This window comes from Aedes albopictus, chromosome 1 (assembly GCF_035046485.1).
Source record: "Aedes albopictus strain Foshan chromosome 1, AalbF5, whole genome shotgun sequence".
Lineage (NCBI taxonomy): Eukaryota > Metazoa > Arthropoda > Insecta > Diptera > Culicidae > Aedes > Aedes albopictus.
This window is the reverse complement of record NC_085136.1, coordinates 149,020,986-149,520,883: the sequence shown is the minus strand read 5'-3', so window position 1 is coordinate 149,520,883 and position 499,898 is coordinate 149,020,986. Positions and strand designations below refer to the sequence as shown.

Genomic DNA, 499,898 nt, shown 5'->3' with positions numbered 1-499,898 from the left:
GTACACAAATTACGTAACGCTATAGGGGGAGGAGGGGAGTCCACCTTAGCGTTACGATCCATACAAAATATTTTTGGTTTTCATACAAAAAGCGTTACAAGGGGGAGGGGGGAGTCTGAAATTGCCGATTTTAGCGTTACGTAATTTGTGTACCATGCCTAGCCAAAACATTTAAATTTCATTTAAAATGCAATCTGTTCGAATGCTTTACAATCTGTATAATACAGTGGGTTCAAGTGACTGAAACAGAAGTATTCCAGGGATGACATGGGTTTTCGGAGGGAGGGTTCCTTGGTGGATTCGAGTGGGTTTCAGAGTTTTATTAAGAAGTCACCGCAGTGCACTGGAGGTTTCTAGGAGGGATTCAGGGGAATTAAGAGAGTTTTGTGACTTTTTCACTGACTTCTGCATTTCGGCACTCCTCCCTAACCAATGAATCTTATTATCGTCTAGCTTCAGATTCGCCAAGCCTTTCATGAAACCATCTACAGGTTGCTGCTTGGTGCTCACGTACCCCAGCTCGATTATACCTTGGTGTAGTACATCCCGGATGAAGTGATACCGGGTGTCTAGGTGCTGCGTCAGTGGATTGTATTCTTGATTCCTAGCGATACAGTTAGTCGATTGATTGTCGCACTGGATGGGAATCCCTTGCACGCCAAACATCTGTGACTGAGAGTTGTGCGACCAAAGTGCTTCCTGGATTGTTCGGGAAAGCGCGAGGTACTCCGCTTCGCGTTCCCCGACGCAACTCCTCTCATGAAGGTGAATACGTATCCAGTAGTGGATTTTCTGAAGTCCGGATCTCCTTCCCAATCGACATCTATGTAGCCAACCAGATTCGATGCCTGATCCATGGAGTATGTCAGTCGGCTTGATTTTGTACCATTCAGGTACCGCATGATGCGCTTTACAGCATTCCAGTGACTGCGCCCAGGATTCGCATAAAATAAGCGTGGTTGACCGCAAAACTGATGTCCGGCCGCGTCGATTGTGCCAGATAGGTAAGGCAGCCCACTACTACCTTCTGATATGAAACATCTTTCATTTCGCGGATCTCGTTCGGCGTCGCCGGTGGCATCGATTTGTCCAGTTTAATGCTTGTCTCTGCCGGTGGGGAGACTGGGTTGCAGTTCGCCAAGTTGAACCGTCGCAACACGCTGTTGATATAGTGCACCTGATCTACCTAAAGCTCCCCGTTCTTCCGGTTTCACGTGATCCACAATCCCAGGCAGAAGGCCGCTTCACCGAGGTCCTTCATTTTGAAGTGATTGTGGAGGAACGACTTCAATCTCCGCTTTGCTTCGTTGGTGAAGATCACCGTGGACTCGAAAGTACAGGCATGGATCAAATTTGGACTACTCCAGTCCGAACTCCTTCAGCGCTTTGTCCTGCTGACTGTTCTACATACGGCTCGCCTGTTTGAGTCCGTACATTGCCTTCTGCAAACGACAGCCTTGTTTGGAGGTGCCAGCAAATCCTCGTGGAAACTCCATGTACCAAAATGACCTCGTCCGCCAGCAACCTTTAAAGAAAAGTAGTAACAGAGTCCATCATAGACGTGACGTGGTAACAGAGTCTATCATAGACGTCAAAATTGCATGGCCTACTGTTTTCGGTTAATTATAAGAAAAGCATTATTGATGTTTTCTGAGGATTAAGTTCAGAATAAACTGCATTTGTAGATAACTCAACTTTCTCCAAGGAAACAGTTCAGAAAAAAAATCTTCAAGGGTTTGGATTACAGAGTGAACTTTATGTTTTTAGCAGACTACCGAAAAAGCAGCAAACAAACAGAGTACTTTTATCGAAAACAATCGATCGCACAAGCCGATGTCATGCAGCGAACATTTGACATTGACAACATTTTTCGCGGTTATCAGATGGACAACCAGTAGCGCTGCCACTATCCCCATTAGGAATTAATCAATAAAATCAACCTTATCTGGAGACGCACTTTCCTCCCATAATCTAGTACACCTTCAAGAGTGGCTACAGCGTGTACTGTAACATGAGATGATTGATGGACAGAATGACGCGAACCTCGACGTCACACCAGCTGGGGCTGTGTTTTCGATAGCATTATTTTGAACATTATAGTAGGAAAATCCAGCCGCGATAATCGGCTCTCCTAAGGTAGCACTTTATGGCCTTTGATATCATCCGTGTACACATTCGTACGGCTATTAGGCTCGCTGATAATGCTTTGCAGGAGCCTATAATTGCTGATAAATGGTATGACCATTCAGCCAAACGGATTCGATCGCATGACTTGGGTGAACGGACGGGGCCCCGTTATTCACGAATCGTTATACAAAGTGCTGCTTAACGGCGCGCCAGACCAGTCATGCTAGTCAACGAGAAATGCTAGTCAGTGTGGCGCCAACTTGGTGGTGATTCCCAGTCACGGAAAACGGCGGCGGCGTTGATGACGTTCGTTGCTCTGTAGTCCTCTATTGAGCCTGGCCGTTGAAAGATAACAACACATGTGTGAGAACGTAGAAAATGTTTAATCAAGCTCAGCTGTTCAAGTGGTTTTGTTTGAGTTATGTGGTATTTTTGTTGATAAATTTGTCTTCCAGCGTCACATTGTTTTGGATGCATTACAAGTTAGGTACTAGTAGCTATGAAGCAATAACTCATGAGAGACATACATTCTGTGGCTTCCTTCGTTACCGTATGCTTTGCTTGACAAAGATGAATGAATGTGAATGTTGGTGAAAATGGGCATATTTCCATTTAGGAGCCTGTTCTGAAACAAGTGCAAGGAATCGTAGAAAATCATTGGTGAAAAAAAAGACAGTTCATCAGTACAACTTATTCCTGCACAATTGTGGTGCAGTTGTCGTGGAAAATTTAAGATGCTATATGTTGAGAGTCCTGTACCTAGCACTACTTGGCAATTAATCCACACAAGCACTGTATTCTTATGTAATTGTGAAGTGTTGTTTTAGCATTAGTTAAAATACACAGAAATAAAAACTAAAAAATATATGTAATTGCAGTGATATTAAAATTACACTGTACGACAAAAAAAAACTTTTGCCGTGATCAGAGACCCCATTAGTAGGGCATAAAAGCGTATGGAAAATGTAGATAAATGCCATTTTCAAATCTGTTGGAGCACCCCTAGAAACTTTTTGAGATGAGTTTGAATTTTATTCATTTTTGAGGGTTTGACAAGAGCTTTAGAAATCATCATAAACACTTTTGAAATACAATATCTTTAAAATGCAATTTTGTGCACCACTGAAATTTTCACAGATCTGAGAAGCAACTTTGATAAATAACAAGTCAAAATTTCAACCTATTACGACATTCCATTTCATTGATACATATGCGGGAAGAATCAAATATGACTTATATAATACAAATCCTTGAAGTATTCTCTTAATTCAATCACAAAAAGCAAGCCGCTATCCTTATCTAATCATAACAAAATAACTATTTTACTTTGATTTGCTGCTTCGAAATGCTACATTTATGATCTAAATAATTGAATTCAAATTTTCGAGAAGAAAATCCGGTTGATTTTTCAAATTACTAACGTGGTAAGCCTGTGTAAAAATAAAAAAAATCAGTACAAAAAAACGTGTCCAGTGTTTTTGTGGTTTGTCTATATTCACTTAATGTTTCGAAAAACCTCCTAGCCATTCCAAGGTGGTAAAATTGATAACTTTATTGAATAAAACAAACCTATTTCAATACAATGAATTGAAGCTGACATTGCGCAGAAAACATGGTTTAAGTTCAGGACTGTTCAAAACAATGCAACCTTAAAAAAATGCAAGCCAAAAATGAGAACTTTCTAATTTACTATTAGTAATCGTACAAGCACTGTTGTTTTCATCACATTTTTGTTAGTTTCACAATAAAGAATGTGTATATTGGGGCATTACCATTGAAGACACTTTTATAAAATTAATTGAATTTGCCATGTAGTAAATATTTCCAATCATAATTTCAAGCTCAATAATGTCCTCCACGACTGTAACATTGCTTTATAACTTCCAGCGGCATAGGGTCTGGAACCATTTGGGCAGGATCATCTATTTTGGGTACTTGTGTCTATTACTCAGTCAATTTAGAACCGATTGACTTGATTTTTGAGACACGATCAGATACACACAGTATCTAGCTATGTGCAACAATTCAAGTCAATCGGTTTGGAATTGACTGAGTTATAGCAGCAAGTGCCCAAAATAGGTGCTCCTGCCTAAATGGTCCTTGACCCAATTTGTTAATAAAGTGATAAATGCTATCTATCCAGAAGCACTAAGGCGAATTAATATAATTTATTTACATAAGGCGAAACTGGAAGCATTTCCTCACTTTTTGGTTTTTGATTTTTTATTAAATAACGAGGCAAAATTTTCAAAGTCGGTTTTCGTGCACATGCAGACTCTACATACATACATACATACATACATACATACATACATACATACATACATTGTAGATTATGGATCAAGGTATCTTCTATTTTTTTTTTGTGGTGGAAAATGTTTTTCGTTTTTGCAGAAACCATTTTTGAACAAAATTCCACCTCAATTTTTTTGAAATTTTGAAATTCATTATTTAATAAAAAAATTTGAAATTCATTATTTAATAAAAAATCTAAAACCAAAAAAATAAAAAAAATGCTTCCAGTTTCGCCTTAAGTCCAAATTTGTTTCAATGCAGAGGTCGTTGGAATTTAAATATATTTTCCGCATCGTATTACAATTTTTAAAAACATGGAACTGCTTAATATCCACCAGGTCAAGTAATCTGGAACGGTAACTTAGGTACACACTAAACCATTGAAAAGCATTCTCATCCATATGTGATATATGGATATTTAAATTTGGACACGACTCGTAATTTGATCAAAACAAAATACTTCCTTGAATTAAGTGGACGTAGTGTATTTTGCCTGAATTGTTATCCTAATCCATCGCATTCAAAATCGCAGTTTATTGGTATTTAAACATGATTATGAAAGTAACATTTGATGTCAAATGTTACAATAAACTTTGTCCATTTTCATAAGCGACAAAAAAGTTTTTGAAAACTGCAATTTGAACATTAAATTTATTTTGAAAAGTTTTTCCTTAAAACACTCATGCTGAATTGATCTAACTTTCTTTCTGTGGATCCTTTGTAAACATATCCTAAAATTTCTCGTATGGCTTTCCAGAATCGTACTTAGTTAAACCAGATGTTTGAAATGCAATGTTCATCTTCTTCAGTCAGAGACTGAAAAATACATTAACGCTAGAAAACGGACGTCACATCTAGTGACGCAAAGAAACGTTTTCTCCTACTGGAGCGGAAATCCATCCAATATGCCGAGGCGTTCGAAGTATCCGAAAGACTGACGCTGCACGGCATTAACGCATAGAAGTTTTTTAAATGGATATAAATATGGGCGTGCTTTATGGGATTAGATTAAAAAAACCTAAAAGATTTTCACTATATAAGTCCGAGTTAAGCCTTCGCCGATATGTATCAATGAAACGGAATGTCGTAATAGGTAGAAATTTTGACTAGTTATTTATCAAAGTTGCTTCTCAGATCTGTGAAAATTTCAGCAGTACACAAAACTGCATTTCAAAGATATTGTATTTAAAATGTGTTTATGATGATTTCCAAAGCTCTTGTTGAACCTTCAAAAATGAATAAAATTCAAACTCATCTCAAAAAGTTTCTAGGGGTGCTCCAACAGATTTGAAAATGGCATTTTTCTACATTTTCCATGTGCTTTTATGCCCTACTAATGGGGTCTCTGATCAAGGCAAAAGTTTTTTTGTCGAACAGTGTTATTCTAAAAAACAGCAACAAAAATAAAAACGAATAAAAATACCGTAAAATAGGGTGTTTAGAGACGAAACAGATTTGAACATTATTCATATACAGGGGGTGGCCAAAATGTTTGGGATAGGCAACTTTTTTTCTCTCGCAAAAAAAATCAACATGCTATAACTTTTCGTAGAGTGCATCAAAAAATCTCAAATTTTGACTGTTTATCAACCTGTTATATGTGCATCACTGGTACAAATTTGTGCTCGATTGATTAAACTTTCGCAAAGTTATAACCGTTCGGGTAAAACACTATTTTTTAAACAACTCATTTTTGAGCTGTCACATCTTGGAAACCAGTGAACCGAATTGAATGAATTTTTTAACGTTTATGAACAATATATTGATACTTAATACAACGTTATAAAATGTAATATTTTCTCACGACGAATTAAGTTATACCGGGTTGAAATTTTTACCCATATAGAGGAAAATAAGTCAAATTTACAATACCATACAAAAATTGCTAAATGTGTTCTTTCTTCAATCTAAATAGGCTCTAATATATCTGATTAGAGATAACTTGAGAACAGAAGTGGAAAATCTTTGGACATCAACACTAAAATTTATTAACATTGACGTAAAAAATTACCTTTTTTCGAGAAAAATCCAAAAAGTGTCAATCCATGATAACTTTTTTCAACGTTCAAAAACTATCTATGTTTGAATAGTTTGTGAAGCATCTGTATATTGTTAGTGTACGTTCAAAATTTCATTCAATTCGGTTCACTGGTTTCCGAGATATGACAGCTCAAAAATGAGTGGTCTAAAAAATAGTGTTTCACCCGAACGGTTATAACTTTGCGAAAGTTTAATCAATCGAGCACAAATTTGTACCAGTGATGCACATATAAGAGGTTGATAAACAGTCAAAATTTGAGATTTTTTGATGCACTCTACGAAAAGTTATAGCATGTTGAATTTTTTTGTGAGAGAAAAAAAGTTGCCTATCCCAAACATTTTGGCCATCCCCTGTATGTGCTCTGGTTGGTAAAACATTCAGGAAAATCAGGCCGACCATTGCACTAAGGGGATTCAGGTGGCCAAAAATCAAAAATTGACTTTATTCAATTTGAGATTCAGGTTCGGTAGTTGGAAGAAGACCACTTGGACCAGTAAACTCTAGAATATTAGTTTGCAAATCCTTATATTTATCGAGATATTGGCAACAGAATGAGACCATTGCCAATTTTTGGTAAAATTGATGAAATGTTCAACTTCGCATATCTTCGGCTTAAATGAAAAATGTCAAACTTTTGAAATAGTTTCAAAAAGCTTGCTTATCAACCTTTCGAATGCCGTGTCAGACGTCGAAATGTTGATTGTAAAACTATTTAATGCTGCCACTTTAAAACACAAATTTTCCCCATAGAAGCCGTTTCATACAAAAAAAGTTTCACTGAGTTTCGCTTCGAGACTACTTCTATGTCTTTGTTTAGGATTTCTGGGAGGCATTGGAATCAAATTTAGCTGCTACTAGCTGATATTCTGCAATTCCAATCATGTTGTCGGCGATGATTGAGATATTGCTATATAAAATCACTCTATTGGCCATTAAATACTTTTGAGTGAGCATTTGGTCGTCATGGCCACTTTTAACGGTAGATCCATCATAGTGTAGTCTAATACTGGTCTTGGATCACTTAGCGATGCGTGTTTTTACGAATTGGAATCCATTTTGTAAATAGGAACAGACATCCTTAACCGCCTAAAAGTATGCAATTCCCTTATAATTTCATGCTGTTTGAAACTGTCGTGTTGAAACAACCTGTTCAACAAGTTTTTCATATTTTTCAGGCATAAACCCGACGAATAAGAGCAAGACATTATGAAATTGACGCGAAAATATTTTTGGCCACCTGTTTGTATGGAGCTGCCCCATAGTGCATTGTCGCAGACAGATTATAAAATTTGAAGAATCTGTGAAGAAATTGAAAGTATTTTGGAAAACATGTGCATAATTTGAAAAAAAAATTGGGATGTTGAGAAATTTTAGAAAATAATGTTTAAGTTCTTGTATTTTATAGAAAGATAAAGCATAAGGTCCATTGAAAAATAAATGACTGTAATATTTTTTAACCTTTCCGGCAACGAGCATCAGAATCTTGAAGAAACAGACGATGTTTCAAAGGGGTTTCAAGTCGTTTCATAACATTACATTGATTTTCAAGAGATATTCTATAGAGTTCCGGAGGGTTTTAAAGGCGTTTCATGTGGTTTCAAGGGAATTTCGCCTCGTACCAGAAAACTCCCGAAGATCTCTGAAACCCCCAGAAACCCCTTAAAGTTTCTGGAGAACTTCTGAAATGCCCTGGAAAACCCCTGAAATCAACTGGAAAGGCCTTATTACTCCAACCCACTTTGAAACCTCAAGAGCACCCTTGAAACCCTCTGGAACCTCCAGAAACCTCTTGAAACATCCCTGAACACTCAGGTATACTCTTGAGACTGGAAAACCTTAACATTTCCTGAAACACCTTTGTTCACTCTTGGATCGCCTTTGAAACCTACTCAAACCCCTGGAACGCCTCCAAAACCCTGTAAACCCCCCAAAGTGCTCCTGAAACTCCCTGAGACCACCAAAACTTATTAAAAATCCTTAAAATGCGCCTGAAATCCCCTAGAACGTCCCTTGGACTTCCTTGAAGACTCCCAGAGTGCTTCTGGAATCCTAAAACGCTCTGAAACCCCCTAGCACGCTCTTAAAACCATTCGAAACTCCTTGGAACGCCCATGAAATCTTCTGAGACCACTTGTAACACCCCTGAAACGCATCTGAAATCCCTGAACAACACTGAAAAGCCCTTGAACCCCCTGAGATACATAGAGCTGGAAGTGCAGCAGCTTCCCTCCATAATTGCATCCTTTGCATCCTCGAAATCGAACATCGACCAACAAGGACCATTCAAGCAGGGCTTGCTGAGACTTCGTAAGTCGGTGAAAGCGGGCAAACAGAAGTATGATAAATTTATAGCAAATGCGGCGGCAACAGAGCCGCGTCGAAAGTTGTGTGGTATCTGTTACATATCCAACTGTTATCCAATGACCATTTCTCTCGGTGTTTATAGAATCTTACTCTTCAACGAGTTAACAGACAGTTGATAACGCATGCACACTCGCCATCCTTACTTTGGCCAGCCTTCAGCCATGTCGGACACGTTGCGGTGTCTTGATTTGTCGGGCGATTTCCTACAGAGAATCATCAGCCGAATACCCACAAAAGTGTGAAAGTCTACAACTGCTGGTAAACCAGGGAGTACGTCAGATGCGAGCGTTTATGAGAAGCAATCTCAGAGGCAATGCCAATGGCTCTGCAAACCTAAGCGTCTGTTTTCCGGGAGAGGCGGCTCACAACAGCGTCTGATTCCCATGTTAGGGGCAGCTGATCAACGTCCGAGTACCAGGGGAGGACCCTAAGCTCAACTGTGCACTATGGTCCTCCGGAAAGTATGTGATTGGTGCCAGGCCCATCGTGCAAGCCGTAAAAACCATTGTAATAGAAAATCAGCAACACAATAATACGAACCGAGACCAACGGCAACGACCCCAGTAAACAAAATTTCCTTTAAAGGAATTGCGATTGGAAACACGGTACGTGGAACTGCCGATCTCTCAACTTTATTGGGAGCACCCGTACACTCGCCGATCTTCTGCAGAACCGCGGGTGCAGTATCGTAGCACTGCAGGAGGTGTGTTGGAGAGGATCTATGGTGCGAACGTTTAGAGGTAATCATACCAAGTTGCGGAAACACAAGTGAGCTGGGAACAGCTATTTTAGTGATTGGCGAGTTGCAGAGGCGCGTGATCGATTGATGGCCGTACAACGAAAAAATGTGCAGGTTGAGGATCAAGGGCCGATTCTTCAACTTCACGGGCGGCAATTCTGCAGCAAGGAACCCGGCAGAATTTAGAACGTTACAAACTGAACCGGAAGCAGCACACTTGTCTCTTTCGGGGAGAAAAGCACCGCCTGGAAGAAGCGGAGTGCGAGAAAATGGAACTGCTGTACCGTTCCCATGAAACACGGAAGTTCAACAAGAATCTCAACGCATTCCGCAACGGTTTCGCGCCGCGAGCCGAACTATGCAGGGTAGTGACGAACGGACGTGCGGTGATCGAAAGATGGAAGCAGCACATCGACGAGCACCTGAATGACGTGGAGGACGTAGGGACGGGAGACCAGGACAGGAGGAGAGAACGACTACGCCAATGCAGCATAGGACGGAAATGATTGATTGATTGATTGATTTGTCTTTATTTAAGAGACTTTCAGCCGTTGGCTGGGGGCGGAAATGAGCCAACTCCCACGCTGAGAAAAGTTAAGGATTTCATTCACCAGCTCAAAGCAGATGGTAATGATAGTATTACAAATGAACTCATCAAGATGGGCCTAGGAAAGTTGGCCACCAGCCTACTTGCACCGATTGATAGTCAGAATCTAGGGAACCGAACAGCTACCAGAGAAGTGGAAGGAAGTGGTAATCTGCCCCATTCACAAGAAAGGCAACCATTTTGCATGCTTGTTGGAATGTGAGAACTTCAAAGCGATCACTATTTTGAATGCCGCCTATAACGTGCTATCCCAGATCATCTTCCATCTTCTGTCACCTAAAACGAATGAGTTCGTGGGAATTTATCACGGCTTCATACACACCTAGAAAATATCATGTAATTTTAAGTGTCCTGAACCTGACATATACGAGCATCTTCAAAAACACAAATTTAGAGGTTATAACATGTAAATTTACGTCTTTCAAGACACCCCAAAATAAAACTTATTTTTTCTTAGCGTCTAGCAATCGCTAGAACCGATTTGACAGATAAAACATGGAAAAGTAAAATATTGTCATGCATGGGATTTGAACTCCGGATCTGCTGATCGTGAGCCTCATCTCTTACCTCTCGGCTATTTCACCGAGTTGAAAGGTGGCTGATGAACGTGATACTGATTCTACGTTTCTAGTGAAACGGATTTGTTTACCAACCAGCACTTACATGATGCGCGTAAAATTGAGTCCAATTTGTGATTCAGTCTTGAAAACATTTACGTTTTTTGGTGATTCCGTTTCGTGGAAATTTCAGAATTTCTAAGTGTGTGCGTAACAGTTTCGGGTGAACTACGGGACTGCGACATAGGTGACGGACTCTCATGCCTACTCTTCAACATCGCTCTGGAAGGCGTGATGCGACGAGCCGAGCTCAACAGCCGGAGAATGATTTTCAGCAAATCCGGTCAATTTGTGTACTTCGCGGATGACATGGACATTATCGTTAGAACATTTGGAACGGTGATGGACGGGCTGACTTCACTTTTTTCACTACCTTCTTCTTCCCAACCATAATCCAAGGGTTTTCCTTCCCTTGGTCGGGCTGGCTACCCTTTCTCCTAGGGTTAGCGTCTTGGGGCTTGCTTCCCCTGACCCTTGCGCGTTTCGCAACCGGCTTGGCTGGTCACTCGAGCCGATCGTCTCATTTTGCCTCTTTGGCTTTTCGCCCGCCTTTGCCGAACGCTTCTTGGGCCGCGTTTCCTCGCCAGGCAGTTCAAGCCGTAGGGTGGTGTGATCTCTCGCTATGGCTCCGGCGAGCTGCATGGTTTCGTGCTGCATCGTTGCGTTGCTAGCAAAGAGTAAGCTGTCAATTTAAGTTTACCGCTCTTCCTTGCTCGTATCAGCAGCGCTCCGCCCTTCGATCAGGAAATCATACTCCTTCTTGGCCAGAGCCAGTGATTTGCAGAATTTCAGCAGGCCTTGTTTCAGATCCTTGCTGATGGTAGTTCGCTCTCCGCTCGTCCAGCTGTTCGGCAACTACCAACATCTTTCTAAGTCCCCTCCTGTTACAATTCAGCGCCAGCGTAAGGTCCATGCCTTTCATATGCGCTTCCTCGACCGGTACTGTGCCACCACGTGCTTCTCTTGTTGAAACTCTCGCCATCTTCTCGCTGGTGGATATACCTGCCCCTCGTAGTGGTTGTCTAGCCAGTCTTCTTAAGTCCTTAAAACATACTGGAACCCCCTAGAACACCACTGAAACGTCCTGGAACTCCCTGCAACGTCAGGGAAGCTTCTCGGAACTTCCTGGAATGCCTTTGACACCTTTTCGTATAACCTCCCCCAAATGCCATTAAACCCCTTTAATCTCTTCAAACATCCTAGAACGCTTCTGAAAGCCCCTGAAATCTCCTAAAATTCCTTAAAAAAAAACTTCTGGATCGTCCCTGAAACCTCATGAGACTCCCGAAATCTCATGGAACGCCCTTGGAATTCCCCTTAAAGCCTCTGGAACTCCACAAAACGCCCCTCAAACCTTCTAAGACAATCTTCAAACGTTTCGAAATTCCAAGAAACCCATGAAAACCTCTGAGACCACCTGTGGTACCCCTCGAACGCTCCTCAAACCCCCGAGATCTCCTGATAGGCTTGCTTAAACTTTGATACAAGTAGTTGGACCCTGACCATGACCCTGACCCTGATAAGAGCAAGTTCTGTTAGCGATGTGGAGGTGAATGCTATAAGTTAAAAAGTAAGGATACGCATACTCTCCCAAAAGCTTGATTTGTTCCGAGAAATGCGGCCTGGCGGTTCGCTATGGTATCGACTACAATAACAACAGAAAGCGGACGGACGAAGCGGCGACAAGGCCAAAGTCAAGCCATCGCTGGTTGAAGGACCCCTAGATAGTCCTACACAAGGTCCTACATAATAGTTGTTTTTCTTCTTTGTATTACAACCTAAAATGTAAAAAAAACTACGTTCACTAAATTAACTCTTCAATTTAAACAAACATGGAGTGGAAACACATCCCATAAATAACTCTTCACTCAACTCATTCCCAGTAACCCTGCTGGTGCAATTCCAATGAAACAGGAAATGGACCGTTTCCATCCAACGGCATCAACTGTATGTAGGCACCTGCACGCGCAATGACACACGCTAATAATATCACTAATTAATCGTAGGTACGAACGAGCCTTCGCAGGAAACCATCAACTTAAGCATTTTGCCAAAGGGTGGAAACCCAATCAATCGCATGCAGTCGGTCCATCCAGTCCTAATTGGGTTGTTGAGAGTTTTTCCCTTCCACATATCGGTACATACATGCAAAGGGATGAAAAGGTAATCACAGCCGATTGAGCGTAATTGAATGACCATTACCTTTAATTTCCCGGGGGGACCCCTTCGGATGTGATGGAAATGAGCGAAACGGTTTTGGTACTTTGATTTTATATCTATATTTGACTTCACAGTGATGATTGGATGAACATAAACTCTGCTGCAGATTTTCTCAAAGCTGATAATCACAATTTTCCACATTTGTTTTTTGAAGCATTTTCATGGGCAGTGGTTTTCTTTCGGTAGAAATTGATTCCCCCTCGATAAATTTACAATTTTCTCATTATTGGCTCTATCATAATTACATACAATGAAAGTATTCAATAAAATGGATTAAAAGGTTCCAAAGTAAAAGATGTTGCTTTTTTCTCTATAATATAAATATGAATAGTTGAATAAAATAAAAGAGTTTGGGTAATCATCGAATGCAATCTTCAATTATGGTAAAAACGGCAAGGAAGAAAATATACGCCATTGGGGTTCCTAAATAAAGTAACTCTATGTCAACGTTACCGACTAAACTAAAAACTACAATAATAGGGTTGCATCATATCAAGTGAACTGTTTCCTCATAACTTCCTATCGTAAGACTAAGCTTCCATGCAAATCGTTGTTGTTTGAATCAGCACGATTGGTAATTCCTAAAGCTGGTAAAGCCGATTGATCGGCAATCGTCGCAAAAAGTAAAATCAATTTTTAAAATGTGCAACACTGGGACCTAAGCACCTTGTCGATTGCTGCTACGATTGTTGTTGGTGAGACATTTCTATAATTTTCTTTTTCTTTTTTGTTGTTAATTTGAACAAGCATCAGCGAATAGTACCCGTACGATCTGTGTGTTCGGTGCAGCTGCTACCACGCATCTGGGTGATGATGACGCCCCCATTTTAGCCACGGAAGAATCCAGCAGTGTTGCTACGATGTCCAAGACCAACGCGGCTTCCACGGCAAACTGTTGGAATATAAATTGAAACTAGGGTTAGAATCCATGGGTAAAGGAGAGAAATATCGCTGAAAAGTACAGAAGTGTTTTCTTGTGATTGTGTGGTGTTACTGTGATAGTTTCAAGTGTATGCGATAGCATCCTTGTGTTAAATACGTGGTAAAATGTCTATGGAAATCAAAAATTTAAAATATCTTGTAAAAAGCTATGGTTTCATGTCTAAGATTGAGTATATCATATTGATTATTTTTTATATGACGAGAATGTACAAACACAGATAACAATTGTGCATCATAGAAAAAAAAATTCAAGATCTTTCCTCTTCCTCTTTTTGGCGTAATGTCCCCACTGGGACAAAACCTGCTGGTCAGCTTAGTGTTCTTAGTGTTCACAGTTATTAACTGAGAGCTTCCTCTGATATTGGTTATTTCACATGTGTATATCGTGTGGTAGGCACGAAGATATTCTATGTCCAAGAAAATCAAGGAAGTATCCTGGACCGACCGGGACTCGAAGCCGTCACCCATGGTCGTGTTGAATACCCGTGTGCTTTAGTGATATCTAGATTTATCTAGAATTACACAGATTTTTTCCATCTTTTTCCTACAGACATCTGTGATCGCAGATCATGAGATAATGAAGATTTTCAAGATTTATAGGCTTTAAACTAGTCTTGTAATCGATATCGAATAAATAATAACCTTTATTTTCATACGTATACCAATTTGATTTAGGCTCATCTTACATTTTGAATAATTATTCTACTATGTATAATAAGGTGGCCCACAGTTATATGAAAAACAAAAATTTCGAAAAATGTCAAGTCTTACCTCCTAAATCAGTTGTTTTGGACTCCCAGAAGCTATGTTCGGAATTTGAGCAAAATCGGTTGAGCCTAAGGGGGCGCTCAAAACGCTTGAAGTTTGTATGGGAAAACTAGGCCAAATGTATGCAGAAATTTTCAGTTTTCGAATTTTGCCGCTAGGTGGCGCTGTGAGCGTTCAATAATCAAACCCTTTGGTATTATTGTAGATGACTATATGCCAAAGAACTTTGTCGAAGACCGCAAAGTGATCCAACGTCTGAGAACAAAGTTATACCCTAGGTAAAGTGAGGATAAACTTTATTGTCGTTTTTCCAATACATGTAAAGGAATAATATCAATAATGAAATCTCAATACTTTGCCTCACTTTGCCTAGGGTATAACTTTTCTCACAGCCGTCAGATCACTACGCGGCATTCAACAAAGTTCTTTGGCATATAGTCACCTACAATAATACCAAAGGGTTTGATTAATGAACTCTTACAACGCCACATAGCGGCAAAATTCGAAAACTTAAAATTTCTGCATACATTTGGTCCAGTTTTCCCATACAAACTTCAAGCGTTTTGAGCGCCCCCTTAGGCTCAACCGATTTTGCTCAAATTTTGAATGTAGCTTCTGGGAGTCCAAAACAACTGATTTAGGAGGTAAGACTTGGCATTTTTCGAAATTTTTGTTTTTCATATAAGTGTGGGCCACCCTGATGTTTAACTATCACAAGAATTTCCTGGAGGAAATCCCGAGAACCCCCTGGATGAAATTCTGGAGGAATTCTAGAGCAACTTCTGGAGCATTTTTTGAGAAATTCCTGGATAAATTTCCAAGGATCTCCTGCAGAAATTCCCGGAAAACTCCTAAATGAATTTCCTGGCAACTTACGGAAAAATTGCCAGGGATCCCCAAGAAAAAATGCCGGTGAACTCCTCGAAGAATGCACGAGGAACTCCTGGAGGGATTTCCTAAAACTCTACCTTTTTTTTTATTCCAGAGAACACTTGGAGGAATTTCCGAAACGCTTTTGGACGTATTCCCGAAGTACTCTTAGAAGTATTGCCAAGGAATTTGCAGCATACATCCAAGCATCCATCTTTGAGTATTGCTGTGGGATTCTTTGGGAAATTCCCATGCAACTTCTAAAGGAATTTCCGAGAGACTCCAGACCGGAATTCCTGATGAACTCCCGGAGGAATTCTCGAGGAGCTACTGGAGAAATGTTAGAGGAACTCCTACAGGGTTTCTCGAAGAATTCCTACAGGAACCCCGAGAAACTCTTGGAGGAGTTCCCGAAGAACTTCTGGACGAATTGCTGGGGAATACCTGGAGGGATTTCCGGAATTTACGTGGAATTCCTGTTAGATATAATAAGGAACTGCTGGGGAAATATCCGAGGATCACCTGCAAGAATTCTCGGGGAATTCCTGGAGGAATTTGCGGGAAAATCCTGGAGAAATTCCCGGCGAATTTCTGGAGGAATTCCCTGGGAACTCTGAAGGACTTATTGTGGCTAAATGAAAATATTCCAGGGGGTTGCCAGGGAAATCCTGGAAGGATGCATGCACAATTGCTGGAAGACTTCTTGGGGAAATCCTGGATGATTTCCCGGTTAATGCCTAAAGTTGATGTTGTGGAAATCCTGGAAGGGATATCCGGGTAGGAGTTCCTGGTGATCTTCTTAAGAAATTTTGCAGTAATTTCTGGAAACCATGGAGGAATTTCCGGAAAATTTCTAGAGAAAATTCGCGGGGAACTCCTGAAGTAATTCCTGGCCTTGAAATTGTCGGTGAAATCGTGGTATAATGCTCGGAGAACATGCAGAGCAATTTCTGATTTGGAATTTGGAGAAACTCCCAGGGAACTAATTTGTTGCAGTTTTGCTCAATTTTCACAGGCAGTTCTACATTACAGGTTTCATGCAATTTTTTTTTTAAATGACTACAGATAAGGGAGCATCCATTAAGTACGTCACGCTAAAATTGAGAATTTTCGACCTCTCCCCTTCGCACGGGTTTTTTTCATATACCACAGTGTAACAATGAATAAGTTTTGGTCTGTCTCAAGAGCAAACTTATGTGTCTCTGACAGATTTTAAGCCGCTAAATCCGAATCCGGGCTCAGATTTGCTCCAACACGTCCCAATTTTGAGCTATATCTCAATTTATAGGTAAAATATGCGATTTTGGGCTTTTTTGACTGCAAACCATTAAGCATGGAAAGATTTTTATTTTTATTTTTTTTTTTATTGCTTAAAAATAGTTAATTATGTGACGAATTGCAAAAAGTTGATATTGTCAGCACGAGTCGTACATTTATGCCGAGTCGGATAAATACGAAGAGTGCTGAAAAAATGCGTTTTGCAACGAGTTCCATACAAAATTTTATGCAATATTTTTTTTTATAATGCAACTCATTTGAGTTCCATAATGTTCATAATGCAACTCATATGAGTTGCATAATGAACATTATGCAACTATTTCCCATTATGCATCTCATTTTAGTTGCATTATAAACCGCTACAGAGAAGTTGATCATTATGATACTGAAATGAGTAGTATAAAATAGAAATAATGACACTGAATTGCATAAAATATTTCCATGCTTAAGGACAGACTTGTTATAATCCCAAAATGGCCGCCACAATGACCAACTTTGACACCTACTCACGATTTCGAGCTCCAAATCTCTTCGTAATTAAAAGCACTGCACCTGATCTTCTTATTTTAAGCTTATTACAAGTGAGCAAAAACAGAATAATAAAATGCACTGTTGTTTGAAGCTTGCTCCTTGACATTTGTGCGTCTGAAGTTCTGATGCACTGTAGAAGCGGGATTTCAGGACGTTTGTCTTTAATGGCTTGCAGTAAAAAAAAACCAAAATCGCATATTTTTCCCTATAAATTGAGGTATAGCCCAAAATTGTGACGCGCTGGAGCAAATCTGAGCCCGGATTCGGGTTAAGCGGCCCAAAATCTGTCACAGACTCATAAGTTTGCTCTTGAGACAAAAAAAATGTTGCACTGTGTACTCAATACCCCAAGCAACCAGTAAGCATTTAAAATAGCATTCCTTCAGCATTATAGTAACCTTTACGACAAGGCGTTTAATGCTAATTAGCCGTATATGCGACTATAGTGCTACCTTACAGCAGGTTTTGGCAAAATAACGGGCTGTCTTAGTGCTATCCCTTCAGGAACGTCGTGACGAAATGTCAAAGAAGCGTAACGCCTCGTCGAGCAAAAAAAACAAAAATAGATTGACGTCTGCTTCTCGTTCTCTCAGCCTGCTTCCCGCTTCATCGTCCTTTTATATTCCAGTGGTACTTTTTTGCTGATTTTTGTAGTGATGTAGGTTTGAACTTACGATCCGGAGATTGATGAATCACATCTGCTTCTGATTCTGTTGCTCCTGATCCACGATGCTAAAGCTGTTCCGGTGGCGTGCGTTGATTTAATCGCCAATATAAAGAATGATTCGATAACAGCTTCAGATTCAACATCAAAAACTTGTTTTCATTGAGGTGTTTCATTGTGGTAGAGGATTACGATCCCTTCTTTTAAATATCTGTGGAATATGATTCTTTCTTCCCTCTTTCAAACAATCCTATGATCCACCAAAGCATCCACCTATTTGGCACACATTTTCCGACGAAATGATAAATAATTGGTAATTTTTTGATGGACAAATTCCCAAACCAATCCAGCTGCAGTAATGTTTTCTTTGGTGCTTTTGGATGAGTAGAGGAAAATGAAGAAACAAATAAGATGCACAAATTTGTAAACAGAAGCATAGGCTCTGTAAGAGAGAGACAATATGTGTTGCCGAATGCGTAACATATCTCCTGACCTTTTTGCTCCTAGCATTTGAAGAGCAGTTGGAAAGCATTCTGATTGCTCCCAAGTGAATACACTTCAAGCAGTTGAAATGCTAATTAACAGCCAAAAGCATTTGAGCAGCACAGTTTATGCTAACTCAAGGCAGTTATGCATTCAAACTGACGAGTTGTGCCACTTTTGGCGGATACTGCGTAATAGTGAAGATTTTACGATTTCCGAGTAAGTTCAACTCAGTCATTGAGTAGGAATTTTTTTCGGTGTAAGCGTTATGAAAGCGATCATTGCGCCTTCTCCAAACGTTTGGAAGCTAAGTTATTCTTTTTGAAAGGATGATCGATAGTATATACATACACACATATCGAATGTTAAGCATCTGTTATCTGTGGTAAAAATAAAATTGGAATGCCAACCGGATTGATAGAAATACTGAATGACTCATTTTTTACAAATCTTGAAAAGTAAAAGGCTTGTGACGTGCCATTTTTTTTTATTTTCTTTACCGAAAAACAAGGCGACACTAATCGAATATTTATGGTTTATCTTATCGATTAAAAGAGTGAGGTTCAGTTAAAAGGTAATAGCTTGCCTACCGGTACGGCGATAAAAATGTATTATTATTCTCAAATTTATCTTATCATTCGTAATTTTAATGACCCGTTTAACGAATTCCGATTATAAAAATAATCATAGGAGATAATAATGCTTGATCCGGCAATAACACTGCATTTGGGAACGTGTGCAACACATTTTGTTTCCAGAGTTTTAAAGGTCATTTCGGTGCCCATGTACACGTATGTGTACATGTGTGTACATGTATGTGTCACGATTCAGAGACAGCACGGACCACAACAAGTGTGTGTGATTATCCGTAGTTCACTTATTTCATTAGTATTCATTTATTTAATTTCACATCGAATTCACGACAGGGCAGAAGGGATTACAGTCCCGGGGCCTGACGAATCCCACCACTTGCGAGTCAGCCGCTTAGTCGACGACTAAGAATAGGAACACTAACCCCAATTAAAGATGTGAAGCGACCCGTACCAAGAAATGAGTGATCGAGGTGGTGAAAAAGATGCTCGATCATTAACGAAGCCTATGAGATACCTGGGCACCCACACAGCATTTCGTTCCTTAGGGCTCTGGCGTGGTGGATCTCTTTTCCCGTGCAATTCGTGTGATTCAATCATGAAACCAATTTAATAAAAAAAATATTAAAAAAGTTGTAGGAATCGGTACTGATGATGTTAAACCCTTCGCAAGGTGTAGGTTGGTATCCGGTAAAGAGATGTGAGGATATATGTGCGGGAAGCAGCGTACGCAGCTCCAGCGTGGAAGCTCCGGTTCACACTCCGGCAAGCCAGCCGGTGGATGGAGCGTGGTTGTTGAGGGCCATCACTCAAAACAGCGAAGGAATGCCCACAATCGAGGTAGCTAAGCAGCAGCTTGGCAAGATCATCGACTTTGCGTCCACGAAGTCCAACATTAGTAAGGATCTGAAAACGGCCTTGTTGCGACTTCGTCAGTCGACAGACCATGCCCAGCAGGAACACGCGATACTCGCGAAGACTGCAGCAGTGGCGGTACCTGTGAAGGAAAATAACAAGGAAAATAATACGAAGTCTACCCAGACGGAGGCCTTCGCTTTCGAAGGTAGTCCAAAAGGGACTTTTAATGGTTTCGGCTTGCAGTCACAGAAATAAGCGTTGGTTCTGTTATTTCATCGCCGACGTTTCGATCCTCGGGTTTGGATCTTCTTCAGGGCTCGAAGTTAACCAACTTGTGAAATGCCGTGTTTGCACGGAGGTATGTCGGGATTTTTGTGGAATGGCCTCATTAACAATTTTGTACCATTGTTAAATTAATGGGAAAATTAATTACTGGGGGTTTTTTTACACTGTCCGGAATTGCACTTTAAACGGATGTTTCACCGTCGAAGAAAGGGAGATTACTCCCTTTATGGTGGATGCGACTGCTTGTGACAAGCACTCGCAGAAGCGGGCGAGGCAGCCGTCAGGTGAGAAGCTATCTAGCGATGCCCGCTAGACTTACCCCGAAGGTCGACAGCAATGCCGGTAAATCGGACTCCAGCCAGGTGTCCCGGAAAGCTGGGAAGGGTGGGTCTTAAAAGGCTGGCCCGTCCCGGAAAGATGGGAACAAGGGGTTGCGACCGTCGGTAGGCTCTCAGCGGCCACAGAGTAGGGTGAATCAAGGGGAGGACTAAGGCGATGCGAAGCGACGACGCCAAGCTCGAGGGTCTGGGAGCCGATGTGTGCAGTATTGGACTCGTTCGGGCGAGATGATCCTGGAGCTGGAGCGCCATAAGGAGCTCAAGGGTGCCGCCTTCAATAGGTTGGCAGAAGAGGTCCTTGGTGAAGGAGTAGAGATGAGGGCTCTCACACAAAAGGCGACTCTAGAGGTCAAAGGCCTAGACGAGGTCACCGAAGTGGAAGGTGGCCGCCGCAGCCATTAGGCTACGAAAGGAGTCGGCAGGGACACAGATAACTTTGGTTCAGCTACCAGTGGCGGACGTTGAAAAGTCTGTTAAAGTAGGGAAGATGAGGGTAGGCTGGTGCGTATGTCATCTGACGTTCCACGAGCCACCGGAAGTTTGCTTTAGGTACCTGGAACCAGGACACAAATCATGGGGCTGCAAAGGCCCTGACAGGCGCAATCTGTGCAGGAGATGCGCCGCCGAAGGTCATAAGGCACAAGCAGTGTTGATGTACACGTGCTGTAGGCGCATGTACGGGAGCCACATTGCAAGCGAGCTCTCAGGAGTACTGTACAGTGGGGGACTTAAAGTTGTGTGCCTCATTTTTATCAAGATGTGCCCCATGAGCTTCATCTCATGCGCTGATTAAGGTTAACAATTTGACAAAAACTTCCTAAACGAACGAGAATTGATACCTTATCCTTTGCGTTGAGAGTCTCTTATTTCATTTATTTAGTTAACATCAAATTCATGATAATACTGAATCAACAATTTGCCGCCATAATAATCGATTTGCAGCTGCAGCTCTCCAACGTCGGTCACGCCAAACACTCGCCAGATCACGCTCCACCTGGTCCGCCCATCGAGCTTTCTGCGCTCCACGCCTTCTTGTACCAACCGGATGATTAGCAAACACCAACTTTGCAGGGTTGTTGTCCGACATTCTTGCAACATGTCCTGCCCACCGTATCCTTACGGTTTTGGCCGCCTTCTGGATGCTGAGTTCGCCGTAAAGTGCAGCGAGCTCGTGGTTCATCCTTCTTCGCCACACACCGTTCTCCTGCACACCGCCGAAGATAGTTCTTAGCACGCGTCGCTCGAAAACTCCGAGTGTTTGCAGGTCCTCCTCGAGCATCGTCCATGTCTCGTGTCCCTAGAGAACCACCGGTCTTATTAACGTCTTGTACATGGTACATTTGGTGCGGGGGAGAATCTTTTTTGACCGCAGTTTCTTCTGGAGCCCATAGTAGGCACGACTTCCACTGATGATGCGCCTTCGTATTTCACGGCTCACGTTATTGTCAGCCGTTAGTAAGGAACCGAGGTAGACGAATTCTTCTACCACCTCGAAAGTATCCCCGTCTATCGTAACATTGCTGCCAAGGCTTGTCCTGTCTCGCTCAGTCCCACCTACCAGCATGTACTGTCACCACCAGTCCGACCTTTGCTGCTTCATATTTCAGGCCGGTGCACCGCGGTGTACAGTTCTGCCACCGTTCCAAATGTTCTAGCAATAATATCCATGTCATCCGCAAAACAGACAAATTGGCCGGATTTCGTGAAGATCGTACCCCAGCTCGTCGCATAGCACTTTCCAGAGCGATATTGAACCTTGTCGTAGTCCCCATCGAAATTCGAATGAAATGGATGGTTCACCTGAAATCCTTAAGCTGTTCTGCAAACCGCCCATCGTTGCTCTTATCAGTCTGGTAAGCTTCCCTGGAAAGCTGTTCTCGTCCATGATTTTCCATAGCTCTGTGCGGTCGATACTGTCGTATGCCGCTTTGAAGTCGATGAACAGGCCCTGGGACCTGGTATTCACGGCATTTCTGGAGGATTTGCCGTACGGTGAAGATCTGGTCCGTTGTCGACCGGCCGTCGATGAAACCGGCTTGGTAATTTCCCACGAACTCATTTACTTTAGGTGAAAGACGACGGAAGATGATCTGGGATAGCACTTTGTAGGCAGCATTCAAAATGGTGATCGCTCGAAAGTTCTCACACATTAACTTGTCGCCTTTCTTGTGGATGGGACAGATTATCCCTTCCTTCCACTCCTCCGGTAGCTGTTCGGTTTCCCAGATCTTGATTACTAACTGGTGCAGACAGGTGGCCAACTTTTCCGGGCCCATCTTGATTAGCTCTGCTGCGATACCGTCCTTACCAGCCGCTTTGTTGTTTTTGAGCTGGTGGATAGCATCCTTAACCTCCCTCAGCGTGGGAGTTGGTTCGTTCCCGTCCTCTGCTGCACCAACATAGTCATTTTCCCCGCTGCCTTGGTCCTCCGTGCCTACATTCTCTTCGCCATTCAGGTGCTCGTCGAAGTGCTGCTTCTACCTTTCGATCGCCTCACGTTAGTCCGTCAGGACGATCCCGTCCTTATCAGATTTCGGCTTGCGGCACGTAGCCGTTGCGGGATGCGTTGAGCTTCTGGTAGAATCTACGTGTTTCTTGTGAACGGCACAGCAGTTCCATTTCCTTGCACTCCGCTTCTTCCAGGCGGCGCTTTTTCTCACGGAAGAGACGGGTCTGCTGCTTCCGCTTCTGTCTGTATCGCTCCACATTCTGTTGGGTTCCATGCTGTAGCATTACCGCCCGCGCTGCATCCTTCTCCTCCAAAACCGCTCTGCACTCCTCGACGAACCAACCGTTTCGTCGACTGTTGATGGCTGCTTTAACTGTACTCCAGCAGTCCTCTAGAGAAGCCACATCGAGTACTGTACTCGGAGTACACCCTCGTCCAGCAACGCGGCCTCGGCCGTATGTGGTAACGTCATCCGGTTGCTTCACTAGCTCTAGATCGTACCGGGGCGGTCGCCGGTATTGTACATTGTTAATAACGGCGCAGTTTAAGCATCACCAGGTAGTGATGATATTAGCGCCACGATAGGTCCTGACATCGATAATGTCGCAGAAGTGCCACCCATCAATCAGAACGTGGTCGATTTGCTATTCCGTTTGCTGTGGTGATCTCCAGGTGTAACGATACGGTAGGCTGTGCTGTAAGAAGGTGCTACGAATGACCATGTTCTTGGAGGCGGCGAAATCGATGAGGCGTAGGCCATTTTCGTTCGTCAGCTGGAGGGCGCTAAACTTTCTAAACGTCGCCGTCGTTCTGAATTCGTCCTACTGGCCTACCTGAGCGTTTAGGTTTACTATGATGATCTTGATGTCGTGGTTTGGGCAGCGGTCGTACTCGCGTTCGAGCTGCACGTAAAATGCGAGTTTGTCATTATCAGTGCTTCTGGAGTGAGGGCTATGCACGTTTATTATGCTGATGTTGAAGAATCGGCCCAACCTGCACATTCTTTCGTCGATCGGCCACCAACCGATCTCGCGCCTCTGCATGTCGCCCATCACTATAAAAGTTGTTCCCAGCTCACGTGTGTGGCCGCGAATCTGGTAGAATGATTACTTCTAAACATTCACACCATATATCCGGCCCAACACACCTCCTGCAGCGCTACGATTCCGAACCCGTGGTCCTTCAGTATATCGGCGAGTATACGGATGCTCTCGACGAAGTTGAGAGATCTGCAGTTCCACGTATCGAGTTTCCAATCGCAAATCCCTTTCTGTCGCTGTGGTCGCCACCATTCCCAAGTAACACAGTTTGTTATATAATAGTTTAAAATTCACGTTTCAGACTCAATCAGATGTATTTTGCTTGTATTTTTAACTTGATATCAAGCACTTATAATCTCAAAACAGCGCAAAAAATGGCGGCTTATAAAACATCTGTATAGTTATATAAGATGTATCCTGATACATATATAAAACTAATAATGACGTTCCAACTTAACGCTCATATATTGACAAGGTATTATCACGTTAACTTTTAGTAACAGCTGCTTTCAAAACGCATATATAGTACAATCAAATTTTACATTGCAATATAGTTATTTTAATGACATCCAGCTAGCAGAAAACATTTATAGAACATACAACATGCATAAAGATTAAAACTGTTTTTTTGCCAATCATATGACTTGTAGAAAACATGTATAATACAGGTCAATAAAACTCCGCACTAAATGTTTGGCGTAGCAGCAGACACAAAAGCGAAATGAAAAAAAGGTATAATAAATAAAAAAAATTACTTAACCAGATTATTCATTCCGATGAAGGGTTTGATGGTGATGAAGTCAATGTTCCTATACGATAATTGGCGAATAACAAATAATAGAATGACTGACACTTAGTTATGATGATGCTCACCTGCGGTTCAAGATTTGTGGTGAATGTTATGATTTTACTTGCCTATTTTTCATGCGCCATTGACCTAGACGAAATAGTATATAATGATCAATCCAATTTACGAGATTTTTTTTAGATCCACATGAATATCAATATGGCTGGCTCTTCTTGAAGTTTACAGTGTCGTTCTAAAGATTTAGGACCACATTATGTTTCAATTGTGGTTAAAATTTAGTCTCTTGTTCATTACTAAATATTTATAAAGTAAGATTTGAGTATTATAAACTTAACAAAAATACAAATTTCTTCTGAATGATTAACAAAGTTAAAAAATATACATTTATTTTTTCCCGTAATAATACTTGTACTCACATTTTGAGCAGGTACTGTCAGCTAGATATTTTTCCCGAGTGGATTTAGAAATAAGTGGAAATTAGGTTGAAAGAACGTATTGAAAACGACTATAAAATAAAACGTGGAAATACTTGTAATAAAGTTTTTCACACGTTTTTTCTACATCTTTTAGACATGCTCACACATTAGCTGTGAAGATATGTTGCGACAAACAATAAAACAACGTTAAAATAACTCAATTATAACTTGTTTCTTAGCCAGACTCAATCTTAAACAATTATTTTAGTTTGTTTTGCAAATGGCCCCGTGGCTCGTAAATTTTTCCCCGCTCGCAAATGTAAAAAGTCCCGCGTTCCACAGGAATACAAGTTCCCTGTGGCCAACCCTGTGAAAAGAATCGTCGATTCACGAATTCGTTGCTCTTAAATTAATCAGCAGCTGGGCGTGATGGATTGTGATGCACCACATCGGACAGCTGAAGCAAGACTCCGAACCACACCAAGTGGCGCTGTGGTAAGTAGTAGACGATGACCTGTGCTTGATGATGATGATGATGATGATGAGATCTAGCACATCAATATTGTTGAAAAGCGGCTCAATTTGTTGTTTTTTCCGAGAGCTGAAGTGGGTAAAAAGCATTTCATCCCTTGGACACCAAGTGACACTCGGACATTATCGGGGTCAGTTTCTTGACATATACTAATGTGTAAACGTTAACAGAAGATAGCAAAGTTGTTGCGTTTGCCTGTAGTGTATTTGATGCTCTAATAACGTTATACAACAGTACAAATAACACATTTCGTACCTGGTGAAATAATTGATAGTATTTTGAGGTTATTCATCGTCCAGCCTAAATAGAGCATTATTATAGCTCAAGATGTATTTCCATCCACTTATGTAACATTTATAAAACAACTTTTGATCTTTCAATTTTTTAAGATGTTTTCTGTGTTACTTGGGTTACTATCGGTTCACATTCTTCTCTTGTTGTTTTTTTGGTGCTTGTCGTTTTATGGCTCACTCGCAGGGCCTGACACCAACCCACTAACCCAGGGATCTGGGCTTACCTTCCCGGAAGCTACGGGTTCTGCATTGGCATTTCCTCCAAGTACAGTGCTAATTAGCTAGGCTCAAGCGCCAGTTTTCGCCGGGGGTGGTGTTTTTAATGGCAGCCCAGGAGATAATATTTTACCTGAGGTTTCACCCCCAAAATCCTTGAGTAACCAGCTCTGATGCCATCACAACACCGCTTCTAATACAACTGTCACGGGCACAAATCAAAGTGACATAGGTCATCGGAAAATAACGCAATTTCAAAATAAAAAAAAAACGATTTCAGATAAGGACTGTTCAATTTATAAAACGGACAACTTGCTTGTGCGATATCTTTTTTATTTTTCAATAATATCATTATCAGTTTTTTGCATAACTTTCTATAGCTATTCTCAAATGTAGGAAAAATATAACATTAAGCAAAATGTTCTTTATTGTGTAACTGAAGCGGTTTTCGTAAAACATCAATGAAAACCCATTTCTCAAAATTCGACATAACTTTCCACATACTTAATATGCACATTTTCATGAAGTTTTCAATGTATTGGAATCTTATACTATTCTACTGAAGGTAAAGCTTAATAGTTGGTCAGTAATAATGCACCAAGCAGTCTTCGGCTTGATATGGTGAGTTGCCTTATTTTCATAGAAATTATGAAAAAAAGTTCATTTAAGTCTTGTGCAGCAATAACATCACGGATTAGGCTAAAAATTTGTCCAGAGTAGTAGAATATTGCTCTCTGAATGATACAGAAGAAAAAATTACTTATAATTGCATTTTTAATCAAAAATTTAATCCATTAAGATGGCCATATTAAAAAATGTCATACTTTTTGCTCCATTGATGCAGATTTTCGACTCTAGCGAATCTTGTTATTATTTTTTTTCAGCAAAGTTGGTCCTATGTTATTATACACCTTATTTAATAACAATCGGATGCAAAGTTTTCATTTCCAACATTATTGTTATGCAAAAATTTGCATTAGGTTGCATTGTTATTTGAAGGAACCTTCAAAGAACGAAACCGTTTTGATTACTGTGTCTGCAATAGCGCACAGTAACCAAACCAGCAATGCTATTAAGAAGCAGTTTTCTGCATTTAAAACCACATTATTCCCACTTTCGACTGGATGCATAAAAAAATTGATTATTTAATATTTTCATGCCCTTTTTGCTTTACAATTGAATTTTATTGAAAAAATCGAATCTTATTTGAGACTTTAATATCTCAACACTTAATTTTCCGATTGAGTTTAAATTTTGCCAGAATGTTTATTACTCATGCTGCTGCCGCATGGCACATTGTACTTTTCTTGTATTAGAAACGATATACCATATGTGAACAGTAATTTTATATATATTTTCAATTTTCAGCAATCAAAAAATTCACCTTATTTAACACCTGGCCGATTTTCTAAAAAATAAAACTATTTTGATTCGATTCAAAAATGATCATTGTAATGACAGATTATGTACTGAACAACGAAGCAAGGGTGGTTAAATTTGAACTACGCGTCTTCTTTTTATAGCCTTATAAAGTTGTCCGTTTTATAAATTGAACAGTCCTTAATATTATACAAATCAAAATAAAATCTACTTCCGCGACTATTTACTTTTACCCGCAGTCAGAGATACGCGCGGAGCAGTCGCCTAGGAAAACAGATCTGTGTTTCTCTTCCATGGTACCAGATTTGTATGTCAAAATTGGCGGAAAACTTAAAATAAACATGAAGAACCGCGGACAATTCATTCGAAATTGCAAGCAGAAGCATGATACTGTTGGATATATACAAATGGGTCATCTTTCAAGGTCACACTAATGCCGAATTCCCCGAAACCGAGCGATATGTTTTTTTGTTTCACAAATTTTCAGTAGAATTTTCAAACTTTTGATAGTATCAACACTTTCACATTAATTGTACTATAACCCACAGTTTCTTCTGTCTGTGTCGCAATTCGCTCTATATTCTGTCAATAGCATGCTGCATTTTTTTAAAATAAGCCAAAAAAAATCATGTTTGTGTACTTTTATGTTTCAAACTGTTTGTATCTGGTGAACGTGTGCATATGTGCATTTCTTTGTTTTGGTAGTGTTGGTGAAAGTGAACAAATCAATAAATAAATCATCGTTACAAAGTGGAAATAAACTTACATTTACGCCACCAGTTTTGGATCCGTTGTTCCATGGACGCCTTCGACTACAACCGAACTAGGTGAGCCGAAGTATTTTCTGTAGCATTCTATATTTTTCGCGGTAGGATTTCAGGTGTTGTTTTGATTGGATGTGGATCTTGGAGTATTGGCGCATGTATTGGTGTAGTAACAGTGGTATTTGTTGTTGTTGCTTGGAGGATATTTACATACACACGCACAGGCGGACATATGATGCGCAAACGAGCAGTCAGCAGACGCACAGATCGTACACAAAAGCTTCACACGCAAACAGACACAAAAGCATTCGCATTGCCACTATCGACGTTTGTTGGTTTGCGTGTCGGTTTCTTGTTATATCTGAATAAATATCTATGCATGTATGTGTGTGTTTTAATGTGTTGGTTTCAATTTGTAGCAGTCGATCATTGCGACTCGTATGCGTCCAAATTTACTTGCGCTGATTCAGACGAGTTTGGCGTACTGTGAAGAAAAAATGAAGCAAATTAATTGACAATGTTTGTTACACGGGTTAATGGTTTTTGTTAGAGAAAAATCACACATTTTGCAGTTAGTTTTAACTGATTTCATTCCACACACTTGTTAGGGATTCACAATCCATTTTAGTTCATCATTAGACCTACTGTTCCAGTTTTGGTTGATACAAATTATAATTCAAAATCAATAATGTTTTAACATTTCATATAGACGAGATTAACAGAAAAAGGCCCTTTTACACTAAGTAAACGAATTAAGACTATTCTAATAAAAATCGTTACCGCTCTTTTTTTAAATCTTCACCAAGTTCTTATGGTCAAAACCAAAACAGTTTTCTGTATTTTAGTAAATGTTAGTTTTGAACAGTTAATTACATTAAAATATATATAAAAAAAACATTCCACATCAGTTGTGTTAAACTATTATAGAAAATACGAATCATTATTAGTCCAGAGTCATTCATACGGCGAAACACGGAATGACTCCAAGGATAGAATCAAACAATCAGGATATCTGCAAACAACAACCAATGGGATAAAGGAACTATGGGAAACCGCGTTTGCTAACTTTAGATCCATTTGTACAAAAGCGTCCACTATCGGCAGAATTTGATAGACAACAGGGGAAGAAGCAACGCTCAAAACAGCACAACTCAACGAACACAATAATAGAGAACACAGAATAGGTACGAACTTTTTTCCGCCTTTCTAGACTCCATCGACTTCCATTCCCCGGGGTTGGAAACAGATGGCGCTTCAACATTCGATGACTACTCAAACTCTCATATTCGTTGGGACACAAAAGATGTTGCCACAAACAGGGATAACTATGACCCATCAACGATGATTAGCGAGACCACGGATAAATGGAGAAAAACGTAGACATCGTACAACATATAGATGTGATGGTTGATGTTGCCGTTCCTGCACCTTTGTTTCTGCTTCATGCAAATGACGATAATGAAACTGATGATTTAGCCTAGATCATTTCAATAGCTCTGCTCTCCTATTGGCTAACTAACTTTTATAACTTTAGCATAACAAATAAAAAAGTTTTAATTGCAACAATCTTCCCCTTCTGTTTCCTCCCTGCAATTATATTGTATACACACAAGGAAGCAAGAATTATAAAAAAAACTTTTCTCCTTCCAATTCATCAATGAAGTTTACTCCTTTCTTCCACTGCTAATATGTATATACCTGCCTTGTGCTACAATCGGGAAAAAAGTCGTACAACTACCAGTTGAAGATATCCTTTATCCTGTAACTTCAAACATCGTTTCCTTCGTTTACCAGATAAATTAATATTAGTCCTGCCTTTTGATTCTGTAGTATTCCTGATTAAATTACAAAGTAGTACGGTTAAAAGATAGTGATTCGTGTAATCTACTAGATAACGTTCTTAGCCACTCGATATGGTGTTTTACGAGCTGAAATGCGAAGAAAAATGTGAAGAGAACGAACGGAAGAAAGAAACAAAACAACGTTAATTAGACACCGTTTGATCGATAAATAATAATCAAAAGAAAACAATGAAAAAGAAAATTAGAAGAATAGGAAAGATGAACACAAAGACCAAGAAAGAGAAAGAAAAAAAACGACAAACGGAGAGGGAAATTCAAAACTGTTGAACATGATTTGAACACGAATTGAAACCGGAGAAGAAAACGGCAATGGTTTGATGCGTTTTCGCTATGACCCAATGTAACCGTAGTAGTTGTGATTGATTCGATATGGCCAAGAATAGAGCGTGTTAAGAGAAATTATGCTTTGAGTACTGTTAGGTGCCAAAATTTAAGATTGTTTGGTATTCATTTTTCTGAATCAATATGGGTAATTCTCGCTGAGACCGGCCCACTGTTTACACCTTGTCTTCAAAAATAGTTATGGTGGCGATTTTCTGAAAGTCCTCGATAAAAAAAATAAGGAAAATGCATTTGGTTACTCAAATTGATGGACCCCCCGTTAGTTACAGCCACAACAATTTTTGCAGACCCCTCGATTTTGGTCAAATGGTGGCTCATTTAAACCGCTATAACTCGAAAACTTGTCCAAAAAACACCTCAAAACGAATTGTTGTTGAAAAGAGGGAAGATAGAGTTGGGTAGGCCATATTGATTTTGGCCGCCATCTTGGATTTTTATACCAAAACATTTTTTCCACCATGATGGCAACCACCGATTTTCAATTATCAATTGAAAGCTGAGACATTTATGCATAACATATCAAAAAATTAGAGATTACATGTTTAATTAGAGTTAGATCGTTTGAGCTCATCAAAGGTTTAAAATGGATTGAGTACGAGAATATATTGGCAATAAACCGTGTATTTCCGATGTTAATTTTAATGGGCAAGATACTAATTTATCTCACATTTAATATGAGATAACTAAAAATGGTTATAGTAGAACATTTGAGAAAATTGTGAACTACTTATAAGGGAATTCACTTAAAAACGCATTTTTATGCTGATTAACGTCGTGATCACCAACGGATGGAAACGAATAATTAATCTGGCAATCCAGATCCCATGGGATCTGGGTTTCCATCAGAACTCAAGGATCTTATCTGGAAACTGTGATCTCATCTGTCTTTTGAAATCTCATCTGGAACCTGGGATCTTATGTAGAAACTACGATCTCATCAGATATCCAGGATCTCATCTCTAATCTGAGATTCCATCATAAATCAAAAATTTCATCTAGCATGTGTGGATTAATCTGGTATCTCTAATCTTATCTCTCGATTAACGGCTACGCAGTCTTGGGATTTAAAAAACGAGTTGTTTTATTCACCCGACGTTTCGACACGGGGATAGTGCCTTCCTCAGGGGGAAAATAATTACTATCGTTTTTTGTCAATTGTTTTGTCTAACTGTAACGCTGTAACGAAAATTTTCGCCATTGCCAAAAAACCGTTAAACTGAAAGTGATTCCGAAGTCATGTACCAAAAACGACACAAAAAGGGACAGTTACAGTTAGACAAAACAATTGACAAAAAACGATAGTAATTATTTTCCCCCTGAGGAAGACACTATCCCCGTGTCGAAACGTTGGGTGAATAAAACAACTCGTTTTTTAAATCCCAAGACTGCGTAGCCGTTAATCGAGAGATTCAACCATACAGTCGTATTTCAATAGCTCTAATCTTATCTGCAACTTGTGATTCCAGCTGGAATCTGGGATATCATTTGGAATCTGGGATCTATTCTATCTTATGAAATCTGGAATCTCATCCGGATTCAAAGATTCTATTTGGTACCGTAAACCGGGGTCAAATTGACCAGCGGGATGAAATTGACCATTCGGGTACTACATTATGATTCCATACTGTGAACTCTTAAGCGTCGTAATGATCTAAAACATTTTACGTCATCTGGTTCGTAGATGTCTAGAGATGAGTGTTTACTTTTTTTTTAGAAAAAAGTTAGTTTTGCCTTATTTTTTAGGAATTTGAAATGTATTTAGCTGAAATCATTGCTACTAAAAATCGATTGCTAATACGACTTCTCGTAAATTCTCTGTTTTGACATTTTTGTGGAGCCTTGGTTGGGAAGTTATGGAGCAATTTTGAACATAAAATAGTAATAAAAAAGTTCATTTTATGATAAAAAAGTCATTTATTGTGAAAGAAAACACTTATTTTGAAGGAAATTGCCTACCTTAAGGCGTTTAAGGCGAAACTGGAAGCATTTCCTCACTTTTTGGTTTTTGATTTTTTTATTCAATAACGAAGCAATATTTTTAAAATCGGTTTTCGTGCCCATGTAGAGTATGGATCAAGGTATTTTCTGATTTTTTTTTTGTGGTGGAAAATGTTTTTCGTTTTTGCAGAAACCATTTTTGAGCAAAATTTCACGAAAAAAAATGGTTTCTGCAAAAAAATGGAAAACATTTCCCACCTCAAAAAAATTCAGAAGATATCTTGGTACGTACTCTACATGTGCACGAAAACCAATTTTGAAAATATTGCTTCGTAATTTAATAAAAAATCATAAACCGAAAAAATGAGGAAATGCTTCTAGTTTCGCCTTAAGCTGAAATTTCAAAATTTAATTTTGTATTTTAAATATTAAATTCACTAGTTCTAAGATTTTTAACGCGTTATTCGGTTTTAGAAGAACAAAATTAAGTTATTTAACTTAAAGTTTAAATTTGTTGAACAAAGTTCTGTCACATGGTTCCATGGAGATCCCCTGGGTACTGGTTTTACAGAAATTCTTTTGGCAATATTTGAATTATCACTGATGTTATCCGCAAAAGTTGTTTAACAGTGATCGATTTGACCCCGGATTACGGTATCTGGAATTCAATCTAGAATCTGAGTTCACATTTGAAATCTGTTATCTCATCTATATTGTCATCAAAAATTGGAAATGTTAGAAGTTTAACATTGAAAAATTATCTTTTCAGATAAAAAAGGAGCATGTAAAAATTTGAAGTCTAATTTTCAAGGCTGAATGGTCTCTGAAGTGGGAACTGAAGTTTTGAAAATGTTGTTTAGTGAGCCCCTGAAAAACAAATTTTGTTTTAACATGAAATAAAGTTTTCGACAGCTTCAAACAAACATTTTTGCTGTACAAGCGTGGAACAAACAACTCTTAAGCCTCCTAAGATGCTAGGATTTTCGCTTCACGATGGCGAACGTGCAGCGTGTCTGTCTGGGTCATATTGACCTCAATATACTATAGGGATAAACAAACTTTAGCTCAAATGACTGCTGTTCAACTAGCTCTGTTTCTTGAGGGGTTGTCTACTAACTATCTTTATCTGCTGTCTCAAAAAGTATTAAAATTTTCCAGGCACTGTGGCAGCAATAATTGTTGTTGGTATATTACAAACTCTTCTAAGAACTAGGTTTCTAACACATGTTATTCTAATACTTATTTGAAATTTCATTTCATTTCAAGTCATACTACCGGAAAAGGACAAACCCGATTTTTTTTATAAAGATGCTGGAAACATTAAAAGAAATTTTCTGGCATTGTCCTTTATGAATACTTGGTTGGATGCTGAGCATGTTTTTCATTGTTGCTAATTATTTACAGATTTTATGCAAAATTGTATGAAAAATTCTAAAATTAAAAATGCCAAGAAACTTGGCACATTACGACCAAGATTTTCCACAATTTTCCTGAAGAACACATCAATTTATCTTGTGAAGTTACTTTTGAAGATAAAAGTTGAACTTCCAGTATGACTCTTGCTTTTGAGATCAATAATAGTTCCTTTCCCAGAAACTAGGCTATATTCAAATGTATTATATGAACTACTTCCAAGATTTTCAGCGAAATTCGAATTCTTGTTTACATTTCTGACAATATATTAGATATTAGGGGTATTCACTAAACAGATTAAATTGTTGCGTAAGCCATGATTTTCTGATTATTTGAAATGTTTTATGATTTTGCTAATGAAATAATCAAAGATTGCCTTGGTGATCGCGACGTTTAATCAGTTTAATCAGTTTACGCTGTTAAATGAATCCTCCTATTGTAAAACTCTAAAAAAATCATTAGTGGATACATTCATAAATTTCAGGTTGATTCCAGGAGAAATCCAATGCAGCCAATGTGACATCCAGAGCTGCTGAAATTCTACCTCATCAAGAACATGGTAAATCACGTTCTTTTAATTTCACGATTGAATGGATTAAAACTTGGAACAAAACTTATGTAGATGAACTTCCAATGGAACACGTAAGCAAAAACTAACGGGAGTTCCTGGATAATTGAAACATACCATACAAATTTGGACCAACATTGTAAAAAAAATATTGCTTTACTAAAATGTTGATAAGGCATTGCGAGCAGTAAGAACACGCAAATCAACATCAGTAACCGAAAGGTTGATGTTATATGTCCCTGGTTTAACAATGACGTGTAATATCACTGTTTACAGATGTTGGTATACCCTATTAAAATGTTTCTATTTTTTAACTGTATTAACGAAATTTTTAGCCCTAGTCTACTTCATCTCGGGACCCACGCTTTACTTCCCTTCCAAGGAAAAAACTCACATTTTGTGAGTTTTTTCGGGAGCTGGATCCGATCCCAGGTCCTCGGCGCGACAGTCACGTGCTCTAACCATCTCACCATGTCCACTCCACTTGTAAAATGTTTAAATACAGGATCCACAGATTCCAGTATCATGGACTCAAGAGTTTCAGAGGATACATTCCAGGAAAATAAGTATATGGTTATGTTTAATAAAAACTCTATCGTTCCTGGTTATGTTTAATAAAAACTCTATCGTTCCTGATGAAACTCCCTAAGATTTTTCTTTGATTTTCTTGGAAATAGTTTTTGGTGTTTTTTTTTATATTTTCTTAATAATTCTGAATTATAAGATTTATTGTATTTTTGTAGTTTTTTTTTGTTTTTATTTATGTGTATTTTAACTTAGAAGCTAATTCTACACTATTTTTGTAGTTAAAGAATAAAACACAACCAGCATCTACGGGATGAATGACCCATAAAAGGTTAAAATCTCCGATAACAAACAAACAAACAACAACCAGCATCTTGTGACTATTTGCAGCATTGGTCAATTAACATCTAAATTAACGATTTATGCCAAATAATTCGTTATACCAAATCCAATTTCATAGTTTTAAACATTTTAAGTTGAGTACTTAACTTGCATGTAAGTTTTGGAGGCTGACTTGTATGGCAAATATTGTACCTACCAGTATTTGAAATAAAATCTGGGATTAATATTTAGCAGCATAATTCAAATAAGTATAAAATGGGAAATGTCAATGTTTGTTGAGCTAAATCATGGCTCAACAAACATTGACTCTACATTTTGTTTCTAGATCGGTTTCAAAAATTTATTGCGATGGCTTGGGCGATAGTATAATAAAAGTTTTTATTGATTCATGTCAAATGATATTGTTAGCATAATTTTCAATTGTTGTTATTGATTGTTACTTATTTTACATTGTTTACCTAATTTACAAATAATCTCTTGCGAAAACATTTATTTCAAGACATGATTCACAGGAGACAGTGTTCTTCTTTATTTAAGTATTTGTTTTGTATTCAAGTAAGTCCGTATCTCAAGGCTAAGTGGTCCCTCAAGGGGCCGAAAGTTGTCAAAAATGGTTTGGGACCAAGAAAACATGAAAATTTTTTCGACGAAAAAATACGCTATTCTACTAAACCGGTGATTTAATGACCTTAAAGGCCGAAAATGTGCTTAGAATTGCGAAATCTCTACTCGTTTTTGAATTATTGAACAAAATAGGGTAGGTTTCCTTAGGAATCTAAAAAAATGGTCAAAAATGCTGATTTTTCGGTTGTTTTTTGTCAATGTCTCGGAAACGAGTGAAGATATCGCAAATCTAAGCACATTTTTGGCCCTTTAGGGTCCTAAAATTACCGGTTTTAGTGGAATAGCGTACTTGTTTTGTCGAAAAAAAATTCATGTTTTTTTGGTCCCATACCATTTTTGATAAATTTAGGCCCCTTGAGGGACCACTTAGCCTTGAGATACGGACTTCAAATTTTGACACGATCATTTCTTAGCTGAAATGATCATTTTCGAACTTATAACAATGATCAATCATCGAACTTATAGCATTTCTAATTTTTGCATAATAAGGGACGGCCTAATGTTGGGTTATCTCCACCGAATAATCCGTTTATTTTTACCGAACTTCGGTAAAATTCTTCTGAATTCCGATAATCTGGACTTTTACAGAAATCAGAACAACAGAAAGAAATACAAGTAAAACAAGTACGCAAAAATTTGTGGTGTTCTGTAGTTTTGAATGGAGCCATACTGGTTAAGTTTGTATTAGAATCTTGCAAATTTATCTCAAATTCTGAATACAAAGAGTTCACTGATTACTTGGTCTCCATGCAATGGCAGGCAAAGGAAGTCCTTCAACTAATAATTGTGGAAGTGCTCTAAGAACACTAAGTTGAAGCGAGGCAGGCCAAGTCCCAGTGGGGACGTAGAGCCATAAAGAAGAAGAAGATTACTTGGGCAATCTTATTCTGACTTTTCCAAAATACGAAAAGCGCCCTGTACATTCAAAAATAATAACATACAAATTTGTAAAATTTAGTGCTACGTAACCTAAGTTTATCAAAACGTATTAAAACGATAAATGTATTTATACAAAAAGACAGTTCAAATTTTCTATGACTTATGCTTCAACAAAACCTGCTGGTGAGTCGCCAAATTCTATAGCAATCAAAAGTGAGTCACAGACTGAAAAAGTTTGAGAACTCCTGGAATATACGACCGACGAAGCGATGTTACTGCTTATAGCTCGTCGGCGCTTATACTTCAAATTTTTGTAATTTGCCAAATCGGAGTTGCATTTTTTCGACAAACGAGCTATTTTTATTTCTATTTTTTTTTTATTTTAGAATAGAACTAGGTATTTATTTAGAAACTACAGGGGGTGGCCAAAATGTTTGAGATAGGTAACTTTATTTTCTCTCGCAAATTTTTTTTTCTCAAATTTTGACTGCTCAATTTTTCTCAAATTTTGACTGCTTGTCAACCAATTATATGTGCATCATTGGAACAAATTTGAACTCGGTTGGTTGATCTTTCGCGAAGTTAGAACCGTTCCCATAAATCACAATTTTTCAACAACTTTTTTGAACTCTCATATCTCGGAAGCCAGTGAACCGAATTGAATGAAATTTTGAATGTTTATCAACAATATTTTAATGCTTCATAAGTCTTCAAAACATAGGATCTTTTTGAACGTTGAAAAGGTTAGGATGCATTGACAATTTTTGGATTTTTTTTTCCTAAAAAACGCATTTTTTTTTCAACATTATTGTCATTACATTTTAGATTTGATATTCAAAGATTTTCTACTTTTGTTCTCAAGATATCTTTAATAAGATATATTAGAGCCTGTTTGGATTAAAGGAAAAACGCATTTAGTAATTTTTGCACGGTATTGTAAATTTGGCTTATTTTTTTTATATGAGTGAAAATGTCAAACGCTATAACTTGATTCGCAGTGATAAAATAATCAATTTTATAACGTCGTATCATGAATCAATATATTGTTGATAATTGTTGATAATAGTGTTTTAAGACCAGATTAACCAAACTTGTACCAATGATGCACATATTGACAAATAGTCAAAATTTGAGATTTTTTTATGCACTTCATGAAAATTACAACATGTTTAACTTTTTTGTGAGAAAAAAAAAGTTGCCTATCCGAAACATTTTAGCCACCCCCTGTTTTTCTCACAAACACACCGAGTTTTGCTTGTTTTAGGCTATTTTCGAAAAAGGAATGCTAATTATTGACTGCTTGTTAAATTAATTTGTCAATTTGTAGTGTTTAAGGACCAGTTTGATATTGAAAAGCTTATCTGTAAAATGTTCCTGACATACGTCATAACCTAGTTGACATATTTTTCCAGACATGTCTTCATGAGGAGTTGAATTTATTATAACTTAGCTCTCGGAAATTCGACCATCATTAGAGAACCGCAATTACGCTGTGTACCACAACCGTGTTTTTTTTACTGGTGCGTTTTGTGCTGAAATCTACAAGCCAAATTCTCTTCTATCATATTATTCAAATTTCATGTGTTTGGGATGCTCAATTTCCCCAAGATAAGCGTGAGTGAGGAACGTTTGTCATATTTTTTGTGTGCATGACACACTTTAATGGTGTCTACTAAACACCGACAAAGAATTTATTATATTTTAGATAAATGACTCATAGAGATTTAGTTTAACCCTCTAATACTCAACCCCACCTTAAGGCGGGGTATAGTTTAATTTTTATATTTTTTCTACCATACTTTTATATTTTTGGCTGTTCTGTACATCTCAAAATGGGTTTTGACGTCTTTTAAGCGTATTTACGTTAAACAAAAACATTGAAATGTTGATTCTTTGGTCACCATCTTATAGGTAATAGTTTCATTTGTACTGATTCGCAACAATTTATATATTTAAAAATTTCCTCAATTATTCCATTATAGTAAGAAAGTTGAAAACACTCTAAAATTGTTTTCTTAAAGTTACACGTAAAATAAAATATTTCATGAAAAAAAATTTTAACAATAATCATAAAATCTCAAAATGTTTTCGTCTTAAAAAAAATCTCTATCCCAAATAGGCTTCCACAAAAAATATAAAAAACGAAGACCAAAATTCACAAAATCGCGAATAAAATCATCCGATTTAAGAATCACCTTCCAAAACATGTTTATATTGGCGAAAAATGCTAATTGCTATAAAAAATGGGTATAAGAGATTTAACGCACACTTCGCAATAACCTCTGCGAAAACTTTTCTGAACAAATTATGGCAAAAGCTTTTGTGGAAGCTGTTCCATATTTTTCCATAAGTGCAGTTTTTTCTAAAAGTTTTGGAATATTTTGGGGAATCTTCAAAAATTGCAGTAAAATCATCATTTGTTTTCTTTTTTTAGTACCATTAAAAGATTATTATCAAAAAATGAGAATTGACTAACACGAATTGGCGTATGGTTTTTGGACACCAAATTTTAATATAAAGCTAGGAATAATTTCATAGCACAATTAACGCATTTTACATTTTCAAGTAACGACTTTGGACTTTCTTTATCATTTTGCAATTTTCAAATTTTGACTGCTACTTGATTGAGTAGTGATTAACCTGAACCTGACGCTTACAAAAAAAAATGTTATAGCAAATAGGTTATTTTTCATTTAATTAAAATAAGGCCAAAGTTTCAACATCATACCACAGTTGAAGATAGTATTTAACTTATTTAATATATTAATCACTGAACAACAATAACAAAACAGTCGACAATTGATTGGAAAAGCAATGAAACTGATATGAAAAATATATGATTTCTAACATTTAAGCCAAATTATATATATTTTTTTCTTGTGAACAATTTTAGGTGACTCAAACGTCTTTCAAACTTGGTCTTCAATATTCAGAATTACATTTAATTCGGATCATCGAATCTAACGATTTAAAAATTAAAAAAATGAGTATATTATTTAGATTATTAAGCATTTCGTTGGAATCACTCGTTAGTAAGAGGAATATTACATTCTTTCTCAAATGTGTACCAATTACAACTGACGGTCAAAATTTGAGTATTTTTAGTGCTCTTTACAAAAAGTTATAGCTTTTAAAAACACATTTTTTTACCGGCTGTTCGGGTCCGTATGAAGTTGATCATCAATATTAACCTCTTTTCTCGATCAGTCTAGATGGCTGTGTAGTGTTGGTAGCGGTTGTCACAATTGATTAAGAATAACACTACGGACTGCCTGTTCCGATGGTAAGAGTCCACCAAACAGGTGACCCCTAATTCATGGTGTGATGCGGCTATATGCTTACCGTGCTTAAGAATAAATGGTTAGGGGGGTCCAATAAAATCCTAACCGCTTAACGGAGCCTGTGGAGTACTAGGGCGCTTTCCACAGAATTCTGCCCTTACTGCGCTAACCGGTGCAATGGTGCAGTTGACCTTGTGTTTCTCCGAGATAATCTGCTGTCCGTCTTAAGTCTCAACTGCGAGTCGCAATAGGGGTGGGATTATAAGTATGTTGTTTATTAACTTTAATTATAACCTATATGGCTCTTCGCATTATGCGTTCTTCACAGTGTCCTCTGTGTATCTCCGTCTCTGGCGTTCTTCAATTGATACCGAATTGGTTTTTATCGCTGCTCTTTTTTCTTGTGTTGTGATTGTAAGAGTTTGATCGTACCTAGTTTGGGTAGTGTCTATGGTTATGACAGATCAGATCAATCTTCAGCATAAAAAAAAACTTTGGTCCAAGAACCTTACTTTCGTAGGGGGGAATTTCCATGTAGATATTATGCCTATATGGTTCCGCATTTTGCGTTTCACCCGATGTTTGCTACTTTCAGGTAAAGTTGAAATGGCAATCTCGCGTGTCATGCCTCGAGCCTCAAAATGTTTTGATAAAATTGCTTGTTTGCAGCCTTACTATTCCCAAATCTTGGTGGGATTATACTGTCGAATTTATTCCGTAAGTGGATAATGCATCGTATGAAGATCAGACCTATCAATTTGACCTCTTTCTTATGATATGATTAGAACGCTTTGTCGAGCATCACACCCGTGATGTTTTTTCTGGCAAATATGCCTCTCCATGGGAACCAACATGCTTACCAAAATGGAAAGTCCACTGTGATTTGTTTACATAATGTTGTTTACGATGTCGGAAAAGCATTCATTCAAAATCAATTTTGTTGGGTGTTTTCTTGGATTTCCAGGCTACTTTCGAACACGTACCTTTCGATTCCATATTGGAAGCCGCATGGATTGACTTTTTATCTTTCAACAATTTCCAATTGGATTTACGAAATCCTCAAAAACCAACATCTCTTCTCGGCATTACGTCAAGCAGCGATTAGGAAATTGTGTGTTTGTGGATGCCCCCATGTGGGAGTCTTGCCATCACTTTTGAGGAATCTCGTAGCAGAAACGCAATTGAGATAACTCAATGTGGTTTTCCTTCTTATGATTTTGTCCATCACAAGCCTCAACAGGTTGCTTCATTTGAAAATCTTAGCTGAGAATCCGACTGTGGAACTTTGAATCATTTGATATGTAACTACCCAATTTTTTACGCAACTGCGTTTCCGAGTACTCGGTAAACACTTGATTAAGTGAAACTGACCTATGAAGCCCGAATCTTCAGGATGTTCTGTTGTTCCCGTTATTGCAAGTAGCTATAGGCTTACTTTACGCTTTATGCGTTTATAACAGTGCCCCAGTTGTGGTACCCTTATGCGATTATGTCGGCCCAATTCCCTTACCTTCGCTATCCCATCCCTTATTCCTCCCTTCGCTCTCCCTCAGGTAAATGATGAAAAGGCTCGTATTCATGGCGATGGCATAAATTTCCCAAATGGAGGAGAACGTGCCACTGGAGCCGACCTACTGATACCTGATACCTGATAGATTATTAAGCATTTCATTAGAATCGCTCGTAAGTACGAGGAATATTACATTCTTTCTCAAATGTGTATCAATTACAACTGACGGTCAAAATTTGAGTATTTTTGTTGCTCTTTACAAATAGTTATAGCTTTTAAAACACATTTTTTTTTTTAGAAAGGTTTTCCGATCTTTTTGTCTACACCCTAATTTCCATACCAGTTTTCAAATTTATCAAACTTTTTTTTCAACTTAAGGTAAGAAATAAGTTTATAGTTTGGAGAAATGTTCGAAGACAGTGTGTATGTATGGTGCAGGTGTGAGTAGAAGTATGTTTGGAATGTTGTTTCATGCTAACTATGATTCAATTAAGTACAACTGATGGTAATGTAAATGCTACAGAGTTCAGGTTCATCGATAGTGTTACACGGTGTTAGTGTTACTACAAACCCATTTTATGTATCATTAGCTGATTATTGTAATAAGTTTCAAACAGTAGTTTTTAATCAACATTATGTAAAAAAAGACAGAAGACAGTGGAAAGAATAAAGTTTTAAATAAATTTCGCTTGAGAGAGTTGAGTCCAAATTTTTAATTAATTTTTTATCGGAAAGTTAAATGGAAACAAAATTAAAATCTACATCAGAAAGGCGTTAGTCGCAACCGCTTCTCGAAAGTACAGTTCAAACACTCATCAGTGCATTATTGGCCTAGTGAGAGAGAGGGAGAAAGAGAAGCAGCGTCACTTCGGTACTACCGTTTCCGAGGCGTTCTCTTACGTTCTTAGTTCACTGTATCATAGTCGCTTGCTTTCTGTGAATATTTTGGAAAAATCTAAACTGCAGACGCTGCGACAGATCTTTTCTTACTGTGAAAAGTGAGAACATGGAAGGGTAACAGAGAAGAAGAATTATACATTTAGTTTCGGTTGTTTGTTTGGCGTCGATGGGTTTGATTTGGCGTTATTCACATAATGGTGGATGGTACAATTAACACAGTAATGGGATCAATCGGTTTTCGGTTTACGCATATTCTGTTGAGTTGGCTTTATTTTATACATATCGGTTACAAATATCCACAAAATCATTATGCGCTGTGCTGCATAACAATCGGAATTGCATTGCATTCTGTGTTGTCTACGTGTGTTTTTTTTTGTTTTGATTTGGAAGTCGTTCTGTGGACTTCTTGGGCCAATTGCTGGTGGGTGATGATCTGGTGATGTTTCGTGTATATTCACAAGCAAAATAAATGCCATGGATCAAAAAACAAAACACATCACAGAAAATATGGAAAATGCGGCTTTGTATGACTGTAAAAGGTGTATTTCAAGAAGACTATTTTTCCTGTTCCGTCGATTCTTTCCTTGACGAAGCTTGAGTGGTGCAATAATATAAGATAAATCTGGCAATAATTTAAGATAAATCTGGACCTGGACCATATCGATGGACTGGCATAGGGCTTTTGAAAGGTGGAAGCGGCATTTTGATGAACAAGTACGTACAGAGTTGTACCACTCTCACAGTTCCACTCTTAATCACTACTCAGTTTATCTATGCGAGTCAAGAAAGAAGCAGCAAATAATTCGTTCGTAATCTGAATCGGAAGCAAGTAAACGGAGAAATCTGAAAATAATTCCGGAGAAATCTGAGGAAATTCCGAAATACTCCAAAAATCTTTGAGTACATTCCCGTGCAGAATAACTGAAAAAATCTCCGGTGGGCTGCCTGGTAGAATCCAAGGAGAAACACTGGAAATATCAGAAACATCCATAAAGATTTTCCGGATCGAGCTCTGCAAAAAACTCTTGGCGATTCCGGGAAAATCTATAGAATTCAATGGGAAACTTCATGAGATAAGCTCCAGGACACCTTTTAGAGAAATCCTTGCAGCAAATATTGTCAAAACCTCGTACAGCTCTGAACGCAATCCTAGGAAAATCACCAGAAGAAACACGTTGAGAAATCCCACAAAAAACTTCAAGAGAAATCCTGGAAAACCTTTTGAAAAATTGCGGATGAATTACCAGGATGAATTCTCGCAGAAGACTCGAGAGGTATTTTTGAAGCAGCCCTGGGAGAACCTTTGGGACGCCGGGATTACCTCTGGAAATGTAGCAGTTGAAATCCAATGATTAATTACAGAGGAAGTTTCAGATCAGTTCGCTTACCGGGAATTGATTAGTTGGCACAAAAAGTAAACAGTTTAGCCGACGAAAAAGTAAACAGTGTGCGCGGAAGATTCTGAATTTTGCGTTCCAGGAGGTGGTTAGCCGACTGAAAAAGTAAACAGTATACGCGAAAGATTCGAAAATTCGCTTATCGGGAGTTGGTTAGTCGGCGAAAAAGTTAACAAAGTGCGCTAAAGATTCGAAGGTTCGCTTATCGGGAGTTTGTTAGTCGGCACAAAATGTAAACAAAGTGCGCGGAAAATTCGAAAGTTCGCTTATCGGGAGTTCGTTAGTCGGCGCAAAACGCAAACAAAGTGCGCGGAAGATTCGGAAGTTTTCTTATCGGGAGTTGGCTGGTCGACGCAAACAGTAAACAACAAGTAAAAGTAAACGGAAGTTCGCGCGGGAGTTGGTTAGTCGACAGAAAAGTAAACAGTGTACGCAGAAGATTCGGAATTTCGCTTATCGTGAGTTGGATGGTCGGCACAAAACGTAAACAAGGTGCGCTGTAGATTCGGAAGTTCACTTATCGGGAGTTGGTTAGTCGGCGCAATAAGTAAACAGTGTGCACCAAAGATTCGGAAGTTCACGTGGGATTTGGTTAGTCGACGGAAAAGTAAGCAGTATGCGCGGAAGATTCGGAACTTGGAATTGGTTAGTCGGTGCAAAAAGTAAACAATGTGCGCGGAAGATTCAAAAATTCGCTTATCGGGAGTTGGTTAGACGGCGCAAAAGTAAAGAAAGTGCGCGGAAGATTCGGAGGTTCGCTTATCGGGAGTTGGTTAGTCGCCGCAAAACGTAAACAAAGTGCGCAGAAGATTCGGAAGTTCGCTTATAGGGAGTTGGTTAGTCGGCGCAGAAATTAAACAATGTGCGCGGAAGATTCAAAATTTCGCTTATCGGGAGTTGGTTAGTCGGTGCAAAAAGTAAACAAAGTACGCGAAGATTCGGAATTTCGGGAGTTGGATAGTCATCGCAAAAGGTAAACAGTGGTGCACGGAAGATTCGGAAGTTCTTTCGAGAGTTGGTTGATCGATGAAAAGGTAAAGAGTGTGTGATTCAGAAGTTTGCTGGCCAGGAGTTCATTATTTGGCGCCAACAGTAAACAGTGACCGACCAGTTCACGTTCACTTTGCGCCATCCGTCGTTGTTTCGAGTTTGTGTACGGAAAGAGAAGCACCTCAGGAGAAATCTCAGGAGAAACTCATGTAGAAATCCCGCGAAAATCTGTAACAGTCTTCCTTGACGGAACTATTGGAGAAATTGAGGGTAAGCTTTGGGTGAAATCCTGGAAGGAATTTCGGGAAAAAATCCGAAAAAAAACCCGGAAGTAACCGTAGAACCAAATAGAAAGTCAAGACCGCAAGTACCGATAGAAAGTCAAGAAGGTCTTCCAGAAGGTGTTCAAAAGAAATCCTGGATAGACTTCCAAGCAAATCTCTGAAGGAATCTCTGAATTCTGCACCATTACTCTTTTGAGATTTCGAACTCTTTCAAAAGCATCCATCGAAATATCCAGGTTTCTTTTGAATCTTCCTAGTTCAAAGAGAAACTGCAAAATTCAAGTGATGTACCTACGATCCTGTGCACACAGTCAGTGGGGACTATTTCAGAGCATGGCTTTCCGCCGAAATTAGGCACGCTAATACGCGGTACGTAAAGGTATTCGGGTTTTCTCATTTTTTTTTCTCATTTATGGCACCACTGAGCTTCGCCAAGGAGACCATTAACCCCAGTTTGTAGAACCCAATCTTCCTGATAGGTAAGCTGTGTTCTAGCATGTGGAATACATTTGTGTGTGTGTTTTTTTTTCAGTCTGAAAGAAAACTAAGTAATCCCTATACAATCTCCCAGTACGTAAAAGTTTTTTGTTTGTTTGGGCAACCTTGCACCTGCTGAACATTGTAACTTGCCTGCATCCAGAGTACAACGCAAGTGTCTATCTGTATATGTGACAACAGAGTTTAATAAGTGTTAGATCCGGAAGAGGATAGAAAGAGAAGCCACACAGACGTAACATCGTAGAAGTTAGGAAGTTCTGAGTGACTGATTATCGAGAAAAGTACGTTCCTCAAATGGCATAAGTATGAAGCAATGTGCATATTTCTTCTACTATGTTACGTCTGATGGTCTGTAAACAATGTGTAAGTATGAGAACTGAACAGTAACAACATAAGCGAGCGCATGCGCAAATCACTAGTCCTATCTGTACCATTTGCGAGTTTCGTTGTAGGTTTAATACTCTGTGTTCGGCTACGGTGAATGTTGTCTTGAAAATGGCAATACAGGTAGTTGAACTGCTGTCTGGCTTTTGTAGACTTTGATGTAGAGAGACGTGAAGCGAGTAAGATATAATGTGCGATACACGTTCGCATTTGGACGATGCAGAATGGTCTAAAGGTTGAAAAACAAAATGTCTGAAAACATCGATAGGCGGAAGGTCAAAAATGTTTTTTGTCTGTCCTGATAGTTCTTTTTACTTGAAACATACTTACAGAAGACCACTTTATCAAGAATACTAGTATCACTGCTGAAAAATGAGAGACAGTGCTAGCAGCATACTCCTCGGATAAAGATAGAACAATTTCACTTTCATGAAGAGGTAGCACCTTAGCTCAACAGGTGGCTCTGCTATCGCTGACGTTTAAAATGTGTATGGGAAATTGCTAAGGCTCCAAGTCTTCTTGAAGAAGTAGTCTTCTTTTTTACCCTATCAAGTTTTTCAATCAGCTTTGTGTTCTTCCGACGTATTGTTTTTCGACCTTTTGTCCAACATTCATGAAAATAGATGCAACTAATAGAAAACTATAAGAAATGTGAATAGAAACTAGAATCACTACCTTTGCTAATATACAGTGGATTTCCGGATATTGGTATCAGCCTTGCTTTCTTCTTGACTTATTGGTTAAAACACTAAAGTTTAGGATGCGGAAAACTAGCAGCGTGAGTGCATAAAAATTAAGCGGCAAAAATTTGGTTTGAAACGAAAACAAAGAGCGAATCGCTTTCTCTTGGCATTGTCATTACATATCCTCGTCGTCGGATGGTGGCGGACGAATGACGATATTGTCCGGATCTTCCTCGACGTCGTAGTCCTGAGGTACCGCGTGCACCTCTTCCTCTTCCTCCTCTTCTTCCTCTTCCTCTTCGACGCCCACGAGCTCGTCCATTCGTTCCTCGACGTGATGCGGTCGATAGAGGCTGCCACGTGACGATCGGCCGTCTTTCTTATCGACACGAACTGAGAGATGTTACACGAGCGATTGATATTTGGTTTAATTTGGGTTGAATGCGTTTATGGCAAGAGTGTGCGCGAGCGCGTGAGCGTAATAGAGTAAGACGTGTTACCAAAAAGAAAAAGAAAGGTAAAACACATATACAGATAGAAACACGGATTGCTATCGGTTAAACACGTTGGGGAATGATTTCGATGTGGAGGTGTCTCATACACATGGTAGCATTTGAGTGAATATCACAAAAGTTCCAAAAGGGGTTTGAACGTAGAAATTTCGACAAGACTGGACAATGTGGACCATTTAATCACATACAACAGAAGTTTATCACCAAAAACTTCGAACATATTTGGTAAGCAACCCACGGAAAAGACACGGTTACTTGCACTAGGGAGCCATACGAACCTACGCTCTCGGAAAGCTACCTAAGCCTCAACCACCGTAGAGTTGCTGTCAATTTCGAGATAGATTTCCGACTTTTGAATGACGGGTTCCTCGGATAGTTGGTCCAATTCATTGCCGATCGATTTGGGAATGCTAGGCTCTTTGGAAACTGATCGTTCCGCCGAGGATCGCTTTGAACGTATAGGTGGAGGAACCGTCAGATAGCGATAGTATGGAATTGGATGGCAGTGTTGCGGATCATCTGCAATCGGGGTAATTTCAAAATAAACAATAATCAATAGGGATTCTCCGATGTATTAAGTGAACGTTATCCTCTGTATTTTAACGCTCCAATCGTGGTATCTTTAAATGTTTGTATTGTTTAGATTGACGAAATAAGTCATAACCGGTACGTTAGAATAACAGGAGGATAATTCACACCATTCATCACAAGAATCCACAAGAACCTGAAATCAACTGTTATCTGCCTCCACCTCTGTAACGTTCAGCTGTAATAAAGCGTTATAATCTAACCAATACATATAACCTCCACCGCAACAAGAAGTTTGTTGCCAAAATAGCCAAAATAGTTTGTAACCGTTGTTTTGAAATTTTGTCCTTTTGATAAAGAATAAATTTCGCTCTGGTTGCAGTGGAATGGGTTACTCACTTCTATCGATGTTACGCTGCAGATGGGCGGCCACCCGGTGGCGGGCATCGTTGAACTCCAGATGCAGACCTAGCCGTAACAGGGTCGTGTTCTTCTCCACCAGGTCAGTGATTTCCATCTCGATTTTGTTGCCCAGCACTTGCGATCGCTACAATGCACAATATGAGAACATGTATTCCCGTTACACCCCTAGGCGGGGATTCCAATGGGAACTCACCTGGTTGGAGGCTCGGAACTCCTCGATGGTCATCTGTGTGAGCAGGGATTTCACCAGCGTTACGATCACCGGCGGGCTGATGAAATTTGTTTCCACGTTGAGTACCCGCAGGGTGTGGTTGCGTTCGATCGCGGCCGCCAGCAGCAGGGCGGTGCGATCGGTCAGGCCGACGTTGGTCAGCGAGAGGACTTCCAGGTGGGTATTGCTCTGCAGGGCCTCGAACATCTTCTCGTACTGCTCGTCGGAAATGGTCTGGAAGTGAGGAAGAATAGAGAAACCGGTGAGTTATGGTAAGGTTTTATTCTTAAGTTGTAATGCCGAATATGACTCTACATGTGGCTGATAAAATTCACAAAACTGCAATACATTCAATGAGCGATACCCACTGTAATGAACTGTCGTTAATTGGGTTCTTTAGGGGTATCCAGATTATTGCATAATCCGATTCTCCGCCCAAAAATTGGTCGAAATCCAAAACTATTTTTAAAATTAATTTAAAGGTTGTATGGGGAAATTTTTTTGTTCGGGTCGAACTGTCATTTTATCGATTGAACTGTCATTCTATCCACGGAAATTAAAACTGTTTAGTTAATTTAACCATCAAAACAAAGTTATTGGAATCCAATAAATTCACGTCATATTCAGAAAAATGAGCTCTTTTGATTAGGCTATAGAAAATAACAATATTTTATTCACTAAACAACCCAATTGATGCACAAATCCTGCGACTGCAAAGGTCCTGATAGAATCAAACTCTACATGCGATGTGAAGATGAAGGCCCTAAGACATAATGCTGCGTCAAACTAAACCCTCTAATTGTTTGGTATGTCCAGGATATCCGAGAAGCTCAACTAGTTAGTTGAACCTAAATCACAATGAAACAACCCAGTACCTACGGACCCATACCATGTAGCCAATGGGAAATATGATTGGGTCGAGGGGAAAGTCCAAAATAGCGACAATTAGACGACGGGAAACTTCTAGAGCTTTATAGTCGCCAAGATCAACGGGGTTTTCACCAGCACCTGGTAAGTGATTCCTTAATAGTCGACAGAGCTGTTCACGCACATGGCTTACTATATCTAGGTGGGAGCCAAGGATTATTTCCTAACTGAGCCTTATGCACACACCAGTATGGACTTACCCTTGCGGGGGACATGGTCAGGAAGCGAAAAGAGCCTAGAATTGGCGCGAGCTCAGCAGTTAGTACTAGTTAGGTTCTACAAAAGCCCACACATCCAGAAGCAAGTCTGTAAAAGTGACCTTATACCGCATCCCTAGTGACTTAGCCCAGTTATGAGTACATCGGGTACGGTAGCAACGGCATTTTATTCTCTCAGTAGGGCTGGGAGACACGGGCCTAAAAAGGTGGGTGGACTAATTTCGGCACTGCATTCCGTTCCATTAAACCTTAGCGATGCCTTAGCGTACATTTCCGACCAGTATCCAGCTTGAACAACTAACTGGGTGGAAGTAAGTTGAGATGAACACTCCTGATTAGAGTTCTTCCGGTTTTCAGCTCAACCCTCGTAAGGGACTTTGCCTTGGTTCCCAATGTTTCTATCAGGATCATTGGTGACTATTTCAATCGCATAAAGGGACAGCAGCTTCATGAAAGACCCACAGACATGAATTCTAGAGCTAGCACAAATGAGAGAGCGCGAGCTACCCCAGTCAGGGGATGCACGTGGCGGAACAGCATCGACGAAGGAAACACAGATGAGTGGCACAGACTTCACGCGGACGCTGAACCACGACAGGAGTGAGCTACCAAAGATGTTGGTAGTCACCGAGCAGCACAACGAGCTGATCGAATGAACCAACAGGCTCTGCTGAAACTCCACAAGTCGGTGACTCTGGTCAAGAAGGAGTACGATCTTTTGGACGTGGAGTGAAACGCGGTCAATGCGTGCACCATACGTGGAGAGATCTCCCGTAAATGAACATTATTTTCTTTACCGGAAGCTTGATATCATGACGAGACGTAGGAGAGGGGGCAAACCGCGAATGACAGGAGCTGAATGGCCGAAACCTGCCAGATAAGCGTGGCCCGCTGAAGGCAAGAGGTGTCCTACAGAGGACAGCAGACCGTTACCTGCTACACCGCGCCAGAGGCCGCTGGTAACAAGGCCCCTAAATAGGAAGGAACAAGGAGATAAACCTCAAAAGGAGCCCGTCTTTTATATGTGAATTTACCAGTGAGATTCGGATGCGCGCAAGTATGGTGGGCGAGAGCGATTCGCTTGAAAGAGTGAGCAACACTCGCGCTTGGTCTACCCACTACCCAAAACAAGAGGAACTGCCCAGCAAACACACGATAGTATATGATGTTGCATAGGATGCAAAAGTGGAGGCGATATACGTACACTTTACACACGGGTAATAGCAGCATGTACGCATATGGCCTCCACTTTAGCATCCTATGCAACATCATATAAGACTTTGTGTTAGCTGGGTGGCTTGGTGTGGTGAAAATGTTTAAATCCACAGTGTGGTCGATAAACTGATGCTACAGCTTGCGCCACAGTGAATCTCTACGGTGAAATGCCATCTTTGCAGAGGTGCGCTGGTCTTCAAGATTAAGGCGGATAAGTACATCGATGTACCCAGGGCGTTGAAAGGTGAAGGAGGCTGCTGAAGAAGGAATCAACGCTAAAAGGTACCTTCTACAAGGAGCCAGCTGCATTTGGGCGAGAAGATGCAGGCCAGAGCTCTGACGGCTAAGTCGACTCTGCAGTGTAAACACCTGGACGAGGCTGAGAAGCTCGCAGCCTATAAGCAGCCGGCCGCGCAAAGCGTGCTGCAAGTGTTTTCAGAAAAGTCATAAGTCATGGGCGTGCAAGGAATAGGAATGTAAGAAGGGCGTAGAAGTGGGTCACATCGCAAAGGAGTGCAATGCGATACCAATATGCACAATTTGCATAGCGAACAGGGGTCCTACGACGGGAGGGCCTAAATGCCCAGGGTCTAGGCAATAAACGCAAGACAGCCAAATATAGTGCAGGTCGCACAGCTGAACCTAAATCATTTGTGCGGCCTCACAACAGTTGCAACGTTGAAATCGTTCGCGCGATGGGCTGATGTACCCACTAGCGAGCAGATAGCAAGAAGTTCAACAGAAGGAACACGACGTGGCGCAGCACCGGTCGAGGAAGCGCAGATGTTTGGCGCGGATTTCACGCGGGCACTAAACCACAACAGTAGTGGGCTACCAAAGATGTTGGTAATTGCCGGATAGCTGGGCCAGCTGATTGGCTATACCAGCGGGCGGACTGCCATCAACAAGGACCTGAAACAGGGCCTGCTGATGCTTCGCAAATAGTTGGCTCTGGCCAAAAAGTAGTATGATCTCCTGGTCGAAGAGCGGAGTACGGCTGACGCGAACAGGGAAAAGTGGTCCACCCAAACGAACAGCTTCTTCTTCGCTGGAAACGCAACGATGGCGCATGAGACCATACAGGTCTCCAGAGCCATAGTGGAAAAAGCGTCTGACATGGCGCTAGAAGGCGGGTGGAAAGCCGAAGAGGAAGAATAACCCTTGGATAACGGTTGGAAAGAAGAAGGAAGTGATAAAAATAAAACCAGCAAACAAGTGCAAACGGAGCGACGCGCTGGTCTTCAAAGCTGAGGCGAATACATTCACCGAGGTGCTGAGGGCCATGTGAGGCAACCATTGTCTCTGACCGCTGTGCGCAGATGTAAAAACAAAAAGTTCTGGCTGAAAAATTGCAGGTGAGAGTCTAGGCGGCGGAGGCGGCACTCCAGTGCAAAAATCTGGACGAGATCACCGATGCAGAGGAGCTCGCAGTAGTCATGAAGTAGCAGTGTGAGGTGGATGCACCAAGTGCATCAATCCGTCTGCAAAAAGGCCCTGCAGGCACGCATATCGCTACGATCAAGCTTCCTGTAGGTGAACAAGACGACTGCAGTCGGCAAGATCAGAGTTGGCTAGTCAGTGTGTCCGTTCCGCGTCTACGATAAAAAGGAGGCGTGCTTCAAGTGCTTCGAACAACGACACAAACCGTGGGCGTGTAATGTCCCCGACAAGAGCAATCTCTGCAAAAAGTGCGGAGTTGAAGGCCACATCGTCAGAGGGTGCAACTTAGTATCAAAATGCCTTATTTGCACGGCGTAAAAGGGTCACGCGACGAGCGGGCCTAAATGTCCAGGCAAGCAAAGAGGTCGGACCTTCTAATGCAGGTTACATAGCTAAACCTGAACGACTACAACAGTGTTTCTATGGCAGTCAGTGGCCTACTAGTGGATCCGTACCACATCCCTCCCTATAACGGAAACTGGGTGGCGGATAAGGCCAAGCTAGCGGCAATTTGTACGACCGGTCGTTTCCTGATCCAGGAAATAGTTTCCACGTCGCATGAGGGTTTCGCAATCGCAATAATCAACGGGGTGTACTACCGCGGTTGTCACACCGGTATACTGGTGGTGTCCAGAAATCGTAGAACTCTGCGCATCCTGCCTCAGAGCTAGAAGGAGGATGGAAAGAGCTTGCACCGATGATCTCTGCCAGGCTGTCATCACGAAGGCCGGTGGAAATAGCGGGTGACTTTAATGCCTGGGCCGTGGAATGGGGAAGCCGTTTCACGAACCAGCGAGGTCAGAGTGGTCGCGGAGAGGAAGTCCCGGTAGCGGTGCTGCCGTGGCGTCGGTCTACTGGGTTGGATCCGAGCCCGCGGTTGGAAAGGGGTCTCCGGCAAGGGTCGGGGTAGGTGAGACCCTGCTGTCTGCAACCTTCGGGCGCATCTGATAGGGCCTGAAGGGTAGTGATACTCTTCCTTACGGGCAGGTCAGATCGGGTTGCACGTGGGCATCAGTTCTTGAGGTGTGCAAAGCAGTTGGGCGCGGGCGGGGTCGACCCTGCCCGCCTTCCGAGAACAAAGAGAGTGGCGAGGACCACTCGGGAAACTGGCTAAGCGCCAGCATGCTACCGTGGTGGACTCTCCAGAACGAGTCATCGATGTTCGTTGCTGCTAGGCTACGCAGCTAACCTTGAGGGTGCGATGTGCACTAGCCCCTCTCTGAAGCAATACCTTCTTGGTGGTTCGGGAGAGACGAAGGGTTTGGCAACCATAGGAGTGTGTTTTAGTGGGTTGAGAAGAGAGTAGTCCTGGCTTTTACTAGTGTTGCAGAAGACGGCCTTAACCCCACACTACCCTAACCTTCCTGTTAGGGTGTCTGTTGAGCATATTTTTCCCCCTATGGTTTAGAAGGAAAAAAAGGCAGTCATCACGACCCCTTGGGGTGATGCCTACAGAGTAGTCATGGACAAACCGAAGGACACGTCAGCACTCCCATAACGCTCCCCCGAGATGCTGGAAGGATTGTGGAAACGTTGTTCGTGCGTCACGATATAATACCATAGGCCCTCATCCCCTATGGCCAAACCGGCCAAAGCGAGCTGCCCCGGTGACGAAGGACGAGCTCATCGCAATAGCGAAGTCGCCTCAGTTGACCAAGGCTTCGTGTCCGGATGGTATCCCGACAATACCCATTCAGACGGCCATTGAGGCTAGCCCTGACATGCTCAGAATGGTTTGGCAGATGTGGGTGGACTCAGCCGAATTTACGAAGGGAAGGAAAAGACAAAGACTGGTTCTACTGCCCAAACCCGGGAGCTATCTGGCGATCCATTGACATGCAGACCTACATATCTGTCTACTGGACATCGCCGGAAAATTGTTGGAGAGTATGATTCTGTCGAGGATGACGGTCGATACCGAGAAACCAGATGACTCTGGGCTCTCGGATAACAAGTTTGGCTTCCAGAAGGGTCGATAGACGGTAGACGTTAAGGCTATAACCAAATTGGACGAGATAGCGGTCCAAAAGAAGCTAACGGGAATCCACTACTACGCGGTCGTCACACTGGAGAATGCCGCTATCGAGTGCGCCATACACTACCTAGGAGTCCCGGTTCACCTATTGCGGATACTAGAAAGCTGCTTCCAGAATAGGGTGCTAAACTTTGACATCGAGAAGGTGAAAGTAGCTACAACATCACCGCGGGGTACCTTAGGGGTCCATTCTGGGTCTGGTTCTATAGAACGCGGTGTATGATGGCGAATTGAGGCTCACACTTCCTCCTGACGTATAGCTGGTTGGCTTTAGCGATGATATTACAATCGTGGTATACGGTGAGTCAATAGAGGAAGTAGAGTTTAGAGCAACGCACGCGATATACATAGTGCTAGACTGGATAAGGTCGAGAGAGCTGGTACTCACGCACCACAAAACGGAGATGGTAGTGGTGAACAACCGCAAGTCTGAAGAATAGACAGTGGTCACCACGGGCGGGTGCACGATCAACTCCAAGCGCTCACTGAAGCCACTGGGAGTCATGACCAATGACAAGCTGAAATTCCGTTGAATGTCAAACTATTTTAACCACCTACCTTAATATTATTCAGGTTCACATCCACCAGCGAGCTGTCGTCGTCCTTTATTCTCTTGATCGTTTCCTCCGGGTCGGTCATGTTGGGCTTTTCTGCGGGGTACACTTTCTGAATGGAGGACTTGGTGATGCCGTCCCATCCCAGTCCGACCGGTTGGCCCTTGTTGAGCAACGATGCGTGGTACTGATCCTGATTCATCATCGAGTGGAACCCGAGAATGGCAGCCAGATCGATAATTTCCTCCTGGGTGGCGTCGTTCAGCGCTTGCTCGTACTCGTCACCCATATCGATGGCAATCTGTTCTGCGGCTTCCTGGAGCTTCCGCTCCACCGGGGGTGGAATCCACTAAAAGTAGGAATCGGTTGGTTAAGTGTTGAACAGCTGGTAGATAATTTCAACAGTGTAGTTATACCTTTTTGCCTCGAACCATTCCCGGTACGAATGGTTCCAATTCGGGTTTATCCGGTGTTTCCAGAGCCTGTTTGTTGATGTGATCTATAAGCTTTTTCCGGTCCAAGGGACCGGTGGGATCCTTGGTACACTCGTAGTTGGTTCTCTGGCTTGGGGGCAAAAATGAATCCTGAAAGAAGAGGCAATCAATTTAGATATGAACAACTCTGTTAAAATTGTCGAGTGTAACGAGTAGATTTCACTTACATCAGGATCGACTTCCTTGGCCAGCATGGTGATCTCCTCCGGGGAGAGCTGTGCCAACAGTTCGTCCACGTCAACATCATCGTACGCACCGAGATCTTTGCCGTAGAGCTTGGCGGGTGTTGTGATGGTTTTGGTTGTGGTGGATGATGAAGTCTGGGGACAGAGACAAAGAAAACAGAGAAACATTATGATAACTGTTTTGTTTTTGTAATGTTCGAAACAGGTGCGAAACCAAAGGGCTTGCATTGCATTGCAGCCGTTGAAATTCGCTCAGGTGTGAAATAAGAAAAAAAAACAGGCTGGTGTTTACGTCTTTCGGCTTTTGCGTGACCAAAGCCAAAGTATGTCGGTCGGCGTTTTCTTTCGGTTTAGTTTGATTAATTATTTTAATCGAATCACTGTTACCCACATCCAGTTTACGTAAGGTGCACGTGTAGCCGTACTGTGAGGGCGGCACCATAAATTTAAGCAATTTGAAAGTATTAGAACTTTTGTAATTTCACTTATTTTAAATTACAACATTATCTCGATTTGTTTTGCTTCATCTCTCTTCTCGAGCACGGTGGTAAGTAGCGCCAATCAGCTGCTCGCTAATTTTAAATGCCTTAAATAGACGCGCTGACCGCCAGCAGCCAGTGGTCTCAGAGTTGCTTCCTTATGGTACTTTTAACGACCATCGTGTTTACCTTTTCGGTCGGTATAGGTATTTAGCCAGTTACCTGACTATACGGATGGACAAGGTTTGGTGCTTGCCCGAACATTTTGTTTACATTGAGGATGCAGGAACGAACGCTATACCTACAAGCATCAACCTTGAATGCGGGCTTTCACACTGAGGATGAGCGTTTCCAAGATGAGGATTGAGGGTGTGGTGGAACGCAGCGACCCGTCAACGTGAGATATGATTGGACTCGTGAGAACACGATATAACTGCAATGCATGTATGCAGTTCCATCGTTGATTCATTTGTCTTCAAAAGCAGGGACAGTGTTGAGGGGCTTAACTTGCCAATTTCCTAAAAGTTTTTATTTCCTTTCCATTATGTCAAGCCTCGGACGGCGAGACAAGCCCAAATGTTTGAAATAGACTTTTTTTTAGTCGAGTCGAGTCAAGTACGAGACACTGTAGATGATCTCACAGTTGAGGACGAAATACGTATCTGTCAAGGATGCAAATACTTAGTGGAATATAAAAATATAACATAACCCGGTTTTCTTTTCCTTAGTGTAAATGGTGTTGTCATGATATTTGATCATTGCGAGATGGCATGATGAGCAAAACGGAAGTGACGGTACAAGGGCTAAGATGTCTGTTAATCGTGGCGGTCATGATCAATAACAGTGCTGATAGTCTTTGGGATCATTAGAGTTCATATCTTATATTAAACATACGTCACTACATCGACATTTTTATAAACATCATGTGATCTCAGCAAATCAATAAATCCAGCTATTTAAATAGACACATTGCATAAAAAATGGAAAAAGTGAAAATAATTAGAAATCACATACATGCTTGAACCATCTTCTGGTAACAAAAGGTTTCTCTTGGCTTCGACTCTCGCCAAAAAGATGAATGAACTGCACTGCCATCGGCACCAAAGATCTCCTAAATTCATTACACCGCACCGCAGAAGTAGAAAAAAAAAAAACAAGCAGGAAACTGAAACAATCACCTGTTACGATATGTATCTATCGCAAACAGTCAGTAGATGAGTAGGTAAAGCGTTGCACTGCACTCGCGGCGCGATGAGCCACAAAACGTGCGCCAGTTCATCAGCATTACCAGGTGGTTGTGTAGATTCATGGTGTAAGGAAAGGAAATTCAATGGTAACATAAACTATGGATCAATTCAAGTTTTGGTGAAATCAAAATCTTTGAAATTGTTTGTATATGTGTTCTTATATAAAGCTCATGTTAAATTTATGATTCGATTTTATTTGAATTTCAAAACAACTCAAATTAAATTTAATTTCGAAGTTTTTGATTTACAACTTTCCTTTCAGTTTTTCGATTCCAAGTTTCTCTCTTATTCTTCCAAAACAAAAATGAAGTATTTATTCCTTAAAAAAACAGGAATCACTCTGTACTTTTATGAAACATTGAAATGTCGTCATCGCAATACCGTTTCTTGATCTTACAGATACCAACCGAGTATCGACCTTACCAAGTAACGATAATGATGATAGTTTTTTTACTGTGATAATTTGGCTGTTCATTTCGACTCATTAGTCGGCATAATCAGTCGGTAGTACGGGGCGGTGAGAGGCCAATTTTCTAGTGTTATTGAAACAAGAGAAGGAAGTACACACAGTACGAGCTGTCGTGATGTGCTCTCTGAACGAAGCACTACTCTGTGTTTGGTTGTTTGTCTTTGGCGTTTGCCGTGATGCTTCTGCTGCTGCTGAATGTAAGTTTCATTTTCTCTTCGGTAATAATAGGTGTGAATCTCTGGCGGCCTGCCGAGATTTATGATGAGAATGCATAGCATCGCCCATAATTGAGGTCGCTGGTGAAAGATAGATGAAAGTAATTCTTTTCATAAATTGCTAATAGCATATGATGGGATAATTCAGGTTTGGGATCGCATGTCTTCATTGCTTTTTATGTTTCGATTTTTACTTTTTACTATTTCAACTACTATTGAAAACTTTCAGTGCTGTGCGTCCAGGGGGTGGTAAGGGGCCGGCGTAAGCGATTCCCGTACTGAGCGATTGTTCATCACCGCTTTGACCTGTGGATACTGGACAGATCAATATGCCATCGACTGCTTTTATTTCTTTACTGTATCTGCACCACCATGACCCTCTGGGTCTGCCTCTACTGAGATGTAAAGCTACTAATTCGGCACTGCAGTCTTGGGAAATTTAAACTAATGTTTTAGATTTTTCCCAACGTTTCGGCTCGTGTTAGAGTCTTCTTTGGGGGATAATACTGGTTATTCGTGTTTCGTTATCCCCTGAAGAATCTATGCAATCGGGTCGGCGAATCGGGTTAGTCATTAATGTGTCGAAAACAAAGACAAAAGCATGATGGCAAAGGGCTCCAGGGAGGTGATATCGAGGCAGTTGAAGTACTCGTGTAGGTACTTGGGGCGACAACGACACCAGCAGAGAAATTCAGAGACGCATTGTGGTAGGAAATCGAGCTTACTTTGGACTCCGCAAAACTCTACGATCGAACAAAGTTCGCCGTCACACGAAGTTAACTATCTACAAAATGCTGATTAGACCGGTAGTCCTCTATGGGCACGAAGCATGGTTTCTACGTGCAGAGGACCAACGCCCCCTTGGAGTTTTCGAACGGAAGGTGTTAGTGCAGATTAGGGCCCATATAGCCGAGGCGGTAAACGCACGGGTATTCAGCATGACCATGCTGAGGGTGACGGGTTCGATTCCCGGTCGGTCCAGGATCTTTTCGTAAAGGAAATATCCTTGACTTCCTTGGGCATAGAGTATCTTCGTGCCTGCCACACGATATACGCATGCAAAATGGTCATTGGCAGAGGAAGCTCTCAGTTAATAACTGTGGAAGTGCTAACACTAAGCTGAGAAGCAGGCTTTGTCCCAATGAGGACGTTACGCCAAGAAGAGAGAGAGAGAGTGCTAGTGCAGATGGAAGCGGGACTTGGAGCAGGCGAGTGAACTAAGAACTACATCAGCTGCTGCGAGAACCAACCATCACCCACGTCACGACAATCGGGAAACTACCCGATCAGAAAGGCATAACAAAAACATAACATAATTATATAAACGGTTGATATCTATATCAAGGTTTGTTATATTTAGATATATTTGTTGGAATTGGTACGACAACTAGTTTGTATTATTGCAAGGTTCTAACAAAGTCAGTTACAATAAATGAATATGTGGTTTGATCATCATTACATAAATATTATAACAAACTCAGTAACAATTTTTAATACACAATGTGTAACTAATCAATATTTTTTTGGTAGTGTTTAGTGCGTAAATTAACCGCTGTATGGCGCCATTGTGTTAAGAAATTACACAATTGTTGATATCCTTTATTATATGAACTACCAAAAAAGCTTATGTCTTCATCAAATTTGTACAGAAAACTTATGACTTTGGAAGGTGTAAAATGAGAAAAGCAACTTCACCATTTCGTGATGATATTGGGTAATTTTAAATGTTTCTTATCATGATCCAGATCACCTGCACAGTTCATATGTTCAGCAAAGTTGTTCATGATTCTAGAAATTCTCGAATGGTGTAAAATTGTATGCACAATTTCACTACTACGAGCTATGTTATATGTTAAATCTCATTATTCTGCTGTCCTAGGGAGTTCGGATCATCACTCATCAGCGAAGTGGTCGAGAAGTCCTTGGCTCTCAAGTGGAAAATGTTATATGTAATTGAACCTCAGCGTTTACATTTCTGTACAGGATTTTGTACATTTCTTACAGGTTGTCTGTTTATTATGGATGGCCACGGAGTACACAGTAAATAATTTTGTAATATCCAGGCGCGTAAATTCTGGCGATGTATCTATTTTTGGATGTAATTTCTGTCGAATACATCATTTTCCAACAATTATCACACTTATCATGTACACCCTGGTTGGCAACGGAAAGTGTCGATAAACCGGTTTCAGCAGATACCTAGAAGCAGTATTATATTCATCATGCTTATTCCAACTCGGTGAAATGGTCGAGTGGTAAAGTATATGCTTCACAATCAACGGATCAATGTACGAATCCATGCCAATATTTTACCTATAAATTATTCATCTATCGATTCGGCTCTATAGCGATTGCTAGACCCACTTTCAAGCTGCGGCGGCTAATTTGCTGCGTGGAAAGAATGTAATCTTACATCACTGTTTCGACGCGACTGATGTGCAGCGAAAATGACGTGATATTACAAGAATTTTTTTGCTGTGTACATTCAGGGAATATTTCTAGAGATATTAAAAATATTTCTCTTGTAGGTCTTCTAGGGAGCACACTAGAAGTTCTTCCAGAGATCTCTCCGAGAGTTTTCTCAACGATTCTTACGTGATTTTTTACTGACGATCACGTAAGTCAAATATTCAAATATTTCTCCAAAAGTTCTTAAAGAGATTTCCCCTAGAGTTCGTCTAGAAATTGCGGTGGGAGAATTCTCCAAGGATTTCTTAAGAAAAGCTTCCGATGATTTCTACAAAAAAATACTCTAAAGATTCCTACGGTAATTCCTCCAAGGAATTCCTCTAGAGATTTTTTACAATAATTTTTAAAGGATTCTTCCAGGAATTTCTGCAAAAATTCCATAAGAAATACCTCCACGTATTCTTCCGGATAATCCTCTAAGGAAATTTTCAACAATTCCTCCATGATTTTTTCCAGACCTCCTCTTTGAATTATTCAAAGAACTTTGCTCCAAGGATTTGTTGAAAGATTATTTTATATACATGTTGGGATCCCAAGTAAACCACTCCTATGAACCATCATCTCTGATCATACACACTTAAATTGAATCGCCGACCTCAGCAAACGGATTGCCGAGAATCCAACAGCCGAGAATACGGTAATTAGTTTCACTGAATCTCGGTAAAAGTTTTACCGAGTTGTCGTTAAAACTTTGCCGAACAGCGAAACGAAGTGTATTGATATCCCCTTGGATTCTCTGAACGCTTTGTGATCGAAAACAAAATACTTTAAGTATTTATCGAAAGATTTCTTTACATGACAATTACCAATACACCAATGACTCATTATGGAAATGCTTTTGTCTATCCTTTTAAAAATTCATTCATAAATTCAAGGGAATATTCCTGCAAGAATTTGCGGTGGATATTCCTACCGAAACATTCACCACTTAAGCGCCATAATACTACGAAACAACTTTGCAGAAGGCATATCATGAAATAATAATGAAATAAACCATGCGTAACAAACGCTTTAAACATTTAAATAAACGCTGGCACAACTAGTGCTTAACCCAAATTCATTGGGAGCACCCGCATACTCGCCGATCTACTGAAGGACCGCGGGTTCAGCATCGTAGCGCTGCAGGAGGTGTGTTGGACAGGATCCATGGTGCGAACGCTTAGAAGTAATCATACCACCTACCAGAGCTGTGGCAACACACGCGAGCTGGGAACAGCTTTCATCGTGATGGGTGATATGCAGAGGCGCGTGATCGGTTGGTGGCCGATCGACGAAAGAATGTGCAGAATGATGATCAAAGGCGGATTCTTCAACTTCAGTATAATAATCGTGCACAGCCCACACTCCGGAAGTACTGATGATGGCAAGGACGCATTTTACGCGCAGCTCGAACGCGAGTACGATCGCTGCCCAAGCCACGACGTCAAGATCATCATAGGGGATTTGAACGCTCAGGTAGGCCAGGAGGAGGAATTCAGACCGACGATTGGTAAGTTCAGCGCCCACCAGCAGACGAATGAAAACTGCCCACGACTCATTGATTTCGCCGCCTCCAAAAATATGGCCATACGTAGCACCTTTTTCCAACACAGCCTCCCTTATCGTTACACCTGGAGATCACCACAGCAGACGGAATCTCAAATCGACCACGTTCTGATTGACGGTCGGCACTTCTCCGACATTATCGACGTCAGGACCTATCGAGGCGCCAACATCGACTCCGACCACTATCTGGTGATGGTCAAACTACGTCCAAAACTCTCCGTCATCAACAATGTACGATACCGGCGACCGCCACGGTACAACCTAGAGCGACTGAAGCAACCGGATGTCGCCTCAGCATACGCGCAGAATCTCGAGGCCGCGTTGCCAAACGAGGGCGAGCTCGATGAGGCCCCTCTAGAGGACTGCTGGAGTACAGTGAAAGCAGCCATCAACGACGCAGCCGCGAGCACCATCGGGTACGTGGAACGGAATCGACGGTACGAATGGTTCGACGAAGAGTGCAGAACGGTTTTGGAGGAGAAGAATGCAGCGAGGGCGGTAATGCTGCAGCAAGGGACTCGACAGAACGTGGAACGTTATAAACAGAAGCGGAAACAGCAGACCCGCCTCTTTCGGGAGAAAAAGCGCCGCCTGGAAGAAGCGGAGTGTGAAGAAACGGAACTGCTGTGCCATTCCCAAGAAACACGGAAGTTCTATCAGAAGCTCAACGCATCCCGCAACGGCTTCGTGTCGCGATCCGAAATATGCAGGGATAAAGACGGAGGCCTCTTGACGGACGGACGTGAGGTGATCGAAAGGTGGAAGCAGCACTTCGAACAGCACCTGAACGGCGTGGAGAACGTAGGCACGGGAGCCCACGGCAACGGAGGCAACGACGACGCCAGTGCAGCGGAGGACGGAAATGAACCAACTCCCACGCTGATGGAAGTTAAGGATGCCATTCACCAGCTCAAAACCAACAAAGCAGCTGGTAAGGATGGTATCGCAGCTGAACTCATCAAGATGGGCCCAGAAAAGTTGGCCACCTGTCTGTATCGGCTGATAGTCAGGATCTGGGAAACCGAACAGCTACCGGAGGAGTGGAAGGAAGGGGTAACCTGCCCCATTCACAAGAAAGGCGATCATTTGGAATGTGAGATCTTCAGGGCGATCACTATTTTGAATGCTGCCTACAAAGTGCTATCCCAGATCATCTTCCGTCGTCTGTCACCTAAAACGAATGAGTTCGTGGGAAGTTATCATGCCGGCTTCATCGACGGCCGATCGACAACGGACCAGATCTTTACCGTACGGCAAATCCTCCAGAAATGCCGTGAATATCAGGTCCCAACGCATCACCTGTTCATCGACTTCAAAGCGGCATACGACAGTATCGACCGCGCAGAGCTATGGATAATCATGGACGAAAACGGCTTTCCTGGGAAGCTGACTAGACTGATTAAAGCAACGATGGACGGTGTGCAAAACTGCGTAAGGGTTTCGGGTGAACTATCTAGTTCATTCGAATCTCGCCGGGGACTGCGACAAGGTGATGGACTCTCATGTCTACTCTTCAACATCGCTCTGGAAGGTGTGATAATTTCACAAAATTATGGAGAAATATTGTTGATTCAGTTTTATCTTGAATTTGATGTAATACTAAATAAATGAAATAATTTGATCTTCCTTTTTTGATTTTTTATATCTCATTTTGTTATAAGCTTGTTATAATTGTATCAAGACCTGTTATGATTATGTTATGGTTAGAGCAATTCTAGTTATATCTTTTGTTATTTTAACACCTAACCCGCGAATTTTATAACTCATTCTGTTATGAAAAATCTTTGAAATAAATAACTTAATCGGTTATAATTTTGTTATGCCTTTCTGATCGGGTACGGTGGGCGAGTCATGTCATCAGGATAACGGATAGCAACTCGACTGGTTCTCGAGAGTCATCCGACCGGAAGAAGAAGACATGGTACCGCTGCAAGGTTGGTCGATCAAGTGGAAGACGATTTGTGGACCCTTCACAGAGTGCGGAACTGGAGACACACAGCCATGGATGGAGTAGAATGAAGACGACTCCTACGTACAGCAGAGGACACTCAGACCGGTAAGGTTTTCAGATACTCAAACACTCTCAGCATAGTATTGCTAAATACCTGCTTGAATACCGCTTCGGCTACACGGGTTTCAATATAATATGTTTTCTCACATGCAAACTCAGATTACCAAAATCAGACGCGATCGATGTAGTTCTATCGGCCAAACGAACCGTTCATCGAACATAAACTTTGAGGTGTATTTTACACACTCGATTGTAATTATGATAGCTGTACAATAAAAACCAAATCGAATCAATTCCCACCCATATCGCATTTCAAAACAAAATGTGAACCTGTGTTTTGAATTAAAACCGCGACGCTCCATGCCAAACAAGCTAGGTATAATGAACAAAAAGCAACTTGTACCGCAAAACATTCCACAGGTAACGTTTAGTGTTCCAATCGGCTCCGTACATGGGGTCTAATGATACTCACCAGCGCGCCAGCGCCAGCGCAGCTAGCATAACCTCATAAGCCTACACTGACTGGTCGAGCTGCTGCTAGCTAGCTGGTGAGAATACCGACCGACAGCCATATAGGACACAAAAAAGGTGTGTGTTTTGCTGCATTCTTTCGCAACCGCTCTAAACTCCATTTAGGCTAGATCTAAGCGTTGCTGACGGCGTTGCTATCTTGCAACGGAATGACTTAATCTAGTGCGCTGCCATATGGGTACGGTTTTACAGTTTAAGATCTCCGGGCACGATTTATGGAAGACACGGACACTTGTGACCGGTCCACCCGTTCAAATCAAACGTTCCGAGATGGGATCAGATAAGGCCATGGCCCCTGAGTAACCAGTTTCGTAGATTGAACCTGTTCGCTAATGCACGGTGTATTGATCAATCTACCTCTACAATGTTTTCCGAGGAGACGACGGGTGGGTAAACGTTCCGTGGCCGGAGGAAGTGGTAAATTGAAACCGAAAGTGATAACGTGAGGTGCAGCGAGATTATGTTAATTGAAGCTGAGAAAATGGGCTCGACTGCGCCTTCAGTGCGATAAACTGATAGCGATAAATTATCGATTCTCTCGTTGCAGTAGGGTATGCCAGCCGATGTCAATGTAAATCAATCACGGTTGTCATTGGTATGATCTTGATAATTTTAGATAAGTGGTCAGTTGTCATTATTTGCTCAGTATTTTGAAAAAAATATTAGAGCTAAGGGCAAGAGCAACACATTAAAATTCGGTATTTTTTTTATAATGAATACTGCTTCAGTTCTTACGAAATCTTGAACTTTCACGCAAATTCACCAAGATTCAAGTCTATGTATAGTTTCTGTAAGACTCTGGAAATCGTATAGTTTATTTTAGTTTTATCATTATAAAATCCTCTTCTATCCTGAATGACTCCAAACTGATGCTTGTGAGAAGACTTTGAAATTCTTTGAATCTTTGGCGATCTCGGTTGTTTGTTGAGATAAATACAATGCAGGACCTTTTCTTCGCGGCTTTTGTCTTGTAAACAAGTATTTTGGCGACAATTTTTTGTTTCGAGATTTTCGAAACAATTGTATTTCTAGGAAGTTCTACAAAAATAGTCACTACAAAAGAAAAATCATGTTGTCAGATAACCAAATTATCTTTGCTAAGGGACGGGCTTTGCAATCAGAGGGCGGGCGGGCAATCAGAGAAAGTATTCTGCTTATCTTGAAAAAAAAAAAATGGAATACTTCTTCAAATTTGGAAGCAATAATCAATGTGGCACATTACTAAGAGTAGTAACAGGCTCATTGGCCGCTAAAGATGTAGAGTCTTTCTATGTTACCGTAAACCGGGGTCAAATTGATCAGCGGGGTGAAATTGATCATTCGGGTGCTACATTGTAATTCCATAGGAACTACTACTACTAGGAACTCTTAAGCGTCGTAATGATCTTGAACTTTTCACGTCATCTGGTTCGTAGATGTCTAGAGATGAGCGTAGACTTTTTTTTTAGAAAAAAGTTAGTTTTGCCTTATTTTTAAGGAATTTGCAATGTATATCTCATTTAGATGAAATCATTGCTACTAAACAATCGATTGCTAATCGGACTTCGTGTAAATTATCTGTTTTAAAATTTTTGTGGAGCCTTGGCTGGGAAGTTATGTAGCTAATCAGAACAAGACATAGTTGAAAAAAAGTGCATTTTATTTTTAAATAGTCATTTATTGTAATAGACATCACTTATTTCAAATGAAATTGCCTACCTTCAGGCGTTTAGAGGGAAATTTCATAATTTATTTTTGCATTTTAAGTATTAAATTCAGTAGTTGTAAGATTTTAAACACGTAATTCGGTTTCAGAAGAGCAAAATTAAGCGGATAAGGAAATTTTTCTTTCCAACCGATGCTTATTTGTATACTGATCAATTTCGCCCCAAAGTGGCATTTCCAATTTTTTTATTTTTGGAGTTATTTAACTTAAAGTTTAAATTTGTTGAATAAAATTCTTTCACATGATTCCATGAAGAGTTCCACTGGGTACTGGTATTACAGAAATTCTTTTGGCAATATTTGAATTACCATTGATGTTATCCACAAAAGTTGTTTTAAAGTGATCAATTTGACCCCGGATTACGGTACCCAGTTTGAGCCAGACCAAAGCGAGGATAGTTTAATTCTAAAAGGGATACCTGGGGTCCATTGGACCCCAGGCACCTTTCAGAGCTCGTCTTTGATGGAACACACTCAGCGAGGTGACGAAACTGAGGCCATGAAGGTATCCCTTTTAGGGTTAATGAGCTATTTGAAAGATATTTCAAATGTTGACACATGGTCAAGGTGTGAAAGCTAGTGCCCCGTGGTAAAAAAATATTGAGGATCTATCCTTTGCATCGTTTAAAGTAACGATTTGCAAATCGGCTTCAAACGTGGTCAGTGACCCATAGTACTGGCCTGAAGGTGTATCTGTTCGGCCTTTTGAACCCAGCCAAAAAAATGGATCTGCCGTACGTATTCCCAACCAACAATACAATTAATTTCTCCAAACCTCTCGTGTTCACAACTGGGACGCATGAAAACAAACACAATGGAAGCCCCGAAATCTCCCATTACAGTCCAGACCATCCAGCCTGCGCTCATCAGTCGTCCTGGTCCTGTGTTTGGGTTTGGTCTAGGGGTCTTCCACCAGGAAAGTACACGCAATAGAGGACCTTATTCTGCTCTGATCCAGTTTCATCCAGTTACTCAAGGAATCTCATCGAATCTGCAATGCATCAACATCTTTTTAGGGACACAAAGGGGCTGGCTTTATGGAAGTCATGAATCCGCTCACCCCATTCGAGCCATTCCCGCCAGCGTTCATAAGTCGTCCCGGCCCTGCATGTGAAGATGGTGAAATGACCTTCCAAAATGCCATGTCAGGCAAGTACGTTTATCATTCGCCTATTTCCACTCCTTATCCGTTCGTTGTTTCAGTATATTTCCGGCCAACTCTTCGTCGTTAACCGATCAAAACCCGAAACATCTAATTTGGACACCAGAACGCCATGTAGGAAGACTAATGGAAGCCCACACGCCCTCTGACTCAGTCCTGCCAAATGCTGCCATCGCTCATCGAAGTCGTCCTGGTCCTGTTGTCAGTAGTGGAAGGGTCTTCCAACAACGTCCATCCGGCGAGTATCAAATCCGTTCAATGCATGCTTAACAATTATCCGTCATCAACGTACACACCCGTTCAAAAGTTTGGGGTTACCCTCTCAAAAACATGTCATTTTTTTAGGCCCATATCTCCGCCAGTTTGCGTCCGATTTCAAAACCCTAGGTTTCATTCAAAAGATAATAAGTCAAAGAAATTTTGAACATGATTTAAAAGAAACTTTTTCAAAAAAATTTGTATGTAAACTTAACCCAAAGTTGCCAAATTTTCTAAAAAATGAATATAAACTTACGGCAGTGTCGCTGGAAGTTAGGTCGACCAAATTTTTAGATGAGAGCGGTAATATGACCCATTTTCCATTAGCTTTCAACTGCTTTTTACAAAACTTAGCTAAAAAATCTAGAAAATAAGTTATTAAGTAAATTAATCCTTGATGTCATCGACCAAAAGTTTGGGGTCACCCCTCAATATGATGTATCGGCCAAAAGTTTGGGGTCACTTTCGTAAAACCTGGAAAAGTGATTTGGTGATATCTTCGTCATCTATAGTTCAATTTTAATTATTTTTGGCTCATTTCAAAGATAATTAACTAAATTTACGTTTGATGTCTTCAACTTAACGTATTTAACGATTTTTGTATATAAAAATGTTATGTAAAGTTAGCACATTTTACAACGCTTCAAAAAATGAGGCAACTTTACGTTAAGTTTTATTTATTTATTTATACAAATAAAGTCAACAGGTAAAATTTTCACCCCAATGACACAAGTAATACAACTACAAAATTACAGCTAAACATTAACAAAAAACACGCTTAAAACTACGCTTATTGACCTCACGTGACACATTAAAATCGAATACAGAATAACAAGTATTGAACTGACGAGACATATCACGAATAGGCTCATGAGCGCTGTAATTGGTGTTTGCTGACGGAAGGTTGAGGAACGGATGAGACCTTAGACTACGTCGACGAGTGTTAATATGCAGCATTCCAAGCAGATTGGGACAGTCGATGTTACCTTGCAGGAGATCTCCAATAAAGCTGACTTTGGCCACGTTGCGTCTTGCACTAAGAGTTTCCAAATTGATAAGCTGACAGCGACTCTCGTAGCTAGGCAATACTAGAGGATTCCTCCACCTGAGATGACGTAGCGCAAAACGAATGAATTTTCGCTGAACTCTTTCGATGCGTTGAGTATCGTTGTCGTAAAAAGGGGCCCAGATGACTGCCGAGTACTCCAGGATGGGCCGCACAATTGAGCAATACAGCGTCTTCAGGCAGTAAATATGCTTGAACTTTTTGGCAAAGCGAAAGAGGAAACCAAGTTGCGACGATGCTTTCGCCACGACATAGGCGACGTGGTCTTTGAATGTCAGTTTCGAGTCAAGCAGGACTCCTAGATCCTTGACTGTCGATTCGCGCTTCAACTGGACACCTTCCAAAGCGTAGTCAAAATGGAAAAGGGACTTTTTACGGCCGAATGAAATAACAGAACATTTCGACACATTTAGTGACATCCGATTTAAAGAACACCATGCAGCGAAAATTTCAAGCTGTTGTTGCAAAAACACTGCGTCTTGACGTTGCTTGATCACGAAATACAGCTTCAGGTCGTCAGCATATGAAAGTTTCAAGCATTTGAGCATAGAGTTGACATCATTCATATACAACAGAAATAAAAACGGTCCAAGATGACTGCCTTGGGGAACGCCGGACCATACCGTGAACGGTGAAGAGACGTAGTCACCAATTTTCACAGACATACTGCGTCCGGTCAAATAGGATCGAAGCCAGATGAGGAGGTTGTTGTTCATGCCTAGTTTGTCAAATTTGGCCAAAGCGATTTGGTGATTCATTTTATCAAAGGCGGCAGAAAGGTCGGTATAGATGGCGTCAACTTGATGGCCGCTTTGAAACTGGCGTATCAGGTAGGACGTAAAGCACGTCAGGTTGGAGGTCGTCGATTGTTTTGGAACGAATCCGTGCTGATCCTCAGATATATAATGTGCGTAACCTTGGACTAACTGGTTTAAAACGATCAACTCCAGCAACTTCGATGTGGCGCACAAAGAAGCAATACCTCTGTAGTTTGACACAGTTCTTTTACAGCCTTTCTTAAAAACGGGAAAAACGTGCGACTGCTTCCAGCAGTTGGGGAAAATACCGGTCTCCAGGGAAAGGTTGAAAACGGTAGTCAGCGGCACGGCTAGGGAGCTCATACAACGTTTAATAACGAGTGAAGGGATGCCATCCGGACCACATCCGGTGGAGGACTTCAAATCTTTACCGGCGGCAATTATGGCATCGTTGGTGATAGCGAACTGCACTCCAGATGTTGGAAAGCTGAGCACATTCTGTGCTGCGTTGGCTACATCCTGCGGGTCAAGTTCATTAACGAAGACGCTGCTGAATTGAGAACGGAACATGTCGACTATAGCGGTGGTAGTATCAGCTTCCTGCAATCCATCAGTCATCGTGGACGGCAAACCAGATTCTTTCCGTTGATCGTTGACGTGACGCCAAAAGCTCTTGGGCTTAGTTTTCAGCCGGCTTTGTAATCGGCTTAGATGGGCGCTATAGAGCCTATCGTTGAGATGCTTGTATGCAGTATTCGCTTCCAGATAACATGCTCTCGTGGTGTCCGTACGGAATTTACAGTGGCGTCTTAGAGCTGCTCGTTTAGCTCTTTTGAGATTTTTGAGGGCAGCATTTGACCAAGCCGGTTTAGCAGGCTCCCGCTTAGAAGAAACTGGAACAAACTGGTCGATTGCATAGAGCAATACTCCGGACAGAGTCGAAGCGGCGAGGTTAGCATCGGATTCACTAAGAATCTCATTCCAGTCTACGCGTTCCAGGAAATTATTCATTTCATCGAAATTGGCTCGACTGAAGTCATAGGCGATACTTTCTGAGGTTTCGTGAAAGCATCTATAGAGATTCACTTCAAGGTTCAACAGCAGAGGCGGATGATGTCTACCAATTTTAACGAGCGGATCTGGTGCTTGCATAACCGAGCCATTCACCCCTAGTTCTTCGCTAACGAAGCACAGGTCGAGTGAACGATTGTTTTCATTTTTAACTCCAACCATCTGTCTGAGTCCAGCGGTGCTATAAGCGTCAAGCAGCTCACGCGATGTTTGGCCCATCGAAGAGCGAGTAGTACACGGAAAGAAAAACCCCACAGAACTACACTGCCAAGCAATCGAGCTCAAGTTGAAATCTCCGAGTATGACGACATTGTCTTTAGGTTTCATTTGCGACACCACCCAATTGAGTGAATTGATATGCGTCTCAATCACACCTGCATCGTTGATTCGATCGGGAGGGATGTAAACGACGCAAACAAAAATGGTCGCACCTTCGGTTGAAATGGCAACCCATAATTGCTCAACCGATGAACTGTTCGGTGGACTTACCAAGCGGGATTTGAATCTGGAGCGCACAGCCAATAAAACACCGCCTCCGGCGATCTTGTTGCTGTTCAAGAGTGACCGGTCTTGTCGATATACAGAAAACGAATCGTCAAACAGCTGGCTAGATGATGTGCATTCGTTCAGCCAGGTCTCGGTGAAAGCGTAAGCGTCGTAGCACCCGTCGCTAAGGGCCAGCTGATATTCCGCGACAGAGCTGTTAATACCACCAACATTTTGATAATACACGAGGACGTTTGAAGCGGGCTGTGCTGTATCGTCCCCGAGAGGTGCGGACCTAGGAGGTGAATATACATCAGGACGAGGATTACCGCTAGGAATAGTATACATGCCTTCGATGGCAGCTTGGAAGACCACATCGCCAGCACTAGACTCAGGGCCGGGACGACTTTGATGGCAGGAACAAGTTAATGGCGGCGGGTAATCGGTCATCGTAGAACCAGAAGGCGCGAGCTAGGCGGATCCGGGGCTTCCATACTGCTTGATGTCGGGCGTCCCGGGCTGAGCGATGATAAGCTTGAGCATTTGTATGAAGCACCGTTGATAAATGATGAACCACTAGACGATGACTGTTTACGAGAGGGAGTGCCCGTGGTAGAACACCGTCTGGAAACGGAATGGCGATCAGGCAGGAAGAGGGCTTGAAATTGAACATACTTGTAAAAGCAGGCTGGAGGACCTCAACTACAGACTCGACAGCAGGACCACGACGGCTGTGATGAGCGCTGGCAGCAAAAGGCGGGACTGTGTCGAGCTGAGCGGAGGCCTCCATAGTGCTTTTTAGTGTGCGTCGTGGTATCCTTACTCCATCATGCGGTACTCTTCCACCGGTGACGAAACGTTGGTGGGAGTGTTGGCTGGAACTACGTCGGTACGATTCGGTGTCAGACGAGGTTTCCAAAAATTTTGGGTTGATCTATTGTCCTGGAACTCGCGAAACAGTATTCCTCTGGGCCAGGTCGAATTAGACATCGCTTTGTCTTTCACGCTGCTGTTCAACCCAACTTTAAAGGAGACGAACGATAATGTGCTAACATCCCGATTTTTTGCAACTAACCGCACACGGTGTCCAAACGATGCGAAACTAGAGCTCGAACTTGCTCGGAGGTAACATCGCGAGAGATGCGAGAAAGGTATAGCCAAAACTTTGGAATGGGAGCGGTAGCAACAATGTTTCCAATTGACGGAGAAACGGATTCCGAAGTACCGGGCATAACAGGCTGTGACGGCAATTTATTTGGCTTACTGAAGAGGCGACGACGACGGGTTGAGATGATAGCAGAAGCGGGGCACTTGGAAGACCTGGGAGTCATTGAGCTAGAGTTGATGAGCTTTGAAAAATTCAATTTGATTTCGTTTTTCAACTCAATCAATATCTCTTGCTTCAAATTGGCTACTATTTCGTTGTGCGCAGTCAGCACGCTTTCCTGACCGGATTCATAGGCGGCACGAACGGATTCTCGCATACGGATGTCATTCATAAGGTCCGAACAAGGTTTGCACATCCAAAAAATTTGCTCGTTGTCCATCACCTCGTTAAACGCAGATGAATCAATATTGCAACCAGTCCTGCAAAATATCAGTCTCAGTGCCTGTTTTTCAGCCGAAAATGAATGACTGCGGCGGTCGTTTTCAGTTCCTCGATGTGAGAACTGACAGAGTCCGAGAGCTCCATTCGTGAGCGACCCAACAAGATCAATTCCCAATCATCCACACACTACTCATGCTGAAAGGCCATTCGTCTCAAGTGGTGGCTTGTGAGAGTGAGTGCCCTATACGCTACCACGGGTGAAAACACTCAACTACAGAAAATTGAATGGAAATTTAGCCCTGTCAGCTCTCGCTTTCAGCACGCTGCATGCGAGTGTGATTACCTATTTCATTTCGCTCCCGTGTTGCTGATCGGAAAACAACAATGACGGGAAAACCAAAACAGAGAAAATGAAAAAAGCAAAATATCGCTATCATAAAGGCCTGTCGAAAAATTGCAGCACTGATTGCAACACGATCGATGAAATGTCTCATGACAGGCAAGTTACTGGCGAGTCGGTGATTTTGTTGGTGCATGAATAGGCCTTGACAGCGCCGCAGTGCTGCCGCCTGGCGGGAGTCGTATGGCAAACGTGAGAAAAAACGAGACAAAACACGTTTGTTTATACTTCTTCACGCACACGATGACAGATACAAATGGGATTTCCCATTGGAGTGAGTGCATTTTTGCTGCCGTCAGAGCCAATAGCAAGTCGACGTCATCGTGGTCAAAATACTCTGTACGAATCACGGTGGTGAATCAACAACGAATGCGCCTGCGGGTCTGCAACACTAGCGATCGACGGGATTGTATGCAAGAAACAATTCGAACGGTTACTTGCTGGCAGCAGCGGTATGGGCGGGGTGCGGCAAGGTATATGTATACGGGATAATGATGACAACGATGAATAGTGCAATAACAAGATAGACACTAATAAGGTTTAACACGAAGAATACGATTATCAAACACTATCACACACGAATTCAGTAACAAATTTTGAAAACGACGTATAATCAATGCTACACCATTGATTATACGTCGTTTTCAAAATTTGTTACTGAATTCATATATTCAAATTCACAGTCGAATAGTTCGATTGAGTTTTGAATGGGTATGACAATGCAAAAAACGTGATTAAAACAGCGGCGGTATAACTCAATAACAAACTAGGCAGTATGTAAATTTCAACAAATATGTGTGGTTCAATGTCTATGCAGTAAGTATCATTCATTTTGTTTCAAATAAGCCAAGAAGAATTAAAATTGAATGAAAGATTGGTTCAAAATTGACTGAGTTATAGTGGCAAACAGACGAATATAGAAGCCACCGCCCAAGTGGCGCGATACCCTACGTACCTTACCACGTTCCAAAAATGGTGTCAATTGGCTGAGTCATAGCAGAAATGTGCCCAAAATAAGAGCCCTGCTGAGATGGTTCCACTTCCCTACCAGTAAATTTTGTAAATACATACCAGTAAAGGGTAAGATATATAATTGTATAGTAGCTTGCGTCGCATCGGCGTGCGCATGCGTGTGATCATGCCGAGCTCTCAACGCATACTAATTTAGACACCAGCAAACAAAAGACTGCTTTGTGGCAAGGTATGTGGATGTGGAAAACAATTCGCTCTCACTTGTAATTAGTGAGCATAAACGCTAGTATGTTGTGGATTGACATCTAAGACGAAAGAGAAATGGATTTGTCAAAAAGGAGTGTCCATGGTGTGGTTTCGGAGTCAGTTTGGCTTTCTATTCCGCAGAATCGTTACTTGTTCTGTGGCTTAGTTGGTTAATGCGCATTTCTAGCGAATACGGAGTCGTGGGTTCGAATCCCTCCAGAACGTAATTCTTTTTCACACAATTGTCATCCCTCATTTTACCAATGAGCAACATTCTGTGCCTCATAATTGCATGTTTTCCAATATCCAATATCCCATAAGAACTCTTGTATACATATTTGGAAGTATTTCTGATAGAATTTTCTTGTAAATCTATGGAGAAAGGGGTTTCTCTATCCCTGGATATCTTAGAGAATTTCCCGGATAAATCCTTCGTGAAATTCCTCGAAAACATCTTTGTAGGATTCTTGTAGAACCCTCTGGAGGAATCCGTGAAGAAACTATTATTCTCCTGGATAGAATCTTGATTGAAGAATTCCTGATGAACTACAATAGGAAATCTTCGAAAGAATCATTGGAGAAATCACAACAGGAATTCCGAGAAAAGTTACTGAAAAATAATCCAAGGAAATTCCAGGATAAATCACTGGTGTAATTCTGGGAGAAACCTCTAGTCTAATCTGAAGTAGGTACAATTCTTAGAAAAACATTTGGAGAAATACCTACAACTACTTCGGGAAAAATTCTGAAGAAATATCTATAGACTTCTTGTGCCAATCCCTGGTTGAATCCCTAGAGACATCTTTGGAGAAAACTCAAGAAGGAACCCTGAGCAAATCTGTAGAGGAGTTTGATAAATCATCGCACAGATTCTACTAAAAATCCCTTGTAGGAATCCCTATAAGCATCCCTGAACAAATTCCTGGACAAATATCCTGAAATCAATCATATTACACATTGAAGATTGGGATATATGCAATTGAACCTTGCAGCAATCTGATACGATATTACACTGATAATACTGAATCTTACAGGATTCGAAAAAGTGGAAAAAATATATTAATTAAATTTTGAAGAACCGTTGTTACCTACTATGAAAGTTGAAGAATAAGAACGACACAAATGATATAAAAACTAAGGTAAAATTTTTAATTTTCATATCGCCAACTTATCAAACACATGCCCCCACAAAAGCTCTGTGGCACTTCAAAGTTGGATTTCCTGTCAGCAAAATGTAAACAACAAGTTGTCTTCGCCTAGGGAGGATGCAAGCAAATGTGTGCGTGAATTTTCTGCGAAAATCTTACTTCACAACCACAGAGAAAGATTTCTTCGTTGCATTGTGATGGCGTATTATGATCTGGTGGGCAAAATATTATTTGAAATATTTTGGTCGTTATTCCAAATCTACATCCTTTTGCCCAATCTCGAAGTAGCAGCTCTTGGCTGTTGGGAGATGCCAGGAAGAATTTGGTGACCTCATCGCCCTACTAAATCTTTGAGGCAATTGTTTGTACTTGTTCTGCTGAACAAAAGATCGTTGCTGCGTAAATTAAAGGTTAAGTGAACACACGCCATAAAATATCCAAATTGATACCGACACTTTCTGTTCATGGCATTTAATCGCTAAAAATACTCATCAAACCTTTCCGAGCACGTCGCCGCTGGATACTCTTATATGGTCATTAAAATTGCTTCCCTTTCATTGATGGTCACAAGGAAGTCTTATATTGGCCTCACACCATGGTAGTCCAACCCAAAGCTGTAGGGTTGTTTGATTTTATGCTTCGATGAAATCCGCACCGCAGCGCTAATAAACCCCGCATTAAGGTGAATATAGAACGAAGCCACAGCTTGAAATTTCAAAAGCACAAATCTGAAGAACCAAACATCGCATCAATCTGAAAAGTTGATCGATTGGTCACCACCAGCGGGTGACCAATCGATCAACTTTTCAGCTCGATGCGATGCTGGGTTCTTCAGATTTGTGCTTTTGAAAATTCAAGCTGTGGCTTCGTTCTATATTCACCTTAATGGTGAATAACAAATCTGCGAAATGCAAGCTGGCAGAGTAGCGCCCAAATGCCAAACAAATGCTCTGTCGAAACCTCAAATGAAGCTGCAGAAGAATAACAAACGAGTTTGCTTGGGATGCTACTTTGAGGGGAATTTATTGAGACGTGTGCGGATTGCAAGTGTGAAGTTATTGTACTTGAATCTATCGGTTCGAAAGCATCTTCGAGCGCGTACTTGGAGGTCCGTTATTGTAATGAAACTCAGCGACGCGTTCAGTTGAGTCATCATGAGCATCTTCACGCGATGATGGTACGGGCGTTTGTAGACATTAGGTTTCATCCTGATCAACACGAAAGACTAATTTCCATTCATTGACGACGTAATAAGCATGCGTACGCGAATCTAACATCAAATGATGGCGCAATTTCCTCTAATTTGTCAGTACATGTCGCTATACGCGAGTGTGAAGGGTTCATTGACGATCGATTACGGGTAGTAGCCCAGACCTGAGACGCTCAGACACGACGTCGTGCATGTCTTGTTTTTTTTTTCTCGCGACTGGATTTCCGGTACACACATGTGCCTAGGTATCTCGTAAAACCACTATTTATTATATGCAAAAGAGCTATGCGACACCACACGGCGCAATGCATCATTGGTGCACCCGGTACAGCGCGATTCTTGCATGGACGCGACAGCAGCACGGTGAACGTGTTTTTCACTGAACCGACAAAAGTCGTTGGCACTCACGTTGGTAATCACGTTTCAGTTGTCACTGAAAGGCACCTCCTTCACCGCCGCAAGACATTCAACCTAATAAAGCTTATTTTGTCACGTTCTGGAAGCTAAGTGTCCCATTTGGAAGCAAGCATTACTCATCAATTCAGCATAGTTTCATGGAACGATAACTCCGGAAGAGTGCCACCCCCCTGAGTCCAAAGTGTTGGTGGAAAGACAAAAAAAAAAACTAATTTACAAACCACCACAACTACCGGCAGCCACAGCAGCAACAGCAGCGACCCAAGAAATGCTTCGAAGCGGAACAGTTGCGAAATTCGCTATTTAGCACCACAAACTGCTTGCAAGCAGCACCAATGCATTGTTTTGTCAGCAGAGAGGGAAAACAACGCGCTGTAATTAGCATATTTTAACATCTTGCTCTAGATAAGATGTTAAACTTTGAAAAATGGCTAATGCAGTGTAGAAAACGAAACAATGAGACGTTGCTACCGTTGCGGAAAGATTAGGTCCGTAGGAGTGATTTGAGTTGATACATTAAATCTTATGAAGATTACATTTTGCATTTGTAAAGGAACATTTTCATCAAAAATGACGGTTTTTTAAATTTATTTTTTACCGCTAAATCAGACGGAAAATAGCCAATCATCAGAGATATTAATGTCTCATTATACGGAAGCAAAAAGATGTAAACCTGCCTATATATATATAGAATGATTATCGAGTTTAGTTAGTATCATACAAGCGTATATACAATGATCGATTTCTTTTCATCGATCCTCTCTTTGGATTTTTTCAGGAAATATGACCATTGTTCGGATGATCTCTTGGTGTTTTTCGGAACAGGACGACTAGGACTAGCATGAAGAACAAAAAAAAATAATTGGAAATTATTGGTCGGCCGAGTTATTGACCAAAGAGAAAATCGATGAAGAGAAATCGATCATTGTAGATACGCCTGTATCACAGAGAAACAGACGTAACACTTAGAACAAATTTAATCAAAAAACATCGTCACGAACACATAATCGCCCAATGTTAAATGTACTGTGCTTGGCCGGGCTGCCACTAGATGGCGGTAGTGAGCAAACGTCACACAGGAGCAAAAACGATATCAGCGCCGCGAGTTCGTTGCACTGGGATGGCGTATAATAGTCCGATGGGCAAAAATATTAATTGAAATAATTTAACCGTTATTTTAAAGCCTGATAATACTGATTTGTTATGAGCCGGGAAGAAATTCAGTGCGATCGAAATTAAATCAATCTAGAGTGCGTTGCTGTGATGACCTCCACAGTTGTCAAACCACCAAAGCTTGGCAAGACAAAGTTTGCCGGGACAGCTAGTTTGTTTATAAAATTGTGTTTGCTAAAAAGACAAGTCTTCCTCTGAACATCAAGCTACTGAATTGAACTTCTAGGAACTTGAAAGTTCCAACAAAATTCCGAGTTTTAGCAGCTATTAAGCTGCTTAAGAGACTAACAATGCGCCTTTCTAGAACTTATCCCGGGTAGAGGTGAAATACTGACGATCAAAACATGATATTCGTTTGATTGATATAAGAGATAAAAGATTTGAAAATAATATCTAAAAAATGTTCCTGGAACATCTGAACAATATCAATATTTGATATTTCAAGATCAAACGAATAGCTTGCTGCTATTGGTTAGATCTTACAAGATCTAATTATGATCTGATGATGATGTTCCAGGAGTAAATTTTAGATATTATTTCCAGATCTTTTATCTCTTGTATCAATCAAACCAATATCACATTTTGATCTCAATATCAAAATATGCTATTGTTCAGCTCTTTTCCTCCAATCGGGATGTTTTATGTTCCAGCAAGACTCATTGTTAGTGTCTTAAGGAGCCAGATCTGAGCTTTGTGGAACTTGAAAGAGCATTTTGTCAAGGAAAGCAGAACTTTTGAACATTTGAATAAGAATGTAGAATGTTTTTTTTTCTTCTAAACCATAGGGGAATAATCTGCTCAACAAACACCCTAACACCCAAGTAACACACATGTTATATAAAAGCTACGACAGCGCAAGTTTTGGTTGTATAGAAGTTTATTTTACGTTATTTCAACACAATGTTAGAATTAAGTAAAATAAACTTCTATATAACCAAAACTTGCGCTGTCGTAACTCTATTATAACATGTGTGTTGCTTGGGCAGAAGGTTAGGGTGGTGTAGGTCTGAGGCCGTCTTCTACAACAAAAGTAAAAGCCAGGACTACTCTCTCCTCGTACCCACTAAACCATTCCTGTGGTCGCCAAGCCCTACGTCTCTCCGGAACCACCAAAAAGGTACTGCTTCAGAGAGGGGCTAGTGCACATCGCACTCTCAAGGTTAGCTGCGTAGCCTAACAGCAACGAACATCGATGACGATGGTCCTCGCCACTCCCTTTGTCCTCGGAAGGCGGGCAGAGTCAACCCCGCTCGCGCCCAACTGCTTTGCAGACATCAAAAACTGATGCCCACGTGCAACCCGATATGACCTGCTGAAGGCAAGGGTATCACTACCCTCCAGGCCCTATCAGCTGCACCAGAAGGTTGCTGACAGCAGGGTCTCCACCTGCCCAGACCCTTGCCGGGGACCCCTTTCCAACCGCGGGCTCGGATCCAACCCAGTAGACCGACGCCACGACAGCACCGCTTCCGGGACTTCCTCTCCGCGGCCACTTAATCGCTGTAAGGGTCGATCTCGACCGCAGGGCACCGGTATGACCTACGAAGCCGACTCCGAACCCCTGGACCACCTCTTGTACTGCACCTGGACTAGCCACTCTCCGAGTCCACGCGCCACCTCCTCTGTAGCTCCCAGACGATGTGGGTGATAGCCGTTGAAACGGCGTTCTAGCCAAACTCATCCCTACACATCCTCTGGACCAAATTGTCCGGGTTTGTGTCCTCCCCGCATGTGGCAAGCATGCGGTCACGCATTGTGCGAAATCGCGGGCACACGAACATAACGTGTTCCACCGTTTCCTCTAAACCATTGCACACTGGGCATTCGGGAGAATCCGCATGCCCGAAACGGTGTAGATACTGTCGGAAGCAACCATGATCTGTAAGGACCTGTGACAGGTGGAATGTAACTTCCCCATGGCGCCTATCAATCCAACTACCTACCCTCGGTATCAACCTATGGGTCCACCTTCCTTTGGTGGAACTGTCCCACGCGCGCTGCCATTTGACCATAGAGGCCATCCTGGCAGCCCTGCGTATGCCTCTTGTGCCGCGCATTTCGAAGCACTCCATGTCCTCACTGATAAGAATGCTGATAGGCACCATACCAGTAATGACGCAGAGAGCGTCGTGTGACATGGTACGGTACGCGCTCGCAACCCTCAGGCACATAAGCCTGTAAGTACTTTCCAGCTTCCGTCGGTAGCATTTAGTACTTAGCGCGGTGTTCCACGCCGGGCCGCCATACCTAAGTATGGACGTAGGTAGCAACACTAGCCAGAAGCTTGCGCTTACTGGCGTACACCACAGAGCTATTGGACATCATCCGGGACAGTGCCGCAATAGCTGTGGAGGCTCTTTTACAGGCATAATCGACGTGGCTACCGAAGGTAAGCTTATCGTCGATCATCACGCCCAAGTGTTTGACGGAGCGCTTTGACAGGATAGTGCACTCTCCTACACTGATCTCCATCTGCTGCTCCGACTTCAGGTTGTTAACAACCGTCACCTCTGTCTTAAGGTGAGTCAGCTCCAGTTTCCTGGACCGCATCTACGCCTCCACAACCTTGATCGAGTGGTCGGTAGTCAACTTTACCTCCTCGATCGTTTCACCGTAGACTTTGAGCGTAATGTCGTCGGCAAATCCGACAATCACCACACCCACTGGATACTCTAACCTCAACATCTCGTCGTACATGACATTCCATAACACCGGACCCAGGATGGAACCTTGCGGGACTCCTGAGGTTATGTGAAAGCACTTCCGACCCACCTCCGTGTCGTAGACTACCCAGTCAACCAGTGATCGTATAAGATGTTGCATAAGATGGTAAAGTGGAGGCGATATACGTACATTTTACATGCGCCTAAATAGAGGCATGCACGCATATGGCCTCCACTTCATCATCTTATGCAACATCTTATACGAGTACTGGTTGTCTGGGTAGTACACGATTCTGAAAGTCACTTCCGAGAATCTTGCACAGGTACTCCGGTATCCCCAGACGCAAGAGCGCATCGGTAATAGCAGACCAGCTGGCGCTATTAAACGCATTCCTTACATCCAGAGTCACTACCGCGCAAAAGCGAATTCCCCTCCTCTTAGGCTCGAGTGCTTTCTCGGCGGTTTTTGTAACCGACAAGATAGCGTCTACGGTGGACCTCCCCTTCCGGAAGCCGTACTGGTTACTCGAAAGACCATTTTCGCCCCCGGTGAACCTCAACATACTATTGAGGATGATCTTTTCGAGCACCTTCCCCGCCGTGTCAATCAAGCATATTGGTCTATATGCCGACGGGTCTCCGGGTGGTTTCCCCGCCTTTAGCAATAGTACCAGGCTCTGCCTCTTCCAAGCTTCTGGGAAAACTCCCTCGTCCAGGCATTTCTGCATAGCAGACCTGAACATCTCGGGAGCCTCTGCAATAGCTACTTTTAAGGCCAGGTTCGGAACTCCGTCCGGACCTGGGGCCTTACCTACGTTTCGCTCTTCCTTTTCTAGAATGTAGAATATGTAGATGCTTTAAAGTCCTACTATGCGCGATGAATATTGTTCGGTTATGAACAGGCCGAACAATGATGTTACAATGGCCATTACAGTGAGCTTGGTTTGATCTTTCGAGCGAAAGATTGTTGTCTGGAACAGGGTATTTCCCACGCGTCTTGGATTCTGTTTTTGAGTCGCATCTTGATGTCCTGTCATCTCTCGGTCTCTTTGGGATGAGAAGTGCTCTACCACCACCTAGAGGTACGATCTCAAGGCATACCCAATTAACATTTGTGCAACCACTTTTACATAAGCGTTTGTTCCATAAGCTCTTATGCAGCTACTTTTGTTAGTTTACAGATAACTGTATAAGCCACCTATTCACCAAGCGTTTCATTACCTTGGTGACACAGCTAGCCCATGGTGTTTGTGAGACCCGACCTCTTTTGGAATTGGGATCATGATGCCGTGTCTCCTCAGCTAGACAGGTTGTCCTTTAACCATCCTTATATTACAGTTAAGGGGCAGCACGAACCCCAAGCTCCAGCGTGGGAGCTCCGATTCATTCCCCGGCAAGCCTGCCAGGGGAGATATTGGACGAAGCGTGATTAATGGGGACCATCAACCAAAAAAGGGATGGACTATCTGCAATAGAGGGGACTGAGCAGCAGTTTGGCAAGATCATCGACTTTGCGTCCACGAAGTCCAACGTAAGCAAGGACCTGTTGTGACTTCGTAAGTCCATGGACGATGCCAAGCAAGACTGCTGTAACGGCAGAACCGGCGAGAGTTAAGGTTACGAAGTCTACCCAAACGAAAGCATTCGCTTTCGCAGGCAGCCCAAAAGGTGTAGATGCGACTGCTTTAGATAAACACTCGCATAAGCGGGTGAGGCAGTCTTCAGCTGGTGAGGAACTGTCTGGCGGTGTCCGCAAGGCTAGGCGGATACTAACCCCGAAGGTCGGCAGTAATGCCGGCAAGTCAGACCCTAAGCAGGCGTCCCGGAAATCTAAGAAAAGTGGGCCTGGAAAGGCTGACCTTTCCTGGATGGAAAGGAACAGGAGATTGCGAATGTTGTTAGGGCCTCGGCAAGCACATAGTAGGGCGAACAAAGGGGAGGACCACCATTGGACGAAAGTCGAGCGGAAGAGGTGGTGTATAGGAGAATTGTGTGTGGTGATGAAGGATAAACTGTACACTACGGTGAACATAGCACCCACATGGTAGTCATGATAATTCAGGAAGGATGCGGCTGACAAAGCATTCTGTAAGAATGTCAGACAATAACCCTGCAAAAACGGCATTCGCCACAAGTAGGTGTTGAGCGCTGCAGATGAGATGTGAAGGGAGAAAGGTGAAACAGGACTTACTCGCTGTCCATAAACTACGTAGACTTTTTTTCGGCCATCTCAGAACACCACCCCCCCCCCTCTCCTCCTAGTAGACTTTTGTTCATACAAAAATTTCGAAATTGGTATGAAGCGTAGACTTTGGACAGAACCCCACTCCACTACGTAGTTTATGCACAGGCCCTTAGCGATTGCTGGACGTGGAGAGGGGTAGCTGCAAAAAGTAAAAAGACATACTACTTTTGGTTATAGCTTCATGAAGTCGAAGCTAGTCGACCCCCCACCCCTCCCACCTCCCACCTCTTTCCTCCTTTTCACCTTTTCTGTGCACGGGCCTGATGTATATATATGTATAATAAACATATGTTTATCCATCTGGTAACCGCTGTCACCGGTTATAATAATTGATTTAGCTTTGCAGAGTCTTGAAAGACCAGCTACATCGTTATTTAAATTGCCTGATTTAGCATCTACATCTACTTTGTCGGTGCTGTTGCACCATGGCTGCACACTTTCATAATTGCATTAAATTATTCGAGTTTTTATGGTGGTCTTACACCCTACGATTAAGTAACTCTACACGTTCGGAGATTGGCGTATGTATCATAGAGAAAGTAGATCAAGAACTGGTTTATGACTTTCAATTATTTCAATCAAAATTGACAACAATACCGAATGGCTCATACAATCCAAACACCGATTCCAAAGGAAACTCATCCGTTGGCTCCAATTGCTCCGGTAAAAAGACCATGGAACATAAACTCCAATTATGAAAATCGTGATCAATTAAACCTTGCCCGGTTTCCAGAGAGAGGTTTGACGGAGGTCTTAGGTTAGTAGAGTGAATGGTTGGTGGTTGAAAATGTCATTCCACAGCAGCTTGCGCCATGGTTAGGTGAGAAATATGATTTTTTTTTCATTTTTAAATCAAGTTCAGTCTTTTAAGAGTTCGTTATGAATCAGCATGGATTATAATGGCTGAAGCCCATTGTTACGAAACGACCAGACAATGTAAACCTTCAAACGAGAAACCCTCTGTTCCACTCGGTAAATCTCCATGACATTGACCATCATCGTTAGCGTCACATCGCGACGGCGGGCATTCTGCTAGCTAGAGTTAGAAGATCTCAATCCTATGATGAAAGCATATGCCTATTGCCTATACGTACGCAAAGCGTGCAGCGAGTGAAACGTCCGGCGCTGCCTGTTTCGGATTGCGTCACTACTGTGGTGGCCGACCATCTGTCAAAACGTGTGAAGAGTAAAGAGCTGCTACTTGAGAGCAGACAGAAAACATTCTTCGACTAATGCACTCAGATGCTGAGCAACCGGCCACCAGCGCCTCAGCGGGCAGTGAGACCTGCGCGCGCATATAAGCTAAACACCGATGCTGCTGGCTTGCCTCACCTGCCTGCGCCACGCCAGTGACCCTACCGAAACCGCGATGTCCAAGAAATGGTGCTGCGTTGGCGGTCGAGTGGAAGTTATGATTACGGCAATGGTTTGCTTCCGATCAGCGTCGAAATTATGGATTCGCGCGCAAAAAAGTGCCTTGATGGCCAAAGGAAGTGCTGTAATGCTGCATATAATTTTTCGATGACCTAAAGCTTCCAGATAGTTTCGAAATGAACTACCCTTGCCGAAATGCCACTAAAGCAAGATTTCAAAACACCAGGCTTTGTTTTCTGATCCGTATAAACATAAACGAAACAAACCGTGAATAGATGACGTCACTTTGGTACACTCGCGTGGATGGATAGCGGAGGAAATTTATTTTTGGAAGGCAAGGTCAGGTCATCTCGAAATATGAAAATAGTCCAATCCGCATTTTTTTTTCTCTCGGTCGAGTTGTGTTTCGGGGCGTGGTAAACAAAAATGCTTCGAGAGCGAAAAAACACACGGTTCATTAATAATTTGCTTGTGTAAGGTATCCCTCGGCGGCGCCATGGATTGTAATCCAAAAAATAGCAAACTTTAAAATCGGGCTAAAATTCTTTTTCATCACCTTGGCGTAACGCTTTTGCTGGGACAGAGACTCGGCGGTTTTTGTAACCGACAGGATAGCGTCTACGGTCGACCTCCCCTTCCGGAAGCCGAACTGGTTGATCGAGAGATTATTGATAACCTCGGTGTGCCTCAACATTCTAGTGAGGATCTGTGATCTTTTCTAGCACATTCCCCGTCGTGTCGATCAAGCATATTGGTTTATATGCTGACGGGATTCCGGGTAGTTTCCCCGCCTTTAGCAAGATAACCAGGCTATGTTTCTTTCAAACTCCAGGGAAAACTCCCTTGTCCAGGCATTTCTGCATAGCAGATCTGAACATCTGGGAGCCTGCAGTTGCTATGTATTTTTAAAGCCCGGTTCAGATCTCCGTACAGACCTGGGACCTAACCTACGCTAAGGGAGTTTGCTGTCCTCGCAAGTTCTACATCGGTGACCTCATCGCCAGCCACAGTCTTAGGCTGTCCTACGAAAGGAGGCCAAGGACTAGGATCATGGCGCGGAAAAAACCCTCAATGATCCCGTCCAACTTCTCTGAAGATTGCTCTGTAGGAGCCATTACACCACTCGCCTTGGCCATCACGATCCTGTAGGCATCACCACACGGATTTGCATTGGCACTCTAATAGAGGACCCTCAACAGTAGGCATTTTTGCTTACCCTTATCTTGGTCTTCAGCGCGGCTTTAGCACCGGCGAACACCACCCGTCAATCGTTTCGCTCTTCTTCAGATCGTGCCCGTTGCATCCGTTGTCTAGGCCGTAGTACTAGCTTGCTTTAAGTAAGTCACAGTGACTTCTGCGCAACCAAATCCTGCGCCACCATGACTCTTGTTTGACAATTGTGCGTTAGATGTTTTCAGGGGATTTTAAAAAAAGTTTCAAAGCTTTGCAGGGATAAAACGCTTTCAGGGGTATTTCAGGAGCGTATAAGAGGTTTTAGTGTATTTTAGGATGCTTCAGAAACTTTCAGATGTTGTAAGAGGGTTTGAGGGGAGTTTTTGAGTGCTTCAGAGAATTTTAGAAGGTTTCAGAGGGTTTGGGGTGTTTCAAGGGCGTTTCAAGGTTTCAGAAAGGTTTGAAGAAGCGAGTCTCAAGAGAATTCAGATGTATTCATATGGGGGTTGAGGGGCGTTTCAGATGGTCTCAGGAGGTTTCAGGAGATTTACAGGTGCAGCGAAAATCGGGCGATGGAAGTGCGAGACCGGTGACAAGAGCAGTTCGAGATCACTTAATCGCTACCTACTCGTGCTTAAAGGCAAGCAAAGTTTTCAATGTCAGCATTTCTACGTTTGGGCCTCCGATCTGTGCAATCATTCCAGCCTCCTGGGGGATTGAGTACAATTGGATCTGTGGACGGACTACATCACCCACCAGCGCGAGGGCACTTCACGATAACCCCCAGTAACACACGTCAATCCGTCAGCACCGATAATCCCGTAACGGAGGTCCGCCGAAGCCACAGCTCCAATTCACAGGCGGAAATAGCAAGAATTTATATCTATCCCGGCCTCATCGTCCGGTCCGAACCAATTGACCACTGGATAGTGACGAGGGTGGTCAGATGGCAGGCGGAGTCCATGAGGCCACTATTCCACCTATCAACTCTGGACCCCGACTGATCGTCCTATCACCTCCGACTGGCACCTCATTCCTGCCTCGCCCAGGCCCAGATTTCCTTCCCGCCCGACGCTCTCCCGACCACCTTCGGGAAACCAAACCACAAGATTCACCATCAACCGACCAGCCCCCACCCTCCTCACGGGCGCTCTCCCGGCCGCCTTCGGGAAACCTAAGGGCGACCCTACTCGTTTCGGCAACTGGCAGGCCTACTGCCTGGGACAAAAAGGTACTGTGCACTCCTGTCGCATCCCTGTAAAACTGTAGGGGCAACCTTCCGGCGACAGGACCATCCGGCGCTCTACCAGCAGCTGCGTGATGACCCATTCAGAAAGCATTAAAAAGTAATTACCTTATTCAAATATTTTTTTTAGGACAAACCCCACCGAAAACATTCCCATCTGAAACGCCCTGGGACCCGGGAGTCAAAAAAAGGCCTTGAAAGCCAACCCCGGAAGCAACCGTGGCAAGACCAGCAGCTTAGGGTTTAGCCACGTCCCCTTCGGAGCTGGTGTGATCTTCTCCCGGGGTCCCAAGATTTTTTTTTTTTTTTGTTATTTTAATTTAATTTCAACATGAAACGCCTTTAAGACAGCCAAACTTTAATACCTCTCTGAAACCCTCCTGGAATGCCCTGAACCTTGATTCACCATGAATTTATTGTATTTTAGTATGGAAAATATCCAAAAACTCATCTAAATCAAAATTTCCCCGATGGAATATTTTTCAACTTTCGATTTATGCAATATAGCCAAAATACTGACATTCTGTGAAGAAAAATCAGAGGTACATGAAAGTTCGATAATAATTGAAATTTTGACACCGTGTGTTGGTTCAGTTTTCCAATCTACCAATGAACATTTCTTGTGATTATTTCATATCACTGTATCAAAATTCAACCATCGCGCAACAATAACGTTAATGTCTCAACCTGTATTTGTTGCGACAATCCACGCACTGCAACTTAAGGTTGTCTTAACTTGAACAGGATAGGATAAAGATCGTACACCATGAATTTCTTGATTTTCAAGTCTTGCATTGCCATTCTCTAGCGGTACTTTCAATTCGGTAAACACTCCAACGCTGTTAGAGATTTACCAGCAAAAAAAAAATCGATTTTGGGTTAGTAATAATCGATCATTCATGCCGCGCCTTTTTTGTTGCTTGTCTTGTGCCTTTTTTGTCTGACAATTCTATTTTCCGCCGCAGACATTTTCAAAAATACTGCCAAAGAAATTTTCAAAAGTATAACAAAAAAATAACGAAGAAGTTGCCTTAACCCTTTGGAGACGGAATTTACAGCTATCAGGATACAACCTCGCTGGTCTAGAACACGTTTGTGATGGTCGATTTTCTCGGCTGGGCACATATGACCCATCCGTCCTCAAACGGTTAAATAATCTTAGGAATTGCAGCAGGAAATCGTAAACGAGTTTTATGAATCCCTTCTGCAATGAATTTTCGAAGAGATTGCCGAAAAAGTCCTCAAAGAAATTGTCGATGGACTTCTGAAAGGCGTTGATGAAGAAATTCCTCAAGAATTGATAGGAAATACGCTGCCGTGTAGAGCATAGTTGTCCCATGTTAATAGGGATTCCCATAGAACATGGGACAATTATGCTGCACACGGTAGTACGTTTAAAATAATTGCTGAAAAAAATCCAATGGAATTGCCGGAAAAAATCCGAAGAAATTTGCGAAGAAACTCCCAGGAGCATTTAGTAATTAATTTGTAAAGGCATTACCGGAGCGCCTATATAGCCGTTTCGGTGAGCGCATGGGTATTGACAGATTTAATACCTGGTCGGTCCAGGACCTTCTCGTAATGGAAATTTGGTTGAATTCCTTGGAAATTTTCCTTTGGAGTATTTTCGTGCCTGTCAGTGCTATACACATGTAAAATGATTATTATTGACAGAGAAACATCTCAGTTGATAACTGTGGAAGTGCTCACATAACAGTGCCTGCTGAAAAGCAGTCTTCGTCCCAGTGGGGATGTTACGCCAAAAAGAAGATGAACAAGAGAATAAGGAGAAAAAAAATGGGCGACTGTCAGGATGCCAGATGATTTTCAGGGGCGTTTCAGGGTGTTTCAAGGGGTTTCAGAAGGGTTTCATGCAGCGAGTCTCAGGAGAATTCAAAGCGTTTCAAGTGGGCTCAAGTAAGTCTTTAACTATCCCTAAATCCATACGAAACGCCCCATGAACCATTCTGAAATGCTGATATGATATGTCCTATGATATGATATGATAGAGTCCTCCATGTTATTCTTTAAAATGCTAAAACCTCCTGAACTGCACCTAAAACTCTCTGTAACCTAAGGCTCATTTAACTTCCTCTCGAGGCTCTCTAAGACGACCCTGGAAATCCCTATAACTTTTTTTTTTATTTTTAGGCTTTCCTAAAACTTCTGGAAGCATTGACTTAAGTCTGTAGGTTTTTTTCCTCCCCTGTTGGGGAAATAAACCACTGCGTCCAATAAGCTGAACCTTTGTGGCATAAGTTTGGAGGTTATGGCATGCAGTCTTTGGACGATAAACTCCTAACATCAACAGCTTGAGCACTGAAATAATTTACGCACGAAATTCCCACATTTCAAGATCTGTTGCTTTTTTTTCATTTTTTCAATTCATGTCTTCTGAGCTTGTAATTGAGTTCTTCGGTGTGTTCGCCTGCACAAGGTCATACAGAGTCGAAGTGTTGTTGGGAATTTATTTTTCAAGTGTAAAACAGGTAGCTAATAATGATAGGTCAATATTGAATAGGCGGTATATGCATATAAAATCATCAAAAGTCGAACTCGATTATCCGGGAATATCCAACGTTTTTCCGGATAATCCAACTTTTTTCATTTTATTAGTCGATTGGGTTAGGGCACCTTCATTGCTGTTACTTTGGGCGATTTCTCCCGGATGTCCATTTAGGTATTCCTGCAGGAACTTAATTCTGGAGATTCTTATAGAGTTTTAATCCGGGATTTCATTGTAAGATTACATCAAAAATGCAATCTAGAATTCCTCCAGTAACTCCTGCTGGGGATTTCACCTCGTAGGTCTTCTGTGGATTCCTCAAGATAACTGGTACGTCGAAACGTACTGGGAAAAACTTGAAAATTATAAGACACATAATGTTGATTATTTAGAAAATTGAGAGATGAAATTGTGAAAAACAATGGTGTGGGCTCGAAGTCAGTTTGCCTTTCTATTCCGCAGAATTATTACCTGTTATGTGGCTTAGTTGGTTAAAGTGGGGTGAATGTCGTGGGCAGGCTTGACAGAAACTCCCTCGCGAGAAAATGAGTAAGCGATTTCGGCGATTTTCTGAGGAGTGAAAATAAAACTCAGAAATCCCAACGCAAATCCTCAACAGCACCGAGCGCGAGCTTGCCGCGCATCGAGGAGTTCGTCCAACACTCATAATTGCTAGTTGTGATTCTCACGTCCACTCACACTCAAAAAGCATTCGGGAGTTCCACTCCCATACAAAGAAAGACTCTCGAGGCGAAAATCGCACTCAAAAACCCGAAATAATCATCGGCTCTTTTTTCGTTCCCCTATTCCTCACTCAATTTTTATTGCCTCTCTGTTTGGGGTTCGTTCGCTTCCTCGCGACGAGGCAGAAGCAAAACACCGCTCTAGAGCATGTTGCAAAACTATTTTGATTTCAAGGAGGATTATCAAGCCTGGTCGTGGGTACGAATCCCAGAACGCGATTTTATTCACAATTTCATCTCTCAATTTCCCAAATAATCAGCTTTCTGTGTCTTCTAATTTTCAAGTTTTTCCCAGTCCTCCAGATCTCTAGAGGCTCTCTAGAAAATATTTCTGAGGTTTATTAAAGAAATTAAAGAGAATAGGCTGTTAGAAATTATGTAGTTATTTTAAGGAACAGGAGTTTAGTCTGGGTTCCAGGAATTCAATCTATCCATTTCTCCACAAACTTTTGATGCATTATAAGAATAAACTCCTGTAGGAATCCCATCAGTCCCGAAGTTTTTCCAAAAGGTATTCTTGGAGGATTTCTTGAAAAAACTCCTGTAGAATTTTTAAATGGATCTTCTGCAGGATTCCCACAAAAAAATTGAAGAGTTCTTCCGAGAAATTCCATGAGGATTGTCATAAGGAACTTTTGCAGCATTCCCAGAAAAAAAAAATCTCATAAGATTTTTTTAGGAACATCTTCTGAGAGCAGGAACTTCTGGATAATTTGCAGAGGAAACTCCTAGAGGACTCCCATAAACAACCCCCGGAAGATTCCCAGGATGCTCAGAAAAAACTCTTGGATGAAACGTAGTAAGAAACACTGGAGAAAATCCTACAATGAACGGTAAATCAAAAGATATAATTCAGTAAAATCTCTTGGAACTATTCAAAATCAATGTTCCAAAAAGAACTTCTGCTGCGCACAAACACTGAAAAGAGCTCCAGCTGGAATCCTATTCAGAACCCATGAAGAATTTTTTGGATATATCCCAGAAAGATTCCCAGAAGGAACTCCTGTTGAAACCCTAGAAAAACTTTTGTTATTATTCCCGAAGGAAATTCTGGGGAGTATCAGAAGGAAATCTTTGGGAGGTACGAGAAAGAATGTCTGGGGGCAGGCTTGTCCGCACTGAGCGCATGAAAATTCTGCTCTTTGGATTTACACCATCAAACTCATTATAAATTAGAAATCTTTTCATCTTATCAGATAGAGATAGAAGGATGTTGAAATATCGTAAATGTCATTTCGAACTGTCAAAAAACCGCACCACAGAGCCGCACGGTCCGTTCAAAGTGAAATTCACTGGAGTGTTTTCACCTGGGTGAAAATCTCTTTGCGCGCTCCGTGTGACTCTATGGTGCGGTTTTTTGACTGTTCAAAATGGCATTTACGATATTTCAAAATCCTTCTATCTGATAAGATGAAAAGATTTCTAATTAATGATGAGTTTGATGGTGTAAATCCAAAGAGCAGAATTTTCATGCGCTCAGTGCGGACAAGCCTGAGGGATTGCTGAAAATAATCTAGGAAAAATTCCCATAGGAAATGGTAAAGAGCCCGAGGAACTGTTTGAATTGCAGAAAGAAAGTCTTGGTGAATCTCAAAAGACAGCCTTGAACGTTTTACGAGAGATAGCCAAGCGGTACGAGATAACTTTGAGGAATACCTAAAGGAACATCTTGGGGAGTCCTAAGTTCTGGGGAAGTTCCAAATAAAACATAAATAAATGTAACAAATTCCTGAGATTTTCTTAGAGTATCCTAGAAGAAACTTCAATAGGAACCTGAGAAGAAATATCTAGAGTAATCTTAGAAGATACTTATAGAGAAATGCCTTCCGTAAGAAAAACATCATATCGTTCTTTGTTAAGATCACGTTCCGTGTGACCCAGGAAGTGTGTCATTCTTGTAGCGTCGATCAGGATGCTAGAACTGTGATATGCGTCACTTTTGCGTTCAACGAAAAGAAACAGATATGTATATAAATTGAATTTTCATAAATGCTCAAAGTTGTGATTACATATCTTAAGCCATAAAAATATGGTGAAAACTTCTTGTCGGTGCCAGATAAAAAATTAACTGCAAAATGTAACCAAACTGTGCTAATTTGTTCCGAAGAAATTCCCATATAAATTTTCTATGACTTTTATTAAAGAACATTTTCATGAACCTAGAGACAAAAGAAGGTCTACTATATTCAAACTTAATTGCCAATGAAAACCATTAACCAAATTACTGGAACTTCTGGATTCATTTCCTGAAGATGTGTTTTACGAATCAAAAGGTAAATTCACTGGTAAAGAGGTACATAACATGCAAAACTGTATTGAAATACTGTTGAAGATATTCCATGAAAATCTACAGTGAAAATCAAAACTACCTAATTTTTGGGACGATTTTACCCAAAATTAAGTATGCCAGATAAACTTGTTACCCAAAATTAGGTTGTTTTCCCTCTCTCCCTCACCGATGTTGTCAAAAAAACAGAGATGCGTCTATTCAACGAGTGTCCTTGATAAGCCAATACGCCAATTTTGGGTAAATGTAGCTTCACCCTAATTTGGGTTGAATGAGGTGGGTCTTGGGTTGAGTTTACCTACACTTGAGTATATTTTTTAGCAATTTACCTAGTGTGAGTTCAATCGATTTATTCAAATTTTGGCTAATCAGGCCGAGCTATGGGATTGCGTCAAAAGAACTCAATTTTGGGTAGTTTGGCGGTTACGTTCGAGTTTTACACATCCATGCACGCAACAGAAACACAAATTGAGGTTTTAATGAAGTCGATTCCACTAATGCACATGGTTCCCTTCCACAATCCAAAGATTCTTCGGATGGAATTAGATGAACATCTAGACAGCTTTTTTGTGTGCAGAACGTCAAAACGGGTATTTTTGAATTGTCGTGAACTTCGGGAACAAACCATGTACATTAGTGGAAACGACTTCAGTTCTGTGCCGTCAGCAGGGGACGGAGATGGTCAAGTGGCTCCGTAGCTTAGAGGAAAGAAGCGCCCATATAGCGAATTTAGAGTCGTGGGTTTGATTCCCACCGGAGCACGTGGTTTTCTTTTCACAATTGAAATCGCAGTTTGTTTATCGAACACGTGTTTCTGTTGCATGTATGCATGTCAAAGCATCTAATGTTGTAATTTCCACTTGGCTTGGATAGCCTAAGCAAAAATCGAAAAAATGACATTTTATAAAAGTCCTGAAAAAATATAATTAAACTCTTCGAAATACAATGCCACCTTGTTGAGTTTTGTAGGTGCAAATTTGCTAAGAGCGCTTATTTCTCAGTTGAAAACTTACTTCAACATCTGAAGAGAACCTTTTATACGTACCTGAAAAGAAAAACAAAATATTTCTGTTAATAGTTTACATAATAATAAGATTTTCTTTCTTTGTATTTAATCTAATCAGAAAAAAACTATAATCAAAAATCGAACCTGATCAATTAACAAGTCTAATTTTGATGAACTTATAGCATCACCCAAGTCAACGCACCATTCCGAACGTCATGTCTCTCAATCACCCCATCTGGATCATGTACCAAAATTTATGCACGCTTACCGGGCCCTGCCGCAGGCATCACACCCATCTACAGAAAAGTATGGGCCGGTTTCTTTTCACTTCACATCTCTTACTCTCAATGCTGTTTCGACCAAACAGGTTCCCATGTTTGCCGCCGCAAACTGCTATCACAACATCGCACTTTTACTCCTTCCTTCAAACCGGAGTAGCTGTCAAAAAGTGCAACAAATTGACATGTGACAGCCGGTCTTCCAACGAGATCGCCTCTAGCATCGTTAGGCGTTATCTAACGCAGTTCAGCTTGAGAGTTGATCGCTGGAAAAGGTTCAATGCTGTTTTGTTTCGATGGTGTGAGAAAAATCTCACCGATATCCATAGCTTCTCGCAATGACTCTTTGTCTCAAGAATATCCAAACATTTCGTTCACAATCTCGGCCTTTCTTCTGAGTCGCATCTTCGCCACCACCAGCGGTGGTCAATCGCAGACAATAACCATTTTCAAAGGGGGTAATGTGGGAAACCATTATTGGGTAATACGTAAAACGGCCGGGCCGCAGAGAAAAAGCGACGTCACGAAACGGCCCATTAGCCGTAATTACTGCGCGCCACGCCGGCTTCGTACGCTATCACAGACGATTCTGCGAGACACACTTTGAGAAAGATGGAAAGATTGAAACACAAATGAACCTCTAACTGCCGATCCCTAAAAGCCAAAACATTTTTCTTTCGTCGATAAATGGTTGTTTGTGAGTTTACTGGGTTATCTGGCCTTTTTGGATTCTTTGTGATTGTTTTCGAGCGTTGCACTCATTTGCCGAGGTAAGGTGCTGCGGTCAAATTATAATGGTTACGAAATTTCCCACCATTATGAAAGTGATACGGGGGTAGCATTGTGGGCAGCCAGCAGCGCTGAGAGCCACTGTTTAGAGAAAAGACAGTAGGTACACGAAAAACCTAAGGCGCTCAAAACAGAAAGTGCTTGGGACCAGGGGATTCGGCGATATCTACAATTTATGAGAATTTATTCACGAAATGTGACAACAAAGAAAGAATTATTTACTTCCGAACCAGTACCGCTATCGGTTTTTCTTTTGGTGACATCGAAGATGGACCTCAGCGTTGGAGGTTCAGTTGATATACCGCAAACATCTATTCTTGCAGTTCGACAGTTATCACCACGCGTCGAAGTTGAACGCCGCAGCTCAACATCGAGCAGCAATGTAACGTAGAAATGGCTCAAGTCTACGCGCAGCAGCTAGCAGTGACCCTACCAACGGAGGAGCAGCTTGGCGCAGCTACACTTGAAGATGGCTGGAGGGACATTCGATTCGCGACTCCGAATCACAACAACGACGGCGAATGTGAACAGTTGAAAAACGAGAAGAATGCAGCATGGGCGAGAATGCTGCTGCTGCAGACAGACAGGCGCGGAACAGGCAGAACTCAGTTTTCCGGATGAAGAAGCGCCAGCAGGAAGAACTAGATCGCGAAGCGATGGAAGAGCTGTACCGCGCTAAGGACACACGAAATTCTACGAGAAGCTGAACCGCTCGCGCAGAGGTTTTGTGGCACAAGCCGACATGTGCCGAGATAATCACGGGAATATTCTCACGAGCGAGCGTGAGGTGGCGGCAACATTACGATGAGCACCTCAATGGCGACGTTGCAACTACCGAAGGTGGCGTGATAACAGATTTAGGAATATGTGCACAAGACAAAAGACAACCGGCACCTGACCTCCAAGAAATTGAGCAGGAGATTGGCCGATTCAAAAACAACAAAGCCGCTGGAGCAGATCAACTACCAAGCGAGCTTCTAAAATACGGTGGAGAAGCACTGGTGAGAGCACTACACTGGATCATTACCAAGATTTGGGAGGAGGAAGTATTACCGGAGGAATTGATGGAAGGTATCGTGTGTCCTATCTACAAAATGGCGACAAGTTGGTTTGCGGGAACTACCGCGCGATCACACTACTGAGTGCTGCCTACAAGATACTCTCTTAAATTTTATGCCGCCGTCTATCACCGATTGCAAGAGAGTTCGTGGGAGCAATGGGCAATATCAGGCTGGATTTATGGGTGAACGCGCTACAACAGACCAGGTGTTCGCCATTCGCCAGGTGTTGCAGAAATGCCGCGAATACAACGTGCCCAAACATCACTTGTTCATCGATTTCAAATCGGCGTATGATACAATCGATCGAAAACAGCTATGGTAGATTATGCACGAATACGGATGCCCGGAAAAACTGATACGATTGATCAAAGCGACGATGGATCGAGTGATGTGCGTAGTTCGAGTATCAGGGACACTCTCGAGTTCCTTCGAATCTCGCAGAGGGTTACGGCAAGGTGATGGTATTTCGTGCTTGCTGTTCAACATTGCTTTAGAGGGTGTAATTAGGAGAGCGGGGATAAACATGAGTGGAACGATTATCACTAAGTCCGTTCAGCTGCTTGGTTTCGCTGATGATATTGATATTATTGCTAATTTGAGACGATGGCGGAAACGTATATCACTAAAAAGTGAAGCCAGGCGAATCGGATTAGTCATTAATGTGTCGAAAGCAAAGTACATGATGGCAAAGGGCTCCAGGGAGGAATCACCGCGCCCGCCACCCCGAATTTATATCAACGGTGATGAAATCGAGGCGGTTGAAAAATTCGTGTACTTGGGCTCACTGGTGACCGCCGACAACGACACCAGCAGAGAAATCCAGAGGCACATTGTGGCAGGAAATCGTGCTTACTTTGGACTTCGCAGAACTCTACGATCGAATAAAGTTCGCCGTAACACGAAGATAACCATCTACAAAACGCTGTTTAGACCGATCGTCCTCTATGGGCACGAAATATAGACCCTACGTGCAAAGGGCCAACGCGCCCTTGAAGTTTTCGAACGGAAGGTGTTGCGTACCATCTACGGCGGAGTGCAGATGGAAGACGGGACTTGGAGAAGGCGAATGAACCACGAGCTGCATCAGCTGCTGATAGAACCAACCATCGTCCATACCGCGAAAATCGGGAGGCTACGGTGGGCGGGTCACGTCATCAGGATATCGGATAGCAACCCGACTAAAATGGTTCTCGCGAGTCATCCGACCGGTACAAGACGACGTGAAGCATAGCGAGCTAGGTGGGTCGACCAAGTGGAGGACGATCTGCGAACCCTACTCAGAGTGCGGAACTGGAGACAAACAGCCATGGACCGAGTGGAATGGAGACGGCTACTATGTACAGCAGAGGCCACCCCGGCCATAGCCTGACCGACTACCTCCCCCATCTATTCTTGCAGATGTGTTCCGCTGATACACACTAGATTTCACTGACCTACGGTAGACAGGTGTAACTGATGTACTGATATAGATATGTTTCTTAAAAAATGGAAGGTGATTATTATAAAATTAAAACACTTTTAAATAAAAAAAGATAATCTTTTGTCAAAATGATAACGTTTCTTTTTAAATCCAAATGTGATTCCGTGGACGTCAATTATATCGCTATTAGTGTAAAATTTCACCACCTTGTTTTAATTCATGTTATTCCACTCCTGTGACGTAACAAACCGGCACACTCCACACAAACCCCCTTTCCAACAGTGATAAACCATACAATTTATGCCGTAGGTAACATTATTTAAGGAAATACCAGTTTCCTTGCAGTCCGCCAGACGGACCGGCAGTTGCGCATTCGCGAACCTGCCAACCACCGTACCACACCGCCGTTAATGATGGTTTCGCGAGTTGGTAGACATTGCGACCCGAGCGCAACCCAACCAACAACAACGCCGCGCCAGCAGACGACTGCCAATGAAGGTTCGTTGCGCGCGGTCGGCGCCTGACATTTGATCTCTGGCGCTGCTGTGCTGTAGTTCTTCTGCAGCTGTGCGCGTGATCCACCAGAGATGACTAAGTACCCAGCACCCGGGTGTACAAACAGATATGCAATAAGTGAGACCATACCTACATAAGAAACAATGCCTTTTCGAGCGTGAGGACCCGCTTGAGTCGCAGCACCACGAAAAGTGAAAGTGAAAATGCGCCCAGATGATTCTCGGAATTATGATTGGGCAACGATGCCGGCGACGGTGCGGCAGTGTACAATCATAAATGTTATACTTTGGCAGCATATGTGTGTATTAAGTGGGACATGTAAGGGAGATTTTTAATTAACATCGCAGATTAAGCCATAATATTAACATTCAATAGAGCAAAACTCTTGTAATTAGGCTTTTATCTTTTTTGAAGCTAATTCTACACTTATACCGTAAAGTGATTTGACACTTAAAAGAAAAGGGTATACCTTAGGTAAAATAAGGGAACATTTAAGGACTGTTTAAGGTTGTACGACATTGTAAGGTATGCTGAATATTGTGGATTTCAGTTCAAGACTATCAAATTCTACAAATTTAACCTATAGCTATATAGGCTATAGCCATTATAGGGTATGTGTGCCATCAGTAATCTCACGCTCCCACATTCATCCTATTCGAAAACAAGCGATTACGGCACCGAGTCCGTATGAAGTTGATCATCAATATTAACTTCTTTTCTCGATCAGCCTAGATAGCTGTGTAGTGTCGGTAGCGATTGTCTCAATTGGCTAAGAATAACACTACGGACCGCCTGTTCCGGTGGTATGAATCCACCAACAGGTGACCCCTAATTCATGGTGTGATGCGGCTTTATGCTTACCGTGCCTAGGAATGAATGGCTAGGGGGGTCTAATAAAAACCTAACCGCTAACGGAGCCTGTGGAGTACCAGGGCGCCCTCCACATTATGTAGCCCTTACTGCGCTAACCGGAGCAATGGTGCAGTGGACCTTGTGTTTCTCCGAGACAATCAGCTGCCCTTCTTTAGTCTCACTTGAGGCTAAATAAGGGCGGGATTATGAAGATGTTGTTAATTAGTTTAAATTTTCACCTATATGGTTTCGCATTATGCGATTTACACAGTGTATTCTGTGTATCCTCGCCTTTGGCGTTTTCCAATCGATACCGATTTGGTTTTATTGTTGCTGTTCTTTGTTGTGCTGTTGTTGCGAAGAGTTTAATCTTACCTAGTTTGGGTAGTGGCTACGGTTAAGATAGCTCAGATCAATCTTCAGCATAAAAGAACAGCAACGATCAATCTTTGCAGACTTATGCAAAATGGTACAGCCCAAGTGGCCTTGGTACAAGAACCTTACTTTCGTAAGGGAAATTTCTATCTTGGAAACCTTGTGAACCCGGTGTTTGCCACTTTCAGTAAACATGAAATGGCAAACTCGCGTGTCATGCCTCGAGCCTGTGTGCTTGTCAACAACGCAATAGTTGCTACACTCATCTCTGAACTAACCACCAGAGATGTATGTGCTATCACAATTGATGTATCTGTTGGAAACCTCAACAGGAAATACGTCTATTGTTCTGTGTATTTACCGCATGATGAACCATCCCCTACGGATGCTTTCAAACAAGTCATCGCATACTGCACTTCAAAAGGCCTTCCGCTAATTGTTGGCAGTGATGCTAATGCCCACCATATCATCTGGGGCAGCTCAGACATTAACTTGAGAGGCTCCAGTTTGATGGAGTACTTAAGTAGTACAGATCTTGCATTACTTAACATAGGCAACCGCCCAACCTTCATGGTATCTGCTAGAGAGGAAGTGTTAGATATAACGCTTTGCTCTAGCAGAATTAGTCACGAGCTGACCAATTGGCATGTGTCAGATGAAGAATCTTTATCTGACCATCGCAACATCTTTTTTGAACATTTAAATGTTACTTCGCAAACATTGCGTTTCAGGAATCCTCGGTCAACAAACTGGGATCTTTATACTGATTTGGTTGCAGCCAAATTTCATGGATATTCACCATCCATTGACACTCCAAGTGATTTAGATGATGCCGTTGATACTACAACGACCTTCATCATGGAAGCTTTTGAAGAAGATTTCAAAATTGCGGAAATCACTCAAAGGGGTTTTTCCCTCTTTCAAAATTTTTAGTTAAAAAATAAATAATAATAATAATAAGCTTTTGAAGAAGCATGCCCTCTACGGTCTGTGAAGATCACAAGAGGAACCCCTTGGTGGAACTCTGATCTGGCGAAACTCAGGAAACAATGTAGAAAGTGTTGGAACAGACGACGTTCGGCTGGTTCGGAGGCTTTTAGGTCGGCTCGCAAGGCCTACAGGAAAGCTCTCCGGTCTGCTGAACGATCCGGCTGGAAAAACCTTTGTACAAATGTTTCCAGCTTGAATGAAGTCAGTCGGTTAAACAAAATCCTTGCGAAATCTAAGGATTTCCGGGTGAACGAACTTCGTTTGCCAAATGGCGATCTGACTTCCTCTGATGAGGAAGTTCTGGAATGCTTATTCAGCACACACTTCCCTGGATGTGTGGATATTACATCTTCGGATGATCCTGATGTCTTTTCTTGTAGTTATGATTCTTTAGCTTCGGCTCGGAGTATTGTAACTATAGAATCGATTGAGTGGGCTCTTTATAGCTTTGCTCCTTTCAAATCTCCTGGGGCAGATGGGATTTATCCTATTTTGCTTCAGAAGGGATTTGATTATTTCAAACATGTTTTGAAAAAACTACTTGTTTGCAGTTTTGCTACAGGGTATATTCCGAAATCCTGGAGGGATATTACTGTAAAGTTTATTACGAAAGTGGGTCGTGCGTCGTATGAAGAAGCAAAGAGTTTCAGACCTATCAGTTTGACCTCTTTTCTTCTGAAATGCTTAGAACGCATTGTGGATCATCACATCCGTGATGTTCACCTGGCCAACGTGCCTCTTCGTGTGAACCAACATGCCTACCAATCTGGTAAGTCCACTGTGACTCTTTTACACAAGGTTGTTTACGATATCGAGAAAGCATTCGCTCAAAAGCAATCTTGTTTGGGTGTTTTCTTAGATATCGAGGGTGCCTTTGACAACGTGCCTTTCGATGCTATATTGGAAGCCGTACGGAGTCATGGTATATCTCCAATGATTTCCAATTGGATTCACCAAATGCTCAAAAACCGATATCTCTTCTCGACATTGCGTCTAGCAGGGATTAGGAAATTGAGTGTTTGTAGATGCCCTCAAGGGGGAGTCTTATCACCGCTTTTGTGGAATCTCGTAGCAGATACGCTATTGAGGCAACTCAATAATAGCGGTTTTCCTACTTGTGGTTTTGCCGACGACTACCTAACATTGTTAGTTGGTATGTGCATCAGCACCCTTTTCGACCTGATGCAAAACGCCCTTCAGGTAGTTGAGGGTTGGTGTCGCCAATATGGCCTTTCGGTTAATCCGAGTAAAACATCTATTGTTCTTTTCACGGAAAGGTGAAACCGTAATGGCGTTCGACCTTTGCGTCTCTTTGATTCTGAAATCGATGTGACTGAACAGGTAAAGTACGTTGGAGTCATTCTTGATTCCAAGCTTTCCTGGACACCTCACATTGAGTTCAGAATCAAGAAAGCTTGTATGGCCTTCGGGCAATGCCGGCGTACTTTTGGTACAACTTGGGGTCTAAAACCCAAGTATATCAAATGGATTTACACAACTGTGGTTCGGCCAATATTGGCTTATGGATGTCTTGCATGGTGGCAAAAGGGTGAAGTGAGAACGGTCCAATCGAAATTAGGCCATCTCCAAAGGATGTGCTTAATGGCGATGTCTGGAGCGTTCTCTTCAACTCCTACGGCAGCGCTAGAAGTTCTCTTTGACATTGCCCCACTACACATTCATCTTAAACAAGAAGCCCTTTCTTGCACTTACCGGTTACGGGTACTCTGTCTACTAGAGGAAACTCCTGTGAACCGCAGTTCAACACACACCTCGTTGTTTCCACTTTTAGTGAATTGGGACAAAATTGTCCTTGCTCCAAGTGATCTTACAATTGCTTGTAATTTTCCATATAGGACATTTTCCACGAAATTCCCTTCCCGGGAAGAGTGGACATCTGGTTATCTGGAAAGAAGTATTTCAGACGGCATCGTATGTTACACTGATGGCTCCCTTCTCGAAGGTCGAGCAGGTGCTGGTGTTTATTCTCGTGAGCTAAGGCTGTATCAGTCTTACTCACTTGGTAAACACTGCACCGTTTTTCAGGCCGAAATCTTTGCTCTTATGTGCGGAGTGCAATCAGCACTTCAGCAGCACGTAATGGGCAAAGTAATATACTTCTGTTCAGATAGCCAGGCTGCTATTTTAAGTGCTTTAGCACTTGCTTCGGCCACCTCCAGGTCGAAGATAGTTATCGCTTGTCGAAATCAAATCGAGGAGCTGAATTCAGCAAACGCTGTTCACCTTCTATGGGTACCTGGTCATTCTTCCATCGCTGGAAATGAATTGGCTGATGAGTTAGCTCGCTCTGGAGCATCACATGACTTCATTGGCCCTGAGCCAGCTATTCCGATATCGAAGTGTTGGATTAAGCTTCAGATTCACACCTGGGCTGTCACTCAACACAGACAATATTGGAATAGTTTGGAGTCATGTCGTCAAACCAAATTGTATAGTGCTGAGCCATCTCTACGGGTGGCGAAGTATCTAACTAATCTGTCTAAGCAGAGTTGCAGCATGCTGGTCAAAGCATTGACTGGCCACTGCCGACTCAGCTATCACATGGCGAATATTCAGCAAGCTGATTCATTTGCCTGTGATAGCTGTGAATCCGATTATGGAACTTCGTATCATTTGATATGTAACTGTCCAGTTTTCACGCAACTGCGTATCCGAGTATTCGGTAAACACTTATTAAGTGAAACTGACTTCAGAAACCTGAATCTTCAGGATATTCTGTTGTTCTTAACCCGCTGTGGTAAAGAGCTATAGGCTCTCTTTCGCTTTATGCGTTATTACAGTGCCCTTTTCAGGGCGCTGTTTGAACCCATTGTGGTACGCTTGTGCGTTAGTACCCTCTTCCAGGGTATTTTTCCTATTTCCCTACCTGTCCCTATCCCCATCCAAATCCTTTTCCCTTCCTTTTCCCTCAGGTAGATGATGAAATAGGCTGTTATTTTGGCGATGGCACAAATGTCCCAAATGGAGGATAACGTGCCTCTGGAGCCGGCCTTCTGATACCTGATATACCTGAAGGTATGCTGAATATTGTGGATTTCAGTTCAAGACTATCAAATTCTACAAATTTAACCTATAGATATATAGGCTATAGCCATTATAGGGTATGTGTGTCATCAGTAATCTCACGCTCCCACATTCATCCTATTCGAAAACAAGCGATTACGGCACCGATTGATTCCGTTCTTTTTGTTTTCATGGGTGCTCACTTCCAACAAAAAATACAAAAATAAGAAACAAAATAAAAAGCGCTTCAATCCTTTGGATGAAAATGGGAGCCACATGCCTTATAAGGGAACTAATACCCTATGTGTTTGAGTTTACAGTTATTAGGTCGTAGGAATAAAAAAGTTGCGCACTTTAATACTTGTAGTAGATGTTAGAAGTAGGTTGTGAACTTTACTACTTGTAGAATCTACTCAAAAGTGAAGTCCACAGACTTTACTATATAGTTGGTATGAATGAAAAAGTTTTCGAACATATGTTGTGCGTTTCGCCATAGATTATTCATCATACATATCATGTTCGTGTCTTTTACAATAAGTGCGAAAATTAGGTGAAGATTGACCGCGCTGAAGACATCTAAACGATTAAATGCAACTGTGCATATCTTTTATATTTATTATATTTATTCGGATGATTATTCGGTAAGCAAGTTATTTCCAGAAAAATCTGGATATTCGTACTGGAGGAACAAGACGAGAGCTCACAAATCAAATAGACATTTCCCGCAAGCCCACGATTCCGAAAAGAGGCTGCAAATTTTAGGTGGATGCTTATGAATCTGGGAGTTGAACTTGGAGTTAAAGTTTCCACCAGGATTTCTCCGGTAATTCCATCAGGGATTCTTACTGATACTCTTACAGAGTTACCTATTGCAATGCTTTCCAGAATTATTCTCAAAAGGTTTCTTTCTTTCCCGACATTTTTTTTGTATTCCTCTCAGAGGCTGTGTCAGATTTGTACTGGCATTTTCTAAAGATTTCAGCAATTCTTTCCGCACCTCATTTCTGCAAACTTTCCAGGATTACTGAATGCCGACGGGCTGCAAAATGGTGAGTCGAAAAGGAAAGCGTCCAACATTGCTCTGGCCCTCACAAGTTCTTACCTTAAGCTTCAACGGGTCAAGCGATGACAATGACCGCCAGCTAAGAGTTGTGTGCTTAGCTGGTAGTGCAGCCTGGGCATTGTTGTCGTCTGTTCACCAAGGAGGTGCGGCTCAATCAGCGTCTGTTCTGGCATCCAGTAGCTGAGTATGAAATGCTCCTCCACCGGAAGCTATACCTAAGGTGGCAGCCCCACCACGGTGGATAGGAGACCTTAGACCAACAACCTACTGTCTCCTAAACCCATAAAAACGTTACTGAAACCGAAAGTGAAAGATTACGAACTGATTCAACGGCAACGACTTTTAGCGCGAAACAACTGACAAGAATTGGAATGTATTAAGAATTGGAATGTATTAACCCTAGCCCAGCAGGGTAAACTGACACAACTAGCCAATGAGGCATGCCGTATGAAGCTTGAGATCCTAGGACTCAGCGAAGTCCGTTGGCCAAAGTTTGGAGAACACAGATTGGCGTCGGGTCAAATTCTGCTATACTATGGCCTACGAAGTGAACACGCTCCTCGCCACCGTGGATTTGGTTTCCTGATCAGCGCTCACGCTTACGCTGCGCTCATGAAGTGGGAACCTATTAATGAGAGGATAATTGTAGCCAGATTCAGAGCACGGGTTCGAAACCTTACCGTGATCCAATGTTAAGATACTGCCGAATGGCAAGATAAAGAGAACTTTTACAGTCAACTGAATGCTATCGTGGACAAGACTCTGAAACACATGGGCGACTTCAACGCAAAGGTTGGTTCCGACAGCTCGGACTATGAGCACGTCATGGGACGCCATGGTCTCGGAGAAATAAGCGAAAACGAAGAGCTGTTTGCAGAGTTTTGTGGCAACAATGACATGGTGATTGGGGGATCGCTCTTTCCTCATCGACCAGTGCACAAAGTGACATGGGTTTCCCGTGATGGCGTCACGGAAAATCAAATCGACCACATCTACATCAGCCAAAAATGGAGACGGAGCCTTCTCGATGTGCGTAACAAACGTAGCGCCGACATTGCGTCCGACCATCATCTTCTAATCGGTGACGTCCGACTGCGCATTGCCAGGATCCAGCGACAGAAGGAGAAAATTGGGCGCCGATTCAACACACGCCGACTGGAAGACGCTGCGGTGAAAATGTCCTTCGTCGAGGAGCTAGAGAATCGTGCTGCGGATATTCCAGCAGGTGGAAGCTTAGAAGATCAATGGAGCGCCATCAAGAACGCCTTCATCGCCACCGGCGAGAATAATTTGGGTGAGCTGATACCTGGTGGAAGATAGAGGAGTGAAGGAACGCCAAAGCCGCGATAGAGCGAGTGAAAACACGAGGAGCCAAAGCCGTAGCCCGTCAGCGCTATTCGGCTCTCGAGAAGGAAGTGAAACGCTCATGTAGACGGGACAAAAGAGCGTGCACAGACTCCCTAGCCGACGACATCCATCTCCCCTACGATGTCTCACGTCGCCTCAGTGGGACCAAGATGAATGCTACGATGCCCGTGAAAGACACGTCTGGACAGTTACTGACCGACCCAGCTGACCAGTTGAAACGCTGGTTCGAGCACTTTGGAAACCTTTTCAAGTGTCGGTCACTCCATCAACACCTCAGCATGATCCGCCAAGGGTTCGACGCATTAGCCGTGTCAACACCGAAGCTCCATCAGTGCAGAAGATAGAAACATCAGCCATCCGTAGCATGAAATCAAACAGAACCCCAGGGGTCGATCGAATATCAGCTGAGATGCTCAAAGCTGACCCCGTATTATCCGCACAACTACTGCATCAATTATTCCGCAACATATGGGAAACCGCGACATTTTCGACCGACTGGATGCAAGGCGTCTTAGTTAAGGTACGCAAAAAGGGTGACCTGACTGTATGCGATAATTGCCGGGGCACCATGTTATTGTGTATCGTTCTCGAAGTCCTCTGCAAAGTGATCCTTAACTGGATACTAGAGAAGATTGACGCAACTCTCCGATGACAGCAAGCAGGATTCCGTGCCGGACGATCCTGTATAGACCATATTGTCACGGTCCGTTACATTCTGGAGCAAATCAATGAATTCCAAGAGTCTCTCTATCTGATGTTCAAGTTAGAATTGTTGTAAAAGTATGTAAATATATTTTGTTCTCATTCTAGAAGGCACTAGAAGGTACAAATCACATGAACAATTCTCAAATATCCCGGGAAAAACGCCGAAAAATCTCGGAAAGAACTCTGGGAGCAAATCGAGAAAGTCCTGGACAAATTTCGAAAGAAACTCCAACAAACGTCCAGGAATTCAAGGAGAAACTGGAAATCGCAGGAAGATGTCAGTAAGAAACTACGTAAGTATCCAGCTCTGTCGTGCTCCTTAGTCACGGTTAGTCGACGACTAAGGAGCTTTATTTTTATGTTTTGAGGTAATGGCTTTCAGTCTTGGAAGAGAAACTTAGAAACGGAATGTTAAGTTAACAATCCGTTTTTGAGTTTTTCTTCCAAGACTGAAATCCATAACCTCAAAACATAAGATCAACAGTCGATTCCTCAAGAAAGTTCAACATGGCAAGTTACTTTCAACAACTGGACAATTTAAAAATAAATTAAGTTAAACTCGATTTTTTTAATTATCATGTAAAATGATTAATGTGATTATTACCACCACCCACGTGGTGTACATTCTCAAAAATTTAGGGAGTTTACAGTTTACGCCCTGACCGTACCAGATGGAGTGTTTATAGGATTTGACATAAGTACCCACGACCACTCCTCAAGAGGCAAACTTTAACCCTCTAAAGGGTGATACGGTCAAAATTTGGTCACACAATTTGTTTCATAACTTGAGACTGCGTACACCAAAACAGCTGATTTTTGGACCAGTAATGGTACATTATATGTAGCTTGTACCATAAAATTTTCATCAAAATCGATTCAGTATTTGCGGAGATATTGTGAATCCTGAAAACTGCAATTTTAAAATTTTGTACAAAGAGGATTAAAAAATAAGAACACATTTTTACGCTTTTATTTATAGAGCCAGAAATACTGAACCAATTTCAATGAAAATTTTTCTGTATGTAAAGTATACATATCAAAATGTTGTGTAAAAATTTCATTCAATTTAATCCAGCCGTTACAAAGTTATATTTGTTTAGATGGTCAAATTTTGTCAAATTTTGTCAAGTCAAGTCAAATTTTGATCACACAATTTTTTTCATAACTTTAGACTGCGTACACCAAAACAGCTGATTTTTGGATCAGTAATGGTACATTATATGTAGCTTGTACCATAAAATTTTCATCAAAATCGGTCTAGTATTTGCGGAGATATTGTTGAACCCTGAGATCTGCAATTTTAAAATTTTGTGCAATGAGAATTCACACATTTTTACTGTTTTATTTATAGAACCAGAGATACTTAACCGATTTCTATGAAAATTTTTCTGTATGTGAAGTATGCATATCAAAATGTTGTGTAAAAATTTCATACAATTTGATGCAACCGTTACAAAGTTATATTTGCTTCAGTGGCACCCGGTCAGTTTTTTTCATATTCAAACTGCTACAACTTTGAAAGTAATCATACAAAATGGCTCAAAATTTTACTAAGAACATATTTTTATAATAGTATTATACTGTAAAATTTTGATGAAAATCGGAGCAGTATTGGTAGTTCTATAATCAAAATTGTGCTTTACTGACCATAAATTTCCGAAAATTTACTATGGAGCGCCTTTGTACAAAATTTTAAAAAGGTAGGTCAATGGTTTTATCTATACATCAACCAATACTTAATCGATTTTGATGAAAATTTTATGGTATAAGCTACATATAATGTAGCTTTACTGGTCCAAAAATCAGCTGTTTTGGTGTACGCAGTCTAAAGTTATGAAAAAAATTGTGTGACCAAATTTTGACCGTATCACCCTTTAATACCCAATCCCGCCTTTAGACGGGGTATAGTTTGAGCATTTTTGTAATTTTTATTTCGTGGAGAATCAATTTTTTAATATTTTTGGCTGATATTTAGGACTGTTCTGTAAATTTCAAAATAGATTTTGATGTATTTTAAAGCGTATTTACATTTTTTAAAAATAATTGAAAAATTGATGTTTTAGTCACCTTTTAGAAGTCATTGTTTATTTTGTATTGAATCGCTACAATTAAGATATTTTAAATTTTTCCCAAATCATTCTATCCTTGTTTAACAGTTTAAGGAAATCGAATATACTCTAAAATTATTTTCCTTAAAATTACACGGAAAATAAAATTTTCTGCGAAAAAAATTTAAAATAATAATATTTCAACAATAATCGTAGAATCTCAAAATGTTTTCATCTCAAAAAATCCGTTCCCCAAATTGGCTTCCAGGAAAAATATAAAAGTGTAGGGATGTTCAAAAATAAAAAATAGAAAAATCAAAAACTGAAATTCAGGAAATCGAGAATTAAAAAGAATCATCTTTCAAAACATGTTTAAGTCGATTTTAGATGACGAAAAATGATATTTAGATCAAAATAAAAATTTTGGGTATTAGAGGGTTAATGATACGTTAATTTGTAGTATTTAGGGTAATTTAAATTGGCAAAAAAATTTGAAAACTATCCAAAGAATGAATTGTGGTCGACATCCAAGGAGAAATCCCATAAAGAGTAGAAGGACTAGTCCTGGACAGAAATTCGGAAGAAAACCACCGAGGAATTATGAATTGTTAATCGATTGATATCCCTAAAAATCTCTAAAGAAAAAAGTAATCTCTGAAGAGATGCGCAGTAGGCGCTGCGCAGGCGTGTTTTAATCTGCTTGTCGCATTGTTTTCGCGTTCGAAAGTTTTTTTTTCGCGATTCCGCTGACAGTTTGGCCGGCGCTACGCTATCCGGATGGCTCTTCCGTGGGTGAAGAAATATTGAGTTTATTCGCATTTTACCCACCTTTTTTCTCACTGTGCGATGACAAAGACCGGCATCTACGACTTATGTGACTTAATGTGGAAAAATAACGTAAAATATATGAAAAAACATGACTTTTTAAATGGCTCGAATTTGAAAAACTGGAAGTTTACGTGACGACACGAATCGTTTTTTAACTTAAAAATTACCAAAATTCCTAAGGTACAATATATGCAAATTTGAAAAGTTTTGTTACCTATTAATTTTACACCATACGTGCATTCAAACTGTCTAACAAAAAGCTTTCATATGCTGGATAACATAAAACATAAATTCCATTCCCAAAATATTAATATTTTACTTTTTTCGAATGGTTCATTTTTCAATTTTATGACGAGGCCACTTTGGCAGTGAAAATGACATTGAAATACAAAAGCTGGTATGCTTTTAATTAAGAATCATACAACTACAATACATTAACTTTGTTATAGAGTGGAATAAAACTTAAAATATCAAATTCGTTTTTTGGGAGTTTTGGCCGCCTCTTTGTATGGAGCCCGACCAATGTGCCCGGTAACGACATAAGAAATATTAATGGAAACTCGGTTTCTGGAACTTCAAATATACTTAGACGAGTGAGCCTTTTGGCTCGTGAATTGCAGAAAGTTAGTGTGTGCGTGACTGCTCTTCATGAAGTGCGGTGGTTCAAGTCTCCTCTCCTCTTCTTGGCGTAACGTCCTCACTGGGACAAAGCCTGCTTCTCAGCTTAGTGTTCAATGAGCACTTCCACAGTTTTTAACTGAGAGCTTCCTCTGCCAAAGACCATTTTGCATGTGTATATCGTGTGGCAGGCACGAAGATACTCTATGCCCAAGGAAGTCCAGGAAATTTCCTTTACGAAAAGATCCTGGACCGACCGGGAATCGAACCCGTCACCCTCAGCATGGTCATGCTGAATACCCGTGCGTTTACCGCCTCGGCTATATGGGCCCTGGTGGTTCAAGTCTGGTGAGCGTGAAATCAGGGCAATAGACCCCGTCGCCAACACATCATTTAAACATAACATCTACCACAACGGCAGCGATCAGGTAGAACATGGGTCGGATTCAAAGTGATCGGGAAACAGATGAAGCGAGTTATGAGGTGTAAGCCGATCGACGAGCGAGAACATAAAGCATGCGTTTTACGAATGTCTTGACCAGTGTTGGTAAACTCATACTCAAAGCTTACTAATGAACCGCTCCTGCGTGAACCAACTCGCGCGCGATTCTGAATAATTTTCTCACGCGCGAGATTTTCATGCAAAATCTCGCTCTCACGAGTCAAGCGTCGAAATTTCATTTGCTTGTAAAACGAATCCAAATCAATTTAAACGACAATCTTTGTTGTTGTTTGCAAGGTTCGATTTTGTTGTGTCATGCAATCCTAAAAACTTCGTTGTAAATAATGAGACTACCAAGAAATTAAGGAATGAGTAAAATCACGAGTTAACTCATGCACACGCAGAACTCGATGTACACAGAGCAACGAGTAACGAGTCCTTTGTCTTTTTGCTCGCTGCGTGAAAGTTACTCATGCGCTGTGTTGTTTCATTTAAGGGTGTATGATTTGTTCGGTGGTGAGTTTGGCGAGTCAAAAATCGCGCGTGAATCAACTCAACCATGAGAATTTGAGTTTTTACCAACACTGGTCTTGACAAGACCTATGGAGAATGTCCAAAGCACGACGTTAAGATTGTCATCGGTAACATCAGCACGCAGATCGGAAGAGAGGATTTTTCCGTCCAATCATCTGTAAGGAAAGTCTTCACTATGTGACTAATGACAACGGTTTGAGATTAGGTAACTTTATTGCTGACAGGTGGATGGGCAGCACCTCCTTTGCACGTAACGATATCTGCAAGCACGCCTGGAGACACCTAACCTTGTCGGACACTAGCAACCGGCTATCGATGCGTGTGACCATCGTATTTTTCAGCACACGGTACGGTAGCTGACTATCACCAGAAGCTGGGCGAGTGGGTAAGTCGGATCAACGAGAGCAATAATCTCAACACTCTGTGGAAGACTATCCACGGAGCGAGAAGTAGAAGGTATAGGCACTGCTCAAAGACGATCCAGGAACGGGTGGTGTGCGAAAAACTTCAGGAGTACAACTTACACACTCATCGTATGTTAGTTAGTTTCGAGGCGGCGCGCAATGCTGCGCCCCATAGACAAAAGTGAAAAAATCGACTTCAAAATTTTGTTCAATCTAGTATGTCATGCTGTTCATACATGCTTGAAGTATGTTGCTCGACCATTATAAGCTTGAAGATCGTGTTTATTATACCAAAAAAACCTAGATTACCAAACAGTGTTTTCGTTGTCCATAGAAAAATAATATTTTATAAAACAGAGTCATCTTTGGCCTAGCACAACATAATTAAATGTTTAAGTTTTTAGTGAAAATCAAAATGGAAGGTCTACAACACATCAGTAGAATCTATTTTTTCGTTTAGCACGGCAACATGTTTTGATATTTGTGAAAATAAAATGTCATAATGTAAGTACTATATGGCGTAGAGGAAAAATGACCCCAAAATTCAAATTGATGAAACAAAAAATGACCTCAAAAGACCTCTCTGAATTTTTTACCATGTGTTCTTCATAGTGTTCGCTGAATACTGAATTCGACTCCAGCTGCTTTTATTTGCTAATTTGTTAGTAATCGAGTTTTTTCCGAGCGATGTATTTATAGTCAAAATCGAAGATATTTTTAATCAAGTGTTCTTTTCTGATCCATTCAAACGAAAAGTGTATCAGTTTATATTGTTCCCTCGTTTTCTTATGAAACTGCTGATTTCTACGAAGAATTTGAGGGCAAACTTCAACGATTTCTCCAGTTTTAAAGTATGAAACTGGACAAGAAATGGCCAAACGCCCGACCTTCAAGAACAAAATGTTCGATGAGAATAAAGTTCGGTGAATAAGTCATTCTTGCAATTACCTTTTTATTATGATCTATATGTTTATACAGTTGCCCAAACTGCATTCTAGAAAAAAAAATCAGTGAGATTTACATAAATTGGCGTTTAAGACACTTAAGCGATTATGAAATATGCATAGGACATTTATGCAAATTGTAGCTTTTATCAAGTTTATCAACTTCACCGAAGACACTATTGAGAAAAAATGTATGGTACGTTAGTTATGATTTTTGTCCTGCAGTTCCATACATTCGCAGCACTGTGCGGCGTAAGATTCAGTGAGTACAAACAAGTTATGGCAGATTATAATCGGACATGATTTTGCGGCGAAGCTGATTAGATTGATTCGTGCCACGCTTGAAATTTGGTACGGGTTGTAGATGAAATTTCGTCATTGTTCTAAGGTTACGACCTTTCAAGAGGGATTATAAGGATTGGTCTTACGATCCTACGAAGGTCTACGTAGGTCCAGCCGTGGTACTGGTTATGAAGTGCTGCTAGGTGGTGAACAATTTTCTTGTTTTGGACGAATTTGTTTATCTTGGTACTTAAGTGACGTGCAATAATGATGTTACCCGCGAGGTGCGAAGACGGATCGTGGCTGTGAATCGTGCCTTTCTCGGCTACGAAACCAACTAAATTTTGTAGGTTGTGAACGATAACAAAACTTGCGTTACACAAGACTCTGATTCTACCGGTCACTTTATACGGCCATAAATCGTGTACGCTGAAAGAAGTTCTTTTGAGAGCCTTTGGAGTCTTTGAACGTGAAGTGCTACAAAAAATACACGATGGTGAACTGGGGGACGGTAGCTGGCGGCAAGTATGTAAATAGATGGATATAGTAAAGCGAATAAAATACGGCAGGTTGTGGTAGGTTGGGAACGCAGATCGTACGCCGTAGAAACGAACGACAAGCTAAACCTATGTTCCGCAGAGAACCAGGAAGGAACCGTTGCGTTGGCTTCGTAGAAGGCCGCGCACACGTTGTCTTTGCGGTTGAGGAGGACTTAAGGTCTCTAAATATCCAACAACAAAGTTTACCATCATTGTTGAAGTGGAAAGCTACTCGAAGGTTTTGTCATACATTTCTGATAAAAAAACATCTCTTGCATATGCGTGAACCTTTCTCAATCTCCACCGTAGGTACTTATGTGTATTTTTGATTCACGATGGAAACATCTGCATCAATCACCTTCGATCCTACACCACACGCCTTGGGGGGCATCCATAAAGTACGTTACGCTTGGAGTTCTGGAAAGTGTGACAAGTAATGTATTAAGTATAGGAAAAAAACCGTACGAAGGGGGGAGGGTGGGGTGGTAAAAATTTCCATTTTTAGCGTGACGTACTAAAACCCAAATCCAATCGAACGCAACTCACCGGCGCGTTCGTTGTTGGCGGCGCGGCAACGACGGAGGGTATTGTGCTTGGACCAAGAATCGGTAAACGGGTTCGGGCTGGATGATCTAATTGAACATGATTGCTGAAATTTTTCGCGGCTTTAATTGATATTTGCACTCGATCCCATGTAGTACTATGCACATTACAGGAAAGCGTGGTACAACATGTGCGGGCTCCCATTGTTGTACCACAACAATTGATTGATTGGACAGTTGTCAGAAGGGGCATATAATTTCAACTGCGAATCAGTGCGACATGAAACGGCTATCGTTTTGTTCGATCGTGTGTTCTATTCTTTGTAGCTTTGTATCCATTCGAATGGCATGGTTCTCTAACGATCGGATTCTGCAAGTAGCTAGATGTGTATGCGTGTAGCCAGAAGATTGCTCTGTCTGTCATTAGAATGCGACTAAATATTACACTCATAGACAGCTCGGTAAATGAACACTAAATATGCTCACTGAACGCAAATGCTAATCTCGTGTCTCGCCGCGAATGGCAATGTTGCGTCCGTTGTGAATAAATAGTTGTTTTCTCTTAATCCAATTTGCTGTTTGTTTTAGCAAGCGAAAACAGCGAAAATACAAAACAAGGGTGGTAAACGTAGCGAGAATGTACCTGCTGGTGTATGACCTATCACTTTCATGGATCAACTGTTTTGCTATGGACGTTGACGCTTCTTTTAGTTTAAAATTTTAGCTGTTGAAAGGATTCTTAAGAAAGTGAGTAAGCAACACATTATCAAGTGACGCCTGTAAGGTTTCACTTTTGGTTCTTCTCTGCATTTGGCTTCCTCAGGGCTTCAGAACACATTGCTTTCATTTTTTATTTGTAAATTAGTCTTAAGAAGATGACAACTACCTATACCACGAAATGCATTTTTTTATTGAAATTATATGAATTTATCTTTTTTATTTAGAAGGTATTCCATGATTGATCTCCCGACGTTTGTTTTACAGTTAGTAGACACAGGATCATAAATTCAATTAACGACATTTTAACTATTCGGTCATACATGATCTGGGTCCCCGAATGTAAACTGTAGATTGCCAAAAACACTGTGCTAGGAATCGAAATTCCATACGCAACGTGGATCTAACCCATTTTCGCAAAGCCAAACACATCGGCACTGACCACCCACATTTTCTCCCCGAGCTCTCCCCCATCCATACCAATTATCCTCCGAAACAAAAACATGTTAATTTTCCGCAAAATATAGAACACCGACAACGGGCGCAACCAGCGAACCATGCACTACTCGAATCTTCACGCTCAGCGCCCGTGGTTGTTACTCTTCCCATTGTCGGTCCGTAGCGACCGCGCGTTCGAACCATAAGAACTTAACGGTTTCCTCTTCATACACGACCAGCGGTGCTGCTGCTTGGTTATGCACTTCACGTTCAATGGCAGCGCAGAAGCAACATCTTCGTTTGCCGATCAGGTATCTACCGGTAAAATTTGCATCATGAGAATGTGTTTGAGTTATTGAGGTGAGTGTACTTGCCGCCGGTCAGTCGTTCATAAAGTGTGTACTTCGAGGCTCTCTGTGGTGACAGTGGAGTATTCTTCATCAACAGTGCCGGTCATTTGGCAATAGAATTCGCATTTTTTTGTTCGAAAATTTGAGGGCAGTTTCACAATCAAATTGCATTTCAATAAAAGTATGCATGTTATAATTTACCGACGCGACATCGATCACTTTGAGAAACCCTGAAACGGATTCAAGTTCATCCATTACGAACATTGCATTGTGAAGCACGTAGCCACTGTCACTTTCGTTACCGGATCAATACCTACACGTTGGCCGGGGGCAACCTTTTCTGATTTCACCAGCTTTGGTATGCGCGGACATGCACCACATATGACAATTAGCTACAGATGTATGGGGCAAGTTTCAAGGACCGCATCATTGTTTCTCTTCCTCTTCTTGTCCTCTCCTTCAAATTGATATTTTTTAACACTTCCTCTGTGTGGTTTCTCTACCATTTTGCCTGTGTGTATCTTTTACGAAAAATGTCTGGACCGTCCGGGAATCGAACCCGTCGCCCTCAACATAGTTTGGTTGAATACCCACCCGTGTATCGGCTAATTACCTGTAACGCACCTGAGACCCTCCTTAACTCTCGAAAACGCTCTTGTAGCGCCTCTGAAACCCGCTGAAAGTTCCTGGAGGAACCCCTGAGGGAGTTCCTGGAGGAACCCCTGAGGGAGTTCCTGGAGGAACCCCTGAGGGAGTTCCTGGAGGAACCCCTGAGGGAGTTCCTGGAGGAACCCCTGAGGGAGTTCCTGGAGGAACCCCTGAGGGAGTTCCTGGAGGAACCCCTGAGGGAGTTCCTGGAGGAACCCCTGAGAGAGTTCCTGGAGGAACCCCTGAGGGAGTTCCTGGAGGAACCCCTGAGGGAGTTCCTGGAGGAACCCCTGAGGGAGTTCCTGGAGGAACCCCTGAGGGAGTTCCTGGAGGAACCCCTGAGGGAGTTCCTGGAGGAACCCCTGAGGGAGTTCCTGGAGGAACCCCTGAGGGAGTTCCTGGAGGAACCCCTGAGGGAGTTCCTGGAGGAACCCCTGAGGGAGTTCCTGGAGGAACCCCTGAGGGAGTTCCTGGAGGAACCCCTGAGGGAGTTCCTGGAGGAACCCCTGAGGGAGTTCCTGGAGGAACCCCTGAGGGAGTTCCTGGAGGAACCCCTGAGGGAGTTCCTGGAGGAACCCCTGAGGGAGTTCCTGGAGGAACCCCTGAGGGAGTTCCTGGAGGAACCCCTGAGGGAGTTCCTGGAGGAACCCCTGAGGGAGTTCCTGGAGGAACCCCTGAGGGAGTTCCTGGAGGAACCCCTGAGGGAGTTCCTGGAGGAACCCCTGAGGGAGTTCCTGGAGGAACCCCTGAGGGAGTTCCTGGAGGAACCCCTGAGGGAGTTCCTGGAGGAACCCCTGAGGGAGTTCCTGGAGGAACCCCTGAGGGAGTTCCTGGAGGAACCCCTGAGGGAGTTCCTGGAGGAACCCCTGAGGGAGTTCCTGGAGGAACCCCTGAGGGAGTTCCTGGAGGAACCCCTGAGGGAGTTCCTGGAGGAACCCCTGAGGGAGTTCCTGGAGGAACCCCTGAGGGAGTTCCTGGAGGAACCCCTGAGGGAGTTCCTGGAGGAACCCCTGAGGGAGTTCCTGGAGGAACCCCTGAGGGAGTTCCTGGAGGAACCCCTGAGGGAGTTCCTGGAGGAACCCCTGAGGGAGTTCCTGGAGGAACCCCTGAGGGAGTTCCTGGAGGAACCCCTGAGGGAGTTCCTGGAGGAACCCCTGAGGGAGTTCCTGGAGGAACCCCTGAGGGAGTTCCTGGAGGAACCCCTGAGGGAGTTCCTGGAGGAACCCCTGAGGGAGTTCCTGGAGGAACCCCTGAGGGAGTTCCTGGAGGAACCCCTGAGGGAGTTCCTGGAGGAACCCCTGAGGGAGTTCCTGGAGGAACCCCTGAGGGAGTTCCTGGAGGAACCCCTGAGGGAGTTCCTGGAGGAACCCCTGAGGGAGTTCCTGGAGGAACCCCTGAGGGAGTTCCTGGAGGAACCCCTGAGAGAGTTCCTGGAGGAACCCCTGAGGGAGTTCCTGGAGGAACCCCTGAGGGAGTTCCTGGAGGAACCCCTGAGGGAGTTCCTGGAGGAACCCCTGAGGGAGTTCCTGGAGGAACCCCTGAGGGAGTTCCTGGAGGAACCCCTGAGGGAGTTCCTGGAGGAACCCCTGAGGGAGTTCCTGGAGGAACCCCTGAGGGAGTTCCTGGAGGAACCCCTGAGGGAGTTCCTGGAGGAACCCCTGAGGGAGTTCCTGGAGGAACCCCTGAGGGAGTTCCTGGAGGAACCCCTGAGGGAGTTCCTGGAGGAACCCCTGAGGGAGTTCCTGGAGGAACCCCTGAGGGAGTTCCTGGAGGAACCCCTGAGGGAGTTCCTGGAGGAACCCCTGAGGGAGTTCCTGGAGGAACCCCTGAGGGAGTTCCTGGAGGAACCCCTGAGGGAGTTCCTGGAGGAACCCCTGAGGGAGTTCCTGGAGGAACCCCTGAGGGAGTTCCTGGAGGAACCCCTGAGGGAGTTCCTGGAGGAACCCCTGAGGGAGTTCCTGGAGGAACCCCTGAGGGAGTTCCTGGAGGAACCCCTGAGGGAGTTCCTGGAGGAACCCCTGAGGGAGTTCCTGGAGGAACCCCTGAGGGAGTTCCTGGAGGAACCCCTGAGGGAGTTCCTGGAGGAACCCCTGAGGGAGTTCCTGGAGGAACCCCTGAGGGAGTTCCTGGAGGAACCCCTGAGGGAGTTCCTGGAGGAACCCCTGAGGGAGTTCCTGGAGGAACCCCTGAGGGAGTTCCTGGAGGAACCCCTGAGGGAGTTCCTGGAGGAGTTTATCTACTACCAGACCTATTGTCTCAGGTGTATGTCGTGCAGATTTGCCTCTGTTTAACAAAATATCAATTAGTCGAGCTGAGGTTGATTATGATTATGCGATCAACTTAAGATACTGAGTCCTAAAGCCCTGTGAAATCCAAATCAACGACGAGAGGTAAGATTTTATTGCTGAGAAGAATCGATAGTGAAGCCATAGATATAACAGCCTCACTTGGTAATGTGTTGCTTACTTACTTTCCTAAGAATCCTTTCAACTGCTAAAAATTCTCTTTAAAAACAAGCGTCAACGTCCCCAGTAAAACAGTTGAGCCACGAAACTGATCGATTTAAACGGTCATGCAACACAAGCAGACACATTCTCGCTCCGTTCCCCATCCATGTTTTGTATTTTCGACTATTTTTGCACGCAAAAACAAACAGCAAATTGGATAAAAAGCCAACCACATGCACATCTATTCTTGACGGACTAAACATTGCCATTCGCGGCGAGACACGAGATTAGCATTTGCGTTAGTGAGCATTTTTAGTATTGTTCACTAAAAGCTGTCTATGAGTGTGTCGCATTCTTACGACAGAGCAATCTTCTGGCTAACTACTAACCGGCTCATGAATGTTTGTTGAGTGGTGCAGAACACAACCCGTTTTGATCAGGGTCAACTTGATCAATGTATCGACCAGCATTAGTGCACTGTACAGTGTACATACATATCTACTTGCAGAATCCACGCGTTAGAGAACGATGCCATTCGAATGGACGCAAAGCTACACAGAATGGAACCCACGATCGCCGTTTCATCTCGCACTGATTCGCAGTTACAATTGCATATGGCACTCTGACGACTGTCCAATCAACTAATTGTTGTGGTACAACAATGGGAGCCCGCACATGTTGTACCACGCTTTCCTGTACTGTAATGTACAGTATAACATAGAATCGAGTGCAAATAACAATTGAAACCGCGGAAAATTCCAGCAATCATGTTCAATTAGATCATCCAGCCCTAACCCGTTTACCGGTTCCTGGGCCTGAGCCAAGCACAATACCGTCCGTCGTTGCCACCAACAACAAATGCGCCGCCGGTGAGCTGCGTTCGATTGGATTTGGGTCAAGGCGTGTGATGTGGGATCGACGGAAGGTATTGATTCAGATTTTTCGTTCATAAATCAAAAATATAAGTACCTTCGCTGGAGATTGAGATAGGTTATGCGTGGTTGCAAGTTGCTTGTGATGGCTTTACACTTCTGCATTGAAAGCTAAATCATGTTGCAAGTAGTCAGATTGTAAATCTGTTCAAGCAGATATTTTTTTGGTCGATAAATTTATATTAATTTTGTAGTCTTTTACTTCTTAGCGTAACGTTCCAACTGAGACTGAGTCTGTTTCTCAGTATAGAATGTATTTGCCCTTGGTAGGCTTGTCGTTCCAGGGTCCATGTAGCCGTTTTGATCAAGGCGCTGGTATACAACAAGACCTTGCTAAGGGTGACGAGTTCATTTCCCGGTCAGCCCAAAAACTTTCAGAAAATTTCCTAAAATTTCTTTGACGTTCATGGGCATCGAGTATCTTCGTGCCGACTATGCGACAGTGCTCATAGAACATTTAACTGTAATTGATAGGCCTTGTCTCTGTAGGACGTTACGCCAAACAAGAACAAAGCTTGACGTTAGCGTTAGCGTTAGCGTAGTTACGGTATACTTCGTAGATTGGATACTAACAACATTCATGTACCTTTTGCTAATCTTGCTCGGATAACAAGAACAAAGCTTGTCGTTCATCGAAAAGTGGGAGAACGGAACCCATCTTAAGTACAGTGCTCCCATTCTCATCCTTTTCTAAACTTAACGCTTCAGGCACCATTTTTTGTGTTTCTAATTTTTGAGTGTTTTTTGTTTGTTTGGAGTGACCACGCTTGCTAACAAGGAGAACGGAAGCAATCGGTGCCTAAATTGTCCGATTTTTTTTTTATCTGTATTAACGAGATTTTTAGCTCTAGGCTAGTTCATCTCGGGACCCACGCTTTACTTCCCTTCCGAAGGAAGAACCCACATTTTGTGAGTTTGTCGGGTTTTTTAATAGAATGAACATAGGGACATAGGACGAAAAAAAGAGCTCATACTCTTTTTAACCAGTAAGGCACCCACTGCGATAACCGAGATCTGTGTGGTGTAATTGGTCACTCGCTCGTTTCATGAGCAAATCAATATTTCATGAATCCCTTAAAAATATCCTCCAGGTTAAAAATAACTTCCGAAGATTCCTTTGATATGCCTCCAGGGATGCTTTCGAAAAATCGTTCGAGGATACGTACGAAAATTTTCTGTAGGGTTTTCTTCGGAAAATTTTTTAAGGGGTTCTTTTACCATTTCCTCTACAAATGCCTTAAAAAAATCTCCAAGGACTTCTTTAGCAAATGTTCCATGGGTTCTCTCAGTAATTTTTCCACTGGATTCCTAAAAATAACATCCAGAGATTCCTTTGGATATTCTTAAAGTTATTCTCTTCAGAAAATCAGTATTTGATCAAAACTTTCTTTGAGAAAAAGCCTACATACTTTCATAGGATTTCTAAAAGCAAAATCTAAGTTACTGTGAAGATTGATTTGATTGATTGATTTGTCTTTATTAAAGAGACTTTCAGCCCTTGGCTGGTTCGTCTCTAGTTACTGTGAAGGATTTAAATCAGGAATTCTTCCACGGATCAATCTAGTAAATTCTGCAGGGATTCATTGGGGAACTTCATCAGTTTCCTTCGGAAGTTCCTTAAAGTTTCCTGCCATGGATTCCTTCCAGCTAGCCTAGAAGTTAAGGCTATGGATCACCGATCCAGAGACGGCGGGTTCGACTCCCGTTTCGGTCGGGAAAATTTTCTCCACTCGCTAGGCATTTAGTGTTTCATTGTGTTTGCCTCACAATATACAGATTCATGAAATGGCAGGCGAAGGAAGCCCTTCAAAGAACACTAGTGTTCTCAAAGAACACTAAGTTCAATCGATGCGGGCCCAGTCCCAGTTGGATTGTAGAGCCATAAAGAAGAAGGATTCCTTACGAAATTGCTACATGGTTTCTTTTAGAAATCCCAACAGAGACATTTTTCTGAAAAATTTACACAGATTTCTGTCAAAACTTCTCCAGGATCTTCCAAGAAATTTTTCAAAAAAAAAAAAAAAACATGCAGCCACTCCTTCTGGAGTTCCTCTAGGGATTCCTTTAGATCGCCATCGATGGATTCCTTCAGTAGTTTATCCAGAGGTTTCTTCAGAAATTCTTTAAGCGAGCACTTCAGCATCTCCAGATATGTCAGATTCCATTTTGAATTCCTGCAGGAATGTTTCTTGGATTTTTTGCGAAATTTCTTCAAAGCTTCAATTTCTTCGGTATTCCTACACATATTTACTTAAAACTTACTTACTCATTTTCACAGAGATTTATCCAGATATTTCTTCAGATGTTCCTCCAGATATTAATGTTCTCGACGTATTCTGTTAAAGGACTTATTGGAAACAAACCAGCCTCCGGCTTAATGTCTCAAAAACAAAGATAGAAAACTAAGGGATTTATTCAGGAATTCTCCTAAACATGTCTTCAGAAATTCATTCTGGGATTTCTTCAGGGTTTGTTTCATGAATTCTTCCAGGTATTTCTGCAGGAACTCCACAAGAGATTTTTTCGTAATTCCTTCTGGGATTTTTTCATAAATTCCCTCAGAAGCCCATTTGTAGATTCCTTCTAAAATTCCATTAGGCATTCCTTTTCAGAAATACATCCAAAGACTCCTTCGGTATTCTAAAAATTCCGTCAGGAAGTTCAGCTGCAATTTCCTCCGATTTTTCTGCATTGATAACTTCTGTGAATCCTATCCTAAGGATTCTACCGGGGATTTCTTGGGAATTTCTGGGAAGGGATCTTTCGGAAATAAGTAACTCCTTTCTACAGAGATTCCTCCAAGTATTTTTCAGTTGATCATTTCTGATTTTTTAAAGTAGTTTTTCCTACGCTATTTCTTTGATTATATTCATGAGAGACAGTTGCCGTTTTGGTCGAAAACAGTGAAAATTGTTACAAAAAGTTTGAATTGTGATGAAAGCAACTTTATAATCAGAGAGGACACTTTTTTTTTTTTTTGAGAAATTGACATATTAAACTGCAAAGAGCTTAATTTCATGAGAGGTAGATGCTCTTTTGTTCGGAGGTGCTAAAGAGTTCTAGTTTTACTTTCCTCTTTGTTAAGAAAGTAACCTTCCATTTTTCCAGGATAAGACTTCTCATTAAAAGGGTAATTTCAATTGTAAACAACAATGGTTGAATTCCTCTTCAAACGAGTTAAAATATTATAAGATGTAGTTAGCTGCATTTTGTCACTAGATTTACGTTTTAGAATTGTCCAAGAATCGCCTTCGAAGTGACATATTAAAGAACAAAAGGCTACATCACCAGGAAGGCTTCCGCATTGTGTGTTTTTTTTTTAAATCATTTCCAGTTGCCAAAGAGGGTTTATGGTGCTCTTCTACATCCGTTGTTTGGAAAATCAAACCAAAAATCCCTCAAGTATTTCCTCCAGAGATTTTGCACAATGGATTCCTTTAGGATTAGGATTTATTAAAGGATTCATACGGGAATTATCTCTAGGGATTTCTTTGAAAATTCCCCCATGGATTTCTTCAAAAGTTCCTGCATAAATTTCTTCAAAAATCTTCTTGAGGTTCCTTCAGCAATTCCTCTGAAAATTCCTTCAGAAATTTCTCCAACGATTTCTTTAGAAAAGCTTTAATTGGTTTTCTCGGTAAATGTTCATTTAAAAAAAAAAACTCTGCCGAAGATTAGAAATTCAGCATTCGATCAGAATTCTCTCCAAGCCTTTATTTCATTTTTTTATTTGACCATTAAGTTTCGTTCATAAATTCTTCTACAGATTAATCAAGAAAACCTTCCAGGGCTTCAATGAGAAATTTCTCCAAAGTTTCCTCAGGGAATTCTTTAGAGATTATTCCAGAAGTTTTTGCAAGAATTCCTTTAGAAAATCTTCCATGAAATCCTTCAGAAGTCACTCCATGGACTCCTATGGAAATTCCAGCGAATTTCTCCAGGATTTTACAATAACTATTTTAAAAATTCCTGCAAAGGATCCTTCAGAAATTCCTCCAGACATTCCTTTATGATACTCTCGATGAAATAATTCAAACACTTATTCTGAGAATTGGGTTTTTAAATTTTGAAAAATGTATTGCTAATTTGGGGAAAACTTTCCGCTTTACGGTAGATCGAAAAGGCATCTTCGATGTCCCAAGCAATGCCTTGAATGCAGATTCAAAGTATAAAATTATCTCAAAATCGCTATTGAGCATTGCAAGGCTTTCGCGACGATCGTCTCTCTCTCTCTCTTCTTGGCGTAACGTCCTCATTGGGACAAAGCCTGCTTCTCAGCTTAGTGTTCTATGAGCACTTCCACAGTCATTAACTGAGAGCTTCCTCTGCCAATGACCATTTTGCATGCGTATATCGTGTGGCAGGCACGAAGATACTCTATGCCCAAGGAAGTCAAGGATATTTCCTTTACGAAAAGATCCTGGACCGACCGGGAATCGAACCCGTCACCCTCAGCATGGTCATGCTGAATACCCGTGCGTTTACCGCCTCGGCCATATGGCCCCGCGACGATCGTGCAAATGTTCAATCTATGAAAGAACAATGTTCACACATCCAAAAACAAAGAAAACAGCGCATAAACAAACGGATTAGTTGAAACACCACCCCAAAATGCACACCCGCTGCTAAATTACTGTAACGGCGACTGCAACCAATGTATGCTGAAACCGGTATGAATATTTTGTGGTGGGAAAATTTTGTTTGCCTGTGCGTCGTATTAGGCGCAAGATCGTCAATAAAAAAGCCAATTATTTAGAAATTATTGCAAGATTTTTTTCGGAAATTCTTCTAGTGCTTTTTTTTTGAAACGCTTCCAAAGATTTATTCGGAAATATTTCCGGGGATTCAACTGAGAATTCCTGCAGGAATATTTCCTGGATTCCTGAGAAATTCCAGTAGAAATTTCTCCAGAAATTCCGGGTATTTCTATATGTATTTTCTAAGAAATTTCTCCACGATTTGCTTTAAAGATACCTCTAGGTCTAGGAATTTCATGAATTCTTTCAGGAGTTTATTGAAAAACTCTAAATACGTACTCTCTAAAAGTATTTCAGGAATTCTTAAGTAAATTTCCTAGTAGATTTTGCCATAAATCCTCACCGAACCGAGGTTTATCCAGTAACTTTTTTGTCTTCATAAGAGAATCTTTCAACCAGACGATGGTTTACCTAAAGATAAAGGAAACACCTGAGACAACACGAGAACATTAGTGTAAGTCAAACAAATTTATTAGAGAAACATATATTCAACTAACTAAATTCCAGTTCCCACTGATGAATGCACCATCCCAAAGTGCCGAAACGATGGGTCAATAATGAACTCGTTGTAAGAATTAAGTTTACATTTACCCAGAAGTTTCCTCAGACATTCCTTCTAAATCTCTTTCTTAAAATCCTCGACGAATATTGTTAACCCGGGAGCGGTCGCGTCGAGTACTGAGTTTGAGAACACGCACCATGGAAAATGCACGCTTGTGATACACAGCGTGAGCGCGGCGTCACTGCAGGTATCAAAGACGCGACTGCTCGAGGGTTAAGGAATTTCTTCTTCTTCTTCTTCTTGGCGTAACGTCCTCACTGGGACAAAGCCTGCTTCTCAGCTTAGTGTTCTATGAGCACTTCCACAGTTATTAACTGAGAGCTTCCTCTGCCAATGACCGTTTTGCATGTGTATATCGTGTGACAGGCACGAAGATACTCTATGCCCAAGGAAGTCAAGGAAATTTCCTTTACGAAAAGATCCTGGACCGACCGGGAATCGAACCCGTCACCCTCAGCATGGTCATGCTGAATACCCGTGCGTTTACCGCCTCGGCTATATGGGTTAAGGAATTTATCAGCGATGAATTAGCGTCAGGTTGGAAGTCTTAAAAATGAATATAAAATAAAGAGTGTATCCAGGAATCCATCTAAAAATTCCTTCTAGAAAGTTAAGCAGAGGTTTCCCAATGAGTTTCTGAAGATATTTCTCCAGAAATTCCTTCTGAGATTCTTTCAGATGTTTCTACAGTGTTTTTTTTTTCAAGATTTCTCCTCAAATTCTCCCAGAAATTCCTTCAGAAATCCATTTAAAGTAATCCTCCATGGATTACTTCCTAAATTCATCTAGGTATTCCTTCAGAAATATATCCTGAGACTCCTTCAGTATCCAGGTATTACATGAGATATTTTTTCAACTGAATATTTTTGCAGACATTAGTTCTGATTTTTTTTTGAGAAGTGCCTACTAAACAATTTCATTGACATGTAAATTTTTTTCATTAGAATCTTGATGGATACTAACCAACTATTGATCTCTAACTATGTAGAAGAATAGTATAATATCGCATTCAAGTTCATAAAGATGGAAAATTTAAATACATGGAAAGGTACAGGGGATAGACAAAATGATCGGGACAGGCAAAATTTTCACTTCTCAAGAAATATTCAATTAGCTGTAACTTTTCGAAAAGTGCATCAAATATTCTCAAATTTTTACTGTAAGTTCTTCAACTAGTTGTGTATCAGTGGACAAAATATGGAAAAGATCGGACAATTCTTCACGAAGTTATAAAGATTTTTAAAAATGGTAAAATTATCTGATAGCCAACTTTGAGCTGTTATATCTCCGGATTCAATAAACCGAATGTAGTGAAATTTTGACCATTAATGACTTATATAATGTGCTATGAAAAACCATTGACTTTACTTAATATTCTTTACACGGAAGAAATTTATAACGATTAGATTATTTTTCTAATAAAACACCAAATTATCCAAAACATCAACATCGTTTCAAAATTCAAGATGCAAATAATAGTTCATTTAGTTTCCCTCTAATTGACTTATATATAAATGCGTTTTGAAGGAAAGTAACAACATATCCGCCAATAAATTGAAAAAGTAATGGGATGCATATTAAAAATAGACCAATTTACTAAAAAATCGTGAAAAAAATAAAATCGCGATAGCTTTTTCGCTTGTTAAAAATTTCAGGTTAAGTCAAATGTTTTCCAGAGTTCATTATATAAGTCATGTATGGTCAAAATTTCATTGCAATCGGTTCATTATAGGTATAACACCTCAAAGTTGGCTATCGGATAATTTTATCTTTTCCAAAAATCTTTATAACTTCTTGAAGAATTGTCCGATCTTTTCCAAATTTTGTCCACTGATACACAACTAGTTGAAGAAGTTACAGTAAAAATTTGAGAATATTCGATGCACTTTTCAAAAAGTTACAGCTAGTTGAACATTTTTTGGAAAGTAAAAATTTTGCCTGTCCCGATCATTTTGTCTATCCCCTGTATGTTGAATTTTGCGAATTGGGAAGTATGTTTTAAATGAAATTTAACGAAAACACATTCTGTTACGTAAAAATAACTAATTGTATAATTTTACATTTTTTGCTTTATAGTAGAGTGGTTACTGAAACTTATGCAAAATAAACTAATAATGTTTTTTATTGAATACTACGAAAAATACACATACAGGTTGTCTGTTTTAAAACTGGAATAGCCCTTACACAAGTATAATTTTTCTTTTGCTTTTTGATTTGATAATTTCACCGGTCTGACACTGACTCAATTTGCCACCCCACCCAAACTTGTTCAATCCATCTGGCAGCCCGGCGACATCACATGCGACAAGCCGTAGTGTGTGTATTATTCAATTTCTCCTGTTTGACAGATATGTATGACCTCATACAAAATCTGTAATCAAGCAACACTCGAATCTTCGAATGAATTATTAACAAAAAATGATCAATTAACACCCGAGTGTGACTATCAGGCAACTGAAACGATTGTTCAAATAGCAATTTCCTATAGTTATCTTAAGCAAATGATTGATTGTATCCTCGGCGATAAGTGGATTTTATTTACCATGTTTGAAGTATCGATTTTTATCTCCTCCGTCATCGTGGAGCCGTATGAACTAAAGTTGTCTCCCGGTTGACTTTGTCGGTATCAGGTAAAAATTCAGCAAATCGTTACAATTTGCTCGTACACGTTAAAACAACAAACAATACTTTTTTAAGATAAAACACTGAATCTTCCGCTCAAGGGCTGGGTCGCACTATATTTTCTTTATTAAAATGACACGGACTAAACGGAATGACCTCAGTCACTAACACACGAAGAACAAGCACACACAAATTTCCTACAAATGATGACACTTTGACACTGCGTTTCTTCTAATGCCTCTTCTAGATGCGACAAATCTGATTGTCCACCATGCAAACGGGGAGGCCCTCTTTATCGTCTCAAGGTAAGAAGCGTAACCGCGGAGCACTGTCAGCTTCGATTGACAGATAAACACTGACAGTCCGTGGATTGATTGCAGCTCTGCGGGCTACTGCTACTGCTGCACAGAAATCGCGAAAATGTATCCACGGGGAAGGTAGAAAAAACAAAACTTTGGATAACCGATCGACCGACCGACCGACGACAGGCAATGACGATTACTACTACTATACTACTTGCTGAATGCTGTTGAGGGCTCTTGCCTCTTTAGAGCCAGGTTACAGCAGTTCCACGACCACTTTGCACGTTACGATTCATTCAATGAACTGACTGCAATGACTCATGCTGTTGTGTTGATGAAAGAATACATAGTGTGATGAAGCCTTCTCACCAATACAAACCCATGCAGGCTGTGGGCTATCGCCTGGGCTTTATTGAAAATCAAAAGTAACAACAAAAACTGGATAACGGTATGTACTTAAAACATAGCGCATCACAGCTATTTGTTTTGTTTCTATTTTATATTTTTTGTTAGGAGTGAGCAAACACGCTTGATAACAAAAAGAACGTAAACTATCGGCTCTCATATCGCATGTCTCTGAAATACCACAATAATAAATGCATTAAAACTATGCTGCTGTCATCTGTATACTTCTTTGCATTTGTAAGGTTCCCATTTGACTCAAGCTGTCGATTCGATCACCCCTAAGAATCATATCATGAGGTCTATAACAAAGTATTTTTTTTATTTTTTGTGCTTCTCAAAATATTTCCAAATCATATAAAATCTTGCTATTAAAGATAATAAGGCTGCATCCATTTATTACGTAACGCTAAAATCGTCATTTTTCGACACCCTCTCCCCCCTTCGTAACGCTTTTTTTGTATGAAAATTTTAATTTTACTATATGGATCGTTACGCTCGGTCATAATGGGGCACGTTCGGTGTAGTACTAGATTTGTAGTAATGAGCTGAATTTTAGTATGGTGAGAAGATCAATTCTCCGTTTCTGCAATGAAATGGTGCAAAAGCGTGGGTATTATGATTCCTTGCCTAATATAATGCTGTATGAGCAAAACTTTGGATATCTATGTTGTTTATGTTACAAGAAATGGAGGAAACAATACAACACTTGCCCAAAGCTTTGCTCAAGCAGCATCAAATTAGGCAAGGAATCATAATACCCACGCTTTTTGCACCATTTCTATGCAGAAACGGAGAATTGACCTTCTCACCATACTAAAATTCAGCTCATTACTACAAATCTAGTACTTCACCGATCTGTCCTATTGACGGAGAGATGTGTTTTTTTTTTATTAATGTGTCCAAGAGAGACGTGTACTACCTGGTGAGTTTTATAAATCATGACATTTTCTTCTAGTTAATATGAATAACATTATGCTCTCTATGGCTCAACTATGTACTGCAATAAAAGGGGTGAGCTATTTATAGATACCCTTAAAATATGTATCAAGTTTTTGTACAAATTTGAAACTTTATATTTTCTGAAACAAATAATTTTATGAATTAACAATTCAAAAAGTTCCATTCAACAATCAATATCCAAACACGAGCCCATTCAAAGCGACGCGATTGGCAAACGAACTTGGGAAGGGAGCATCAACAACGTGCATTCACCCCCTCTCCCGTTTCCCTTGTTTTCTTGTTTGATCTGACTATACAGCCTGTGTTGGCAAATCATGACTGCAGGCTGCAGGCAGTCTCGTATCTCTAGCGGTACTTTATGCCATTTGTACGGTGCTGGTGATGGTGGATGTATTTATGTTATGTTTTCATGCTTGCCGTATCTGCAGTCAGTACTGGTTTATGTCAGTATTAAGTACCAATACCACTATCAACGATGCGCTGTGTTTTCAACGAACATGGGGAGCTTTTAAATCGAATGAACTGGGAAAGTGTGAGTGGATGAATGGATCAGAAATGTGGCGTTCAGAAATTATGTCATAGTTGGATTGAATGAACCAAGATTAGATGGTTTGTTCGAGAAATGTAATAAGTCCAACTGGAAAATGTCCATTTGCGTATATTGAATGAATAGTACACCTTGATGTATTTGATTTAAAAATGCAGCTATTCATATAGACAGAACAAAACATTCAGTATTATCACGTGCTAGCGAGGGACTCTCAAACTTTTTCAGCTTGCAACCCACTTTAAATTGTAAAAGAATTTGGCAACCCACATACGTCATTTTGGAAAATTTGAACTGACTTTTTAAATAAATATTTTTTTTGCTATTATTGGTTTTGGTAAACTTATCCCTACAAAATTTGAGGTAATTTTTCATTTTCAGTGCTCTCCATTCAACACTACAGAACTCCATATATTTAGAATTTTCTTCACACATTTTATAAATAAAGTAAACATTAAATGTATATCCCATTCGACCTTTTGTCCATTCGACCTTTTGTCCTTCGACCTTATGTCTTTCGACCTCTTGTCGTAGATTCGGCTCAAACAGCGTCTGTTCTTGCATCCAGCGGCTGAGTAAGAAACGCTGTACCAAGCCCAGCTAGATCCAAGGTAGTAGCCCTATCAGCGTGGTCATTCCAGTGTTGGTTGGGACGTTGAACAGAACTGACACGATGGCCCAGCGGTGAGACAGGAGTGTTGGCGTAGGCCCAATAAGCCACCGGTAAAAATCCCCATTGCGAATTACACAGGAGAAAATACGACTCGATAAAATCGGCAAAGACCCACGCGACGAAATAAGGACTACGATTGGAAACTTGGAACATGGAATTGCAAATCACTAGGTTTCGCAGGATGTGACAGGATAATCTACGACGAACTACATCCCCGCAACTTCGACATCGTGGCGTTGCAGGAACATTCCCAAGCAACCAAAAGTTCGGATTCCACTTGAAGAACGAACTCAGAAGTTCAAGTTTGGTTCAATTCCAGGTTTCGTTGAACTTAGTTCTCCAAAAAGTTACTCTTGTATTGTTTATGAACTTGGAAGTACATGTACAAGCTTTTGACTTCTCTTCAAAACGACATTAAAGTCGAAAAAAGGTTCAAAAAGAACTTATGTTGAACTTTAAAACAGAGTTCAATCAAATATTAACCGAACTCATGTTGAACTTTTGCGTGCTTTTAAAATTCAAATATAGTTCATTTGAACATATTCCAACAACTTGAAATCATCCGTTCCGAACTTGTATCGAACTTGTTTTGAACTTACTACTGAAAGTTCGGATAAATATTAACCGTACCAAAAGTGAACTTCACTTGAACTTCGGCGACAGCGGGGCCGGGGAGAAGTTCTCATTCAATTAAATCACTCGGAAATCGAGCCCAGCAGCCACAGCTTGTGTTAATTTCACAAGTACACTTTGTTCCACTATAATATTTGAACGTACTTACTTGTAATCAACGCAAAGGATCCGTATTGTGTGGCTCAAAGGCTGCCCCCGCAGCGGAAAACTGTTCCCCCCAGGATGCCGCCGGGGGTTTTTCGGCTGCGCACAAAAATTTTCCAGCTTTGCTGGATGTTTTCACACCCGTCTCACTTGTCACTGCAGCGCACCGGTAATCGACGCAATCGTATTCACTGAAAACCAAGCTGAAAACTTATAATCTTTTCTTGAAGTCGATACACTGGCCTTAATTTATTGCTTTGCACTGCGAGCCACAACAAACTTAAAATGTCAAACTGCGTAAGTTCACAAGAAGTTCCACGTGAACTTCTTTCGAACTTTCGACTTCAAAAACTATTCCAAGTTCAGGGAAAGTTCACACGCGAACCTGATTGAGCTCTACTATATGATATCAGCACATTGAGTAAAATCCCACAGTGCATAACAACACATACATGGAGTAGTGGTTAGGCACCGACTTTCAACGAGGAGATCCCGAGTTCAAATCTCAGTAAGTAAAAAACATCAAACATTATTTCAAGGTATTAGTCAATTTGGATTCCACATGAACTTTTAATGGTTGTTATTAAAAAAATACTATTGAGGACTAAACCATTTTTTTTTTTCATTTTTTCGAAGTTTATTTTTAAGCTGAATAGCGTTCCTTTCAGCGACACAAGTGTACTTTTTGTGAACTGAAGTTCGGTTAATTACTTAAAAAGTGAGCTGAATAGAATGCTATTCATATACCTTCGAATAGCTGATTAAGCCCAAACATGCTATTTTATCCGAACTTTTGGTTGCTTGGGTTGTTGGACTGGCCAGAAAGTGTGGAAAAGCGGGCATCGAGCGGCTACCTTCTACCAAAGCTGTGGCATCACTAATGAACTGGGAAACGGTTTTATAGTGTTGAGCAAGATGCGACAACGAGTGATCGGGTGGCAGCCGATTAACGCAAGGATGTGCATGTTGAGAGTTAAGGGCCGTTTCTTCAACTACAGCATCATCAACGTCCACTGCCCACACGAAAGGAGACCTGATGACGAGAAAGAAGGGTTTTACACGCAGTTAGAGCAAACATACGATGGTTGCTCGCCACTTGACGTGGAAATCATTGTCGGCGACATGAACGCGCAGGTAGGAAGGGAGGAAATGTACAGACCGGTAATCGGACCAAACAGCCTGCACGCCGTATCGAACGATAACGGCCAGCGATGCGTAAACTTTGCAGCCTCCCGTGGTATGGTAGTCCGAAGCACCTTCTTCCCCCGCAAAGATATCCACAAAGCCACCTGGAGATCACCCGACCATCAAACAGAAAACCAAATCGACCACGTTCTAATCGACGGTAAATTCTTCTCGGATATAACCAATGTCCGCACATATCGCAGTGCGAATATAGATTCGGAACACTACTTAGTCGCTGTATGTATGCCTCAAAACTTTCAACAGTTATCACCAGGCGTCGAAGTCGAACGCCGCGGCTCAACATCGAGCAGCTGCGTAACGTGAAAGTGGCTCAAGACTACGCGCAGCAGCTAGCAGTGACCCTACCAACGGAAGAACAGCTTGGCGCAGCTACACTTGAAGATGGCTGGAGGGGACATCCGATCCGCCATAGGTAGTACCTCGGTTACAGGCTACAGGCTTTGCGACTCCGAATCACAGAAACGACTGGTACGACGGCGAATGTAAACAGTTGGAAAACGAGAACAATGCAGCATGGGCGAGAATGCTGCAACACCGTACGAGAGCGAATGAGGCACGTTACAGGCAGGTGCGGAACAGGCAGAACTCAGTTTTCCGGATGAAGAAGCGCCGGCAGGAAGAACGAGATCGCGAAGCGATGGGAGAACTGTACCGCGCTAAGGACACACGAAAGTTCTACGAGAAGCTGAACCGCTCGCGCAGAGGCTTTGTGCCACAAGCCGACATGTGCCGAGATAATCACAGGAATAATCTCACAAGCGAGCGTGAGGTGGTCGAGAGACGGCGGCAGCATTACGATGAGCACCTCAATGGCGACGTTGCTAGTACCGAAGGTGGCGTGGTAACAGATCTAGGAGTATGTGCACAGGACGAAAGACTTCCGGCCCCTAACCACCAAGAGATGGAGGAGGAGGTTGGCCGGTTGAAAAACAACAAAGCCGCTGGAGCAGACCAACTACCAAGCGAGCTTCTAAAACACGGTGGAGAAGCACTGGTGAGAGCACTACACTGGGTCATTACCAAGATTTAGGAGGAAGAAGTATTACCGGAGGAATGGATGGAAGGTATCGTGTGTCCCATCTACAAAAAGGGCGACAAGTTGGATTGCGGGAACTACCGCGCGATCACACTACTGAGCGCTGCCTACAAGATATTCTCTCAAATTTTATGCCGCCGTCTATCACCGATTGCAAGAGAGTTCGTGGGACAATATCAGGCTGGATTCATGGGTGAACGCGCTACAACGGACCAGGTGTTCGCCATCCGCCAGGTGTTGCAGAAATGCCGCGAATACAACGTGTCCAAACATCACTTGTTCATGAATTTCAAATCGGCGTATGATACAATCGATCGAGAGCAGCTATGGCAGATTATGCACGAATACGGATTCCCGGATAAACTGATACGATTGATCAAGGCGACGATGGATTGAGTGATGTGCGTAGTCCGAGTATCAGGGACACTCTCGAGTCCATTCGAATCTCGCAGAGGGTTTCGGCAAGGTGATGGTCTTTCGTGGTTGCTGTTCAACATTGCGTTAGAAGGTGTCATAAGGAGAGCGTGGATAAACACGAGTGGAACGATTCTCACGAAGTCTGTTCAGCTACTTGGTTTCGCTTATGATATTGATATTATAGCTCGCAAATTTGAGACGATGGCGGAAACGTATATCCGACTAAAGAGGAAGCCAGGCGAATCGGATTAGTCATTAATGTGTCGAAGATAAAGTACATGATGGCAAAGCACTCCAGGGAGGAATCACCGCGCCCGCCACCCCGAATTTATATCGACGGTGATGAAATCGAGACGGTTGAAGAATTCGTCTACTTGGGCTCATTGATGACCGTCGACAACGACACTAGCAGAGAGACGCATTGTGGCAGGAAATAGAGCTTGATTGATTGATTTGTCTTTATTATAGAGACTTTCAGCCCTTGGCTGGTTCGTCTCTAAATAGAGCTTACTTTGGACTTCGCATAACTCTACGATCGAATGAAGTTCGCCGTAACACGAAGTTAACTATCTACAAAACGCTTATTAGACCGGTAGTCCTCTATGGGCACGAAACATTGACCTTACATGCAGAGGAGGCACGCGCCCTTGGAGTTTTCGAACGGAAGGTGTTGCGTACCATCTACGGCGGAGTGAACCACGAGCTGCATCAGCTGCTGAGAGAACCAACCATCGTCCATACCGCGAAAATCGGGAGGCTACGGTGGGCGGGTCACGTCATCAGGATGTCGGATACCAACCCGACTAAAATGGTTCTCGAGAGTCATCCGACCGGTACAAGAAGACGTGGAGCGCAGCGAGCTAGGTGGGTCGACCAAGTGGAGGACGATCTGCGGACCCTACGCAGAGTGCGGAACTGGAGACAAACAGCCATGGACCGAGTGGAATAGAGACGGCTACTATGTACAGCAGAGGGCACCCCGGCTTTAGCCTGATCGGTAAGTAAGTAAGGTAAGTACCATTCAGTGATTCATTTCTTAAAGGCTAAGGGGCAATTTGCCGTGATTTTTCTTTAAAAAAATGCTTTCCATAGAGTAAATCACATGGAAAATATAGTTTCATCGACCGAACTGAAATATTGCCTAGTTGAAATGGAACTATAATGAATCCCAAAAAGTGTATAGAAGTGAAATTTGTTTTCTGTCCCAAAAATTCCCTCTCGAACCATTAAACTGCTATCCTATTAAACATATTTGAGGGGGTTAGAAGCAAAGGGGTGTAAGTGACAAAAACCCACTTTCGAGTAAATAAGGTTTAAAATTGTTGACCAATTTTTCATCCCATACAAAATGTATGGAGTTTCAAAATCAACCCAATTTTCCCTGATTTATTTTAATTTTTCCAATCATCGTAGAGACAATCTTAAAAAAGTTCCTGAAAGCTTGAAATCTGAAAAATTTTATGATATGCTCAGCTCAAAATCGACAAAATAATCACTTACACCCTTTTTTATTCTGGGCCCCTCATTTACACTAAAGTTTCTAAATAACACGGCACGCGTGTAAATTAAAGGGGTACCGCTGTCTTTTGCACATTTTGAATGTCTTGTCCCGCCTAAACCTGTGAACGGAATTGTTTTGTACTTCGTATACGTAAAATTCAACATATGTATAGCTCCGGGTAAAAGCATACCAAAGTTATAGCATCTCAAACTTGGCCATTTTGTATGAAAATTGGCGTTTGTCCGATCAATTGCACCACAGTGTATCTAGATTTAATCACTTACAGCTCATTTCAGAAGCTGAAATATGATTTATGATAAACTTCTTGAGTGTAAAACTAGTTGCTAATATAATGATGGATCAATAATAGATGGGATATGCATGTAAGACCATCAAAGATAAAACTCAATTACCCGGGACTCACCGGGGTCATCCAGGAAATCACTTCACGCAATCGAGCCACTTTTTCATATCATTAGGGGGCTGTCCATAAACCACGTGGTCATGAGAGGGGGGGGGGGGTTGTGCGCCCTATGAGCATTTTGAATGGACGAAAAAAAATTTTTGTATGGACAAATGACCACGCGAGGGGGGGGGGGGGGGGTATGGTTGAGAAGTCCCAAAAAAATGACCACGTGGTTTATGGACAGCCCCTAGTTTATTATGTGTGGGAACTTTAATTGGTGTTCCTTTGTCCATTGAGGTATTCTCCTGGAACTTGGAGAATACTTCTGGAGATCCTTCTTCTTCTTCCTATGTTCCCACTGGAACTTGACACATGTCTTTCTTCAACTCAATGTAAATATTTTTTGAGAATTTTGGCAGTTATTGATTGAAGGCATGATTGAAGGGCTTCCTTTGCCTGCCAAGCACAATGTGACACTATGCCCAGGGAGCCGAGAAAATGCCTTATCCACTATGCTATCTGAAGGTACATAGAATTTTCATCCAGAATTTCATCTTTCGATGACTCTAAAAATGCGGTCTTTGGTTTTTCTTTCAGTAATTCCTGCTGTGTATTTCACAGCATACATTCTGAGGATTCCTCCAAATTACTTAATGAGATTCATGATCCAGAAAATACTTCAGAATATCCTTTTGGGGAAATTTGGGAGTATAGTCTGTTAAAAATAAGTTTCTTTTTGGAACAGGAGTTTAAGCTAGGATTCAGGTGATAGATTTAGAGGCTTTTCAGTGTACCGTAAAATGGGGTATCTTTGATAATGCGGGTAACTTTGATAGTTCGACAGGCATTGTTTAGTTTGTCTTATAACTATGATTCCTTCAATCAGTTAAGAAAAAGGCAAACGTAGATCAATTCTATGCATATGAAAGTTCATCTTAGATATATTTTCATTAAAACCTAGTTTAAATGCAACTTTTTGGACAAAAAATAAAAATTGTTAATATTTTTGTCATTTGTCAACCCCTTCAAACAATCTCCTATATTCCTTCGTTGCAAATATTTTTTCAATGAATGGACTCTTATTCTCGTTAGAATCATCATAGTAGATTCTAAATCTGGCCTTGAATCTCTTAACGAAGTGTGTTTTTACGAAATGAAAGCAATTTTGTAAATTGTGTCATAAATCTCCATACAATGATAAACGCCTAAAAGTATGCAATGCCCTTGTAATTACATGTAGATAAATCTGTGTTGTTCAAAATTTGTTAAAAACAACCCAAAAATTAAGAGAACTCACCATGAATAACATGTAATTACATGATGATGTACCGTTAAACATATATTTTTACAAAGATAATGATTTTTGATAGCTAAATTCACTGTGTTTTACACTCAGTACTCCACAAACACATTTTGATATAACAAATCTATCTGTTACATTTCACAAGGCTTCTCTCATCATGTTCACATTCCTAAGATTCCAATCTGTGATTATTTTTTAAGATTTTATGTGTTTTTCAGGGAATTATCAAAGTTACCCCAAAATGAAAATCTGATTCTCGCTCATATGGATAACTAAAAGTCATCCAAAATATGTCAGATTATCGAATCTTTCAATTGCAATTGATAACTGATACCCCAGTCCTTGTTTTAAAAATATAAAACTGGGGAAAATACTGTCACATGGAAAAATATTCAGAAAATTCGCTGAAAAACTATCAAAGTTACCCCATTTTACGGTACTCCTGGAGGATTCCCTGAAGGAACTGAGGATTCTCAGAAAAAAACTAACAAAATACCATCAATTCTGAAGGTTTATCACTAGGGAGTCTTGAAGGATTTCATACAAGAACTTCTATAGGATTCCTAGGAGGAGCTTCTGAAAGTTTTCCACAATAAACTTCTTGAGGATTTTCAGAAGGAACTTCTGGGGGATTTCCAGAAATAACATCCCGGCGATTTCCATAAGGAACATCAGGAGGGCCCGAGAAGGAAATTCTGAAGGATTTGCTGATGTGGAACTCCTGGAGGATTACAAGAAGGACCTCTTGGAGGAAACGCAGTAAAAAATGCTGTAGAAATTCCGAAGACGGATAGATAGAGTTGAGCTGAATATTTTAGAAGTATTCAAATTTGAAGTTCCACAAAATACTTCACAAATACCAAAATGAACTCTTGCATGAATTCTACAAAGAACACGTAGAGAATTTTTCAGATTAGTCCCAGAAAGAAAATACCAGACGAAGTTTTTTGAAGAGTCCCAGAAAGAACTTCCGATGAAATCCTAGAAAAACTTTTTAAGGTATCTCAGATAGAAATAGTGGGGAAACACCAAAAGGAACTTCTGGAGGGATTTCAGCAAAAAAAAATCTTGTTATAAATCCAGAAGGTGATTTTAGAGGAACTGGAAAACTCCTATAGGAGTTTCGGAAGGAAAATCTCCGTGATTCTCAAAAGCAACTCTTGGATGAATTTCAGAAGGATTTTTGGGTTAACTCCAGAATGATTTTCTTAATGACTTCCAAATCCTGGTGGAATTCCCGATTGATATCTTTGTTGTTGGTGAAACGTGGTTAAAATCGAATAATTGTGGTTTGTATAATATACCCGGCTATAGTTCTGTTTTTTCTTGTCGCAATTCGTCCTCTGGTGGCCTGGCTGTGTATGTGAAAATTGGATTAAGTTTTAAAGTGCTAAAAAACATTGAAACAGATGGATTTCATCTTATACATGTTGAAATTGAACGAAATGGATTTCATTGTGAAGTGGTGAGTGTATATAGACCGCCATCTTTTGACTTCAATCAGTTTCATGATGAAATTGAAAATATATTATCAGCTCAAACTTCTTATCCTCGATTCTTCGTTGATGACATGAATATTCCCATTAATTTGTCCAGTAATAACATTGTTGTCCGTTAAGTCTGTTAGAATCCTATAACTATGCTTGCTCAAATACGTTTGTCACTCGTCCAATTAGTAGTAACATCTTGGATCACTTTGTGTGTAGGAATGATGATTTGCATAGCATCCGAAATGATACTATTTATACGGATGTTAGTGATCATTAGGGACAATGGAAATTCGCGGCAAAATTTCTTAAATTTCGCGGGCCGCTTTTGTGAATTTCGCGGCGATTTCGCGGCCCCATATTTTTAACCGTTTTGTTAAAGAAAACTGCAATTTCGCATGACACATGGATAATTTATTTGATTTTGTGAGGCGTAATCATTACTTCTTTGAAAAACTAACAAATTTGATGAAAACTCTGGATAGAAATACTGAAATACTGAAAATGCCGTAAACTTGCGGATACAGAATCATGATGAACGTTACATTGTAGAAAGTTATCAACTATTTATGTTTTAAAATTCGAAATTGATGGAAGTTTGTGGCGTATTTTCGTAATTTCATAAAATTTCGCGGCATATCGCGGGATTTTCTAAATTTCGCGGCGGTAACCCAATTTCGCGGATTTCGCGGCTTCCGCGAAATCGCGAATTTTCATTGTCCCTAGTGATCATATAAAAATTGTTCCTTCGTTTAAAATCAAAGGTCCTAAAGAAAATGGTGTGTTGGCAAGAAAAGTGGTGGATAAATCAAAATTTCAAGATTTGTTTACTGTTTTTCTGCACGGCTTTGACTATGATGGTAATGTGAATAACTCCCTTACAGCCATCACAAATATGTACAATACTTTACTAGCTCAATGTACGACAAGTAAAAGTGTAAACGTAAAGGTCAAATCTAAACATTGTCCCTGGCTTAACTATCATGCATGGCACTGGATGAAACTCAAGCATAAATATCTTAAAAAAGTAAAGAATGATCCTAATAATGAATACATACTTGAAAGATTTACTTAAACATGTGTCCAAAAGAGCCGATGATGTCAAAAGGGGATGTAAACGTGAGTATTACAGAAAATTGTTAGAAAACACTTGCCATGCGAAACTATGGAAAAACTTGAACGAGATCATGGGGCGGTCCAAAACTAAGACATGTTTTAGGCTTAAAGTTAATGGCGTTCTGACATCCAATAATTTAGAAGTTTGTGAAACTTTCAATAACTTTTTTTCACAAATTGGATCAAATCTTGCAAATAAAATACCCAAAAATAATTCAAATCCTCTAAGCAATTCTACACGACTGGGACAATCGGTATTTTTAGGTCCTGCAAATGAAAATGAAGTGCTTGAAATTATTAAAGAACTTAATGTGAAAAAAGTAACGGGTCCGACAACTTTCCAACTAGCGTCGTAAAAAACAATGCAGTAAAATTTTTCAATATTCTCGCTCACCTTTTTAATCAGCTAGAGGAAGGTACGTATCCTGAATGCTTGAAAATAGCGAAAGTAACTCCAATTTTTAAATGTGGCGAAACAACAGATCCTTGCAATTACAGACCCATTTCCACACTTTCTGTATTTAGTAAAATTTTCGAAAAACTGTTGGTTAAAAGAATAGTTAAGTTTTTGAATAAGCACAATATTTTATACAAGTTTCAATATGGGTTTAGAAAAGGATGTAGTACTTCTACAGCAATGGTAGAGCTAGTTGATTATTTAATTGGCAAGATCGATAATAAATGTGTTATTGGTGGTCTTTTCATAGATCTAAAAAAAAGCGTTCGATACCCTGAACCACAACATTTTGTTGCAGAAATTAGAATATTGTGGAATACGTGGTACTGCAAATAACATAATACGTAGCTACTTGAAAGATAGGCAACAATATGTAGCTATCGAGGATTCCCGGAGCTCAATACAAACGTGCAATATTGGAGTACCCCAAGACAGCAATATTGGCCCTTTATTGTTCCTTATATACATCAACGATCTTGGAAATTTACCTTTGATAGGAACACCTAGACTTTTCGCTGATGACACAGCTATTTTCTACCCAAGTCATGATCCTTCCTCCATAATTTCTAGCATGAAAAACGACTTACGGATCCTGATTAGATACTTTGATTCGAATTTACTATCTTTAAACCTGTCGAAAACCAAATATATGTTGTTTCACTCCCCACGGAAGAAAGTTGATCTCAACTTAAAGCTTTGTATTTCACAGGTAGAAATCGAAAGAGTGTACAACTTCAAGTATCTAGGCCTAGTGTTGGACCCTGTTCTTTCTTGGGGTTGTCATATTGATAAAGTGTTAACGAAAGTTTCGACTCTTTGTGGATTAATGTTTCGCGTAAGATCATTTGTTCCTCGTAATGCACTTCTGAAATTTTATTTTGGATGCATACATTCTCACCTCCAATACCTTATCATTGTTTGGGGTCATGGCTGCAAATCGAAACTCAAAAAATTACAAGTCCTGCAAAACAGGTGTTTAAAAATTATCTACCTTTTGCCACGATTATATCCTACGCAACAACTTAACACAAGCTTTAAGCATAACGCGTTACCAATACGGGGGCTATGCGATTAACAATCATTTTTATTTATATATAACACTATCAAGAACCCTGATATGCATTACAATTTAACACTGCAAGAACACATAATCATAATACAAGGCATGCAAACAATTTGGCGCGATCTAGAGCTATGAGTAACCTTTTTCAGACGAGGATAACTTTCTACGGACCTTATGCATATAACAATATACCTGAGCGACTTAAAACGATGAATAATAGGTTATTATTCAAAACAAACTTGAAACTGTATTATAGATCCAAAATCAACACCCTACTAATTTGAAAATGTAAATCCATATCAACTGCCAGTTTTCCCTTGCTTAATGGCTAGCAGTCAAAAAAGCCCAAAATCGCATATTTTGCCCTATAAATTGAAGTATAGCTCAAAATTGTGACGTGTTAGAGCAAATCTGAGCCGGGATTCGGATTCAGCGGCCCAAAATCCTTCGGAGACACATAAGTTTGCTCTTGAGACAGACAAAAAGTTATTTTTTGTTACGCTGTGTTATTAATAGGGGCATTCACTAAACTGATTAAATTGCTGCGTAAGCCATGATTTTCTGCTTATTTGAAATGTTTCATGATTTTGCGAATGAAATAATCAAAGTTTGCCTTGGTGATCGCGACGTTTAATCAGTTTCATCAGTTTACACTGTTAAGTGAATCCCCCTAATGTTAAAGAATAAGATGAGTTCACTACCAGGGGGCTCAATGTAGAGCATTTTGGTGTGAGGGTGAGTGGTGGGTCATCTTAAAAAAAAAAAAGGGCCAGAATGCAAAGGGTTGTAAGTGACCATTTTGGTGATTTTGAGCTGAACATTTCGAAAAAATCTTCAAAATGATCGATTTTTGCGTAACATAACTTGTGTATCACCCCCTACACCGTACCCAGCATGCCAGAATTACATAAAACAACCCTGCAAAGTTGATATTTTCAACATATCAGGTTGGAGAGAAAAGGTCAATGGGTAAGATGTAGGAGGAACGTGATCTGACGATGTTCCAATGAGAACATAACATGAAGAAGAAGTAACTGCACCGTTGCAGTGATTATCAACATTCAATGTGCATTACCGACATTGTAGTCACAATGTAAATCAGCTTGCGTTTGACTTATTGAACACTGAACTAAAAATAAATAGCTTCGTTTGCTTTTCCTAGGAAGTTTGTGCGCGGCGCATTTTCGTCCGTAAATGCTAAATCTAAACGAAACATTTGTTTTATGTGCATGATCGTTCATTTTACCCGAGATCTACAACAACCTATAACCAATAATCTATAAAATTGGTAAGAAGTTCAATTTCTATGGATTTTAATTAAAATCAGTACCAGCAAAAACAATCAACAAAGGATCCATAAACCGCAGTAGTTTTCCACCAATCAGATCAAGACCAATGCCCGATAATTGATGACGCTTGCTTTGCCTGATTGATGACTATGTGGTGTCGGTTCTAAAATAATTCCCATCGCCTTCAATTACACAACCGTTGAAGGACGAGAGTACCGAGGATGGACGCTAGAAACGTAAATAAAAACAAAACAAACGAAAATTGTATAATCCGTAACAAGCAGCATCATCAGCAAAGTCTGCTTTGCCGTAGGTAGAAAGCACATTGCCACTGTCACTACTGTGTGGCCCGATTTGCGATGTCAGCATTTAGCATTTAGAATAGTTCAAACCGCGGTGGCGGTCGCCTTCTATTGTCACGAGAGGATCTGCGATGAAGGCACATGTTGTTTATAATTAGAACATACGGAACGGTGGTAAGAGTTGGGTGCTAGACTATAATGTGCCAGTCACAATTTTAGCCGAACGCCATACGTCAATAAAACAAGCGATTGGCTAATTTGAATCGTTTTTAATGGGGTTGGGAAATTACTATTGTGGATCTGAGAAGTATCTATTTATATTACGCAAACTGCAAAGCCTCAATTTTCTATAGAATTGTTAATTTTTTTTTAACTAATAATGATTCATGACATCGTGTAAAACCTCAAAGTTTTATGATTAGAATAAGTTTTGGTGCATCAAATAAAAACGTTGTCAACAGGTTGTTTCTGTGTATGAGCATGGGAAATAAAACTTACGATTATTTGCAGTTTTCAATAAATCAAAGGTAGAACTCACCTGAAAGAGAAAACAAAACAGAAATTAGTAAAATATTTGTGTACCAAAGATTTTTTTCCAGTGAATAGGGATTTCATGTCATGTGGATCTATTATACTAAATGCTCTGACGCCAGGAGGAAGAAATACCAACGATTTAAAAGTTCAGCGCCCATCAGCTAATGAACAAAAATGGTTTCATCAACATGGCCACGTGTCGTACCTCAGGTCGTACCTTCTTTATGTTTAATCTAACGGAAATAACGTCTGATTAATTTAAACCCGAAGATCAATTCACGGTAATCGAAATTTTGCAGTTTTTCATTACAGACATTAGACCTTATGAATATGGCTGAGTAAATACGCTTTACACAGACCTCTGTGAAGATACACAGAGATTTGCTCCACAGTTTCGCATAGATTTAGTAAAGAGTATTTACTCAACTTTATTCATATGGCCTACTGCATATTTTTCTACTTTGTTGTTTTATGATCTTATTCCTGTTTACGGAAGCGTAATTTCATTTAGCCTCCAAATCTGTGCTCCAAAGTAGTAAGACACTTTCATACAAGGTATCTTCCCCAAGAGAATTCAAGTTCTCCAAAAATAGCAACCCCAGTCAATGCCACCCTCGAGAAATGATTTCCACAGCTGTAGGGTTGTATTCCCCTCGATGCAAAAGTACAGCCACAGGAAATAAATCCGCAGTAAAATATAGCTAAAACGAAACTTGAATTTATGATGCCATTCGATCTGGTCGAGAGAAGACACTCCCCATTCTGGACGGAAAGACAGGCCGCATCGCTTGCCTACGTGCGGAACTAATTTACGAGTTAACTTACTGCCAACGGTCATTCGACCAACACAGCGACACAAAGGGATCAGCAGCATCGCTTCAAGAAAAACTCAGCTGGAGGTGGAAAATTGCCCTCCGTTGAGGTTGATCGATTAAATTTTCACCAACGACGCCGTCGAGGGCACGAGTTTGAAATTAACACGTTACCAGGTCTTGGCCACTAACATTCAATGCGGCGATGCGATGGCGTATTTTCCAACTAGAGTCGCGGTTTTATTTTGCTGAAGTGCCAACAACCACCCAGTTTGTTGACATTCTTCGCTCGCTGCCGCCAGGCTGGCCCTGGTCCGAGCGCAAAGCATTCGTCGGTCGGTGTTGGACAGCTGAGCAGTACGACAATATGTGTACACTCAAACCTCCATTTAGGTAGGATCCATTTAGGTAGGATCCATTTAGGTAAAATCTATTTAGGTCCCTCCATTTAGGTAACGTTACCTAAATGGGATTTGATTGTGTTCAAATCAGTTGGAGTACTTAAGATTAGGTATAAGACTGGTTTATGGGAAAGAAGTAGTGAGTGGTGTTAGGGGGTGGGCATGGGGGGAGGAGGGTGCATTGTTGCCCCCTAAACACCCCCCCCCCATGCAGTGTTGAAAAGTGCCAGTATCCAGCGTCATTTCCAGCTGAAATTGAGATAATCAACCATCCTTCCATCATTCCATTGATATCAGCTCCAGCATTGATGACGTCAAACCCGACATCAACCTATCATTCACCTGTTTTTATTTTGGCCACCAAACCCAATACAGACTCAACAGTTGTTCGATGTTGGTCCAACAATGGCCCAACATACGATAAAAATTGACCCGACTTTGACCCGACATTCAATATTTTTTCTGTCTGGCGGAATTTTGCCGGGTTTTTCGCAAGGTTTTTCGTGTTTCGTGCCCAGCTAGTCATTTGAATGGCAATTCTGATCTAAGACCCTCCAAAACCCCCGAAAACGCCCCTGAAGCCCCTCCTCTCCTGAAACCCATCCCCTCCTGAAACTCATTGAAAGCCATCTGAAACTCCGCATGATCTCCTTTAAATCTCCTAGTAACTCTCCCTTGTTGAACGTCTTTGCAACCTTGTAATCCATTTAGGTAATAAACTGAATCCATGTAGGTAATGAATCCATTTAGGTAAAAATTCTATTTAGGCAGTCCCGACTCATTACCTAAATGGAGGTTTTAGTGTATACAGTACATAACAGTCTTTCATCCAGATAAACGGATAAGAATTGGAACTTGGAATGCACTAACCATGGCGCAACTAGTCAATGAGGCATGCTGTATGAAGCTTGAGATCCTAGGACTGAGCGAAGTCCGTTGGCCGAACTAAGGAGAACACGGATTGGCATCGGGCCAAATTCTGATATACTCTGGCCTACGAGGTGAACACGCTCCTCGTCACCGTGGAGTTGGTTTCCTGCTCAGCGCTCACGTTCACGCTGCGCTCATGAAGTGGGAACCTATTGATGAGAGGATAATTGTGATCAGATCCAGAACACGGGTTCAAAACCTTAGCATGATCCAATGTTACGCCAAGCGATGCTGCCGAAATGCAAGACAAAAATACTTCTACAGCCAACTGCTGTAAAATGCTGTCGTGGATAAGATTCTAAAAGGGTATATCAAGCTCCTCATGGGCAACTTCAACGCGAAGGTTGGTTCCGACAACTCGGACTATGAGCACGTCTAGGACTTCATGCTTTTGAGGAAATGAGCGATAACGGGGAGCAGTTTGCATAGTATTATGGCAACAATAACATGGGGATTGGGGGATTGCTTTTTTTCCATCGACCAGTGAACCAAGTGACATGGGTGATCCCGTGATGGTGTCACGGAGAATCAAATCGATCACATCTGCATCAGCCAAAAATGGAGACGGAGCCTTCTTGGTGTGCAGAACAAACGTAGCGCCGATATTGCATCCGACCATCATCTCCTTATCGGCGAGATTAGGTTGCGCATTGCCAGAATCCATCGACAGGAGGTGATAACCGGGCACCGGTTCAAAGCACGCCAACTGGAAGACGTTGTGATGAAAAGGTTCTTCGTCGTGGAGCTGGAGAACCGAACTGCGGATATTTCGGAAGGTGGAAGTGTAGCTAACCAATCGGAGCACCATCAAGGTCGCCTTCATTGCCTTCGACGAGAATAATTTGGATGAGCTACGCACTCAGAGAAAGCAGTGGATCACAGACCTGGTGAAAAATAGAGGAGCTAAGATACGCCAACGCCACAACAGAACGAGCGAAAATTCGAGGAGCCAACGCCCGTCAGTGGTATTCGGCTCCCCGAGCAGGAGAAAATAGCTGAAGAATATCTAACTCAGGTATGAAAAACCGAATACCTACAACCTGAATGAAGTATTAAGTAGCCCTGTATAAGAGGTAAAATACCTAAAATAATAACTGGTGTGTATTCTGTGCATAACGCATGAATAATGACTTCAGGTATGGTAATACCTTAACAATAAGCGGCAATTGTTTCATATCAATAGCTATTTTTCCATAATTGAATAATACCTCAAGCAGTCCTCAACACCAAACCAATTCCTCGTTGAGGTATTTTATCAATACCAACAAAATAGCAAAATAAGTTATTTTCAATACCTGGATAACCGACCATGGTATGATACCTGACTTTGGTATGCTCCAGTTATGTGTAAGTTATTCATTCCTGCTCGGGTCTAAAGGAGGAAGTGAAACGCTCCTGTGGACGGGATAAAAAAAAACGGCGAGCTCTCTAACCGACAAAGACAATCTTTCTCGCCGACAACATTCGTCTCCTCTACGATGCTTCACGCCATCTCAGTAGGGCTGAGATTAATGCTACGATGCCCTCGAGAGACACGCTACTAACTCCGAAACGCTGGTTCGAGCACTTTGGAAACCTCTTTTAAGCACATGCTACGCCACCAACATCTCAGTATGATCCGCCAAGACATCGACGCATTACCCGAGTCAACACTGAAACTTCATCATTGCAGTATATAGGAACAGACATCCGTAGCATGACGTCGGACAGAGCCGCAGGGATCGATCGCATATCAATCGAGATGCTCAAAGATGACCCCATAGTATCGGCACAATTTGCAATTATTCTGCAACATATAGGGAATCACGATATTTCCGGCCAACTGGATGCAGGCATCTGAGAAAAGGTCCGAATACAAGAGAAAATTGACGCAACTCTCCAACAGCAGCAAGCAAGATTCCATGCTGAACGATCTCATGTGGACCATTTTGTCATCCTGGAGCATATCATTAAATTCCATGAGTCTCTCTACCACTACCTCTCATTGATTACGAAAAAGCTTTAAAAACGAAGACGCGGACACCGTCTTAAGCCAGAGGCTGTACAGGCTAAACAAAACCTAGCACTAGACAACGGACACGATATACATTACAAGCACCAGATTTAATCACGAAAACATGTGGGAAGCCTTCAGGCGCAAGGGTGTCCCTGAGAAAATCATCGGCCTCATTGGGCCAGCCAGCACAGTACAGGGCATATTTGTGCAAAGTACTGCACAATGGAGTTTTGTCCGATCCCATCCGGGTCGTTGCTGGAGTGACGCAAGGATGTATTCTATCACTGCTACTGTTCCTGATCGTAATCGACGAGATCCTGGTAGATGCGATTGATCATGAACCAAATCGTGGGTTTACTGTGACTGTTGCTGACTGACAGGCTGACGACGTTGCGCTCCTAGCTCATCGGCGCTCTGATATGCAGAGCAAGCTTAAAGTGGCCAGACGTCGTGGATTGTGCGGGACAGTCCCGGATTCAAGCAGCCTGTCCCGCATTACCAAGTGTCCCGAAAATGTCCCGGATTTCAACAATTGTGTGATAAACTACCCAAATATATTTACGATTAGGAGTTTTCTTAATAAAATATTATGCGCTTTTGTCTTTTATGCAAAAATATGATTCCTTATGTACTCTTGAAAAATATTTTGACTATTTCATAGTCAGTATTTGACAGTTTTATGCAAAGCACCAAAATGCTTTTTCTAGAACTTATTTAAAACTTCCTAGTGCATTTAGGTCAACATGATTTACTTAATAAATTAGAAGGGTTGCATGAAATCGGTACCAGATACTTTCTCCAGTGATTGAACGGCAATCTATATAAAGGTTTTGCTTTGTTCAGTGATTCTTTACTTCAATTTCAGAGTAATGAACCTGTTGGATGAACGGCTGAAAATTAAAAAAAAAAATTAAAGGTATCAAAACTACTCTAACAAAAGATATTTGGCAATCAGTTACGCTGTGCAAGAGTTAGGTAAACCACTCTTAAGCCAATCAAACCAAAAAAAACTGTTTTTAACTACTTATGTTTTTGGAGTAAGCGTCAGGCAAGACTTAAAGTTCAAATTTATAGATAAACAGCAAGAAATTCTTCAGATCCTATTTAATTTAAATTTCTATATTGTTCTGTGAATTTGTAGGACTGTCGGTATAGAAAATATGAGAAATATCTGTAGTAATTTCACTTACACTTGAATGCTTTCAGCGACAAAACTTAGTTATATTTTAGAAAATTCAAATATTATAGTAAGCAAAATATGTGAAATCGGTTTGGGTGACGATGCTAAGAAGGTTTATGCTACCCCTTGGTCCTATACTCCCTGGGATGGAACCCTAGTATTTAAACTGTGTCCTGGCCCTTGTGCCTAGGCTTAGGCGCCTTTACTCGCTCTCTGGTCTTTGCCCGCTTTAGCGAGCTTATGAAATGTATGGAAAACAGTAAGATTAGTCAGCACACCAAAATCCGAATATTCAACTCACACAGTGGATTCGGGAATATCTTCCGGATTTGACTCGGCGAACCAAGTGACACGACGAGGTCAAGCGTATTCAGGAGGAAGACATAGCGTTCATTGCCGGAGAAACAACTCGGAATCGATGGCCTCGAGGTAAGGTAGTGAAAGTTATTCCAGGAAGTGAAGGTCGCGTCAGGCAGGTGGATATGCAGACGAGTTCAGGGGTTCTACGTCGTCTGGTGGCAAAGCTCGCTATGCTAAACGTACTACCAGCAGGTACTCCTGCTAGATCGAAGAAGCATTATGGCGAGGGAGACGTTACAGCCGTCAGTGCGTCGACGAAAATGTTCAATAGGGATGATGGATATTTGACCGGAACGATCCATCACCGATCGCCATCGTTTGTCATCCGACAGTTGTTGCGGCATGAGTGATGCAAATTATGCTAGATCTCCGATATCAACTTGAGTCTCTGGAGCCGACCTACTGATTACCAGACGGTGAACTGAAAGTCTCTAAAATAAGACGAATTGAATATTTACAAATGTCAAACGTTTTTTACTAACCATGTGTTAAAAGAAAATTTCACTTCGTAGAATGCGACAAAGTTTTGTCGCCATCACCAGGTCATTACTGATGATTGATTGGATCGCAGTGAAAACAAAGATATATGATTTCATGTGCATATGACGATGTCTGTGCGAGAAGAGCTCAGTTAGAAAACTCATTTATAAATTGAATCAGAGTGGAAAGTATTCTGGTTGTTTCCGAATGGTTTCAGCAAGCGCCTACAGATGGGTATCTAGCCTTGGTAGGTATCAATCAGAAGATACGTGTTCGTAGCCTGTGGAAAACAAGCCGATATAAGTGTGCTATTTTTTTTTAGCATTTTGCGTGCGTTTTGTTTGTTTCGAACTGCTGAGATTTGGCAACGATTGGTGGTCACGCTTTTTTATCATCCCGTCGTACTGGACCATGCTTGTGGCTTCGCCCTTCGTGAAATGGAGGGTACGCGGTTGATTATCTTCGTTGGAGTTGTACCGAATTCACCATATCTCACCAGTTTGATCTGGGTTCTGGGTTGGTTTGCGGTTGTTGCGATGAAGTCAATCCAGGGGTGTAGACTCGAGAAGTGACGCGCTGGTCTTCAAAACCGAGGCAGACACATACGCCGAGGTGCTGAAGGCCATGCGAGGCGAGAATCGTCTCTCACGGTTGGGTGCGGATGTAAAAAGCATCCGGCGCACCAGGACGGGAGAGATGATGCTAGTGCTGAAGAAGGAAGCAGTCAATAAAGGTACTTCCTACAAAGCACTAGCCCAAGAGGTACTTGGCGAAAAGGTGCAGGTAAGAGCCCTAACGGCGGAGGCAACTCTCCAGTGTAAAAACCTGGACGAGATTACCGACGCAGAGGAGCTCGCAGCCGCACTCAAACAGCAGTGTGAGATAGATGAACCAAGTGCATCGATCCGCCTGCGTAAGGGTCCGGCTGGCACGCAGATTGCCGCGTTCAAACTCCCCGTAGGGGATGCGAATAAGGCGATTTCAGTCGGGAAGATCAAGGTAGCTTGGTCAGTGTGCCCGCTCAGCATATATGAGCCGCCAGTGGCGTGCTTCAAGTGCTTTGAGCAAGGGCATAAGTCCTGGGCATGCAAAGGCCCAGACCGGAGTAATCTCTGCAGGAAGTGTGGAGTAGAAGGCCATATCTCCAGAGAGTGCAACTCTGCACCAAAATGCCTGATTTGCACGGCGAACAAGGGCCACACGACGGGCGGGCCTGGGTGTTCAGTGTGTTGTCCGTTGTCTCGTGTATGTAATGTTCAGTCTGTGCAGCCTTTGGCTGAAGACGGTGTAGTGTCTTTTTTTAAATGTCCAGGCACGCGAGGAGGTCGAAGTTCCAAACGATAATGCAGGTTACACAACTAAACCTGAACCACTGTGAAGCCGCACAACAGTTGCTATGGCAGTCAGTCTCGGAGTCAAGTTCAGACATCGCACTACTATCGGACCCATACCGCATCCCTCCCGCTAACGGAAACTGGGTAGCGGATAAGGCCAAGCTAGCGGCGATCTGTACAACCGGTCGTTTTCCGGTCCAGGAAATAGTTTCCACGTCGCACGAGGGCTTCACAATAGCGAAGATCAACGGAGTAACTACTGCAGTTGTTATGCCCCTCCCAGGTGGACGATAGACCAGTTCTCGTCTATGCTGGAATCGTTAACAAGCGCAATGGTGGGATTGAGTCCCGTGGTCATCGGTGGAGACTTCAACGCCTGGGCGATTGAGTGGGGTAGCCGCTTGACTAACGCGAGAGGTTGGGCCTTACTCGAAGCTATGGCTAGACTAAACGTGGATGTCGCGAACGTAGGCGACAAAAAAAAACCTACAGTAGGAATGGTGCAGAGTCCATCATTGATGTGACCTTCTGGAGCCCGGGTCTAAACCCTAGCTCGGACTGGAGGGTCGACGATGGATACACGCATAGTGACCATCTGGCGATTCGATACAGAGTGGAACACGGAGGAAGACGGCCACAGCCGAAGGTCATCGACCGTCATCGGGGATGGCTGACCTCGCGATTCGATAAGCCGGCATTTGTGGAGCGATTGTTTATGGAGAGTAACACCGACGATCTATCCAGTGATGATCTAGTCGGAACCCTAAGCCGTGCATGTGACGCCGCTATGTCAAGGCGATCCCTACCCAGAAATGGACGCAAACCGGTATACTGGTGGTGTCCAGAAATCGCAGAACTCCGGGCATCCTGTTTAAGAGCTAGAAGGATGATGCAAAGGGCTCGTACCGATGAGGATAGAATTGAACGAAGCGAGGCCTACAGGGTGGCTAAACTCGCACTGAATAAAGAGATTAAGACTCGTAAGCGGGCGTGCTTCGAAAATCTCTGCCAGGCAGCCAACACGACCCCATGGGGTGATGCCTACAGAGTAGTCATGGCCAAAACGAAAGGCGCGTCAGCACCCCCAGAACGCTCCCCAGAGATGCTACAGAAGATCGTGGAAACGCTGTTCCCGCACCACGATACAAGACCATGGGTCCCCGTTCCCTATAGCCAAACCGGCCATAGCGAGGTAGTCTCGGTGACGAACGACGAACTCATTGCAATAGCAAAGTCGCTTAAGTTGAACAAGGCTCCGGGTCCGGACGGTATCCCGACATTAGTCATCAAGACGGCCATCGAGGCTAAGCCTGATATGTTCAGAATGGCTATGCAGATGTGCCTAGACAGAGGCGAATTTCCGGAGAGGTGGAAAAGTCAAAGATTGGTTCTACTGCCCTAACCCGGGAAGCCACCTGGCGACCCGTCGTCGGCATACAGACCTATCTGCCTGCTGGACACCGCCGGAAAACTGTTGGAACGGATCATTCTGTCGAGGCTGATGGTCTTTACTGAGAAACCCGATGACTCTGGTCTCTCGGATAACCAGTTCGGCTTCCGGAAGGGTCGATCGACGGTGGACGCTATTAGGGCTGTAACCAATACGGCCGAGATAGCGCTCCAAAAGAAGTGAACAGGAATCCGCTATTGCGCGGTCGTCACGCTGGACGTTAAGAATGCGTTCAACAGCGTCAGCTGGACCACCATTGAGTGCGCAATACACCACCTAGGAGTCCCGGTTAGCCTATGCCGGATATTGGAGAGCTACTTCCAGAATAGAGTGCTAATTTATGACACCGAGGAAGGCGAGAGGAGCTTCCAAATCACCGCAGGGGTACCGCAGGGGTCCATCTTGGGCCCGGTACTATGGAACGCGGCGTATGATGGCGTATTGAGGCTCAAACTTCCACCGGGTGTAAAGCTGGTCGGCTTCGCCGATGATATTACCCTCGTGGAATACGGTGAGTCGATAGAGGAAGTGGAACTGACAGCAACTCACGCAATTGGCATAGTGGAGGATTGGATGAGGTCGAGACATTTGGCACTCGCGCACCACAAAACGGAGGTGGTGGTGGTAAACAACCTCAAGTCTGAACAGCAGGCAGTGGTCACCACAGGTGGATGCACGGTCAACTCTAAGCGCTCACTGAAGCAATTGGGGGTCATGATCGACGATAAACTGAAATTCGGAAGCCATGTAGAATATGCCTGCAAAAGGGCAAGCATGGCGATAATGGCATTGTCAAAGATAATGTCAAACAGCTCGGCAATAGTCTCGAGTAAGCGTAAGCTGCTCGCGGCAGTAGCGGTCTCCATACTACGGTATGGCGCCGCTGCATGGTCGAAGGCGCTAGTGGTTAACCGAAACGTGAAGCGACTTGAGGGTACCCACAGGCTGATGTGCCTTAGGGTGGTGAGCGCATACCGCACGGTCTCAAAGGACGCGGTATGTGTGCTAGCGGGCATGATGCCCATAGCTTTAGTGGTGGCAGAGGATGAAGAATGCTTCGAGCGACGCGGCATAAGAGGCGCGAGGCGTATCGCCAGAACCTCGTCTATGCTGAAGTGGCAGAGCGAATGGGATTCCTCCAGCAAGGGTAGATGGACACACAGGCTTTAGGTGGTATCTGCACAGATTCGGACACGCAGGCTCCCCCGCATGTCCAGAGTGTGCAGACTGCGACGAGACCGCGGAGCATGTGCATCGAGTATTCAGGAGGTATGCGGTAGAGATCTTCGGCCTAGTATTGGTCGCTAAGGCCCACGGTGTCGGGATTAGTGACAATGTATCCCACCTGATTGACAGACGAGTGTTTCTTGATAGTGATGCCAGTACCGTCAGTAAGTTGCTTAATCTGTAGCAGTTATTTAACTTGTTCCAGACTATGCACCTTCAGTACGTACGTCAGGCTGCGATTCTCCTTCAACGCGCCGACAGTATGGCCTCCGACGTGTTTTCCGATTGTCAGACTGAGTGCTACTGATAACAACACTTCTTCTTCTTCTTGGCGTAAAGTCTCCACTGGGATGAAGTCTGCTTCTTGGCTTAGACTTCTTTGCCCACTTCCACAGTTATTAACTGAGAGCTTCCTGTGTCATTGGCCATTTTGCATGTGTATTGCGTGTAGCAGGTACAAAGATACTCTATGTTCAAGGAAATCAAGAAAATTTCCTTTACCTGGACCGATCAGGAATCGAAACCGTTACCCTCAGCGTGATCATGCTGATTACACAAGTTTACAAAATAAAACGAAAGTCGTGAACTTCTGTCAACGACCAAAATTTTTGAAGCACAATTTAGTGCTGATTTCGAAACCGACCTTCAAAAATTTTTAAGTAGAACAGTTTTTGAGTTTTAGCTCAATATCGAGTTTAGCAACTTTTCAAAATATTTAATTTACGAAAATTCAAATATATTGCGTTTTGTTCAACCAATTTTAAATCTTTTTCCATAAATTAAAAGCTGAATACAATACCATTCGATCATCTGAATACAGGTTTTGCGTCAGATTGATGAAATTCAAGATATTAGCGAGTTTAAGGGACAATCTTCTTAAATTTTAGCAAAATTTCCAAAATTTTTCGAAGAAATGTATTTTTTTCAATAAGAAAAAACCAACTAAAAAATTCTTTCTCGACGTTTATTTGACACATCATATGTAGACGAGTTACAGTAAAAATTTCAGCTCAATCAGAGCATTGATTACGGAGAATGAGATGTTTGAAGTGAGCGACTTTGCTTAAAAATAGAACAAAAATCGATTTCAAATCATCAACCTTGTATGGAAAGTCGAAAAAATTTCCGCTCTACTGTAATTTTTTTCTTTCGCGTTTTCGAACTCAGGGCATGATTCTACACCAAAAATGATCATCAGCTTACCGAGTTCAAAAATGCTGTAAACTAGTGTTACCAACATCTTTACAACCGTAATTATCAAAATAATACTAATGTTCTTCCGCATCATACTCTGTTAGTGACCATGCGCCTCCATTTGATGCTCAAATCAGAATTAATTTGGAAATTCCATAAATTGCTATAAATTATACACGAAAGCAGCGTATCTCAAAGTTGCTACCTTACCACCTTATTTTGTAAGAAAGACAAACGATTTCCATCCTACCATATGCGATACGTATTCCACACATTGTATTACGACGATGCGCCATACGCCACCACAATCTACACATACCAATTAATTTCCATCCGTACATTATTGCTTCAGCAGAGCTTCCTACAAACTGCACCCGGCTTCCATTGCCCTCCAAGTTAGAAATGCAAGAGGAAGAGGAAGAAGTTGGATATTTTTAGAAATTTTATGTGTATTTATGGACGGAATCAGCCGGTTACTCCCGCCCATACCTACCGTGCGGGTGCGCTACATATGCAGCCGAGTTTCTTGTTTATGTAATATTTTTAGAGCAACCTATTTCTTGAACCTCGTGTCGAAATTCTTCGACGAGTTTCAAACAATTCATATTTGTTGGAGTTCTTTACGATGGCATACATTACCCCGGAGGTTGCCGAACCGAAATTGGTTCGATTCGCGAGGACTTTTTTTTATAAACTCGTTATATTACAAAGAGATAAAGTCGGTGCAGTATAATCGCTGAAAACAGTAAGAAAAACCCACCGTGGTGATGATCTCCGTCCGGGTCCACTCTTCCTCGTACATGCTCATGCTGTCCAACATTTGGGTTGGCGTGTCTCGGCGGCTCCAATTTATCACAGCAGAAGCAAACGAAAATATAAATATTTTACCCCAACCTATCGGGAACACTTCACATGGGTTCGAAAAGATGATACTTCACCGTGGGTCACCTCTCGTCCGTCGTCGTCTTAGAATCTCTTCATTTCACGCTCATTCGCAATCACTGCTGCCGCCTTATTATTTTTTCCTTCTTTTTTTAACCACCAACGCTTCCTCCTCCAGACATTCGTGTGCCTGTCAGCTTTCCCGAATTAATCACTTTTTAGCATTCTGGTAATTTATGGCACCACTTTTGCGCTGACTTAAACACGTCAAATTGATATTTCACTTCCAACGCGTAAAATGAAGCCTTTCTTCTTTTTCTGTGTCATTTGCGACATGCATTCATTTTTTGCTCGTTTTCGTCGGAACTCTCATGCTGTAGGAAAATTTCGATGCGCTTTTCCTGCGAGACGAAACAATTGGGCGGATGATCCGTGATGCAGGCATATTTAATCAACACTTTCTTTTTGATTCCTTGTTAAATCAAATTTTTGTTTGAATTTTGTACTAGCAGAGTGTCGAAGCGATACTATTCACGATACGTTGTATTCAAAACGTTTTTTCATTCAAATTAGTCTTCTTTGTTAGTTTTTTTTTTCTGGAAAATTTTCAAGTCTCAGGTGTCATAATAACGGTAATTTTCAACATTTTGGACCATATTTTAGAGTGCTGCCAAGTTTTTAAAACTTCGATGTATTTTTTTAACTTTATAATAAGCACAATGATTATGATTATTTTTATTATTTTCCACTAAAGCTGCGCCTATCTCCTTTAACGCAAAACTTATTTCTTATGGTTTATAGCTATGAATCGTATCACCCATCCGTACTGCAAGAAATAAATCAGAAGCGATAGCTGTCAAGTGAAAGGTTTTCGATGAACAATTTTTATAAAATGAAAATAATCATCGTTAAAAATACTGAAAAATTTGGACACACAACAGAAAAAAGTACCAAATTTTAAATTTTAAGGGTAAATCAGGACTTCCAAGAAACCTGCAACAATGGCAGTTTCCAAGAAGAATTTCAATAAATGTCATTCAAAAGTCTTAATTTACTCAGATGGTGATGAAAAAAATCTGTAAGAATACGCCAAGTTTGAGCATTCAAAACTTTTGAAGGAAAATAGATGATGACTTTCTTTAGGAACTTTTCAAAACTAATTGATCTTCAAATTGTGACTTGTGAAAAAATTCGCCCCAAATGAAATAAAAAAAATATCATTTAAAATCTGATGGAGAACGGGGGGAAATATTTGTAAAACTCGTTCATACATCAATTTTCTTTGTGTATGTTACATGTTTTATAATACTACCACATCTTTACCCTTCCACCATTTTTTGTCGAGCTTCCCTTCGAGATATACGAAAATTATCTTGCGTCTTGAATTTCTCAAGATTGTTTCCAGTTCACAGTTTTTTTTTTCGAGGTGCAAGTGAGTTTATCCCTGGCGTGATACGTGCGGTAGGTTGCCAATAAGGCGATATAAATGTCAATCTCTTTGTCACCCCTGATGCTTCTCCTGTGGAAAGCAACAGTAAACCCTCCTGACTTGTTCCTTGTTCCTTCCTCCGTTCCTTGTGTTTTCTTCCGATCCAAAAGCAAACGTTAAAACACAGATCAGCAAGGATCTGACTAAGCGATATTTGTAAGTTATCGCCATGTCGATTGTAGGTTTTGGATACTGTAGGTGACAGGAAGCAGGCTAATGGAATTGAGCTTCAGTATCACGTTTACCTTCCAAGTCACCAGATCAATATCTCAGGGAAGGTCACCGATGAATCATTGATCTACTAGACAATCATGCAAGGCTAACGGTAAGTGCACTCGCTCTGCACTCGGAGGTTTACACACATTCTGCTCAATTTAATATGACTTTCTCCGAATCAGCATTACCAGACCTGCTGCAGATCGCAAACTTCGGCTATTCGTACGGCTGTACATGCAGCATCAACTACATAAAAAAACTATCGTTGCAGCCAGGGGTGTCTTATACAGATTTATCTGTATTATACAGATTTTTGAGCATCCGTACAGATTTCATTTTATATGAAATACAGATTTACCTCAAGAAGGGCTATTTTATTTTTGTATAGGATGCAGATTTTTCGTTGAACGATCAATATTTTTCAAAAAAAAAGAATAATAAACATGAGTGTTTTGTTTTGATTTTGCAAAAAGTGATTTTTGTTTAAAAAAAATCGTTCTCATTTGTAAAATAAAACGTTCAAGAACACCACAGGGTCCTCAAGTAACGGTTTTGTTTGTTTGTGCTTTCATTTGAGCCGTTGGCCTGTAATCATAGTCACCTTTCATACTTTTTAAAGAAAACACGTTTTTTTTCAGAAACTGTTATAACTTTGGTAATAAGCATTATTTTTTCATGTCCTCAAGCTGATTTTACACATTCAATATTGTGCTATGTATCACGTAAGACGAGCATTACAAAAAATATAGTTACATATTTTTTTTACAAAAAAAAAACAAACTTTTCCTTTTTTACGGAATTAAGGATATGTAACCCCTTCCCTTTTCCTAGCGGTGGTTGTTAATCAAATTTCCAGAATTTTTTTTTCGAAAATTCATTTAAAAATGGTTTTCGAATAACTGAAAAACATTTCTCACCAGGAGTGAATTTAGAGGACACCTTGATCCTCCCTCTACATGTCTATGGAGCAAGGTATGGAAGCCGATTTTAAAGGTTTGCTCCGTTATTTGGTGAAAAATCAAAAAACAAGCATCCAATTTCGCCTCTGAGACTTGAAGACTCTGAGTCACCTCTGATGAGGATTAAGTGCCAGTTTTTCCAAAGATTTTCCTTAATCTTTGCTCAGTCCTTGTGTTGCGAAATCTTTGCATTCTCAACGAATTTGTTCAGAATTATGTGCTGATCCATACCAAGGCTCTGGGCAAATTCATCTGTGGATTCTGAACCAATTCCTGTCAGGATTATAAGTCAATTCTGCTCGTGATCCTGAGCTAGTTCTGTTCAAAATTCTGATCCAACTCTGGTCAGGGTTCTGAACATTTTTTTTCCCAAGGCCCTGAGACAGTTCTGCTCAGAATTCTACTCTGGGTGCTAATTTTAATTTTCATGATTTTGGCGAGGGCCAAATAGCCCAAAAAAGTGAAGAATGAATAACCTAAGATACAGTAAACAGAAAAACCAGAAAAAAAAGAAAATGAAAAGTGGGTCTGGAGATCGTGACAAGAGAAAACAGATCAAAAGATAAAAACAACTTGGAAGAAGAAAACTACTGAAGACGAAGGATATCAAATGGCAGAAAGGATTATATCAAAATCAAGTAGAAGTAGACTTTTATGCTGGTTATGATGATGGTTGATGTAAATGGTAAATAAAAATAAAAATAAATAAAAAATAAAATAAATTAATCTCTTAAAGTCAAATTGATTTAAAAATATTACTTGGGCAGAAAAGGCGGAATCAAAAACTAATGAAAAACAAACCAAATGATAGAAAGGACTAGAAGACAGAAGTCTGAGTTACGATTACAACATTCAAAATAGGACAAAATGATTAAAAAAACAAAACCTAAAACGGTGAAAAAAAAAACTGACAATAAAAAAAAACAAAATAAAGGAAACTAAAATACGCAGTGTAGATTTGCTTATAAGTATAAATAAAAAATAAATCCAAGAAACTAGGAAAACCAGAAACTTTACGTTAAGAAAAGTTCAAACGCATGAAGTAAAAATGTCACGAGATGGATAATGGACATGAAGACAGAAAGTGCATGATGACGTAAATACCAGAAGACAAAAAATAAATAAGACGTAACGAATCAAATGATAAAAGGCCCTATAATAAGGGCCAAATCAAAAGTAAGAAAAATTCTCCTAATGAATGCCTGAGAAAAAATTACAGAAATGCAACAAAAGTTAAAAAACAAATCAAATCGGAACAAATATTTGAACCAATTCTGGATTTCACATAGTAATGCCTGCCGAGGTCTCTTGTGATTTTATCCTGGTACAGAATGCTTATAAGTTTTCCGGAAATATTTTATTTTTCAAAATTTTGTTTAAATAGTTTCTATAAAATTTAAAAACATTTTCCACCAGAAGGGGATTAAGAGATTCCTATACATTTGTATGGGAGCCAATGTTTAAGGTAAATATTCAAAAATTCAAGCATCCAGTTTCGAGATTCGGTGCCACTTTTAATGATGATTATAATCCAGGATTGTTTTTGCAGAATTATGTGCTGATGGTTCTTCTTATGCTTCTGAACCAATTCCCGTCAGTTTTGCTCGTGATTTTGAACCAGTTCTGCTCAAAAACCAACCTCATTGTTGAGGGAGATGTGGATGAAAAGGATTCTTACAGCAGACAAATATTTGAGGGGGTTAGAAGCAAAGAGGTGTAAGTGACAAAAACCCACTTTCGAGTAAATGAGGTTTAAAGTTTTTGACCAATTGTTCATCCAATACAGAATATATGGAGTTTCAAAATCAACCTAATTTTCGCTGATTTATTGTAATTTATCCAATCATCGTAGGAACAATCTTAAAAAATTTCCTAATTGCTTATAATCTGAAGAATTTTATGATATGCTCAGCTCGAAATCGACAAAATGGTCACTTACACCCGTTTGATTCTGGGCCCCTCATTTAGTCTAGTCAGCTAAAAATCAAAAATATTAAATTTATTAAAAAGATCAAATAAACACATACATTTTTACATTCACTAATTCGGTAATTTAGCAGGGAGGACAAATGCTGCCATCCTCGTTGCAAGTAGTAGTTTACGCAACAAGATGCAGAATGAAGATTTTTACAGCACGAGTCGTACATTTATTCAACGAGGCTTGCCGAGTTGGATAATTACGACGAGTGCTGCAAAAATCGAGTTCTGCACCGAGTTGCGTACAACGTTTTATGCAATTTCATAAATTACCGCTTGAGGTTAGTTTTTAACAAAACTTTCCCATCAAACTGCACACTGATGTTCATAGCCTTATTTAAGAAAATCTGATTATAGCAGGTTATACTGTGTAGTTATCACTATTTTTCAAAACTGCGTTCAGAAAGCATCAAGAAGTTGATCAAAACTAAAAACAGTGCTGTAATGGTTCATTACGCAACGCAAATCAGTGCTGTAATGAACCATTACAGCACTGTTTATTTGGTGCGGGAAATTAGGCCTTTTCCTGTCAGACTTGCGTGAGGTAAAACAGCCTATTACGATGAGAAATTGCAAAAACATCTTTACACTACCGTTACAAACTAGTTCATGTCAGCGTTGTTCTATATCTAGATTTACAATTGTTGGTGCATTCGCAGGGTGTTCAAATTACCTAAGTGTTCAAGTTATTCGCACACTGTTTTGTGCAACTTTGAGTGCTTTGGTTATGTTATATGCATATATCTCGGAAGAAAAAAGAAAAAAAGGAAAAATCCCTGATAGAGCTGGCCAAAGTCATAGATCGAGAAATATTAGTATGCTCTGCTTTAAATGTGAAGGACGTCACAGACGGTCCAAAAATCTTCTCAATTTATGAAGAAAATTGGAATTTTGGCCTACTGACCCATTCGGCCTAATGAACTTCAGCCTATTGACCCATTTGGTCGAACTTACTTCTATCCAATGTACTTCTACCTAATGACCTAATATCAAGCGAAAGAATACCAGAAAATTGGAAATACTAAAACACTTCGAAGGAATCAGAAGGCAGTGTAGAATGGATCTAAACGCAAACATAAACACAGCGCAACTTTTTTGTGTCTGTCTCAAGAGCAAACTTATGTGTCTCCGAAGGATTTTGGGCCGCTGAATCCGAATCCACTGAATCTAAATTAACGACTCATGCAAAATATTTTGTTTTACCTAATCAAATTTGATAGATTTAGGCATTTTATGTTAGTATGAAAACTTGCATGCAACTTTTGGAGGGTGACTTGTATGGGAAATATCGTACCTAACATAAATCGCTTAAAGCTATCAAATTCGATTTGGAAAAACGAAATATTTTGCATGAGTCGTTAATTTAGATGTTAATTGATCAATTAACCTTTTGGTTGCTTAAAAAAATATTTCCATGCTTAATAACTTGCCCTAAATCGCATATTTTGCCCTATAAATTGAGGTATAGCTCAAAATTGTGACGTGTTGGAGCAAATCTGAGCCCGGATTCGGATTCAGCGGCCCAAAATCTGTCAGAGACACATAAGTTTGCTGTTGAGACAGACCAAAAGTTATTTTTTGTTACGCTGTGTAATTGAAGGCAGAAAGAACTAAACGTAAAAGTGAAAGGAAGCAAGTAATATTTTGGAAACCAATAAGTCTTGAAGAGGTTTTAAAAGCCATGATAAACTCAAAAGAATTCTTTTTTGGTTTTTGGATCTCGGGTAGAGGAAAAGAGCTCAATAATGGCATATTTTGATATTGAGATCAAAATGTGATATTGGTTCGATTGACATAAGAGATAGAAGATCAAAAAACAATATCTGAAATTTACTCCTGGAGCATCATCATCGGATTATATTTAGATCTTGTGAGATCTAATAAATAGCAGCGAGCTATTCCTTTGATCTTGAAATATCAAATTTTGATATTGTTCCAGAAGTTCCGGGAACATTTTTCAGTTATTATTTTCAGATCTTTTATCTCTTACATCAATCAAACCAATATCACGTTTTGATCGTCAGTACTTCACCTCTACCCGGGATATTTTTGATTAATTCTGGAAGTTAATTTGGTTTAAAAATGTTATTTGAGCGGGAAATACCAAAAGGAAGAAAAAAACCCAGATTAATCCACCTAGTGGTGATAGTGCCTTTCTCGTCGAATATGTACTCATAAACTTTTCTTCGACGTTAGCCATAATGTTCCTGAATCCTGAAAACACTTTACACTAGCAACAATTTTAACAAAGCCATCATCGATTTTCGAAACTTATTGATGATACATATTCCGATGTTATGTTCAACAACAAAACAGAGCAAAAAAGATCAGACCTCTCAGTTGACTGCTTGACCACCTTAACCCTAGTCGTGTATTGGGGTCATTGTGACCCCATTCCATCCACTACGGCAGCGGGGTGAGCGTCAGCTAATGCTTGAAGAAGGTTAACTTTATTCACAATCACAGATCACTTTGTGATCTTCGCCAATGTTTATTCCAGCACACTTTAGGCTATATTTTATTATCATTGGTAACACGACTCATGTAAAATTTAACCTTCGTACGAGGAAAATGCAGAAAATGTAAATTTTCCATTCAAATTTCAATTGCAATGAGAAGAGTGAGGGCTCAACCAGCCGCACCCAAATTGTGAGCAGTAATTTTAGAAGCATAAGGAGATTGGAGATTGAAAAACTGTATAAGGTTGACGCGATTAAATTATATTTATGTATAAAACGTTGATCCATCCTACTATACATTCACACCGCAGGAAGAGGATCGCTTTGGTCACTATTTCGCTCTCTCGCATATATGAAGACTTTGATCATTTCTTCATTTATAATCTTACCCAACGTTTACATGCTATCAAAAAAGCCACAATTTGATTTATCGCTTTGACATTTATTTTGTTAACCTTTATAATTCCACTGTTTGATGTGCCGCTTGCATGGGTTTGGTTAAATTTTACGTTTGACTACTTCCGGCGGGACACCTGGAACTGGTTCCGGTTGTCTCAAATACGGTCTTAGACTTTGTTTTGTCAGCTGTTCATCACGTGACCTGAAAAGCCGGAAATTGATGTGATTTGAGGCTATTTTCTTGATAACCGTTCGGCAAATTTTTGAAAATGCCGCGATTTTATGTATCGCATGCATGGTTTTGGTTCACTTCTATAAAATCACACCCGCAACCGATTCCGAACTACTGTGGCCTGAGACTATTTTCTTGTTGACTGTTCATCAGATTATCAAAAACGCCGCTATGGTTTAGTTCCTTTCTATATTTTACCACTTCTGACGCGTTACTCGTCTTGTCAACAGTTCTGGAACACTACCGGTTCTCCCAAATATGGTCTGAGATTATTTGTTGGTTAACCGTTTATCTTGTTACTGAATAAGTCATCGATATGTCGCATGTATTGGTTCTCTTTTACATTTGATCATTTCTGGCGGGACACCCGTAATCAGTTCCGTAATCAGTTCCGTAACACACTGATAGGGCTTGCGTCTATTTTCTTGCAACTGTTCATCATGTTACCTAAAAAGCCGTGATTTGAGGTATCGCATGCATGGGTTTGGTGTCACTTCCGGCCCGGAACCGGTTGCGAAACACTACCGATAGTCTCTTAAATAGTCTGAGCCTATTTGGTTGCTAAAGTTTATTAGGTGACAGTCCATAATGTTGTCTTAGCCTACTTCCTCAATAACCGGTCATCAAGTTGTTGAAAAAGCCATGATTTGATTTGCCGCATGCAAGAGTTTTGTCAACTTTTATATACGGCCACTTCCGGCGGAACACCCGGAACCGGTTCTGAAACACTACCGGTTCATATAAGGTCTGAGACTGTTTTCTTGCTAACTGCTGTGCCGCATGCATGGGTTTGGATCACTTTTATATATGAACTTCCAGCGGGACATCCGGAACCGGTTCTGATACACTGCCGGTTCAGATATGGTCTGAGTCTTTTTTTATGCCAACCTTTCATTGGGTTATCAAAAAAACGTGCTTTGATATATCGTATGCATGGATTTGGTTCGCTTTTATATTTGACCACTTCCTGCGGGACTCCCGGAACAGGTTCCGGAACACTACCGGTTCAGATATGGTCTGAGACTGTTTTCTTGCTGACTGTTCATCAGGTTATCCAAAATGCCGCAATTTGATGTGTCGCATGCATGGATTTGGTTCACTTTCATATTTGGCCACTTCCGGTGGGACTCCCGGAACCGGTTCCGGAACACTATCGGTTCAGATATGGTCTGAGACTGTTTTCTTGCTTGCTGTCCATCAGGTTATCCAAAATGCCGCAGTTTGATGTGTCGCATGTATGTGTTTGTTACATTTTTATGTATGGCCCCTTCCAAGGGTACTGGTCCGGAACACCTAAATGGCCATAACTCCGGAACGGCTGGACCGATCCGAACCATTTTCAATAGGAAACAATGGAACCAGATTCCGCGTCGAATGAACCGTCGGTCATTAAAATCGGTTGAGGTTTACTGCCAAAAAGTGATGTGAGTTTATTTGTACACACACATACACACACACACACACACATACACACACACACACACATACACACACACAGACATCACCTCAATTCGTCGAGCTGAGTTGATTGGTATATGTGACTTGACCCTCCGAGCCTTCTATCCAAAAGTCGTTTTTGGAGTGAACATATAGCCTTTCCAGTACACTTAGTGTACGAGAAAGGCAAAACGAAAACAAAGTGAAACGACTAGAAGACACAAATTGAACAAAAAAACGTAAAAATCAGAAAATGCCAAAACGGGGAAGGGATCGTATGGACAAAGAATCAAAAGACACAATAAAGGCCGAAAAACAAAAAAAAAAACTAGGAAAACCAAATAATAATCCAAAGAAGACAAAAATGTAAAAAAAAAAACGCAGTCGCAACCCTCAAGTAAGGCCACAAGATAAAGGATGAACATGAAGTCAGAAAGATCCTGGCAACATAAATATCAAAATAAATGAATCAAACAGTCAAAAGGGCCAACTAATCCTCCTGAATTAGTATTTTGACAACTTAAGGTGAATATATAACGAAGCCACAGCTGGATTTTGCAAGAGCTGAGATGTGTTGCTGAGTTTAAACACTACTGGCGATTTTCAGATTATGATGAAAAATTTTGCACTCTTCACAAAAGCTTCACAGCAGCAATTCGATCGAGTCAAGATGTTTGAGCACTGGTTTCTTTTTGGACAATTATTTGACCCTGTGTACTGGGATCTTATGGTACATTTAAATAGACAATAGTAAAATGAAGAAATAAAGCGTCGATTATGGATGGAACCGAAATTACAAAACCATCACTGCAATGTTCATCGTTCGGCATTGCCCCGACCCAAAGAGTTCAATCTCAAGGCAGTGCAGTTTGCTTCCATCGAAGGATAAATCTTTCAACACGGTTAGCCACAGTTTGCCGGCCCAAGCAACCATGTTTTCTCACAGTTCATCTGCGCAATAAAGCGGCCGTTGTTCTCGGCAGCGATCGAAATTTTCCAGCCCACAATCCCTGGTGTGAACACAAAGACACATACATTCACTTTACATAGCACTACGTTTCGGTAACGTGGGTTGTTCCAAAACTTGGCACGTAGATCGCGTTAATTCGCTCTTGTATTCAGAATAGAATCAATCTGCCAAAAAATCGGCCACTTCCTAGTTGTTTTCTGCACACGCGCACTTCTTCGATCGCTCAGACGTCACTTTTACCAAGCGCCGAAACATTCCCCCAGAGAACTACTCAATCTAAATCCTTGTCATGTGGTTTGTACGCGTCGTAATCCACTTTTCTTTGTTAGGCTTAGTGCTGCAGCTGTCGGGTCATTAATCCAGTCGACGACAGCGCAGTAGTGTATCGCTTTCCACAACACACCACACGTTCCGCCCCCTGCTCCACCCACATCCGGAGAGGTCAAATATGGTCACACACCCGGCCAGATGGATCAACACGCACGCACGTGTACCGAAAAACTTTTGAGTGACACGAAAATAATACCCACTCGCCGGTTCACGACAGTTTCGATAAAGATCTCGACAGCGGTCTTCGCGGGACCGTTCTCCAACGGTGACTGAGGTGGCCTCAGGCGCGTTTCCAAAACCTTGCTGAGCACCAACCCAAGACCGAGTGGCGCGCGGTGGCCACGGAACGGGCACGGGGACGAGCAGCGGTGTTGCTACCGTTACAAAGGAGGAAACTGAGAGGTTCTTCGCCAGCCAGACTTTTCACAGCATCTCACCGACACCGGAGACGGAGGGTCATATTTTAAAAGCGCGGTTTTATCCACCTCTCCCGCAGTCGGCAATGGCGCGGGCGGCGCAACGCCCCGGCCAGCCAGCGGTTTTCATATTTATATTTCACCGCGATGCTGTGTTTGTTTTCTTTACTTTTCCTGATTCATCTCCGATAGAGGAGCAATCTTTTCCAGATATGCAGTCTGGGGAGATCTTAAGTGGTGTGGGATAAGTGTGTCAAACTGGAAAAATGGAGAACACACATACAAGTATGGAGTCGCCGGCAGCAGTAGTAACATGTGTAGATTCAAACATCTGATGGGTATAAGGAATTATGTGGCGATGGTTGGTAGCGTTTGTGGCACCAGACCACTAAGTCCACTAGACTATCATAAGAGCACTTTCAGGAAAGATTCTATGTGTTGGGCCAGTTTACCCCATATTTGCGTTTTAAGTCATGTTCCCTTACTATGATCGGCTATTCATAAATGCTAATGAACATGAATTAAGTGGATGCTATAGGTGGGGTCTTCAGTTAGCCTAGTGGTAAGAGCTATGGATCGCCAATCCGGCGACTGCGGGATCGATTCCCGTTACAGTCGGGAAAATTTTCTCGACTTCCTGGGCATAGTTCATTGTACTTGCCTTACAATATACAAATTTAAGCAATGGCAGGCAAAGAAAGCCCTTCAATTAATAACTGTGGAAGTGCTCAAAGAACACTAAGTTGAAGCGAGGCATTCCAGTGGGGACGTAGAGCCATAATGAAGAAGAAATATAGACGGAAAAACTCGCATGTCCGTCCGTCAAGAGGCCTCCGTCTTTATCCCTGCATATTTTGGCTCGCGGAACATAGCCGTTGCGGGATGTATTGCGCTTCTGAAGGACTTCCGTGTTTCTTGGGAACGGCTCAGCAGTTCCATTTCTTCGCACTCCGCTTCTTTCAGGCGGTGCTTTTTCTCTCGAAAGAGGCGGGTTTGTAACTGTTTGTAACGTTCCACGTTCTGTCGGGTCCCTTACTGCAACATTACCGCCCTCGCTGCGTTCTTCTCCTCCAAAACCGTTCTGCACTCTTCGTCGAATCATTTGTTCCGTCGATTCCATTCCACGTACCCGATGGTGTTCTCGGTTGCATCGTTGGTGGCTGCTTTCACTGTACTCCAGCGGTCCTCTAGAGGGGCCTCATCGAGCTCGCCCTCGTCTGGCAACGCGGCCTCGAGATTCTGCGCGTATGCTGAGACGACATCCGGTTGTTTCAGTCGCTCTGGGTTGTACCGTGGCGGTCGCCGGTACCGAACATTGTTAATAGTGGTCGGAGTCGATGTTGGCGCCACGATAGGTCTTGACGTCGACAGTGTCGGAAAAGTGTCGTCCGTCAATCAGAACGTGGTCGATTCGAGATTCCGTCTGCTGTGGTGATCTTCAGATGTAACGATAAGGGAGGCTGTGTTATAAATAGGTGCTACGTACGGCCATATTTTTGGAGGCGGCGAAATCAATGAGTCGTAGGCCGTTTTCGTTCGTCTGCAGGTGGGCGCTGAACTTTACAATCGTCAGTCTGAATTCCTCCTCCTGCACTACCTGGGCGTTTAAATCTTCTATGCTGATCTTGACGTCGTGTCTTGGGTAGCGATCGTACTCGCGTTCGAGCTGCGCGTAAAATGCGTCCTTGCGTCGTAAATGCGTCCTCATCAGTGCTTCCGGAGTGTGAGCTGTGCACGTTTATTATGCTGAAGTTGAAGAATCGGCCGTTGACCCTCAACTTGCACATTTTCTCGTCGATCGGCCACCAACCGATCACGCGCCTCTGCATATCACCCATCACGATGAAAGCTGTTCCCAGCTCGCGTGTGTTGCCGCAACTCTGGTAGATGGTATGATTACCTCTAAACGTTCGCACCATGGATCCTGTCCAACGCACCTCCTGCAGCGCTATGATGCCGAACCCGCGGTCCTTCAGTAGATCAGCGGGTATGCGGGTGCTACCAATGGAGCTGAGAGATCGGCAGTTCCACGTACTGAATTTCCAATCGCATGTCTTTTTTGTTCATTGTGGTTGTTTTTGTTGGTCTCGGTTCGTATTACTCTGTTGCTGATTTTCAGTTTCAGTTCAGGCTCGTAGGGCCTGACACGAACCCCCTACTTTCCGGAGGACCATAGTGCACAGTTGGGCTTAGAGTTCTTCCCTGGCACTCGAACGTAGATCAGCCGCCGCTAACATGGGGATCAGACGCTATTGTGAGCCGCTCCTTCTGGAGAACAGACGCTCAGATTTACCGAAGCAAACCCCACCCCCCCCACCCCTTCCCTGTCGGCCAACGACCACAGTTCCCGCCGATCTACCGAGTACCCGATCTTCCCTAAAGTTGCTCATAGTTTCCAGCCGGTACCACGAGGAGGTAGGGATAGGAGTTGCTGAACAGAGGCTAGTGGATCACAATGGGATCTGAATTGCGCAGCATACCCAGCCTTTACCGTACTGACAGAACTTTCTCCCGAAATTTTAGCAAAAACTCCATAATGTTTTAGCCAGCGATAATGCCACGAATATTGCCAAATGTTCCTTCAAATAATGCTCAATTGTTTTCTCTTTAAAGCTTGCAATGGATTTCGATTATAAATATCTATGTTAGAATGAATGTTAAATATTTAACTACTAGCTGCCGCGGCAAACGTCGTACTACCTGCCTATTGTGTTTTTACGGCCCAGCTCCATAGGGACGTCTTCCCGTTCCCGAAACCGGAGAGTTCTCACACTAAGCTAAGAACCTTCTCTGACCCCAACGTTAGTAAAGAGTTTTGCGGAGGATTCAACGAGCCCTCTCTCCCGAGTCTCTATCGATTTCAATGAAATCGAGGTGGTTGAGGAATTCATGCACTTCGACTCGCTGGTGACCGCCAACAACGACCACAGCAAAGAAATTCAGAGACGCATTGTGTCACGAGCAGAGGACAAACGCGCATTTTTCGAACGGAAGATGTTGCGCACCATCTACAGCGAAGTGCAGATGAAAGATGTAACATGGAGAAGGCAAATGAATCACGAGCTGCATCAGCTGCTAAGTGAACCAACCCACCGTCCACACCACAAAATCAGAAGGCTATGGTGGGCAGGGCACATCTCTAGTATGTCGGATAAAATCCAGATAGAATTATCAAGTAGAGGATGATCTGCGAACTTTTCGCAGAGTGCAGGACTGTAGATGCACGCAAAGTTATAGACCGAGTCTAATGGTATCAGGTATCAGAAGGCCGGCTCCAGAGACACGTTATCCTCCATTTGGGACATTTGTGCCATCGCCAAAATAATAGCCTATTTCATCATCTACCTGAGGGAAAAGGAAGGAAATAAGGATAGGGCTGAGGATAAGGACGGGTAGGGAAATAGGAAAAGTACCCTGGAAGAGGATACTAACGCATAAGCGTACCACAACGGGTTCAAACAGCGCCCTGAAAAGGGCACTGTAATAACGCATAAAGCGAAAGAGAGCCTATAGCTCTTTACCACAGCGGGTTAAGAACAACAGAATATCCTGAATATTCAAGTCTTTGAAGTCAGTTTCACTTAATAAGTGTTCATCGAATACTCGGAAACGCAGTTCTATTCTATTCTATTCTAGTGCATGCACAGCCAGTATTGAAAAGCATCCTGGAAATACCAAAATTACTTCTGGTATTTTTTTGTCATCATTAATATTTGCAGCATATCAAGTATGATGTGATACAAATATTAAAACGGCCAGGCCCACTGTGCAGACTAATGGGTTCAAAGAAAATTCAAAAAATTGTGGCAATCAGATTATCCACTTAAGCCTAGCTTGGTGTTTGAAAGGAATCGCTCAAGAAACTTCTTGACCGATTCCTGGCAGAAACTTTCCACGGTGACTGCCATTTGAACTGTCATTTCTTCGCAACTGCGTACTGTGATCGAAGAAAAACGGTTTCTTGGGCGATTCAGGCAAGGAATTTCCCATGCATCAAGATAGGCCGAAAAATTCCTTCTGAACTGCAAACAGCGCTTTATGAATAACATGGTTGACACAAGTTTTCGAATTTGACAGAAGAAGAAACGGGGACAACCGTACCAACCGTTTCGTTTACAGGGGAATGAGGATTGAGTAAAAAATCTTTGGGAGTGGTGAAGCTAAGAAGGTTAATACGCACTCCATTGGTATGCCAACTCCTGGGATGGAACACAGGTATTTGATCTGTGTCCGGGCTCGTAAGCCTAGGCTTAAGCGCCATTACTCGCTCTCTGAAACGAAATAAAAGAGCATTGCAGACCACCCCTCCCCCCACTCACAACACTAATACTGAAATATGCAATTAAATATTTAATCATAAAAATAATACAAAGTGTTACGACGCCGTGGTAAGTTTTAAAGAGTCATTGAACAGGCCTAGCAATGAGCATCACTAGTCGCAGCATGATAGCTGGCACGCAGTTGTCGTAGTAGAGTGGAGTAGAGAAAGAAGGAGGAATTTGTTTACCCTTGAGCGAAGATCGCGATTGCGTTTAAAACAAATTGAATTCGAACAAACTACGTTCAGGATTGCCGTTTATTAGCACTATCTTTTGTGTATTATTTGAGCTAGGAGGTCCAAAAGTCGGTGTAGATCACTCTAAAACCTCATAGCTGCGGTGAATTTGCAGCACGTATACAACAGAAGCCAGTATTGCAAATAGGGGAGAAAGGCCCGTTTTGTACACTGTGAGCAAACTGTTAGGGTAAAGGCACCAAAATCCATCACGGGATAAATCGGAGGAGAAGTAGTGGGACAGGAAACCACTTCTTGTGAGTAATTAGTTTGAGTTAGATTAGAAATGTTGTTATAATTCATTAAATAAATTTTAGTTTTGAGCGTTGCTAAAAACAAATTAGCTGCTTCAAATACGGGTTTCCCTTCGGGAATACAAAGTAAATTGGAAAGATTTTTCCGCGATCAGGTTGGGAAAAGTTATGAGGCCATCTTTGAGTTCAACAGATTGTATACAATACTTTTTGACCCTCCAAACACAACCCACTACTCAGGAACTGAAGGCACTCGAAAATATCACCAAAAATTAATTCTATTGAAATGGATAAAGAATATTATTCCAGTTTTGGTTAGGATTGTGTGTGCACTCATAGAAAAATATGCTTACTAGTATGAAAAAGGAAAGATCTAACCTTAATGGCGACCTAGGTCACCCAATTGCTGACTTGCATTGTAGACTTCTTCTCCACAACGTTCAATTACACGGCACAGTCCAGACGGCACAGTCCGGATTCGGTTGGCAGTCATTCGGTGGGGATCATCGGTCTGCATTCCGACTCGTTTGCAGAACAAATTTGGTGTGGCGGTGGAGAAATTTTGGTGTTTTTTCCGGGCTTAACCGTCGACAGCCACTCATTAAAGGGAACCGGCAGATGTCATTAATCGTCAAATTACTTACAGTGGAGAACAAAGATATTTTTCCGGAACAAGCTGCTGCAGACAGTAAAACTTTTAAAATAAACCCCGACTGCCAACCGACTGCAAATAATTACAATTTTTCTGTTTTCACAATCACAAAAAGGTACAAAATTGACAGCGCGAGAATATTTCGCGTCCACTTCCTAGCACGGCACACTTCGATCGTCCTCGAATACTCGGAAACGCAGTTGCGCAAAAACTGGACAGTTACATATATATCAAATGATGAAGTTCCATAATCGGATTCACAGCTATCACATGCAAATGAATCAGCTTGCTGAATATTCGCCATGTAATAGCTGAGTCGGCAGTGGGCAGTCAATGCTTTGACCAGAATGCTGCAATTCTGCTTTGACAGATTTATAAGATACTTCGCCACCCTTGGAGATGGCTCAGTACAATACAATTTGGTTTGACGACATGACTCCAAACTATTCCAGTACTGTTTGTGCTGAGTGGCAGCCCAGGTGTCAATCTGAAGCTTTACCCAACACTTCGATATCGGAATAGCTGGCTCAGGGCCAATGAAATCATGAATGCTCCAGTGCGAGCTAACTCATCAGCCAATTCATTTCCAGCGATGGAAGAATGGCCAGGTACCCATACAAGATGAACAGCGTTTGCTGAATTCAGCTCCTCGAATGGAGTTCGACAAACGATAACTATCTTCGACCTGGAGTTGGCCGAATCAAGTGCTTTAATAGCAGCCTGGCTATCTGAACAGAAGTATATTACTTTGCCCATTACGTGCTGCTAAAGTGCTGATTGCACTCTGCACATAAGAGCAAAGATTTCGGCCTGAAAAACGGTGCAGTGTCTACCAAGTGAAAAAGACTGATACAGCCTTAGCTCACTAGAATAAACATCAGCACCTGCTCGACCTTCGAGAAGGGAGCCATAAGTGTAACATACGATGCCGTCTGAAATACTTCTTTCCGAATATCCAGATGTCCACTCTTCCCGGGAAGGGAATTTTGTGGAAAATGTCCTATATGGAAAATTACAAGCAATTGTAAGATCACTTGGAGCAAGGACAATTTTGTCCCAACTCACCAAAAGTGGAAACAACGAGGTGTGTGTTGATGCGCGGTTCACAGGAGTTTCCTCTAGTAGATCGAGTACCCGTAGACGGTAAGTGCAAGAAAGTTTTTCTTGTTTGTGTGGCACCCTCGATATCTAAGAAAACACCCAAACAAGATTGCTTTCAAGCGAATGCTTTCTCGATATCGTAAACAACCTTGTGTAAAAGAGTCACAGTGGACTTACCAGATTGGTATTTAGGCATGTTGGTTCACATGAAGAGGCACATTGGCCAGACGAACATCACGGATGTGATGATCCACAATGCGTTTCAAGCATTTCAGAAGAAAAGAGGTTAAACTGATAGGTCTGAAACTCTTTGCTTCTTCATACGACGCACGACTCACTTTCGGAATAAACTTCACAGTAATATCCCGCCAGGATTTGAGAATATAAACTGTAGCAAAATTGCAAACAAGTATTATTTTCAAAACATGTTTGAAATGATCAAATCCCTTCTGAAGCAAAATAATGGGATAAATCCCATCTGCCCCAGGAGATTTGAAAGGAGCAAAGCTATTAAGTGCCCACTTAATCGATTTTATAGTTACGATACTCCGAGCCGAAGCCAGGGAATCGTAACTACAAGAAAAGACATCAGGTTCATCCGAAGATGTAATATCCACACATCAAGGGAAGTGTGTGCTGAATAAGCATTCCAGAACTTCCTCATCAGAGGAAGTCAGATCGCCATTTGGCAAACGAAGTTCGTTTCGCAAGGATTTTATTTAACCGACTGACTTCACTCAAACTGGAAACATTTGTACAAAGGTTTTTCCAGCCGGATCGTTCAGCAGACCGGAGAGCTTTCCTGTAGGCCTTGCGAGCCAACCTGAAAGCCTCCGAACCAGTCGAACGTCATCTGTTCCAACTCTTTCTACATTGATTCCTGAGCTTCGCCAGATCAGAGTTCCACCAAGGGGTTCCTCTTGTGATCTTCATAGACCGTAGAGGGCATGCTTCTTCAGAAGCTTCCATGATGTAGTATCAACGTTGTAGTATCAACAGCATCATCTAAACCACTTGGAGTGTCAATGTATGATGAGTATCCATGAAATTTGGCCGCAGCCAAATCAGTAAAAAGATCCCAGTTTGTTGATCGGGGGTTCCTGAAACGCAATGTTTGCGAAGTAACATTTGAATGTTCAAAAAAGATGTATCGATGGTCAGATAAAGATTCTTCATGTGACACATGCCAATTGGTCAGCTCGTGACTAATTCTACTAGAGCAAAGCGTTATGTCTAACACTTCCTCTCTAGCAGATACCATGTAGGTTGGGCGGTTGCCTATGTTTAGTAACGCAAGATCTGTACTACTCAAGTACTCCATCAAACTGGAGCCTCTCAAGTTAATGTCTGAGCTGCTCCAGATGATATGGTGAGCATTAGCATCACTGCCAACAATTAGCGGAAGGCCTTTTGAAGTACAGTATGCGATGACTTGTTTGAAAGCATCCGTAGGGGATGATTCATCATGCGGTAAATTAACCGAACAATAGACGTATTTCCTGTTCAGGTTTCCAACAGATACATCTGTTGTGATAGCAACTATTGCGTTGTTGACAAGTACACAGGCTCGAGGCATGACACGTGAGTTTGTCATTTCATGTTTACTGAAAGTAGCAAACACCGGGTTCACAAGGTTACGGAAGTAAGGTTCTTGTACGAAGGCCACTTGGGCTGAACCATTTTGCATAAGTCTGCAAAGATTGATTGTTGCTGTTCTTTTATGCTGAAGATTGATCTGAGCTATCCTAACCGTAGCCACTACCCAAACTAGGCAAGATTAAACTCTTCGCAACAACAGCACAACAAAGAACAGCAGCAACAAAACCAGATCGGTATCGATTGGAAAACGCCAAAGCCCAAGTAACATTTTTAGTTTTCTCATTGCTTACAAGCTGTTGTTACAATCAAAGAGTTAAAACTAATTTTAAAGCTTAGAAATCCTAACAGCTCTAATAAACCCGTAATAAAACCCATTAAAACCCAAAAGGGCCCACCCTACAGGAGGTTGTTAAAACCAACTCTTAAAACGTTATGTATGCTACTTGGTTTTGTGGCATATTCTTGTAGTATACTATACAGCTTAGTTAAGATTTGCTGTGTAGGTCGCAAGAAGAACAACATGCCGTTTTGGAGTTCGTACAACATCCTAAAAGAACGATTAAAACCAAAGAATCAAACTGAATCTGAAAATAAAATTATAACATAAATTGGCAGTAAATTGCAAATGATAAATAATGCAAGAACGAAAATTATATCAATCATCCATGTCCATAATGTTTATTTGCAAATTTTCACGGGGAAAACCCTGTTACTGTGGCAAAAAAACTATGCCAACAAAAATTTACCGTGAAATGCAATGAACTGCTTCTAAAAAGGCGGTGTGCCACGTCATTTTGAGGTTTATGGCATATAAATAATAATCATTTTATTTCCTCGTGCAAAACCATGAATTCGATTTACAGTCCAAACATCAACATGACATACACACTTGGCAAGCCGGAATTGATCATCGTAATGAAAAATATGGATGCCGTCAAGTTAAATCCTCCTGGTTTTGTTTAAGATGGTTTAAGATCAGTTAGTATAAAAGGAATATGTTCTAGAGTTGTTGTTCTTTATGAATACTATGCAATGACTAGCAAACACCTACTTATTCTTAACGCATAATTATGTGCACTACACAAACACTGTTAAGTTTTAGGGAAGTGTGGGCTCGGACTAAGGGCCCATATAGCTGAGGCGGTAAACGCACGGGTATTCAGCATGACCATGCTGAGGGTGACGGGTTCGATTCCCGGTCGGTCCAGGATCTTTTCGTAAAGGAAATTTCCTTGACTTCCTTGGGCATAGAGTATCTTCGTGCCTGCCACACGATTACGCATGCAAAATGCTCATTGGCAGAGGAAGCTCTCAGTTAATAACTGTGGAAGTGCTCATAGAACACTAAGCTGAGAAGCAGGCTTTGTCCCAATGAGGACGTTACGCCAAGAAGAAGAAGAAGAAGAAGAAGAAGAAGGGCTCGGACTGATTGCTCTTAAGAACACTTCGCTTGACCGACAGCCGTCAAAAATGTAAAGAAAAATTATGCCCACCAGAGGTTTTCCTATCACGTAAGTTTCAATCATAATGACCCCAAATTGTGCTTAATCGATTATCTTTTCATTTGTGTAGCGTATAAAATTTATTGTGCAGGAGAAGATCGTATTGCAGTTGCCTTCTAAAGTTAGTTTTAGTGCTTCCATTGGTAATTCCAAAAGGGTTTAAGATTGCTTTATTGTGACTTTATGCAGTTCATCAGGCTGTAAGACCTATAATTTGAGTAGTACAAGCGGCTTCGAATGAAATTTTAAGATGAAGTTTTAATACGTACTTAACAGTTCGTTTACAATGACATTATTGCTTATCAAAAAAGCAAGCAAATAGGTTTTATTCCTAGGACTTCTAGATATCTACAAACTATTTTAAAGTTGCTTTTGTTGATAAAGCTGTTAACTACATGAACTGCTTCATTAAACCTCAAAGAGCTTACCAAATCCATGACAAAACCTTAATAAATAATGTCTTAGAGCAGAAGGCATAGAAATTGTTACTTGGGAAGCGAGGATACACAGAATACACTGTGTAAATCGAATAATGCGAAACCATATAGGTGAAAATTTAAACTTATAAACAACATCTTCATAATCCCGCCCTTATTTAGCCTCAAGTGAGACTAAAGAAGGACAGCCGATTGTCTCGGAGAAACACAAGGTCCACTGCACCATTGCTCCGGTTAGCGCAGTAATGGCAACATACTGTGGAGTGCGACCTGGTACTCCACAGGCTCCTGTAGTATATATATCCTAGTATGTAGTAGAGTAATCATAAACATATGTGTAAAATGGCAAGCGGCAGAAACACGGTTTGGACTAGTTGTTTTGTTTCAGTGCATACTGATAGTCGACAAAACAGTAGATTGACAGATGTGCTGAATTGAAATAAATCGACTAAGCAGGCGAAGCTTCAGGCTTGCTCGGCTTTGGCTTGGTCGGTCTTCTTTTGGCAGATTTAGAAACGAACGGACGTGTTCATGTTGCGCTCCGTACCGGTGTCGGAGGTTTGATACGCCGAAAGATCGAAAGTTTGGCTACAATTTCTAGAACGGTGTCCCGCGGAACCGATATTTACGACAGCTCCGTTTGCGGTTAGGTTTTTATCAGACCCCCCTAGCCATTCATTCCTAGGCACGGTAAGCATGAAGCCTCATCACACCATGAATTAGGGATCACCTGTTGGTGGATTCTTACCACCGGAACAGGCGGTCCGTAGTGTTATTCTTAGCCAATTGAGACAATCGCTACCGACACTACACAGCTATCTAGGCTGATCGAGAAAAGAAGTTAATATTGATGAAAGTGGAGTTGGGTCCGCCACACTCTACGCAGGGGCGGAAACGAAATCTGCAAGCAAGCGTTTGGCTGGACTCCAGCAGGACATCGCAGCAGAGGCAGACCCAAAGGCTCATGGCGACGCAGCCGCAACAACGAAATCAAGCAAGCCGATACAAATTTGACCTGGCCACCACCGTGGGTGCCCAGGACTGAAACGTAAATAATTTGCATCGACCTAAAACAAAGAAAAATTAAGGTGAATCGGGACGCTGTGTTATTTTTCCTATCTTCCCTCTCTTTCTAACAATTTGCCTCGCGATTTTGAAGATGGTAATCTCGATTTCTATCGCACAGATGAGGCTGAAAAACAATCAGCATATGCACTGCAAGTGAGCATACACAATGATAGATTTTTGTTCCATTATATGAAGTAGAATCTGAGATTACCATCTTAGTAGAAACAGAGCAATGGCGGATATTTCCTCGACCGTCCCGTTCGCCCTTAAAGGCAAAAGGTTATTGCAACCATAACAAATTGCAAATGCTCCATAGAAAATCAAAAAGCACTCCATAAAGAATGAAGATATGTTCCATGAAAATTTACAATGTTACCCATAAATAATTGAAAGCGTTCCATACTTTATGAAAAATGTATCGGTAAAACATAAAATTTTCTCATTAAAAGTGAAACTTTGCACCAATACATAATACTGAAATGCTCCATAATAAAATACAAATGCTCCATATAAAAATGCAAACGCTCCATAAAAAAAATAAAATTATACCCATAGAAAATTGAATATTGCTCCATAGAAAAATCGAATTGCACCATTAAAAATTGAAATTGCACCATAGAAAATAGACAAATGCTCCATAAGTATTATCAAACTGCACCACATAAAATACAATTTGCTCCATAAAAATTTTTAAATTATCCATAACTTAAAATATTTGCACCATCAAAGCAGTGCAATGTAAAGCAATTCAGCCCTGTCAAATTAAATTATGAGAATATGCTATCTATGGACGGTTTTCAATGTTTCATGGAGCAATTTATATTTTCTATGGTGCAGTTTGATAGTACTTATAGTGAATTCATCTATTTTCTTTGGTGCAATTTCAATTTTTTATGGTGCAATTTATTTTTTCTATGGAGCAATATTCAATTTTCTATGGGTACAATTTTAATTTTTATGGAGCGTTTGCATTTGTCTATGGAGCATTTGTTTTTTTATTATGGAGCATTTCAGTACTAATTATTGGTGCAAAATTTCACTTTTAATGAGAAAATTTTATGTTTTACCGGTACATTTTTCATAAAGTATGGAACGATTTCTATTATTTATGGGTAACATTGCACATTTTCATGGAACATATGTTCATTCTTTATGGGGCGCTTTTTGATTTTCTATGGAGCGTTTCTATTTATTTATGGGTGCAATAAATAGGCTGCCAAAATTAAAGAACAACTCATAAAACTCATATTTTGCGTGATTTTTAGAAACAATATTTTTCACGAGGTACAGGGGATAGACAAAATGATCGGGTCAGGCAAAATTTTCACTTTTCAAAAAATATCCAATTAGCTGTAACTTTTTGAAAAGTGCATCAAATATTCTCATTTTCATTGTATGTTGATCAACTAGTTGTGTATCAGTGGACACAATTTAGAAAAGATCGGGCTATTGTGCACGAAGTTATAAACATTTTAGAAAAAGATAGAATTATCCGATAGCTAACTTTGAGCTGTTATATCTCCGGATTCAATGAACCGAATGCAATGAAATTTAGTCCATTTATGACTCTTATAATTAGCTCTGAAAAACATTTGACTAAACTTGAAAAAAAGTTATAACGATTTCATTAATTCTATGATTTTTTAGTAAATTGATCTATTTTTAATATGCATCTCATTACTTTTTCTATGAATTTCCGCCTATGTTGTTACTTTCTTTCAAAACATATCTGTATTCAAGACAATCAAAGTTGGCTTTCGGATAATTATACCTTTTCTTAGAATCTTTATAACTTCGTGCAGAATAGTTCGATCTTTTCCAAATTTTGTCCACTGATACGCAAATAGCTGATCAACTTACAGTGAAAATTTGAGAATATTTGATGCACTTTTCGAAAAGTTATAGCTATTTGAAATTTTTTTGAGAAGGCAAAATTTTGCCTGTCCCGATCATTTTGTCTATCCCCTGTAAATTATGGGAATTATTGACTTACGTTCTGAGAGAGCGTACGAGCACTACGCTGAGATCTAAGTGTTGTTCTAATGAAAATGAAATGTCGAAATGCAGAAAGCGTAATAGCGAAATGCGTTACTTGTTTGTTTTTATGACTTATCAAAAAGTGATCAGAATATTTCCAACCGTTCTCAGTAGGTACTCGCTTACCTTGAAATAAATTCACTTTCAAGTACAACCCGATCAGACCGCCACTGACTGCGCCGCACCGCGGCAACAAAGAGAGCTCACGTGTACTGCTGTTTTCCGATTTTATTCCCGGAGACCCAATTCGCAGCAGTACATCATCCGGTCAGGTGGAGGCGGATGGTTGTTTATCTTACCTTGAAGTAGACTTTCCCCCGCTCGCTCGAAAAAGCAACAACATCCCTTGACTTTGAAGAGCACGGCCGTTGTTGTGTTCGGTCGAACGAATAAAATTGAAAAAAAAACGGACCGAGAAGTTTTGCTATAGCCAAGGAATGAATTTACAATCACGAAAACAGAGAATTTCACGCCAAGTGTCTGCGTTTTCAAAATTGGTATCGCTGTTTTTTTTTGCTAAATTTTCTTCATTTTTACTCAATGACTGTTAATCTACGTAGTCCCTCCTTCAGAGACGGTCGGATAAAAATAGAACCGGATTATGGGTTTTTATGTAATCCACAGTAAATAAAAAAACTCGTACGGTTAGAGGTTTTGGTAATTTTCAAAAAGTTTTGCATAACAAACTGACAAAAATGACCCACAATTGTCTTCAGTCAGTACGATGTCATTGCAATCCTATGTTTCAGCTAGTCCCCAGTTCCACAGCAAAAATCTGATAATTTCGGCATAAATATTGGTCTCCTACACATCTGCATCTGATCGTTCAAGAGTCTGTCAAGAGAAAATTCTCTCTCACCAACCCCGTGCCATTACAGTCGGTGCGTTCATACATTATTTTTGGACTCAACGTGAAAGTAATGACCATTTGCACGATCATTCATCTACACACTGCCATCCAAGAAACTTTGCCAGAGCGATTTGTTAATGCAGGCCAGGAAACACATCGCCGTGGTGGCGAGTTGGGTTTGCAACCCACTAACGAGGCAGCCCGGTCGATCTCCTACGACCGAGATGGTGTTGGTTTCCATCGGTCGATCGCCAACGGGTCGGGTCGCATACACCCCCAGCGCAGCAACCAACACCGACAGTGTGGAGGAAAATTCGCAAAACATTTCCAAATTTAGTATCTTGCGATATATTTAGCTTCCAAAAACAAATGCGCAGCTCGGCTGTGTGTGTGTTTTAACTCGGGGGTCTTCCCATGGCACCAACACGCGTACCCGGTTGAAATTTGTTTTACCGGCTTATTTTATTTTTTTGTATGGCGATTCCATATTCATCTCGGAAGATCATCTGCGCCTAGCTTTAGCTTGGATTCTGCGTGGTGGGTTTAGGAAAAATAAACAAAAACAAATAAATAAAAAAAATCATGAAGCTGGCGCGACATTGATTAGAACGTATACAAGGGTCGATTTCATAAGATTGAGAATCCATAAGATTGGGCGGGCATGTGAACCCTAATATGCGAAAATTTGGTCGGAAGATTAGTATAATAGCCTGATTGAATTGTCTTAACCAATGGTTGGATACTAGGTTTTTATTATTCCTACAAATTGCTCACGAAACCCGTTCAAAAACACTTTTTCATTCCACATGATATGTATGATCATTTGAGATTCAGTCAGAATTGCTAACAATTACTCAACAAGCAGGATTTCATTTTGAACTAACCAGCGTTAAACATCTATACTTCCACTTAAACGATGATGTCGTTCTGATTAGCATCCCAAGAAAATTTATAGCCATCTGCTGCCGCTCAAATCATTTTCAAGTTGGGAAACTGGCTCATTTTCGAAATACCTCAGATCAGTGGATCACGACAACCACCCAACCTCAGCGGTTAAATTTATGACTGCAGCCATGCGATGCGTCAGACAAACGGTTGACGCAGTGCCCAGAACATTACGCAGAAGACCCTTTTGATGTTGGGCAATTACACGTGGCAGAGGGAGGCGTTTAGCAACCTGCTTTTATGTTCGCTTAAAAACCACTAAAGCTAAAAATCATAAATTTTCATAAAAGTTTCCGCTGGGAGAGTCAACATGGCTTGCATCATTCATGTAACGTCGATGAAGTACCGATAGTATAAAATCGGCACAACTATACGATCGCCAGTGTCTTCTCGGGCCCCTGCCTGGGAGAATATGTTTTGAGATTCTTTATGATGTTTACAGAGAAACAAAAGCCGGTCGTTTTGGGGTGCACGATGGGATCTGTAAACACCACATTTGAGTGAGGGGGCTTAACCCAATTTCCAACCCATTCCACTGCATCCGATGTCGATGTATCACTGCTTCAGCCAAGTGGTGTGTTATTGTGACACAGTTTCCGAGAGAGACATTAAACAAATTTACGGATATATTGCTTGAATTTTGTGGATCAAGAACTTTCAGGACACCATTCTCTTATAGTAATGATCAAATCACATTTAGGTATAAGATCATTATGAGTTGGGCCATTTTACTCCACTTTGGCATTTTGGACTTAGTTCCCGTACAGGGTGTACATCCCAAGTGAGCAAAAAGACGGCGTCATCAATGACTCTTCATTAGACTCGCAACACATTTTTGAAAATGACATCGACAAGTTCCGTTATCTTTATGCCCGGCCCCCTCAGTGAGTATTCTAGAGGTTGTCCAACTGGTTGCCTCTCACAAAGAAGTAGAGAATATCGTCTATGACCCAAGCCACTCTTTCTGCATAACATTCGAGGAAACCGCGCTTCTGGACTACCTAGAAATGGATCTGGCTTTGATCCCGGTTCGCTTTATGTTCCTAATGTCTTGATATGTACAAACTGTAAGTGGTAAGGTCACTCAGCAAAAATGTACGGTAAGAAAGTATGATGTGACAAGTGTGCAGAGTTCCATGATGAATCAAGATTTACTTTCCTAACTCCTTTGTGTATCCGCGTGTAATGTGTCAGTAGTTGTATGTTAATGGAAACCCAGGCACAGTGGACAAGGTTACACTACCGTTCGACCGGACAATATCCGTCCCGGGATTCGCGTGATACGTCAACAAACATCTTTACTTTGCAATGAACTAGTACGGACTAAACAATAACAAACATTTTCGTGTACAATACATCAGCAATTATGCTTCGTTAGGTTTTCCTGTATCATACATACAAACTCAACACAAGTCGTCGTCATTACTGTCATCATTGCACATTGGTCGGGCTCCATACAAAGGGGCGGCCAAAACTCTCAAAAAACGAAATTGATATTTTTAAACTTTATTTCACCTTATAACAAAGTTAATGTATTGTAGTTTTATGATTCTTAATTAAACGCATACCAGCTTTTGTATTTCAATAACATTTTCACCGCCAAAGTGGCTGAAGTCATAAAATTGAAAAATGTGCCATTCGAAAAAAGTAAAATAATAATATTTTGAGAATGGAATATATGTTTTATGTTATCCAGCATATGAAAGCTTGTTGTTGGACTGTTTGAATGCACGTATAGTGCAAAATTATAATGTCACAAAACTTTTCAAATTTTCATATATTGTACCTTACAATTTTTGGTAATTTTTAAGTTAGAAAACGGTTCGTGTCGTCACGTGTCGCCGCAATTTCGAATAGTACATCTTAAACATATTGCTAAGGGCTGCATAAAAATGTTTAAATAATTTGCAGAAATTTGCAGTTTTTCAAATTAGAGCTATTTAAAAAAGTCATGTTTTTTCATATATTGCATGTTATTTTTCCATTTGTGAATGAAATAAAATTAATCTTCCCACATTTTTTACACGTTTCGAACAAACTTGATTGGATTTGATCGAAAGTTGATCATTTAATTAAATTCAAATTGATTTTCTAACAAAAAACGCAAAAATATGGGGTTTACAGATTTTTACCATTTTTGAAATTATTGAGGTTACGTAATTTTTGAATACCCCTTTTTAAACACTAAAAATACGATATAACATATCTAGACAACCTATAACTTCGATTAAACACATAAAAAGAGTTTTGGCCGAACTTTATCTTTTTCCGACCATTGTGCATTGACCAGGACCCTGTTACTCATCCACGATCGTCTTCGGTACAAGGGGGCTGTCACTATCATTCTCCAACACTCCTCCTTAGTGCAGACCCCTGATGCTTCTGGTACTCCTCCTGGAGCATAACCGAGACCAAACAAATTACATTGATTGATTGATTGATTGATTGATTTGTCTTTATTTAAGAGACTTTCAGCCCTTGGCTGGTTCGTCTCTGTCCCAAAAAAAAACAAATTACATCTTCTAGACTAGGTAGTAAGGGGCTGTCCATAAACCACGTGGTCATTAGGGGGGGGGGGGGGGGGTTTGGCCAATGACCATTTTGTATGGACTAATAAAAAAAATTGTATGGACTAATGACCACGCGGGGGGGGGGGGGAGGGTTTGAAAAGTCCCAAAAAATGACCACGTGGTTTATGGATAGCCCCTAAAGGCCTTCCCCTTTAACACCAACAGCTATCACAGTTTCAGCGTTCATAATGCGGCAATCCTTTGGTCCGAACTGCACATGGTATCCCGCATCTGTCATTTGGCTCAGACCTTTTGCAGACCTCCCTGAGGATCCCGCTAAGAACGGTAATTGCAGCTACACCTATGTCTTCTCCAAAAGAAAGAAAAAGACCGCTACCACGACCAGATATCATAACCTCTATCATAAGGCCGGCTCCTAGGCCGGCTCCAGAGGCACGTTATCCTCCATTTGGGACATTTGTGCCATTGACAAAATAATAGCCTATTTCATCATCTACCTGAGGAAAAAGGAAGGAAGTAAGGATAGGTATGGGGATAAGGACTGGTAGAGAAGTAGGAAAAGTACCCTGGAAGAGGATACTAACGCAAAAGCGTACCATAATGGGTTCAAACAGCGCCCTGAAAAGTCACTGTAATAACGCATAAAGCGAAAGAGAGCCTATAGCTCTTTACCACAGCGGGTTAAGAACAACAGAATATCCTGAATATTCAGGTCTCTGAAGTCAGTTTCACTTAATAAGTGTTCACCGAATACTCGGAAACGCAGTTGCGCAAAAACTGGACAGTTACATATCAAATGATACGAAGTTCCATAATCGGATTCACAGCTGTCACATGCAAATGAATCAGCTTGCTGAATATTCGCCAAGTGATAGCTGAGTCGGCAGTGACCAGTCAATGCTTTGACCAGAATGCTGTAATTCTGCTTTGACAAATTCGTAAGATACTTCGCCACCCTTTGAGATGGCTCAGTACAATACAATTTGGTTTGACGACATGACTCCAAACTATTCCAGTATTGTTTGTGTTGAGTGGCAGCCCAGGTGTGAATCTGAAGCTTTATCCAACACTTCGATATCGGAATAGCTGGCTCAGGGCCAATGAAGTCATGTGATGCTCCAGTGCGAGCTAACTTATCAGCCAATTCATTCCCAGCGATGGAAGAATGGCCAGGTACCCATACAAGGGAAACAGCGTTTGCTGAATTCAGCTCCTCGATTTGAGTTCGACAAGCGATAACTAGCTTCGGCCTGGAGTTGGCCGACGCAAGTGCTTTAATAGCAGCCTGGCTATTTGAACAGAAGTATATTACTTTGCCCATTACGTGCTGCTGAAGTCAATCAGCACATACACGCCCGTGCAAAAGTTTGGGGTCACCCCCTCGAAAACATGGAAATGTTTTTCGGTCATATCTCAGTCATCTTTCATTTAATCCACTCGTTCTTATACTCTTTCGAAAGATAAAGAGTTAGATTTGATTCGTAGGAACTTTTCACAAATTTCATATGAAATTTTTAGTATGAAAAGTTTACCTAAACTTACATGTTTTTCCTAAATCTGTACGAAATATTGTTTTCCGTGTAGTTCAAAATTGGGTCGACCAAATTTCAAAATTAAAGTTGCATTAGAACCCTATTTATATCCTCTTTGAGAGCCATTCATTAGATTTTAGCGAAAAAAATCATAACATAATTTAAATGATCGAGTTAGGTTTACAAGTCACCGTGCAAAAGTTTGGGGTCACGTTCCAAATGAAGTCTGAGTCGGATTTTTATTCAAATCGTCATTGTTTTTGATGCAACTCCAATTCCTTCTTTGATATTTGAATGGCAAGACACAAAAATGGTTATGAAATGTTCATAAACTAAGCTCTAGACTTATTTAAGGTAGAAAACGGTATATAAAATCCATACTAAACCAGCTAAGTTCGTTATATAAAGTGCAGAAGAGGATAGAAGTGAGATAAAAATGACTAATTCGTGAATTCTGCCCTATATAACTGTAAGTGTTATAACCACAAACATACCATTACCCTAAAATCCATAACAACGAATGACATTTCTCTTTTGAACTACACGGAAAACAATATTTCGTACAGATTTAGGAAAACATGTAAATTTAAGTAAACTTTTCATACTAAAAATTTCACATGAAATTTGTAAAAAGTACCTACGAATCAAATCTAACTCTTTATCTTTCGAAAGAGTCTAAGAACGAGTGGATTAAATGAAAGATGACTAAGATATGACCGAAAAACATTTCCATGTTTTTGAGGGGGTGACCCCAAACTTTTGCACGGGAGTGTAAGAGCAAAGATTTTGGCCTGAAAACGGTGCAGTGTCCACCAAGTGAGTAAAACTGATACAGCCTTAGCTCACGAGAATATACACCACCTTCTCGACCTTCGAGAAGGGAGCCATCAGTGTAACTTCTTTCCAGATAACCAGATGTCCACTCTTCCCGAGAAGGGAATTTCGTGGAAAATGTCCTATATGGAAAATTACAAGCAATTGTGAGATCACTTGGAGCAAGGACAATTTTGTCCCAATTCACCAAACGTGGAAACAACGAAGTGTGTGTTGATGTGCGGTTCACAGAAGTTTCCTCTAGTAGCCCGAGTACCCGTAGACGGTAAGTGCAAGTAAGTGCTTCTTGTTTGAGATGAATGTGTAGTGGAGCAACGTCAAAGAGAACTTCGAGCGCTGCCGTGGGAGTTGAAGAGAACGCCCCAGACATCGCCATTAGGCACTCCTCTCCTCTTCTTGGCGTAACGTCCTCACTGGGACAAAGCCTGCTTCTCAGCTTAGTGTTCTATGAGCACTTCCACAGTTTTTAATTGAGAGCTTCCTCTGCCAATGACCATTGCATGTGTATATCGTGTGGCAGGCACGAAGATACTCTATGCCCAAGGAAGTCAAGGAAATTTCCTTTACGAAAAGATCCTGGACCGACCGGGAATCGAACCCGTCACCCTCAGCATGGTCATGCTGAATACCCGTGCGTTTACCGCCTCGGCTATATGGGCCCTTTAGGCACCATTAGGCACATCCTTTGGAAATGGCCTAACTTTGATTGGACCGTTCTCATTTCGCCCTTTTGCCACCACACAAGACATCCATAGGCCAATATTGGACGAACAACAGTTGTGTAAATCCATTTGATATACTTGGGTTTTAGACCCCAAGTTGTACCAAAGATTCGCCGAAATTGCCCGAAGGCCATACAAGCTTTTTTGATGCTGAACTCAACATGATGTGTCCTGGAAAGCTTGGAATCAAGAATGAATCCAACGTATTTTACCTGTTCAGTCAAATCGATTTCAGAATCAAAGAGACGCAAAGGTCGAATGCCATTACGGTTTCGCCTTTCCGTAAAAAGAATAATAGATGTTTTACTCAGATTAACCGAAAGGCCATATTGGCGACACCAACCCTCAACTACCTGAAGAGCGCTTTGCATCAGGTCAAAACGGGTGGTGATCAAGGTTGTTAAGCGATAAATTATCGTCGATAATTTAACGCCAACTATGACCTCGATAACAGATTTTCGATAACCTGTCGATAACGATAAACAGTGCGTTACATTATCGTTATCGTAATCGCGCCCTCGATAATTTATCGAAAATTATCGAGTTAACTGTTGTATGTCAGGAAAAAAAAAAATGGAGTGACGCTTTTCAGCTATTAAATCTTCCCATCTGTGTGTATGACTAAAATATGAATCTTGGCTGTGTTATCGTGCTTCAGCAACATCTTGCGACAAATGAAACTTTTCAAATCATAATCTAAAGGAAATTGATGCGCATGAAAATCTGATGCATTTCAACATATTACCGCCCAGAAGAAAAATCGTTTGTTCAATCTCGTTCATCAGGAAATGGAATTCCCAATATAATCATTGGAGGAGTTCCATATGAAAGAGAAATTCCCATTACAATCTCTGGAGTAATCCTATACGGAAAAGTTCCTGGTGGAACTTTCGATGAAATATGAGGAATTATTGATAGAGTCTATTGCGAGTTTTGCTAAATACTTGAAGGAATCCCTGAAGCAATTCCCCTTGGAATTCCCGAGGCAATTTCTGTGATGTTTCTGGTTAAATCAAGACAGTTTCTCGATGGACTGGCAGGACTCACAATGGAGAAGTAGCAAGGAACTCATAATGAAGTTCCTGGTTGATCATCGATGGAATGACTCGAAATGGCCGATGGAATCCCTGGTTGAATTTACTAATCAGACTTTGCGGTGCGGAACACAAGTTCCATCGAGGTAATGAATCGCATTGAATCTGTGTAAGTTGTCAAAGATTTTCGACCATGATTGCTTGGATCGAAATTCTTGAAGTTAACTGCAGTTAACTGGCGTTGAATTATCGAACGCCAATAAACCTTGCGATAATTTATCATCATCGCAGTGAGCGATAACGTTAAACACAATTATCGTTAACGACGATAACGAAAATTTATCGATTAACAACCTTGGTGGTGATACACATACCAACTAACAATGTTAGGTAGTTGTCGGCAAAACCATAAGTAGGATAACCGCTATTATTGAGTTGCCTCAATAGCGTATCTGCTATGAGATTCCACAAAAGCGGTGACAAGACTCCCCCTTGGGGGCATCCACAAACACTCAATTTTCAAATCCCTGCTAGACGTAATTTCGAGAAGAGATATCGGTTTTTGAGCATTTGATGAATCCAATTGGAATATGGCATCAAAAGGCACATTGTCAAAGGCACCCTCGATATCTAAGAAAACACCCAAACAAGATTGCTTTTGAGCGAATGCTTTCTCGATATCGTAAACAACCTTGTGTAAAAGAGTCACAGTGGACTTACCAGATTGGTAGGCATGTTGGTTCACATGAAGAGGCACGTTGGCCAGATGAGCATCACGGATGTGATGATTCACAATGCGTTCTAAGCATTTCAGAAAAACAGAGGTCAAGCTGATAGAAACTCTTTGCTTCTTCATAGGACGCACGACCCACTTTCGGAATAAACTTCACAGTAATATCCCGCCAGGATTTGGGAATATACCCTGTAGCAAAACTGCAAACAAGTATTTTTTTAACATGTTTGAAATGATCAAATCCCTTCTGAAGCAAAATAGAATAAATCCCATCTGCCCCAGGAGATTTGAAAGGAGCGAAGCTATTAAGTGCCCACTCAATCGATTCTATAGCTACCATACTCCAAACCGAAGCCAGGGAATCGTAACTACAAGAAAAGACATCAGGTTCATCCGAAGATGTAATATCCACAAATTCAGGGAAGTGTGTGCTGAATAAGCATTCCAGAACTTCTCATCAGAGGAAGTCAGATCGACATTTGGCAAACGAAGTTCGTTCACTCGGAAATCCTTGGATTTCGCAAGGATTTTATTTAACCGACTGACTCCACTTAAACTGGAAGCTTTCCTGTAGGCCTTAAACCGGAGAGCTTGCTTCTTCAAAAGCTTCCTTGTTGAAGGTCGTTGTAGTATCAACGGCATCATATAAATCACTTGGAGTGTCAATGGATGGTGAGTATCCATGAAATTTTTCCGCAACCAAATCAGTAGAAAGATCCCAGTTTGTTGACCGGGGATTCCTGAAACGCAATGTTTGCGAAGTAACATTTTAGTGTTCAAAAAAGATGTAGCGATGGTCAGATAAAGATTCTTCATCTGACACATGCCAATTGGTCAGCTCGTGACTAATTCTACTAGAGCAAAGCGGTATGTCTAACACTTCCTCTTTAGCAGATACCATGAAGGTTGGACTGTTGCCTATGTTAAGTATTGCAAGATCTGTACTACCTAAGTACTCCATCAAACTGGAGCCTTTCAAGTTAATGTCTGAGCTGCCCCAAATGATATGGTGAGCATTAGCATCACTGCCAACAATTAACGGAAGGCCTTTTGAAGTACAGTATGCGATGACTTGTTTGAAAGCATCCGTAGGGGATGGTTCATCATGCGGTAAATACACAGAACAATAGACGTATTTCCTGTTGAGGTTTCCAACAGATACATCAATTGTGATAGCACATACATCTCTGGTGGTTAGTTCAGAGATGAGTGTAGCCACTATTGCGTTGTTGACAAGCACACATGCTCGAGGCATGACACGCGAGTTTGTTATTTCATGTTTACTTGTCAAATTTGTGTCAAATCATGTCAAATTTGTCTTTTGTCTAATTAACGGCAAAAGGTTATTGCAACCATAACAAATTGCAAATGCTCCATAGAGAATCAAAAAGCGCTCCTAAAGAATGTACATATGTTCCATGAAAATGTGCAATATTACCCATAAATAATTGAAAACGTTCCATACTTTATAAAAAATGTACCGGTAAAACATAAAATTTTCTCATTGAAAGTGAAATTTTGCACCAATAAATAATACTGAAATGCTCCATAATAAAATACAAATGCTCCATAGAAAAATGCAAACGCTTCATAAAATATTAAAATTGTACCCATAGAACATTGAATATTACTCCATAGAAAAATTAAATTGCACCATAAAAAATTGAAATTGCACCATAGAAATAGACAAATGCTCCATAAGTATTATGAAACTGCACCACATAAAATACAATTTGCTCCATAAAGAATTGAAAATTCTCCATAACTTTAAACATTTGCTCCACTAAAGCAGTGCAATGTAAAGCAATTCAGCCCTGTCGAATTAAATTGTGAGTATATGGTATCTATGGAGGATTTTCAATTTTTTATGGAGCAATTCATATTTTCTATGGTCAAGTTTGATAGTACTTATGGGGAATTCATCTATTTTCTATGGATCAATTTCAATTTTTTATGGTCCAAATTATTTTTTCTATGGAGCAATATTCAATTTTCTATGGGAACAATTTTAATTTTTTATGGAGCATTTGCATTTTTCTATGGAGCATTTGTATTTTATTATGGAGCAATTCAGTATTATTTATTGGTGCAAAATTTCACTTTTAATGAGAAAATTTTATGTTTTACCGGTACATTTTTAATAAAGTATAGAACGTTATCAATTATTTATGGGTAATATTGCACATTTTCATGGAACATATGTTCATTCTTTATGGAGCGCTTTTTGATTTTCTATGGGGCATTTCTATTTGTTTATGGGTGCAATAAATAGGCTGCCCTAATTAACCTTTTGTCCTATTCGGTCTTTTGTCCATTCGACCTTTTGTCCCATTCGACCTATTGTCCCATTCGACCTTTTGTCCTTTCGACCTTTTGTCCCATTCGCCCTTTGGCCATTCGACCTTTTGTCCATTTGACCTTATGTCTTTCGACCTTTTGTCATAGATTCGACCAGTTTACCGGTATTGACCCGAATCACTAAAATGGCCATAACTCTGGAGCGCCTTAGCCGATCCGCACAATTTTTCAATAGCAATTGCAAAATTTTACCGCATGATTCCGGCCAGTGGAAGTTTCTTAAGGACAAAAGTCTTAAAATCCCGCTTCAACAGTGCATCAGAACTTCAAATGCACAAATCTCAAGAAGCAAGCTTCCCACAACGGTGTATTTTATTATTACAAATGAGCAATTGTAATAAGCTTAGAATGAGAAGATCAGGTGCACTGGTTTGGTTTACGAATAGATTTGTGCCCTCGAAATGGTGAGTAAATTCAAAAGTCGGACATTGTGGCGGCCATTTTGGGATTCTAACAAGTCTGTTCTTAAAAGTGAGAGAAATTTACACATACACTAATAGACGTCATCTCTATTCGTCGAGCTGAGTTGATTGGTATATGTTAGTCGACTCTGTGAGTCTTCTGTCATAAATTTGTTTTTTTGAGTGAACATATAGTCTTTCAGTACATTTTAGTGCACGAGAAGGGCAAAAATCTATGTTCCTCACTTCAACATAATTAGAAGCTATAGAGACCAACTCCTATTTCATGTGAACATACAAACACGGGAATGAATTTAACAGGATCAAAACTGAACAAACGTGTTCAATTGAAATAGTTGCAGCCACTGTCAAACTGAAATCGTGTTTAACCTTCTCGTACCCGACCTCCAACATCTCATTTTCAAAATGCTGGCATTTCGGCAATTTTCATCCATTTTTTTTTAAGTCGTCCTCAATCGATCATAAATTGGAGCAAGTTAATTACACCCTAGTGGCCATGTAATATCCGGAACCATTCCGGAGATATTCCGGAATGTACTGGGGTCAGGGGGGGTGCCGAAATGGTTAAAAGTTATTATTGTGTTTGTGTTATTGTGTTTGAATCATCGATTTTCAGCGGATTTTTTTTATTGCGAACAATAAAACACTGCTTCGATAACCAGATTTGAATAAGTTGACCCATCCGGATCACCATGACAGATTCCGCGGGGACGTCATTGGGGACACTCCTGGTTTTCATCCAAAACATGTCGTGCGACATATCAAACTTCATGATTTCGAATGACTGAGTCAGAAGATATCCTGAAGTCTGTATCAACTAATATGGCCACCCCGGAACATCTAGCACAGGTTCCACGGGGGGTTCATCGAGGACACTTCTGGTTTGAAACCAAAACATGCCGTGCGACGTATCAATCTTCATGATTTCGAGAGAATGGGGCAGAATTGACTGAAGTATGTATCCACTGATGTGGCCGCTCCGGAACACTTGGAACAGGTTCCGTGGGGGCCTCTCAAACAAAATAACACGCGAAAAAACCACTTTTAGCCATTTGGAAAAACAGACCTCCCCCTCACCTCCTGACCACAGTACAATCCGGAATATCTCCAGAATGGTTCCATATTACATGGCCACTTGAGTGTATTAAACTATTACCAATTTATGATCGATTGAGGGCAACTTCAAAAAAATCGGATGAAAATTGACGAAATGCCAGCATTTTGAAAATGAGTTGTCGGGGGTCGGGTACGTGACGGTTAATATTTTACTCTCTAATACCTAATTTTGATAAAAATATCATATTTCATCATGTAAAATCGAATTACACATGTTTTAAAAAGTTATTATTTTAAACTCGTGATTTTGTGAATTTTGAGTTGTCTTTTTTTTTGTATTTGAACAACCCTACCATTATATATTTTTCTTGGAAGACTTTTTTAAAATACCGATTTTTTAAGACGAAAACAATTTGAGGTTTTATGGTTATTGTTGATATATTTTTTAATATTTTCATTATTATTATTATTATTATCTATATATATAAAAATGAGTTTGACTTCCCTTTGAGGCAACAAAAGTCACGAACGGCTGAACCGATCAGAATGAATCTTACATGGTTAGATTCGTATTCATGGTGGCTGTGTTTATATGTAAAAAAAGTTAGGAAAATGATCTAAAATGTAAGAAAAAAGACAAAATGCTGATTTTTTATGACCTGGGAAGGAAATCAGCACGATCGAATTGAAACCAATCTAGAGTGCGGTGCTATTTTGAGCTCAACAGTTGTCAAACCACCACAAGACGGCAAGACAAAGTTTGCCGGGACAGCTAGTTATTATTAATATTTATTAAAGACACTTTACCACTTATGTGGCATTCGTGTCTGAATATTTTCATGGAAAAGTTTTTTTTTGTATCATCAAGCAAAATAATTATGAAGTTTATTTTAATTTATGATTCTTTTTTACTATGAGAGAATGGGGGAGAATTTAACATACATTAATTGTATCGATTCGATACAAAACAAACAAAGACATTTGATGACCAAAGCAACACTTTCTCATGATTCAAAAAAATGCGAATACGCTTGAAAGACACCAAAACCCATTTAAGATAAGCAGAATAGTCCTCAACCTGAAAAAAAAAAAAATACAAAAATACTCAAACTATACATCGCCTTATGGTGTGGTTGGATATTAGAGGGAAAAGATGGAAGTCCATATTAAATGATCATTTGAAAAAACAACACTGCCATGTCTTTTTACGAGAAAGTTTGCAGTATCTCCAATAATAAAATTACTTATATTTCGAATTTATTAGTTTTAAGGTATGTGTTGAACATTTTCAATCAGGACCGGATATCTAATTAAATTTTCAAATTTTGTTTGCAAACAATCAAGTTGTTACCACATTTTTTTTTAAAAGGGGATAGACGTGTTTAAGTTTAAACTAATTCCTACTACTGTAATAAATTCAAATGCGCTTAACAGGTACGCAGTAGCACAAGTAGCGTATCCCTACTGTTGTGACACCAATTTGTATAAAAAACACCCATCGTCCTAAGTCTCGCAAGACGCCATAATCAAAATCTCAAGGTCTACCGGCGATGATCCTCCCACGCACGTTCGTGTCTGGCAGTCCGTCATCACCGCTGCCTGCGGTAGCTCCGCATGTTGCAAATGCACGATCACACACGCCATTCGAAAACATTGTTTGTCACCGAATTTATTTTCAAACAAACACCTGTCGCTTCTTTTCGTTCTCACCACCAGCACCCATTTGCACACCCATACCTATGGCAACGCGAAATTTCTCGCGATGAAACACTAGGGATAAGGCTGACCCAGGTTTTGAGACGTGTGTAATCAAAACATCAAGTAAGGACGTCATCGGTGCACACAGTAGTGCATTTACAGTCACATGAGCATGCGCTCAGGTGAGGCGTAATGATCAACGTCATTAAGTTGTGAGAGGTGAAACCGTCTCAAGCAAACCCTTGTTAACGCGCAGGTGAGAAAACTTCTCACTCAGAGGTGAATGAATCCGTTTGTTCAATGTTACGCAGGATGTTGGGATGGTGTGTTTTTACATATATTTCGGATTTACATCTGACTATTTAGAAGTGGCCAAAGTCGGTTCACCGTGTCCATCAGCAATTTCGCGAGTGCATATAGAAGTTTGTCAGACACCATCGCCACTCAGATGAGAAAAAAAATATATAGAAGAACGGCGAAGCGTGCTCTTGCTTATCTAGGTCAGTGAAATGCGGCGGCATGTGACTAATTGGACATGGAACGCATCCATTCGCATTTCGCCGGTCAATGGAACGTTTCCAATGGTCACGATCCGCATTAAAATCTGGTGTCGCTTTGAATGTGCTTATTTTATGTGTAATACGTTCAAGTGATAATAATAGGATTAGTAAAATATTGTGGGTTATGGCAAATACAATGACGAACTAAAAACAAATTGAATTCTTGAAATAGTTCAGCATGTTATGCTCTCACAGACTATTTCAAATATCTGACACGAAATATTAGATACAAAGATAGTCCATGCTTGGGAATTTCTATTACGAAATGATCTGAAACCTTACCGGGAATCGAACTTTGATACCAACAGCAGTGTATTGTTAAATACCCGTGCTTTTAACGACCAACTGAGTTTTAAAACCTTCATATAATGTGCTTGTGTATTGAATAAATTCGCCTTGTGTGACATTATTTGCTGAGATGATCATCAGTTCACGGATATTAACTGCAAATGCGACAGATATATCCATGAAGGATGTCTGTCCTACGAACAAGGTCGCAATAACTCTTGCATGAAAACTCATTTCGTACGAATACATGCAACTACGGTACTCAAAGAAATAACTCAGAATGTTGATATAATAAACAGTCATCTTCAACCAGATGACGGCAATAATAATGCGTATGAATAGGTTCGACCAATGGAGTTTATTTTCTTTCCGAAAATTGCGCTCTAAATTAATAAAAAGGGCAAAGACGAGTCTGAATTAAATTCCAGTAGGTATTAATAGCACATAAGGCTATCTGACGTTTGATCACCCTTCTCATTTTTACTTCCGAGGAGCTTTGGTTTGTTTTCATACAAAACCGTTTCCGTATGAAAATATTGATCAAAAATTGCTATCTTCTGATGCTGCTTGAGAAAGAAGGTGATAATCGTTTGATTGCCTTATAGCACCCAACATTATTGCCTAAATTTACAGCAATTTGAAATAATTCATTTGAAAGCATTTTCAAAGTGCAATGGCAGTTCGGCCAGATGCATTGCTGACTCGGATTTTCAAGATCACGGATTTTATTGTTCATTCAAACGTTATGTCGACCACCTGTCTGCAACGATTGATAGTCAGGATCTGGGAAACTGAACAGCTACCGGACAAGTGGAAGAAAGTGGTAATATGCCCCATTCTCAAGAAAGGTGACCAATTGGAATGTAAGAACTTCACAGTGATCACCTTTTTGAATGGTGCCAAAAAAGTGATATCCCAGATCATCTTCTGTCGTCTGTAACTTAAAACTAATGAGCTCGTGGGAAGTCATAAAGCCGGCTTCATCGATGGCCGATCGACAATGGACCAGATCTTCACCGTACAACAAATCCTCCAGAAATGCCGTGAATGCCTGGTCCCAACGCATTCATCGAATTCAAAGCAGCATAAGACAGTATCGACCGCAAAGGGGCTGTCCATAAACCACGTGGTCATGATTTGGGGGGGGGGGGGAGGTTCAGCCAATGACCATTTTGTATGGAAGAAAAAAAAAATTGTATGGACTAATGACCACGCGGGGGGGTTGAGAAGTCCCAAAAAAATGACCACGTGGTTTATGGACAGCCCCAGAGCTATGGAATATCATGGACGAAAACAGCTTTCCTGCGAAGCTGACTGGACTGATTAAAGCAACGATAAACGTTGTGCAAAGCAGCGTAAGGGTTTCGGGTTTACTATCCAGTTCATTTGAATTTCGCCGGGGACTGCGGCAAGGTAACGGACTCGCATGCCGACTCTTCAACATCGCTTCAGAAAGTGTTATGCGACGAGGCGAGCTCCTCAGCCGGGGTACGATTTTCATAAAATCCGGTTAATTTGTGTGCTTTAAGGACGACATGGACATAATCGCCAGAAAATTTGGAACGGTCGGTGGCAGAACTGTACACCCGCCTGAAACTCGAAGCAGCAAAGGTCAGAATGTTGGTTAATGTGTCAAAACCGAACCGAACACGGCCGGATCCGTCTGGGTAGTAATATTACAATAGACGGGGATACTTTCGAGGTGGTGAAGGAATTCGTCTACCTCTGATCCTAACTGACGGCTGACAACAATGCTAGCCGTGAGGGCGCATCATCAGTGGAAGTCGTGCCTACTACGGGCTCCAGAAGAAGCTGCGGTCTAAACGATTCACACCAAATGGACCATGTCGGATATGTGTAGGAGAATGGTGTGTGGCGGAGAAGGATGAACTACGAGCTCGCTACACTTTACGGCGAATCCAGCATCCAGCAGGTGGCCACAGCCGGAAGAATACGCTGGGCAGGGTATGTAGCCAAAATGCCGGATAACAACCCTGCAAAGTTGGTGTTCGCTACTGTTCCAGTTTTGTACAAGAAGGCGTGGAACGCAGAGAGCACGACGGGTGGACCAGGTGGACTTGCCGAGTAAAAATGAAACAAAAAAACTTCCTGATTCCCGAAACTTTTCTGAGCATTTTCCGAGAAAATACTAAGGAAATCTATCAAAGACTTCTTAGAAAATTTTGTCAGAAATACCTCCTGTTCTATCTGAAAATCTACAAGAAATTCTTTCGGTCGTGCTTATACAACGAACAACGTTACAGTTTATAGTCTGCTTGGCTTAAATAAAGTTCTCAAACGTGCCTCAAAAGCTGTGATGCTTTATTTAGATTTTATCGGCAGTCTTATAGAAACTTCCTAGAGTCAATATGGCTTGAAATGTTTGCTAAACATTCTCTCTTTGTATACTTTCTTGAAATTTCACGTTAAGTTCTTCCATATATTCCGTCCAGAAAACCCTTTTTCAGGAGTTCTATTAGTCATTTATCTAGAAAAATCTCTTGAACTACTGCCAAAAAAATATTTTTCAATGACAAAAAACATTCAGAATTCTACTAAGCATATCGGATATTTTTAGCAGTTCCTCCAAGGACTGCTAAAAATGACTCCATTGGTTTTCCAAAATTCAAAAATTCTTCGGAAACATCAATTATTAATTTGTGGTGAAAATGTTTTTTTTTCTCAAATTGAAGTAGAAATTTCTTAATATGACTGTACTGTTAAGTCATAATTCAGATTCGTTTTCAGAAACGTCTCAGCACGCACCAGAAAATTCTCAAAGAAAATCAAAATTAAATGAAAAGCAGAAAGGCTCATTCCACTGGAACCTACTTTTAGGTAATGAGTCGGGAGTGCACAAATGAACTTTTTAGTGAAATGGGTTCATTATGAATGCTTCAAGGGCTTCCAAGGGAGCTTGGGTTGTTTAAGGACAGACTTGTTAGAATCCCAAAATGGCTATTCGGCCATTGTGTCGACTTTGGTACCTACTCGCGACTTCGAGCGCACAAATTTCTTCGTAAACAAAACCAACACACCTGATCTTCTTATGCGAAGCTTATTACAAGTGAGTAAGAACATAATAATAAAATGCACTGTTGTTTGAAGCTTACTTCTTGAGATTCGTGCGTCTGAAGTTGTGATGTACTGTTGAAGAGGGATTTCAAGGCGATTGTCCTTCAAGGTGTTACAAGACGTTTCAGGTGCAGATTGCAAGGAGTTACAAAAAGCTTCAAAAGGGTTGCTGAGGGGTTCCAGAAGGGTACACATACCAATTAGTCTCATTATGTGTCCTTATAATTTTAATTTTTTTTTTCACGTTGCGACGCACCAGCAAATTGATACAAGCCTGTAAAGGGCAACATAGACATGTGTAATCTCTTGTATCTCATCGGTGCAGTAGGTCGCTAGAGCGTGCGACCGAACCGACGCATAGGAGACTTTATATGCGTTCCAAGACGTTTCAGGGAGATTTCAGGAGGTTTAAAGGAGATTTAGTGGTTTGAGGAGAACTTCAAAAGTAATCCAGAGTAATTTCAAGGTCTCTCAAGTGGATTTCTGGAGACTTCATAGAGTTCCAAAGTGATTCCCGGGTGTTTTAGGGGCTTCACATGTTGATTTGGGTTGATGAGGGTTTTTTTTCGAGATTTTAGAGGCTCCAGAGGTTTTCGACCAGGTGAGCTTCAAGAGCGTCGCAGAGAGTTTTGAAAAATCTTTAACACGTATCAGAAAAATTACGTAAATTTTAAAGAGTTCAGAAGCTTTCAGGAGAGATCGTAAGTAGGGGTCGCAGTCCTGACCACTTTTGGCGAGTACCGGTATTTCGGTACTAGAGCATCGATTACCGGTAGTACCGGTGAAATACCGGTACTGGCAGATATTCGCTAAAGCCTGCAACCTCCAAATGGAAATTGAATGGTAACGGAATCAGAATAGGCTTGGGCTGAATAAGCCATTTTCCCACATTAGACTTCGGCGATTTGACCCACCGTGCGCACACAGGACTAAAAGATAAGACTCTACATTGACAAGCCGAAAATTAATATGAACCCATGTCGAGCCAACAAGCATGCTATCATAGACTTAATGATGCTATTGTCCATTTCGGCTGTACCGGTTTTATTTCCATTTCAATTTTGCTATCATTTTATCCGGACCTCAAGCTGAAAATATATAACTTTTGTACATAATGAAATTCAGTTCACATTTTCTTCATAGAACTCTGCCCTGTGCCATGCACATGTACAACAGAACAGTTATGAATGATACTGTAGTTTTCGAAGCAATATTTAAAATTATTTCAAAACTTCCAATTGCTTTACATTTTTTTGTATTATTATTGATTCTCCAGTACCGAAGGTACTAGTACTAGAGGTGGTTTACTACCGGTATTTTCGGTACCGAACATTGCATTGGTCGGTATTACCGGTATTTCGATACCGGTATTACCGGTACTACATCCCTAATCGTAAGGAAATTTAAAGCGGGCTCTACAAGCTTTCAGGTGTACTTCAGGGGGTTTCATAGGGGTTTTAAGGGCTTTTCTAGGTTTCAGACTGATAACAATTTAGTCAAGGGAGACATTCGAGACTCTTAAATATTAATTAAACTTACCACTTGATAGATCATAGCTTCTTGAGGCTGTGTAAGTATCCAACAAGCCCGTGAACAAGGGAGGGGTTTTGGAGGTTAAACCCCTTCCATTGCAGATGTTTCATTAGCGTGGTTCAAAAAATCGTTTTTGCTCCACACCACTTATTCGATTCGTAACCGGATTCTATGCCTTCTCCCAAAATTTGAGCTCATTTGGTTGAAAATTGAGACTGCACAAGCCCTTCAAAGTTTGTATGGGATTTAATATGGGAAACCGATGTTTTTCATTCATTCGACCGTAGCATTTCCCCAAGTGCCCTAGCGGATTAGCTGACCCTTGATACTTCTAGGCTACTCTATCGGCTACAACTTTGCCGAAGACCGCATTCAAATCGGACGCCTCATTAATTAATTATCGATTTGTATCCAACTGGACAAACTTTAACAATGATCCTCCAGCTTCCCAGCAGGCAACATTGCTGCATGTGGCGCCAAAGATAGCACACTAAAATCATGGCTACTATGTTTCACTGCAATATGCAGTGATGCCCAATGATTAGTTCAACCATCATGAGTAAAGATTTCGATTCTGGATAAAAATCGGTAACTAATTAATGAAGCATGCGATTTAAATGCAGTCTTCGGCAAAGTTGTAGCTGATAGAGTAACCTATGAATACCAAGGGTCAACTAACGCTCTAGGTCACTTGAAGAAATACTACGGTCGATTGAATGAAAAACATCGTTTTCCCATAGTAATTCCCATACAAACTTTGAAGGGCTTGTGCAGTCTCAATTTTCAACCGAATGAGCTCAAATTTTGGGAGAAGGCATAGAATCTGGTTACGAATCGAATAAGCGGTGTGGAGCAAAAACGATTTTTTGAACCACGCTAATGTTTCATACTCTTGGCGCCCCTTCGCCCTTTGCCAAAATCACGAAAAATCCCTCCCTAATCGCCTTTTCTGTGCACGGGCCTGGTATTCAAGTAACATTTTTTCAGTCAAATAGACTAGAAGAGGTTCTTAGTACCATTATAAAACCAAAATAAAAGGTATTCGGCTTCAAGATGGCTCATAAAACATTTACATGACAAAGTGCCCATTAAAATGTTATTTATATGAACCTAGTTATGTTTATGGTTCTGATAATCTATAGTCAAGGTAGTTCTTGGAGATTCAAACATATGTAAATACATTGAACTTACCACTGACATCACATACAGGGGATACTCAAAATAACTGGGACAGGTAAAATTTTCACCTTTCAAAACATGTTCAAATCGCTGTAACTTTTCGAAAAGGGCATCAAATATTCTCAAATTTTTACTGTAAGTTCATCAACTAGTTGTGTTTCAGTGGTCAAAATTTGGAAAAGATCGGGCCATTCTACACAAAGTTATTAAGGTTCTAGAAAAAGGTATAGTTATCCGATAGCCAATTTTAAGCTGTTATATCTCCGGATTCAATGATCCGAATGCAATGAAATTTTGATCATTTATGACTTATATAATGAGCTATTAAAAACATTTGACTAAAATTAAAATTCTTCACACGAAAGAAAATTATTTCGATTAGATAATTTTTCTAATATAACACCAATTTATCCAAAACTTCATCATCGTTTCAAAATTCGAGATAGTAATTATAGTTCATTTAAATTCCCTCCAATTGAATTGAATATATTTATGTTTCAAAGGAAAGTAACCAAATAGCCTTCATTAAATTGAAAAAGTAATGAGATGCATATGGAAAATAGATAAATTTACTGAAAAAACATGGAATAAATGAAATCGCCATAACTTTTTTTACTATTAATAATTACAAATTAAGTCAACTGTTTTTCAAAGTTCATTATATTAGTCATAAATGATCAAAATTTCATTGCATTCGGTTCATTGAATCCGGAGATATAACAGCTCAAAGTTGGCTATCGAATAATTATACCCTTTTCTAGAATCTGTATAACTTCGTGTAGAATGGCCCGATCTTTTCCAAATTTGAATCACTGATACATAACTAGTTTATGAACTTACAGTAAAAATTTGAGAATATTTGATGTTCTTTTCGAAAAGTTACAGCGAGTTGAACATTTTTTGAAAAGTGAAAAATTTACCTGTCCCAGTTATTTTGAGTATCCCCTGTAGTTGCATTAGGCTGTGAAAGCACGAATTTCATTTCATACGCTTGTAGATCCAATAGCCAGGAAGTTCTTGTGTTCTCTTAGACCATGGTATCCCAAACTGTGGGTCGCGACCCCCCAGGGGGGTCGTCGGTATTTATCCAGGGGGTCGCGAGGGGCAGTAGAATATTTTACTGTAACTGACTACTAATGGGGGAATTTATATGGTGGGTCGCGAAGAGTACGTCTGCTGGCAGAAGGGGGTCGCGAACCTGAAAGTTAAATACAAAATTGTCAAATTTGACGATATAGTACTTGGTTTCTAGTAAACCGATTTGGCTGAAATTTCGGCAGCCGACATGGAACTACGGGAATTTTTATTTGTATTATATTGATAGAGTTCTGTTCACTACTTCTAAAGTTAAGATATACGGTGCGACAAAACAATAACACCAGAATTTTGTGGTGGACGCAGTGGCTTAATTTCCCCAACAGGGGTGGTAAAAAAAATGGTGGTTATTTGTGTTCAATCCATTAAAAATATCCCCAAGTTTAAATGATATCCTTATTTTTAGTAATTGTTTATCAATCATCAAGCATCAGATACTCGCACCTTCCGGCTTTGGCCACCTTCTGGATGCTGGGTTCGCCGTAAAGTGGAGCGAGCTCGTGGTTCATCCTTCTCCGCCACACACCGTTCTGCTGTACACCGCCGAAGATTGTCCTTAGCATGCGTCGCTCGAAAACTCCGAGTGCTTGCAGGTCCTCCTCGAGCATGGTCCATGTGTCGTGCCCGTAGAGGACCACCGCACCGGTCTTATTAGCGTTTTGTACATGGTGCATTTGGTGCGTGAGTGAATCTTTTTCGACCGTAGTTTCTTCTGGAGCCCGTTGTAGGCCCGACTTCCACTGATGATGCGCCTCCGAATTTTGCGGCTCACGAGCTGAACTAACCTAGGGCTTAAAATGTCGTTAACCTTTCAGGACACGCGCCATCATGCAACCGAAACTGCACCGCGGTTTCGCTGTGTACGATGAGCGTGTTTTTTGGTAGTGCTGTACTTTTTACAACAGCACGTGCGCTGAAGGGTTAATAGAAATAAAAAAGACGAATCCCGATCACCAGCTGTTTCTCAATTCTCCCGACCATATGACAACCATTAAAACAACTCGGAGCAAATAAGACGTATGATAGATTTGATAACGCAACTGCTCGCGCGAAAAGTGAAAATACACCAATTTGAAAACTAAAAAAAATATAAAATAAAATAAGTACTAGATTTGTAGTAATGAGTTAAATTTTAGTAAAGCATTGTCCACTTAGAATCCGGACGCATGGCATATTTTCTAAGAACGCTCTCAATGATCACAATCTTCATTCTTTTGCTGCAGTGAGATTGTACACTAGAAAATTTCATCGATTTTCTTGCAACGAGTGAAAAGTTATTTTAGATTGAAGACAAGAGAAGGAAAAAAATCTTGCACAAACATGTTGAAATTTTAGGGTGGTCAGGTACGACAGTCGCAAAAAATGTTAATATCTCCAAAACCATTATGTTTTTTGTACACAGATGTTCTTAATCATGGCATAAGGAATTGTCTCCAGAAGATTAAAGCTTGGGTTCATTGGTTAGTCTGCTTGGAATTCGAAGATTTGGAAAGAAGTTCGAACTCTGGGCATCGTTTAAAAAAAAAACAAGATGATGAGAAGAAATTTATACAAGGATGACAGCCTCAAGGACCGCGTGCTGCTTTTCAAAAACGCACACAAAGGACCTAGAGAGGTTTTATTTATTTTGATGATCTGTCACGGCAGCCGGAGCCGTTCAGTGGTATCATCACAGATGGGTAGTGTGTATGAACAAAAATCACTCAAATTTCGCGTTTCCTTGAATCACTAAATTGCTCTCCTTTTGCAATAAGAAAAATGTTTAGAATTTTTTCTTCGGAATCTTAATCAGACTAGTCACGGCACTCAGGAAATTGCATAGACGACCTGATTGTTGGACACCACCGTTGAGCAGATTTTTAAGGAGGTTAGCACGGAAATAGTAAGAAAATGTATAAAAAATAAAAATTAATAATTTCAATGATATTTTTCCATGAAACTACAATAAATAATCTTTGTTTTCACGGCTTCACTTTTTATGTTTGTTATTCCATCCCTGAGATATACGTGATTTTGTCCGTCCGGATTCTAAGTGGACAATGCCTTATGGTGAGAAGGTCAATTCTCCGTGTCTGCAATCAAATGGTGCAAAAAGCGTGGGTATTATGATTCCTTGCCTAATTTGATGCTGTTTGAGCAAAACTTTGGGCAACAGTGTTGTTGTTTTTTCCATTTCTTGCAACAGAAACAACATAGTTATCCAAAGTTTTGCTCAAACAGCATCAAATTAAGCCAGGAGTCAAAATACCCACACTTTTTGCGCCATTTCATTGCAGAAACGGAGAATTGACCTTCTCACCATACTAAAACTCAGCTCATTACTACAAATCTAGTACAACAGTGAACGCGCCCCATTAAAAAATAAGTCCATAAACATAGTGGTGAAAACCTATTTTCATACGTAACTAGCTGTACCCGGCAAACTTTGTCTTGCCTACTGCGTTTTTTGACGTTTCAAGTTTCTATCCAATACCAAGTCCCCGGTGAAAATGTCTGAAAACTCATTTTTAAAAACTCCCAATTTTTCAATGTTTTTCGGTTCATAAACCTTCCTTGGGCAAAAACTAACAGAACAAAGCAAAGATGACCGTAATCGGACGTCCCGTTCGCGAGTTATGCGCGGTCCCACGTATGCCACTGCATTTATATATATATTTATATATATATATATATATATATATATATATATATATATATATATATATATATATATATATATATATATATATATATATATTTATATATATTTATATATATATATATATTTATATATATATATATATATATATATATATATATATATATATATATATAGATATAGATGTACAAATATGATGTGCTGTAACTTTGTTCTTGTTTCTACGTTTCATGAGGCTAAAAATTTGACAGCGAACTACTTGTGAAGAGTTTTGTTATTTTTTTTTTTTTCATATTTTTTTAGATTGATTTGTTGCTTCTTCCTACTTCACGGCTATCCTACAATTCAATTTATCTACACTACTATTATTTTGAAAAATTTCGCACAGTGTTTAACTTTTTTGGACCTGCCTAGAAAAGTTTTGCTATTGAAATTTTTAGCATATTTGTAGTTCACCGTCAAATATATAGCTCAATCGCCCCTACAAGGACAAAGTCACTGCATGTCAAAGTTGGTAATTTTGTACGGAAATTTTTATAAACATAACTGTAGATTCTACTACTTATTCTTAAGAATGTTTTCGACTTCTCTTCAGTAGTTCGAACCCACTCCACCATGGAACATGCCCTAAGCTCCCCTTAACTTCTTTCCCTTCTAAATCAATCAAATCTAGCCCTAATCTTGAGAACTCCAACTGCAATATAATTTAGGTAAAGCTACCTTAATGGAGGTACCTACTTAAATTTTAACAAAATGGATTCCACCTATATAAGAGTGCTAGTGTAATATCTCAAAATAGAATTTTGAAGCATATCATTCATAAAATTTTGCTATGAAATCACGTACCACTAAAAACCCCTGAGCGTTTCATATTTTTTCTAAGTGCAATGAAATTTTCTCAAAATACCATGTTTTCTATGTTCTTCCAGGTAGTAGACGCTTGTGATTTGTAATTGTAAAACTGAATATTGCGCCACGGTTGACCAATCGATCCCATTTTTCTATGAAAACTTTTTAATCTTTTCAGCTAATCATAGGTAATGAAAATAAGAGCTCAGAAGAACAAAAGCTTAGGTTTCGTTGTTTATGTCCTCCAGCATCGCAATAGAAGGAGTGTCGTCTACAGCTTTTCATACTATCGCCAAAAGGTCAGAGGATGAACACCAGACTACATTTGAATATTGCAGTATTTTCTAACTGGTAGCACTGCCGACTCATTCATAAGTCTGAAAATCTACTATAATTTGACTAGATTTTTCGGAAGAAAAAAAACAAAACACACATAGATAGCGTACTTACTTCCTCGATCTTGAAGGTGGTCACCGATTTCCTCGTAACGGTGTGCGTTTCTTCGTACTCATCGTAGGTGTCTGCCATGGCGCCAGTTACCAATCCTTTTCTGCCTTAATCTCTCACCGACCAGCTACGTTCGGATGGAAGCTCACTAATCACTCACTCGGATTCACTTCGTCGTTTTTTCCTTCTTCAATATTTTTCGCTCTTAGCTTTGCTCAGTTGCAAATTTTTCGCGAAATCGGTTTCCTTTTATGAGCCACTAGTAGCCGTAAATACACACACTCTGCACTCTTCAAAGCTGAAACACTTGAAAATTTACTCCTGCAACAGAAAATAAAGAACCCAAATCACATTTCTGCCTTCGCTCAAGAGCAAATTTTCTCAATTATTATGTGTTACATAAATAAACTAATAAATTTTGCTTCTTTTGGTATCGCTCTTTTTCCTCGCGCACGCACTTTGCACTTTTTCACATGGGGATTTTCAGTCCTTGACTTGCAGAACGGAAAATCCTCACTTCGATCCGGGGGAAAGGGCCACGCTGTGAACTTTTTATTGACCACCTGTCCACGCTTTCGGTTTCTGCTATTAGGCAAGTGTGCTTCGGTAAAAACACTTCCACTCGATCACCATACCACACCACAGAGAACACACGTAATCCTTTAGGTGTAGCACCAGCAGCTAGTATCAAATCACTTGTGACCGTTTTCTTGTCTTCAGATTTTTTTCCCGCCTCCTTTGCGCGTAGATCACTCTACATACTGCTGCAGCAGTGTATACCGATCGCCCTCTCGTGCGTTTGTTGCGCTCTACGTCGTGAACAAGACGAAAAAATAGAACAACTGTCAGGCTGAGCAGCTCACCACGCTTTCACGTTTTTTTTTTCTTCGCGTTTTGGGCGGTGGTGGGAAAATTCAACAAATACGATTCAGGCGAACATACGACGCAACTCAGTTTTTCCGGGCAGGAAATATTCTGGGCCAATAACATTCATCATAGCAAATTTAAATTGTTTTTTTTTTTATGATGGAAAAAAATAATTAAGATAACATAAGTTTGTAGGCCGAGGTTCCTCTTCCTCGGGATGAAAACACCATAACAAAGAGCCATTAATTTGAGTTTGTAACCACTCTCAACGAGTGTTGAAAGTGGACATCTAAATGTGAGGTCAACGTTGCACTCAGGCTGCTTTTCTACATGGAAGGGTGGTTGTCCTGTTTTGGTGTAGTTGGTAGACGCACCCTGTCTAGCGAGTTGAAGAGTCATTGGTTCAAATCCCACCAGAACAACGTGATTTTTTTATGTGTACCTATAAACTTCAGGCGTCATTTAAATCTAAAGTTGTTTTCTTATCAACAGAATTTCGATTCACAGCAGTATCACAACCGTCCAAGAAACCCTTTCCCCATGTTTCTCAGGCGCGACTGTGACTGGGCCGACAACGACGGAAAGTTCGGCGGAAAATTTGCACTACAGGCCAAAACATACATTCATTACACAGTTCGTGCTGACAGAATGAGCACAAACAGCGGGCGTAAGAGTGAGAGGGCCACACAGTGAGCGATTGCCTTTGGGATAAACACGAGGGCGAGAACGGGAAAGGGATACCATCGCCGTCGTCTTCACCGTCGTCGTCGTCGTAGTCAGCTGGTTGACGTAAATTGGAAAACGCTGTATTGATCCATGTGGGAAAACTTCCAGAGTGGTCAATTGAGATGGTTTACGTCAGAAATCAATCATGAATGGCAAACTAGGTGCCATTCACGGGATCTGAACAGCACGTTGTGATACCACAAAAAAACAAGGTCATTATTTTTGCTTTTTTACGAACAGCTTACACTGATAAATATGAAAACGAAATCGACCGCAATGAGGGCCTTAGCTTCTTACTTATGCAGAACTTTAAATTGATCGGGACTAGAGAAATAGAGGAGATTGAAAGACTACAGATTGAAACGATCAAAGGTCGAAAGAAAAAAAAAATCGAAAGGACAAAAGTTCAAAGAGTTTCAAGGATTTTGAAAAAAGTGAATTTCAACGAAGCAATTAAGTTTCGACTTTTTGTCATTCGGACCATTTAACTTTCGACATTTTGTATGTTTTTATGTTTCATGCTTCGACGTTTTTTGCCGCGAGCCGAAATATGCAGGGATAAAGACGGAGGCCTCTTGACGGACGGACGTGAGGTGATCGAAAGGTGGAAGCAGCACTTCGATCAGCACCTGAACGGCGTGGAGAACGTAGGCATGGGAGCCCACGGCAACGGAAGAAACGACGACGCCAGTGCAGCGGAGGACGGAAATGAACCCACTCCCACGCTGAGGGAAGTTAAGGATGCCATTCACCAGCTCAAAACCAACAAGCAGCTGGTAAGGATGGTATCGCAGCTGAACTCATCAAGATGGGCCCAGAAAAGTTGGCCGCCTGTCTGCATCGGCTGATAGTCAGGATCTGGGAAACCGAACAGCTACCTGAGGAGTGGAAGGCGAACCATTTGGAATGTGAGAACTTCAGGGCAATCATTATTTTGAATGCTGCCTACAAAGTGCTATCCCAGATCATCTTCCGTCGTCTGTCACCTAAAACGAATGAGTTCGTGGGAAGTTATCAGGCTGGCTTCATCGACGGCCGGTCGACAACGGACCAGATCTTCACCGTAGGGCAAATCCTCCAGAAATGCTATGAATACCAGGTCCCAACGCATCACCTGTTCATCGACTTCATAGCGGCATACAACAGTATCGACTGCGCAGAGCTATGGAGAATCATGGACGAAAACGGCTTTCCTGGGAAGCTGACTAGACTGATTAAAGCAACGATGGACGGTGTGCAAAACTGCGTAAAGGTTTCGGGTGAACTATCCAGTTCATTCGAATCTCGCCGGGGACTGCTACAAGGTGACGGACTCTTATGCCTACTCTCCAACATCGCTTTGGAAGGTGTGATGCGACGAGCCGGGCTCAACAGCCGGGGAACGATTTTCACAAAATCCGGTCAACTTGTGTGCTTTGCGGACGACATGGACATTATCGCTAGAACATTTGGAACGGTGGCAGAGCTGTACACCCGCCTGAAACGCGAAGCAGCAAAGGTCGGACTGGTGGTGAATGCCTCAAAAACAAAGTACATTCTGGTAGGCGGAACCGAACACGACCGGATCCGTCTGGGTAGTAATGTTACGATAGACGGGGATACTTTCGAAGTAGTGGAGGAATTCGTCTACCTCGGATCCTTACTGACGGCTGACGTGACGTGAGCCGTAAAATTCGGAGGCGTATCATCAGCGGAAGTCGGGCCTACTACGGGCTCTAGAAGAAACTGCGGTCGAAAAAGATTCACCCACGCACCAAATGCACCATGTACAAAACGCTAATAAGACCGGTGATCCTCTACGGGCACGAGACATGGACCATGCTCGAGGAGGACCTACAAGCACTCGGAGTTTTCGAGCGACGCGTGCTAAGAACGATCTTCGGCGGTGTGCAGGAGAACGGTGTGTGGCGGAGAAGGATGAACCACGAGCTCGCTGCACTTTACGGCGAACTCAGCATCCAGAAGGTGGCCAAATCAGGAAGGATACGGTGGACAGGGCATGTTGCAAGAATGCCGGACAACAACCCTGCAAAGCTAGTGTTTTCAACTGATCCGGTTGGCACAAGAAGGCGTGTAGCGCAGAGAGCTCGATGGGCGGACCAGGTGGAGCGTGACCTAGCGATCATTGGGCGCGACCGAGGATGGAGAGCGGCAGCCACAAACCGAGTATTGTGGCGTACTATTGTTGATTATGTCTTGTCTTAATGATGTTGAACAAATAAATGTATGTATGTATGCTTCGACGTTTTATCTTTAAACCGTAAATTCAGACTCGATTGTGGTCATAAGCCACTTGCCAGCATCTCCTAGGTATCCTTCCTCCTCGTGACATCAGCAGGGCTGCGAGCAGCCTTAGGGTTGATGAAGTAATCAACCCCATTGGAAGCTTTGTAGTTGCTAACAGGGGAGGGGTGAGGGGTGCTTCTGCAATCCTGAGCGTCTGTTATGCAAGTTAGGAGCGGCACACAACTACGCCTGCAACGCAGTCTACGCGCAGCTTGAACGCAAGTAGGGGAAAGTGGGGCAATATGCCATTTTTCAAACTTTCATCGTTTTCAATGTTAAATAGCTTCATTTACTAGGCTTTCAAAGTGTTAACAGCAACTAGACAATATTTGCTCGATAATGCAGCAAAAATATTCACTAAACTAATGCATTTTCATCGATTTATAGCGATTTCAAAAACTGGTTCGTAAAACGGAAGTGGTGCAAAAAGGCCATCTGCCATGGGGTAAGATGCCACTTCATGAAAACGTTCAAAAATTACGTCCATCATTTTTCGAGCATTTTGACTCCCTTTGCTCCTCTGGTCCGCTTTTTTCGTATGCTCAACACATGGAGTGTCATCCCTCTCCCCGCTAAACGATGGTCGTAACATTTGAATGACCCCTAACATGAAAAGCGTAGAAATCAACAACCACGCGCCTCCATGTGTGTCTCAATCTGCTTGGAAACACTTGGCTGGTAATAAAATCACCAGAAAACCTTAATTGAAAGCACGAGAAACCGGAAGTTGCCAGTTTTCATTGGGAAATCGAAACATTTTCCATGGATATGGCGGCCTAGCTTCTAGAAGAATGTTTTATGTAAACATATCTTGACACCATTCACCTATAGTAATGGTCAAATCACATCGAGGAATGATTTAATGAGTTGGGCCATTTTACCCCATCTTGGCATTTTGGGCTTTGTTCCCCTATAAACGCAGCCCATGCCACAACATCAAGATCATCATAGGAGACATAAACAATGCTCACCAACAGACGAACGAAAACGGCCTGCCACTCATCGATCACGCCACATTCTAGACAATAGATACGGAAGACCTTCTTCCAACACAGGCTCCACCCGAACATCACCACAACAAACGGAATCACAAATCGATCACGTTCTGATTGATGGATGGCACTTTTCCGACATTATCGCCGACAGGACCTACTCGTGGAATCATGGATCAGCGTTGCCAGACAAGGGCGAGCTCGATGTGATCCGCCCAGAAGCCTTCTCGAGTAAAGTAAAAGCAGAAAAATGTTCAGGCGGTCATGCTGCAGCATGGAACCCGGCAAAACGTGGAAGCAGACTCGCCTCTTTCGTGAGTAAAAAAACTTCGCCTGAATGAAGCGGATTGACAATATTTTATACATAATGTGTTATACATCTGAGCATCATCTATTCACAATCAAGCGTTGAAGCTCTTTGTCGTTTTCCGAAGTTCAAAGGACAATGAACTGTATCGCAAAACCTTTCATTGGCACCGTCTCTCTCTCTCACTCTCAGAACAAGGTCACTGAACCAGCCAACGCAACGGGCCCAACAGGTGTTAACTTTCCGATCTCCTTCGAACAGAGTTATATCCACGCAACAGGAATCATTTGCAAAGTTGAGAAACGATTTTTACCTTCTGTGAATGCATGCACCCGGATGAAGGATGATCACCCGCGCAGCAGCGCGTGTCATTGTGTACAACTGTGTATATATCGCCATCATCGCATCGCGTATAATTCGTTATTAAACATTATATTAATAAACTATCCTGCCTCATTGCTTCCAACAGAGCGATTTGCTCTGCGGGAAAACGATTTTCACATCAACCGACGACGGCGACGAGATTGGCGCTTCTCTCATTTTGCGCTGCCCAAGCACAGTGGTTCAAAATAATAATTAACTTCACAGCTGTGGGAAATTATACTCGGAGTAATATACAATTATTTTGATTGTGTATTAACGGTGTTTTGTCCGATCCCATCCGGGTCGTTGCTGGAGTGAGGCAAGGATGTATCCTATCACCGCTACTGTTCCTCATCGTAATCGACGAGATTCTGGTTGGTGCGATTGACCGTGAACCAAATCGTGGATTGCTGTGGCAGCCCATTACCATGGAGCACCCAAATGGCTTCGAATTGGCTGATGACGTTGCTCTCCTAGCTCAACGACGCTCTGATATGCAGAGCAAGCTCGATGATCTGGCCGATCGCTCCTCAACGGCAGGTCTTACCATCATCGTCAACAAGACCAAATCGTTGAATGTAAACACGGTCAACCCTTCCAGCTTTACAATAGCTGGGCAATCAGTGGAGAATGTTGAAAGCTTCCAATATCTTAGTAGCCAAATGGCGGCCGATGGCGGCACCAAGATCGACATAGGTGCACGGATCAAGAAAGCGAGGAGCGACAGAAATTCTGGAGCGAAAGTGGAGGTGGGTCGGCCACACTCTACGCAGGGGCGGAAACGAAATCTGCCAGCAAGCGTTAGGCTGGACTTCAGCAGGACATCGCAGCAGAGGTAGACCCAGAGGCTCATGGCGGCGCAGCCTCAATAACGAAATTAAGCAAGTTAACAGAAATTTGACCTGGCCACAGGACAAGGCGATGGATGACAATCGCCCAGGATGGAAATCTTTAAATTCGGCCCTCTGCACCACCGTGGGTGTCCAGGACTGAAAGTAAGTGAGTTTTAATCAATTTGAAGTCTACCAAGGGGATCTCATTATATTCTTCACAACCATAACCAAATCCGTAAAAAAAGATGGTTGATTGATTTATCTTTATTATAGAGACTTTCAACCCTCGGCGAAAAAAAAAGATGCTAGTTGATTGACCAGGATTCCTTAATCGCAAAACTAGCTAGTAGATTTCAAATGCAGATTCCAAATATAATGAGCTATGGCCAGATAAAAATACTTATCGTCTGACACCTATGAATTGGTCAACTCGTGACTTATTCTTAAAGAGAAGAGCGTTATGTCTAACCATTCTTCTCTAGCTGATACCAAAACAACGTCATAGAAGCCGTTGGTATTTCGGAGACAACATTAGCTGATCACGCCCCTTCTGATGGAAAGCAAAACCATAGTTCGTGGCGTGTGTGTGTGAGTGGATGTCTCCCTGATCGCCCGTGTTGAGGCTTAGTATAAGAAGGGGGGGGGGGGGGGGGGGGTGGGTTGTTCGACTACAGCTGATGCCGAACGATGTCGACTGCCCAGAAATACAAAGAAGAAATAATTTGAGATCATGAAACTGCATGAAACTGGAAACAAACGTCCTGTGGACGAAGACGTTGCAAAGGAATAGAGATGAGAGCTCTCACCGCTGAAGCGACTCTGCAGTGCAAAAACCTGAAAGAGATCATCGATGCGCTGAAGTTCACCACGGAAGCCACGGTAGTCGTCCGGTTATGTCCGTTGATGACGCCGATGGCCTTAATTTGGTAAGGTTTAACTTGTCGGTGACATCGTTGACCATTGAAAAGTCACCAGAGACTTGCTTAAGGTGTTTCGAACCGGGACACACATCTTGGGACTGTAATGGTCAAAAGAAGAGCAAGCTGTGCAGGTGATGCGAAGGCGAAGGCTATAGCAGATCGCTGCACTAAATCTCCCAAGTGTTCATGAACATGGACTATGTTCAATGTTCAGTGGCACAGCCCAGCAACTGCTGTGTTGGACAGTACTGAGTGAAGAACAGATATTATCGAATTCAAATCGCGTTCCCACCGGGAACCGTTATTGGATAGCAAATGGGTCCCAATCCAAAATAACGGCATTACGGACAACGTGTAAATAGTATATTAAACGCCTAGTCCAAAAGAAGGTGTCAACATATCACTTCGCTATCACCAAGTTATTGTGCGTCCCATTCAAACACAGATCTAAAAAATAATATAAAATTCTGTGACATATCATGTACATAATTGGAGAGTGGGATATCACAGAAGTTTACATGATATATCATGTAAAAGTCATGAAATATCATGTTAACTTCCATAATATGTCATGTAATTCAGCATGATTCTGAGGATTTATATGACATATAACACAAATTTACATAGGGGCTGAAAGTCTCTTTAATAAAGTCAAATCAATCAAATCAACAAATTTACATGATATATCATGTAAACCATCATAACACTAAGTTTACATGACTAAAAGGAAGTTTACATAACGTGTAAATCTAATTATTTTTATCTGTGCACAGATAGACTGTATGAGGGCGAAGTTGTCAGTATGAAGGCCGCGATTTCAATATCTAGGCCATGGAATGGGGAAGCAGTTTTACGAACCAGTCAGTGGGGACAGATCTTGCTAGCTGCACTGACCATGCTCGATAAGTATATGGCGATGCTGGCGACCACTATAGAATCGACAACAAAAACAGCAGGCCAGGGTTGGAGGAAATGGCGACCAGTTCGATTTCTTGTAGATAGAAGATATCATACTTCAATGACAAGGTGTTGAGCGAGGCGCTTCGCTAGAAGAAGTGCTCTAACGTGCATCTTTCTGGGCCGTCGTAGGTCGCCATGTTTTCAAGGAATCTCTACTCTAGGAAATATACAACCATGGAACTGATTAACTCAAGCTATTTCCAAGCTTCGCCGCCCTTGGCACTGGTGAGGTGAGAGATAAATAACGGGTGGGGTTCGTGGCTCGCACCAACAACTAAGATAAGCGCAAACAAAAAAGCCTTCTATGTGGGCCTGTGTCAGAATACCAATACGAACACGTGTGGGGCGCCTACAGGATCGTGATGAATATCGTGTAACGTCTCCTACAGAGAAGTCTCCAAAGGTGCTGAAGAGAATCATTGAGAAGCTCTTCTCGCACCATGATACGAGTGAACTAAGTACGCTAAAACCAAAACCTATTCAGCTACTCAGAACCAATGTACAATAAGAATATTTAATAATGACGGTAACCTTTACAACGGCGGCCAGGGGGCGTTTATACGCAAGAACATAAAGTCTTATGTGCGTTACATAGGGTTCGAAGGGGTGTTAAGGAGGTTTCGGAGTAAATTCAGGAAATCTCAGAGCATTTTAGGCTGGTTTCAGAGGCGTTGCGGAGGCGTGGGGATTTTGAAGAAAAATAAAAATCACAGGCGTTACATAGAGTCCGCGGGGATTTTAGTGGGATACCGGAGGCATTTCAGGAAGTTTATGACATTTTCGGTGGGAGTCAGAGGCGCAGGAGTTTGCAGAGGGTTTATAGTCATTTCAGGAAGTTTCAGAGCATTTTGGCGGAATTTACAGGCGTTACGGTGGAGTTTTCGGGAGTTTCGGACCGTCTCTGGTGCGTTACCTGGAGCCTGAGGGGATTTCAGGGGGATCTTGAAGGCATTTCAGGAAGTTTGAGAGGATTTTTAGAGACCTTATCACAATATTGAAACGCCAATGAAATACCCTTTGATTCAAAGGTGTTCTTGAAACCCCCTGATATGACCCTGACCTAAAATGCCTCGAAACGCCCCCAAAACCTCAAAAATCCCATTGAAACGCCTTTGAAATCATCTTAATAAATTTGATATGCCTCTAAAAGCCCTATGGACGCCTTTAAATAATAGCCCCCTGAAATGCCCCTGATATACTATCAAACGCCCCCAAAAACCAATTGGTACGCCCTTAAAATGTTCCTGAAACTCTCGTAAAATAACTCTGAAATACCTTGAAACGCCCCTCAAACCCCTTGCAACGCCCTTCAAACACTCCTGAGATACCTTGAATTGCCCATAAAGCCCCTCGAAACGCCTCTGAAACCCCCTTAATACTATTGGAATGCTCTTGAATTCCCCGAAATCTCATGAAAACGCCAGAAAATCTTGACAGAACGCCCTTAAAATGACCTTAATCAAATCCCTTGAAACAACCCTTTAAAATGCCCCTCAAACCCCTTTTTTTGAGCTCTCTGGGAGCTTTCTGGATATTCCCTAAGCCCCACCTCAAATGTACAGGAGCAAGACCTGTTCTTGCGAGCTAAATTCCCTCATTAAAGCCGAAACATAATTTATGCATAAATTTCGCTCTTTTTAATTTATGCGCAGCCTCAGCCATGTGCATCAAAAGAGGTTCCAGTTTGATCGGGGTCTTCCTTTGTAGGTGATATGCGCCTTCGTGACGGTCTATCGAGCAGTTCACGCAGATCGAGGCAGAACGAGCTGGCAGGACGAAGACCGGTGGTAATTGCGGAATGGGGAAGCCGTTTCACGAACCAGCGTAGTCAGATCTTGCTAGAGGCACTGGCTTGCCATACTGGACATTGATTTGGCTAATGTCGGTACAAAAAAAAACACACATTTAGAGTACTGTAATCACACTGCAGGCAGCGGGTAGAAGAATAGGCGACAAGTCTAAGCCAAGCCCTATTAGGCGAAGACGTCATATTTCGACGACGAGGTATATAAGGAGACATTCGTTCGTGAGCGGAACTTACTTGATTTAAGCGGAGACGAGCTGGTAGCGGTGCTCTTGCGTGCGTGCGATGCGACCATGCCTAGGCAATCCACCCTAGAAATGGAAGACAACCGGCAAATGGAAGACGGAGTTCTGAACTTGGCCTTAAAAGTAGCTGTTGAAGAGGCTCCCGGGAGGTCCAAGTCTGCTATGTAGAAATGCTTGGACGTGGGAGTTTTCCCAGTAATTTAGAAGCGGCAGAACCTAGTTATTTTGCAAAAGGCGGGGCAGCCACCCTGAGACCCGTCGGCATGTAGACCAATATTTACGCTTGATCGGCACGGCGAAGAATGTGCTCAAAAAGATCATCCTCAACAGCATGTTGAGGCACACTGCGGGTGTGAATGGTCTCTCGAGCAACCAGTTTGGCTTCCGGAAGGGGAGATCGACCGTAGACGCTATCCTGTCAGATCCAAAGGCAGCCGAGAGAGCCCTCCAGCATAAGAGAAGAGGGATTCGCTACTGTGCTGGATGTGAGGAACACGTTCAATACGCCAGCTGGGCGGCTATTGCCGATGCGCTCATGCATCTTCTTCGCGGGTATCTGCATAAAATTCTCGGAAGCACTTTCAGAATCGAGTACTAGTTTACGACACATATGTGGGTCGGAAGTGTTTTCGCATAACCTCAGGATTCCCTCTCTTTTTCTTAACTTGTGGAACAATCCAAGTTAACCATTTAAGAAAAAAGAGGGACTGAAAAATAGAAAAATTGCGCCATTGCCAGTGTTACATGTTGTGCGGTGAAAAAAGTTAAAAATTTTAAAGTCATGTACCAAAATTCGACATACCCGATAGTTATAGTTAGAAAAAACATTAGGCAAATAACGACACAAGTATTTACCCCCTGAGGAAGACGGCCACCAAGCGTGGAAACGTTGGGATAACAACAAATCACAAAGGAATTCAAGATGGAATTTGAGGAATCCCTAGAGGAAACCCCGAAGGCTTTTCAAGAGGAATTCTCCAAGAATGTGCAGAAGGCATCCCCGGATATAATCCTGGAAGAAGTGTAGAAGGAAATGTTGGAGGACTTCCTGAAAAAATCCTGATGAAATCCTGAGTTCTTGTAGGAACTAGATCTTTCAAGAAAGTTTTGGCGAAATACTTAAAAAAAATAATTTTGCTGTAGTTTAGAGAAACAAACTACTCTTAAGTAAATTTAAGCTTAGGAAACTGTTATTTCGTTATTTTGGATTCTTGGGACCTGATAATAGTCCTAAAGAAAGGACTTCCTAGAAGAATACCTGAAGGAACTCATGTTGGAATTCCTGTAGAAACTTTTGGAGAAATCTCTTAAGAAACTCCTGGAGAGTGCTGCGGAAGTACTTATGGAGGAATACCTGAAGAAATTCCTGGAGGAATATCAGAAGAAACATCTGCACAAAATCCTGAAACGCTTGAAGGACAACCTGGAGGAACTCCTAGATTAATATCTATAGTACCTACTTTAGGAATTCTTGAATGAACTTCTGGAGGAATTCTTGATGGAACTCCTGCAGGCATCCTCCTGAAACCTCCTGAAAGAATCTATTGAGATATTCTGGAGGTTAAGGTTGAGGAACTCCTCTTGGAATAGCAGTAATAGCTTCTGAGGAATTTAATGTAGCACCTGGAGGCATCCCTGAAACTCCTGGAGAAATCCCCTTTTAATTTGAACTGGTCTGGTCCATGCTTTCAAAAAAATCTAAAACAAATCACGGACTCCCTCGCCGGTTTTGACTTCGCTTGCCGGCATTATTGTGACAAAACGAGATGTATACTAGAGACTATATCAAAACATATAGAAGCTAAAGAGTGACCTCTTATGTTGTGACCTACAACTTTTCACACTGGAACTGTCCGTTCACATAGTCTCTTAGAATAAAATTAAAAACTCAGTTGCAACGTTTGCTGCCATCCGCAATCAACCTTCTTCTGGACCACTGTTGATTGCCACCAAAAAACTACGCGGGATTCACCACATCCTATCCACTCGCGCAAGCGTGAATCTGTCGCTGCTTCTTTTAGTTAGGCCATTTTCATGAAATCAATCTTTTCAGCCACAATTCTGTCACAGTTTTCTTCTTCTTCTTCTTCTTCTCTTTTCGTCCTCTTCTCGGAGACACATACACCCCGGGAAGTCTTCTTCGGTCACCCCGAGCGAGGGCGCTTCTCTGCAATCTCCCGGTTTGTCAAAAAACTGTCCCCACGTTTCTGGTGTTTACTTTGTTTCATAAGCAGAATTTTCACGCACGTCGTCCGTCGTTTGTCGTAAGTCGCCTAGGTTGAAACTTGCTGCGAGACCAGCAGCCGAAAGAGACCCGTTTCTCGTGCAACTAACTTACTGAGACTGATGAACCGCTGAGTGACTGAGCCGACTCGATGGGTAGGAAAATTTATTTTCCTCCTCCTCCTCAATGGCGAACTCGTGGCCTTTGTTCTGGAAACTTGAGGCGACAGCGACACGCGCGCACGTTTGTTGCCCCTCGCGTTTTTACGTCCTTCCGCGCAACTGTACTTGGAAATTGTTTATTGAAGGGCGGATTTGCGTTTCCGAGTGAGACGAGTACGAAGCGCGATCACCCTGAGGATGGGAACAGAATCGACAAATAGAAAAAAAATAGAAAATCGACACTTTTTCCCAGACCCGCAGACGAGGAAAGCGACTCGAGGTTGACGAGGACAAAACTCGAAGTGAAAAGGAAAATACGTGTGGAAAAGGCTCACGGCTGCACAGATGCTTACTTTCTTTTGTCCAATATGTTAGCTAGCGTTCTTGATTGAACATTGCGTGTAGTGGCACATTGAAGGAAGAGCAGCTTCAAACATTCGAATGATAATTAAGACAAAATACATACTTGAAGCGGAGAGGGGTCTACCAATAGTGTTTGGAAAAAGTAAGTTAAAATGTTTTCTAAATTTAGTATGACAAGAGTGGTCGTAGACTAGTAGCATTTAGTCGACCCACCTGGCTTTCGTTCTAGAATTGTAGTCGCTGTCGGCTTTTGCTACACCAAATATAAGGATCAGCGATGGAACTGGATATCCAGGTTACATTGGAGTCCAGCACTACAGATTTCACATTTGAGTTGAATTTTTGGATTACGCTGCGTCTGATAATATTATCGTTTTTTTTTAGATGTTTTGTAACCTTTTCTACTTGATCCTTGCACTTTTCTTGGTGGAGCTTTCACACGTCCTCTGGCATTTGACCATGGAGGGTAACCTAGCAGTCCTGTGTAAGTTAGGCATTTCTAAGCGCTCTATGTCCTCTCCGATAAGGGTACCAAGAGGCACCATACCAGTGATGACACAGAGCACATCGTGTGACACGGTACTACGGTAGCTTTCGGTACTGAGTGGCGTGCCCCAAGCTGGGCCGCCATACCGACGGCCGACACCAACCAGAATCTTGCGCTGGCAGATAAACACCGCAGAGCTATTGGACATCATCCGGGAGATAGCTGTGGAGGCTCTCTTGCAGGCCTAATCCACGTGGCTACCGAAGGTAAGCTTACCTACCGTCGATCATCATCATCCCCAAATGTTTGACGGAGCGCATCGACGTGATATTTCAATCACCCACACCGATCACCGCTTGCTGCTCCGTCTTTCGGTTGATCACAATCACCACCTCAGTTTTGTGGTGAGCCAACTCCAGTTTGCTGGACCTCATCCACACTTCCACAACCTTTATCGAGTGATTGGTAGTCAACTCCACGTCTTCGATCGACTGACCGTAGACTTTGAGCGTAATGTCGTCAGCAAAGCCGACAATCTCTACTTCCACCGGGAGCTCTAATCTCAATAACTTGTCGTACATGACATTCCATAACACCGAACTATTGCTCGATTCTGGAAGTAGCTTCCGAGAATCTTGTACAGGTACCCGGGTTTCCCCAGGCGGTGGACCACATCGGCAATATCAACTGGCACTTTTAAACGCGTTCTTTACATCCAGAATCACTACTGCACAATAGCGAATCCCTCTTCTCTTACGCTCCAGTGCTTTCGCGATGGTTTTTGTAACCGACAAGATAGTGTCTACACCCTCGGCGTGCCTCAACATTCTCTTACGCTCCAGTGCTTTCGCGATGGTTTTTGTAACCGACAAGATAGTGTCTACACCCTCGGCGTGCCTCAACATTCTATTGAGGATGATCTTTTCGAGTACCTTCCCCGTCGTGTCGATCAAGCATATTGGTCTATATGCCGACGGGTCTCCGGGTGGTTTTCTTACCTTTGGCAATAGAACCAGGCTCTGCCTTTTCCATACTTCTGGGAAAACTCCCTCGTACAGGCATTTCTGCATAGCAGACCTGAACATCTCGAGAACCTCTGCAATAGCTACTTTTAAGGTCAGGTCCGGACCTGAGGCCTTAACTTCGCTAAGGGACTTTGCTATCCCCACAAATTCCACATCGGTAACTATCTTCTCATCGCCAGCCCCAGTCCTCGGTTGTCCTACGAAAGGAGACTTGGATCATGACGCGCAAAAAGTTCCTCGATGATCCCCTCCAACATATCTGGAGATTGCTCTGTAGTAGCCATTACACCTCTCATTTCTAGGATGGACTCGCCTAGACATGGTTACATCGCACGCACGCGAGAGCACCGCTACCAGCTCGTCGCCGTCTAAACCAAGTAGGTTTTTTCTCATGGCGGAGCACCTCCCTAAATACCCCTTCGTCGAAGTATCATGTCTTCCACCTGCGAGGGCTTGGCCTTAGCCTAGCCGCCTCTTCCTCTACCCGCTGCCTGCTGTTCTTGTAGTCGATACTGTAGCGAACCGCCAGGTGATCGCTGTGAATATAGATATCGTCTACTTGTTAGACCAGGATTACAGAAATTCACGCCAATAATTGACTCCGCACCGTTTCGACTAAAAGTACTCTTGGTACCGACATTTGCCAAGTAGACATCTAGTTTGGCCAGTTCTTTAGCATGATCTGAAACTGGTTTCTGAAACGGCTCCCCCATTCCGCAGCCAAGGCATTAAAGTCACTCGCTATTACCACCGGCCTTCACCTTGTCAGCACGGTCATCATACAGTCCATCATATGTGTGAAGAGTTAGTTCGATCACCGCGGATGCGCATAACAGCTACAGAAGAAGTCCCCGTTTTCCTTAGCGACCAACTCTTGGAAGGAGTAGGGTACCAGACATTTGTAGGGTCCACCAGACATTTGTAGGCGGTGCCCTTTCGCTCTTAGTCGCGCTTGAGATAGAAGATCAGTTCACTCGTACGAGTACGTTTGTCGGCTCCCAGATCCACGGACTTACGGTCGCTTTGCATCGTTGTCAAGACGTCTAAGTACTTAGACTGTCCGGTGCTGATGACGAGTGCGTTGCCCTTGTCGCGCTGGGCACCTGCCTTCCTACGCCTCCTAGGTCTGGTGTACCAACGCTCAACTGTAGTCCAAGTTCCCCTGATCCACCCTACTTTGTGGTTGCTTGATAGCCTAACAACGGTCGCAACCCCCTGTTCCCTTACATCCAGGATGGGCCAACCACTTCAGGCCCACCCCTTCAAGCTTTCGGGGATGCTTGGCTGGGATTCGATTTAGCGGCATTACTGTCGGCCTTCTGGGGTCCTTGCTGATGTTGGACTTCGAGGACGCAAAGCCATTGAGGCAAGCAAGCTGCTGCTCAGCCACATCCATCGCCGAGAGCCCATCTCGTTTTTTGTTGATGGCCCTCATCAACCACGCTCCATTCACTACCTCATCTGACAAACTAGCCGGGAGGGAATCGGACTTTTAACGCTGGCACTGTGTGCACAGCTCCCTACTCCTTCTTCTTCTCTCGCTAACGGAGACCTAGCCAACCCACTTCTTGCGAAGGGGTTAGCCTCGCCACTACTACTAGATGACTTTTTATTTGATTTTAACCCATACACTCAAACCTTCATTTAGGTCGAATCCACTTAGGTAACATCTGTTTAGGTCCCTCCATTAAGGTAACGTTACCTAAATGGAATCTGATTGTGTTCAGAGCAGTTGTAGTGTTTTAGATTAAGGATAAGGTTGATTTCAGGGAATTGAGTTGCAAGTGGAATTAATGACGCTTCAAGTTTTTGCGTTGTCATTTTTTTTTTTTGTTCGCGTCCAAAAATTTTAACTTTGGGGAGTGGTGGGATTTCGGGTTTTTTCTTAAAAAAATCGAATTCTAACAGGACGTGCTGTTGTCTCAGTTCGTTGTGCGCGTCGTCGTTTTCCGTGTGATTTTCGGCGTGGTCAGTGGTTATGGTGTTCTTCCTACTAGACATAATTAACACGAACCTTAACAGGAGACAAATTTGGTGAGATCTACCTAATTTTACCTTCCATTGTTTATTTATTACATAATTGTACAATTTCCATTTCATATTACGGGGTTTATACACACTTACACGGCGGGGTAGCCTAAGGGGGTTAATTGAACTGATGACCGGACTTAAGTTCGTGGACTTAAGACTTTTGTCATGAGCTAGCAACTTTATTTTGACTACCAAAGGAATTCAGCGATGTTCACTCACCCTGCTACAACAAACTATCAGGATGATTATTCCCTTCCAGAATGATTCTGCTGCCATAGGTAATCCTGGCGCTGATGGTGGGTGGCTGAAGTTGCTGAAGTTGCAAGTGGAGTTAAGAGAAGTTCAGGGCATGCTCAGGGGGAGCAATGAGGAGGGATGGGGTTGGTTTGGGACTGTTTAAGGTTTCCTATGAACTTTCTTGAGCAAATCTTGAAATATCTCTGAAGCTTAAGAGCTGTGATCCAAAATAAATTTTCAGAAACTGTAGGCCCCCTAAACCCCCCTCAAAATTCCTTATAACACTTCTGAGACCTTCCGAAATCCCCTAAAACGCCAGTGTGACGCCCAAGGTGGCGCCTCTAAACCCCGTCAAAAATCGTGTGAAGCTTCCTAAAACGCCCTCGAATCCCCCTAAAACCCCCAAGGACCCCATGTAACGCACATGAGGCCCTCAGAAACTACAGAAATCGCCTACGTAACGCCTGAGTTACGCCTCTGAAACTCGCCAAAAATCAACTGAAGCTGTCTGAAATGCCTTCGAAATCCCCCTAAAGGCTCCTCGAACTCAATGTAACGTACGAGATACCCTCAGAAACCACCGAAAACGTCTTCGTAACGCCTCTAAAACTCGCCAAAAATCCTCTAAAGCTTTCTGAAGTATCTTCAAAATCCCCCCTCGGACCCCATGTAACGCAACTGCGACCCTCAGAAACCACCGAAATCGCCTACGTAACGCCTGAGTAACGCCTCTGAAACTCGCCAATAATGATCTGAAGTTTTCTGAAATGCTCTCGAAATCTCCCTAAAAGCTCATCGGATCCCATGTAACGCAACTGAGACCAGTGCTGGTGAATATCATTTGGCATTTTTTCAAAGGTAGTCCGTGACATTTACCTTAAATATTCGAAAAATACTGATTTTTCCGTGACTTTCTTGCAGAACTGGTCTAGCCGCACAAGTTTTTCATATACCATATTCTCAGGTTCAGCTTCAAAAATGAGCTGTATGTAATGCAATTTAGATATGACGAAATGAAATTTTCAGCACTGACTGAGAATCTTCCAAACTCCCCGAAAATACCCCTGAAGCCCCTCCCCCCAGTTCAACGCCTCTGATAACCCCCCCCCCCCTCCTGAAATCCCCATAAAGTCCCTCTGAAACCCCGCTTGGCCCCTTTTAACTCTCCAGGCCACTTCTTAAACTTTTTTGTAACCTTCAATTCCAATTACGTAATAACCTGAATCCATTTAGGTAAAAATTCTATTTAGGCTGTCCCGACTCGTTACCTTAATGGAGGTCTTGGTGTACTTAATCCCACGAGTAGCACGGTAAAAAAAAGTCCAACACGTCAGAGCCCTGTACAATTGTGGCAAAGGACGAAATACTGTGGGGTGCCCAAGTACCCCACAGTATCCGTTAACGTTCGAGTATCTTTTTACCCCGTCGATCACGCATTCCTCAGCATCTTGCTGACACCTTGAATGGGTTAGTAGTCCTATTCTTAGCCGACAACTACACGGCTGACTCGCAGAAGAGGGTTGGACGTGGTAATGTGTTTAGTGGGTCTGGGGTGTAGTGCAGTCCCCTCCTTTGCATGTAAGAGGCGGTCCCCAAATTCACACTACCTGGGCCTGCTGTTGTGCAGACGATAATCAGTCATCCCTAAAACGTGAACTAGACGTTGCTGCGAATCATTCCTGAAGGAATCCTGAACATTCTCCGGATATCCTGATATCTTTTGTGAAACTGAATATGGGCCAGCTTTTGCTGCAAAACTCTACATGGGACAGCTTATGATGAACATGAGAGCATGAGCATGAGCATAGATGACCGCACAATTCGTAGTTGCTACTCCGTGATTGACCAGAGCAATCGAAATTGTACAAGGAACCAATGAATAGGGCTTGGGACTAGCTTACTATTCTCAATGTATACAGTTCGAGAGCTCTCAACTTTATTAAGGTCAATAACGGCGCCGGCCACGTCCTTACGGTCGTCGAGGAAGGGAGGGAATGTTAGTAAGACAAACGTTGATAAAAAGACCGCGAATCGCTGCATCTCCACGTTTGTCTCAGGAAGGAATTTTTTGTTAGTAGGGCAGGGTACATTGTCAGTCTGGGAGTCACCTATGGTTAGTGATAATGATTTGACAATGGATCACTAACACTAACTTTCGCGTACAATCGACCACTTTTCTATACGAAACATATCTAATAAAAGAAATCCTGTCGCGCGTCTCCACCCCATCAGGGAGCAGAAACTTTTAGTCCATTCCACGCACGGATGAACTGAACGCAACAAAGAGCACATCAGTAAACCAAAGCGTATGTATTCACAACATGGTAAATTGTAAACACTAAACAAACGTTGATCCATCCTACTATATATTTACACCGCAGGAATCTGAAATGGTGTGATTTGATGAGATCGCTTTGGCCACGATTTTGTTATCTTGCATAAATGAAGTCTTTCACCATTTCTTCACTTATAATCTTACTCAACGTTTATTGCTTTGACGTTTATTTTGCTTACTTTTATAATTCCGATATTTGATGTGCAACTTGCATGGGTTTTGTTCAATTTTACGTTTGATCACTTCCGGCGGGACCGATTCCGGTTATCTCAAATATGGTCTGAGACAATGTTCTTGTCAACTGTTCATCGGGTTTTTTAAAAAGCCGAATATTAATGTGATCTGAGGTTATTTTCTTGCTAACCGCTCGGCAAATTTTTGAAAAAGCCACGATTTTATGTGTCGCATGCATGATTTTGATTCACTTCTATTTAATTACTTCCAAACGCCCGCAACCGATTTCGAAATACTATTAGTAGTTCTAGATGTGACCTGAGACTATTTTCTTGTTGACCGTTCATCAGATTATCAAAAACGCTGCTCTGGTTTGGTTTCCCTCTATATTTTACCACTTCCGGCGGATTACTCGTCTCATCACCTGTTCTGGAACACTACCGGTTTTCCCAAATATGGTCTGTGATTATTTGCTGGCTAACCGTTTATCATGTTAAGGATAAGTTGATGATATGCCGCATGTATTGGTTCTCTTTTACATTTGACCATTTCTGGCGGGACACCCGGAATCGGTTCCGTAACACACTGATATGGCTTGCGTCTATCTTTGCAACTGTTGATCATGTTACCTAAAAAACCACGATACCTCAATGTATGGGTTTGGTTTGAGCCTATTTCCTTGCTAAGTTTATCAAGCTATCAAAAAAGCCGCGCTTTGCTGTTTCGCATGCATGGGTTTGGTTCAATTTTATGTTTAGCGGCTTTTGGAAGGAAACTTGGAACTAGTTTCGGTACTACTGTCAGTCCCTAATGTGGTCTTAGCCTACTTCCTTGATAAGCGGTCATCAAATTGTCGGAAAAGTCGTGATTTGATGTGCCGCATGCATATGTTTTGTTCACTTTTATATACGGCCATTTCCGGCGGGACACCCGGAACCGGTTCCGTTACAATACCGGTCCATATATGGTCTGAGTCTTTTTTATGCCAACCTTTCATTATCATAAAAGCTGCGCATTGATATGTCGCATGCATGGATTTGGTTTACTTTTATATTTGGCCTCTTCCAGCGGGACATCCGAAACCGGTTCCGGAACACTACAGGTTCAGATATGGTCTCAGACTCATTTCCTGTCAGCTTTCATTAGGTTATCAAAAAAGCCCCGCTTAGATATGTTACATGCATGGATTTGATTTTTTATATTTGGCTACTTCCGGCAAGACACCAGGAGCCGGTTCCGGAACACTACCAGTTCAGATATGGTCTAAGACTGTTTTCTTGCTAACTGTTCATCAAGTTATCGAAAATGCCGCAGTTTTATTTGTCGCTTGCATAGTTTTAGATCACTTTTATATTTGGCCACTTCCAGTGGGACATCCGGAACCGATTCCGGAACACTACCGGTTCAGATATGGTCTGAGATTGTTTTCTTGCTAACTGTTAAATAGTTTTGGCGTTTCAGTCTTTTCGGGGTCAAAAGCAACTAAATGTTTTCTTCTTCCAACGTTTCGATCCTTATTGGATCTTCTTCAGGGAATCGAATAAAATTGTTCCTTTTTCGTCCAGTGGTAGTTTTTTAAAACTTTTAACCGTCATTTGTTGTTTTTTGAATTTGTCCGTTTTTTTCTGTTCCGAAAAACCTTCAAATTCAAAAAGATATTTACGTTAGTCGGAAACCGGACCGCTATCCACTACTTTTGCGTACATTGTAAACATTGTAAACAACAAATGACGGCTAAAAGTTTAAAAAAATACCACTGGACGAAAAAGCAACAATTTTATTCGATTCTCTGAAGAAGATCCAATAAGGATCGAAACGTTGGAAGAAGAAAACATTTAGTTGTTTTTGACCCCGAAAAGACTGAAACGCCAAAACTATTCGAAAGTCTTCAAAACAGTCGTCGTCAATATAGCTAACTGTTAATCAGATCATCGAAGATGCCGCAGTTTGATGTATCCACACTTAATTTTGATTACCGAGTTCGGTATTTTTTTGACGAGATTAAAACTGCTGAGCACCGAACTCGTTCAGCAAAAATGCATTGTTTACCTTTTCCATACGAATTTGACAGTTGTTTTACTGAACCTCAGTAAAATTGATTACCGAAACTACCGAGATCTTACTGCTGTTATAATCTCGACAAAAAAGTACCGAACAGGCAATTCAGTAATAAGTGTGTCGCATGTATGTGTTAGTTGCATTTTTAGGTATGGCCCTTTCCAAGGGTACTGGTCCGGAACACGTAAATGGCCATAACTCCGGAACGGCTGGACCGATCCGAACCATTTTCAATAGGAAACAATGGGACCAGATTCCGCGTCGAATGAACCGTCGGTCATTTAAATCGGTTGAGGTTTACTGCCAAAAAGTGATGTGAGTGTTTTGTACACACACACACACACACACACACACACACACACACACACACACACACACACACACACACACACACACACACACACACACACACACACACACACACACACACACACACACACACACACACACACACACACACACACACACACACACACACACACACACACACACACACACACACACACACACACACACACACACACACACACACACACACACACACACACACACACACACACACACACACACACACACACACACACACACACACACACACACACACACACACACACACACACACACACACACATACATACATCACCTCAATTCGTCGAGCTGAGTCGATTGGTATATGTGATTTGACCCTCCGGGCCTTCTATCAAGAAGTCATTTTTGGAGTGAACATATCCTTTCCAGTACCTTTAGTGTACGAGAAAGGCAAAAAATTACCGCATGTTAGTTGCAAAAGAAATTAAAAAGTTTTATCGTATTCAAATTTTGTTGAAAACAAAATAATTCAAATTCAAAGCATTTTATAACCCCTCGGTGAAATTTTTACAATTCTGCTGAGCAAAGGCCACAAAAAATCTGTTTCTCGGCGTTGCTAAATTTGTTGTATGAATATTTATGTCTATTCTTATCTATTTCATTTTGTTGCAGTGTGCTGCTCCCCGAAAGGTTTTTCTGTCTTTTTCATTCCTTTGACAACCAAGCAGCAATGTCTCAAGTGCCGGATGTTGGACGGTACGGGATGATGATCTCAGAGAGAGTCTAATGAGTGTTTTCTATCATTGCTTCTGGATATTGTTTCGGTTGTATTGGGATGCCATCGGGAGGAATTTAACGAATTTGACAAACAACGTTATTCAATGTTCAACGTTGTTCCACAATTTACAAATAAGCGATTATTTAAACAAAACAAAATCATATTGAGAGATCATTCTGTTGATGGACATCGTTTCATAAAAAAAAACGCACAGCTAATTACCGTCAAGGCGCCATTCACCGTGGGGGCTCCATTCACCGTGTGGCTTCGAATATTTTTTCATTATTTCCATATTATGATTGAATGATATGACAATTTCCCTTCAATTGCACCAATACAACACTAATGTATTGTTACCATGTCAAAACGCTCATTAAAAACATTTAAAAGTATCATTTTGACACTAAACTGTGATTACATGAAGCGGGTTTCTGCTCGTTCACTGCATTTATAGTGAAAAATCGAAAACTGCGCTAAGGTGATTTAAGCGATAAACTAAATGTAGTAACGTTTTTATTCCACCAAGAAGCAATTAAATTTACATATCAGGTATGTATTTTGCATTACCGAAGTAAGTTTAACAAGAAAGTACGATTACTCGTACTTTTTAATTGAAACAAAAAGGCACGGTAAATGGGTACCCTAAAAATCAATGGTCTCCATTCACCGTGCCCCATATTGTCCCATATATCTAGAAAAAATCGAAAATTTAAACATTCGTTTTTCTAATAAAATCTTGCAAGTTATTACTTGAAATGAATTTAAATGAAGAAAATTCCCTTGGCTGGGTTGTTTTGATCATTTTTAAACAAAATAGAATAAAATTTCTCATACACGGTGAATGGGTCCCTACTACCACGGTGAATGGTGATCTACCACGGAATTAGGCGACCCTACTACCCTTTACTAATTGTACTATATCACAAAATTTTGTGAAAAATTTTCTACTTCTGTGGATATTGCTTTAATTTTAACCTATAATGAAGGCAATTAAAAGCGGCACCAACAATGTTTATGAGACTGGTGCCAAATGACAGCCCTTATTTGCCCCGAATCCTCTTAGATCCACGGTGAATGGTGCCTTGACGGTACCGATGCTCCGACAAATGAAACCATTCTCTTTGGTGGAAACAATTAGCACCGGGCGTTTCGCGATTGCGTTGAACAACGGTCGGGTTCGATACTCAAGTCTAAATTTATAAATCTCAAAATTCGTACGGCTGTGTGTTTGGTTCATAATATTTCACCCTATCTCTCAGTCAGCCATAGTGAACAGACATTTTATACTCTCAGTCGTTCAGCATTTTCCCATGTCGCTCATCGCCCGTCATACTCTCGACAGCGGGCTATCGTTAGGCCACCAAGCGGTTCGATGTCTGGTTGCGTCGAGAATGAGGAGGTTTTTCAAAATCAAGTTTTCGTCTATCAACGCAAACGACGGCGACGACGACAACGACGTCGGTGCAAAAGAAGGATTTGGTATTGCGATCAGAGCTCTTGACGTCGTCGTCGTTGTTGTCTGAGCCCGTTGTTGGCTGGTGTGGTGTTGTTGCTGTGGGTGCCTGTAATAATGTGTTCTAAACTAAACCGGTGTGAGTTGTTTATGTTTTATTTTCTTTTGATCGTTTTGATTTGAATTTCAATGTTGTTGGAAATAACACGGTTGCACCTAGTGGAATTACATAGAGTTTAATGATTATAATTGATAAAATATAATTAAAGAGTTTTCAATTGGCCTAACAGCTTCGCTGCGAATTTGCTAATCCAGTTTCAACGAGTTCGATCCCTCGTAGGATCTATCCCTTTTACATTTAGGAGACCTCTAGGGCATAACTAATTATAACGAATAATGCTCCTCGGCGGCAGGTCTTACCATCAACTCAACGTCAACAAGATCAAATCGTTGGATGTAAACACAGTCAACCGTTCCAGCTTTACGGTAGCTGGCAATCAGTAGAGATTGTTTGTAGCTTCCAATAACTTGGTAACCAAATGGCGGCCGATGCCGGCACCAAGATCGACATAGGTGCACAGATCAAGAAGGCGAGAGCTGCATTTGCGAGTTTAAGAAATCCATGGAAAACAACCAGATTAGTCGACACACCAAAACTCGAATATTCAACTCGAACTTGAAATCTGTGCTGCTATACGCCAGTTAAACCTGGTGTGTATCAGTGGAGAACACTCAACGGCTGCATGGGTTTATCTATAGATGCCTGTGGTATGTTATTCGTGCATGATGGCCTCACAATAGGATCTCCAACGAGTAGCTCCATCGTAGATGTCAAAGAATTTTATTTTGTAAAACAAGTGTATATATCGCAGATTTGTATAGTGTAAAAAGCTACTACAGTAAGGACCCGATTTTGTCAGCCCCTGCCCTGGTAGCATTTTGGGCACATTTTTTGAAATCTCTTTTTCTTGCATGAAAATTTTGTTTGTGCTCGTTACAGACAGTAGCAGCGAGTGAGGGGTTACGTGGATAGGTGGGGAGGGTCCGCTTTGTGGTAAACCATCGAGTTGGAATAAAGGACAGACTTGTTAGAATCTCAAAATGGCCGCCACAATGGCCGACTTCGCCACCTACTCGCGATTTCGAAAGCACAAATCTCTTCGTGAACAAAACCAGCGCATCTTCTGATACACGGTTAATGGGTACCTACTAGGGTATCGGGATGCTTCGTTGACATAGTCCCCTCGTTGGGCCTATCTCAATGTAAACCAAAAACTCAAACAAACACGCATAACTGGATATCGGAAAAGCTATGCGCCAAACAACTGTAACATTTCGTTTCAATTTTAGCACTTTGGAGTATTAAAATTGAATGAAAATGTCACTTTGTTTAGCTTTTGTAGACACCATGATTCTTCGGCTTAGTGGGTAGTCTATACACATGATCATGAATGGCATGCTTCTGGAACATTTCGAATTGACTTTTCAATAACTGAGCATTTGATGCGACGGTCAAAGACCTTATTTTGAACTTGTATATTTCAAGACCAACAATTGAAAAGGCCGCAACAACATTTTGTAAACAAACATGTTTCTATCGACTCACAGTGGTCCAGATTTGAAAATACCTGGCGAAAATTGCCAAATCATAGTAGTCTGCAAGTTTTAGCCTAAATGAATGTACTGGAACATGATTTAACGCTCTATTTCATGTTAATGGCATCTTCATTTTTTGTCGACTTCTTTGAACAAAATCCGAACAAAATGGATGTTTTCCATACAATTTGACTATACTCATATTATCTTGGCGCTATTGTTTTGGCAGCTCTTGGCAGTTGCATTTTTCCTTAACCGATTCCACATACATAAACGTGCATTTGAACGGGGAGCGTTTGTAAGACACTTTGAAGTCGAAGTGTAAGAATTTCTCGTACTAATGACATGTTATGTCAATTCTGAAGCCAAAAGTGTTATTTTGATCTCTTTCTCGATTGCAGATGTCTGATATACACATGAACTTACAAATAAACTTATGGAAGCAATTGAATTACTTATATTAAAGGACTTTAGTAGTGGTTGCATTTGCTTGTGTTCTTTATCAAAAATTCAGTAAATTTTCTATTAGCAGCTATTCAGTGCTGTAACAAGATACAAAATCAATGTTGCGGTGTATTTGCGTGCGGTGGAATAAGCTATCCCGCTGCTGGCAACACGGTATAAGATTACTTGCGAAGTTGGTACATGTATAAGTAGATGCAGATAGGGCAAGACTGTCAATGAGATAGAAATCAAAACAAGGATGACAAATAGTTGATGAGTCATCATTAGAATCTCTGTACTGAAGTTTATCAGTTAGTGCTTATTTTATTATCAAATCTTTATTGTAAGTACTTATATTTATTATCAAGAATTCCTATTATCTAAAAACACGAAATTATACAGGAATACGAAATCCATAAACAGGTACGATAGTTGTTACCACGGGACGAATCATATGCAGGACTAGTAGATGTGAGTAAACTGTTAAACAACTAATCTGAACAATACACTAAAATATTGAATTACAGCTTATAGCTAACTCATGCACTAAAATCGAGTTTGCTGATAAAAGGTCCGAAGGAATCCCCCTACGTAACAACAATCAATATTTCCAAATTTTTTAAAGGCCAGTCACTGCTCCTGGTATTATATACGAATGCTCGATATACAGGTATTCTTCGATATAACGTACCCTCGATATAGCGTACCCTCGATATAGCGAATTCGATATAACGTACATTTTGCTTCGATATAACGTACGACATTGGAAAATTTTATTTTTCCCACGAATAACCCTTAGATAAACTACGAAATCACTCAAATCAATGTTTTGTTGCAGCATTAGCCTTGTTACCCACAATTAGCGCAATTTGGGGAAAAAATAAGTGTACGTTATATCGAAGCACAAAAAACGAAATGACTTTTTCGTCAAAATTCAAGTTTTTCATTATTGTTTTTGTGAATTTCACCGAAATCATTATTTGGGATTAATTTCACATCGAATACTCAAGCGAATACTTCAATACTAGCATAAAAAATATTAAATTATTTTCTGCTTCGATATAACGTACACTTCGATATAACATACAAAGAGAAAACTTTTTTGTACGTTATATCGAAGAGTACCTGTACTGCATCCCATTAAATACATGTTCAAAAATTGAGTTTCTGTCAGCTTTTTTTCAAAATTGGACCTCTGTGCGACTTGAGGCCTTTTGAACTCCACCCACGCACCTCACTACCACTAACAGAAAGCGCAAAGAACAAGCTTTCTGATAGTGGTGGTGAGATGCGTGGGTGGATCTCAGAAGGCCTCAAGTCGACAGAAACGTGTTTGTTTACGCAATGTTGATGTGACCTTTTCAATTGTTGGTCTGGATTTGTTTTCAACCAATATTAACTTTTTTACAAATTGAATGTGGGCCGAATATTGAGGACATTTTTTTCATTACGTACCCAAATCTTGGCCCATCAGTAAAGTGACGTCAAAAACACCGATAAAATGACGTCAACAATATTGTTTTCGTATGAACCAGAAAGAACGAGCAGAAAGAAAGACTTTGTGTGCGGTGACTGTGAAAATATAACACAGTAATAGGGTTGCGTTATTTTCGTTACTAAATTAAGAAAGAACTTTAGTTTAAGTAATTTATTTATAGTTTTTTGAAAATTTGGCTCCGAAAATGTAACTTAAAAGTAAAATTGGTGAACGAACAGAGATAATACTTCAGCAGAAATATTTAAAAATAAAAAGATAATTAGTGGTTCTAGTGCATGGAAAGCAATAGGCCAACGTTGTAGTCACTAATAGGCCAATTTTTGTACCATAGACCAACGTTGCATACCATCGCATCGAATCTTTTCAACTTAAGGACAGACTTGTTAGAGTTCCAAAATGGCCGCCACAATGGCCGACTTTGACACCTACTCACGATTTCGAGTGCACAAATCTCTTCGTAAACAAAACCAGCGCACATGAGATTTTTATTTTAAGCTAATTACAAGTGATCAAGAACAGAATAATAAAATGCACTGTTGTTTGAAGTTTGCTTCTTAAGATTTGTGCGTCTAAAGTTCTGATGTAATGTTGAAGCGGGATTTCATGACGTTTGTCCTTAATTAAGTAAATTCTTGAATATTTACGTTAGTTTACTTCCTATTGGTGAACATGCATTGCCTAGAGTGTGTAATAGGGTCATCATATTATTTCTAATGCTATTAATTCATGAGTTATAGTCAAAATTGTTAAGGTGGCTTGAAAATTAGGCCAAGGAATGGTACTACCACGGTGAATGGTGACCTACCACGGAATCAGGCGACCTTCCCATCCTCTACTAAATGTACTATATCATCCATTTTTGTGAAAAATTTTCTACTTTTGTGGTTATTACTTTAAATCTAACCTATAATGAAGGCTATTAACAGCGGTACCAACAATGTTTAAAAGATTGGCGTAAAACGACAACCTTTATTCATCTCAAATCCACGGTGAATGGTGACTTGACGGTACATCAGCTATATCCTGTGAAATTTTCAAGATGTTATTTTTTTACTCCGTTCCTGAGTTATGGCCAATTTTGTGTCAATTTTCCAGATGTGCTATTTGAGCCATTTTTTTTTTGAAAAATCATAACTGTTCTTAACAAAGCATCGTAGACACATTTTTTTTTGTGAAATCGTTAGCAAATTTTCTGAGCAATAAAAAAAATACAAAATGAAAATTGTTTTCCACTGAAAAATGTTCCACTATTTAGGAAGATTGCTTGAAAAAATCGGAAAACTATAATCGAAGTTCGCAAAAATTAAAAAAAAAATTTTGGAAGGGAATTACATAAGCCAAATTCTGTAAAATTTTCAAGATGTGGTTTTTCTCCGTTCCTGAGTTATGACCAATTTGTACGATAATAAATCATTATCTCCTTCTCTTTCTTTTCTTCGGCGTCGGTCCATAAAGCTGTCCTTGTAGTAAAAAAAATTGAGAGCGATGTTTACAAATCGTAGGAGAATTTGATGAGGTTATGTTTTTGCTGCAAGCCTCCATAGAAATACACAAGAAAAACGCATTTGAGATTTTAAAATAAACTTTGACTCTTACCACATTTGATTGACTTCAACGCAATTCAACTATCGAAATATAGGGTAAGTAATCATGAGTTGAACCAAATTGCGGCTTTCTAAAGCATCAGGAATGTTGGTTTTTTTTCACCCACATGGAAGTAATTTATTACGGTAAAGTCTCAGGCATATGAAAGTCACGGTTATGAGCTTTTCGTAAAGTGGTAAAAAATTTCATTTGCATCAAGTTTCATTATTATTATTATTATTATTATTAGCTTTATTAGGGAGATTTTCAGCCCGAGGCTGGTTCATCTCTAATCAAGTTTCATTGAAAAATTCATTTATTTGTCATGATTTTAATCTTAATTTGAACCATCGTTATCATAATTTGAACCAATTTAAATCTAGATTTGAATTACTGACGGCAGCACCTCGATCAATTCCCACAACAGCCTATTTCATGCTAAACAACTAAAAATCTCATGGATTTGCTAATTCTCATAACTATTATTCACTAGCTGTCCCGGCAAACTTTGTCTTGCCATTCTTGTGGTGGTTTGACAACTGTTGAGCTCATTCATGCACCGCACTCTAGATTGGTTTTATTGTGATTGGGTTGGTTTTCTTCCAAAGTCATGAAATTTCCAAATTTCTTGGAACGTTTTTGTTAGTTGTTGTACATATGTATAAACACAGCCACCGTGAATACAAATCGAACCATGCAAGAATCATGCTAATCGGTTCATCCATTCGTGAGTTTTGTTGCCTCAAGGGGGCTTCAAATATATATGTATAGTAGGCCGTCCCTTATTTTGCAAAAGTTGGAAATGTTATAAGTTCGTTGGTGGAAAATGATCGTTTTAGCTAAAAAATGATCGTGTCAAAATTTGAAGTCCATATCTCAAGGCTAAGTGGTCCCTCAAGGGGCCTAAAGTTGTCAAAAATGGTATGGGACCAAAAAACATGAAATTTTTTTCGACAAAAAAATACGCTATTCTACTAAAACCGGTGATTTTAGGACCCTAAAGGGCCAAAAATGTGCTTAGAATTGCAATATCTTTACTCGTTTTTGAGTTATTGAACAAAATAGGATAGGTTTCCTTCGAAATCTAAAAAAATGGTCAAAAATGCTGAATTTTCGATGTTTTTTTTTGTCAATAACTCGGAAACGAGTAGAGATATCGAAAATCTAAGCACATTTTTGGCCCTTTAGGGTCCTAAAATAACCGGTTTTAGTAGAATAGCGTATTTTTTTTGTCAAAAAAAAATCCATGTTTTTTTTGGTCCTATACCATTTTTGACAACTTTAGGCCCCTTGAGGGACCACTTAGCCTTGAGATACGGACTTCAAATTTTGACACGATCATTTCTTAGCTAAAACGATCATTTTCCACCAACGAACTTATAACATTTCTATTTTTTGCAAAATAAGGGACGGCCTAATGTATAGGCAGTGGAATTTCAACTCAGAATGTTCGGAAATCTTCAGGAATTTTGGAAATTCAGTTCACTAGCGCAGTCTGCAGGCCAGCATTGGAAGCTCGCCCCCATTCACTGTTAAGTTCAAATCTAGATTACAAATGGTTCAATTTAAGATAAGATTCTCTAAGTAATAACTATGTAAATTTGATAATTTTATGACAAATTAAATGGAATATTATTCGACTGGGCGATTCCACGATGAATTTGCGTTCATTAACGTATTCACTTTTGCGTGTGTTACAATGCGTGAGCTGTACGTGTGCACCGAAAATGTGCTTCGTCTGGGGGGAATAATGGGTGAAATCGCAGTGTTTGTTAATTACTTATTTTCAATGAAAAAAAACGCTTCATTCAATGCTTTTAAAGTCATTGCTACTAGGTTATATTACGGAATGCCATTAATAAATTTCAAAATGGTTCAAATTAAGTTTACAATTTGACTAGTTCAAAGCTAGATTTCTTACCCTAAATAATTTCATACGTTGACAAAATATTTAAAAAAATACGTATCAAATTATGACGTTTGACATAAAAACCTCAAAAATGTCGAAATGTAACATGTGACATTTATGCATGCGACGGCAGAAAAAAACTTCAACTAAATTAATATTGATGATAAAATGGCAATGCTAAGTGAAAAACACATTTATTTGTTTTTAGTTCAAAAAAGGATTACTAAATTGGGTCAAAAAGCTGACACAATCGGGAGTAGACAAGATCAAGTCCTCACTGTACTACACCCGTAGACTTTATTTTGTAAATTTGAGGCTAGACTCAAGGACAGTTTGGATGACCAAGCACACGAAAATAAAAATATCTTCCACCGTATATTGCCATTTTATGTTTCGGGAGCCGGAACTATAAAAACACGTTAACAAAACTGTACAAACAGCTTTAAAAAAAAAAATCGAAAGCATAACTTCATAAAAATGTTTACATTCTACCAAACACGCCACACGGACATATATTTTATTCTCTTGAACTTGTCTTGACGATTGGCTAAGACCACTGGTTGGTCCATCTTGCACGGACATAATTTGTAAGTCACACCCACACCAAGTGTAATTTCGTCAATCCATCTGTACTTCAATTCTTGTGTGCAATATTGTGCCCAAGAAAAATGTGCTGCCATCTCTTTTCAAAATAATGAAACTGAACTCGAATCAACCATTGATTCTCTTTTGCCTACATTTGCTCGGACATGCCATGCGCTAGGCATGTGTATGGAAGAGTAGATACAACCTACACCTCATTGAAGGGACTTGTTGTTTGAAAAAGGAAGCTAATTATTGGTGATTTGTTGTTGCATGAAGAAGAAGAAGAAGAAGAATGATGGTGTTTTGAAAAAATCCTATCCCTATAACACAGGGGAAGTTTTCAAAATGTCTCTATAAAATCTAAAACAAAATCTAATTAGAAACGGTTTGATGTACGGTGTTCAAGGGGTAGTCACTCTACACAGTGTGCCTTGGGCACACCGGGCACACCAGTGGCACCGGGTGGCACAGATGCCATAATGACGGATGCTATAAATAAATTTGACAATATATGTGCCAATCCCAGCAAACCTTGATTCCGAAGTAAATAAATTATCTGTCATCATCAGAATTTTCAGGTTGATTGATTTGTATGTATCAATTTTAATTATATTATTTCTTATTCTAGGCTAATGGCGTTTGGACACAGAAATGAATCTAAGGCTTTTCGTGATTAGCTTACATAACTGATAACTTTGAAAGCAATGAAAGTTAGTCCCCCTTTCTTCTATCATCCCCATTTGTAGATTTTTAAATGCATTGTTTAATCTACAGCATTAACGATTCAGTTTGCCATTCCGGTACCGAATTATCGTTTCTATTTATGCTGCTCAAGCCACTTCTAACTGTCAGATATAGCCGGACAGAAGCTAGATCTGGAGGCCCTCATTGCGCTTATCGGTTTTGTTCTTAAGCGGTCCAGCATTCGATTTACGTAAAAGCCTTAAGCCATCTCAATCCATTCCAAAAGCAGGCAAGCTAGATGTCCATCTACACCAGGCCTTCCCTGATCTGCAGGTCCAACCAATCCAGGCAATACAGAGACAACGTTCCAATTACGGTGTGAAATATTTTGAACGTTCATAATCGAAAAGTAGTTAGATCATGTAAACCCGGGACAACTAATAAATTGTTCAAAAGTTTTGTTTCTATAAGTAAAAATACAACATAAGATGAATTCATTGAATTTTCCAAAAGAAACATTTCAAAAACTCAGACCGGAAGGCTGGAGCTTGAGCAGCTCTTCTCGCTGGGATTGAACTTTTGGGATGTTACAGCGATGCCGTTTTATTTGTGGTCTTTCATTCTCACTTGGCGAATCCTGCTGGATAGTGTTAGGCCAGGAAAACATTGGAATTCTTTGGAAAATCTTGGGTATTTTTTCGCTACAGAATCCAGTTTTGAAAGACAAGCTTATCGCGGAAGTTGCGAGGACGAGTTGAACAATAGTAAAATCGGGTGTTAGGTTCAATCCTGTGCTTGCGTCAATATATATCAGTCCAAATGCCATTAACCTAAAATTAGAAAGAATTCAATTAGCAAACTTAAGTTCTCTTCGAATTTGAAAAAAATATCCTGCACGTATTTTCGTCGTTTCGTTGACAGTTTAGGAAAAAGCAAAAACAATTAAGTACTATAAATTCCACGGTTGCTAAGAACAAAATGCCAGTGCGGCGCTGCTTTTTTATAGCAGTCACCATAATACATTTTGGAGCCTCGGCACCCCTAGCACCTCGGCACACTAAGGCACACCAGTGCACACTGGTAGGCACCGTTGGCACAAATAAAATGTGTAGAGTGACTACCCCTTGACGGTGTTAGACTTTGGACGGACTACATAGGGTATATGTACCATTCCTTGGCCTAATTTGCAAGCCGCCTTGACAATTTTGACCATAACTCATGAATTAATGGCACTAGAAATAATATGTTGACCCTATTGCGCACTCTAGGCAATGCATGTTTCACCAATTGGAAGTAAACTAACGTAAATATTCAAGAATTTACTTAATTTCGTTGAAAAGATTCGATGTGATGGTATGCAACGTTGGTCTATGGTACACAAATTGGCCTATTAGTGGATACAACGTTGGCCAATTGCTTTCCAAGCGCTAGAACCACTTATTGTCTCATTTTTTAATATTTCTGCTGGAGTATTACCACTGTTTGTTCACCAATCGTACTTTCAAATTACATTTTTGGAGCTAAATTTTCAAAAAACTAAAAATAAAACACTTAAATTAAAGTTCTTTCTTAATTTAGTAACGAAAACAACGCAACCTTATTATTGTGTTATATTTTTACAGTCAACGCACACAAAATCTTTCTTCCTGTTCGTTCTTTCTGGTTCTTACGTAAGCAATGTTGTTGACGTCACTTTATTGGTGTTTTTGACGTCACTTTTCTGATGGGCCAAGATTTGGGTACATAGTGAAAAAAATGTCCTCAATATTCGGCCCACATTCAATTTGTAAAATAATTATTTTTCGTTGAAAACAATTATACAAGTTCAAAATAGCGTCTTTGACCGTCGCATTAAATGTTCAGTTATTGAAAATCAATTCGAAATGTTCCAGAATCATGCCATTTATAATCACGTGTAAGACTACCCACTAAGCCGACGAATCATGGCATCTACAAAAGCTAAACAAAGTGACATTTTCATTCAATTTTAATGCTCCAAAGTGCTAAAATTGAAACGAAACGTTGCAGTTGTATGGCGCATAGCTTTTCCGATATCCAGCTATACGTGTTTGTTTGAGTTTTTGGTTTACGTTAAGATAGGCCGAACGAGGGGACCATGCCAACGAAGCATCCCGATACCCTATTGAACGTATAAATTAAAATTTACCATTTTTTTTTCTTAATAATGTACTTAAAAAATATTAGGCCTATTTTTAGCGTACTGCAGATGCATTATAAATGTTTGTTCACAATGAAAAACCATCGCCAGACGCGCCAACTTGATCAATTTATGGGGGGGGGGGTTGTTGGTGCAAAGCCTAGTTTTTCTGAATTTGTGTATGGGGAAATCGAAAAAAAACATCAAATATTGGGGGGGGGGGTCAAACCATACTAGTTTTTGATAGGAACTGGTAGCAAATACGAGGATGACACCTTAATACTTTTGAATCGATATTCACTATATTTGAATAAATATTTCAGATAATGTGTTGACCCGACTGACCCATTCCCAAGTAATTAAAAGTTCCGCTTCCCATGACAAAATGCACTTTCAAGTTCCGCGAAGCTCAGATAAAGTTCCGGATGGAAATTTCTGGCTGCTTAAGAGGCTAACGATGAACCTTGCCGAAATTTCGGTCACAAGTTCCGGGAAGGCTCATTGTTTTTTTTTTTTTTTTTTTTTTTTTTTTTAAGAGTGACCAGGTGGAGCTGCAGGACAGCTGATAGCAAAGCCTGGACCCTTTCCCAACTTTCCCCCTACTAGGACCAATACTCACGATACGATGGACTAGACGATGTCGTCAACTTGAGCAAAGTGTGTAGTAATTAGCATTGGGTCGTAGTAGTTTAATACTGTTTTTAACTTTTCCCATCGCACTAGTGTTTTGATCGAATGGAAGCTCCAAAGATGATTTGATAATTGAACAATATTTCAATAATCGAAAATCTCCGAGGTCACTGGACAACATTCAGAGATAAAAAAGGGTGTCTATTTCTATGTTAACGCCTTCAGAGTACTATTCTTAAGAAATATACAAAGAGCAAAAAGAAAAAAAAATGTGTCGCAGCTAATTTTTAAACATTTGATATTTCTGAAAATTATTCAAAGACAGCTACCAGAGCTAGCGTTTTTAGCCGATATGGGCAACTAGTTTTTCTGACAGCTTCCCCAAACAATATTCAGATAATATCCTCAATTATTTTATAATACATTCTGAAAATTATTTCAAGCTGATTACTAGGGACAATGGAAATTCGCGGCAAAATTTCTTAAATTTCGCGAACTGCTTTTGTGAATTTCGCGGTAATTTCGCGGTCCCATATTTTTGACCGTTTAGTTGAAGAAAACTCCAAATTAGAATGTCATATGAATAATTTAGTTGGTTTTGTGAGGCGTTATCATGAATTCACCGAAAAAAGTAATAAATTTGACAAAAAGTATAAAACAAGCATATATTTAAAATGTGATAAACTCGTAAATAACTCTACACAGTCAAAAGTTATTAGACAATGCATGCCAAAATATTTGAATTTGAATGAAATTTGTAGGGTGTTTTAACAATTTTACCAAATTTCGCGGCATTTCGCGGAATTTCTCAAATTTCGCGGCCGTAGCCCAATTTCGCGGATTTCGCGGCTTCCGCGAAATCGCGAATTTCCATTGTCCCTACTGATTACCAATAGTGTCAATAACCGATGTTAGTCATTGACAGCACCAGCACAATCCCCAAATAACTCTCATATTAGTGTTAGATAACACTTTTTGAGCTTCCATTCGATATTGTGAAGAAATTTGTCAAACCCTATTTGTCAAATATAGTCAATAATGTATCAAATTGTGTTCCTAATTTCGCTAGTCGTCTTCTGCATATCTGTGATCATCTCAGTCCAAAGTAATATTATATCCATCGTAACCCTTTACATTGTCAACCGTCCTAAGTCCTAACTAAATTCCTGCTTTTTTTGATCAGTGAAATAATACCGTCTAAGATATAAAAACAAAAAAGTTCAGTTAACTGAAAAATGATAAAGATTATTTGTCAACTTTTATAAATTCACAAAACCCATAAAAATAAGAAATACAAATATAAACTCCTTTAATCAACAGTTTTATCTTTACCTCATCAGTCCATAATTTTCTAATTGTAATGAATCTAATCTGTAAGGCTGTAAATCAACTTATCCTAGTGTCCCTGTCCTGTGTACTTTTGATTTCAAGTGATAAATGATGAGTGTAACGCAGAGACCTCCCCTACCTACTCTTGCGTTACGTTAAATTTAACAATTATTGTTAAATTTGAGAAAATTCAATGAATACAAAAATTAGGTCTATGCAAGCTGAATTATAACTTGTCTTGAACTTGTGATAAATGCACAACGGATACTCCTTTGGTTCCCATTAGCACTTACGGCCGATTCCTTCACTTGCGCTCAACTCGTAAACCAGATATATCTAGCTCAAAGTCCAAGCGGTGGTGAATAAACTGGCACTAAAGTGCTAATGGGTTAAGCCCTCCCATCGCGTCAAGATTGAATATCCAGGGGGAGGGCCCTTCTAGATTCCTAGAGCAATAATGATGAGTATAGTAAGTATAACGCGGATACCATCCACACCCAATTTTACGTAACGCTCCTCAAAATCTAACTGCAAATTCCTAAAATATTGGGTCTATGCAAGCTGAACTATGACATTGCTTTGGAAATTGTGATAGGCTCACTGCGGATACTCCTCTGGTCCCCATTAGCATTTACGGCCGATTCTTTCACCTCTGCTCAGCTCTTAAACCAGATTCACATCTATCTTAAGGCTGAATCAGAAATGAATAAATTGGCGCACAAAGTGCTAATGGGTTAAGCCCTCCCATCGCGTCAAGATCGAATATCCATGGGGAGGGAAGTTCCGGGAAGGCTCATTGTTAGCCTCTTAAGTAGCTTAAAAGCTGCTTAAGATGCTACTTGGAACTTTGTCGGAACTTTCAATTTCATAGATGTTCAATTCCCAGGAGGAGAGAGAGAGAGAGAGAGAGAGATGTTCAATTCAGTAGCATTGTGTTTCAAGGAGGAATTATATGTCATTTTTTTTTTGCACAAAACCACATTTTAAGCATACACGAAAAAGTACAAATTTGTATTTATCAATTCAATAAATATAGGGCTGAAACAAAACATATGTTACCCACCGGATTTAAACCGAGAGTCGCGGCGTGAGCGTTTGTGCAGTAGTGAAGTTCGCTTGACTGCTACCTTATGTGAACTTTCAAGTTCCAAAATTACTTAAAAATGAAGCTGCTTAGAAGGCTGAACTTTTGATTACTTGGGTTGTCACCTTCATCGATGGTAAATCTAAAAGTGTATAAATAAATCAAAATTGTTCCATAATAATCGATTTGCACAAAAATGTCAGAATTTACATATAAGTATTGTATATTCTCGAAATATATTCACGAAATTGCAAAAAATCTATTGAAAACCAATTTTTCATTTACCTCGGCTAAACGAATGTCTAGGCAAAAAATGAAATTTGAAGGGTTATTACCCTCGGTGTTGTTTCAGTGTATATGTAAGTTTAATGTATCACATTTTTATAAAACTGTACTAGATATACTATTGCTACGATAAAAATGTTTTATCATAAAATCTTTTGTATGAGTTTCCTGACACTTTTTTTGTTCTCGGCTAAACGAATGTCTATCACTGTACATCCCAGTGTCCTATCATAATACAGGGTGTTAGGTTCGTGAGTGCAATCATTTTAAAGGGTGATAGAGGACCATAAATGGTGAATAAAAATGTTCTACGCATATGGTCAAATCTTAACCGTTACGTAGTTATTGAACTTTCCATTTTTTGATTACTATTGCCTCAACTGGCATTCGAAATCGAAATTGCAAGAAAACCATGAGAGATAGAAGTTTGATGTCAATGAACAAATTGTAGAGTGAAACGGGGGCCACAACTTTGCCTAAGAAAGTATTTTAACACTAGGAGCACCGAGATCAAAAAAGTTACGCGGAGCACCGGGATCGAAAATTTGTTGTAACTAAATTTGTAATTGGCTATATCTCAGCAATGGCTCAACCGATTTTCAAAATTTTTTTATCAATCTCATGTCCGAATCTTAAAATTTCAGATGCTTGAACAGAAATTGTTCTAGGGGTGTTCAAATTCCCTCTAGAACAGTGCAACCGATACAAATTTTGTTTCGTCATGCTTATCTGGCTGTAAACGTTCCAAATATTTCAGAAAACATCATAAATCTGAGGTGTTCAAATGAAAATAGTAGAATATAACTGGATGCATATCGTTAATCTAACAGAAACATATTTTGAACATCCCTAGCGCTCCCGGCACAGTGGCTAGTTGCTATTAAATTTTCAATTGACTATATCTCAGCAACGGCTCAACCGATTTTCAAAACTCTTTTATCAATCTCTTCTCCGAATCCTAAAGTTTCAGATAATTGAACAGAAATTATTCTAGGGGTGTTCAAATTTCCTCTAGAATAGTGCAACCGATATATTTTTGTAAAATGTTTACCTAATTGGAAGCGGTCTGAAAATTACTGTACGCATAATGGATGTGTGTGGTATAGTATAAGATAAAATATTTTGAACATCCCTAGCGCTCCCGGCACGATAGTCGAAAATTTGTTGAAACTAAATTTTACATCAGTTATATCTCAGCGATGGCTTAACCGATTTTCAAAATTATTTTCCTTACATGTTGTCCTAATCTTCTAGTTTCAGATAATTGAATAAAAAATATTCTAGGGGTGGTCCAATTTTCTCCATATCAGTGCAGAAGATACGATATTTTTCAGCCATTTTTTCTTCATTGAGGACGTTCAAAATATTTCCTTGAACATCATAAACCTACATTATTCAAACGAGAATAGTATAAGATCTATCTGGATACATGCAGTAAACCTCAATTAAAAGATGTTGAACAACCCTAGTGCTCCTTGAATTGTGACCAAAGCTTGACTGTAACTAAATTTTCAATCGCTTATATCTCAGCGATGGCTCAACCGATTTTCAAAATTATTTTACCAATCTCTTGTACGAATCTTCAAATAACAAAAGTTTGAATAAAAAAAACCCTTCTAGGGGTGTTCAAATTGCCTCTTGAACAGTTTAACTTTTTTCAAAATATTTATATCATTGTAAAAGTTCTAAATATTTCGGTAAACATCATAAATCTTTGTGATTCTAATGAGAATAGCATAAGATCACTTGATACATATTGTGAACTACATAGTAAATTGAACATCCCTAGCACTACTGGCATTGTGATCGAAATTCGGCTGTAATTATATTTCCAAAGGGGTAAATGTCAGCGATGACTTGACCGATTTGCGGTGTTCAAATGAAAATAGTAGAAGTAACTGGATCCATATCGTTAATCTAACAGAAACATATTTTGAACATCCCTAGCGCTCCCAGCACAGTGGCTAGTTGCTATTAAATTTTCAATTGACTATATCTCAGCAATGGCTCAACCGATTTTCAAAATTCTTTTACCAATCTCTTGTCCGAATCCTAAAGTTTCCGATAATTGAACAGAAATTATTATAGGGGTGTTCAAATTTTCTCTAGATCAGTGCAACCGATACACTTTTTTTTCGACATGTTTATCTGGTTGTAAACGTTCCAAATATTTTAGTAAACATCATAAATCTGAGGTGTTCAAATGAAAATAGTATAAGATAACGATACATATCGTTAATCTAACAGAAAAATATTTTGAACATCCCTAGTGCTCCCGGCACAGTGATTAGTTGCAACTGAATTTTCAATTGGTTATATCTCAGCGATGGCTCAACCGATTTTCAAAATTATTTTACCAATCTCTTGTTCGAATATTCAAGTTTCAAACAAATGAACAATAATCATTCTAGGGATGTTCAAATTTCTCTAGAACAGTGCAATCGATATAATTTGTTCGACATGTTTACCTAATTGTAAACGATACAATCGCTTCCGTAGACATGATTAATTTGTATGGTTCAAATGGGAATCGTATTCAATAAAATATTTTGAACATCCCTAGCGCTCCAGGCACGATGGTCGAAAATTAGTTGAAGCTTCATTTTAATTCAGCTATATTTCTGTGATTGCTTAACCGATTTTCAATTATTTTTTTTACTAATATGTTGTCCTAATCTTCTAGTTTCAGATAAGGCTGACACAAATTTCGATTTTCTCTAATGTCACCCTCGGAAAATTTTGGTCGGAATTTGACATTTTGAGGGGGGACACAAAAAAATTATACAAAAATTTAAAAATTTTGAACTGAAATTAGAGTTGTCGAGAAAATTTCTTAACAAACTCGATGAGTTTTACAATTTTGCCTAATTGTTTGGGTAATTTTTCAGCCCCCTCGGAAAATTTTGGTCGGAATTTGACATTTTGAGGGGGGACACAAAAAAATTATACAAAAATTTAAAAATTTTGAACTGAAATTAGAGTTGTCGAGAAAATTTCTTAACAAACTCGATGAGTTTTACAATTTTGCCTAATTGTTTGGGTAATTTTTCAGCAAATACATTTATTATTTATTATCCACCCCCTTGACAAGTCAACGAGCAAAGTGACAAAAGAGGAAAATGAGATTTGTTCCGGCCTAAATGAATGAAAAATAATCTAGGGCTGGTCAAATTTTCTCCATACCAGTGCAGCAGATACGATTTTTTGCGACCAGTTTTCCTTCATTGTGAACCTTCCAAATATTTCCGTAAATATCAAACATCTATGTGATTCAAATGAGAATAGTATTAGATAACCGAATGCTTATAGTGAATCTCACAGAAAAATATATTGAACATCTCTTGAGCTCCCGAAATTGAGATCAAATTTTAGCTGCAACCAAAATTTGAATCTTACATATCTCAGCGATGGCTCAACCGATTTTCAAAATGCTTTTAGAACTCTCTTATCATAATCTTCAAGGTTCAAACAATTCAACATTATAGGCGTGTTCAAATTTCCTCTGTGCAACCGATATATTTTTTTTCGATATGTTTACCAATTATAAATAATAATAAATATAAATAATAATAAATTTCCGTAGGCATAATCTATGTGTGTGGTTTATATTAGAATAGCATAAGAATAAATATTTTGAACATCCCTAGCGCTCCAGGCACGGTGATCGAATTAGTTTAAACAAAAATTTTAATCAGCTGTATCTCTGCGATGGCTTAACCGATTTTCAAAATTCTTCTAGTAACATGGAAATTTGAACAACCCTCCACTCTATAGAATTTTATACAATTCTCTTATGAATCACCTAGATGTATGATGTTCACGGAAATATTTAAAACTTTTAAAATGAAATTTTTAAAACTGTCTGGAAAAAAAATTCAACACCACTAGAATAAGTTTTGTTCAATGGTTCCAAACATGAAGTTTCAGACAAGAGATTAGTAAAAGAATTTTGAAAATCGGGCGAGCCATCGCTGAGATGAAGCCAATTAAAAATCATAGTGCCGGGAGGGCTGGGGATGTTCAAAACCTGTTTCTGTGAGGCTAACTACATGTTTCCGGTATTTTTTATACTTTTCTCATTTGAAGCCAGCAAATTGATGATGTTTGCGGATTTTTTTCATAACGCTTACAATGAAGTGAAAATGACTGAAAAAATGTGTATCGGTTGCACTGTTCTGAAGGAAGTTTTGAACACCCCTAGAACGTATTTTGTTCATTTGTTTGAAGTTCGAAGACTTGAACAACATATTAGCAAAATAACTTTGAAAATCAGTTGTGCTATTGCTGCGATATTGCAGATTGAAAATTTAGTCATCGTTATGAAAGCGCTAGGGATGTCCCAATATTTTTTTCTGTGACAGTTTCAGAACGTTTACAATTTGTTAAACATGTCGGAAAAAAAATTGTATCGGTTATCTGGTTCAGGGGAAATTTTAACATCTCTAGAATGATTTTTGTTCAATTGTCTGAAACTTGAAGATTCGATAAGTAAAAGAATATAAAAAACCAGTTGAGTTATTTTGCGAGATATAGCCAATTGAACATTTATTTATAGTTTAATTTCAATCACCGAGTGTGTTTTATGTGATTCACAATATGTATCCTTTTATGTTATACTGTTCTAATAAGAATCTCGCAGATTTCTCATGCTTGTGAAAATATTTAGAACGTTCACAATGAAGTAAACAAGTCGAAAAAAATACACCGGATGCAGAGCTCTTGAGGAAATTTGAACACAAAACAAAATTCTGACAAGAGATTAGTCAAATAATATGGCAAATCGGTCAAGTCATCGCTGACATATAGCCCATTGAAAATATAGTTACAGCCGAATTTCGATCACAATGCCGGTAGTGCTAGGGATGTTCAATTTACTATGTATGTACTAACAGGCTACCGTTTCCAATAAAATACTATTACTATTACTATTACTATATAGTTCACAATATGTATCAAGTGATCTTATGCTATTCTCATTAGAATCACGAAAATTTATGATGTTTACCGAAATATTTAGAACTTTTACAATGATATAAATATTTTGAAACAAGTTGAGCTGTTCAAAAGGCAATTTGAACACCCCTAGAAGGGTTATTTCCAAACTTCTGTAATTTGAAGATTCGTACAAGAGATTGGTAAAATAATTTTGAAAATCGGTTGAGCAATCGCTGAGATATATGCGATTGAAAATTTAATTACAGTAAAGCTTCGGTCATAATTCAAGGAGCACTAGGGATGTTCAACATCTTTTAATTGAGGTTTACTGCATGTATCCAGATAGATCTTATACTATTCCCGTTTGAATAATGTAGGTTTATGATGTTCAAGGAAATATTTTGAACATCCTTAATGAAGAAAAAATGGCTGAAAAATATCGTATCTTCTGCACTGATATGGAAAAAATTGGACCACCCCTAGAATATTTTTTATTCAATTATCTGAAACTAGAAGATTAGGACAACATGTAAGGAAAAAAATTTTGAAAATCGGTTAAGCCATCGCTGAGATATAGCTGATTTAAAATTTAGTTTCAACAAATTTTCGATCATCGTGCTGGGAGCACTAGGAATGTTCAAAATATTTTATCTTATACTGTACCCCACACATCCATTATGCGTACAGTAATTTTCAGACCCCTTCCTATTAGGTAAATAATTTGAAAAAAAATTATATCGGTTGCACTGTTCTAGAGGAAATTTGAACACCCCTAGAAAAATTTCTGTTCAATTATCTGAAACTTTAGTATTCGGAGAAGAGATTGGTAAAAGAATTTTGAAAATCGGTTGAGCCGTTGCTGAGATATAGTCAATTGAAAATTTAATTGCAACTAGCCACTGTGCCGGGAGCACTAGGGATGTTCAAAATATTTTATCTTATACTATACCACACACATCTATTATGCGTACAGTAATTTTCAGACCCCTTCCTATTAGGTAAACATTTAAAAATATATATATCGGTTGCACGGTTCTAGAGGAAATTTGAACACCCTTAAAATAATTTCTGTTCAATTATCTGAAACTTTAGGATTCGGAGAAGAGATTGGTAAAAGAATTTTGAAAATCGGTCGAGCCGTTGCTGAGATATAGTCAATTGAAAATTTAATTACAACTAGCCACTGCCGAGAGCGCTAGGGATGTTCAAAATATTTTTCGATTGTATTTACGATATGCATCCAGCTATTTTATACTATATTCATGTGAACCACGCAGATTTATGATGTTTACTGAAATATTTTGCCCGTTTACAATTAAATAAGCATGTCGAAAAAAATTTGTATCGGTTGCACTGTTCTAGAGGAAATTTGAGCACCCCTAGAATAATTTCTGTTCAATCATCTGAAATTTTGGGATTCGGACATGAGATTGATAAAAAAAAATTTGAAAATCGGTTGAGCCATTGCTGAGATATAGCCAATTAAAAATTTAGTTACAACAAATTTTTGATCTTGGTGCCGGGAGTGTTAATTTATAACACATTTTTTTAAGACTATTGACAAAAACAAATTAAAACACACTAATTTTGAGCTATTTGCTCTAGAAAACTTAGTTATTTAACTAAACCAATCGATTCAAAGATACCATATGATAGAAAATTCAATAATCTTTCGAATAAGGGTATAAAAAAACTGCGAAAAGTTTGACCATTTTCAAGTTATAGCCAGTTAAGGCAATAAAAGTAAAAAACATGGAGAGTTCAAAAACTACGTAACGGTTGAGATTTGACCATATGCGCAGCACAATTTTTTTCACCATTTAAAAAGTTTGCACTCAGGAACCTAACACCCTGTATGCATCTTATCGACGCGGACAGAAGTGGCATTTTGCTACTAACTGACATCACCAGCACGAATCTCACTAAACTGCTTCGGCTGGGAAACGAAAACGTGCATAAATTCATAGACATTTTTATAGCGCACTTCTAAAAATAAAGTTTTTGTTTGAGGTCCCGACATGAACTAGCCTAGGGCTAATAATCTCATTAATACAGATAAAAAAAATCATGGTCTTGCTTAACTCACGGTGACCGTGATAAAATGAAACAATCAGCACGGTTTGGTGCGAAAATTTTTAAAATTTGAGTGATTCAAGTTTTTATCTGTGCAGAAATCGGAAAAAATACCTTTATAAGTTTGTACATTATAAATTCGCTATATCAAATCTACGTTATAACGAAGGTACGTTATATCAAAGATAATCTGCATTCAGGTGAGGTAAACTATAGTGATATTCTTTGCTACTAATAATTGAGTGTAACTTTATGGTATTTTGATAATTTGGGGCAAGAGATTGACACACAATTTATAACACATAACACAATAATTTATAATAATTTGATTCACTTAGGTAATGCTGCAATCTTAATTGCAACTATCGGCATTCCTTCAGGTGTGTTTGCTTCCAGCATGTTAAAACGAGTCAACAAGTTACGCACCCAATATCAAATGAGTTATATTTTTTAAATTTAATTATACGGAAATGCCCATCAATAATTAAATGCAAATGCATATGAACAACCCCCCCCCCCCCCCCCACCTGCTCACCCATGAAAATGCATAATTTGAATATATTGAACTGCACACCAAAATCGATTGGTCTCGGCGAATGTATTGTTACAAGTTTGCATTTTTCATTGGTATTGTTGCGCAGAATCCCACGAATATCCAGCCAGCAGAGACCGGTTGCTTCGGTTGGTGGTGTGCATCATAAATAGGTCAACCATTCTCGGTAGAACCCGCATCCCCTGCACCTGAGTTTCATATATCTGTAGACATTCTCATTTGGTATGTTTATCTTCCATCCAAAACACCCGAAAGGCTTGCAGCATCCTCTTCCAACCACTCTACCAGTGCAGTGTGCTTGCTCGTGCTGTGCCGGGTCAAACGAGTGATAAAGCTTTTAGCTCTCCCTTGTTTTGTGCTCTGGGATTTATTCTCATCAAACAGCTCTCTGCATCTCATTATGCTCGCGTTTCAAGGTTGAATGCAACAGCACGCAGCTGAGTCGGGAACCGAGCAAAACGTGCCGGTTCTCACGGTTCTTCGGTTGATTTTTATCAGAAAAGTTCTCACTCAGAGAGTGCGATTTTCTAAGGTAGTCTGTAAAGTGGGGACCCATTCCAACTGCTTCAACTGTTCATGTGTGGCAATAAATTCATTATATTCAATTGTGTGTTCTCATTTTTTTCATTCATACTCAGATTTGTGAAACAAACAACTAATGGAACTGTGTGAAGAATCTGCGTCTGTTAAAATTCACGAATAAAAAGGAACTAAAAAACTAATGGAACTGGAATCCAAATATGTACAAATTAAAATTTGTCCGTCAAGAAAAAATCAAAAGATGTATATGGAACAGTTGTATTTTATTTGGTAACAGTGCACATACATTAATTTGTTAAACTTTGCAGGGTTGTTTTCCGACATTTTTGTCACATGCCCTGCTCACCGTATCGTTCCGGCTTTGGTCACCTTTTGATTACAGGGTTCGCCAAAAAGTGCAGCGAGCATTTGGTGCGAGAGTGAATCGTTTTAGACCGCAGCTTCTTCTGGAGCCCGTAGTAGGCTCGACTTACGTTAATGATGCGCCTTCGAATTCTTCCACCACCAAAGGTATCCCCGTCTATCGTAACATTATTACCCAGACGGATCCGGTCGTGTTCGGTTCCGCCTACTAGCATGTACTTTGATTTTGAGGCATTCACCACCAGTCCGACATTTGCTGCTTCGCGTTTCAAGCGGGTGTACAGCTCTGCCACCGTTCTAAATATTCTGGCGATAATGTCCGTAAAGCACACAAATTGACCGGATTTTGTGATAATCGTTTCCCGGCTGTTGAGCCCGGCTCGTTGCATCATACCTTCCAGAGCGATGAGAGCCCATCACCTTATCTCAGTCCTGGCAAGATTTGCATGAACTGGATCTTCTTCTTCTTCTTCTTCTTTATGGCTCTACGTCCCCACTGGGACTTGGCCTGCCTCGCTTCAACTTAGTGTTCTACGAGCACTTCCACAGTTAATAATTGAAGGGCTTTCTTTGCTTGCCATTGCATGAATTTGTATATTGTGAGGCAAGCACAATGATACACTATGGTCAGGGAGTCGAGAAAATTTCCCCGATTGGAACGGGAATCGAACCCACCGTTACTGGATTGGCGATCCATAGCCTTAACAACTAGGCTAACTGGAGACCCCCCTGGATAGTTCACCTGAAACCTTTACGCAGTTTTGTACGCCGTCCATCGTTTCTTTAATTAGTCTAGTCAGCTTTCCAGGAAAGCCGTTTTCGTCCACGATTTTTCATAGCTCTGCAATGTCGATACTGTCGTATTCCGCTCTGAAGTCGATGAACAGGTGCCTTGGGATTTGGTATTCTCGGCATTCCTGGAGGATTTGCCGTACGGTGAAGATCTGGTCCATTGTCGAACGGCCGTCAATGAAGCCGGCTTGATAACTTCCCATGAACTCATTTGTTGGTGACAGACGACGGAAGATGATGGGATAACATTTTGTAGGCAGCATTTAAAATAGTGATCGCTTTGAAGTTCTCACATTCCAAATGGTCGCCTTTCTTGTGAATGGGGCAGATTACCCCTTCCTTGCACTCCTCCGGCGTTCGGTTTACCAGATCCTGTCATCAGCCGTTGCAGACAGGTGGCCAACTTTTGTGGTCTCATCTGGATGAGTTCAGCTGCAACGCCATTCTTGCCAGCTGCTTTATTGGTTTTGAGCTGATGAACGGCATCCTTAACTTCCCTCAGCGTGGGAGTTGCTTCATTTCCGTCCTCTGCTGCACTGGCGTTTCCTCCGTTGCCCTGGTCTCTCGTTCCTACGTTCTTCACTCCACTCTGGTGCTGATCGAAATGCTGCTTCTTCCTTTCGATCACCTCACGTCCGTTCGTCAAGAGGCCTCCGTCGTTATCCCTACACATTTCGGCTCGCGGCCGTTGCGGGATGCGTCGAGCTTCTGGTAGAACTTCCGTATTTATTGGGAACGGCACAGCAGTTTCATTTATTCGCACTCCGCTTCTTCCAGGCGGCGCTTATTCTCCCAAAAAAAACGGATCTGGTGCTTTCGCTTCTGCTTGTAACGTTCCACGTTCTCTCGGGTCCCTTGCTACAGCATTACCACCCGCGCTGCGTTCTTCTCCTTCAAAACCGTTCTGCACTCTTCGTAGATGATTAGATGATTAGATGGATTAGATGGTACGGATGTTTTATATTTTCTTGTGTTTTGGAAAACAAATTAGATCAATTTGTTGCTCGCAGATTTCATTTTCAGTTAGATTTGCACGACAAGAAACTATCGAACGTCCGATTTATCTGTTTGTTTTTACTGAACTTCGGTAAAGCTCAATTTCAAATTGTGCAAGATTCTTCTAAGTGGCCCAGAACGCGAGATATATGACGTTTAGACTAAACTAGCGACCCCTAAAAACACAAGCGCCACGTTGTGAGTGAATCTCGAATAAGGTTGTTTTCTGGATGGAAGCCTTTAGCTTCTGACCAACTTTGTTTACGTACACGATACCTGAACCAAGCTCGAGGAGGGCCTGCAGGCATTTAGTGTTTTCGAGTGATGCTTGCTGAGGACGATATTTCAGTAACAAATTTTGAAAACGACGTATAATCAATGCTACACCATTGATTATACGTCGTTTTCAAAATTTGTTACTGATTTGATAATGTGCAGGAAAACAGTATGCAGCGGTGAAGAATGAACCACAAGTTCGATTCACTCTACGGCGAACCCAGCATCCAGATGGTGGCCAAAACCGGAAGAATACGGTGAGCAGGGCATGCTACAAGAATGCCGCGCCGGACAACAACCCAGCAAAGTTTATGTTCGACACTGATTCGGTTGGAAGATGAAGACATGGAGCGCAGAGAGCACGATGGGCAGACCAGAGCTGCATCTGCAAAGCGAGTTTGGCGGCAAATTGTTGTTCAAGGTAATGTTGAACTTAATAAATGAAATACCGATGTAGTTTTGAAGAAATTTAGTATGTATTTAAAAAAATACAATTGTGATGCTTGTTTTGAGTTAGTTTTGAATATACAACGTGCATTCCTAAGTGTGACTCAAGTTTTGTTCATTACAAGCCTAGACACATGCTATCAATCAGTTGTCCATGGTTGAGCTACGCACCTTTCCGTCGCAAAAGCGCCGCCAACTGCAAAACGACTGCCTTTCACCGTGCCAGCCGGAGTCGGTGTGGGCTCCCGGTCCAGAGCTCCGTCTGGTGCTAGTCTCTCGTTCTCCGCACGGTTTTCGGAAACCAATGGATACCCCCAGCCCCAATCATACCAGAAAGCTCAGCGACGACGGTCGGTCAGTCGGTGTTGCTCAGTCAACCTTCGGACGTCGTCGCGTTTGCAGCCAGCTCGGTTTCTTTCGTTGCTAAACACAGCCAGCGCGCTCAACAGCAGCAGCAGCATTAGCAGCTGAGGCAAAATCGCAATAACACTATTACTGGCTGATAGTTTCACTTTAGGCCAAGGTCTTCGGCTAGTCGATTGGACCCGCGGTGGTAAACGCCTTTTGTTGCTTGTCAGCTTGGTCGCTAAGAAAATCTCGGTTGTTTTGGTTTTGCTGTAATTCTGAGAAAGCTCCCCAGCAATCAGAAGAAATTTGTGTCTCGCGATTCGTTCCGTTTGGCGGTGTTTTCGAGTGTCCTGATAAGCGAAGATTCCGGCGGGAAGTCGTAATACACAGTTTTTGTCTGTAGAGCAGCATCCATCGCTCGGAAGATTTAGTCACTATTATCAGCTGCTTAGAGGCACGGGTTCAGCGTCTTATTGTGCATTTCTTTTTGTGAACGAGTGAGCGAGAGCAAACGAAAACAGCATCCAGCAAGATGAGCAGCGGCGGTGTCGACGAAATTCTCAGCTTTAAGCGCAATCCCGAGGAGGATTTCTACGCGATGTTGAACTGCGATGAAAACTCAACGGTAAGTTCCGCACATTATAGGTGGTAGTTAATGAATGGGGAATTCCAAACGGCGACGGACGACAGTGTTCGTCGTCGATGGGAATTTATTGATCATATAACTCACGTGCCACACAGCTTAGCAAGATCATGAATCATTATTGACCAGTGACGGATTAATTTGCGTGTTTCGTAAACAGTGTCAAGTTGTTTCTTATGTTCGGGGATACTTGGGCTATTGATTGTCTTTCAGTACAGCTAACAAACATGTTTGATGAAGTTAATATTCTTGGGATTAATCTTAATGCACCCTAGCCGCATTATGACAGTATTGCTCGTAAAGGACATTGAAGGAAGATGTAACGGGATGGGATGGTGAATTGCGGAAATGATATTAATAACTGTTGGCGGGATTATCTTTGTGATGATAAAAGTGGATTAAAAGGAGTTTTATAAGGTGCATTCTTTTCTCCACGTAATATTTCTTATCCCTAGCGCGCTTTATGTTTCAGCTTCCAACGTTGTTAAACAAAAAAGGCCACAGTCAGTAATGAAAAGAAATGTCTAGCTGGTTAGCTATTTAAGAATTTCTCTAAAAATTAAGAACATCTGGACGAATAGTTAACTAAGTTTAAGAATAAGTGAACTGTAACACGAGCGACCAATATAATATGGAAAGTAAACATAATGAGGCACTGTACACACGTATAGAGTATAGACCCATTTTTGGCCATCTCAAATAGCCCCGTTGTAGACTTTTGACTAAGCTAAATTTTCAAAAATTTTATGGACTTTGGGCAGATCTCCCTCCCATTCAGAGTCTTGCTTTGCTTATTTCAATTTCCTCTTTTTCTAAAACACTTTCGATGTTATTAACTCAAAGCTTTTTTTGCAATGTCCATTCAGCATAGTAATTTACAATCAAAAATGTCTAAATGTCTAAAGTATTCAATTAACATTTCATCTGCCATGCTATTAATCACTGACACCAACTGTCGTGCCTCCAAATAGTAGAAACTGTAGTTTAAAACTTCCCAAATCTTAAACGTTTTTCATCCGATTGTCATATTTTGGTAACTATTAATATTCCTAGCTTTCTAGATCTAGATCACGGATTTTCAGATCGTGCACCGCGTATTTCGCTAGCCATTTCTCTGAAATTCCCCAAAACACTATTTTAGGATATTTTGCATGGATTGCTTCAGAAAATCCTACATGAATTTCTTCACAAATCTACTATAAGACATCCGAATATCTTAATAAATTCTTCCACGGATTCCTCTAAAAAAACCTTCCATGGTAGATTTCCAAAACCCCTCCTGTGATTCCTTCAGAAAATCTTCCAGAACTATCAAGAAAGTTGAGAATCCTTAAAGGAAATCAATCAAGGATTTCTTCAAGGGATTTCTCCAGGGCTTCCTTCAGATATTCCTTCAAAAAATTTCTCAAGAAATTTCTCCAAGCAAACATAAAACTAAACACTGCCTAAAACAAGTGGAAGAATGATTGACGAGAAATTAAAAATTAGCTACATGAATCACTAATTCACCACTTTGATGTACAAAGTAGTTAACCATATCCCGACAGTTCTATGCAGTAACTTCGATGAAAAACGATAATAGTGATTAACTCCTGAAGAAGACCAAAAAAATGGTCGAAACGTTGGGTAAAATCAAAAAGTATCGTTTGATTTCCTAGAAACTGCTTAGCCGTTTCCGTAGCATTACTATACCATTCAGTCGAACCCTCCCGATCTTTTCTTTAGACATTCGTTTAGAGATTTACTGGACTTTTTGGATTTTTTTTTCATAATTTTTTTTTTCAGAATTTTTTCTTTGGATTTCTGCTGAAATCGCTTCAGTTATATCTTCAAAAACACCTCTTGAAACTTCTTCAGAACTTTGGGGATTTCTTCAGGAATTTCAGCAATGGATTACTTCAAAAGTCCTTGCCAGAAATTTCTCTCGAAATTTCTCCCCCTAGAATTCCTTGAGAAATTCCTACTGGATTCATATACATCTCCATGGAGTGCACGTGGCGTGATTGTGAAAGCATGTGGCTATCACTCCGATGATCTGGGATAAAATTCCACTCCCGACAACCTCACAAATTTTGAGTAGCTCCTTCGGAAGGGAAGTAAGCGTGGAAGTGAAGATAAATCGACAATGATTTTTCATAAGGGCCTAACTGACTGGATCGATTTCTCTTCGTCGACTCTCTCTTTCGCTAATAACTTGACTCTACTCAAAACGAACAAAATCATTATTATTTTTATTTCTATAGCAAGATGTAGTCATTTCCTTCGCATTTCAATTATTTTTTTTTGGGGAAAACTCAATACACATTCTGAAATAAGACAACTAGAGGATCGATGAAGAGAAAATGAAAATGTCAGTTAGGCCCTTATGAAGAATCAGTGTCGAAATCTTCAGGTTTTTTTAGAAGTTTTTGTAGAACTTCTCATGATGATAATTTTGGAGAATATTCGAAAAACTTCTTGAAAATTGTCTGCAGGGATTCCAGGGCAAAAAATCTCGAAGCAATATCTGAAGTTATCTCTGGATGGATTCCTGGACGAATGTCTGGAGGAATACCTGAACTGAAGATACTTCTTAAGATATCTCCAAGATCAAATCATGGGAAACTTCTGGAGCAACTCTGGAAATCTGAGGAAAAAAAATGCTTGATATATTTCTGAAGGGGTTTGCACGAACATCTGTAGTAATCTTTGCAGGAATTTCATAAATAATCTCTGAGGAGAATATTGAAAAAAATCTGAAGAAACCCGTGAACTAGTTTCAAATGATTTTTTTTGAAACGTTTCTTCAGAAACTCCTGAAAACCCAGTAAATGTGTACTAATGGAATTTCCGTAGGAATTCTTTAAAGATTATCTGCAGAAATTGTCAAAGAAATACATGAACAGGATTGGATTCTACAGGGAAAACTGAAGGAATATTTGGAGGAATTCTTTCTGAAATTTATTTTTTCTATTAAAAGTCTGGAAAAAAATATAAATCTTGAAATAGTCCATGCCTTTTCCGCTATAATTACGAACAAAAATCGGGGGTTTCCCCCAGAATAATTAATTTATTAGAAACAACATTGAAATCATTTCCATGGTGGCGTATCAGTTAAGCTTGGGTATAGAGGCGCCTGAAATTTGGAAAAGCGGTAAAAAAACCGAACAATAGACGAATTTGCTGTTGAGATTCCCAACAAATACGTCGATTGTAATAGCACATATATCTCTGGTAGTTAGTTCAGAGACGAGTGTACCGATAATTGCGTTATTAACAAACACGACTTAGGGACAAAACTTCGAAAGGAACTAAACGTATGGAATAAGAAAGCCTCCAATGAAGCTATGGACTAAATTGTATGAGACAAACGTTGAAATTGGACATTGTCAAAATATGTATCCTTGTATATACCCTAAAATGATTTTGTAAATTAATTTGGATCGGAAAAGGTTAAGCATCATAATTTTCCCTTTTAGACGTTTTGTCTTTTCGACATTTTTGCATGCGCTGTTTTATCTTTCGACGCTTCTCCACCCAGCCTACAAGCACACATGTTCGAGGCATGACATGCGAGTTTGCCATTTCATTTTTACAGAAAATAGCCAACACCGGGTGCACAAAGGTACAGCCATCCCGTAGAAAATCGATATACAGTGCAACTCCTATTGACATGAATAGACCCGTATTTTTTTATTGCATCGTTGGAGTGATCAATTTTAAAATTGGTTGGTCCAAACAATCAAGGTATTTGAAAACATTTTTTTTTTTCAAAAAATCTTAACTTTTGAACCAGTTGACCGATTCTAAGCTGTTTTTTGAAAGCTATTGAATTCTAGTTTTTAGAAAAAAGATGTTGAAGGTACTAATTTGTGCAAAAATGCGACAAAATTGCAAATGTATAAGTATTTTCACATTTTCATGGTCTGTGGACCAAAGAGGTACCCTGGTTTTATATTTTTATTAGGAAATTCAGGGAATTCGGTGTAACATATCAAAAACATCTAGGGCTGACATTTTCTATAATAAAGACAAATCAATCAAAAAATCAGAAATGTGTATAGTTGTTTACAGGCCCGTGCAGAGAAATGGCGCCAAGGAAGGGTTTTTTCCCAATTTCGGAAAAAGGAGGGGCACTTAGTCTATGAAGCGTTGGCAATTGGGAAGGGGGGGAGGGGGGGGGGATTAACACCATGTTAACACATGTATTTTCAGAAACTGTAAGTCCCCTTAACCTCCCTCAAAATCCCTTGTAACACTCCTGACCCACATTAATCCCCTAAAACGCCTGTGTGACGCCTCTAAACCCGCCACGTGTGAAGCTTCCTAAAACACCCTCGAAATCCCCCTCAAACCCCTCGTACCCCATGTAACGCACCTGAGACCCTCAGAAACCACCGAAATCGCCTACGAAACGTCTGAGTAACGCCTCTGAAACTCGCTAAAAATCCTTTGAAGCTTTCTAAAATGCCTTCGGAATCCCCCTAAAGCCCCCTCGTACCCCATGTAACGCACCTACGACCCTCAGAAACCAACGAAATCGTCTACGTAACGCCTGAGTAACGCCTCTGAAACTCGCCAAAAATCCTCTGAAGCTTTTTGAAATGCCCTCGAAATTCCCTTGAAACCCCATCGGATCCCATGTAACGCAACTGAAACTCTTACAAACTCCCCGTAAATATCCCTGAAGCGCCCCCCCCCTCCCCCGGTATAACGGATTTGACAATCCCGCCCCTCCTAAAATTCCCATGAAGTCGCTCTCAAACCCCGCTTGACCCCCTTTAAATCTCCAGGTCACTCGCCCTTCTTAAACTTCTTTGCAATCTTCAAATCCTTTAAGGTATTGAATCCATTTAGGCAGAAATAATATTTCGGCAGTTCCGACTCGTTACCTAAATGGAGGTTTTGATGTATCAAAAAAAAAACCTAGAATCACTCAAAAAACAATACAATGCATAGTTGCATGAGGATTTAAATATTAGGCAGTTTTAGAGTAGCAAGTATTAAAATATATGACTTTCTATGTTCAAAAAATCATAAATCAAAAACTTAACAACGTACATCTCTGATTTTTTTTAATGTTTCGCCAAATTTCCTGAATTTTCTGAGATTTTCTGAAAAACTTTGATTTTTGGAAATTTTGAAAAACTTTGATTTTTGGACCACACTATATAAAAATTGATCACCCTAATGAAGAAATAACCACCAAGTATAACGACAATTGGAGTTTGAATCATGATTTCATGATTTGAGCTACCACTTTCATGATTCAGAGCAACCATTTTCATGAAATCAAAATCATGGCCATTGCAAGTGTTACGTTCGCGGCGCACCTTCCATCTGTGTACTTAGCAACGCTTGCATTTGGGGGTAGCAGAACTATAAACAAAATTTTGTCTTTTTGCCGTGCGCCGTCGTTCTCAGTGCGTGAAAAGTGATTTTTCTACGGGAATTCGGTCGTACCATACCAGTCGGTTGCTTGGCCGTCCAGTTTTCGTACCATGTGTTGTCGTTGTGTATTTGCGAATGGAGAAGAGCGATTGAGTGTGCTCCAATCTTGGCTCTAATTGGGAATGAGAACATGCCAACTGCCAGCCTAGCGTGTGCATTTGGAGATTGTGTCGTGATTATTTCGAGTTGAGTGTTCGGGATTGATATGGTCCATTATGATCTTGAAAAATGTTTAGCTGTTTGTCGTAAGCTTTCTAACTTTTGATAGTATGCGTTATGTTAATGTTTGATATCATTCAATTATGCTCAATTAAAGTGTAGTTTAGCAAAATCTGTGTATGTTCTGTCTAGTAGTTATGTTTATTATGTTTGTTATTGGTGGTTAATGTACTTATGCGTTATTTGTTGTACTGCTGATCTTTATGAAAACTAGTAGTTTTCGTTCAAAATGTCAAGACTAATTGGCATAAATCATACGTCTTTTCATTGATCATCTGTGACCTTTGAATCCTCACTAGGGGCCTAAACTTCATTCCAAAAATGTTTTGAATCACATGACGGGAGTCTTACTTCAGATGCTGAATCCCAAGATGTGACATCTGGCGACACAACACAATTTCTCAAAACAATTTGGACCGAACTGTGCAATGTAACTCTTTTCATTTAAAAAAAAAATAAAACATATTTCAGCAAAAACTGGTCATTTTAGACATGTACATAAATACAACTCCTGACTTATTTTGACAATTTCATTTGACCTGTAGTCGGTATGAAGGTCTTTGAAAGAAATATTGGCCCTAGCAAACCGACCACAATCATAAAGAATGCGCATCCGAAATTATGATTCAAGTTCTCAAAAACATGATTTGGAATCATGGGCATAGCAAACCAGCAGGGATCATAAAGAATGTGCACTCAAAATTATGATTCCAGATCCCAAACACATGATTTGAAAACCAACCAGAATCATAAATGATGCGCACCCAAAATCGTGATTCCAGATCCCAAAAACTTGATTTAGCTTCATGATCTTTGCGAAAATATAACGCATTGGTAGCGTTACGGGAATATAAATCATGATATGTATCATGATCTGGAATCATGGTGTATTTTCATAAACTGCAAATACACTAGCACCTGCAATCATGAGTCAAGATCATGATTTTTGGAGTAGATTTTTACCCGTACAATGCGAAACCATAGAGGTGTTTTTAATTTAAACTAATCAATCTTTTTAATCCCGCCTTTGAGACTAAAAAGGGCAGCTGATTGTTTCGGAGAAACACAAGGTCCACTGTAACATTACTCCGGTTAGCTCAGTACGAGCAAAATACTGTGGAGGATACCTTGGTACTCCATGAGCTCCGTTTGCGATTAGGTTTTTTTAGACTCCTCTAGCCATTCATTTACCGTGCCTAGGAATAGGAGAAAAGGAAAGGAGCATATAGCCGCACAACAACATGAATTAGGCATCATCTGACTTTTAACCCTCGAGCAGTCGCGTCTTTGACTACCTGCAGCGACGCCCCGCTCACGCTGTGTACCACATGCGTGTACTTTTCATGGTGCGTGTACTCAGTACACGACGCGACCGCTCCCGGGTTAACCAGTTGTACCAACCGCTATCGACACTTAACAGCTATCTAAACTGATCGAGAAGATAAGTAAATATTGATGATCAATTTTATACGGGCCCGAAAATTGGCTAAAACATTCAACCTCAGAACAAACCAGCGTGTCAATAAAATCCTAAGTTTTCCATTCACTTCAATCTTTTTGATTCCTTGTAGGTCCAGAGACTTTCGTTTTGGGAATTTTAGTCATTGGCACTCGCTCTCCCAGTATCAACGGACCAGTATCAAGTTACTCTTACTGAATAAATTAGTAATCTAACGACCACTATGGAGTTGAACTTCATTAAAAAGTTATTGCAATTCATCTTCTTTAATTGTCATCTGTCTGCTTTCTCTCTCTTGACACGTGCTTTCGAGCACTCTCATGTCCGCCTCCTTTGGGATTCATATGAACAGTTTCCGCTTCAACTTCCATCCCACTTGTGCACAACTTTTTCCAGGTCGATGCATCAAAAACTACCTTCTCTCCTCCCATGATAATTAACGAACCTAGCTACAGAATATCGGAACCTACCATCAGTCAGCTCCGGTGCTTACCTACGCTATTATTAGATCCTAAGTATCAGTTGATTTTGTAACCGCGGCATTCTAAGGTACTCGCATGACGGCATCGGTGATTCCCCCCTGTGAACGTCACCAATGCACCGTAAAACGACTTGCGCATGAATGAATAAAACAAATGAGCCCATTACCATATGCCACCGCCGGCCGCGCCGACACCGCGCGTATGACGATTATTGCGGCTGATGTGGTGTAAGGTGCGGTATTTAGCCGATAGCCGACCGGACGGTAGCCGCCCGTTTGGATGCACATTACCCCAGCATCAACACCACATAGAAATGTAGATAACCTACGCTCAACGACAATGCGAAGTTGCGAGGGGTCAATCGTATCGCGTCATGTCCCAACGTCTGTGCGAATCTTTAGGGTGGTGCGTATTTATGCATCAGATGCCTACAATAGAGATATGACAGATGCGGACAATTCGCTGAGTTATCGAAATGTACGAAGTATTGTTAATTTGATGATGATAAAATTAATAAGATCAGAAAAAATCAATAAAATGACTTATCTGTGCATAAATAATTATTTTTTACATTTTCAGCTGACACATTTATTTGAACTTTGGTTTGATTTTCTCATATAAACTTATGTAAAATTCAGATTTGACCATAACTAGACCCAAATTTTGTTTCAGTGTATTTTTTTTTTTTCAATTTGTCGGAGTCACCCTACCATTTGTTACCGTGCGCATCCCTCGACCACTGAATGGCTTGCATGGTGGCGTTCGGTACGTTGATTCACGGGGGGTTGCGTGTTGTTCGGTACGGAGTTCATGAATGTGGGTAAGTGTGTGAAGACTTTGAAACAAGCAACAAGTTCAATGTTGCACTGTGGCGGTGTTGTTCTCAGTGACAAGGTGAGCAAAAACAAAATAAATTGTTTTCTGGTGTTGTTGCTCGACTCGAAAATTTAGAATCTATCTTATCAGCAAGTGCAATATGTTGTGCACTTGGAATGCAACGAACCGAACAATCTGAATAAGCACTCACGTTACAATAAAAGCGTTCAGTGGAATTGAGTTTTGAAAGTTTTTTCTCTTTCTTTTGTGATCTGGATGCAATGTCTGTTTCAGAGCTAAGGCTTCTTTTTTTTTTAAATAATATGGGGAAGAATTTCTTTAACAGACAACTGAAGTATAGTACAAAATGCTCAGGTAGTTTGAGACTGAGACCAATCACGACTCAAATGAAGGAAATGGGATTACATTGCTGACCTAACTCTAATCCATTCCTTCTGCTGTCAAGCATAGCATCTCCCCGGAACCACCAGAAAGCATTGCTTAAGAGAGAGGGGCTAATGGCGACACACTAGAAAGCGTTCCGCGTGGAGAATTGCCCGATAGAAGGGCCATGTTCGACCACAGGCCATCGGTATGCCGACTCCGAGCCCTTGGACCACCTCTACATTAGCACCTGAACTAGCCTTTACTCGAGTTCTGGCGGCATTGATGCACGGTATTTTTCCTTCTAAACCATGCGGGATATTCTACTTAACAGACACCCGGACAGAAGGTCAAGGTAGTGTGGGGTTAAAGACCGTCTTCTACAAAAAAAAAATGAAGCCAGGACTACTTTCCTCGACCCACCAATCAACATTCCCATGGTCGCTAAACCCTACGTCTCTCCGGAACCACCAAGAAGGCAAGACTAGTACACATCGCTCCGTCAAGGTTAGCTGCAGCATTGAACATCGATGACTAGCTTTGGGGAGTCCATCAAAGTAATATGCTGACGCTTAGCCAGTTTCCCGATTGGTCCTTACCATTCACTTTGTCCTCAGAAGGCAGACATGATCGACACTACGCCTGCTTCTAACTGCACAGCAAGTACTAAGAGCTGATACCGCTTGCACAGCGATTTGACCTTTCCGCAAGTAAGGCCCTATCAGCCGCATACAGAAGGACGTGCCGACATGGGGCCTCCACCAGCCCCGACTTTGCCGGTGACGTTTCGACTGAAACGCTACCAGGATGTTCACCGCGCGGCCACTTTATCGCTGTAAGGGTCGATTTCGACCGCAGGGGACCGTCATGACCTACGTAGCCGACTGCGAACCCTTGGACTACCTATACCTCTTGTACATATAGCGTCTGCACTAGCCATTCTCCAAAGTCACGTGCCATCTCCTCTGTAGCTGCAAGATGATGTGGGTGATAGCCGTTAAAAAGGCATTCCAGCCAAACTCATCCCTACAAATCCTCTGGACATGAGGAGAAGGTCACCTTAGTGGAACTTGCGGGGATAGCAAAGTCTCTTAGCGTAGATAAAGCCCCAAGTCTGGACGGAGTTCCGAACCTAGCCTTACAAGTAGCTATTGCAGAGGCCCGAGATGTTCAGGTCTGTTATGCAGAAATGCCTGGACGAGGGAATTTTCCCATAAGCTTGAAAGAAGCGGAGCCTGGTTCTATTGCCAAAGGTGGAACCCGTCGGCATATAGATTAATATGCTTGATCGACACAGCAGGGGAGGTGCTCGAAAAGATCATCCTCAATCGAATATTGATGCACACTGAGGGTGTGAATGGTCTTTCAAGCAATCAGTTCGGCTTCTCGAAGGAGAGGTAGACCGTAGACGCTATGAAAATACCCATTAGGAATCTACAGGAGCTCGAAACATATTTGAAATACTCAAATCCCTCTGGAGAAAAATAGGATAAACGTTATTTGTTTCTGGAGATTTGAAGTACTTACCTTACCGATAAGGCTAAGGCCGGGGTGGCCTCTGCTGTACATTGTAGCCGTCTCCATTCCACTCGGTCCATGGCTGTTTGTCTCCAGTTCCGTACTCTGCGTGGGGTCCGCAGATCGTCCTCCACTTGGTCGACTCAGCTAGCTTGCTGCGCACCACGTCTTCTTGTACCGGTCGGATGACCCTCGAGAACTATTTTAGTCGGGTTGCTATCCGACATCCTGATGACGTGACCCGTCCACCGTAGCCTCCCGATTTTCGCGGTGTGGACGATGGTTGGTTCTCTCAGCAGCTGATGCAACTCGTGATTCATTCGCCTTCTTCAAGTCCCGTCTTCCATCTGCACTCCGCCGTAGATGGTACGCAACACCTTCCGTTCGAAAACTCCAAGGGCGCGTTGGTCCTCTGCACGTATGATCCATGTTTCTTGCCCATAAAGGACTACCGATGTAATCAGCGTTTTGTAGATAGTTAACTTCGTGTTACGGCGAACTTTATTCGATCGTAGAGTTCTGCGGAGTCCAAAGTAAGCACGATTTCCTGCCACAATGCGCCTCTGAATTTCTCTGCTGGTGCCGTTGTCGGCAATCACCAGTGAGCCCAAGAACACGAGTTCTTCAACCACCTCGATTTCATCGATATAAATTCGGGGTGGCGGGCGCGGTGATTTCTCCCTGGAGCCCTTTGCCATCATGTACTTTGTCTTCGACACATTAATGACTAATCCGATTCGCCTGGCTTCACTCTTTAGTCGGATGTATGTTTCAGCCATCGTCTCAAATTCACGAGCTATAATATCAATATCATCAGCAAAACCAAGCAGCTGAACGGACTTCGTGAAAATCGTCCCACTCGTGTTTATCTCCGCTCTCCTTATTACACCTTCTAACGCATTGTTGAACAGCAAGCACGAAATACCATCACCTTGCCGTAACCCTCTGCGAGATTCAAAGGGCCTCGAGAGTGTCCCTGATACTCGAACTACGCACATCACTCGATCCATCGTCGCCTTGATTAATCGTATCAGTTTATCCGGGAATCCGTATTCGTGCATAATCTGCCATAGCCAAGCCATAGCTGTTCTCGATCGATTGTATCATACGCAGATTTGAAATCGATGAAGGATGAACAAGTGATGTGTGGGCACGTTGTATTCGCGGCATTTCTGCAACACCTGGTGGATGGCGAACACCTGGTCCGTTGTAGCACGTTCACCCATGAATCCAGTCTGATATTGCCCAACGAACTCCCTTGCAATCATTGATAGACGGTGGTATAAAATTTGATAGAGTATCTTGTAGGCAGCGCTTAGTAATGTAATCGTGCGGTGCGATAGTTCCCGCAATCCAACTTGTCGCCCTTTTTTGTAGATGGGACGCACGATGGCTTCCTTCCACTTCCTCCTCTTAAATCTTGGTAATGACCTAGTGTAGTGCTCTCACCAGTGCTTCTCCACCGTGTTTTAGAAGCTCCTCTTCAATCTCTTGGAAGTTAGGGGCTGGAAATCTTTCGTCCTGCACACGTACTCCTAGATCTGTTGCCGCGCCACATTCGGCGCTTGCAACGTCGCTATTGGGATGCTCATCGTAATGCTGTCGCCACCTCTCGACCACCTCACGCTCGCTCGTGAGAATATTCCCGTGATTATCTCGGCACATGTCTGCTTGTGACACAAAGCCTCTGCACGAGTGGTTCAGCTTCTCGTAGAACTTTCGTGTGTCCTTAGCGCGGTACAGCTCTTCCATCGCTTTGCGATCTCGTGCTTCCTGCTGGCGCTTCTTCATCCGGAAGACTGAGCTCTGCCTGTTCCGCGCCTGTCTGTAACGTGCCTCATTCGCTCTCGTACGGTGTTGCAGCATTCTCGCCCATGCTGCATTCTTCTCGTTTTTTCAACTGTTCACATTCGCCATCGTACCAGTCGTTTCGGTGATTCGGAGTCGCGAAGCCTAGTGCTGTAGCCGAGGCCCTACCTATGGCGGATCGGATGTCCCTCCAACCATCTTCAAGTGTAGCTGCGCCAAGCTGCTCTTCCGTTGGTTGGGGCACTGCTAACTGTTGCGCGAAGTCTGGAGCAACTTCTAAGTTACGCAGCTGCTCGATGTTGAGCCGCGGCGTTCGACTTCGACGCGTGGTGATAACGGTCGAAAGTTTTGAGCGCATGCATACAGCGACTAAGTAGTGATCCGAATCTATTTTCGCACTGCGGTATGTGCGGATATTGGTTATATCCGAGAATTTACCGTCGATTAGAATGTGGTCGATTTGGTTTTCTGTTTGATGGTCGGGTGATCTCCAGGTGGCTTTGTGGATATCTTCGCGGGGGAAGAAGATGCTTCGGACTACCATACCACGGGAGGCTGCAAAGTTTACGCATCGCTGGCCGTTATCATTCGATACGGCGTGCAGGCTGTTTCGCCCGATTCCGGTCTGTACATTTCCTCCCTTCCTACCTGCGCTTTCATGTCGCTGACAACGATTTTCACGTCACGCGGCGAGCAACCATCGTACGTTTGCTCTAACTGCGCGTAGAACGCTTCTTTCTCGTCATCAGGTCTCCCTTCGTGTGCGCAGTGGACGTTGATGATGCTGTAGTTGAAGAAACGGCCCTTACTCTCAACATGCACATCCTTGCGTTGATCGGCTGCCACCCGATCACACATTGTCGCATCGTGCCCAATACTATAAATCCGGTTCTCAGTTCATTGGTGGTGCCACAGCTTTGGTAGAAGGTAGCCGCTCGATGCCCGCTTTTCCACACTTTCTGTCCAGTCCAACAAAGTTCCTGCAACGCCACGATGTCGAAGTTGCGAGGATGTAGTTCGTCGTAGATTGCGAAACCTAGTGACTTGCAATTCCATGTTCCAAGTTTACATTCGTAGTCCTTATTTCGTCGCGTGAGTCTTTGCCGATTGTATCGAGTCGTATTTTCTCCTATGTTATTCGCAATGGGGATTTTTACAGGTGGCTTATTGGGCCTACGCCAACAGTCCCGTCTCGCCGGAGGGCCATCGTACCAGTTCCAACCAACACTGGGACGATCACGCTGATAGGGATACCACCTTGGATCTAGCTGGCCGTGATGCAGAATTTCTTACTCAGCCGCTGAAGTCTAGCTGAAGTCAGAAGGACAACAGTGCCTAGGCTGCACTACCAGCTAAGCAAACAACTCTTAGCTGGTGGTCATTGTCATCGCTTGACCCGTGGAAGCATGAGGTAGGAACTTGTGAGGACCAGAGCTATGTTGGACGCTCTCCTTATCGACTCACCGTTTTGCAGCCCTGAGTTCTTCCTAAAACCTCTTGTATTGCTGTTGCCATAGGTGTCAACATAGACAACAAGACTGTAAGGCTGTAAGTCACCAAGACACCAGTAGGAAGGACTTAATACTGTGATTCCTTGAATTTTCAGAACCCATAATCAAACATTGAAAAATAGGACGACACTAGGTTTCGGTTTGGCATATCTTACTCCGTAACGCAACCCGAAAAGGTGATCTACCCACGTTGCGGGCTCCGTTAAAGATCGAGCATTTTTTAAACTTCCTCAACCATGCATCCATCAGCACGGGTCGCCTGACACCTTGGATTGGGACCCCTGTTTGGTGGACTTTTACCCCCGGAACTGGGGGTCCGCAGTGCTATTCCAGGCCTACACGGACAAACATGGAAGTAAGTGAGCATGAAAGCATGAAAGACGAAAGCAGGAAAGATATGGAAGTAAAGCAGCGGAAAAAAGCTCATCAGAAGTTTTCCCAGAAATATGTTAACCCTGTACAATAACATCAACCAAATTTACCATTGAAAGGGGTCGCTGAAAATAGATAAGCTGTGCAACGGGGAAAAAAGTGATCCGACAACAAGACTTTTTCCTCATGAATAATTCAAAAGCTTCGAAAAATGGGTTCGTCTTCGTCTGCAATTCAAAAAAGGTCACAAATCTGTCATGTCGCAAAAGTTGAGCCATGGACTGTTGTGATGGGTCGGGTCGGGTCAGCTCCATTCAGAGAAGGCAGGCATGAAGAAAATAATAGAAAGGTTGGTTGCGGTTACCAATGTTTGATATGGACTCCGTTCGTCCGTCCGTCATAGGAGCATTGGAGAGGGAAATTATTCCTTAAAAGTTCAGTTTCAATTTATCGGCAGTCATTCAAACGTCATGTCACACATTTCAGCACGATTGCAAGCATTTCCCGTCGTAAAAGTAGATTGAAATATTTCGAAAACGAGACGAAAGGGGTGGTGGTGCGGTGGCATTTCGACTATGAACGGACCGAATCCGTGTCTTGTACGCTTTGATGCGAAAGAAATATTCCGCGGAATTTCATCAAGCGAGAGAATTCTGCTCATTTAATTTTGGGGCTTCCAACAGAAAAATATTTACGTTGGTTTTTTACCGAACCATTTCACGATTCTGTTCTGTTGGTGCAGTAGCGGTAAATCCTCGCAAATGAAAATATTCCGAGCGGTTTCGACTGATTTTGGAGTTGAATTTGCAGGATTTTTTCGCGCGCAAATAGCTGAATAGGAAGCACTTGCTTTTCTTCATCTTCGGGCAACCGCACAAGAAGTTCTTGAAGTAAAAGTCTGAAACAGACAGAAAAGAGAATGTTTGCCTATTTATGTTTTACAGTCAGTTTTCCCACAACACGGCAAGTGGCATTACTACACTAGACGGAACAATGCTCAGTTCGGGGCTAGTTAATTTCTTGACTACAACTGTGTAGCTCTCATAAATTTAGCGAAGCTTATCCTACTGTGTTGCATATAGGGTAGGTAATCAAAATTTGAACCAAATTGCGGCTTTCTGAAGCAGTGCAAATTTTAAGTGATTTTTTCTCCCACATGGAAATAATTTACTACGACAAAATCGATGTACATGAAAGCCACGGGTATAAGCTTTCTGTTAAATGGTAAAAAGTTTGTATTTGCACCGAATTTCATTGAAATATTTGATATTTCATCAACAATGATTTTAATCTTAATTTGAACCACCGTAATCATAATTTGAACCAATTTTAATCTTAATTTGAACTACTGGCGGCAGCAGCTCGAGCAACTCACAAAACAGCCAATTCCATGCTAAACAATGAAAAATCACATGAATCTACTTATTCTCATACCTATTTTTCATTAGGCAGTGGAATCTCAACTCAGAATGTTCGAAATTCTTTAGGAATTTGGAAACTAAATTTGGATTTTTTCATCCCCCAAGAGTAAACAAAACAACCACTAGCGCAATCTACAGGCCAACACTAGAAGCTCACCCCCGTTTACTAGTTCAAATTTAGATTACAAATGGTTCAACTTAAGATAACATTCTCCAAGTAAGGATCACTTAAATTTGATAATTTTATGACAAATAATGCGGAATATTATTCGGTTGGTCGACTCTACGATAAATAAGCTTTCATTTAACGTGTTCACATATTGCGTGTGATACAATGCATGAGCTGTACGAGTGCACCGAAAATGTGCTTTCTCTTAGGGGAAATGGGTGAAATCACGGTGATTTTTCAATTGCCTGTTTTCCATGACAAAAACGCTTTTTTCAATGCTTTTAAAGTCAATGTTATCAGGTTATATTACGGAAAGCTGTTTAACATCTCTTTCGGGACAATACTTGCCTAAAAAGTACGTCGTTTTAATGAATTTTGAAATGGTTCAAATTAAGATTACAATTTGACTAGTTCAAAGTTTGATTTCTTACCCTATTTGCTACCATTCTAAAATTCAACTTTTCGACGAGCCGTCACACTCAACGTTATGTGAAACTTGAGTGTTCTTATTAAGAAGCATCGTATATCTCGAGTTGAGCAAAAGGTACGAAACGAATGAGACCAGACTGAGCTGCTGTCCAAACTTCTTCGCTCGATAAAATCAGAATTGTCTGCATCGTCACACAGTCGGAAAAGTTCTCAGACAACTGAAAACTTTTTGTTTGCGATTGAAATTTCATAAGCCTGTGAATTAATTTCAATACGCTGTAGCTACCAAGGATACATGATAAATAGGTAGGGTATCGGGATGCTTCGTTGGCATAGTCCCCTCGTTCGGCCTATCTCAACGTTAACCAAAAACTCGAACAAACACGCATAACAGGATATCGGAAAAGCTATTCGGCAAACAACTGTAACATTTCGTTTCAATTTTAGCACTTTGGAGCACTGAAATTGAATGGAAATGTCACTTTGTTTAGCTTTTGCAGACGCCATGATTCTTCGGCTAAGTGAGTAGTCTATACACATGATCATAAATGGCATGATTCTGGAACATTTCGAACTGACTTTTCAATAACTCAACATTTGATAAGACGGTCAAATACGCTATTTTGAACTTGTATATTTGTTTTCAACGAATAATAAATATTTTACAAATTGAATGTGGGCCGAATATTGAGGACATTTTTTCCACTATGTACCCAAATCTTGGCCCATCAGTAAAGTGACGTCAAGAACACCGATAAAGTGACGTAAACAACATTGCTTGCATAAGAACCAGAAAGAACGAGCAGGAAGAAAGATTTTGTGTACGGTGACTGTAAAAATCTAACACAATAATAGGGTTGCGTTGTTTTCGTTAATAAGTTAAGAAAGAACTTTAGTTTATGTAATTTATTTACAGTTTTTTGAAAATTTGGGTCCGAAAATGTAATTCACAAGTAAGATTGGTGAACAAACAGATATAATACTTCAGTAGAAGTATTAAAAAATGAGATAATAAGTGATTCTAGTGCATTGAAAGCAATAGGCCAACGTTGTATCCACTAATAGGCCAATTTTTGTACCATAGACCAACGTTGCATACCATCGCATCGAATCTTTTCAACTAAATTAAGTAAATTCTTGAATATTTACGCTAGTTTACTTCCAATTGGTGAAGCATGCATTGCCTAGAGTGTGTAATAGGCTCAACATATTATTTCTTGTGCTATTAATTCATGAGTTATGGTCAAAATTGTGAAGGCGGCTTGCAAATTAGGCCAAGGAATGGTACATATACCCTAGTTCATGTTCGGAAAAAGGCTCAAGCTGTGTTAAATGTTTAACCAAGAAGAAATTATGCCTAAGGGTGTTAACGTTTGACTCGAACCATACAGTATACGTGAACGATCTGTTCCCAACGTGATGCAATAGAAATGCAACTCTTTATCTAATACGTATACTTTTTTGTTAGAAAAAACGGAAATAACACTCAAAAAAAATTGCAGTACAAACCTCATCACAAAAACTTAACCACCAAATGTTAATCGTGCTATGTTTTTTTTATAGAATGAGGAAATCTGTTGATCAGATACCCACGAGGTGGGTCCTCGGGTTATGTGGGGCTCCACCAACTAAAACCTCATTATCTCTCTCCTTTACCTTCGCGGTACGCCCGTTAGGGATAACTTCGTGAAGGGAGGGGGGGCGTACATGAGTACTCTCTATTGGTAAATGTTCCACCAGCAACCGTCTTAAGTTGTCCTCTCTCCCCTGGAAGATTTAGTCATGGCTAGTACTATAGACTACCCGTTGGACTCAAGCTCCTGGAAAGGGAGGAGTAGCCAACACAACTAGCTGTTGATCGGCCCGCCATTTTATCTGTAGTTCAAGTACGAATCGGGAGACCGTGGAAGTAATGGAATCCCACTTGTCCGCTCCGTACACATCCTTTCAACAATTCGGATTTTGACGGCTACGCAGTCTTGTTAAATCAAAACGAGTTGTTATCTAACCCGATGTTTCGACACTTTGGATGGTGTCTTCTTCAGGGGACAGACATCCAAAGTGTCGAAACGTCGGGTTAGATAGCATCTCGTTTTGATTTAACAAGACTGCGTAGCCGTCAAAATCCGAATTATCGAAAGGATGTGTACGGGGCACGCATACCAGGAACCTACATATTATCGAACTTGCATGAACCTAAAATCTTTTTCCATAGGGTTTCAGCTTATGGTCTTACCTTTCAGAAAAGCCTTTGTTCAAAATATTCTATCGGTAAAAATTGAAATAAATCAAGTTTGAAGATTTTCTATCAAATGAGGTACATATATTCAGAGCATAATTTTGTTGATCATTCCGAACTGCAAACAACAAGGCATCGTGCGTGACCTGTCACATACCCGATGGTCTCTTCTTAGTTTTATAAACATTATATTCACTTGGGCAGGGCATGTTGCAAGAATGCCGGACAACAACCCTGCAAAGTTGGTGTTTGCTAACCATCCGGTTGGTACAAGAAGGCGTGGAGCGCAGAGAGCACGATGGGCGGACCAGGTGGAGCGTGATCTGGCGAGTGTTGGGCGTGACCGACGTTGGAGAGCTGCAGCTGCAAATCGAGTATTATGGCGGCAAATTGTTGATTCAGTATTATCATGAATTTGATGTTAACTAAATAAATGAAATGAATGAATTCACTTGTCATTTCTCCGGCATCTGTGTTGTATGATCAGCCCAAGGGGGTCTGCCGTGGTTAATTAGTTCATTTTTTCTATTTTGTGGGCTTCGTGGTCATGCGGTTAGTGGTGGTAAACGTTTAGGTGTATATGTAATAAGTCATGGAGTGAGACTCGGAATTTTTTTTTTCGAAAACGAAAAAATCCTAACTAGCTTCTGTGTGTTGTCGGTTATATGATGATAGTAATATTCAGTCTGTTCAGCGTCTGGCAGAAGACGGTGTGAATTGCCATATTTGTTCAATATTTTAAGTAACATGAACATTTGCCGGTGCGATTTACACACCAACCATCTTCTTTACTCCTACCGCAATATGGCAGCTTTTTCCATCAGACTTTATTTACGTGGTTAGCTTAAGTTATGCCATCGTCCTGCTAACAATTGTAACAATTGGGTGGAAACAACTAAGAAGCATTAACGAGGGCAGCAATGTGTGTGTGTGGTGAGGCACACAGTACACCAGAAGACGAGGCAAGCTATTTAACAATGTAAATTTCAATTTTGGACGTCAACTTGTGATGTCATCCTTATCGTCCTTTTACTTGGATGAAATTGATGAGGAGCAATCGATCGTTCAAATAGGCATATTTGAACATATTATTTTCAAAAACCCGTATTATAGTAAAAAATTGAAGTTGATTTATGAAAATTTCACTGCAACGTCAGAAAATGATGTGGTCGAAATTTGAATAATTGTAATCCAGTAATTTGGGCCACAACCATCGTCAATGTTGAAGTACTTTTTTGGATGCCCACAGTTTGGCATCCTGTAAAAACTTTACTGTAAGCAAACAAGTGATGTTACACGTGTTACTATATATTACAATGCGTTACCAAGTGATGCCCACCAACTTACTTACAATAAGGTACACTGGATGAAAATTGGATCCTATATTTTCTGACGCTGCAGTGAAGTTTTCATAAAGCTACTTCAATTGTTCACTAATATACGGATTTCTTCAATAGTAATTTTTTTTTCACATAACTTATCACAATTCAAAATATGAAATTTCTATTAATTTGAAATTTTGACCATAGATTGTCAATATAAACTGATGATGAAGTGGTGCAATTTTCGGTCAAAAATATTGATAATTGCCAAAGTTACAAAAGATTGAACTTGACGGATTTTGAGAGGAAAATTCGACTCGGATTTTTTTTTGCTACTGAGTACTTGGAGATCTTGCAGGCGATATGCTAAGCTCATGTATATGAGAGCTGGCGCGGGCTGCATCAGACGTACTCGTACTAGTGAAGGACGCCGAGCGAATGTGCTTCATCTACACATTTTTGGCGGAGGAAGTCCTTGCACTAGCGTGTGCAGGGATCTTGCCCAGAGGGGTTTAGGTCACTACAATGATGGAGTAATATATGATCATGGAGCGAAATAGAATCAAGGTGTCACACACAATATAAATTCTCAATATGGGGTTTCAACATGCTGCGGCCATTTTTTTTTTTAAAAGCTTTTATAAATTGACCAGTTGATTATTATCGAGCCCGGAAGAAGGTCCGATCCGAGGACCGAAACGTTGGCGAAGATAAGAAACAATCAACGCTAAAACCAAAGACTGCCTAAGCCAAAATCCGAAATTGTAAATCGCCAAGTACTTAACATTGGGATTCTGGAGGAGGCTTTGATAAACGTATCGCATAACTGGCAGTTTGAGTGTTTGACTCTTTGTATGCACTGAATGTTGAATTTTTCGGGTAAGCAGTCAACAAACTCTTTCAACAAATCATTTGGTTAGTTCAACAGACACAGAACGAACAAAGATTTTTCCTTTGAAGATGACAAGAAACATTGCCGAAACGTAAAGAAACGCATACCAGGAACCTAAGTATTATCAAACTTACATGAACCTTAACTCTTTTTTTTGGCATTTCACACCGTCTTCTGCCAGACGCTGAACAGACTGAATACCGCCATATAACCACCATATAACAGACAACACACAGAAGCTAGTTAGGAGTTTTTCGTTTCACGAAAAGTTTTCTTCAGAGCCTTACTCCATGACTTACTACATATACACCTAAACGTTTAACTCCACTAACCGCATGACCACGAGCCCACAAAATAAAAAAAAAATGAGCTAATTAACCACGGCAGACCCCCTTGGGCTGATCATACAACACAGATGCCGGAGAAATGACAAGTGAATATAATGTTTATAAAACTAAGAAGAGACCATCGGGTATGTGACAGGTCACGCACGATGCCTTGTTGTTTGCAGTTCGGAATGATCAACAAAATTATGCTCTGAATATATGTACCTCATTTGATAGAAAATCTTCAAACTTGATTTATTTCAATTTTTACCGATAGAATATTTTGAACAAAGGCTTTTCTGAAAGGTAAGACCATAAGCTGAAACCCTATGAAAAAAAATTTTAGGTTCATGCAAGTTCGATAATATGTAGGTTCCTGGTATGCGTGCGGGGCGGACAAGTGGGAACACATCACGTCCAGGGTGACGATCACGCAATAGCGGATGGCTATTGTTGGTATACCATCCTGACGCGGAGCCTTGTTCAACTTATGCGACTTCGCAATTGCGATGAGCTCGTCGTTCGACACCGGAGCGATCTCGCTTTGACTGGTTTGGTCATTGGCGACAAGGACTCATGATTTTATATCGTGGCGCGGGAACGTTTCCCCGAACTCCTACAGCAGTGGTCCTCAGGCCTACTGTCTACGCGGGCCACGAATGAACTTTACAAGACGTCTGCGGGCCGCAAGGCATTCAAACATTATTATCATCAAATTTTAATAGAGTTTCAGGTTTTAACTTCGACATACAAGTCATCCTTTATATTGTACAGAATAATGTTTTACAGTCAAAATGGAGAAGTTACAATTTTTTGGGCATAAAAATGTTACAGATGAAATCATTTTTAAAGTTAGCTATACTGATTTAATATAGCTTTTTGTTTATCTGTATATTTTGCTTGGAAAATAATTCTTAACTTCTTAAAAAAGCTTTGATGAAAATGTTTGCTTTTAGTTTTTGCAATCTTTCTAATAAATTTCAAATTCAGATCGCGGGCCGCACTAAACCTTCTCGAGGGCCGCATGCGGCCCGCGGGGCGCAGTTTGGTGACCACTGTCCAAAAGCATCTCAGGGGAGCGCTCTTGGGGTGCTGACGCGCCCTTCGTTCTGACCATGACTACTCTGTAGGCATTACCCAGGGGGTCGTGTTGGCTGCCTGGCAAAGATTTTTGAAGCACGCACGCTTACGTGCCTTAATCTCTTTGTTCAGTGCTAGTTTGACCACCCTGCATTTATCACTGCGCTCCATTGTACCCTCATTGATACGAGCACTTTGCATCCTCCTCCTCCTAACTCTTAGGCAAGATGCGTGGAGTTCAGCGATTTCTGGATACCACCAGTATACCGGTTTGCGTTCATTTCTGAGTAGGAATTGCCTTGGAATTGCGGCGTCACATGCATAGCTTAGGGTTCCCGCTAGATCATCTCTGGATAGATCGTCGATGTTACTCTTCAGAAGCAATCGCTCCACAAATGTCGGCTTATCGAAGCACGAGGTCAGCCATCCCTGATGGCGATCGATGATCTTCTGCTGTGGCCGTCTTCCTCTATGTCGAATCGCCGAATGTGCGTGTATTTATAGTCGACCCTTCAGTCCGAGCTAGTATTTAGACCCGGGCACCAGAAGGTCACATCAATTATGAACTCTGTACCGTTCCTCCTCTCTCCTCTTCTTGGCGTAACGTCCTCACTGGGACAAAGCCTGCTTCTTAGCTTAGTGTTCTATGAGCACTTCCACAGTTATTAACTGAGAGCTTCCTCTGCCAATGACCATTTTGCATGTGTATATCGTGTGGCAGGCACGAAGATACTCTATGCCCAAGGAAGTCAAGGAAATTTCCTTTACGAAAAGATCCTGGACCGACCGGGAATCGAACCCGTCACCCTCAGCATGGTCATGCTGAATACCCGTGCGTTTACCGCCTCGGCTATATGGGCCCTCTACCGTTCCTATTGTAGGTTTTTTGTCGCCTACGTTCGCGACCAGGGTCGTGCAATTTCGAAAGGAAAACATGACGTGCGACGACTGTAGCAAATCGTTTCCCATGCGAACGGACTGCTGTGATGCTTCATCTCTCACCCAGCAACACACTCGTTCGTTGCTGCTACAGAAACAAGTGTGTATGAAACATGGGATGATACACTTGGATTTTCGTTTCATTTATGAGTCATTGAAATACTTCAACATGCTAAAAACACTATTTAAACCACATTTTTAAATAGTGATGCACGCCAATAGAATGATAATTATGTTTTATGAAAGAGGATAACAAATTCGACCACTTAAATCCAATTAACCGGTGCCCGTAACCATTGAGAGACTAGCGCGCACCAGTGAGACACTAATGCTCTGACAGGTGAAGCACAAGCAATGCAACCGGGTGGGAGACTACCGAGTGATACGATGAGTGGAAAAGTTTTTTTTAACGACCGAGTCATTAGAAAAATGTATGAAACACTTGAAGTGACTCATTCAAATGTTGCATGAAAGTGTATCATTGAAACGAAATTGTACGCCCCTGTTCGCGACATCCACGTTCAGTTTAGGCATAGCTTCGAGTAGAGCTCAGCCTCTCGCGTTAGTCAAGCAGCTACCCCACTCAATCGCCCTGGCGTTGGAGTCTTCACCGATGACCACGGGACTCTATCCCACTAGTGCGCTTGATAGCAAATCCAGCAATGACGAGAACTGGTCTATTGGCCACCTGGGTGGGGCATAACAACTGCAGTAGAACACCCCGTTGATTTTCGCAATTGTGAAGCCCTCATGCAACGTGGGCCTGTTTCCTTATTTCCTAGACCAAAAAACGACCGGTTGTACAGATCGCCGCCAGCTTGGTCTGATCCACTACCCAGTACCCGTTATCGGGAGGGATGCGGTATAGATCCGCTGGTAGGGCAATGACTGTACTGGATTCCGAAACCGACTGCCAAAGCAGCTGTTGTGCGGCTTCACAGTGGATCTGGTTCAGATTTAACTGTGTAACCTGCATTGTCGTCGGTTGGTTCGACCTCCTCGCGTGCATGCACATTTGGCTCGCCCGTCGTGCGAACCTTGTTCACCGTGCAAATCAGACATTTTGGTGCTGAGTTGAACTCCCTGGCGATGTGGCCTTGCACTCCGCACTTCCCGCAGTTTGCTCCAGTCGGGGCCTTCCAACGCCCACGACTTGCGTCCTTGCTCAAAGCACTTGAAGCACGCCACTGACGACTCCTAGATGTTGAGTCTGTGCATCAACCTCACACTGCTGCTTGAGGGCGGCTGCGATCTCCTCTGCGTCGGTGATCTCGCCCAGGTTTTTACACTGGAGAGTCGCCTCCACCTTTAGGACTCTCACCTGCACTTTTTTGCCAAGTACCTTCTGGGCTTGTGCCTTGTAGGAGGTACTCGTCTTTGGCCACCTCTTTCTTCAGTGCTAACATCATGTCTCCAGTCCTGGTGCACAGGATGCTTTTCACATCAGCGCCTAGCGGTGAGTAACGATTCTCGCTCTGCATGACCCTCAGCACCTCGGCGTAGGTATCCGCCTACCTGTCGCTCCGTTCACGCTTGAGGGCTGGTTTCACGTTCCTTAACGTCTTCCGTTTCCCAACCGTAATCCAAGAATTATCTTTCCTTTGGTCCGGTTGGCCACCATACCTCTTAGGGTAGGCCTCTTGGGGCTTGGTTTCCCTGCCCCTTGCGCGTTTCGCAACCGACTTGGCAATCTGGTTACTCACACTGGCCGTCTCTTTCTTCTTCTTTGGCTTTTCGCCCGCCTCTGCCGGACACTTCTTGGGCCGCGTCTCCTCGGCAGGTTTCGACCATGCAGCTCGAGCCGCAGGATGGTTTGACCTCTCCGCTACGGATCCGGCGAGCTGCATCGTTGCGTTGCCAGCAAAGAGGAAGCTGTTGGTTTGAGTGAACCGCAAGTTCAGGAGATCGTACTCCTTCTTGACCAGAACCAGCGAATTGCGGAGTTTCAGCAGGCTCTGTTTCAGGTCCTTGCTGATGTTTGTCCGCCCGCTCGTGTACCCGAGAAGCACGTTCAGCTGTTCGGCGACTACCAACATCTTTGGTTTTCTGCTCCTGTTAAGTTCAGTGCCCGCGTGAGGTCCGCGTGAGTCATCTGCGCTTCCTCGGCCGGCGTTGCGCCGTCTCGTGCTCTACCTCTTGTTGTCTGCTCGCTGATGGGTACATCAGCCCCCCGTATTGACGATCTCGCTAATCCTCCTCGCGCGAATAAGTTCTCCGCCGCTTCTATGTTGCTCTGTTTTTGTTCACTTGTTGGATTTAAATTTTAGTACTCGTTGCTGTTGGGTTCCCCCAAGAGTCACTATCTCTCACTGCCAATAATCTTGGTGGTTATCCATGCAAGTTGGGCGTGGTTGGAACAGGCCCTTATGTGAACTGAGCTCAGAGTCACACATTGCTCCATGGATTCCTGGAAAAATCGTTCGGAAATTTCCAAATTGATTTCTTCAGAACATTTTCCAGAGAAGTTTATAAAAATTCTACAAAGAATGCCCTGGAAATTTCTACTTCGATTCCTTCCCTGCCGTAATTCTGCAAAGTGACGTAAGCGACATTGATAGTTTTGGCCCATTTTTTGGTTATTATGCATAAAACTCTCGGTCATCCTCTAAGTTTCTTTCCATAAATGATAGATTACGACTAGATCATGCATTCTAATACAGCAGGCATACCACAGTGTTATTTTAACACCAGATATTACATATAATATACCAAAAATATCGAAATTTTGAATGGCGCTTACGTCACGATGCAGAATTACAGCAGTTCCGGAATTGCTCCATGGAAGCCTTTATAAATCTTTAAAAAATATTTTCAGATAGTCTTTTTAGGACATCTGCTATAGATTTATGCACAATATTTCTCTTGAATTTTATTTAGAATCATCTCTTGAGAATTTTCCAAAAAATTATCCAAGAACTCCTCTATCGAACCTATCATGGGTTTCCTCAGAAAATCATCCATCAATCCTTTCGAAATTTCTTATGAGAATTCTTTCAGGAAATCATCCTCGGATTTCTTCAGAAATGCTTTCGGCGATTTCTTCAGAAAATCAAAATTCCTCCATAAATTTCTCCACGAATTTCTCTAGAAAATCTTTCACAGACTCGTTTAGGAACTTTTGCAAAGTTTTCTTCGGAAGCTCTTCCAAGAGTTTCTCCACAAATTTTTTATGAGATACCTTCATAAATCTGTCCAAGGGTTCCATCAAGAAATCATCTATGGATTGCTTTCAAAACTGCTCCATGGATGCTTTAGAAGGTTTTCTTCAGAAATTCCATTTATAGTTTCTCAGAAAATTTTATCCAGGACAACTTTTATGTCAATTTCTATGAGTTTCTCCTGAAACTCAACCATTTCTTCTAGGGATTCGTTTAGGAAACCCGTGCAGGGATTCATCCACAAATTACAACAGGGATTACTTAAAAAAAATCTTTCAGAGATTCTTTAGTAAATTTTCCAGTGGTTTCTTCGAAAAATCTTCCAGAGATTCATTCAGAAATTCGGTCACGAAGTCCACCAGAGATTTGTTCAGGAATTGATTTCAGTAATCCAGTAGACTTTCCGCAGAATATACCCAGGAGCTTCTACAGGGGTTCGTCCAGAAAATCCTGCAGTGATTCTCCCAGGAGCTCATACAGAGATTCCTTCATGATTTCCTCCAGATATTTTTCCATATACTTCTCCATAAATTTTTCCGGCATTTGCTTAACCCTTCAGGACGCGCGCCGTTGTAAAAAGTACAACACTACCAAAAAACCTCGCATGTCGTGTACCCGATGTGCGCGGTGCAGTCTCAGCTGCTTGATGGCGCGCGTCTTGAAAAGTCAAAAGATAACTCTAAGAATTTCTCTGCAAATATATTCAGATATTTCAAATATATTCAAATAATTCAGAAACATTTCCTAAGAATTTCTACTAGAATTCTTTAAGGTATGTTTCGAGTTTTTTTAAAGGATCTTTATTAAAGCTTATCTTGGCGTTTATTATTCTCCGGAATAGAAAGCCAAACTGGACCTGAGCCCACACCATGAACATTTTTTTTTTCGAACCATCTCTCTTTCGGCCTAGATGTCAATCCACAACACACCCTCGTTTGTGCCCAATAACTACAAGTGAGAGCGAATTGTTGTTATTTGAACCGACACTTACTCTCGCACATCTTGGCTTTTAAGCCGAAAGAGAGATGGTTCGTGAAAATAAAAAATGTTCATGGTGTGAGCTCGGGTTCAGTTTGGCTTTCTATTCCGCAGAATGATGACCTGATCTGTGGCTTAGCTGGTTAAAGCGGCAGTCTAGCGAATACGGAGTCGTGAGTTCGAATCCCACCAGAACGCGATTTTTTTCACAAATTCTTCTCTCAATTTGTCAATTAGCAACATTCTGTGTCAATTAACCAGTTTTCTGCCTTAGGGAATCTCTGAATATATGGAACGGTGTCAGGCCATTCGGCCGAAGGTCATTAGGCCGAGGGTCATTAGGCCGAATAGGCCATTAGACCGAATGGTCATTGGATCTTATTTTTTGTCGTTACGTCCCCACTGGGACAATTCCTGCTTCTCAACTTGTTCTATGAGCACATCCACAGTTATTAGCTGAGAGCTTCCGCTGCCAATGACCATGTTGTATGTGTATATCGTACGGCAGGCACGAAGATAAACTATAACCAAAAAAGTCAAGGGAATTTCCTTTACGGAAAGTTACTGCACCGGAAAATTGAACCCAGTGCCCACCCCTAGTGCCCTTTCTAGTATAATTGCCAAAATAGTTTTTGGCACTGAAACTGCTGATATTTAAATCACAGTTTTTGGCAATAACTGTTGAAAAAGATAAAAACTACAGATCCGTTTCCAGTTTCCTGCTGAATTGCAATTCATCCTGATGACAATTCGGCCTAGTGACCATTCAGCCTAATGACCTTCGGCCTTATGGCCTTCGGCCTAATGGCCCTGCATCATATTGTACAAGACTTAAGGAGATTCTGGAAACAACAATTCCTGAAAGAGTATAAGGAAAAAATCAGTTTTTTGTTCAAAGAAAATCCTTAGAGGAATTTTTGAATGAATCTTTGAAATAATCTCCAAATCTCTGTTTTTTTTCTGGAATTGCATTAAAAAAACTTTGGAAAAAACTGCTTGAAAATCTTTGGAAACATTTCTTGAATTCTTGAAAGTTTTCCAGAAGAATTTTGAGAGGAAATTTTTACAGAAATGAGTTAGTAAACATATCAAAAAATATATGTACGAACTTCATTAGCAATCTTTAAAAAAAAACCTAAATACTCGCTAAAGGAATCCCAGAAAAAAAAATCTGAACGAACCTTGCTTGAATCAATCTAGGGAATCCTGCGAGAATCTACTTAAAAATTTTGATAAATCCCGAAAGAATTCGTAAAGGAATTTCTGGGGGTATCCCTGAAGGTAATCAAGGAGCAGGAAGGAATAAATTCTAAATTCTAAAAGACTTATTGAGAGCCGGGGCCCGTGGCGCAATTGGTCACACGTTGGCTTCATAAACAGATGGTCATGGGTTCGATCCCAGCCCCGGCACTTTCGTCAGTTACTCTTTCCCCCTGAGAGCAGCTGACACTGACACTGGCTCAAATGTACCCGAATACTTGGACATCGGCGAATGGCAACTCATAATGGACCCCCAATCGGATTGAAAATAGGAACAACCAACAGCCACACATCAACATCCTCGTGCTCATCATTCTACCATGATAGGGTAGAAAGTGAAAGCAGCGCAACGGCAACCAGTTCGATATACTATAATTAAAATAAAAAACATTTAGGCGCTGTGCAAAGTGTAAGTACAGCTGTCAATTGGAATCACTCACGCAGTACCCTAGTGGATAAAAGAGCTGTAAATTAGGTTAAGTGATTTAAGAATAAAAAAAAATACTTATTGGAGGAATCTTTAGGAGAGGTATTGCTGAACAGTCATTTGAAGTCATTCCTATGGAGGTTTATCAGTATAGGGGTCGCTGAGATTTGGAAATTTTGAGCTCTGATTTTACCATAACAGCACTGGCGAATAGGGGATAACGTCTGGGTTAGAAACCATCTCAATGAACATTGAACACAATATTTAAAAAAAACTTTACTTAATACTCTATAGTCTCTTTAGATTCTCGCAAATTGAAGTTAGCGAATCATTTGCTAAATTACTCCAACAAACGAAGGGAATATTACGTTTGACGACGGTCTGACAGCTAGTCTAAAAATTTAATACCCGAAGTTAACATCCGTAGGATATTGATCTAACACCTTTCCTTCATTCATTTCTCGCTCTGAATTAGTATAACCTCCCGCCATTTAGAGAAGCAAGATTTTCTACCAAAGGTTTTCCTTGCATTTTCCGAATGAGTAGCAACGGGAAAGATGGTTGTCGCTAAAGCTACATTATTAAATTCTAGCTTCTCCACTGTTCAAAGTCTGTTGTCACTTGAGTGTCATTTCTACAATTCATAGCTTTTCCGACGGACGATAAAGAAGCACCGATCACTGCCAATCTGGACCAGGTTCCGATACGGACCTGGGCTGAGACGGACAGAACCGCGTAGGAGAGACACGTAAATGGAACACTGAGCTGGGGTGTCATTAAAATTGAATTTCACTTGTCACACTACGATTTCCCACCATCACGCCATTCTTGATGGCGGTGGCGGTGGGATGCTTTTAGCTGGACTCTTCTACGTACCTGAACACTATGGTTGGTTACGCTGTCGTGACAGTCTTGGGTGCGATAAAAGCAGGTGCTACCGGACCCTGATGAGTGCTATTGATGCATGAAAGCATCGATTTTCACAGTCATGCGGTTTGGTTTTTTATAATCAGGATTTGCGCACAGTTCGAAAGGGCTTACGGTGCTCCGGGGCAACGATACATTCTTGTCGTCTACTACACTGACGACTTCCGCTGCCACGATCTTGCATATCAGCATACCTAATTTCGAAAAGCCTCGTTGAATAAATGTACTACTTGTGCTGTAAGAATCATCATTTTACAACTCATTGCATAAATAACTATTGTAATTCTCATTGTAAATAAATTATGTGAACAATGTAATGCGATAACGCGTGTCCATGCATTGCTTTAATTTCAACTTTACTACTTCAATCCTTCCGTCATTCACGTGTTTGCTAAAGTGTTGCTACCACCTTTCAATTACCTCACGTTTGCGCATCGAGAGACTGCCATCGTTATCCCTGCACATACATTTGCATCCTGACATGGGATGGAAGGAGTGCATGTTTTTACCACTCAATCCATTATCGATCGTTACGCTCGGCCACACTTCTAGTGCTAAACTGACGGTGCACAGTGTTCGAAATCAATGATTTTACGATCAAAATTAAATAACTTTTTTTAGGTTGGTTCTAGAGGTTTGGCGTGTTCTACAAAGTTTTTGTGCATGTTGAAAGGCGTCTTTTGATAAAATGTAATAAATGATTAATCCCCCTAGAAGTGAGATAAAAAATTTATTTTTTCGAAATATTTTTTTAGAGGTTTGACGTCTTCGGCAAAGTTGTAGTCCATAATAAGAGAACAAAAATCGTAGAACATGTCAAAGCTCCATCTCTTACGGTTTTCAAGATATGGAGCGTTTTGTGCGAAGAACCCCTAAAACTAGTTTTTTCAGTGTAGCTTCAACAGATAAAATCCTACAGTTTTGTGACCTTCTACAAACTTGTTCAGGACGTCAAATCACACATTTCTTCCGAAGATGTCAAGTCATTATATCTTAAAACAAAAAAGTTATAGGTAAATTTATCATATTTTAAGGTGTACTTTCACCTTAAGTAACTATTTCCGGCGCAAAATGGCGCAGATGGCTCAGTCGGTAGTTGAAAGATTAGACTTTTTACTATCACTTGGGGGTGGAAACCCTCGTGGGCAATAGTGGGAAAGGTGGTTTAAATACATGACAAAAACTAATTATTTTGCCTGTAATGCAAGAAAAATAAATAAAAATTAATCATTTAGGAGCCCACAGAAATTTTTCCTGCATTGCGTTATTTCCAGCAATATTTTACAACATGTTTGAGCATGATTTATTTATTTATTTACTTAAATTAGCAACACTTTGCACCAAAGTTGCATTCGTGTCGTTTTTGAGCATTGTTTTTACCAAACAGAATATTTTTTTCATGATTTTGAATTCATATTGTTAACTATCAGATGGTCAGACAATTTCTGATAAAGTTACTTTAAAATTACCTGTTTGAAGTTTGTATTGGGGCAATATTCAAGTTGAGTAGCGCTAGAAATAGGAAGAAGGAAATATTAAACAGTTCAAGATGTGCATCAAAACATATAGTAGATTTTTTTGTTATTTTTTCATGTATTTATATTTATATTTGTTGTTTGACTTTTCAACTACGGAATCAGTATCGGAAAACATCAGGAGAAGTTTTGATTCGTCCGATAGCAGATTAACAGCTTTTTCGGTAATCCACGAGTTTGACTTACAACTGGGAAGCAATAGAAATATATCAGATATAAATCAATAAAATACAGGGGGTGCCGAGAAATAACGCGATAGTTTTTTTTTTTAAATTTCAAACATTATTTTTAATCTCTTGTCGTTAACCAATTACATGTTACGTCCCATCGTCTGCATCATGAGTTAATTGAAGTAAGGTACACCGGGGCAAGCTGAAACGCGAAGTTTTGAAATAGATTTCAATAAAATATGGAAATTTATCCTTCGTTAAAAGTTTGTTTGAATCAAAAACTATGTGTTATGGCAATAAAATTGTTTATCATAATTGAACAACACCACTTAAACCAGCTGTTTCATCTTGCCCCACCCGTTTCAACTTGCCCCGGTGTACCTTACTTTTCATATTTTTAACAGTACTTTTCACAAAAATCGGGTTGAAAATAAAATTTTATATTAAATTGATCATTTGATATAAAAGATTAACTTTATTTTCACCAGGAAATCGTCAAAATATGTATTGAAGAATGTAAAATTATAACTGCCTTTATAAGAACTGCGAAGGTATACATCGAAACGCATTTGATATTCTAACCACCGTAGCCATTCAGTTTTATGACTATCGAGTAGGTTGTCATTCATTTGGGCATAGATATGTTGTCATTAGTTTGAAGAAATTCAATACTTTTATTTAGAACTAGCATTAGTTATAACTCTCGGGAACAATATTTTGTTCTGATGTTTTAATTTTTAGTGATAAAAACTCACTGGTTTTTGCAAAAACTTTGTAAAATATTGCCGGAAGAAACACAGTGCAGCAAAAATTACTGTGGGCTTCTTAATTATAATTTTTTTTTATTTATTTTGCTTGTATTACAGGCAAAATAATTAGTTTTTGTTATGTATTTAAACCACCTTTCCCACTATTGCCCACGAGGGTTTCCACCCCCAAGTGATAGTAAAAAGTCTAATCTTTCAACTACTGACTGAGCCATCTGCGCCATTTTGCGCCGGAAATAGTTACTTAAGGTGAAAGTACACCTTAAAATATGATAAATTTGCCTATAACTTTTTTGTTTTAAGATATAATGACTTGACATCTTCGGAAGAAATGTGTAATTCGACGTCCTGAACAAGTTTGTAGAAGGTCACAAAACTGTAGGATTTTATCTGTTGAAGCTACACTAAAAAAAACTAGTTTTAGGGGTACTTCGCACATAACGCTCCATATCTTGAAAACCATAAGAGATGGAGCTTTGACATGTTCTACGATTTTTGTTCTCTTATTATGGGCTACAACTTTGCCGAAGACGTCAAACCTTTAAAAAAATATTTCGAAAAAATAATTTTTTTATCTCACTTCTAGGGGGATTAATCATTTATTACATTTTCTCAAAAGACACCTTTGAACATGCAGAAAAATTTTGTAGAACACGCCAAACCTCTAGAACCAACCTAAAAAAAGTTATTTAATTTTGATCGTAAAATCATCGATTTCGAACACTGTGCGGTGATGCTCATTGGCTGTAAAATTCAATTTATTTGTTTATTTTATGGTTTAATTCAAACGCGTCAGGGAAAACAACGATTTTTTGCTGCCCCGCAGTATACCAATAAATGGCTACCGCCTGGGCTCACCTAGATGAAATTTCGGCCCAAAATGGGATCGAATTGAGGGACAATATGATTGACTGATTGACTGGATGGCTAGCTGACTACCAGCCTGACAGGATGCCGGCTTCGTTAATTGGATTTATCTTGGTGCACATAAGCTTTCGCTGGTGGTGGAGAAAAAACCATGTTTTCATGGTTTCACGGAACGCACGACGAGGCATGACGGACGATGCGACGCGACGGTGCGGTACAAGTCGGAGAGCAAAGCATTTCGAAATGAGTGAGTCGCTCCATTTCGAGTGCCATTCTGCTGGCAAATTACGATGGCAAATCGGATTAATTTCTTCCCGAAAGTTCGTGTCACCTGTTGAGTTGAGGTGAACCACCAGTCGGCGAATGTCTATGTGTCTATGTGTGAAATAAATGATTTATTGAGGATGAGCTGGAAAATGAACCAGATTTGAAAACATGACAACGATTGATGTTATGCTTATTGATGTGGATGTTCTTATGTATTTTCAGTGCATTCCCTTTCATCTTGCTGCTGTTTCCCTACTGGAATAGAGCTTTCTTCTCGGCTTCTGTACAAATAGATCCTCTACACTTATTTACACTGAAGTTTTTTTTTACGACGGTAATGGCCCCGCGTAAAAAAAACCGCGTAAAAAACCGCGTTATTTCAAGACCCGTCGTAAAAAAAAAACCGCGTTATTTCAAAAAACGTCGTAAAAAAAGTCACGTCACGTTAGATGTGGTGCTGACTATTTTACGCGTGTTTTTGAAAAAAAAACGCGGATTTTTTTTTACGGCGGTTTTTGAAATAACGCGGTTTTTTACGACGGGTCTTGAAATAACGCGGTTTTTTTAAGACGGACTGCGTAAAAAAAAAACCGCGTAGTCAACTAACTGCTTTCTATTTATGCAAAAATATTGTAGAAAGTTTGACTTCACCAAAATATATTTAAATTTTAGTAAATTCATGTTTTTAAACTGTGATTTTCAAGAAAAACACAAAAACTGTTCAAAAAATTCCCCAAAAATATCTGCAGAAATTCCTTTTAATGTACGTACTGCTTTCCATGTATATATTTATCCAAAATTATCTGCAGAGACTCCGCTAGAAATTCATTCAGAGTTTATCGATTTTTTAAGGCATTTTTACAGAAAGAAGCCTCTTATAGAAAACCAATGAATAGCAAGAGTTCTTTCAACGATTCTTGTAGGTTTCTCTTTAGAATGTATTCCTGTCGGTGTATTCCTTCAGAAACTTCATAAAAATCTCAATTTCTCAAAAAAAATTCTTGGAACTATTTTTCGATATTTTTCAAAATTCTCCCTCCTGGGATTCCCTCTAGGATCATTTCGAGTTTCGTGCAAAAATTCTTTCATGCATTGCTTCCGAAATTCATAAAAGGATTCATCTAGGGATGCTATCAGAATTTTCTTCAGGAATTTTTCTTAGGCTTTTTCGAGGAATCCTGAACATTTTTGCAAGAAATTCTTCTAGGAATGAAATCCATGTATGCCTGCAGACTCTTTAAAAAAATGCAAGTCCAACAGAAATATGTTTTTACCAGATTCTTGCATGAAATTATACAGATATTCTAGCACGAACTCTTTACAATGCTTGCAAAAGTTCCTGCAAAAAAAAATCTTTTCTCAAGAATTCCTTCAATATTTTTCGTTGGAACTCCTTCAGAGGTTTAAACAGGTACTCCTCCAGCAGGAATACCTAGGGATACCGTCAAGAATTCATCCAGGGATTTTCCCAGGCATTTTCCGGCATTCCTCTAGAAATTATTCCTTGGCGTTATTCCAGAATATCCAGTAGAAGACTTTCAAGACATTCTTTATTTATTTATTTTTTTATTTTTTTTGCTCACCGGATTTTTTCTAAAGTTTGTCACATTTATTCCTGGGTATTTTTTTTAGGATATTTGAAGAAAACCTTATTGGAATACCTGTTAACGGTTCTCCTGTACTTTCAGGTATTCATTTTGCGATTTCTTCAAAAAAATACATTCCATCTTCCAGAAATTTCTACATGGTTTTCCCTCAGAAATTTTTCCAGGCTTTACTTTAGAAACTGCTTCAGAGTCCTTATCCAATAAACCCTTCAGACATTGTGCAAATAATTGTTTCAATTTTTTTTAAAGTATCTCAAGAAGTTTCATCAGGGTTTCCATTTCAATTACATTCTGCGTGTTTTTTCAGAAGTATTTTTCAAAACTTCTCCACATGTCTTACAGAAATCCCTCCAGGATTTTTTCAATGATATTACTACCATAGCTCCCCCAGATGTTTCACTTTTTTTTAATCCTCCAGAGGTATATGAAGTGGTTTCTTAGTAAATTATCTAGAAATTCCATTTAAAATTCCTCTATGAGTTGCTTCGAGGATTGCACTTGTTATATTTGGGTTATATCTAAAAGAACTTCCGATAAAATCACAGAAAATAGACCTGAAAAAAAATCTGAAGGAATCTCTAAAGGAATCACTAGAGATATTTCAAATGAAACCGAAGTAACCATTTCAAAAATTGTTCATGAATTTCTGCCAGGAATCCCTGAAGGAATTTTTCAAGAAAATCCTGGATGTTTTTTTTAAGAAATTTCCGAATAAAGCCTGGAAAATAATTTCTGAAAATAAAAACTTGGAACAAATTAAAAAAAAAAAATAAGGAAGATATTTCTGAAGGAATCTCCAATGAAAATTCTGAAAAAAAAATCTACAATCCAATATGGCACGAACGGTGAAGTACTTGATTTGTAGTAATGAGTTGAGTGTTTGTATGGTGAGAGGGTCAATTTTCCGTTTCTGCAATGAAATGTTTAAAAAAGCGTAGGTATATTGACTCTTTGCCTAATTTAATGCTTTTTGAGCAAAACTTTGGGAAAATTTGTTGTTTAAATGGAGAAAACATCAACACGGTTACCCAAAGTTTTGCTCAAGCAGCATCAAATTAGGCAAGGAATCATAATACCCACGATTTTTGAACCATTTCATTGCGGAGAAACAGAGAGTTGACCTTCTCACCATACTAAAATACAGCTCAATACTTCAATTCTATTACAGGTCGGACTCGATTATCCGGAGTCGAGTTCTGCTGCTTCCCAAATACATATTCGGGAAACGGATTGCTCTATAAAGCTGAAATTTTGACATGTTGTTAGGCCAACTTTGGTTAGTGATCAGTTAAAATTTCAGCTTCTTACAGCATTTCGTTTCCGAGGTATTATTTTGGGAAGCGCCAGAACCTGACTCCGGATAATCGAGTCCGACCTGTACTTCACCCATTGTGTCCTATTCTTGCAGGAATACATGCAAAAATTCTGAAGAATATCTGAGAGAATCCCGGGAGAATTCCAAAAGGAATTCTAGGCGGAAGCTCCAAAGAAATTCCAGGGGGAATACCTGGAAAAATTTTTTGGAAACATCTTGTTTGAAAACATATCCTAGAAAAGTCCTCATGAAATTCCTTTTATAAAATTCTTGCGAGATTTTCGGAAAGTGTCCTTCGAGGAATATGTGGGCGTACTACTTACAGAATCGTTTTTGGAGTCTGGAGACACACCTATATTAACTTTCCCAGACAAATCTCTTGAGAAGTCTGTAGGAAGTCCTTGGGAATATATCTGGAAAAACAATATTTAAATTCTATAATTTTCTGCAGGAATCAATTTCTGAAGGGATTCTTAAAAAAAAACCTGGAGATTTTTCTTCTAGAAAGCATATTTCAAGTAATCCTTGATGGAGTTTAAAAAGTATTCATGGAAACTTCATAAATGAACTTCCTAGGAGCTCTGGGAGATGTTTCTAAAACAATCCATTGAGGAATTTCTGAGGAAAGCTTTTCTAGAGGAATCCATGGAGACATTTTAGGAGGATACTCTAAATAAAATTCTGAAGGGAGTACTGGAAAATTTTCTGAAGAAATTTAGAGAGATTTTTTGTAGCATTCTATCATCATTTCTATGGAAGATTTTCTAAAAGAATTCCTGGTGAACTTTAGGTTTAAAGGAATCCGACGAGCAATTTTAAAAGTAACCCATGGAAAATTGCATTCATTTCTTCTGATTCGTATGCAGAAGGTCATGGGTTCAATCCCTGACCCGTCCCTTTCATCCTACTTTGTATCTTTCTATCCACTTTCTCTCTCTCTTTTTCCTCTCTGCATAAACAACTCATGTACATTCAGGTTTTTTTTTTACGCGGGGGATACATACCGCATAAAAAACGCGTAAAAATAAACCGCGTTAATTAAAAAATCCGCGTAAAAAAAAACCGCGTTAATTCAAAAATCCGCGTAAATGAAAACCGCGTTAATTCAAAAATTCGCGTAAGTGAAAACCATGTTTTGTAACTTTTAACTCAATAATTTACCTCTTGATTTTATATTAAAAAATTAACTCAACGAATTATTTTAAGACAACATTTTACGATTTTTGCCTGTTATTCAAAATTTCTACAAGTTATACACAAACTGCCAAGCTATTGTTTAAAGGTTTAAAGCTTTTACCATCATTGACGTCAAACCCGACATCAACCTATCATTCACATATTTTTATTTTGGCCACCAAACCCAACATGGACCCAATACTTGGTCGATGTTGGTCCAACAGTGGCTCAACATTCGATAAAAATTGACCCAACTTTGACCCGACATACCATATTTTTTCAGTCTGGTGGAATTTTACAGGGTTTTCTTGTGCCCAGCTACTCATTCGAGTGACAATGTATTCAATTGACAAGGATTCGCTTCCCATTTGATAGGTAATCTGATTGAATGAAATCGTTTTGAACATGAATAGAAGGAAAAATGTTGAAAAAGATTTGTTGGTTAATGTTCAAATGAATGAGATGAATTTTTGCAACACTGGTTAAACCGGTTCGTTGTTAAGACTCCATCTCACAGTTGTCGCATGAGTGTCGAAGTACAGGCAGTAAATCATGTTCACTTAGCCTTCCGTAACTCGCGCGGTTGCCCACCACCGTCAGCACCACGCTTATGCTGAACACGAAAAGCGAGATTATTTCAACGTGTTGTACAAAATACAACAGCGCGATTGCTCGAGGGTTGATAGTTAAAGGCCACAAAGCATTCTTAGAAAATTTTGGGATATTCCAGGTAAACCTAAGCAGTGCCTAAAAAAATCAGCCCAATGATGTTCAATCAGTGCGAAAACGCACACAAATAAACGAATGCAGTCTCCCACAAACATGACACAGAGAATGAAAATGACAAAGAGAAAGCAAGACAATGAGAGCGACGCCTCGTTGTGTAATCAACTGTAGCTGAAGTTCTGTTTTGATCTTCAGTCCGAGCTCGGTGAAGATGAATATGATTTTTTAAATTTGGAAATGACTTTTTATGATTTTAGGCTATTTGAGGCACGCAAATGTCGATATTTTGCCCTAATTCTATTAGTTATGCTTGGTTTAGGTGATCGGTATGCACCAGCAGCACTTTTTGCTTTTAAATCGTGCTAAAACCAAAAAATATCAATTGAACATGAATTTGCTGACTTTGAATATCAGAGTGTGGTTGAAATTCAGCCGACAGCAAGATAATGAATTTTTCATCGCTTGAACTTCAGAGAGTGGCACAGGGGTTGTCGAGACGATAATCAAAACAAAAACAAATCTACGACGCAGGAGCCACTGGGAGTCGGTGGGGATGACTGTAATTTGATAAATTAAGACACTGATCCTAAGTGTTTTGGAACTCAGTTTTTAAAGTCTACGGCTATGACAGTAGTTTCTCAAGCTAAAAATAGTAACTATACATAATTAGACAGGGTTTGAATCAATAATTATTCCAAAATAGTTTTAAAATATTCCAAATCAGCCAATTGAACAGCCAGAAATGAACATAATAGACATAATTATCTGATAGATAGATACAATAATAGATATAATAATAATCTCAGAACATCAGTAAGTCATGAAAGATCACAAGTCGTAGCTTTGCATTATGAATGAAGTTACCGGTACACCCGTAGACTTTAGGATCTAAACTCCAGAAAAGTTTGGATGAGCTAGGATCAGGCTTGGAAAGCGTCAGCGTCAACACGGGTCGTCACGCGAATTTTACAGAAGTGCCTCTCTCAATGTCATCGAAACGGGAGACAATGACCAAGAGAGTCTAACAATATTCGCTCATTTTTCGGTCACGACGGAGCGTGACATGGTTGTAAACAAGGCAGTTACTACAACATTCATGGATTATGTCGTTGTTTAAATCCTTTAAAGCAAGAATGTATGTCCTCTCTATCTTTTAAATACAACGGCTAGCCTAATTTTGCTTGGACCAGGTGAAAAGTTTAATTTCAAAACAATATGAAAATTTCCGTCATGACGCTTGATCATTGCAAAATGACATGACGAAGTGCGCGAATGCTCGTTTTGTCTTGTGACGATGAAAGAGCCTACTTGTTCATCGTCATGGGAAGCTCACGACCAATAACAGCACTGGCTAGGATATCCCGACTGATTTGAAACTGTCTATTGAACTTTCAAAAGACTTACTGAGCATAATAGATTACAAACCGTTGGCATGTATGATGCAAGAAGCTACCGCTGCACGCGTAGACTTCAGAATCTAAACTCCAGAATAGTTTGAATGACCTAGGATATCCCGACTGATCTGAAACTGTTTATTGAATTTTCAAAAGACTTACTGGGCTTAATATATTACAAATCGTTGCTTTGTATAATGCAAGAAGTTTTTTTTTTATCTGTATTAACGAGATTTTTAGCCCTAGGCTAGTTCATCTCAACACCCACGCTTTACTGCCCTTCCGAAGCAAGAACTCACATTTTGCGAGTTTGTCGGGAGTGGGATTCGATCCCAGGTCCTCGGCGTGATAGTCAAGTGTTCTAACCATCACACCAGGGCCGCTCCATGCAAGAAGTTACCGCTGCACCCGTAGAATATGACATCTAAACTCCAGAACAGTTTGGATGACCTAGGATATCCCGCATACTCGCTGATCTACTGATGGACCGCGGGTTCGGCATCGTAGCGCTGCAGGAGGTGTGTTGCACAGGATCCGTGGTGCGAACGTTTAGAGGTGATCATACCATCTACCAGCAGACCAACGAAAACGACCTACGACTCATTGATTTCGCCGCCTCTAAAAATATGGACATACGTAGTACTTTTTTCCAACACAGCCTCCCTTATCGTTACACCTGAAGATCACCACAGCAGACGGAAACTAAAATCGACCACGTTCTGATTGACGGACGGCACTTCTCCAACATTATCGAAGTCAGGACCTATCGTGGCGCCAACATCGACTCCGACCACTATCAGGTGATGGTCAAACTGCGCTCAAAACTCTCCGTCATCAACAATATACGGTACCGGCGACCGCCACGGTAAAACCTAGAGCGACTGAAGCAACCGGATGTCGCCTCAGCCTACGCGCAGAATCTCGAAGCCGCGTTGCCAGACGAGCTCGATGAGGCCCCTCTAGAGGACTGCTAGAGTACAGTGCAAGCAGCCTTCAACGACGCAGCCGAGAGCACCATCGGGTACGTGGAACGGAATCGACGGAACGAATGGTCGACGAAGAGTGCAGAACGGTTTTGGAGGGAAAGAACGTAGCGAGGGCGGTAATGCTGCAGCAAGGGACTCGACAGAACGTGGAACGTTACGCACAGAAGCGGAAACAGCAGACCCGCCTCATTCGGGACAAAAAACGCCGCCTGGAAGAAGCGCAGTGTGAAGAAATGGAACTGCTGTGCCGTTTCCAAGAAACACGGAAGTTCTAAATATCGTTGATTATGTCTTTTCTTAATGATGTTGAACAAATAAATGTATGGTATATACCGACATTATGACATCGAATGTTCGGAGATCGACCGCATGAAAATGGAAGCTTTAAATCATCATTGCTCTACACGCCGCCAGGTTTTAAAACATACCCCACCACAAAGCTTCGCACGCAAAACTCCTAAGCCGCACATTAAATACGCATTATTCGCATTTTCGCGCGATGATCAAGGTCGTCAATTTTAATCCCACAGACGGCTCCCAGGAGGCTAATCCTTTTTTATCGATGCTTGTCACGGCGGCGTTTGCTTTCCGTTTTCATCCCACGCGTTCGCATCGCATCGGTCTGACAACAATCACAATTCCAACCAAAATGACAGAGAGCGTACAAAGACAACAACGACCGCTGCTGGCTGCTCCTGGAATAAAATTTCCATGTAGAAAATAGACATTCATTGATGGCGACACATCCCGACTTGGCACGTGGCCTCTTGCCAAGCTCAGCACTCCGAGGCCGGGCCAAGCGCGTAGGTACGGCGCTTTCAGGTTTAATCGCTTAAAGCTTCCGTTGGACCTTGTACGAGCGAGCGAACGAGCGGTACCTCACGAGCATATAGATACACACACCAGGAAAGTTTGCCTTTCCGGCTCCGTTTTTCTTGACAGGCTCTAGCTTCCTTAATGGAATGGACGTGGGCTGTGTCTTGTTCTCCACTGACTGTTACTGCAACATCCGGCAAGGGAAAATTTACTCATGTTGGGCGTTACTTGCGAGGATAACAAGTAAGTTTGTTGTTCTTCCCGTGTGTCAACATGAGTAATCTGATACTTTGAAAGTTTAATAAAGTTAAAATTTGACTAATTACTTTTCTAGGTAATTCAATCGCAGTATGAGTTGTTTGCTCGTAGGTTTCAGCGTTTCTTTATTCAATTTAACTTAAAACTCGTGATTTTTGTTACACAATTCAGCTCAGAAATATGTGCTTACCTTACATTTAGTATCGTAAACGTCGGAAAAGGCGTCCATATAATGAAAACTCTAAAATGAGAATAGATTTATACAATGTAGCACTTTGTCCATCCGCTGCTCTCCAAAAATGGCTTACGAAACTGTTTCAAATTGTTGCACCAGAAAACACACCTGATGTCTTCGGCATTCGTACTATAGCATGTGTGATGCAGATCACTTGTAAGCACGTTAACCGGTTTCTACCATTACCTATCAGTGCACAACTATTGCGACGTTAGCTGAAGCTGTCGGGCAGATTGTGGGAGCACATGGGTCAATTGATTAGTTTACCAAACTAAAGTTATCTTTGAAGTCCTTCATTTATATTGTGATTGCTAATAGAATAAGTGTTTGAACTTCCTTTTGAAGTCTAACTCATTATATGTTTTACGGGAATACAACGACAAGTTTTGATCATCATATTTTTCAATGATGACAGTTGATTTTAGGAATAGTTAAGGAACACTGCACGGAAATGAAACGAATCGAGGGGTATGATCTTAATGTGAGACACTGGGCCCATAAAAAAAGCATAGCATTGCATGAACACTTGCACAGATCACCGATGGACAAAAGATGAGTATATTCATTACAATGGGGCACGTTCGGTGTAGTACTAGATTTGTAGTAATGAGCTGAATTTTAGTATGGTGAGAAGGTCAATTCTCCGTTTCTGCAATAAAACGGTGCAAAAAGCGTGGGTATTATGATTCCTTGTCTAATTTGATGCTGTTTGAGCAAAACTTTGGATAACTATGCTGTTTACGAACGAGTTTGTGCCTGCTAACCCTGGTTTTCCAGACGTTCCTTTGGTGGAGTCATCGCAGGAGGAGGAAGGAGTTGCTACGGTAAGATAAGAAAAACTTAAACCAACGGATAGGAATTATAAAGCATTATTTTGTTACAGGTGGCTCTGCAGCTAGCAGATGGTACACTCCAGAATGTTGTGTACTTGAATGATAACTCGGAGGCCAGAACTAGTGATGCTGAACTAGTCGTTCACTCCGTCGTTACCGATACCCATTACATTGGACGAAATTGCTGCCAACCAAGCGGTCATAATTGAGAACCAGACCAAGATCATCACCTGTGTAACTCAATTAAAAACAGGAATGGACTACCTCAACGTAAAAGTGGATGTACTGGAATGGAAGCGAGAAGTTCGTCGGGGGCTTCGGCGGTATTATCAGATGGCTTTTTCGAACCCATTGACTCCGTTGAAATGTTTGACGCATTGGAATCCAGCTTGAAGGATGACGCTGTCATGTCTATGTATGCCAGGAACATTAGCTACATTTGCGGTACAACAGATAGAGAGGATGGTGTCGACTGTTGCTATATCCTTATCGATCATTATGCTACTCGTGTGTTTCTAACAAAATGCTCCTGGACGGGAATTTCACGAGATAATGCTGTAGACGGTCCAAGTGGAGAGTCAGAGCCACAATCAAAAATCCCATTCATGAACTACAAGCGAGTACGACAACTTTTCCTGAAGCTCATCATGCAGGCCGACACCACCTTCTCTTCCATCAAGTGTGAAGCGTTTTTGAAGCGTGTGCTGAAGAACAGCAAACAACGTGTCCTGTCCTCCACGGTTTCAAAACACAAGAAACGCCCGACAAACCTGCAATATACAGCTCGAAACCAGAAATTGCCGCCAGCTGAAACAAGTGGTGAATAACCAACGAGCCAACCAAGCTCTGTTTTGCACTGATATAAAATAACATGAATTTGGACTGATTTGTTATTTGTTATATGCCATATGGAACGTATTACGCATGTCTTCTTTTAATTTTTGTCTTGAATAAATTTCTAAATTAAACAACAATAAAACTCGTTATATTTCGCTTTGACATTTTCGCTTTCGCACAGTTTCATGCTCCTAGTTTTATAATGTATGGAGCAAAGGAAGGAATACACAACCAGAGTCATCAATGGGAATTGTTACCATTTTACATTTAACATTGGACAGATCGTATGATTCCGCAGGTCCACATTTACCATTTGATTGATAGATATGAAGCACATTAGATTTAATCGGAGTTTCGAAGAACAATTGCAAATCGTGTATCTTGGTACCTATGATTTTGATTGAACCATTCTGTTCAGTTATATACTTTAACGATACCCAACTAACAATTATTTTTTTTACAAGCACCTTTACGACGAATTAATTCAGCATGGTGCTGAATAACATTTGGATAATTTTCAGGCACAACCTTTGTTCGGGTTTTGTTCACACAAATTTGGAGAAACAATAAAGCATAGTGTTGTGTACCAACTGAACTGTTTGTTGTTTAAAACATTTTACAAACTGATAGTAAAGCTGTTATTCAGCTACTGCAAAAATGATTTAAAAAAATAAAATGCAAAATTTTTCAATTTCTACGAGAGTTTATGATTGACACTTTATGCTGTGAACAACTATTGTGAAATAATAACTACAAATACATTTACCTAAATCAAGATTCGAACTCGAGGCCCATCGATTGCCTGCCGCTTGCCTTCCTATCTGCGTCATCCTAGAGATGATGAATTAACGCGCTCAAATCAAAACATAAACTTCCCGTGGTTGTATAATGATTACACTTTGACTCCTATTCAGCAGTGGTGAATAATGTTCTGTTTATGGTTAACAACTGAAGAACACGCTAATTCAGCTGCTGTTCAGTAGAAAAACACGTGTTTTTCATCCTGTACACTGAGTCGAAGTATGATGAAACGAAAGCGCTTATTTGACTTGTGAAAAACACATTGTACAGATACATGTTCAAGAAGCAGAAAAAGGTCTTGTTAAACTATTTTGTAAAGAAATAACTGCAAGTCGAATAAAAATATTATTAAACGCTTGAAAAGTGTTTAAATTTATAATTGTTGATACCGATACGAAAGGTTGAACATTGGCTACTTTTTCAATTGAAAAAACATTTGTACAGTAATGTGTACAGCATAATTTTAGTTCAGCTATCATTACTATTATAAAGCAACAATTCAGCATGCATGCTGGTTTGCGGCTTGCGATTGTTAGTTGTATACTACTTGATTATCAGAAGTCAAAAACCACTTGTTGGACGAATCTGAACTCAAACTGAAATAAGCCCACTCAATTTTAGAGAACGATCTTATGTTTTTAGCGTCAAGGTTTTTGTTGTTTGATTTAACTTCCAAAATTTCTTTTTTTAACTCTGGATACTTATTCTTATCGTTAAATGTGGCATTTTTTGAAACCTGCTTCAATTCACTTAATCGTTTGGCGATTTGTACCAGCGGTTTACTAACAGTGCGAATGAGATTTTTATTCTCGTACAATTTACTCTCGAATGGATAAGCGTTAAATTTATGCAACGGACCAAATCGTTTTACATCATTGACCAAATGGATCAAGTTGTGAAAATTATTATGTTAAAATCGTTATGTAATCCTTGCCATAGATGCTTTTGAACAATTCTAGAAAGTGTGCCAACAATCGATGAGCTAGATCTAGCATAGGAGAATACATTTCTGATGAGCAGATTGGAACAGCGCAGAAAAATACAAAGAAATGTTCGTAAACATCTGGTGGCAGCACAAGTTTCAGAACGACAATAGATGCATAATGTAAAAATGTGCGATATTCTGAGCCCTTCCAATGTGAAAGGCAATCTAAACCACGCATCGCTCTGTGAATTTCTGCTGGCATTCTCAGTTGCAACATTTTTTTGGAAATTTCGACCGATAAACTGGCGGGCCACTTTGTTTTATATGTACCAATTTTCCCATCACGCCAACCGAGAAGGAGTTTCTTCATAATTCCCAGATCAATTAGATGAAGTGAATCACCTACTGGAAAGTCCTTGATCATGTCGATTGGTAGTCTCAGCAATGGTGAATCCGTCTTATGATGAGATCCGTACGATTTACTTCGAAACCCAGCATCAGTTCGCTTTGGACAATTGATCTGAGGGTAGAAGTTAGTATGTGATACATACGAATATTCTCCCTCCGAAATACATTTTTGGTATCCGTTTTGCGCATTGAAGTAAGCGACTCCTGTATATAGATGTAGAAACCGTTATATGTTTAAATGTTATATTTTTCAGCAAATTTACAAAGGTTTTACCCTTTACAAAGGCTCTAGCTGGCGAATCGCACGCGAAACCACGTATGAGGACGGTGATTTTGAGTCCGTTGATCAAAATACCATTCCTACATATGTACTTCCTCCATTTCGCCGACAAATGGATTCAGGAAAGTAGTTAGGTCCTGTGCAATTCCGCATTGTGTTATGGGAAAGGAATCACCCGCAGCTGGGACAACACACGTCTTACTTCGATGAGAGGAAGATACTGAAGAGGCTAACCCATAGATGTCGACGTGCGACGCTGGCCCACACGAGGGACGCGTCTTGCTGCGAGCATACCGACGGCCGAGCCGGCGTCGCTGCGAGCTCTAGTTCAGTTCCAACTACACTCAACATTAAGACTAGCATTGGGAGATCTTTTGCGCCCACACATCCACCCCTCTCTCTCAAAAAAAGTTTTAAATGATAAAGAAAAACAAAGTGAAAAATGCAAGTCGTTTGCACGGGTGAGCTACCAAAAAACCCTCAATGTCTTCTGAATAGGGATATTGTGGCGACCATTTTTCAAGACTTCAATTGTCGGACGAAATTCAATCGCAGTGCAAGTACGACATGCAACACCCGGTTATGAGATAACCATCTTCCCTGCAATCAAGAAACACTATGATGGAAAATTCGAATAAGCTTTTCTTCCTGATGTTGCTATCTCGCACGTATCTTAGACTGCGGTTAAACTAGTCACTTAAGTAGATTATATTTATCTCTAGTCTTAACTTGAATCCGCGTATTGGCCAACAACTTGTGCACTGCTGTATAAGGAATGCTGTATACAAATCGAGCTAACATTCGCAAAGTGCTCAACACGCCCAACACACCCTGGTGTGAAATTTAGAGGTTTAAAAGAAACTCGTTGAAATGCTAAACATTCTCGTAAATCTCAATAAATCGCCATAATATTCACATACAGCGAGGATTCATTGGTTGGTGGATCATGATAGGTCAAGATGCCATACGTAGCAGCGAAGCAGTGTCGATGTTTTAAGCTAATTTTTGCCACGAATTAGGCAACAAAAACAGTGAGGTTTATGTTGAATCGAATGTTGGATTGCTGATTCTTAGTCTTTGGCAACCCCCTGGAAAAACTACTTGTGCACTATAAATGAAATTTTATGAAGAAACATTTTTAAGCTTCAAGAATTTCGGCTTGACTTACACAATTTTCGTATTGCTTGGTTTACATGGTGTAAGTGACTTGATTCAAGTTAATGGAAAATGCTCAATTAAATGTGAATTGAGCGTGAAAACACCACCATCCATTTCACTTGAGCAACTGACTTGACTTGAACGAAAGTTGAACATGTTGAACTTTTTCATTCAAGACACGAAATCAAATCTCACTAGCCCCGTTTAAACACGCGATTCATGTGAGATGGATTCTTGAAAGAGAACATTATCCTATTTATAGAAATGGTTCGTTCACAAAACCACAAATCAACTCAAATTTAGGTTCTCACAATTTAGGTTAATCGAAAAATGTGTCGTACCAAGCTCCTGTGACAATGCATTACACATACAAAGGTTCGATGTTGAACAAACGCTAGCCAAAATGTCTTGTTTAACCTGGATGCAAAAAGCGAGATTTTTTTCAGCGTGTTGTACAAAATGCACTAGCGCAATCGCTACTTAAGTTTTCAAAATTACACAACCTCATCGTTGGTGAGCACATCCAATTCTTTAGTTTTTAAACCATTATTATACTAAGGGGAAATGTTTACACAACTCTGACGAATATTTTTTCTGGATTGTATTTCAATATATTAAGGTTTTTTGTCTAATTTGGTGAGTTTGTTCCTGCACATCGTTTTAAAACTTGGTACTTAATCGCCTACCAAACGCATCCTTTGGTTTTACCCTTCCACCAACAAAGTCCAAATTACCGAGACACCTAGGCCTGAGGGGACGTAGGGGTCTTTACACCTTTCATAGGTGTCCTAGAAATCATCCTTTCTCGTCTCTCCGATGCCGCTAGGACGTGGCCAGTACAGTTCTCAACCGTCGGAGGATTGTATTAAGCTTGTCTTTTTTATCTCCCTTTTTTGACACAGACCTAGTGATCTATATCGATCTTTGTAGTTTGGTAACAAAAGCAGACAACCCTCGTAAAAGCGGTCTATTACTGTACCACCTACGAATTGTGCGAATTCTTAATGCTAGAAGCTTCATATACTATCATCACGTCAAAATTCATTTTTGTTTAATTTTTTGTTACTTCTGAAACATTAGTATAAGACCGGTTGGGTGCGGTATTACGGTATGCTTCTATAGCCGTTTGTTAGCGCACTATCGTTGCCTCAAATTAAACTGATCACTCTGCTTGATGCGTTATCGAAGATAATAGCGGTACAAGTTTGATCAAATATAGGAACTTGCGTGCTATTTTACGTTGCACTGTTAAAGATGCTATGGAAATATCGTGGGTTTCAGAGCTAGTTGAATTTATTTCAAAATGGTGGATCACAACACTTCATCAAAGTTTTTTTTTTGCTCGTACTTCTACAAGCTCTCTCAATTGGCACCAAATTGTTTGAAGTGGAATGATTTCCTCTATCATCTGTGTGTACATTTCCAAATGTTTTGTTTTTGTTTTCGGTTATAATCATTATCGTTTTTGGGTAATGCATTATAAAGGTTTGTAATCGCAAATTGAGTTTCTTGAGCTGAGAAGGGCTTGGTGTTTTTTGTGGCTATCGCTTTTGATTCGTATGCAGAAGGTTCTAAGGTCAATCCCTGGCTCTTTCTTTATAATCCTACTTTGTATCTTACTCTCAGCTTTTTTCATCTCTTCTACATGTGCAACTAATGTATAGTTTTATGTTTATAGCCATCGCTAGTACCATAAACGGAAGAAAGCCAAGCCACTTACCTACCTCAAAATTTCACAGCACAGTGTCAATTTTTCAATCACGTCTACACGTTATGTAACCAAGGAGCTTTTTCGTATCATCTTCAGAATAATCAACACCTTAGGCCAGGCATCAACGCACCGCCGTGAACCTTCTGTCACACAACCATATCATTAAACCCAGGGATGCGAAAGAAATCCATCTCATTTATTTGAATAATACCAACACATCTATCCAGTTTTTTTCCCAGCTTCTAATCATGTTTAAAGAGCACTCTTCAAATAAGAAGCGATCCCTTATCATTCGAATAAATTGTAACTCAATTGATTATCTGGGCAAGAAACACGAAGAACTCTAAACATTCTTCAGACTGAAATACTGGATGTCGGGTAAAAGCCGGATCAAAATTTACCCAATGTTAGACCACTATTGGACCCACATCGGATAACTGTTGGGTCGGGTCTATGTTGAGTTTGGTAACCGAAATAAAATAAAAAAACAGGTCCATTGTAAGTTTTTGTCGCGTTATACGTCATCAACGATGAACAAAGGTATAAGTTTGCGATTGGTTGCTATTGCTAGCTCGGGCTTAATTAAATGGTATGTACCGGTCATCAGTCGTCAGAGAGCCTTGACTGATGCAGGAGTTGGTGTCAATTGCATGATTGGAGGCCAGTTAGTTGGTTCCTGATGGTAAATAGAAGAATGAGTAGTTGCCTATTTCAGTTTCAATTTGAAATGTTGGTTGGTATTGAAATTTTGCAACACTGCATAAAACACTCTGACATCCCAGCATAACTTTGTGCAGGCGCAGAGGACTCAACGATCTGCCATGGGCAAGTGATTGTAATCATCACGTCCTTCTTCTCTATATTAAGCTGTAATCTGATGTATCAAGTGCCATTCTCGCCTTAAAATAGAACACTACCAACACTCGCACACACTAAAGATGTCTATGGAGTTGTCCGGCTTGATGTCTGTTAATACCAATCTCGCTATCTCCCTGCGTTTCCATGCGTTCTGGTGAAATAATCAACATCTTTTCCTCGATCTTTTCTTCGTCCTTGTAAAAAAGAATCTGCCTAATTCCATATGTAATGCTCTAAGTTTAACGTTGAACTTTCAATATTTTTCCCAATTCTTACATCGAATTTTGCATATCTGCGATTTTTTTTTTGAAAATGCATCGTGACCGTGGCATCCCAGAAGGTGCTTCACAACCAGCAGATTTTTTGTGCTAATTGAGCTAAAATACTTATTGCAGATGAAAACCGACAAAAATGTGGCAACATTGTCGACTGACAGCATGAAAGAAATGTCCAACTGGGTCAATTCGTCACCAACCGGAGAAAAAGTTATTCGTGCATCAACGGCAAGTCTGTCTGATGTGTTGGTCTGCTGTCTCGTTCCTCAATCAAGCGACAACTTAAACGGCGGTTTCATCCCGTTATGTTCAGCGATCGAATCTCCGTACAATAGAGACTTGCGTTAGGAACCTAACCTCAACGAAATCTCATACGATTTGTAAACATTGCAACCCGCTTCATGCGCGGTTTTTTCGGAACCCGTTTCGTGCGCGATCTCTCGGAACCCGCTTTGAGCGAGGGTTTTCGGAACCCGCTTCCTGCGCGGTTCCCTGGAACCCGCTTTGTGCACGATTCTTCAGAATCCGATTTTGAGTGTGGTTTTTCGGAACCCGCTTGATGCGCGGTTCCGTGGAACCCGCTTGATGCGCGGTTCCGTGGAACCCGCTTGATGCGCGGTTCCGTGGAACCCGCTTGATGCGCGGTTTCGTGGAACCCGCTTGATGCGCGGTTCCGTGGAACCCGCTTTTTGCGCGATTCTCTGGAACCCGCTTTGTGCGCGATTCTTCAGAATCCGCTTTGAATGTGGTTTTTCGGAACCCACTTGATGCGCGGTTTTTCGGAACCCGCTTGATGCGCGGTTCCTTGGAACCCGCTTTGAGCGCGATTCTCCGTAATCCGCTTCGTGCGCAGTTTTTTTTTTGACTCGCTTTTTTTTTTTTTACTTAATCATTTATTTGAAGGCTCATGCGCCATTAGGCATAACGGAGCCAAGTTCATTTGAAATTCTTATTTTTACAATTTCGTGTTGTTTTCTTATACATTATGTTAGTTTTGGGGAACCGTAAAACTCGCGGTTTGGTCGAGGTTAGGGGTAACAAAAATTGTTTTGGAAGGGATGGGATTATAGGTAATTCCGTTGACATTCAGCAGCGTAGAGTTTAGGCGTTCGCTGCTGGTCAAAGGAAGAGTGGACAAACGACCTGTAACGATACAAACAAACGGGTTTCGAGGGGGGAACGAGGTGGACAACCAAAGCAAGGGATCAAACTACTACATCAATTTTCCTTAAATACTCGTAAACAAGCTTCATGTATTCTAGGTCCAGCTTACCCAAAACATCTCTAATGTCTTCCTTTTCTGGTTTCCCTTGGGCCCTTAGGGATGCATATAAATCGGATCTGGCAATACCGTATTCGGGACATTCCCACACAACATGGTTGATATCCTGATAGCCTGCACCACAGCTACAACGATTGCTATCTGTGAACCCTATTCGATAGAAATGCGAGCCAAGAGAGTAGTGGTTGGACATAAGCCGACACATTACCTTGATAAAATCTCGACCTATGTCCAAACCCTTAAACCACGGTTTCTTCGACACCTGCGGGAGAATGGAATGTAACCACCTGCCCAAATCTCCACCATCCCATTTTTGTTGCCAACTGATCAAGGCTTGTTGACGAGCAATAGAGAAAAATTCTTCAAAGGCGATTTGTCGGTCATAAATATCGCCTTCCATAGCGCCCACCTTGGCAAGCGAGTCCGCCTTCTCATTGCCCGGAATCGAGCAATGCGAAGGGACCCAAACCAAGGTGATATTATATAATTGATTCGATAAAGCACTCAGAATTGATCGTATTTCATTTAGGAAATACGGGGAGTGCTTCACCGGCCTCATTGAACGAATAGCCTCTATGGAGCTGAGGCTATCCGTAAAAATGAAGTATTGATCAGAGGGAAGAGAGGCAATTCGCTCTAATGCATAGTGTATAGCCGCCAATTCTGCGACATATACTGAGCAAGGACTTTGAAGTTTATGGGCGGCGCTATGAAACTCATTAAACACACCAAATCCAGTGGAATCATTTGTTTTTGACCCGTCCGTGAAAAACCTTTTGTCGCAACTGACCTGGCCAAACTTGCTTGCAAAAATTTTTGGAATGTGCTCTGATCGGAACTGATCTGGGATTCCACGGATTTCGTGCTTCATGGACAGATCAAAAACTATAGTGGAATTGGAGAAGTCGTGGAAGCAACTATGATTGGGAATATTCAAAGAAGGGTTAACCTCCAGAGTCATGTACGAGTAGTACAGTGTCATAAATTTGGTTTGATGAATTCGTTCGGTTAGCTTTTCAAAATTTGCTATTACCAATGGGTTTAGCACCTCACAACGGATGAGGAACCTTAACGACAATTCCGCGAAGCGATCTGATAAAGGCAATACTCCTGCTAGTACCTCCAAACTCATTGTGTGAGTCGAGTTCATGCAGCCTAACGCGATCCGAATACAGCGATACTGGATACGCTCTAGCTTTAGTATGTGTGTTTTCGCGGCGGACTGAAAGCAAAAGCTACCGTATTCGAGAACCGATAATATTGTTGTTCGATATAGCTTTAACAGATCTTCCGGGTGGGCTCCCCACCATGTTCCGGTGAGTGTGCGCATGAAGTTGATTCGTTGTTGGCACTTCTGATACAGATAGTTAATGTGCTTTCCCCAGGTGCCTTTAGAGTCGAACCAGACCCCTAGATACATATGTGAAAGAGCTTGAGTTAGTTCCTTACCCAAGAATTGAAGCTCTAGATCAGCTGGATCACGCTTCCTAGAAAAGACAACTAACTCAGATTTCTCCGGAGAGAATTCGATACCCAGCTTTACAGCCCAAGCAGACAAATTGTCTAAGGTATCTTGCAGTGGTCCTTGCAGATCTTCCGCCTCTGGTCCGGTGATAGAGACCACGGCGTCGTCCGCAAGCTGTCGTAGCGAGCAATTTTCCATGAGACATTCGTCGATGTCTCTGACGTAAAAATTGTAAAGAAGGGGGCTTAAGCATGAGCCCTGGGGGAGACCCATGTAACTAATTCGTGAAGTTGCCGAGGTTCCATGAGAGAAAAACATGTGCTTCTCAGACAACAAGTTGTACAAGTAGTTGTTTAAAATCGGAGAAAGCCCACACTCGTGGAGTTTGTCTGAAAGGACATCAACGCAAACTGCATCAAAAGCTCCCTTAATATCCAAAAATACTGAGCCCATTTGCTCTTTTTGAGCGTAGGCCTGTTGAATCTCTGTAGAAAGCAGCGCCAGACAATCGCTCGTTCCCTTGCCTCTGCGGAAACCGAATTGCGTATCTGAAAGAAGGCCGTTCGATTCAACCCATGTGTCGAGCCGATGGAGAATCATCTTCTCTAGCAGCTTTCGTAAGCACGACAACATCGCAATTGGACGGTACGAGTTGTGATCCGACGCGGGCTTCCCGGGCTTTTGGATGGCAATAACCCGCACTCGTCTCCAGTCATCCGGAACAGTGTTGCTCTCCAAGAATAGATTAAACAAATTCAACAAGCGCCTCTTTGCGACGTCTGGGAGGCTTTTGAGCAAGTTGAACTTTATTCTATCCATTCCTGGGGCAGAGTTGTTACATGACAGAAGCGCGAGTGAGAATTCTAGCATCGAAAAGGGTGCATCCATCGCATTCCTTTCGGGAGGATATCGACGAATATTCGCTTGTACTTGGACCGAATCTGGACAGACTTTCTTTGCGAAATCGAAAATCCATCGAGGCGAGCTTTCTCGATCCTCATTAACCGATACCGCGTTGCGCATTCTTCTACCGACCGTCCAAAGAGTCCGCATTGACGTATCCCGCGATAAACCGTTGACGAAATTCCTCCAATAACCACGTTTCTTCGCCTTCACGAGGTTTGTGAATTTGTCGTGAAGAGAGGTATACCGTTCGTAATTCTCCCGTGTACCACGCTTCCGATATTTTTTAAACGCGGCGGATCTTTCGCGATAAGCTCCGGTACATTCTTCATCCCACCACAGTGTGGGAGGTCTTCGCCGTATCGAAGTTCCCGGAACCGGTCGACGCTGCGCTTGAAGAGCACTTTCGACGATTAACCCGGATAAGAATTTGTATTCTTCCTGCGGCGGAAGAACGTCGACTGACTGTTCGCCTTCGGCGACCAACTCAGCATATTTACCCCAGTCAATATGCTTCGTGAGGTCATACGCGACGTCGATCTGGCGAGCCTGACACGAATCATTGGTAACTGAAATTTTGATCGGCAGATGATCACTACCATGGGGATCCTGAATTACATTCCACGTGCAATCCAATGATAGTGAATTCGAACATATTGAGAGGTCTAACATGCTTGGAAGATCTGGAGGTTTAATTCGCGTTGCTTCCCCGGAGTTCAAAATTGTCAAATTGAAATAGTCGCAGAAGTCATATATCAGGGTTGCGCGATTGTCGTCCTTGGAAGACCCCCAGGCTGTTCCGTGTGCATTAAAATCTCCTAGGATCAACCATGGCGCTGGCATAGCACAGCATATAGCCGCAAGGTCTCTTCGAGATACTTTTGTACTGGGCGGTATATATACACTGGCTATGCTGAAACTTTTACCTTGTATAGTAACATGACATGCAACTATTTCAGTGCCGTTCATCGGGGGGAAATCAATTCTATAAAAGGAATGGAGCTTATTGATCCCCAAGATCACCCCTCCATATCCATCCCCTCGATCACGACGAATAATATTAAAATCATGGAAAGGGACATCTTTATCGGAAGTTAACCATGTTTCACTAAGTGCAAATATGTCACAGCGTGTGCTGTGAACCAAAAATTTGAACGCATCCATATTCTTAATAAGACTTCTGCAATTCCACTGTAGAACTTCAATCATATCTCCGACCTCATTGGACAAATTAGCCATCGAAAGATATGAAAGAATCAAGGATCGGCCATTTTGAAGCCAGTTGCTTCAGAAAAGGTTTTACAAAAGGAAGTGCCATGTGTATCAAACTTCTTATTGCGGGTGAGACATCCAACGTTTCGAAGATGAAATCCACTAACCCAGAAAGAGTCAATTTTCCGGAATGATCGGCTGGATTCTGTCGACGTTCCTGTTGACTCGTTTGTTGGATTTCTGGGCGAAAAACTGGGGCAACTGGGGTTTTAGATGCTCCCGGAAGTGACGGAAAATCTTCAGCCGAAAATTTAAAGCCTGGAGGTGATACCTTTTTGGTGTTTCCGCCACTTCTTGATTTTACCAAAGGGCCTCGAAGGGTAGACTGACTAACAGGAACGTTTTGTGAAGCGCGCTGTTGCATGTGCCGTTTTGCAACTGCTCGCTTCCTTTTCGTTCCTGTCTCAATTATATTGTACTCTTCGCCACCCTCAGAGTCAGAACCTTGATCATCATCCGGCAGGGAAGCAAAGATGTTATTACTACTAGCAGGTTGGGCTGATGGAACAGCACCCGAAGCGATCTTTTTCACCATTTCTGCATAAGATCGCCTCGAACGCTGTTTTAAAGAGTTGATATTTTTTTTCTCCCGCTCTACGTACTTCGGGCATGCACTGAGCTCGTGGGGAGGAGATTCGCCACAAGTGGCGCATTTTGGCTCCATATTGCAGGAGCCCTCCGCATGTTGTTCACCGCACATACTGCAACGTGGTTTATTGCTACAGTAAAGTGCGGTGTGGCCCAACTGCTGGCATTTTGCGCAGTGCATTACCTTTGGTTCGTAGAGACGAACAGGTAGTCGAAGAAGCCCAATCTTGAGAACGCTTGGAAGAGCGGAGCCGGAAAAGGTCACCCGGAAAGAGTTGGAAGGCTGTTTTGAGCCGTCCGGCTGTACTTTGTTCATTTGGATGGCTTCAAGTACTGGAACCAGTGGGACGGCACGATTTTTAAACCCACCGGCTCCAGACATGATCGCAGCAGAAGTTAAATCATCGTCGGAGACCACTCCGTAGCACTCTACCTCAAGACTAGGCAGGTAGACTTTATATTCCCGCAAAAAGAGTTCAAAGTTAGCAATCATGTTTGCTTGGTCGCGGTCACTTACCGTAACCCGTAGTTTGTCGCGGCTGGGCGAGTCTATCTCCAGAACCCCTCGAAACGATTTTGCTAGATCTTTTTCGATTTGTAACTTGTTTAGTTTTTTTCCATTCGGTTTGGGCCGAAAAAAAACCAGAAAGGGACCCTTAGATCCGGGTGGATAAGCTTTCGGGCGGGGGGTCGCCGAGATGGGAGAAGAACCTGAGGTAGATGGGAGTACAGGGGGTTGGATGGAATTGCCAGGCAGATCAAATTTAGAATTCAACGTGTTTTGCGCCAAGGATCGTGTTTCGCTCACCGGAGAAATAATTGGCGATTTTCCAGGAGGGACGGTGCTTGACGGTACTTGAGGAACCACTGGTGTAAGAGAAGTGGGGTTATTTTCGTTTTCACCAGTATCCATGGCATCAGCATTCTGAATTTGTACTATTTGGTCAGAGGAGTGCCCTAGCGCTGGCTCATCATCAGAAGAAAAAACAAATTCCGGCGACTCCCCGCCGGTATCGTTCGGCTCCATTGCTTAACCAAGTTATCATACACAAACGACACAGACAAACTGCAATAATTGTTGCGTGACCAATTTGCTCACTTCTACACGCAACGCACACTACGTAATTCAATGTCACTTTTAATTATTTACAGGGAAAATAAGGGGGAAAATATTTACAAAAAAATATATATACAATAATACTACTAATTCAGGTGAAAAAAGTGGAAAAAAAATCAACAAAATATAGTTTATAAAGTACTTCTATGCAACAATTTTGCTAGAGAGTCACTTTGAGAGGAAATGCTAATAATTGGGAACCACTAGCCTATCAAAAGAAGAGACCGAAAAGATAGTGAAATCAATCAATTTGCATACCTACAGCACCACCTCGATGCAGCCTTTGTTGCGTCGTTGAACTGTTTCAGTTAGCGAGCCCGAAACAATGGTCGTCTGGATGGCTTGTGTTGTAGGTATAAAACAGCAGCCGCACGCCGGCGGCCTGATGGTGTGGCTATATATGTAGCTATAGCAGCTCTTGCCGTGGACGAAATCGACGACGACGACGACGACGACGACGACGACGACGACGATGTTGGTGCCGGTTGTTTGATGGGAAGCCGGCTCGCGTGATTAAAGATGCACAGTCCAACCGGTGTGGGGAAATGATCTTCTACTGGTCCGCCTCCACCAGTCAGCTGCTTCCTTCGAAATGCGCGGTCATCTGAGCACAATCACTGCGCGATTCAGCGATAAATAATCGGTTAAAAACCCTCCGCGGGAGAAAAAATACTCGACTACGTGCCGTATGACGGAGATAGGGAACTTTTCGACCTACTCGTGTAAGCGCACAACAAGGAATGACTGACTCGCTTTTTGATTCGCGGTCTAGCGAAATCCACTTGATGTGCGGTTCTTCCGCACCCGCTACCAGCGCAGTCTTTTCAACTCGCTCAAATACGTTCTCGTGGGACTCGCTTCGTTGAAATCTTGCAGATTACTAAAAACACAACTTTCTCACCTTCACTTTACTCACTTGTTTTTGTCTCAACCCGGGTGATTCCTTTCCGTCTTTAATAAATATACGGTTCGTAGCTTGTGTTGCAGTAAAAAAAAATATCTGCAACTCCTGGAAGGTTCGCCATTGTGCAATTCCGCATTGTGTTATGGGAAAGGAATCACCCGCAGCTGGGACAACACACGTCTTACTTCGATGAGAGGAAGATACTGAAGAGGCTAACCCATAGATGTCGACGTGCGACGCTGGCCCACACGAGGGACGCGTCTTGCTACGAGCATACCGACGGCCGAGCCGGCGTCGCTGCGAGCTCTAGTTCAGTTCCAACTACACTCAACATTAAGACTAGCATTGGGAGATCTTTTGCGCCCACACAGGTCCGTTGGTTTATGTTTTCTGCTGTAGATGCCAATAACCATTGGCTTGATGTCAGGATATTCGATATTGAAGAGAATGGGCCAAAATTCGTCTTTGGCACTTTTGTATACTGGCAAACCATCCTCCAACTGGATTCAGCAGAACGCTCTGTGTTGTCTTGAGAAGTGTTCTTGGGTCTTGGGGAAGAGTATTCGAAAGTCGCTTGTTGAGTATCTTCAGAAGTTCTTTGGTTGCGTGTTGTCTAACGTTGAACTGCAGGGCCCATAATCTTAGATCTCTAAGTAGTTCCATGTTGGCATAGGTTTCGTCTGATTGAATCTCTGGAGCACCTGATACATCGTCGCATAGGGATCCCATAAAATCTTCTAAGGTCTCATCTGCTGCATTTCCATCAGTTTCTGAGAAATGTCTCGTGAATTTGCCTCATTATTCAGCTGGTCAAATTTTAACGAATCGGGAGAATTGTTTTCAACGGTTTCATCAGGTGTCTTCCAAGGTATTTTCTCAATATTTTCTTGAACTTTTCTTTTATACGATCCGCTTGATTTGAAGATTTTCCATGAACTCATTATTTTCAATTTCCTTACAGTTGTTAACAAATTCCAAACTTTAAAAGTCAAATCTCGATATTTTTTGGATTGTAACTTCAAAGTACAGCATAGAACTGCCTTAAAAGTTATTATTTTAAGCAGGTTCTAGATAAAACTCCTTCAAAACTTAGTTTGTTTACCCTCACGTAAGTTTTACACCGCGATTTTTTAGAGAGGATTTAAGTTTATTTTAAAACCATCAAGAAGGCTTACTAATTGAAGTTTTACATATGAAGTTATATCTTAGTTGTGAGGTATGTTTGAGTGCCAAATGATAAATGAGATTTAGATAACCTAAATCCTCTTCGCGCTTCTCTATAACAACTTCTCTGGAATTCAGTTCCTTTTGCGTGGTTCGTTCGTGTGGAAGCCAGAGGCCTGTGCTGCTGAATGCGATTCAGTTTTTGTTGTTGTTTTTCGTGGTAATGTCATTCGCGTGTGCCGGAGGGAAGATGAATTCAGTTCCTTTTGCGTGGTTCGTTCGTGTGGAAGCCGGAGGCCGGTGCTGCTGAATGCGATTCAGTTTTTGTTGTTGTTTTTTGTCGTTATGTCATTCGCGTGTGCCGGCGGGAAGATGAATTCAGTTCCTTTTGCGTGGTTCGTTGTTGTGGAATCCGGAGGCCGGTGCTGCTGAATGCGTTTTAGTTTTTGTTGTTTTTCGTCGTAATGTCATTCGCGTGTGCCGGAGGGAAGATGAATTCAGTTCCTTTTGCGTGGTTCGTTCGTGTGGAAGCCGGAGGCCGGTGCTGCTGAATGCGATTCAGTTTTTGTTGTTGTTTTTTGTCGTTATGTCATTCGCGTGTGCCGGCGGGAAGATGAATTCAGTTCCCTTTGCGTGGTTCGGTCGTGTGGAATCCGGAGGCCGGTGCTGCTGAATGCGATTCAGTTTTTGTTTTTGTTTTTGTCTTAATGCCATTCGCGTATGCCGGAGAGGTTTTGTGACGTCTTTTGTAGTAAACATTGAGCGACCACCCGTACGGGTGGTCGATTGTTTGCTTCCCGCGCGAAGCAAACAATAGCGAATCAGTTTGTATGTTTTGTCGCGTGGTTTATAGTATATATTGAACAATCACCCAACGTGGGTGATTGATGGTTTGCTTATGGCGTGAAGCAAACAATAGCGAGTCAGATTGCATATTTTATCCCGTCATTTGTAGTATAAATTTATTATGAGACCACCTGACGTGGGTAGTCGATTGTTTGCTTTCCGCGTAAAGCGAATAATAGCGCGACAGCGTGCATGGCATGATTCAAATACAAAATGTTATATTACTTATCAAAGTGAATCCAGACCCAACGATACCTTCCTTACTAACAACCAACCCTTCCTTCAACCTTTGGTGGAGACGTGCGGTAAACGCCAACTTTCACATAACAAAGGTTGATACTAATATTCCTGCCCTCTTCCAACCTGACTGCAAGGACGTGGCCGGCGCCGTTATTGTACCGTTAAATAGAGTCTCTGAAGCGTGCACAGTGAGAATTTTGACCACTCCCAGTCAATTATTCAGTTGATTCATTGTGCAACTTTCATTGGTTCGGATCAATCACGGAGTAGCAACCATAGATATGTGCAGTCAGTCTAAGCTAAGCTAAGCTAAGCAAATGATAAATGAGATTTAATAAAACATAATAAAACCTTAGGCACCGATGCATGTTTTCATAAAACTACCATAAAACACACATAAATCTTCCGAGCATTGAAATTGTTACTTGGGTGTATTCGTTAGGCCGGCATAGCCAAGCCACAGAATTTCAAAGGGAAACTCCGATCTCAGAATGTGGACAGGCGTACGGTCCATGTAATGTTTTGTAAACTTGGTGAAGAATTCATTCGATGATTCTTTCAGGAAATCCTCCAGGAAATTCCTTTCGGATTTATTCAGGAGGTTTACTAGGTATTCCTCCAAGGATTCTTTCAGGGATTTTTAAGTACCTCCTTCAAAGATTTTTTCGGAAATTCGTGCATGTATTACTTCAAAAATTTCCTAAGGAATTCTTTCAGGGATTCTATTGCAACTTTCATCAGCAATTTTTCTTAGTGATTTCTTAAGAAAATTCTCGAGATGTTCTGGTTTGAATTTCCCAAGGGGTTTTCCTAAGATATCCGCTTCCAGAGATTTCCTAAAATAGCCGTTCCGGACAAAATTCTTCAAAATTTGTTGCTGTATTACGACTAGAAATCCCAGCAAAAATTCTATTAGAGATTACTGCACGAGTTCCTTCGCAGTTGCCATCAAAATGATTGCAAGATGTTCTCTATGGATGCTTTCAGACTCTTTTTGCCTTTCTCATACACCGAAGTGTACTGAAAGGCTATATGTTCACTCAAAAAACGAATTTTTGATAGAAAGCTCGGAGGGTTAAGCTACATTTACCAATCAACTCAGTTCGACGAATTGATATGATGTCTTTTTTTTTCTTCTAAACCATAGGGGGGAAAATCTGCTCAACAGACACCCTAACAGGAAGGTTAGGGTAGTGTGGGGTTAAGGCTGTCTTCTACAACACTAGTAAAAGCCAGGACTACTCTCTCCTCGACCCACTAAAACACATTCCTATGGTCGCCAAACCCTTCGTCTCTCCGGAACCACCAAGAAGGTATTGCTTCAGAGAGGGACTAGTGCACATCGCACCCTCAAGGTTAGCTGCGTAGCCTAGCAGCAACGAACATCGATGACTCTGAAGAGTCCATCACGGTAACATGCTGGCGCTTAGCCAGTTTCCCGAGTGGTCCTCGCCACTCCCTTTGTCCTCGGAAGGCGGGCAGGGTCAACCCCGCCCTCGCACAACTGATTTGCAGACATCAAGAACTGATGCCCACGTGCAACCCGATCTGACCTGCTGAAGGCAAGGGTTTCACTACCCTTCTTCCGGCCCTATCAGCTGCACCAGAAGGTTGCTGACAGCAGGGTCTCAACCTACCCTGGCCCTTGCCGGGGACCTCTTTCCAACCGCGGGCTCGGATCCAACCCAGTAGACCGACGCCACGACAGCACCGCTACCGGAACTTTCTCTCCGCGGCCACTTAATCGCTGTAAGGATCGATCTCGACCGCAGGGCACCGGTATGACCTACGAAGCCGACTTCGAACCCCTGGACCACCTCTTGTACTGCATCTGAACTAGCCATTCTCCGAGTCCACGCGCCACCTCCTCTGTAGCTCCCAGATGATATGGGTGATAGGCGCTAACCTCATCCCTACACATCCTCTGGACCAAGTTGTCCGGGTTTGTGTCCTCCCCGCATGTGGCAAGCATGCGGTCACGCATTGTGCGAACACGCGGGCACACGAACAAAACGTGTTCCGCCGTTTCCTCTAAACCATTGCACACTGGGCATTCGGGAGAATTCGCATGCCCGAAACAGTGTAGATACTGTCGGAAGCAACCATGACCTGTAAGGACCTGTGTCAGGTAGAATGTAACTTCCCCATGGCGCCTATTAATCCAACTATCTACCCTCGGTGAGATGATGTCTGTATGTGTGTATGTATGTGTGTATGTATGTGTGTATGTATGTATATCTGTGCGCAAAAAAGTTCACTCACTTTTAGGGCACTTCCCATTTTTCGGATTATAGCTCAAATCGAACCGGAATTTAACCGCATTGTTTGCTGTTAAAAATGGTCCGGATCTACCAAGGCGTTCCGGAGTTATGACCATTTCAGTGATCCGCACCAGCACCGGCATAACAAATTTTGTGCAGAAATCAACACTGGAGACCTGAAATTCCACGATGTCGGCCCAAAATTCAAGATGGCAGCCGAATATTCAAGATGGCGGCTCCAAATTCAAGATGGTGGCGGTTTAATAGAGGTTTAGGCTCTAAAACCATGCAATATGGGTATATTTGGTTTGAAGAAGAAATCTGGACTCCAAAAATGGTGTCCAGAATATTCAAAATGGCGGTCTAAAATCCTGTATGGCGGCTCCAAATTCAAAAAGGCGGTTGTTTAATGGACTTTTAGGCTATAGGACCATGCAATACGAATATATTTGGTATGGTAACGATGTGTGGAGTCCAAAAATGACGATTGAAATATCCAAGATTGTGACCAAAATATTCAAGATGGCGTCTCAAAATTCAAAATGGCGACTTTTTAACGGAGTTTTAGGACTTAAACCATGCAATATCCATGGTATGGGGAAAAAGCAAGGGAATAAGTCTAGACTCCAAAAATGGTGAAAAAAATATCCAAAATGGCAGCCAAAAATCCAATATGATGCCTTACAATTCAAGATAGAGACTGTTTAATGAAGTTTAAGGCTCAAAAACCATGCAATATAAATATAGAAGATAGTGGTCTAAAATCCAAGATGGCGGCTCCATATTCAAGTTGGCGGTTGTTTAATTGAGTTTTGGCGCTCAAACCAAGCAAGCAATATGGGTATATTTGGTATGATGAAGATTTCTGGAGTTCAAAAATGGTGACCAGAAGGCGATCGAATTCAAGATGGCGTCTCAACATTCAAAATGGCGGCTGTTTAATGGAGTCTTAGGCTCTAAAACCATTCAATATGAGTATATTTGGTATTGAGAAGATATCCAAAAATTAAGATTAAAATATCCAAGATGACGACCAAAATATCTAAGATGGCGTCTGAAAATTTGAGATGGTGGCTCAAAATTCAAAATGGCGGCTGTTTAATGGAGAGGCTCTTAAACCATTCAATATGGGTTTATTTGGTAGTTCAAAAATGGCGGCCATAATACTCAAGAGGGCGTCTTAAAATTCATGATTGCGGATGTTTAATTGAGTTTGGGCTCTGAAATCATTCAATATGGGCATATCCGGTATGGGACAGAAGTCTGGCGTCCAAAAATAATGACCAGAATTTCCAAGATGCCGGACTTAAATCCAAAATGGTGGCTCAAAATTCAAGATTGCGGCTTTTTTTTACGAGCTCAAGACTCAAATATCAAGAACCAGAAAAACTATATCATTTCTGGTGCCATGAAATGGATATCTGTTAACGTAAGTGCAATATTCATCGACATGTCACTTGAGTTTTGTTGAAATGGGTTTTGGAAGGCACAAAAAAGGCGCCATCATCGCTAGGTGGATTAATTAGGGTGTTTTAGGCATTCTTTTAGAAATTCCTTGGAAAATAAAGATTACCACCAGTAATTTTTGCACTCTGAAAGAACTGCTGTTAAAAATCTCAGAATGAGCCTTTGAAGAAATCCCAGTAGATATTCCTGACGGAATCGTAAAAGCAACTTCAAAAAGATTCTTCGTACGAATTTCTGCTTTCTGGTGGAACTTCGCAAAGAATTCCCGGAGAAATTTTCGCACAAATTTTGTGAACAAAAAACCATGAAAGAACTTTTAAAGAAATCCCTTGCTGAAATTCCTAAAAAAAATCTTAAAATACTAAAAGAGTTCCTGGAAATATTTTAGAAGAAATCCCTGAAGATCTTTCAGCACAAATTAATGGAGGTATTTACTAAAATAATACCTCAAGACATTTCTAGAGAAATCTCCAGTCAAATTCCTGTGAAATCTCTAAATTTATTTTTAAGAGAATCCAATGGAAATAAATGAATTGCGTTCACAGCTCTCAGTAGGAGTAAAATCATTTTATTTTGTTTGGTAAAAACTTCTATGTAAACTTAAATTTGTCGAAATGAAAAGCTTTTCTCGAAAAAATATTGGCAGAAATTCGCTTTTTGATACTATTCGCTTTACAATAATTTTGAAATCTTTTGATGATCTTTCGTGCACAGAAGCTAGCACTGGTCGATGCGGAGATAAGGAAATCAGCCAAACTTCTGGAAGGTATCTCAAGAGGAATTTGTGAAGAAATTCCTGAAGAACCTTTGTTATAAATGCTTGGTGCAACTCCAAGAAGAATGTAGCTTCAGTTTCTAGAGAAATCTTTTAAAAGAGTACCTGGGGAATGTTCTTCAAAACATTCTGGTGGATACTGAAAAATCTCTTGATTGTTCCGCACATCTAGAAGGCTCCGTCTCCATTTTCGACAGATGCAGATGTGGTCACTTATAAGGACAAGAGCTCTTTTAGATGCTCCTTCCAACACAGCTCTCAGTTGTCGACTCACCATTTAGCAACCAAATCAATGTTTTGAGAATGCCGGATAACAATCTTGAAAAAAAGTGGTAGAACGCAGTTGGCACAAGAAGGCGTGGAGTGTAGAGAAAACGATGGACAGGACCTGGTGAGTATAGGGCGTGACCGCAGCTCAAAACATAGTGTTAAAGGCTGCAAATTTGTTGATCTCAGTTGTATTACAATGTGGGACTTACAAAATCAATGGATAGAATGATGGTCGACTTTCTACGTTGACATCGCAAACGTTGACTTCATTCCTGCTTGTATTCCCAACCTTCACAAACTAAATGGATAATGACAATTTAATTCAATTAACAGTGCATTACTTTTCAGAATCTGTAAGTCAGCCAGGAGACATCACCTGGGGGCTTTTAGACTTTCATCGGAAAGCAATATAGTTTCCCACTCAAAGAACCACACCCCTAACACAATTTATTCATCCCTCATCATTTGAGCCGCAATCTAGCAAAGTGGGTGCTAGACTTACTTTTCTTCCTCTTCTTTTACTTCCCAACCGAACTCCTAACACCTGGAGACTTTTTATCGTCAAAGGGATGAGTGAGCTTGAAAAGTAGACAATCGGTTTCTGGAAAATTCCTTCCGGGAAAAGTCGTTTCGACATCATTGGGTACCATAGTGGTGAGTGCTGACAGCACCGCACCGGCTGACTGGAGGGACGATAGCAAAAATAGAAATTGCACCTTGTATAAGCCGATTCCGGCGAAACGGAGACAATATTTTGATTAATTGTGTAGGATACCAAATTTAAGAGGGCTATCTTGTACAGGCTTGATAAATGTCAACATCCAAAGTGGTTTGGCTTCTTGTCTATTTTTAGGCTGGTGGACCGGGGGTTATCCAAATAATGGAAATGAACGATTGGTTCGTTGAAATCAGGGATGTTTAGAGGAGGATAAACAGTATGTAGGCTCAGTGTACCAGTTATGGCTATGCAAATCAACAATAAAAATCGTGGATAACAGATCACGTACACAAAAGATGGTTGCAATTATTCAAACTTCACAATTTACTCAAATTTTGATAGGAATAAATAATTTTTCATAATTTCGGCTTCCTTGCACCCTATTTCGCCATTGTGTACCAGTTATGGCTAAGGGGCTGTCCATAAACCACGTGGTCATTTTTTTGGGACTTTTCAATTGCGTATAAAACATGGGAAATGTTTTGCAATTTATTTCAATTAAGACTTCTTTTGCAAATCTCTCAGTAATACCTTTGGATTTGGCAAATTTCTTCGGTAAAATCTTTGGATCCCCTTCGGAAATTTCTTTTAGAATTTATATTATTTTCATTATCAGGTAATGCTAGGAATGGTATATGTCTTGTCGAAGCTCCAGATGATACTGCACGCCATTCAAGGGACAATCATTTCCAGACGGACCGCAACTCAACCCCTCATCCTGCTGAAGTTGATGCCCCCAGAGAGAAGCTTACGGTTTACTATCAAAATGTTCGTGGTCTTCGGACAAAAGTTGATGATGTCTTTCTCGCTATATCTGACTCCAGCTATGATGTGATAGTATTAACTGAAACCTGGCTCAACGATCAAATATTCTCATCCCAGTTATTTGGCAGCACGTACTCTGTGTATAGGAATGATCGTAGCATCTTGAATAGTCGCAAATCTCGTGGCGGTGGTGTCCTAATTGATGTTTCTACGGCCATAAATAGCTGCATCGATCCATCTCCCGTTGCATCCAGTTTTGAGCAACTTTGGGTTAGGCTTAAACTTGCTGATACCGCAGTTAGCATTGGAGTTATCTACTTACCGCCCGACCGTAAGACAGATGTGAATAGCATAAATCACCATATTGAGTCAATCGAAGCTGTACATAATAATCTTGGACCCAACGACCATGTACTCCTGCTAGATGATTACAATCAATCCGGTTTGGTATGGACTCGTGCTGATGATGAAGTTCCGATGGTAAATGTGTGTCAGTCAGATATTTCTGGCGCAAGTGCTGCATTGCTGGATGGCTTTAGCTTGCACGGCTTGAGGCAGATAAATTTCATTGGCAACAGAAACAACCGTTTACTCGACCTTGCGTTAGTGAATGATGTTACGCTGGATGCTTGTTCTATCCGCGAAGCACCTGAGCCTCTTTCTGTTATTGATCCAGATCACCCTGTCTTGGAAATTGAAATATCGCTATTGAAACCTGATCTCACTGTTGTTGCTGACGAACCAGCTCTTAATTTCCATAAAGCGAACTACAACGGACTAATGGAAGCACTTTATCAAATGGATTGGTCGTTTTTGGAGTCTCTCGAAATTGATGATGCTGTGTCTCGCTTCACCAACGTTATGCTCAACATGCTAGCTGAGTTTGTTCCACCGCGTGGTCCTACTCCTAAGCCTCCATGGGGTAATGCTCGCCTTCGTCATTTGAAGCGTTTACGTTCGAAGTCACTTCGGAAATACTGTAGATCACGTTGTCCGTTCAGTAAACTGCAGTTTAATTGTGCAAGCAATAATTACCGGATATACAATCGTTTCCTATACAAGCGGTATACACTACGAATGCAAGATAATCTTCGACTAAATCCCAAGCAATTCTGGCGTTTTGTTAACACGAAGCGGAAAGAAGGCGGATTACCAGTAGAGATGTTCCTGGAAAATGTTACCGGCAGTACCGGAGGAGAAAAGTGCAACCTTTTTGCAGCCCACTTTGAGAGTGCATTTAACATTTCTCGTGCATCTACGACTCAGATCGAACTGGCAGTTCGGGATACCCCAAGCAATGTGCTTTCGTTAGAATGTTTCCAAATTACACCTCAGCAAGTCAGTTCTGCCATCGAAAAGCTAAAATCATCTTCCTCAACAAGTCCTGATGGTATTTCGCCGTGCATTCTGAAGAAGTGTCGTAATGCCTTGATTCAACCGCTTACAGTCATCTTTAACAACTCGCTTAGGCAATGCAAATTTCCGACGGAATGGAAGTATTCTGAAATGTTTCCAGTTTACAAAACGAAAAACAAACGAGATGTTGCGAACTATCGAGGTATAACTTCTCTGTGTGCTTGCTCAAAAAATTTTGAAATCATCATTAACAACGCACTATTTGCATCCTGCAAAGCATACATTTCTCAAGATCAACATGGTTTCTATCCTAAGCGATCAACTTGTACGAACCTTTCTCAGTTCACTTCATTCTGCTTGCGAAGCATGGATGCAGGAAAGCAAGTTGACACAGTGTATACAGACTTCAAATCCGCCTTCGACCGAGTTGATCATAGGATATTGCTTGCGCGGCTCAGAAAACTTGGAATCTGTCCAGAATTTATCGATTGGTTTGAGTCGTACCTAGAGAATCGTCAGCTCGTAGTGAAAATAGGACCCGATAAGTCTAGAATTTTCACGAATACGTCCGGTGTGCCACAAGGAAGTAATCTCGGCCCGCTACTATTCACGATATACATCAACGATCTATCCATTGCGCTTCCTCCAGGTTGTCGCCTTTTTTATGCTGACGATGTTAAGTTGTACATGGTTATAAAAAGTATTCTGGATTGCATGACTCTTCAACGTCTGATTGACCTCCTCGTCGAATGGTGCTCCAAAAATTTGTTGACTCTGAGTGTTCAAAAGTGCTGTGTTATGTCATTTCATCGCAAGCTGCATCCAATTACTTACGACTATACCATCGCCAATCAAGTCCTCACACGAGTTTCACAAGTCCGTGATCTCGGTGTTACACTAGACACAGCACTCACGTTTCACGGTCACCATGATGACATTATCTGCAGAGCTAATCGGCAATTAGGGTTTATTTTCAAGATTGCAAGCGAATTTCGTGATCCCTTTTGCCTTCGTTCGCTTTACTGTGCATTAGTACGATCAATACTTGAGTCAAATGTAGTTGTATGGTGCCCATTTCAAACCACCTGGATCGCAAGAATTGAGGCTGTTCAGAAGAAATTCGTCAGATACGCTCTGCGTGGACTGCCATGGCGCGACCCGCTCAACTTACCACGATACGAGGATCGCTGTAACCTTTTGGGAATGCAGACCCTGAACCATAGAAGAAAAACTGCGCAAGCTGTGTTTGCCGCCAAGATTTTACTAGGAGAGACCGAGTCTTCAGCCATTCTGTCTCAACTGAACATCTATGCTCCAGAACGCACCCTCCGACAACGCGAATTCCTACGGATGGATCACAGGAATACCGAGTACGGATTGCACGATCCCTTACGATTCATGTCGAAAAGCTTCAATGATGTCTACGAGTTTTTCGATTTTAATACCTCTGCCACTACCTTCAAGCAAAGATTGCTGAGCAACCGTTCTCTGCCATGACATGGATGAAATGGAACTACGTGGAAACAGAGCGGGTGAGTATCGCTCCATAAACTTTGTTGCTTGAGTAGTTTGCTATCCGTTTTTTTTTTATTTCCGGTTTTCAACAAACTTCACGACGAGATTCATTGGATACGGATTGATGGACAACTTCACTGTTCAAGACCTGCAGTAATATGACTTTTATTTATTTTTTTATGTATCTGTACTGTTGTAATTATGTTAGCCGTGCATTGAATGTTTTTCAAATAATTGTAATGTTGTTGAAAAGACATGGAGTTTTTACGCCTTTTTGAAGGAGCCCAATTGAATGTTTTTGGCTCGTTCAAGGAGGCTTTTCTCCATCACACTTCATTAAGACAAGATGTCAGATGAAGCAAATAAATAAATAAATAAAATAAATACCTGAGCAACCAATATAGTAATATGTTCAGAAATTGATACTAAACACCTTTCACGCAACTTTCGAAAATTTTATCGGAAGTATCTTTGAAAATTTCTTCGTCAGTTCCATTACGAGTTTATTTGGCAAATCCTCTGAAATGTTTTCTCGGGAGTTCCTTCGTCAATTTTTTAGTAGTCCTTCAAGCATTTCAGACTCTAGTTTAATTTAAAAACACTTCACTAATACTTTACTTTTGCAAAAGAAAATAAAAAAATGAATAACTCTTTTAAAGAAAAACTAGAAACGACGAGCAAATTCCTTTTAATTCTACTACTGTGCTTATCTTCGGACAGATAGGCCTATTTCGTCTGTGACTTACAGACTTCTTCAGTGTCAAGTGCTCGACTGAAGAAAACCTCGCATTCGTTGTGGTATTTATACTAGGAGTGTATGTGTAGGTACGTGTGTGGGTAAAAGTGTAGGTATAAAAATGTAGGTACAAAATTGTAGGTACAGATTTGTAAAAAAAAAAGGGGTGTATCTACCTGTTAGAAAACAGGGTGTCAATAAGATACCTAAAGCTAGGAAAATTCTACCGATTTGGTAGGTAGTCAATTGGTGTTTGTTGTGTTATTTTTTCCTGCCGATTTGGTAGGTAGTCAATTTGTGTTTTGTGTATTGTGTATTGTTTTGTGTGTGTTAGGTAAAAATTTAAACAGCCACGTGTACCCATTGCCCTGATCCTTGTTAAGTAGTTTTTTATTGTTTTGTTTGTAAATTTCTAAACTTTCTGCAACATCAAGTTTCCATTGGTTTGTAATGTGTCGTAAGAGTTTAATATTTGAAGTATTCAAAAAATGTCCTTCATTGAAAATATGTTCAGCAACTTTAGATTTAAAATGATGAATGAGTCCCTTGTCTGTGTCTTTGTGTGCTTTTGATACTTCCGTTATGTGTTCTTTGAATCGTGTGTTGAGTGTGCGTTTTGTTTGTCCTATGTATATTTTGTCACAGTGATTACATGTTACTTTGTAAACACCAGATTTTGTTAAGTTGTCCAACGGGTCTTTCGTAGATCCTAAGAGAGTTTGAAGTTGGTTAGCTTTGCTTGTGAAAACTAATTCAAAACCAAACTTTCTGAGAATTGGTCGGAGTTTTTTGGTGTCATTGTTGTAGTCCACAATTATCCGTTTAAGTGTAGGTTCTGTCCGTGTCAGTGTAGTCAAAGAACGTCTGTATTGTTGTTGTGTCTTTTTGTTGATGATCTGTTGTATTGTTTGTTTTGTGTAACCGTTCAACTGTGCTGTTTCGAAAATGTAATTAAGTTCTTTCGTTTTTCCTGTTTCACTTAGTGGAAGTGTCTGCATTCGGTGTATCATGTGATTGAAGGATGCAATTTTGTGTTGATGTGAGTGATTTGATGAATTTGGAATAGTGCGTTGAGTGTGTGTCGGTTTTCTGTAAATTTCGAAGGAAAGTGTTGATTCTTGTTTTACGATGAGTATGTCCAAAAATGGTAGTTGGTTGTTCTGTTCAATTTCATAAGTGAATTCGATGTTTTTGTGTGCATTATTGATATTGTTCAAGATTTCAGGTAAAAGATGTTTCTTGACAATGCTAAACACGTCGTCAACGTATCTCCACCAGACTAATAATAATAGTAAAGTAAAGCCTTCAAGCATTGTTTTGTTAATGTCAGCAATTCTATTGATATTTTCTTTTTAAAATTCTTTTAGTAAAACCTTTGGTTATTCATTCGACAATGACTCTGGGAACATTCTTACAGTTTTTTAGGAAGTGTCTTCGGCAGATCATTCTATTTATTTTTTGATTTTCGTCGATTTTTTGGACTTTCATTATCTATGCTATACGGCATTCCTTTGCCAATTCCTTCGAAAATTCTATTATAAATCGCTTTTATAATTTTAATGAAAATTCTTTAGAAAATTTCTTCTAGATTTCTTCAGTAAATATTTAAGGAATTTCTGCAGCAGATAGTTTTTGAATACCTTCGGTAATTCCGATATTGCTTACATAGAAAATTGATTTGGGAATTTTCCTTGTAAATTTTGGAAATTTCGATTATTACTTTGGAAACTTCTTCAGTAATTCCTTTCGAAATTGATAAGGCAAATTTCTTAAAGATTTCCTTTGAGAATTTATTTGAGCAAAAAAAAACTTTGTTGGTTCTTTAAAAATCCTGTCACGGTGATACTACGACAATTACTTTCGGAATTCTTTCAAAATTTTATTCAGGAATTCCTTTCGGAGAATTCTTTGAGAATTTCTTCGCAATTTTTTTGTGAAAATTTTTCGGCAATTTATTTTGAGATTAGATTTGGCCAATTTTTTTTAAAAGCCTCAATATTTTTTCCAGGAATTCCACTGGTAATTCTTATATGAATTCCTTTGCAACTACTTTTAAAGTTGTAAGGTAATTTTGATGCAAATTTTTCCAGCAATTTCTTTGGGAATTTGTCGGGAATTTTTCCGTGAATTTCATAGGATTTTCTTAAAGCAAGCCCAGTTTAGAACTTATGAATGACCAATTCAGCAATTTTCAGCAATAGATATAAATAGAACTAAATCATAAGGAATTACAATAAAATTGCCTGAGAAATTTGCAAAAAAAAAAAATGAATAAAATTGCTAAATTAATTTTTGAAGAATAGCCATTGAAATTAAAAAAATCCAAAGAAATTATATAAATTAAATTCCAATCAAACTACCGCAGAAATTAAAAAAAAACATGCTAAAGGAACTCGCAAATAAATAGCCATACTGCGGTCTAGCGAACACGGAGTCGTGGGTTGAAATCCTACCCATCTCTCAATTTGTCAATTAGCAATATTCTGTGCCTTCTAATTAATTACAAATTTTCCCCGTACATCCCTATAGGATTTCACTAGAGATTTTTCTAGTAATACCTCCTACGATTTTGCTGGAAATTCCAACTATTCCCGAAATTAATTCGTTTGGGGGGTCCTCTAGAGATTTATATTTAGATTTTTTTTAGCTGGAATTTCTTGAAGAATGCCAAGGGGAGTTCCAGGAGTAATATCATGATTACTTTTAGTAATCAATGGAATAAAAACTCTAGTGGATCTCCTGGATGAGTCTTAAGAAAAATCCCTGGAAGAATCAAAGGCATTTCTGAAAGTATCCTCGGAAATTTGATTAGACGGATTCCAGCAAGAATGCCAGAAGAAATCTCTAGAGGGATTCCCAAGGCTCCTTTGAAGATTGCCTTGAATAATCCTAGCAAGTTTTTGGAGGAATCCTTGGAGAAATTCTTATAAGAATCCCTAGAAGAATTTCGGGAGGAATTTCAGTGAAAAATTCTGGAGGAGTCCTAGGAGGAATTGCTGGAAGAACCACAGCTGGAATAGTTTGAGAAATCCAGCTGAAATTCCTGGAGGAAGAGCATGAGAAGCTTATGGGAGAACCCTTGCATAAAATATCTTGGATAAAAATTACTGGAGGAATCACCGGAGAGCTTTAGAAGAAATCACAGGAAAAATTTCAGAAGGTATTATTAGAAGGATTCTGGGATGTATCATTGTGGAAATCTCAGCAGTCCTGGGAGGAATTGCTGGAGCAAACTATACAAGAAATGCCTGGGAAAATCCAAAGAAAAAATCCTTGGAATACCTAGAGAAGTTCATGGAAGTACCGGTAAAGGTATTTTGGAAGAGTTTATAGACTGTTTCAGAAATTATAAATACACTTTGTTTATTAAATTAAATGAACTGTTCTAATGATTTTTACCAACTTCTTTTAGAATATAGCATATTGTACTCCATATTTTTATATATCCTTCCAATTGTCTTGATATTTTGAGGAACAGCCGAGTTCTCTAACAAATAACTTAATTTTTCAAATTTGCTTTTGCACAAAGCTGTTTTTTAATTATTTCAACATTATTTATCACTAAATATTGAAAATTATTTAAATTTTTATCACATTCGCTGTCTGAACAAGTTATCTAAAGAATACCTTGACCAAAGTTTGGGAAAAATCGATAAAAGCATTTCAACAACATTTTTTCGGAGATCAAGTTTCTTATTTTTTAAGGTTTTCTACGGAACATAAAAACTACCACACAGTTTCTTAGCTTTCCTGAACGCATTTAATCTAAACAAACTTATTTTTTCTGCTCATTCGATCCTTCAGATGGCAAAGCTTGTCATACCATAAAAATGAATGCAGTAGGCAGAAATTAAGACATTCGTTTGATTAACGTTTATTGCTACTGGTGTTGTTGAGGAATTTGAAACAAAAAAAAATTGTATTGAGAAGGCCCGTAATGGTGGTTCTTGATCGAATATTTCAGTAAAAATTACTCTTACCAATCGAGAAATATCTTTTATAATCGATACAGCAATTTTTATTGTGTTTGGAAATTCAATATTTTATCTGTGAGCTTTTTTTCTTTTCTACTATGCTACATTTTTTGAACTCTTTGTGCAACTTCAAATTTTAATCATCTAGTTTACAGATCCTATTTTTTAACTTTTGCCAGAAACATCAATAAAATTGGTATTATTTGCTTCGTTAGCAAGTTTACTATAAGAGCTAGAATCCCAGGAGTATTGCAGCAAGTAAGTATGCCATAATAATTCCAGCTGGAATTCTTCAAGCAATCCCCATTGGGACTACTTCAGAAATACTTCTAGGGAATTATTTTGGCATACTTACTTGCTGCAATACTTTCGGGAAATACTCCTGAGATTCCTCCAGCAATACCTCCTGCGATTGCATAAGAAATCCCTCCAGTATACTTGTATCGATTCTTTCAAGGAGAACTGTAGGTATTCCTCCAGGCATTTGTTAGAGGAACTACTTTTAGGCTGTCCTGATTCTAGGATTTCTCAACTAATTTCTTCTATGAAACCTCCCGGAATTCTGAGAATTCCTCCAGATAACTGTGGAACTTTAGAAGTTATGCTACAGATTCTTCTAGAGCTTTCTCCTGGTTTTTTTTTGCTGGGATCTTTCCAGGCAAACTTCCTGGAATTCTTGCAGAAATTTTTTAATTGTTCTACCATGGATTTCTCCAAGGACCCATCCAGGATGTCCTTCAGATATTTTATCCAAAGATTCCTCCAGAAATTCCTTTTGGCCTTCCTCCAATGACACCTCAAACAACTTTTCCTGCGGTTCTTCCAGTAATATCTCCAGAAATTCTTACTAGAATACGTCTAGAAATTCTTCTAGTGATTACTATACGAATTTATCCTAGAATACTATCCCTAGAATTCCGGGAATTCTTCCCGGGAATCTTCCTGAGATTCCTTCAGAAATTGCTCCTGAGATTTATTCAGGGCCTTTGTTATATAGACTGTTCCAGAAATTATAAATACACTAACGATAAACTGCCATTTCTATTTGAGCACAATATCCAAACAAGTTTCTTCGAATCTCACGATTGACATTGTTGTCAGCCGTCAGTAAGCATCCAAGATAGACGAATTCCTGCACCGCCTCAAACAACAACCACAACATAAATTGGGATGAAGCGAAATTGATAAAATGTGTTTAAAAGATTTCACATTTGAATGCGTGGGAGTCCATGATCATCACAGTCAACAGCAAAGAACCATTGATGAATGAGGGACTCCCAAATCGTATCGTGCCTCTTCGACCTAACCGACCTGACAATACAGTAGCATCTCTTAGTTTTTGGACGTGTACGAACAACGTACGAAAATCAACGCAGTCAGTCAACTATTGTCCTGTAGATGGGCTAGATCACACCCGAAACCGGTCTACGTATAGGTAAATTTAATCTTTTCTTGGGGGCTGTCCATAAACCACGTGGTCATTTTTTTGGGACTTTTCAAACCCCCCCCCCCCCCCCCCACGTGGTCATTTGTCATTACAATTTTTTTAATTTGTCCATACAAAATGGTCATTGGCCGAACCCCCCCCCCCCCTATGACCACGTGGTTTATGGACAGCCCCTTGACGATTGTAAGAACGATAAGTGTTTTGCCTTGTCTCGTGTCGCGTCTCGTGTGTGACCTCGAAGGTATCGCCGTCTATCGTTACATTACTACCTAGACGGGCCTTGTTGTGTTCGGTTCCGCCTGCTTTGCGGAAGTACAGTTCTGTCACCGTTCCAAATGTTCTAGCGACAATGCTCATGTCGACCGCAAAGCACACGAATTAACCGGATTTTGTGAAAAAAGTACCGCGGCTGTTGAGGTCTCATTACACCTTCCAGAGCGATGTCGAAGAGTAGGTATGAGAGTCCGTCGCAGTCCTCGGCAAAATTCGAATGAACAGGAAAGTTCACCCGAAACCCTTACGCTGTTTTGCACACCGTCTATCGTTGCTTCCCAGGAAAGCCGTTTTCGTTCATAATTTTCCATAGCTCTGTGCGGTCGATACTGCTGTATGCCGCTTTGATGTCGATGAACAGCTGATACGTTGGGACCTGGTATTCGCGGCATTTCTGGAAGATTTGCCTGACGGTGAAGATCTGGTTCGTTGTCGACCGGCCATCTATAAAGCCGGCTCGATAACTTTCCACGAACTCATTCGTTTTAGGTGACAGACGACGGAAGACAGCATTCAAATGAGCAATCACCAGTTCTCACATTCCTAATGGACGTCTATCTTGTGAATGGGGCAGATTACTCCTCACGTCCGTCTGATGGTGCTGATGGAAATGCTATTATTCGAGTGATTATTTCTGTTATTGCAAAAAATGTTGTATGCAACTCTTTGCGAAACTGGGCGTGGACCTACCTGGAATCGAACCCTGAATACCCGCGCGTTTACCGCATGGTTAGGTATATGGGCCATACCCTAATACAATTACCACAGAAGTATGATACTAAAAAGCAATAAACAATTCCTGATGCACAACTCTTGCTTATTTCCTACTCTATTTCAATCCCTCATATTTCTGCCAACCCATAAACCATGATCAACGGCTTGCACAATCTATGAATAACGAGATGTATGCGGAAAACCACTTTGAGAGGAGAATATTCGCCCCCTCTTGAGATGACTATGCTTCCTTGGCGGCAGGGTAATCCATGCTGTGGCCGACGCTTCCCGGATAGTTAGCCTTGGAATGTGGCACAAGTGGTTCGCTTGGCGGGTGGGAGCCAATATAAGCTTGCACCTCGCTGCAGGATTTATGCAAAAATGCCAACCCCATACTTGAATACGTAATGCGATGGATAAGCGGAAACTGAAGATTGAGATGGTTCGTGAGGAGAATACTGCAGCCGGGGTACAATACATAGAGCTTACCGCAGGAAATCAATCGGGTTTCCTTGGTAAATGCCGACTCAATAGTGATGAGTGACCAGTAAGTCACTTTCGTTTATTTATTGCAGCAAGTGCATTTAAGGTTCTAGTATTCAACATTCGGATTCCCACATGGAAAGATTAATCCAAACTTACAACGAGCAATGCATTTTTCCGAAAGCTTAAATAGTAAACAATCAACCTTTGATTTAACATTTTCCAATATGTCTAGATATGTTGATGAGTATGAACATTGTATCAAAAGAGCAAAGATCTCATACGACTTTGTATTAATAACAGATTTCCATCAATAATGTGTGCTCAGTTCACTCAAGCTGAAATCTCAGAGAAGTAATATTGCTATCATCGACCAGTAATATCGACGATTGGCCTTTTCAGTGGTGCTATTCCAACGAACAAGTATGAAATTCAGCTGAACTAGCCCCACCAGAAGTTGGGCAGGCTTCATCACTGCTGTGGTTGCCTCTGCACTGCATAAGCATAAATGGGTCTGATACCTACGACGTGCATGAAAAGAGGGAGAATCCAGGTCATCTCCAGACGGAGCCCAGGCATTTATTGCATGCACATTTGCAGACCCCCACACGGACTGAAACAGATCGATACTGAAGCATGCGAATAGGGAATACCACCTACCTGTCGTTGGTGGTCAGCGCTCTGGTCATTTAATCCGTACATCATCAACACCATCATCGGCATCGAGAAAAGGGACACCATTCAGGATGTGTCACTGTGGTGAATTCATATCGGATTCGATTATCTATTGGCAGTTGCACAATTGGCGGTTTTATTGCTGGAATTGCATGAGAGCTCAGGTTTGGTCCTTTAGTGAGAATAACACATTATTGCTATATAACATTTGAAGCTAATTTGAATTTTATCCTTTCTTGCGAAAGGATTATTTGTTCGATGAATGAACCTACAGGCGTCAATAAAAGTCATGAACATGATGAGTATTGCAGTTTAAAGACGCTCAAAATCCAGGGTTACTGACTTTATAACCCCAGACTTCATTCTTCCTCTTAGTAACACCTCATTGAATAATTTCTTACAGAGCAGAAAGTTATGAGAATCCATAAGAGTTTCAATAGGTGAACTTGAAATTATCTGGTTTTTGAGCTGCGGCAGCCTCTAGTTTCAATTAAGAAAAAATATTACATTCAAGATTACGACGGTTCAAATTGAGATAACAACTTTTTTGACGAGTTATCAAATTTATCAAAGAAATATGGTGATAATACAAACATTGTACCATTTCACGAAAAGCTAATACCCACAAGATAAAATATCCTGGGCTACAAAATGGTGAGTCGACAACCTGAAGCGTCGAACATAGCTCTGGTCCTCAAAAGGTTATATCTATCTACATCGTACTGAAGTTCATAACCGTACATGAAGTTCTGACCGAGGTTCTGACGTCAGCTAGATTGGGGCATCAGAGGCATTTTTCCTGAGGCTTGAGGAACCTCCATTCTGCAATACTGTTTGCTACCAAGTGTGCATCCATTTTTATCACTTCACGAGGAAGGACAATGTGCACCTGCCGAAAAAACACGTGTCACTTTTCACTTTTTCCTTTGAACAATGCAACGCGATCGAGATTCTCACCGCAACTGCCACAAACACTTGCATTTTTCACTTTTTTCTTCGAACAATGCCACCCGATTGCGATCCCCATCCCAACTCGGTTAGGTCTCCGTTTAGGACAGGTGAAAAAGAAGCAGCAGGGAGCTGTGCACGCAGGCCAGCGTAGGAAGTCTGATTCTTCCCCCGGCTTACCTGTCGGGAGAGATAGTGGACGGATCATGGTTGGTGAGGGTCATCAACCAAAATCGAGATGGGCTGTCTGCGATGAACTTGGCTATGCAGCCTTAAGCAGGCACTATTGCGACTTCGAAAGTCGATTTCGCAGGTAGCTCCTCGGGTAGCTCAAAGGGTGTGGCATAAGCACTCGTAGCAGCGGGTGAGGTAGTCTTCAGGTGAGGAGCTGCCATGCGGGTACCAAGGCTAGGCGGTTACTAATCCCGAAGGCCGGCTGGTAAGTCGAACCCCAAGCAGGCGTCCCGGAAAGGTAGGAAGGGTGGTGGGCCTGAAAAGGCTGACCCGTCCCGACCCGTGAGGCCTTCAGCAACCACAGGTCCGTTACGGCCTTCAGCAACCACAGGTCCGCGTGAAAGGGGACGCGCTCGTCATAAAGACCGAACAGTCTAAGTACTTTGCATTCGACCGGACAAAAATCCCAAGTAACATTTTCATAACAAACTAGCTGTCCCGGCAAACGTTGTCTTGCCAAGCTGAGGTGGTTTGACAATTGTTGAGCTCATAACATCACCGCACTCTAGATTGATTTAATTTTGATCATGTCAAGTACAAGACACTGAAGACGACCTTACAGTTGAGGTCGAAATACGTATCTGTCAAAAGATGCAAATTCTTAGTGGAATTCAAAGGAACAGTACTTAACGCGATTTTCTTTTTATTTACAGATATTCCCCTAACAAGCCCAGGTTAATCATCATCTTGATCATGTTGATTTTCTTCCTCGGTCATTAAAATCAGTATTTTCTCATTTTTTCTCACTTTTTAAGGTGATTTTCGTAACTTTTTATACATATAAACACAGCCACCATGAATACGAATCGAACCGTGCAAGAGTCATGCTGATCGGTTCACCCGTTCGTGAGTTTTGTTGCCTCAAAGGAATTTCAAACTCATTTTTATATATATAGATTTGTCTTGTAGAGGTTTTGAGAACCGTCATAAAACCTAATTCCTTTTATTCTCGTTTTAAAGTGGCTTCAAGAACCTCTTCTAGTCTGTTATGTTACTTGGGATTATTGACCAACATCGATGCACCTCTGCGCTTCCTATTTTGGAGGTGTGTCACATAGTCAACACTGATCGTACGGTAAACAAACGATCCGATGTTGACTATTTATCTTCACAATATGCTGGTGTGCTACACATAATCAGAAACCAAAGAAGAGAACACATCAACACAGACAGAATACAATATGACCCACCCGAAGAAGATCGTGACCCGACAATCAATTCCCAAACTTGAGAACGTACTTGCATGCAACATTAGTTAGTAAAATAGGACCGAAACGATAGTTGGGTAAATAATTTTTGCGACGAAAAAAAGATAATATTTTAATAAGTGTTTCATGCCGGTAACTATTGTAATTTAGAAGATTTTGAGCTTGTATAGATGATTAATGTTTTTGATAATGTTTATAAGAAGTATTTGTTCGAATGTTTAAATGTTCAATGACCACTGCTTAACAAGAGCCTCCTGACAAAATTGCTAATGTTTCTGTAAGATTGGTGTAAGTTTCCTTGACTATGCGATATTTATGTAATCCTTGTAATCACTCTTAGAATCCTTGAAACGGTGTTCAATACATCGAAACGTCAGACATTGAAACAAACTAGTTTTTGATTTCCAACAAAGACTGCTTCGCCGATGAAATATCACTGCCTGTACTTGGACGTCTTGACAACGATGCGAAGCGACGCCAAGCTCGTGGATCTGGGCACCAAAGTGCAAATAAATATGCAATTTGTTATCACAGGGACATCGAGAGAACTGGCAACACGGTCGTGTCAAAGGCATACCGCGAGCTACCGGTATATGCGTGATGTAAACAATTGCCCATAGTCATTCCACAATGCGCAACCAAAACTCACATCACTTTGTCATTGGTCGGCGTTAAGTCAGAGGGGACCAAGTAACAAAATTGGCGAAAATAAGATTTTAAGGGCATTTGATTAAGAATTACTTAAGCTACTTAGAACATTCACCCAACTTTCTTAATGTTACAATCAACGAGAGTTATAGCACAATTTTCTTTTCATTGAACTGCAAAAATCGATAATAGCGTGCAGTTAGAGTGGACCATATGATTGATGTCAAGAGAGTTGAAAAAATATGTATTGGTTAGAATCCAATAAATAAAATAGTTTATCATCAAAATGTGATACGTTTCCAAATCGTATGATTCCCTAACGCATTTTCTGATGATTATTGATCAAGAAAGCACGTGAAATTTCATTTTGTTATGGTCAATATCGTGTTTTACAGATCATCTTGTTGAAGCATATTATTACATTTCGCGTGCAGACAGAGTGGACTATGTGTCTCTAAGAAAAATAGTTGAAATTACCTTATTCTTCGTAATCCTTTCCAAATCAAAATATGTTTGTTTAGTAGCTGTTGGGAATCATACAGTAAAACCTCCATGAGTCGATATTGAGGGGACTATCGATTCAAGGAAATATCGAGTAGTGGAACAAAAATCCTTTGGGAAGCTTTTTGGGGGGACCATCATAGTAACCCAGAAATTATTTTTCAGTATGGAAAAATTTACCTCCATGAGTCGATATCGAGTCAAGGAACATCGACTCATGGAGGTTCGACTGTATTGAAATGTACCAATTCCCGTTTCATGAAGAAATTGATTTTACCGATTATTTAAGAATTGTGTACTTGGTTCACTCTGTCTGAACGAATTTTTGGAAAATGCCAGTACTCTGAATAAATTATTATGAACTGTGTATCTACAATATTTCAAAAACGTACCGAACTATAGAAATACATTCAAAAGTTGTTAGTTATTAAATGTTCAAGTTAAGAATTCTTAAATAGCTCATTAATTGACTACCCTTCATGTGATTTTGAACTGTTGTACTGTTGTACTTGTAATAATGTTGTAATAACAGAAGTATCAAATTTCAAACTTCCGACTCACATTATAAACCACTCCTATTAACTGTTGTCCTACTTGTTCATTATTTTTTCATCAAATATGCAAAAACTTGAGTGTGAACTGTAGTTGGTTGAAGATTTTCCAAAAACCGTTCAGTCAAAGTGGACTAAGTACAATCAATTACTTAGCAATTTCTCGGTTTCAAGCTTTATTTTACGTTTTTTCGCGATCAATACAGAGCGATGCTGTGATGAATAGTTTTTGAGATTTATGGTAAAAATTCAAGAACATTTGTTGAAAAACTCAAAACTTATAGAGTTGCAAAACTAGTATTCAGTGTCTAGACGCCATGATAGTGTTCGGCGCAGTGGTAAAACAAATTATTGTAAACTACACCCTCACCATCTACCCACAAATAGCCAACACAAGGTAAACACACGCTACCAGGTACTAACAACCCCCACACACCAACCGATCATTACGTTTTAGCTTAAATTCACCAAACCCGACAGCCCTACGCCAAGCAACCGGCGATACAAACGTAGCGGTATCCCTATAGTGAGATTTTTAAAAAAAAACTAGTTCATTAACAAAATTTAAAACAGATAATAAAACACACGTTTTTTAGACCTCCCTGAAGAAGACCCAAACCAAGGGTCGAAACGTCGGATGAAATAGTATCACCCCGCTTATAATTTATCCGGACCGAAAAGCCAACCATAGAGGGATAACTCTGCAAACTTTAAAGTCGTTTATCTAGAAATTAAGTAAAAGACACATGGTCCTCTCTGACTTAACGCCGACCAATTTTAAAACAAAATGAGTTATAAGGTCTTATAAGGTCTTAGGGGGAAGAGGGGTTTGTGAAAATGTGATAAGCAATGTGTTAAGCATAGAAAAACCCCGTACGAAGTGGAGAGGGGGACGAAAATCCCCAATTTTAGCGTGACGTACTCAATGGATGCTCCCTACTGACACAGTTGAAATGTAATATCAGAAAGAAGAGGAAGAGTAACTGACCAGAAAACATGATTTTCTCAACAGTTCCTTGTGAAATGCTGTGAACAACGTCAATCTCGAATGGTGTAGTTTTGATTGCAAAACATGTTATTGATGTATTATTGATGATCAAATATTTGAAAAGTCCCAAAAATTTAATAATAACTGAATTTGTTCTACAACAAAACATGTTATTGAAATGTTGTTTAAAGAAAATCTATTAATAGCACGATCATAACAAAATAAGTTTGTCCAACAAAACATGTTATGGAAAGGTAATGCCTCAATAAGATAATAATAACAAACCAAGATATAAAAACAGATTTTGTGATTCCGTTGTTATCATTTTGATATTCTCCTCTGCTCGGTTAGATTTACAGGCAAATACAAAAAAATCGCTATCCGGTTTCGATTTTGCGTGTGGTTCGCGGTTGTTTATGTTCAACTGTGTTTGCGTCGGGCAAGAACTGACAGATCATAGATCAGGTCATATATCAGATCAGAATAGTATTGTTCTGTGTTGCAAATACTTAAAGAAAATTTTCGATCTAAACTTGGGTTTGGCGACCAGCACCAGAGATATCATGTACATGTAGAGCAACATTTTTCCACACAATCAGAAGGTGAGTTTGGTACAGTGGTAAGGTATAGAATTGTGGATCTCGAGGTTGTATATTCAAGACCCGGTTAATACTTTTTTTTTAATCTCACACTGAATGTGACATCGTAATATAGCCTCGCCGAAGTCGCCGAAACTCGCCCAAAGTATCTATATGGTCTCCACTTTGGTACTCATATAGCAGTTTTGTGCATCTTATACGAGTGAATTGGGTCATAGGGTATGTGTTCCATCAGTAATCTCACGCTCCCATAAGCATCCTATTCGAAAACTAGCGATTACGGCACCGGTCAATTCCGTTCTTTTTGTTTTCATGGGTGCTCACTAGTATGGGACAAATATCAAATCCTCGCTCCAGTCGACTTTTTAGATCCCATTTAGGTCCCATATGAACTGTACAAAATTTCAGCGCAATCGGTGAAACTATAATTTAGCGTAAGCGGTTCAAAGTTTTCATAGCATTTACTATGGGAAAAGTTACACTTTCAGATAAAAAATCCCAGAGGTCGTCCCTTGTCTCCTTAATTCAAATCGATCAATGTTTCTTGTAGAATAATCAATTATGAAACTTTCCTTCGAAGACCGCAAAACAATTGGATGCTTGTGGAAAAAGTTATTAATTTATTACCGATTAGTGATCCGACGAACGGCTTTTTGTTTTGTTTTATCAGCAGCACTGTAGCTGCTGCCTTGGTTGCTGCTGTTTCTGGGGGTGGTGATGCCTCCCGCCCCCCGGGTAACAACGGCAGCAGCAGTGCTGCTGATAAAACAAAATAAAAAGCCGTTCGTCGGATCACCAATCGGTAATAAATCAATAACTTTTTCCACAAGCATCCAATTGTTTTGCGATCTTCGAAGGAAAGTTTCATAATTGATTATTCTACAAGAAACATTGATCGATTTGAATTAAGGAGACAAGGGACGACCTCTGGAATTTTTTATCTGAAAGTGTAACTTTTCCCATAGTAAATCCTATGAAAACTTTGAACCGCTTGCGCTAAATTATAGTTTCACCGATTGCGCTGAAATTTTGTACAGTTCATATGGGACCTAAATGGGATCTAAAAAGTCGACTGGAGCGAGGATTTATTTTTTCCATACAAGCGTGTACCATACTAGTGCTCACTTCTCACAAAAAATACAAAAATAAGTAACAAAACAAACAGCGCTTCAATCCTTTGTTTTTCGTAGGATGAAAATGGGAGCCACATGCTTAATAAGGGAACCAGTACCCTATATCGTGATGCATATTATAAATTATACATACCAAAATGTTTACTGGGTAGGCTTACATCTATTCGTACATACGGGGCGTTGATTGAAAGGCTATTGTACAATTAACAAAGCGCCACTGAAATATAAGTAATATTAACCTAAAATCTACCAAAAAAAACTAATTGTAATAAAATTATAGTTTGAAGCATCGCAATATAGCTGTTCGAAATCAGTGTGCGGTCTTTCATGTCTCGGCGCCAACACAATTCTTTAGTTTTTTTTATAGCTCAGGGTGACACAAAAATAACAAAACATGCTATCGTTGTAAAACTTGTAATTGACGAGTTATTACTGAATAGTATAATTACATAAAAATAACAAATATTACTATCATAATATCAGCCATAATATCAAATCAATAACATAATTTACCACCATATGAAGCACTACAAATGCATATTAGAAGTATCACATATTGTAGTGGAACCTTACAAATGCGTAATAAATTAGGATATCACATTGGGGCAAACACAACACAGAACATATATTTTGCCCTGTTACCCTAGTGGATAATAATTCCCGATGACAGGATCACGAGGTTTCATTATTGTTGTTAGTCCATCATTCAATCCTGTAATCGCCTTTTCTCTGGCAGGATGCCTTTTTGTTCGCAGCATTAGTTGCTTTCATAGCTTGAGTTTGGTCTAGGTATTTCTAAGGGGGCGTCCAAATTCAGGTTTTAATACGAGACGTTTGCATTTTGATGTCCCTGAAATTACCTAAAAGTAGACCATCAAAAACTAGATTGCTGATATCTCATGGTGCTTTTTCAATCCAGAGCACTGCAAATGTACATAAAAATTGATGAAAATGTGTACAAGTTAAAATACATATTAAAATATGTTGTTATTTTGACATTCTTTTTGCTATTATTTTGTTAGGCGTCGTCCACAAATTACGTAATGCTCTAGGGGGAGGGGGAGTGTGTCTGAGCGTTAAGGTCCATACAAAAAAAAAGTTTCCATACTAAAAAGCGTTACGGAGGGGGGAGGGAGGTAAAAAATGTCGATTTTAGCGTTACGTAATAAATTCAATGGCAAAATCAGTTATTCTTTAGCTGTTATGTCATAGAAATTTAGATTTTATTTTGGTTATTTTAACTGTTATTTCAAACAATACATACATTTATTTGTTCAACATCATTAAGACAAGACAATAGTACGCCACAATACTCGGCTTGTGGCTGCCGCTCTCCATCCTCGGTCGCGCCCAATGCTCACCAAGTCACGCTCCACCTGGTCCGCCTTCTTGTACCAACCGGATGGTTAGCAAACACCAACTTTGCAGGGTTGTTGTCCGGCATTCTTGAAACATGCCCTGCCCACCGTATCCTTCCAGCTTTAGCCACCTTCTGGATGCTGGGTTCGCCGTAAAGTGCAGCGAGCTCGTGGTTCATCCTTCTCCGCCACACACCGTTCTCCTGCACACCGCCGAAGATGGTTCTTAGCACGCGTCGCTCGAAAACTCCGAGTGCTTGTAGGTCCTCCTCGAGCATGGTCCATGTGTCGTGCCCGTAGAGGATAATACTCCAGAAGAAACTGCGGTCGAAAAAGATTCACCCCCGTACCAAATGCACCATGTATAAAACGCTAATAAGACCGGTGGTCTTATTAGCGTTTTATACATGGTGCAATTGGTACGAGGGTGAATCTTTTTCGACCGCAGTTTCTTCTAGAGCCCGTAGTAGGCCCGACTTCTGCTGATGATGCGCCTCCGAATTTCACGGCTCACGTTGTTGTCAGCCGTCAGTAAGGATCCGAAGTAGACAAATTCCTCCACCACCTCGAAAATATCCCCGTCTATCGTAATATTACTACCCAGACGGATCCGGTCGTGTTCGGTTCCGCCTACCAGCATGTACTTTGTTTTTGAGGCATACACCACCAGTCCGACCTTTGCTGCTTCGCGTTTCAAGCGGGTGTACAGCTCTGCCACCGTTACAAATGTTCTAGCGATAATGTCCATGTCGTCCGCAAAACACACAAATTGACCGGATTTTGTGAAAATCATTCCCCGGCTATGACACGAATGCCACAATAATGGTAAAGTGTCGTTAATAAATAGTAATAATAATAATTCCCCGGCTGTTGAGCCCGGCTCGTGGCATCACACCTTCCAGAGCGATGTTGAAGAGTAGGCATGAGGGTCCATCACCTTGTCTCAGCCCCCGGCGAGATTCGAATGAATTGGATAGTTCACCCGAAACCCTTACGCAGTTTTGCACACCGTCCATCGTTGCTTTAATCAGTCAAGTCAGCTTCCCAGCAAAGCCGTTTTCGTCCTTGATTCTCCATAGCTCTGCGCGGTCCATACTGTCGTTTGCCGCTTTGAAGTCGATGAACAGGTGATGCGTTGGGACCTGGTATTCACGGCATTTCTGGAGGATTTGCCGTACGGTAAAGATCTGGTCCGTTGTCGACCGGCTGTCGATAAAGCCAGCCTGATAACTTCCCACGAACTCATTCGTTTTAGGTGACAGACGACGGAAGATGATCTGGGATAGCACTTTGTAGGCAGCATTCAAAATAGTGATCGCCCTGAAGTTCGCATATTCCAAATGGTCGCCTTTCTTGTGAATGGGGCAGATAACCCCTTCCTTCCACTCCTCCGGTAGCTGTTTGGTTTCCCAGATCCTGACTATCAGCCGATGTAGACAGGTAGCCAACTTTTCTGGGCCCATCTTGATGAGTTCAGCTGCGACACCATCCTTACCAGCTGCTTTGTTGGTTTTGAGCTAATGAATGGCATCCTTAACTTCCCTCAGCGCGGGAGTTGGTTCATTTCCGTCCGCTGCACTGGCGTCGTCGTTTCCTTCGTTGCCGTGGTCTCCCGTGCCTACGTTCTCCATACCAATCAGGTGCTGATCGAAGTGCTGCTTCCACCTTTCGATCACTTCACATCCGTCCGTCAAGAGGCATCCATCTTTATCCCTGCATATTTCGGCTCGCGGCACGAAGCCGTTGCGGGATGCGTTGAGCTTCTGATAGAACTTCCGTGTTTCTTGGGAACGACACAACAGTTCCATTCCTTCGCACTCCGATTCTTGCAGGGGGCGCTTTTTCTCCCGAACGAGGCGGGTCTGCTGTTTCCGATTCTGTTTGTAACGTTCCACGTTCTGTCGAGTCCCTTGCTGCAGCATTACCACCCTCGCTGCGTTCTTCTCCAAAACCGTTCTGCACTCTTCGTCGAATCATTCGTTCCGTCGATTCCGTTCTACGTACCCGATGGTGCTCTCGGCTGCGCCGTTGATGGCTGCTTTCATTGTACTCCAGCAGTCCTCTAGAGGGGCCTTATTGAACTCGAGCTCGTCTGGCAACGCGGCCTTGAGATTCTGCGCGTATGCTGAGGCGACATCCGGTTGTTTTAGTCGCTCTAGGTTGTACCGTGGCGGTCGCCGGTACCGTACATTGTTGATGACGGAGAGTTTTGGGCGCAGTTTGACCTTCACCAGATAGTGATCCAGTGTGAAAATTACACTGTTGAAAATGCTTTGACACCCATGTGTACAACAGAAACATGTGCTCGATGAACTAACTGAGATTTGAATTAGTCGAGAGTCCGATGGCACACTGATTATCATACCTATAAGTAATTGGGAGACGGTGCCCGAAGCTCATGACAATTAAAAATGACTTCTTTTCCCGCTTATGTATGTCAAAGTGTGCACAACAGTGTGCGTTAGATGTTCATCTAATCCCAATCGAAGGAGGTTTGGATTGTGAAAAGAAGCTTACCATGTGAGACTGTGGAATCGAGTTCTGTTCTACGCCTACTGGCGACGGATATGGTCGAGTGACTCCGTAGCTTGAAGGAATAGAACTGCCGTAATTCTGCAAAATGACGTAAGCGCCATTTAAAATTTCGATAATTTTTGGTATATTATGTATAATATCTGGTGTAAAAATAACATTGTGGTATGCCTGCTGTTTTAGAATGCAAGATCTAGTCGTAATCTATCATCTATGGAAAGAAACTTAGAGGATGAGCAAGAATTTTATGCATAATAACCAAAAAATGGGCCAAAACCTTGAATGTCGCTTACGTCACTTTGCAGAATTACGGCAGAGAAGCGCCCGTCTAGCGGATTGGGAGTCGTGAGTTCGAGTCTCAGCCAACCGATCATGCATTACCATTCCTTAATCGCTAATATATCTATCTCAATTTACATGTTCGGCCATTTGGTTGAATTTCATTCGGCCAAATAGCGTTCGGTCAAATTACTGGGAACCGTAAGTATGTACGAAGAGCGAGTGCAATTTATTTATTGTAAGAGGCGAACCAGTCAAGGGCTGGAAGTCTCTTTAATAAAGACAAATCAATCAATCAGTTATTTATTGTTGAAACTTTTTTTAAATACACGGACGGAGACCGCCTTCCAGATTTCAATAGCTCTTGCACTACACACTCGTTGAGGATGTAACGCTTGTAAGATTTTCTTTATGCGATTGTCCTTGGACGGATATTAATGAGTACTTTCCAATTTATTATTGATCCTTTATATTGTTTATACCCATTAGGCCTGTCCACCTTTTCAAAAATGTTCTCTGATTCTCAAGTCCACCCCCATAGTTTGATTGGCATCGTAAAAGAAGTAACTGGTCAAAATTTCAGCCAAATCCATTGAAATTAAGAGGTGCATCTAATCAATTTTGTGTTTTTCGACTATTTTTGAACTTCAAAAAATCATAACTACACTAAAATTTGTCAAAACTTAATTATTTCGGCAGAAATTGAAAGCTGTACTTGTTTGCTACAAGTTCTCCGATCAACGTATGCCAATAAATTTGTAGGAAAATGTGTAATTATCACATTTGTAATCAGAAAAACCTTAAAAAGATGATTTTTTGATAGATTTCGTTCTGGAACACCCTAATATACGTAATAAGTTGGATTTTTTTCAAAACGGCATCATATTCTCCAATGTTATTTGGTTATTTGCTTCTTTGGCATCAATACTGTAGGAGTTGAGCAAAAATTACTAAAATTCGCGAAAGCCAAATGTGGCCTAATAACTAGTTTTTCCGGTGCAATCACGCTTTCGCGTGCAAAAAGTGGCATCGCGTCAGCACTGATATGATAGCCAACACCTGTCATCACGCTTGTTTGTCATCACCCGTGGTAGGGGGTAGCCAAGGCAAACTACAAGGAAGCAAAGCTACTATGTTCAGTACAATTTCGCGCCACAACGTGATTGCCCCCAAAAAGCTAGTTTTTAGGCCACATTTGGCTTTCCCGAATTTTAATATTTTTTGCTCAACTCCTACAGCATTGGTGTCAAAGAAGAATATAACCAAAATACATTGGAGAATATGATGCTGTTTTAAAATATCAAATTTATTACGTATATAAGAGTGTTCCAGAACAAAATCTATCAAAAAATCAACTTTTTAAGGTTTTTCTGATTACAAATGTGATAATTACACATGTTTCCTTCAATTTTATTGGCACACGTTGTTCGGAGAAGTTGTAGCAAACAAGTATAGCTTTCAATTTCTGCCGAAAGAATTAGGTTTTGACAAGTATTAGTGTAGTTATGATTTTTTGAAGTTTAAAAATAGTAAAAAAAAAACACAAAATTGGTTTGATGCACCTCTTAATTTCAATGGATTTGGCTAAAATTTTGACCAGTTACTTCTTTTAAGAAGCCAATCAAAATATGGGGTGGACTTGAGAATCAGAGAACATTTTTGAAAAGGTGGACAGGCCTAATACCCATGCATTATTTGACTATTCGCTGTTTTTGTCATCCTGTTAACTATCAAAAGCCATTTTAAGTTTTGGACGATATGACTTATAAAGTTCAAATGTTCGCAAGGACTTAACCAGGTGTTTTAGATAGTCCACGATTTCGTAGATAGTAGTGTGATCTGCTATGGAAACGGATATAGGGATATTCGACAATTGTTGAACACTACCCAAATGTTGAACAGTTTCTGAAAATTTTATTATAAACTAGCTGTAGCTTTGTCTTGCGTTTTTTGACATTTCAAATTTCTAGCCAAGACCAAGCCCCGGTCAAAATGTAAGAAAAATCGATTTTCAAAAACTCTCAATTTTTCCATATTTTTTTCCATTTTTTCATAAACCTTCCTTGGGTGAAAACTAACAGCATAAAACTAAGACGACCAAAATCGGATTTTCCGTTCGCAAGCTATGCGCGGTCCCACGTATGCCACTGTATTTTCATATATATAGATCTAACTTAAGTAATTTTAGCTCAACATAAACGTATGATGTAGATGCGTATACACGAGTGTCACGATATTGCTCCAGCTAAGTTGCAAAATTATACGTATTTTACGTCAAAAATATTAATTGAAAATTTTGTGCCGCTGATGACACGAAAACTGCACAATTCTTAAGATAAATTTTAAGAAATTGGTGTTACGAAATAAGCTTTGCTGACAAATCGACCACAAATGTCGAAGTCACACCATAGGTACAAAAACTGGAAGGATGTCCTTAACAGTTTAACAATGATTAACCCGGGAGCGGTCGCGTCGTGTACTAAGTACACGCACCATGAAAAATGCACGCTTGTGGTACACAGCGTGAGCGCGGCGTCGCTGCAGGTAGTCAAAGACGCGACTGCTCGAGGGTTAAAATCACATTTTCATTGTAATTTCATTTGAAAAAAAATATTTTTCTTATCACACTTTCATTATGCATCTAGGATCCAATAGTTGAACACTGGCACATGACTGCTAGATTATTTTTTTCCCTTATTAAAATGTACATTTCAAGGAGTTTCAAAGGCGTTCCAGGGATGTTCCAGGGGTGTTCCAGCGGGCTTCAGGAAGTTTCCAGTGGTTTTCATTGGGTTTCAAGGGCGTCCCAGAGGTGTTCAAGAGGGATTCGGAGTGTTAGAGGGGGTCCCAGAAGTATTTCAAGGCGTTCCATGAGGTTCAGGAGCAACCCACGGGTTTTCAAGGGATTTCAGGGTCGTTCTATGAGTGTTCTTGGGGGTTGAGTGGATCTCATGGGTTTCCAGGAGTGTTTCAGGGGCTTTTATAGGTGTACTTTTCTTCTGTCGTTTTCGCTTTTAATCAAATCTTTTCAGCCATTTTTTCATCTACTCATGTTTAAGCATTACTGTAAACAAAACGGCTGCATTCGAACCCGATTTTCCTCTCGAGAACAGTAGTCGTTTATCCCGCTTCCTTGATCCTCCCTGTCTCCGTTCTCCGCACCATTCAGAAGTTTCACCTCGCGGCACGAAACCTTTGCGGAATGCGTTGAATTACTGGTAAAACTTCCGTGTTTCTTCTGAACGGCACAGCTGTTCCATTTGTTCACACTCTAGATTGTTTTTTTTTATTGCGATCGCTCTGAATTTTCTCCCCGCTTACATAGAAGAATTACATTAATTTCACAAATGCTCTTTTTTTAAGTTGATTTTCGTAAATGTATAGTATGACACAATCACCCTGAAGACGAATTGAACGGTGCAAAAATCTTGCTGATTGGTTAATCCGTTCAGGAGTTAGATAATATTTATATAATTATATTATATGTTATTGTAGATAGTAGCGAAATCTGCTATGGAAATTGATATACTCATCTTTGCAACTCCATTCACAGTTTATGGACATATTCTTGCTATGATATGCTGTGTTAAATATGTTATGCTAAAAGTGAAATTAATTCACTATTTCTAATCCGTAACAACTTATTTAATCTCGGAATGTGTTGGAAAAGCAAATCTCCAGCTTTTGCTAGCTCGTCCAGTCCAGCCCTGCGGGAGATTTCCCGGTCATGGGGTTCACTTCGGAATAAACTCAACGAGGCACCAATTTTCCATTCCCGGTTCATAGCGTTTTCCATTCCGCGCGCGCAAGCCACCACCGCAAGGCACTAAATGCAATGTGAAAATTTTAAAATGGAAAAGCGACGCCTGCAGCATAACACAGCGGACTTAATGATTTTCTATCCCACTCGACTCTGCAGGACTGGAGCTCAGGAGAATGTTTGTCGTCTGGCATGCAATGCCGTTTCAAGCTTATTTGTCTCGTGCTGTTCTGTGGGAGCGCACTGATTTCGTTGTACATTTTTAAAGCATATTTACCAAAAGCTGGAAAACAAAAAGTTATCGCGTATACTCATCTTTTCCTTTTTTATCAATTCGTTGAAAAGCTTCTTATAAATAGGAGAACACATTTCCAAGTAACATATGAAGAAAAATAGCTAAGGCTTCTTGGAATAACGATGATGAAAGCATACTTTTCATCAAATTTGACCCATTCATGATGGTCCATATAGTCGAAGCGGTCAATGATCGGGCATTCACTTAGATTTTGCTGAGGGTGACGGGTTCAATCCCCAGTCGGTCCACGAAATTTGAATTTGAAAGAATGTTTATGACTTCCTTGGGGTTTCTTTGTTCCTGCCCAAGCTTCTGACACACAGTAGGTCGTTCCGGAAAAAAAGGTCAAGGAGCAGCCGCGTCTCCGGTCACTCTTAGTTACACCACGCACACGCAGTGTACCACAAGCGAGCTTTTTTCATGGTGCGTGTACTGAGTACACGACGCCACCGCTCCCGGGTTAATGACTGTGGAAGTGTTTGTAGAACACTTATCTGAAAAACAGGCTCTATCATAGTTGGCATGTAACACTAGAATAAAGAAGCTGAAGATACCCTCATTTACTCTATCCCAAAACTGACATACTTTCAGATAAAAGATAGTTGATAATGATGAGTCATCCTCGACCAAAGAAAGTCATCTCAAAAGCACCACCCGAAAGTAGCTCATATTTCACACGCCCAATTAGTCAACTTTGTCTCCCTCTCTTCCCTGGACTGAAGGATACCGGAGCAGATGGCATTGAAACATTAGTCGAACCCACTGACTGACTGAGCAAACGCCCAGCTGTTTTAGTCGCCACGCCAGTAACAGCTCTCAATGCTTGGGTATTGGGGCATGGGGGATGATGAAGCAATTAAAATTTCACTTTTACCCGCTTGTTTCCTCGCTAGAAAGGAGCCCGAGCTTCGAAGTATCCATCCCGGAGTAGGGTCGACCAGCACGTCCAGCACCTTGTCCGGGATGTTTTTTTTTCTTTCTCAAGCACAATTTTGCAATCCGAATAAAACACGTAGTTTGATGCCGAGGGAGAGCGAGGTGTAAGTGTAACCTGTGTTGGAAGGTGAGACCTTCATTAGCAGTTTTAAAATTGGACAGCACTTACCTGGCTGTGCTATTCCAATGGAGAGGGAGTGTTGGATTGCTGTTCAAATTTCCTTGCAGTGTAGAGCCATGCTGCTGGTGGTTGCTTTCAAGTTCACTTGAAGTTAATAATTACATCTTGTGGGAAGGTTAAGTGCACAAATTTTATATGTTTTCCGTGTTGTATCCAGTCACTCAACGTACAGTTAACAAGGAAGGAGAAGTGCTCAAAAGACTTGAATGGGTGGGATGTCAACGACGAAAATGTAGAAGAAAACAGTTTAATTCCAACGGTGACTGAATTCGTTTTCTGTTTGATTAATGATATTTTTGGTTCAGTAAATTTTTCACTATGCTTAACTGTAATCCTTGGAAGAATCACTGAAAAATTTCCTGAGGGTACAAATTCCGGAACAATTCCTAAAGAAATTCACGGAGGAATCTCCAGAAGACTCCCCAGAAGAATTCCTGGAGCAATCTTAAATGGGATTCCTGTTGGAACCTCCGAGAGAATTTCTTCAGGAATCTCCGAAGGAATTCATAGAGGAATATCCGGGGGAATTCCTAGAAGAATCTCCGGAGGAATTCGTAGAGGAATCTCTGGAGGAATTCATAGAGGAATCTCTGGAGTAATTCCTAAAAGAATCTCCGGAAGAACTGCTGCAGGAATCTTCGGAAGAGTTCCAGGAAGAATTCCCGGAGGAGTTCCAGGAGGAATCTCCGGAGAAATTCCAGCAGAAATGCCCGGGGGAATTCCTGGAGGAATCCCCGGGGAATTCCTGGAGGAATCCCCGGGGGCTCTTCCTGGAGGAATCCCCGGGGGCTCTTCCTGGAGGAATCCCCGGGGGCTCTTCTTGGAGGAATCCCCGGGGGCTCTTCCTGGAGGAATCCCCGGGGGCTCTTCCTGGAGGAATCCCCGGGGGCTCTTCCTGGAGGAATCCCCGGGGGCTCTTCCTGGAGGAATCCCCGGGGGCTCTTCCTGGAGGAATCCCCGAGGGCTCTTCCTGGAGGAATCCCCGGGGGCTCTTCCTGGAGGAATCCCCGGGGGCTCTTCCTGGAGGAATCCCCGGGGGCTCTTCCTGGAGGAATCCCCGGGGGCTCTTCCTGGAGGAATCCCCGGGGGCTCTTCCTGGAGGAATCCCCGGGGGCTCTTCCTGGAGGAATCCCCGGGGGCTCTTCCTGGAGGAATCCCCGGGGGCTCTTCCTGGAGGAATCCCCGGGGGCTCTTCCTGGAGGAATCCCCGGGGGCTCTTCCTGGAGGAATCCCCGGGGGCTCTTCCTGGAGGAATCCCCGGGGGCTCTTCCTGGAGGAATCCCCGGGGGCTCTTCCTGGAGGAATCCCCGGGGGCTCTTCCTGGAGGAATCCCCGGGGGCTCTTCCTGGAGGAATCCCCGGGGGAATTCCTGGAGGAATCCCCGGGGGAATTCCTGGAGGAATCCCCGGGGGAATTCCTGGAGGAATCCCCGGGGGAATTCCTGGAGGAATCCCCGGGGGAATTCCTGGAGGAATCCCCGGGGGAATTCCTGGAGGAATCCCCGGGGGCTCTTCCTGGAGGAATCCCCGGGGGCTCTTCCTGGAGGAATCCCCGGGGGCTCTTCCTGGAGGAATCCCCGGGGGCTCTTCCTGGAGGAATCCCCGGGGGCTCTTCCTGGAGGAATCCCCGGGGGCTCTTCCTGGAGGAATCCCCGGGGGCTCTTCCTGGAGGAATCCCCGGGGGCTCTTCCTGGAGGAATCCCCGGGGGCTCTTCCTGGAGGAATCCCCGGGGGCTCTTCCTGGAGGAATCCCCGGGGGCTCTTCCTGGAGGAATCCCCGGGGGAATTCCTGGAGGAATCCCCGGGGGAATTCCTGGAGGAATCCCCGGGGGAATTCCTGGAGGAATCCCCGGGGGAATTCCTGGAGGAATCCCCGGGGGAATTCCTGGAGGAATCCCCGGGGGAATTCCTGGAGGAATCCCCGGGGGAATTCCTGGAGGAATCCCCGGGGGAATTCCTGGAGGAATCCCCGGGGGAATTCCTGGAGGAATCCCCGGGGGAATTCCTGGAGGAATCCCCGGGGGAATTCCTGGAGGAATCCCCGGGGGAATTCCTGGAGGAATCCCCGGGGGAATTCCTGGAGGAATCCCCGGGGGAATTCCTGGAGGAATCCCCGGGGGAATTCCTGGAGGAATCCCCGGGGGAATTCCTGGAGGAATCCCCGGGGGAATTCCTGGAGGAATCCCCGGGGGAATTCCTGGAGGAATCCCCGGGGGAATTCCTGGAGGACTCCCCGGAGGAGTTCCTGGAGAACTCCCCGGAGGAATTCCAGGAGAACTCCCCGGAGGAATTCCTGGAGAACTCCCCGGAGGAATTCCTGGAGGAATCCCCGGGGGAATTCCTGGAGGAATCCCCGGGGGAATTCCTGGAGGAATCCCCGGGGGAATTCCTGGAGGAATCCCCGGGGGAATTCCTGGAGGAATCCCCGGGGGAATTCCTGGAGGAATCCCCGGGGGAATTCCTGGAGGAATCCCCGGGGGAATTCCTGGAGGAATCCCCGGGGGAATTCCTGGAGGAATCCCCGGGGGAATTCCTGGAGGAATCCCCGGGGGAATTCCTGGAGGAATCCCCGGGGGAATTCCTGGAGGAATCCCCGGGGGAATTCCTGGAGGAATCCCCGGGGGAATTCCTGGAGGAATCCCCGGGGGAATTCCTGGAGGAATCCCCGGGGGAATTCCTGGAGGAATCCCCGGGGGAATTCCTGGAGGAATCCCCGGGGGAATTCCTGGAGGAATCCCCGGGGGAATTCCTGGAGGAATCCCCGGGGGAATTCCTGGAGGAATCCCCGGGGGAATTCCTGGAGGAATCCCCGGGGGAATTCCTGGAGGAATCCCCGGGGGAATTCCTGGAGGAATCCCCGGGGGAATTCCTGGAGGAATCCCCGGGGGAATTCCTGGAGGAATCCCCGGGGGAATTCCTGGAGGAATCCCCGGGGGAATTCCTGGAGGAATCCCCGGGGGAATTCCTGGAGGAATCCCCGGGGGAATTCCTGGAGGAATCCCCGGGGGAATTCCTGGAGGAATCCCCGGGGGAATTCCTGGAGGAATCCCCGGGGGAATTCCTGGAGGAATCCCCGGGGGAATTCCTGGAGGAATCCCCGGGGGAATTCCTGGAGGAATCCCCGGGGGAATTCCTGGAGGAATCCCCGGGGGAATTCCTGGAGGAATCCCCGGGGGAATTCCTGGAGGACTCCCCGGAGGAGTTCCTGGAGAACTCCCCGGAGGAATTCCAGGAGAACTCCCCGGAGGAATTCCTGGAGAACTCCCCGGAGGAATTCCTGGAGGAATCCCCGGGGGAATTCCTGGAGGACTCCCCGGAGGAGTTCCTGGAGAACTCCCCGGAGGAGTTCCTGGAGGAATCCCCGGAGGAGTTCCTGGAGGACTCCCCGGAGGAGTTCCTGGAGGACTCCCCAGAGGAGTTCCTGGAGGACTCCCCGGAGGAGTTCCTGGAGGACTCCCCGGAGGAGTTCCTGGAGGACTCCCCGGAGGAGTTCCTGGAGGACTCCCCGGAGGAGTTCCTGGAGGACTCCCCGGAGGAGTTCCTGGAGGAATCCCCGAGGGAATTCCTGGAGGAATCCCCGAGGGAATTCCTGGAGGAATCCCCGGGTGAATTCCTGGAGGAATCCCCGGGGGAATTCCTGGAGGAATTTCTGGAGGAATCCCCGGAGCCCTGAAAGAATCCCCGGAGGAATTGCTGGATGAATCCCTGGATGCATTCCTGGATGAATCTCAGGAGGAATTCCTGGAGGAATCTCCGGAGGAATTCTTGGAGGAATCCATGGAGGAAGTTCCGGAGGAATTCCTGGATGAATGTCAGGATGAATTACTGTAGAAATCCCGATAATATTTCCTGGAGAGATCCCCAGAAAAATTTCTAGAGAGATCCTAAGAGAAATTCCTAGAGAAATCCCGAAAGGAAATCTGGAGGAATCCCTCATCAATCTTGAAAGAATTCCTTTTGGAATCTTCGGGTGAATCCTGGAGGAATTTTCAGAAGAATTGTTGTAGGAATTTTCAGAAGAATTCCTGAACGATTCGCCGAAGGAATGCCCTGTTTCAAGCTCTTATTGTGTTATATTATTAACAGTCACGTAATATAAAAGTAAGGAAACTTTCTTTTGTTCGAGAAAATTTTTGATTGTTTCGATAAATATATCTGCTAAGCTCAACATTTGAATTTCTTACTCGAGGACAGAAAACTAGAAACACCGACTAATCGACTAACCTCCTCCATTAGTGAGTAATAGAGAAAGTGCTCGTGCTCACACAAAACTTTAATACCCGGAGATAAAAGCCGCATGTCCCATCATGCAGAATAATGCATGCTATTTTTATATCCTTATAACAATTGGTGCCTGTCAACATCATATTCATTCGTCACCGGCAATGTTTTTCTTCTAACCACAACCAGCAGGAATCAAGCCTCTTGAACATGGAAATGAAATATATACTGCATTGGGCAACTAGCATTGTGCTCACTTGTAGTCCGCTTCCGCTACTACCAACAGTGAATAAGACCATATTCAAATCCATTTCCTCTCAACTGTTGTGTGGCAGCTCACAATCCTGAAATACTATATGGGAACGAATGAGCCTCTAATACCTCCCGGTTATTGTACAGTTTGTTTCCTGCCGTTGGTTGGTTATTCCCGACCGGTAGGTAGGATCAACTGTGCCGTCTGTCGGTCCCGCATATGAAACGAACCGGAAGCTTGTTATCGCACTGGGAACACTCGATTTGCGGCGCTCCCGTGTCGCAATCGGGGCTGACTAACATCCCCACCTCTCATCTTCATGCCATGCCATCTGTCGTTCAATGATGTACGCATAACGTGCAGTGAACTGTTTTCATTCGTTAGCAATTGCAGGTTTTTTATTTCGCTCCGGTTATACGTTCCTGAAGTGCTCTGGAAAAGTATCGAAATAATAACTCCTCGAAGTGGATGGTTTTTGGTAGGTAAATGCAGGACATAGCGTACTCTCATTGTTACTTCGCGTACGTAAGGGACTTTCAAGTGTCCTTACGCTCTTGCACAGAAACTTCAAGCTTCATTTCCCGAGATATCGGCCTGTGTAAAAGAAACTTTTTTTAAGAATATCGAATTCTCGGCCTGCAATAGACATCAATTATCGCAAAACCGCAAGAGTAATGTCTTCAGAGAAGCACACTTTCTTCTTCTTCTTCTTCTTCTTCTTCTTCTTCTTCTTCTTCTTCTTCTTCTTCTTCTTGTTCTTCTTGGCGTAACTACTATGGGTTCTTCTACAGTTATTATTACATAACCGAGACATTCCTCTACCAATGATTTCGCATGCGTATATCATGTAGCAGAAACGAAGATACTCTATGCCCAAGGAAATCACGCCTTTACAGGCTTGCCTATATGGGCACGAGCTGCAAAATGGTGAGTCGATAAGGAGAGCGCCCAACATAGCTCTGGTCCTCACAAGTTTCTAACCCATGCTTCCACGGGTCAACGACCGCCAGCTAAGAGTTGTGTGCTTAGCTGGTAGTGCAGCCTGGGCACTGTTGTCCTTCTGACTTCAGCTAGATTGAGGAGGTACGACTCGAGCGTCTGTTCACCAAGGAGGAGCGTCTCAAACAGCGTCTGTTCTGGCATCCAGCGGCTAATTAAGAAATGCTGCATCACGCCCAGCTAGATTCAAGGTGGTAGCCCCATCAGCGTGGTCGTCCCAGTGTTGGTTTGCACGCTAAAGAGAACTGGCACGATAACCCTTCGTCGAGACAGGAGTGTTGGCGTAGGCCCAATAAGTCACTCGTAAAAATCCCCATTGCTAATAACATAGGAGAAAATACGACTCGATACATTCGGCAAAGACCCACGCGACGAAATAAGGACTACGATAGGAAACTTGGAACATGGAATTGTAAGTCACTAAGTTTTGCAGGATGTGACAGGATAATTTACGACGAACTACATCCCCGCAACTTCGACATCGTGGCGTTGTAGGAACTTTGTTGGACTGGAAAGAAAGTGAGGAAAAGCGGGCATCGAACGGCTACCTTCTACCAAAGCTGTGGCACCACCAATGAACTGGGAACAGGATTTATAGTGTTGTGAAAGATGCGGGAACGTGTGATCGGTTGGCAAGCAATTAACGCAAGGATGTGCATGTTGAGAGTTAAGGGCCGTTTCTTCAACGTCCACTGCCCACACGAAGGGAGACCCGATGAGGAGAAAGAAGCGTTCTACGCGCAGTTAGAGCAAACATAAGGTGGTTGCTTGCCACGTGACGTGAAAATCGTTGTCGGCGACATGAACGCGCAGGTAGGAAGTGAGGAAATGTACAGACCGGTAATCGGGCGAAACGGCGTGCACGCTGTTTCGAATGATAACGACCAACGATGCGTAAACCTTACAGCCTCCCGAGGTATGGTAATCCGGAGCACCTTCCTCCCCCGCAAAGATATCCACAAACAGAAAACCAAATCGACCACGTTCTAATCGACGATAAATTCTCCTCGGATATAATCAATGTCCGCACATACCGCAACGCGAATATAGATTCGGATCACTATTAAGCCGCTGTATGCATGCCTCAAAACTTTCAACAGTTATCACCAGGCGTCGAAGTCGAACGCCGCGACTCAACATCGAGCAGCTGCGTATCGGTTCAAGACTACGCGCAGCAGTTAGCAGTGGCCTTACCAACGGAAGAGCAGCTTGGCGCAGCTACACTTGAAGATGGCTGGAGGGACATCCGATCCGCCATAGGTAGTACTGCGGCTACAGCACTAGGCTTCGCGACTTCGAATCACAGTAACGACTGGTACGACGGCGAATCTGAACAGTTGAAAAACGAGAAGAATGCAGCATGGGCGAGAATGCTGCAACACCGTACGAGAGCGAATGAGGCTTACGTTACAAACAGGCGCGGAACAGGCAGAACTCAGTCTTCCAGATGAAGAAGCGCCAGCAGGAAGAACGAGATCGCGAAGCGATGGAAGAGCTGTACCGCGCTAAGGCCACAAGCGAGCGTGAGGTGGTCGAGAGGTGGTGGCAGCATTACGATGAGCGTCTCAATGGCGGCGATGTAAGCACCGAAGGTGGCGCGGTAACAGATCTAGGAGTATGTGTGCAGAACGAAAGGCTTCCAGCCCCTAACCTCCAAGAGATTCAAGAGGAGGTTAGCCGGTTGAAAAACAACAAAGCCGCTGGAGCAGGTCAACTACCAAGCGAGTTACTAAAAGACGGTTGAGAAGCACTGGTAAGAGCACTACACTGGGTCATTACCACACACTAAACGCTTTCAGCAATATTTTGCTTAATTTCGCCGAGCTGAAAGGTCCAGCAAATTTTTTTGCTGAACTTTCAGCAAAGTTTGCTGAATTTCAGCAAAACGTTACTGGTGATCAGCAGAGTTTACTGAACATATCAGCAAAATTTTGCTGAATTTCAGCAAAATGTTTGCTGAAACCTTCAGCTCGGCAAAATTCAGCAAAATTTTTCTGAAACCCTCTATCGATTTTTGGTGTGCAAGATTTGGTAGGAGAAAGTATTACCGGAGGAGTATTATGCCGCTGTCCATCACCGATTGCAAGAGAGGTCGTGGGGCAATATCAGGCTGGATTCATGGGTGAACGCGCTACAACGGACCAGATGTTCGCCAACCGCCTGGTGTTGCAGAAAAGCCACGAATACAACGTGCCCATACATCACTTGTTCATCGATTTCAAATCGGCGTATGATACAATCGATCGAGAACAGCTATGGCTGATTATGCACGAATACGGATTCCCGGATAAACTGATACGATTAGTTAAGGCGACGATGGATCGAGTGATGTGCGTAGTTCGAGTATCAGGGACACTCTCGCGTTCCTTTGAATTTCGCAGAGGGTTACGGCAAGGTGATGGTCTTTCGTGCTTGCTTTTCAACATTGCTTTAGAGGGTGTAGTTAGAAGAGCGGGGATAAACACGAGTGGAACGATTTTCACGAAGTTTGTTCAGCTGCTTGGTTTCGCTGATGATATTGATATTATTTCTCGTAAGTTTGAGACGATGGCGGAAACATAAATCCGACTAAAGAGTGAAGCCAGGCGAATCGGATTAGTCATTAATGTGTCGAAGACAAAATACATGATGGCAACGGGCTCCAGGGAGGAATTACTGCGCCCGCCACTTCGAATTTATATCGACGGTGATAAAATCGAGGCGTTTGAAGAATTGGTGTACTTGGGCTCACTGGTGACCGCCGACAACGACACCAGCAGAGAAATTCAGAGGCGCATTGTGGCAGGAAATCGTGCTTACTTTGGACTCCGCAAAACTCTACGATCGAATAAAGTTTGCCGTAACACGAAATTGACTATCTATAAAACGCTAATTAGACCGGTAGTCCTCTATGGGCACGAAACATGAACCCTACGTGCAGAGGACCAACGCGCTTTTGGAGTTTTCGAACGGAAGGTGTTGCGTATACCACCATCTACGGCGGAGTGCAGATGGAAGACGGGACTTGGAGAAGGCGAATGAACCACGAGCTGCATGAGCTGCTGAGGGAACCACCCATCGTCCACACCGCGAAAATCGGGAGGCTACGGTGGACGGGTCACGTCATCAGGGTGTCGGATAGCAACCCGACTAAAATGGTTCTCGAGAGTCATCCGACCGGTACAAGAAGACGTGGTGCGCAGCGAGCTAAGTGGGTCGACCAAGTGGGGGATGATCTGCGGACCCTACGCAGATTGTGGAACTAGAGACAAACAGCCATGAACCGAGTGGAATGGAGACAGCTACTATGTACAGATGAAGCAACTCCGAACACCCCTCGATCGTCTACTCAAGAAAGATGCTCCTTGGAAGTGGACGCCCAAGTAACAATTTCAATGCTTTCTGCTCTTAGACATAATTTATCGAGGTTTTATCATGGATTTGTGAAACCCTTTTAGGTTTATTGAAGCAGTTCATGTTGTAAAGCAGCTTTGACGACACAAGGAACTTTAAAACATTTTGTAGCTAACTATAAAATCAGCGAATAAAACTTATCTGCTTGCCCTTTTGCCAAGCAAAAATGTTATTGTAAACCAACTGTTAAGCACGTATTAAAACTAAATACTAAAACTTCTTTGAAAGCCGCATGGATGTCTTATCTAATTGGTCTTAAAACCTGATAGACTGTATAAAGCCGCTATAAAGCAACCTTAAACCTTCTCGGAATTACCACAAGAAGCAGTAAAGGCAGCTCAAGCAATGCGATCTTCCTTTGATAAATATATTCGATATGCCGCACAAACGAAAAAGTTATCAATCAGGCATAATTATTCTTCACTTTATTTGAATGGCGTGATGGGAACAACATCGTGTGGGCCTTATTTTCCTGGCTAGGCAACTAAATTAAGCATTCTCTGCTAGATTCCGGATTGCAACCGGGGTTTCCAAAGCAACTGATGGGTGGTGGTGATCGTTTGCTCCAGCTCCGGCAATAAAATAGTGACCGAAGAATGAATTTTATTCACACACGGTTACAGCCGGTATCCTGTGATTATCACTATTTACTTAGGCCGTTACAAATATTTATTTCACTTTTTGTCCCACCACTCTTTGACTGGTCGAGGGGGGGGGGATAAAAATAATAAAGCATTTAATTTGAAAAATATTTAAAACTCATCGGATTTGTTAAAGAGCTAGATCCCACATTTTGATAAATATTTTTTTATCTGCCCCCTCAAAATGCAAAATCCAGCCAAAAATTTTTGAAGGGGGGGGGGGAGACAAAAAGTCAAAATAAAATTTGTATCAGCCTTACCAAATACTGATAAAATAGCTACGAGAAAACACGAAGCACTACCAAACCACTGACGAAAGTAAAAAAACTTTTGGATTGTTTACATTTTTGACGGCTATCTGCCAAGGGCGGGTTCTTGAGAGCATTTAGTCTGAACCTACGTTTCCATAGAACCTAATAGCATTTGAACAGCATAAATAATTATGCGTTAAGAATAAGAAGGTGTAGTCTAGTCTTTGCGCCCTATTCATAAAGAACAGCAACTCTAAAACATATTCCTTTTACACTAACTGATCTTAAACAATGTTAAACAAAGCCAGGAGGATTTAACTTGACGGCATCCATATTTATCATCACAATGACGAATTCCTGCTGGCAAGCTCTGGGCGCCATGTTATTATTTGGATTGTGGTTTGAATGCAAATGTTTGCATGTGAGATAAAAATGGTTATTTGTAATGTGCCGAAACCCTCAAAATGACGAGGCGCTTCGCCTTATACAGAAATAATTTATTGGATTATGCCGGTAAACTTTTTTGGCATGAATTTCTTTTTCAAAGTAACATAGTTTTTCTCCGTGGAAATTTTGAAATAAATATTATTGAAATGGATGACAGACATAGCTATCGTTTTTTTATCATTAACAATCTGCAATTTACTTAGTTGACAAGATGATTTTAGTTTCAGATTTGCTTTTAATTTTTGGTTTTAATCGTTCGTTTAAGGCGTTTTTAGAACCATGAAACGGCTTGTTGATCTTCTTGAGAGCTACACAATATATCTTATCTATGAAGCGTAGTATACTAAAAGGATATGACACAAAACCAAATAGCATATAAAAAGTTTTGGGGAATTGCTCTAATAACCTCCTGTAGGGTGGGCCCTTTCGGGTTTTACAGGGCTTTATCATGGGTTTATTAGAGCTGTTAGGATTACTAAGCTTTAAAATAAGTTTTATCGCTTTAATTGTAACAACAGATTGTAGACTGTAACAAAACTAAAAATGTTACTTGGGCGGCTGAGTATCAAAAGTCGTTCGACCGTTTCAAGTCTATCCTGGTCTTCAATTCCTTGCGAACACACTTCGATCCCAGTAAAGAATCATCGTGGCTGAAGACACCTCCAAGGACGGCTAGCGTACCGTTATCCTGCATCGTTTTACCGATGAATCCATTAAAGTCATCGCTCACGCTTCAAGGTCGCTGCGAAAGAAAACTATGGTCAAATCGAGAAGGAGGCGCTAGCGTTGATTATGTGCGTTGGTGTTTGAAGTTACCCGATTCCACAAGATGATATTCGGTCGCAGATTCGTGCTACAGACTAACCACAAGCCCCTTCTCAAGATTTTCGGCAGCAAGAAAGGTACTACACTAGAACCTCTTTTTATGCACATGACTGGGACTGCATAAATAAAAAAAAAACATAAAAAGAGAGAAATTTATGCATAAATTAAGTTTGGGATTTGATTAGAGAATCTAGTTCGCGAGAACAGGTCTTGCTCCTGGGTAGTTGAGAGCTCAAAAAGGGGGTTCCAAGAGGTTTCAGGGGCGTTTCAAGAAGTTATTTCGGGCTATTTGAGGAGCCTTTTAAGGGTGTTCTGTCAAAAATTTTTTGGTGTTTTCATGGGATTACGGGGAATTCTGGGGTATTTCAATAGTATTAAGTGGGTTTCAGAAGCGTTCCAAAATGCTTTAGGGGCAATTCAAGGGATCTCAGGAGCCTTTAAAGGGTGTTGCAAGAGGTTTGAGGAGCGTTTTAAGGTATTTCAGAGTCTGCTCTGAACTTCCTGAAATGCCTCAAAAATCCTCCTTAAACCCCCCGGAGACCTCATGTAACGCACCTAAGAGGCTTCGAAACCCCTGAGAACTCCTCCGTAACGCCTCTGAATCTCCCGAAAATGCTCTGAAACGTTTTGAAATGCCTCTAAAATCCTCCTTGAACTCCGTCGGACACCATGTAACGCACCTGAGACGCTCCGAACTGCCCCGAAAACTCCTCCGTAACGCTTTCGTAACGCCTCTTAATCCCGCCGAAAATGCTCTGAAACGTCCTGAAATGCCCTTAAAAATCCCCCTTAAACGCCCTCGGACGCCATGTAACGCACCTGAGAGCCTCGTTGCATAAATGTACGACTCGTGCTGAAAAAAACATCATTTTGCAACTTGTTGCTTAAATAACTATATTGCGATACGCATAATCGCAGCTTTAGTATTGTTCTGCTTCTTTTTCTTCATGGCTTAGCATCCTTACTTTATTTGTGGTGTTTTAATTTATTTGAGGAAAGCTCGTTAGCACTGCAGGAGAACAAGTGCATTTTTTGCTTCCACTTATGGCTTGCACATTTTCATCGATGAGGCTTTATAGGCCGGTCATATACGGCACGACGAACAGATGGTTGTTCTATTGATCCATGCTTGGAAGCCGCGTGGGATGGCCAGAGAATTCATAATTATGAAAGCAGCCAGGCAGCGACAATTGAAATTCTCGTGTTGTTCAATCTAATTGAGTTTACCTTGTAGCTACAAGGAACAGTCCAATGTGTGGTGCATTTGAATATATGGTGTAATGGAAATGCAAACCCAGAGTGGAGTGATAATAGGCTGCCAGCAAAATTGGAATGCCAGTGGAATTCGATTCAATCGTTGTAGCAAAGTGACAACTAGTGACAACTTGTTACTACATTGGCTTGTTAGGATGTTTTCTCAGATTGGACGCCAACATGTGAAAGTTATTGGATGGAGCAACGATCAAGATGCTCTAACCGTTACGGCTGTGCTGACAACTTGTGAGCTTTCACATCTGGCAGCACAAAGCACCGCCTGCTGCGACGGCGCGATTCCCTTGCGCGCCATTCAATGTGCTTTCATTCAGTAAAATGCCATTCATGTGTGAACACGTTCGTTAGTCAATTAGTTCTAGTTTTAATTAATAAAGTTATTTCTCTACAGTAGTTTCCTGCACTATAGTTTCCGCTGTTAAGGGCTGTTTGCAGATCAGAAGGAATTTCTCAGCCTATCTTGATGCATGGGAAATTCCTTGCCTGAATTGCTCAAGAAACCGCTTTTTCTTCGATCGCAGTACGCAGTTGCGATGAAATGACAGTTCAAATGGCAGTCACCGTAGAAAGTTTCTGCCAGAAATCGGTCAAGAAGTTTCTTGAACAATTCCTGTTGAACTCGAAACTGGGCTTTATAGAAAGAACGGCCCAATAGGTTATGGTCCCGGTAGTGTAGTGGAAGCTGTAGGAACAATCTTCCGGTGGAATCGAAGTTGCATCTCGTGGAAAATTTTTCGGTTCGGTAGCGACGACGCGTGTGTGTGTGAGAAGCAACATGGCGGACGTAAAAGTATCGTTCGAAAAGTTGAATGACAATAATTTCGCGGTGTGGAAGTTCAAGATGGAACTTTTCCTGGTGAAGGAGGAACTGTTCAGTGTTGTGGTGGAAGACAAGCCCGGTGCGCCGACGGCCGACTGGATCCTGAAAGACGGGAAAGCTCGGGCCATGATCGGTCTGGCTGTGGAGGACACGCAACTCGTGCACATCACCAGGAAGACGACTGCAAAGGAGATGTGGGACTCGTTGAAGAAAATTCATGAAGAGTCGTCACTGTCATCTACTTTGCACGTGCTGTGAAAATTGAGCTCGATGCGGCTATCGGAAGAGGGCAATTTGCTGGACCATCTGAACGACATGACGGCATTGCACAATCAGTTGGAAGTGATGGGGGAAGGACTAAATGAGAGAGTGTTTATGGCGTTAATTCTCTCGAGCCTTCCGATGTCGTACGGTAGCCTCATTAACGTGATTGAGAGCCGACTGAAGGCGGAAGTGACTGTCGAATTTGTGAAGAGCAAATTGCGCGAAGAGTGGCGTCGTCGACAAGTGTGTGGGGGTGGTGCGGAGAGCAGTGAAAAAGCTCTGAAAATGGTGAGTGGCAAAAACAGATTCGAAAAGAAGAAGAAAAGTGTTGTGTGCCATCATTGTCACCAGCCCGGACATTTCCAACGTGACTGTCCGAAGAGGAAGGAGCAGTCGGACAAAGACAAAGTGAAAGACACGGGAAAAGCGAACTTGGTAGCTGAAGTGTCCAGTGGAGTGATGGAAATGTGTTTGGTCGCGGCGACTCCGTGCGAGTCCGGAAAGTGGTACCTGGATTGCGGAGCGACCTTGCACATGACGAGTGATGTGATGAGCCGGAGTTCGTTTCCGAAGCAGTCCCAGAGTAAATCGTCAGCGGTCGGAGATCTTGTGCACTCGGACGTCGGTGGTCCAATGGAAGTTGCCACACCCAGCGGTAATCGATTCTACGTTACTCTGGTGGACGACTACAGCGGTTACACGGTGGTATATATGTTGAAGGCGAAGTCAGAAGTTGACATGAAAGTGCGTGAGTATTGCAGTCTGGTGAAGAATCAGTTCGGCCGGTATCCTCGTATCATTCGTACGGACGGAGGAGGAAAATACTATCGAGCATGGCGTTCAAGCAGTTTTTGGCCGAGAACGGAATCTTCTTGCAGCAAACCGCACCCTACTCGCCGCAGCAAAACGGTAAAGCGGAAAGGAAGAATCGGTACGAAGTCGAAATGGTTCGTTGCTTGCAGTGGCGTAGCTAGGGATTAGGGGGCCCGGTGCGGGACCAAATTTGTGGGCCCCATGAATATTACAGATATACCTACATATTTTACAATGACAAATCTATTCTTCTAACTCTTAAATAATCGCGCCGTTTTATTTTGTATAAAACGTTGAAAACTGACTGACGGAAGATTATTTTTTTCCGTATTCCTTTATGAATTTCTTCAGGGATTTCTGCAAGGATACATCCCTGAGTTTCATCAATGAGCGTAAGATTGTTTTCTATAAATTATGTCGAAATTTTTTAACAATTTATTTAGGAAATGCATCAAGCAATTCTTTAGGAATTCCTTCAAAAATTGCTTTACCGTTTTCTTTGAAAAAATCTTCCTTGAATGAAGAGACGAACCAGCCAAGGGCTGAAAGTCTTTTAAATAAAGACAAATGAATCAATCAATCCTTGAATAATAATTTGTCTTCAAGAATCTTTCTAGTGATTATTGCAAGGATGTCATTCAACATTTCTCTAAACACTCTTTCAGGTATTCTTACAGTGTTGTCTCCGAGGATGTTTTCAAAAGTACTTCAGAGTACTTCAAAAGATTCTTGCAAAGGCTTTATCGAGTATTTCTCGAAATATTTCTTCATTTTATCAAAGAATTGAAAAATTCTAGAAAAAATCACTACAAAAAATTCTCCAATGATTTTTTTGTACCAGACATTTTTTCAAGAAATTACATCGGAATTCCGTCAGAGAAGTCCTTCTAGAATTTCTTCAAACATTCCTCCATAGTTTCTTTCAGGAGATCTTCCAAATATCCCTTAAATGATTTTTCCTCGGAAGTAAAGCATTTCTCCATTGATTTATCCAAGAATTTATCTTGACATTTCCTCAAGCATTTATTACTCGTCTTGGCGATCCTATGAAGTTTTCGTAAGAATTTCTTCCAAGGACTCCTTTAGAAATTCTTCCAAGGATTGTTTCAAGAATTACTGCAACGTTTTTTTTGTTAATTTCTGCAAGTATTCTTCAAAGAGTTTATTTAAAATTGTATTAAGAGATTCATCCTAGAAATCCTCCAAGAAATTTTAAAACTATCCATGGATAATTCTTAGAGGAACTTCTGTAGGAATTCTTTTCAAAAATCCTCCTGGATTTCTTCAAACGAATTCTTTAATATCCATCTACTCTAGGAGTTTCCCCAAGGATTCCTTCAGAAATTTTTGCTAGCATTTCTCTAAGAACTCTTCTGAAAATTTTCATAGCGACTTTTGATAAGACTCCTTAGAAATTCTTTCGAAAAACCTTTTGAATAATCATTCCAAGTTGCCATCAAGCATCTCAGTCAAGCATTTCTTCAGGATTTATTTTTGATTTCTCCAGAAATTCCTCCAAAAATTCGATCAAAAAAATCTCTGAAAATTCCTGGTAGGGTCAACGTGCCTTAGTAATCTTATAATCCCAAATTTCTATCCTATTTGTTATCATTCGTGCCCACTTCTAACAATAATACAAAAAAGCGCTTCATTCCTTTGTGATCAGTAGGATGATAATAGGAGCGTATATGCTTAAATAGTAAGGGAACAGCTACCTGATTTTATAAGATAAAATCAAATAATTTCTTCAGAAGTTTCTCCAAGGATTCCTGTTTGCCAATTTCTTCGAGAATTCTTTAAGAATGCCTAGAAGCATCTTTTAATTGATTAATGTAAGTTTAAGATTTCATATAGGATGCCCAACGAGAATTCTTCAGGAGTCGCTTCAAAAATTTATACGGCATTTTTTTAAAAAGATTTCCTAAATATTTCTTCAAAAAAAAATCTTTCGGAATTTCTTCAAAGATCTTGTTAGGAACCTCTGTGAAGGTTTCATTAATCGGATAAAGCTTTCTTTGCTTAATTTAATCAATAATTTCTCCAAGAGCTTCACAGAGGATTACTTTTGGGCTTATTCCAGGGATTGATCAAGGAATTCTACCAAGGATTTTTCCAAAATTCTAATGGAATTCATTCTAAGAGGCCTTCAGAATTTTCTCTCAAACTTCCTTCAGGAATAAAATAATGTAAGAATTCTTTCAAGAATTCTCCCAGAAACTCCCCCAAGAACAGTGGCAAATAAAAAAAAAACAAAAACTCTACTGTTATTCCATCCAACATTTTTTGTGATTTTTTTTAGGAAATGGTTTGTGAACTTCGTTATATTTTTGGGAATTCCTTAGGTAATTCTTTGAGATTTTTCCAGCCGTTAAATACTTTAAATGCTATTTAAATGCTTGTTTATTTTATTTCGCAAGAGTGACTCTCAAAAGGAACAACAGACGGAATTCCGTAAAAAATATCAAATGAAATTTTCAGAGGAATTAACGGAGAAATTTTCTAAAACGGTCGTGTTCAACGGTCGTTTCTAAGGTACGCCTTAAGGAAACTTCCTTGAAATGACCCTCTTAGGATGCCTCCTTATGAAGACAGGTGCAAGCTCATTAATCTTCAACCATTGACAAGTCGCCGTGTAATGCTGCAAAGATTGCTAATATACGACATTTTATCTGGTAAGACTGACTGCTCATCATTGCTAGCCGACATTAACATCCATGCACCACACAGTTAAACAGACGTCATGAGTTCGGTAATGAAAATTACCGAAACGGATCGGTAATTCAAAAAATTACCGGAGTTTCGGTAATCACGCTCTCAATCACCGAAATTTGTAAAATAAATTACAAAATTTCGGTAAATGTGAAGCATTTTAACGAGTACGGTAATTTATTTCACCGAACTGGACTGCAAAATAAGCCCAACACCGAATTCGGTAATGTTCACCGAGTAATCGGTTGCTCAGGTTACCGAAGTCGGTAGCCTGCTGGCGAGAAACGTCAAACTGGCAATGGCCAATTTTCTCTGCGGAGACGGTGAAATAAGCGCTAAGTTTTTATACGTATTATTCTCTTCAAACTCTTGTAAAAGCTATAGGTGAGTACATTTATAACTTAATTTCGTTTGTTATTACGTGGCACATCAATATTATAGTGTAATAAATTAATTTTCCAGTGAAATAAACCCCCCAAGCTTGACCGGTGGTGATGATAACGCCGGCGGTGGTGCGCTGGAAAACATAAGGATATATGCTGGATCTCGCGCAAGATGTCGTACAAACTGGTGATGTGAATAGTTAACTTATGCAACAAATAGGAGATTTATAAGAAAATATAAAAATCTGCCGAATAAATCATATCGTTAAAGCTTTTACATGTTTCATGTTTTGTTTTCATTTTAAATGCGGTTGAGAAGGAACGGAATGGAAAAAGCAACATTACAGACGGATCGGTAGGTGTGCATGAAAACTACCGAACGTTTCGGTAATTTTGACGTTTCATGGAAAATCTCAGTTTACCGATCGATCGGTAGTTTGTTCGTTTACCGAACGGATTACCGAGCGATCAGCTGTTGAGATTTCGGTAAAAAATTTACCGAAGTCGGTGATTTGTGCTAAGTGTGCACCGTGTCGCCGGTTAAGAAACACAGGTTTCATCGCTCTACCGTTTCGCAGAACTCTCTACGGGCAGAACAATCCTTTCAGCCGCTGCTGCCAACACTTCAATGAAGTTTTCGACGTGTATGACTTTGGGATGTCAAGGAATATATTTAAAATAGCTATTAAGGACCTGTGATAGTTTTTAAGAATCAGTCTGTGCAGCATTTGCTGGAGGCGTAGTGAAATAAATAAATAAAATTGCCGCCTCAATTTACGAATTAACTAAGGAATTTTCGAGGTACCAACCGAATGAATTTCGAAAGGAACTTTTAAAAGAATTTCAAAAGTAATTGTCAAAAAGTATATTGACTGAAAATTTTTTAAAGCTATTGCCCAAAGAATTTCGAAAAGTAATGCCGTAGATATTAAAAAAAAAAAATAAAAACCTAAATCAATTTCAAAGATTATTGCCCAGAAATTTCCGAATGAGCTACCAAACCAAATTTCAAAGGAATAGCCGAAATAGTTTTCAAAAAAATTATCCAAGAACACCCCAAAAATAATTAAATCCAACAAAAATGGCTAAAAGGGTTTCCAAAGGATTTGCCAAAAAGAAGATTTCCACGGGTTAGCTCACAAGAAATTCCCCAAATGCATTTTCAAATTAAGTTATTCCCAAAGTAATTATCAGAGGATTTTTAAAACGAATTTTCCGTAGAAAAAATATTCTGAAGAAGTTCGCAAAGCCATTGCTGAAGCATTGTCGAGAACTGATCAAAGAAGTTTCCAAAGGAATTGCCTAACAATTTCTCAAAAGAACTGGCGTAGAAATTTTCAATGAAACTTGTAACAGAGTTCCTAAAAAATTCTTGATAATGTTTACCAAAGGAATTGCGAACTCAATAGCTGAAACAATTTTCAAAAGAATTGCCAAAGATTTTTTTTTCAAATAATTAAGGATGAATTCATAAAAAAATACATAAGGAATTCCCAAGCCAATTTCGGAAGGAAATTTTCAGAGTAACTGCCGAAGGAGTTTTCAAATAAATGTTCAAAGATATTTCCTAACGAATTGCTGCACGGATTTCCAAAGTAATTACTGAAAAAGATCCAAAAGAAATTTCCAAAGGAAAATTATAATAAAATAATGTAAGAATTCTTTCAAGAATTTTCACTGAAATCCCCACAAGAAATTTTGTTGGAATTTTTTCAATGAATTCCATCTATTGATACCATTAAAGATTTACTTAGCGATTACACCAATTTTGTCTGGATTTTCTTCACAAAGCTTCTAAGAAGTTTTTCTAAGGATTTCATCAAGCATTTGTTCCAAATGAGGAACTCCAAGAATTCTTTCTTAGATATCTTTTACGATTCATCTATGAAATATTTCAAGGAGTCCTTTACAAACTCCTTCAAGATTTGCTTGGAAAGTTGTTACAGCGATTGCTTCGGGAACTCCTCCAAGTATTTCTGGAGAAATTTCTTCAGTATTCCCAAGAATGCCATAAAGAGTTTCTTAAATATTTCAACAAACGATTCCTTTGGGGCTACCCAACATGATCCCTTGAGCAAATTTCCCAGAGGAATCCTTTAGGAATTCTTTCATGATTTGATTGTTTTCAGCAAGAATTCTTTTTGTAATGCCTCAAATGGTTTTTCTTGAAGTCCTTTCAAGGATTTCTTACGAAGCATTGTTCAAGCATTTCAAAGATTTCTTCAGAAATTCTTCCAATAACTGCTATCGTCCAAAGATTCCTCAGGCATTTTTTTTTTCAACTACTCTTTCACGATTCGTTCATGAATCCTTTAAGAAATTCAAGTGAAGACTTAATCTTTTTCTCAAGTGAAGACTAATTCTTTTTCATTCAGGGATTTCTCAAAGTTTTCCTTCAGATAATCTTACAAGGGTGAACACATTCATCCCCTGAAGATTCCACAAACTCCCTCAGGGGGTCTTGAAGAAATTCCCCGAAGGCTTCCAGCAGAAATTTCTCCACAGAAATCTATAGAAATTCTTTTGCAAATCAACATCAACGAATTTGAGAGAAATTCTTTGGGGTTTATGCCATTGATTTCTTTGAAAAATAATCTAGGCATTTCATTATTCATTCTTCCAAAAATCCCACAGCTTTTAAAATTTCTTCAGGAATCCTTTATGTAATTCCTCATAGTACTTCTTATATTTCTACTACTACTTCATGGTACTGTAGTAATTCGTCAAGAATTATCAAAGATATCTTCAACAATTATCAAAGATATCTCCTAATGATTCTTTCCGAATACATCTTAGGATTCATATAGAAGATTCTTCGAGGATTCCTTTAAAAATTCCTCCAAAACTTCCTGCAAGCATTTCCACAAGGATTCGTTCGGGAATTCCTACGAAATTCCTTTAGGAAATCTCACAAGAATCCATTCAGGAGCCATACCTGATCAATCATGATCTCAGAAATTCATCAAAGATATTTTCTATGAGGAACTCCTGCAAGAATCCTTCTTGAAGAAGTCTAAAAGAATTCTTGGAGGAATTTCTTAAGGTTCATCTGAAGGATTCATTGAAGGACTTCATAACATAATCCTTGAAAGACTTTATGAAGGGATCCAAAGAGGTATTTCTGAAGGAATTCGTAAAAAAATAATTTTTGAACAAGTTTTTGAGAGATTCCTTGATAAATTTTTAAAGAAATTCCTGAAGAAATTCTTGGAGATATTTCTGAAGGTATCAATTCAAGTATTCCAAAATCAATGCCTATTTTTTTGCTTAATTAATTTGGTTAATTAATTCCTGAAAAAAGTTTTGAAGTAAATCTTAAAGGAATTTTTGTAGAAGTATTTGAAGTAACTGCTAGATAAATCGTAATACATATCCCCGAGGGAAAGGTAAGTATTTACCTTGCCCGAAGGAATTCTCGCAGAAGTCCTTCAAAAAATACTTGGTGAAATCGTTGGATACGTTGATTGCTCTTATTTTTCATACGAAAGCAAAAAAAACGGTGTTAATACGGTTTTGACCTGACATGTGATCAGATCTTAATTCTTATAATTGTGGTTCCTGAATTTCAGCTGCTACCTTAAGCTAAGTCAATAACTATGTTTGGTCCTGTTATTAGGATATCAGGGACGTTTTCACAATGCTTATGAATTTTACTTCCATATCGATACTGAATTTCGTAAAAATCAATTTTAATTCTAACGCATTTTTCTTCTAATTTTGGACCATCAGTGTGGTCCATTCCAAAAAAAACTCTTGATAATTACGAAGGGGGCCCCACTAACCTATCAGCAGTTCTGCGAAGTGTTGAACTTATAGGAATCTTTCGCTATTTTAAGAACTTTATTCAAGCTTGTGTTAGAAACCTTCCTTGATTTGGAGGCCCCCTCAAATCGGGGGCCCGGTGCGGACCGCACCCATCGCCCCCCCCCCCTTGCTACGCCACTGGTTGCTTGCTTCTCGAGTCGGGCTTGGACAAGAGGTATTGGGGTGAGGCTTTGAACACGGCGAACTATTTGCAAAATCGTCTTCCGTCGTCAGTTCGTGAGAAGACACCGTACGAGTTGTGGCACGGCAAGAAACCGTCGTATGTTCATCTGCGTGTTTTCGGTTCGGAGGCGTACGTTCATGTGCCGAAGGAGAAACGAAGAAAGTTGGATCCGAAAGCAGTGAAGTTGGTCTTCGTCGGTTACGCGGAGGGGAGGAAAGCATATCGTTTCATGAATCCCGAGAACGATACGATTCTCATTAGTCGTGATGCGAAGTTCGTGGAAGTGCGTGAAGAAGAAGAAGTTCCCCACGGGCGCCAAGAGGGACTAGAATCTCCTGAGGACAAAGTAGAAGTGTCAGTGGTACCTGAAATGAAGAAAGAAGAAGTCATTATTTCGCTTGAGGGGAAGAAAATTGAAGAAATTGTTACAGTACCCGGAGCCGAAGAAAATAGAGATGAAGAAGAAGCGGATGAAGAGCAGTTGGACGTTTCCAAGTATTCAGTAGCGTCTGAAGGTTCGTTCCATGGTTTTCTAATGGACGAAATCGCAAGAAGGTCTCAACGGTCAACGAAGGACATAGCTCCACGGCGTCTGATTGAGGAAATTTTCGTGGCAGGCACTCTTTCCCCAGAGGAGGAGATTGAGCCGAGAACGCTTCAGGAAGCCTTGAGCTGTGAAAAGAGTGCTGAGTTGCTGAGTACAGAAAGGCCATGATGGAAGAGCTGCGGTCTCACGAGGAGAACGGTACGTGGAAGCTGGTGGACCCCCCGCCTGGACGGAAGCCAGTTGGGTGCAAGTTGGTCTACAAGATCAAACGGAACGCTACTGGAGAGGCTGTGAAGTACAAGGCTCGTCTGGTCGCCCAGGGTTTCAACCAGAAATACGGGCAGGACTACGACGAGGTGTTTGCACCGGTCATCAAGCAGACGACGCTGCGGACGCTACTGGCCATCGCATCGAAACGGAACTTGGTACTGAAACACTTCGACGTGAAGACGGCGTATTTGTACGGCACTCTGGAAGAGGAGCTGTATATGCGGCAGCTGGGTGCTTGGCTGGGTGGCTTCGCGATCGCAGGACAGGAGAGGAAGGTGTGTAAGCTGGTGAAGAGCATTTACGGGCTGAAACAGTCGGCTCGGTGCTGGAATCATCATCTGCATGCTGTGCTTCTGGGGCTCAAATTCAAGCAAAGTCGAGCTGATCCGTGTCATTACACGAAGGTCGTCAACGGGAGGCGCATCTACTTGCTGGTCTACGTCGACGATATCCTGATCGGTTGCGACAGCGAGGAGGAGATCGAAAAGGTCTACGCGGCCCTGAGCAAGGAGTTCGAGATGGCCAACCTAGGAGACGCGAACTATTTCCTGGGAATGGAAGTCCGAAAGGAAGGTGGTAAGTACGGCACTTCGCTGGAAAGCTACATAGATCGGATCGCTGATAGATTCGGTCTGGGTGACGCAAAATTCGCGAAAACTCCGATGGAGGATGGATTCATCAAGATCAGGGAAGACAGTCCTCCGTTGAAAACAAACACGCAATACAGGAGTCTGGTGGGAGCGTTGCTGTACGTTGCTGTCTGCGCGAGACCGGACATCGCTGCAAGTGTGTCCATTTTGGGGAGAAGCGTGTGTGCACCAACGGAAGCCGATTGGGTGGCAGCCAAACGAGTGGTCCGCTACCTGAAAGGTACAAAGGATTGGCAGTTAAGATACGGAGATCCTGAAGGCAAGCTGGTTGGATATGCGGATGCAGACTGGGCGGGCGATTTGAATTCTCGCAAGTCTACGACCGGTACCGTGTTCATGTACGCCGGAGGAGCAATTTCGTGGACAAGCCGTCTGCAGGATTTCGTGACACTGTCGTCAATGGAATCTGAATACTTGGCGTTGCGCGAGGCAAGCCAAGAGGCAGTTTGGCTTCTGAAACTTTTGGAGGACTTCGGCGAACCTTCGTTCAAGCCAGTGACGCTGTGGGAGGACAACCAGAGCTGCATCAAGTTCGTCAGTTCTGAACGGACAACCAAGCGTTCCAGACACATCGAGACCCGTCAGTGTTTCGTGAAGGAGTTGTGCGACGCAGGAATCTTGAAGCTTTTGTACTGCTCCACTGAGGAAATGACTGCGGATCTGCTCACCAAGGCACTTGGGCAGATAAAGCTTCGGAAGTTCGCTGGTATGGTAGGATTGACCGGCGGAGATCTTTGAGGAGGCACTAGCGTGCACAGGGGGGGCAAGGGGGGGGGGCACTTGCCCCCCCTTCTATAAAAAATTATATGCACCATTTTTGCAATTCTTGCACCTTGGATCTTACCACGCAATGTTGAGAATCACTGAGCCATGGTGCACCATTGACACATACAATTTCTTAGTATCTCATGCACAACCATGATGTTCTCAGAATCATCTAGGCTAAACTCACGCATCATCTTCTAACTAATCAGTGCTGTCAGCACCATATTCGAATAACATGCACCATTTTGGCATTTCGTATTAAAAAACTGTATTCCATGTACGTGAACCATGGTGACTTCGGCACCACATTGAATTCTAAGCACCATTTTTGCAATTCGTGCACCTAGCCATACAAAATAACGAGTATCACTGAATAACAGTGACGACTAATACAGCACACAAACATCATGCACCTTCTTCAAGGCTTTCAATACACCATCATGATGTCCACAGAATGATCTAGGTATCCACGTATTATGATGATCGCATGAAATGTATTTTTATCAATTAAGTATCTAATACCTCATACTGATATGCACCATCATGAAGCTTCATGCACCATCACAGCTTTTCAAGCACCATATCATATCATCTAGGCATCAAAAGCACCGTAATGCCGTGAGCATTACATAAAATACATTTTTTGTATGTTATGCACCATTTTTGCAATTCGTGCACCTAACCATATTGATAAGCTTTGAAAAACGGTGACAACTAATGCATCATCTAGCATCATGCACCTTCTTCTAAGCTTTCCAACCACCATATTGGCATTCACTATATCATCTAGGCATCTTATGCACCATTATGATGTGGTTCACAAGTGAATTTGATGCACCATTTTGACATTTCGCATACAAAATAGCATTCCTTGTTCCTGGTCTATGTTGATTTCTGTGCCGTATTGAGTTTCCTGCACCATTTTTGCAATTCGTGCACCTACATATGGAATTTGTTGAGTAGTATAACTGAATCATGGTAAAACTAACGCACCATACAAACATCATGTAGCTCCTTTGCATTCCATGCACCACCATGATGATCACATAAATATCTAAGCACCATCTCACGCGTCATCTAAGCATTTAATTCACATTTGAATTTCATAAGCTCCATTTTGCCATATCGTACACCAAATTGTATTCCATGTACCTGATCCATGTTGACTTCCGCACCACATTAAATTCTATGCATCATTTTTGCAATTCTTGCATTTTGGATCTAATCACCCAATGTTGAGAATCACTGAATCATGGTGGCAACAAATGCACCCCTGATACATACAATTTCTTAGTGTCTCATGCACACCCATGATGTTCTCAGAATCATTTTTATGCTAATCTCACGCACCATCTTTCAGTGATGTCAGAACCATATTCGAATAACATGCACCATTTTGGCATTTCGTATTCCAAAACTGTAATCCATGTACGTGAACCATGGTGACTTCGGCAGCACGTTGAATTCCAAGCACCATTTTTGCAATTCGTACACCTAGCCATACATAATGTCGAGTGTCGCTGAATAACGGTGACAACTAATACAGCACACTAACATCATGTACCTTCTTCAAAGCGTCCACAGAATGAACTAGGTATCCACGCATTATGCTGATCTCATGCACTATCTTTTAATCAACTAGAAATCAAATGCATCATACTGATATGCACCATCGTTAAATTTCATGCACCATAAAAGTTTTCCAAGCACCATTTCAGCGTTTATTACATCATCTAGGCATCTGATGCACCATTATGTTGTGAGCATCACATAAAATACTTTTATTTTGTATTCTATGCACCATTTTTGCAATTCGTGCACCTAACCAAGCAACATGTTGATAATCTTTGAATAACGGTGACAACTAATGCAGCACACTAGCATCATACGCCTTCTTCAAAGCTTTTCATTCACCATTTTGGCATTCATTATACCATCTAGGTATCTTATGCACCATTATGATGTGGTTTACATTTGAATTTGATGCACCATTTTGGCATTTCGCGCAAAATAGTATTCCACTTACCTGGAACATGTACATGCACCAGGCAGTTCAGATTGCAAACATGTTGGAAATTCAAAGCTCCCATATGTTCATTACAATCCTTGGTGCAAAACAAGAGTCCTGTCAAATTTTCAGCCATTTCGGTGGTGTTTTAATGGTGGCCCAAGATCAAAATAGGTTTGTATGGGAATTACTATGAAGAATTTTCAAAATAAGTTCTCCACGTTGTAGAGCATTCACACATGGATAAAGTCATAGGGCCAAAGCCATATTCAGTTCTTCAGATGTCAATGATGAATGTTGCCGAAGACCGGAACTAATTTCGACAATCGGCAAAAAAGATATTAAGCAAATTCTCACTCACATGCGCATCTTCTTACACGATGTCCTGCAAGGTGTGCAAGAAGCTAACACGCATACTATGATTGCGTGTCAAGCGTGTCGGTCGAGCTGTGGTCTTCTGTTCAAGCATGCATGGATGAATATTAATTAATAACTTTTGACTCGAGAGTCGAAATGAGTTGCGGTCTTCGGCAAAATTCAACATTGAGATTTGAAAAATCCAATTTGACTTGGAGCAAAGAACTTCATCCATGTATTCATGGTCTGCAGCGTGGAGAACCTTCTTTGAAAATTCTCCATAGTAATTCCCATATAAACCTATTTTGCTCTTGGGCCACCATTAAATCACCACCGAAATGGCTGAAAATTTGACAGGACTCTAGTTTTGCACCAAGGATTGTAATGAACATATGGGAGCTTTGAGTTTTAAACATTTTTGAAGTCTGAACTGCCCTAAGCACCATACATAAATCATTCATTCCATGCACCACCACGATGTTCACAGAATCATCCAGGCACCATCTTACGCATCATCTTTGAGTCAAATATGTAAATAAAAAAAAATCGGGTTAAGTACGGTTCCTTTGAATTCCACTAAGAATTTGCATCCTTTGACAGATACGTATTTCGACCTCAACTGTAAGGTCGAGTCAAGTACAAGACACTGAAGACGACCTTACAGTTGAGTATCTGTCAAAGGATTCAAATTCTTAGTGGAATTCAAAGGAACCGCACTTAACCCGATTTTCTTTTTATTTACAGATATTCCCCTAACAAGCCCAGGTTAATCATCGTCAAATATGTGTCTAATTGCGAAATAATGCACCATCGTTAAATTTTATGTATTACTAAAGCTTTCAATGCGTAATCGTGGCGTATATCTGTAGTAATCCGTGAATGCATTCCAGAAGAAATCCCTGGAGAAATTTCAGGAGGAATCCTTGAAGGACTTTCTGGAGGAATCCCTGAAGGCATTACTAAAGAAGTGCTTGAAAGAATTCTTGAACGTAGCTCTCAAAAACTGGAATATGAGTCTAGAGAAATTCCTGTAGAATTTGCAGGAGGAACTACTAAAGGAATTGCTGGAAAAATTATTTAAAGAATTCCCTGGAGGCATTTCTAAAGGAATCCTTGAAGAATTTCCTCGGGGAATCCGTAGAGGAATTCGTGAAAGAATTCATGGAGGAAATTGTCGAGAAATATTTCGAAAAACTCCTGGACAAATTTCTTGAAGAGTTCCAGCAGGGGCTCATTAACGAACCCCTGGAGTAAACTCTGGAGGCATTCCTGGAAGAAACCCTGGAGAAATTCCTGGAAGAATTTCTGGAGGATTCTCTGAAGGCATTCCTGAAGGAATCCTTGGGAGAATGCCTGGAGGTTTTCTTGTAAGAATTCCTGGAGGAACTTCTGGAAGAATGTCCGGAGGAATTTCTGCAGGAATCCCTGAGGAAATTTCTGGAGGGACATTTGGAGGAGTTTCTAGAAGAATTCCTGGAGGAAGCTATGAGAAATTCCTGGAGAAATCCCTGATGTAATCCCTGGAGGAATTCCTGAAGGAATCCGTGAAGGAATAACAGGATGAAACACTGGAGGGGTAGCAGAAGGAATTCATGAAGGAATCCATGAAATAATTCATGGAGGAATTCCAGGATGAATAGCTGGAGGAATTCCTGAAGGATTTTTTGGAAAAATTCCTGCATGAATTTGTGGAAGAATTACTCGATGAATTCAATGACGAATCCTTGCAGAAATAACTGGGAAAATCTCTGGAGGAATTTGTGGAGCAATTTGAGGAGGAATCAGTGGAGTCACTCCTGAAGGAATTTTTGGAAGAATCCGCGATAAAATTCTTGGAGGAATTTCTGGAGGCATGCTTTCAAGAATCATTGGAAGAATTTCTGGAGGATTTTCAGGAGGAATACTTGGTGGAATCCCTGGAGACATTCATAGAGAAAATCCTAGAGAAAGCTTTGGAAAAATTCCTAGAGAAATGCCTGCTGTAATCCTAGGAGGAAGTAAAGCGTGGGTCCCGAGATGAACTAGCCCAGGGCTAAAAATCTCGTTAATACAGATAAAAAAAAATATTTAAAGCTTCCTAGAGGAATGTCCTCGAAGAATTTATAAAGGATTTTTTTGAGAAATTTCTGAAGAAACTCATGGATGAATTCCCGAAGAAATTTCGGAGGGATCCATGAAGAAATCTCTGGAGGAATTTCTAGAGAAATTCCCGGAAGAGATCCGGAAAAAAATATTTTAGGACTTTCTGGAGGAATTAGTCGAGGAATTTCTGGAAGAATTCCTGGAGACAATATTGGAGGAATTCTGGCAGAAATTCTTAGAGAACTTTCTGTAGGAATTCCGGCAGCAATCCCTGGAGGTATTTCATGAGGATTCCATGGAAGTATCCCTGGAGGAATTCCTAGAAGAGTTCTAGGAGAAATTGATTTAGAATTATGTGGAGGATTCCGTGAAGGATTTCCTGGAAAAATCCCTGGATGCCTTGAGAAATTTCTGGTGGAATCCATGGAGGGAGGAATTTCTGAAGGAATTCCCGAAAAAAAACCTGGAGAAATTCCTGGAGGAATCCATGGAGGAATTCTTTCCTTTAAGATTCTCTGAAGGAATTCTGACAGTAATTCCTAGAGGATTTTCTGAAGTAATTCCTGGAGGTATTTCTGGATGAATTTTTTAAGAAATTCATGAATAAATCGTTGAAGGAATGAATCCCTGAAGAAGTCCTTGAGCATTTCGTGTAGAATGTCCTGGAGGAATCCATGGAAGAATTGCTCGAGAAATTCCAGGAGGAATTCCTGGAAGAGTTCCGGGAGAAATTCCTTTAGGATTTTCTGGAGGAATTTTTAGAGCAATTCCTTGAAGAATCCCGGGAGGAAATATTGAAGAAATTCTGGCAGACATTCCTAAAGGATTTTTTCTAGAAGAAATTTCATGAGGAATCTGTGGAGGAATTGCTGGGGGTAATTCTGGAGGAATTCCTGGAGGTTCTGAAGAAATTTTTGGAGTATTTACTGGAGGAATTATTTGGGGAAATTCTGGAGAAATATATGAGGCTCCATGGAGAAATTTCTGAAGGAACTCCTCGAGAAATTTCTGAAGGAATTTCTGCAGGATTTTTTTTAAGAATTTCTGAATAAATTTATTAACGAATCCCTGCAGGAACTTCTGAGAAACTCCTAGAAAAAGTTCTTGAGGAATTCTTTGAGGAATGCAAGGAGAAATCCCTGTAGTTCTGGTGAAAATTCCCAGAGGATTTTCAGAGAAATCCCAGGAGGAGTTCCTGGTAGAATTTCTGGCGCTCTTCCTTAAGAAATTTCTGAAAGAATTTTTGCGGAGGATTTTTTGCGGAATTTCTGAAGAAATTCATGAATGAATCCTCGGAGGAATTCCTGAAGAAATGCCTTGAGAATTTCCTGGAGGAATCCATGGGGGAATTTTTCGAGGAATTCTAGAAGGAATTCCTGGAAGAGTTCCGTTTCATGTAGGATTATCTGGAGGAATGCGAGGATCAATTCTTGGAGGAATCCCTAGATGAAATATTGTAGGAATTCTGACAGTCATTCCTAAAAGAAAATTTCAAGAGGAATCTCTGGAGGAATTATTGGAGTATTTACCAGAGGAATTATTTGAGGAATTTCTGGTGAAATATATGAGGCTTCCTGGAAAATTAATGGAGGTATGCCTGAAGGAACTTCTCGAGGAATTTCTGAAGGAATATCTGGAGGTATTTCTGAAGATATTAATTATTGCATCCCTGGAGGAATTCCTGAAGAAATTTCAGGAAAAAAATCCTGGAGAAATTCCTAGGGGATTCCGTGGAGGATTCCCTGGTGGAATTTCTCGCGGAATCATTCGAGGAACTCCCGGAATTCCAGGAAGAGTTTCGGGTGAAATTACTTCAGAGTTTTCTGGTAGAGTCCATGGATGAATTTCGGGGAGAAATCTCTGGAGGCATCTCGGAGGAATTTCTGGAGGAATGTCTGAAGGAACTACTCGGGCAAATTCTGAACGAATACCTGGTGGAATTTTTTGAGGAATTTCTGAAGAAATTTATGTATGAATTCCTGTAGGAATTCTTGGATAGATTGCTGGCAAAAATCCTGAAGAAATTCCTGAAGGAATCCGTGGAGGATTTCCTGGACAACTTCCTCGCGGAATGCCTCGAGGAATTCCTCGAGGAATTCTTGGAAGGGTTCCGGGAGACATTCTTGGGGAACTCAGGCAGAAATTCCTAGAGGATTTTCTGGAGGAATGCCTGGAGGAACTGCTGGAGGAATTTCAGGAGTTCTTCCACGACAAATTTCTGAAAAAAATCCGGTGGAGTTTCTGGAGGATTTTTTGTGGAATTTCTGAAGAAATCCATGAAGGAATTTCGGATGAAATTGTTTGAGAATTCCCTGAAGAAATCCATGGAAAAATCATTGGAGAAATTTCTTGAGGAATACCTGGAAGAATTCCGTGAGAAATTCCTTGAGCATATTATGGAGGCATCCGTGGAGGAAATATTGGGAGAATTCTGACAGACGGACATTCAGGAGTTTTCCTAGAAAAATGTCAGGAGGGATCTCTGGAGGAGTTTTAGGAGTATTTACTGGAGGAATTTCTGGGGTATTTATTTGAATAATTTCTGGAGAAATATATGAGGCTTCTTGGAGAAATGTCTGAAAGAACTCCTCGAGGAATTCCTGAAGGAATTCCTGGAGGAATTTCTGGAAGAAGTTTCTGAGGAATTTCTGAAGAAATTTAGTAATGAATCCCTGGAGAAATTTCTTAAGGATTTTTTGGAAAAAAATCCTAAAGAAATTCCTAGAGGATTGCTTGGAGGTATTCCTGGAAGAGTTTTGGATGAAATTCCTTTAGGATTTTCTGCAGGAATCCATGGAGGGATTCCTGAAAGAAATCACTGGTTGCATATTGGAGGAATTTCTAAAGAAATGTCTGAAGGAACCCCTCGAGGAATTTCTAAAGGAATATCTGGAGGAATTTCAGAAGAAATTTATTATTGAATCCCTGAAAGAATTCCTGAAAAAAATCCTGGAAAAAATACTGTAGGAATCTGTGGAGGGTTCCCTGTAGAGATTCCTCGCGAAATTTTTGAAAGAGTTCCGGGAGACATTCTTTTAGGATTCTCTGGAGAAATTCTGGCTGAAATTCCTAGAGGATTTTCTGGAGAAATCCCTGGAGAATTTTCTTAGGAATTCTTGGAGGATTTTTTTTTTGAGGAATTCCTGTAGGAATTTTTGGCGTTATTTTTCGAGAAATTTCTGGAGGAATTTGTTTAGGAATTTAAGAAGGATTTTTTGAAATGATTAATAGATGAATCCCTGAAGGAATTCCTGAAGAAATTCGTTGAGAATTTTTTGGATAATTTTCTGAAGGAACTCCTGGAGGAATTTCTCAAGGAATTCCAGGAAGATATTCTTCAGAAATTCCTTTAGGATTTTCTGGGGGATTCCGTGGGGCAACTCCTAGAGGAATCCCTGGAGGAAATATTGGGGGCAGACATTTCTAGTGGATTTTTCCTAGAAGAAATTTCAGGCGGAATTCCTGGAGGTAATTTTGGAAGAATTCCTGGAGTATTTACTGGAGGAATTCCTGGAAGAATTATTTGAGGAATTTCTGGAGAAATATATGAGACTTCTTGGAGGAATTTCTGAAGGAATTATTGGAAGATTTTTTGAGGGAATTCCTGGAGGAACTCATGCACGAATCTTTGGAGAAATCCTGGAGGAATCTCTGTAGATTGCAATAAGGATTCAGATCAAAATGTTCTATCTAGGAGTTCTGATATTCTCCTAGCATCATTAATTGTGTTGGATCAAACTTCTTTCACAGCGACAATATTTTTTCTATAATTGATAATTTTCTAGATATTTTCCATTATATTTGATACGTTTATAAAATTTTATAAGAGTTGAGATAATGACTTCATATTTAAGTTTCGTATTGCCTTGAAATCATCACCATCCGAAGCCATCTCTAGAATGCCAATATGAACTACTTGGTGATGTTGGCACCACAACATGTTGAAACCCCTACTTCTGAATTCATATTGCGTGTAACACCATCATTCTATTTTACACCATGATCATACATATATTGCACCATTATTATAGTGCCCCCCCTAAGCAAGAACCCTGCACACGCTAGTGTGAGGAGGAGTATTGGATGGAGCAACGATCAAGATGCTCTAACCGTTACGGCTGTGCTGACAACTGTGAGCGTTAAATTCGAACAAAAACGATGCGAGTGCCATGGGTGGGCAGTTGGCCTATAAAATTCTTAGATAAATCAAATAGATCATTAAATCGGTGTACGACGGGGATCAACAGAGTATGACAATGATTTTATTGCCTTTTTCCGGCTATACCAGTTGGCCAGTATGTCTGAAATAGACGTAAAACTTGAAGTATTTCAACAACAGAGTGTTACATTTGTTTGTCTGTCTCCATACGTTGACTAATCCGCACTGTAACCACAGTTCAGATCTGTGGCTACGTTAATAGTTTGCCGCTTTTTGTCATACTATTTTTTAAATGTTTTAACTTGACTGAGGAAGGCTCGATGTCACTGTAGGAGAACCAGTACATTTTTTGCCTGCACTTGGAGTTTGCACATTTTCATCGATGAGGCTTTATAGACCGGTCATATACGATACGACGAACAGATGGTTGTTCTATTGATCCAAGCTTGGAAGCCGCGTGGGATGGCCAGAGAATTCATAATTATGAAAGCAGCCAGGCAGCGACAATTAAAATTCTCGTGTTGTTCAATCTAATTGAGTTTACCTTGTAGCTACAAGGAACAGTCAAATGTATGGTGCATTTGAATCTATGGTGTAAAGAAAATGCAAACCCTGTGTGGGGTGGTAATAGGCTGCCAGCGAAATTGGAATGCCAGTGGGATTCGATTCAATCGTTGTAGCAAAGTGACAACTTGTGACAACTTGTTACTACATTGGCTTGTTAGGATGTTTTCTCAGATCGGACGCCAACATGTGAAAGTTATTGGATGAAGCAACGATCAAGATGCTCTAACCGTTACGGCTGTGCTGACAACTTGAGAGCTTTCACATCTGGCAGCACAAAGCACCGCCTGCTGCGACGGCGCGATTCCCTTGCGCGCCATTCAATGTGCTTTCATTCAGTAAAATGCCATTCATGTGTGAACACGTTCGTTAGTCAATTAGTTCTAGTTTTAATTAATAAAGTTATTTCTCTACAGTAGTTTCCTGCACTATAGTTTCCGCTGTTATAGAAAGAACGGCCCAATAAAAGTTTCAGCTGTAAACATAAAAACCGTTATAACTCAGCAAGCAAAATACCAGCTAGGATTCTCTGCATATAGCTATGGCTTATGAAATCAGTTCCAATGAGTATCCCAAGCAATACTTTGATCACTAAGAATATTTTTACTTTCGCTTTATGATGGTGTCTATAACCTTCTCGGATCTACTTGACTTCAAAGTATGTCTTGGGTAGGTCATCATCACTAATCAGAGGTCATCTATCTAAACAGTTTCTAAGTGTGCCAATATGCGACTCATTGCCTTTTCTACTTGATTATTCTTTATTCACTAATCATGTATAAATGCTTCTTTTTGTCCCACAGGTCGAGCAGATTCAAGCTGAATATAAGGTGCTTGCATTGCAACATCACCCAGACAAGAACGCTGGCGATAAAGACGCCGAGGCCATGTTTCAGAAGCTGAAGGTTAGTAACTAAATGAATTGAATTGAATAGAATAGACATACACATGTCGCATGTTATAACGTTTGGGTCAATTCGAATGAATTCTGTGAAATTTGATTTCTCGCATACTTCACATCCTGTAAAAGAACTTACAAAGCTTAAGCAATATCATTCCACTCGATAACGTCTTGTAATGTTTCCTTGGCCACCAACATCAAAACAATTTCCAATTGAATCATTTTCTTTACCGCTTCTCCGCCATTAAATTTCTGCTCATTTAGTGACTATCATCATCCCTTCCACAATACCTAGGTACCGTCTGTTAGTCCATCCCAACGGAACCGCTTGTGGATAATTTTCCAACTGAATTACTCCCTTGCTTCATATAGGGGTCTCACGCCAAAGAAATTCACAGGAGTTTCCATCTCAGTGAAGCAATATATCAAAATCAACAACATGCTCGCTCATCAGCTGGCTGGAGCTCTACTCTTTAGGTAGAGCTGGTGCACGCTTGGGGCACCCGATTCAAGGATTTGGATTTTCGTTTCTCTTCTCCGCATTCTTTCTTCCATCACATGGTCGTCACAGAAAGTGACTTTAAAGTGGCGACGGTTCAATGATAAAAAGGAGAAAAACATCCCCGGGGGATTATCAGCTGTGCGATGTGATATACTACAACCGAAAAAAAGTGTACATATTTATATGTACGTTAGACTGGTTCACTGACCCCGGATCAGTTCAGTTGGGAACGCTGAACTTGTTTTGAATCAATGATCTCCAATGAACTGTAATGCATTGCAGTGGTATACTCGGTATCTACACGGCTTATGCAATTGGAACTCCGCTAATCTATAAATCGTTCCAAATTTTTTTCTCTTCTAAACAATGTGGAATAATCTGATCAACAGACACCCAAACAGGAGGTCCAACATTCCCATGACCGTCGAATCCTTCGTCTCGTCAAATCCAATCAAGAAGGTATTGCTTCAGAAAGGGGCTGATGCGCATCGCACTCTCAAGGTAAGCTGCGTAGCCTGCAGCAACGAACATCGATTACTTGCTTTGTGGGGTTTCGCTTTGACCAGTTTCCCGAGTGGTCCATACCACTCCCTTTGTCCTTGTAAGGCAGACAGGGTCGACACCACGTCTGCTTTTAACTACACAGCAAGTAACAGGAACTGATACTACGTACTTAGCGATTTGACCTTCCCGAAAGTAAGGCCCTTGGGAACACTGGCAACACTGCTTGTGGCGGTTAATTTACTTTGTATATCGTTAATATTTTAACTTGTGAATTTAGTGGGAAATCAGTGATTAATATTGCTCAAATTGTGTGTTTATGAAGCCCTAATCAAAATATCTGTCTCAACAAGTCAATGGTTTGTCGGAACGGTGTTGCATCGTTTCTATATTTTAATTCGTTTGGTGGCCAATGTGGGTCTAAGGTGATTTCGTATGAGCTGTTGTGAGCTGACATCCATCGCTTAATTCGGTTGCTGCTGTTGTTGTTGTTGCTCTTATTGCTGCTGTTGCTGTGGTGGGCTTTCTTTTATTGCTGGTCTCGTTGGAAGAAAGTGACCGAGAGTGTGCTAGAATATTGTTTCTGTGTTAGTACGTGGATTGCACGCAAATTGTGGTTTTGGTCGTGGAAGGCAAGGGCTATATCTGCTGTTTACGGTTGTGCTCAGACAACTTGTAAGCATACAAGGAATAGCTGTGGTCGGAGAAGCGACTAATTTGGCAAAGAAGCAGAAAGCAAGGTTACGAGAAATAGCTACCAAGGACATTAGTACCCGTGGGATCCTTTAATGAAAGCTCAACTAGCTGGCTGAATTTACATTCATTACTGACTGAAAATATAAGCACAACGGATCGTCTCTCCTACCTCTCGTTTTTACATTGAACTCGCAAGTGCTACCGTAGTTTGTATACGAACCTTGATGTGTTGAGATCTGTATTTGTTTTGGTTCACCTTTTTTTTTGCTTCCCATTTTGTACCTCGTCTTCAGGTCGTGCATGTGTATAGGATTCAATTATTTTTCCAACTTTCGCGTGTATTTTGTTTTGGTGCTATAACGTGCTGTATATTCGATATGGATGAAGCTGTTGATTGTGTTGTGTGCAAGAAATTAGAGGCCGACGCCGATAAAATTTTAACGTGTCTGTATTGTTTTTCTACTGCACATTTTAAGTGTCGCAATATAAGCGGTAAAGCTGTTAAGAAAGTTAAGGCTAATATGTATTTTTGTACTGTTAAATGCTCCGAGATATTTAAACGTATTAATAGGGGTACTCACTAAACAGATTAAATTGCTGCGTAAGCCATGATTTTCTGCTTATTTGAAATGTTTCATGGTTTTGCGAATGAAATAATCAAAGATTGCCTTGGTGATCGCGACGTTTAATCAGTTTAATCAGTTTACGCTGTTAAGTGAATCCCCCTAATGATATGTTAATCGACAAAACTTCTACAGTCAACGAAATCAAATCAATAGTTTTGAACATTGTTGTATCGCAATTGGACGTGATGAAGTCGGAAGTGAAATCTGTATCAGATGCAATCGAAAAATCACAAGAGTTTTTATCCTCGAAATTCGAAGATATCCTGAAAGATTACACACTTCTCAGGCAAGAAAATGAAAACTTGAAGTTACAAATGAATGACGTCAAATTTAAACTTTCAACTCTCGAAAAAACTGTTAATGGTATGGAAGGCAAATTGAGTATGTCTGAACTAGATGAGGTGGCAAATAACGCAATGATATTAGGAATTCCGTATTTTCCCGAAGAAAATGTATCTGATCTTGTTCTCAAAACTGCTTCACAGGTTGGTGTAAATTTGCTTCCTGAGTCGTTGGTATCTGTAAAAAGGTTGGATACCTTTAACAAAACGAACCAAAATGTTCCAATAAAAGTTGTCTTTGAAAACAGAAACGATAAAGAGTTGGTCCTTTCTAAGAAAAGATCTTTTGGTAAGGTTAAAACTACACACATCCTGGATAATAACATCAATCATAAGGAAGCCAATGTCATCATACGCGATGAGTTAACTCCTTTAGCCTTAGATCTCCTGAAAAATCTTAGAGCTTTACAAGCGAAACACAGCATTCGGTATGTTTGGCCTGGTAGAAGAGGGGCAATACTTGTAAAACAAGATGACCTCTCAAAGCCTGAATCAATTAAAACAAAAAATGATTTTAACGTGTTTGTTGCAAGGTTGTTAACCAGTCCATCTTTGTCAAGTTCTAGCAGTAAGTATTAGAAATATATATTTGCGTTTTGTTTTGTTTTTTTTTTTGTCGGTCTTTTTTTTCCAATGGCTGATACACTCAATCATTTTCATGAAAATATTGATGATTTCAATGATAATTCTGAACTTAGTTTAAAATATTTGCGCATACTACAATGGAACTTGAGAGGCATAAATGATTTACAAAAATTTGATAAAATTCTTGAAACTCTCGATCATTTTAAAGTTCCGTTAGATATTGTTATAGTGGGTGAAACATGGATTAAATCAGGAAATTGTAATTTGTATAAAATTCAAGGTTATAACTGTATATTTTCCTGTAGAAGTACGTCTTCCGGTGGTTTAGCTATTTATATCAGGAATACTTTATCCCATAGAACAGTAATCAGCAGTGTTGAAAACGGTATGCATCACGTTCATGTACAACTAAAAATCAACGAACATTTATACGACATACATGGTATTTATCGTCCACCCTCGTATGACGTCCACGATTTGTTGAGTAATTTAGAAAACTGGTTATCTAATACTGCTCATAATAGCTCTTGTTTCGTTCTAGGAGACATGAATATTCCTGTAAATTTGGCGAACAATAATGTAGTTGTGAGATATAAACAGCTTTTACAATCGTATAACTTCATATGCACTAACACTTTTGTTACAAGACCTGCTAGCTCCAACATATTAGACATGTTATTTGCCGAATGGATGATGCATCCCGTCTTTGTAACCATACAATATTTTCAGAAGTCAGTGATCATTTAATAGTGTTATCTGAAATAAAGCTTTCTGTTGAAACTAGCCGTGTTACGTTTTCAAAAAGAATTATTAACCACACTGCGTTGCAAAATGAATTTAGGTCATACTTACAAAACATCGAGGACATTGATAATGTAAATACCTGCTTGGAAAACGTTGCTTCTAAATATAATGAAATTCTGGAACGTTGTACTGTTACTGTAACTAAAACAGCAAATTTGAAAGGATCGCATTGCCCGTGGATGAATTTCAAAATTTGGTCACTAATAAAAATAAAGAATAATTACCTAAGAAGACATCGCAGAAATCCAACAGATATTCAAACTGCTGAACTCTTTAAACATGTCTCAAAAAAAGTTGAAGTTTTAAAAAAGAAATCAAAGAAACAATATTTTGAAAACTTATTGAGCAACACTTGCCATTCAAAATTGTGGAAAAATTTAAATACCATTCTCGGTATAAAAAACAAAGTGTCTCTGCAGTCCTTAACATACAACGGAGTTCAAACGTCTAACAAAGAACAAATATGTGAAATTTTCAATGATCATTTTTCTTCCATTGGTTCCGCATTAGCAGATGAAATTAATGCCGATAGGGATAATCCATTGAGAATAGTTAGAACCATTCCAGATACCATCTTTTTACAACCCGCAAGCGTAAATGAAGTGATAGTATTGATAAGAGATTTGAAAAACAGCAAAAGCCCGGGTCCTGACAATATTCCTGCGAGTATTTTGAAGAATAATGTAGATCTGTTTGCAAGAATACTATCTGAATCATTTAACAAAATTATTCAAACTGGTTGTTACCCATCCTGCCTCAAAATTGCCAAAGTTGTACCCATTTTCAAAAATGGAGACCCTTGCTCTCCTAATGATTATCGACCCATTTCTACATTATCAATGTTTAATAAAATTTTTGAAAAACTGTTAGTAAGCAGATTAACAAATTTCTTCGACCAGCACAATGTAATTTATAGCCTGCAATATGGATTTAGATGTAACAGTGGTACCAACATAGCTATCACTGAACTGGTTGATAGAATAATTTCTGAAATCGATAAGAAAAAGTACGTTGGAGCTCTTTTTTGCCTTTCTCGTACACTAAGTGTACTGGAAAGGCTATATGTTCACTCCAAAAATGACTTTTTGATAGGAGGCCCGGAGATTCGAGTCACATATACCAATCAACTCAGCTCGACGAATTGAGGTGATGTCTGTGTGTGTGTATGTGTGTGTGTATGTGTGTGTATGTGTACAAACGAACTCACGTCACTTTTCGGCAGTAAATCTCAACCGATTTTAATGACCGACGGTTCATTCGACGCGGAATCTGGTCCCATTGTTTGCTATTGAAAATGGTTCGGATCGGTCCAGCCGTTCCGGAATTATGGTCATTTAGGCGTTCCGGATCGGTACCCCAGGAAGGGGCTAGATATGAAAATGCAACAAACCCACGCATGCGACACATCAAACCACGGCATTTTCGATAATATGATGAACGGTATACAAGAAAATAGTCTCAGGCCATATCTGAACCGGTAATGTTCCGGAACCGGTTCCGAAGGTCCCACCAGAAGTGGCCAAATATAAAAGTGAACCAAACCCATACATGCGACTCATCAAATAGCAGCTTTTTCAATAACCTGATGAACGGTTAACAGGAAAACAGTCTCAGATCATATCTGAACCGGTAGTGTTCCTGAACCGGTTCCGGGCGTCCCGCCGGAAGTGGACAAATATAAAAATGAAACAAACCCATGCAAACGACACGTCAAATCGCGCCCTTTGCGATAACCTGATGAACGGTTAGCAAGAAAATGGTCTCAGATCACATAAGAAATTACCGGTGTTCCAAAACCGGTTCCGGAGGTCCCGCCGGAAGTGGCCAAATATAACATTGAAGCAAACCCAGGCACGCGACACATCAAGTTGCGGCTTTTTCAATAACTTAATGAATGATAAGCAAGAAAATAGTCTCAGACAACCTAAGATTCTACCGGTAGTGTTCCGGAACCGGTTCCGTATGTCCCGCCAGATGTGGCTAAATATAAAAGTGATCCGAACCCATGCATGCGACACTTTAGCCTTTTGGAGCCGATTTGTTTCGCCGCTGTCGACGCAACCTCGCTGGTGTCGAACACGTTTGTTATGCTCGGTTTCATCGCCGGGGTCTTATATGACCCCTCCGGCTCCAAAGGGTTAAATCGCGGCTCCTTAGGCGACCTGATGAATGGTTAGTAAAAAATAGTTTTAGGCCATATTTGAGACAACCGGTGGTATTCCGGAACCGGTTCCGGGTATTTTTTTTGTCTTTATTAACGAGATTTTTAACTCGAAGCTAGTTCACCTCGGGACCCTTCCCTTCCCTTCCGAAGGAAGAACCTACGTTTTGTGAATATGTCGGGAGTGGGATTCGATCCCAGGCCCTTGGCATGATAGTCTTGTGTTCTAACCATCAAACCAGGCCCGCTCCACCGCCAAGTATTTAAGTGAACCAAACACATGCATGCGACACATCAAATCGCGGCTCCTTAGGTAACCTGATGAACGGTTAGCAAGAAAATAGTTTCAGACCATATTTGGGACAACCGATGGTGTTCCGAAACCGGTTCCGAGAGTTCCGCTGGAAGTGGCCAAATATAAAAGCGACCCATACCCATGCATGCGACACGCCAAATCGCGGATTTTCAGATAACCTGATGAACGGTAAGCAAGAAAATAGTCTCAGACCACATAAGAAACTACCGGTAGTATTCCAAAACTAGAGTTGGGTGCTTCGTCGGAATTCAAAAGTGAGAAAAATTAAAGCAAGCGATAGATATCTTGACAAAACTAAGACGATCTCATCCAATCACACCATTTCAGATTCCTGAGGTGTAATAATGCAGAAGGATAGGTCAAAGTTGTATGGGAAAATTAAAATTTAATCGTAATAACTCCAAACAAACTTTTTCAATTCTCTTTCGCGTCTAAAATGACTGCGTAAAATTTTTGTGCGACTGGTTGATCTTTCACGCACTGTAATGTGGTTGAAAGTTGAATGGGATTCAGTATGAAAATTTTAGTTACTTGCATGTTTTTGTCAAATTTTACATGCATCTTGTAGCCAATGATAATAAAATATAGCGTGTGTAGAAAATACTTTGTCGAAAATCGTTAAGGTATCTGTGTTTGTGAAAAAGTTGTATCGTCTTGGTGTTGATCGGCCTCCAGTGCTAGTGAAGGAGGTCAAGCTGTCAACTGAGAGGTCTGATATTTTTCAGCTCTGCCTATACGTTGAACATAACGTCGGAATATGTGCCATCAATAAGTTTAAAGTCAATTCAATGATGGCTCTGATAAAATTCTAAGTAAAGTATTCTCATGATTCAGGAACATTTCATCTCACGTCAACGGAAACGTCATGAGTACATATTCGACGAGAAAGGCACTATCACCACTAGGTGGATCAATCCGGGTTTCTTGATTTAAAGAAAGCTTTTGATACGTTAAACCACGAGATTTTACTTGGAAAGCTTGATAGATGTGGGGTGAGAGGGTTGGCCAATGATTTGATTCGTAGCTATTTGCATAACCGTCAACAATTTGTCGCAATTGATGGAACCAGAAGTATTTTAAGACACATTAGCACAGGAGTTCCACAGGGAAGTAATATTGGTCCATTACTTTTTCTCATTTATATTAATGATATCTGCCGATTAAATTTAGAAGGACAGCCTAGATTGTTTGCAGATGATACTGCCTTATTCTATTCGAATTCTGATCCTCATACCATTGCTTCCTTTATTAATAGTGATTTGCAAAAATTGAGTAAATATTTTTCCAACAACCTGCTGTCTTTAAATTTAAGCAAAACTAAATTTATGGTATTTCATTCATCTAGGAGAACGCTTCCGCCACTTTCTAATCCAACATTAGGGTCTGATATAGTAGAACAGGTCACAACATTTAAATAATTGGGTGTTTATTTGGACAGCACTTTATCTTGGGATGCCCATATACAACAAGTTTGTAACAAGGCATCTTTTTTGTGTGGAGTTCTAAGGCGAACAAACAATTTTCTCCCATGCCGAGTACTTTTACAATTTTATCATGCACATATTCACTCAAGATTAAGTTACTTGATTCTTTCTTGGGGTCGAGCGTGTAAATCTAAATTAAAAAAGCTCCAAACAGTTCAAAACAGATGCATTAAAGCAATATTCAAATTACCCCACTTGTATCCTTCAGTTCAACTTTACGCTAACTTGCCCCATAAAATTTTCCCAATTGTAGGAATTTGCGAATTACAAACACTTTTGCTAGTTCACGATATACTCAATAATGTAACAACGCATCACAACTTATTGATACAGACAACTTCACGAACTCATAACACCAGGCGAGTTAATGATCTTGTGCTCATTAGAGCATCTTCTAGTTTTGGCCAAAAACGCTTCTCTGTAATCGGTCCGTCTAAATTCAACAATCTTCCGCGTGATCTACAGCAAATCAGCAGTCGTTATAGTTTTAAAAACAACATCAAGCGATATCTGAAAGATAACATCCATACACTTTTGCTATAATAGTAATATTAACCGTCATAAAGTAGCTTAGAATAATTAATTATTAGTTTTAGTGCACAAGTGCTTACTTAAAAGGACTTTCTGTCCACTGTAAGCACGTCCTTCAAATATTGTTATTTGTTTCTTCCATAAAATCTCTCTATTTCGTTAAGCTATTCTTTGTTTAAATTTCTAATTTCTCAGCAATAATTTAGTTTTTAGTCTATTTTGCCTGTTGCCAGTTTGCTGAGAATCTAGATGCGTCCACTACCAGGAGGCTCGTTTCCAGAGTCTTTTGGTGTGGGGGAGAGTGGAGGGTCGCATGAAAAAAAAAAAAAAAAAAAAAAAAAAAAAAAAAAAAAAAGGCCCTGTCAGCCAGCACACAGAGGGACGTGCCAACATGGGACCTCCACCTGCCCCGACCTTGCCGGTAACTCGGATTCAAACTAGCCATTCTCCGCGTTCACGCGCTACACGAACAAAACGTGTTCCGTCGTTTCCTCTAAACCAGCACAAACCGGACATTTGGGAGAAACCGCATGACCGAAACTATGTAGATACTGTTGGAAGCAAACGTGGTCTGAAAGGACCTGAGTCAGGTGGAATTTTACTACCCCATGGCATCTGTTAACTCAACTATCTACCCTCGGGATCAACATATGGGTCCACCTTCCTTTGGTGTCCCACTCGTGCTGCTATTTGACCATGGAGGCCTACATGGCAGTCCATTTCGAAGCACTCTATGCTTCCCCGATAAGGATACCTATAGGCACCATACCAGTACGCGCTCGCAATCCTTCATCGGTCGATTAACCGTAGATACACCCCTATCGGAAACTCTAACCTCAACACCTCGTCGTACATGACATGGAATATTCCATAACAAAGGAATCAGGATGGAACCTTGCGGGACTCCTGAGGTTATGTAAAAGCACTTCCGACTCACCTCTGTGTCGTAGACTATAACTTAATAAGTAACTTCCGAGAATCTTGTACAGGTACCCAGGTATCTCCAGACGCAGGAGTGCATCGGCAATAGCCGGCCAACTGGCGCTATTGAACGCGTTCCTTACATTTGGAGTCACTTCTGCACAGTAGCGAATCCCGCTTCACTTACTCTGGAGCGCTATCTCGGCAGTTTTTGTAACCGACAGGCCGACCTCCCCTTCCGGAAGCCGTACTGGCTAATGGAGTGACCATTTACACCCTCGGCACAGAGAAACAGACGTCACACTCTAATCGCTTCCCATCGATTACCTTTTAATGCTTGATTCAAATATGCGCTGCATCTCCCACACAGTTTGCTCCTGTCAGGGCCTTTGCTTTCTCATAACTTGTGTTCTGGTTTCAGACACCTGAAACAAACCTCCGGTGGCTCGTGGAATTTCAGACATGCGCACCAACCCGCCTTGATTCTCCCTTCTTTAACGAATCGTTTTACATCCGCCGCAGGTAGCTGAACCAAGGTTACCTGTGTCCCTGCCGGTCGCTTCCGTAGCCGAACGGCTGCGGTCGTCACCTGAACGTCGCACTGTTGCCGCAGTTCCGTGACGAGCACTTCCACTTGTGTAAGAGCCCTCACCTCTGCTTCTTCACCAAGCACCTCTTCCGCCAAACTTTTGTAGGCGGCGCCCTTGCGTTTCTTATCGCACTTCAGCTCCTGGATCATCTCGCCCGTACGAGTACTTGCACTGCGCACGTCTCTCAGATTTACGAGCTTGGCGTCGCTTCGCATGGCCTTGAAGACGTCAGAGTACTTGGCCTGTTCAGTCTTGATGATGAGCGCGTGGCCTTTCTTGCGCTTGGCACCTACTCTTTTACGCCTTCTCGGGTTGGCGTCCTTGACTTCCTGGACCTGCGGCTTTTTCTTCTTCCTATTCTGCTCGACTTTCGTCCAAGGGTGATCCTCCCCTTGATTCACCCTACTCTGTGGTTACTGAGGGCCTAACAACGATCGCAACCCCTTGTTTCCTTCCATCCTAGATGGGCCAGTCTTTGCAGGTCCCTTCCCAGCTTTCCAGAACGCCTGGCTGGGGTCCGAATTGCCGGCATTACTGCCTACCTAAAGGGTTTGTATTCGTCTATCCTTGCGGGCACCGCCAGACAGCTCCTCACCTGACGGCTGCCTCACCCGCTTCTGCGAGTGGTTATCATAGGCAGTCGCATCCGCCACACCTTTCGGACGTCCTGCAAAAGCGAAGGCCTCCGTCTGGGTAGACTTCGTAACCTTTACTTTCGCCGGTTCCGCCGCTGCTGCAATTTTGCGTCCATCGACTTCTGGGTAAACTTCGGAATCTTCGACTTCACGTCAAGCGGCGGTTCAGCATGCCCCAGGAAAAGGTTTTCTAAATGGCCATATACTGCTCTTCTGCGCTGTTGTCTTCCGGAACATCCGCTGCTCGAGTTCCAAGTTTGTCAACGAATAATCTCTTCACAGCTGCATAATTCTTGTGCGGTGTTGCTGCTAAACCAGTTCGTAATCTTTCACTCTGGGTTTCTGTAACGTTTTTTTATATATCTTTCGGTGGAGAAGTATTTCAAATTAAGCCGTTGAATGCCAGAACTTGCGTTATTTGAGCTGCATCTCTTTGGTGAACAGACGCTAGGGATGCACCTCATCATTCTAGCTGAAGGCAGAAGTGTAACATTTAAACTTTGGGAAAATGTTTAATTTCCTTCTTGTAAGGAAAATGTTGGTATGTGATAGACATTTGTGTTTAACTAATAACGATTTTTAGACCGGCCTAATAAATCTTCCTTGACATATGTATGTGCATGATTCCACTGAATATAAGAAAATTGAGAAAAGCAAACGATCTCAACCAGGCAGTTAGCGGAATCTGTCGAAGACGTTTCCCAGTAAGGAAACGTATAATAGCACTTGCTTATTGGTGTATTATTGCGGGTGAAAATGTAAAGAGCCAGTGATTGGTGAATTTTCTTCCGAGGAACATTCCATAGAATCACGTAGGACGTAGGTACATCAGAGTTACAATCTTTGGAGTAGGGGAACAAGTAAGCTGATATGGAAATATCTTCTGAGGCACAATATCCAGCTTACTGCAAGAATGTTGGATGGGGTGGAATGTATAGCTACCATCTGTAAATGACACAGTATACAACATAAATATTCCAACCGTTTTCGATAGGAACAGTCGACTTGGAATTAACTACTTTCAAAACTTCCCTTAATCTTCCTTGTTTGCTGAATTTGACATGTTTTGGAATACTCACGAAATATACTTGCACCATTAAAGCAAATTTTAAAGAAATGTTAGGCATTTAAATATTGAAAACACCATTAAATCACTATGAATACTCTACAAACTTTTATGTTAAATGTAATCGAATGTAAATAAACATTCGAAAAAGTAATCAAATTCAACCTTCTAGTAGAGTCCACCACCTTTCAAGCCGTTCTTGAATAGAAGAGGACCAGTTCGAATTTCCAATTTACGTGAGGTAGGAACCCATCGCCGCCGCTTTGTCCGTCTGCCTTGGGATTAAAGGGAAACTTTTATCTCCCCGTATGCTTTCGTCGGATTTTCTCATTTCGCAATCAACTAGCTCGGCCGGGCCGGTTCGCAAGGGCTTCCTTCCGTTTGCCAATGCCATGCCAATTCTACTATACCTAGGTCTATATAAATACTGGTGTGGCATACATTTGCCTTTCCAGTATGCTGACTTCCAGGCAGCCGGTCGTTTTATTTACGCATACCATCGGAAGGTAAAGCGAGCACCTAGGAATTCACAAGAGCAACAATTGTCGGTCCTGGATTTACGACGACTGTGTGGGGGAATGTGCTTACATAGACCGGATGTGTCGTGTGGGTGTGTGGCTTGTAACGAGGGAAAGGATTTCCATAGCCGAAGTTTTGCGAAAGCCCTGGCGAATTAATTAACTCGGCATCCAAACTTTATGCGATGTTCATCTGTAAATACGGTTTTTAAATTAGTTGCGAATATGTTGCAGCCCTATGGGCTTTGATGTCTTGTAACAATTTTAGGTTTTTTTATGAGCAGTACTGTGTTATACAGTCAGATTATTTTATTTGTATACTTCTGCTATTCTAATACCTCGGTCCTTCAATACATCGGCGAGAATCCGAGTATACCTGTTGCAGTCCCGGGGCAACGATTCTCAAGGTTATCCGACAAGAAAGTAAAAGCACCGACGAAGTAAAAGAGTTTTCGCATCTCGAAAAGCTCTGGAACCGATCCCGGATTCCAGAATCGAACCCAGACACTCTCAGCATAGTCTTGTTGAACATCCGCACGTGAACCACTTCGTCTATGTTGGTCCTTATCAATTAGGCATGTTTTCGGAATCCATCAAAAAGTTTGCACAGTCTCTCATAATTGAGTTTATCGCAAACAAGAATCAATTAAATGCGCCCAACTCTGGCATCGCTTTCCCTCTTCCCTGTTCTGTCGCCGAATCGCTTCCAAGTAAATCAATCTTTAAAGCTTAGGCAAACAGGCAAAACTGGGCTCAGGGAAAACGCAAACAGCGGAACCTGGAAGAAAGAAAAAACATAAGCGATATTGATCTCTGGAAATAGGCTTTCGATCAGGACGTCCCCGACGACGACCGCAGTGCCCGGTGCTGTGCTGGCGCCGTCAAAGTTGTTCAACGAGCCGTGAAGATGCGAGTTAGATTCGGTTCACCGCAGTTTCCAACCAGTCCGTTAATTTTCCCTCCCCACGTCGTCGTCGCCGAGCTTAGCCCCATACCGGCACCGTAATGAATTAAACAGAAGCCATCGCCAAGCTCTCGTTTCGGTGTCGAGTACCTATATCGCTTACCAAGTGGCGGTCCCCATTGACAGATTCTGTCGGTTGGGCGATGGAAGATAAACCAAGGGTGTCGCGCGTTCACCCGGCAGAATGACTACAATGGTATTATTAGATGGTATTGATTTTATTGTACGTGAGATATAGTGGGTTTTCGAGCTACAAGCAAATCCTTTCAAGCACCGATTCCGACAGGGGGATGAGTTCTGCTTGATTTAACCAATTGAACGGTAGTTTAACTTTTTATATCCCTGACTGGTGAAAACGTGATGATGGTTCGTTAAACTAGCGCGGCTTAAGAGGATTTGGGGCATAGGGGGTTGTTTATTCGTTTAATTTATTTTGTACAACATCTGAGTTCCCAACTTCTGTCCAATCTCGGGAACGTCCTGCACCTGCACTCACTAAATCGCTCTTGATTTAGTTCGCACACTTTGTCCGTTCCGCTCCATGTCGTCTCGTACCATTCAGATTTCTGGCGACCGTAATCTTGGAAGCGTTGTTGTCCGGCATTCGTGCAACATGCCGTATCCTTCCGACTTGGGCAATCTTCTGGATACTGGGCTTGCCGTGAAGCACAGCGAGATTATCCCTTTCTTCCACCTACCTTTCTCAAGGAATCTGTGCTTTGTCGGCTGTTCGGGTCCGTATGAAATTGATCATCAATATTAACTTCATCAATATTAACGCCTGTTCCGGTGGTAAGAGTCCACCAAGAGGTGACCCCTAATTCATGGTGTGATGCGGCTTCATGCTTACCGTGCCTAGGAATGAATGGCTAGGGGGGTCTAATAAAAACCTAACCGCAAACGGAGCCTGTGGAGTACCAGGGCGCCCTCCACAGTATGTTGCCCTTACTGCGCTAACCGGAGCAATGGTGCAGTGGACCTTGTGTTTCTCCGAGACAATCGGCTGCCCTTCTTTAGTCTCACTTGAGGCTAAATAAGGGCGGGATTATGAAGATGTTGTTAATTAGTTTAAATTTTCACCTATGTGGTTTCGCATTATGCGATTTACACAGTGTATTCTGCGTATCCTCGCCTTTGGCGTTTTCCAATCGATACCGATCTGGTTTTGTTGCTGCTGTTCTTTGTTGTGCTGTTGTTGCGAAGAGTTTAATCTTGCCTAGTTTGGGTAGTGCCTACGGTTAGGATAGTTCAGATCAATCTTCAGCATAAAAGAACAGTAACAATCAATCTTTGCAAACTTATGCAAAATGGTTCAGCCCAAGTGGCCTTGGTCCAAGAACCTTAATTCCGTAAGGGAAATTTCTATCTAGGAAACCTTGTGAACCCGGTGTTTGCCACTTTCAGTAAACATGAAATGGCAAACTCGCGTGTCATGCCTCGAGCCTGTGTGCTTGTCAACAACGCAATAGTTGCTACACTCATCTCTGAACTAACCACCAGAGATGTATGTGCTATCACAATTGATGTATCTGTTGGAAACCTCAACAGGAAATACGTCTATTGTTCGGTTTATTTACCGCATGATGAATCATCCCCTACGGATGCTTTCAAACAAGTCATCGCATACTGAACTTCAAAAGGCCTTCCGCTAATTGTTGGCAGTCAGTTGACAGCTGGAGCTTGTACTGTTCAGACGCGCTGTATCGTTTGCTATCTACCTTTCGCGAAAACATGGGTGTTAAAAGAGAGAACACGTTGGTGATCGATTTTAGTATTTTACCCAAGCACATCGAAATATCCGCCATGCACAAATTTCTGTGCGAAGAACTGAAACTGGACATGGAACATGTAACAAACATTTAGTTTCACAATGTGCAAAACTGTATCTATGTTGAGATGATAGACATGGACACAGCCGAACGGTATCAAAATGCTCACCATTTGCAGCATATTGTAAACAGGGGCGTACAATTTCGTTTCAATGATACACTTTCATGCAGCATTTGAATGAGTCACTTCAACCGTTTCATACATTTTTCTAATCACTCGGTTCGTTTTAAAAACTTTTCCGCTCATCGTAGCACTCGGTAGTCTCCCACCCGGCCGCATATCTTGTGCTTCACCCGTCAGAGCATTAGTATCTCACTGGTGCGCGCTAGTCTCTCAATGGTTACAGGCGCCGATTAATTGGATTTAAGAGGTCGAATTTGTTATCCTCTTTCATAAAACATAATTATCATTCTATTGGCGTGCACCACTATTGAAAAATGCGGTTTAAATAGTGTTTTTAGCATGTTGAAATATTTCAATGACTCATAAATGAAACGAAAATCCAAGTGTATCATTCCATGTTTCATACACACTTGTTTCTGTTGCAGCAGCGAACGAGTGTATTGCTGGGTGAGAGATGAAGCATCACAGCAGTCCGTTCGTATGGGAAACGATTTGCTACGTCTGTCGTACGTCACGTTTTCCTTTCGAAATTGCACGACCCTGATTGTAAAATGTGACGAAAGTGCTTACAAAGTCCCAGTGTATGTGGAGGATGGGGCAATCAATGTGCGAGTGCATGATTTGCCGCCAAGAACACCATCATCGGTGATAGCTGAGCACTTGCGACAATTTGGCACCATCATATCCATCAGTAGGGAGAGATGGAAACACTACTTCCCAGGGCTCTACAACGGAGTTCGGGTGGTGAAAATGAAGATCACCCAGCCAATCCCTTCGTATGTTACCATTGATGGTGACATTACGCTGATTACATACCCAAATCAGCCTAAGACAAGAAAGGCTAATCCACAAAACTACAACAACGTAGCTCACAATGTAGCACCACGAACCTCAGCAAACACAGCTACACTATTCGTCCCAACGGACTTCCCCCCGCTGCATACTCCGCAGCAAACTCGAGTCCAAACCCCAAACAACGTGGACCATCTAAAACAATCGGAGCGAAATGAGAAGAAAAATAACCTGCAGCAAGAACGCGACGACGATGATAAGAGCTCGAACAATAGCGAGACCGAAACAACGGACGGTGAGTCTGCCGAAACTCAAGCAGCAAACAAGCGACGGCTGTCAGCGGACCGAAAAGAAAACACCCCAAAACGAAAAACGAAAAGCCAGTGTTGCCAGAGTGTAGGATCTGTAGAAAGCCTGAACGAGTTCGAAGAAATATTAGATAATCTGATTGTCAATTCACCGATAACCAGAAGTAAAATTAAAGATAGAAAAAAATAAATATATGCAATGTATACATTAAGTTAAAAAACAGAGACGAACCAGCCAAGGGCTGAAAGTCTCTCTAATAAAGACATAAAAAAAAATTGTTGGCAGTGATGCTAATGCTCACCATATCATCTGGGGCAGCTCAGACACTAACTTGAGAGGCTCCAGTTTGATGGAGTACTTAAGTAGTGCAGATTTCGGATTACTTAACATAGGCAACCGCCCAACCTTCATGGGATCTGCTAGAGAGGAAGTGTTAGACATAACGCTTTGCTCTAGCAGAATTAGTCACGAGCTGACCAATTGGCATGTGTCAGATGAAGAATCTTTATCTGACCATCGCTACATCTTTTTTGAACATTTAAATGTTACTTCGCAAACATTGCGTTTCAGGAATCCTCGGTCAACAAACGAGGATCTCTATACTGATTTGGTTGCAGTCAAATTTCATGGATATTCGCCATCCATTGACACTCCAAGTGATTTAGATGATGCCGTTGATACTACAACGACCTTCATCATGAAAGCTTTTGAAGAAGCATGCCCTCTACGGTCTGTGAAGATCACAAGAGGAACCCCTTGGTGGAACTCTGATCTGGCGAAGCTCAGGAAACAATGTAGAAAGAGTTGGAACAGACGACGTTCGGCTGGATCGGAGGCTTTCAGGTCGGCTCGCAATGCCTACAGGAAAGCTCTCCGGTCTGCTGAACGATCCGGCTGGAAAAACCTTTGTACAAATGTTTCCAGCTTGAGTGAAGTCAGGCGGTTAAACAAAATCCTTGCGAAATGTAAGGATTTTCAAGTGAAAAAAATTCGTTTTCCAAATGGTGATTTTACTTCCTCTGATGAGGAAGCTTTGCAATGTTTATTCAGCACACACTTCCCCGGATGTGTGGATATTACATCTTCGGATGAACCTGATGTCTTCTCTTGTAGTCATGATTCTTTAGCTTCGGCTCGGAGTATCATAGCTTTAGAATCGATTGAATGGGCACTAAATAGCTTTGCTCCTTTCAAATCTCCTGGGGACAGATGGGATTTATCCTTCAGGAGGGATTTGATCATTTCAAACATGTTTTGAAACAACTACTTGTTTGCAGTTTTGCTACAGGGTATATTCCCAAATCCTGGCGGGATATTACTGTAAGGCAGCGTCCATTTATTACGTAACGCTGAAATCTACTATTTTCGACCCCCCTCCCCCCTCCGTAACGCTTTTTTGTATGAAAATCCTAAATTTTTTGTAAGGACGCTCGGTCGTACTCCCCCCTCCCCCTAGAGCGTTACGTAATTTGTGGATGGCGCCTAAAGTTTATTCCGGAAGTAAGTCGTGCATCGTATGAAGAAGCAAAGAGCTTCTGACCTATTAGTTTGACCTCTTTTCTTCTGAAATACTTAGAACGCATTGTCGATCATCACATCCGGGATGTTCATCTGGCCAATGTGCTTCTTCATGTGAACCAACATGCTTACTAATCTGGAAAGTCCCCTGTGACTCTTTTACACAAAGTTGTTTACGATATCGAGAAAGCATTCGCTCAAAAGCAATCCTGCTTAGGTGTTTTCTTAGATATCGAGGGTGCCTTTGACAATGTGCCTTTCGATGCCATATTGGAAGCCGCACGGGGTCATGGTATATATTCAATGGTTTCCAATTGGATTCACCAAATGCTCAAAAACCGACATCTCTTCTCGACATTGCGTCAAGTGGCGATTAGGAAATTGAGTGTTAGTTGTGTTGAGCTGAAACAAACTCGATACAGATGTCGGTGATAGGAAGGCCAGGATATTCTATGAAGGCCTGAAAGACACTTGTTTTCTGTGTGTAGAGAATTGGGTCACCGGAAAGATTCTTGCCCACAGCGAGAAATTCGGAAGAAGAAGAAGAAAAAGCAAGGAAACTCGGGATCTAGTTCATACGCTGACATCGTTTCTGGGAGCGGAACAACTTTGGAAGGACAACAAATTGCGGAAGCATCGGAGGACGACGTGATTGAAGTTCTGGAGGAATATGAGGAAGAATGTATTCACCAGTCTGCGGAGGATGTGGAACAGACCTGTAATTCAGCAGACGTTTCTGAGTAAGAGAGGCTGCGTAAGCAGGGCTTGGAGACACTGGAAGAAGTTGCCAAGGCTATCACGGAAGCGATGCGAAACTCACAAGCTAGCCAACGACGAGCTCAATTTGCGGATTCAGGTTCTGGTTCTGCCTCCAGTTCCGGATCCGGGCCCAGAATGAAGGTTCCTCGTAGGACTCGCTACTGATTGTGCTTTGATAGTTTTTTTAGAATATCAAATTGTTAATACGAATTTCGGTTCGGTAGAGTTTTTTGGTAAACAAGTGAGCCTACAAAAAAGGGTGGCGAAGTATCTTACAAATCTGTCAAAGCAGAATTGCAGCATTTTGGTCAAAGCATTGACTGGCCACTGCTGACTCAGCTATCACATGGCGAATATTCAGCAAGCTGATTCATTTGCATGTGATAGCTGTGAATCCGATTATGAAACTTCGTATCATTTGATATGTAACTGTCCAGTTTTTGCGCAACTGCGTTTCCGAGTTTTACCGAATACTTATTAAGTGAAACTGACTTCAGAGACCTGAATATTCAGGATATTCTGTTGTTCTTGGCCCGCTGTGGTAAAGATTTTTTTTATTTCTTTTTATTTGTGAATTTTAACTTAAGCCAATTCTTCACAAATGCTGTGGTAAAGAGCGATAGGCTCTCTTTACGCTTTATGCGCTATCACAGTGCTCTTTTCAGGACGCTGTTTGAACCCATTGTGATACGCTTATGCGTTATTACAGTGTCCTTTTCAGGGCGCTTTTTGAACCCATTATGGTACGCTTATGCGTTAGTATCCTCTCCCAGGGTACTTTTTCTATTTCCCTACCTGTCCTTATCCCCATCCCTATCCTTATTTCCTTCCTTTTCCCTCAGGTAGATGATGAAATAGGCTATTATTTTGGCGATAGCACAAATGTCCCAAATGGAGGATAACGTGCCTCTGGAGCCGGCCTTCTGATACCTAATACCTGTTAATAAGTTGATCAGCGGTGGTCGACCCAGTAGAATCCAATAGAACTCAATAGAACAATTTCTCTTATAGAACAGCACATCATTCTAGTGGTTGAATATAGGTATCCTTTCAGGACAAGCTACGCCAAAACTCACGATCTAAAACTCCGAAGAGTTCAATACTAGTTTCTACGGATGATTCTCATTCCTTTTGCGAGAATGAGCTCATCCAAAGCCTACCTTCAGACTGATATAACAACATTCGATGCGATGTACACGGTTTCTCGTCCAAACTTGGACCCACAGATCATACGAGATCTCGTTCCCAATTTCTAGGTTAAAGCTTGTATCCGCAATAATCGGGACACAGAAATACAGCTGTAACTCTGTAATAGATACATTAAAATTGCTCAAATTTGGCCTAATAACATCTTAATATGTGTTCATCTCACCTACAAAATTTCATGTGAATCGGTGCAGTACTTTTTGTTGTAGCAATGAAAGAGTAGAATGTGCCCATTGAAATTTGTACAGCCCCTAGTTTTGCTTGTCAGCGCTGCAACTTTTGAATTCGTCAAAGGAAATGGCTGAAATTTTCAACACAAATCTCTCAATCTACATTTGTTGCATGGGCAAAATTTCAAAAAAAATCGATACACTATCAACTATTTTATAATCGAAACATGTATTGCGACTGAACGTGATTTTAGCCCCTCAGACAGCAATTAGTCAGCACCCTTTATTGTATCGATTGTACTATTGAAAGTACTTTACCAATAATCATCAAATTTTACCGACATAATATACACATAATCAACTACCTCCTGTGAAAATTTAATGAAAATTGGTAGAGAAATTCAAAAGTTATGAATAGGCAAACATCGCACATGAAAAACACGAAAAATTTTCACTAACACTCACCCCTATCAACACCAGTAGCTTTCGAACCAATTGATAAAAGTTGATGAAATTTTGCTAGAAAGTGTCTTTATAAATATCATAACTGCTAACGAAATTTCATAATTATCATCACAAAACTTAGAACTGCAGCGTAAAAGAACCATCTAGTATGCGAATGAAAATTGATCATGATTGTACAAAATGCTTAAAACCACGTCTGTTTGTTTTTCATCCACAGTTAAAAGTAATGCATCGGTTTTTATGAAATTTTGCACAAATAATAAACATACACCAAAGAGTTCTCAGTCAATTATTTGGCCAATTTTACCGATTCATTACAGAGCTACAGCTGTACTACTGTGTCCCGATTATTGCGGATACAGGCTTTAGTATTTGAGGGGGACAGTGGTGCCATGGTCATATTTAGCTCATCAGTTGTGTTGTACTCCCAGAAGCTACGTTCAAAATTTGAGCAAAATCGGTTGAGCCTTAGGGGGCGCTCAAAACGCTTGAAGTTTGTATGGGAAAAATTGGCCAAATATATGCAGAAATTTTAAGTTTTCGAATTTTGCCGGTAGGTGGCGCTGTAAGCGTTCAATAATCAAACCCTTTGGTATAATTGTAGGTGACTATATGCCAAACAACTTTGTCGAAGACCGCAAAGTGATCCGACATCTGTGAAAAAAGTTATACTCTAGGTAAAGTGAGGATAAACTTTATTGTTGTTTTTTTCAATACATGTAAAGGAATAATATCAATAATGAAATCTCAATACAAATCTTCGACAAAGTTGTTTGGCATATAGTCACCTACAATAATACCAAAGGGTTTGATTATTGAACGCTTACAGCGCCACCTAGCGGCAAAATTCGAAAACTTAAAATTTCAGCATACATTTGGCCAAGTTTTCCCATACCCCGAGCAGAGGAGAATATCAAATTAATAACTACGAAATCACATTACCTGTTTTTATATCTTGTTTTGTTATTATTTAATTATCAAGGCATAGCTTTTCCATAACACAATTTGTTGGACAATCTTATTTAGTTATAATCAAGCTATTGATATACATTCACACAATTACATTTTAATGACATGTTTGTTGAAGTACAAGTTTTGTTATTGTTGTAGTATTGATCAACTTATCAACAATAGCACAAAAGTAACAACACAGCAAAAAAAAAAAATTCTTGTGATATCACATCAGTCGCGTCGTAAAAATGTTGTACAAATTACATCCTTCCAACGCAGCAAATAAGCCGCCGCAGCGTAAAAGTGTGTCTAGCAATCGCTAGAACCGAATCGGCAGTAAAATCATATATATGAAAAATATTGAAGAAGTCTTCAGAAGAATTGCACCAGGAGTTAGAAATTCCAAAGTAATACTTTTGAGCAATTATTAGAATTCTTGGCAAAATCTTTTGAAAAACTCCAGGAGAATTCTTCGGAAAAAACTCCTGGGGAAATTCTCAAAGAAATTTTCAGAGGAATCTTAAGATGAAATTCGGGACAAATAATCACGGGGAATTCTGAAGAAATCCTTGAAGGGATTCTGTTCATAATTCTGAAGGAATTTTTAGACAAGTCTTTGAAAATCTGTGAAATTTTTGGAAGTAGTAATTTTTCGACCATTTACAGTATTGTTACTCATGTTATTTGTGGGTTTGTGAGACAAAGTGAATAATTTTATATAATAAGTATCATAATTTACTTAGTTACGATTTTGATATAATAACAAATTTTGCTTTCCGATTCATATCAATAACAAATTAATACACCAAAACCTCCATTTAGGTAATGACTCGGGACTGCCTAAATAGAATTTTTACCTAAATGGATTCGTTACCTAAATGGATTCAGTTTATTACCTAAATAGAGTTCAAGACTCGAATAGGAGATTTAAAGATGGTCATGCGGAGTTTCAAAGAACTTTCAAGGGAGTTTCCGGAGGGGAGGGGCGTCAGGGGCGTTTTCGGGGGTTTTGGAGGGTCTCAGGTGAGAATTGTCATGCAAATGACTAGCTGGGCACGGAACACAAAAAAAAAACCTGCATAATTCCGCCAGACTGAAAAATTGTTGAATGTCGGGTCAAAGTCGAGTCAATTTTTATCGTATGTTGGGCCACCGTTGGACCAACATCGAACAACTGTTGGGTCTATGTTGGGTTTGGTGGCCAAAATAAAAACAGGTGAATGATAGGTTAATGTCGGGTATGACGTCATCAATCTTAAGTACTCCAACTGTTCTGAACACAACCAAATTCTATTTAGGTAACGTTACCTAAATGGAGGGACCTAAATAGATTTTACCTAAATGGATCCTACCTAAATGGAGGTTTGAGTGTATTAAAATTTGTTATTGAAATATTTTCTAAATGCACTGTTATTAAGTTGTTATTTAAACTAACAAAACAAGTTATTAAAACGGTTTTCAACGAACATTTTTTTGTTATGATATTTGTTATTTTGCCGCTTATGACAGACAAGTTTATAACAAAATCTGTTATGTTAATAACTTACAAATAATCGATTCTATTATTCAGTTATTTTACCCAAATCTTTATGCTGTTGTTATTCCCTTCTGCTCGGGACAAATTTCAAGCGTTTTGAGCGCCCTCTTAGGCTCAACCGATTTTGCTCAAATTTTGAACGTAGCTTCTGGGAGTCCAACACAACTGATTTAGGAGGTAAGACTTCAAATTTCTCGAGATTTTTGTTTTTCATATAAGTGTGGGCCACCCTATTACGCATGTTTGCTAAATGGACTAATAATGTTAACATTTTATTATAAAAACGTATTCATCGAGTTTGTAAACCTTCCAGTTTTTTTATTTGCTTCTCAATACATCAGATCTGTTCAAGTAAGCTTGTAAGCTTTGTTCGGTTGAAGATCACATGGTCGTCTGAATTCTTGATGATACTGGTGGATCCACTTATTGGCAACTGGGAAAAAACATTAGGTATGAAGTTTGAAACAATAAAACAGACACTTCAGTTTAACATACCCCATTTTGATCCTAGAAGTACCGGACAAGCACCATGCAGTGTCCTTTCGTCACCTCTGCCATCCGGAAGCAGATTGTACCAGAAAATCGCTGAACCTTTCTTTGGGAACACACCAACCCCAATCTGTGGAAACACTGTGGCACCACCTTGCTCGACGTCGCTCAGCTAAAATTATACTTGGACAGTGTTAACATAACTGAATCCATTAACGTTTCGCGAGATGACTAAATCTTACGTAATACATCAACGTAGCAATTCGATTTCCAAGTCCCATGTCTTTGTAGGGTTCCTCTGTTCCATTCGTTCTCACCCAATCGAAGTGTGGAAGATAGAATCCTCCGATTCCGTAGTTGTTTACTTGCAGGCTTTCGTAACTTCTCCTGTCCAGGCCTGTCATGTCCTCGGTTCTCAGACTCAATACCTTCACTACTTCGTGATCATGGTCAGCCAGCCAACCATTTTGGCTGGTTCTTTCTTTGGAAACTTCCTTGGAGAAGCTCTCGCCCACCATAGATCTGCTGAGCAGTGGTTTGCTAATTTGTAGTATTGTACTAATTTCTTTGTCCGAAATGGCGTTATGATAGATTACAATGTAGGGATCTAAACTCGCTTCTTCCATCCTGAATGGGGCAATCCTCAGAAATGGAGAGCGCTTCGACTCATATCGACATCGCAAATTGGCAACATCTGCCGGAGATCTTTGATATTCGCCTCGGCATAAAGGTTCGTACAAACCTCGATAAGGTTTCGAAGGCCTGTGGTTTGGTCCATTCTCTTCGATGTGCTTCAACCATTGTTCGACCACTTCTTTCTTCTTTAAAGTTGACTCATTTTTGGGATCGAGTTTCAGCAGCTGATTGGTATATTTGAGCGCTTCTTCGTATTGACCATCCTCAGCCAGACTATATGACAGAAAATCCAAGATTTCGAGTTTACTAATTGATTTGCTAGATTCAAGTGACCATCGACGCAATGCCTCCTTTAGCCATGCAATCGAGTGGTCGTATTGCTTAGTTTGACTCAGAATCGCTCCAATGGTGTAGCATTCGTTGGATGCCAACTCCCGGGCTTTCACTTGTCCTAATATCTCTCCTTGAGCTAAATCTTCAGCTTTCATTTTGTACAAATCTTGCAAATGCCCCAAACCTTCAACGACACCTTTGTAATCATTCTGTGATGGCTGTTTGATTGAATCATCAAACAGATGGACATCCAGTCCCATTTGCATCAGATCGTCAATTTTCTTGTAATCATCCACCAAGCGTTTCATTAACAAAAATGCATTGATCGGGTTCGATACGAACGAAATGGGGTCTTTTGATGCATCTTTGATCTCATTTTTAATCTGTTCCTTCTGCTTCTTGAGGAATTTTACCTTCTCCTCTGATAATCGAATGTATTTATCCAACCGTGACAGGATGTTTTGTTCGCTATCCAGCAGATCCACCAAATTGGCCACCGAGGTGTAGAATTCACTTGTGCCATGCGATTGCACGGAAATCAGTAGAAGACTTCCCAACAATAGAAGGGAAAAACACTTCACAGCCATTGTTGAACACTTTTAGCACAACACTGAACAAAATCTTCCACGCAGGGGAGTTCCAAACGTCTCGCCCACGTTATCAGAGAGAGATTTGGCACCGATGATAATAGTATGACTACACCGTTCATATCACTTTCGACTTTGATAAAGTGTTACAAACTTTCGATACCGGCTACATTCTAATCGGTGAAGACAAGCCTTTTCAATATACCTATGCTTCACCACTTCTAAATGCACAGTACAAAATTAAAACCTCAGTCCAGCCGGACAGTTGAAACATCAATTAGTTCGTCATCAATATCGTGCAGGTGCGATAAGGCTCGGCCGCCGCGCACCGATTGGGGAACGTGCATGCTTTCGGCTGTGATAAGGCGATTGAACTCGTGTTTTTGTTTTGGAATCTACAACATTCGGTACTCACCTACTAACCGGAATCAGATATCGATGTTGTGGGCTAGGCTCCGGTTTGGTTCGCCATTTGTGTGAAGTGCATTTACTACACTTCGTTGAATTCAGTTTTTATAATCAAATACCAGTTTTGTAGATCAGTAGGTACACACTAATTACGCATATGAGGTGATGGTATTCTAGAACAAAGTTGGTCAAATATGTTTTGAAGGTGTGCGTAAATAATGATAAAAAGATTCGAATGAGCGTAATAAGTTTTGTACCTTTTAATTCCGCCCTGTTTGCTTATCCTTTGACAGACATGCGTATTTCGACTACCACTTGTAATCTCCTCCGTGTCAGTCATCCACTGGACTGTCTGTTCTAAAGCAAAATAAACCGTCACATGCCAAAGTTTAAGGCTATGTTCAAGGATTTCATTCCTAGACGATCCACGAAGGCAACTGGGGAAACAAAGCCCAAAATGCCAAGATGGGACAAAACGACTCATGAACATATTCTTGAATGAGGCTTGATCATTACTACAGGTGAATGGTGTCAAGATATGTTTGCATTAAACATTCTTCTAGAAGCTAGGCTGCCAAACCTACGGAAAATCTTTTGATTTCCCAATGAAAATTGGCAACTTCTGGTTTTTTGTGCTTGCAATTAAGGTATTCTGGAGATTTTATTACCAGCCATGTGTTTCCAAGGAAATTAAGGTACACATGGAGGCGCATGGTTATTGATGTCTATGTTATCCTTAGCATAGAAATGCTTGTACAAAATAAACAAAATTTCAGCGCATTCGGTGAAACTATAACTTATCGCAAGCGGTTCAAAGTTTGCATAGGATTTACTATGAGAAATGTTACACTTATAAGAATAAATTCATAGAGGTCGCCCCTTGTTTCCTTAATTCAAATCGATCAATGCTCCTTATGGAAAATTCATCCATGAAACTTTCCTTCCAAGACCGCAAAACGATTAAATGCTTGTGAAAAAAGTTTTTTAATTATTACCGATTAGTAATCCGACGAATGGCTCATTGTTTCGTTTTATCAACAGCACTGCCACTGCCGCTGTTGCATGGGGTGGCTTACTCGCGCCTATTGCCGAGCTATTTGACATTTTCTTTGACAATGCCATTATTGCCATGTTTGTCCTTTTACAGGCACAGTCAGCGTGGCTTCCGAATTTCAGCATATTGTCGATCATGACCCCCGATTGCCTTAGTGAGCCCTTGAAGTTGAACGTGCACCCACATGTTGTGACCACTGCCTGTTCCCAAGTAACACAACTTGTTATAGTAAAGTAAATAATACATGTTTCATACAAACGTCCATGTTTTGTTTCAAATATAGAAAACGTATTTTCGCACACTTATATCACCGAAAAAGCGCAAAAAATGGCGGCTTATAAAACATCTTCGATGTTACCGAAGATGTTTTTCAATACATTATTATAACATAAAATTAAGTTTAGAATATGTTCTCTGCAAACATCGTAAATACTTACTTTTTGCTTGTAGAGAAATCATAAATTATAAAAAACACACTGTATAAATAAATGTGACACCTATTATGGTGCTATTTGGTCATGGCTGAAAATAATTATTAAGTCTCTCATTTCATTTGTAATTTACTATATCGATGCTTGATTACTATTCCATGTGCCATTAAAAATTTATGGTGATATAAACACATTCACTCCCCATGAATGCATGGGCTTTTCATCGGATTTCAAACAACAAGGGAAATTTTTGTCATTTTTCTGATTTGATTGAGAATTTCGAACAAATTTTCAGACTTGCAACATGGTGGCTTCATGACACAGAGCCGTCAGGAAGTTTTGGAATGCCATTTTCATTTATGTTGTATAAACTACTAGCTGTACCCGGCAAACTTTGTCTTGCCTACTGCGTTTTTTTGACGTTTCAAGTCTCTAGCCAAGCGCCCAAGTCCCCGTTCAAAATGTATGAAACCCCGATTTTCAAAAACTCTCAATTTTCCCGTGTTTTTTGCCTCATAAACCTTCCTTGGGTGAAAACTAACAGAACAAAACTTAGACGACCAAAATCGGACCATCCGTTCGCAAGTTATGTGCGGTCCCACGTATGCCACTGCATTTTTATATATATAGATAATAGGACTGACATTTCGGTGAAGTAGAAAGTGATTCGATTCGCCGTTTCCACAGTCGCCAACCCTTGTAAAGAGTACTTCGATACCTGTGTTTACCTGGTAAGTGAACGGCAAAACAAAAATATGAGTGTTGAATGAGTGTTTAGGGCTTAATTTTCGTGTCTTTTTCGTGTAAAAGATATTTCATATATTATGTTCAAGGGGCAGTGATGTTCAAGAAGAGACTGTGAACTGATAAACTTGTACATTAATGTATTTAATACTTAAATATAACGTATTGGTAACATATGTGGGACCAAAAGTTTCAACTATGTACAGCTAATGTTTTACAAAACATCTTTAATTGAAGCAGATGATGATACAAAAATCTTGTACAAGCAACGTTGAATTTACGTTATTCAAACTAGTGATGATGTTGATAAGATTGTTTAGAAACTTGTTTTTGTCAAACATAGTTAAAACATGATTTCAACACAAGATGTGCTCAAATACGATTATAGTACCGTACTATAACATCTTTTTCAAATTTCATTTTCAAAGATGTTTTCTGTGTTACTTGGGTTGTTCAGACTTGCGGTTATTTACCATCACCACCTCCGTTTTGTAGTGCGCGAGTGCCAACTGTTTCAACCTCATCCAGTCGACCACTATACCAATTGCGTGCGTTGCTGTTATTCCCACTTTCTCTACCTTATACCTCGACTAATATCATCGGCAAGCTGACCAGATTTACGCCCGGTGAAACTTTGAACCTCAATACGCCATCATAGACCGCGTTCCATAATACCGGGCCCAGGGTGGAGCCATGAGGTACCCCTGCGATGATGTTATTGCTCCCCTCGCCTTCCTCGGTGTCATAGATTAGCACCCTATTCTGGAAGTAGCTTTTCAGTATCCGGCATAGGCTAACCGGGACTCCTCGTTGGTGTATGGCGGTCCATCGGACGCTGTTGAACCCATTCTTTACGTCCGCGCAATAGCGGATTCCCGTTTACCTACTTCTTTTGGAGTGCTATCTCGGCCATTTTGGTTACAGCCCAAATAGCGCCCCCGTCGATCGACCTTTCCGGAAGCCGAACTGGTCATCCGAGAGGCTAGAGTCATCGGGTTTCTCGGTATAGACCGTCAGCCTCGACAGCCTTGAATAGTCCGTTTCAATAGTTTTCCGGCGGTGTCCAGAAGGCAGATAGGTCTGTGTGTTGACGGGTCGTCAGGTGGCTCTTTGGAAATTCTTCTCTTTTTTTCCTTCATAGGGGGGGAATCTGCTCAACAGGCACCCTAACAGGAAGGTTAGGGTAATGAGTGACTGAAACCGTCTTCTACTACAATAGTAAAAGCCAGGACTACTCTTTCCACGACCCACTAAACATTCCTATGGTCGCCAAACCCTACGTCTCTCCGGAACAATCAAGAAGGTATTGCTTCAGACAGGGACTAGTGCACATTGCACCATCAAGGTTAGCCGCGTAGCCTGCAGCAACGAACTTCGATGGCTCGCTTTGGAGAGTCCATCACGGTTAGCGCTTAGCCAGTTTCCCGAGTGGTCCTCACCACTCCCTTTGTCCTCGGAAGGCGGGCAGGGTCAACCCCGCCCGCGCCCAACTACTTAGCAGACATCAAGAATTGATACCCACGTGCAACCCGATCTGGCCTGCCCGCAAAGGAAGAGTATCACTACCCTTCAGGCCCTATCAGATGCACCAGAAGGTTGCAGACAGCAAGGTTTCCACCTGCCCCGGCCCTTGTTGGGCTCCCTGTCCAACCGCGGGCTCGGATCCAACCCAGTAGACCGACGCCACGACAGCACCGCTACCGGGACTTCCTCTCCGCGGCCACTTAATCGCTGTAAGGGTCGATCTTGACCGCAGGGCACCGGTATGACCTACGAAGCCGACTCCGAACCTCTGGACCACCTCTTGTACCGCATCTGAACTAGCTATTCTCCGAGTCCACGCGCCACCTCTTCTGTAGCTCCCAGACGATATGGGTGATAGCCATTGAAACGGCGTTCCATCCAAACTCATCCCTACACATCAGGACCACATTGTCCGGAATTGTGTCCTCTCCGCATGTGGCAGGCATACGGTCACGCATTGTACGAAAACGTGGGCACACGAACAAAACGTGTTACGCCGTGTCCTCTAAACCATTGCACACTGGGCATTTGAGAGAATCCGCATGCCCAAAACGGTGTAGATACTGTCGGAAACAACCATGGCCTGAAAGGACCTGTGTCAGGTGAAATGTAACTTCCCCATGGCGCCTATCAATCCAACTAGCTACTCTCGGTGTCAACCTATACGTCCGCCTTCCTTTGGTGGAACTGTCCCACGCGCGCTGCCATTTGACAATAGAGGTCTGCGTATGCCTTTTGTGCCACGCATATCGAAGCACTCCATGTCCTCACTGATAAGGATGCCGATTGGCACCATACCAGTATTGACGCAGAGAGCGTCGTGTGACACGGTACGGTACGCGCTCGCAACCCTCAGGCACATAAGCCTGTAAGTACTTTCCAGCTTCCGTCGGTAACATTCAGTACTTAGCGCAGTGCCCCACGCCGGGCCGCCATACCTTAGTATGGACGTAGCGACACTAGCCAGAAGGTTACGCTTACTGGCGTACACCGCAGAGCTGTTAGACATCATCCGGGACAGTGCCGCAATAGCTGTGGAGGCTCTTTTACAAGCATAATCAACGTGTGGCTACCGAAGGTAGGCTTATCGTCGCACATCACGCCCAAGTGTTTGACGGAGCGCTTTGACGGGATAGTGCACTCACCTACACTGATCACCGCCTGCTGCTCCAACTTTTGGTTGTTAACAACCGTCACCTCAGTCTTGTGGTGAGCCAGATCCAGTTTCCTGGACCGCATCCAGGCCACCACAACCTTGATCGAGTGGTCGGTAGTCAACTTCATCTCCTCGATCGTTTCACCGTAGACTTCGAGCGTAATGTCGTCGGCAAATCCGACAATCTTCACTCTCACTGGGAACTCTAACCTCAACACCTCGTCGTACATGACATTCCATAACACCGCACTCAGGATGGAACCTTGCGGGACTGAGGTTATGTGAAAGCACTTCCGACCCACCTCCGAGTCGTAGACTAGTACACGATTCTGTAAGTAACTTCCGAGAATCTTGTACAGGTACCCGGGTATTCCCTGATGCAAGAGCACATCGGCAATATCAGACCAGCTGACGCTATTAAACGCATTACTTACATCCAGAGTCACTATTGCACAGTAGTGAACCCCTCTTCTCTTAGGCTCGAGTGCTTTCTCGGTGGTTTTTGTAACCGACAAGATAGCGTCTACGGTCGATCTCCCCTTCCGGAAGCCGTACTGGTTACTCGAAAGACCATTTTCGCTCTCTGTGAACCGCAACATTCTATTGAGGATGATCTTTTCGAGCACCTTCTCCGCCGTATCTATCAAGCATATTGGTCTCTATGCCGACGGGTCTCCGGGTGGTTTCCCCGCCTTTGCTAATAGAACCAGGATCTGCCTCTTCCAAGCTTCTGGGAAAACTCCCTCGTCCAGGCATTTCTGCATAGCAGACCTGAACATCTCTGCAATAGCAACTTTTAAGGCCAGGTTCGGAACTCCGTACGGACCAGGGTCTTACCTACGCTAAAGAACTTTGCTATCCCCGCAAGTTCCACATCGGTGATCCTCTCCTCATCGCCAGCCCCAGTCCCCGGCTATCCTACGAAAGGAGGCCAAGGACTAGGACCATGACGCGGAAAAAGCCCTTTGATGATCCCCTCCAACATCTCTGGAGATTGCTCTGTAGGATCCTTTATACCTCTCGTCTTGGCCATAACGAACATGTAGGCGTCACCCCTCGGGTTCGCATTAGCACTCTGACAGAGACCCTCAAAGCAGGCATTTTTGCTTGCTTTTATCTCGGTCTTCAGCGCGGCTTTTGCAGTGGCGAACACCACCCACCGTTCGTTTCGCTCTTCCTGTGATCGTGTTCGCCGCATCCGCCGCCTAGCCCGTAGGCAGGCGCGACGTAGGTTCGCAATCGCGTCGGTCCACCAGTAAGCCGGTGGCCTCCCAATTCTAGGGTGGACTCGCCTAGGCATGGTCGCAACACGCACTTGAGAGCACCGCTACCAGCTCGTCGCCGTCTAAACCAAGTAAGTTTCGCTCTCGGCGGAGCGCCTCCCTAAATACCCCCTCGTCGAAGTATGATGTCTTCCACCTGCGAGGGCTTGGCCTTGGCCTAGCCGCCCCTTCCTCTACTCGCTGCCTGCTGTTGTTGTAGTCGATACTGTAGCGAACCACCAGATGGTCGCTGTGAGTGTAGCTATCGTCTACTCTCCAGTTCGAACTACTTGTTAGGCTAGGACTACAAAAGGTCACGTTAATAATTGACTCCGCTCCCTTTCGGCTATAGGTACTCTTGGTACCGACGTTAGCCAAGTCGACATCTACTGTCGCACCGCTGTTTAGATTCGGCAGGATGATTTTTTGGAAGTATTTCTGAAGAAATAATAGATAAGCTTCTGTAAACATCCCCAGAAAATATTCTTAAGATACGTCTAAAGCAATTTCTGAAGAATTTCCCAGAGAATATTCATGAATCAATCTATCAAAGAATCCTTGGACAAAATCTTAGTGTTATTTTTAGAGAACATGCCGAATAAATTTCTAGCGAAATACATAAATAGAGCAATATCTGGAAGGAATCCTGGAGGAAACGAACCATTGAATGCAGTTAAGCAAAAGCTCTGGACGGATTACTGGAGGATTTTCAGGATGAATCCCTGAAGAAATTCTTGTACACCTGCCTGTGGGAATTAACAATGGAATCGCTGGAGCAGTTCCTGATGGACTTTTTGAAGAAATACGAGAACGAATTCCTGAAGAGGTCTCTCGAAGATTTCTTGAAGAATCTATATGTCGATATATGTACTCATTTGTCAGGCTTATAATGGCGACCTTTTGGCGTTTTGTCACCCAACCCGATTGACAAAGTGTCTTTTTTCATGGATTTACAAAGTAAGAAATTAACGTCGCGTTATTTATCGCCCCCTATACTAGATACTGGGCGAGATTGGCTCGTTTGCTGTCTAAAAATGATTCTACTTAAATTAAGAACAGTTAAGACAGACATGGACACCGTCTTTAGCCTGAACCAGAAGCCACAGCTTGAACGAACCAACTAGATATCAAACTAACATCGAATTAACTACTAACTTGTGCACCCTTCCAGGCCCGTGCACAGCAGTTGCGCCAAGGGAGGAGTTTTTTCCCAATTTCGGCAAAAGGCGAAGGGGCGCCTAGTGTATGAAGCGTCGGTAATGGGGAAGGGGGGTTAACACCCCCCCCCCCTTCTGCACGGGCTTGTCACCCACCCATTCACGACTGATAAAAATGTCAAAAGAAAACGTTGTTAGCAATGTTCTAAATGATTGAACCGTTCGTCTACATGTACGACGACAAAAGCATGCATGTTTACAATGTAAGGTACCTACCACCGCACCGCAACAAGCTTTCTTCCAACAACTCGCAAATTGTTGCACAACTTTTACTGTCTTCATTCCAGAAACCTAAACTAACATGCCTTGATTGACGTTTTTCCATGAAGATCTTTGCCGAGTGTGGATCCGGAAGGATGCTTCACATGTACCGTACCTATGCTGCAGCAATCTCTTCCTTCTCGTTCCTCTAGGGCATTGTTGTGTTGCAGGAATAAATTCTCTCCCACGTTAAATGTGCCCTTCGTGTTTTTCCCCGCTTTTTTCCATCTCGGTGTAACTGTGTGCAGTTACATCCATTGTTGTAGACTGGAAAAGCTCTGCTGCTTCCGTGTAAACCGTAGACAAAGATACAGTTTCCAAGTTCAAAAAGGGAAGCGATTTGACAGACACTCCCAAGAACACCCATTACATAAGTTGTTGTTTCTCCAAGCAACATTGCATCTCTTCGCCGACGACATCGAATACATGAGGTTTCTTACACAAATTACGTTGAACTATAGGAATAGGGGAGTGGGTATATCATAAAGTGGTTACAATTCATGCACATTTGCTGAGCTTTAATAAAACAAAAACGCTTATATTATTAGAGCAAAGAAATTTAATGGGTATAATCAAATAGGAGCATTGCGTAATTTGTGTACGACGCCCTGTGATGGTTGTCGGTATCGCCAGGATTCACTATCTTCCGAGTGCATCCATAATTGCAATCCCATCACAATACAAAGGTGCATCAGGAAGCTTTTGATGCCGTCCATGTCTTGATCCCTGGGCAAAAAGGTCGTCCAGTGATTATCTCCCGTCCATCGTCGTCGTCCTCATATTGTTCCCGACTAGAACAAAACGTGAAAAGGACGATGTTGATGCAAGGTATAGTGACTGCTGGCTGCACAGTGCACAAGGTTGACTGATGGCCACTTATTAATGGAACACATGTGAGCGGGCGTATCAGTACGTACCTATATACTGGACCGTATCTTCTGAGGTGTTTCTCTTTAACTATGCAGTGTCAAACGCTCTGCCGGTGGACTTTACCAGTCAGTGAATGAATCGAAAGCATACATGGGGAGTCGAGCAGCTTGGCTTGCTTGAAAGAATAAAAATGGCATTTATTTGAATACGAGTGTTATTACTTTTAATTTTCTCTACATTTTTTTAAATGAAATTTACCATTTCGACAAACGAAATAATTTCTATGTTTTTTAAACCAGTCGTACATTTTTTCAACGACGCTTGACGAGTGTAAAACTTTTTAAAATGCACTCCCTCACTTTAACCCGTTAACGCCCAAGGTGTCTCACAATTTTAATCTCCAAATAAATTTGTTATCAAAGGTCAAGTTCCATTAAAATAAGCATGATTTGAAAAAAAAAATGGAAGTCTATGGCGTAGTTCCAAAAAAATTCTTCATTGTAGGTCCTCAATGTCTGATAATTTTCTCGAGTTCTATTTCAGCCCAACTTCTACGCTATTGATATATTCTGATCCGTATAGATACAATACAGCTCTAAACAAGTGAGAGAGATGATAACTACTCAAAAAGAATAGAAAAATGACTTATAAATTGGTACAGAAATATAACCCGATAAACGCCTAAAAATATGCAATGCACTATTATTGTAATTTCATGTAAATTCGACTGCAGTGTTCATCATTTCTCATTTTTTTTAACAAATCAAACAAAGAGAGCTCACAATGTGTGGCATAAGCAAACGTTAAAATGCTGTAGAAGTTAGATTTTACACAGATAATGATTTCTAATAAAGTAATTGAGTTGTTCCTTCAGCACCCCACAAACTCTTTTTACGTACTCACCATACGTAAACTTTTCAGAAGTTTTTCATAGAAAATCGTGTTAAGTACTGTTCCATTTAATTTGTATCCTTTGGCAGATACGTATTTCGACCTCAACTATAAGGCCGTCTTCGGTGTCTCATATTTACAGGTATTCCACTAACACGCCGAGGTTCATCATCATTCCATGTTTTGATATAAAATTTCAACCAGATATACTCGACACGGCTTCTCCACTTATGTTTGTACTACTCCATGATTGTTTATTCGTGAACAATATGTGAATTTTATGGTGCTATTCTGGGCACTATCGAAATTATATCGAAAAGATAATGTGAAGCCCCCGAATGAATCCCGGGAGGATTTACAGAAGGAATTCTGAGAGGCATATCTGGTAGATTTCTGAGGGAATCTCAACTGAAAGCTTGGTGGGAATCCCTGACATAGTCACAAAAGAAATCCCAGGAGGAATTGCTGTATAAATTCCGAGCGAGGATCACGGCTCATAGAAAGAATTCCATTAGGATTCTCTGAATATGTTTCGACAGATCACTTTGAAAGTATACTAAAATGAATCTGTGAAGTAATTCCAGAAGAAATCCGTGAAAGAATGCTGGGTAAAATTTCTGAAAGAATCCTTTCATGATTTTCCAAAGCAATTCTGGCAGAAATCCCCGAAGTTATTCCTGAAGGAATCCCGTAAAGAATACCTGATGAATCCTTAGAGAGGCATTCCTGCAAGAACCATAGAAGATGTCTCTATGATCTAGGATTGCCTGAAAACAATCTCGGAAGAAACATATATTTTTTCATATTTTTTTCGGGAGAAATCTCTTAAGGAATAACAGCAGAAATCCTGGAAGGAATCTTTGAAGAAATTCCAGCACAAATCCCTGAAAGAATGCAGAAAAGAATAACTAACAGAATCCTTTCAGGATTTACCAAAGCAACCTCTGCAAAAATCCCTGAAGAGAACTCCGGAGCAATCCATACAGCAATCTCGGAAGCAATATCTGAAGGAATCCCGGGAATAAACCTGGGAAGATTCTCGAAAGGAATGCCTGAAGAAATCCTGAAAAGAATTCCTGAAGATATCTCAAAAAAGAACCTCAGCTCATCTAATCTCACCTCAATTCTTCACACTACTCTCTAGCCTCTACCTTACTGTCTTCTTTGCGCTCTATTCCAACCCTCTATCCTACGCTCTATCATAACCTTCAACCCTTTTATCTGCCCTACCCTCTTAACTATCCTCTACCATAAACACTGCCCTATCATTTACCGTACCCTCGAGTCTATATTGTGCTTAATCGTACCGCCTACCCTACTATCTTCCCTAACATTTTTCCTACCCTCAAACCTACTCTCTATTCTACCCTTCTCCTTACCGTCCACCCTATCCTTTTCTACTCTATCCTTCACCCAAACTCTCTACCCGACCGTCTGCTCCACCCTTTATCCTATCCGCTACCTTACCATCTACCATGACCCTCTACCCTGTGTCTCATAAAGCCCGATCGGTAGATACCCATATTGCATGATATTATAGCTCAAACTACCATTCCGTGGCCACCATCTCAGGTATGGTCCGCCATCTTTGGTTTCAAAATGGCGTCGGATATTCATTTTTGAGTTCTACTCATGAAGCCCGATCGATAGATACCCATATTGCATGGTTTCATAGCTCAAATTCTCATTCTGAGGCCACCATCTTGGATATGGGCCTCCATCTTGGATTTCGAAATAGAGTCAAATATCGTTTTTTGACTTCTACTCATGAAGCCCGATCGATAGATACCCATACTGCATAGTATCATAGCTCAAACTACCATTCCGTGGCCGCCATCTTGGATATGGTTCGCCATCTTGGATTTCAAAATGGCGTTGAATATCGATTTTTTTACATCTACTCATTATGCCCGATCGATAGATACTCATATTGCACGGTATCGTAGCTCAAACTACCATTCCATGGCCCCCATCTTGGATATGGTCCGCCATCTTGGATTTCAAAATGGCGTTGAATATCGATTTTTTTACATCTACTCATTATGCCCGATCGATAGATACTCATAATGCACGGTATCGTAGCTCAAACTACCATTCCATGGCCCCCATCTTGGATATGGTCCGCCATCTTTGATTCCGAAATGGGGTCAAATATCGATTTTGACTTCTACTCATAAAGCCCGATCGATCGATACCCGTATCATAGCTCAAACTACCATTCCGTGACCGCTATCTTCGATATGATCCGCCATCTTGGATTTCAAAATGGCGTAAAATATTGATTTTTGACTTCTATTCATCAAGCCCGATCGATAGATATCCATATTGCATGGTATTATAGATCAAACTACCATTCTATGGCCGCCATATTGTATATGGTCCGCCATCTTGGATTTCAAAATGGCGTCGGATATTCATTTTTGAGTTCTACTTGTGAAGCCCGATCGATAGATACCAATATTGCATAGTATCCGAAGCAGCATTGCCGTTAAAAACATCTATTCTGGAGTTTTGACCGCCATATTGGAACCTAAGCCGCCACCTTGAATTTCAATATCCCTGCTACCACCTCCACATCCTAAGGAATGTTTATACCAAATTTGATTGAAATTTCTTGACGCAATTCAGAGTTATGCCTATATTCCGGCATACATACAGACATATAAACATACAAATAGACAAACATACAAGCATATAAACATAAAATCATACATACATCGAGTTTTGTATGTATTGAATTGATTACCAACTCTACCGAAGAAATGAACTGTAAATTATTAACCATAGTCAAGATTCCAGGGAATTTTTTTTTTCGCATTGGAAATGAAGCTCACAGATCGTGACATTATGCATTCTTTGCAGCATCGTTTACGCCACCTAGTGAATCAGTCACAAACTATATTGTCCACTTTGAGCAAGGTATGGGTGTGGAGAACATCTTCTCTGAAGAAAGTATTCTAAAATTTTGCATAATTCTGGAGATATTCACATCAAAAGGACTGTCCTATTTATAGGACGCTGGGCGTTCGGGGTATCTGTCCTATAAATAGGACGCTGGGCGGATATGGGTTAAGGTGATAGGTACCCAAAACGATTCTATATATTGGGTTTCTCATTAATGTTTAGACTACTGTGATAATTTGAGAATCCACTGAATCAGCATTTCCCAGCGAAATTTCACACTAATCCAACTTATTTTGTTTACCTGTCGTGCATCCGACGCCCTTATCATGAACTCAACCGAACTTGTGTATGCCAGCCGCTGCGAAGTCGTGTGCGAAATTCGACTGTGAAAATAATGTATTTCGGCCGAGTCTAAATGGGTGCAAATGTCGCAATAATTGAAAATTGAACAGTTTTCAACTCATTTTCGTTTAAAGCAGGACAGAAGAACGTTCTGAGAAAGAGCAACTCGGTTAAACAGTTAGACGAAACTTTATAAAAAAGGTACCGTGGATTAGGGTGAAATTGATCACATTTCGCAGTTTTTGGTGCCCAATTTTTAAATGTTTGAGGATATGGTTAATTCAATACTTTAAAACAAGTACGATCATGGTTTTCATCAGTCTATGAGGTTGAAAATTTTACAGCAAATCATTTTCTTCTAATGAATATCATCTATCTATATAAATAAAAATGGAATGGTGTTTGTATGTCACGAATAGGCTCGGGAACGGATCAACAGATCGACATAATTCTTTCACGGTTGCATACGTGCAGGGCTCCGACGTGTTCGTATGGAAAAATAATTGCAAAAATCGATCGGGAAAGCAATAAAAAACGGGAAATTTTGAAATTCAATTTTGCGGTCAATTCCTCTCCAGAACTACATGCCAAAAAAATAGTAGGCAGACAGTACGACGTTTGCCGGGACAGCTAGTTATCAATAAAAAAAAATAAAAAAAATACTTTGTAAGTGCTGAAAATATGTTTATGCAATTCAGTATCATAATTTACATTTTATATAACTCATTTTGGTATCATAAAGGCCAATTTTTCCGAACTGGTTCATAATGCAACTGAAATGAGTTGCATAATGTAAAATAGTTGTATAATGTTTATAATGCAACCCATTTGAGTTGCATTATGAACATTATGCAACTCAAATGGGTTGCATTATGAAAAAATCATTGCATAAAATTTTGTATGGAACTCGTTGCAAAACTCGATTTTTTCAGCACTCTTCGTATTTATCCAACTCGGCAAGCCTCGTTGGATAAATGCACGACTCGTGCTGAAAAAATCAACTTTTTGCCACTCGTTACATAAATAACTATTTTGCAATTACGTACTATATGATTACACTTTTCAATCGCCGCAAGTGTAACGAAATGGCCTACTTTTCTTCACTAGCTCAGAAGTGCCGAAAAGTATAACTTTTAAGCAATGTTAAGAGTGCCGAAAAGTACTACTTTTCGGTACTTTTGCAAGGGTACACTTTTCACAAGTTTTCTGAAACGCTTATGGTCTTTCCGGGTCTTTCCGGGTCTTTCCTTTTTTGGTTGGTTCGATGGCAGCTCTATGTCTATTCGGCAGATCAAATCCGAATAGAAGCGACTACAAAATCCGGTTTGGTCAGCCCAACAGACGTAGAGTTTGCTGCAGCAGCAGAAAAAAACAACGCTCGTTGATGACGCGACTCCGAGTACTCGTGACACTAAACATAGCCTACCTGATTGAAAAAATCGGACTTGTACGCATGGATGCTCGCTAGTGTGGGTCATCGGAACCGTTTTCTGAGATCAAAGCTTTTTTGGTTCCGTTTCGGGTCCTGCGTATCTGTGCAAAGTTTGAGCACGATCGGTTGCGTCTACACTTTGCGCATTGCAATTGAAATTTGTATGGGATTTTGTATGGGAAAACATACTTTTTTGCATTTTTGTCATAAGTTGAAAAAGTTTGTCTGAAACTTTTTAACCGATACTGTAAAATGATAGCCTAGGATGTTCTGAAAAACTTTGTTGAAGACCGCAAAGCGATCCGATGCTTGGGAAAATTGTTATAACCAACGAATTGCATACATGTGTTTATGTTTTAACATGTAAAGGAATAACAATAGCAACAAAATCATGCTGTTTCGCCAAGCAATGCCGACGCTATAACTTTTTTCATAAGCATCTGATCACTTCGCGGTCTTCGACAAAGTTTTTCAGGACACCCTAGGCTATGTTTTCACTTTATCGGTTACATGCTTTTAGAAAAATTCGAGCTTGTTATGAGAGAAATACAAAAAAGTGTGTTTTCCCATGTAAAACCCCATACAAACTTCAAACGCGATGCGCAAAACGTAGACATAACCGATCGTGATCAAATTTTGCAAACTCATTTGGATCCTGAAATGGGATCAAAAAAGCTTTGATCTGATGGGATACCGTAAACCGGGGTCAAATTGATCAGCGGGGTGAAATTGATCATTCGGGTACTACATTGTAATTCCATACTAGGAACTCTTAAGCGTCGTAATGATCTTAAACTTTTCACGTCATCTGGTTCGTAGATGTCTAGAGATGAGTGTAGACTTTCCATTTTTTAGAATAAAGTTAGTTTTGCCTTATTTTTTTAGAAATTTGCAATGTATTTCTCATTTAGCTGAAATCGTTGCTACTAAACAATCGATTGCTAATAGTACTTCCCGTAAATGCTGTGTTTTAACATTTTTGTGGAGCCTTGGTTGGGAAATTATGTAGCTAATCAGAACATGAAATAGTTAGAAAAAAGTTTATTTTATGATGAAATAGTAATTTTTTGTGATAGAAATCACTAATTTCAAATGAAATTGCCTAACTTAAGGCGTTTAAGGGGAAAATTCAAAATTTAATTTTGCGTTTAAAGTATTAAATTCACTAGTTGTATGATTTTAAACGCGTTATTCGGTTTTAGACGAGCAAAATTAAGCGGAAATAGAAATTTTCCTTTCAAACCGATGTTTAATTGTATACTGATCAATTTCGCCCCAAAGTGGCATTTCCAATTTTTTGATATTTGGAGTTATTTAACTTAAAGTTTAAATTTGTTGAACAAAATTCTGTCACATGGTTCCATGGAGATCCACTGGGTACTAGTTTTACAGGAATTCTTTTGGCAATATTTGAATTGGCACTGATGTTATCCGCAAAAGTTGTTTTAAAGTGATCAATTTGACCCCGGGTTACGGTACCATTGAATTTTTCATTTTTCCATATAAACGATGACCCACTCTAATGCTCGCACGTGGTTTCTATTGAGATATGTTTGAACAGTCAGAAAAGATCGTACTCAAGTATTTTGTTGTAATGGCAAAAAAATGTTGTATGCAACTCGTTGCAAAACTCGATTTTTTCAGCACTCGTCGTATTTATCCAACTCGGCAAGCCTCGATAGATAAATGTACGACTCGTACAAAAAAATCATCATTTTGCAACTTGTTGCATTAATAACTATTTCTATCTGAACTTACACCCTAGAATGCGAAAAGCTATGCAAAACTGTTACAAGTTTACTAAATTTTTAATTATTTGAGTTTGAAGTTTATTAAATTTAAAGAAAACGCCTGAAAGTATGCAATTTCCTCACAAATTATGTGTATCAACATTGTACTTCTGGAAAAGTACAATTTTATACATAAATTACAATATATATAGAACTCCAGCGAATACTTTGCAGCTATAAACATTCATTCGAATATTCATTACATGTGCGATACAACTACGATAACAAAAGTTTGAAAGTGTCTATGAAGTTCTCCTAACATGCAGTTTCGGAAAATATAGAATTCCATACCGAAATATGTGACTAATTGGCTATAAAACATAAAACACATCATTCAATAACCAGAGCCAGATGATGCCCATTTTCCACAAATTGTTTTAAGTTTAAAACGCTATTTTTAACAAATAAAAATGGACCTCTCGTCGATCAATTTCACCCCACTGATAAATTTCACCCGAAATCACGGTACTGGATAAGCGGAAGAAGAAGAAGTGGAATAAGAAATCGAAGTAGGAGCTTAGGGACGCTAACAAGGACAGGAGGAGGCGAATTAGGAGGATGGGTGCCAAGTGTTACAAGGGCAACGCCCTCGACCGATGCACAGTGGAGCATATAGTACATCAAAACTGATCAAAATTATTTTGACGTATTTTCGCAATCCAAATGCAACCCAAATTAGTAATGAAACGTATTTCGTTGTTTTCAAAGAATTTTATAACAATAAATTCACCTAGCAGTGAGAAACAACCAATCTACCCGACTTCAACAAGATTTTTTTTTCGGGAGAGACGAACCAGCCAAGGGCTGAAAGTCTCTTTAAGACGAAACTGGAAGCATTTCCTCATTTTTTGGTTTTAGTTTTTTTTTTAAATAACGAAGCAATATTTTTAAAATCGGTTTTCGTGCACATGTAGAGTATGGTTCAGGGTATCTTCTGAATTTTTTACGCGGTAGAAAATGTTTTTAATTTTTGCAGAAACCCAACAGAAACCATTTTTGAACAAAATTTCACTAAAAAATGGTTTCTGCAAAAACGAAAAATATTTTCTACCGCGTAAAAAAATCAGAAAATACCCTGAACCATACTGTACATCCCAGTAAACATTTTGGTCTGTATAATTTGTGTTATACACTACTATATAAGAGCCAATTCAATCGTATAAACTGCACAAAACTGCTATATACGTACCAAAGTGGAGGCCATATACATACTTCCGACGACATTTCGCGATTTCATATGATCATCATTACGATGTCCCAAATAATGAATCGAAAGAATAAAATACGACTTCGTGTGATATGAAATACGATGTCCGAAATTAGCTATAAAAAAAGTTGACACCTAGCCTAGAACACGGCACCTCGAGATTGTGAGTCTAAGCCCATACCATTGTACTACCTGACCTGCCTTGAGCAGAGCACACATTTTGGCCAATATAAACTTAAGCTTTCTAAACCACCCATGAAACTTGCCTTTGCCTTCCTACATCAATGTTGATATGAGGAATGGGCTGCATTTGTTTCTAAGTCATTGCGATTCCATTTATTACAATGCTGTACTGATATATAGTATACCTAATGATGCTGTCAATTTATATACAACTCGGAGCGAGTTGAGTTTGCGCTTATTACGACATGTTTTGTTTACAACATTAGCCTCGCATCGAGTGTACGTTTCGACGTCGTCGTCGCGGGAAAAGTTTACTGCTTAATGTAGAAATAATTGTGGGTCAAATGTCTTTTTTCGATGGCTATGAACACTCCCAAAGATTGTTCGAATATCATTATTGGTGGGGAGAATGTTTGCAGTGCCAAAACATAATCAGCGGCCTGGCGGTGATGATCAAGGCAAGTGGGATGCTTTTTTCATTTTGCATCCAGCACCACCTCGTTGCGGTGCTGAAATTCGTACAAAGCCACTTGCTCTGAATTTATGTAATTTTGTAAACAGGCAGTACCTAGGGAGCAAGGATATGGGATTTAAGCACACCACAGTTTCAGAAAGATTATGACTAAAGTGTATTGATCTTTTACCGGGAAGGCCGCATTTCATCAATTTTCATTAAGTCGTTACGATTTCCAATCACACTTTACTAACATTATATATGACTTGTAAGCGTATGCAAACAGCGACGACTTCAATTAGCGCTTTGTATGACTTGCTTTATACACAACAAACTTACTCCGAAACAAATCGCAGCAACGATTTATATACAATTAGACTTGACATTTTTTATCACAAGATTCAACGGTTTTTACGATTTGGATTTCAGACAACGAGATATATGATTTTGAATGCACTTTCCATTACGATGTGTGGTTTACTGGGATGTGCACGAAAACCGATTTTAACCTTCCTTTTGCATCACGTTGGCAGCAGCTCGCTGACGTAGTGTACGGTTTGGGTCAAAAATGACCCTAATGCCAAAAGAGGATTAAAAATATTGCTTCGTTATTTAATAAAAAATCAAAAACCAAAAAAACGAGGAAATGCTTCCAGTTTCGCCTTAATAAAGTCAAATCAATCAATCAACTTTTTTTTGAATTATACAACCATTCCATAGAAAATCGATATAATGTGTCTCCGAACATCGTGATACTTGGTGGTTTTGTAGTTCATCGAAAATAATCAAACCCGTATTTTTGTATTTCGTAATTAGGGTGACTGCTCGAGCTCAAGCTCAACAAGGAGCGCAAGGACTCCGTCTACAGAAGTCTGTCGGAAGAGGTTCTCGGCCATGGGGTAAATATGAAAGCTCTAACAGTGGAGGTGAATCTGATGGTGAAGAACCTAGACGAGATCACCGAAGCGGAAGAAATAGTCACGGTACTGTGGCAACAGTGCGAGGTGCAGGTGGCCACCGCTGCCGTTCGACTACGAAAGGGCCCGGCAGGAACACAGGTAGCCTTGGTACAGCTACCTGTGCCGGACGCAAATTAGTCCGTTAAAGTAACAAAGCTAATAGTGGGTTGGGGGTCATTCAAATATGACGTCCATCATTTAGGGTGGAGGGGGGGTCTAAAATCCCCGAAAAATGATGGACGCTAGGATGGACGTCATATTTGAATCGTCCCTTGGTCAATTTGATAACTGGCCTTGCATGCCATCAGAGGTTTGTTTCATGGGTCTGGAAGCAGGACACAAGTCGTAAGAGTAAGTTGTGCAAGCGATACGGCCATGATATACGGTCATGAGGCACAAGCCAGCATGAGTCCACCAACGTGTGTGTTTTTCGAGCGAAACTTACTCGATCTAAGCGGGGACGAGCTGGCAGCGGTGCTCTTGCGTGTATGCGCTGCAACCCTGCCTAGACAAGTCTACCCTAGAAATAGGAGACCACTGGCATACTAGTTGACTCAAGTGATTGCGAACCTACGCCACGCCTGCCAACGGGCAGGAAGCGGATGCAGCGAGCACGTAATGGTGAAGGGAGAAATGAACGACGGGTGATGTTCATCGCTTTCCACGGCATAAAGATCACAAGATATATCACCTTCTGTACACCGTGACCGCTGCCAAGGTTGCGTTAAAGACCAAAATAAGGGCAAGCAAAATGCCTACTTTGATAATCTCTGTCAGAGTACCAATGAGGTGTAATGGCTCCTACAGAGCAGTCCCCAGAGATGTTGAAAGGGGATCACCGAGGGGCTCTTTCCGCTTCGTGATTCCCTTCGCCCTTCCCTCTACGGCTTCCTTTCGTAGGACTACTGTGAATTGGGGCTGGCAATGTGGGGAGGGTCACTGATGACAAACTTGCTGGAATTGCATAATTCCTTAGCGCAGGTTAGGCCCCAGGCTGGCACAAATTTCCCAAATAGAGGAGAACGTGCCTCTGGAGCCGACCTACTGATACCTGAAGGCCCCAGTCTCCGAACTTGACCTTAAAAATAACTATTGCTGAGGCGTGCAGGATATTCAGGTCTGCTATGCAGAAACAGCTGGACGAGGGATTTTTTCAGAGATTTGGAAGCAATAGAGTCTGGTTCTATTATCACAGCCGGGGAAGCCACCCGGTGATCCGTCGGCATATGGACCAATATGTTTGATCGATACGACGGCAGTGACGTAGCCAGAAATTTGCTGTGGAAGGGGTGATCAATGACACTTTTTTAATTATCTGATGGTCTCATTCGCAAGTTGTGGATGAGCACTTGCTGTGGATAGGCAACAGTCTCGACACTAAAAACAACATGCTCTCACTCCTCACTGTTGTTCATAGGCACGCTCAGAGAGTGTTGGAAGTGGACATCTAAGGACTGAAGGAGATGGTGAATTGCGAGGAAAGAACGTGGGGTAAGGTGGGCGTTGGATTCAGGTTGACTTTCGACTTCACGAAGTTGTTACTTGTTCTATGGCGAAGTTGGTCATCGCGCCCTGTCTAGCGAACTTGGAGAGACGTGGGTTCAAACCCACCAGAACTACGTAGATTTTTTTTCCCAATTTCTCCACTCAACATTCGACAACATATAAGACTTTGTGTTGGCTGGGCAGACATTACGTATGTCTAACATATCATTTCGATTGATTATCCGAAAAACAACAACATTCGTGTTGACACTTTTTGATAATTTGACACTTACATTTCATAAACAGCAATGAACAATGAGGTCATATATATTCAATATGAGTCGTGGTTTCAATATAGGAGCGCAACCAAAATGTTTTTTTGCTACTACCACCCTGGCCTCGCGGAACAATGGGCATCCTGAAGCACTGGCGGTAACCTATCGTGTTGCCGTCCTTCTTCTGCGAAAATACAAACTTTTTTGGGTCGTGTTGTAGAATGTTGGGCTCTCCAGCTAAATCTTCGATCTCCTACCAACGTTACTATGCCATGCGTCCCGTGTCACAAGCTTCGCCATTTCCGGTATCGCCCAAAGGACGCTGTCTCGAATGGTGCACGTCGCATCAAACCAGACACTTTTCAGGATCACCCGCATTTAAAATCTTCCCTACTCCGACGGCACCCTGGGACCCGGGAGCAAAAGCGACCTTGTGGGCCCATCCGGAAAGTGATCGTGGCTAAAATCAGCTGCTTGGGGCCTAGAGATATTCCCTTCTAGAACATCTAGACAACCCCGGGTGGGGTCAATAGTGAATCTCAACGTGTGATGTAAGCTTTTGTTGACCAAATCTACAAATGTTGGATTCTTACTCCAGGTTATTGAATCATTGTAATTCAAAACTGATTTAATTGGACACTGTAGGACACCAGATACGTTGCTCTTTTCCACCATGTAAACCTCGCTGAGAACTAAACATGCGAGTGTAGAATTAGCTTGATGTTAAAATACACATAATTAAAAAAACTAAACATGCAGAGTAACAAGGCTTGTTCTCCCAAAAGTTCTATAAATAGGTAACATTCTTATCAGCATCCCATTAAAATAAACTTCTTTTTTCTCCAACTTTCACAGGACGCCAAGGAGATTTTGTGCGACCCGGAGAGGCGTGCCAATTACGACAAGTGGCGCAGCAGTGGCATCCAGATAAGCTACAAAAATTGGGTCGGCATGAAGGAGCACGTTCAGCAGAGCATGCACTGGGCCACACCCAAGACAAAGGACCGTATGCTGCCGGAAACGGCCGGAGGCGCCGGTAGCGGTTTGAGTGCCGGCCAGCCGAACCCGGCCCACCGTCGGGCGTCGGAGGGCGGAGCGGCTTTGTACTACGGTGGCCGAAAAGGGGAGTGGGGCCAGGAGAATCCCAGCGAGGTGGTTAACAAGTTCCGCAATTATGAAATCTAAGTTGGGATGGCGATAGGTTTGTTTGTTTTTAGTCTAACAGTTGAATTCAAGGCGTGTGCTGTGGGTTATTAGTGTTTTAAAGTAGGTACTACCACTTACCAATAAGATCGTTTGTGCTCCTTTTTACCGCGGGTGTAGTAGCAAATACTCTAAGAACACTAATATTCAATAGCATTCCTCATGTTTCAATATAATTGATTGCACACGTAAGTTTTTTCTCCGCATAATAGACATTTTAAATAGAAACTACTCAGTTGATTGATTTGGATGCAAACCTTTTACAAATTTATTCACTTAGAAACTCATTGGCGAAACAAAGGGGAAGCTGAATCCAATCACTATTTGAAGTAAACGTAATAATTCAGATGTATGAAATGTCCAGATCCCCAAAATAATTGTTGTTAAGTGAACTATTGTGTAATGTTATTTATGGTATTTAATCAAAAACTGAAAAAAGAAGTATTCAATATGTGGTGTTAACATTGAAGAAAACTGTGTTGATTATTATATGTGTGAGAAATCAGCAAATGTGCTACTTAATGTGTCGATAGGTATATAATTAACAAGAAACACAAACACATCACAGAGTAATGTAATTCATGTAGTCAATTTAAGTTGACAAAATAAAAAAAATGATTCGCGTAGATGAAAAAAGTAAGAACAAATAAGAGTAATAATTTCCATATACAAGAATGATAAATTAGCAAATGATCGCGTATCTTCCTTCTCAATGCGGCGAAAATGCGAACTAATCAAGGTAATAAGAACATAGAGTTCGAGCCAATGAAATCATATACAATCTATAGGAATCAAGTCGGTATACATGTGTAGTGTTTACAAATTTTTGTACTCTGGTGAATAAAATGTAACAAATTGGAAATCAAACTAGATATTCTATAGTGTTGAAGACTAATGTTCCCCACATCCGTTTTAGAGGACCTGTGTTTTGATAAGATAATCTAGTTCCCATCACTCAAGCGTACAAGCTAAAGAGCTGTCAAATTTGTAGAATGCTTTATTCTGATCAAACTTTCTGCATAGTCCTACAAAGCATGACGAAGACCACGAGGAAAAGTTCTCCAACATTTAAAATACCTTCCCGATTTCCTAATTTTGTTTCTGCCTTAGGGATGAGTGCAATAAAATCTCAATGATGAATTTATTCATATACACAAATCTGGATCTATATTTAATATTCGTCCTTCTCAAGAGCAATCCTCACGAAGTACTATTCTACATTCAGGAAGACTTCATATTGTATTGAGCAAAACAGCAAAGTTTTTCTGCATGCATCGGAAATCAAACAACAAAGAGAAAAAAGTTTGGAAGGAAGCCTTCTCCCACCACCGTTATACAGTTTCTATAGACAGACAGTAGTTTTAAAGTTTCGATGGCAAAGCCATTCTCACAACTTTTCCAATACCTACCAGGTTTGCAAAAACACATCATCCGGTCGAACGGGCAGCTCGATCTGTGGAGTTTATAAATCCAGAGTGAGTTGGAAAATCGATTTATCTTTTATTGGTATATCGGATGATGCTGTTACCTCTTGCAGTTAACATCAGCTCCACGACGCAAACCATGGAAAACTTTTACCTTGAAATTCCCCAGAAGTAGCTTTATCATACACTATACATATAATGAATAAGAGAAAACTATGTCAGCAAAAGACTTTTAACTCTCCAGTTATAACATGCCCACCCAATTAAAAAATGGTAATAAAAGCGACAAAAAAAAAATCAATGTGCACCTCCTCATCATGTCACAAAATATTGAAAACCGATTAAAAAAAAACTTAATGGTGAAAATGTCTATCAATAACAATATAAAGCTCAAAACGCACTAAATAGTGCAAAACACATAAAAAAGTATAGGATTAGAGTCACAAACTGATCATCCAAATCTTTTTAGGATTCAATGTGATACATGAATTTGAAGAGAAAAAAATGCTATACATACAATGTACAATGAAAACTTAAGATAAAGAGAAGCATACAAACACAAAATCAAATCAGAACACATTGACATGACACTTTGAACAAAAGACATCACTTAAATAAAGACAAAACTATAGATGTGTTATTTTTGTAGGAGATATCACCAGCCTTTTGCTTTTTGAAAGAGTACTCTATATTTGTATATCTTTGTACGTACTTACCTTACCTTAGATCACATGAAGGCCTGAGTGTCCTCTGCTGTACGTAGGAGTTGTTTAAATTCTACTCGGTTCTTGGCTGTGCGTCTCCAGTTCCGCACTCTGCGACGGGTCCGCAAATCGTTCTGCACTGGATCGACCCACCTCCGCACCACGTCTTCTTGTACCGGTCGGATGGCTCGCGAGGTAGAAGCTGCAAATCGGATGGGCTGCAAAACGGTCAGTCGTTAAGGAGAGCGTCCAACATAGCTCTGGTCCTCACAAGTTCCTACCTCATGCTTCCACGGGTCAAGCGATGTGTGCTTAGCTGGTAGTGCAGCCTGGGCACTGTTGTCCTTCTGACTTCAGCTAGATTGAGGAGGTACGATTTCGAGCGTTTGTTCACCAAAGAGATGTAACGGTAGCCCGTTACGTCTGTGTAATAAATAGGTACACATCAATTACAATAAATCATTGTTTCATTTAAATACTTGTTAATCGTTATAACATGGAATTCCGAGAAGCTGCGTACTAGATTTATAAGCCAGCATGATAAAGCGCGCAAAAACTCCGCCTGCGCATATGCAACTGCTATAACTCCGATTGATTCAAACCTGCATCCGCCGAAAAGGAGAGGAATTGCCAACCGTTAACCCTCTCACAAAATTTAATGGATTGTCCGCGATCGGGCCAAAAACCGAAGGTCAAGTTCACGAAAGACCTTGAGAATTGGGGAGAGAAATATGAAGGCCACACTTAGCGATTACTGGTGGGAGCGAGATATCGAAGACCGGAAAGGGAACAAGAAAATCGACCCGAACGACTCGTCAATAGAAGTTAGATATTCCAAGGTTTCCTATCTGAGGACTTTAAGATCTTTCGTCACTTTGCCTGGACAGTCGAACCAATTAGGAAGTGTTTTACCGTGACCGCGAAATCTGTAATTTGACAGTGAACCATTGTAGATAGCTCAAGTGAACTAATAGGCTCTGAACATTTCAGGAAAGTGAGTTAGTTTTTCCCCCGAGTGCCAATAAGTGCTACAGCAGTTGTGTGATAGCTAGTGCATACAGAAAGGTATGAAAGTCGTGCGTTGCGTTAGGTGCGTTGCTCTCTTTAACCTTTTCCCTCGAACAGCCGTTCGACGGCTTTATTTCTCGGATTTAGGAAACGTTGTCGCAAAATCCATCGCTGTGCTAGACAGTCCGGCAAATCACCGGCCCACGTTTCCCAGTGGCCGAAGGGGCCGCGCCGTTAACATCGCGCCCGAGTTCAACGTGTTATCGTCGAAGACCAACCCAACGAGCACGTGAGTCACCGAGTTGCTGAGCAAGCTACGTCCGCTCGGTAGGTGGATTGATCCCGCACGCCGCGCGGATTGCATTCCCGTTTCATCCGACGGTCTCGCGGTTCGATAGGCCAAGCATGCGCGCTGTCGAACAATAGACCCAAGCCACGCCGTCAGACAATAGCGACCACCGTCGCCCGCCTTGCAGTCGACGCAGCCACCGAGCCGTACTGGCAATAGAATGCGGTAACGGTGAGTAAATGTAAACCATATGTGCACATGTGTAATGTTCTGGGGAACACGCTATAGAAAGGTAGAGAGCACGCACGCGATAGTAGGGACGTAGGCCTATAGTTAAGCAGACAGTGATACTTCCATGGAGAATGATAGGTAGGAATAAAAGCTCTAAATGTTGAATTTGCGTTGTACACTCAGCCAAATAACCTTAAGATTTCCATAAGGCCCAACTTATGAAACGGCCTTTAAATAATTCATAATGATTCGGATGAATTTCATAAGGTCACTCTATGACGTAAAATCGTCTCACAGCTTGGCTTTTATACATGTTTAGCAACTTGGTATTCTCAAGCGTCTGTAGCCGCGTGGATAAAACACGGGCTCGGTGATCCCGGCGTTCATGGATCGAATCCAGTCTGTTTCATTTTAAGATTTTTTTGTTCTTTTCATAAGTCTATCTTATGAAATTTGTCATAGCAAGCACGATCAATTTTCATAAGGTATTCTTATGCCATCCATAAGAATTAGTTATAGCAAATTTTCATAAGGTATTTTGATGAATTTCGCTAGTTTTTTTCGCTGAGTGTACCCTATTGAACGAAGCCCCTACCTACTGATTACGTAATGTTCTCTATAGTCTATGGTTCATACGAGCGATCTCCTTTGCCGCGTACGTAGTTCATTGATGGTTTTTTATTTTGAGTTAAATGATGAGCTTTCTAATCGGTGTCGCCATCTTCGGGCGGGTGATGAAGTCTTCCGGTGATGAAGGAATTTTATAGTGGAAAGCTACTCTCAGTACGAGCAGTTAGAGTTGCGTGAGTATTGTTGACCTCTGGTGTTTCGGAGTCTAGTAAGACGGACGCCAGGAAAGTGGAGTTGGCGGGATTGTTTTTTCGAACCTTTGATCGAGGTTCTACAATGGACCAACTTAGGTGGGTCTCAGACCGGGCAAACTATTAAAACGAGTGGGAGGTCCTCTAACGAGGTGGCGCTTAAGCCTCTCATTTTACTAAAACAATCTGGTCAGCCCATGGTGGCGATAGTTATTTGCGGTTATTTCCAGCCGGCCACGAACTTGAAAGCTCGTGCGGCTACAGAGGTGCGGCTCAAACAGCGTCTGTTCTGGCATCCAGCGGCTGAGTAAGAAACGCTGCACCACGCCCAGCTAGATCCAAGGTGGTAGCCCCATCAGCGTGGTCGTCCTAGTGTTGGTTGGGACGTTAAACAGAAATGGCCCGATGGCCCTCCGGCGAGACAGAAGTGTTGGCGTAGGCCCAATAAGCCACCCGTAAAAATCCCCATTGCGAAAAAAATAGGAGAAAATACGACTCGATACAATCGGCATAGACCCACGCGACGAAATAAGGACTACGATGGGAAACTTGGAACATGGAATTGCAAGTCACTAGGTTTCGCAGAATGTTACAGGATAATCTGCGACAAACTACATCCCCACAACTTCGACATCGTGGCGTTGCAGGAACTTTGTTAGACTGGACAGAAAGTGTTTAGAAGCGGGCATCGAGCGGCTACCTTCTACTTAAGCTGTGGCAACACTAATGAACTGGGAACAGGATTTATAGTGTTGGGCAAGATGCAACAACGTGTGATCGAGTGGCAGCCGATCAACGCAAGGATGTGCATGTTGAGAGTTACGGGCCGTTTCTTCAACTACAGCATCATTAACGTCCACTGCCAACACGAAGGGAGACCTGATGACGAGAAAGAAGCGTTCTACACGCAGTTAGAGCATACAGGGAAGGGAGGAAATGTACAGACCGGTAATCGGGCGAAACAGCCTGCACGCCGTATCGAATGATAACGGCCAGTGATGCGTAAACTTTGCAGCCTCCCGTAGTATGGTAGTTCGAAGCACCTTCTTCCCCCGCAAAGATATCCACAAAGCCACCTGGAGATCACCCGACCAACAAACAGAAAACCAAATCGACCACGTTCTAATCGACGGTAAATTCTTCTCGGATATAACCAATGTCCGCACATACCGCAGTGCGAATATAGATTCGGATCACTACTTAGTCGCTGTATGCATGCGCTCAAAACTTTCGACAGTTACCACCACGCGTCGAACACCACGGCTCAACATCGAGCAGCTGCGTAACGTAGAAGTGGCTCAAGACTACGCGCAGCAGTTAGCAGTGGCCCTACCAACGGAAGAGCAGCTTGGTGCAACTACACTTGAAGATGGCTGGAGGGACATCCGATCCGCCATAGGTAGTACCTCGGCTACAGCACTAGGCTTCGCGACTCCAAATCACAGAAACGACTGGTACGACGGCGAATGTGAACAGTTGAAAAACGAGAAGAATGCAGCATAGGCGAGAATGCTGCAACACCGTACGAGAGCGAATGAGGCACGTTACAAACAGGCGGATGAAGAAGCGCCAACAGGAAGAACGAGATTGCAAAGCGATGGAAGAGCTGTGCCGCGCTAAGGACACACGAAACTTCTACGAGAAGCTGAACCGCTCGCGCAGAGGCTTTGTGCCACAAGCCGACATGTGCCGAGATAATCACGGGAATATTCTCACAAGCGAGCATGAGGTGGTCGAAAGGTGGCGGCAGCATTACGATGAGCACCTCAATGACGACGTTGCAAGTACCGAAGGTGGCGTGGTAACAGATCTACGAGTATGTGCACAGGACGAAAGACTTCCGTCCCCTGACCTTCAAGAGATTGAGGAGATGGTTGGCCGGTTGAAAAACAACAAAGCCGCTGGAGCAGATCAACTACCAAGCGAGCTTCTAATATACGGTGGAGAAGCACTGGTGAGAGCACTACACTGGGTCATTACCAAGATTTGGGAGGAGGAAGTATTACCGGAGGAATGGATGGAAGGTATCGTGTGTCCCATCTACAAAAAGGGCGACAAGTTGGATTGCGGGAACTACCGCGCGATCACACTACTGAGCGCTGCCTACAAGATACTCTCTCAAATTTTATGCCGCCGACTATCACCGATTGCAAGAGAGTTCGTGGGGCAATATCAGGTTGGATTTATGGGTGAACGCGCTACAACGGACCAGTTGTTCGCCATCCGTCAGGTGTTGCAGAAATGCCGCGAATACAACGTGCCCACACATCACGTGTTCATCGATTTCAAATCGGCGTATGATACAATCGATCGAGAACAGCTATGGCAGATTATGCACGAATACGGATTTCCGGATAAACTGACACGGTTGATCAAGGCGACGATGGATCGAGTGATGTGCGTAGTTCGAGTATCAGGGACACTCTCGAGTCCCTTCGAATCTCGCAGAGGGTTACGGCAAGGTGATGGTCTTTCGTGCTTGCTGTTCAACATTGCTTTAGAGGGTGTAATTAGGACTAGGAGAGCGGGGATAAACACGAAGGAACGATTTTCACGAAGTCCGTTCAGCTGCTTGGTTTCGCTGATGATATTGATATTATTGCTCGTAAATTTGAGACGATGTCGGAAACGTACATCCGACTAAAGAGTGAAGCCAGACGAATCGAATTAATGTGTCGAAGACAAAGTACATGATGGCAAAGGGCTCCAGAGAGGAATCAGCGCGCCCGCCACCCCGAATTTATATCGACGGTGATGAAATCGAGACGGTTGAAGAATTCGTGTACTTAGGCTCACTGGTGACCGCCGACAACGACACCAGCAAAGAAATTCAGAGGCGCATTGTGGCAGGAAATCGTGCTTACTTTGGACTCCGCAGAACTCTACGATCGATTAAAGTTCGCCGTAACACGAAGTTAACCATCTACAAAACGCTGATTAGACCGGTCGTCCTCTATGAGCACGAAACATGGACCCTACGTGCAGAGGATCAACGCGCCCTTGGAGTTTTCGAACGAAAGGTGTTGCGTACCATCTAGGGAACGTCCATAAATTACGTCACGCAAAAATTGCCCATTTTCAACCCCCCCCCCCTCACCCCTATGTCACACTTTTTGTATGAGACCTCTGAAATTTTTGTATGGGTTGTCACACTTCGCCGGAACCCCCCTCCCCCCTCAAAGCGTGACGTAATTTATGGACGTTCCCCTACGACAGAGTACAGATGGAAGACGGGACTTGGAGAAAGCGAATGAACCACGAGCTGCATCAGCTGCTGAGAGAACTAACCATCGTCCATACCGCGAAAATCGTGAGGCTACGGTGGGCGGGTCACGTCATCAGGATGTCGGATAGAAACCCGACTAAAATGGTTCTCGAGAGTCATCCGACCGGTACAAGAAGACGTGGAGCGCAGCGAGCCAGGTGGGTCGACCAAGTGGAGGACGATCTGCGGACCCTACCCAGAGTGCGGAACTGGAGACAAACAGCCATGGACCGAGTGGAATGGAGACGGCTACTATGTACAGCAGAGGCCACCCCGGCCTTAGCCTGATTTCATCACCTTCGATATAAATTCGGGGTGGCGGGCGCGGTGATTCCTCCCTTGAGCCCTTTGCCATCGTGTACTTTGTCTTCGACACAATAATGACTAATCCGATTCGCATGGCTTCACTCTTTAGTCTCCCTCTTTACGTTTCCGCCATCGTCTCAAATTTACGAGCTATAATATTAATATCATCAGCGAAACCAAGCAACTGAATGGATTTCGTGAAAATCGTTCTACTCGTGTTTATCCCCGCTCTCCTTATTACACCTTCCAACGCAATGTTGAACAGCAAGCACGAAAGACCATACCCTTGCCGTAACCCTCTGCGAGATTCGAAGGCACTCGAGAGTGTCCCTCATACTCGAACTACGCACATCACTCGATCCATCGTCGCCTTGATCAACCGTATCAGTTTATCCGAAAATCCGTATTCGTGCATAATCTGCCATAGCTGTTCTCGATCGATTGTACCATACGCCGATTTGAAATCGATGAACAAGTGATGTGTGGGCACGTTGTATTCGCGGCATTTCTGCAACACCTGGCGGATGGCGAACATCTGGTCCGTTGTAGCGCGTTCACCCATAAATCCAGCCTGATATTGCCCCACGAACTCTCTTGCAATCGGTGATAGACGGCGGCATAAAATTTGAGAGAGTATCTTGTAGGCAGCGCTCAGTAGTGTGATCGCGCGGTAGTTCCCGCAATCCAACTTGTCGCCCTTTTTGTAGATGGGACACACGATACCTTCCATCCATTCCACCGGTAATTCTTCCTCCTCCCAAATCTTGGTAATGACCCAGTGTAGTGCTCTCACCAGTGCTTCTCCACCGTGTTTTAGAAGCTCGCTTGGTAGTTCATCTGCTCCAGCGGCTTTGTTGTTTTTCAACCGGCCAACCTCTTCCTCAATCTCATGGAGAGTATGGGCTGGAAACCTTTCGTCCTGCGCACGTACTCATAGATCTGTTACCACGCTACCTTAGGTGCTTGCAACGTCGCCATTGAGGTGCTCATCGTAATGCTGCCGCCACCTCTCCACTACCTCGCGCTCGCTCGTGAGAATATTCCCGTGATTGTCTCGGCACATTTCGGCTTGTGACACGAAGCCTCTGCATAAGTGGTTCAGCTTTGTAGTGTCTACCTAATGGTTGTGTGCATAGGATATCTACCTACATGAAATACTATTCATGACTGTACCTAAATATCTAGGTATGATTCATTATGTCTAGGGGGATTAGGGGCATAATGGACACCCGGGGCGAAATGGACACCCCTGTTTTTGCAGAAACCTTTGACTTTTATGTAAAACTTTTAATGCATAAGTGTAAAGGAACAAGTCATTGTTATATTTTTCAAAAGTACCATTTATATTCCTTCAAAATAACCAAAATATCATTGAAATTGAAGTATGTTTTTCATAGGGTAGATTTCTTACAATTTCGAAGCAGCAGCAAATAAGGTATTACGAGTGTTTGAGTGTGTCCACCATACAAACAAGTGAATTGTTAGCTTATCTACATGTATACGCAGATTTAGCAATGGATGAAGTATTATATTTTTGATCAGGACTTACTGAAAATAGCAATTTTAATGTTGTAGTCGATTCGGGGCGAAATGAACACCGGCAATTATGAATGGATGTACGTGCGTTGCATACTGTTAGGCGTTTTAGAGAGTTTGAAAAAAATCAATCCGATTATTTAGCCTAAAATTTATTTAATTAACTTTGAAGTTATGTAAACTCGTCTAAGATGGAGTATTATATCTGTGGTATTGATCTCCGTAGGCAAATTACTTAACTGGTCGATATTCTCAAAGATACAGCATAAAATATGCAGGGGTGTCCGTTATGCCCCGTTGGGTGTCCATTTCGCCTCGTACCTTTCCTGCCAGCCCCAAAAAACACATAGTTTTCAATTCATTATTTCTTCACAATAATGACATTCTAGCAGCTGTAAATGATTGAAATACGTAGGAAACAAGTTAAAGTTGTAAGCCAACTGATAGTATGTTAAGTTTTTGTCTGTTACACAGGCCTAACATACTCATTTGCTTAGGGTGTCCATTATGCCCCTAATCCCCCTACCTACGGTATTATAAATACGGGTGGTCATTGGACCACACAGCGGAGTCTGCACAAGCCTTGAACTTGTCAACATCTTTAATATTCTTCTTTTGATGGATATAAAAGTGGCGACGAGGATCAAGGAGCGTGTGATTTCTAGAGTTATTCCCGAGATTTTTTCCTTTTATTTTTCAGGTTGTTGTTATAACAAATTGTTATTTTTGTGGAGAACAGAATTGTTCTTTTATGGTAGAATTGCCATTATGTTGTGAACAGAATGTTCTTATTTGGCCGATGTTGCTTTGACGAAATTGTCTTTTTGTTTTGGTTATAGCGAAATGTTATTTTTTGTGGTGAACGAAATTGTTCTTTTGTGGCGGAATTGTCATATGTTATGTTTTGGTGAATGAATTTGTGTTATTTGTAAAGCTGCCGATGTTGGGATAGCGAAATCGTCTTTTTGTTTTTGTAGTTTTGTTAGCGACCAGATATGTTCTTTGAAAGTGATAAACTCGTCAGTTTATTTGTGCTATCATTATTTTGGTGATGAATGTTATACCGCATTTAGTTCACTACTGGACTGCGAACTGCGACCTTATAAGTGCGAAAACGTAAATAAAAGTGCGCGATTGCATCAAATCAGGTTGATGTCTTCGGCGCACTATTTCTTCAATCTATGGAGAACAAGTGCTCTGAAGACACCGGGTTGATTTGATGCAATTGCGCACTTTTATTAGCGTTTTCGCACTCGTGAAAACTAGTGCGATAGTCCAGTGGTGAACTAAATGCGCTATATTTTTTAAGTTTTCTAAAGGGGAAAGGACTGTAGTGTCTACCTAAAGTGCCCCACACAATGCATACGTTTGCGTGTGCGTGACAGTAGTTTGACACATTTCCCATGGGAAAACTGTCAAAAAAACGCAAACCTCGACGGAACGGACGCTATGTGTTCCAGGCTTAATGGTTGTGTGCATAGGATATCTACCTACATGAAATACTATTCATGACTGTACCTAAATATCTACCAGAGACGAACCAGCCAAGGGCTGGAAGTCTATCAAAAAAGATAAATCAATCAATCTAAATATCTAGGTATGATTCATTATGTGGGATGCTAACATAAGGCTGAATTTCAAAAGGCTGAATGCACAAAAGGCTGAACACGAAAGGCTGAAAGTAACATAAGGCTGAATTTCAAAAGGCTGAATGCACAAAAGGCTGAAATTGCAAAAATGCAGGGAATGAGTTACAGTACTTCTCTTTTTTTTTGGCGTAACGTCCCAACTGAGACCAAGCCTTCTTTCAGCTTCTATACGCATTTCAACAGTTATTAATTGAGAGCTCTGCCAAAGATCACTTTGCATTTGTATATCGTGTGACAGGCAGGAAGATGCCCACGGTAGTCAAAAAATTTTCCATTACAAAAAGTGTCTGGCCCGAGGGAGAATCGAACCCGTCATCCTCAGCATGACTACCCGTTCGCCAACCAGATCGGCTACATATATGAGTCTTAGTCATAGAATGTGCTTAGTGAAGAGGCTAATGATGCATACCAACTAACACAAAAAAATGACTGATGGTATTTCAATTGGAGATTTTTCCTTCTTTGAGCATGAGCTATTCTTTCGAGTCATGCTGTTATGGAGATTGGTTGCCATTACAGCTGCCAACAATGTGATCAGAGATTTTTCCTTCTTTTAAATATATGCTATTCTTTGGAGAAATACTGTCATAGTTATGTAGGCGATCAATAATGCATACTTTAGCGCGGAAAAACAGTCCTAACGCTTTTCGCTTTCGAACATAGTAACGGAAGCATGTTCGTCCAATGAACCATCAACCAATGAGCGGTAGTGTGCGTCAAATGTCAAACTCAAACAAAACCAATGCAAGTGTCAGGGCTGAGTGGTCGGCCAACTAGCAAATTTTCATAAAGATCATTATCAGTGTACGATATGAATAATTAGAGTGTTTTGTCTGTTTGTCTGTGATGTTAGTGTTGCCTTTAGGCTCACATGGCTGCCTTTAGGCTCGCCGTTTGAAAACTAGTCGAATCATTATTTCAGCCTTATGTTATTTCAGCCTTTTGACATTTTCAGCCTTTTGTGATTCAGCCTTTCGTAATTCAGCCTTTTGTTATTTCAGCCTTTCGTGTTTCAGCCTTTTGTACGTAACCCCATTATGTCTACCTACGGTAGTATAAATACGGGTGGTCATTGGACCACACAGCGGAGTCTGCACAAGCTTGGACTTGTCAACATCTTTAATATTCTTCTTTTGATGGATATAAAAAGCTTCTCGTAGAACTTCCGTGTGTCCTTGGCGCGGTACAGCTCTTCCATCGCTTCGCGATCTCGTTCTTCCTGCTGGCGCTTCTTCCTTTTTCCTTCGGAAGACTGAGATCTGCCTGTTCCGCGCCTGTCTATAACGTGCCTCATTCGCTCGTGTACCACCGACAAACAAATTCAAATGTGTTGTCCGCGACGCCATGATGAAAAAAAGCCGACACTACCGCCACCTCTATAACGGTTCGCGTTGATTTGTTAGCTTGATTTAAAACCCCCGTCACGGTGCTCCATTTACCGTTATTATTTAAAAAAAATATACCATCAAAACCTGAAACGCCATTCTCTTTATTTATCTATTCTACACCTCTAGACAAATTTTTAAAATCATCGTTGGGCGAAATTTTGAGTTACGCCCTTTTAAAGGGCCTAACCTCTAAAAAATCGAGTTTTCTATAGAATGACACCACATTTCATAACAGAATTATGAATTAAAGGTATCAATAACAGAAATTATCATGAACAACATTGAAATTTGGTAGTATGCATCCATATGAATATCGGTGGAGTGCATTTGTATCAAAATTTGTCATTATTGTGCATCCTAGCTTAATCACTCAGATCCTGCTGATCTGAGTCAGCCGCCATTAGATTGCGCCCGTTTGATTTGTACACGGCGGCTGACAGCTCCACCCGGCGGCTGCAAAACAGTTTTAGAAAAGGTGCACACCGTGTACAAATCATACGTGCGCGGTCTGGCGCGATCTGAGGCTGCGCGTTTCGAACGCAGCTTGCTGAGAATCTAAGATAAGCGCGACAATACGTCAATATACGGTAGAAGTTCTTAGGGCCTATAGAAAGCAAACATTACATCGGTGTAAAAAAATCAATTAAAAGTACCGTAATCCGGGGTATCATTGATCAGCGGGGTGACATTGATCAGCTCATGAAATGTTCAAACAAGCATTTTACATTGAATCAGTTTCTGCTATGGAATGGTATATCGTAATCCGCTATCATTTAGCTATTAAATGACATGCAATTTATGAAAATTGAATTTCATAAACATTGAATTAAATCGATTTTTCCATAACTGTGTTTCGTAGCGCAATGAGATGCATTGTCAAACATTCATGCTTGGCGTGAATACTAGATACAATATGAGGTTCGAAATCACTGTATTACTTCAATATGATATCCTAGAGTTGGATTAAATAAACGAAACTTTTATGAAAATGCTATTTTTCAGTAAAATGTACGATTTATTAAAAGTAGGCTATCAATTCCTTAAGCCATTGCCTACCTTTAGGCGTTATTCGTGATTTAGAGGATTTTAATCCTAAAATAACTTAAAAAGTACATAATTTGTAAGAATTTGGACAACATATTCGAAATCAGCAACGCCGAATTTAGTAAGTAAGTGCATTTTCAACACAAATGAACATTGATCACTGACATGATCAATGTTACCCCAAATCAACACAATCAAAAATTAGATTTAAAAACCCTTTTAAACATGCTTTAAAGTTTTACAATACTTTTTCGAGTAGCTTAACACAAACTCAGAGGGCCAGTACTTATTTTAAAAATATAAAACATGTAACATTTGCTTTAACAAGAGAATTATTCAAGAAAGATCGAAAATTCTGATCAATGTTACCCCGGATTACGGTATATTGTATTGTGATTCCACATATCAATAGATGTTCATATTACTGTCAGTCATAGCGATAGTATTCACATGCATATCAGCACCGACATTTCAAAAAGACGTAACTGATCTTTAAAACCAAGTTTAAAACAATATCTTCTCTCATAGCTGTAGATCGTATCTCATGTTTCCCAGGACACCAACAACCACTATCGGAAAGAATTGCATTTCCTCCGTCCAGTAGTGGTTGTACATTGCAACGGAGAGATAAAGGTTTGGTTTCGGCAAGCAGTTTCGCCATTTTGAAATGTTAGCACGGATATTTGAAGAGCATACACTCTCAGTACAGAAAATCTGCTTTAAAAACAATAGTCAAATATGGGCAACCATAAATTAAACAAAAAGAAATATGTCTGTGTGCCAAACGGCTTCAGTCAAGGGGCCTGCAACTCTAAACTCTGTAGTATTTCTTGTGAAAGTATACTACTAGTATTCTTAGTATTCGAAGGTATTTGCATAGCAAGCCTTGCGTCATGGTAACGCAGATGCGAAAAAAAGTTGTTTGTTTGGTGAGGTTTGGTCTGTGATACAGTACCTTGACAGCTTCACACAAATTTCGGTATTAGTAAAAGTTTTTCTCAAGGTAATTACTTTGTCAAATACCTCTGGCTTGCTAGCTGTTCATTATCCGTCTATTGTAGAAATACTGGCTGGAAGACCTGGCCTCGTTGACTTCCAGCAGGCGAACAACAACGCCAAATTCGAAGCGAGCAAAGGACCCGAACCTCCGGACCGGATAACTTCACGCAGGGGATACTGCTGATCGCCCAGCCCCGGTACAAGGTGGCAGCGTGTTTCCTGTCCTTGTGATTCATAAGTGGAATATACGTGCTATTTAAAACGCCATTTGAGTGCTTTTGCTTTCATTCCCAATCAGAAAGTCTCCAGAAGTCCATGTTCTTCTACGCCTATATGCGCTTTCAGAAGAATGAAATAATACACTTTTCATCCATTCTTAAGATGCATTCCGTAAGAAAAAATGTATTACCACAAAACCCTATTCCACATAAAAGACGTTTTGCAAAATAGGCAAATAGAGACTACCAGCATCTAACATTATGTTGTCTCTTAAATAAACATGTGTACTGAATGTTCATTTAAGCGATTCAAAATTCATGTGAATGATTTTATATTCGATGCGTGTTGCTGACGATAAAATCTTACAGGGTATTCAAAACTCAACGAAAGGACATCAGCAGCTAGCAAATTTTGACATAACTCCTCAGTATGTGCATAAATGTTGTCAAAGGTAATCTAAGCAAACCAGGTTACTGTGTTGTATATTTTCCGTAGTATTTTCTAGTATTTTTGAATACTAGCGAAAGTTTAGAGTTGCAGGCCCCTTGGCTTCAGTTAAAAGTATAGAAAACCAAAACCTTGAAAGGCCAAAAGACAAAAAGTCGAATCAGGCTTCAAATAATCATACATAAAATGCTGCATGAAAATTCTTTCTTTTTGCCTTTCTCGTACACTAAGTGTACTGGAAAGGCTATATGTTCACTCCAAAAATGACTTTTTGATAGAAGGCCCGGAGGGTCAAATCACATATACCAATCGACTCAGCTCGACGAATTGAGGTGATGTCTGTGTGTGTGTATGTGTGTGTGTATGTGTGTGCGTGTGTGTGTGTGTCTGTATGTGTGTGTACAAAAAAACTCACATCACTTTTTGGCAGTAAACCTCATCCGATTTCAATGACCGACGGTTCATTCGACGCGGAATCTGGTCCCATTGTTTCCTATTGAAAATGCTTCGGATCGGTTCAGCCGTTCCGGAGATATGGCCATTTAGGTGTTCCGGAACGGTACCCCAGGAAGGGACCAGATATGAAAATGCATCAAACCTATGCATGCGACACATCAAACCACGGCATTTTCGATGACCTGATGAGCGGTAAGCAGGAAAATAGTCTAAGACCATATCTAAACCGGTAGTGTTCCGGAACCGGTTCCGGGTGTCCCGCCGGAAGTGTCAAATATCAAAGTGAACCAAACCCATGCATGAAACACATCAAACCACGGCATTTTCGATAACCTGATGAGTGGTAAGCAGGAAAATAGTCTCAGACCATATCTGAACCGGTAGTGTTCCCGAACCGGTTCTGGGCGTCCCGCTGGAAGTGGCCAAATATACAATTGTACCAAACCCATGCATGCGGCACATCAAACCACGGCATTTTCGATGACCTGATGGATAATGAGCAGGAAATTCATATCAGGCTATATCTGAACCGGTAGTGTTCCGGAACCGGTTCTAGGCGTCCCGCTGGAAGTGGCCAAATATACAATTGAACCAAACCCATGCATGCGGCACATCAAACCACGGCATTTTCAATGACCTGATGGAAAATGAGCAGGAAAACCATCTCAGACCATATCTGAACCGGTTGTGTTCCGGAACCGGTTCTAGGCGTCCCGCTGGAAGTGGCCAAATATACAATTGAACCCCAAACCCATGCATGCGGCACATCAAACCACGGCATTTTCAATGACCTGATGGACAATCAGCAGGAAAATCATCTCAGACCATATCTGAACCGGTAGTGTTCCGGAACCGGTTCTAGTCGTCCCGCATGAAGTGGCCAAATATACAATTGAACCAAACCTATGCATGCGGCACATCAAACCACGGCATTTTCGATGACCTGATAGATAATGAGCAGGAAAATCATCTCAAACCATATCTGAACCGGTAGTGTTCCGGAACCGGTTCTAGGCGTCCCGCTGGAAGTGGCCAAATTTACAATTGAACCAAACCCATGCATGCGGCACATCAAACCACGGCATTTTCGATGATCTGATGGATAATGAGCAGGAAAATCATCTCAGACCATATCTGAACCGGTAGTGTTCCGGAACCGGTTCTAGTCGTCCCGCTGGAAGTCGTCAAATATACAAGTGAACCAAACCCATGCATGCGACACATCAAACCACGGCATTTTCGATGACCTGATGGACAATGAGCAGGAAAACCTTCTCAGACCATATCTGAACCAGTAGTGTTCCGGAACCCGTTCCGGGGTTCCCGTCGAAGTGGTTAAATCTGAAAGAGAAACAAACCCGTACATGCGTCACATCAAATAGCGGCTTTTTAGATTACCTAATGAACGGCCAGCAAGTGTTTCGGAATCGGTTTTGAGTGGCCAGAAGAGGCCAAATGTAAAAGTAAACCAAATCCAGGCATGATACATCAAATCGTGGCTTTTGCGATAACCTGATGAACAGTTAGCTAGAAAATAGCCTTACGTCACACTAAAGACAACTGGTAGTGTTCCGGAATTGGTTCCGAGAGTCCCGTCGAAATTGTCAAACCCTGCATGTGACACCTTCAATTTGCAGCGTTTCTGGTTAACCGATGAGCAGTTAACAAGACAATAATGTTAGACCATATTTGGTTCAGCCGGTAGTTACCCGGAATCAGATCCAGGTAGTAAAATGTAGAATTTAACCAAACCCATGGATGCGGTACATCAAATCACGACCAGTCTTTTAAACATTCGACACTTTTTACTACCTTCATTTCGTTGCCGCAGTCGGGTGTCAGTCGGCTTTGTTACATTCGTGCGCTATCGTTACCAATAACTTGATGATTTAGTGGCTATATCGGTCTCTTTCTACTCATAAGTATAAGGGAGTAGAGATCAAAGTGGATAATGAAATGATAGATATGATAGAATTCGCTAGGTAGCGAACAAGTGTGAAAATTTTATAGAAGGTGAAATTAGGCAAGTAGGCCATGTATTGAACGAATACATCGAATGCGTGAAACTTCTGCCGTGCGACCTGTGCTTTTAAACAGATCGGCTTGGTTGGTAGTTCATACCACCTTACCAAGACTGGCAATATAGACGCGATATAGACATACCTCTATGAACGGAGTGCGAATTCCGAAAAAGCTACCGATCGATAGAATTTGTGATGAAAACAGAACAATACATTAGGCAGTCGGGTGCCTGAAACTTTTGCCAGTCTTGGTAAGGTGGTATGAACTACCAACCAAGCCGATCTGTTTAAAAGCACAGGTCGCACGGCAGAAGTTTCACGCATTCGATGTATTCGTTCAATACATGGCCTACTTGCCTAATTTCACCTTCTATAAAATTTTCACACTTGTTCGCTACCTAGCGAATTCTATCATATCTATCATTTCATTATCCACTTTGATCTCTACTCCCTTATACTTATGAGTAGAAAGAGACCGATATAGCCACTAAATCATCAAGTTATTAATAGAATACGGTCGATAAATCAGCATATGCTATCGTTACCTCTTACCTACACACAACACGAGCAGTAGAACGAAGATCAATAAACATAAGAAAGGGTCAAATCAATGTCATCTGACACGATGACATGTGTCTAATTCTAGCTTTACGCATACATTTTCAGCCAATTCCGATTATGAATGTTAATATTAGTTTATTATTGCATGTTGCATTGAATACGACACACAGATGGGCAACATAGCTCTTATTATGGAAGAAGACAGGAATAACAAAAGCCGAACCGTCTCCCGAAGCCGCTATCGTGGTGAAGTGCATTCGTTTGACATTTTTGTTTCGAACAGTAGTTTGATTGCTTGTGTTGCGAATGTCGGAGACAAAGGAGGCTGAATATCGACGAAAAGGTTCAAATGACTGTGATCTCTAACAAGACTGATCACGACTTATCGACAACCTGATGGAAAAATTGGGTCAGACCACATTATATTCCCGGTAGTGTTGCGGGTTCAGCTGTGGCTTCGAAAGTGGGTAGAAGTAAAAGTGAAGCAAACCCATTCATGCGATATATCAAATCGCGGTGATTTGGTAAAGGTGAATAAATAGCAATAAAATATTCTCAGACCATAAGGCTGATACAAATTTTATTTTGACTTTTTGTCTCCCCCCCCCCTTCAAAAATTTTTGGCTGGATTTTGCATTTTGAGGGGGCAGATAAAAAAAATATTTATCAAAATTTCGGGTCTTGCTTAAAATTCTTTAACAAATCCGATGAGTTTTTAATATTTTTCAAATTTAATGCTTTATTATTTTCATCCCCCCCCCCTCGACCGGTCAAAGAGTGGTGGGACAAAAAGTGAAATAAATATTTGTAACGGCTTAATTGGGACAACCGGTAGTGTCATGGCCCATGACTCATGGAATCAGATCCGGCTATCCCACCGGAAATTACCAAATATAAATATGAACCAAACCCATACATATGACACATCAGATCGCAGATTTTTTGATAATCTAATGAACGGTTAGCAGGAAAACAGCCTTAGATCACATTAGAGACTAGCTGTTGTGTAGCAGAACCAACGTTCATGTGAAACATTAAATCGTGGCTTTGTTTAATGGCCTGATAAACATTTGGTATGAACAACAGTGACGAATAGGACTAAGTTCTCATATATGAGAACAAAATATAGACAAAACTAAAGCGATCTCATCAAATCGTGCCATTTCAGATTCCTAAGGTGTAAATTTATAGCAGGACGGGTCAACGTTGAATGGAAAAATAAGAATTTGATCGCGTCAACAGAAGATGGTGACTGTTTTAAGGAATTTTGAGCTCTAAAACTATGTAAAATAAGTGTATTTGGTATGGGAAATATGTTCGGAGTCCACCAGAGTATCCAAGATAGCGGTCCAAAGTCCAAGATAATGGCCCAGTATTCAAGTTAGTGCCTATTTTATAGGATTTTTAATTCTTTCATTATGGGCATATTTTGTATGAAAATATGTCCAGAATTCAAAGTTTGAAATCAGAAAACCCAACCTGTGCGCTGTTTCACAAGGTCTGCAATATGACTATAGTTTGAATGGGGAAGAATGCTGGTCTTCGTCCAAAACTGGTAACCAGAAAATCATAAACGACATGCCAAAATTCATACGGCGACTATTTTATGTAATATTAGGTGCAGAGTCCAAAAATGAATACCAGAACATCAATGTTCAAGATGGCGGTTAGTTTAGGTGGGGTAGATATCCGGAGTCATAAAATGATGACAGGAAAATCTAAAATGACGTTTCAAAATTTTGCGGCTTCATGACACCTGTTTGGTTTGAGTTTTGGATCGTTGTCTTATATTTTCTGAATATTGGATGTTATGCTAATATAAAATGTATCCATATTGAGTAGATTTAGCAAGCAGTTTTCATTTTGTTTTTATGTCAATGTCATCAACATGTCGCTCGTGTTTTGTTGAAAGGATATTTTAAAGCACGAGAAAGGCACCATCACCGCTCGGTGGATTAATTGGGTTTTTATATATGTAGGTAAGACCTTTTGTCCCTACAAATTTTATTTTTTTCGACCTACTATAAATTACAAGAAAAAATATCGCGCAAAGTTATGCAAAAATGTAAATAGATATGCGCGGTTACATTCAATCGTTTCAGTGTCTTCTGCGCGGTCAATCAATAGCTATTTTCCGCATATATTGTAGAAGACATGGACACGATATGATGTACTGGCGACGATCTATTAGCGATTTTGAACATTTTTGTGCGATAATGTACGGCGAAACGCGCAATATTGTCTTCGATTTTTTTGCATTTCTACATTTTGTCCTCTCCAGCCTCAGCATTTGAAGAACGCGTAACTGCTTTCCAAAACAACACCTTTTTTCAAAGCTGTGGCGTGGCACTTCTAGACAAAAAGAATGCTCCTCTTTCGATAGCTTACATTAGAGGGGTGACATGCAATCTACATCCATAGAAGAAGGAGCCGTATTATCAATCAATTACGCCCTTCTGAAATGCTGAAGCTGAAAATATAAATCGTTCAAATCTGGAGCAACATTTAAAAAGGGCATACAAGCATTAGTAAACAATGACTTCACACGTCGCTCCTCCTGATGATTAGGCTCATTTCCAGCGTAGGTGCGTTATAAATGTTTGTTTACAAAGCAAAACTATCACCAAATGTGTACCTAACAACACAGCGTAAAAAAATCACCAGGACGCGGTCTGGTTTTATATCTGTGGGCCCACGCAAGAAAAATCCACGCAACAAATTTTCGCGCTGAAGTCTAAACAGGTGGAATCCCCGCAATAACGGTAAATGGAGCACCGCGCCCGTGAGTTCATATAGGAAGAGGTTCGCGTCTGCGCTGATTTGACATTCTTCTCAGTTTTCAGCTGTTCACATTCGACGTCGTGCCTGTCGTTCCTGTGATTCGGAGTTCCGAAGCCTAGTGCTGTAGTCGAGGTACTACTTAGGGGCTGTCCATAAACCACGTGGTCATGGGGGGGGGGGGGGGTTGGGAAAGTCCCAAAAAATGACCACGTGGTTTATGGACAGCCCCTTAAGGCGGATCGGATGTCCCTCAAGTGTAGCTGCACCAAGCTGCTCTTCCGTTGGTAGGGCCACTGCTAGCTGCTGCGCATAGTCTTGAGTCACTTCTACGTTCCGCAGCTGTTCAATGTTGTGCCGCGGCCTTCGACTTCGACGCGGGGTAATAATCGTCAATGTTTTGAGCACATGCATACAGCGACTACTTAGGTAGTGATCCTGGTCTATATTCACACTGCGGTATGTGCGAAAATTGATTAGGGTAAGTGTACCAATTATGGCTATTGTACCAATTATTCGCCGTAGTAGATTTTCGCCCTTCTATGATTTAAATCAAAAAGAAAAATTTTGTGAACAACAGATCACGTTCACAAAAGATGGTTATACTCATTTAAACGCCTCATTTTGCTCAAATTATGATGGAAATAAATATTTTTTCTTAAAATTTCGGCTTCCTTGCACCCTTTTTCACCATAGTGTACCAGTTATGGCTAGTCCCATAAGGAATGCACGAAAATAGTGCGAAAAGGAACCGAAGTTAAAAATGTGGCCATAATTGGTACATGGTTCCTATCATTGGTACACGCTGTAATAAATAATAAAAGTAATTTTGGCTCCGTTTCTATATTTTTCCTGAAAAGTATGGAAACTAAACTATCTTTAAACATTTTGATGACATTCGTTGGTCTTTTCGTTATTTTTGTACAAATAGTTTTCCTTAGATAGTGCCATAATTGGTACAGGAACCCTATATCCGAAATAAATACACCGTCGATTAGAACGTGGTCGATTTGATTTTCTGTGCGATGAGCGATGGTCGGATGATCTCCAGGTGGTATTGTGGATGTCTTTGCGGGCGAAAATAACCAAACCATACCACGAAAGGCTGCAGGCAGAGTTTACGCATCGCTAGGCGTTATTATACGCTACGGCGTGCGGTTTTCGTGCTTCCGGTGTGTCCTTACATAATAGCCTTCTAGTGGAACCAAACGTGAACTGAAGAACGTGAACACCTGAAGACTCTCTCTTCAACGTGTACAACCGCTGACGTACCTACAGAATTTATTCCTACGCCGACATCGGAAATCGCAAGGCTCTCGTCGCCAAAGTAGATGTTAAAAAAAGATGCTGAGTCGCAACGAATAGCGATACGCAATTCTTACAAGCAATCATTGGATCATTACCGCTTGCTAACCGTTCCCTACCGTACCGTGAGCACACCGTGTCAAGCTGTAACGGTCATAAAACTTCCGAAAGTGAAAAATCCACAATACAGGTTTTAACTCAGTTGGAACGAGTTGCCAAGAAGAGTAGAAGAAGTGCTATAGCTAATTTCTTGCATTACATTTTTTCATGCAGCCTTTTATAACAATTTCTTAATTTCGTCCTTTTCGTCTTCGGCTTTTTGAGATTAAACTATATGTTAGCATCCCTTTACTAGCTAGCGTTCGGGTGAGTGAGTGAGATTTCCCAAGCTTGGATACTTGAAAAGTAGGCAACAACTATATAAAATTAATGTTTGTAATTTTATAATGCTTGTAAATTTATCCTCAACAAAGATTTGTTTTTATCCGAAGATAATCATCGCTAGGCGAAGATTACGCATCGCTAGGCGTTATTATACGCTACGGCGTGCGGTTTTCGTGCTTCCGGTGTGTCCTTACATAATAGCCTTCTAGTGGAACCAAACGTGAACTGAAGAACGTGAACACCTGAAGACTCTCTCTTCAACGTGTACAACCGCTGACGTACCTACAGAATTTATTCCTACGCCGACATCGGAAATCGCAAGGCTCTCGTCGCCAAAGTAGATGTTAAAAAAAGATGCTGAGTCGCAACGAATAGCGATACGCAATTCTTACAAGCAATCATTGGATCATTACCGCTTGCTAACCGTTCCCTACCGTACCGTGAGCACACCGTGTCAAGCTGTAACGGTCATAAAACTTCCGAAAGTGAAAAATCCACAATACAGGTTTTAACTCAGTTGGAACGAGTTGCCAAGAAGAGTAGAAGAAGTGCTATAGCTAATTTCTTGCATTACATTTTTTCATGCAGCCTTTTATAACAATTTCTTAATTTCGTCCTTTTCGTCTTCGGCTTTTTGAGATTAAACTATATGTTAGCATCCCTTTACTAGCTAGCGTTCGGGTGAGTGAGTGAGATTTCCCAAGCTTGGATACTTGAAAAGTAGGCAACAACTATATAAAATTAATGTTTGTAATTTTATAATGCTTGTAAATTTATCCTCAACAAAGATTTGTTTTTATCCGAAGATAATCATATAGAGTAAATGGAGTTCTTCGAAACAAAATATAAACAATTTTATGAAATTTATTTATTTGAACCATTTGAATTAACTGTAACGTGAAGTACATAGTATTTCATGAAAGCAGATTTCTGCTCGCAAACGCATGTTTAATAAATGTTCTATTTAAAAAAAACCGTTGAAAATAAGTTGGAACTGAAATCTCTCATGGATCAAGTGTATAAATGCAAAATACAAAAGTTTTAATTTTGGTGTTTTTCTTTTCTTAAATATAGCTATAAAATCTCTGAAATCCTAAAAAACTATTTTGGTAAAATTCATTCCTTCGCACTGGGAAGAAACCAACGTCATGGCAACTAGTATGGGAACCAAGTTCAAGTGAACCCGTCCATTTCCTCTAAATCATCATTCAGTTCGTCTAATTCGTCATCGTACACTATGTGCTGTCAAAACTCTTCTGGGTGGTCCGGCTTCAGCTCGCACGGCCTCCGGAACTCTTGACCGCGCTCGTGAATCCATTTGTTTGAAACTGGAAGAACAATAATTATTTGGTAATAACACAGCGCATGCTAACAGGCTTCCTAGCTTACCCCATTTCGTTCCCGTGAGAACAGGACACGCGGCGTGTCGCGTGGAATAATCCCCTTGGCCTGAAGCATGTAAGTTAAACCAGAAAGCCGCAGCCCCTTTTTTGGGCCACAGTGCCAATCGAAGGCTGGGAAATACTGTTGCTCCGCCCTGCGTCACTTCACTCATCTTGAAAAAAAAAAGAATGCCCAATTAATATACAATAGTCACTAGTGGTAAACATCCAGACTTACGTAGAATAAAACCGTAGCAATGCGGTTTCCCGTTCCTAGACTCTTGAAGGCATTCGTCTCCTCTCTCCTGGCGAAATCGAAATGCGGCTCGTAGTGACCACCGATGCCATAGTTCACCACCTGCAGTTCTTCTGCCGTGCTCATCGTGAGCCCAGTCATGTCCTCTACCCGCTCTCCGATTGCCTTTATGTAGGGGTGTTCTTGGTCTTTCAACCACGCAGATTTACTAATGCGGTAGTTTGCCACTTCCAACTCGCCGGTTTTGTAGTTTTGCACGGTCGCTCGCCGGAACCTTGGTTTGGCCAATCGTTTCACTACTTCCATTTCCGCGTCTGACATAACGTCATGATAGATCACAATGTACGGTTTCAAGTTGGCTTCCTCCAGCTTTAGTGGGGCAATTTTGAGGAAAGGTGATTTATTGATGACGTACCGACATCTCAGTTTGGATGTTTCGGTTACGGATCGTTCGGCTTCTCCTCTGCAAAGCTGCTCGTAGAGCTTTCGCTCCGAAGAATCGTATACGTGGGGGTTATCTTTTGCAGTACGAATCTTCTAAAACAGAAAGATATTCATCAGTACAAGTTATGGACGAAAATCTTGTATGTTTTTCCCATTTCCTTTTTATAGACATACATGGATTTTCTCAGCGACTCTAACCACTACTTGGTAATGGTCAAATTACGCCCAAAACTCTCCCTAATCAATAATGTACGGTTCTGACGGCCACATCAGTACGACCTAGGGCGACTGCCGCAACCAGATGTTACCTCAGCAATCGCGCAGAATCTTGAGGTAGCCTCCGGATGAGAACCAGCTCCAAGAGGTCTATCTAGAGGACTGCTGGATTATAATTGAAGTAGCCTGTAACGATGCAGTCAAAAGCACCGTCGGATACATGAAAATGGGACGGACAACACGATTGATTTAACGAGGAATATAGAGTGAAGAGAGATTTTTGAGGAGAAGAACGTAAGAGGAAGGGTCATGCTGCAGCATGAGACTCGACAGAATTCGGAACGTTACAAACGGAAGCGTAATCAGCAAATTCGCCTTTTTTGGGAAAAGAATCTGCGCCTTGAAGAAGCGAAAAGCGAGGAAATGGAATTACTGTGCCGTTTTCAAGTTATACTGGATAAGTATCACGGAAATTCTATCAGAAGCTCAACTCATCCCGCATAACCTGTTGGCCGCAAGTCGAAATGTGACGGGATAAGGACGGGTATCTCGAGATGGACCATTTTTTCTAAACTATGATAGGATAGTCTGCTCAACAGACACACGAAAAGAAAGGCAGAGATGGCATTTCACCGTAGCGATTCACTGCGGCGTCAGTTTATCGACCACACTGGGGATAGAAACATCTTTCACCACACCAAGAAGCCAGTTTCTCTTGTTTTGGGTGGTAGGTAGACCAAGCGCTAGTGCGTGCTCTTGCTCGTCCGCCTTGGATCGAGTGTGGCTCACTCTTTCGCGCGCATCGCTCTCCGGCGCTCTCCCGTGTTTTCACCCGGCAGTCACCGAATTATCACCATGGTGTCGCCGGGGCGAGAACTCTCCGGCGTTTCACCGCAGCGCGCACTCTGGCGCAAAAACCTCACTGGAGCGCGCACCCGGGTGATTTTTTACACTTTCACCGAAGAGAATTTGAAATCGCTCTCGCCGCACTGTTGTGTGGCCTAGTGCTCAGGGAGCTAAGAGATTTATTTCTACCCACCAAGCTTGCGCGCATCCGAATCGCAGTGGTGGATCCACACATAAGAGAAGGGCTCCTGTTCAGATGCACAGCGTGAGTGGTGTATTTTCTATTTCTCTTTCCCACACTGAGGATATGGACATCTCTGAAGAAAGGTACAGGTAGTGTGGGGTTAAGGACCATCTTCTACAAAAAAAAATGAAAGGCATGACTACTCTTTCCTCGACCCACTAATGAACATTCGACAAAACCTTCGTCTCTCCGGAACCACCAAGAAGGTATTGCTCCAGAGAGGGGCTAGTGTGCATATCGCACCCTCAAAGTAAGCTGCGTAGGCTTCAGCAACGAACATCGATGGCTCGCTTTGGGGAGTTCACAAAGGTAGCATGCTGACGCTAAGTCAGTTTCCCGAGTAGACCTCACCACTCCGTTTATCGTCTGAAGGCAGGCAAGGTCGACACCACGCATGCTCCCAACTGCACAGCAAGCATCAAGAACTGATACTGCGTGCACAACGATTTGACCTTCGTGCAAGTAAGGCCCTATCAGACAGTACACAGAAAGACCTGTTGATATGGGGCCTCCACTTGCTTTGACCTTACTGAGGATAACTTTCCAACCGCGGGCTCGGATCCAACCCAGTAAACCAACGCCACGACAGCAATGTTACCAGGATATTTTCCCCGCGGCCACTTAATTGATGTAAGGATCGCTTTCGACTGCATGGCACCATGACGACATACGAAGCCGACTCCGAACCCTTGGACCAGCTCTTGAATAGCGTCGGCACTAGTCATTCTCCAAGTCCATGTCCACCTCCTCTGTAGATCCAAGACGATGTGGGTGATAGCCGTTGAAACGGCCTTCCAGTCAAACTCATCCCTTCACATCCTCTGGACAAGATTGGACGAAACGGACGATCCTCGGTGGCGTGCAGGAGAATGGTATGTGGCAGCGAAGGTTGAGCCACGAGCTTGCTGCCCTCTACGGTGAAATTAGCATTCAGAAAATGGACGAAGCCAAAAGGATTCGGCGGGCAGGCATATGGCAAGAGTGTTGGACAACAACCCTGTAAAAAATATGTTTTTCACATATCCGGAGGGTACAAGAAGGCGTGGGATACAGCGGACAAGATGGATGTACAAGGATAAATGTAATATAGTGAGTATCGGGCGTGATCAAAAGGATGGAGAACGACTGCCGCTAACTGAATAGCTTAATTTATGTAATATTATGTTGAATGTGATGTAGTGCAAATCGTTCAACCTATGGAATACAAAAATTGCCCCACCTTGTAGGATCTTCCAATTACTCACCGTTGTGGTATCCACCGGGACATCTACGCTTCCATCATCTCCCCGAAGTGCTTTCTGCTTCGCTTCCTTTTCCAATTCTTTTTCGTAATAAACTTTATTACCAACGGCTCTTTCATGATCCGGTACCAGCTCCAACAATTCATTGGTCATGAGCAGGGCAGTATGAACATTACCTAGAATATAGTTAGCTGCGTTATAGTTATAGGGTAAACAGGTATAATATGCCCCCCCCCCCCCCCACTAAGCAGAAATGGCAACATATCTAAAACTGGCGCCTTATTCCATCTATTGTCCACTGCAAATCGTTGTTCCTAAAGTCAGTGAAGTATTGCATGAGAACTTTGCCTTTGGAGGGGCGTCTATGGATGCTTTGAAACGTTTTTCGAAAACGTTCCAAAATTTGCCTTATCAAAATAAACGGGGCAATACGCCGCATCAAAAGAAAAACGTCCAGCTCCGTGATAAAATTGTCTCAGGTGATAATTCCACCACATGCTTATCCTAGGAGGGTCTTTGAACTAGTGTTTAACTGCATAAAAGTTGCAAAATAACACAAGCGAACAGAACTAGCTTCGTTTACAATGAAGTCAGCTTACAAGAGGTAAAATATTACGCCAAAAGCCTTGGCAACGCGATTTCTAGTCGGGTAGAAGAATTAAAACATAGAGAGTCCGATATTAACTCCTTCACCTTTTATTTTATACTGAGTCGACTCATGTCCAATGGGTGCTATTTATACTAGAAAATTACAATAGATGTATGGAAATTTTCATTTTAACAATATTGTATTGTGCCCTATTATGTGTGTTTATAAACGATTGTCTACAATGCCCTATTGTTAATTGGATGTATTTTGAATAGAAGTGACTACAATTGAATGTTAATGACAATGGCAATTATTCTTAGTGGAAAAGGTAAGATTTTTTCTTCTATTTTCAGGTGCTTCTCAAGGTGAATAATAATGAGTATGTTGTCAATCAGAACGTTGATCTCTACTGGTGCGGTGGTGATCACCCCGGTAGCTTGTCGGTGGCCTCGACATTCCGCCCACCAATTGCAAGTCAATTTTTGGCTCCATAATTCAATTATTGTTGTTCTGGTTTTTGTTGTAACCGCCCACCTTCAGGCGTTCCCCAGTCGAATCGTTCTCACCGCCCACCTTGGGAAAACAGTTTGCCACTTGAAGAGACGACTTGGTTGGAAAATCTGTTGCGTAGTTTCCAGCGTCGAGCCATCCAAGCTTACTGTTTTGGATGACCGGTTTTGTTGGACCTAATTCGACCTTTTGCGCTTGTAATAGTTCGAAGAAGACGTTTGCTCCGTGGTGCGGAAGCTGATCGGAAATTTGTTCGAGCACACCACTACATCTAAATTTCAAAAAAAATTCTTTAGTTCTTCCAAGAACTTCAAAATGTTTCAAAATGTTTTCAAAAACTTTCTACGGAAAATAAACAAACAAATTTAGTAGGATTTTTAGACTCTGCAATTCATAAAGTTTTTGAGTTCGTTTAGAATTCAATCGAAGATTTTCTTCAGGATTTCCAGTAATTTTTCATAAGCAATTGCACAAAAAAACAAATGTTAGTAAATTTTAGAGGGAAAATTAAAAATTTCATAAAAAGCTAGACAAATAGTTACAGTCTTTCAATCAAGAGATGTTTCTTGCACTAGTTTTTTTTTTCTTGCATCACATCTTTTTTTTCGTGAAGTGAAATTATGTGGGGGCCCCTAAAATGTGGGGGGGGGGGGTCTGGCCCCCTGCCCCCCCTCTAAATCTGACACTGGATGTAACTAATGACGTTGAAATACAGGCATACCTCGATAGTACGTACACCACCGCTTCGTTTAGTGTACGTACTATCGAAACGTACGTACTATCGAATCACACATTTTTATTTCAAATTTCACTTTCAAATCAAAGAATGTTATTTCTAGAACGTCAGGTTTGCCAAAAAATTACATGTTGGCTAAGGGTCCGTTTATTAATTACGTAATTTTGCTTGTTTAGGATCTTCTTTATTGGAAAAATCTTTTTGTGCTCTGGGGATACTTCGTAGAGGCATCTCGTCTCTGGGAACTTATATTGATTTTAGTTGATTTGTCTTTTAGAACCATCCAAACTGGTCTAGATATAATCAAATCGATCTAGATCAGTTATATCTTGTTATAGAAACATTCTAGATGTATTTTCTCCTATAATATTTATTTTCGTGATTTTTTTTCAAAATCTTCTGAACATTGCTCTTTCTAGGACTACTCCAAGAGTTTATTTTTTTACGAGAAGGGATTCCTAGAGGTATCCCGGAGCTTTTGGAAGAATCCCGGAACTCTTGGAGGAATTCAAGGAAATATTACTTGATGAATCTTAGAAAGAATTCCTGTAGGAATCTCGGAATGAGTTTCTGGAGGAATCCCGGAACGAAATTCCTGGAGGTATTCTAGAAGAAATTCCTGAAGACATCCTGGAAGCCCCGAATATATTACAGAAGAAATTCTTGGTGTGAAGTTTCGGAAGGAATCTCTGGAGAATCTCTTAAGGAGACCCTTTAATCTCATTAGGAAGAATTCCTAAGAAATCCCAGTAAGAATTCCTGGAGAAATCTCGGAACTAACACCTAGAGGAATTTCGAAACGATCAACGATCGATCAAAACGATCAATTCTGACTATAAATGTCAATTGTTGCTCCTCCGTGATTGATCTGAACTGGTACCAGTTGCACTGTGATCCAACTGAATAAGGGGCTGGGACATTCCACTTATTCTCAAAGTGCAATTTTAGCAGCTGCATATTTGATCAATAACGGCGCCGGCCAAGTCCTTATAGTCAGCTGGGAAGGGAAAGGAATGTTAGAGTGTACTGGTTGTTGCTACTAGAGACCGAGAGCACTCTGCGTCCCACAACCCGCACGGACTGGGGTATTTGTTAGACGGAAAGGATGGGAGATCTGGGAGTCACCGTTGGGTCGGTGATGCGATCCATGGATAGGGTTATTTATAGTGTTCATGATAGATTGTGTGGTGAATATTATGAATAAGGTCAAGCGGCACAGCACGCTTTGGTTGCATAACTTATAGGCGTTATATATATACACTGTGCTGTGAGTGGAAGTTGGAAAGGAGGAAAACGACTTTTTTCAATTCGTTTCTGGTTCTAGCGATGGCTATGAACATATGAATATACATGAGTTGTATATGTAGAGAAGAGAGAGTGAGAGAAAGTGAATAGAAAGATACAAAGTAGGATGAAAAGGACGGGCCAGGGATTGAACCCATGACCTTCTGCATACGAATCAGAAGCGGTAGCCACTAGACCACCAAGCCCGTCATAACACCTAGAGGAATTTCGAAACTGAAAAAAACTTGAAACTTGGAGAAATCCCTAAAGCAAGCGAGAAAGCGAAACAATTGAATTAGTACAGCCTATAGGGCTGTGCAAGCCGCGGTTGCTAAAGAATTTTTTGACGTTTTGTGACCTTCTTGTTTACGTTTCGAACTTTAAGAGATTTCTTCCAGAATTTCTCAAGGAGTCCCCGGAATCTTCCAGGAATTTCATCCAAGATACTCTGAGTAGTTTCTTTTAGGATGTCTCTGGATTTTTTTTGAGCTTCCAAATGGTATTTCTGGAAATTCTAGCAACATCACCCAGAATTGCTCTGGGAGTTCTTTCGGAAATGGTATCAGAAATTCTTACCGAGATTTCTTTAAAAACTCCTTGCAACAATCCGTAAGGATTTATTCCAGGAATTTCATACGAGATTCTTCCCGGAGTATCTTCTGGGAATTCTTCAGGAATTCCTTCTCAAACCCTTCCAGAAATCCTACAAGATCCCTGACAAGAACTTCATTCAGTATTCCTCTAAAAGCTTCTCCTAGATCCCTCCAGGAACTTCTTGCTTTTTTTTGGGAGCTACTTCTGAATCAAGTATTCCTTCTGGGACTCCAACAATAATTTCACCAGGTAAATTCCTTCCGGGATTCCTCCGAGAATTTCTTCTGGGTGACTGTCTGGGATTACTTTTCAGGAACTTCTGCCGGGATTCCTCTTAGAGCTTCTTCTAGGACTCTTTTTGGGTCTCTACCAAGAGCTCCGTCTGAAATTGCTGCAGACCCATATGGAATTCTTTCAGATGTTTGTAATGAAAATCCTCCTGGAGTTTATTATGATTTTTTGAAGTATTTTGTTTATGGAATTCCTCATGTAGTTCCTGTAGGATTTCCTTAAATAAACATAGATAAAAGCAACTTAGTTATAGCTCCCTGAAGAATCACATAAATCCTACAGGGATTCTAGAATAAGTTTGTGGAAAACCACGGAAAGAATACTTGGAAGAGTTTCAGGAAAAAATACTAAGGTTACTAGAAGGAGTAATGCTGAAGGAATCTCGGAATTAATTTCTACAGAAATCCAGGAATCTCTGGAAAAATCTCGGAGAACTTCCTGGAACAATCCTGGCAAGAGCTTTTGACGGAACTTCAGACGGAATCTCTTAAGAAAGCTCAGAAAAAATAAACTCCTGGAAAACCCCAGGAGGAACTTCTGGAGGAATCCTATATTAACTTCCGGAAGAATCTCATTAAGAGCTTACGGAATCCCAGAAGAAAACCACGAGGGGAGTCCTGGATGGTATTCTTGTGGGATCCCAGAAGGAACTCCATGAGGTGAGCCACCATTCCACCATCAAGTTATAAAACAGCACACGCTCGCATACCCCATATTTTGAATTAAATCCAACCACTCATCACAGACAAACAGACGTAACACTTCGCTAATTCCCATCGTACACTGATTTAACGGTCTATTCAAAAAGTTGATAGTTGGTCAACTTTCCACTCGTGGCGCTCGCATTGTTTTTCTTCGAGTTTGACGTTTGCCCACTATCACCACCTAGTTGATGTTTAGCCAAACTCAGTCCTTTTAGCATTGGGCGAACATGTTTTCGTGACTATTATTTGAATCCAAAAATGTGCGAAATATTACGTCTGTTAATTGTTGCAAAACGAAATGAAGAATAACAAGTAAGTGAACTGAAATCAATGGTTTGGACAAGTAACTTGATGGGTTTGATTAATGTTTTGAAGAGCATTCTTCGCCGAGAAATTTAATTTGACTGGTAGAAAATGTCTCTATAAAGCGAAGAATACTGCAACCATTACATCAAACGTATTCGTTCATGCCTTCCATTTCGCTACATTTTAAAACTGTTTAATGAAAATCCGTGTTATAGGAGTCTGCATAACACAAATTCATAGTATCGGAGTCTCTGCTATACGTCTACTAATGATTCGAACTCATTTTTGTAGATTAAAAATTAACTAAATTTTGGTGTACGTACTATCGAGGCAAAATGTACGTACTATCGAGGGTACGTACTATCGAGGGTACGCACTATCGAGGGTACGTACTATCGAGGTACGCCTGTATAGCATAACAAGATGTAAGATATGCCAAAAAACTTTGCCGAAGACCGCAAATTGATCCGACACGTGTGACAAAAGTTATTACGTTCAGATCGTCTGATGGTGCTTAACATTTAACATGTTAAGGAATAACATCAATAATAAAATCTCAACATTTGGCCTAAGTTACCAAGCCTAAGTTCTACAAGCGTCGGATCACTTTGTGGTTTTCGGCAAAGTTTTTCGGCATATCCTAGGCTATACTTTAGCGTTATTAGTTATATGGTTTTAAACAAATAAAATTCAACTTATGAGTAAAATGCAAAAAGTTAGTTTTCCCATACTAAATATACATATTTCAACCGCAATGCTGAAAACGGGGACGCAACTAATCGCTTCCAAATTTTGCACAGTTGTTTTGTAAGCTAATATAGATTGAAAAAGCTTTGTTCCGGATTGATGCGATCAAATTTCAATATTCCCGTATACAACGTAGACCCACTCTAATAGTCATTATGATATCAAGGTAGTAAACAATGATTTTCCATTATGTGCACAGAATGTACTTAAAACTATAAATTTATCACTGGGTCAGATCACTTTTTGAAGGTTTAAAAATGCCCAAACGATTACTAACTTGAAGTTCAAATTCCAATGAGTTGCATAAAAATATATCAGAAAGCTTTTCTTTTTATTATTTTAAAAATTACTAGGTTTCTCATGAAAATATTAGCTCACTTGAAAAACGTTGTTTCTTTTGTTGCTGACGTGATTAACACAGACTCAAGTTGGGTAACTCAACCATTCATGAGAAGATATATTTTTGCCAAATATCAACATTTCTCGTTGCAACATGAGCGATGACATTCACTAGTTTTTTTTTGTATCGATCATTCCACAGATTGATGCTAAATTTTGGGTCCCCGCGAAGCAACAACATCACGACCAACTTTGAACTTTTCAACACGATGCACTTCATCGGCCCTACCTTAGGCGCGCAGCACACTGTGCTGCCTTCATTTGGCCTACGCCGTGCCTTGTGCCTACATTCTGTTGCAGCAGTGGATTGAATAAATTGAACGCCAATAACAAAAAGAAACCGATCACGATTCATCGCATCACCGTTTGCCTGATCATTCGATCGGAGGAGAATCCCACTGGGATTGTTGTTACTCTAGTGTCGCAATTATGAAAGGAAAACTACACATTATATGCTAAGTTGTCGTACGAACCTTGCTTAAAAGTGGAGAACGCCAGATATTCCAGCACATCTGCTTTCGTCGTGGTTCGATTGACTTCATGTGAAAGGCGATCCATTGCCTCGCGCATCCACAGCACCGTGTGATAATAGTCCCCGTTCAAATACGTTTGTCGCCCCAGCTCGAAGCAATCCCCGGCCGTCATCTCCGTACTGTACTGGATCCCATTTAGTTCTCCTCGAGCAACGGAAGCTGTGTCTAGTTTGTAGGTGTCCTGCAATCGCATCAGAGCCACCGCTGCTCCGTTGAGATCTTCATCGGAGGGGAATTTGAGAACGTCTCTGTAGTTGGTGACGTTCTCCAGGAATTCCGACCCCACATCATACGACATGAGGTTTTCCACTTCGCGCCAATCCGTCGTGAGTCGTTTTGTCAGTAGGAATGCGTTCACCGGATTGGATAGATATGTACCGACATCTTTGGCGGCCTCTGTGTGCTCCCTTTGGTATTCGGCGCTTCTCCTAGAACAACGAACGAAGACACTCATTTAAAACAATCCAAGCCATTCGAAACAGAACGCTCAAACGTACCTCCTCAGCTGATTCAGTTTATCCTCTTGCACTCGGATGTAGTTATCTAAATTTGCTATCAGAACGGATTCAGTCTCCAAGAGTTCTTCCATATCGGCCAGCGCTGTGAACAGCTCCGCGCTGGCATTGTGGAATGTGAGCATTAACAGAACTAGCGCTAGCGATGACGACATGGTTAGAGATTGACTGAGATTCATGATTGTGTGATATCTGTAAGAGAGAAAACAAGAAGAAATGGTGAAGAAGTGTTCGGAGGTTGAATAGACATAATTTTATGTTCACACCATGCGATTTAATTTGTAAACAATTTAAGGTTAAAATTGCTTCAAAAAATCTTATCATGATGCTACCAAATATTTCTCCAGAAATTTCTCTAAGAATTCCATCGAAGATTTTTCCCAAAAAACTTCCACTGATTCCAGTGGGGTTTTCTCTGAAAATTTATCCAAAATTTCTCACGAGGGTTGCCCTAATATTTTTTGCAAGAAATTCTTCGGAAATCACTCCAGAATTTTTCCGAAAACTTCTTCCGCTCATGATTCATACTAAATTAATTCGAATTTGTCCAGAATTTTTACTAAAATTCCTCTTGCGTTTTCTGAAGAGAAGCACAGGTTTTTTTCAGAAATTCCATTTCTTGGAATTTTTTCAAGGACAAGTGGTAACTACTTCAGAAATTTCTATGATGATTCCACCCAAGTAACAGTTTTTAGTCAAATAGACTAGACAAGAATCTTAGAACCATACTCAAATAAAAAAAAAGAATTTGGTTTTATGACGGTTCTCAAAACCTTTTGAAGACTATTTTGTCATGAAATTTTTAGCTTGGTATCAAACATTTCTCCAGATATTCCTCTAGTCTAGGAATTCCGTCGACGATGTTTCCCAGAATGCCTCGAACGATTCCTGTGGGAATTCATCACGATAATTGCCTCAAAAATTGCAGAGATTGCTTCAAAATCCACTCCAAACATCTTAAACAATTCTTCCAAGATTTCTACAAAGAAATATCCTCTTAAGATTATAACTAAAATTAATTCGAATCTCTACAGAATTTGAACTAAGAATTTCTTGATTTTTTTGGGGAAGTACTTATCAATAGATTCTTCCAGAACTTTCATCTAATTTCACTTTTAGGATTTTATTCGAGAATTCCTCTTCAAGATATTCGCAATGAACTCTTCAAAAGAAGACTTCAAGAATAATCCCGAATCGCTTGAAGAAATAATCTAAAAGTTAAGGCAAAGTATTGTCCATGAGTTTCTACACGGATTTATCCTTGAATTACACTTTATATTTCTCAAAAGATTAATCTACAAATTTCACAAAGGTTGCTTCAGAAATTTCTAAGCATTTCCTCCAAATGTTTTTCCTTGATTTCTAAAATTCCTCTTAAAATATCTTTAGAAATATCTCCAAAATTAGCTCGAGACTTTAAAAAAATGTTTTTCAATTTATTACAAGTATTTCTCCAAGAGTTCTTCCAACAATAAATCCCGATATTTTCTGAAAAATCTCATGAAATTCTAACATTTCTTCTAGAAATTTTTCCTTAACATTCAAAAAGATTCGTACAGAAATTTTCTAAAAATACGTCCATTCTTCAATACTTTCGCAGACATTTTTTTCCAATTAATAATTCAAAAACTCCTCCGAGGATTCGTTTTAAAATTCTTCTTATGATATCTTATCAAATTTTCATTTTTTTTCTCCAGATAAAAGCTTTAGATATGTGGGGCGGACCTGGTGTGATGGTTAGAACACTTGACTATCACGCCGAGGACCTGGGATCAAATCCCACTCCCAACAAACTCACAAAATGTGGGTTCTTCCTTCGGAAGGGAAGTAAAGCGTGGGTCCCGAGATGAACTAGCCTAGGGCTAAAAATCTCGTTAATACAGATAAAAAAAAAAGCTTTAGATATTCTTCCCGAAATACTGAAATAGTGCGTTCAGAATCTAATGAAAAGTTATCGTCTTGTCCAGTTAAAAAGAAAACTCCAAGCATTTCTTATGCATTTTTTTGCAAGGATTTCTCCTTGTAGTTCTCGATTTTTTTTCGAAATTTTTTGAAGCATTCTTTAAGAAATTTCATCAAAATACGTAATTTTCTAGACATTTAGAAAATCTCCAGAGATTGTTCTGAAGCTATTTTCCAAAAGTATTCAAAAAATGCTTCGTTTTTCACAAAACAACCATGGCTGGGTTAGCATTAGCATTAAGCAAGTCGCACAAATTCGTAGGTGGTACAGTCCTGGATCGCTGTTATGAGGGTTGCATCCTTCCTGTCCGTTACCAAAGCACACAGATTTGGGACTAATCTCTGACTCTTAGACAAGATTGACGCAATCCTCCAACGGTCGAGTGCTGTCCTGGCCACGTCCTTGCGACAGCTGAGGGATGGGAAAGGAAGATACAAAACAACCATGGCTGGGTTGTTCATAAAATGGATTACACTGAAACCTCCATTTAGGTAATGTGTCACAAGAAAACTCAGCTAAGAGAGTTTATTTATGTGGGCATGTTATGGAAATGGCGGCAAACTATCAATTTATTGCTTATTTGAACAAAATTAACTATTTTCCAATCACGTTAGCTAATTCTTCAATATGGCGACGACCATAATTAGCGAAAATAAAATGAAAGCAAGTTTACTTTTATGATGATCACAATAAACCTAGCAGTGTCGTAGTTTTTGCTTTTCCAACAACATATGTCGAACGGATTGCCATCTGTTGAGAGTTTGTGGTAATTATGAATGCCAGAAGGTTTACATATAGGAGAGTTTTGTTTACTCTCAAAATCTGGCTTTATGGATATCTTCAAGTATACTATAAACATTGCATCAATGGTTTTCATAAAAGTAGTGATAAAACTGCGAGTTCAAATGGAGCGGACCTGGTGTGATGGTTAGAACACTTGACTATCACGCCGAGGACCTGGGATCGAATTCCACTCCCGACAAACTCGCAAAATGTGAGTTGTTCTTTCGGAAGGGAAGTAAAGCGTGGGTCCCGAGATGAACTAGCCTAGGGCTAAAAATCTCGTTAATACAGATAAAAAAAAATGTGAGTTTAAATTATTACTATTATGGAACCCTAATAAAAATCAAACAAAACCAATCAGCAATGGAATTGTTACTTGGCGAGGGAAGTTAAGCATGCTATCCAGCACCCCTAGAACAACAAGGTAGCTGGAAAGGATGATACCGGAGCGAAACTCATCAAGATGGGGTCGGAAAAGTTGGCGATCCTGCATGCACCGGCTAATATTCCGAACTTGGTAGACCGGCCATCTAACGGAGAAGTAGAAGGAAGGGATCATCTGCTCCATCTACAAGAAAGGTGACAAGCCGTAGTGTGAGAACTTCCGAGCTATCACAATTTTCAATACCTCCTTTAAAGGGCTATCCCAGATCATATCCCGTCGTCTTTCTCCTAATGTGAATGATCTTGTGGGAAGTTATCAAGCCAGCTTCGTTAACGGACACTTAACAACGGACCTGATTTACACATACAAGCACTCGCAGTGTTCGAGCATCAGGTGCTTAGGTTCATCTTTGACGGTGTGCAGGAGAACGTTGTTTGGCGGTTAAGGATGAACCACGAGCTCGCTGCACTCTGTTGTGAAGAGCTTCGGTTAACAACCCTGAAAAACTAGTGTTCGCATGGTTGCGTGCAAGGTGAACAGATCAGGTGGAATGAGATCTGGCAAGCGTTGAGCGTGACCCATATTCGAGATTGACAGATACGACCCGGGCAGACGAGAATATCTGAATCACATCCAATATCGAACAAATTTCGATATCATCTCAATGTGATATTGAAGTGTTATTCATAAATTAATGCATGTCACAATCATAACTGAATATGATATGATATCAATTTTAGCTCTCAGTATGATATTGAGCAGCAATAACGAGTCGCATATTCAAATTAACGTAAATTAATGCAAATTTATACGCAAAGTGCATGTTATGCGGCTACGGATAATGCTTCAAAAGTTAATGCTTCGAGTGTTAATAATAAAAACTTTCAGAAGCCAGTTCAGTTTTTGCGATCTTTAGAACAGTTTAGAATGTTTCCGTATGAGAACAAACGATCCAAAAAAGGAATTGAGAGACATAATTACATTGCAAAAGGTCACTTATGAAAGCAATGAATTGCTGTAGGACATTGTACATATTTTTTTTTTTCAAAAAAATCCACCACCGATATACCATTCCATCAAGGCTAATCCAGCTATTAAAACTCCGTCGAAGCGGCATACATGAGCAAGAACAGAATAATAAAAAGCACTGTTGTTTGAAGCTTGCTTCTTTAGATTTGTGCGTTTGAAGTTCAGATGCACTGTTGAAGCGAGATTTCAAGATGTTTGTCCTTAACCGTAGTGTGGCCAGCAAAAAAAAAACACCCGTAGAAGGCCGGCAGGGTACCCGGGTACCCACGAAATGGAAATGATCATATCTCAGCGATTTTTCCACCGATTTTAAAAGTTTTTGCCTCATTCAACTCAGAAACTCATTATCTATCAAGATCGTATTTGGTTGGCCCGGTCCGATCACCATGGGTACCGGAAAATCCGGATTTACGGATGGCAGACAATTGAACGTTCCATAATAAATATAAAATTTCCCATAAATAATTCGAAAAGTCCCAGTGAAGAAACAGGGGTGAGAGCAGTAATAAATGACAAAAGTTCCATAAACAAATAAAAAAAATGCATAAATAAATTAAAAGTTTCCATAAATAATTGATTTTTGAGCAATTAAAAACGTCAAAAATGCAATGAATAAATCAACTGTTGCAATAAAAAAAGCCATTTTTCCCATCAAATAACTTCGAATTTTTCATAAATAAATCCGATTTTTCCATAATAAATTAGAAAATGCACAATAAAAAAATATCGAAAAAGCAATAAAAAATTCAAAAAATGCAATAAAAAATGACTAAATTACCCATGAAAAACAAATGCAGGAAAGTATGAGGCAGGGAAATGCTGAATCGCACTTATATGACTGAAACGACTGAAAAGCCTGCGTAACTATGATTGCAATTTATCGAGCAATTGCTTGCTGTCCGAACTCGCTATCGCTCGTCGGACCTAAAAAAGGGATAACATCTATGTTTGCATTATACCGGGCAAATTATTGGATCTGTGGTTTGCCTAGAACCGAAACGATGCAGTTGCGGTGCATCGGATATCGGAAACTTCGGCGGCCTTCTGCCGCCTTAGTTCCTCAATCCTCTATGCGGCTTCGCCGCATGGTCTATGTATTTTTTTGGCTTAAAATGCATTTACTTTTATTGCTCGTTTTTTTACATTTATTGATAATTTAGTTTTTCGTTTATTGCACTTTTTGAATTATTTATTGCTTTTTCGATTTTTTTTTATTGTGATTTTTCCAATTTATTATGGAAAAATCGGATTTATTTATGAAAAATTCGAAGTTATTTGGTGGAAAAAATGGCTTTTTTATTGCAACAGTTGATTTATTCATTGCATTTTTGACGTTTTTAATTGCTCAAAAATCAATTATTTATGGAAACTTTTAATTTATTTATGCATTTTTTTATTTGTTTATGGAACTTTTGTCATTTATTACTGCTCACACCCCTGTTTCTTCACTGGGACTTTTGGAATTATTAATAGAGAATTACCACTTTCTTATGTGTCGTTAATATTTTAGCCTTTACGGATCCATGTTTTTATACAATACGGTAGGTTAGTAGCAATTTCGGCACCAAGCATCGTAATATTGCTTTGGCATATTGTATCTGACTGGCCTGGAATCATAAAACGTGTTGACTTTGAAACTGTGATTTTGGAACACGCTTCTCGTGGGGCCATGGTTGACCATAAACACTTTAAGATATCCTAGCCATAACAATGTGGGTTTCAATATGGTATAAGGACATGCTCCCAAAAATATGGATTTTCCGAAAACCACGGTGATTAGATCGGTCTAACCAAATATTTTCCCGATAGATGATGAGTTTCTGAGTTGAATGAGCTAAAAATTTTCCAAAATCTATGAAAAATTGACGGAGATATGTATGATCATTTCAATTTCGTGGGTACCCGGGTACCCTGCTGGCCTTCCACGTAATAAAAAAATGCGGGAGCCCCTCCCCCTGCCCCTCCTCACTTTAAAATTCGGTCAACCCCAGTAATAGATGTATATTCACGAGTTCTAAGATCTAACAGAGTTTAAACATCCTAGTCTCAACAACCATTAAAATATCGAGATTTGAAATTGAAAAAGGTACCCGGGTACCCTGCCGGCCACACAAGTGTTAAGCCCCTTTCGGCACAGTAGAACGTGTAGAATTATTGCGCCTACGCACAGTGGCCGGAAGCCGGACAAAACCTCAAAAATCGACTTCAATATTTCATTTTTCTAATATTTTTCTTCCATTGTAGATACTTCAACTAAGAAAACCCCAAATTTTCAAGTCATTTGGTCGAAAATTGAGTCTTGTGGATTTTTTCAAAGTTGAAGTATTATGTGCTACAATATTAGTATTTATTGTCTTTATTTTATGAGCTTCCTTCATGAGTTCGTTGTAAAAGTTAGGAAGACTTGTTTAATGTGACAATATTTTTTGTGTTTTTGGGTATGAATAACCATTACATTTCAGGGATTGTTTGGAATTCAATCACAAAATTATTATGTTTTAACAATATGCAAACATATTGACTTTTATGAAATATTGAAGAAAAACTTCGTATTAAAGAGATCAAGTACTTGTTTAGGAAACATCAGAAACCGACGTCGTATCCCGGATCTGACGTGAAATTTTGTCTAGTTTTTCGCTATATAGGTCACTGTTTGCGCATTTTTGCGCTAAGCGCCAAAAAAATTTTTTTTTCTTCTATCAGGTCACAATGGAGCCGCATGGTAGTGGAGGAAGTGATATTGATTGAAGTTTAAATTTTATCTTAACATAGGGTGGCTGTACCAATTATGGCACTACTTAAGGACAACTATTTGTACAAAAATAACGAGAAGACCAACGAATGTCACCAATATGTTAAAAGATAATTTAGTTTCCATACTTTACATGAAAAATATAAAAACGGAGCCAAAACTACTTTTAGTATTTATTACATCGTGTGCCAATGATAGGAACCCTGTACCAGTTATGGCTACATTTTTTAACTTCGGTTCCTTTTCGCACTATTTGCATGCATTTCTTATGGGATTAGCCATAATTGGTACACTATGGCGAAAAAGGGTGCAAGGAAGCCGAAATTTTAAGGAAAATGATTTATTTCTACCATAATTTGAGCAAAATGTGAACTTTAAATGAGTGCAACCATCTTTTGTGAGCGTGATCTGTTGTTCACATTTTTTTTATTGTTGATATATATCGTTAAAGGGTGAAAATCAACTATGGCGAATAATTGGTACTATAGCCATAATTGGTACACTTACCCTAGTTCAAATTGACTTCAGAATACTAACACTTTAGTGTAATTATTATTCTGTAAGAGACTTTCACCAATTCAAATGGTCATAGGGGGAAGGAGGGGGGGGGGGGGGGGGTCTGATAATGTAATGGCCACAGCTTTAGCAATTTTTATTATTTTTTTTTTATATTATATTATTTTTAGACAGAAAAACGCAAGAAGATGGATGCTCCAGTTAAAAACAGTATGCTGGAGAGGAAAGGAGTGATGACTTAATATGAATAAGCCTTTATTTACTTAGACACTACTCACATGTTGCTTCACCAGATAAAACTAACTCTTTTAACCTTCAAAATAAAAGAAAGACAAAACCAGCTTTGAAAAACATGTAAAAATAACTACAAATCATTGCTCATTGATTTTCTTAAACTGGTCGTTCCTTCGATTCATCTTAATCGTTAGAATTGCTCAACAACCTTGGCAGCAATCTCTTCACGAACTTCTATCGAAGTTTCAATATATTTTTTTTTTCTAAACCATAGGGGGATAATCTGCTCAACAGACACCCTAACAGAAGGTTAGGGTAGTGTAGGTCTGACAGGCCGTCTTCTACAACAAAAGTAAAATCCAGGACTACTCTCTCCTCGTACCCACTAAGCCATTCCTATGGTCGCCAAACCCTACGTCTCTCCGGAACCACCAAGAAGGTATTGCTTCAGAGAGGGGCTAGTGCACATCGCACCCACAAGGTTAGCTGCGTAGCCTGCAGCAACGAACATCGATGACTCGCTTCGGAGAGTCCATCACGGTAGCATGCTGGCGCTTAGCCAGTTTCCCGAGTGGTCCTCGCCACTCCCTTTGTCCTCGGAAGGCGGGCAGGGTCAACCCCGCCCGCGCCCTACTGCTGAGCGGACATCAAGAACTGATGCCCACGTGCAACCCGATCTGACCTGCCCGTAAGGAAGGGTATCACTACCCTTCAGGCCCAATCAGATGCACCCGTAGGTTGCAGACAGCAGGATCTCACCTACCCCGACCCTTGCCGGGGACCCCTTTCCAACCGCGGGCTCGGATCCAACCCAGTAGACCGACGCTACGACAGCACCACTACCGGGACTTCCTCTCCGCGGCCACTTAATCGTTGTAAGGGTCGATCTCGACCGCAGGGCACCGGTATGACCTACGAAGCCGACTCCGAACCCCTGGACCACCTCTTGTACTGCATCTGGACTAGCCATTCTCCGAGTCCACGCGCCACCTACTCTGTAGCTCCCAGACGATGTGGGTAATAGCCGTTGAAACGGCGTTCCAGCCAAACTCATCCCCACACATCCTCTGGACCAAGTTGTCCGGAGTTGTGTCCTCCCCGCATGTGGCAAGCATGCGGTCACGCATTGTGCGAAAACGCGGGCACACGAACAAAACGTGTTCCGCCGTTTCCTCTAAACCATTGCACACTGGGCATTCGGGAGAATCCGCATGCCCGAAACGGTGTAGATACTGTCGGAAGCAACCATGACCTGTAAGGACCTGTGTCAGGTGGAATGTGACTTCCCCATGGCGCCTATTAATCCAACTATCTACCCTCGGTATCAACCTATAGGTCCACCTTCCTTTGGTGGAACTGTCCCACGCGCGCTGCCATTTGACCATAGAGGCCATCCTGACAGTCCTGCGTATGCCTCTTGTGCCGCGCATTTCGAAGCACTCCATGTCCTCACTGATAAGAATGCTGATAGGCACCATACCAGTAATGACGCAGAGAGCGTCGTGTGACACGGTACGGTACGCACTCGCAACCCTCAGGCACATAAGCCTGTAAGTACTTTCCAGCTTCCGTCGGTAGCATTTAGTACTTAGCGCGGTGCCCCACGCCGGGCCGCCATACCTAAGTATGGATGTAGCAACACTAGCCAGAAGCTTGCGCTTACTGGCGTACACCGCAGAGCTATTGGACATCATCCGGGACAGTGCCGCAATAGCTGTGGAGGCTCTTTTACAGGCATAATCGACGTGGCTACCGAAGGTAAGCTTATCGTCGATCATCACGCCCAAGTGTTTGACGGAGCGCTTTGACAGGATAGTACAGTCTCCTACACTGATCTCCGTCTGCTGCTCCGACTTCAGGTTGTTAACAACCGTCACCTCTGTCTTGTGGTGAGCCAGCTCCAGTTTCCTGGACCGCATCCACGCCTCCACAACCTTGATCGAGTGGTTGGTAGTCAACTTTACCTCCTCGATCGTTTCACCGTAGACTTCGAGCGTAATGTCGTCGGCAAATCCGACAATCACCACTCCCACTGGATACTCTAACCTCAACACCTCGTCGTACATGACATTCCATAACACCGGACCCAGGATGGAACCTTGCGGGACTCCTGAGGTTATGTGAAAGCACTTCCGACCCACCTCCGTGTCGTAGACTAGTACGCGATTCTGAAAGTAACTTCCGAGAATCTTGTACCGGTACTCCGGTATCCCCAGACGCAAGAGCGCATCGGCAATAGCAGACCAGCTGGCGCTATTAACCCTCTAATACCCAAATTTTTGATTTTGATCTAAATATCATTTTTCGTCATCTAAAATCGATTTAAACGTGTTTTGGAATATGATTCTTTTTAATTCTCAATTTCGCGATTTTCAGTTTTTGATTTTTCTTATTTTTATTTTTGAACATATCCACACTTTTATATTTTTCCTGGAAGCCAATTTGGGGAACGGATTTTTTGAGATGAAAACATTTTGAGATTTTATGATTATTGTTGAAATATCATTATTTTAAATTTTTTTCACGGGAAATTTTATTTTCCGTGTAATTTCAAGGAAAAGAATTTTAGAGTGTATTCGATTCCCTTAAACTATTAAACAACGATAGAATGATTTGGGAAAAATTTAAAATATGTTAATTTTAGCGATTCAATACAAAATAAACAATGACTTCTAAAAGGCGACTAAAACATCAACTTTTCAATGATTTTGGAAAAATGTAAATACGCTTTAAAATACTCCAAAAATTATTTTGAGATATACAGAACAGTCCTAAATATCAGCCAAAAATATAAAAAATTTGATTTTCCACGAAACAAAAATTATAAAAATGCTCAAACTATACCCCGTCTAAAGGCGGGATTGGGTATTAGAGGGTTAAACGCATTCCTTACATCCAGAGTCACTACCGCGCAAAAGCGAATTCCCCTCCTCTTAGGCTCGAGTGCTTTCTCGGCGGTTTTTGTAACCGACAAGATAGCGTCTACGGTGGACCTCCCCTTCCGGAAGCCGTACTGGTTACTCGAAAGACCATTTTCGCCCTCGGTGAACCGCAACATTCTATTGAGGATGATCTTTTCGAGCACCTTCCCCGCCGTGTCAATCAAGCATATTGGTCTATATGCCGACGGGTCTCCGGGTGGTTTCCCCGCCTTTGGCAGGCCCTCGTCCAGGCATTTCTGCATAGCAGACCTGAACATCTCGGGAGCCTCTGCAATAGCTACTTTTAAGGCCAGGTTCGGAACTCCGTCCGGACCTGGGGCCTTACCTACGCTAAGGGACTTAGCTATCCCCGCAAGTTCCACATCGGTGACCCTCTCCTCATCGCCAGCCCCAGTCCCCGGCTGTCCTACGAAAGGAGGCCAAGGACTAGGATCATGACGCGGAAAAAGTCCTCCAATGATCCCCTCCAACATCTCTGGAGATTGCTCTGTAGGAGCCATCACACCTCTCGTCTTGGCCATAGCGATCCTGTAGGCGTCACCCCACGGGTTCGTATTGGCACTCTGACAGAGACCCTCAAAGCAGGCCTTTTTGCTTGCTCTTATCTCGGTCTTAAGCGCGGCTTTTGCAGCGGCGAACACCACCCGCCGTTCGTTTCGCTCTTCCTCTGATCGTGCTCGCTGCATCCGCCGCCTAGCCCGAAGGCAGGCGCGGCGCAGGTCCGCAATCGCGTCGGTCCACCAGTAAGCCGGTGGCCTCCCATTTCTAGGGTGGACTCGCCTAGGCATGGTCGCATCACACGCACGTGAGAGCACCGCTACCAGCTCGTCGCCGTCTAAACCGATTAAGTTTCGCTCACGGCGGAGCGCCTCCCTAAATACCCCTTCGTCGAAGTATGATGTCTTCCACCTGCGAGGGCTTGGCCTTGGCCTAGCCGCCTCTTCTTCTATCCGCTGTCTGCTGTTATTGTAGTCGATACTGTAGCGAACCGCCAGGTGGTCGCTGTGAGTGTAGCCATCATCTACTCTCCAGTTCGAACTACTTGTTAGGCCAGGACTACAAAAGGTCACGTCAATAATTGACTCCACTCCGTTTCGACTAAAGGTACTCTTGTTACCGACATTAGCCAAGTCGACATCTAAGATGGCCAGTGTTTCTAGCAGGATCTGACCCCGCTGGTTCGTGAAACGGCTTCCCCATTCCACGGCCCAGGCATTAAAGTCGCCCGCTATTACCACCGGCCTTCGCCCTGTTAGCACGGTCGTTAAGCGGTCCAGCATTTGCGTGAACTGCTCGATCGGCCACCGCGGAGGCGCATAACAGCTACAGAAGAAGACCCCGTTTACTTTGGCGACCACGAAGCCCTCATAGGTAGTAGACACCAACTCCTGAACGGGGTATTTACCCGTCGTCCATATCGCCGCCATTTTTCTGGTCCCATCCGCGACCCAGTTTCCGTTGCCGGCGGGTACTCGGTATGGGTCCGATATGATGGCGATATCCGTCTCCCACTCAGAAACTGCCTGACAAAGCAGTTGCTGAGCCGCATCACAGTGGTTCAGGTTCAGCTGCGTTACCTGCACTGTGATTTGTTGTTCACTGCGGCTTTCTTGAAGGCCGGGCACCTTGGGCCACCCATCGGATGTCTGTTGTTCGAGGATTTCCCGGTACAGATCATGCCGATGGGCGGACTCGTGCAGCTTTGGGCCTTATGACCTTCAGCGCCGCATCGCCTGCACAGTTTGCGCCTGTCGGGGCCTTTGCAGTCCCACGACTTGTGTCCTGGTTCCAGACACCTGAAGCAAACCTCTGGTGGCTCGTGGAATGTCAGGTGACATACACACCAACCCACCTTTATGCTCCCTACTTTAACGGACTTTTTGACGTCCGCCACAGGTAGCTGAACCAAAGCTATCTGTGTCCCTGCTGGCCCTTTCCGTAGCTTAACGGCTGCGGCGGCCACCTGCACATCGCACTGTTGCCGCAGTGCCGTGACGAGCTCTTCCACTACGGTGATCTCATCGATGTCCTTGACCTTCAGAGTCGCCTCATGTGTCAGAGCCCTCACCTGCACACCCTCACCGAGGACCTCTTCTGCCAGCCTCTTATAGGCGGCACCCTTGTGCTCCTTCTGGCGCTTCAGCTCCAGGATCATCTCGCCCGTACGAGTACGTCTAATACTGCGTACGTCGGCTCCAAGACCCTCAAGCTTGGCTTCGCTTCGCATCATCTTCAAGACGTCCGAGTACTTGGACTGTTCCGTCTTGATGACGATAGCGTCGCCTTTCTCGCGCTTGGAACCTGCCCTCCTACGCCTTGGCTTGGCGTCCTGCGCTACTACCTGCGGATTCGCTCTGTGGCTGTTGAGGGCCCACTAGCGGTCGCAACCCCTTGTTCCCATCGTTCCGGGACGGGCCAGCCTTTTCAGGCCCACCCTTCCCAGCTTTCCGGGAACCCTGGCTGGGGTCCGACCTTCCGGCATTATTACCGACTTTCGGGGTAATGATTCGCCTGGCCTTGCGGGCACCGCCAGACAGCTCCTCGCCTGACGGTTGCCTCGCCCGCTTCTGCGATTGCTTGCCCCGTTTGTCGCGAGCAGTCGTTTCCGCCTTATTCGGACTTCCTGCGAAGGAGAAGGCCTCCGTTTGGGTAAACTTCGGCACTTTCTCATTTGCAGGCTCCGCTGCTGCAGCAGTCAGCAACGCGAGTGCCGCGTGCTCCTGCTTGGCATCGTCGATCGACGCCCTAAGTCGAAGCAAGGCCGTTTTCAGGTCCTTGCTTATGTTCGACTTAGTGGACGCAAAGTCGATGATTTTGCCAAGCTGCTGCTCAGCCACCTCTATTGCGGACCGTCCTTTGGATCCTCGGTTGACGGCCCTCAACAACCACGCTCCGTCCATAACCTCCACCGGCTGGCTTGCCGGGAAGTGGACTGGAGCACCCACGCTTGAGCTGCGTACGCAACTCCCAGCGCCTATCTCCTCACTTCTCCTTGTCGGAGATCTCATCAACCCGCTTCTTGCGAAGGGGTTGATCCCACCACTATTTCCACCTAGATTCTGATTTTTATTTGACTTCATGATTAAATCCCACGAGTAGCACGGGAAAGAATGTCCACCACGCCAGAGCCCTGCATTAACGCGGTAAGGGACAGCTTACTGTGGGGGGTGCCCAGGTACCCCACAGGCTCCGTTAAAGATCGAGCATCTTTTTCACCCCCTCGATCACTCATTCCTCAGCACGGGTCGCTTGACACCTTGAATTGGGGTTAGTAGTCCTATTCTTAGCCGGCGACTACGCGGCTGACTCGCAAGCGGGGGGGTGCGTCAGGCCCCAGGACTTTAGTCCCTGCTGCCCCAAAGTTTCAATATATAGTGATACAAATTCGTCGACATCTACGCGTTTCTCTTCTACATGCACATCGCTACAGTTCAAAGCAGCAATCATCTATAACATAGTTTCCCAAACTGTGGGTCGCAACCCCCCAGGGGCAAAAAAAAACAATGTTTTAAAGTCAAGACAACTTTAATAAGTCAGAAACTGTGCAATTTTTGTTTTACTTTTTTTCCGAAGCTTTGGTTGACATTGAGATATCAAAAAATATCTACATTTTTCGTTTTTTTTTTGTCAGATAGCCTGCCAGATCATATTTTGATATTGATTTGGCTAAATAAAGAAATACTATTGAGCTGGTGCCCATATAATTTTTTGATATTATTTATGATGTTTTACCTTTTATCTCAAACAAACCAATGCCACTTTTTGTTAGTCAGTAATTCAATTTCCAATAGCACAAAGTTATATTCGTCAAATGTTGCCATGTACTCGGGTCAATAAATGAATTAAATGAATTTATTCCCATTAAAATAGTACTGGAAGAAGATTGTTACAGACACAGAGGAACGGCATGAACCCGCAAGACTGCGAAAACTGACTCGTTGAGAAACTGACAGCGGCACTGCCCAACTAACATTTATTGTGCATGTAAACGTCAACAAAGCGTCCTCAATACGGCTGAGTTACTGTGTTGTACATATGGACGGAAGCTTCTATGCAAGCCCCATACCAATGAATCTGGCGAACTTAATCCACATGTTTATGCTGTGCGAGCGGCTTCTATACCATCAAGTCATAGCTCTTTTCTCGGCTCCTATGTAACCACTAACCGAATAACATCTTGAGAAGGCGCTTTTCAGCCTTTTCACAGCTGTTAAATAATAATTATGCGGCATCCCCAAATAAAACGATTAAATATTAGGCTACGGATACCGTGACTTATTACATGTGGAACTTGAATTATCGTTTTCAAAATTGAATAATTAAAGTGCAGTGACCTTACACCGATGAATCACCTTAATTTTTGTACACTATTTATGAATCACCATGTTGATCAAATGGAGTGATCCACAAACTGTGGTCATTTTTGCCGATTCATAAATTGTGGGGTCACTGTACTTGACGCTACTTGGAATCGAACTCCTGATCTCCGTATCCACTGGTCTTGATGATTCCTCGCTGCCACACTGCTATATATAAATAGCATAGAAAAAAGGCCGTTTTATTTAACTTCAGACAAGGCTTCATAGTTGTGCCACAAGAAACCTTACTCAACTTCATCTTGCTGCAAAAGCTTGTGAAACGTCAAACGCAATAATGTTCACATTGAACAAGCTGTGTGGTTGCACCAACAGGTTCTTCGTCACAAAGTTACAGCATGTTGTTTTTTTTTTTGTGGGAGAAAAAAAGTTGCCTTTCCCAAACATTTTGGCCACCCCCTGTATATAGGTAGTAATGCAAGCTAATTTACAACATTAGAATAACCCCGCCCTTATTTAGCCTCAAATTTGAGACTTAAGAAGGGCAACTGATTATCTCGGAGAAACACAAGGTCCACTGCACCATTATTGCTCCGGTTAGCGCAGTAAGGGCGTAATACTGTGGAGGACGCCCTTATTCTCCACAGGCTCCGTTTGTTATTAGGTTTTTATTAGACCCCCCTAACCATTCATTCCTAGGCACGGTATTAGGCACCATGAATTAGGGGTCACCTGTTTAGTGGACTCTTACCACTGGATCAGGCGATCCGTAGTGTTATTTTTAGCCAATTGAGACAATCGCTATCTAGGCTGATCGGGAAAAGAAGTTAACATTGATGGTCAACTTCCAAATGAGCCCGAACAGCCGTTATCACAATGCTTAGCATTGTGGCTGTTGTCAAATCTTCTGTGTAGAATGACTCCCTTAAAAGGAGGCTTTACTCCACTTGGATTTAGTGTGAATAATAGAATATAGTTACTCCTCATTTTTTTATATTTTCAATTTCATTGTTTCATCTCAACCATTGAATAATTTTTTTTTTTAAGGTTGCTAAACTGGGCTGAGAATAGTTGCGTCCACTAGCAGGAGGCTCTAAACGCATCATTCTTGGGCGTCGAGTCTTTTGGTGTGGGGGTGAGTGGAGGAAAATAAAAAAAGGCTGAAAAGTAGACTCTATCCCAGTTAGAGCGTAAGCTAAAGAGGAAGAAGAAAAAAATCCTTGTTGTGTTGACTTTCGTGCTGATGTGACGTTCAAATGACATAATGTATATTTCTTTTACAGTTGTTACAATCGTGACAACTATATAAAATAACATTGTAACTTTTAGACAACGGTATCTCTCATCTGATTGTTCCCATCAATTCATTGTCACCTCACACCTCCATTCAAGCAGCAACAAACAATCGAAACGCAAATAATCGTTTTTCCCCATTAACACATCACGGCCATGAATTAACACATTGTTGCAGCACCTCATCAAAAGTGATCTTCTTTTTTGCGTTTCCATCATCAGTAAACCCGCAAATTGCATAGAACAGCGAAACAAAAAAGTGTTTTGTCAACGAGATGCACGTTCTTTTTTATCTCTGATCATGGATTGATCAATGACCTAAACGATCTGATGATGCAATTTATTTCCTTTCGCCAATCGAGGGCTTGCCATACGCTCTGGTATGGCAATTGATTCGCATCATTCCAGCTAGTCACCATTCAATGCAGCAGAAGAGGGAGAGATAGAGAAAATTGGCGTACGTGAAGAATAGATCTACCGCCTACATATAAACAAAACGCGCCAGCAACAACTCTCGATCATCTGCTTTCTTCCCGGTCAATCTACTCTTGTTTCCAGCCCTGACGACTAATCAAACCGGGGTAATGTCTTTGCCACATTTACTCGCTTCCTTCTCTACACTAAACACACATTCTCTTGGTCTATTCATAACTCTCTGGTACAAAAATGTGCGATAACCGAGGCGGCATGTTCAGTGCTTTTAATTCCGTTTCTTCTTCACTTCGTCTATCACCACAACCAACCGGCAGAAGCTGCTCTGTAGTCGTCAGCTTAGAAGAAAAAAAAAGCTGTTTTGGAGCGATTTTGGGTTCAGAATAAACGAAAGTGAGAGTACACGATCAGTGGCGCGTGATGGAATCGATTTGCCATCCCCGATAAGGCACATCTGGTAGTATACGCTACGCTCAGGGACGTTTAGTCGAGGCGAATTAGGATAATGCTGCGACAAAATTTGGACCAAATTCAAATAAGATTTAAAATTTGAGATCCTTCGGTGCATTAGAAGATGAGATTCAACCACGCAAACGTGAGAATTTTGTATGGAAAAGAACCAATGCGCACTGTATTCTGTCTAGTACTGTTTGTTCCGGGGCTCAACAAGGATATGCGGCACAAACAGTCTTGTAAACATTCGACACTTTTCACTACTTTCATTTCGTGCCGCAGTCGGGGGTCAGCTTGCTTTGTTACATTCGTGCGCTACCGTTACCTCGTACACACAACACGAGCGGTAGAACGAAGTTCAATAAACGTACGAAAGCGTCACATCAAAGTCGTCTAACACGATGACATTTGTCTAATTCTAGCTTTTCGCAGAGATGTGTTGTCTATTCCGTATATGAATGTTAGAATTAGTTTATTCTTGCATGTTGCATTGAATACGACACACATTTGGCCAACATACATAGCTCTCATTATGGAAGAAGACAGGAATAGCAAAAGCCGAACCGTCTTCCGAAGATGCTATCTTGGTGAAGTGAATTTGTTTGACATTTTTCTTTCGTACAGTAGCTCGCCACACAAGCCGAATGTGGGAGACAAAAAAAAGCCGAATATCGACGAAGAGGTTCAAATGACTGTGATCTCATTAGAATAATTAGCCACAGAAGTCCAATGTCGCGACTGTTCGTGTGACTAACATCTAGTTTGCCATGCCCTTACAGCGTCAGTAGCGTTACTAGAAGTGTCAAATAAATTTTGTTTACCAAAACAAAAGATCCTCTACAAGGTGGAAACCTAAAAATAGTAAATTATTGCAATTAAAGTTATTAAAATATTTGAATGGGAAAAGTGACTACAGCGCCATTGGAGTTCTAGTGTATTTCTATTGTGATCTCTAACCAGACTGGGCACAAACTATGTCTGTTCGGGTATCCAGCGACTGAGTATGAAATGCTCCTCCACCTGAAGCTATACCTAAGGTGGCAACCCCACCACGGTGGATAGTGGACCTTAGGCCAACAATCTGCAATAACCGTGATAGAAACTGAAAATGAAAGATTGCGAACTGATTCAAAGGCAACGACTTTAAACGCGAAACAACGGACAAGAATTGGAACTTGGAATGTATTAAGGTGAATATAGAACAAAGCCACACCTTGAATTTTCGAAAGCACAAATCTGAGGAACCAAACATCGTACCGAGCTGAAAAGTTGATCGATTGGTCACCCGCTGGTGGTGACCAATCGATCAACTTTTCAGCTTAGTGCGATACCTGGTTCTTCAGATTTGTGCTTTTGAAAATTCGAGGTGTGGCTTCGTTCTATATTCACCTTAACCCTAGCCCAGCAGAGTGAACTGGAAAAACTAGGCAATGAGGCATGCCATATGAAGCTTGAGATCCTAGGACTGAGCGAAGTCCGATGGCCGAACTTTGGAGAACACAGATTGGCGTCGGGTCAAACCTGACCAGGATCCAATGTTACCCGCCAACCGATGCTGCCGTATTGCAAGACAAAGAAAACTTTTACAGTCAACTGAGTGCTGTCGTGGATAAGATTACAAAAGGCGATATCAAGATCCTCATGGACGACTTCAATGCGTAGGTTGGTTCCGATAACTCGGACTATGAGCACGTCATGGGATGCCATGGTCTCGGAGAAATGAGCGAGAACGGAGAGCTGTTTGCAGAGTTTAGAGGTAACAATGACATGGTGATTGGGGGATCGCGCTTTCTTCATCGACCAGTGCACGAAGTGACATGGGTTTCCCATGATGGTGTCTCGGAAAATCAAATCGACTACATCTACATCAGCCGGAAATGGAGACGGAACAAACGTACCGTCGACATTGCGTCCATCATCTCCTAAATGGCGAGATCCGGCTGCGTATTGCGAGGATCCATCGACAGGAGGAAAAATTCGGACGCCAGTTCAAAACACGCCGACTGGAAGACGCTGCGGTGAAAAGTTCACCGGCGAGAATAATTTAGGTGAGCTACGCACCCAGACAAAGCAGCGGATCAGAGATGATACCTGGAAAAAAATAGAGAAGCGAAAGAACGTCGAAGCCGCGATAGCGTGCGAAAACACGAGAAGCCAAAGCCATAGCCCGTCTCCGGTGACATTCGTCTCTTCTACGATGTTTCACGTCGCCAAAATGAATGACTTGGTTGACCATTCGAAACGCTGGTTCAGGCACCTTGAAAACCTTTTTCAAGTGTCGGCCACGCCACCAACAGTATGATCCGCCAAAGGTTTTTCGCATTATCCGTGTCAACACCGAAGCTCTATCATTGCATGATATAGAAACAGCCATCCGTAGCATATGAAATCAAACAGAGCCATGGGGGTCGATCACATATCAACCGTGATGCTCTAAGCTGACCCTGTAGCTCCTGCACAACTGTAGCATAAATTATTATGCAGCATATGGGAAACCACGACATTTCCGGCCGGCTGGATGGGTTCAGGCAGCCTGCATAGGATGCAAGGCGTCTTAGTTAAGGTACCCAAAAAGGGCGACCTGATTGTATGTGATAATTGGCGGGGCATCACGTTGCTGTGTATCGTTCTCAAAGTCCTCTGCAAAGTGATCCTTAACCGGGTACAGGAGAAGATTGACGCAAATCAATGAATTCCAAGTATCTCTCTACCTGGTGTTCATTGATTACGAAAAGCTTTCGACCGTCTTAATCACGAAAACATGAGGGAAGCCCTCAGACGCAAGGGTCTCCCTGAGAAATACATCGGCCTCATTGAAGCACAGTACAGGGCCTTTTCGTGCAGAGTACTGCACAACGGTATTTTGTCCGATCCCATCCGGGTCGTTGCTGTGTGTGACAAGGTTGCCCATTACCATGGAGCACCTAAATAACTTCGAACTAGCTTATGACGTTGCTCTACTAGCTCAACGGCGCTCTGATATGCAGAGAAGTTCGATGATCTTGCCAATCCTCCTCAGCGGCAAGTCTTACCGTCAACGTCAACAAGGCCAAATAATTGGATGTAAACACGAACAACCCTTCCAGCTTTACGGTAGCTAGGCATTGGGCAATCAGTGGAGAACGTTGAAAGCTTTCAATATCTTGGTAGCGAAATGGCGGCCGATGACGGCACCAAGATCGACATAGGTGCACGGATCAAGAAGTCGAGTCTGTGCTCCTATACGCCAGTGAAACTTTGTGTGTATCAGCGGAGAACACTAAACGGCTGCAGGTCTTCATCAATAGAAGCCTGCGATATATAATCCGTGCATGGTGGCGTCACAGTCTCCAACGTGGAGCTCCATCGTCGATCTCATCAAAAGCCGATAGCGACAGAAATTCGGGAGCGAAAGTGGAGGTGGTTTGGCCACACTTTACGCAGGGGCGGAAACGAAATCTGCAAGAAAGCGTTAGATTGGAACCCAGCAGGACATTGCAGCAGAGGCAGACCCAGAGGCTCATGGCACATGGCACAGCCTCAACAAGGAAATAAAGCAATTCGACAGAAATTTGACCTGGCCACAGGTTAAAGCGATGGCTGGCAATCGCCCAGGATGAAAATCTTTTAGTTTCACCCTCTGCACCACCGTGGGTACATAGGACTGAAAGAAACGATAGCAAATTGGTTGTAGTAGAATGCTTTGGCATAAACCCATGTTGGTTTTATCGATGTAGTGACGACAATGGAGAAAAATAGGCTCAAAAAACACAAGTTCAAACACTTTTGAAACTGAGCATAGGGCGGAAATATTATGGTAGTTCTCGACGCACATTTTATCCCCCTTTTGCACCACTACTAGGGTAACCTGGGGTAATACGCACCTCCGGGGCAAAACGCCCTCACGTTATTTCATTATATAAGTTAAGTTCCATTCGATGCAAGCAAACTAGATGTAAAACTGAGCCGGACAAGCCCAAGAATGCAAAGAATATTTGAATGAAAAGCGTGGAAAACGATGATTTTCCACATTTGGAAAGATTGTCTAATTTGTAGCGCACGCAATTTAAGCAATTGCGCGCTGATTACATGGAATCAACATATTAACTACCATCCGTCTCCTACTCCTTCCATTTGCTGCCGTAAATAGTAAGATGGAGACGCCTGGTATCTCATTAGAATTCAAAGCGGAAAATGCCAGCGGTCGTATTGCCCCACCTCAAGGTGCGTTTTGCCCCCAACAGTTTTTCAGCACCCAAAACGTAACACTTTTTTAAATTGTTAATTTGATTCGGTAAAATTGATATCACGCGGACTAAAAGTTGGCGTCTCTTAGTCAAATAAGTAAACTAACTTTCAAAACGCAAGACACCCATAAAATCATTTTAATCTTTGCTATGCTGCCGTTCTACGCCCAATTGTCCCATGTTATATGGGAATCCCATATAACATGGGATAATTATGCGTAGAACGGCAGTATGGGGCCACGTTTGCTTTGGGGGGTTCATATTACCCCACCTTCCCCTACTGCTGGGCGAGATCCCATCGGGCCCCGCTTTGAGTAGGTTCATGGCCAGCATGATTATTGTTGCACCGGAATCCCAAAGCGTTTGTCCTAAAATCCTTATGAAAATGGGACCTTGAACCTCTGAGGTAACAAAACAAAAACTGTACAGAAATCGATGCTTCATGCTTCTCAACAACAATGGAGTAGTACGACATGCTCTAAATACTAAGGACACGGGCCTCAATAGATCTAAATACTGGTCGCTGTGGCTCACTTGAACAATAAAATAATGAATATTTGCACCCTTTCTACTCTCATTTTTACTGCCCTAATGTTAAAATCAGCATCATTCTACGCGTTCGTTCAGTGCTTTGAACTACATGCGTCTTCCGGACAGCATCCACAAGCAAGCTCTTTGGTTACGGCACCAACGTCGTGTCCACTCATCTGGATAGCGAATCTCTACCACAAATGAATGCGAGTAATTACTTCAATTTACGCTGATAGTTGCATACTGGGCAGTAGCACTAGTTCCTTTATGTATATGTATGTATATATGTATATCCTTTATGTATCCTTTATGTATATGTAATTGATTTGTTCGTTACACAATTGCTAGTTGTTATCCAGAATACACATTTATTTTTGAACCTGCTACATTGCTGCAACCATATAATCGATCTGTTATGGTGATATCCTTTTTTTGCCGTACTGAGAGAATTTAGCTATACTTACTCTATGCACTTTATTCAAACTTAAAAATCACGAACTCGACATATAACTGCGACTTCTTTATGCTAACACTGGGTTCAAGATTATTTCTCTCCATTCACTGGTTCTTCTGGAACGAACACCACTCTAGATGACAACCTCTGCTATTCTTCATTACACTATGATGATGTGATTCGGAATTTCGAGGTCGCGCTGCAATTCCAAGCCAAGTGCAACCCGAAAATCTTATTCCGCTGATGCACCACGACTTTGTTGTGTTTATTTATCTTCCAAACACCAAAGAGATCTCATAAAACTCGTTGGCTATTACTGTCACACCCGACTGGTGGCACTCTGATGGGAGGGAGTGAGAAGTCGTCCACGAAAATCGATAACGTGCGTTTCCCTTGCGATGCGAGAACAAGAATGGGTTTTATGAATGAAAGCAGTTGCCAAAAAGCGCTGCCGAGGACAGAGCTGTACGTGCAACCTCGGTGAACCGGTATGGAAGACGACTCGCGCACGACTGAATGTGTGCAGAGCGCAATGAATGAATGAGAAGACCAGTAAAGGAATAATTTGTGTGTAGAAGGCAAAGGCAACACATAAAATGTCAGAATTTGTTTTGGAATGAACTACAGCGTTGCCAATAAGTTGGTAGTTTAGTAACGCTTTGATATTGAAAAATGGGAAAATAATTTACAAAAATATTCAGCTGTAGCACTGTGCGAAAAGGAATTCACGTTGATATTAGGCATATTGAGAAAGTCTTATTACTGTTTTTGTAGCTGAATATCTTCGGGAAACAAAAACTCGCTAATTGAGTTTTTAAATTAAGAAAAATGTATTGATTTTTTGATTTTATACGAAAGAGCACCTTTTTCTGAACCACTATGATTTTTTTCAGATTTTAAGAACTTTATTTTAGTACCTAAAATCGATTTCGAAGAGATTTATCGAAATCACCTTTTGACAGCTGGGCAACTGCTTGACAGCTCCGCCCAGTACAAAATGCGACGAGGGGTGATTCGACAAATCGCTCCCATACAAACTTCAAATTGATTTTTAAATAGGTTCCCGGGCACCAAAATTAATGAAAATTTGGATTTCGGCTCAGTTTTGCATGCAGATTCAGAATATGGAATTATCTCAACACCGTTAAAGAAGCCAATTCAGGGGGATTGTAGGTAAAATGACCAGGAGGGGGGGGGGGGGTAAAATAAACAGGGTGGTGTTTTACAGCATTTAGCGAATTTTTCCATATTTTAACAGTTGGGTTCTATGCAATAACGTAAATCATTGTACTTCTGCTGATATTGCTGCTTAGGGTGTTAATTTTATCCCCATATCCCCTACTCCTTCGCGGCCTGGAAGAGTACCCCCTGGATGCAATCACACAGGAGCTGGAGGTACATAACCTGAAGCCTCTGAACGTTTTTTCTGGTCCGAAACCAACCAACGGGATCAGCCCTACCTGATCCACCTCGAGAAGGGCTCCACCGCCACTCCATGGAGTTTCCTCGGAAAGTGACGGTCTTGTCCCTGATCATCGTCGGGGACCCAAAGTGTGCGAACTGCTGGGACAAGCACGAGTGCAACAACCGCGTATGCCGAAAACGCGCGGAATTCTTGGCGATCTGTAAGATATCCTCCATGAAGCACTAGCGTGGCCGAGAACGGTCACCTCCGCCCCCGGAGATATAAGAACACTCTTCCCTCGGCATCCCTACAAGGTACCGAATCTCCCACCGGTCGATATGAACCACCAATGTGAGACAAACAAGCCAACTTCTTCCGTGCAGCTTCGCTGCGTGGCAGACGCCACCGCATCGACTGATCGGAACCGAGTCCTTCCACCTGGCTGGGGGAATTTAGGCTAAGATGTCTCAACCGCCAACCCCGATGTACGACTTGTTCCAGTGGCTGGGGTCATACTGGTCAAAATGAGAGCAAATCAACGCTGTTATAATGACGGTTTAATCCTTTCTCGCAAAGTATGGGCCCTGAGGAAGGAATACGAATCGTGAACTGTAACACTCGCTCTGTAAGAGCGAATTAACTCGAGCAGGCTACCTTTCTTGACCAGCACAAGATTGACATCGGAGTCGTCACCGAAACACGGTTCAATCCTGCAACCAACTATTCGCTGCCCAACTACGTCATGGTCTGACTAGATCGCCTGCACTCCAGTAGTAGCGGTGTGGCAATCCTCATCAGAAAAGGTATCCGGTAAATTTATTATTATTATTTATTATTTATTATTATTTTTGTCCATCTGACTTCAAGGTCTACATGAACATTTGGAAAACCTTAATTTCTAATAAACATTCGTCTAAGTCTTCTTATAAACCTATCTACAGATACACAAAAGTCAAATACACTGACGACACTATTGAAAACGATGCACATTGCCCTAATTGGTTCATTCTGGCCATAATCTGTCCGATGAAACTCCAGCCGCAGGAAGTCGTTGTTTCTTAATACCCGAGGAGGAATATTGATGTTTATTTGTCGCAGTAGAGTGGGAGAGTCTATTACGTTCAATAGCAGCTTTCCAACAAATGCTGCTTTAGCAATAATTCGTCTGTTTGTAAGCGTTCCCATGTCCAAAAGGCGACAGCGTTCTTCGTAGGGCGGCAAATTGTCGGGATTGTTCCAGGGTAAAAATCTGAGGGCATATCTAATAAAACGCTTCTGGACAGCTTCAATCCGTCTACCCCAGATGCCAGTGTAAGGACACCACACAATAGACGCCGATTCCAGTACAGAACGTACCAATGACATGTACAAAGCGCGCAAGCAGTACGGATCACGAAACTCGTTTGTTATCCTGAATATAAAGCCGAGATTCCTGTTAGCTTTAGCGATGATAGAAGAGTAATGCTCCACAAACGATAGCTTAGTGTCAAGTAGCACTACAAGGTCTTTCACTACAGAGACTCGTTGCAGTTGGATCCCGGACATCTTGTAATTCCAAATAATGGGAGTTTTCCTTCGCGTAAACGAAATTATGAAACATTTTGAGATGCTTATAGCTAGCATGTTTCTTAAGCACCAGTCTTTGAAAAGATCTGCTAGTCGCTGTAGCTCCTCGCAATCTTCCTTAGATTTAATCAGCAGATATATTTTAAGATCGTCCGCGTAGAGTAGTCTGCATCCATCAGGGAGTACTAGGCAGATATCGTTGAAAAATATCGAGAAAAGCAATGGGCCCAGGTTACTTCCTTGAGGAACTCCAGAACAGGCATGAAAGTAATCAGAGATTGCACTTCCAATCTTGACATAAAGAACACGATGGTCCAAATATGATTGCAGCCATGAGGTAAATCTAGCAGTAGCACCCAGACACTGCATTTTAGCTAGCAGAATACTATGGTTCCCCCGATCGAAAGCAGATTTCAGGTCGGTATAGATGGCATCCACTTGACCACCTGCCTCCATTACTTTTATAGCGTGTGATGTAAATTCAACGAGATTGGTGTTGATCGACCTTCCAGGAAAGAATCCGTGTTGATCCGTCGAGATATAGTTCTTCACTCCAGATAACAGCACACGACTCACAAGAGTCTCCAATAACTTGGACCCAGCGCACAATGAAGTAACTCCTCTGTAATTCTGTACGTTTCGTTTATCTCCCTTCTTGAAAGCAGGAAACATAACCGAAAGTTTCCAACTCTCAGGGAACTTTCCCAGTGTTACCGACTTGTTGCAAATAATACGTAATGGTGTGCACAGTGAACTTGCACATTGCTTCAGAACAATCAGTGAAATTCCATCTGGTCCAGCATTAGTCGAAGACTTTAACTTGCTGATCGCGAAGAGAATATCTTCATCGGAAAATTCGCAGAGGTTTATGGCCACTGCATCTGTAGGAACGCTGTTGAGGGCATTTTGAATGGACTCCGGATTAACTAGATTTTGATGGAAGGCACCCGAGAAATGTTTTGCGAAAAGGTTACAACTGTCCTGCAAGGAATTCGCCGTTTCTGATCCCAGAAACATACTACGTGGTAGTCCACTTTCCTTACGCTTGCTGTTGACAAAAGACCAAAAGTGTCGAGGATTTCGTCTCAGACTATCTTGAGTTCGCCTGGCATAACGGTTATAAAGTTTACGATTGAGCGATTTGTACTTATTACTAGCTAGCAAAAACGCTTGTTTTGTGAACACATTTCTGTTGTTTGAGAAGCGCCGGAGAGCAGCTGCACGTTTTCGCCTCAAATGCCGAAGCTGACCATTCGACCAGGGTGGACGAGGGCGGGATTGGAAAACGGGAACGTAGTCACGGAACGTATCGGTAAGGATTCTGTTGAAAGTTGCAACTGCAGCGTCAAGATCGGAAGTAGTATCCAGTCGAGACCAATCCATATTTTGCAAGGCTATGTTCAACGCACGAAAGTTGGTCTTACGAAAATTAAACACTCCAGTGTCATCAGGTTCTTCAAATCGGACTGGAGGCGAGCAGTTAAGGAGAGAAATCATTGGAGGATGAAATGAATCCGCCTTTACAAGCGACTCAGGAGCTGGCACTATTTCACAGGATTTGTGTTTATCCCCACCGATGAACACCAGATCTAGCGTACGACCAAGAGAGTTCTTGATCACATTCAGTTGCTTAAGATCCAATACAGCCATGCCATCTAAAAGGGCTGAGCATGCAGCGATTGTAGCTGTGGTAGTGGCCTGATCCGGGCTAAAGTACACAACGCCGATGTACACATTGCACTCGTTCAACTCGGTCTTGACCCAGATTTGATCCAATTCAGCGACGGTCCGAACCTGGACTAGACTCGAAGACAGGTAATTAGCAACAGCAATCAGTACTCCGCCTCCTCTAGATAGTCTAGTGACGACTGAATTGCGGTCGTCCCTGTACACAGCGTAACTGTTACCAAATAACTGCGTATATAGACAAATGCTGATCATTCAGCCACGTTTCTGTCAGCACAATGACGTCGTAATCCATATCCGATACGGACAAAAAGAACTCTTCCGTTTTCGTCCTCAACCCCCGTGTGTTCTGGTAGTAGATTTTAAGCGGATGTGATGAATCCTCGAATGACGTTCGGAGACCAATCACGTTGTCGATACAGTTATTGTCACAACTCCCAATAGTTGTTGAGCGGTTGGTCGATTGGTGCATCTGCAATGTGCGATGGGTCAAATTGTGTGAAGCATCTTCGTCGGCTTCGGCCGGACATATACTTGTTCTATGATTACCTGAGAAACCATAGCTGTCGCCAGAGATGTCCTCGTTGTCATCGCAGATGGAGATCAAATAGGTGTCGCCAGATGACAGCGCTGTAGGGCCTGACGATGGGTCGGAGTTTGAGCAGTTCGGCTGCAATGGGTACCTCATAAGATTGTGTGTAGCATCTTCGCCTGCTTCGGCAGGACATATACTAATGTAATCATTACCTGGAAAAACACAGGTGTCGCCTGATGACAACACTGTTCGACACGATGGTGAATCGGTACTAGGGAGGTACGAACTGGGAAGCACTACGGGGATACGCCTTGACGTCACAGTGCTTCGAATTTCTGTTTGCTACGATGAATAATCGATTCTTTGCCTGGCACGATTCCGGCGACGCTGAAGAATCGGACAGTTGGAGCTCCAAGAAGAATGAGCGATGTCCAGTTGGTTTTCGTCGTCAAGATGCCGTTCTCTATTGTGCTTTGAACAGTTCACGCATTTTTGGAAATCGGACTCACACTCATCAAAATCATGGCAGTCGGCACATTTGGGACAACAGGCAGGAGCAGTGCAGTCACGCGCTTTGTGACCAAATTCAAAACAGTTGTAGCACTGGTTAACATTTATGTCTTCCATAAATGATCTTCCACAGCCACGCACGAGAATCATCGAAGCCATCGATGTCCAAACCAGTACATTTCGACCAGAATCTTCGCCGTCTACACACCCCGGAAATGCGTGGATAGCAACGGGACATCGAATGACGTCGACGCTGGACGTTTTGTCTATTGGATCTGGCCCTTTCGAAACCGATTGCATACCCACCAGGACTTGAGCTCGGATTACTTCCCAATATCATGCTTACTTGGCGCATTCAACATCAATCCCACCGGCGATGAGACGGGACTATCACCGGGTGGACTGGGTGCCTTTCAGCCGCCTGGTGGACTCTAAACTTCCAGTATATTCTTGTCGTGCACCGACCGTTTATGTCGTATTTGTTCGAGTTTGACGTTTTCACAGTACCGTCGTTATCTTCATGGTCAACCATATCAACTCAGAAGTTTTAGCATTGGGTGAATACCATTGGCGCAGCTAGGATTTTTTTCTGGAGGGGGCCCAGGGTAGGCCTGATTTAAGATGACTTCTAAGCGGCATGGTCGCCCGATATATGAATATGCCACGCCAAAATTGCAGTTTTGAAGTATCAAAATGACCAGGGTACGAAAAACGGATCACGGCTTTTCTGCTGAAATTTTCCACCCACATCATCGAATTCATGAGCATTTGGACGAATTAAAACTCTTGCCATCCTTTTCAAAAATGCGTTTGATTATTTCACAAAATCTAAACGCATATTTAATATTTTTAACGTTGCAAAACGCGCCTTTTACATTCATCTTAAAGAAGAGGGGAAAAACTTGTTCTCAAATGTAACAGCAAGTGAATGAAAAATAAAGGACTGTCACGCGGAGGCCGTGATAAAATCGGAACATTACTGTAATTTCATTTGGAATTGTTTGAAGTTATCTGCAGGAATGTCTTCCCGAAATTCTCTCAGAAAATGTTACTAGAGATTATCCAAAAATTAATCTAGGAAATTCTTAAGAATTTTATGCAAAACTATTATTCCTTCAAGACGAATTGGAGTTACTGCAGATATGGATCCCTTCAGATTTTTTTTATCCAGGGATTAATAAAGAAATTTTTCTAGGAATTCGCTAAGAAATCTCTCCTGTTTAGAAATTTTCTGAGGAATTCCTATTGGCATTCCTTGCGAAATTCCTCCTGTGATTTCTTCAGGAACTCCTCTAAGAGTTCCTCTACGCACTTTTTTTTTAGATTCCTTCAGGATTTCAGCGATTTCTACAAAATTTCTTCCAGAAACCCCTTTTCCAGTTAGCCTAGTGGTTAAGGCTATGGATCGCCAATCCGGAGACGGCGGATTCGATTCCCGTTCCGGTCGGGAAAATTTTCTCGACTCCCTGGGCATAGTGTATCATTGTGCTTGCCTCATAATATACTAATTCAGGCTGGTAAAGAAAGCCCTCCAATTAATAACTGTGGAAGTGCTCAGAGAACACTAAGTTGGAGAGAGGCAGGCCAAGTTCCAGTGGGAACGTAGAGCTATACAGAAGAAGAAGAAGAAACCCCTTCTGGAATTCCCTCAGAAATTGATCCTTGGATTTCTCCCTGGAATTCTTCAAAGAATACCTCAAGGAATGTCTCTAGAAATTCCTTCAGGGATAGTTCCAGGATTTCTTTGTGAATTCCTTTGAGGATTCGTCTAAAAATCGTCCAGGAATTTCTCTAAAAATTTCGCTAGAGATTCCTCTAAGAATTCCTCCGGAGATTGATTCCTCCAGGTGTTCCACTAGAGATACCTCAAGGAATTCCTCCAGAAATTCTTTCAGGGATTCCTCTAGCGATTCTCCAGTGATTCTTGAAGAAAATCCTCCAGAAATTCTCCAGGGATTCCTCATGACATTTATGCAGGGATCCCACCAGGAGTTCTTCTGGAGATTTCTCGAGGATTACTCTAGGAATTCCTCCAGAGATTCTCAGATATTCCTCTAGAGATAGCTCAAGGAGTTCCTCTTCAGATTCCACCAGGGATTCCTCCAGGGATTCTACGTGAAAGTTCTCCAGTGATTCTTTAAGGGATTTCTCTACGGATTCCTCCAGGGATTCCTCAAGGAATTTTTACAGTCATATCTCCAGGAATTTCTCCAGCAGTTCCTCCTGGGATTTCTCCAGGGATTCATCTAGGCTTTCCTCCAGGATTTTATTGAGGGACTTCTCCAGGAATACCTTTAAGAATTCCACTAAAAATTCCTGAAGAAATTCCTCCAGGAATTCCTGAAGAAATTCCTCCAGGAATTCGTCCTGGATTTTTTTTCTGAAATTTCTTCAGAAATTTCTCCAGTAATTTCTCTAGGAATTTCTCCAGAAAATCCTCCTCCCGGAGTTTATACAGTCATTATTTCAAGAAGTCCTCCAGAGACTCCTGAATGAATTCCTCCTGAGATTTCTCTAGGAATAAACATTCAAGATTTTTTTCATGAATCTCCCAGGAAATTCTCCAGGAATTGCTCTCGGTATTTACCCAGGAATCATTCCAGGTATTTCTCCAGGCTTTCATCGAGGCATTTCCCCGGGGACTCCTCCAAGAATAACTCCATGTATTCCTCCAGGACTTCATTCAGGCATTTCCCCAAGGACTCTTCCAGGAACAATACCAGGAATTACACCAAGAATACCCATGAATTATCCCATGAATTCCTTCAGGATTTTTCCAGGGACTCCGCCGGAAATTTATCAAGGACTTTCTAAAGTAATTTATCCTGGAATTACTCCCCCATGGATTTCTCCAAATATTACTCCACAGATTCTTGCGGGAATTATTTCATGGATTCCTCCAGAAATTCCTCCAGGAGTTCCTCCGATGATTTCTCCAGTAATTCATCCAGAAATTCCTCTGGGAATTATTCTAGGAATTTTTCTAGGAAATTTTTCTGAAATTTCTCCAGGGATTGCTTCCAGAATTCCTCTAGAGATTGCTCCAGAATTTCATTCAGGGATTCCTCCAGGAATTCTTCAATGGATAGTTCTTTGGAAGTACAACAAGAAATCCTCTAGGGATTTGTCCAGGAATTCCACTTGGAATTTTGCCAGGAGTTGGCCCAGAAGTTCCTTCAGACATTCCTCCTGAGGTTTCTGGTCCGAAACCAACCAACGGGATCAGCCCTACCTGATCCACCTCGAGAAGGGCTCCACCGCCACTCCATGGAGTTTCCTCGGAAAGTGACGGTCTTGTCCCTGATCATCGTCGGGGACCCAAAGTGTGCGAACTGCTGGGACAAGCACGAGTGCAACAACCGCGTATGCCGAAAACGCGCGGAATTCTTGGCGATCTGTAAGATATCCTCCATGAAGCACTAGCGTGGCCGAGAACGGTCACCTCCGCCCCCGGAGATATAAGAACACTCTTCCCTCGGCATCCCTACAAGGTACCGAATCTCCCACCGGTCGATATGAACCACCAATGTGAGACAAACAAGCCAACTTCTTCCGTGCAGCTTCGCTGCGTGGCAGACGCCACCGCATCGACTGATCGGAACCGAGTCCTTCCACCTGGCTGGGGGAATTTAGGCTAAGATGTCTCAACCGCCAACCCCGATGTACGACTTGTTCCAGTGGCTGGGGTCATACTGGTCAAAATGAGAGCAAATCAACGCTGTTATAATGACGGTTTAATCCTTTCTCGCAAAGTATGGGCCCTGAGGAAGGAATACGAATCGTGAACTGTAACACTCGCTCTGTAAGAGCGAATTAACTCGAGCAGGCTACCTTTCTTGACCAGCACAAGATTGACATCGGAGTCGTCACCGAAACACGGTTCAATCCTGCAACCAACTATTCGCTGCCCAACTACGTCATGGTCTGACTAGATCGCCTGCACTCCAGTAGTAGCGGTGTGGCAATCCTCATCAGAAAAGGTATCCGGTAAATTTATTATTATTATTTATTATTTATTATTATTTTTGTCCATCTGACTTCAAGGTCTACATGAACATTTGGAAAACCTTAATTTCTAATAAACATTCGTCTAAGTCTTCTTATAAACCTATCTACAGATACACAAAAGTCAAATACACTGACGACACTATTGAAAACGATGCACATTGCCCTAATTGGTTCATTCTGGCCATAATCTGTCCGATGAAACTCCAGCCGCAGGAAGTCGTTGTTTCTTAATACCCGAGGAGGAATATTGATGTTTATTTGTCGCAGTAGAGTGGGAGAGTCTATTACGTTCAATAGCAGCTTTCCAACAAATGCTGCTTTAGCAATAATTCGTCTGTTTGTAAGCGTTCCCATGTCCAAAAGGCGACAGCGTTCTTCGTAGGGCGGCAAATTGTCGGGATTGTTCCAGGGTAAAAATCTGAGGGCATATCTAATAAAACGCTTCTGGACAGCTTCAATCCGTCTACCCCAGATGCCAGTGTAAGGACACCACACAATAGACGCCGATTCCAGTACAGAACGTACCAATGACATGTACAAAGCGCGCAAGCAGTACGGATCACGAAACTCGTTTGTTATCCTGAATATAAAGCCGAGATTCCTGTTAGCTTTAGCGATGATAGAAGAGTAATGCTCCACAAACGATAGCTTAGTGTCAAGTAGCACTACAAGGTCTTTCACTACAGAGACTCGTTGCAGTTGGATCCCGGACATCTTGTAATTCCAAATAATGGGAGTTTTCCTTCGCGTAAACGAAATTATGAAACATTTTGAGATGCTTATAGCTAGCATGTTTCTTAAGCACCAGTCTTTGAAAAGATCTGCTAGTCGCTGTAGCTCCTCGCAATCTTCCTTAGATTTAATCAGCAGATATATTTTAAGATCGTCCGCGTAGAGTAGTCTGCATCCATCAGGGAGTACTAGGCAGATATCGTTGAAAAATATCGAGAAAAGCAATGGGCCCAGGTTACTTCCTTGAGGAACTCCAGAACAGGCATGAAAGTAATCAGAGATTGCACTTCCAATCTTGACATAAAGAACACGATGGTCCAAATATGATTGCAGCCATGAGGTAAATCTAGCAGTAGCACCCAGACACTGCATTTTAGCTAGCAGAATACTATGGTTCCCCCGATCGAAAGCAGATTTCAGGTCGGTATAGATGGCATCCACTTGACCACCTGCCTCCATTACTTTTATAGCGTGTGATGTAAATTCAACGAGATTGGTGTTGATCGACCTTCCAGGAAAGAATCCGTGTTGATCCGTCGAGATATAGTTCTTCACTCCAGATAACAGCACACGACTCACAAGAGTCTCCAATAACTTGGACCCAGCGCACAATGAAGTAACTCCTCTGTAATTCTGTACGTTTCGTTTATCTCCCTTCTTGAAAGCAGGAAACATAACCGAAAGTTTCCAACTCTCAGGGAACTTTCCCAGTGTTACCGACTTGTTGCAAATAATACGTAATGGTGTGCACAGTGAACTTGCACATTGCTTCAGAACAATCAGTGAAATTCCATCTGGTCCAGCATTAGTCGAAGACTTTAACTTGCTGATCGCGAAGAGAATATCTTCATCGGAAAATTCGCAGAGGTTTATGGCCACTGCATCTGTAGGAACGCTGTTGAGGGCATTTTGAATGGACTCCGGATTAACTAGATTTTGATGGAAGGCACCCGAGAAATGTTTTGCGAAAAGGTTACAACTGTCCTGCAAGGAATTCGCCGTTTCTGATCCCAGAAACATACTACGTGGTAGTCCACTTTCCTTACGCTTGCTGTTGACAAAAGACCAAAAGTGTCGAGGATTTCGTCTCAGACTATCTTGAGTTCGCCTGGCATAACGGTTATAAAGTTTACGATTGAGCGATTTGTACTTATTACTAGCTAGCAAAAACGCTTGTTTTGTGAACACATTTCTGTTGTTTGAGAAGCGCCGGAGAGCAGCTGCACGTTTTCGCCTCAAATGCCGAAGCTGACCATTCGACCAGGGTGGACGAGGGCGGGATTGGAAAACGGGAACGTAGTCACGGAACGTATCGGTAAGGATTCTGTTGAAAGTTGCAACTGCAGCGTCAAGATCGGAAGTAGTATCCAGTCGAGACCAATCCATATTTTGCAAGGCTATGTTCAACGCACGAAAGTTGGTCTTACGAAAATTAAACACTCCAGTGTCATCAGGTTCTTCAAATCGGACTGGAGGCGAGCAGTTAAGGAGAGAAATCATTGGAGGATGAAATGAATCCGCCTTTACAAGCGACTCAGGAGCTGGCACTATTTCACAGGATTTGTGTTTATCCCCACCGATGAACACCAGATCTAGCGTACGACCAAGAGAGTTCTTGATCACATTCAGTTGCTTAAGATCCAATACAGCCATGCCATCTAAAAGGGCTGAGCATGCAGCGATTGTAGCTGTGGTAGTGGCCTGATCCGGGCTAAAGTACACAACGCCGATGTACACATTGCACTCGTTCAACTCGGTCTTGACCCAGATTTGATCCAATTCAGCGACGGTCCGAACCTGGACTAGACTCGAAGACAGGTAATTAGCAACAGCAATCAGTACTCCGCCTCCTCTAGATAGTCTAGTGACGACTGAATTGCGGTCGTCCCTGTACACAGCGTAACTGTTACCAAATAACTGCGTATATAGACAAATGCTGATCATTCAGCCACGTTTCTGTCAGCACAATGACGTCGTAATCCATATCCGATACGGACAAAAAGAACTCTTCCGTTTTCGTCCTCAACCCCCGTGTGTTCTGGTAGTAGATTTTAAGCGGATGTGATGAATCCTCGAATGACGTTCGGAGACCAATCACGTTGTCGATACAGTTATTGTCACAACTCCCAATAGTTGTTGAGCGGTTGGTCGATTGGTGCATCTGCAATGTGCGATGGGTCAAATTGTGTGAAGCATCTTCGTCGGCTTCGGCCGGACATATACTTGTTCTATGATTACCTGAGAAACCATAGCTGTCGCCAGAGATGTCCTCGTTGTCATCGCAGATGGAGATCAAATAGGTGTCGCCAGATGACAGCGCTGTAGGGCCTGACGATGGGTCGGAGTTTGAGCAGTTCGGCTGCAATGGGTACCTCATAAGATTGTGTGTAGCATCTTCGCCTGCTTCGGCAGGACATATACTAATGTAATCATTACCTGGAAAAACACAGGTGTCGCCTGATGACAACACTGTTCGACACGATGGTGAATCGGTACTAGGGAGGTACGAACTGGGAAGCACTACGGGGATACGCCTTGACGTCACAGTGCTTCGAATTTCTGTTTGCTACGATGAATAATCGATTCTTTGCCTGGCACGATTCCGGCGACGCTGAAGAATCGGACAGTTGGAGCTCCAAGAAGAATGAGCGATGTCCAGTTGGTTTTCGTCGTCAAGATGCCGTTCTCTATTGTGCTTTGAACAGTTCACGCATTTTTGGAAATCGGACTCACACTCATCAAAATCATGGCAGTCGGCACATTTGGGACAACAGGCAGGAGCAGTGCAGTCACGCGCTTTGTGACCAAATTCAAAACAGTTGTAGCACTGGTTAACATTTATGTCTTCCATAAATGATCTTCCACAGCCACGCACGAGAATCATCGAAGCCATCGATGTCCAAACCAGTACATTTCGACCAGAATCTTCGCCGTCTACACACCCCGGAAATGCGTGGATAGCAACGGGACATCGAATGACGTCGACGCTGGACGTTTTGTCTATTGGATCTGGCCCTTTCGAAACCGATTGCATACCCACCAGGACTTGAGCTCGGATTACTTCCCAATATCATGCTTACTTGGCGCATTCAACATCAATCCCACCGGCGATGAGACGGGACTATCACCGGGTGGACTGGGTGCCTTTCAGCCGCCTGGTGGACTCTAAACTTCCAGTATATTCTTGTCGTGCACCGACCGTTTATGTCGTATTTGTTCGAGTTTGACGTTTTCACAGTACCGTCGTTATCTTCATGGTCAACCATATCAACTCAGAAGTTTTAGCATTGGGTGAATACCATTGGCGCAGCTAGGATTTTTTTCTGGAGGGGGCCCAGGGTAGGCCTGATTTAAGATGACTTCTAAGCGGCATGGTCGCCCGATATATGAATATGCCACGCCAAAATTGCAGTTTTGAAGTATCAAAATGACCAGGGTACGAAAAACGGATCACGGCTTTTCTGCTGAAATTTTCCACCCACATCATCGAATTCATGAGCATTTGGACGAATTAAAACTCTTGCCATCCTTTTCAAAAATGCGTTTGATTATTTCACAAAATCTAAACGCATATTTAATATTTTTAACGTTGCAAAACGCGCCTTTTACATTCATCTTAAAGAAGAGGGGAAAAACTTGTTCTCAAATGTAACAGCAAGTGAATGAAAAATAAAGGACTGTCACGCGGAGGCCGTGATAAAATCGGAACATTACTGTAATTTCATTTGGAATTGTTTGAAGTTATCTGCAGGAATGTCTTCCCGAAATTCTCTCAGAAAATGTTACTAGAGATTATCCAAAAATTAATCTAGGAAATTCTTAAGAATTTTATGCAAAACTATTATTCCTTCAAGACGAATTGGAGTTACTGCAGATATGGATCCCTTCAGATTTTTTTTATCCAGGGATTAATAAAGAAATTTTTCTAGGAATTCGCTAAGAAATCTCTCCTGTTTAGAAATTTTCTGAGGAATTCC

At 41.4% G+C, this 499,898-nt stretch overlaps 4 protein-coding genes and 3 long non-coding RNA genes across 27 annotated transcripts; 4 read left to right on the top strand and 3 right to left on the bottom strand.

Moving 5' to 3' along the window:
• Positions 1-13,214: 13,214 nt before the first annotated feature.
• LOC109425098 (tropomodulin-1) lies at positions 13,215-296,481 on the bottom strand. 20 transcript variants are annotated; one of them, XM_029861765.2, is made up of 11 exons: positions 217,738-217,971; positions 205,100-205,417; positions 55,660-55,812; positions 55,415-55,582; positions 55,003-55,347; positions 48,592-48,843; positions 48,375-48,522; positions 47,115-47,328; positions 42,700-42,788; positions 29,708-30,443; positions 28,626-28,999 (listed from the first exon to the last, which is right to left on the bottom strand). In XM_029861765.2, exons 2-9 carry the CDS (start codon positions 205,175-205,177, stop codon positions 42,755-42,757), a joined length of 1,392 nt encoding a protein of 463 aa, XP_029717625.2. In that variant the 5' UTR covers positions 205,178-205,417; positions 217,738-217,971; the 3' UTR covers positions 28,626-28,999; positions 29,708-30,443; positions 42,700-42,754. The 20 variants fall into 20 exon arrangements, with proteins under 20 accessions (XP_019555905.3, XP_029717625.2, XP_029717623.2 ...); XM_029861763.2 differs by lacking the exon at positions 217,738-217,971 and adding an exon at positions 217,618-217,732; XM_029861766.2 differs by lacking the exon at positions 217,738-217,971 and adding an exon at positions 217,647-217,663.
• On the top strand, positions 247,217-248,768 carry LOC134285774 (uncharacterized). The gene is made up of 2 exons (XR_009996621.1): positions 247,217-247,702; positions 247,760-248,768. It is a non-coding gene; the product is annotated as an uncharacterized LOC134285774 (long non-coding RNA).
• On the top strand, positions 254,111-430,553 carry LOC109421885 (J domain-containing protein). The gene is made up of 3 exons (XM_019696461.3): positions 254,111-254,768; positions 381,403-381,504; positions 428,151-430,553. The coding sequence occupies exons 1-3, from the start codon at positions 254,676-254,678 to the stop codon at positions 428,478-428,480; spliced, it is 525 nt and encodes a 174-aa protein (XP_019552006.3). The 5' UTR covers positions 254,111-254,675; the 3' UTR covers positions 428,481-430,553.
• LOC134285772 (uncharacterized) lies at positions 334,930-336,572 on the top strand. Its single transcript, XR_009996620.1, has 3 exons — positions 334,930-336,255; positions 336,316-336,384; positions 336,455-336,572. It is a non-coding gene; the product is annotated as an uncharacterized LOC134285772 (long non-coding RNA).
• LOC109421884 (prolyl 4-hydroxylase subunit alpha-1) lies at positions 404,669-406,932 on the bottom strand. The gene is made up of 3 exons (XM_019696460.3): positions 405,133-406,932; positions 404,897-405,062; positions 404,669-404,834 (listed from the first exon to the last, which is right to left on the bottom strand). The coding sequence occupies exons 1-3, from the start codon at positions 406,444-406,446 to the stop codon at positions 404,749-404,751; spliced, it is 1,566 nt and encodes a 521-aa protein (XP_019552005.3). The 5' UTR covers positions 406,447-406,932; the 3' UTR covers positions 404,669-404,748.
• A 12,411-nt stretch (positions 430,554-442,964) lies between the features above and the next one.
• On the top strand, positions 442,965-443,429 carry LOC134285771 (uncharacterized). Its single transcript, XR_009996619.1, has 2 exons — positions 442,965-443,166; positions 443,225-443,429. It is a non-coding gene; the product is annotated as an uncharacterized LOC134285771 (long non-coding RNA).
• Positions 443,430-452,186: 8,757 nt separating this feature from the next.
• Positions 452,187-486,001, bottom strand: LOC109421883 (prolyl 4-hydroxylase subunit alpha-1). Of its 2 annotated transcripts, none has more exons than XM_019696458.3 (7): positions 485,490-486,001; positions 463,153-463,362; positions 462,596-463,083; positions 455,966-456,138; positions 452,954-453,508; positions 452,723-452,888; positions 452,187-452,661 (listed from the first exon to the last, which is right to left on the bottom strand). In XM_019696458.3, the coding sequence occupies exons 2-7, from the start codon at positions 463,347-463,349 to the stop codon at positions 452,579-452,581; spliced, it is 1,662 nt and encodes a 553-aa protein (XP_019552003.3). In that variant the 5' UTR covers positions 463,350-463,362; positions 485,490-486,001; the 3' UTR covers positions 452,187-452,578. The 2 variants fall into 2 exon arrangements, with proteins under 2 accessions (XP_019552003.3, XP_019552004.3); XM_019696459.3 differs by having other exon boundaries at positions 452,954-453,505.
• Between the last annotated feature and the right edge of the window lie 13,897 nt (positions 486,002-499,898).

Excerpts from the sequence above, each read along its gene's own strand:
- LOC109421885 (XM_019696461.3), top strand. The coding sequence starts at position 254,676 with ATGAGCAGCGGCGGTGTCGACGAAATTCTCAGCTTTAAGCGCAATCCC. Across the intron at positions 254,769-381,402 it reads ACTGCGATGAAAACTCAACG|GTCGAGCAGATTCAAGCTGA; the intron begins GTAAGTTCCGCA and ends TTTGTCCCACAG. Across the intron at positions 381,505-428,150 it reads CCATGTTTCAGAAGCTGAAG|GACGCCAAGGAGATTTTGTG; the intron begins GTTAGTAACTAA and ends CAACTTTCACAG.
- LOC109425098 (XM_029861765.2), bottom strand. The coding sequence starts at position 205,177 with ATGGCAGACACCTACGATGAGTACGAAGAAACGCACACCGTTACGAGG. Across the intron at positions 48,844-55,002 it reads TGAACCTGAATAATATTAAG|ACCATTTCCGACGAGCAGTA; the intron begins GTAGGTGGTTAA and ends CCTCACTTCCAG. Across the intron at positions 47,329-48,374 it reads GCAGCGTAACATCGATAGAA|TTCGTGTCGATAAGAAAGAC; the intron begins GTGAGTAACCCA and ends AACATCTCTCAG.
- LOC109421884 (XM_019696460.3), bottom strand. The coding sequence starts at position 406,446 with ATGGCTGTGAAGTGTTTTTCCCTTCTATTGTTGGGAAGTCTTCTACTG. Across the intron at positions 405,063-405,132 it reads TTGCTACGTTGATGTATTAC|CTGAGCGACGTCGAGCAAGG; the intron begins GTAAGATTTAGT and ends GTATAATTTTAG. Across the intron at positions 404,835-404,896 it reads ACTTCTAGGATCAAAATGGG|TTGCCAATAAGTGGATCCAC; the intron begins GTATGTTAAACT and ends GTTTTTTCCCAG.
- LOC109421883 (XM_019696458.3), bottom strand. The coding sequence starts at position 463,349 with ATGAATCTCAGTCAATCTCTAACCATGTCGTCATCGCTAGCGCTAGTT. Across the intron at positions 463,084-463,152 it reads AAACTGAATCAGCTGAGGAG|GAGAAGCGCCGAATACCAAA; the intron begins GTACGTTTGAGC and ends TCGTTGTTCTAG. Across the intron at positions 456,139-462,595 it reads GTTCTCCACTTTTAAGCAAG|GTAATGTTCATACTGCCCTG; the intron begins GTTCGTACGACA and ends ACTATATTCTAG.